Genomic DNA, 565,134 nt, shown 5'->3' on the forward strand with positions numbered 1-565,134 from the left:
TGCCTGGCTTCTGTTGTTCAGCGTATTTATGAGATTCATACTATTGCATGTCGTTATAGTTTGTTCATTCTCATTGGGGTGTTGTATTTCATTGTATGAACAGATTAAAACATTTGTTTATTGTACTGTTGATGGACATTTGTGCTATTTATAATTTTGGGCTGTTATGAATAGTGTTGCTACAAACGCTTGGGTGAATATTTGCATACGTGTCTGCTGGTTATGTGTCCGGGAGTGGAATTGCTAGTCACAGGTTAGGTGTACGTTCAACCTTAGCAAATGCTGCCACACAGTCTTCCAAAGTTGTCGAACTAATTTATATCCTCTATTGGCAACAAGTTCCGGGGGCTCCACATCCTCCCAAACACTTAATATTGTCTGCCTTTCGTATTTTATCCATTCTGGTGGGTGTATAGTGGTATCACATTATGGTTTCAATTTTCATTTCCCTGATGTATAGAGTAGCTGAGCAATTTGACATTTTTTTATATGTTTATTGGTCATTTGGATATCTGCTTTGATGTAGGACCTGTTCATGTCTTTTGCCTGTTTTGCTATTGGGTTATCTTTGTTATTGATTTGTAGAAGTTCTTTATATATTCAGGATATGAGTTCTTTGTCAGATATTTATATCACAGACATCTTCTCCCTCTCTGTGGACTTGTCTTTTTTTCCCCCTTAACGGTCTCTTTTGAGGATCTCAGACTCGCTCTCGAGGCTGAACTAGTATGAACTCTAATTGAGAGACTATGGTTCAGGCAAGTCAGCTGATGACCAAGATTAAGGTATGCTGTGTGGCCTTGGGAATCACTAGATCTCTCCAAATACTCCTGGGCCTCAGCTTCCTCAGCTGTAAGTGAGATTCACTTTGATCATCCCTTCGGCTCTTCGGTTCTGAGATCTCATTCTTCTGTGGCCTGAGGATGATGACCTGAGATGGGGATATTCCATCAAGTGACGAGCAGGGGTGGGCGGGAGGATTAACATGACAAGAGGGAAGAGTGAATTAAGAGGGCCGGCTTTGGGGTGAGACAGACCTGAGTCACCTTGAGCAAACCACTTGGCCTCTCTGAGCTTGTTTCCTGGGAAGGGTCACAAGGCTTCTCTCTTAGATTAAAGTTCATTCAACTCATTCACAAATATTTATTGTGCACCTACTACGTCAGGCACTGTCACTGTGATCATGGTCTAGGACCCATGGCCTAAGAAGATACTTAACAAATAATAACTGCTGTTTCTTTAGTAGTAGTATTACTATTTTGTAGCATAAGATAGTAAGTGAATCCATTTAGGAGTATTTGGAAGAAAATGTTTTTAGAATGAGGGTATCCTAGACTAATTATTTCCAAAGTAGGTGTATTACTTTGCTGAGGCTGCTGCAACAGATACCACAGACTGTGTGGCTTAAACAACAGAAATTTATTTTCTCACAGTTCTGGAGTCTAGAAGTTGAAGATCAAGGTATTTCCAGGATTGGTTTTCTCTGGAGGCCTTGCTCCTTGGCCTGTTGATGGCTATCTTATCTCTATGTCTTCACTTGATTTCTCTGTGCCTTTCTGTGTCCCATTCCCTTCTTATAAGGACATCAGTCGTATTGGATTAGGTCCACCCTAAGGACCTCACTTTAACCTACTTACCTATTTTAAGACCCTAAATAGGTCTCTAAATACACCTATTTCCAAATATAGAAGGTCACATTCGAAGCACTAGGGGTTAGGGCTTCAACATATGAATCTGGGGAGAGACACGATTCAGCCCATAACAGTAGGATATACTAAGAAAACATTAGAACTTCTTTTTATATTTATTTTTCAAAAAGATAAAACTTAAACTTTATTAATATTAAATAAATGGATTCGTAGTTTAACATATCACAGTTGAAATAAACATACTTTTGGGATACCCGCTCAAAAATTATTCATGCTAGATGGGCACGATTACAGAAGTTTGGAGACCACCGACCTAAGGCCTCAGGCTACAGTGGACAGCAGGGGAGAGCTGGCAAAGATAGAATGTACCTGGGTGTTGAAACTGAATGGGTAGAAATAGATCACATCTGAAACTGAAGTGAGGTGACACAGGGCTGGCCTGGGGATTAGACCAGAGTAGCAGTGCAAGGGGAGAGTGGTCAGGTTGATGAACGGGCAGGAGTCAGGCAAAGAGAGCGTGAACATGATATCAATAAATCACCAAGGGAAGCCTTCAGAATGCTGTGTGTGGCAGCTTGTAGCATTCTTCTCCCATAAGCGTGCCTGCCCTATAAACCCAGGTCAGCCGAGAGACACGCTCTGGACGGCGAAGTGTGCGCATTTATGAGCAGCACCTTCCAGCCAGCACTGGGGCCACCGTCCCCTCCCGCTTCCCTCTCCCTCACTGACTGTGGAGTCAGCCTGGTCCCGCCGATGCGTGGAGAACACGCCGGGCAGAACCACAGCAGACCCCTGATGGCCATGTAGCGTGAGCGACAAATCCGCATTTGTTGTTGTCAACCACCAAGAGTCTAGGGTCATTTGTTTCTTCAGCTAACCTAGCCTATGCTGACTGATGTAGTGTGTGTGTTTTTTTCATATACACAGAACTGATAAACTAGTTAATAACTACCACAGCATGAAATGATTGGTCAGAAGAAATGCCCGCTGGTGGCCCTGCTATGCCCCGAATTATCCTTTAGTTGTTGGATCTTGGGATGAGGTCCCAGGGAAGGGGCAGGGGTGGGCAGGATTGGAAGGAAGAGAGAGCCAAGGGGTTCAGAGCAACGGCCATTTCCAGTTGGTACAGAGGTATTTCAGTCCCACTGTGCCCGTGCTTCCCAGCGGACAGCGGACCTAAATATAGGCGTTTCTTAGCCAATCTCGTTAGCATGTAACTTCTCAGCACAGGATTCTCACTTTAGATCTGTGTCAGCCACAAGTTTATTTTCTTCTCCATTACAACGTTACATTTCTCACACTTGAGTGTTCTGCAATTGCCATCATCATCATCAGCACCTTCCTCCTCCTCCTCCTCATTAGTGACTTAGCATGACTCCACGGTACATCTCAGTAACACACTCCTAAGCACAGGGAAAGGAAGGAAAACTCGAGCATCCCCAGGATTGGATTTGGATGGCAAACGGCTGCAGAGCATAGACAGCACTGGGAGACCCAACTGTGGCTGTGGATATTATTTGTTGAGGTGACAGGGCTATGATTATTTGGCCCACACTTGCTAAATAAGGCATTGACAACAACAATGCTTATTTCTAAAGAGTGTATTTAAGAGACTCGACTCGAAGCAAGAAAGCACACAACATCTGCCAACTTATGGCTAAGCCCCAAATTGAAAAGCAAATCCAAGATCCACTCCACTGACTCGCTGCACAGAAACCTAAACGTTATTCTAAAATACGGCTAAATACAGGAGATTCATGAGCAGCTCTGAGTCAGTGTGTTTATACTGCAGGACTTCTAATGGACATTCATTCTTGGCAGAGTCGGGGTGCTGGAATGGCAGCTAGTCAACTGCCAAATGCCATAGTGATTTTAAATTCTTTAGCCCTGCAGAGAGTACAACAACTGGGCAGAATACAACCCCTGCACTGCATTTTTCCAAGCACTACAACATCACTGAGCCTAGAGAATTCAAATCCTCCCATTGACAGAAATAAGTTTTTCAAGTTTTTCCATCAAGGCCGTGTCCTAGTCAACTCTGGAGCTTCCACTCCAGCTCAGAGGCTGCAGCAAAGTGAGTGCTCACTGTCATGTGTGTTGAATAAGTGAACACATAATTCTGAAGATAAACAGACCAACTTATCCATTTCTGGGGCAGACTCAATATAACTATGGCATGTATTATGATCATTTAATGAATGTTCTTTGATAGTTAAAATTGGAGAGGGGTACCCAATGCAGATAAGCTAAAGTCATGTAAAATTTTTTAAAATTCACATTTACATGTTTTCTGTTGATTTATGCACATGCTGGTGATTTTCAGTCACAGTATAACTTAAGATCTAAGCATTACTAATGCACTATCCCAGCAGCCATTCAGGACACTCATTTGAATTAGGAAATTCTTAAAAGGCTATGGAACAATTTAGAAAAGATGTCCCAAACCTCACTCAGAATTGTTGCCTCTTGCTTTGCACATAATTCTAACACACGTAGCTAGTGGGCCTCCGGGGCCACCGCAGGAGAGCGGAAGAAAATTAGAAGAGGGTGAAAAGGCCCCTGATTGGCTCAGGAGTGTGGTGCTGCTGAGGGCCTGGAACTGGGGCCCAGTGATGGAGAAGGACACCTGATAAGGGATCTTGGGATCTTAGGTGAAGCTGGGAATGTGAGGAAGACAAAACAAAGAAATGCCAGACTTAGAATCCCATGTAGACTGAGGCTTCAGGCTGAAACACTGGAACAGGTGAGTCGAAGCCAGATAACAGGAAGGGAACAAAACTCAAAGCGTAGAGTTCAGAATCTGAGAATCAGAAAGCAGGTGTGAGAGGGCAGCCGGTTCCCACCCAGCAGGTCCCCTTGCTCAAGCCAGGTGTCCAGGGCAGGGCAGCCTTGTGTCTTTCACCCTCTTCCTCTCCCCCTTTCCCAGGAGGCAGGCGATTGCCTCTTCCTCCACTCCCAGTTCTCTTCAACTGGGTATGAGGCAGAACTAATGTGTAGGGAAATCATTCATTCAATAAATTTTAATTGCGCACCTACCATGTGCCAGGTACAATGGAAGGGGCCGGGGACACATTAGTGAATAAAACGGATTCTGCCAGCATGGAACTCAGATTCTATAGCACAGAAACAAGGGTTGCAGATGAACTGAATGTGGTCTCTGCAGCTTAATTCTACCAAGTCTCAGGGTCCTGTGGTCAGCCCTTCCTGGGAGGATGGGAAGTGGGTTTTAGCTACTGGTCTCTGGAGAGGTAAGAAGTGACAGATTGACTTTGAGGGTGTGGTAAAAACAACAGAAAAAGTAGCCCCCAAAGTCAAAGGTTTTAGCCTCAGATCACATGCAAGCAAGCAGGTACATATACCCCAGCCCTTCTTGGAGAGCGCTATACCAGTGCCCAGCGCCATTACTAATTTTTATAAAGACCCTTGTAGACAAGTTAAGTGTATGTCTAGGTCATTCTGCTTAAGGCAGCCAGGAAGTGTGCAGCATTTTACAATGTTTCCCACCCCCCAATTTTTTTTTTTTTAATGGTGACTGTAGGAAAAAAAAAAATCTCATTTATATGGAAAACTTACCTCCCCAAAGGAAGGTTTCGTTCACAGCTGAAGTTTCCTAACCCTGGATCCTTAAGGGGACTGCAAACAATATCTCAGACAGCCCATCACGTTCAGAAATCACTTTACAGTTTGTTACCAGGTGTCCAAACTCGCTTGAACGTTCAAATTAACCCACACAGTACGAACCGGAGGGAGGGGCCAGGACGACTCTTCCCCTCCCGGACTGGCTTTGTCCATTTGTTTTGTTTTCATTGCTGAGGTGTAGGGAGCTGCCGGGATTCCCTGGCGGATTCCCGCGGAAACCGTCGGCCCCGGGAGGACGGGAGAAGGAGCTAACGCCGAGCGGCCGCCGGGCTGGTCGGAGCGGCACGGACAACTGGGTCAGGGAGGGAGTGGGCGGGGCCCTAGAGGAGGGCGGGCCCAGGCGCGAGGGCTGGGCCTGAGTGCGCCTGCGCAGTGCGCTCTACTCAGGGAGGCGGAGGCGAGGCGCCGAAGGAAAGATGGAAGACTACCAGGCTACCGAGGAGGTAACCGCTGGGTCGGCGACGGGACGGGTGGAGGCCGGGAGTTCCGGGTGCGGGTGGGCGGCGGCAGCCAGGGCCTTGTGCGGGCACCCGGGCCGCGTCTAGACGTGGGCAGCGGCCGTCCCCGGCGCAGGCTGTTGGCACCGGCGCCCTGCCGAGCGCTTCGCGGTGACCCGCCGCCGGGCCGGCTCAGGGCGTCGTCGCCCTGCCCGGGGCGGGGCTCGTGGGGCGGGGCGGGGCGTGGAGGGGGCTCCGCAGCCCCGGGACGCCTTCCGCCGGCGGCGCCCCCGGGAGCCTACCCGCCGCGCCGCTCGCCTCCCCGGCGCCCCCGGCCCGCCGCGCCCCCACCCCGAGAGAGCGCCGCCACTCGCTGCGTTTATTCCGTGATGCAGACCCCGCCCGCGGGTGGGGAAGACTGAAGGCCGCCGCTTGTGTGTCGCTGATGCACGCAAGACTCCAGAGTGACCCGCACGTACAGTCACATCTCTCAAGTCCCTTCAGTCAAGGATTGGATCCTCTGGCTGTGGGCAAAAAGCAGACGTGCCCAATAGGAGAACCTGCCTTTGTCTCCGTTTCCGCACCTGTTCTTCGGTGCTGCGCGCAACGCCCACCGAGGCCACCGTCACTCCCATTTCATTTGAGTTTGAGACGACAGTAAGCTAGCTCCTATTTGTGGTGGGAGAAGAGTCATCTCTTACTGCCCCAACGAAGAAGCAGGGTAGCACATACAATTATTTACCAAGCAGAAGACATGCACTGTAATGACGTGTGCCGTTTCATGGCTCTCCTTCAAGCTTACGAGCATTCAGGGAATATAGCTGATGGATGCGCCTCTTATAGGGTAGCTGCCCCTTTTTCTTCTCGCTAAATAATTCTTGTTGAAATACAAATAAATGGAGTCCTATTTATTTTGCAGCCTGTCAAAAATAACAGGTTATTTTACCATTTTTGAAATTTAGTCTAAGCAGGAATGTTTTGAGGGAAATACATATATACATAAGGCTTAAGGACTGATCTTCAGAGTTTCAGTTTTTATCTAATTTCCAAACTAGCACAAACTGTCTATGGTCGTGTCATCATCAGTGTCTGAATGCTGGCAGCAATCAAGTGAATAATTAGAAGTCATAGTTGAGGAGCAGGGAGCCAAGGAAAAACTTTTCCCTGTAAACTGTGCACTAATATAATATTGGAAAATGGCTTGTATTATAGGAATATTGAGTAACTTTTAAGAAAGGAAATGGCAATATAGAGGAAGTCCTTAATACTGGCATTTTAATACTCTGCACTCTAATTCTGGCTCTCACCAATGAGGCGGCTAAGTGACTTCATTATTTCAGATCTCAACTGCATATCCGAGAAATGAAAGGGCTCAACAGAGTTGATCTGTGTTTTACACAAGATAAAGCCCTGGGAGGCTGAGACCATGACTCTCTTCTTTCTAGCAGGCCTGCTTTGGGCGTTTACTAATCCACGCCACTCCTCCTAACAGCCTCTGCATATCCCCTAACTTCATGTAGATACCTGGATCTTTGTATTAATAACTCTACTCTCCGTTCATTGTTCATCTTTCCTGTAGAAACTGAAACTGCCCAGTGGATTCTGTACAACTGCTGTACTTTCCACTAAAAGTCCATTGAAATGCCCCTCACCCTTTTTCATATTTTAACCGCATGGAAAGTTATACAGGGACCTTCCTGTATGGTTTAGGATCACTGAAGTCTCTTGGAAGGATCCTTTAAACTTCGAGAAATAATTTAATCTAGGATACTGCAGATGTTCATTAACTTGGTGAGTTGGCTTTGTCTGCCAGTTTGACTTCTGAGTAGAGCAGGTGGGCTTCAGGCAGTCAGCTCTTGAGTCCTGGGAAGAAAGGGGCATTGCTAGCACTGGGCCACAGTGGTCAGCAGCCCCGCAGGGAGGAAAACGCCCTGCCAGACTCTCTGCCTTTATTCCACCGGGATGCACGTGGACTGAGGGCCTGGGGCTGCCCTCTGGAAAGCATCTGCAAGGCTCAGGAAATAAGGTTCCCAGGATTCAGAGGGAACCTTGTACCCGTTCAGATGTACCACACGTAAAAAGAAAGAAAAAAGAAAACCATTTATATAAACTCCTGGCACTGGATTCCCGCTGACAGCCCACCTCCCAGCTCACCTCGACACACTGGCGGGGAATGGCCGTGCCAGCCGCTGGCTGTACAGTCCTGAAGTAGGACAGCACTGAGAAAGAAAACAGTAAAATCATGGTAAATCTGACCACAAATAGTGGTTAAAAACAAACCGCCAAAACCAAGACGTCTTAAGTTGCAAGCCTCCTAACAAGTTTACATGAGGGAAAGACTCAGTTAATTTATATAAAAGTCAAGTAATTCATTAAACTCCTATAGTAATGATCCTAGCGGCCAGCTGAAATGGATGGAGAGATTGAATTCTAGTTTAAGGTGAAGTCAGTCTTTTGGGTCATGGCATGATTAAAACAAAAACAAACCAAAAAAACCTTTAAATTGTGTACCTGTGTCCTAAGTCTCCTGACTGCCTCTCATTAGCTCTGGGATCCTCAGGGAGTTCCGTAATGTGAAATGAACAGCCCTCAGTGAAATGAACAGCCTGGTTAGATTATTTCTAAGGTCTTCATTTCTAAATCATGTTCATTACCTAAATTTGCATTAATCAGTGCAGTGGAAAAGGATCTTTTAAATCAATCAAACTTAACTAATTGTCTTCCTTACAGACTGCTTTTGTTGTTGATGAAGTGAGCAACATTGTAAAAGAGGTAAGAGGAGAAATGCTCCCTTCTTCAGTGTTTGATTAATGGCTTGTATGAGTGAAAATAATGTTTTAAATACTGTCTTGGAATTGTTTCAACTGAGCCTGTGTGTTTTGGCATTTCAAATAAGTTTTTACTTCAATGAATTATCTAGATAAGAATTACTCCCATATTATGTTAATTATATATTTTAAATGAGACAGAACATTTTATATACTAGCATTATTATTGAATGTTACTAAGGCTTGATTCTATAACCTTTTAGCATCAAAGACTCATGGTAATAATCACACTGGAAAATGTAAACGTGCATTCCCTGTGTGGTAACTGCCACCGTATGTGGTGCTTTGAGGGATTAACCCACCTAGTGAGTTCAGAGCTGGAATCTGAGAAAATGGGAGTGTTAACTCAGTGAAAAGAGGGGGACAAATATTCCAGGCAGTGGACAAGTGCAAAGGCTCTGTGGTAAGGAGTGTGCGTGGTATGTTTGAGGGATTGGAGGGAGGTGGGTGTGGCTGGATTAGTGCTGAGCAGGGGGGCAGCCTGGGGCAGGAAGGAGGCCAGAAACGTTTTCCTAGTCAGTTTCCCTCCCTGGGTACACTGAGCACAAAATGAAGCCAGTGGCTAAAAGACGGTTATTAGATGATCTAAGTTTACCAATACCATTTGAGGTTATATATGTGATTTGGAATTTACTCCAATGCAAATTATTATTAGTGCAAGTTATTGACTAATGCCAGAGTGATAAAGAACCACAACCTATTTTCGTGAACATCATCAGAAAGCAAAATGATTTTGTTCTGCCGTATGTATTATTCCACATCAGGCATGATTTTCTGCTTGCTTTCAGGATGTATAACAGTTTGCTTGTCATTGTTTTTCTTTTTTTTAAATTTACTTATTTTTTAAAGTTTTTTGTTTGGCTGCGTTGGGTCTTCATTGCTACGCGCGGGCTTTCTCTAGTTGCGGTGAGCAGGGGCTACTCTTCGTTGGGGTGCGCGGGCTTCTCATCGCGGTGGCTTCTCTTTGTTGCGGAGCACGGGCTCTAGACACACGGACTTCAGTAGTTGTGGCACGCGGGTTCAGTAGACGCACAGACTTCAGTAGTTGTGGCTCGTGGGCTCTAGAGCGCAGGCTCAGTAGTTGTGGTGCACGGGGTTAGTCGCTCCACGGCGTGTGGGATCTTCCCAGACTGGGGCTCGAACCCGCGTCCCCTGCATTGGCAGGCGGATTCTTAACCACTGTGCCACCAGGGAAGCCCTTGTCGTTTTTCAAAATACAGTGTTTCTTAGGAACATGGTAGGGAGCAGGAAGATGGGTGAATTTCACTAGAACTCTGAGAAATGGAGTTGGCTTGTCATGAAGCCTCCTTGGGCCTCGCTTGTTTTCTTCACTGTCTTTGACTTGGTTCCCAGGCAGCAAGTACCATTGCAAGTAGACCTTCCCAGTCTCGTGGAAGCATAAAGTTACAGTGTGGTGTTACTTTCACATGGGCCTCTACAGCTTTTTTTTGCCTCTAGGCAATAGGTTAATTCTGTACTCGAGCTATTTTAAGCATTGGGTGGTAGTAAATTTGGATGGGTCCAAAATTAGCGGAGGGTTTTCCTCCCTCCCTCAGAAAAACAGTGAATTCCGAAGCACGTGTGGAGAGGCTTGCCAGAGTGAGAGGTTTGGCTTGAGTGCACCCCCTACTTCTTTGAGGACGCCCAGAGCTATTAATACCCTGGTCCCAGGTTCAGCTCTGGGCTGGGGAGGGAGCAGGACACGGCCGAGGGTGCGGAAGAGCTGTGACAGTTTGTGAGGGGAGCCGGCCGCTCATACGGCGTGACTGTAGGTAGCTTCTGTTCCTCAAAACCAAGGTCTCTGGGCTAGGCCCCCGGCAGTAGACCCCAGTCTGTCACCATTGTATACAACTCAGGGACTTTTTCTCTCCACGTCTGAGGACAGAACTTAGGCCTCACTGAATGTTATTATTTTAGGTCATAAGTGTCATAAAAACTCAGTTTTCTGGTTTCCAGCACAAGTTAGAAAAGGAGAAGAAAAGAAAGCTGCTTAGAAGCAGGCACACAGGCACCAGCATAAAAGGCCCAGAAAACCATAAAATGGGGCTATCCTCATTACCAGCTGGACCAAGAGTTGGGGCCAGGGACCGCGTGTATTCCTGAATACCCTCTGAAGCACACAGGGTGAACCCACCCAGAATAGAGCACAGAAAAGGAGACAAGGAATTTCATAATAAAGAAAAAATTCATCACAAACTAAGTTTTGGAATAGATAGAGGAGTTCTTTAGTTTTCTGAAAAATGTACTTCTGTGGTAACATATTCCCAGAAGATGCTGGGTAAAGGAAGTATTTGTAAATATCAATACATGATTATTTGGATAGGTTTGTACATTGTCAGTTGTACAACCGACAAAAGATTCCTCTATCTCTAGTGTACTTTTAAGAAAGAAATAGGCAAAGGAAGATATTTTCTAGCCTCAGTAGGAAGAAAATGCATTGCTTATCTCCAGACAGTAATCACAACAGCAAACATTAAATTCAGTCAAAATGTTTAAAAAACTTGACAGATCAGATGCTAATTACTTTTTTTTTTATTTGGCTGCACTGGGTCTTAGTTCCAGCATGCAGGATCTTCGTTGTGGCATGCGGACTCTTTACTTGGCGGCATGCGGGATCTAGTTCCCCGAGCAGGGATCGAACCCGGGCCCCCTGTGTTGGGAACGCGGAGTGTTAGCCACTGGACCACCAGGGAAGTCCCATATAATTACATATTTTAAAAAATGAATATAAAGCATTCAAATGAAATATAACACGGTTAGAACAAAAGGTACATTTGCAAAGGAGTCCTCGTGGTTACAAATAAGCTTATTTACACTTTATGCAAATTGTATTTCAGCAGTTCTTAGGGTGCGGTACTAACTGTGCTAACCTCAGGAGTGGCTGGAAGGTGTTTGGTGTGTTCTGCTAACAGTGACCAGCGTGCTCTGTCTTCCAGGCCATAGAAAGTGCCATCGGTGGCAACGCCTATCAGCACAGCAAAGTGAATCAGTGGACCACAAACGTAGTGGAGCAGACCTTAAGCCAACTCACCAAGCTGGGGAAACCATTTAAATACATTGGTAATGAATTTTTGCCTCTTGTTTGTATTGGTGGTGGTTCTTTAAATACTGATCAGAGGCGAGTCTGTCAGGAGAGCAGCGTGGCCTCAGCTCAGAGGAGGTTCCTGGTAGGACCAGGTCACTCGGCTTGTGCACGTTACCGCCCACCTGGCCTGTGGGGCTGCGGGAACGCAGGGATGTACCAGCATTTCAGATCTGATGCTCTTAGAACAAGCCTGTGGTGATCTATTGATGTCCTAGGACCAGGCACTCTACCCCTAGAATTGTTATCATGAACATCAGCCACGTGATCTACATATACATGCTGAAAGTGGACAGAAAGGAATTTGTGTTGCCAAGTATATTTCTCTAATAAGAGTCTGTTTTTATCGAAGTGACCTGTGTAATCATGCAGAAGAACGGAGCGGGATTGCACACGGCAAGTTCCTGCTTCTGGGACAGCTCTACTGATGGTACGGTTTTCATTCCTTTCATGAAGGCTTGTCACGGGCACTTCCCTGAAGGCTCTGTGGTGCCTGGACCCTGCTGAGATCTAGATAATTCAAAGCGTTGTTTTATGAAATATGTGCTTGGATGTTTCCTGTCTTTGAATGCATGTTTATTAGAGTCACCTTTTAAAACACTTTATAGAAAAGAGACTGGCCAACCTTCTTTTTTGGCCACCAAGAGTTAAGTACATGATCGTGAGAACTCGGAAGACCCCCGTTCTTCCCGGTTTTCTGCCCTAACCCGCCTCCTTCCTCCCGCAGGGAGCTGCACTGTGCGATGGGAGAACAAGACCATGTACTGCATTGTCAGCGCCTTCGGACTGTCCATTTGACCGCCTTGTCCAGCCTGTGATCTTTCTCCTTTTGTCCCAACATTTCTCTTCCATCTTCTAACCACCAGCCATCTACTCAGTGATCACCTGTCTCACGCTCTTTAAGTGTGTTTTTGTGGCGCTCTCAAAATGTAGAGAAAAAAACCAAATAACCACACTGTTCTGTGACCTGCACACCCTAAGTCAGAGGAATCATCACCGAAGGTAGTCAGGAGCCTGTCCTGCCACTTGTCTTAACTTTGAATGTTTCTTTTCAAAGGTGCTAAAAGCCGAAATCTGCTAGTGTGAAACTTTCTCTACTCTCTGAAATGATTCAAATACACTAATTTTCCATACTTTGTACTTTTGTTAGAATAATAAATTATTCCAATTTAAAGTGTGTGTTTTCTTCATAGTCTAAATAGTATCACAAATGAATTCTCCATATTTAGTTAGTGGCTTTAGAATCTATAAAACTGTAAAAAAACAGAAGTTGCAGTTCAGCTTTGGTCCTCTCCAGTACAGCGATTTGCTGATTCACCCGTGGGACCAAGATCTTGACTGCTTTGCTGTGTTCTGGTTGGAATTCTACCCTTGGGCATCACATCCTTCCCTCCAGGTCTTCTCTTCTGGAGCTTAAGGGGTGGCAAGTGGGCAAGCTGGTCTTTTCTGATAGCTGGAGAGCTCTGACTCACACTGTCGGCCCAAATCTGCAACACTACAGCTTCTACTGTGTTCTCTTATTTTTCAGTAGCAATCACAACAGAAATGTTTTAGTACCTTACGGCTTACACAATGGTTTCACAATTATTCATTTTGTGTCCACAACAGTTAGACCATTATTTATGAATCAGAAAAGGTGTCTGGAGGTTTTCTGACTGATTTAAAGTCATATCCAAGTAAGTGGGGAGGTGGTCCCCAAACCCAGTGAACCTCACCTTCAGGGCTCGTGCCTGGGCCACGTTAACATGGCAATAAAGACAGACACACCTCCGCGTCCACCTGCTGAGATGAAAAAACCCTGCTCTTGTCCCTAAAGCACCAATGCCTGAATGATCAAGTTAACTCCACATGCAAAGAGCAAACAAATCAATGTACATAAATAAGGATCAAATATTAAAAATTTATTAACATCTACCAGAAAGGTAGTCTCTTAGTAAAAGGTGAAAGATTTATACGACCTGAAGAGAAACCAGAGTATAGAAAGGTAGTCTCTTAAGCCATTCCCAAAGTGTAAATTTGCCATAAATAAACATTTATTCACTTTGATTGACTACAATGATCATTCTGTGATCAAGTACTACTGTGCTCACTGACACAGTTCCAAGGTCTAATACATAGCTTTATCTTTCCTTTTGAGCTTAAGGTTTAGAGTTGTTTTATTTTACAAATATTTATAGTCTCTTTGTAAAAAGGCAGTTTTCAGTAGCAGAAAATCCTGTGTTTCATAGTCTGGTATTATAGTTCCCAGTATACCTAAAACATGTCAAATTAAGATAAACAGGGTAACAAGATGTCACAGACTAAAGCAACTTCCCTTTGGCCTGCAGAAAAGATTTGTACCTTTGTTTTTCAAAAGTCTAACCTCTAAGGCAACTGGTTTTTAAAACCCTCAAAATACATAAATGTACTTAAGTGTTCTAAGTCTAGTCTTCACTAGATGTCCCTTTTAATTACCCCTTCTATGAGCCTCTGTGTTTTTCCCTGTGAAAAGGATTCCAGGAAATAAGTTACTGACCACATTATAATCCACTGAACGTAACTGTACCTTCAGTAAATAGCTCATGGAATTCTTGAGGCTGGTGATGTCTGTCTTGTAACCTGACCATTTAATGGGTTGGGTTTACATAATGTATCTAAACTTTTATTGCAATCTGTAATTATGTACAGGAACAATCTTACAAACCTTGAATATATTTTATATATCCTCTTCTTTAGCCTTTCAAATGGGGCTTAAGAGAGAGAAAACTGCATCACTGCACTGCTTTAATGATTTAATAATAAATCAAGCAGACCTTTATCCACATGGATAATGAAGCTCTCCCTAGGGAAACTCTGAAATGCCTACAGTCATCTTCCAGGTTCCCCTAGACTGGACCAGTATAAAAAATTATCCCAAAGATGATGTTATTCAAGCTGTTACCATGGAAGAACTAAAGTCAGCCCTTTATAATTTAAGTTTGCAAAACTTTGATACCCTCCAAGACCAAAAAATAATCATAGTCATTTTCTTGCTACTGTCTAAAGTTTCTGGCAGACTTTAGTGTTTTAACCTAATACCTTTGGCACATATAATACACGCTAAATGCTATACATTTTAAGCAAATTTTTACATGTAAGATGTAACATGTTGACATATACTAGAGAAGAGAAACTGAAAATGCATGACTTAATAAAGAACCATTTCCCACTTAAGTACTTTCTTTTGTAACTTTTCCTCGTTTCCAACTTAGTTACAAAAAGTAAATAAATGCTCCTATATTTTTCATTTCACTGATTTGATGCCAATAAGAATCAAAGGATGAAGATATCAGTCATCAGTTAACAACTACACTATAGGATGAGGATAAGTTTTAAAATGTACCTAATGTGTACAGCTAAATGCTTCAAATACTTTACATTTACTGATAAATAACAGCATTCCAAATTATGGACAATTATTTTATAATGATTAAAACTTGTAAACTATATCATACTAGGATACATTAATCAGCACAAGTAAGTTTTCATCAATTTACATAAAATTAGTCTTAATAGAAGTTGTAAAATTTGGTAACAGAAAATTTCTTCAATACCTCTGAATACACAGAATCAAAAAAAGTAATCACGTCATTGCAGCAAATGTAAAAATCATGTAAACTTGAATTACCCTTGCAATAATACAACTGTTTTAATTCAGACTTTCTTATTTACAAGGTTTTAAAAACAAATATAAATGGAATCCATATTAAAGGTGCATTATCATTAAAGTTTAAATTAAAAAGAAAGATATGAAGTCATAATGAATAGTCTCTCATGAACCTCTCTAAGGTCCCAGCACTACCTAAAGTGGAATGTAACTTTTAGCTCTGAATGGTAATTGGAGAGGTAATGTATACATGAAAAAAGTGCAGGGGCTGTTTGCAGAGCAGAACAATCACATCCCATACCTCTGCGTCTGCCGAGATGGCATCAATCAGGATGTCTGCAATGATCACAGGTAAACCATTCAAGCAAGAGATTAGTATGCATGCCAAATGAAAAGCAAAGGCGATATCTCTACCTCCTATAATTAGCCTTTGACAAAAAGGAACTGGAAATCTCCAGGGCCTTCTACGATGCCACAGATTCAGCAGCTCCAGACGGCTCTTACACAGAGCAATTTATCTGTTTACCTGACGACCATGTGAGACACACAGGGCCGGAATGATTCCCACCAAGTTACCTTCTCCCCAAAGATGTTCCTCCATAAGCCATCTAAAATGTTTTACCTTCTTTCATCTAGTTTCCAAATGTGAAGCTGAAGAACTTTTTGGCAATAACGAATCTGTAGTAGTATACCAATCACTTGTTTAACTTTTATTAAAAAAACAAAACAAATAGAGCTCTACAAGGTGTCATCTTTAACAGAGTTGCAGAAACTCCTGCTTACTGGAATTGTAATGGATACCCTCCTCCCCATGAATATGAATGATGTCTCTATGCACAGGGACATCATTCATATTCATGATGTAACGCTCACACGCATTACTCACGTGTGCACACAGGCCCTTAGAAAACTCTGGCAACGAGACCCTTCCCATGGGAGCTGACAACCTGTCAGTCATCTTACCCTTTCCTTACGAGCCTTATCAAACGCTCCTCAGAACTCCAAGACACCAGCTCTGCTTTGGTGGCAGTGAAGGGCTAGAACCTGCCCACCCGCCTCCCTTTCCCTAAAGAGCCATTACGTACGTGCACATTTCACACAGCAACCGACACAAGTTACCCGTCACCTGAGAGGCGTGATCACCCAGAGCACAGGCCACTCAATGGGGAAGGACTGCCCTCGTGGGGAAGCCACAGAAACAGGCTTCCCTTGGAGTTTAAAGGGTCAAAAATTGGTACCACGGGGCAGGGAAGAAAGGGAGGGAGCAGAGGACCACCACCATGCTGTGGGCCTTATTCACAAGGGCTTTCCAGGAACTTGAAATTAGTAAATTGCTTTTTTAAGTACATAATTCTCTCTACTAAAAACAGCAGTAATTTCTTTCTCACCACTGAAAACAGCTATCTCTCATATGAAATCTTTGAAAAATGATTTGGCTGTTTAAACTTTTCGTCAGTGCTTCTCTTCCCAAATAAATGCAGTCAGTCTAACAGTAAATTTGGCCCATTGTTTAAATTTGTCCTCAATTTTGGTTTTCCTTTCAAAAATATGTAAACAAATAAGGATCAGGAAATCTCTGCTTGTAAGAGAGGACTGCGTTCAGGCAGGTACAGGGCAGGCCAGGAAGCAGGCACGGGGGGGCTCAGTCACTCTCAGACCCCTCCTTGTACTGGGCCCGGATGGCCTGGCCATTCTGCAGGGGCATCTCTTCATAGTCACTCCTGTTACAAAAGAGACCTCTGATACCATTTGGCTTTTGACAGCACTGGATTTATTCTCCTCTTCACACTGACCCGCCGTCCTAACAAGAGCCCATTTCCTAGCCTCGCTCTCTCCACTTCTGTCACCAATTGATTCCTCCCACTCCTCCCGCCCCACCCATCACCAGGGTGTCTGTTCTTCCAGAAAGAACTGCTCTTCCTGTGGTCACCACTCACTCAGGTGTCCAACAGGAAGGGACACTACCCACCTAAGCCTGAGTAACATGACAACAGAAAACCAGGGGATCGCATGACTCTCCCAGGTGAAAGAAACGGGACGATACCTTTGAAATCGTCTGAGAATGATCACCAGCCTCTCCAGTAAACATGCAAAAGCAGGCCGAGCGCTGGCCCCGGGCAGCCTTCGGCGGAGGTGGGGACTTACCCATATATCACGTCGTCGTCCGAGTCGTTGAGCATGGAGAAGGCGGGATTGTCCTTCAGCTGGGACTCTGAAAACCAACAAGCATTTTAACGTCACCAGCCCAGAGAGGCAGGATGCTGTTCTAGAAGAAGGGTGGGAGTCAGAAAGAGCTGGATTCCAATCCCCGCTTCCCCGTTTACCGCCTGCGTGAGCCAGACAGGTGGACAGGTCATTCTGTCCCCGGGGGGCGCCGCGGGAAGACTGAGCGGGAGCCTGGGGGGAAGCGCCGCCCGGAGCAGCCGGCGGGCGGGCTCCCCGCAGCCCAGGGTCCCGCAGGTCCTCACTGGGAGCAGGGCCGGGAGACCTGGTCTGCCAGCCGCGCCCGCCGCGCCCCGGGCCTGAGCAAGGCTGCTGGTCCACAGCCCGTCACCCGTCACCTCTGCCCAGACCCTCTGTGCACATGCTGAGAGCCCCCTCCACGGACAGCCAGGTGGCCCTGCCGGGCCACACGCCGCCCCGGCTCCAGGGAGTTCTCACCCTTCTCACCCCGGGGCAAGAGGGCTGTTTTGGTTTGGTTCTTTTGGGAGGTGGGGCGGGGTGTACGTCTGGCTTTCTTTTGATGGTCACGGCACTCATTTCCAACAGACTTTATTTCGCGGGGCTGACGGACACACTCGTGTCAGGACCCCCGGACACACTCCGTCCGTGCATCTTGGGCTGTAAGGACACGGCACCCGCGGGGCTCCACGTGCGGCTCAGGGCTCGCTAGCTAAGCGGGAGGCGGGGAGGCGGGGCCGGAGCTGCTGCCCAAGCTCCCTGGTCAGCGACCTTGGCCGGTGGCTTACCGTACAGGGCGTTCTTGGAGGGCGAATACACAAAGGCCAAAGTGTAGAGGTAAAAGTTCAACAAGCCGTAGAAAGATAAGAATTCAGCTGGTGACACTGGTCAAGGGAAACAGCAGAGCTGGGACACCGTCTATTTGGACACGTCAGCCGGCCCCTCCCCCAACCGTCAGGGACTGCTAAGTAGCAGCCGGGACCCCGGGGGCCACACCCAGACATCAGGGCACCACAGGGCAGGCCCACGGCCGGAGGTTACAATGACTTTCCAGGGGCACCTGAAAACCACACGTGAGCCGCGCCCTCTCCTATCTATGGAAGCCTCTGGAGGTGGCAGGACCTGATGAGAGCAAGTCACACGCAAAGGGCAGGAAGGCCACATAAATACGGGTGAGTCAAGAATAAAAGGAAGAACTGGAAACAGACTCTCAAACTAGTCCTTCTTAATCTTTTCTGGATTACATACCCCTTTGAGAATCTGATAAAAGCTTTGTGTAAAATTCAGTCACAAAAATGTGAAAACTCATGCGTCGATTCTAAGGATGTAAGTAAGAGAAGAGGCCCCACGGAAAGAACCCAAGACGTGAGGGATGAACCCCAAGGTTTCCCCTGATGGACGCCATCACTGAAAGCGGGAGTGGGAAGCACACACTTGACCCGATTATGCATCCAGAAGAGGAGCTTACTGCCAAGGCAACGGGGCCTCAGGGAATCGAAGGAGGTCCCGCTGTTCACAAGCCCTCCCCAGAGACACAGGTGTCAACTGCAGCTGGGCACATCTGGGAGTTGGTAAGGGATGCCATCTGGGGAGAGAGGACCCTCGAATCAGGCCTCGGCCTCTCCCCAGTGCCCTGCAGGGAGAGGTGGGCAGCCCTGGCCGGACCCGAGGCTCGGATGGTGAGTGGACCTGTTCCAGGCCCTGCCCCACAGAGAGGAGAGTGGGGCGTGCAGGACAGGGGCAGGCGCTGGGGCCCCTGGGCCTCTCATTCACACGGACAGGGGTGAGGCCCCCAGGGCATGCCTCTTCCTGACTTTCACAGGCCTGCAACGCTACCCACTCCACCGGGGTGTGTGCCTGACACCTGACGTCTTTCCACGAAAGGATATAATTCTGGTAGTGAGTTGACAGTTCAGCTACAAAATTGTCTTGTAATACTTGTGCTCCGAACCTTAAATAAAGGATGACGATGCTGAAAAAGAAGGGGGGTGGACGATACATAAAAACACACCAAGAGACAGCACTAGCTGCACATAACTTGCTACATTCACTGGCTAGTCATGATTTCATCTGCATGGAGACTCATACACGCGCACACAGCCCCTCCACTGGGCTCCTGGTCTCAGATCCAGGGACAAGGTCAGCCGATGCCGACGCAGACCTTGTTACAGCCTCGAACCCAGGTCCCCGGGCACGTGCTCCTCCTCTTCTCTTACTCAGTCTGTGCCTTTTGGACCATCTCCTCCAACAGACCCGGGGGACAGTCGGCCTCTCCTTGTCCTCCTCCCCCGCTGGGCAGTGGTTCACATACCTGTCTGACACCTGCCCACCAGCGCACGTGCCGACAGAGGGTTCTGGTACTGGGGAGCCCACTTCCCCTCCCTGGGGTCCAATCTCCACTCCAGCCAGACAGACTGTTTAATAAAATGTGAACCAGGTCCCTTCACCTCCTGGCTTAAAACCTTGCGAAGGGTTCCCACCACTGAGAACAGAACCCAGACTCCTCACCATGGCCTGTGGGGCGCCCTGACCTCCCGGCGGCCACCCTCCCTCACGCCCTCACGCCCTGCGACGCCGCTGTCCCTGAGCCCAGGCTTCAGGCCCCAGGCGCCCTGCTCGGAGAGGCATCGCCCACGAGCCCCATTAAAGCAGCCACGCCCTCCTGCCATCGCCCATCCCTCTGCTTTCATTACGGCGTTTAGGCTACTTTTTAATTTTTTATCACTGCCCTCCTCCCCTGGACTACAAACGCCGTGACAGCGAGGAACCCGTCTGCCCAGTTACCAGTGGGGGCACTTCCTGGGTACCTGCTGCACGAATGAATCCCCTCGAAACTCGGACGAAGAAAGATCACAAGAGCATAACAACTTCTAGACAGACGTACAGAGGTCACTACAAGGAGACAGTAGCTCCCAGCCCGTGGACTGGGGCAGCCTGAGGGCGAGGCTGTGTGAGGGGGTGGGAGGGGTGTTTATGTGTAAAGGAGGTGAGGGTGTGCATGTGAGGCTGTACCAAGGGCTGAAGAGAGACTGAGTAACAACCCATGAACCTCTGTTTTCAGGTGAATTTAGATGCTGAATAAAACCAAGCTCATTTTGAAGACCAGGCCAAGTTCACATGCTTTGGTGAGGGATGCACACAGCTCCTGCAGGGGCGGGTGAAGGAACCCAGATGCCTCCGAGATCCCGCATCCAACAAGGCTGGGACCCCAGCGCAGGGGTGGAAAGCCAGCCACTCGGAGCCCGGCATGGCTCCCACCAGGGAAAGGGCTGACAGCCGCTTATTTGCCATCCAAACAACTGAGAAAGAAATGCAGATAACTAGATGTCGTTCCCCTTCGGGATTTTGATTTTAGGAGAAAGCGACAAACCAAAAACAAGCAAGCAATTATCCGGAATTCATTCAAAGACCCGGCTTTCTGCGCTCCCTCAGGCCGGCCCACGGACCCGGGAGAGTCCTCGGCACCTGCTCTGCTGCGTGGCATCTCCTGCCCGCTTCCCTCGGGCAGCAGCGTGTGTGCTTCAATGATGCCCGCTTACCGTCCTGTCCTTGGGGCAGCAAAAGGAGCCCAGGTGCCAAGCACGTCACCCAGGATCCTAACTCTCCGACTTGTCTCTGCTGCGTCTGCTGCCTTACAGGGCACATGTCAGAGCAAGGGGGGAACTTGAGCAGCGCTGGGCCGCGGGCCTTCGCCAAGCTCTCCTCTCCCCTGGGCGCGAACAACAGACATGCTCCCTCAGCCACCACACGCTCAGGGCCCTGCCGGGGGAGGAGGCCTCAGACCAGTGGATACAGCTGGCTAGAAGCCCCCTAAAATTAACCCCATAGAACGGGAGAAAAGATATTCAGGACAGTAAAATAAAAACTCACATTTTGCTTCTTTTAAGAAATAAAGTCTTCTTACCTAATGATAAGCACTACAAAAGTCAATGCTGTCAAAAATTTCAACCTGAGATCTGAAAAAGAAGTAAATACTCCCATTAAATCACCAAATTGGAATTAAATTCCACTAATCCCAGAGATCTTTAAAGACAAAAATAAAGCCAAACCTTCTGAACAAAACCCTTCTTCCCTCTGGACTTTCATCCTGTTAGTACCTGAAGCCCAGGAGAAATGCTGTCTCACCTCCCCCGAGGCCAGGAGGGTCTCCAGCGAGGCCGTGGCCACTATTATTTGCTTGTGACAGATTGGGGGAAAGGATCCTATGACATCAGGTGACTTGTCCCGATTCAAGGACGAGGAAAACCACCCCTGCCGCTTTGTAAGGTGCGATTCCAGAAGGATCCAGGCAGCTCCAACAGCCACACTGGCACCTGGGGCCCCAGCTGGCTTCCACCCCACAGGCCTCCCTCCAGCGTTGGCCCGAAGCACTGTCCAAATGGCCCAGAGTCACCCCTGCAGCCCTGGGCTCCCTGGGGCTGAAGGCGCTGCTCCAGCCCCTGGGTCTGCCCTCCGGGTCAGGCCATCGTCCCCCCCAGCCCGTGCCCACGTGGGCAGCCCTGCACCAGGGGGGTCTGAGACCAGCGCTTACCTACATAAGGCATGTGCCGCAGCTCGGAGCAGGCCCGCACGATCAGGAACAAAAGGTATAAGATGTACATGGCGGCCACCACCATGAAGAAAACCTTCATTCCCTGGAGCGAAACCAGACGGGCACTTGAATCACAACAGGGTCTCAGTGTTGCTTCTCCCTCCGACGACGTAAGCAGGAAAGCCAGAGCTTTCTAAGAGGGACCCGGAGCCCTGAAGGTCACAGCCTGGAGCAGCACGAGAACACGCTCCGGCCGCTCTGACTCTCCTCATCCCGGATCAACCCCTCTGCGAGCACAGGCGGCCAGCTCACCCCAGGAGGACAGCCCGGCCCCTGCTCATCAGACGAGCGAACGCCCCCATGACACACGGAAAGCTCCGAGCACGGGGCCTGGAACGTAGGAGGTGCTCAATAAACGGCAGTGGCGCCTACTTGTCTCTCCCCGGGGTGAGGGCCTGGCTCCCCGCCCGGCTTAGGAAGACAGCGCTGTGTGTCCCAGAAAGCATCCAGGCCTGGAGCTCAGTTTTCTGGACCTTGGTTTTCTTTTCTGTGAAATGAGGGGCTGAACTAGATCACCTAGAAGACGGTGGGTCTAAACCACACATGAACTTTCTATGGACCTTCCCAAATAACCAGTTGGCAAGCTTGTATCAACAGCACAATTTAAGTTACAAAATTCAGCGACTTTTTAAGACAGCAGTTAAAAAAAATTCCTCTGGCTTCATTAACGATCCTTACCTGAAAATTTCCTGTGTCAACTCGATACTGGTACATTGGATCATGTAATTCATTAATTCTAGAAATACGATGTTATAAAAAAAAACATAGATTAATAACTAGTTTACTTTTTATTTTATACTTTCTCTCACTTGGCTTTTTTTTTTTTTTAAGATTTATTGATGGATTGATTGATTGATTGCTATGTTGGGTCTTCGTTTCTGTGCTAGGGCTTTCTGTAGTTGTGGCAAGTGGGGGCCACTCTTCATCACGGTGCGCGGGCCTCTCACTATTGTGGCCTCTCTTGTTGCGGAGCACAGGCTCCAGACGCGCAGGCTCAGTAGTTGTGGCTCACGGGCCTAGTTGCTCCGCGGCATGTGGGATCTTCCCAGACCAGGGCGCGAACCCGTGTCCCCTGCATTGGCAGGCAGATTCTCAACCACTGCGCCACCAGGGAAGCCCCCTCTCACTTGGCTTTTTAAAAAACTTACTAACATAAACTACTTGCTGACCAACAGTAAGAGATTTTTAAAAAGTAGTCCTCAATTTATGAGAAATCCCAAATTACCTACTGAAATGCGCACACACTACTAACGTACTGTCCACAGCCATCAGTATGGTGAAGTACAGTGTTCATCGTCACGAAAATCCCTATACTAGCTCTCTTTCCATTTTAAGAGCTGTTTTCCAGGCACCTTTTCAACGGCATACATGGGCACCAGGAAATAGATGAGCACACAGAGAAAGCAATAAAAGTAAATATAAACTTCTATGAAGCGCATTTCGAAATGACACTGGGCTGAGACGACAGGAGGGTGGGAAGAGGGAAGCGGAGACGCGACCTGAGTCCTATCATTACTGTGCCAGGTGCCAACATCACACCCCTGAGATGGGACTAGTTTCTGCAGAGAATCCTACTTGGGTGAATCAGGTTGTCACCACGTTAGGCTTCTGCAGTGGCGCCATTTGACAGACGGACAAAAATGCTAAAGATCAACCCTGGGAGCGGGTATAAGGACGGGGCGGTTTAACGACACAAGCCAAAGGAGAGACGTAAAACATCTGGGGACAGTGGCGAACCAGGAGCCGACCTGAGCGTCATTCCTACAAATGGAGTCTCTGCCTCTCGGAAGGAGAAATCTGAAAAGATGTGGTCTCCTTTGTTTTCCACCTTAGACTAGAAGAGTCGTGTACACCTCTACATGCCATTCAAGCAGAAATGAACCCTCAGTTTAAGTCACACTACCAAGTCGTGAAACACTGGGTGACGGACTCCCTTCTGGATGAGTTCACAAAACACAGTCGACTTTGGGTCTGTCCACCTTGTTAAATGCTTTCCAAGGCTGAAGTTTCACACATAATAAAATTACTCACGTCTGCCATATTCCGAGGGTAACACAGGCCAACCACAATAGTCCAACAATGAAGAATTTAGGCAAATAGAAAGTCAAGCACTTCCTTTCTCCCTTAAAAAAAAAAAAAGAAATAGAGAAGTTAGTAATTCTAGCAAACTATTACCCCCTCACAGACCACAACGGATCATAGATACTCCAATCATTTCCACACAGCACACACTCTCCTGTTGACTATGAGGCTGAAGATAGGTTCCCAAGGGCGAGTTCACCCTAAGGATTATCACCAGAGTCTGGCACAGAAGGACTGAGTCCCCCACTCCCTCCGGAAGTGCTGACGGCTCACCTGCACCCGGATCCCGTGGTACACGCACAGCCAGAAGAGCAGCAGGGCACACAGGAACACAGACTGGAAGAGGTCGTCCAGCATCCCCGGGAACCAGCTGTTCACCAGGAAGGAGAGGGGGAAGAACGGGTCTGGAAGGCAAAAGGCAGACAGGCCTGGGGAAGGCAGACTTGCCAGCACCCGGCAGGGCACCCCATCCCCGTGTGAGGGCAGAACTCATGATCGCTTTCCCCCCGGCCAGAGCCACGGGGAAGGTAGTGAACTAAAGGCTGTCTTGTTTTTCAAAAATCCGAAAAGCCAATGAACAGATTGCTCCAGGAATGAGTACCGAGTGCCGTCTGCCCCTGCCAGCCGCTCCTCCCCGTGGCCTGGGAGTCCCAGCGCCGCAGCTCTGGAAGCAGATGCTTTCTGGAGCAGGGCACGAGGAGCAGACAGCGCTGCTGCCACCCTCAGCCAAGTCCCAAGACGGTGTCTGCGGCCCTTCCGGGTTTTAACCTCCAGGCAGCGGGAAAGCTGCAGGCGCCCGCCGCGTCCTGGAGCAATGTCCCTCGGGCTGCACGGGGCACTACCACCTGTTCCTTCAGGGGCCCCCAGGCCACCTCCAGGATGCCTTCCAGCTTTCAACGTTAAAGGGGAAAGCGCCAAAGTAAACATGGCACCTACCGTTGTAAAGCAGCAGCAGAGGCAGGAGAACGGACATCCACTTCTGCTCGATGCCCCAGTCTCGCATGGAAAACTTCCGGAGGGAGTGAGCAAACAGGCACTGCGAACCAGACCAGGCCCCCAGTCACCATCTCTGCCCACCCCGCCGAGCATCACCTTACGTCTGTCTTCCTGAATCACAGGTCTCAGTGCCAGCCAAGACCTGCTGAGCCAACCCCTTGCTGAACCGACCCTGAGACCATCAGTGACAACTGGGAGAAGACAGTGAATGGCTGCAAAGGAGCCTTGATAAGACGGTCACGGCTCTTCTCACAGGGGCAGGAGGTGACGAGGAATACAATGGCCGTAACCCCCCTGGCCCCCCAGCCTCCTCCTGGGCAGGCTGTTTCTACCAGGCCGGCTCCCACTGAGCCGCAGGGAAGGACCTCCCCGGGCACAGGCCACATGCTCCCAGAGGTGCGACTTTCACAGATGACACCAGCTTCTAGGGAGGCACCAGGGCTCCCAGAGGAAAAGCCGAGGAATGAGGCTTATATATAACCACGGTCAGACGATGTGCTTCTTTTCAAACACCTCCCTGAAGGGGCAGTGGCCCATGGGAGAGGTTTCTTTAAACTCTAAAACATCATACAATTTGTGATTTTTACGCCTGGAGTTGTTTTGTTTTTTGTTTTTTCTGCAGTCTAACGTAAGTCAATAATTTCCTAAGCAATTTGGACTTCCTGGGCTGATGGACCATTTCCCCCAGTCTATCTGTCAGAATCAGGCCCATTTCTCTTGTTTGAGAACGTGGGGCCCTGGGTACCAGCTCTCTGGGCCCCAGAGTACGGAGGCAGAATCCCAGGCAACAGAAATCCTTCAAGGAACAGCAAGGATTTCTGACCAAATATAAACAGCAGTTTTCCGCTTTCCTTTAGTGAGTTCACCAGGGGAGGCCCTGGCCATCCCAGCTCTCAGGGTACTCTGTGGCTGTGTCCTGCCTTCCAGCCACACCCAGATCACCACCGTCTGGCACTTTGCTCACATGTCCCCTGTGAGCCTGTGTCCTTCTGTACACAGTTAGTCTGCGAAGCCACAAGTTCCTTGGGTGGCAAGTGGAGCGGCCAGCACTGCTAAGAGCGGACGTCCTAAACGTCACACCTTCTGCACAGGGCAGGCAGCTGACAGGGGCAGGACACCACCCTTCAGGCACACTTCCTTTTCCTCCAGTTTATAACTTCCCACCTGCACTGGCTGGGCCTCTGTGGGGACTGCCTGTACCCTGTGGGTTATCACCCCCCAAAGACACGGTGCACCAGTGGACAGAGACCTCGGATCCCAAATGAGCCGAGAGCCTGCACGTCCAAAGCCCCTCATCTGCAGTCTCCTGAAAAAGCCCGAAGACCGAAAGGTCTGGTCCACTTTTCCAAATGTAAAAACCCAAGAACGTGCTGTACCTGCACTCAGAGAAGGTCACTCAAACGAGGCAGAATCCCTTCCACGCAGGTTAGGTGGCACTTCTCACTGCACCGATGAGCATTCACTTACGAGTCAGTGACCTGTAATTACTGTGACACTACGCAGCGCTTACTTACTAAACATACCACAGCATTCCTGCAGCACGGCACCCAGCAGAAATACAGAATACTAGTACCATCAGGTCGGCCCACTGGATGGAGTGCCTCAGAGTTCAGGTAAATCTCCCGCACTCTAACAACCATAATTTATGAACTAACTTTGCCCTTGTTTGGATTCTGACATAATCTGTTAGGTGAATGGTACTTACAGTGACAACGAAGGTAAGCACCACAAAGACGAATCGGAACCAAATTTCCAAGTGGGAAAATGCAGGGTCGTAAGTCTTCCACTAAAATGGAAAGCAGGAAAACAACTTGAAAAAAAATTCATCTAAAAGGAAGTACACCACATTATTTATTTATTTTTTTATATGGTGTGCCCATACAATGGACTATTTTTTTTTTAATGTCTTCTATTTATTTATTTTTGGCTGTGCTGGGTCTTCACTGCTGCACGAGGGCTTTCTCTAGTTGTGGCGAGCGGGGGCTACTCTTTGTTGCGGAGCACGGGCTCTAGGTGCGTGGGCTTCTGTAGTTGTGGCGCATGGGCTTAGTTGTTCCGTGGCATGTGGGATCTTCCTGGACCAGGGCTCGAACCCGTGTCCCCTGCACTGGCAGGCGGACTCTCAACCACTGCGCCACCAGGGAAGTCCCCACCACATTATTAATAATAGTTATGTCTAAATGTGAGACTACGGGTAGTTTAAAATGCTCTCTTACACTTTCTTACATGTTCTAAAACTTTAACACTTAGTACATTTTATTTTTATATTAAAGAACACACACCTTGTACCAAGAGTTGAAAATAGCTTTAAATGGTGGCATACTAATGATGAATCTGGCAGATAAATTATTCTATAATAATAGCAATAGCATTTGGCTTTTAAATCTCATATCAAAGATCAACGCTGTCAATCTCTTTATTAGAAAAAGCCATGCTTTCCATTAAAAGACACAGATTTTTAAACGATGCAAAAATGTAAGTATGATGTTCTAAAAAAGACTGAGTGAAACTTATAGATATGAATCTGAGACAAAAAAAAATACTGTGGAATGATGGTTGTCAGTTCTCGTGCTGAGTAGTCTCACTCATATCAAGTGCACGGCTAACAGAGACAGGATGAGGCCCCACGTGCTGACAGCAGGTGGAAGGCAGCCCTTCCCACCTCGGTTACCAGCCAGATTCATCACCAGAGCCCAGGACACGGCGCTGCACTGGGCTAGGGAGCCCCACCATTTTAATGCACTGAATTAAAATCATCTGAGCAATTTCAAAATTGTAACAGATAGAGCAACAGATAGAGTTAAAGACACCAGATTCACCTTACTTGCCTCAAACATTAAATGTATACACACACACACACACACACACACACACAAAGACACTGGACACGAGGCAATGAAGGGCCATAATCTCTAGCTGATGGGGGACAGGTGCACCCCCTGGTCACCCCAAGCCCTGGGGGAACCCGAGCAGAGCCCAGTGGTCTCTGAGTCGCAAACACACCGCTGTGAGTGTAGGGACACAGCTCACCGGCTGTGACTCACAGGACGGAGTACTAACAGAGGTACAGAGCAAGCTCCAGCCACCTGCCTAAGGTCGCCCTCCCCACGTCTTCACCTGAATCCTGATCCGCGCATGAGAGTGAGTAAACCACCCGAGGCCAGGGGAAAATTCCTGAAAGGATCACTGGCACTCACAGAAGGCCAGTAACAGTAAGAAAAATGCACTGTCAGAGGGATATTGTAGAGAGTACTCCAAGCACTCTTACCTCAGTGGTGGGGAAAAATTAGCCTTAGACTCAATGCTGCTTTGGTCCCACCTAGCAAAGTTTAAAATCAAGGCCTGAAAAGCACACACTGTTTCCAAGGAACGTTACCACATCCTAGAACAGAGCTCAAGGATATTTATCAGAACACAAAACTCTAGCAATCAATAACGTCTGACACTGAATCAAAAATACCAGACGTGTAAAAAAAGCAAGAAAATATGAAACATGATGAGAAAAAACTAATCAATCAAAACTGACCCAGAAATCGCAGACAACAGAATTAGTAGATAAGGACGTGAAGAAGCTAGAGGAGAGTTTGCACACGTGGAGCAGAGACCTGGAGGGTGGTCAGCAGCAGATTAGACGTCACAGAGGGCACAGACGTGAAGACGGCAAAAGAATCCACGTAAAATGCGACAGAGAGAAAAGACGTCACAGAGGGCACAGACGTGAAGACGGCAAAAGAATCCACGTAAAATGCGACAGAGGGAAAAACGAACAGAGCGTCAGTAAGCTGTGAGACAACTTCAGGTGGCCTAGTAGATGTATACTTGGAGTCCTCAAATTTCTATTGGTGGGAAGAAGGCAGGAGGATAGAAAAAATATTTGTAGAAATATTGGCCAAATTTTTCCCAAATTTGTTGAAAATTATAAACTCACAAATCCAAGAAGCTCAATATACCCTAAGTACAAGAAATACGATGAAAAGTATACCAAGGAACACCATAATCAAACTGCTTAAATAAGTAAAAGAGAAAAATCCTAAAAAGTGGTGGGAGGGGGCTGGAGGGGCGGAGAACTGTTACAGGGGACAAAGACAGGATGATAGATTTCTTGTCAAAAAGGGCAAACCAGAAGACCAATATTTTCAAAGTACTGTAAATCAAAACCACAATGCAATACCACTACATACCTATTAGAACGGCCAAAACTAAGTAGACTGCCCTACCGAGTGCTGACGAGATGAGGATGTGAAGCAACTGGGACCCTCACACACCGCTGATGGGAATGTGAGACAATACAGCCACTCTGAACCCAGTCTGTCAACGTCCCAAACAGTTAACCAGACCCCTGACACATGACTCAGCACCCCATTCCTAGGTATTTACCCAAGGGAAGTGAAAGCACATGTCCATAGAAAGGTTTGTACACAGAAGTTCACAGCAGTTTTATTTATAACAGCCCCAAACTGGAAACAATCCAAATATCCATGGGCAGGTGAGTGGATAAACTAACTGTGCTATATCCACACAGGGGGCGTCACGCGGCAACACAAAGGAATGAACTACTGATACATCCAACATCATTAATCAGTCTCAAAGTAATTATACTGAGTGCAAGAACCCAAACATACTGTATGATTCCATTTACATAAAATTCTAAAACATACAAATGAATTTGTAATGCAAGCAGAACTATTAACAATTGATGTGAATGGGAAAGTGGAAATCATAGTAATTAAGATCATATGAATTGTGAAGTCAGAGATTCGTATTTACTTAATCTCATTAAACCTCAGATTTCTCCTCCATAAAAAAGCTACTTTGAAGAATTATCATAACAATCATAACATTTAAATAAGAGGATGCATATAAAAAGTTTAGTGCAGTGCCTGGCAAAGAGCAAATATTCAGTAAATAATAGCTGCTATCATAAATCCAAAACACTACAGCTATTATTATTGCTATACTGTTTACATTTTACAACAGTATCATTTACAAAACGATCACAGTCGTGATTATGAGCAAATGATGGGGGGAGTGTTGATGTGAACATAATATTCAAAAACAAACAAGTATAATACATATCTTAGTTACAGATTTTAAGGCATGATCAAGAAGAGAAAAAAGAAGTGTTACCATCAAGAAAAGACTCACAAAATACGTTTAAAGTAACAGTGAAGAAAGTACGTATTTCTTTTACCCTCAAGGGACTGCAACTCTTTTTATTTTTTATTTTATTTATTTATATATATATTTTTACTGTAACTCTTAAGAAAAAGAAAATAACCATGGACTCCCCAGAAGGAGGGGGGTTCAGCCTTAGGGTTCTGTCAGAGGAGCACAAAATAATCAACTCGCACTCTTCAAAAATTAGCACTAGAAAACAATGCTTTACTCAATACATAAATACCTAAACCTAAAATATGCATTTTATAGGGTTGGCCAAAGAGTTCGTTCGGGTTTTTCCGTAACATCCTACGGAAAAACCCGAACGAACTCTTTGGCTAACCCAATAGTTCTAAAATGTGAGTTCATAGGGGAAAGGAGGAGAAAGATGAGGAGTTAGGGTGAAGAAGAAAGACAACGTTAAACCCCGGCTTCCCCGACTGGATCCTGGGCTGGAATCTGCCGCACGGTGGGTGCTCAATACCTTGCGATGGTGGGGCCAGTCTTACTTGCTCCTGGGGCCCTTCCCCAGCCCTTCCTGTTGTAGGGAAACCACTGCCACCCAGGAGCTCCCTCCAGGAGGCCGCCCTTGTCAGCAGCTGCCGAGCAGAAGCACCTCTGTGTCCCGCCGAGGCCAGAGCGGCCTCACAGCTCCACCTGGCGTTCACTGGTGCCAAGGGTTTGAAAAGTCTTCCTTTTCCCTAGAGTGAGCCCGAGAAGGCGTGAAGCTCAGAGGACAGGGCCCCAGCCCCTCCGCTACAGACAGCATAGACAGCAGCCCTCCAGTAGCCGCGGGCCCAGTGCTGCTGGGGCCAGGAGGGCAACGGTCCACAGGGATCTTGTCAAGCAGTGGTCAGTGCCTGCGCCCTAACAGGAAAGCGGTCACTGAATGGACCCAAGTCTATGGGTTTAAATATAAGTCTTTTAGTCAATATATTATGCATTTCCGTTGCACCAATTTACACTTTCACTAGCAGGGTATGAGAGCTCTGGCAGCTCCACATCCTTGCCAACTTTGACTTTTTTTTGCCTTTTTCGTTTTAGCCATTCTGGTGGGTGTGTAATAACATCACTAAGATACTCTAAAGATGTATTGTATTCATTATACTTCGTTTGCTTCCAAAAAGGAATGAAGGTAGTTTATAATAAAAATCCAGACTAGACAGAAACCATTTTAAAGGATTTTTCAAAGGTAAAACAGTAAAGAAAGAGGGTAATTATACCAGCAACCCATGCCAGGATGTTAGTAATTACTACAACTCAGCATAAAACATCTTTCGGAGATTTGTAGCAGCTAATACCAAAAGAGAAATGTGAGGAGCTATACAGCTTTCATTCTCTAATAAAAGGAGTTAAAACAAATGGTCAAAGGAATTCTGTTTGAAAGTTTAGATGAGAGCTCACAGCATAATGGATATTGCCTTCAACAGCAATTTTATAAAACATATAGAAACACTTTGCATAAGATTCTCTAATTTCTTAATGCATCTCTAGACAAGCTGTAGGCATAATGTGAACTTGTGACTCTCTCAGGTAGCTCTGAACTTCTCGGAGTGAACGGCTGGACTGTATCTTAGACTTCCTCTTTCAAATACCAGTTGCTTTTTTTAAAAACAAATAATTTTCCCTCCTGATGATAAATATAATTAATAAAAGCTCATTATTAAAAATAGAGGGGAAAAAAAGAAAATAAACATTAACCCCACCACCCAGAGATGGTCTTCAGTTTTCTAAAATACAAAATTTTAATTAACACTTTTAATTCATGTACTTTTCTTTTTTAAAAAAAAATCAGTATGTGGTTTGTGCTATCTATCCTACTTTGTGACCAGTTTATTATTTTAACAGGTACAGAAGAACTAATTTATTTATTTAACCAGAACATTCCTGCTGAAATACAGATTTCTCCCAACTTCCTGCTATGAGGAACATGATTGAACATAAATCTTTGTGGACATTTTTAATTATTTCTTTAGAATAAACTCTTAGAAGTAGAACTACTAGGTCTAAAAGAACATACACATATAGGCTTTGATACATTGCCAAACTGGCCACCAAAGTTCAACCAATTTACACCCCATTAACCTGTATGAGAACTTGTGTCCTTACATTTCACCAACGCTAGATGTGATTTTTCTTGTTGGTGTTTTGACTATTTGCCAGTTTGATAGGCTTTAAAAAAAAGACATTCCTTCTTGTATTCTCTAATGTTTTGGTTTGCATTTCAAAGGTTTGTCGGCCATCTGAATTTCTTATTTGGTGAAGCGCTACGCTGTTATTCTTCAATTACAAACCTAACTGTTGCCAGACCCTCTGCTGTTACTGGGAATACAGAAATGTACCAAAAATGGAGAAAAATCTTAGGTGACATCCCTCACAAACCCCGAGGGTCCTACGTCTCAGTTTTCTGGATGCCGAGGAGAGCTATCAAAACAAAGTTCTGGCTGTTGGCATCATTCAAGGAGAGCTGCTCTGACGGCAACTTCCTTATTGAGCCCTAAGATGAGATCACATGGCCTGCCTTCGACCAGCAAGGGCGAATGACATGAACCAGGTTTATCTGAAACACGTATCAAATTATTTAGGAATAAGTTTAAGAGGAAATGTAAATAGATACAAAAGCTGGAAGGAGAGAACCACAATCAAAAACAAACAAAACAGTGGCCCAAGCCCACATAATAGGGCCGGGGTGAGGTAAACCCTGTGGGGAAAACTGCTGCGCACTTTGATAAAGGGCTTGTAGGGGATGACGTCCCTATAAAGACAGCAGAAAGGAGCGATCCCTCGCTGGGAAAACATGGCGCTCTTTTCTTTCCGCATTCTCCAATCAGAAGGATGCGAAACAGCAAAGTCTAAAGCACAGATGTTATCACAAGGTGAGTCCAGAGAGTGCCTGAGCTCACGGCATCTGTCTGAGGCCCCACCTGGGTGCAACCTCTGCATCGTGAACCTGAGGACACAGGCAGAATGCTAATCAGATCTTCTCAAGACAGAGTTTGAGGAAGTCATTCGCACAGCAAGGAACAGAATCCAGATTCAAACTCAAAGATCGCGAGAGACTGGGGAGGAAGCTGAAAGCACTGAGAAGAAATCCAGGAGCAGAGTGTGGCGTCTGAGTAGCGTCTGCACTGTGAGAAACCCACCACAGGAGCCCGGGATGAACGAGACTAGGCTGAACAGCAGAATAAGCCCGCGGGCTCCGACAGGTGATGCAGCTTCTAGAGGAGCTGGCACCTGGGGGGGCCACCTGCTCCCTCCCAAGGGGGGCACCCCTCTCGGCCAGGCTGACTCGGGGCCATGGGGAGGAAACCTGGAGTCTGAGGGGTCCAGAAGTCACACCCCCGGGGCTTCGTGAAGGAAAGGAAAAACCTCAGAGACAGCCTTCTTCAAACACCTGCGCAGCGATCAGGCAGATGAAGAATAAACAAACTCGCTTTGGGTAGTCTAGAGACAGGACATGAAGAAAAGTAGCGAGACCGTAACAACGGCTACCATTTGTCAAGCTCACAACAAGCAGGCGGTGGGCATGACCCCAAGCCCAGCCGACCTCCAGAGGCCTCCCGGGAAACAGAGGGAATCGCAGAGGTGGGAGGGCCCGAAGGGTGCAGGAGGGCTCCCACACACCACAACCTCTCGGCAAAGGGGACCCCTTTGTCCAAATAAAAACCTGTGTATAAATGTTCATAGCAGCGCTATTCACAATAGCCAAGAAATGGAAACAACCCAAAAGCCCATCCACCGATGAATGGATACACAAGAGGTAGCACACACGTACAATGAAATATTATTTGGCAAAAGAGGAATGAAGTGCTGTTACCAGAAGAGCACAGATGAACTTTGAAAACACTGTTTAGTGAAAGAAGTCATTCACAAAAGAGCACAAAGTATATGATTCCATTCATATGAAATGTCCACTACAAGCAAATCCATACAGAGAGAAAGCAGATTAGTGATTGCCAGGGGCTGGGGGAGGGAGAAATGAGAAGCAACTACTAATAGACTTCTTTTATGGCCTGTGAATTACATCTCAAAAGAGCGTAATTTAAAAAAGGAACCCCCTGGCACCTTCCTTCAATAGTCACAGCTGTATGAGGTAGCTATTTTATGATAAGGAAACAAAGGCACAACACTGTCAAACTGTAAATGGTGGTGCTGGGACCTGAACCCAGCTCTTCTGGCTGATCTAACACCCGTGTCCCTAGTCACCCTGATGATTATTCTGACTCCCAACAAGCAGCAGGAACAAGGAGGCTGATTTCAGCCGGACATGAGACAGGAATGTCTAACCATCAGAGCTGCATGATTCGGGGCAGACAGGCACGTGAGAGCAGGGACCCTTCACCAAGAGGTCTGGCAGGGTCTGAAGACCACTCACAGGTCTGGAGAAGGGGGTCCTGCCTTCCTTGGAGGGTACACCTGGCAACTTCTCCATTACCTCCCAACTGGAAGGCTACTCTCTCTCCTAAATTTTAGAACACCATGGTTTTCCAATTCCATGTTGTTTCTTTAAGCAATTGTGGTCCCGTGTATGTAAGAAACTGGTTTTTCTACAGTTTTTAGAACTGTACATGTCTTCCCCTGTCCAAAATAACATGATTTCGATGCTGTGATTTATTTCAGTCATTCCACAAAGAATGGAAGCTAAACAAATGAGCCACGGAAACGCTGTGGTCAGCTGGTATACTTACGGTGAAGTTCATTTCCTTGATGCGTTCCTTCAGGTGTTTGAATCCCACAGTCACTGTATATTGAGTGTAGTTCAAGTAGCTGAGGTGAGCCACAATAATTTCTGCACATTTCTGCAAATGCACAAGGAAGATCTGTGTCTTTAAAGCAAGCAAGACTCACTCTTGAACCAACTGACCCGCAAAGTAACACATTCCAACAACAGATGATCCAAGAGATCATCTCCAGGGAACTTGCCAGAAGCTCAGAAAAATTCAGATGCCAGCCAAAACCAGTTCTTAGAAAGAAAGAACCAAACGGATATATTTAGAAACAAATAATACATGGTTTACAATCATTAGAACCTTTCTACTTCATACAATTCAAAATAATATGTCACCTAGAGAACAGACTTGTGGTTGCCAAGGGGGAGGGGAAATGGGGGAGGGATGGATTGGGATTAGCGGATGCAAACTATTACATATAGAATGGATAACCAACAAGGTCTTCCTGTATAGCACAGGGAACTATATTCAATATCCTGTGACAAACCATACTGGAAACGAATATAAAAAAGAATGAATATATGTATAACTGAATCACTTTGCTGTACAGCAGAAATTAACACGATATTGTAAATCAACTATATTTCAATAAAATAAATTTTAAAACTAATAATATGTCACCTGCATAAAAAAGTAAGTTAAGGCGACACAAACCTGACGCTTCCACAAATACACTAGTGCAGGAGGCACGTCAGCTAAGACACAACAGATCAGACCCCTCAGCCTAACTTCCCTCCTCGGCCCACTTCTGCAACTGCTGTAATGATGCACAGAGTGGATTATGTATTTTTTTCCCTCCACTAGCCTGTCGTTCCCACGCAGAGTCCCCTGCGATCTCTTGAAGCGCGTGGTGTGTGTGCCCACTGGCCGGCTGAGCCCCTTGCTTTCGTCCCTTCAGAATTAAGAATCGGGTCTGCTCAGGTCTCCTCTATTTCAGAGCGGTGAGGGGAAGGAAACCCACCCTCCAGGTGCGAATTTAGGTGTGGACTCAGTGGCCGGGCCAGCTTGCCCCTCGGGCCCCGACAGAAGGCCTCTCCCTGTGCCACGAGGAATCTGGCCACGGCCCAGAACAAGCAGGCCGTCCTGTGGCACCTGCTGGAGTCTGGGGTCTGAACTGGGCAGTCACCCTGCCGTTGAGCAAAGGCTTTCCAAGCCAGGACTGCCCGAGGTCGGGTAGGAAAACAGACCTGAGCGTCACGTAAGAAGGCTTAAGAAGATAGGAAGGCAGTGGGCGGGGAGAGGGAGCTGATGCAAGGGGCGGGGAAGAAGGCAGAGGAGAGGCAAGAGCACGGCGCGGGGGACTGGTGGGCCTCCTGGCCCAGTCTGCGCGGGACGGAGAAGTCACTGCTGGTGCAGTGGTCCCTTCAGACCGCACACCTGTCGTCCCCCCTGTCTATTCAGGACGATGGGGGTGCCTGGACCCTCACGCCGGCGCGAGCAGCGCGAACTCTCACCTTCCTAACCCACCTCCGTCCTCACCACTCGCCGCCAACCCCAGGGGAGGCGTGACCCCCCCCCCCCCCCCCCGCTTTACAGACGAGGAAAATACAGTTTAGAAACTGGCACAGCCCCGCGCACACGGGCGATGAACGGAGGACGCGGGAGAGTCGGGGCACTTCTGCTGCTTCCCCGGGCTCCGCTGCCCAGGTCCACCCAACGAGCCAGGGCAGAGCCGTGGCGCAGGGCGCAAGCAGACGCTGCCGCGACTGTGCTGGGCGGGGCGCACCGTCAGCTCAGCCTTCCTGCAGCCCAGGCCCCTCGGGCGACGGTTCGGACCCATCTCAGGATCTCCTAGCAGACGTCGACACAGAGGGGCCAGAGCCAGCGGCCAGCCTCTGAACGGGAAGCCTCCCGCTCTGAATTCTTTCTTGCCAGGAAAAACTGTCCAGTATCTGTTACTAACCAGGCGCTGTGCGCGGGTGTTAAGGGCACAGGCTTCGGAATAAAAAAGCCTGGGCGGAGGGGGCCTGGTCCCGTCCCTCACGATCTGTGTCATCTTGGGCAAGTGCTTTGACCTCTCTAAGCCTCAGTATCTTCGTCTATGAAATGGGGCTCTAACAACGGTTCCTGCTCGTGGGCCTGCTCTGGGGACGGAATGAGACCGTGTATGGACAGTACCCGCCACGAGGCCACTTCCTAATCCTATAACCAAACGCAATCCCTTTGGATGCTCCCACGCATGCTGTCCCACGACCCGTTAGGTCCCAGCGGGGCCTCCTTGCTACAGCAGGATCTGGTTCCAACTCTTGGGGTTCTGACAGAATACGGCATCAACAAAACCTAGAGTGAGGGCTCCTTTCCCACTGTGGACCATCGGTCTCCTAGCCCAGAGCCACACGCTGCACCCTGGAGTAGACGCTCAAAAGAGGAGGCCACTCTTCCCAAGAGGCCTGGGTCCCAGCGTCCCGAATGGATCAGGGAGTTCATCCCATAGCTGGAAATAAACCAAGGCCCCAGCAATCAAGAAAGACCACAGGACAGTGGCAGGCCGCCCTCCTGTGAGACAGGCAGCCAGTCAAGTCATCTGTGGATGCACCAGGCAGGGGGCTACGCTGGCAGTAAACACAGGCACCAGGGTGTGTGTATGTGTACACTGTGTGCATGTGTGTGTGTACGCGTATAAGAATTTACAAGGTATCAGTGTATACAGTCAGATGGGTTTTCCATGCCGTCATTGGTATGACTCAGTTTTTTTACCTAAGAGAGCAGCTCCGTAAGAGCGCAGCAAGATGACTCACCACGGACCAGTCAAATGCACTCACCCCTGCACACGTGAGGGTCCTCGTCCGATTGTGAACTTTATTATGAACGAACATGGTGGTCCCGTCCTGACCTACACCATCGACCTTAACAGTCATGGTGAAGTTTGTCTGAATAGCTGTTTCTACAAAAGAAAGAAATCCAGTGTTAAGAGACCACGAGAGGCCGTCACACCTGCAGAAGTGCCTGCCTGGCTGCGCGTCGGCCCGGGAAGGTTCTGGGACGCACCAGCCTCCCCATTATCTGCCAAGCTCACACCTGCCAGCCAAGTCCAGCCCTTCTGTGAACTTGTTTCTCACCCACCCCCAAGTTTCATTTCACAAAAGGGCAAATATTTCATGGCTAATAAAGCTTTATTTTTTAATTTCCCATATAAATTTTAATTTAACTGCATACCAAAATAAAAACAGGTTTCTTATTTTTTCTGATTATATAATTCATTATTTTTCTGATTATATGCTCATTGTTTAAATATATCAAAGACCAAAAATATAAAGATGGTATTAAACACGTATAATGCCACAACCAGAGAAACTATAATTTCATGTTTGTGTCCATCCTTCCAGACTGTTTTCTAGACACACAAATATATAGTGATATCAAATTTATTTATGCTTTTTAAAATGTTATAAAAAGAGGTTAATTTTTTTGTAATATGCCTTTTTTTCACTTAATTTACTGCAGTCATTGGGTTATCTTTTCAAATTCTTTCAACCAAAGTGCTTCCTCTAAATCACAGTACATAGAAAACGATGTGGAGCATCTTCTCGGTCCTCAGGGAGGGTGCTTGACCGGGTCGCCCTAGGTGGACAGAGCGAGGCCGTTATAAACTGTGAGTGCTTTGGGCAGGCGTTCTCAGCCTCGGCACCATGGCTGTTTTGAGGTCAGATAATTCTCTCCTGTGAGGAACTCGTCCTGTCACTGTAGCATGTTTACCAGCATCCGTGGCCTCCACCCACTGGATACTGATAGCACTCCCTGTTCCCCAGCTGTGACAGCCATGTCACAAGGTCTCCAGACACTGCCAAGTGTCCCTGCGGGACAGAACCATTGCCTTAGGACACCAGGACTTAATTCTCTCCCAGAAGCACCCTGGAAAAGGCTGCAGCCGCAGTACCGACACCGTGCAGCCACGGGGCTAGGCTTCACCGCTATCCCGAAGGATGACCGGTATCCCGAAGGGTGACCGCTATCCCGAAGGATGACCAGTATCCCTGAGGGCCGACGGGTACTCCCCAAGCGCTGCAACATAACTTTCCCTGGAGGACATTTAAGGGGCTCCCAACTTGCTGGTATTAAAAAGAATAATCACCACCTTATAATCCATCTTTGAGCGCTTGCTGAAAGATTTTAAAGCTCTTTAAACCTTTCAAATATGGTGCTCTGTACAAAAAAAAAGTCATTCTAAAATGTCAGGCGTCATACCTTTTGAATGATCCAACTCGACAACACATGTCAGCCATAGTTGCTGATTATATGTAGACAGCGGGTTTGAAAGTATTTGAACTGGCTTTAGCTGAGGCAAAAAGAAAAAGAAGTTAAAAAATCCATGTGATCTCTTCAGTTGCGCCTACCCAACGTCTCGCCTTAACATACAAAATCTACATTTACAAAAAAGGTTGGAGTGTTAGCTCTGAAACAGAAACATGTAGTTTTCCTTTAGTCAATATAAGTAAAATTCTGCCTTTCAAAAAAATAAAGGACTAACTTTCTGCTGCAATTCACTTGTCTCTCATGAAAACTTCTAAAGCAGGCAGTCTCCACGACCTATAGCCTTGGGACAATATACCTACTTAAATACCAAGAAAAGGCCATCTTGGAGAAAAAAATTAAAGTGCATAAGATGATACATATAATAAGATAATAAAGGACACCAACAAATATTTTTATATTCACAAGAATCATTTTCTTTTTAGTACCAATATGCCAGACATGTCACTGACATCTGTCATTTTCAGCTTTAACAGCCCTAGAGAGAGAAATTAGAGGGGACCACATTGCCAGTGGCGTTTCTGCAGTGTCTGCTGAAAAACACAATACTGGTGTCTAACAGCAAGGGACACAGAAGGAGTTGCCTGAGGAGCCTGATCCTAGCTCCAAAGACAACCATTATTTGAACGTAAATGGGTAGTTTTTGTGTTTTAATGCTTCTGTTAGACCTCAGGGAAACTCCCTGTGCCCAGAGACTTGCCCCAAAGCCACCAAGACAATGAAACCAACTGGAGGATGATCTATATAGCCTTTCAGAAGTGAGGACCATCTTTTGGAAGCGAGTCAGTTCCAGGGGACGGCTGCTATTTTCAGTGTCAAAAAAGGACTTACATCCTGAGACGGAAATTTTAAAAGACCAAACTATGGTCAGGAAACCCTATGGCAGCACCTCTTCAAATAGATCCTCAATCTGAGAGTTAAGGAAAATAAAGAAATGCCAAAAAAAAAAAGTGATGATAGGTCAAACAAGGGCCCAAAAGGTAAGTTTTCGGACATTTTTCTCCTTTTGCTTTTTTGAGAATTGGAGGTGGAAACCTAGCAGGGAGCTGGGAGAACGAAGACGGGGGTGGGGTGGTGGTGGGGTATTGGGGTCAAATAATCAGATTTAAGCCACACATCTTACAAGGCAGTGAGAATGTGGGACGACTGCCTTCAGTTTATAGATGAAGATACTTCGATATCAGAAAAAGAAAAGGCTTAGTTGTTTGGGCTCTCACAAAAGTTAGCATTTATTAAAGAAAACCAAAATTTTCCAAGTGGAAGGACCTCTGTTTTTCTCTAAAGATAGTGAAGAATCAAGGCACATTTTATTTTTAAAAAAGAAAAGAAACAGGATTTTTCATTTAAGAGTTCAAGCAAGAAATACCAAACAATCATTAGAAAAAAAATGTTACTGTTAGAAACCTGACATAAAGACCACTTCTTAACTTAGGCAAATATAATAAAAAAGAGTCAGAAACCTAAGTGAGCATCATTAGAATTTATAATCTAATAAGTCTTGCACACGGGAGGAATCAGGAGGAGTTAAGCAGCCTTTGGAAATGAATTGCTGCTCCCTAAGAGGTAACATCACCATCCTTTCTCAGCACTCAGGTAACTATTACAGCAGAAAAGGTAATTTTAGCAAACGAGGACCCAGAGGCCAGCAGCTGACCGTAGAGTGAGAAATGTGTGTTGCCCGCGAAGCAAGCTGCCGGGCAAGAGGGGTGGGTTTGACCTTAATGACACTTTAAGCAGGACCATTTCTTAGTGACCCTTAGACCCAGTCTTACCTCTTTGCTATTATTTAGTGAAAAATTAGCTGCAGAAGTCTGGATCACTTTGGGTCCTAAAGTGTAACAGAGAAAGAAAAAAGCAGGTTATAACTATATTGATAATTAATGTTGATTTTTTTCAAATGCCAAGAAAGACTCATATATTATACAGAGGTAGTCTTTTTCCTGGTCTATCTTTGAAGGTTTTATATATATATATACACACACACATATATATACACGCACATACATAAACACACACACATATACGTGTAAAACATACAAACATAGGAACACAGGCACACAGTACCCACTCTGCTGCACGTGCTGACCGCCCAACGCAGGTGAACACAATATGACCCCATGCAATGCACACGATGTCCATGCGGCTCTGTGTGTGCAGACCCCCTCCCTTGCTCTCTGGGAAGGCTCTCTCTGGAGGGCGTGGATCCAAGAAAGCATTAACGACACAGACACTATCTATATATTTTGTATAAAGATTTCTGCTAAAAAAACTAAGACACATTTATCCATTCATCCAATTAATCCAATCTTCCAAATTATTAAGTTGAGGATATTAAAAAGAAAAGTATATATACTAACAATATACTCAAGGCTTTTCCCAAAATAACATAAACAAGCTTCATAGAATCTTACACTGTAATATTTCGGAGCTTTGGCCTTAAAAGAAGTAGTCAAAGGAAACACTGTGAACCTGCTTTCATTTACAACCGGGCTTGTTCTGAAGCAAACCCTCGCAGCTTGTGACGCCAGTGTTCCGGCTGCTTCCGAGGCCACGCCCAGCCTGTTGCCAACCACCCTCCACTTGGAGGAGGAGATACCTGAGTACAAACCTCAACCAGTGCAGAAGCATGTCTCTGGGGCACATTCTTGCAGGCTGAGCAGAGATGTCTCCGCGTAGGAAGGAGGCGTGCACCCACAGAGAGGCTTATTTCTCTTTTTTTTAAAAAAATTAATTTATTTATTTATTTATTTATTTTTGGCTGCATTGGGTCTTCGTTGCTGCGCGTGGGCTTTCCCTAGTTTCGGCAAGAGGGAGCTACTCCTTGCTGCGGTGCACGGGCTTCTCATTGCGGTGGCTTCTCTTGCTGTGGAGCACGGGCTCTAGGCGCGCGGGCTTCAGTAGTTGTGGCACGCAGGCTCAGTAGTTGTGGTTCGTGGGCTCTAGAGCGCAGGCTCAGTAGTTGCAGCTCACGGGCTTAGTTGCTCTGCGGCATGTGGGAACTTCCCGGACCAGGGCTCGAACCCATGTCCCCTGCATTGGCAGGTGGATTCTTAACCACTGCGCCACCAGGGAAGTCCCAGAAAGGCTTATTTCCAACAGATTCACAATTGGAGTGCACTCCTGTCCCAGGAAGTAAGGCAGCCTGGCTTCTCAGGAAGAACTGAGAACTGGGAGTCAGGAAAGTCTAGACTCGAGTCTCAGCTAACAGGCTTTCTGGACCTCATTTCCTCATCTGCAAAACGAGGTGACTGACCCAGTGGTCCCTCGGGCACTCTGAACTCTGAAATCCTAATAACCTTACTACAGAAAGTTAACTAGGAGCAGAGGACTTGTGTGTCTAATCGACTGGGCCACACGGTGCCCAGATAACTGGCTAAACATTACTCTGGGTGCGTCTGTGAGGGTGTTTCTGGATGAGAGTACCTCTTGAATCAGTAGACTAAGTAAAGCAGACTGCCCTCCCAATGTGGGTGGGCCTCACCCAAATCACTGAAGGCTTGAACAGAGCAAAAGGCTGAGTAAGAGAGAATTTGCTCTCTTCCTCGGGGCTCTCTGTCTTCAAGCTGGTACATGAGTCTTCACCTGTCTTCAGATGCAGGAACACTTACACCATCGGCTTTCCTGGGTCTCCAGCTTGCCAACTGCAAACCGTGCAGCTTCTCGGCCTCCATAATCATGTGAGACACTTCCTTATAATAAAATCTCTCTCTCTCAACCACCCCCCCCACCCCATCTCTCTCTCTGTATCTCCTATCTGTTCAGTTTCTCTGGAGAACCCAGACTAACACAGATTTTGGTACCAAGAGTGGTCCTAGAGGAACAGCATGTTAAGGGTGAGTATTCTATCCTGGTTCTGGGGTTTCTGGAATTGGTTCTCTAACCTGATTAAAGATGCTAATGACTGTATGTTCAGTAGTAAGGAGAGCACTGAGAGCTCATGAACATATGCAAAATATTTCCATTAGACACTCCTAATCAACCATCTACTATGAGAAGCAAGGAGGTAAGTGACTTCGTTTACGATACTTTAGAACATTCTTGGAAAACTAACAAACGTAATGAGGCTCGCTGGTTGCTCCTAACGTCACTGGACAAAGTGGTGAAAGAAAAGGATGAGCTCAGGGATTTGAATTCCCAGCTCAAGTGCCACACCCGCGATCTGAAAGCTTCTATGTGTGCCCTGAAGGAGAACCTTATTTCCTACGGCCACAGTGCTGAGACTGCTGAAAATCAAACCGGAATCTCATCCAGCAACTGGCTGAATTACACCACTGAACTCCCAGCCTCGCAGGGTGTCTCGATGCTAAAGCGACTGCATTGACTGGGTGAGAACGGGATCCTGTTCCGGGGACGTGCAGGAAGATCCTGATGAAGCTGGGGACATGGAGCTGCTCAATTCTCATGAGTCCTTTCCCAGTGGAAGTTCTCCCCATTCCCGGTGGAAGTGGCCTTCCCACCTCCTCCTGTGGGATTAGCCCTGCATCGCCTAAGGAATCAGTCATGGCCTCCACTGAGGCAGCTGCCGGGCAGGATAATGCTGGTCCTCCTCAGGACGCACCCCCCACCCCTCTTCACCTCTAGACCTATAACTAGACTCACATCCCAGCAGGCCCAGAGGTGAGGCACGTGACCCATGACGACATGTGCTACACTCCAGAAGAACTACTTGAGTTTTCTGATTTATACAGACAGAAGCCCAGGGAACACGTATGGGATAATGGTGGAAGGAACATAAAGTTGTCTCAGGCCAAACTTAACGGATGTGGGCTCACTAAAAAGAGATTCTGCACTGAAAGTTGTAGCTCAGGTAGTCGGAAAGGATTGGGTCTGATTGGGTGGTTGATTGAGTGGTTGATTGGGTGGTTGGCTAAAACGTGGACCAAAAGGTGGTTCCCAGCGAGTGAATTAGAAACGCTGCACCTGCCCAGGTTTAATGCAGAGGAGGGGAATCAGAGGCTTAGGGAGCTGGATTGCTAGGGTGGCTCTGTCATTTAAGACCTACTGGGAGATTCCAGAAGACATACCTTTCACCACTACTGTGAGAAATAAATTTGTGAGGGGAGACCTGAGCATCCTTAAAGAGCTCTATGACTGCCCTTCTCTGCAGGCCAGGCCTTACCATGGGAACTGCAGTCCCTGAGTTGGGAAAACAACATGCAGTAGGAATAACTGGATCCCAGCAGTGGCGGGGCCGTGTAAGATGAGGTGGGTGAGCTCACATAATGGACAGCAGAGGCACAGCAGCAGTCAGAATAGCCCAATTCCTGCTGACCTACGGCGTTAGCTAACTGATCATGGTGTTCCTAGAAGTGAAAGGCATAGGAAGCCTACCAAATCATTACTTGATCTGCATAAGCAGGAAAGTTCTAGGTCAAGTGAACAACAGCTTAACCTGTATCATAAAAACAGAGAATGACAACTCATCAGTAGTTTCCAGATTTGAGCCAGTTTACAGACCCAAAGGTCCTTGAACAAAGGGAAGGTTGGGTCCCCTTAAGAAAGCACCCCAGTACACTGCTGAGCATTTATACTGTTAATCATTCGCCCAAAGAAACCTATAGCCTTTTACCAGGACAAATGCATCAAGGGAAAAAAATCAGATGTTTTCAGAACTACTGGACACTGGCTCTGAGCTGACACTAATTTCAGGAGATCCGAAACGTCACTGGGCTCCACGGGAGGAGGGACCTATGGGGCCCAGGTGATCAGTGGGGTCTACTGGAGGAGGGGCCTATGGGGCCCAGGTGATCAGCGGGGTTCTAGCTCAGGTATGTGTCACAATGGGCGCAGTGGGTCCCCAAACCCATCCTATGGTTAATTCCCCAGTTCCAGAATGCATAATTTGAATCGAAATACTCAGCAGCTGTCAGACCGCCAGATTGGTTCCCTGACTTGTGGAGTGAGGGCTATTATGGTGGAAAAAGCACTAGAACTGCCTCTACCTATGAAAATACTAAACCAAAACAATATCGCATTCCTGGAGGGATTGCAGACGTTAGTGCTACCATCAAGGGCTTGAAAGATGCCCACCACATCCCCATTCAACTCACCTATTTGGCCTGTGCAAAAGCTTAAGCAGGTGGTGATTCCAATTGAGGTTGCTATACCAGATGGGGTTCCACTGCTTGAGCAAATCCACACATCCTCTGGTGCCTGAGATGCAGCTACTGGTCAGGCAAACGCCCCTCTCTCCATCCCTGACAGTAAGGTCCACCAGAAGCAGTTTGCTTCCCACTGGCAAGGACAGCACTACACCTTCGCTGCCCTACCTCAAGCTTTATCAACTCTCCAGCCCCATGTCACGATTTAGCTCACAGAGATCTCGATCATCTTTCCCTTCCACACGCCATCACACTGGCCCATTACATTGATGAGATCATGCTGACTGGACCTACTGAGCAAAAAGTAGCAGCTACTCTGCACTTACTGGTAAAACATTTGGCGTCAGAGGGTGGGAAATAAATCCAATTAAGATTCATGTGCCTTCTTCCTCAGTGAAATTGCTAGGGGTCCAGTGGTGAGAGCCATGTCGAGAGATCCCTTCTGAGGTGAGAGATAAGTTGCTGTATCTGGTCCCTCCTACAACCAAAACGGAGATACAATGCCTAGTGGGCCCCTTTTGGATTTCGGAGGCGACGTGCTCCTAATCTGGGTGTGGCACTCTGGCCTATCCACCTAGTGACCCGAAAAGCTGCCGGGTTGGAGTGGGCCTAGAACAAGAGGAGGCTCCTCACGGGTCAGGCCCCCACGGGAGCCGGTCTCCACTCGGGTCACGTGATCCGGCAGATCCAGCGGTGCCTGAAGCACCAACGGCACACAGGGATGCTGTCTGGAGCCTCTGGTGGATGAACCTCAGTGCACGCCCGTCGGGTTCCGGAGCAAAGCCCTGCCATCCTCCACAGACAACCACTCTCCTTTTGAGAAGCAGCTCTCGGCCCGAAACAGACTGAATGCTTAACCACGAACCAACAAGTCACCATGTGACCTGAGCTGCCCATCAGGACCTGGGTGTTACCTGATCCATCAGCTGTAAGGCCGGGCGTGCACAGCAGCGCTCCACCATCGAGTGGAAGTGGTACATACGTGATCCGCCCGAGCAGGCCCTTGGAAGGCTCAAGTCACACGAGCAAGTGGCCCCAATGCCGCGGCCCCCAATCCCGCGACACTGCCTCCTCCTCCCAGCCCGCACCTATGGCCTCACGGGGAGCTCCCCGCGATGAGCGGCCGGGGAAGAGAAGACGGGGCCCGGGTTTGGCCCGATGTGCGGACGCCGCCCCCCAGTGGACAGCTGCAGACCCACAGCCCCTCCCTGGACACTCCTGAAGGACAAGGTGACGGAAATCCCCGCAGTGGGCAGAACCTGAAGCTCTGCACCTGGCTGTTCAGGTTGCTTGGAGGGAGAAATGGCCTGATGTGCAACTGTTTACCAGTTCTTGGGCTGTGGCCACTGGCTTGCTGGATGGTCAGATACTCAGAAGGAACGTGATTGGAAAACTGGTGACAAAGAAATCTGGGGAAGAGGTATGTGGCTCGACCTCTATGAATGGGCAAAAAAGATGAAGATGTTTGTATCCCACGTGAATGCCCGCCAAAGGGTGACCTCAGCAAAGGGTGACCTCGCCAAAGGGTGACCTCGCCAAGGGGTGACCTCAGCAGAAGAGGACCTTAGTCATCACGTGGAGAGAATGATCCACTCTGTGGATCGGTATCCACCCCGTCATCACCCAATGGGCTCGTGAACAAAGGGGCCACGGCGGCAGGGATGGAGGTGACACGTGGGCTGGGCAACGTGGACGTCACTCACCAAGGCTGACCTGGCTACGGCCACCGCTGAGGGCCCAACCTGCCAGCAGCAGAGATCAGCACTGAGCCCGACATCACACCCCTCCCCGCGGCCATCAGCCAGCGACCTGGCGGCAGGTTGATCACACTGGACCACTTCCATCGTGGAAGGGGCACTGTCCTGTCCTGACTGCAACAGACACTCTGGGTATGGATTTGGTGTCCAATTACATGGAGCCAATTCTCCCACAGCCGGTATAGGAATCAAGGGGTGGAAATGGACATGGCACTACCATTACCCAGGCGACCCACTAGCAAAATTTTTGCTTGCTGTTCCCACAGCCTGATGCTCTAGAGGTCTTAGTTCCATAGGGAGAAATGCTTTGACCAGGAGACACTGAACTGGAATTAATGCTGCCACCCGTCTACGGTGGGCTCCTCATGCCTCGGAATTGACAGGCAAAGCAGGGAGTTCCTGCATGGGCCGGGGTGACTGACCCTGACCACCAAGGGGGAAGTGCACCCCTACTCCACACTGGAGGCAGGGAGGAGTACATCTAAGGAGATCGCTTAGGGCATCTCTCAGTATTACCAGGCCCTGGGATTAAGGTCAATGGAGAACTACAACAACTCAATTCAGGCAGGAATACTAATGGCCCAGACTCTTCAGGAGTGAAGGTTTGGGTCATCCCACCAGGTAAAGAACCACGACCAACTGAGGTGCTTGCTGAAGGCAAATGAAATGTGGAACAGATCATGGAATAAGGTAGTTATAAATAGCAGCTATGACCACCTGACTAGTTACAGACACAAGGACTTTTTAACTGTCATGAATATTTCCTCCTTACTTTGTCATGAGTATGTCTGCGTGCATAAATACATATACTAAGCAAATACCTTTTTTTCTTCCCTCTCTTATTCCCTTATCAAGTAACAGAAGCTGTATTATTGCCTTTATATCACAGTATTTAAGTTACAGGATACGAAGAAGAGTAAACATCACTCAAGGACCCCACCTGCTCTCCTGCGGAAGGGGTAGTGAGTTTTGGGTTATATGCAGGGTAGTTGTTATCATGTCAGAAGGAACAATGACCTTGTTATTGTCTTTATTTGGAGATCAGGTATGGTTTAAGGAGACGTGCATGGATGCCAAGTTGACAGGGGGTGGACTTGTGAGGTTTATGCGCCATGGTGTGCCCAGATATCTGGTTGAACATTATTCTAATTGTGCACTGAGGGTTTCTGGATGAGATGAACATTTGAATGGGTAGCTGAGGAAAGCGGGCTTCCCTCCCCAGTGTGGGTAGGCCTCAGTCAATTCACTGAAGGCCTGAATACAGCAAAAAGGCTGAGTGAGCGAGGACGAATTTGCTCTCCTTCCCTGACTGTCTTCAAGCTGGGACATCAGTCTTCTCCTGCATTTGGATGGACTTGGGCTCAGACTGGAACTTACACCACTGGCAATCCTGAGTCTCCAGCTTGCTGAATGCAGATCTGGGGACTTCTCAGCGTCCATAATCACGTGAGCCAATTCCTTACAATAAAACTATGTACCTGAATCTATATAAACAGATCTGGTTCTGTTCCATATATACATATTGGTCTGTTTCTCTGGAGAACCTGCTAACGCTAGTACTCTACAGAAGGAAATGGATATGGGAATCCTGACATGGTCTTTTTCATCTCAGCCTTGGTGCAACACTTTTCATTTCTGCAAGAGTGGAGAAGGTTTCATATAATCATGGATGTTGGTGCTTAAGGAAACAAGAGTGGGCTGAAGTGCTGTGAGACTGGAGACCCAGGAGAATACTAATGCCTCCTCTACCAATCTTAAAGGACAGTTGTGAAAATCAAGTAAGATAACCGAGGTGTCTCGTGCTGCGACTCATGTAATTGGGATTCCTTGGTGAATTCACGGGGAGAAAAAGAAGAGGCTGGACACAACTGCTGTGGTCACCATCCTCATCTTCATCAGCAGGAGGCAAATGGCACCTAAATAACCACCCTCTCCCCCAGCTTCCTCAGCCCATTCACTACCTAAGCTTCAGTTCAGGTCAAGAAACCAGCCTTTTGAGGCACAACTGCCTCTGGGACAGGTTAAGCCCAACTGTCATTCACACTTTAATGTTAAGTGCTGTAGTTAAATAAACTACCCTCACTGGAAAAGGTATTTAGGAGGGCAGGAGGAACAGCCTAAGCAGGCTCCTGATCTCCTACCCCTGGACTGAAGAGACCTGGGTTTCTGGAAACCTGACTTTGGTTCTCCGTTTCCCATCTGTGTGAAAGGGGGCTGGACTGGATGATTTCAGAGGCATTTTCGAAGCTCAGATGGTGATGGGTGGCTCTTCCCCTCAAACAGCACCTGCAGGCTCCCTCCTGCTCCGGGCGTCGCCACAGCGGCCATCCGCGCCCGTGCTCACCGCTATCTCACCCCCTTCCCAGAATCTGCTGCACTGGAACCATTTATACGGCCCGGCTCCCCAATCAGCCAGCACGTTCTGGATTCCCCAGCACCCAGGCAGGTCCTGGAACACAACTCTTTCAACACAGGGTACATGGTCAAGGCCGCCTGGCGCTGCCAAGCTGGGTGTAGGCCCTGGCTGCTGTGCAGGGCAGGACCAGGGTCAACCCTCCGTGTGCCACCCTCCATGATGGGGCCGTTAGGGGGTGAGAGCAAGTGGGTACAGCTGGGCCAGGCTGAATGGCACTGCACCAAGGTAACCATAAATGATAAGATGGTCAAAAACTGTTCCTCACCTCAGGGAACAGTCCCAAAGTCATTCTATGAAGACACCACCACCGTGATACCAAAACCGGACAAAGACACCACCAAAAAAGAAAATTACAGGCCAATATCTTTGATGAATATAGATGCAAAAATTCTCAACAAAATATTAGCAAACCAAATCCAGCAACATATAAAAAAGATCATACACCATGACCAAGTGAGATTCATCCCAGGGTAACAAGGATGGTTCAACATACACAAATCAATCAATGTGATACTCCACATCAACAAAAGACAAAAACCACATGATCATCTCAACAGATGCAGAAAAAGCATTTGATAAAATTCAACATCGATTCATGATAAAAACTCTTACCAAAGTGGGTAAAGAGGGAACCTATCTCAACATAATAAAAGCTATTTATGACAAACCCACAGCCAACACAATACTCAACAGTGAAAAGCTGAAAGCCTTCCCGCTAAAATCTGGAGCAAGACAAGGATGCCCACTCTCACCACCTCTATTCAACAGAGTACTGGAAGTCCTAGCCACAGCAACTGGACAAGAAAAAGAAATAAAGCGCATCCAAATTGGAAGGGAAGAGGTAAAACTGTCATTATATGCAGATGACATAATGCTATTTATAGAAAACCCCAAAGATTCCACGCAAAAACTATTAGAACTGATAAACGAATTCAGCAAGGTAGCAGGATACAAGATTAACATACAGAAATTGGTTGCATTTATTTACACTAACAATAAAATATCAGAAAGGGAAAGTAAAAAAACAATCCCTTTTAAAATCACATCAAAAAAATAAAATACAGGACTTCCCTGGTGGTGCAGCGGTTAACAATCCGCCTGCCAATGCAGGGGACACAGGTTCGATCCCTGCTCCAGGAAGATCCCACATGCCACGGAGCAACTAAGCCCATGCACCACAACTACAGAGCCTGCACTCTAGAGCCCTCAAGCCACAACTACTGAGCCCGCGTGCCACAACTACTGAAGTCCGCATGCCTAGAGCCCGTGCTCTGCAACAAGAGAAGCCACCCCCATGAGAAGCCCGCACACCACAACGAAGAGTAGCCCCCGCTCGCCACAACTAGAGAGAGCCCATGCACAGCAACGAAGACCCAATGCAGCCAAAAATAAAATAAAAATCAATCAATTAATTAATTAATTTAAAAAAATACTCAGGAATAAACCTGACCAAGGAGGTAAAAGACTTGTACCCTGAGAGCTATAAACACTGATAAAGGCAACTGAAGATGATTTAAAGAAATGGAAAAATATCCCATGTTCTTGGATTAGGAGAATTAATATTGTTAACATGGCCATACTACTCAAAGCAATCTACTGATTTAATGCTATCCCTATCAAATTACCCATAACATTTTTCACAGAACTAGGACAAATAATCCTAAAATTTATATGGAACCATAAAAGACCCAGAATTGCCAAAGCAATCCTGAGAAAAAAGAAGAAAGCTGGTGGCATAACCCTCCTAGACTTCAGACAATACTATAAAGCTACAGTAATCAAAATAGCATGGTATTGGCACAAAAACAGACATATGGATCAATGGGACAGACTAAAGAGCCCCAAAATAAACCCATACACCTATGGTCAATTGATCTTTGACAAGGGAGGCAGGTACATACAATGGAGAAAAGACAGCCTATTCAGCAAGCGGTGCTGGGAAAGTTGGACAGCTGCATGTAAATCAATAAAGTTAGAACACACCCTCAAACCATACACAAAAATAAACTCAAAATGCCTTAAAGACTTAAATATAAGACATGATACCATAAAACTCCTAGAAGAGAATATAGGCAAAACATTCTCTGACATAAATTGTAGCAATGTTTTCTTAGGTCAGTCTTCCAAGGCAATAGAAATAAAATCAAAAATAAACAAATGGGACCTAATTAAATTTATAAGCTTTTGCACAGCAAAGGAAACCATAAACAAGATGAAAAGACAACCTATGAACTAGGAGAAAATATTTGCAAATGATGTGACTGACAAGGTCTTAATTTCCAAAATATACAAACAGTTCATACAACTCAATAACAACAACAAAAAAAGCCCAATCAATAAATGGGCACAAGACTTAAATAGACATTTCTCCAAAGAAGACATACAGATGGCCAATAGGCACATGAAAAGATGCTCAACATTGCTAATTATTAGAGAAATGAACATCAAAACTACAATGATGTACCACTTCATACCAGTCAGAATGGCCATCATTTAAAAAATCTACAAATAACAAATGCTGGAGAGGGTGTGGAGAAAAGGGAACCTACACTGTTGGTGGGAATGTAAATTGGTGCAGCCACTATGGAGAACAGTACGGAGGTTTCTCAAAAACTAAAAACAGAGTTGTCCTATGATCCAGCAATCCCACTCCTATGCTTATATCCGGACAAAACTATAATTCAAAAAGATATATGCACCCCTATGTTCATAGCAGCACTATTTACAATAGCCAGGACCTGGAAACAACCTAAATGTCCAATGATAGATGAATGGATAAAGAAGATGTGGAACATACATACAATGGAATACTACTCAGCCACAAAAAAGAATGAAATAATGCCATTTGCAGCTACATGGATGGACCTAGAGATTATCATACTAAATGAAGTCAGAAAGAGAGAGACAACGACCATATGCTATCACTTATATGTGGAATCTAACATATAACACAAATGAACTTAACTTACAAAACAGAAAGAGTCACAGACATAGAGAACAGACTTGTGGTTGCCAAGGTGGAGAGCAGGTGTGAGAGGGTTGGATTGGGAGTTTGGGATTAGCAGATGCAAACTATTACATATAAAATGGATAAACAACAAAGTCCTACTGTACAGCACAGGGAACTATATTCAATATCCTGTAATAAACCATAATGAAGAAGACTATGAAAAAGAATATATATGTATAACTGAATCACTTTGATGTACAGCGGAAACTAACACAACATTGTAAACCAACTACATTTCAATTAAAATAACAAACGGAAAACTGCTCACCTCTGATCCCGACGAAGACGGTCAGGCCGAAACAGACGAAGAAGACGACGAACACGAGGACGAAGTGACGCTTGGAGAGCGTGTACAGCCTCATGGGCGCCAGCCTGCAGGGAGAAGCCGGGGTGAGGGGCGGCAGGGCGAGGGCCTCCCCCACCTGCGAGCCCTCGCCTCAGAGGAGGACCTATTCTCAAACCAGGTGACTCGGCTGACAAAAGCACCTAAATAACCTCAGTGACCACTGCTGGGGTGGGGGCCACTCCGGTATGTTCTGGGCCTGGCACTCCACGGGGAGAGCCCTGCCACCCCGTGACGCAGGGGGCCAGGCAAATCCCACCCTCGTGGCAGGAGAAGGCACTACAAAGCCCACTCGGGGCACGTTCGCCAGGCCACAGAGCGGGGCTGAACCCCTCCTCACCCCCATTTTCAGCAGCTAGAGCAGAGTCCAGGCGCAGGGAGGGCCCTAGCTCCTCACACGCAGATGCCACAGTCAAGCCCGGACTGGGGGTTCCAGGTGCCCCGGAATCGTGTGTCCTAGCCGATCTTCCCGCCAGCCCCCAGCTTTGTGTTTCCTGCCCAGGGCTCCTCACAACCTAAGACCCCTCGCTGGCCTCACCCGTCGTGGTGAAGCTCAGCCTGGCCTTCACCTGGGGTCTGCTTTTGATGCAACTCCGCAAGCTGCCGCGGTTTTCTGCGAGTGACACCGATAGGAAAGCGATTCAGAGGGTCCGTCCTAACACCCTAGCATCAGCTCCCTCCTATTTATCCCCACTTCATTCTTCGGTCAGAAAAAAATGGTGGTGGGGTAGGTCTCACCTCTCTTTTAGAACTCCCTACACCAGGAGCCGGGAAACAAAAGGGAAGTCTGTGAAAGACAGACATAAACGCTGGAGAGCGGCAGGTCCTCAACGCTGCCCCCAAAGGCAGCCCCAGACAGGCTGGAACGCAGGCACAGGCCCAGCTCCGATTCCCCCGAGACCAAGGGGAGGCCGGCCCCCCACCCTGTAGCCCACCGAGGAGACCCAGAACCCCGAGAGATGAGAGCCAGGGGGGTTTCTGTCTTGCTTTGCTCCTGACGTCCTCTTCTGTGCCCAGCACTTCCTGGTCTGGGGAGCTGAGCGGGCAGGAGGCATTTCTCGTGCCTGCCTCTCGGGAAGGTGACAACAGCCCCCCACCGGGAGGGGGAGAATCGGGCTCTGAACCGGAAAGGGAGGGAAGGCCGTTTGCTCTTGCGGTATCAAGTTCACGGCCGTGTGCACATGCACACCCTCTCCCTTACACAGCCAAGGCAGCCCTTCCTGAGCTGGAAACCAGCTGGGCGGCATCTCAGGGCAAAGGTGGCCCAGAGTCTCTCTGACGTGGCTTTGCTGACACTGAGTCAGCGCTCTCCTGCCAGGCCTGGGTGAGTGAACTTTCAGATCGGCACCCCCGTGCTTCACTGGGTGACGGGACCAGCGAAGAAATAAAGCAACCAGTGTCTTTCCCTCTGGGACTCAGGTCTGAAGGCTGGACCACCAATGACCCCGCTGTGCGTGGGGAGCGAGAGCTCGTGAATTAAGTGGCCTGATCCCAACTCAGATTTTGGACCCTGAAGATCCTAAGAGGCCCGAAGCCTTACACTATTAGAGCCAGAAATCACGTCAGGGAGGAAGTCCGGCTCCTTGGATTTGCACACAGGGAGCCCGAGGTCTGGAGACGGCAGGACTCTTGCCCTAGATGCCACAGCTCTGCCCTCGGCGGTCCCGGCGCTGCCGGAAGGAGGCTCTGGGAAGCAGGACGGAAGCGAGCGGACCCCCCACCCCCACCCCAGGAGGGCCTCTGTGGAAGCCGGGTGGAGTGCAGGGCTGGCACGAGGAAGGGCTCCTGTGTCGCTTCCCTGTCCCCTCCTCCCCCTCCCACGAGAGGCCTCAGCACACCCTGCGGAGGGAAGACTTCCTCGTAGCTGTGCATCTCCAAGTGAGGCAACAGCGCATGAAGCTAAACGGACGAGATGCCGGGGACGTGCAAACACGGTCAGGTGTGGACGGCACTGCCCCGATGTCGACCTGAGCGCCGACAAACCTGCCACGGGTTCTGCACACCGACACGAGGGAAGCCCCGTGAAGGGTGTGCAGAAACACTCGGTACTGTCTTTGCCACTCTTCTGTAAATCGACAGTTGTTTTAAAAAATTACACAAAGTCATTCATGGCCCCCCCACCCCTGGGCTGCTCCCGGGGTGACCCTGGGGTTCTGAGGGGCACCAAGGGCTCCCCAGCAGAGGTGAAAGCACAGAACAGAGGGCTTGGAATCAGAGGAAAACAGAATAAGAAAAGTTATGTCTAAAAATTGATTTTTAAAACATTATCAACAAAACGCATTATCAATGATTTACTATAAAAGCACAGCTACTCAGCAGGTGAGAAGGAACGCTGAAGAAAGAGGTTTCAGGAAGACGACAGCACAAGATCAAACGCCTGCGGCACACAAACCACCCAGGGTATTTCTCCAATTTTCTCCTCGGTAACTCAATAAAGATCTGTCGTTTCCCCTTCCTTAAAACTTCCACTTCAATCCAATTTATGAGATCCGTTCCTGCTTCGGTAATCAAGCCTCACCCAACTGGACAAAAAAAGACACGGAGGCGGCAAAACAAGCCCCCGCGTGAGCAGATGTCACCGCACAACCAGCCCCGCTGACCAGGGCTCGCTGGGGACATGGTGGGCCACGGGCCTCCTTTCCTCTGTCCCCGTCTCCCGCGCGGCAGGACACCTCCTCAGGCAGCCTCACGCCGGGGGCACGCTGCTGCCCCGGTGTCCCGGGCCGGGGGCCAGTGCCCAGACTGCAGGATCCAGCTGGCGACGCCGCCCTCTCCACCGGCCTGCTCACGACGCATCACCGAGAGCTCTGAAGCGGTTCGCCGAGAACCCAGAGACGCCCGGCACCTCGGCCACTGCACCTGATTCCCGACAAATCACAGGCGCACACGGCTGACCACAGTCACAAAACTCCCGGGCGCCGCCGGGACGGCTGGAGAAGCCGAGGCGGCGAGGAGTCACGGAGACCAGCCCGGCCACCCCCGCGGGCTTCGCCCGGCGTCTCACACTCGCCGCCTCCCGGCTTCCTGCCCCGACGCGGCACCCAGCGGCTCCTCTGCCTGCGGCCCATCCCACCTCCCTGCTGAACAGTCCAGCCAACCTACAGCAGCCCACAGCCAGGCGTGTCCCCGTGAGCAGACAGCCCTCACGCCCTGTGATCGGGCCACCAGCGGGAGGAACGCCTCTGCTCAGAGGCCAGACTGCGATGCAGAAAACGGACGCGGCCGACCACCCAGGGGGCTCCGAGCCACCCTCATCTCCTCCTCTACAGTCGTCCATCCCCTTCTGGGAACTCTCCAGCCCAGAGTCAGGACCCCACACTGCAGACCCTCCAACACCCGTGGATCTCCTGCTTCCTCGTTGACGGTCCTTCCGCCTCCAGGACCATTCCCAGCGTCCTGCCTGCCCCGACCCCACTCAAAACTCGTGGCTCCCAGGACACTTTCCCTTAGGAGTCCTACATCCCGTCACGGTCAATAGGTTTAAGACTGAACCCATTAAAAAACAAAATAACATAAACGAAAAACCTGCTTCCACTGCCCATTTCCGGCCTCTCCCCTTCCTCCATCCCCACATCCGGAAACCCTGGAGTCACCTCCGACGTCCGTCTCTCATTCATCCCACACGGCCAGCCTGGAAGAGGTGACGCCTCTCTACTCTCCACCCCCAGCACACCAGTCCAGCAGTCCAGGCCCTCATCACCTCCCACTCAGCCCCTGCAGCAGCCTTCCACGTGTGCCTTCCTGTGTGGGTATTACGGCACTGTTAACGTGCTACCCCGACACAGTGAGCAACTCGACTGAGTTTAAATGCCTTCCTATGGCCTTCGAGGCCCCCAAATCCGCCCCTAAATTCCCACCGTCCTGCATGTACCCTGCGAGAATCACTACCTCCTGAGTCACCGCAGCTGCCTTCTCAGGTAGGGACTGCTAACAGCCCCATCTCACAGATGAGAAAGCTCAGGCTTAGCAAGGTAGGTGACCTGCCCTAGATCTCAAAGCAGAGGCTGCATTCAAACACAAGCGTCAGACTCCAGGGCTTAGGGCTTAAATTCTATAAAGCTTCCCACCGTGGTCAAGCCTGAGTCCAGACTAGCCCATTCAGGTACTGCTCTCCTGATCTGAAATGCTCTCTCTTCTCCCTACCAAACTACCCAAATCAGACCCAGCATTCATGGCTCACCTGTGTGTCCCACCTTCTCCATGAAGCTTTCCCTCGCTTCTCCACCTCTCATGGCTGCCCAGGCCTTTAAACCACTACAACATGTGTGGTCTGCACTACATAGCTGAGCGCTTGAAAATAAAGCATCTATCTACCCACATGGACACCAGACAGACACGTGGTGCGCATTCAGAAAACATCTATTCCACTCAACTTTTACTAGTTTTCTCCGAAGTGTTCATGTAGTTCCCTCAAATTGGTGGTGAGCTGCTAGGGAACGGGGAAAGGGCTCCCCATCTCCCCATGCAACCTGGCCAGGTCAAGCACAGCTGCCGACGCAATCTTCCACCTAGATAACCACGGCAGGAAGACTTCCTACAAAACCCTGCCAGCTCATGATCAGTGTCTCTCTTTTTCTTCTCTTGATGGGTCCCATACATCAGTCTTCCTCTCCAGGTCCATGGGTCTTTCCACACTCAGGCATCTAAAACACACACGCGAAAATTCTGGTCTCTTTGGAGCCCCCATGCCCTTGGAAGACCCTTCAAATGCAATGGAGCAGACTGTCGCCTGGGCACCAGCTTGTACTCTTTAGGTTCCTTCTAAATTAATCTCAGTTTTCACGGGTAATTTACAATATCACAGACACATTTCCTAGAGAAACTAAAAACACTTTTCTTGGAAAGCCAACGCCCAAAATTGCAGCTTTAATCCAAATCACTGTAAGCCCTGCCTTCCCCCCCATGATGCATATTCATAACCACTTCCAAGAGACCGCTTCCAAGGAAGGTGAATCTTTGGAGCCATCCATTCCCATGAGAGAATGGCTGGAAAACTATTCTGTAGGGCTCTCCGCAGGCGAGCGCCATCTTCACCTTACTGGGGCTCCTTGGCATGATGCTGCTCTAGGCCTCTCTTCTCTACTCTCACTCCCCAGGTGATCTCATCCTGTTTCAGGCTTCAGAGACAATGCACATGCGAGCAATTCCACATTCGTATCTCAGCCCAGCTGGACTCTGGACTTACATGAAAAGCCTACTTGACATCTCCACTTGGATATCTGGTAGGCATCTCAAGTGTGACGCATCAAAAACCAGACCCCTGACCTCCCACTGAGGTCACACCCTTGGTCAGACGGCCCTTCCTTCACCGGCCAGCGGGAAAGCCCGTGTCCCCATTAGGGCCATCGAGCACTCCCGACAGGCCGCAGCCAACACTCCTTTTCTCACTAAGCACTTCTCCCTCCCACGCAGGTCTCATAGGAGTTAATAAAGCAGCACTAGAAAGAAACTGTAGGGGAGGCAAGCACTTGATGAGCCTCTTTATGGGCCTGGAGCAGAATGAACATGAAATGGACAGAACTCGGGTGAGCAGAGAAGGCGAGAAAACGCCTCGAGGTGCGTCTCTAAGCGATGCGGAGAGCAGGATGGGAGGAAACCGGCACCACAACCTCTGCCTTTGACGGAGCCCCAGGGACGACCAGCATGCAGCCGGGCAGGAGAAGACAGCACCAGGGGCTGCAGGGGTCTCAGAATCACGTTGTGTGTGTGTGTGTTTTTTTTTTTTTGAAAACCAAAGCAAGCACTGACAGATATTCAATCTGAAGACTTCTTTCCCAGAAAAATGCCATCATGGATCTTGTCCAATTTTGAAGCATCTTTATGACACCACAGAATTACATATTTTGTCTCAGCTCATCAAGTCACGGTACAGCAGGCAGGTAAGACTGAAACAGTTTCGGGATTACAAATTTTGCTGTTTGCTCACCTCATACCCAGATTTCCCACTTTAGAATTAAAAAATTAGAGTCTGGGCAGTGGAAAGGGATTTTTGATCTCTCAGTCTGTTCTCAAGTTTTAGTTAGGATTTTATTTTTCTCACAATCTGTATAAAAATCATTTGTCTCCCGGGGCCCAGAGCACTGGCCTGGTGCCCGTCAGGCTGGGTTCAAATCCTGGCTCCCCCACTTCCCTGGGCAACCAGGTAACTTCTCAGGATGTCAGCATCCTCGTCTGCAAACCAGAGACAGGCAGAATGACACCCACAGGACCAGTGGGAGCACAGATGAAAAATGAAACACTTAGAACAGTGTAGTAAGCACAGAGGAAGAACTCAATCGTGTCAGTTATTAATAGTAATGGTTGTGATTTTCCCCTGTCCCCTTTTTTTTTTTAATCTCAGTTTTCATCCAACCGATATCCCTGATGATCCACTGTGTAAAATGTCCCCTCCTCTGGTTCAGAACCCAACCAGCTGCAGGAAAGGGCAGGAAGGGTCAGTGTTCCCTATGCACCTACTTGGTACCCAGCCAGGTGCTTCCCTGTGAGGCAGGTATCATCAGCCCATTTTATATATGGGAAAATAGAGGCTGGGGAAAGTATACACCCGCTTAGGTCCCGGTCAGCAGGAGACAGAGGTGGGATTTGAAACCACAAGGTCAGGGGTGGAAAGGAGGCCCACCACTCTCTCACTCTTTGGCCCCTTCACCAAACTTTCCTTTTTAAATAACCCACCATTTAATGGGGTTTGAGAGGGAGAAACTCTGAGAAGACGGACAGAATAGAAATTCTGAAATTTCAATCAACCCACTTGAATATATCACAGAAAAATCATCTTTAGTTATTCAAAAAAGCCATTACACAAACATTCAAGGCCCAACGACCTCAAAAAGTATTTTAATGAACGATGTTCTAAGCCCCTCAAGGAACCACGAATTCATGTGTATCCTTGCCAGGCCGCAAGCCCAGTGACTCACAGCCAGGAGCGCGCTGGTCAGGTCATCGAATACCCTTCCCATGGCAAACAGAACAAAGAAGCCGGCCACATGCTGGGCAGCACGGCCCGGTGGTTAAGAACTCGGGCTCTGGAGGCCGACCGCCTGGGCTGGAAGGCCCCTGCACCACTGACCAGCAGGGTGACCTGGGGGGAACAACGTCACCTCCCGGGGCCTCTGGTTCCTGAACTGTAAAGTTCAGGGAACTGAGAGGCCCCACCGCCGAGGGCTGCTGTGACGGTGAAGCGGGTTTATGACACAGGAGCCTTGCTAACACTCAGTCAGGGCCAGCTGTTACTGAGGCAGGGGAGTATATCGACCTCAAGACTGTGGGCCCTGCAGCCCACTCCGGGCTTCCATCTTCTGTGACTTACTAGCCATGACCTGGAGAAACGCACTTGACTTCTCTGCACCTCCGTTTTCTCATCTGGAACACTGGGATAAGAGAAACTTCTTCAGGGGAAGGGTGGTTATGAGGCTTACGTGAAATGACGTACATGAAGAGCCGCCGCAGTACCTGGTACACAGTAAACGCTACGTCATCTTTCATTAGCTTTAGAGATCCTTCCGGCTCAGAAGAAAAATTATCCTAAGGGACGCAATCCTAAACAACTCTACGGCTGCAGGACCAGGATTCTGACCCAGGTCTGCTGTCTCCTCAAGCACCGGGACACTCAGGAGGCCTGGGCCACCGCAATCACAGCAGGACTCCACCGTGCTCATTTGCGCCACCCCTTCGCTGCTGCAGAAAAGAAGTCTAAACAACACATTTCTGCACTTAAATGCACCCAGGATGAAGGAGACATGTAAAACACACTCTTTAAAAACTGGCTGTAAATACCAATCAAGACACACACAAGAGGCAACCTGACTGAAGTTTGCAGAGAAATGTTAGTTGAGAGCAAAGAAACAAATGAACCTGAGAAATCTCGGCCAAGCAGGGCCCACGCAGGAACAGCTCAAACAGGTGTTCTGTTAGTCACATTTAGCAACTGATTGAGACACGCCCTACCCCATCCTCCCCCCCCCCTTGAACTCTCAGCGTCTCTTGCTTCCCTGGCATTATCAGAAAAGGAATGGAGTTTGCAGGAAACTTAAGCATAAAGTTTTTAGAACTGGGAACTCTTTTTTTCTGACTGGTTTTGGTGGCAATCTCTCCTGCTCTCTTGAAAAGAACAGGCTGGGCTGCACCTGAACAGGGAGGTCAGTGCAACGGACCTGCGTGAATCCCCCAGCCCCTAAGCACGCTCCTGCAGGCCACTCTGTTCTCTTCCAATCTCCCCCAGCCCGTTCTTTCTCCTGGCTTCTCTTCCCGCTTCTGTCACTTCTCACCTTTGTCGCCACGGGACTCCGTGTCACATCTGCCAACAAGAGCACTTTGACCCTACCAGGCACTGAAGTCCCGTACACGCTTCAGATTTTCAGGCTTTTTTTTGTTTGTTTTGGTAGGATGTTTATTGGCTGCCAAGGACTTTTTGTGATTTGCAGGTCCATGCTGTTCTGAGCGCTGGACGACGGTCGCTGGCTGACCTCCAGATAAGCACAGCCCTGGCCCCTTGCTCAACAGGAGAGCATGTGCATGGCCTACCCTCCGCGGGGGGAGCAACTCGAAGCCTCCACTCAAGTCCTTCATTCAAACTGTGGTTTTATAGCTCCTCCGTTAGTTACTGGCTCAGCCTGGTCTACTGTCAAGTAACAGAGCACAGGACTCCCGCAGGAGACACGGACTGCCGTCAGCTACCACCCACACGGCTTCAAACTCTCTGCCTCTCCACGTCCTGGGGAGATCACGCCACCACACGCCACCCCGGCTGCCCTGCAGTGCGGGCCCAAGGAGACTCGGAATGCGAGGACCTCCTAAACATGCTACGTGTCACTCCGCCACAAGGTCACAATTCCACGCAGCATTCCCAGCGGTGCTATTCACATATACCACAAATGAACGGCGCCGCCGGAGCTGGACAGAGGCAGTACTGCTAGTCTATCTCTGTCTAGGGTTTAATTAAAAGAAAGACCTCTGTAACACCCATCTGGGACTGACATTTTGTGCAAGTCAGCTTTCCTATGTTGTGTTAAAGTGATCAAGTCCGAAACTTCTACAGAAGCAGGAGGAAAAACCTTTCCTTCCACCACACGTGTCTGCATTCAGGCAACACGCCCAGATCTTGCGTCTCTATGTCCACAGTCAGAGAAATCAGCAGGGGTCCACTGCAAACCTCTAAAACCTCAAGTGCACAGAGAAACTCACACAGTCCCGTCTTAAGGCCGCCTTCAGTTGTGGGAACCTGCCCGCCAAACCTCTGGTCACAGACACTGCTACCCGCTGCAGAGACTCCCGGCAACCCTTCTCACCACCTTTTGCAACTCAAGTGCTAAACTTCTTTTTAATTCTCTCTCCTCCTTTTCCGGATGTCCCCTGAGGGGCAGCCAGGTGACTCTGTTGCATCAAAAGCAAGCTTTAGGGATGGCGTCCATGGGGCCCTGGACGGGTTTTTCCTCATTAAAACCCCTGAACTTCACAGAAATAATAGGGCTGAAGTCAGCATATTGTAAAACTCATAAACCTCGGTATCCCGGAGATCTAAAGAGGCTGCAGCAGGCTCCCAACGTGGCAAAATCATCGAAAAGCCAACGGAGAGCGCCTCTCTACCTGGCGCTGGGCTCCATCACGAAAAGCAGTAGGGCGCCCAGGGCGCTTTGCATAAGAGGTGGCGAACAGGGCCACTGCCCGGGGCAGGGTGTCACCACCTTTCCAGCGGGGAGGCCGGGCGGGGGCTCCGGGAGGGACAAGCCACTCCTCAGCCATCTCCTTGGAGCTGCCCTGGGGAAGGACGGGGGTCACCCGGTTCTCCGGGAACGAGCAGGGCCAGTGCTGGCCTCGCAGGGCCTTCCTGAGATGCGCTCGGGCCAAGGCCCGCCCTGGATCCCTGACCCCGTCTCCGCTGTTAACTCTGGCCGGGCCGGCAGGCCCGTGGAGGGGCCCCTGAGCCGAGTCACCCCCACGAAGCCCCGGCTGCGCCCCGAGCTCCACGCGGGCGGGGGGGCCCCGCGGCAGGGCTCCCGGGAGCGGGACGCGGGAGCCCCAAGTCCGGGCCCGGGCCCCCCGGGGGACCCCCGCCCCGCACCCCGCTACGCGCCGCCCGGGCCTGCACTCACGGTTCCATCGCGGGGCCCCGGCCCTCTGCGCCGGGCGGGCTCGGGGCACAGCAGCCGCGGCAGCCGGAGCCGGAGCCGGAGCGACGGCGGGCCGGGAGCAGCCGGCTCCCCGCAACTCGTCAGAGCCCGACGCTCGGCCGCGGTCACGTGCGCGGAAGCGGCTCGCGCGGCGGGGGGAGGGGCCGGGGGAGGGGGCGCCGGCCGGGCTGGCGGGGCTTCGAGGCCGCGGGCAGGGACCCAGCGGCGCGGCCGCCTCCCCTGCGCCCCGGGAGCCCCGAGGCCGCCCTGGGACGGGGGTGGGGGTCAGACTAGGGTTCACAAGAGAATGAATGAAGGACCTCTCACTCCTTGTCCCTAGCCGAGGGGACAGCACGTTAATTCAATCACCCTCCTGCATCAGGGCATGAGAAAGGCCGTGGGAGTCCACGAATGCCCTGCCGTTGTCTGAAAGACCCCTTGGTGTCTGCATTTTTCTGGGGGAAGGATCTATAAGTTTTCATATTCCCAAAGAGGTTTGTGACCCCAAAGATGTTAAAAGCCAGGGCAAACCTCTGACACCCCCAAGTGATGACGAGAGGAGAGCCTTCCCAGCTCTTTCCGGTAGCTTCTCCCACAAACCTTTTCTGAATTACAGCTACCATAGCATGCAGATTTTCCGTCCGCTGTGCAAGCGCTGTCCCTCAGGAAGGATGTGGGGTGGAGGCAGGGCAAAGCAACAGCCAGAATCCTAGGAATGACAAAAGACTATTTCTCGAGTTTTTTTCACACACTCTGGAGTGGGGAGGAGAGGGTGCTTCCTGACAAGACCAGGGAACACAAACGCCAGTAGCTCTGCGGACAGGGGGCAGCAGTGTCTAAAGGGGCAGCTGCCACTCAGCGCTTTGAGAGCGCCTGACTTCAAATATGACTTCTCGTGTGATATCCTTCCGATTCTAAAATGTTCGAAACTAATTCAAAAAAGATTTTAAACTCTGAGGGTGAAAACAAACACGTTTGCTGGCGGCATTTGCCCAGAGGCAGCCGGTTTTTACCACCCAACTGAAGCAGGATTATCTGATATAGAAATGCCTGCTCTGAGGACTGTGCCAGCCACCTCGCCTCCCGGAGACATCCCCGCAGATCCCTTGCTGTTTTCCTATGACTCCAGGTTTTAAAAGAGGTGACATCTTTGAGGCCCAAACTGCCTCCTGGTAACTTCTCCAGGAAGTTGGTCCTCCCTTGAGCTGCAGCCCAGCATCACTTCAATCACTCTTATCCTCACTTATTTGTTCTTCCAACATTAATTGAGCTCTCAGTGTGGGCTGGGCACGCCTCTCAGCTCTAGAAACACAAGGTGAATACATGGGCAAGTCCCTGTCCTCCTGGGACTAACCTTCTAGTGGAGGACACAGCCAGCAAACGAAGAATAACCAAATAATTCCACAGTCATCACTGCGATGGGAAAGGAAACGGATGGGTGCTGTGAGGTGTCTGTGACCGAGGGAGGGGACCCATGTATTCTGGGGCTCGGAGGAAGCTGGTCTGATCACCAGCCATCCCTCACAGGACACTCCTCCACGTCCACCTCCAGGTTCCCCTCCTCTGAGCGTGCTGCTGTTTGGCAAGCTCCCTCACTAAGCTCAGAAGGGAACATGTATCAGGTGAGGTCTGTATCAGCCTGAGAGTGAGTTCGTCCTTTGGCAGCTTCAACCCATTGGGCCCATTATTCCATTTTCAGGTCGTCCCCTCAGCTGTCCACTCAGGTTCATGCTCTCCAGTAAGGATAACAGGCAATTGCTGAGCACCTGCAAAGCCTAAGGCCAGAGCCAGTGAATCCTCTTAACAACTTGATGAGTTATCAGTGGTCATTGTCCTCATTTAGAGCTAGGAAACTGAGGCCTAAAGACGTTACCTGATTCTCTCAGGAACTACTGATAAGAACCCAGCATGACCTGACCCCAATGTGGGACCTCCAATGTTGGTGTATCATGCACTGATGAATGTGAGAGGGATACAGTAACCAGCTGAGGTCGGATGCAAATGGGCCGCCAGCTGTAGTCTCTCTAACCACAGAGATACTCAGATGCTAATAGACCACCATCTGTAGTCTCTAACCACAGAGACACTCAGCCCACATTTATCAACTTTGTTCTTGTTTTAAAACCTTCTAAAATCCAGTTATACTATGTCCACAGTATTCCCCAGTAATTTCATTTAATTAGGAAATTTGACCCATGGGTAAATGAGGATATATGTATTTGAAACCCTGCCTTGCTTCAAAAAGGATCAAGATGTTAGAAATAAGATTGGCCTGACACCACTTATTCTTAGAAAAACGCTGCTCATATCTAATGTTCACTTCATTTTCTAAGGGCCAACAAACCATCCTTTTAAATAATTGCCTTCTAGAACAGGACCAAAGTCAAGCCCACCAGTCTGCAGCTTGCTGACTCCCACTCACAGCTGTTTTTCAGAGTTGACCGCAACAACTCAAGAGGCCCATCTGCAAATGCTGTGATACCCTAGGAAATCAGCTGTCTGTTCCAAGAGACGTGAACTCACTTCCCTCTTCAGCAACTGACATTCATCTAGCATTTTGCAGATACACTCTCGTGATTTCCTTGCCTATCTTATTAATAATAATCAGTAATGGCTAACACTGAGGACTCATGCTCCAGCTGAGCACTGAGTTAAGAAACAGAAACAACTTATTCCAGTTCCCCCAGCCTACTGTCTTACCTGGGGCTGCCACAACAAAATGCAGAGCGAGAGGCTTATGCAATAGAAGTCCACTTCCTCACAGTTCTAGAGGCTAAAAGTCCAAGATGCAGGTTCTGGCCAATTTAGTTTCTGGTGAGGGCTCTCTTCCTGGCTTGCAGACAGCCACCCTCCTGCTGTGTCCTCACCTGGCCTTGCCCTGGTGTGTGCTGGAGGGAAGAGAAAGAGCACGAGCTCTCTCCTGTCTCTTCTCACAAGGACATAACCCTGTCAGATCAGGGCCCACACTTACGATCTCACTGAACCGTAATTACTTCCTTGCTCCTAATACAGCCACGCTGGGGGTTACAACTTCAACATATGAACTTTGAGGGGATACAAACATTTGTTCCATAACCCTCCTAAGTGGAAGATTTCTTGAAAAGAAAAACTGACGTACATAGTACAGTGAATATGGAAGAATTCAGTGTCAACAACTCTAATTGCCTACTCTTTCTTCCAAGGCAGGAAAACCTCAGTCTTGACTTTCCCTTAAGCATGATGACAGTTGATGACGGTTCATGTTAGCAACATCGTTTGGCCTGTGGTTTTGACAGCTCCTGGACCGTCATGTGCTGCTGACTCATCTTCCCTGCAATAAGCAGAGGTACTTCCATGAGCGGCTCAGTTCTCTCCCCATGCTGCCTTCCCAGGACTGCCCCACCCCCATCATTTGAAGGAGGGCTCACGCCTTCCCAGCCCACTTGTTGCATCACACATGGGAACTTACTTCTCATTGTCTTATCTGCTCCTAAGAACTGATCATTAGAAGCAAGGGTCCACAGCAATCCCACCACTGGGCATATACCCAGAGAAAACCATAATTCAAAAAGACACATGCACCCCAATGTTCATTGCAGCACTATTTACAATAGCCAGGTCATGGAAGCAACCTAAATGCCCATCGTCAGACAAATGGATAAAGAAGATGTGGTACATATATACAATGGAATATTACTCAGCCATAAAAAGGAATGAAACTGGGTCATTTGTAGAGCCGTGGATGAATCTAGAGACTGTCATTCAGAGTGAAGTAAGTCAGAAAGAGAAAAACAAATATTGTATATTAACACATATATGTGGAACCTAGAAAAATGGTACAGATGAACCGGTCTGCAGGGCAGAAATTGAGACACAGATGTGGAGAACAAACGTATGGACACCAAGGGGGGAAAGCAGCAGGGCTGTGGGGGGGGTGGTGGTGGGATGAATTGGGAGATTGGGATTGACATATATACACTAATATGTATAAAATGGATAACTAATGAGAACCTGCTGTATAAAAAAATAAATAAAATAAAATTCAAAAAAAAATAAATAAATGGCAAAAAAGAAAAAAAGAAGCAAGGGTCTAACTCTTATTGGTTCAAATGCTTTCTCTTGCTTATCAAGTTCAGTAACACCAGGAGCACAGAAGTTCTGCCCAGCACTTATTGAGAATATAAGGCTGCTGCTTTTGCTTTCTTATCATTGTACTTGTTCCCATTATTTATTGTTGCATGACAAACTGCCCTGACATGTAGTAACTGTTGTAGTTATCTATTGCCACACAACAAATTACCCCAGGACTTTGTGGCTTGAAACAGCACTTATTATCTCTCAGTTTCTGGGGGTCGGGAATCTGGGTGCAGCTTAACTGGGTCCGTCGGCTCAGGCTCACTCACAGGCTGCAGTCAAGGTGTCAGCCAGGGCTGAAGTTTCCTCAAGGCTCAAGTGGGGAAGGATCTGCCTCCAGGCTCACATTATGGTTGTTGGCAGCATCTGGAGGTCACACGCAGTTCCTTGCCACGTGAGGCAGCGTACAACACGGTAGCTTTGCTTCCTCTGAGTGAGCATGTGAGAAGAACCAGAGAGAGTGAGAGCTCAACGGAAGTCAGTCCTTTGTCACCTAATCTCCCAAGCAAGATCCCCTCACTTTTGCTCTATCCTTTCCTTTGAAAGCAGATCACAGGTCCGCCCCACACTCAAGGGGTGGGGATCATGCAAGGGTGTGAATACCAGGACGTGGGGGTCAGTGGGAGCCATTGTAGACGGCTTGAAACAGCAGCTGATTATCTCTCATGGTCTGTGTGTTGACTGAGCTCAGCTGGGCAGTTCTTGCTGGGGGTCTCTCTCGAGAATGCAGTCAGATGACATCTGGGGCTGCAGTCACGTGAAGGCTCAACTGTGTGGGACATCCAGAATGGCGTCTCCACTCTGGTGGAGGCATGTCTGGTGCTTGAGCTGGGATGGCTGGAAAGCTGGGGGCTGGCCAGGCAGTCTTCCCTCCACGTGGCTTCTCCACATGGCTAGTTTGGGCTTCCTCACAGTTTCAGGGAAGTGGGACTTCACACACGGTAGCTGGTTTCTCCTGGGACAGATGCTCTAAGACACCTAAGCAGAAGCTGCAGGGCTGCAATGATCTACCCTCAGGTGTCATTCAGCATCTCTACCACCACATTCTATTGGTTAAAAGGGAGCCAGAGCCAGCCCAGATCCAAGAGCAAAGGACAACAAAAGAGCATGAATCCTGGGAGGAGGGGCTCTTTGGGGTACCGTCTTTGGAGACTCGCTACCATAGTCCTGAAGTCCACAAACGAACATGTTTGCTTCATCTCTTTTCTTCATCTCCAAAGGTAAGATAACTATGCACAGAACTTTTGGAGTCACTTTTAAGTTTCCTACTGTGCTAAAGAGTTTACATTTATATTATCTCATTCTATCCTCTAAGCAACCATTAAAACAAACACGCTCGGGACTTCCCTGGTGGCGCAGCGGTTAGGAATCCGCCTGCCAGTGCAGGGGACGCAGGTTCGAGCCCTGGTCCAGGAGGATCCCACGTGCCGCGGAGCAACTAAGCCCGTGCGCCACAGCTACTGAGCCTACGTGCCACAACTACTGAAGCCCGCGCACCTGGAGCTCGTGCTCCACAACAAGAGAAGCCACCGCAATGAGAGGCCCGTGCACTGCGGTGAGGAGTAGCCCTCGCTCGCTGCAACCAGAGAAAGCAACGAAGACCCAACGCAGCCAAAAATAATAAATAAACTAAATAGATTTCAAAAAAAACAAACACGCTCTTTTGCCTCGGTACCTGTTGGTACGTGCAATAATGAAGACTAGTGAGTCTGCTGGTGCCCAGCCCTGCTGTCTCACACACAGCTCAGCACAACCCTTACTCAGGGCCCCCAGGTGCTCCTATTCACCAGGAATTAGTGTCCGTATACCACACCCTTCTCTGCCTTTGGTAGTTTGAGAGTTTCAAGTATCAGTCCCAATTTGTTAAACTGAAACATGTCTTTTATTCTCGACCTCTGAGCAGTGCCATCCCACCACCATCTCCTGTGACTTCACTCTGCTGACCTTTATTCGTCCTCAGCTTTCCAGGGCCTGGCACCCAGCCTGGTACAGAAAGAAAACCGACACATGTACTGAACAAATGACCCCACTGGATTTGTTATATGACTGGTAATATACCAGTGTGTTTTCTAATAGTTTAAGAGAATGGGGTACACCTTCCCATGGAAGGAGAGGAAAGGGGGTTACAGGGCAGTGAATGTATCCCTTGGAGGCGGGATGTCTTCCAGCTTGAACAAATTGCTGGTCCTGGTTTTCCTGAGACTTTCCCGGGTTTAGTACTGAAAGTCACCTGTCTGGGGACCCCTGAGTCCCAGGCAACCCAGGACAGTTGGTCACCCTACTTCTGGCCCGTATTTTTTTTCTGAATGACTGGGCAATTGTCTTAAGGTTTAAAGAATGTCTTAGCTTGGATCCCTCAAAAACAGACCCTGAGGCCAAAGTTTCCATGTTAACTTTATGGGGAGCAGGTTCAATCTCTGGGAAACAAGGAGGGGAGAGAATGAAGGGCAGCAGGGACACGGGAGGGTAAATTCAAGGAAGCACAAGCTGCCCGCAGCTTCCCAACCAACACAGCTGGTTGCTCGGTCTTCCAGGATAGCTCGAGAGGGACAGACAGACACTACCAGGGTAGCTCTAGAAAGGCAGACAGAAACTACCATGTCGGGAAGGAATCTGTTGGCTCTGTCCTGCCATCTGCCTCCCACGGGTCAGAGTCTGACCTACACGCCCGGGTTATGTTCTGGGCCCCCGCAAGTGGCCACCGGGGAGCCAGGGCCTGTGGGCACCCGTCCAGTCAGTGTGGGATGAACCAGCCTCCCTGCCAGTCAGCTCCCAGGGCTGCTTAGTCTGTGGGGCGCAGGAGGCAAGGGCTGGGAACCACGTGAACGTTCACAGGATGGCTCAGGTGAGGAAGCAAGGCACGGGGCCGCAGTGGGGGTGGGATGGGTGGATACTGGGCAGGGCCCGGCAGATCTGGGGACCTGTCAACGGGATCCAGTACGAAGAGGTGGCGAAGGCTGAAGTCGTTGTTGCAGATATTGGGGAAATGAGCAGCCTGGGAAAACCTAGCAGGTTTGGGGGGCTTTGTTGAGGCCCCAGCTAAGGCCCACGACCTCATTTTTTTTTTTTTTTTTTGGCCACTCCAAGATGCATGCGGAATCTTAGTTCCCCGACCAGGGATTGAACCCGTGCCCCCTGCAGTGGAAGCGTGGAGCCTTAACCACTGGACCGCCAGGGCAGTCCCCCGTGATCTCATGTTAACGGTGACTTCCCTTAATGCCTGCCCGGTAGCGGTTTCCTCCTGCAACTGAGCGATGTAAGCACAGAGAAGAGATTTTGGTATTGATCAAAGGCTGGCGGCTCCCAGGCAGCTGAGACAAAAGGACAGAGAAGCAAAGTAGTTTAGGACAATGGGCCTCAAAATTTGCTGAAGTCAAAATCACTTGGAGGAGCTTTAAAAAGTCCTAGTGTTGGGGCTTCCCTGGTGGTGCAGTGGTTGAGAATCCACCTGCCAATGCAGGGGACACAGGTTCAATCCCTGGTCCAGGCAGATCCCACATGCCGCTGGAGCAACTAAGCCCGTGCGCCACAACTACTGAGCCCGCACGCCTAAAGCCCGTGCACTGCAGCAAGAGAAGCCACCACAATGAGAAGCCCGTGTGCAGCAACGAAGACCCAACACAGCCAAAAATAAATAAATAAATATATTAAAAAAAAAAAAAAGTCCTAGTGCCCAGGCATCAGTCATTTTTAAGGCTCTCTAAAGGATTCCAATGTACAGCAAATTTGATAACCAGGGGTTTGGGGCATTGGGAAGAGAGATTAAAAAGATGGATCTATGCTGAATCAGTTTCAACTCCTTCTTGAGGTCCAGTTGCATTTTTGCTCTTTGGTTTTGTAAATTATCTCTGTATCTTTGTAATAAATTCCTTCCTTTTGGCTGAAATTAATACTTGTAACCAATAATATTAAACGCTACAGTACCATATCTCTATAAAGTGACAATTAATGCCTCTCAGTGTCCCTGACATTGCTCTCAACAAGGAGAACTGCAGCCAAGTTACCATTCTTATTTCAGCAAGGAATGGCATTTGAGTTTGCATGTCGCCCTGCACAAGCTGAAGATGGCCCACTCTTGGGAGAATGCCCGGTCTGGAGCTCCTGGATCATTCACCACTGGGCAATAGGCATGCTTGTTCTTTCCAAATTGACTTTTAAGTAATCTTTGTTGGCCTGAATCTGAAATTGGGGGCTCTCTTCACTCAAGAACATGGGGTTACACCTCAGAAACACTGCCGTCATCATGCTGGATAGATCAACCAGTGGAGACTAATCATCTTCACGGAGAAACATAATCCCATTTTCAGGTCCTCAGGGACCTGATGGTTAGATTTCAACATGACTTTGTTAGCTGCACTGCCCCACAAACAAATACAGCTACTGGGCGCTCTGCCAGCCACGTGGGTGAATTAAGAAGAACTGAAAGTGCACAGCGGTCCAGGGTTACAGCAACATTGTTTCCAGGTTTGCTTTGGTCCCATCATTCCCTAGGAGACAGAGCCGGCGGGCAATGCTCCACCCGCCCACGTTCCCCCCATCCTGTGTGCAGCACACTTGGGGGGCCTGGCTCACCCCAGAGAGTCAGGCTTCCAGCAGGGAACCACCCACCACCCAAGCCATGTCCTACACACCAAACCAAGCTGCTCAAATAAGGGCCACGATTGCAACGTAGGGTAAAGGCTGAGTGAGCAGTCCCAGGCACACGTGGGGACATCCAGATGCAGGTCGGGGGTCACTGGGCTGCAGAAATCCTCTGCGTTGCCTTTGAATATACAGAACAAGGGGATTTATCCTGACTTCCTAGGTGTGGCCTAAGCCACACAGCTCAAGTCGAGGGAGAGGGATGCGGCAGGAACGCTGGTATGGAAAAGTCCAAGTGGGCGTGGCAGTGCCCTGCAGTCCCGCCTGGGCAACCCCAAGCCTAAAGCAGTGGCTTCCGAAAATCCCGCCTCCTGGTGCGTTTCCCTTAAGAGACGCACCAGAGAGAAGAGCATCCTCAGGTGGAAGGCAGACCATTCACACATTTCTTTCATTGCTGTTTAGATTCCATTTAGTTATTTTTTCTTAAGTTATGGGAGCAGGTAAGGTATTAACAAGAGATTTCATTTCAGGATAGGGAAGGAAGTGCTACAAAATAGTTGCTATTAAAGAAAGGGCCTTAAGCGTTTTTGCCTTGTGGGGATTCTCCCTTGAGAACCACGGCCCAAAGGCCACGGGGCTGTCTTTATTGAATGCAGAGTGGGGACAGGACTAGGGAAAGAGAATGAGCGCGCTGGAAGAAGGAGGGAGAAGCATTCCAGAGTGGAGAGGCGCACGCGTGTGTGTGCCCCAGTCACCTCTGCTGCTGACCCCGGCCGTGACACCCCAGCTCACGCACACGTGACTCCCAGTGGACAGCGCACCTACAGAGCCTGGGGCCCTGCCTTCTCTGGCTCTACCTGGAGTCTCTCCTGGCAGACTGGTCACTTGCAGGCCGTCTCTCACTTCTAGGGCGACGAGCTGGCTCGATTTTCCTGGGACTGAGGGGTTTCCCAGGACACTGGACTTTCAGTGCTAAAGCCAGGACAGTTTGGTCTCCCTACCTCTAGCCCAACAGCTCCTGGGCTGGCTGGGTTCCTCCCATACTAGAGGCCTGGGCCAGAGCTGTGTCCTCTGCCCACATCCCACACCCTCCTCTGCCCCAGCGCACACATGTACACACACCACACACACACACACACACACACACACACACCTTTCCCAACCTGAACCTGATAAACCTCAGGCAGTTCAGGTGACACAGAGAAGACTGTAGACACCTCTGCTGGGGAGACTGTCACTGGGCCACCCCCTTCAGACCCACAGCTGTCTTGGTTTTAGAGCTGGGAGGAATCTGAGATGATTCCACAAGATGCACAGACCTGATTCCAAGATGGCAGCAATGGATCCAAGTCAGGATTCAGTCCTCCTGACTGTTGTTCATCAAACATTCCGCTGCTAGTTTAGAAAGTATTTGCAGAGAGGAACCTAAATCCACAGCCCTCTGTCAATCGTGCCCCTCACAAAAGTCTCAGAAGTCCTAACCCCCAGTGCCTGTGAAGGTGGCCTTTTCTGGAAATAGGGTCTTTGCAGATGATCAAGTTAAGATGAGGTCAGAGTGGGCCCTGGTCCAACATGGCTGGTGTCCTTATAATGAAGGGAAATTTGGATGCGAGACAGACATGCATAGAAGGAAGACGATGTGAAGACAGACAGCCATCTATGAGCCAAGGGACATGCGGGGCCACCAGAATCTAGGAGAAAGGCCTGGAGCAGGTCCTCCCTCACAGCCCTCAGAAGAAACAAACTTGCCGGCATCTTGATATCAGAATTCTGGCCTCCAGAACTGTGAGACCATAAATGTCTGTTGTTTAAGCCCCCCAGTTTGTGGTATTTTGTCACGGTGGCCCTGGAAACTAATCCAGAGCCCCAGCTTTCGTATTTCAGGGACAAGGCATGCTTCACGCTTTGGATGTCCTGCCCCAGCTTGGAGGCCTGTTCTCATCTGGCAAATGATGCTCTTTCTGCTGTAAGAGCTGAGTCATCACTGCAGCCGAAGAAAGACTGGGGCCCCAGAGAATAGCTGGGGTGCTTACACCTGCTCTGCTCCCCAGGAAATGAATATCTTTCTCTTTTCTTCTTGGTTCAGAGCAAGTGTAGCATTAAAGAAAAAAAGAACAAAACAGCTCTGTTGCGTGGGCCGTAGCTCAGCTCACATTAAGGTACACATAAAAATAATGAAGCTGGGGTGAACCACCAGGAAGAGCTCTGATAAGCATACAGCACCTCCGTTGTTGAATTCCAGGTGCAGTACAAATACAAGCAGCCAGTTCAAGGCATTCTGGACTTGCCTTAAGCACAGAGTTGTGCCACCTGGACACACCAAGTGATGAATGAACAAAGCACCATGAAATGGGACTGGTGGGTATTGTGGGTCCAAGGAGGCTACCACTCCCCTCGGGAGTGTGCTTCAAGCCTGGGCCTAATTATACCTTCATCGTGCCTCAGTGATGGGGACTCAGTAGACAGATGTCCAGCAGAGAAGTGGCAGCTGGAAAGTGAGAAGTAAGGGACACAGTGCACACACAGCACAGGGAAAAGGCTGCACGCCAGCCAGCAAGCGGCCCCTCTCTCAGGCCTCCTGGGGTGTACTCAAAGCACCTGATGGGAACCTGTACTCTGTAGAAAGGAATCATTTTTCCAGTGTTAAAGAAAAGGGTGCTTAGCCCTGCAGCTAAGAAGGTACCCTTATGAGTTTGGAAAGCCATAGCCAAGGTGCAGAGCCTAAGGGTGAGGGACAAAATGGCACTGATATGACAGTGGGAGACGTCGCCCAGGGCTGGCTAGGGAGAGATGGGTTGGTGCAGCTGTGTCGGGATCCCCTCGCTGGGACACAGCCCCAGGGCCTTCGTGCATCAGGTGTCAGCCAGGATCCTGGTGACGCTTAAAAGCAGAGCATCAGTGCAGTGTTTACCAGACGAACTGCCCGACCCAGCTCTTAGTTTTAATGTTTTAATTGGCATTTCCCTGTTTCCAGAGTTGGAGCATTTCTTCATATGCCTTTTGGGTTTCCTACTCCGTACACTCTCTGTTCTGATGTTTTGCCCATTTTTGGATATTTTGCCATGTCGTGGTGGTGGTGGTGTAGGATTTCTTCATATATTCTAAATAAGAGTTCCAGGGACTTCCCTGGTGGTCAGTGGTTAAGACTCCATGCTCCTAATGCAGGGGGCCCGGGTTCAATCCCTGGTCAGGGAACTAGATCCCTCATGCCACAACTAAGAGCCCACATGCCGCAACTAAAAGAGCCCGCGTGCTGCAACTAAAGATCCCGCACGCCGCAACTAGAGATCCCACATGCCACAACTAAGACCTGGCGCAGCCAAATAAATAAATAAAGAATTTTATAAATAACTAACAAACTAAATAAATAGTGGCTCCGTATAAAGAATAGATCTTGAGAAAGAGAAATTAAAAGAACAATCCCATTTATTATTGCATCAGAAAGAATAAAATACCTAGGGATAAACCGTTCTAAGAAGGCAAAAGACCTGTACTCTGAAAACTATAAGACACTGATGAAAGAAATCGAAGATGACACAAACAGATGGAAAGATATACCATGCTCTTGGATTGGAAGAATCAATATTGTCAAAATGACTAAATTACCCAAGGCAATCTACAGATTCAGTGCAACCCCTATCAAATTACCAGTGGCATTTTTCACAGAACTAGAACAAAAAATCTTAAAATTTGCATGGAGACACAAAAGACCCCGAATAGCCAAAGCGATCTTGAGAAAGAAAAACGGAGCTGGAGGAATCAGGCTCCTTGACTGCATTGACTAAATATTTTCTAATGTAGTTTAATAATTTTCCACTATATTTTTTTAGTTAATTTCCTATGTTATATTGAGTGGTTGCTCTAGGGCAACCAATGCCCAGCAGGTTCTTCTCAGTTTTACTGGGAGCTCACATGGGACTCTTCAGTTAATAATTTCTACTTTTAAAAAGTAGGGCAAAGGGCTTCCCTGGTGGCACAGTGGTTGAGAATCCGCCTGCTAATGCAGGGGACACGGGTTCGAGCCTGGGTCTGGGAAGATCCCACATGCCGCGGATCAACTAAGCCCGTGAGCCACAACTACTGAGCCTGCGCGTCTGGAGCCTGTGCTCCGCAACAAGAGAGGCCGTGATGGTGAGAGGCCTGCGCACCGCCATGAAGAGTGGCCCCCACTTGCCGCAACTAGAGAAAGCCCTCACACAGAAACGAAGACCCAACACAGGCAAAAATAAATAAATAAATAAATTTGATAAAATAGGGAGTGATTTAAAAAAAAAAAACTAGGGCAAAGTATGGCTGCTTGTAATTAGTGGAACCTCTTCTGTTTGCTCATTCATGTTTTTCATGCAGCAGTTATCAGTTGAGCACCTATTATGAGATGGACTTTGTATCAGGTGCTCATAACATAGAGATGGGTAAGATGTGGTCCTGCCTTCATGGCGTTTGCAAGGCCCTGGGAGAGGTAGATGATGAGAGGTGATCCCAATATGGTGGGTATAAGCTGTTACAGAATGCTGGAAGAGTATAAGAAGCGGGAACTGCCCAGACTGGACCGGGCAATGGGGTAGGGAGAGACCAGGGCCACAATGAAAGGAGGTGCAGGTTGTCTACTGCTCAAAGACACCAGCCAAGGGGCCAGGTGAAACCCAGCTTATACAACCAAGATGGACTTGAGACCGTGTCAGCCTGTGATTGTCCCTGAGTTTGGCCTTAAGGGATAAGTAGAAGTGACCCAACCATAGGAGAAGGGCAGAGTGAGAAGAAAGAACTAAGGTAGAACACAAGCCTCCCAATTTAAATGGGAGGGATTTGGAAAGCCTGTGATTCAGTACCATCAGACATCGGGGCATCTGTTAAAATGCAGATTCCTAGGACACATATTTTTACTGACTAATTCAGAATCCCTGGGGGGTAGGACCTAGGAATCCTCATTTATTAAACAAGTTCCATGGTAGCTCTTATACACATTAAAGTTTGAGAGCCCCTGACCCAACCCAACACCTTAGAATTCAGCTTCATGCTGCCTTTGCTGTTATACTGACCCTGGGTTGCCCTAATAAAACTCCTCATACATTTTTTTTTCAGACCAAGTTCTCAAAATGGGGCTTCTACCTTATTCCTTTTTCTTTCCCACCTTTGGATCCAGCTCTAATAACTGGAATTTTGTTTTATTCTCTTTGCTTGAGACCCTGACTTGGAAACCTTCTAGTAGCCCCAGGCCTTTGTAAATGGAGGTAGAAATGTCAAAAGCTTTGCAACTCAAAATGTGGTCCACAGACAGGCAGCATTGGCATCACCTGAGAGCTTGCTGGAAATGCAGAATCTCAGCCCAGAGCCTGAATCAGAATCTGCACTGAACAAGGCCCCTGGGTATGTCCTAGTTGGAAGAATGAAAGAAGATAATACAGCTTTGTTCATGTCAGCCCTCTCTTCTATGAAGACTGGAGTCCTTTCTTTGAGACTCAGCCCAGGAGGGTGAGAACCATCAGGGACGCAGGCCTCCTGCCTTTCCTGCTGCCAGACACACCATGGGGCCTCCAAACTCAACCTTTTCCTGGTCGTCAGCCTGTGGTCTCTCCCATGCTCCACAGAAGCTGCCCTCTGACCACTGGATTGGACTTTCTATCAGCACCCAGCAGTTCTAATTCCACACCCCAGTCCCCCCAACTCCCCCAGCATACCCAAGCTGACCACAACTGAATGTTCCATCCTAAGAATCAGTGCTCTGTTGGGGGCTGTATAGATCTTTTTTTCTGAGTAATTTGAAATCTGAAATCGTCTCCCGCAGTGGTTAGAGACAAGGACTGTGAGGACATACAGACTTGAGTTTGAATTCTGGACATAAAAAGTAACCTTGGACAAGTTACTTGGTCTTCTAGACCTAACGGGGTTGTTGGGAAAATTATATAAGATGATACATATAACCTCTTAGCCCAGGGCATGACACATAGTGAGTCTACAATAGCAGGGTAGCAATTTTAATATCTGACAATATATAGTTCAAGGGACAAAGAAGGACATTGTAGACTAGCAAAAGGGACAACAGGGCAAGAAGAGATGTCCATTATAAACATATACGTACCCAACAATACAGCCTCAAAATATATCATCCTCTGGTTGTGGGATTAGAGGAATAGCTAATGAGATGATGACAGACTCAAGATTAGAAATAATGTCCAAAGGCTGAAGGCGGGAAAAAACGGTGAATGCAGTCTTGGGCCATGTGAATAGAAACACCATGTCTGGATCAAGGGAGGTGCGATACTCCTATTTCTGTGCAGGGCAGACCATCACTCAGAGGGATTGGTTCTGGATGCCATGCATTAAGTGGGGCTGTGACAAAACAGGATATTACTTCCCCCTCCCAGTCCACAATCCCTTTCTTACGGTAACATCATCTCCTTTTTAAAATATTTATTTATTTATTTATTTATTTATTTTTGGCTGCACTGGGTCTTCGTTGCTGCATGCGGGCTTTCTCTAGCTGTGGCGAATGGGGGCTACTCTTCGTTGCGGCATGCGGGCTTCTCATTGCGGTGGCTTCTCTTGTTGCGGAGCACGGGCTCTAGGCACACAAGCTTCAGTAGTTGTGGCACGCAGGCTCAGTAGTTGTGGCACACGGGTTTAGTTGCTCCGCGGCATGTGGGATCTTCCCGGACCAGGGCTCAAACACGTGTCCCCTGCATTGGCAGGCGGATTCTTAACCACTGCACCACCAGGGAAGTCCCGTTTAGTGCTGTTAATCATAGTGCCATGGCCTTGGGGGAAAGTAGGGTCCATTCTGAGCTCAAACAGTAAACAGAGACTCTGCCTAAGAAGCTTTGAGGGGCTTCCCTGGTGGCGCAGTGATTGAGAATCTGCCTGCCAATGCAGGGGACACGTGTTCAAGCCCTGGTCTGGGAAGATCCCACATGCCACGGAGCAACTAAGCCCGTGCACCACGACTACTGAGCCTGCGCTCTAGAGCCTGTGAGCCACAACAAGAGAAGCCACCGCAATGAGAAGCCCGCATGCCGCAACGAAGAGTAGCCCCCGCTCGCCGCAGCTAGAGAAAAGCCCGTGGGCAGCAATGAAGACCCAACACAGCCAAAAATAAATAAATAAAATAAATAAATTTATAAAAAATAAAATTAAAAAAAAAAGAAGCTTTGAGACTGTGTAGAGGACAAGGTGCAAGAGGCGAACATGAGAGAAGGGCATCTCTGGAGCTCCTGGAGGGACAAAGAGCTCTAAAAGACAGTCCCAGCTCCAGGGAGCAAATCCTTCAGGATCACACAGTGAGGGCCTGAAAGGGGCCACTGGATTTGATGCTTCGAGGTCACCAGGGACCTGGGCAAGAGCAGCACCAGGACGGGTGTGGCGCGTTCCAGGGTTTCCAGGCAGATCCAGGAAGAGACAGGACCACAAGGTGGCAGTGGTGCACAACAAGCTCTGTCCGGTGACACGTGGACAGGGTGAACGCAGGGCGGTCCCTCTCAGCAGGAGGACCCTCCTCGCCCAGACAGCAGTCAGGGCCACTACTCAGGGGAGGAGCGGGCAGGGAACTCCCGGAGGAGAGGGGGATCAGAGAGGGGGCTTGTGTGCCCGGGTGGTGTCGCTCAGGAGCAGGGTGGGGAGACGGGGTCAGACGGCTCCCAAGGGGAACCATGATTCAGGGTCTTTTTATAGCCAGAGGGTTTGTCATATCAATGGCTATATCGATGGCTAGCAGATGTTGGGTGCAGTTTCACAGGTGTGCAAAGCAGGGACTCTGAATGGCTAAAAGTATGCTTCTTTGGGCTATATTTAAAGTAATTGTGAGAATTTGAGTTGGGTGCCAGTGGGAGGGAGTTAGGCATCTTCTATGAAATAAGTGAAAAAACAAACAACATGGGAGCCAACGTGCTGGGACCATCTTTAACCCATTTATAGAAAAACATGGTGGGTGGGGGCAGAAGCCAGACCAACATATGTTGGAGAAGAAGACATGGTTGCTTCCAAAGGAGGCTGGGCTGAGGGAAGTCTGTTTGTTTAAGCAGATGGGAAGGAGTCAGAGTGGAGGGGAAGGCAGACCTGAGCACGATGGGGGATAACGGACGGAGGAAGATCCTAGAGCAGGGAGAGGAGAGCCTGGGGAAGAGCGGGAGTCGTGGGGATGGAGTGCTGCTCAGGGGGTTGCATGGAGACATGCGGGGGGTGCCCGGGGGTAGCTGACCTGCCCTGGCATCCACCGCTGGCTCCTCACACATGTGTTTGCTCAGCTCTGTGGCCCGTGGCCCACCTGGGGCCTGCATCTTGTCCCAGAGAGAAAACAACAGTGCCAGCCTCCGCCACTGAGCCAGATTTGTACCCAATTCTAAGTTCTCAAGCATGTAAGCTTAATGAAATGATTTTTCTATCTTTGAAATGATGGAGACAGAGAAGGTGTTGTTGTTGTGTTTTTTTTTGCCAAAGCACTGTGTTGCTTGTGGGATCTTAGTTCCCCAACCAGGGACTGAACCCATGCCCTTGGCAATGAAAGCACGAAGTCTTAACCACTGGACCGCTGGGGAATTCCCCAGAGAAGCTGGTTCTAATAACACAGTCTCATCAGGGACACTTATTATTTCCTCCCATCAAAAAAGAAACAAAAGACAGAGAGAGACATCAATGCTCAATAGTCAGAGTTGCTCCAGGAAGTTGAAAACAAGGAGAAAGTCAGCCCTCTGAAACATTAACATTCACGTCAGTACCAATGGGACAGGGTAGAGACACGCAAGTTTGCCTTAAATAGAAAAACAATGGCTCTCAGACCTTTAAACCTGACTGCAATCTGCCCAGATGTATTAATTCAACAAGGAAGGTTGGTCAGCCTAGGAGCGTGGTAAAGGGAGAATCAGCCGAGGTAATGGTTGACAGCGGCCACTGAGTTTGTGTAGGGGAGAGAGAGCCTTGACTAACAACTCCCAATACTCCTGTCCAATGGCAAGTCCATGCCATTGAGGAGATGGGTACACCAGGCTCTCTCAGCCTGATGCTCGTAAACCTTCCCCTCATGCACATGGGTTCTCCATCCCAGCTGAGAATCAGCCCAGGCCAATTAAGTCAGAATCCTTGATGGTGGGGTCTGGGCCTCTGTATCTTTAAAAGCTCCCCCAGATGATTCTGATGTGCGGCCAGCATTGAGAAGCCCTGATCTGACTAGCTCCCCTGGCTCTGACTCCAAGCCCACCACTGCCTGTGTTCTCATGGGTCTGCATCGGCCAGTTAAACTGGCATTCTGATTCTGCACATTAATCCAGAGCTTGGTTAATGTGAAGGCTTCACTGAAAGCTGGTTTTCTCTCAATGTGCTGGCGAAATTAAGCCAGCAGGACTGAGGGTCAGCCCCAGAGCCCTGATGAATCCACCGACATGATGAAATGTTGCTTCCAGAAGCCTCGTGGGTGAGGACACCCTGGGGTATCACCTCACTGGCCAAGAAAACTCAAGTCCAACTTGCTCGCTCCTATATTTTACACAGATAAAGTAATAACCCAAGAAACAAAGGATGGATCCTCAAAATGGCCAAACACAAATCCTCTGAGAGCTGAGCTCTAAAGGATCACATCTATTATCCTTCATGTTGCTTTAGCCCTTTATCCTTTATGCCATGGACATAGTTGATTGCCTACCCGGCATCCATTGCCCACATCTTCTTCCGAACAGAACCCCAGTTTGGTCTGGCTATTTACCCCTCCTCCCTTGAAGACGTATGCCTTAGGCGAGCTGGCTCCCACTCAGTTCCTGGGGCACTGTGATTTGCTTAAGTCTAATGCTGTCCCCTTTGCCAGCTTGTGTTCAAGAAAGGACAAGTGGCCCGATCTAGTCAATGAGACACAGGAGCTGGTGTCGTTTAAAGCTTTCTAATGAAGCATAACACACACACAGCAAAGTACACATGTCATGTGTACAGGCTGATAACTGTTCACAGACTGAGAATCCCTGTGTAACCACCACCAGAAAACCCTCTTCTGCCCCCGTCCAGTCACTGCCCCCTCAAGGATAACCACTATCCTGATTCCCAACAGTGTAGAGTCGTTTTACCCGTTTCATACTTCTTTATATAAATGGAATCAAACAGTGTGTATTCTTTGTTTCTGGCCTCTTTTGCTTGCATTAGGTGTGTGTGAGATTCACTCTTGTGTGTAGTTGTTAGTTGTTTACTTTTATTGTTGTATCCTACTCCATTATGGAACAAGCCAAATTTATCCATTCTACTGTTGATGAGTATTTGGCTGCTTTCCAGTTCAGGAGTATTACAAATTGCACTGCTATGAACATTTTAGTGCATGTCCGTTGACAGACATGTGTATGCATGTCTGTAGGGTACATATCTAAGAGGAGTTGCTGGGCCAAAAGATATGTGTATGCTCAATGTTAGTAGATACTGCAAACTATTTTCCACAGTGGTTGTACTAATTTACCCCCCGTCTGCAGTGCGGGAAAGTTCCATGTCCTTGTTAGCACATGTCTGTCTTCATTGGTACCATTTGGTGGGGATATAGAAGAGATTCTACGAGTTTTGCTGTGGGCTTCAAGTTGATCCTCCTCTTTTAGAGAGCTGTAGAAAGCCAGCCAGTTCTCCCCATGAATATGAACGAGAAGCAATAGCCCAAAGGATTACTAGGGGCCAAGTACAGCCAATTGCTACCAAGTAAAAAAAGAAAGGACTTGGTGACATCATTAAGCTGCTGGATCAACAGCTCAATCTTTTTCCTTATTGTTTAGGCCGGTTGCTTTGGTTTTTCCATTATCTGTATTGGAAAGCATCTTTAGTGTTACCTTCAAAAAGCACTTGAGCCTCACAACATCCTTGCTTCATTTTTCTGATGAACCAATCCTCAGTGAAAGTCAATAGTGTTGGGATTTCAGATGCCCAGCTTCCTGTTTTATCACCCACACCGTGCATTGCCCCCTTTCCTAGCAGGCAGGACAACTGTCATCTCCCATTTTGTGAAGATGACTGTGAGTCCTTTGATGACAGGGCTGCCGTTTTTCAGTGATACCAAGTTATGTAGCTAAGATGCAGATAGACAGACCACCTAACGGAGGGGCCAACCATCTTTTGAAAACAGAGCACTAGCAGCTGTCTTCTTTCTATGCCCTGTTATGAGGAAACTGTCAGCTACACGAAGTGAATCCCTGGTCTTCCAGGGAAAAACGGACGGGTGACTTTTAGTCTTAAATCACTAATGAGGAAATGAAGATGGTGAGAAGAGCAGGAGAAAAAATTATAGTAGCAAGTTCATCTTCCAGCTAGACAGACGCAGGAGCTGTAACTCTCAGCTTCCCAACTTAGAAACCCAAGCGTATTTCACCTAGGTCTGTAAAGGTACAATCCACTGATAATAAAAATTCAATGGAGCAGTGGAAGATAGTTCAGTGACCTGAAACATCTCCTCACTATAAAACAGTCTTTGTGATTCAGCGTAACCGCTCTGCCGACCGACACACAAGATTGTAAAGCACTCTGCAGTTAACTTATTCTCAGGCCAGGGGGAGGGGGCAGAAATCATCGCTGTCCCCTTCCATCCAGAGTGAATTCATGGTCTTTAAGATCCAACTCAACGAATGAAGTTGCTCCTGGAGCAAAGATTCAAATGCTTGAGTAGGACGGGCAACCAAACTGCTCGTGTCACTTCCCCACTTAAACCCTCTGATGGCTTCACTTTGGAATTCTAATGAAACCCATATTCCTTAGTCTTCAAGGCGCTATGTGACTTGGCCCTGCCTCTCTCTGACCATTGTGCTCCAAACATGCTGGTCTTCTGCCTGTTCCTTGAACATACCATGTTATTATGGCCTCTAGGGGCTTTGCACTTCCTCTTCCTCTTCTGGAACTTTCCTGCCCAGATCATTGTCTAGTGGGCAACTCATTCTTCCCCTCTCAAATATGACCTTCTCAAAAGGCCTTCCTTGACCACCTTCTCTGAAGTAGCACCCCATCACTCTATCATGTCACCTGGTTTATTATCTTGCTAGCACTCATTGCAGTATGTACTCGCTTGTTAATTACCTATAAGCCCCATGACATCAGGGACCCGTACTGTCAGGTCTCCTAGGGGGCTGAATTAGATAGATTGTGAGGCTCATCTAAAAGCTACTCCATATGATCTTGAGATTACATGTTTTAAAATGGGCTTTCCCACTCAGTAATTTTATGACAAATATATTGGTCAGCAATACATTGCTGATTAGCCCCTGGGAAGCCATTAGGCTTTTGAAAAAAATCTGATGATAAGTGTGATACGTGTTCTTCTGAGTACATACACACATAGGACTTTTAGTCCAGGGTGGATTGTACAAAAATGACTGCTACCACTTCAAAGATAGCTGTGCAATACACCTGCCATCCTTAAGCACGGGGTGAGTGAATCGTCACTAGAACCCTCACCTTAAACACACCTTCTGGTTCAAGCTTCCCATTTTACTGATGAGGAAGCTTGAAGTGCAGAGTTAGCAATTAAGTTTCTCAGGGTCACAGAGCTAGTTAGTAACAAAGTCAATCTAGGCTCCAGTCTCCCGACTCCTGCAGGGTCCTTTCATCACACCGCAACACAGCAGGTAAGTCCAGCCACTGGCAATGGACACACTTTCCCATCAGAACAGCAAAGCGCAGGGGGGAAGCTGCGGGTGCCCTGCTCGCAGGCAAGGGACTGCAGGTCCTCGCAGCTCTCCCTCTGGCTGCAGGAGAGGGAGACAGAGAGGAACGAAGACAAGCCCAAACCAACAGCTGCTTGGGGTGCTGACACACGGCTTCCGCCAGCATCTTCACCTTGGTGCCGCTCAGCCCTGAGGCCAGCTGCCCCCAGTCCTCAGCACCAGCCCAGCCTCACAGATCTCCACCGAAGCCCAGGGTCCTGAGTACCTCAGGGGAGAGGCCAAGGCCCTCGCTGCCCACACTCGAGGGCGAGTGGTGTCTCCCCAAACCAGGTCTCAGCAAGGCCTGAGCGAAGAGCGGCGCGGTAGGCATGGGGGGTGAGGGTGGAGGGGATGACAGGAAGGGAAGGGAGAGAGGGAGGAGCAAAGCAGGGACTGAAGCCCCGCGGGTCCCTGTCTCAGGATTTGAGAACCTCGGCTCAGCTTTCCAGGGAATGGAAAACAGCTCTTCGCCTCGGCTCCCCGGGTCTGTCCTTGACCCCCCGGCGTGCGAGCCAGAGCGCAGCAGCCAAGCCCCGCCGGCCTGCCGCCCCCTCCGCGCCCCTCCCCGGGGCTCGGCGCCCTCCCGGAGGAGAGGGCGGCCGAGGGCAGGACCCCGCCCAGCCCGGGAGCGCAGGCCAGGCCGGGAGCGCAGGCCGGGAGCGCAGGCCGGGAGCGCAGGCCGGGAGCGCAGGCCGGGCCCGGGCGAGCGCGGCGTGGGCGGGGCTGCTTTCCAAAGCCGGGCTCTGCCGCCCCCCGCCCCGCAGTCCGGCCCGCCCCTACCTGTAGTAGCGGTCATCTCTGAAAGGTGTGAGGTCCTCCTTCAGCTCCCGGTACGCCTCCTGGAGCCGCTTGCACAGGTGCTTGAGCTCGCTGCAGAGCGGGGGCTCGAAGGCAGGGTACTCGGCGTCCATGCCCGCGCCGCGCCCGCCGGAGCCGGACGCCGCCGTCCTCGCGAGCCCCGGCGTCCCCTCCTCCCGCCGCTCCGCCCTTTGTATCGCTTCCTTCGCCCCCTCTCTCCTCCCAGCTGCGGGGATCGGGGCCGCCGGCGGGGCGGGACCGAGGGGGAGGTGGGAGGGGGCGCGGAGGAAGGGGGCGCCCGGCGCGCTCAGGGCGCCAGCGCTACGACGCTGGGAGGCGGCCCCAGGGAGGGTGGGGATGGAGGTCCCCGCCCCGCCGAGGGGGGCCTGAGGAGGGGAGGGCGCCGCGCCCATCAGCCGCCGCCCAGCGAGGGGGGAGAAGGAGAGGGCGGGCTGGGGGTGGCGGAGCCCAGCACAAGGTCGTCTGCAGCCCAGGACAAAAATGCAAAGGGCCGCCCTTGCTACTGCTCCTGTTGGGAAAGGGAAGAAACCGGACAGGGGAACAGAAAGGAACATGGGGCTTGGGGACGGACCGAGAGCCCTTTCTCGCTGGGAAGGTCAAAGGCTGGCGCGGGGTCTCGCGTTCAGCACCACGGACAGCTCCCGGAATGCTTTTCCTTCTTCCTGGGTTCCCCTTGACCTGATGCAAAAACATTTTAAACGAAACCCATTATGGTTATGTCTTAATGAGTATCTTTTAATGATAAAGGAATGTGTCCAAATGAGATGCCTTTTCCCATACGTTCTATAGCCACCAAAAATAAAAAATAAAGTCTGGGCAAAGGAGTTTCATCCTCTACAAAGCTCAACACTAGTGTGTCAAGTGAAACTCACAAATCAACACGTCTTCCATGAGACTACTTACCCAAAGATGGTGTCATCTCCTCTTGTGAATTTCCCCAATAACAGGTGGAGAAACGGTTGTTCCAGATGATGTCAGTGTGCTTCCACATGAATTCAGGACAGGTTTCCATGTGAGGTTGGTTGTGTGCGCAGTAGAGGAGCCTTTACAAATATACGTTTCAGGGGTCCAACTTACCCTATTGAATCTAAATTATAGAATATGGTTCCCAGGAATCTGTATTTTTCAAAGCTCCTCAGGTGAGTCTAATGATCACTCATGTTTAGATAGTCTCAGAATTCCTGTATTTCCTGCTACTTTTACCTATGTTCTAATTTCACCCACTCTTCCTTGCTCTTTGTTTTTATCATCATATTTTATTTCCTCCCTCCCCTTGCATTTTGGAACAACTTTTTTGTCGGCTGGCCAAGCTGTCCACTCAGGTCTTGCAAATATTCCCGTAACTTCTGATCATCCTGCACTGTGCACAGTTAGGTTTTAGTCCTAATTCAATAATGTGAGCATCGTATTTAACCATCTCAGGAGGACAAAGAATGGAGCTAAGACGAGATCTTTCAGGAAACACACATGCAGATTTGTTTTCTGTAATGTGGTAGAGATTATGAGACCAGCATATGCCATATTTCAATTATTTTATGACTGGCTACAGAGAGCTTATCACTAGGGGAAATATTAACTAACCTCAGAGATACCCCAGAGCACTTAAAAATTCTCCAGGAATCCTCCTCTAGCTTCTCCAGCCTAAGCTTCCCCCACCTCCGCCCCAACTTTGAACTACTGTAGCCCCTAGAGGACAATGCAAGTCTTCTGGCTCTAGCACCGTGGGGTACTCATCTACCTCGTTACTTCTTTTACCACAAAGAGCTGGAAATGCTAGATAAAATAGCACACATACGCCGGTGTGTATACATATGTAACAACTGCGTAAATGTTACACACACTTGAGCCAGGTAGTATACTGTAATTACTTTTCCTCTTCTGTACATTTCCTCTAGAATTAATAATTATATTTTACTGCTTAGTTTTCTATGTACTGATTTTTATTTCAACCTCAGGTCCCCCACCAATTGTCTAATTAATTCCCCTCAAGCTATTCAGGCACAAGATGCATTCTATCAGTTTCATCTTTGCGAAATCTCATCTTGGCCTTCTGACCAGCTGTGAACTGGTTGTCCTATGCCTGGTGCATAGCTGTCATCTAAGCCATCTCTTTACCATCAACCTGGGAATTCTCTCCCCTCTGTTCTTTGGATCCAATGTCTCTCTCTTTATTGGAGAAACATATCTTCTAGAAGACATCTGAGAAAGGAGCCATGGAATGCAATTTTTTGAGGTCTTAAATGTAGAAAAATGTCATTCGTTTACCCTTACACTTTCTTGATAGTGTAGCTAGGGACAGAACTCTAGGTTGGAAATAATTTTCCCTCTAAATTTTGAAGGCATTTCTCCATTGTCTCTCAGATTCCAATGTTTCTACTGAGAAGTCTGAAGCCATGAGAAATCCTGATCCTTTTTATATAATTTTTTTTCTCTCTGAAAGCATATAGAAGCTTCATTTTGTCCATAGTATGTTGACATTTCAAGATTATGTGGGGCTGTTCTTATCCATTGGACTGGACTTTTAGAGCAATTTTTTCCGCTAGCAATCCAAGTACTTCAGTTTGGGGAAATTTTCTTGATTGTTTCCTTGATAATGTTCTTCCCTCTGTTTTATTTATTCTTTCTTTCTGAACTCCCATTAGTTGGAAGTGGTCATGCCGAACTGTTCCTCTAATTTCTTTACCAGTTTTCATTTCTTTTTCTATTTATTCTCCTTTTATTCAACATTGTATTCCAATCTTTCTGTTAAGATTTTTGTTTCTACCAATATTATGATTCTTTTAATTTCTAAGAGCTTTGATTAGTTCATTGAATATTACTTCTTAAAGAACATCCTATTCTTGTTTCACAGATGTAATGTTTTCCCTCCCTCCTCTACTCTCCTCCCTCCTCCTCCTCCCCCTTCTTCTTCTTTCTTCTCCTTCTCCTCCTTATCTTTCTCTCTCTCTCCCTCATTCTCTCTCAATATTAATGATAGTTTAAAAATATGTCCTTCCCCTTTTATAATCCACTTTCTCCAAGTTGCTCTTTACTCCTTGGTTGTGTCTCTATCTTTTATATTAGAAGTTTTCTTCAGATGTCCAGTGATTTGGTTTAAGGCTCCCATTTAAGAGTGGAACACTAACATGTTTGGAAGCTGTGTGTGTGTATTTATGGAGGGAGGGGGCTTTGCTGTACATAATATGGCTGAGCTATTTCCTTGACGAACTCCTGATGTCAATATGGTTAGGTCTTTCCTCTGAGATTGGAATCCGAAGGGCACCCTTTTGTACTGTGACTGCACAACTTCTCCCACCAAGGAACAGAATCCATTTCCTCTCACCTTGAATCTGGGCTGGTTCTGTAATTTGCTTGGACAAGTAAAATGAGTTGGGAGTTACACTGAATGTCTTCTGGCTGTAGGCTCAAGAAGTGTTGTACCTTCTGTTTTCAGCCTCTTGAAAGCCAGCCTGTGTACGCCAGTCTGAGCTTTCCTGCTGGAGAGAACCTGTGGAGAGAGACCTAGAAGATGTGAACTACAGAGAGAAGACCTGAGATGCTCCTGCTAACAGCCAGCACCGGCTGCCAGACGTGTGAGCAAGGCCGTCTTGAACGTTCCAGCCCCAGCCCAGCTCGCAACTCAAGGCAGCCACGTGAGTAACACCAATGCTCAACATATGGAGAAGAAATGCCCACCTAAGCCCAGAGAGAATCATGACAAAATCATGATATGTTGATGTTTTGAGATAGTTCATTTTGCCACAACAGAAAACTAACACAATCAATCCCGTCTTGTAGAGAAGGATTCTTTCATTTCTTACTGGAAGGTGAAGGTCTGGGTGCCAGTATTCTGGGAGCAGAATGGAGGAGGAAGGATGGGAAGGGTCCTTATGCATTTAATGTTCATATTTACTTCATCCCCCTTGTTTTGGCAATCAATTGCTGTGCTGCAAAATTAGTGGCTTAAAATAACAGTCATATATTTATTCACAATATTGCAATTTGAGCAAAGCTTAGCAAAGACAGTTTGTGCTTGTTCCATATGACATCAGCCAGGATGGCTCCTCCAGCTGGAGGATCCAGTTCCATGATGGCTCACTCACATGGCTGGCCATCTGATGCTGGGAGCTCAGCTGAGCTGCTGGCAAAGGGCCTGACTCTCTTCCATGTAGGCCTCTCCATGAAGCTGCTTGGGCTTCCTCACAGTATGGCAGTAGGTTCTCAGAAGGAGATAGTGTAGGCAGACAGGCCTTCTTAATGCCAGTGCTTGTAAGTCCCAGGACAGCACTTTCTCTGTATCCTACAGGTTGAAGCAGTAGAGACCCAGCCCAGATTAATGGAATTAACAGGACTCAACCTCTTGATGGGAGCTGCTTCATGCCCATATAGGGAGAAGGGGAACTGATTGGGGCTATCTTTGAAGGTTAGCTTCTATACCCCTGTTTTCAGCACAGTTTCCCTGCCTGTGATTTTGCCCAGTATGTCCCAGTCCAGATACCCTCAATTTCATAGTCTCTAGGGAATCAACCTCTAGTTTCCCACCAATGTCGGGGAATGGAAGTTGCCTACTGGCACAGAGTGGAGATAGATTTGGGAATTTAACTGCTCATCAGACGTTCAATCTATCTTCCTGTTGTATTTTTTTTAATTGAGGCATAACATACATAACATTATGCAATTTTAAGTGTATACATTATCCAACTTTTACATATATATTCATCCATGTAACCACTACGAACATGAAGATACAGGACATTTCCAACCCTCCAGAAGGCTCTGTCTTGTCTTTTCCCTGCCACTTCTTCTTCCAGTGGTAACCACTATTCTGGCTTCTATCATTATAAATATATTTTGCCTATTTTTGAATATTATATAGAATCATACAGTATGCATTCTTCTGCTTGACTTTTGTTAGCTGAATATTATGTTGTATTTTTAAATGTTGTTTCATGCAGTGTTTTGTGGTTTTTGTTTCTTTGTTTTTGCTATATAGCATGCCAGTGTATAGATATAGCATAATTTACCCGTTTTTGGTTATTCTGATTATGAACTTTCTTGTACACTTTTTGGGAGGGGCGTAAGCACTCATTTTACTTGGGTTTATACCTAGTGAAATCACTGGGTTATAGATTACACATATATTTGGCTTTAGTAGATATGGTCAAACTGTTTTCCAAAGTGACTGTGACATTTTACATTCCCACCAACAAGGTGCAGGAGTTCCAGTTGCACCACGTCCTTACTACTCTCGATTTCATCGAGATTTTTACTTGTAGCTATTCTAGTGGTCTGTAGTGATCCATCATGATTTTTGCCCCATCTTCACTCTCACTTTTTTTTTTTTTGGCTGCGTTGGGTCTTCGTTGCTGCACGCGGGCTTTCTCTAGTTGCTGCGAGAGGGGGCTACTCTTCGTTGCGGTGCTTGGGCTTCTCATTGCGGTGGCTTCTCTTGTTGCGGAGCACGGGCTCTAGGTGCGCAGGCTCAGCAGTTGTGGCTCACGGGCTCTAGAGCGCAGGCTCAGTAGTTGTGGCGCAAGGGCTTAGTTGCTCCGTGGCATGTGGGATCTTCCTGGACCAGGGATCGAACCCATGTCCCCTGCATTGGCAGGCGGATTCTTAACCACTGTGCCACCAGGGAAGCCCCTTCACTCTCACTTCTAAAGAAGGTGATTCTGCTGCTGGTTCCCAAAATGCTTGAGGAATCTACGGTGCAGATTGTGTAGTTTTCTGGCTTTCCTCATTGCAGGCTAAGGATATAAGGCTTTCCATATCTGCTCATTTGCTTTATGATTTGCAAAATTTTGTTGTTATTATCTTCTCCCCCATTCTTCCTGTCCTTGAGGGTGTATTAATTTTTTTTAAAATCCCTTTACTGTTGTTTTAGTGGAGTTTCAGGGGTTTTGTGAGGTTTTAGCAAAAGTAATGTATGTTCAGTCCTCCACCTTCATGTTTTGGACCACGTCTTATTAACGATATTATGCTGGTGCTCAGCTCAGATAGGTACTTAATACGTGTTTGTTGAATGCCCTCAAATTATCCCTTCTACACTTTCACTTGTTAAAAGGACCATTATCTTATTGTGATGCTCTTATGCAACTGCAAGAAAGCAAGAATGTTCATTCAATGGCGGCTAAGAGCACAGGTTCTAATCAGAAAGATGAGTGACTCTACCACTTTTTTAGCAATGTGAGTTTGGGCTGAATACTTAATATTTCTAAGTTTTGGTCCCTTTCATGTGTACAAAAAGGATGATAATGCAGGCTGCCTCATGAGTTTGTGGGAAAGATTATGTAGAGCACTTAATACACGCCTGGTCCACAGTAAATTCTCATTAATGGGTTAACTCCCCTGGAGCATTTACATATTTCCTCCCCTCAAGAGTACTGATATCCATTCTTTCTCATTATAGAAACTTATATAACACACAGAAGCTTAGCTAAGAAAATGAAAATCATCCATATATTCACCACTGACAATCACTGTAAACATTTTAAAATACTTCTCTTACAATACATGTAATACATTAAATTACTGCCCAAGTCCCTTTAGTGATTGCCCCAATGTTCAATTTTTTTTTTTTTGGCCAAGCCATGCGGCTTGCGGGATCTTGGTTCCCGGACCTGGGCCTTCGGTGAAAGCACAGAGTCCTTACCACTGGACCACCAGGGAACTCCCCCAATGTTCAATTATTATTATTATTATTATTTTTAAACTTTTTTGGGGTTTGTTTATTTATTTATTTATTTATGGCTGTGTTGGGTCTTCGTTTCTGTGCGAGGGCTTTCTCTAGTTGCGGCAAGTGGGGGCCACTCTTCATCGCAGTGCGCAGGCCTCTCACTGTCGTGGCCTCTCTTGTTGTGGAGCACAGGCTCCAGATGCACAGGCTCAGTAAATTGTGGCTCACGGGCCTAGTTGCTCCGCGGCATGTGGGATCTTCCCAGACCAGGGCTCGAACCCGTGTCCCCTGCATTGGTAGGCAGATTTTCAACCACTGCGCCACCAGGGAAGGCCCCCAATGTTCAATTTTTAAAGATCAAGATGTTAATGACATTTTGAAAAGATTTGAAGCCAGCAACTTTTTATACCTTTTCTAAGTGAAATACATTGTTCATTTACACAAAATTTGACTGAATATACAGTTTGTAAATCTGTTTTTGATGCCTCTTTAAAAGGTGTTGGTAGCAAAAGAGGAGAAATACCCCTTAAAGTTAATCCTTTACAGCCCTGTCTTTTGAAATATGAAATCATGAGACCTCAGAGTGAACTGCATTTTATACAGGGTTCCTTATGGTTACTGGCTTGTTTATTTGTGGATTAGATTTTAAAGGGCATTGTTTCTTCTGAGAACATAAAGAGACTCTGCAAAGAATCATCAAATCAAAACTACTCTTCAGATCATTTTCATCCTCTGAGTGAAATACAATAGGAGAGCCATAAGAAAATCTAACTGGAAGATGCGGTGCGGAGGACTATAAATATGGCCAGTATAATTTATTATTGCTCAATCACAAACAGCAACACACAATTCTTTCTCTGCTCCTCAAAGAAACCACACAGTAAGTTTCTTGTTTTTCTGGCTCTTAGTTGAGATATTCCCTGGATACACTGTTAATGGTAGTTTTTGTTTTTTTTAAATTATTTATTTTTGGCTGCGTTGGGTCTTCGTTGCTGCGCGTGGGCTTTCTCTAGTTGCGGCAAGCGGGGGCTACTTTTTGTTGCGGTGCATGGGCTTCTCATTGCGGTGCCTTCTCTTGTTGCGGAGCACGGGCTCTAGGCGCGCGGGCTCAGTAGTTGTGGCACGCGGGCTCTAGAGTGCAGGCTCAGTAGTTGTGGTGCACGGGCCTAGTTGCTCCGCGGCATGTGGGATCTTCCTGGACCAGGGCTCAAACCCATGTCCCCTGCATTGGCAGGCGGATTCTTAACCACTGTGCCACCAGGGAAGCCCCAATGGTAGTTTTATTACCAACAACTATCATAACAGACCCATTTCATATTGTGTGCTAGACACTGTGATAAGCACGTGATGGCACTGTCTCACTCAGTTATCTCAACAGTTTTATGAGGTGGTGCATTAGGTTCTCCAAAGAAATAGAAACAACAGGAACCAACAGAATATATGTATTTATTATGAGGAATTGGCTCATGTGATTACGGAGGCTGAGAACTCCCACGATTGCCTTCTGCAAGCTGGAGACCTGGGAAAGCTGCTGGTGTAATTCCAGTCCAAGTCCAAAGGCCTAAGAACCAGGAAAGCCTATGGTGTAAGTCCCAGTCTGAGGACCACAGAAGATGAGAGGTCCCAGCTCAAACAGTGAGGCAGATAAAAAGTGGGTCAATTCCTTCTTCCTCTGACTTTTGTCCTATTCAGGCCCTCAGTGGGTTGGATGATACCCACCCACGTTGGGAAGGGGGCAATTTACTTTACTGAGTCCACCAATTCAAGGGCTAATCTCATCCAGAAACATTCCCATAGACACACTCAGAAATAATGTTTGATCTGGGCACCCGATGGCCAGTTGACTTGACACATAAAATTAACCGTCATAGGTGGCTACTATTATTATTGACATTTTGAAGTAACCGAAGCTTAGAGGGATTGAGTATCTGCTTATAATTCCACAGCAAGTAACAGGAGCTGTATTTGATCCCAGATGTGTCTGAGTGCAGAGATTTCACTTTTACTCAATACGTGGTACAGCCTCTACTGAGGCACCCCACTGAAGACCAGTTGTATCTGGAGAATGAGCTACTGCGACTCCATTAAGAAACAGCTCTGTTTCCCTGATTTCATATAGCATCATCACACAACCCACTGAAGATATACCCTATATTTAAGGACAAGTGAGGCTAAAATGTTTAGAGTCCTGTTACAGTTGTGATAGTAATAATCATGCATACATATTCCTCTGCCAATCTCATGCCAGTGCCTCCCACTGACCAAACAAACCTGATAGGAAGCCCGGGATCAAGGTTGCTGAGTGATGCAGTCCATCGGTGTCAGTCTCCTAGGACTCAGAACTAGACAGAGAAAGCACAGGATCTGGGGAGGAGAGCAAAGAGAGAGTCACCAGCACACACTGCTCATAGACTTTTCCTCTGAGGTCAGTGAATGCTTGATGGTAGAGAGTAAATATGACTTATAAGAATAAAATCCAGCCCCAGGACTAGCTTTGGCTCAGAGGGAAGGTCGGTAGCTGAGGCAGGACAGCACTGAGAGGTCACAGGGACAGCTATTGTTCCATTTCTTGAATGTTTTTGGTTTTTATGTTAATTAAAATCTGTTCTTCTCTTTGTATTTTCTTTTTTTAAAATTTGTTATTTTTCCAATGTCTGAAGATGTATATTTTGCTAATATTCAGTTTTTGTTCTTATGTAAAAATAAGCATTTAAGGCTACAAATGTAACTCCAAGTACCGTTTTCATGGCATTTCATTTTGATTCATTATCATACAGTTCTTCTCTAGTCTCTGGATTACTTAGAATGCATTTCAAAATTTCAAATATCTGGACAATTTTGTCTCTTTATATTGATTTATACTTTAAGTGCATTGTGTTCCAGAAACATAGTCTATATGGTACTGATTCTTTGAATTTTGTTGATACTTGCTTCATGGTCTCCTATGTGATCAATTTTTACAAATGTTCCACTTTTGTTTCAAAAGATTTTGTATGCTCTAGTTGTTGGGTGCCAAGTTTTACTTATGTCCATGAGCTTAGGCTTTTGAGTGTTAGATCCATCTACAATGAAAAGAACTATGTTGTAAGCTCCCACCACAATGGTGGATTTGTCAATGAATCCCTGTAGTTCCATCAATTTTTGCTTTATATATTTTTTGAGGCTATTTAAAAACCTTCATTATGGAAATCTTCACACATACTCAAAAAGAGTCTAGTTTAATGAATTCCCTTACTCACTCCCCATCCACGTATCCATCATCTCTCGCCCAGCCTGAGTTACCAGTGCCATTCTTGTTTCATCTGATCTCCCTACCATTTTTGCTGTTGGGATATATTAAAGCAAATCCCTAATACGTTTTTACTTCAGTATTTTTCTCTCATAAGGACTTACAACATATAAACAAAGTGTGTTGCACCTACAAGGAAAGAATTGCTTGACCTTAGTGAGCTGAACCTCCATGGTTTTCAGGTTTTCGTTTGGGAAGCTGATCCCTTCTCTAGTTCAGTCTTTCCTGGTAAACAGAGTCAAGGTGAGGGAGCTGCAGTGATGTCCTGTATTCAGTGGGTGCTTGTGGCAAGTACTTACCCACTGAGACCTTTAGGAATGGTCTTGGGAAGTCTGGCTTGCTCAACAGCTAGCAATCCTCAAGGGTAACATACTTTGGAAAGGCCCCAAAGTCTTGATATTATCCTTGTCCTTTTCCTGTCATGCTGAGCACTTGGTAGAGGCTAAGCAGGGCTCTTGGCAGTTTTGGGAAACGGGATTATTAGGGTGAAATAGCTGACTCTTTCAAATGCCACCTTTAGGCAAATCAGGCTTGCAGCCAAACTTTTCAATTTACACTGGAATTTTGCTGGATGAGAATTTTGCTTATGATGAGTGGTCTCACAGATGGGTCTCAGATTAAGTCCTGTTTATTATAGAGATTTTATGTATACTGAACACCCACCCTGTTCCAGGTACTTTACAAGGCACTGGGCACTCTCATGGGGCCCACAGTGTAGACAGGACATGAACTGTTATATATTCATCCTAACCCATGTGTGAGTACAATGGGACATGGGCTCTGAAGGAACTTAACAAAATACTTGATCTAGAATGGGGCAAGGGAAGGCTTCACTGCAAACATGGTCTTGAAAGAGCTCTGAAGGGTGAGCTGAGTTAAACGTGAAGCTGGGCGGATAAGGGAAGGTGTGGCAGGCAGTGAGATGAGCTTGGGCAAGGGCCAGCGTGGTGAGAAGCGTGCGGAGAGGCACTGGGTTCTGGAACACAGAGCAGGGGGGGTGAGTGTTGAGAGCTGAGGCTGGAAGAGTAGTCAGAAGCAGGTAAGGGGTTTGGTTTTCATCCTAATGATAAGGATGGTGACCCAGCGTTCTGAGCACTTCACGTTGCTATCTCATTTAATCCTCAAAACTACCCTATCCAGTGGGCACTGTAGTATCCTCTTTCTGCAGGCGGGGAAACAGATCCAGAGCTGCTGTGTAATCTTGCCTTAAGTTACCCAGCTAGTGGGCAACACACCCAAGCAGGCTGGATCTAGAGGTGACGCCTCTCACCACCACGCCTGACCACTGTTAGGGGATCTTAAGCTGAGAAATGATGTAACAACACGGACTTAAAAAAAAAAAATCACCCTGGTTACTGAGTTGAGAGTGGTCCAGGGGAAGAAGAAGCCAGAAGACCATTTAGAAGGCTCCAGAAGTCTAGGTGGAAGGTCACGAGGGCTTCCACAGGGTCGAGGCTGCAGAGGTGGAGTAGTGGGAGGGCTCCAGAGCCCTGGGAGGAGAGGTGGATGGGACCTGGCGGAGTATCATCGTGGGAGGAGGAGGAGAGGAGCGCACCAGGCTGGCTGCACAGCTGGCAGCCCTTCTACTGGGTTCCAGAACACTAAGGCCTTGAGCGGACAGGATGAGCTGAGCTGGGAGAGGAGGGATTCAGCAGAGTCTCGCTGGGACCATACACGCTGTGAGGCAGGGCTGGGCTTATTTTATTCACCTTGGGATTTCCTGTCTCAACAGGAATCATGGTGACTGGCATGTAGTAGGCACTTCATTAATATTTGCTGAATTAATGGAAGAATAAAAAAAATCTATGTCTTGAACCCACCAGCTGAATAACTTCTGGTGAAGCACTTAGCCTCCTTAGATCCAACAACCCCTACATTGCCATGCGATCTGAGGCCGGGCTTGCTCTGTACTCTGAAAAACAACGCACACAAGTGACACGCTGGAGTCGGCTCGTACTGGCTCATGATGGTTCTATTTTCAGGAATCTTGAGACCTTATTGTTAAACCCAGTCACTTATTAAAAATTAAGTTGCTACTTACCGCGCATTTCTTTCTAACTCCACATTCGATGACACGTTGGTTGCTTGAAATTGGCTCTGGTGGGAATATTTACACCATGAAAATCAGCAAAAAGCCATAAATCAGGAATTAACTTGGTTTTGCTTATTGCTTCAAGTGTAAGCTCTAGACTTAAGAAACTCATAAAGACAATGTTGATAATGCAGTTTAACTTGAAAAATGTATCATGTCAGTAGCCATTACACTGTGAGTAGCACCAAAAAATTGAGGAAATTTTCTTCCAGTATTCAGAAATTATGATCTGATTTATCACAGAAATTGCTCACATCATTAATGTCCCGGTAAAGTTCTGGCGATGCACTGAACACACATCTTTGTTGTTTCACATTTGTCTTGCTCATAAATGTAAGTGAAGGTGTCAACCAACATTCATGTCAGAACTACACTCGTTTGTCAGCTGTAATCATAGGTTGGCTATGGATACAAGTGTTTGGCAAAAATCAACAGAAGCATTCCATGAGACCCAAATGGCTATACGGAATTATAATACAGCATTGTACATTTTATTATTTGTAATTGTGTGCTATGCATTCTTTATATCATGGCAATTTATAATGCTTATGTAGGTATATTTATGCATTCAGGATTTTGTGTCTGAGTTGTGTCTGTTGTGTTAAACATTTGCCAGCAGGTCACTGCACTCAACCCTGAGCTGAAAGTACTCTTCTCTGAGAGAGGGTATCTGGAAGGAAACAAGGCCCAAGCACCAGAGGACCTGCAGGGGCAGAGGGGGAGATAACCGTGTTTGTCCAGCAGCAGGACACGGGCAGGCTGGATGATTTAAAAAGGAGTATGGAAAAGTCGGAGTTCTGATAAAGCTGTCACTGACAGTTTATACGTACCACCCCTTCTACTGAGACACTTGCCGGGATGGTGAGTCAATCAGTAGTGAAATTCTCCATGAATTTCTGAGAACACGTAATATTGACGCGCTGCTGAGCTCTCTCGAAGTTGCTATGCCTCCCCCTCTCCACCCGCCACCCCCGTGGGATTCAGAATCCATTTTCCTCCCCAGGGTGGTATTACTATTTAGAGGTGGGAGGATTCTTAGTCAAACATTTCAGAATTAGGTGACCTGGTAATGAGCAGCGCAGCCCTGCTTCGGGAGAGCACGGTCCCCCTGAACTGATCTCTGTCAGTGAAGAGAATCACTGCCCCAACTCTGCCGCAGAAAACACGAAGCTTTCAAGAACTCACCGTGAGCACCACAGGGACTGTTTTTGTGTTCCTTGGGGGCGAATCAAGCCAATAAAATAAAAATGAGGTTTGTGATAAAATGTGACTGTAACTAGGTTATGATCTGCAGAGTATCTCCTAATTATCTTTCTCACATAGCTTCCAGTGGCTCCTAAGACGTTTATCCCCTTATGATTATTTCCGAATGTGCCTATAGTCAGCATGCCATTTCCATGCTTGCATGATCAAATTAGAAACTGCACAAGATGCATCTTGCGTGTTTTCTGGACAGCATTTCTTACGTATTTAAAAATATAATTGTGCAATTGTAAGGTATTTTTATTAATGTCAGTTAGTTTACTGTTCATTGGGGGTAGGTTGATTTCATTCTTATGATAAAATTCAGGAAAATTGGAAATTTGCTTTCTTAAACTGAGAGACTGAATAGACAAATCAACAGTGGCCAGACCATATACAAACACTCTGACCTGCCTGCAACCTGCAGTAACCACCCCAGAAGCCTGTCTGCCCGAAGTCAGACTTACGGGAAGTCACACTGCCCTCTCCAGCAACAATCCCGGAAGCCCAACCATAACCCCTGTGACAACTGGCCCCAAACAGTCAGAACTTGGCTAATAACTGACAGTTCCCCTAATTTTTGTCCCTGCTTCTAATTTAGGACCACCCAGAGAAAGCCAGTACGCACCCCTAACCAATCACGGATCCCAGGCTTCTAGTCAACCGCCTCCAGCTTCCCCGCCGCCTCCAGCAGGACACACTTGAAGCTGTCCCTTTCTTCACTAAGAAGCTTTCCCACTCCTCTGCCTGCCTTTGCGTCCCCGCCAGTCTCCGCGATGGAGGCCGGCTCCCTCGCTCCAGCAAGCTCTGAATAAGTAGGCTTTGCTTGTCACCATTTGGTCGGTCTTTACTTCCACAGAAGTAAGACAACAAGGAACTTCCAGATCATCTTGAGGCAACCCTGACTCCTGGGCTGTCTCCCTGAAATCAAGGGGCACAATTCAGTATCTCTCTAGTGGCCCTTTCGGGGCCCTCAGCACCAGGCCTCCCCTAGGGAGGTCCTCACCAGGGGCTTGGGACCCTCCCAGGAACACACAGTGAGGCCCAGACCCCCTCCCACTTAGGCCATCCCCAGGTGGCCACCAGTTGTCCCCCTCCCATTTAGGCAGGGCCCAGGTGGATGCCAGCCTTCAGGGGCCCCTAGGGGACATGATTTGCTCTGACTTTCAGATCGGATGAATATTCTCAGCCCTTGGCTTGTTTTTGGCAATTGAAATGACAAGAAGTCTTTTTGCAAGAGTTTAGAAGAGACGTTTACTTTTGTAAATCACCTACCCAGCCAGCTGAAGTTCTATTTATGACCGCATTTCTGGATATGAACTCCCAACCCCTGGAGAGCACAGACCTTAGGGTGTAATGTACTGGCTTCAACCCAGATGAATGCTCGGTTGACCCTAAGTGGTTCTCTTCTCCAAAGTGAGTGAAAGATGATGTCTAGGGCCCCCAGTGAAACTGCAGAACAGAAATCTGGAAATACCAATTAGGAACAGAAGATGAGGTAGGTCAGAATGAGTCTGACGTCCTCAATCTCAGTTACCTTAGGAAAGACTGTATTAGTCTGAGTTAGAACTGCAAACTCAACAAGCTAAATATTTACATCTTGGTGGGCTGTAATGGGCAAGAGCTCATTTCTGTTTCCAACAGCTCTGCTTTGTTAAGTACCCTGTAGAAACAAAACAACATTCTAAACCTGTGCAGCTCAGCAAACACACTTCACACTTGAACAAGGGTCTCTTGCCTACTTGAGCAGAAGCAAAGTAGATCTTTTATTCTAGCAGAAGAGGAAGAAAAGAAACCTGCCTTAAGTTTTCAGTAAAATTCACAAAAGCACAGAATTCTGAACTCGGGAAGAATTTGGAGAGCATCCAGTCCAATTTCCCTAATCCTATCTATTCCTTGGGCCATTGGTCCTACAAGACGCTCCCTTAAAATAGGATTCTGAGGGCAAAAAAGTTTGGTGTTTCCTCCTCTTGGTGGCCCACCACGCACAATACATTAGCATACTGATGTTTCTAGAAAATCCTACAGAAAAGGAACGTGTTTTCCTTTCATCAGTGTGCACAATTACTGGGGAAGTATGGTCCACACCTGGGGAATACTGACTTAGTCCCGTCTCCTCATCTATTAGTTAGGTTACGCAATTTTGGTGACAGATCCAGGATAAGCTCCTTCATCTCCCAGCTTGCTCCTCATCCTACACCACGCTGCCTCTCCACGAGGCCCGGGACAGTGACACACCCAACCAGGTATTCTCACTGATCTAGAACCCGTTCACAGTTAATATAGTCTTGTCACTACTCATTGAAAGAGTGCTGTGACCCAGCCTTTACCAAGGACTTTCCATTCAAGTCTGGTCTCAATTATAACTCTGCCATCCAAGGGTGCACATAGGCATTTGTTAAGGACATGAATACTTTATAAGTTGTAAATGAAATCTGAACTGTTTCCAAGAAAAATGCCTGGGTTTTAATGCTGGAATCCTGCTGATTTGCCCCATCCCTTACCTGTAACCTTGGAGCTCCAAAGATGCACAGCGTGGAGCCTCTCCCAGTGGAGCCAGCCAGGCACCAGGTCTGGGCAGGGCCGAAGCGTTTAGGAGCCCAGGCCCCTGGGAGAGCACTTCACTGCTTCTGTGACAAGAGGGAACAAAGCCTGGAACACTTCATAGCACAAAGCAGCCTAAAGGAGACCTCTGTGCAGGAAGGTTTGGGTCAGGCCCCTGCCTCTTCTACCTCATGCAGCTCTTTGTCTGGCCCACGTGAGAGGTTTGAAGATCAACTCTTTTCTCCCCTTCGGAGGGTGGCTGGTGTGGAAAATTCTGGGCGTACTGTCCTTTCGGGTTCTTCCCTTTGGGCAGCGTCCCTTTCTCCCACCCCCAGGCAGGTCTTTCTGCTAGCAGCTCAGGCTCTCTGATGAAAAGCCAGCTGTCCTGCAGAGTGGCTTCTCTCTGAATTTTAACTCACTGAGTTTCTTGTCGCTTCTGAGACGTCCTGGTCAGGGGTCTGGACAAGGTGAACCTGGCTCTTTGGAGCATCACATCCCTCTTGGGAAGCTGACCATCAAGGAGAAAGTAAGTGAAGGGCAAGTGTTGAGGACAGCTCTCAGCCTCGCCCTGGGCTCTGGGTCTGGGCACCACTTCCCGGGGGAGGGCGGCTTTCCACTCGCGGGGGCTTGGAGCGGGGGAGGTGTCAGTGCTGTGGTTCTCTGTCATTTACGAAGCTTCACAGGAGCCCTTTTCAAAGAGGAGCGGTGATTTGGCTGCTCTGAGATTTGCTCCTGGCTTTCTCTCAACACTGCCTGGCTTGGAGCAAAGTCACTTAGGAATTTCTACCTGATTTCCCCATCTCTAAACTGGGACCAAACCCTCCCACAAAGGGCTTGTGAAGAGGGATTTATGATGCCACAAGGGCATACTTCCCCACTGTGGTTTGCAAAACTTGCTGTTTTTATGGGGTTGCATTGTTGGTGTCATTTTTTTTCATTGTTATTAATTAATTAATTTATTTATTTATTTGGCTGTGTTGGGTCTTCGTTTCTGTGCGAGGGCTTCCTCTAGTTGCGGCAAGCGGGGGCCACTCTTCATCGTGGTGCACGGGCCTCTCACTATCGTGGGCTCTCTTGTTGCGGAGCACAGGCTCCAGACGCGCAGGCTCAGTATTTGTGGCTCACGGGCCTAGTTGCTCCGCGGCATGTGGGATTCTCCCAGACCAGGGCTCGAACCCGTGTCCCCTGCATTAGCAGGCAGATTCTCAACCACTGCACCACCAGGGAAGCCCTGTTGGTGTCATTTTTACCTTTGCTTTGGTTTTGGATACTAATATACAGCCAGACAGCCTTGTGTTGTACCAGTTAGACAGAAGACCTTTAGCTACTTAAAGTTAGCTGAGTCTCTATAGTGTACTGAAGATAAAAGAAGAGTACCAGGCTCCAAATAAAAGTCTCTTGGCACAGATGCACTTGTATCTGGCTAGTTTTAAAAAATTATTATGCTTTCAAATACAGGTTTACCAGTTCTTCTTTCCACACAGGTCACATTTTTCAAGCACGAACTTGAGAGACCAACATCATGAAAACACAGCATTAAGAGACAGGCTGGCGTGCCCCGTGCTGCAATCCCCTGGAGGGCAGGTCGCTGCAGGGACCCCATCAGAAGGAGGAGTGTCACCGTCACTGCTTCTAGCCGCTGGCGGGCAGAATCCACCCAGTGAGTTACACGCCAGGAACCGAGCAGGTCTGGGGAATGTGACGTTCTCAAGAGGTGGGTGTGATCTAGTCTCAGGGCTTCCTGGGGACACTGGCGGAGAAACCTGGCTGATCCCCTCAAAGTCTGTCGCACTCACTCTCTCAGCCTCCCAGGAGTTCAGCACCTGCCAGGAGGTATGGGTGTTGGAAAAGAGGATGCTTATGAACTCATCCCATGGGAGGGGAGCCCTGAAACAAGGGTGAGACCCACTGGGGTGGAGCTCGTGGGAACAGAAGGAAACAGAAGGGCTAGCGGAAAGGAGGTCAACTCCACGTGGCTAAGTTGGGGCAGAAATCCTGAGGGTTCAGTAAATCCAACGTTCTGCAGTTTTTAGAGCAACTAGCCTCCCCCACTGGCTTGGGATCCGCGTCAACAAAAGAACCCTTTGGCGTTGACGGGACCTTCTCCCACACTGCTGGACACCAAGCCTCGGCTGGGGCTGGTTATTCTAACGCAATGAGTGGAGACAATCTCTTTCTGTCAGAGAAATGTTTTCTCTTATGATTTAAAACAAAGGAGTCAAGCTTCAGTACTGGCAAGAAACCATAATCCTGGGACTTAAGAGCCTCCTGTAGTGAGTGCAGGCTCTTGAGGAACGTGTGACCGGGACTCACAGGACCCCGTGGGGCTCCAGCACAGAGAGAAATGAGTCACTCGAGGACAATCCCACTCCTTACAGCGGGAATCCATCACACGTTTGTGTCTCAAGCACTGTGGTGTCTGGGTCACTCACCTTACCAGGAGAGAAAGAAAAAGTAACACTGGTAAAGCCCAGGTTTCCATGATACCAGACGTGAAAAGAATGGGATTCAAGGATGCCAGGATTTCTCCTCTTGCAACAGGGACTGCACCACTACTGGGTCGATGCAACACTGTGACAGGCAGTTCATGGCGGGCCCTCAAGATGACACCTAGGGAGGGAGGCAGGCAACACCGAATTAATCCACGTGAAAAGAGAAACCACAAGACTGTCTGAACAAGCTGGAGGCCCAACTAAAAAAACACGCAGCGACCCCTGGTTCCCCGCACACACAACGGGGAATGGTGTCAGGACTGGCCACTTCTTCCTACTTTGAAGAAGAGTGGAAGAGAACTCATGAGGTTCTCTCTGCACCCTGACGGCTGAAGATGGGGTAAATGACTAAGGTAACCGGCTTGACTAAGAGAAGGCAACTTGATCAGTAGTTTGAGATACTGCTATGCGGCCAGCCTTTAATATCCAAGCTCCCCCCATTTTTTTGGTGGGGCGGGGGCAGAGAAGGGAAGGAGCACACGCAGTGAAAATGCTGCATAATCATGGGACTTAGAAAGTGCCTGGAACAGAGCAAGAGCTAAATAGCACATGGGCTACCGGAACTTCGGATTAATCAACCAAAGGCACAGATATTTCACATAGCAAAGACAAAAATGGTATGCAAATCGTGTGCACGCTGTCCTGAAGGTGACTGAGGTTTAAGAAATTCCTCAGGCTTACTTGTCCTTAAGATAAACTCAATTAAGTTTTCTGCTATAGTTTTATAATTTCCCACAGAGCTTTTACTTTGCCTCAACAGCAAGGTTTCAAGGAACAAGGCTTGAAACTGCACTGAAAGCTCCCATCCCTGTGCAAGGGAAGCTTCCAGAGAGTGGCTTTAAGGTCACCTACAGCACAGAGAACGCACTCCCTATAGAGGGAAGCGATGTGGAAAGCAGGAAACTAAGAAAAGGGAAGGCAGAAGGGATGAGGTATAACTATTTTCACACCTGACTCAGTTTCCTGCCGGGGTCCTGCTTCTGTGCTGGTGTACCTGTTATCATCTGAAGCTATCGTTCTAACAGGAACTTCAAGCAGATTTAAGAAATGAGCCCATTCTTCACGTGGATGGTTTCACCTTCTTTAGTGGATTGAGCAACTCTTTCTAAGATACGCAAAGAAACAAATCCACACAGACCTGCTCCTTTGGGATGCCTGGGTGAGTTAACTGTTCTACCTTCTGACAACTCAGGAACGAGCTGTCGACAGGGTGAGCTCACCTGCTGATGGGCGAGGGTGGCCCACCTACATTGCCTCTTTTCAAGGGAGATGACTAAGTGTAAGTGGCTCAGAGCTCATTACAGGCAAATCATTACGAAACACCAGAGTGAGAATCTGGGAATAAACTAGGCCTATTCATTAATGTGACCTAGAAATCTTCAATTCTATTTCAGGATCATTTTTTTGTCTATGGAATCCAGGAATCATTTCAACCTCTCAATGCTTCAATTTTCTTCTGAAAGGAAAGGAAGGCAAAAGGTAACCATTTTATAGTGGAGTTTGGAGATTTACCTGTGCATTCTTGAAAAACTGCAATGCAGTCTCCACGAGGCAGTCATTTCTCTTCTACAATGAGTTTTGGGGACCAGGGTGTGAGAGCTAAATTGATTCCCTCTTCTCTTAACACTACCAGGAAAAGAATACTGAACATCAGAATAAAAATAGAATGCATTCTTTTCAAAATAAGTCTGTAGAAGGAAAGGGATTTGCCAAGTTTTCTTACTTAAAAAATAAATCACTTCTGGAGACACCAACTCACACTGAACGGCCCCAAAGCTGACTTTGGGTCTGGGCTGGTGGAGAAGGTAACCCCACTCCTATACATGGTCCTTAGCATCAACCAACACAGCCTGGCTGTTAGGGTCTTGGTCCCTTGATTTTGGGGGGAGGGGAGGAGGGGGCTTGTTCCTGATCAGGTTTCCTTGCTACCTGATTTAAGTGATGAAGATACAAGGAATATTAACTTGAAGTTCACAGACTTCCACAATAAAACGAGATATATTTTGATTCTCATACAAAATTCGGGTTAGCTTCGTATGGTTATTACTATTTAAAGCACAGATTTATAGTTCTATGATTATATTAAAACTTAATTAATGATTAGAATTTGTTAGAGATGACAGTAGTTTTTGGTTCTCTTTCTCCCAAAGCCTGAGTGACTACATGTCTATTTTTTATCTCTGAAAAAAACAAGTGGGTGGTTCTGTAAATGCACATGGGAACTACGGTGTTTACAGATAAGCCTCCTATGACCCCCAGTCCCTGCCTCCCTCCCACGGTCAGAGGGAATTCTAGGGCGGAGCAAGGAGGGGCACTAAGACTCATTAGTAACAACAACAATTAACAGTTATATTAGCACTTGTAGTGGAATTGCTCAAAACCTGGTTTTATTAAGTTTGCTACAAATTAAAAAAGGTGTTGATGTATATAGCACCTCAGATCTTGTAGGTGCTATGACAGAAGCACCGTGAATCGGATCCTTTTTTTGGATGGATCATGAACATTTACGTAATCCGAATACACCGAATGATATGGACCAAAGTTCAATGTTTCTACCATGACAGTGTTCGCTGCAGCACTATTTACAATAGCCAGGACATGGAAGCAACCTAAATGTCCATCGCCAGACGAATGGATAAAGAAGATGCGGTACACACAGGGAGATCAGCTAGCTGGGTGCTTTGTGACCACCTAGAGGGGTGGGATAGGGAGGGAGGGAGGGAGGGAGGGAGGGAGGGAGATGCAAGAGGCAGGGAACAAAAAAAGAAAGAAAAAAAGATGTGGTACATATATATAATGGAATATCGTTCAGCCATAAAAAGGAACAAAATTGGGTCATTTGGAGAGACGTGGCTGGACCTAGAGACTGTCATACAGAGTGAAGTAAGTCAGAAAGAGAAAAACAAATACCGTATATTAACGCATATATGTGGAATCTAAAAAAATGGTATAGATGATCTTAGCAGAAATAGAGACACAGATGGGTCCTCTTTGAAAAAGCAAGGAAAAATAAAACAAAAACAAACACAAACTCAAACCAACTCACCAGGAAAACAGCACAACCTCTGACCTCTCAGCAAGAGCAATGATGATAAAGATCTCAGGTGTCAAAGCAACCCCTGGCAGTAAACCAGGGATCGGAGAAGCAGCTAGAGGGTGGGTCATGCCAATGGAGAGCGGTGATTTCTTCTCAAAGGACTCAAGACTGCATCTGAATTCTGCACACAAGTAACTGATTTTTTTTTTGATCTGTAAAATTTTATTAAGCAATAGCTGACAATTCTTACAACTTCAAATCATAAGGAAAAAATAAGGAGATTAATCCGTCTCAGTAATAAAGACAGAAAATACTTTGGACAAACCACGCCATTCTGAATGCAAACCATTAATGCCTTCTAGAATACCTCCTGCACAATCTAATACACAACATACATAAGAAGAGAGGAAATAAGGGTGAGCTCATTAGAATGCAAATCAGAAATCTCAACAGATCTTGCTTGGAAAGTAAAACAAAGCAGGATGCTGAGTTAAAAAACAAACAAAACAACGTGAGAGGGATCAGGCACACACGGCAGCGCGCCCCTCCCAAGGCGGGGACAAGAACATGCTGGTGGTCTGGTTTGGTCTGGGACCTGTGCACCTGCATCGCACACTTACAGTTGGGGGGGGGGGGAAAGAAAGGAAAAAGAAAATTCCAGTAGTAATAAACTCAGAAATTATATCCAAATTTACAGTACCAAAATAATGCATTTATAAACAAATGCAAAAACAATACCCCTTTGGTAAATAATACAGTGCCTTTTTCAGTCAAACGCATAACCCATGCTTTTCTACAACACGAAAAAAATTTTATCTACAATAAACAACGAGATCTTAGAACCCTCCCCCTCCCCTTTAAAAGAACATATAAACAGAAAATAGAGGTACAAGTAAAGTTACAAGAAAATTGCACAAAGCCAAAGAAATGAAAACCACAACCCTTCAGAGCTCCATCAGCCAGAGACAAGGAAATACACAAAAGGTGAAGAGTTTTGAGTTGTGTGCTGTGACAAAATTCCAGGAACTCAAACAACATTTGGACACATTTTGTTTCAGCTAACTTTGCTCACAACCACTGACTTGGCCAAACGATAGATGGCCCACATGGGGACACAACGGGTTCCTTCTCGAAAAAACCTTCTGAACACAAAGCTCGTGCAACACTGCACAGCACACTCAAGAACTCAAGCCGCCTAGGCATATACTCCTTTGTTCTTTTTTCAACTCACTCTTCAGGGCAAAGTGGTGACTTACTTTAGGGCTGTTCTCTGGGGTGTCCACCGAGCAGGGCACACTCATGGGGAGGCTTCTCTGTCTTACCTGGAATCGGTGCTTTTGTATAATTTTACAAGAACAAACATGATTCCAAATGCATTCGTTTCTAGAAGTGAACCTTCCAAAGATATTATTTTAAATGCCACTGGTTTACATTCAGTAGGTAGCTCATTAATACAGGAAAAAAAATTTTTTTTCTCTACAAAGGGCAATGTTTTGAAACCTTCCTTCCAAGTCTGTAAAATGGAATTGATGAAACTGTTACATTTCGGGCCCTCAAGCCATTCGAGCTGGTCGACAGGAGTTTAGAAAATTGTCCAGGCCGTCCTTTCTTTTACAGACAGACAAATGGAGGCCCACGGTCACCCTCCAGCTTTGTGGCAGAGCCGGCTTGATCCCGGGGTCTCCAGACTTTCGTCTATGATTACACGTCTTCGCGTGCCCTCGTGGGGCACTCGATGAGGAAGCAACAGCCGTGGATGAAAACACCGCAAACCCTCTGACCTATCCCGCCACGAGAGCTCTGACATTTTCCTGCTTTCTTGGTACCGGTTTTTCTTAGGATATGCATACATTCAATGGGTATGCTATACTCAAAGCTGTGCCTTTGGTTGGATGAGGTAAAACCAAATTTAAAACTGGTTCTCATGTTTGTTAACATACCGCTCCCCTCAAAAAGGCGTGGATTCTGTATGTGGTTGGCTATTTACTGGGCTAATGTTTTTAGAGATTCACTGAGGTATCTTAATATTCATGAGTTGCTATTAACGAACACTAAATATGTAGAATTCTGTTGCTTAAAGTACTGACTTTGGTAGCATTTAATAAATTGAGACTGACCGAATGGAAGCAATTTTTAAAGTAAGTGAAAACGTCACCATTAAGTGAAACGCCACGCGTCGCCACGGCTGCAGACGCCTGTCTGTCTGACTGCACTGGAGACTCTGTCTTCCTTCAGGCCGGGCCGCAGAGCTGAGCGACCGCCGCTCATCCAGAGGCGGATCTGAGACGGAGGCCTTTGTCCCCAGCTGGGGAAAAGGTCCTTTGGGGAGTGAGCTAAGAATTTAGTAAGTTTAGTTAATTATTTGTGACACATACTCACTTTCTCTTCACACACGAATCTGTAGTCTTCATTCCAAGGATTTCCCTCTGTATTTTGCTCTTATTAAGAAAAGTTCTAAAATGTGGTCTTTACATCTCAAAAACCAGTCAGAACTTGAAGAACTGAAACTTACTACAATTCCTTTTTTGTGCTGCTCTCATTCTCTTAAATCTCATTTCATTTCACCTTTTATTTTCATTAAAAATAAAGTTTTCAACAGAAGGGGAAATAATATTTTAGGATACGTTATCTCAAAGAAATCTTCTCCTTTTATATAACTGATACCACAAAATGAAAAAAAAAGAATTGCTTTTAAAGGATTAATAGCAATTTTTCCCAATTAGAAAAAGTTACAAATTGTCCAGTAAAAAAAACCTTCTATCACGTCCTTTTTATTTCTTGCAGCAAAATATACTGCCACCAAATAAGTCGTTACAAACATACTATTTTTCTAAATAAATAATAAAGTGGGCATAACTCACCAGAACATAGTAACAAAATAATTCCTACGAACACTATGAAAGCAAGATAAATAATTAACTTTTGGACAATAAAACAGGGGAACTGCATTTAAATTATTTAGAAATAGGCTATAACCATTATTGCACAGCTGATAATAAGCATTGAAACATCATGTTAAGCTACAGAAACTCATATAAAAGAATTATATAATTCTGAATACATTGCTAAATTTTTTCTGGAAAAATTTACCCACCAAAGAATCCGGTTCAATATTTTAAAATATAAAATGGGAAGCTCTGGTATTAGCTGGGAGATGTCCTTCACCATATTTGAAACCTCACCTGTGTTTCTTCTGGGTCTGAAGAAACTGGTAAGTGATGCCATCTTGCATTGGGCCTGTTTCTTTTCTAATTTTTAAACTAAAACAGAAGATTAAAAACAATTTTTTTTTTTTTTTTTTTGGAAAATACGTTTCTGCAGTATCTTCCACCTGTTTGTTTTCAAACAAAATCCAAATTTAGGACTCTAAACTGGTAGACAGTTCTTGTGTTCCTGCCCTAAACAACATCACAGATATCAGTAACTGAAAACTATGAACTGGGTCTTGTTATCAGGGCTGAATATTGCCCCCCGAGGAGGGGGAGGTGGGAAAAGATAATCTCTGGATTTGTTGTTGTTGTTGTTGTTGAAATTAACAAAGAACAGTCAACCAACTACATTAAGTACTGTAACTTTAACCACGTTCTCCCAGTGGTTTATCTCCTCAGTAAACAGTCTGTACAGTTAATAAACTTTTTTTTTTTTTCTAGAAAAGCTTGTGGGGCTCTTGTCAAAAGAGTTGATTATAACTCTTATCTTTTCATACCCTGGCAAATGCCTAACATTTCTTTTGCTACATTTCTAATCTGTTGGAAAACATCTCTAGCCAACTGAATTTTAATACACCCCAAAAGAGAAAAGGAGTGCTTTCAAATCAGTGTTGTCAGCATTTTTAGAAAGAGCAAGTATAGAACAGTGCTACCTAATGGGGAAGACACCATCTCTGGCACGGTTCCCAGGTTCAACGAGAGGGGAGAGGGAGTGAAGCCCACTTCTCAGCAGCAGGTCTCTAACGAGCCACCATCGCAGCCCAGAAAATTGCTGCCTCACACCACACTACTCGGGGATCTTTCTCCCGAAGTCAATCAGACTGAATAATCACTGAACCAACGGAATTCTGACATGTTAGGAAACTAGTGGAGGCTTCAGTGTAAACCCCCCCTGAAGAGGAGCGTGGCCCTTGTACTGCTTCAAGTCACACGAAGTGAGCCACCCGCGTGAACACCTGCAGGAGATCCTTCCTCGCCCGTCATCCTTTCCCTACGAGCTCATGAGCAAACCGTATTTATACCTGGTAATAGCACCCCCGTAAAAAGCCTACTTTTATTAGTCAAACACAGTGCATTTGCCAAAATACCCCTCATTAATCAAGTCACCTCTGGGGGAATAACATAATATGTGTGAATTAAATGTTATCCCCCCCTAAGAGAACCTGCACCTTCAGGATTTTTTGGTTGTGTTTTTCTTAAAAAGTTTTTTATATTTACATTAGTAGTGATGTTGAAGGAATAATAAAAGCTAGATGTTGTGGAGAATGAAAACAGTGCACACTCCTAGTCTAGAAGAACAGCAGGCGAGAAGGCAGTCTAACCTTCCCTCTGAAGGGCCCCTTGTCCCGTCGCCGACATAAGCAAACCCAGTAGGACATTCCCACAACGAACACGCCTCCTAAACACCACCAGGTAGGTGCCTTGCACCCTTTGCTTGCAAACACTGCTCTCCTGTATTTTACTTTTGTTTAAAAAAATAAGAGAAGAAAAAAAGACAATAAAGGATAATAAAAACCCAAACAAACAACAACGAAAGGTCAGTGCCCTCCCCTGGGCCTGACAGACGTTTCCAGTTTTGCCCTTGTCTTCTGGTCCCCCGGGCACCAGGCCGTGCAGGCTCCTCCAGCGTCTGCGATCAGACCGCTTTCTCCTCCCCACACCAGTCTCTTCATTTGAGGCGCTGGGTCACGTTGGCCAGGGCGACTGCAAAGGCCTGCACAGCGGAGAAGGGGTACTGGAAGTCCAGGATGTATGCGTTGCCGTCAATCCTTCCAAACTGCATCACCTGGGGTGAGGGTGGGGCGGTGAAGCAAAGACGTTAAAGGAAAACCTCCTTGCGGCTCCTGATAGAAGCAGACAGCGCGGCCTGTGAGAGATTTCTGCCAACAAAAGCGGCTCTGAAAAGCTTCTCAATCTAACTATGAGTTTGTCAGAAATAAACAGATGGAGGAACATGTTAAATCGTGCAGTGGGGAGGCCACAAGCAAAATTCAGAGCGTGGAAAGCTCCTCGGGTCAAAGGAAGTGGTTTCTCCACCAAGGGAACAGAAAGGAGAAAGAAAAAGTAGAGAAAAAAATCTGCAGGCTAAAAGAGGCTTAAGAGAACCATCACCTGTGATTTGTCAGATGTCACACTGCTCACAGAGGGACCAAGCAGAGCACACGTGGTCCCCCTTGCACTCCACCTCCTGCACCTGCTTTCCTGTCACCCCAGTGCTTACTGTGACCACACTGTATCATGTTATTATATGATGTTACACATATTTAATTGTTTATGGTCTTTCTTCCATTTTTGTAAACTCCATGAGGACAGAGATCTTCCTCTGTTTTCCTCAGTGCTCTACATTTCAGCACTCAGAATTGGGGTTCCCAAACTCTCTGTAAAGGGCTGATGATAAACATTTTAGACTTTGTAGGTCACACAGACTTTGCCACAGCTAGTGAACCTCTGTTGCAGGGCAAAAGCAGCAGACAGTACTGAAATAATGGGCGAGGCTGTGTTCCAATAAAACTTTATTTATAAAACGAGGCTGCAGGCTGGATGGGCCTGTAGGCCATAATTTCCCAACTCCTAGCCAAGAGGATTGCCAGGCATGTAGCAGGTGCTCAATAATCATTTCTTGAGCGAATTAATGACGATGAGATTTAAATATGAGCAGTGAAGGGAATTCCGGGATGGTGGAGAAGGGTAGTCCCAGAACGACAGCTATGCAGTGGGACCACAGCAACAATTCCAGGTTGGAGCAGGAAGAACTGACAAACTACACAAAGTGCTCAAGTGCACCAAGAGGAGATGTATGCTCTGCCAGAGAACTGGGGAAGGACTTAATAACAGAAACACAGAAAAACAAGCAAATGAAAACTGGGTAATTATTACGTCTAGGGTAAAAAGCCTACACGATAAAAAAGGAACTGTAATTAAACCATAATACACGGCTCAGAAATGAACCATATTCAGTGGCAAAACAAGGGGACCAATGACTACTGATTTGCCTGCGAAAAGGGGAAAGGGAAAGTTCACATGTTGGGGGGCGCTGGGGTGAAGAAAATGAACCCTCACGGTGCTCAGGAAGAAGTCAGTACATGATGCCCCAAACTGAAAAATCAAGAGATAGAAGTAGGAATGTGTTCTTCACAAGTACGGTGGCAAACACCAGAAGAAGCACACAGAGTTGGAAGAGCTGGCCTCTGGAGAGCAAGTGTGGGCAGTGGACAGGTGCCTGCTATTTTCCTCATGGGTCTCACAGAACCATCTGACTTCAAAAAATCAGGACATGTGTTACTTTGGGGAGAAATAAAGAAAAGATAGCAACAGGCACACTGAAAATTACAAGCCCGACGGGCCCCAGCTAAGAGTCATCAGCCGTTTCCCACATTTCCCATCTGGCCTTCTGAAAAATGCTCCCAAAGGCCAAAGTTCAGAGACCTGGCAGGACCAGAAAGTGGCATTCTGGCCACACCCCAGCACATGGCTTCTTACCTGCCGCCCCTCCAGCTCTATCTGGAAGTTCTTTGCCGACTCCTGGGTCACCCGCCCCCCGAAGTCCAGCTGGTACACCTGGGTGGCCTCGTTCCAGAGAGGCTGCTTGTTGGCCATGACGTACACGAAGCCCTGGCTGCCCAGACGCCCGTCCTCTTTCTCGCTGGCTTTCCTGCACTTGAACTCCTCCAGCTCGCTGGCCGCCCTCAGGCTCCTCTTGCTCTTCCAGCTCTTCTTGCTGCCCTGGCTCTGGTTCATCAGCTCGTCCCCGCTGATGAACAGCTCCGGCTCGCTCTCTGAACTGTCCTGAAACTCATTTGTCTTATTCAACTTCTTCGACTTCAGCTGGTCTTTCTGACTCTTCACTTTCTTCTTCTCTCTCCCCAGACGGGGGCTGGAGATCAGGGAATTAAAATCACTCAAAGTCCGAGCCTCCTTCTTCACTTTGCCCTCAGTGATGGCCTGAACATTCCCCTCCTCGGCCCGGCTGTCCAGCCGCTTCCGGTTCTTCTTTCCGAACTTCTCCGTCCGCTGGGGGACTGGGCTCTCCGTCAGGGAGAGCACTTCCTGGAAGTTGTCTGCGGTCTCTACCATCACCTCTGTACCCAGGTGGCTTTGGAGGTCCGTGGGCGGCGGGGACACGAGGGGCTTCTCCACCACCAAGTGCGCCTTGGGGGGCAGAGCGCCCTGGGGGTTCTGCACGGGCGGGCACGCGCTGTAGGAATTCCAGGGGTGCAAGGCGATGGGTGGCAGCTGTAAACTCGAGCAGGCGCTGCTTCCCGGATACATGGGAGGCAGGGTGCAGTAGGAGAGGCCGGGCGGGTAGGCCGTTTGGAGAACCACCGCGGACTCCTGTTGTGCAAACTGTGCTGGGGCCAGAGCGTCTTTCGGGGAGCAGGGAGCCTGCACCCCCGCCAAAGGGGAGGTGTTATAGCCTCCCGGATAGGGCACTCCCATGCCATAGCCTGTCTGGAAAGTGGCAGTAGGGCTGGCGGGAGGCTTGGGGGAGACGAAGGGCACTCGGGACACATCCAGGTGCTGGCTCTGACCTACCATCAGAGGGGGGAGCTTCAGAGGGTTGGGCACCGCGGTCTGCGCTGTCCTTTCCTGAGGAACCCAAACATCCTCCCCCAGCACGGGCTCCCACTGGTAGGGGGGCGGCCGCTTCACGGCCACTGCGGTTTCGCTCAGCGGGGGGTGCCGCAGCGGCTTCTCGGCCTGACAGTGCTGGGCCAGCGCCTCGTCCTCGGTGAAGGCCGAGTTGACGTAGTCGGCGCGCTCGCGGGCGCCGTCGCCCGCGCTCAGGAGGCTGTAGGACGACTGGGAGGTCAGCGGGGAGGTGCTGGCCGCGTGCGCCAGGCCGGCGCCCGGCTGCGCCCCCGCGCCCGGCTCCGGCCTCCCCACCGCGCCCGCGCCGCTGCACTGGCTGCAGGTGTACAGGGCGGGCGGGGGACGCGCCGGGAACTGCGCCGCGCCCTTGGGCCTGGGCGGGTGCGGCGGCGGCCGTGGGGGCTCGGCCAGCTGCGCCGCCTTGAGCGCCGCCTCGCGGTTGTTCCTGCGCAGCGTGGCGTGGATGAGACCGCCGTCGGGTCTCTGCCCCGCGCCGCGGCCGGGGCCGGGAGGGCCCAGCGGGCCGGCGAGGTCGGGGTAGGGGGGCGGGTCCCCCGGGGGGATGGAGTAGCGCGGGACCGTCAGGCGGTTCAGGGTGGCGCTGGTGCAGGGCTGCGGGACCTTCTTCTCGGTGGCGGTGAGCCTCAGCGTGGCCGAGCTGCCCGGGCCCGGGAGCGCGTAGGTGTTCTGGGAGCAGAGCATGCGCGTCCGGGGCCGGCACACCTCCTCCACGTTGCCGCTGCTGTCGAAGGTGGTGATCCTCTCGTAGCCCAGGGGCGGCTGGTAGTGCGCCGCCGTGGGGTAGGGCGAGAAGTCGCCCTTCTTCAGGCACGTGTCCAGCGGGGGCAGCGGGGGCGGCGGCGGGGGCGGCGGCGCCGCGGTGGTGGGGGCCGCGGGGATGGTTCCCGGGTAGGGGGGTGGGGGGTTCATCTTGGCCACCTGGACCTCCTGGGGGGCGCTGAACACCACCCCGTCCCCCTCGGTGGCCAACTGTGGCACCGGCCGCAGGGCCTTGGCTGGCTTCTGCAGGTGCTCGTGGTCTCGGTCCCCGTGGTCCAGCACGGACAGCTGGATGGCCCCCTGTGCTGGCGGCGGCAGGGACAGCTGAGGGGGGTTGGGGATGATGCGGCTCATCTCCACGCCCCCGAAGATCACCTGCCCAGGGCTGGAGTAGCGGCTGGCCACGGGGTACTGGGCGGCGCTGTCGCTTGCGTGCTCGGCTGCGCCCACGGCTGTGGTCTGATTGGTCAGGACGTCCAGCTGCACATTCTGGTTGGCCAGCAGGGACTGCACCAGGCCGATGCTCTGCGTGGGGGACATCGCTTGAGCCGAGCTGTGGATGGGGGCGATGGGGATGTTCACTGTGCAAGGTGGGTTGTTCTCGGGCACACCAGATGCTCCTGTCACTGAAAGGAAATTAGAAAGATGAACTGCTTACAAAGAAAACACTGCCATGAAACTGGGTCAGAATAAGCAACACATCTCGACTCATCCAGTCCTTCTGCATACAGAATGCAGTCGCTACAGAGGAAGGTGTGTTTGCTTAGGGAAAGCTGGACAGTTCACACAAGTTACACAACACTTCCTTAAGTGATTCTAGAAGGACACACAGGCAATCCCGATGGGTTCTTCAGGGCAGCCTGCAGTCGTCCGTAAGCTAAGGGCACTGCCAGAGCTTTTCAGTAAATACCTCTGAACCTTCTGAAGTTGGTACCATGTACCTGAATGGCACCATGGCAAACGATTAAGTGTTTAAAAGATGCTTTTAACTTGTGATATTCATAAAATGGCCCTCTCTCTTGCGCAAGAAGAGGGCCCTGGTACAGTATGAAACTCCACTGAGGACTCAGTGCCTAGGCTTCTTTTGAGTGGATTCATCCAGGGTTACGGACTGGTTAGTGTAGGAAGTGTCATGCAGCAGGTGTGTGTCTGAGATCTGTACAGCAATTAAGTTTCTGTAAATAGAACCATGTGAAATGCAGTAGAGAAACCAATGAAAAGACTCCTCTAGCAAATCTGCATATGAGGGGAAGGGTCATTTCCTAATTTAGCTGCTTTTTAGCATTTCAAATGGTATATAAGGTGAGCCCCATTGAACAAACCCTGTAAATATATCCTATTTGTACACAGTGGAGATTTAATAAAGCGTGCACTTGAGCGAGGATCTGCAGACCATGTGCACGTGCTCAGAGCCACTGTCTGAACTGCCCTGTGTCAAGTGCTCACCGAGCACGGCAAGCTGGCTCATGTGGGCCTCTAAGTGCTGTGTGGCAACCAGTATCCGAGCAGGAAATAGAATTTAACAGGCTAATTGCAGAGGCTGGCTGACCTTTCACCAGAACTTCAGAATGAAACCAGCTGGTTCATGAAAAGCTAAGCCCGCCCTCAGTGCCTGTAACAGACTCTCCCCTTCCCGGGGGTCCTCTCGTGAGAGGTAACTATCTCCTGGCTGCACGCATCTGGGCCCTGTCCCAAGCTTTCTACTATTCCTGTTCAGCTTCCTCTTCCAGATGTTCTCTCCTCAGTACGGAATACTGACGGCAGGTGTCTTCCCCGCTGAACGAGACGAGAGTCTCTGTCGCGTCACGAAGCACTGAGTTTAAGCTCTGAGACCAAACGTTCCCTCCTCCACAGGGAACCACAGACGATTACAACAACAGCTGAGCATTAGAGAGAGCTCTACCAGTCACATTCTGGGGAAACTGAGGGCGATAAGGAGAAAGTGTAAAAGATACTCCCAGATCCAAGGCTGTGAACTAGCAGGGCACAGGCTACACGCTCAAGGGCGTGCAGCCTCACCAAACCGCAGGCTAACACGGGTGCCAGACCTCGCCCATCCGGACTGCGTGAGTCCAGAACATCTGCTCCACCCGTCAGGAGAGGTAAACCGTCAGAGAACCACAGGCGGCTACTGTCAGAAAGCACAGTCATTTTACAGGTAAAAACCTGCGCTGAGAGAAGGCAGACGACTCCCTCATGTTCAGAGCCTGAGTTGGGATCAGTGTCCAGCCCGTCCCGTGGCGAGACTAGAGCCCCTCTCTTTGAGAATGACCAGGTACAGGAGAAGTCAGTGGCCCACGCAGGGTTCCTCTGGCTCAGAAACCAGAGACTTTTAGAACCTTGCCTGGTTGTAAGTAGAGGAATCTCCGTGTTTATAAAATTATTGCAGGTGGACTTTTTTTGAGAAGAGTCACAGACAATAATTGGGAGACTAATTAGAATTCATTCTAATCTGTTAATCAAAACAGGACCCCCTGACTAGAAAGCACTTAAATTAACCTAAGATGCTATAGATATTTCAAAATCTGTAAACTGGGATTTTAAAACCTTGTACCAGATTTTACTTTTAACTCACACCAGGCTTCTATTCTATGCATGGAGACCTGCACTGCACTTGAGAGAGAGATGTTGAAATGCACAGGTTTTCTGCCCGGGAGACGGGGCAGGTTTGAGAAACCGGGCTTCATGGGCATAGGGCCATCTGCGTGATGTCATTCTCGAAGCAGGGACTGAGAGGACGAGGGCTGGCCTAGGGTCCGTGAGACAGGGTTTCGGTTCTGATTTCTGAGTCCTGATGGGTCCCGTTAACTTCTCTTTATCCAGGCACGTGACTAGGAGGATTACCGTGAGGGTAGAACGAGGGGGTAGAAGTGCTCACAGCCACCTCAATCGTCCTTGCTCTGGTAGCTCTCCTCCTCCCCAAACCAGTGACAGTATGTGACCTTTCTGCCGTGACACCTCACATGCCTTCCAACCTTGCTGAGGCGGCAGGCGCAGCCTGACGTGCTGTAATCCTCAACTACCACCACTCTGTCCCCCAACACGACCCACTGAGAGAGGGTGTGGGCTCGTGACAAACAGCTGACATGCGTGAACACACCTGGTAAATCATCTTCATCTTCACTGAAAACATTTGGGTTGAAGACAGGTAAATTAACAAAGTCCATGGAAATCTTCCGAACCTCCGGGAGATAGATGGTCATCTGCCGCGGCTGGAGATGCAGGAGGCTGGTTTTATAGATTACTGGTGGGGAGGAGGAGGAGGAAAGCACGGTCAACACAGAGACACGGCAGAGGACAGCCAGGGTGGCAGCAGAGTCCCTCACGGGAAGAGAAATGGAGCTGCGGTGTCCCTGCCCTCAGAAGACAGATCTGTGCGGGCGGGCTGAGAGCCTGAGGGCAGCTCTGCACCTCCCCCTGGCGCTCGACCCGCCACCCCAGACACAGTGCAGATTCAGTGACAACAAATTCTCGGTCTAGCCCGGCCACTCTGCCAGTAGTTTGTCTACAGAACCACACATTTCAAATGTTAAAAACTTACACTCTTTTTTGGAATGAACTGGGTATGATAAATATATTTTTTAAAAATCTCATTTGCAATCAGAAGGATAATTTAGTGAAAATAGTTGTGATAGCCAGAGTGCCGAGCTCAGGGGAATCTCGGGCAATCAAGGAGCTGTTTGAAAGCAACTATGACAGAAGGGGTGACGTGACTCAGGTAGGAATAAAATGCTGCTTTTATTCAGGACTGAATTCTTATCTTACTGACTTTCTATTTCAATTTCATGATCAGGATAGACACTTACGGGGAACTGCCACATGCTTTCTTTAAATACTAAGGTTTACTTTGATTAATGGGGACATTTAAGAGAAGGCCTAGATTGCAACTAAAATATTTAGAGACAAAATAAGCTGAAAAAAATAATGAATCTGAATTTAAGTTTCACGGTAGATTAGAATCAGGATGAAATGCCCCGTCAACTTTCTGTTTACACTCTTTCCTGTGACATATGTAGAGTTTCTTTAATTATTACTATTTTAAGTTTTGTGTTAAGATAAGCCAAGCCCTATCTCCACAGCTGTCACCTCCAACAGCCTGGTAGCTGACTGGCCAGCAGCCCCAGGGCGCAGCAGACTTTCTTTGTTGAAGCACCTTTGTAAGGTGGGTGCTTGGACTGGCGTGGGCTAAGATGATTTTTCCAACCCAGCAGTCCTTACAGGTCTTTTTCATCTCCCTTGCCCACAGAAGAGAATATGAATTTCAGCTTAAAAACTCTGGATGGCCATATAGCTTAAGAATTAATGCATTAAAGTGCTATTCTTTGTCATTCAGATTGACAACGAGAAATAAAATTAAAAATCTCAGGAGGGATTAAGAAATAACATCAGTTGCCTCCAGAGGGGGGGAGAAAAAAACTAGGTGGCTGGGGGTGAGGACGAGACAGCTTAACTGTATACTCCTTTAAATCTTTTGAATTTATTCCATATTTTTAAAATTAAGAAATGTAAAAAATTAAAAATAGAAAATTTCACAGGCCAGATCATTCTAATAGAAAGAAACAAATTATTATCCAATTACCCAATATAAAGTAACCAACAGCACTCACTTTTTTTTCTTTTAATAACCACAGGCCAGGCCATACAGACTTCTTGCTTTCCATCCACACGGGTAAGCTTACCAGAGTATTTAATAGGGTGCCCATATGTAATATACCTTCTAAAATCCAAGAGTTAATTTCTTCTCTCTAGTAGAATCAAATGGAAAATTCTCTTCGCTTGCCGTATGGTACCAGCTAAAACCCTCTTTTTAAAAAGGTCAGTGACTAGGACGGTGATTTCACCGCAGTCATACAGAAGGCTTTGCTCTCGGGCACTCAGATTCCTCAGACTGCAGCAGGACGGGCCTCAAAGGCACTTACGGGCCCTCCCATCTTAAGGTCTCGTTGACCCACTCGTGGATCTACTCAACGTCCAAGAGATAAGGGCAGACAGAATGAAAAGATCCAGTAAGTAAATTCTCACTTGCATTCCTTTTTTCAATGTTTATAGTCAGCAGATGGCTAAGTTCTCAGCTTACTGACATGGGGATGGTCACAACCCTCACACAGTGGTATTAGAACCCCTGTGTACACCAGCAGCGCACTGCTGAATTACTGAAGAACAGGCTTTTGTGGTCTTCAGAGGGTGTCCAGGTTGTGGAAAATACCCTAAGAGATTTCTTTGCTTTATGTACAGGGATAGTCTACTCTTTTTTTCTAAGTCAGTTTTATATTTAGCTTTATTCCTCCTCTTCTTTAAGCTGAATAACTTCAAAATGAAAAATCCACCTGCAGCGCTACTTAATAAGCCTCTGAAGATACATACACAGCAACATGACTTTTAACGTCTGCTTTGCAAGAATTATTTATTTTAAAGGATCTGTGTTTGAGACAGCTCTAATAGGCAGATTCAGAATTAAAAAATAAATAAATAAACAAAACATTTTTAGTAGGTTACACAGAGCACATTCAAGATGGGGCCACCAGCCATAGGCTGGCCAAGGCGGCCTTCTGGAGAGGTGTGTGCATGTCAAATCATCAGGCCACCCCACAAGGTGGCTGTGCCATCAGGAGGAAGCCACCTGGAAAAGGACCTTCTGTCATTTCCCTCCCTCACTGTCCCAGAGTACAAGTGACACGTTAGTGCTACTCACTCAAGTCGGGTACCGAGGAGGACGCACACTCTGGGTTCTCGCCCAGCTCTGTCCTCCATTGGTTCCATCTTCCCTGATGTCTCAAGCTTCCAACAGATAGGATATTTATCTGGTACTTAGAAATGAAATCTATAAAGATTTACCACTAAGAACTGTACTAACAGTCAGCCAACGTGTTCTAATAGCCTCCGATGCTCTCTTCTCGACTTTCTTCACAAGTTTCTTTTGCCTCAAGAACCTAAAGACACTGGTACCAAAATCTGCCCACGGTAAAAGGCCAGAAATCAAAATAACCAGAAACCTATCAGAGCTTTTGGTTATTTCTGTCATTTTTATCAGTCAGGACTTATAGAAAAAAATGAAAGCACCACTGGCAAAAAAAACCAATTAGAGCAATAATTCTAATTTTTACAAAATCATGGTGGCTAACTTGGAGGTTAAACTTTGGAGGTAAAGTACATGCTAATCTTTTGGTGTCGTAAGAGCTCGTGTTTCACTTCAGGCCACTGGAGGTCGAAGTTGATTTCTCAGCCTGAGTTCCCAGTGGGATGCATGCAGGGCTTACCTGCACCGAGGTTGGTTGGCAGGAAAGCGGCCAAGCCCACAATCTTAAATTTGGTTCCCCAGATATTAGACGTGACCTGAGCAAGATAGTTGTGCTGTGGGGGGAAAAAAAGAAGAAAAATCACCATCTCTTTCCATATTTTCTATCAATCACTTAAGAAGTAAGAATGCTAACACTTTTTGCTTAAAAAGTCGCTGGTGGGCACTGACAGAAATATTCATCCTCTATATCATTCCACCGTTTTCAATACCAGACGCCGACTACAGCATGCCAGGCCCTGTTTTTAAGTGGTGGCTCACGGGCTGTGATTCTCGGGTCTGGGAGTGAGGGGCGGATGGTGTCCCAGCGTGCCTGTGTGTGGGTAGGTTAGAAAGGTCACAGAAGTGACGTGGGCACATTTTTCTTCACCTCTCCTTTCGCCCCGGTCATTGATCTATTACACAAGGTACCAAGCTCTGACTCCATTCTTAGCCTTGATATTTCTCCCGGAAATATCAGTTGCATTGATACCAGTATGTCCTGAGACCACCCAATTATGTTTTTTCATTCAATTAAATTTCAAAAAACTTAAAAAGTTATCACTGTGCCCAAACCACACATATGTGTAGGGTGTGTGTGTGTGCATGTGCAAGGGCAATAATAAAGACGAATAAAATCTAGCTCCTCAAGAAAAGGGAACCCTCCAACACTGTTGGTAGAAATGCAAACTGGTGCAGCCACTGTGTGAAACAGTATGGAGGTTTCTCAAAAAACTAAAAATAGAACTACCATATGATTCAGCAATTCCACTTCTGGGTATTGTTCTGAAAATGAAACTCCCAAAACACTAATTTGAAAAGATATGTGCACCCCAAAGTTCACAGCAGTATTATTTAAAATAATCAAGACGTGGAAGCAACCTAATTACCCATCAAGAGATGAATGGATAAAGAAGCTGTGGTATACACACACACACACTGGAATATGACTCAGCCATAACACAGAATGAAATCTTGCCATTTGTAACAACATGGATAGACCTAGAGGGTATATGCTAAGTGAAATAAGGCAGACAGAGAAAGGCAAATACTGTATGATTTCACTTATATGTGGACTGTAAAAAACAAACCAAATGAACAAATACAACAAAACAGAAACAGACTCATGGAGAACAAACAGATGGTTGCCGGAGGGGAGGGTGGGGGGATGAGTGAAACAGGTGAGGGACATTAAGAGCTACAATTCCAGTTACAAAATAAATAAATCACAGGGATGAAATGTACAGCATGGAGACTACAGTCAATAATATTGTAATACCTTTGTATGGTGACAGACAGTAACTAGATTTATCATAGTGACCATTTTGAAATGTATAAAAGTATCAAATCACTACATTGTACACCTGGAACTAACATAGTGTTGTAGGTCAATTACACTTAAACCTCCCCCCGCCCATACACACATACACACACGCACTCGAGAGAGCTCATAACCTAATGGAGGAGATCAGGCTTGTAATTATTTGCAGACAGAGTCACTGAGCAATGTTATAAGGGAGCTATAAACCACATGCTTTGGGGTTACAGTGGCTGAGTCAGGGAAGGAAGGCTTCGGCATGGAGGCGAACTTATATCTGTAAGCGTGAAGGCAGAAACAAGGGGGAGGAGACGAGAGGATGGGCCCGTTGACCCGGAGACGGAGAGACGCAGGCAGAACAAAGGCACAAAGGTGGGAAGAGGCCAGTCAACAATGAGGCTGCGGCCCCGGGGTGAGGGGGACCAGGAGGGAGACAGGCAGGCCAGACTGAGGGGCCGCAGCCGGGGCTGGGCTCCTGCAGACACTGGGAGTCACTGAGGGGTCAGGAGCAGTTTGAGGGAGCAGAGGTGGACATGAGGATATGTCTCAAGCAGAGCTGCCTGGGAGAAGGTTCTCGTGGCAGCAGCAGGGATGCCTGAGGTGGGAGGGAGGTCCAGCGGGACGAAGAGGTGGCAGGGGCACCGAGGGGGGCAACCAGGGCTCTTCTCCAGGGCGCCCGGGTCGGGCACTGCCGTCCCAGGCACGGAGATGGTCCCAAGGGCTCAGCTGCTGTCATGCACACACGAGGAGGGGTGTGTGGCGGGGCTCAAGACACTACCTGAGTGATGTCTTCAAAGGGAAACTCCCTCCGCGTCAGGCTGGGTGAGCCGATGGACGGCTTGCGCATGGGCAGGCGAGGAGACCGGGATATCTCCTGAGCAGCACGCGACAGCTTGGGGGACTTGCGAGCCTCAATGTTGATCCTGCGGAGACGAGGCCATGGGTCAGGCACCCACCGGCGCTCCCGGACCCTCCTCACTTTCTAGCAGCCCCCCGTGGTGTCACTGTCTCAGAGGCTGGGCCCTTAATTTAATCAAGACCCTCCCACCTGCTTTTGCCTTATGAACATGAGGAAAGAAGGACAGAATCATATATCAAATAGCATATATTTAAAGTATACTGCGATTAGATGAAGCGATTCACTTGTAAGGAACCCCTGAGAATTAACTTTTACTTCCTGTTGATGAAGAGTACGTTTAGAAACGCCTTCTGCCGGGGTTTACAAAATTAGTCCTGGGGAAAACGGTGGGTGGGAAGGGTTATTTCTCACCTTAAGACCACCATGATTTCACAGTTCCTAATACATAATGTTTGGAATTCAACAGACTTATCTAGCATTTCACCACCTGCAATATTTAAATTAGATCCGTAGACCTAAAGTTTTTCTTCAGTTCCTATGCTTATGACATGGGGAACATAAGTGTTTAATGCCAATCTACCCCGAAGAGAGCATTATAAAAATGAACATGGTAAGGTTAATGGCGTTCTATGAAGGAAAACCATTAAGCCGCACATATACTGCTTGAGAGCTTGGTAAGATATCTGGGGCCGAGGGGGACAGAGCTGGTTACATCTCTGTGCGAGGACAACCAGCCTGGCTGCTTTGTGTAGGGGATTCAACGCTGGGAAAGACGGAAGGAAGGAGGACCAGCTCTGGAGACTGCCACACCCAGGAACTTCAAATGGACATTTACACGTGAAGGATTTGACTACTTATGTGTTAAATGGCCTCTCTGCTTAAGTAATGGGAAAAGCGGAAAACACTGCAGAAGTGTAGGTAAGTTCATAATCTAATTTGCAAATTAACAAGCTTAGAATAAAGATGAAAAAAGAAATCAATCAGGTTGCTAGAGCAAATGGATATCTACCTGGGAAAAAAACCAAACATTTATCCCTAACTCATATATACATAAAAATTAATCTGTGGTATAAAATTAATCTGAGAGCTAAATGTGAAAGCTAAAACTTTACAAAGCATCCAGAAGAGAACAGAAAAATGTCTTCATGACCTTAGGGTAGACAAAGATTTCCTAAACAGGACAAAAAAAAGCACTAATCATAAAAGAAGATATTCAGATATTAGATTATATGATAATCCATATATCTGCCAAAGGACTCATAGTTAGAAAACACAAAAGAAGATACCCAAATGGCCAACAAACATATGAAAACTTGCTTAGCATCATTAATCACTGGAGATAACTAGGATTAAACTATTGGGTTGGCCAAAAAGTTTGTTCGGGTTTCCCATAAGATCATATGGAAAAACCCAAACTAATTTTTTGGCCAACCCAATACACCCAAATACCACTTCCCACCCACCAGAATGCATACAATTTTTTAAGTGACCTTCAACTGCAGGTAAGAATGGAAGCAGTGAGAACTCTCACACCCTGCTGGTGGGAATTTAAAATGGTACAGGCACCTAGGAATACTGTTTGGCAGTTTCCCATAAAGTTAAACATATGTCTACCTCATGGCCCTGCAACGCCCCTCCTAAGTGTATACCTGGGGTAAACAAGTGCATACGTCCCCAGAAAGTCTTGTATAAGAACGTCTACAGTGGTTTTTATTCATAATAGCTCCAAACTGGAAACTACCAAATATCTATCAATTGGTAAATGGAATAAATACATTATAATATATTTGTAACAAGGGAATTTCATAGAGCAAAAAAGAGAAACTGTTGATATATGCAATGACATGCATGAATCAAAATCATTATGTTGAGCAAAAAAGCCAAAAAAAAAAAAAAAAGGGCATGTATTGTTTGATGCCATCTACATGAAGTTCAAGAACAAGCAAAACCAACCTAGGGCAACAGAAGTCAGAACGGTGATTGCCCTAGGGAGAGGTATCGAACAGGAAGGGCCCAGGGAACTTTCCAGGGTGACGGAAATCTCACCTTCAACTGGGTGGTGAATACACTGGTTTATCAACTACACCGTGCTTATGTGTTTAAGATCGGGCGGGACTCTGTATGTGAATTACACCTTGGTTTTGCACAGCATCACAGAGGGATCTTAGTGAAGATCTGGTCCACTCTTTAACTTCCATAGATAAGGAAAGTGGTGTCCAGGTCAGGGAGCCAGGATGGGGCACGTGGGGTTTCTTATCTACAACACCGTAGGCCCTTCCACCTCCTCTCAGCTTTCTGCCACTCCTTAGGGCAAACTTCAGGATCTAATTTTTTTTTAGTTCACTATTTTTTCCCTATTACAGAATTATAGGCATGTAATTTTGCATTTTCTTTAACACATTACATACACTGTAAAAACATTTTTCTTACTTTTCTCAAACTGGAAGGTAAAACAAGGTCCCTGGCTATGGCCACCCCATGCCACCCACCATCAGTGCTAACCACCCCTGGAAGTTCTGCGGGTTTAGCAGACTTCCTACTGGATGTCTTTTTCTATCCCAAAGGCAAGGATGAAGGAAGCTGTGATTACTGCGGGCAGATCTTCCAGGCGAAAGGCGCCGCCGCCCTCTGGCTGTGCTCTTCAGCTGCTGGTTTCAGTGGGATTCTGCTGCAGACACAACAGACACCTTCGGAGACACAAAAGAGGGAGCGCACCCCTAAAGACCGAAATTACCTTGGGAGTTTCGGTGACTTGCTAGCTCGGGAGATTTTGGGGGACTTCTTGGCAGCCCAGTCATCACTCAGTTCAATGTCACTGGAGTCTGAGCAGTTGCAGCTGTCAATCATCGTGGAAATCAAGCTGTTTCCATAGACTTCATCTGGTGAGACACCAACCAGCAAACTTAGGGGAGTGATGTCAATTAGACCCTAACAATGGTCATTACTAGAAACCAGAGGACAGACTGACTCTAACAGGCCATCAGTTTAAGTCTAGAGGTTGAAACAGAAAGGAGCAGGACATTGTTTTCCATCTACCTTTTTATGCTCTTACATTTCCTAAGCAAAAGTAGGCACCTACTTCTACTGCTATCAAAATGGGCATGAATTTTAATGCCTCTGGAATGTACAGAACAGTCTGGCCCTGTTTACTGTGCGGAAGGCTGGAGCCCAAACGGCTGTGCTGTTGTGCCTCATGACACACCAGGCATCCATCTGGGGCCAGACAGGCTTGCGGTGGCCCCGGAACCCAGGCCAAGCAAGGGGCTTGCTGACTCAGTGACTCCCCCTGAGGGCCTGCTGCTGACCTGGGACCTGGGAAGACCCCTGTTGGTTCCAGGCCTGCTCTGGACTAAGACCCATGTCAGGTCTGTTTCAAGGACTCCCAGAAGTTTACGTCTGGATGCCAGGTGGTCTTGGAAGTGCCACAAGGGTGCCGGTGGGCCTTGGCTCTTCCACCTGCCGGAGCTGCTGGCTTGCTTCGAGCAATGGCTGGAAGGAGACCCACGTGATAGAACATTCGGCGGTAGCTGTGGGCTCCGCTGAGGTGCCTGTATGGGGGCCAGTTGGCCATCAGGCAGAAGATGATGTGCACAGAGCAGGCTGTCACCAAACCGCAGAGTAGATCAAGTTCATGTCTAACATCCTCCCCAAATCCCTTCTTTGCTGCCTTCCTCACCCCCTCACACCCCTCACCCCCCAAAACCCAGCTCTGCCCTCACTGGAAGTACCCCGTTCTTCAGAATCACTTTGCTGACAAAGCCTCATCCCTCCAGGCTCCAAGAGCCTTGCCAGGTAATAGAAAAAGGCACGTGAACTGATTGACAGAACGTGAGAGAGCAGATCGTTCAGAAGGGCTGTTTATACTGGAAAGCATGAGTCTGTTAATGCAAGCGCGGCGCTAAGTTTCTGAGCGTGTGGAGGTGACACCTGTGGACAGGGGCCTCTCTGGGGCCACAGGAGGCAAAGCAGGACAACTCGGCAGGGAGGCTGCCGACGCCCAGCCCGCCACTACCGCACCCCCTTAAACTGCGGCCTGAATCAGGCGGCACAGCTCCGGCACCCCGCAAGCCCGAGTGCTGTGCATCTGAGTTCCACCACGCCCCGAGCAGTGCTTTCTATTACTTCATTTATAATTAATCACAAATTATCCCTGGATCAAAGGAAGCTTGGCCATGATTCAAACAGGCATGTGAGCTCACAGAACGCTTTCGCGTGTTCACGAGCGCAGAGCCAGTCCACAGACCTGAGGAAGTTCAGTAACACAACGCAACACTGACCTACACTTGTTAACCACTGCTATATACCATACCGTTTGCTCGTTTCCTTCACTGAAGTCTTAGTCTGTTTGGGCTACTGTAACAAAATACCACATGCCGCGTGCCTTATAAACAACAGAAATTACTGTCTTGCAGTCTTAGAGGCTGGAAGTCCAAGGTCAGGGTGCCAACACGGCCGGGTTCTGGTCATGCCCTCTTCGGGACTGCAGACTGCTGACCTCTCACCGTGTCCTCACGTGGCGGAAGGGGCCAGGGATCCTCCTGCAGGCTCTTTCATAAGGCACTAATCTCATGATTATAAAGGCTCTGCCCTCATGACCTAATCACCTCCCAAAGGCTCCATCTCCTAATACCATCTCACTGGGCGTCAGAATTTCAACACCTGAATCCTTTTTTGGGATGGGGGCACAAACATTCGTAACTACTTTATTAGCTGTCTCCCTAGTGTGTAATTTCGCCATAAAAAATAATGAAAAATGAAAGGGGAACATTAGAAAGGACATAATAAACATGAGAAGTGAGTAACAAAATTATAAAGACTTTATTGTGAAATACAAAATATGTGAATGCATTTAAGATGTGTATTGATTTATGGCAATACTGTGCAAATAACTGATTTTATTTTGTGGGTTGTACCTAAGCACTTGTCTTCCAAGTCTTTTGTTCATACGTTATTTTTTTTGCTTGTTTATTTGTCTCCTCACTTGACACTGCACTTTTTTTTTCTTGCCAAATTTCTTCCTTCATTAACAGAGATACGTTGGGACTTCCCTGGCAGTCCAGTGGTTAAGAATCCGCCCTTCCACTGCAGGGGGCACAGGTTCGATCCTTGGTAGGGGAACTAAGATCCCACATGCTGCACGGTGCGGCCAAAAAAAAAAAAAAAAAAGAGATACGGGTTTCCAAATACTAGGCTGCATTTTTGTGGCTGAGCTTCGTGTTGCGCTGGGAAAGCCCCTACACTGTTGTTCGTGTGCTTGGCATACGGCCCCACGTCTGCTGATAGATGTTTCAAAGTTCTACGAGAAACATGGGTTCAGCCCTGCACCTTTGAGGCCCTCGGCTTCCTTCTCCTCCAACGCAGTGTGTTTCAAAATAAGAAACCAACTCTCGGGGCAAATCATCGTCATCTGTCAGCCCAATAAAGCCATCAGTAACGTCGCTAACTGGGAGAAATGCTAGTGCATTTCAACCAGCCGAAACCAAACTGTCAAACCAAAGTGTCAATCAGTTATTTTATTTTTCACAGCAAAGGTGTCTATGGCAAGAGGCTTGTGGCAAAAATACCGGACATGGGCTTAAACAACAGAAATATATTTTCTCAGTTTGGGAGGCTGGAAGTCCAAGATCAAGGTGCCAGCACGGTCAGGTTCTGGTGAGAGCTCTCTTCCTTTCTTGCCGATGGTCCCCTCTGCACTGTGTCCTCACTAGGCCTTTCCGCAGTGCGCGCATGTGGGGAGAGAGAGAGAGAGATCTCTCTTCTTTCCCTTCGTCTTACAAGGCCACCAGTCCTACTGGATCAGCACCCCACGCTTACAACAGCCTCGTTCAACCTTAACCACCCCTAAGAGCCCGAACTCCAAACAAAGCCCACAGCATCCCACCCCTGCTGCCCCGCTCAAATTCATGGCAAGCTCCCTTGCAAAATACACTCATCCCATCCCAACAGCCCCCAAGGTCTTATGACCTCATACCAGCATCAACACTCTCATCTAAAGCCCAAGGTCTCATGTAAATATCATCTAAATCAGATGTGGGTGACACTCAGGTACAATTCACACTGAGGCAAAATTCCTTTCCGGCTGTGAACCAGTGAAAGCAGACAAATTATGTGCATCCAAAATACAGTTGTGGGACAGGCACAGGAGAGGGATTCCTATTCCAAAAGGGAGGAGAGAAAGGAAAGGAAGAAAGGGTGATGGGTCCTAAGCAAGTCCAAAACCTAGTAAGGGGAATTCCATTAGATCTTAAGGCTCAAGGATAATCCCCTTTGGTTCAATACTGTGTCACCTCCGTGGTATGCTGGGCTGGGGTTCAAGGCTCTGGGCTGAGGCCGTCTTGCCTGTTGAAACCGAGGCAGTGGCCCTGCTGACCTCTGAATCGCCGCTGGGGTCATTTTCCCTCTTGAAGAACAGAGTACGTTCCTACAAACAGCTCTCTCATCCCATCCTGGCAAATCCAAGATGTCCAACAGCCTGCCTTCATCTCATCCTGTGTGGAAAGGCTGAGAATTTTCCAAATCTTCAAGTTCTGGTTCCTCTGTACTTAACAATTCCTTCTTCAATTTGTCCTACCCTTTCTCGTTTTACTCTAAGCAGTCCAGATGAACCAAGCCACTCCTTCCAAACCACTTAGAAATCTCCTGGGGTAAATATCCAGTTTCACTGGCTTGCAAATTTTCTCCTCCACAAAACACCAGAACACACTTCAGCCACGTTCCCTGCTGCTTCATAACAAGGGTCACTTTCCTCCAGTTTCCAATAGCATGCTCCACACTCTGCCCGAGACCTCACCAGAAATTGCCCTCACTTCCACATTTCCAAGGTGCCCTCGGAACTCCTCCAGCCTCTACCCAGGAACCAGCACCAAAGCTGCTTCCACATCTTCGGGTATCTGTTCCAGCAGCACCCCACTTCTCAGTACTACAGTCTGTATTAGTCAGGGTTCTCCACACACACACACAGGAAGAGGGAGCGAGAGGAGGGGAATTGGCTTGTGTGGTAATGTTGGCTGAGAAGTCCCAAGGTCAGGGGGCCAGCACGGCCGTGTCCTTGGCTTGCAGACCCACACCTTCTCACTATGTGCTCCCATGGCCTCTCCTTGGTGTGTGCACATGCCGGGGGGTGGGGGGGAGAGCGCGCGCGCGCGCGCGCGCGCGCAAGAGAGAGAGAGAGAGCGAGCGAGCGAGAGGAAGGGAGGGAGGGAGGGAGGGAGAGAGAGCTCTCCCTCCTCGTTTTCTTAGAAAGCTATCAATCCTATCGGATTAGGAGCCCACCATTATGACAGTGTTAATTACCTCCTAAAAGCCCTGTCTCCAACATACAGTAACACTGGGTTAGGGCTTGAACATGTGAATTTGGGGGGCACACAATTCAGTCCATCGCAAGCTCTAAGGATTCCTTTTGAGAACCGGTGGATTTTTGCTAAAAAAATTATTGGGATTCATGTTATCTATTGTAAGAACATACAGTGGTAATTTTGAGGAACACATCTGTTAAGTTGCTTGGAGAACATCTACAACAGTGGATCACATACTTTAGAACATAACAATCACCTGCACACCCATTAATTTGCAGATTTCTAGGCTTCCCTCCAGACCCGCTGAGTTAATCTAAGGGGCAAGCCCAGGAATCTCTATTTAAGTAAGTATTCCAGGTGACTTACAGGGAGGCGGCCCATGGACCACATGTGAGAAACAATGATGTGGAGGTTTGAAAGAGTTAATCCGCTTCTCACGATGAGAAATTCCTGGCTTCTCCTTGTCAGGGAGCTTTTCCTTCTCTGCACCCGTTCACATTCACCATTCAGCTGGCAATTAGTCATATTCTGCCTGTGACACATCTTCTATTTTTGTCTCAAGGTATTTAAATCTTGACTTTTTAAATGAACTTTTCGAGTGTTGTCCTGCTGTCCAAAAGGGATTATAAACTCCTTGAAAGCAGAGACACCCTGGCGTTGCTTCACAGCTGCAGGAGATTCAAGGACCGTGTACAACGTAGGCACCAAACACACCTTATTGAATCACTTTGCTTTACAACTTTTAACTTCTTTTAACTACAAAAATAAAACATCTCCTTCCCCCCAGTACTGTCAGTGACAGAGCCAGTACGGTGTGGTCCGAGCTGATCAATGTGAGCTTCAAGGAGAAGCAGGCGCTGGGACGGCTGGGCCGGGCTCCGAGCAAGCACGGTCTTGGAGGCTGCGGACCCAGGGCCCAAGGCAGACCCACCCTCCCCCCACCCCCCGGCTTCTGTCCTGTTCTTCAGCAGGGAATTCATGCACCGGGGGACAGAAGCAAGCTCTTCACCCAAGTTCCCCTCAAGATGTCACCTGAGCACAGGCTCTATGAAGTCACGTGCCCGGGAGGAACCTGGGAGGCAAGAGCGCCCGTGAGAAGCCAGGACGCGTGTGTCGCTCAGCCCTTCTTCACACGTCCCCTCGTCGGCCACGCTCATCGTCAACAGCTCTCTTCTTTCCCGTCCCCTGAAACGCATTTTCCTTCCAAGTTAACGTCCACTGCTCGCCCGTTTTTCTCACTTTGCCCTCCTGCCTCCACCTGCCTCCGCACCAGCCTCCACTCCTTCTACTTGCTCTCCCTGCTCCTGAAGACAAAAATCTTACTAAGGTAAGTACAGCTGTACTGCTTTCAATTTTATACAGTAACATTGGTAGCAGAATGTTGCCACAGATGCTGAGTGAATAAAGAAAAGCAGACAGAGGTGGATTGACTACATAAAACACTAGAGGGGCAAGGAGGCTGAGAAAGCCCACTGCACTGTGACACTAGGATGACTCTGGTCGTCCCACGACCTGTGGCTTTGGGGACATAATGAGGGGCAGAGCCCAGTCTAATGGGCGGGAGCGTGAGTGGGAGACGGGAAGTGGAGAGAATAAAGATGAACTAATGGAAATAAACCCAATTCAGCTTGTGTCGTTTCAAGGTCAGGTGCGTGCCAGTCCCTGGGGGTACCACGATGACTCAGTTCCCTCCCCGCAGGCCCCCGGGATTCGGGGGCCAGACGGAGCCCTGGCATGACAACCACCACGGGCCCTGAGGGACACGGCGACGGGCAAGACTCCAGAGGGAGGCGGCAGCACCTTCGGGCCGGCAGGTCCTGCTGACGGGGACACGCAGGCCATGCCAGTCACCAGGTGGGGGGTCCCCGGGCTAGCACACACGGTACCAACAAAAAGAACACGGTTCCTTCCCTCGAGGCTCCCAGAGAGAAGTACGCAGAGCAGCTGGACACACCACCGAGTCATGAAGACCAGTCTAGGAGGGTTTCTGGAAGGCAGGGGTGGTTCATCACGCCAAAACCTCTATGGGTGAGCAAGCAATTTTCCTTGGCAGTCGGCTAAAAAGCAGTTAACGGTGGATTAGAGAGGAGCAGAAGCAAGGTGCTAGTGGGAGGTGGGGAGCAGGCTGGAGGTCTGAAAACTTCAGTTCTATCGTTCCCTCTGGGGGGCGGAGACAGCACCTCACTACTACCTTCCAACGGCCCCACAGCACACGAAGGTCCTCAGTGAACCTGATAAGTAACCGACAGAGGAAGCCGCCATTCCCAGAAGGCCCGTGCCAGCTTCCCCCGACTGGAGCTCGCGCTGCCCCTACAGCCCCGGCCACACGGAAGCCGTACAAAACGCTGTTAAAAACCCATCAGAAAGGACATTAAGAGAGCCATTAACTTTAACGGGATTTTGGAAATGGAGCAGCTTCAGGGATGCTCCTCGCCCGCCAAGACAGGCTCACATTTCATCCACAGGCTACCCCCCCACCCCACCCCGCACAGCTCGCCAGGAAGGCTATTCCACAGCCACGCCCGACAGGGCTTCAGTGCCTCCGGGGTAGGGGGCCCCACCTGATCTGCCATCTGTCCGCGGGTCCATGATGACAAACTCGGGCCGCAACTTGCTGATGCGCCGCCCCTTGAGGATGGGCACGAGCCCGCCCAGGTGCTCCAGGTAGAGCGTGTAGCAGGGGCCGCCCACCTCGGGGTCGTCCTCTGTGCGCTTCATGGTGCAGTGCAGACGCTCGCTGCCGGTCGACGGGTAGCTGACGAAGTCTCGCATGTTGCTGGGGTCTGGAATTGGGGGCTGGAGGCAGTACACAGAAGGAAGAGAGTGTGGGCACCACTGATACTCTGCACTGGCTGCAGCTCAGGGAGGGTTAACTACGTGCCGTGAAACAGGGACTCGCAGCGCTGGGTGTGTGTCAGAGTGCCAGCGGTTAGGACTCGGCGCTTTCACTGCTGGGGCCCGGGTTCAATCCCTGGTCAGGGAACTGCGATCCCACAAGCCGCATGGTATGACCGGAAAAAAAAAAAAAAAAGCATCTCCTGGGGGCTTTTAAAAAATACCTAAGCCAGGATCCCACCTCAGACAATGAAACTGGAATCTCCAGGGGATAAGCCTGGGCATGTGCATTTTCTAAAAACTCCCCAGGTGATTTCAATGTGCAGCCAGGGTTGAGAATCACTATTGCAAAACCAAGATTGTAAACCAACTTGAAAAAAAAAAATCATAACAGGTTCTAAAACTCTGTTTTACAAAAAAAGTAACCAACAAGCCAATCTGATACTTAGAAGCAAAGACAGAAAACAAAAAAAGAGAATACAGAAAAGAACCTAAGGTGCAGAGGGCCAGAGGCTAAGGGGGAAACCCACCCTTGAACAGCAACTGGCAGCTATGTTCCACATACCCCCACTGCGAACAGACTAGTTTCCGGGTTACAACCCGTATGAAGGACAGCTGACAGTGAGTGCTGGCAGGGGTCAGCTTCCTCAGCACAGTGGTGAGGAAAGCAGGCCCTAGGACTGAACTGGGCTCAATCCCGACCATTCTCGTAACTATTGATGGAGCGAGGTACCTGGCTTCTAGGAACACGTTTCCCGCTTTCTCACGTGGGAATAATGGCAACTTCTGCCCGCAAGTCAGGACGGAACGGCCGGACTGACCGTCGGGAGGCCATAGCAGTCAGGCTCGGAATACTGCCTTTACCACAAGAAAGCTCACATCCATCACACAAGGCGAGTCCCCCAGGGACACTAACGCTAGGGACAGACAGCACACGGGGAGGACCACGGCAGAACTCTGGGGCGCCGCACGGCTTCTGTGGTCCTGCTCTGGGCCTCTGGCCCGTCTCCCTGACTCTGCCCTCCTCCCGGCGGTCCTTCCGGGGCAGGCAGGCAGCCAGCAGGGTGAGGAAGGAGGAGGGGGAAGGCTTTACCTTGATGGTGGGGATGAAGGCAGTGGAGAGGTAGGAGCAAAGGCGGGGGGGCAGGGTCAGCTTGCTGACGTCCTTGTCCTCTCTCAGGGCGCTGGCAACGGCCTGCTGGCACAGCAGCTGCAGGCTGGACACCCGGTGCTCCACACGTACCACGTACAGGGCCGGTCCTGACGCCATCAGCAGCCGAGAGTCCCGGTGTCCCCAGCAGATGGAGATGATGGGGCGCTGCAGGGAGGGGAAGGGAGACTACGTGTAACCTTTTGCTCTTGTGAAAAGCAAAGAAAGATCACGCTCTCTGTGTCAAGCAAAATAAAATGATCTAACAGATTTTTAGAAGGTTGGTTTTAAAAAGCACAATCGAGGATATTAAATCCTACATTATAAAAAGTCGGTATTTTCAGGCTTCCCTGGTGGCACAGTGGTTACAAATCCACCTGCCAATGCAGGGCACATGGCTTCGAGCCCTGATCCGGGAAGATCCCACATGCCGTGGACCAACTAAGCCGGTGTGCCACAACTACTGAGCCTGCGCTCTAGAGCCCACACCACAACTACTGAAGCCCGCGCGCCTAGAGCCCCGTGCTCTGCAACAAGAGAAGCCACCGCAATGAGAAGCCCACGCACCGCAACGAAGAGCAGCCCCCGCTCGCCGCAACTAGAGAAAGCCTGCGCGCAGCAACGAAGATCCAACGCAGCCAAAAATAAAATTAATTAACAAAAAAAAAAAGTCAGTATTTTCATTGAAAAGTAGTTTGATCCCCAGGCCAGAGTGCAAAGCACCGTAATAGTGTTACCAAATTCCTTTACATGTATTATCTCATTTAATTTGGTGACATAAAACCTAACTTAGCTCCATATAATGATATCTCTGCCAGGAGATGCAATCAGCCTGGGGTACAGTAACCCGTATTCCTTACTGAGGCTCTGGCTACCTGGATCCTCAAGTAACAGGGGTAGTTTCCCAAGGCTTGGAGAGGTAGGGAGGAGGTAGACCAGATGGCCCTTCCCTTTTGTCCCGATATGGAACATCTCAGAGTCAGATCAACAACACTGGATTTGAGTCACAAGCTCACGACCCAGGAAATAATATAAGTCTCGTACTTTCTCATGAGTAAAAAGGGGGCTGTGAGGATTAAAGGAGATGAAAGATATCAGAGTGCTTCTGGGACTCATCACAGGTGATAACCCACAGATATTCAATCACTGTTATTCTCAGCCATACTTGAGCCGATGGGGCAGGAAAGGGGAGAGAGAGGAACGCAGTTCCTGTGGCAGCTGCTCTAGGGGTTTGTGGCCATTATTTACTTTGAAGAGGCAGGCTGGAATCCAAGTATGCAAGTTAGAAACTGGCTGCACTGGAAAAAGAAAATCCAAAGCTCAGGGGTGCCATCTAGGAAAGATCAGCCAAGGAAGAAAGAAAGACGTGGAGGGTTGTGATGGAGAAGCAGCGAGAGAATGTGTTCATTCTGATCCAGACAGATGGAATTCCAATTTAATGAAGTCTTGAGGGGTTTCAAAGATCAGAAGTGGGGATACCAGATCTTTTATACAAAACAGGAAGAGAACTTTCACAACACTTTAGTGACAAGCATCAAGATAAAAGAAACACATGAAGACACTTGCTTAAAATAGCCTCCAGGGTCAGCTAATTCTGGCTTCGAATTCAAAACAAAAATGCAAGGCTGAAGATAACTCATCTTTCATTTCCATCATGGCGAGGCTAGGCAGCCGATGGGTAGGACCACAGCCGCAGTCCCCTGGAGGAGGCTCATAGGGCCTGGAGCTCAGTCTGGTGGCTTCAGAGTACTTCCAAGAAGGGCCTCCTTATAAAAGGACCCCTCACAGAGGGTAGACCCCCCCAGAGGAAACTGTTAGGTTAGAGCAAGACGTAATCACTGCCGAAGACACGGCAGACGACACATAAAAAATATACGAAAAGAGTTTCTTCGGTATGACCAACCCCCATAAGTGCAGTTTAGGACAAAGCTCTATTAGTAGCATAATCATGCTTGATCTTAAAGCTGTAAACCACCCTGCCAACCCCCAAGTCTCCGAAGATAATATTTGCAACCCACAGCTCAAATAATGAAGAACCATTTCCAATTAGCACAATCTGACTTGGTTGGAACTGGTTGCAAAAATACCAGAGACCTCTTTCTTCCAATTTTCCATGAGTTTTGAATCCATCTACCTGATGTCCCAGTGGTCACAATGCAAGAACACATATATTCATCCTCTCTTCCCCTCCCTCCTCCTGGTTTGCTTTTCATAGTAATTACCTCTGTGTTACAGCTGATTACATGTTTTGGGAGGGTCTTCTATAAGATTATCATTATGATAAGTACGTTATCTCATAGCTTTGTAAAAAGGAATTTAAACCACTTTATAGACTTTCAAGTCTATAAACTGATAAAAATCCTATCTGTTATAATTACAGGTATAATCACTACCCATCTTAACAAAAATTAACAATCAGGTCTTAAAAGCTTACTACATTCCAGTAGCACATTAAGGTATCTTAATAAGCACCCATGTGATCTCATTTAATCCTCTCAACTCTGCCACACAGGCATCATTATTCCCAGTTGACATATGTGGAAACTGAGACTAAGAGAGCTACGTAACTCACAGCTGATCAACAGGAGAGCACGTTCTCACCCATCCCCCACCCCGCTGCCTATGCTCGTCTTACTACAACGCGCTGCCTCTCTGTCAATCACAAATACAGTCATGAACCCAAATTCTCCCCACAGTTCTCCCCTTAATCCGCCTGGTCAAGGCTATTTTACTCAGAAACAGACGCAACAACGGATGTGTAGAAAAGGCAAACAGACAAGAGGAGAAACGAGCTGCATAAACCGCAAGTGGGCGATGACCGGAATAACTCATTATGGCAGAAAAGAGCCCCCAGGTCACGTGGGCCCGCGCTCGGAGGGAACCCAGCCACGCAGGGCTGCCGGGAGAGCGTGAAGCAGCAGGAGGTGGAGGAGGGGCTGTGCCCTCCACACCCGGCGTTGCGAAATGAGGGAAACTGAGAATTCTCAGCAAGGAGGAGTGAAAGGACTGAAAACTAGAACCGGGAAAAAAGACCTGGAATTATCTGGCCTGGAGGAGTGATGCCTGCAGGGTCTCAAAGGACCTGTTATCTGCAGCAAGGTGACCAGGAAACCCCCTTTTCTAAGAGCAGGACAAGACCACGACCACTAGGAATTTATAGTACAGCATTCACTTACTTGCCCAAGTCAGTGATGATTTATTTATTTCAGCAAAGGGGGAAAGCACACTCATTTAATTTATTTTTACAGCATATGCCCCATGTAAGATACTAAAGTAGCAAAATAAATACTGGTGCCTTTGCCATAATAAATCTTAAAGCTGTATTAGAAAAGTAAGGAAAAATTGACACCTAGTGAAAGCTGATACTCTTGTCTGAAGATTTTGAGGCATCACTGACATGGGGAAATTGACTGTCATAGTTACCATTGGGTCTGAGGCCAGTAAGTAGGGCCATGACCTCTCAGGATCCCTGTAAGTCCTGTGAGCCCATAGGAAGTCCTACTACCTGGGATCCAATGCACAGCATGGTGATTACAGTTAACAATACTGTACAAATACTTAGAAGTTACTAAGAGAGAAGATCTTATATGTTCTCACCACAGAAGAGAGATGGTAATTATGTGACATGAGGGAGCTGAGAGCTAACCTCACGGCAGTAATCATATACGTATGGCAAATCCAGACGTTGCAGACCTCAAACTTACAAAGTGTCCATACCAAATATATCTTAATAAATAAATAAATAAGAAAATTAACACACACAACAAAACCCTTTTATACCTTGTTTACACTTTTATAGTTTTTTACATGTCATCTTACTTTTTACAAGTCCCATTTCCTGCTGGTGCTCATCTTCCTGTGCTGTTTACTGGCGCTCCAGCCTGCAAAGCCCTCAGTACAAGCGTGCTGTTTTCTCAGAAAGGACAGGAATCAAGGCGGTGGTAAACGCATGTGCCCGCAGACACAGGGTTGGGGCGTCCTGATTCAGCGGCCCCGGCCCCTGGGACCCGCCGCTGCAGGTAGAACAGGAATCCCCTGCTCACTGCCCCCGGCAGAGCGTGTCCAAGCGCATCTTCCCCAGGCACGTCCCACCCACCAGGATTAGCTGCAGCGGAAGAGAACCGTGTCCAACATTCTCTTCCAGCGAACCTGGGAACACACAAGGGTGCACACAGACGCGACTCCCGCAGATGAATGTTTTTGTTTCTGAACAGCTGCCGTCTGCTAGGGAGAAACTCAGCTGTAAATGTGTGGACTTCATTGCTTTCTCAAATTGCACAAAATGACTATTTTTAGAACCGATGGCTAGAACTTAATTTGTGTAGGTATTTGGCACGTAAATCTAAGGCAAAAGGGCAAGACAACGAGCTGCATTTCGGGGAGCATCTGTGTGGCGGGAACCTGGCGCTTTGGTGAGTCTGCTGGCCCGATGCCAGGTGTCCCTGGGCCGGAGAGGTACGAGAGGAGCGGCCAATGGACAGTCAGGCTGTCCCTCTCTCTGTGTCAGACGCCGGCTACTTAACGAGGAAAGCGGGTTAGTCTGCTCACCCTACTTCCGCTGCCGCAGCATCATGGAAGGTCAACGGCCTGGTTCAGCCCCTTACGGCACCGAAGAGACGCTAAATGCCTCCCGACCTCATCTCCTGCTGCTACACGATCCAGGCCATGCATGCGTCCAGTCCTGTACTCGCCTCCTGAGCTGTCAATCGGTCAGTCAGTAAACCCCTGTCAAATGTGTGTAGTGGGCCAGACACATGCTGGGTGTTTGGGGACTGACGCGGAATAAAAGAAACTCCCTGCCTTCACGGAGCTGATGCTCTGAGGAGGGAGGGGAGAGAGAGAAGTGCCTCAGGCTCTGTGACAGGGACCGACTACCTGACGGTGTCAGCTAGTGAAAAATGCTACGAGGTAACAACAGTAGGATAAGGGGCTAGAGGAGTCCTCTAAAAACTTAAAAGGGAATAAAAAGCAGGGTGTCCTTTCCACGTTAAAGATAAGCTATTCAAGCAGGATTAGAGTCAAGAGACAACAAAAGGGTCCAACCAGCTACACTGGCCCAAGAGAGAGAAAAAGAGGCCATCCAGGTACGCAGCTGCTGGCTGATGGAGCCCCGGGATGAGGAGTCAGACCCCGGGAATGTCAGAGGGGTCTCCTGTCTCCCAATCGCTTTCCCTCCTTGCTGAGCTCCCCTAGGAAGAAGGTGGGGATCTCTGTCTTAGAGGAAATGCACTTCAAATGTTTCACAGCCCCTGGTAGAAGGGGGTGTTTAATGTTTGTACAGGCGAGTACACAGGAGGAAAGCCTTCCAGAAGAGTTCACTTTTAAATAGACCAAGGTGGTGACTGTTCACCGTAAAACTGTGTTGGCTGGAGCCATGGACAATTTTGAATATTAAGTTGTGATGATCTGGCCACCAACTAAGCTGCAGTAATAAAAGCTAGCTCAGGATTCAGTCGCCCAAATCTCTGTTTTGAAAGAACATGCCGTTCTTGTATTTAATAAGCAGACAGCCCAGAAGGGACTTTCTCAGCTACTTACAGCAAACAATGGGAAAAGCACACCTGTGGCAGCTTTGAGAGAACAGGTACAATTAATTCTCAACAAAAAAAAGGCAAATATAGTTTTGCTAAAGAATTCTCCTTCAAGAGCACGGAAGTCTATGACCGTAAATGCGCTCTCTCACTTGATTTTTCGGTTCCCACACCTACCATCTTCCTCTTTTAATTTTCTACCCAGATATCTTACATCAACACCTGAACCTTACAGAATATAAGGCAACTCCACCAACTTGCCTTTAATGCAAAAAAAATTCATAAAGCTAAAACACACACACAAACCAACCAACCCACCCAAAAAACCCAACCATCCAACCAAATAAAAAACACACAGACCTGAATTACTGAAGCCTGTGAACTTCAGTCAGTGGTGCTAATCCTCAAAATCTGTGGTCAGAGGATCAGATATGCAATTACATGTAGGTGGTTACAGATAGCACCTAGTGTGATCGACTCTAGACTTTTAAATTACGACAGGAAAGAAAAGAAAATAAATGACAGTGTATTTCCTTCTAGGAGCTTCAGCCACAGGCATTGCTGTTACGAGTAACTCAGGAGAATCAGTTTTAAAGTGAGGCTGCCGCAAGTTTGTGCTGGGCAACGGCTTTGTACGCAATAACCTACAATCTCATTAACTTGGAAATACATTATCCAATCTAAACTGCATTTAGTTCTTTTTATAAACAGCCCAATAAATTGCCTAACTTCCTTCCTGCTATAAAAACGTTCCTGCCTTTGGACAACTTGAATAGCATAGTACAGACATGTGATTCTAGAATCATTACAGACAACAGTTAAGTTGGTGCTACATATAATCAGTATTGTAATTGGTTTTTAATAGCATCATTATTTAACTTTATATTATTGAGGCGATTTTTCCAATGGCTGAAACAGACCCTCAAATGAAAAAAGAGTCAACAATTTATTAAAATGCTGAGACACTGTGTGAATATCTTTCTCCAAAGGAAGGTGAGCCAAGCCCCTCTCTTATCCCTGAGCCTCAAATGGTTTAAATTCAGGACCTATGTTAATTTCATGGGATAGTTGATGAGAACTTTTGCAATGGTTAAGGCCGTGGAGCTTCTACTACATTCTAAGCACAGTGAAGATCAGAAAAATGAACAAATCGTGGTCTTTGACTTTAAGAAAATAAGGCAAGTAAATACCTGCCAGAGGTATTAAGCAATGCACTGGCAGTAGGGTAACAATTACTGTGTAAACAAGGTAATCTCCCCTTCAATCCCAAATCCATAAGGACTCCAATATCTACGTTTATTTTGCCACACACCTTGGCCTCATGCTAACGGCCTCAACTCTGCTCCACTTTAGCTCTTCCTGGGTTCGCCTCATCACCTAGAACTACTTCACTTCTAAAATAGGAATCTGAATTTCCTATCCAAGCGCAGCTTCCCATCCTGTGTTTATCACTTCTTCCTGAACATGCCTTATTATGACTTTATATTACTTGCCAGTCTCAGGTCATAGAGCAGATGCTACCCACCAAGGTTCCCTGGCTGCCCATTTCTCTACCATCCTTCGCAGATCCCTGAATTCCTTCCAGTTTTGGTCTCTCTGCTACATGAATCTCTCCCATTCCTAAGTTCAGGCAGCCTGTACCACTTCTGCCTCTCAGCGTTGCAGAGGCGGCCTGGGCAACGTTGACTCTCGCTTTAAAACCACGCTGTCCTGCTCTGGCCGGGGCTTGATTTCAGCTTGTTACCTTGAAGGGCTCCTGCATCACGTTCTACACACTAGCACTCAGAGCTTTGGGCTCAGGGCCAGCTGAGTAGGAGCCCCTCAAAATATGTTTGCTGGATGCTTGAACAAACGAACAAACAAATACGCTTATCTGCCCACAGAAGATATTACACTGTCAAAAGATACATTTAAATCCTATAACAACTCAACAACAAAAAAAAAACTAGCAATCCAATTAGGAAATGGGCAAGGGTCTTGAATTGACATTTTTCCAAGGAAGATATACAAATGGCCAACAAGTACAGGAAAAGATGCTCAACAGAACTAATCTTCAGGGATATGCAAATCAATGCCACAATGAGATAACACCTCATGCCCATCTGGATGACTATCATCAAAAAACCAGAAAATAACAAGTGCTGGCGAGGATGTGGAGAAGCTGGAATCTCCGTGCACTGCTGGGGCGAACGTAAGATGGTGCAGCCACCAGGAAACAGCATGGCAGCTCTTCAAAAAGTCAGACACAGAAGTACCATATAACCTAGCAATTCGACTTCTGGGCATTTATCCAAAAGAACTGAAAGCAGCAACTCAAAGAGGTATTTGTATATCCCTGTTCGCAGCAGCATTATTCATAACAGCCAAAAGCTGGAAGGAAACCAAACATCCATTGATGGATGAATGGATAAACAAGATGTAGTGTACACATACAATGGCATATTATTCAGCCTTAAAAAGGAATGAAATTCTGACACAGGCTACAATGTGGATGAACCTCGAGGACATTATGCTAAGTGAAGTAAGCCAGACACAAAAAGACAAACACTGTACGGGTCCACTTATATGAGGTACGTAGAACAGTCACATTCACGGAAACAAGAAGGTAGAGATAGTTTCGGTTTTGCAAGATGAAAAAATTCTGGAGATTGTTTACAAAATAATGTAATACACTTAAAAATGGTTAAGACAGTAAATTTTATGTTATGTGTATTTTACTACAATTAAAAAAAGATACATTTAAATAATTAATGCCTGCACCTAATTACAAATTTCCCCAAATCTGGTATACCTGTCTCTCTGATGAGCTGGGTAAGGTTAGGACATAAGTCCCTAGTTTATTATCACCCCCATCAACCGTCAACTCACTCTCAGACTACACTCCACTATACTCCACTGTAGTGGAATTCTGCCTCCACTATAATTGATCCAGACCAGAAATGAGGCGGTCTAAAGATTTCTGGGAAATAAAAACAAATAGAAAGGGGCCCACATGTGCACACTTTCTTAAACATCTTTAAGCTTTTTTACTTACTGTTTAACAATAATTTAGTTTAACTGTAAAAGTACATTACTGGCATAACAAACAAAATCAGAGAAAATAAATGTAAATTCAGCATTTACTTCTCTGCAAGTTTCTGATTTTTACTTCAGAATGATGATAAACACCAGCTCACTCTGCTTACTCACTGTGTACTCATTTGGGAATGGAAATGGGTGTATTTTGGTTAAAAGGCAAAAACTTCTTTTTCCCTTACTTCTTCTGGTTTATACCCCATAATTTAATTTAGATCAACAAAAGATTAAAATCTGTCAAAGATAATTACAATGAGTAGAACCAGCTCACGAGCATTTAATGGAGGTTGGGTGCAAACTAACACATCAGACACACATCCTTACTTGCACAAGCGTGTCCAGTGTAAAGATGTGCTCCCCACGAACATTGTAGAACTTGACCATAGCACTCTTCAGAAGAGGGCCATTGGGAAGGTCACCAAGCTGGGTCGGGCGTTCCATACCAGCGACTGCCAGGAGGTCTCCCTGTGTGCACCACTGGACCACCACCTCTGAAATCAGAAAGAGGAAAACGGTCAGCATGAGGGTGGGACCCTTGCTTTCCTGCAAAGATGCACTGGCTTGGTGAGAGTCTGAATTCATGACTGAATTATTTTTCCTTGAAAGATAACAGAGTGTGCACCCCAAAATATGCCACATTGGCATGAGAATTATGTAGAGCTGAAGGCAATGGAGAAGAAGCAGATAGAAGAAAAGCTCTCTCCCTTCCCCCTACTTGCCTAAAAGGAGGACATAAATCTGTGAAGGTGTCTACCCATCCCCCACCAGGAAGGACAGAAATGAACCACTGGTGACAACTCTAAACCATTATCAACACCAGGGGAATCTGCATAACAAACTTTACTAACTGGCCCTTATCTTCCGTTAGCTCCCCCATATATTTACCTTCCCACAATTTGCTGTCCTAGAAACTTCAAGTCTTCTCCTTGTCTTGTCACTTCTCCAAAAAATGTATTGTTCTTTTGTTAACATGCTATCTAAACCCTTTGAGCTACTCATCTCTGCGCTTCCACAGTGAATGTGTTGTTAAACTTCTGTGTGTTTTTCTCTGGTCAATCAGTTTTTTGTCAGTCTAACTTACAGGGCCTGGTCTGAGAGCCTAAGATGGGTAGAGGGGAAATAGACTTTTTCCCCCCTCCCCACTACATCCTCAAGAAAGAGGAAAGTCACAATAAAGGGTAAAAACCCCAAATGAGGTGAACGAATTTACAGTTCATTCTGTGATAAACAGAATTCCCCGAAGTTGGGATACTCAGCATATTTTTCTTCAAGGCAGAACTTCCTCAGCAAACATCAGCAAGGCAAAATCCCCCCAACCCCACGAATCTGCAATGAAAATGGAGTTGACAGGGGTGGGAAAGAGGGCTGGCCGTGGAGACCACGAGGGGTTCAGCACTATAAGTTCTTGTGCACATGACACAGATAACAGTGTTGGTGACAAGCTGGGGAATACCAGGAGTCACCTTTCTTCACTGGAAAAGTTCTCTGATGATGTTTCTTTGAGACAGTAAAAAAGAAATACTAGACCCTTTTGGTCTACAGATCTTCCTTGGCTTACAACAGGGTTATGTCTGGATAAACCCACTGTAAGTTGAAAATGCATTTAATACACCTAACCTTCCGAACATCATAGCTTAGCCTCACCCACCTTAAACATGCCCAGAACACCTACATTAGCCTACAATTGGGCAAAATCATCTAACACAAAGTCTATTTTATAATAAAGTGTTGAATATCTCACGTAATTAACTGAACACTGTACCGAAAGTGAAAAACAAAGTGTCCAGGTACAGAGTGGTTGTAAGTGTATCGGTTTTTGACCCTCGGGATCGCGGGGCTGCCTGGGAGCTGCGCTCGCTGCCGTTGCCCAGCATCACGAGAGAGGAGGGGACTGCATATCACTAGCCTGGGAAAAGATCCAAATTCAAAATTCAAAATACGGTTTCTACCAAACGCATATCGCTTTTGCACCGTCATAAAGTTGAAAAACTCCAGGTTAACCACAGTAAGTCAGGGACCGTCTGCACCCTGCGAGTCAAACGACCGACCTGTCCGTGATGGGACAGGTTACTGTAGACGGAAGAAGCTGCAGCGAGCCATCTTTGACAGCACCTGGCGACCTCTTCCCAGTATTTACTAACAGATCCCATAAAGTGGTGGACAAAAATAAATAAATTTTCAAAAAACGATTGCTGTCCATACCACACGTAAGACTGAAATATTCTGAAACCAAGACAGAAGAGAGAAACTGCCTACATGCAGTACCTACTGGATGACACCAATTTACTGAAACGTCACCTAACTTTCTGAAATTGGGAAGACAGTGCAAAAGCATTTCGTGTCATGAGGGCATAAATGATTGAAAACATTTTGAGATTAGACTGAGATTTCTAGTTAGGTCATCACAAGAATGCTAAATTTGCCTGTATTTTTAGGATAAAACTCAAGTCAAGAACTTTCACATTTGGGAGGGGTACTTTGGGTCGCCTCCCCAAGTCACCTCACCTTCATGTTCCCAATCCTCTCATGCCCATTGTGGGAATGTGTTAAAAGGGTTGCTCCATGTAATTTAGTTTGATAGAGAACAAAAGAATACATCCAAGGAATAAAAAATAAAGTTTCCATAGGTAGTTTCCAAGATGGTGAAAAATTTGAAAAACTCACCCTACAAAGAATACAAAGGAACTGAGTGGTAACTATGGTATTTTCAGTCCCGATCAGACACTCGGTAGAGAACGAAGTTCAGGACGGCAGAACTAGAGGCAGGTACTGATGAAATTAATAAACTTGGTTAAAAGGTTTAAAAACAGAATTTTAGAGGAACAAAAGTAGAGCTTGGATCACTAAATATATGAGAGACTTTATGATGACTATCTTTTTGTTTTAGCTCCATGAAAGACAGAAAATTCAGAAAAGAATTTACAGAAAAGTCCAAGGAATTTAAGTTCGTCATCATAGTAAAAAAAAACTTACTCAGCTCCTAACAGGTCCATTTGTGATAATAAAGAAGGACTTCTACATGTCCCTCAGGAATTTATAGATTAAATAATTCCTTACAATTATAGTTTTGAAACAGCAAATGGGACACTTAAAAGAGGGAGTTTAACTTGTTTCCAAGAATATCCAATAGTTCTGAAACAGAATTAAGTGCCTGTGGGGTGTGCAGGCAGGTATGATGCATTCCCGCCAATCAACAGTTAAGTATGTGGACTTGACGCTCCATATCCCTGGCATTCCTGAACAATTCAGACAAGAAGCAACATGGCCAGGACTCTCTGGTCTGACGGCCAGTTTCGAAGGACAGCAGCAAGCTGAACTGAAGGTTCCGGTTTGCCTCCCCACTGCCGGGCCCCGCCACGGCTCCCATTCAGATTACAGAAGCTCCCTTAACCTCGAGAACCAGAAGCAGCCCTGGAATTCCTACACTGCACCATTCAACCCTGAAGAGACAGAACTGTTTTTCCAAAGAACTCATCAGAGGCACGACCTCGACGGTATTCCTGAATTGCAAAATTCAGAACACTGCGAATGCTTACGGACGCCTAGCTTCCCTTGAGACAGCGTTTCATTAATGTCCCTCAGGAAAGCATCAGCCCCTGACTGCTGACCTTCACACAGAGGCCTCGGCTGTCTTGTGTGTCACCTGCTGCTGCAGGCACGGCAGGTGCTGCCGCCCAACACCCGCAGCACTGGCTGGAGGCAAGCGGCCCACAACCGAGAGGATCACTCCTGCCGTGGGGGAAGAAGGGCAGGTGAAGACGAAGGGGACCGACAGGAATCCCTCCTCAAGGTGAGACTAGATAAGAGTCGACTTGTCAGCTAAGCAGAGGGGCGAACACACTCCATTAAGCCCGGAAGAGGCCACTGCAGAGGCCGGGGATCAACAGGCCTGGCTGTGACGCCCAGCTCGGAAGGCTGGCCACTCGGGCTGATCCGTACCTTTCAGCCCCGACTGGATGACAGTAGGAGACAAGTCGTCATAGTTGTTCATCAAGCTGATGTCTCCTGAGGTGAAGCTGACGGTGAGCAGCGGCTTGATGTTCTGCACTGGGATGGGATACGCCGCTGGACCATCTGCGGGGACAGAAGTGCCGAGTGAAAACGAGGCAACAAGCTCGTGACCGGAATCCAGGCCCGCGTGCTGCAATCCTGCGGAGGGCCTCGAAACTGCCCGACAGTGCAGATCAGACTCTGGGCTGGGATCTTACCAAGTGAGAAAACGCTGCACAGCACTCAGGAACCACACGAAGCACCGGGGGCCGCTTCCCGGAGCCCCTGGAATGAGAGGCGCTGGGGACCGCAGCCCCGAGGCACCAAGCAGGGCTCCCTGGGCTCTGTATGCCGTGCTGAGAGAATGTGTGCAGAGTTTATTAACCTCTGTGGTCACGGGTTTACATGTTTCTGACGACGTGCAAACGTAAATTATTTTAATGTCACGTAACGTATAAGGATGGTGGGAAGAGGGACGAAAACGTTTTCTTAATCCTGGTCCAATGTACAGAGAAAAGCTGCCTTCCAACACTGAACACACTTTCACTGAACATTATAGGAAGTGAGCAGTCACCATGAGTTCTCTGCTTTTACCAGAAGAGACCTCACGTCTGGAGAGAAGGCCAAGGTCGGATGCGGCTCACACCCAGCGCACAGCCAGCAGAAAGGAACCCTGCTTTGTGCGTGCAAGGAGACTGTGCGTTAAGGAAGGAGCCGGGAGGGACAATGCTCTGTCCCCTCCCACCCGGGCGGGCCAGCCTGACATCTGCTCGCTCACCACGCTCAGCCCCGCCTGTGCAGGATCCCCAGTTATGACTCTCCTTTGCTTCACTTTTAAGATGCTGCAGGTACCTACCTCTGTGCTCAAATTCCCGAGGCCACCAAGAAACACCCTGCCCTATCTGAAAGGCAAATCCCAGTCTTCCTCCAAACCAGCCCTCTGCTTCTGAAGAGGGTGACAGGTTAGAGCAGTAGCCAGGAACTGCGTTCTGCTCTTATACTTGCTCTGGACTTGCTTTATCAACTTGGTCTCTGGATCTTGTTTCTTCCTCTAATAAATGTGGATAAGCAAATATGCATTCAATCCAGCAAAGTTCTGTTTTAAAAGGACGCTGAGTCCAATGCTGAAAGACACTGGCTTCATCACCACGAGGCGGAAGAAGGACCAGCACTTCGCTCAAGGCTGGGGCCCCACCAGGTGATGGATTCCCAGGAGCGAAGAACGCCCTCCCTCCCGAGACCCACCAATCCTGAAACGCTACTGCCAATCTACATTTTTTTCACAGGGTCTGAAACAATCTTTCATTACTGGTCTGAACACTGCCTTCTCCCTAACTGAATGAATGACTATGTATATGTGTACGTCTCTGGGAAGCATGACACTTTATCACGTCTGGGACAAGAGGGAGAAGACTCCAAGTATCAGTGAGGGCAGATGCTGATGGGGGAGAAAGTTAAAAATCCTCTCCCTGGACCAGTCCTTCACAGGCTGAACATGCCCACAGTCACAGTGAAGGGTAGAAATTGTCCAGCGTGTGCCTTTAGCCCATTAAGGGCACTCAGCCAGCCGTGTGAGCACAGCTGCCCGCAAGTCCCGCAGCAGGTGACCACGGGGAGTCTTTTCCTTCCACTATTCGCAACATATTCTCCTTTTAAAAAAAGAGGTTGGAGCAGGGGATGGGACACTGGGGAAGAGCCAGAGCCCTGAGTGGGCCAGTGCTGAGGGCTGACATTGGGGATGGCCAGCGTCGACACTAAACGCTTCTGCTTTGGGGGCTAAGACACACTGCAAGGGGTGAAGGAAGCTGGAACCTGAAATTATCCCCACCAAGGGTCTGAAACAATCTTTCATTACTGGTCCAAATGTTAAAAAACTCCGACGTCATCTACTCTAATCTAACATCACTGTGAGGCTTGGGGCCGGGGGTGAGGGCGGCAGGTTCACCTGAACTGAGAAAGGGCAGACCTTCTGCCTGAAATAAAAAAGACAGGGGCGGGGCTTCCCTGGTGGCGCAGTGGTTGAGAGTCTGCCTGCTAATGCAGGGGACACGGGTTCGTGCCCTGGTCTGGGAGGATCCCGCATGCCGCGGAGCAACTGGGCCCGTGAGCCACAATTACTGAGCCTGCGCGTCTGGAGCCTGTGCTCCGCAACAAGAGAGGCCGCGATAGTGAGAGGCCTGCGCACCGCGATGAGGAGTGGCCCCCGCTTGCCACAACTAGAGAGAAAGCCCTCGTACAGAAACGAAGACCCAACACAGCCAAAAATAAGTAAATAAAAATAAATTACAAAAAAAAAAAAAAAAAAAAAGTTAGTTAAAAAAAAAAAAAAAAAAAAAAAGACAGGGGCATGGATACCAGCCCAGTGCACTGGCCTTCACTACAGGCAGAGCTAATCCTTTCCCCACACAACTAAAGCTACGGGCTTTAATAACGTTAGGGATTTGAAACACCACAGATTAGGGTATAGGAATAGCACAGGATTTTTCATCATCTGCTCTCTCTACTCTCACTAAGCAGCTAAGTCCCATGACACCCCAGGGACATGGAAACGGCCATAAGTCTTGTTTTATATCTCGGAAAACCTAAGCCAATGGAGCTTCATCAACCTGACCGGTGATTCTGCAGAAAGGGATGGCAGAGAGAAGACGGTCCAACCAAGAACAGAGATTAGGCCAGTTCTGCCTTGCACTTCCGTTGAGAGCCCTGCCCAGTAGGTGAGGGAGCCGTGCGCACGGCGGGCCTGTCCCTTCCCCTGCGGACGGGTTCATTCTCCTTCCACACTCTCGTCCCCACGGAGCCCGCGAGCTACCTTGGGGCGGGGAGTAGTCATCGGAGTCGGTGTCACTCTCGCTGCTGTCCTCCACCAGGAAGGCGGGGTAGTTCCAAGACATGCTGAGGATGCCGTCTGACTCGTGCAGGAGGACGTGGGCCAGCATCCTGCCGTGGCAGTCCATGACGATCACCTGCCCGTCAGCCGTGCCAAACAGCACCTGCAACCAAGGACCAGGACTCGTGATGGACGGGGAGAAAGGTCTGTGGTTTCTGGCAAACCTCACCACCTTGACTTGTCCACCAGGACTAAAGAAAGAGACCAGGTAAGCAACTGAGGAAATACACAAAGCAGGAAGTGGCGGAAACTTAGCTGGCTATTACTGGAAGAATTTTAGTCCTCTATTAGTGAAATATGACTAATGCTATAATAAATATATTCATTATGTTATGTGGACGTTTTCAAACACCGGCAAAATCACTGTTTCACCTTTTGTGGGTTGTTTTTCTTTGTTTTGTTTTTTTCGGTTGAAGGAGGAGGGCTAAGAAGAGGATAATATTCTCTTATTTTTTTTTTTTTAAAAAAGCAGCAGCAGCAGAGGTTCATTGTTAAACATCTCTTAAAGAAAAACTTTAAGTGTACGTAAGCATGTTTGTCTCATGTTCTATTTCACTGAGACAAATAATGGTGTTGATGTATTTAAGTAATAATGTTATAATGAATTAATGGTATTAATACATTCATTAAGTGCTTACTTTGGGCTAAGCACTATTCTAACCAGTTTACCTCATTAACTGTCAAAACAATCCAGGGAGCTAAGTGCCAGCACTGCTGGCATGGAGCTGAGACAGGCCTGACGCCTTGTGTGCTGAGGGCCGCTCCTAGGGGCCCCCCAGTCACCCGGCCCGCAGGCAGACACACGGCCAGGGCTAAAGCACAAGCAGGCAGAGGGAGACTGGACGGCGGTGGATGCCCTCCATCAGAGCGGCAGAGGGGCTGCTCATGGCTGCTCAAAGCCCCCCCGACGAGTGTCATCCCACTAGACGACCCCGAGGGGACCCTTGGGGCCTGGGAAGCAGGACCTCCCTGAGGAGTACACCGTGTTATCTCCTGCTTTGTGTGCTAGGCTCTGCAGTTTCTGCATCTGCCGGCATTGAAATCTTTGTATCTTTTGTGTCTAATGACATCTGTCTATCCACCAACAACTCATTGTGAGAACCATACCAGGATCTACACAAAGGGAAAGTTATTTAAGACTTTTAGGTCCATACTTCTTTTTGCTTTTTAGATTTTGACACTGAGCTCCTTGAGGGCCAAGACCACCCACAGCTGTACCCCTGGCACCTAACAGAGCTTTGGGTACAGTGGGCACTCAATAAGTATTCACTGTTACATGAGTGAATTAAAGTCAGTGACAGTCAAAAGGCAATTATCCTGATGATTATGAGAGATTAATTACAAGGGAAGATATATTTCATTTAAGCAGTAATACGCTCACAGAATTTACAGAGCTGTTTTAGATAAACCAATTGTTCATCAAATATTCCTTTAAACATGATCTACATTTTTAATGACTGGAAACTTAAGAAAAAAAGAAGCTAAAACAGTTTTCCCCCAGGGCCAGTGATGAATCATCATCAAATGCTGCTTAAAGGAAAAACAGATAAGACGTAATAGGAACACAGTAAAAATCATTTTAGAAAAAGTTGAATTCTTGGCTGCCAACAGAGAAAATAAACAGTATCCACCAGCATGTCCACAAAGACCTCATGCGACACGGGCAGAGAGAGGCAGACACTGGAGCGGTGGGTCAGAGCCACTGAAGCCCTGGCAGAGGCAGACACTGAATATGCTTCCTGAGCAGTTTGCAGTGAAGATAAATATGGAACGTGACCTCCTGTAACTTCAACTGAAATGTACAATTTACATATTTCAGAAGAAAAAGACGTGTGGGAACCCCACTGTAAGGCAACACCCCAGGAAGCAGGCTTTTCATCTCCCCTTTGCACATCCTCACCCATTTGTTCAAGCATGTCTGAAGGGCAGCCCTGTACCATGGTGTACGTGAAGGGGTTATTTCATCACCTGTGACTTTGTTTCTCCTAAACGTAGCTCATTAGCAGGCAAGAGCAAACAATTATTCTTCTCAAGTACCCAGGACTAAAAGGTACCAACCCCAAACAAGTTCCCGACCCCTCCTGTTAGGGCTCCCACAGTCTCCACTGGCACCATCACCACTATTCTCATACCTTACCGTGTGATTATTTGATTTGTCTGACTCCCGTGCTAGACTGTAAGCTTCTGAGGACATGGACTACGTCTGCTCTGATGGCTGCAATCTCCCCAGGGCCTGTCCTAGCAGATGACACATGGCAGGGTTTGTGAAGGGAAGGAGGAAATGAAGCATCTTTTGAGTAACACTCACAGTTTTCCATTTTGGAGAAGAACAGACCCCATCTAATTCCTGAATAAAGGCCTGGTGGCTTAATGAGTTTTCAGTGTTCAACATCACACTAAAGCAAAAGAGGACAAAAAAAACCAGCCTCCAAATCCCCCATCGTGAATCGACTCCGACTACATCTCTCTTGAGAGATAATGCACTATTAAGATCAGAGAGAAGGAAAAAGGCAACCCTAACAGTCAGGTTGTCAAGCAGTGACGGAGGAAGTTACTCTGTTTTGGAACAAGTGTGTCAGATAACTGAAGAACACTGATATGACATAAAATCAGATTTTCAAAAATCTCCTCTATTACAAGTTCTTTTCATGCCTGATCACTTCCAATGAGCTAAAGCTTCTATGAGCCAAGGACTTCAAGAGAACAAGACAGAAAAGCCTAACAACAATAAATACACACACTGGCAAATGCATCCGTCTCTGCGGCTTCCACTCCCTAATTCTGGGGCTCTGGACAGAATGGTGCTGGCTCCTCTTTCCCAGGCTCGGTCTCCTCTTTTAGGCTTGGCCCCAGACCTCCTTCCCTTTCTAGGAGGTCAGAGTCACATCCACAGCCTCAAGGACCCCATTCAGGGCTGGCTTCCTGCCCAGGCCATTCCCCTAAGCTCCAGACTCACAGGTCCAACTGCCTGCCAGCCGCCTACCCCTGGATGTGTCGAAGGCCAGGCCCTTCAGAATCAGCATGTCCCAGATGAGATTCATAACCTCACCCACCCCCTGACCCACACACACAGCAGGTCATCTGCCAGCAAAGACTGCGGCTTTATCTCCAGTGTCCAGTACGGTGTCTGATATGTTACAGGTGCTCAGACGAGGCTTTTGGGACCCCCTACACAGAATTAACCTCACTCTAACCATGGCTCCCACAACACTCTGTTTTTGAATGTCTGCCTTTCCCATGAAGCCACGAGCTTGTTGAGGGCAGGTCTGCACCCGCAGCTTCTCCCACGCTGCCTGTCATGAGCGGATGCTCAGTGATTTCCCATTGAACCACAAGCTTGTTGAGGGCAGGTCTGCACCTGCAGCTTCTCCCACGCTGCCTGTCGTGAGTGGACGCTCAGTGATTTCCCATTGAACCACGAGCTTGTTGAGGGCAGGTCTGCACCCGCAGCTTCTCCCACGCTGCCTGTCGTGAGTGGACGCTCAGTGACTATTGGCAAGCAAATTTCTGCCCGAAGCTGTGGCCTTTGCCCAAACTTTCCTACAAATGAAGCAACAACTTCTTTCCTTTCTTCTTTAAACTAAACCAGTGCCCAAATCCTCCCATAAAATTGGCCTCCAAAACACTTTCAGTTATGGATGATATGAATTTCTGTCTCATATTTTTCCTGCTGTTTTCTCTACTGAACTGCAGGCTTCACAGAGGGGCAGGGACAATGCTCCCTCTGTAACGGGTACACTAAGGACCAAAGAAGGTGGTAGAAACCCGCTAGTCCTCAGGCCACACCAGTTCAATGGCGGTCCCTCAGGGACAGGGGACACTATTGCAGGGCAGTGTTTAGTATCAATGCAATGTTTAAAAAATTGTGGTATCCACATATAATCTCTCCATTTAAATGTACTCCATTCTAAACTATTTTTAGATGTAATTATTTTAAAATGTAACACAATTATCACCAGCAATTAAAAACAAACCAAGCCACAGACCAAAGGGGATAGGAAGAAGACAGCAAATCATTCAAAAGATTTACATTTTGGAACCAGTGATGACATATATCACCAGTAATTTTACCCTTTGGAGACTGGTATGCATCTAAATTCTCAAATAAAGACCATATTAGGAAATTTCAACTATAAAAATATGTGCTTCTATAACTGTTCACCTTTTTTGTAGTAGAATTTAACCAGTAGCATTGGAACTAGCTACAAAAGGAACTGACTTTGCCCCATTTATTTGCTTTTGTGATTAAAAGCTGGGGGGAGAGGATAACAAAGTGATTACAAATTCCTACTACAGGTAGGCCTTATTTTATTATACTTTGCAGATGCTGTGTTTTTTACAAATTAAAGGTCTGTGGCCACCCTGTGCCAAGCAAGTGCCAGTTTCCCAACAGGATTTGCTCACTTTGTGTATCTGTGTCATATTTTAGTAATTCTCACAATATTTCAAACTTTTTCATTATTATATTTTTTAGAGTGATCTGTGATCAGTGACCTTTGAGGTTACTATTGTAATTATTTTGGGGCATCACAAGCCATGTCCATATAAGATGGCGAACTTGACTGATTATTTAAATGCAACAAAGGATCTAGAATATGACATAAACTTAGTTGATAAAGCAGGGTTTGAGAGAACTGACTCTGATTTTGAAAGAAGTTCTACTGTGCGTAGAATGCTATCAAACAGCACTGCATGCTACAGAGACATGGTCCATGAAAGGAAGAGTCAACTGATGGGGCAGACGGCACTGCTGTCTCACTTTTAAGAACTACCACAGGCACCCCAGCCTGATCAGCCAGCAGCCACCAACACGGAGACAAGGCCCTCCACCAGCCAAAAGGTTATGACTCACTCAGATGATGGTTAGCATTTTTTAGCAATAAAGTCTTTTTTAATTAGGGTATGTACATTGTTCTTTTAGACATAATGCTATTGCACACTTAACAGACCACGGTATAGTGTAAACATAACTTTTATATGCACTGGGAAACCTAAAAATTTGTGTGACTCACTTTATTGCAGTGGTCTGGAACCAAGCCCACAACATCCCTGAGCTACGCCTACAGTAACTTCAGCTCCGTTGGTGGCAAACGTCTAAATGCACTACTGTGGAAGGAGGAGTGAAGGGACAGGCAGTGATGTCCCTTTGCTCTTTAGAAGGAACCTTCTGTTCTGAGATGCCACCAAAGTAAAACTTTTGTTTTGAAAAGACCTCCCTGTTGGGTTTCAGAACACTAGCTTGTAAATGTGCTTCAAGGCTTTTGCAATTAAGGAAATAGTCATTGAAATCAGACAGTTGTAAAGGACAGAAATGCTCAGTTGATTAACAGAGTATTTCCTGGTTCAAAAAAAAAAGATAAAATATAATTTCACAATTGACTATAACACGCATTTCTAAAACGGACATTTTAAGACTTATTCTGATAAATATGGGAAAGAAATCTCACCCAAAATATCCATAATAAAAATTTGTATCTTTGGTCTAAACATGTAATTTTGAAGTCATTTCATCTCCTCACTGCAGAATAACTGCTTATAAACTAACCCATAAAGATGAGAGACTACGCTAAGTTCAAAGATTTTCAGAGAAGGAGATATTCTATCTGCCTCAGGTACTGAATTTAATGTTAGATAATTCCCGTTGCTAGAACATTCTTCCCCAAATCTTTCCGGCTCCATTTTAAAGTTTATTCGCCCTTTTAAGACACCTACGCATGATTTCTGGGGGTGGGTGGGGGGGAACAGAATGACTAGAGGACTAATTTAAAAACAGGATACCTCCAGAAGGATACACAGGTAACTGGAAACACCAATTACCTCTGGGGAACAGAAGTGCGTGGCTTGAGGATAGTGGGGAAAATGGAACTTTTCGTCATATATCCTTTTGAACATTTAGAATTATATACCATGTGAATATACTATTAAAATATATTTACTACATACACAGGGAATGAGGTAGAGAGAAAAGTTTCAGGAACATAGCTCCATATCAGATCTCTGGAGTGGGGTGAAAACACCCAGGCCACTTACCATGTGGTCCCTGGATTGGGAAGGAAGTGCTAGGTGACGCTGAAGTCTGCTTAACCTGTTTGGTGAACACAGTCTTAAATCTTCTGGGGAAACATCCTTTCCTTTGCAAAGAACTAGAACTGGGAGTTGGCTGGCTAGGGGTCTGGTTCTACTTTGACTCTTAAATATTATGTAACTTCGAATTGATCATTTACCTTCCTGAGTATTTGTTCTCTTCTGTCATCTAAAAAAGGTATATTAGATGAGCTCTCAAATCCTTTCCTGTTTCAAAATGCTCTAAATCTTTGAAACATATCTAAATATATTTCTCATTATATGGAAATAGTAATTTCCTCCTGTGGCTACTAATAAACTTCTTCAACGAAAGGGTTCAGAGGAAACGATTTCCTGGTCTGAGGAGAGTGAGAGTCTTCTGACTCAACGGTAGCTGTCAGGGTACACGGTGATGAGGGCAGACCCAACAGCACCTGTGACTGGTGTCAAAGATCAGTGAAGCCGGACACTAGTCAAGGAGGTAAGGACAGATTTTTACGCAGTAATCACTACTGCAGTAAGAAGGAGCTGAACTCAACTTCCACTAGTGCCGACATGACTGGCATTTGAAAGGGAGAATGAGAGAGTAGCGAGGAGGGAGGCGGGGGCTAAAGCAGAGCCAGGGAAGTGGAAATTTTACCAAAAGTGGGAGGTGGGGACTATCAATGTCATTACGCCATCTGGGTTTTGCTAACTGGTGCTTAAGCAAGTTAAGGTCCAGAGACTGGGAGACAGGGGCCCTACTTTCAGGTGCTGTAATTCTTTTGGCAGCCTCGAGCTTTCCCAGGCAAGAACGTCGGGAGGCTGGAGTTGTCATCTTTAGCTACCCAGCCTTGCGTGGACAGAAACTATGCTAGTGTTTGTTCAAGACAGAGAGAGAGAGAGAATGAAACATTCGTGATGCGAATCTAGTTTGACAGGCCAAGGTTGAGGCCCAGTCAAGAAGAGGGTTCAGTGGGGCCTGCCTAGAATTTAGTCAGGAGAGTGTCTGTCCCTCTTAGTGACACACATCACCTCCCTCTAAAATGACACCAGGATGTATTCAATGCCAAGGGTAGGGCTGTCAGAGCAGCAAGGCATTCGAGGTTTAGGAATGCCAAAGGGAACCCTGGGAAGCTCAATCCTGTAGCGCAGCCATCCGGACAAAGACCGCCGTTCTTGCAAGGGCTCTGCGTCAGAACCAAGGCCCCTGCCATGCTGCGGTATTAATATAAGCATATGAAGAAAATATAACACTAAGCTGACAAGAAATTGACTTTAAAATAATTTAGACTACCAATTTTAAAAAATACATATCTTTTTAAAAGAATTGTGGTAAGAATACTTAATACTAGATCTACACTCATAAATTTTCAAGTGTACGATAGTTTTAAGTGTACAATATCGTTCACTATAGGCAAAACGCTGTGCAAAAGATCTCTAGAACTTGTTAATCTCGCATAACTGAAACTTTATAGCAACTGAACTGTAATTCCCTGTTCTCCCCTCCCTCGAGCCCTGGGCAACCACAATTTCACTCTCTGCTTCTATGTGTTTGATTATTTCAGATACCTCATATACGTGAGATCATGAAGTATTTGGACTTTAGTGACTGGATCATTTCACTTCGCAAAATGTCCTCAAGGTTTTTTCATATATTATTTAGCCTTCCTTTTTAAGACAGTATTTCACTGTATGTGTATATTTCATTATAAGAATATATGACATTTTCTTTATCTTTTCATTCACTGATGGACATTTAGGTTGTTTCCACATCTTGGCTATGGTGAATAATGCTGCAATGAACATGGCTGTGCAAATACCTCCTTCAGACCCTGTTTTCAATTCTTTTGACTAAATAGCCACAAGCAGGATTGCTGGGTCATATGGTAGTTCTATTTTTAATTTTTTGAGGAACTTCCATATCTGCAACATTTTACATTCTCACTACAGTGTGCAAGGGTTCCAGTTCCTCCAAATCCTTGCCAACACTTTTTTTTCTTTTTTTAAATAATAGCCATCCTAACAGGTATAAGGTGATATCGGACAGTGGTTTTGATTTGTATTTCCTGATGATTAGTCATGTTGAGCATCTTTCATATACTTGCTGGTCAATGTAAGTATTCTTTGGAGAGATGTCTATTCAAGTCCTCTGCCCATTTTTTATTCTGGCTTTTCTCTTTGTTTTTTTATATTTTATTAATTTTTCATTATTTTTTATTTTTTTTTGCTATTGAGTTGAAGGAGTTCTTTATATATTTTGGATACTAACTACTTATCACATATATGGTTTGCAAATATTTTCTCCCATTCCACAGGTTGCCTTTTCACTCTGTTAATTGTTTTCTATGCTGTGCAGAAACTTCTTAGTTTGATATAGCCCTACTTGGCTAATTTTGCTTTTGCGGCCTACGCTTTTGGGGTCATATCCAAGAAATCATTGCCAAGACCAATGTCATGAAGTGTCCCTTATGTTTTCTTCTCAGAGTTTTACAGTGTCAGATCCTGTGTTTAAATCTTTAATCCATTTTTGAGTTGATTTTTGTATATGGTATAAGGGTCCAATTTTATCCTTTTGCATGTGGATATCCAGTTTCCTAGAACCATTTATTGAAGAGACTACCCTTTCTTCATTGTATATTCTTGGCACCCTTGTTGAAGATCAGTTGACTACATAGGGGTTATATTTCTGTTCCACTGGTCTCTATGCCATTGGTGTTTATGCCAGTACCATAGTGTTTTATTTGGTATAGCATTGTAATGTATTTTGAAATCAGGAAGTGTGATTCCTTCAGCTTTGTTCTTTTTCACAACATTGTTTTGGTTAGTCTAGGACCTTTGTGGCTTCATCTGAATTTTAGAATTTTCTCCCTATCTCTGTATAAAATGCCATTGGGATTTTGATAAGGATTGCACTGAATCTGTAAATTGATTTGAGCAGTATGGACACTTTAACCATAATAAGTCTTCCCGTCCATGAACACAGGATATCTTTCCATTTATTGGTGTCTTCTTTAATTTCTTTCCTCAATGTTTGATAGTTTTCAGTGTACAAGTCTTTCACCTCCTTGATCTAGTTTATTCCTAAGTATTTTATTCCTTTGGATGCAATTGTAAATGGGATTGTTTTCTTCATTTCCTTTTCAGATAGTTCATTGTTAGTATATAAAAATGCAACTGATTTCTGTACACTGATTTTTGGATCCTGCAATTTTACTGAATTCATTTATTCTAACAGTTTTTCTGTGTATGTGTAGTCTTTAGGGTTTTCTACAGATAAGATTATGTCATGACTTCTATTTGAATGCCTTTTCTTTCTTTTTCTTGCCTAAGTGCCCTAAGACTTCTAGTATTTTGTCAAATAAAAGTAAAGAGAGCAGGTATCATCTTGTTCCTGATCGCAGAGCAAAACCTTTCAGTTTTTCACCACTGAGTATGATATTAGCTGTGGAATTTTCATATATGGTCTTCATTGTGTGGAATTAATTTCCTTCTATTCCTTGTGTACAGTTTTCTTATCATGAAAGGGTGCTGGATTTTGTCAAATGCTTTTTTTCTCCATCTATTGAGAACACGGTGCTTACCCTATATTCTGTTAATGTGGTGTATCACATTAATTGACTTATATGTTGAACATCCTTGCATCCCAGGGATAAATCCCACTTGATTGTTGTGTAAGATCCTTTTAATGTGCTGTTTAATTCAGTTTGCTAGTATTTTGTGGAGGATTTTTGCATCTATGTTCATCAGGGATATTGGTCTGTAATTTTCTTTTCTTATAGTGTCTTTGTCCGGCTTTGGTACCAGGGTGATGGTGGCCAGATACTATAAAACTCTTAGAGGAACACATAGGCAGAACCCTCCTTGACATAAGGAGAATAATCATAGAAATATCTTTTTCGATTCATCTCCCAGAGTAATGGAATAAAAACAAAAATAAACAAAATAAAAAATAAACTCAAAAGCTTTCGCGCAGCAAAGGAAACCACAAACAAGACAAAAAGACAACCCACAGAATGGGAGAAAATATTCGCAAATGATGCTACCAACAAGGGATTAGTCTCCAAAATTTACAAACAGCGCGTGCAGCTCAATATCCAAAAAACAAACAACCCAGTCAAAAAATGGGCAGAAGACCTAAATAGACATTTCTTCAAAGAAGACATACAGATGGCCAAGAAGCACATGAAAAGATGCTCAGCATCGCTAATTATTAGAGAAATGCAAATCAGAACTACAATGAGGTATCACCTCACACCAGTCAGAATGGGCATCATCAAAAAAACTACAAACAATAAATGCTGGAGAGGGTGTGGAAAAAAGGGAACCCTCCTACACTGTTGGTGGGAATGTAAATTGGTACAGCCCCTATGGAGAACAGTATGGAGGTTCCTTAAAAAACTAAAAATAGAGCTACCATATGATCCAGCAATCCCACTCCTGGGCATATTATCTGGAGAAAAACATGGTTTGAAAGGATACATGCACCTCAAAGTTCACTGCAGCACCGTTTACAATAGCCAAGACTGAAAAAGAAAAAAACAAAAAAAGATACAAATGAACTTATTTACAAAATAGAAACAGACTCACAGACTTAGATAATGAACTTATGGTTACCAGCACCGAAGGGTGGCGGGTGGGAGGGAGATTGGGAGTTTGGGATTGACATGTAGACAGTGCTATGTTAAAAAAAAAAATTAAGTTTACTAAAAAAAAAAAAAAAAAAAAAAATTCTTTTTACCCATTTTTGTTTCTTTCCTCACATAAAAATAGCAAACAGTATGCGACACACTATACTATGTATACAATTATTATTAAAATAAACCTGATATGGTATTTAAAATTAAAAATATAAACACGTCTGTTAGGTCCACTTGGTGTACAGTGTTGTTAAAGTTCACTGTTTCTCTATGGATTTTCTGTCTGGTTGTTCTATCCAGTATTGAGAGTGGAGTAGGCAAGTCTCCTACCATTACTGTATTGCTGTCTATTTCTCCTTTCAGTTCTGTCAATGTTTGCTTTACATAATAATTTAGTGTTTTATATATTTAGGTGCTCTAATGTTGTATGCATATGTATTTATAATTGTTATTTCTCACTGGTTAATTGACCCTTTTGCCTTTATGTTTTTCCTTATCTCTTGTGACAGATCTTGACTTAACATCTATTCTGTCTGATATAATTATAGTCACCCTTGTTCTCTTTTGGTTATCGTTTGCATGGAATATCTTTTTCCATCCCTCCACTTTCACCCTATATATGATCTTAAATCTAAAGTGAGCCTCCTATAGGCAGCATATAGTTGTATCTTGTTTTTTTTCATCCATTCAACTACTTTGTGTCTTTTTATTAGGGAGCTTAATCTATTTATATTTAGAGTAATTATTGATAGGGAAGGACTTATTACTGCCATTTTGTTAACTGTTTTCTGTCAGTCTTTTAGTTCCTCTGCCCCTCTTTTCCTCTCTTGCCGTCTTCCTTTGTGTTTCATTGATTTTTTTGTATTCATATGCTTTGATTCCTTTCTCTTTTTCTTTTGCGTATCTTCTATAGGTATTTTCTTTGGTTACTATGGGGCTTACATAAAAGAAATTATAGTTACTCTACTTTTAATTCTCCCCTCCCACTGCATTTTAAGTTACTGATGTCACAATTTATATATTTTTATATTATGCATCCACTGACATAGTTTTATAATTATAGTTATTTTTAATAGTTGTCTTTTAACTTTTATTATAATTAAAAGTGATATATCCATCACCATTATAGTAACAAAATAGTCTGTATTTTTCTATACCTTTATTAGCAAGTTTTGTACTTTCATATTCTTGTTTATCATCCTTTCATTTCAACTTAAAGAACTCCCTTTAGCATTTCTTTTTTTTTTTTTAAACTCAGTTGCTTGCTTTTCTTTTTTTAAAGCATTATTCATTTTAATTAATTAATTTATTTATTTATTTTTGGCTGTGTTGGGTCTTCATTTCTGTGCGAGGGCTTTCTCTAGTTGTGGCAAGTGGGGGCCACTCCTCATCACGGTGCGCGGGCCTCTCACTATCGCGGTCTCTCTTGTTGCAGAGCACAGGCTCCAGATGCGCAGGCTCAGTAGTTGTGGCTCACAGGCCTAGTTGCTCCGCGGCATGTGGGATCTTCCCAGACCAGGGCTCGAACCCGTGTCCCCTGCATTAGCAGGCAGATTCTCAACCACTGCGCCACCAGGGAAGCCCTCTCCATCACTCTTTAAGTACAGTTTTGCAAGGTATAGCATTCTTAATTGGCAGGTTTTTTTTTCATTCAGCACTTTGAATATATAGTCACACCCCCTTCTGGACTGAAAGTGGTATGGCAGTTTCCTTACATGAGACAAGTTGCTTTTCTCTTGCTGATTTCAAAATTCTCTTTGCCTTTGGACTTTTGACAATTAGATTATAATGTACCTCAGGGTGGATTTCTGAGTTCATCTTATTGGGGATCCATGAGGAGCCCTGAATCTGGATGTCCATTTCATTCCCCAGATTTGGGAAGTTTTCAGCCACTATTTCTTTGAATAAGCAGTCTGCCCCTTTCTCTTTCTTTTCTTCTGAGACTGCCATAATACATATATTGGTCCATGCGATGGTATCCCACAAGTCCCTCAAGCTTTCTTCATGCTCTCACTCTTTTTTCCTCCTCTGACTAGATAATTTCCAATGACCCATCTTCAAGTTTCCTGATTCTTTCCACTGCTTCATCTAATCTGCTGCTGAAACCCTCCAGTGTATTCTTCATTTCAGTTGTTGTACACCTCAGCTACTTAATTTCTAATTTTTAAAAAACATCTGAAAGCCTCGCTTGGTTCATGCTTTGTTCTCTTGAACTCACTGAGCATCTTTATGACTGCTGTTTAGAATTCTGTCAGGTAAATTATATATCTCCATTTCATTGGGGTCAGTTTCTGGAGATTTATCTTGCTAGTCCAAACCACTCTCTTTGTTCTTAGTGGCCCCAAGGTGCATAGAGTATGCTGGGTCCTGTCAGTGCTCTAATTCAGAAGCCAGTCCCTTGGGCAGCCCTCAGGAAATCTGAACATTGGATACATGGTCCAACTCTCCCTGCCGCCCAACCCCCCCACCCAAAGTAGAAGCTGGAATCTGGGGTTTTTTTCACCAGCTCACTCTGTGTTGGGCCAGGAGGAGGGGCTGTGTTGAGTGATAGTTCAAACTGCCACCTCTGTTCTCAGTGGCCCCAGTGTTCAATCAGCCCTTTGAGACAGGTGAGACAGAAGCCAGTGACTTAGGCTACACCCAGGAAAAAAATCAGAATATTGGATGTATGATCCAGTTCTTTCCTTCTCTTCCCAGGGAGAAGCTGGAAGTTTTCTCCCAATCATATGGCACTTTGCCAGGGGTAGTGATTATGGCAAGAGGGTATCTCAAATTTTCCTATCAATTCTGATGTGGCTGGTTTCACACACACTTGGGGTGCAGAAGCCTCTCAACTGGTTTCTAGATTTCTCACAAAGGGAACTGGTCTGTGTATTGCTGATTTGGTGTGCCTGTTGAAGAAAGGAGGGTCCAGAGCTTGCTATTCTGCCATTCTGCTAACATCACTCCTACACAACATATTCTTTAGAGGGTGTATTTAATAACAGCCATGGTACACAAATAACTGCCTCCCATCTTTCATTCTTAACCTAAATTGCCAAATGTAAATTTCAAGAAAGATTTTCTATTTAGCATATTTTATAATTTATCTATACTGAGTGTTCTATATAGTGATCCAACAATGATCTGAGTCTGGAGATAACAAAGGGCAATTTCATTTTTAAATGACTTAATTGCCAATGTCACTCAACCAAAATAGCACAAAATAGTACAGACACAGTAGTTTCACCTGTTTTCGCTAAAGAAATCTATTTTCTCCTATCAAGAGCTCAACAGAATATCCAGAACACACACGTACAAACAAAATCCAAAAAAATTTAAACAGTATTCATAGTAGTATAAAGATAGCCATAATGGGTGGGAGGCCATCTCCTGATTTCCTTTCCTATGTTTCCATTATTTTCCTTAATTGTTACTCACATCCTCCTTGCCTATTTTGGCAAAAAGCATTCCTATATATGTTCAGTTCAAGGCTTTAAATAAAGATGAGCTTCCCCTGTACAGTACTTTTTTAGTACATGCACCACTAAAAAGTCATGGGAAAATCTAATGGGAAGAGAGGGAAGAGAATCACTTTTTCCACTGGTTTAGATTAAATCTGATTTCAAAGCTATGTTTCCACAAGCCACTAGGCAGGAGCTCTACTCCACAGGTCCTTTAACCTACTTACAGTTCACTCGCGACTGAGGGTCTTCAGGATAAGAATGGTTCACTGAGTTGTTACTCTAGTGAGTTTGTGGACTAAAAATAATAATAGTAATAAATAATTTGAGAACAAGAGCTTGTGTGAGAGATTTCCATGTTCTTCTCTCACGGTGTTAGCACAGTGGCTTTCAAGTCTTTGCAGGGAAGCTAAGACCTATACAGTTCCTGTAATTACTACCTAAAAGGACGAGATGCAGGCTCACTGGAGGAGGCGGGAGCAGCGCTGTGGGGGGCAGTCGGCTGAGTCACTCCAAAGCCAGCACTTACACAGCCAGCAGAGCAGAATATTTTCTTATGGGGAAGAAGAAACTCCTTGCAAATAACAAACTGTGACTCTTTTTATTTTGGTTTTGTTAAGTCTGACTTTTTTTCTATCAACGATCAGGCCTCATCTATGAGACAGTCATTTCCTGTATGTCAAATATCAGTAAATTACTTTTCATTTATAAAACTATGGTGGCAACATCACATTTTTAGCTGAGAAAGTAAAGATTTACATTGCTTTTTAAAGTTTCCTTTATAAACCATTTCCTATCTTACAGTGCAAGACAAAGAAAAACTTCAGAATGAACACGCATCTTCTTGATGTAACAGATGTCCTCCTTTAAAGCCATGGTTAATCCAAGCCCCAGACAAATCATTTACTTTAATCTGACAAGACCTTCTTCAAAGTAAAGATAAGAGGTGGTATGACAGATAACAGCACTGTGGTTATGGAAGGAAATCCCACATTTTGAAAAGATTTATATTGAAATAAGTATGGGTGAAAGGACATGCTATTTGGGATTTGCCTTAAATACAGCACAGAAAAAAAAAGAATAAAGGGATAAAATAGCAAATGTGGTAAAATGTCTGGGTTCTTTATTTATTTCTGACGTGTTACTGAATTTTTTAAAATCAAAGTTTTAAAATTTATAAAATTAAAAAACCCTACAGGGTCTTCCCTGGTGGCGCAGTGGTTTAGAGTCTGCCTGCCAATGCAGGGGACACGGGTTCGATCCCTGGTCTGGGAAGATCCCACATGCTGCGGAGCAACAGGACGCGTGAGCCACAACTACTGAGCCTGCGTGTCTGGAGCCTGTGCTCCGCAACAAGAGAGGCCGCGACAGTGAGAGGCCCGCGCACCGTGATGAAGAGTGGCCCCCGCTTGCCGCAATTAGAGAAAGCCCTTGCACAGAAACGAAGACCCAACACAGCCAAAATTAAATAAATAAATAAATAAATTTCTTAAAAAAAAAAAAAAACCCTACAGAATCATTTATTATTTAAAATACTTCGAGGGAGTCAGCAAATCTACTTGAGTTCTATGTTGGTACTTCATAACCTTATATTTCAAAATTAAATGAATAATTACTCTTTTCAACCGACTAATGTGTTAAAGCTTTAAGCGTATATTAGTACCATAATAGCTCCTTTTTCACCAATTCATATCTCTGGAAAGATGCTGTATAGTAATGATTTAAATTTTTTTATTTTTAAAATTATTTGAACTAGATGAATTAATCCTGCACTGAAATATCCCCTTTAACGATCCTGCTACACCACTCAAGTCCTGACTCCAGTCTACTCCAAATGAGAAATAAAGGTCATGTTTCTCACGAAGCGTGTACATAACAATAGCTTTCATTTCGTAGATGTCACGGAGGCACAAAGGGTACTTTTAGTGATTTTTCTTGTTGTTGTCGTCCACATCACGGCACCGACTGCATTTAAAATTGTTGTAAAAACGCTGGTGGATCACTGATCACATCAGCAGACACCAGACACTGGATCAGGAGGGACCACATTGTGTGAAAAACTTACTTTCAGCCGATGAGAGGAGGCTTGGGATCTACCATTTGTATCCAAAAGCAAAAAGAATAAACCTCTCTTCCTAGGTTAAAAACAACAAAAACAACAAAACAACACACAAGGATGGAGGCCAGAGGAGAAGATTTCACCCCACTCACATTTGCGTGTGCTAAGACTTGAAAATTGGAAAGTCTTCTCTTGGGGCTGTTTAAGACGTACCAACCCCAGACCCCTTCTAGTTTATTTGAAATCATAGCTTAAAGTGCCTAAGAAAATATTAGGTCTATTTAAGTATTTAAGACTTCCTTTAAAAAAGGTTTTAGTATTTAGTACCAGGTTTTAAGTTTTAGTATATAAACAAACATTACCTCTACTCGTGGAAAACTGAAGTCTGGACATCTAGCAAAAAGATGTATTAGGTGAAGAATTCTCATTTCACACCAAACTGCCTTCTAAACGAGAGCAATTTCTACAGAATATTCTTTTAAATAGGAAAGATTTCCTTACATGGATACTTAAAGTATAATTATGATTACAAAAACTCAGTTCACCTACATTTTAAAATCTAGTACATAAAGTGAAGAATACCTGTATTTCTTTAGGACTATTAACATCAGTAGCAAACACTTAAATATTCCAGCTATGTGACAAATGTTTGTTTCCTAACAGAACATTCCAAAGGAGAGACCATTGGTTATTCATTATAATTGAAGGTCAAGCATAATATGTGTCTACTGATATAATAGGTTTCACTTGTAAGACTGTGTCTATAAATCCTTTGGAGCAGAAAATTTGTTTTCATAGTCTATTTCTCTCTCTTCTATTGTATAGGATCGTTCTCCTGTTTTTGAAGTTCATCATCATCACACAATAACCTCTGCTGTATAATTTAATCATAGTTTGTATCTGTCATCATCTGGATGAACTCTACAAAGTAATTATCAGTACTTCCAAATTTTATGAAGAACAAGTATTTGCCTTTAAGATTTTTAAAAATATTGACCTGTGTCCTCATTAAAGGAAAAGAGCCTTAAAGTGTTCCTCCTATGGCTATAGACTTCCTGAATGGAATTCCAGGATGTTCATCATGAATTTTTATTGGGAATGATGTCACCAAGCTGGTGAAATCGTCGTTCCTGACTTTGCTCCCCTGCACAAGAAGAATAACTAATAACTATTCACCATACCACTGAGAGAATCCTAGTGAGGCTAAGTACCCCCCTGCACCATGGAGACCAAGGTCTGCAATATGGTAACAGTGGTGCACAATTCACTTACAACTAAAGTTAAAAAAATGAATGTATGTCATAGGCACACTGGGGAAAGAGGAGAATTTCAGAATATTGACACTGAAAAGTCTGTTGGCTCAGGATAAAAAAATTCTCATTACTGTAAAGAAGAGATGGAAGAGGGGGAAAAAGAGGGGCCAGATATGACATAGGAAGAAAAAAGGAAAACAATCTTAGGACAGGGTAGTCTGTGAAGATGCCATCAATCCTAACCCGCCGTCCCCAGGCAGCACTGCAGGGACACCATGCCAGGAAATGGAAACATGGAATCTTGCAAAGGCCTTCATCCAAGGAAACCACGCGGATTTTCTTGGTACTATATCCTAATAGCTAATAATTGTCACTGAGTTGAATTTTCTATACCGTGGATCAAGAGGAAGCTGACAATTCATATTCAGAAACTGTTTTTGGATTTGAGTAGGAAGAAGAATTCAGTTATTAGGATCCTCCCTCAAACTGCTTTCTAAAGGAGGGATAACCACACAGCCTAAAAAATTAAGAAAAAAAACAACCTCGCCCCACCCCAACCCCAAATCCAACCAGCCTTAACTAATGAAAGATTCCACACAAGTATCAGGAGATGTGAAAAACCAAAAAATTAGACTTTTCTGTATGAAACAGTTATGAATGAAAAACTAATGCTGGGTCCTCCCAGGACAGCCTATGTGGGGTAAACCAAGAATTCCTCTCATGACTGTGTGGTACCTGAGGATGGGAGGAAATATGGCAATTCCTTAGGCGAGGCCAAGGACTTAATCATCACCAGGCGAAGAGGAGGGGGAGGCCGGCGCTTCCAGAGAAAGCATTCTTCCCGCACTCACTGCATGACTGCACTACTGCAGCACAGGGAACAATGAGGCGTGGCCCCTGCCCTCACATCTGGTAAGAAAGAAAATATGCAGCCAACAGTTACAACACAATGTGGAAAACGTTACAAAATGTGCTCTTGGTACACAGGAGGTGCTCCTGGAACACTCCAGAGAGAGTCTAATTAGCTCTGCCTGGGCTGGAGTGGAGGAAGGTGGCAGGCAGCAGACCGTACAGAGGAGGTGATGTTTGAGTTGACCCTTCAAGGATGACCGGAAATTGGGCAGACAAGGGGCAAGGGCAGAAGGAACAGCATGCTCGAAAGTAGGAAAGCAATGTGAAGGTAGGAAATCAAACTAGTCCACTAGGGAGAGTGTGAAGGTGTGAAGGGGAGAGTGGGGGCAGAGAGAAGCCTAGAAAGGTATGAGGGGTTGCGTGATGGACTGAACACCTTCCCGAACCCCACTCAATTGAGGGTAATGAGCGTGAAACTCTACAGAGAACTGGAGAGAAGAGGTCAGCGGAGAGAAGAGGTCAGCAGACAGAGAAGTCAACACTTAGAAACTGACAGCACATGGGCACGTGGTAAGTGAGAGAGCAGACCAGAGCTAGCTGAAGCCCAAAGCTACATCAGGGAACACAAGAGTAAGCTGATTAGGGTCACCTTGCCAGAGTGGACTGGTTGGAAGTCTTGAAAAGGAATGGTTAGCCCTCCGCATCTCCTCTCCTACCCAGGCAGGCGGGTATGCGTCTTACTCTCTGTGAAGGGGCTGAACAGAAGGCCAGACACAGCTCAGGGGCCTAGGGTGAAAAACCCAGCAACTAAATGCTAAAAGCGGGCCCACTTCAGCCACCAGGTAAGGCCCACAGGCAGCCAGCCTCCAACCCTGCCACGGCCAGGAAGAAGACGGCTCAAAGACAGACTCTGATGTCCACATGGGTCTTCCAAGCAGAAGGACAGGTCCACTCATTACCCCATTCCACAGGCTTCCAGGTACTTTTTAGTATCCACCTCTTAAATATGAGCAGACAACCAAGGATCACCAGACATTTGAGAAAAGCATCTAATATGAAAAAGAGAAGCCAAAACAAAACCAGAAAGAACCTGGAGGAGAAAGACAACGAAGGATACAAAAGAATACTTCAAAACTTCTAATCAATATCCTCACGTTGTTTTGTTCTCCATGAGATAAGAATAAAATGATTTTTTTAAAAAAAAGAACAATCAGAAAACAAAACAAAACAAAAAGAGCTCCTAATAATTAAAAATGTGATAGCATTAATTTTTTAAAAGTCAAAGAAAACTTGGAGGATATAGCTCAGGACATCACCCAGAAAACAAGATTAGGCAAAGAAAAGAAACGGAGAGAAAACATATTAAAATCAAATCATCAACCTAAAAGAACGTCATCTGAATAATAAGATTTCCAGAAAGAGAAAAGAAAATATCACAGAACTAAGACAAGTCCTTGGAGGTGAAAGACAAGTTGGAAAATGACCACCATGTCCCAGCCACACAGGTGAGAGAGACAAAGCACAGCATCTTGAAACATACAACACCCTGAAGACACGTTCCACCAAAATGAGGGGACAAACCACGCAAATAAAGGTGCTCGTCCTAGAAACAGGGGGAGATGAGGGAACGGGTGCTCAGGATGCCAGGTGTGCTGCAGGCCAAGAGCAACCAGTTCAGGCCGGAGCAGGCGGCTGAGGGCCCAGGGAGGGACAGCGCCAGGAGACAAGTGAGTCAGATGTACCACTTGGGGCGGTGGAACATTTCAGAGGAGACTTTCCATTTTTTGGAAAGCAGAGGGATTAATTTGTGATTGGTACACAGAAAACTAAGGAAATAAATAAGGCAACCTTACTAATTCTGGAAAAAGCAAATGACTGCATGAGGAAGGCAATGCTATCCTGGTTCTTCTGTGTGCGAGTCGTGCCTTCAGCGAGAAGACAGAGCACACTGGGAGGATGGGAGGTGGGGGGCGGGCAGCCGTGGAAGGGGGCCTTCTGAGAGAGCCAAGTCCTCATCACCCACGTGCAAAGTCAGCAGAGAATACCTGAGTCCAAAGAAAGATCGAGATCTGGCACATAAGCCCGTAACTCAGAAATGCGGAGGGAACACAAGCAAAAGTGCAGACCCCAGGGAGCAGGAATCTGGGGGCGGGCGGGACGGCACAGGGGACTGAACGGTGCTTGTGCTTTGTGTTTTTTAAAAAATATTCATTATAAACCCAGTAGTACTATTTGACTTTTAAAAACGACAGCTCTCTAATAAAAATTAGTAAAAATAAATAGGAAAGGAAGTTAGAGAGGAAGCAGACTGTGCAGAGAGGGAGCAGATTCACGTCCCAACATCACATCTAAAACTAACGGAAGTGGAGCTGCCCCGGGCTCTGCTGGGTGCTCTCCGCCCCCCGCTCCCCAGGCCATAGGCCACCCCCAGCCCCAGGAAGGCAGAGGCACACAACTCAGTGAGGAACACACACCGTGTGCAAGCCACTGCGGTAGCCAAGGGGAACCTTCGAGTAACTTCAAAGAGCTGAAGAGCCACTCACTCCCTCACTGGACATGAGCCAAGAAAAAGGCAGCCCAGTTGGCAGAAGCAGCCACCGGACACGACAGAAGGAACCAGCCAAGGGATGCAGCTGCAGAAGAGGAGCGGTGGGAAGAACCTGGGCGCGCCCAAATCAACCAGCCCTACTCCAGCATTCTAGGCACGTGGAGCCCACCTACCCTCATTGACGTTAGTCTGAGCACAGCCACCTGCCACTTTTAAACACAAATAAATCAATTCCTGGCCCTGAAGTATTTAGGAAGTGGACTCAATGGGGTTTAGCAACTACGCAGAGGGTGCAGATAAGGAAGAGGGAAAGTCAAGCACGGTCCCCAGTCGGGGGTGTAAGTGGTCGGCAATTAGAGGAGCAGGGCAGGGATGAGGACGGACCAGAGAGTGTGGACCACATGGGATTCCAGCGGGCTCTGCGGGCAGCCGGGGCTCAGTGTGAAGGACGAGAGGGAGACGTGAGCATAGCACAGAGCTGGGAGCCTGAGATGCACACGTGGCAGTGGAAGAAATCGCCCCGAGGACAGGAAAAAAGGGGGAAGGGCAAGGTTGGAAGCCCAGAAAGAGTGGAAGGAGCATGGGAGTCTGAGGCGGCAGCGCCAGCACAGGGCAGCTGGGGAAGGCTTCCGGGAGCAGGCGAAGGGCAGCACTGGGAAGGGGAAGACGAGGCTGGAACAGGGGCTGGATCTGGCCAGCAGCGACCAGAGAGCACGAAGCCTGGACGTGTGGCCTGGGATCGAAGGGGCTGAGCAGTGGGGCAGCAGCCAAGGGAAGCCGCGGGCTGCTTGGAGGACAGCCTTCACCTGAGGCAGGAGCCCAGAGAGAAGATGCTCCAAGACTCCGGGGGCCCAGGGGGCAGGTAACCTGAGTAGAAAGTGTGGGGAAGTGGCAAGAAAGGCCAGCAGGCCAGGACTGGGTTTAGTGGGAAGGACCACTGGCTCGGGGAGGGAGGCTGCAAACGCCGGGACTGAATGAGTCCTGTTTGATCAGGGGCTGCACTGACTGTGTGCAAACAGGAGTCGCTAATGTGCCTCATGTGCACATGGCTTTGACGCCCGAGATCCCTTAAAACGAATCCAAACACGGCTGGTGCACCCAGACCATGCACGTGCCTCTCGTGGGAGCTGTGACAGAGAAGCGGCAACTGGGACAAGAATGGGACAAGGCCAGCGGCCTGAGAAGTCCTCTGCAGAACCCCTGGTCCCCACCGCAGAGGGCTGTTTCTGGGAGCTGCCTTCTTGGAGTTCTCCCAGGGAGGGCGGAAAGGCAAGGAGGGAGGGTTTTCTTCTTGTGCTCAGCACTTTAACCACAAAATCCTTCTTCACCAACCCAAATGCATCAGATGTAAGTCTGAGGCTTTTTCCTCTGTCCTGCTCTTGCGGACACGGACCCACCAGCTGCTCTCTCCTCCTGCGACAGCAGCGCGAACTCCCAGACACACGCTGGATCACGTGCCAGCATCTCCACCTTTCTTAACGGAAACAGGTCTCACGTTCTCCACAGCCAGCTGGAAGGCTCTGACAGGGAACTGATACTCAGCTAAGACTCAAAGCGAGCTGCATGCATATTTGTAAATGTTCACGTCTGAAGAGGCACAGTGTTCACCCAGACCCCCCAGAAAAAAAGAGGAAAATATATGACAAACAGGAAAATGGCTAGATTTCAAACTCACTGCTTGTAAAACTGTACTGCTTACATTTTGAAGAGTTAACAGGAAGCAGCCTAAAATCCGGTTACGATCAGAACTGTCACAAGATGTGAGGAGGCGTCCTGGAGGCTGTTTTACTCTACATCAAGGGCAGAAGCTTCTCCAGGAGAAGAGAAGAGATGTAGCCGGATTCTTGCAGCCCACACCTGAGACTGTCCCAATGTCAGAGCTCAGGGCATTAATTACATTACAAACATTATACTGTCTTCACACTCTTTTCTCATCAATAATTTTCAAACTAAGCAAAAGATATGAAAGAATGACAGAGACGGAGGGAGGAATGTCTCAGTTCAAACACGACCCATAGAGCGTCCCACACACCTCCTCCCTGTGTTAAATTCCTCCAAGGTCTGCGATCTTTTTTTTAAAGGCAATGGAGCACTTTCCTCAAATGAAATCCCACCTGCTGGCCCTCAATACAGAACCATAAAAACAGCCATCCAGACAGAGGTGTGGGCCAGGAGCCCAACCATCTGCAAAGCTGCTTTGGGGTCCTGCCGACAGGCCTAAGGAACCCAGTCGAAGCTGCAGCCCACCTCGCTCCCGTCCCCCGCTCAACACCATGCTGTCTGCCACCTGGGCAACCATGTTGGACGCAGCACAAGGCGCTTGTGGGCCTGCCTCCTCCAGTGGCCCAAGGCCCTCAAAGGCAGGTGCGGCATCTCACACACTGTGTCCCCAGCCTCTCTGGGTCCCATGCCCGTCACACTCCAGGTATGCAGTCTGCTGAGGACACTGGCCAGCACAGCTCAGGGGGGACCGTGACATGAGCCTCACGGATCCATCACTCCAGGTGAGGAAGAATGGGAAGCCGAGACTCCCTCTGACATATTCTTAACTGCTTTTGCATCTGTTCCCTCATCCGAACATCACAAAAGCCCTGGGAATTAGGCAGGAAATAATTCACACCCCTTGTCACAGAGGAGGAAACTGGAGCAGGGAGAGGTTAAGTGTGTGTGCAGGGTCACTCACTGGGCCACGGCACGCATCTCTGAGCAGACTGCAGGGGCAGTAAAATCCTACAAAAATAAAATGCTGTAATAAATAAATCCAAGTGCTTCACACAGAAACACACATATGCTATTGGATACTAAGATGCCTTTGGGGGATGGGGAGGGAAGAAACTCAGAGTTGAGACTAGTACCTCTTTGTAATTCTCATAATACTAATTTTGAGAAGAGAAAAAAATATGGAGCATTTTTACTTGAAAAAAAAATGGAAACATGAAATATATAGTGACAAGAAGTAAGCAATTCATTAAAAAAAAGAAAAATAAAAAAGGTTCCCAAAAAAGTTATGGTTTCATATTATACTGTTCGATTTTACCAAAATTAAACTGAAATCTCGAGTATAAAATGTTCTGGCATTTTATGGATTCTCCTGTACTTGGAAAACACAAGTTTTACATTTACAAAGGTTTTAACTAGTCAACCCTTATATTAAAAAATGAATTATCAATATATAATTTTATTAGGTTATTATACATCATTTTATCATGAACGTAAAATAGGCGCCTTAAAGAAAAACTTGAAATTAGGTTTTAAAAATGACCCAGAGGCTCACCATAAAATAACCACCTACATGCGGCATTTTGATTAATTTCCTTCCAGTTCTTTTGACAATGTGGGTAGTTTCCTTCGGTTGTTTTATGATGTGGTAATCACACCACATACACCATTTCGTATCCTGGTTTTTCTCCTTAACATTGTATCACAAGAGCTCTTTCAGATTATTACATCATCTTTATAACCACGATCTCTAATTTATTGAACTACTATATGATCCTTTAAGTGGTTATACCACAGTTTACATAACCAGTCTTCTATTTTCGTACCAGTAGGCTGTTGCCAAATTTTTACTATCATAAATAATGCTTTAACGACGACAACTTTTATTTTCTTCCCATTTTGTCTCTTTTAGATAAATTCCTAAAGCATATTACCAGGTCAAAGCAGATGATAATTTTTAAGACTTGCTTAAAAATTGTATCAAATCTTTGCCACCCCAAAGATCGAATGCATATTATTGCCAGCAATGAATGAAAATACTTATTTGATTAAACCGTTACGAATGATCAATAAAACCATCGATATCATTTTCTTTGTTAATAAGTGAAAATATACCCTCTCACTATGCTATTTCGCATTTTTTCCCTGAGAATACATACTTTCCCACCATGATTACTGACTAGTTGAACTTCTTTTGTGAACGATTTATGTCCATTATCCATTTATCAATTGGCTATTTATGTAGATTTTAAAGTAAATTTGTATGAGTATTTTGTATAATTAAATTGTTAACTCAGCATTTACAGTATTGGTGGGGAATGTTATTTCCCCAATCTATTAACACATGAAATTTTGGTGTTAATTTTTACCTGGACAAGCTCAGTGTTCTTTCCCTTTGTCATTCTTTACCAGCCTTTGAGCCAGCTCTCCCTCCCCCACCCCCCGCCACCCCACCGCATTAGTACTTAACGCTTCCCCCCCCCCCCCCCCCCGCTCAGCTCAAGTAGTTTTAGCAAGACACATCACGTTCAATAGGCGTTACCTGTTGGTCATCGGGCGTCCATATGCCACATGTGATTTGACTTTCCAAATTGATCTCAGATGACCAGTGTCTTTGTCCACTGACAGAACCAACCAGGACAAACCCATCTCGATACGAAATAAGTGCTTGAGTCCCATCGTGGCTCCACGTGAAATCACTCACCTTTGGGACACACAGATAAAAGGAGTCAATTTGTAATCTGAAAGGGAAAGCACTTTTATCAAAGACGAGACGTAGTCATTACCTTAGCCTTTGGCTAAGATCGAGGTGGCCTTAAAGAGACAATACAATATGTTGTTGCATGCATTTTAACAATAACACATAAAACACATCATTTGAAAAGCATATGCCAGCGTGGAGGTGCTAAGTGCTTCACACATGGTAATTCATTAAGCCCATGGTAATACCTCCCACAGCGGAGAGAAGTAACTTCTCCTCGGTCTCACAGAGCTGGCGAGGGGCAGAGCCAAAAATGATCAAGGGTTGTGCGGCCCCAGCGTCCTTGCTTTTAGACACTGTTCTACGGCCTGCCCCTTACAGTAACAGGTTCTCCATCAGTGTCTCGTGGTCACTTATCAAGATAGTAAAGCTCTCAGTTCCTGATTATATACGTTTCTCAGTCTTGCTAACAACATTCCCGCAATGAAAATGAGAAATAATCTCTAACTGGAACACATTACTTACACTTGGGTGTTGAGTTCTATCAAATGCATTTATTGCATTTATTCAAAGGACCACATGTTTTTCTTCTTTTAATCTATTACTGCAGCAAATTAGTTCCATGGATTTCCCAGTTTTATGCCATCCTTACGTACCTAGAAGAAGCCCAACTTCGAGGTAAAGTATTGTCCTTTACACATACAGTTGAAGTTGATTATGTGTTTGGGATTTCCACATCTGTATTCACGAGTGAGGCAAACTTGTGATTTCATTTTTTATAACGTCTTTGTTTGAATTTATCAGGGTTAATGCTGACCTCTCAGAATGAGTTAGAGGGTAGTCCCTTTTCTTCCATGGCCAGGAAGAATTTGTATAAACTGGGCCGACCTGTTGCTTCAAAGTTTGGTGGAACATGCCTGTAAAACCATCTGGCTTTGCACTTTTTTGTCGGATGATTTTTAATCATTGCTTCAATTTATTTAATAGTGTTAGCAGCAGTCAAGCTTCTCTTTTTATTTCTTCTTGAGTCAGTTCTGTTAAAATATTTTTTTAGGAATTTGTCCAGTTCATGTAAGTTTTCAAAACTGTTGGCAAGTAGTTGTTAATAGTACTTACTATCCTTTTAAATATCACCTTTAGTGAGCTATAATTTACGTGCAATAAATAAAGTTCCCCTTGGCAGTCAATTCCCTGCCCTCACCCTTGGTCTGAGGCAACCAGTGACCTAACTTCTGTTAACTAGCTGCTTATTCTAGGAATTTTGCATGAATAGAACCACACAGTATGTTCACTTCTGTTTATGACTGCTTCTACTCAGTATAATAATTTTGAGAGTATTCTGATTTCTTGTATGCATCAGTTCATTCCTTTTTATAGATGAGTAATATTCCATGGCATAAATATACCACTATTTATTCATCTCCCCAAAGGGCTGGGCATTTGGGTTGTTTCCAGTATTTGCTTATTACAAAATTGCTATGAGTATTCACGTGCAAGACTTTTTGTAGGCACATGGTTTCATTTTTCTTGAGTAAATACCTAGGAATGGAATTAACTGCTGGGTCATATGGTAAATGTATGTTTAAATGCATAAGAAATTACCAAGCTTTTCCAAAGTGGCTAAACCATTTCACATTCCCATCAGCAATATATGTGAGTAGGTCCACACCTCACCAGCACTCGGTGTTGCCAGTCTTTTTTATTTTAGCTATTCTAGTAGGTGTGTAGTGGTAGGACACTGTGCTTTTAATTTGCATTTCCCCAATGACTAATATGCTGAGCATCATTTCATGTGCTTACTGATCATATGCACATCATCTTTTGGAACCTTTCTATTCACATCCCTTGCCATATATATCTATTTGTATATCCGTTCACGTTCACCTATTCATTATATACGTAAATACACACACACATACATATATGTATACAGATATATAGAAGTTTTCAACCTTCTTATTGTGTTGGAAAAATTCTAGATACTATCCTTTATCAGAATATGTGCTGCAAATAATTTCTCCCATTCTGTAACTTGCCTTTTCATTTTCTTACGGATATCTTTCAAAAAGTAAGTTTTAAATTTTGATGAAGTCCAACATCAAGTTCTTTCTCTTACGTTTCATGCTTTTTGTATCCAATCCAAGAAATCTTTACCTAACCCAAGGTGGCAAACCCAAACTTTCCAGAAGAAGTGTACAGCTTTTACATTTATGTCTATGATTCATTTAATTTTTGCACAGGGTGTATGGTAAGAATCAAGGTTCTACTTTTTAAATTTTAAATGCAGATATTCAGTTGCTTCTGCACCATTTGTCAAAAAGACTATTCCTTGGATGTCAAATAGACTTATCGTGGTGATCATTTCCCAGTAGATACAAATTTTGTTGTACACCTGAAACCAGTATATGTCAATTATACCTCAATTAAAAAAGATGATTCTTCCCCCACTGAATTACCTAGGCATCATTTACCTTTGACTACCTTGTAATCTCTACCTTATCTACAGTTATGCTCAACTTTTCATTCATAAAATTATTTTAGGTTTTATCTTTCTTCTCTTACTCAAGGCTTGCCAGCAGTTTGTCTACTTCATTAATTTTTTTCCAAAGAACAAATTTTTGAATTTGTTGATCTCCTCTATTGTATCATTTTTTCGCTATTGCATTAATTTCTACTTTTATTTAAATTATATTTTCTTTCTCCTTTTACTGGATTTACTCTGTTGTTCATTTGATCAGAGTTTTATTCCTTTCTAATATACATAAATTAAGGATATATATTCTCTTTTTAAAAAAAATTAACTAGTTTATTTATTTATTTATCTATCTTCGGCCGCGTGGGGTCTTCGTTGCTGCGCGCGGGCTTTCTCTAGTTGCGGCGAGCGGGGGCTACTCTTCGTTGCGGTGCACGGGCTTCTCACTGAGGTGGCTTCTCTTATTGCGGAGCATGGGCTCTAGGCACGTGGGCTTCAGTAGTTGTGGCGTGTGGACTCAGTAGTTGTGGCTCCCGGGCTCTAGAGCTCAGGCTCAGCAGTTGTGGTGCACGGGCTTAGTTGCTCTGCGGCATGTGGGATCTTCCCACAGCAGGGCTCGACCCCGTGTCCCCTGCACTGGCAGGTGGATTCTTAACCACTGCGCCACCAGGGTAGACCCTAGGATATATATTTTCTTATATCACCACTTTAATCCTATCTCACAAGTTTTGATATGTAGAGATTCCGTTATCATTCAGATCTAAGATTTTATAAATGTCCATTAAATTTGTTCTTTAACCCATGAACTATTTAACAGTGCATTTAAAAATGACCAAATATCCAAATATGCAGCAATTTCTTTTCTTTTCTTTTTTTTCTGGCCATGCTGCATGGCTTGTGGGATCTTAGTACTCTGACCAGGGACTGAACCTGGGCCCTGGCAGTGAAAGGGCCGAGTCCTAACCACTGGACCGCCAGGGAATTCCCACCAATTTCTTAAATTTATGTTTTTGTTATTAACTTCTAACCCATTCAGAAATCATGGTCCATAATCATGAGAGCTACCAATGGAAATTTGTTTAGGTTTTATGAATGCCCTAAAACACAGGCAGGCAAACTATGGCCAGTGGGCCAAATTTATTTGCCACCTATTTTTGTACAGTTCACAAACTATGGTTTTAAATGATTAGGAAAAAATTTCGAGAAGAATGCTACTTTGTTGTATGTGAAATTATATAAAATTCAAATTTTAGCATCCATAAATAAACTTTTTAACTTTATCAACAAGAAGTGTTCTGGTTTTCTTTTCTTCCTTGTTCGTACTTAACGTAATATCCTCAATTGTGACTCCTAGTCCACAAAGCCTGAAATGTGTACCATCTTGCCCCTTCACAGAAAAGGTCTGCGAAACCTCAGAACATGATCAACTTTTGTGAACATTCTGTGTGTGTCTGAGAAAAATGTATGTTCTCTACTTGATGGATTCAGTAACTACCAGTGTCCATTAGGTCAAGCTTGTTAACTGTGTTGCTCACATCTTCTATATCTTTGCTGATTTTTTTTGTTGTTGAAACTTCTCGGTTATCAATGAATTTATCAGTTTTTACTTTCAGTTCTGTCGATTTCCTTCATATATTTTGATGCTATTATTAATAAGGGCATACATATTTAAAATATCATCTTGGTAAACTACAGCTTTTATCATTATGTGGTAGCACTCTATAAACGAAACATCACTTTCTATCTTTAAGTCTATTTTATCCGAAAGTAACAGTTGCTACTCCAGCTTTCTTTTTTCCTGGATATTTGCTCAATACATCTTTTTCACCTTTTTACTTTAAACTTGTATATGTTTTTAAGTTTTAGGTGTGGCTCCTAATAGCATATAGCTATGTTTTTAAAAATGTAATCTGTCAAGCATCATCTTGATCGGTGAAGTCAGTCCATTTACATTTATTCTAATTATTGTTATATTTGGTCCTGTTTCTATCGCCTTAATTTACTTTTTCAGTTTGTACTACCTTTTAAATCTTTTCTAACTTAAAAAAATTGATTATCTATCATCTTCACTGTTGCTTATACTTGGAAATGTTCACCTTCATTGAAATTTGTATCGTTACTGGACTTTTCACACTTCAGGTAGTAATAAAACAAATGAACAAACACCAAAAGGACATGAACTTCTTGCTGTTTTCCCAGCAGGGGTTATAGGTCATCAGTGGTCAGCACGTCCCCCTCATGATAACGGCATGGGTGTGTGAGACAGCTCCGCGACAGTTGGTCTGAAGGTACTGGAAAAAGCTGTTTGTTTCTCAACTCGGAATCTTGTTTTCTCTGACCTTATGTTTCAACGTTATCTAGCTTTTCTTAAGAACTTAAAAGATTTTTTTTTTTTACAGACAACACATTAATTCTGCAGTGAAGTGTAAAAGTCCTTTCATTTTGCAAAGATAATGCTACTTATTTACATGGGTTTTAACTCATTTATCTTTGTGCTAAAGGAAAAACATCTTACTAGAGCGCGAAAACGTATAGCCAGTGACAAGACGCTTCTCCAAGGCACCACCCATCTTACAGTCACAAAAAAAGATAACAGAGAATGTTTACATGATCTAATTGCATTTACTAAATTAGGTTAGCATAGAGCGATAAGACTATACCAAAATTGGAAAAACGAAACCAGGGGAACTGAGTCCCTAGTGCTGTTAAGGAAATACGCAGAAAGCCCTCTGCTGTGGTCTGTCCGATGCGGGGGGCCGTGGCACTCCTGCCCCACATTCAGGGCTCTCTCGACATGACTGACCAAAGCTGAGGAGCAGCCTGGACGGCCCGCCGCCCAAGACAGCCTTTCCTCAGACGCTCCAAGGCCTGTGCCTGGCACAGCTGGCCTGTGACCAATGCTATGAAATAATGCAGGCACTGTTCCAGACTCATTTTTGAAATAAAGGACTCATAATCATTTCCTGAAAGAAAGAGGGTTAAAGTTTCACTTGGCTTCTGCCAAATGTTTGATTACTTCATGACAATGAAAGGCATGCTATATAACAAAGATCACCTGTCACCTCTTCTAAAGAGTGTCACTTCAAGGATGTTCCTCCTCCAGGCACAGAACTGTCCCTCCTGCCCCCAGACGCCGCTCCCGGTGCATGGACCCTCCGCTCCCTCCACCAGTGAGTCATCCTCACCGGCGCCGGACGCTTCTCATACAAGACGCGACTCCAACACAACTAAAAGCAGCCAAATCTCCCCCAAATGCAAGTGCTTAACGATAACAATTGCTCAATGGATTCTGAGGTCTGTAGAATCAGAGTGGCAAACAGCAAAGCTGTATGACGATCTGGATCAGATCACAAGATACAGTGATTACTCTGGTCGAACCTGAAAGGAACAGGCTTTTGGGAGATTCTAGGTGCTTCCAGATGGTCTATGGTCCATGTAAGCTCATTCACCTCCAGGTCTGAGTTCATCTGTTCTTGTTTCTAACTCACTTTTTTTCTGTGCCAAACTCTCAATGAAAAGAAAGGCTGAGGGTATATGGCGGTGGCGGAGGCCACACGGCTCTGATGTGGAGGTGACAGATGCCTCCCTCCTCAGAGAAGCTGCCGTCAGCAGGAGACAGTGTGGCAGCACCACCAGGCTGGGGGGGCCAGACTCGCCAATGGCAGTGAAGCCTGAGGTCTCTGGATGTGCTATGAGTATATGCATTTCTGATAAAGAGAAAACAGTTTATTGTCTGGGAACAAGACAGAGTTTCGGACTCAAACCTGGGTTCAAATTCTGGCTTTACAAACCATGAACTAACTTCCCTGGGTGAGTTACTCAACCTCCCCTGACCTGGGTTTTTTCTTCCATTAACTGAGAGTAACAACATCTTCCCAACAGGGTTCCTGTGGCGGTGAGGGATGACACCTGGGAAAGGCCAGCACTGAGTGCCATTCCGAGGTCCTCCTCACTGTCCTTCTCCGAGTAACGCTCTGTAAGACCTCGTGCCGGCCAAGGTCTGAAGACACGTCTCACGTGATCACTGGGCCTTTCTAGGGAAAGGCTTCACACTCTGGTGGATGGGAGAACAACGGCACTTTCAAGACCCTCAAGGGCAAGTTCAGAAGAGTCTCCACTTCACGGGAAGCTGTGAAGAGTCGCTGCCTCAAGGCCTGAAGCTGGTCTTTGGTGATGACATCATGGCGACGACTTACGGGCAGGTACGCCCTGTGGTCGGCGGCTACGGGTGCTGGCACCTCATAAGCGCTTCGGGCACCATCACAACTTATGGGGACAACCATCACGTGCAGACAGTGTCACAGCATTTTCCACATTTAATCTTTTTTTTTTTGGGGCCGTGCCACGCAGCTTGCAGGATCTCAGTTCCCTGACCAGGGACTGAACCCGAGCCACGGTAGCGGAAGCCTGGAATGCTAACCACTGGGCTACCAGGGAACTCCCTTCCACATGTAATCTTCTGTAATCCTCCCAGTGATCCGTGGAGGCAGCTACCATTAAACTCCCTGTGTACAGATGAGGAAACTGAGGCACAGAAGTAAAGTATCTCCTCCTGAAGCGCCACGGACTGAGACGCTGACTCCAGAGCTCACGCTCTTGACCACAGCGGCCACCTTCTAGGTGGCGTGACCTTCTTACGGGCATGGAGGTTTCCACATCTGTGGCTCAATTTCAAAGTTAGTTAGTAGTCACAGGGTAGGCGTCACCTCTTCCCTTTTCCACTCACGGCGGAATATAGGAAACCGGTAAGGCCTTACCAGAGTCAGTCAAAATTATTACACTGACCCTACCAAATAAATAAACTCACACAAAAAAGTAGGTTCTGTTTGCACCCAGAGGTAGGTTTGCCTTCTGTGATGACATCTTACAAAGTTCCTCAGCCTAACAGTAACTGCTAGTAAGAGCTTCATTCCCTGCAATTTTATGTCACCTCACCGGTCTGCATCTTTCGGAGAGCTCGCAGCTTATTTAAGCAACAGATGGGAGGAGAGAGGGTGAGAATTCATTTCCTTAGAAATGTATAGAAAGGCAGTCACAGGGGAACCACCCCGGAGAGTCAGACTAAGAAACCCCTTGTCAATAAAGGTTCCCGCAGCACTCGGGCCTGTCAAATCCTTGGCATGGGACCCGTGTCCTTAAACACACGAGACAGGAGCTCCACGCAGCCGTCCTCCTGGGGAGGGAGAGCCAGGGCCATACCATCAGCCACTAGAACCCACGAAGTGGTTTTTAAAATAGCACAGCTCGGCAGGGTGTCCCTGGAGCAACTGTTTTCCTCAGAGCAGCGACAAATTGGTACCAGAAAGGGACAGCTGAGCGATGACAACAGGTGGCCCCGCTAATTGAAAGCTGACCGAAGAGAGTGTTAAAAACTCAGCTTGGGGAGGAGGCTGTGAGAACGGTCGTGTGGAGCTCCCCGTGAGGGAACTAGGAAGACGACAACATGGGAAAATACCTCTACAGGGCAGCAAAGAGGCGCTACGCCAGGAGCGCTTCGTCAAATCCGAATTTAACAGGTAATCACAACACTGAGTGGTGAGAAACGACTGCACAGGTTTAATTAAAGCTTAAGACCTGAAGTGTTCTCACAACAGCCACAGAGCGGAAGGGAAGGGAGGACGATCCTTCTCCCGCTCTAGTGATGTACTCAGCGGGAAGCACAAGAAGCAGGATCCTGCTTTCATTCATCTGCCCTCCGCCCTTCCCTGGAGGAGCCTCCTGCCCGCTCACCTGGGCCCCGCGGTCGTTGACCAGCTCCACAGACCACCGCCCTTCGTACTGGATCCACACGAATATCCCGCCGTCCGCGTCGCACGTGGCCAGCTTCTGGTACGGCTCGTTCCACCTCACCAACACGACCTAGGAAACGACCAAGAAGACACTTACTGCAGGGAAGGAGCCCGTGGGCCGGGATCACGTCTACGAAGTTATCAGACCCAGAACTAACTAGAACGCACGGACAAAGGAAAGGACTCGGGAAGGATGGGGGGTGGGGAGTCCAGCAGAGAGGACACATGGCAGCGCCTCAGGGGACCAGGCCCACGTGACGTGGCCTCCTGACAAACGGCAGGCACCTGAGCAAACCACAAACCACAGCGCCACAGCGCCTGTCGCCGTGACCACAGAGGGGGCCCAGAGCCCACCGTACCCGGCCCTGCCTCCACAGTGCCAGGCTCGCTCGCCTGAGGGCCCTGGGCAGCGGGGAAACGATTTCCTCGAAACCTACTGTGTACCTGAGTCAGGGCACTATTTGCTTGGTACAGATGGAAGAAAGGGTGGGGCATATTTAATCTCATTTTCTCCCAAAGTGAAATTTTCTGAACCTTTGCCAGGCTATATTATTTCCAAGTAGTTCAGCATCTAAGCATGCCAATTTGGAAAAAATACACAGTTGAAATATCTAAGCTGTTCAGGATTTATCACAGAGGAAATAGGAAGAAATTATAAGCTTCAAAACGGATGAGTATGAGAACTTAATTTTTAAATCTGAAAAATCCTGAACGTGGACATTTTCATCTTTCTCAACTACCACTCGTTCACATAAAAGGTGGCTGCTGGTAGGTGGTCTGTGGGATCAGCCCTCACAGAGCCCAGTAAAACCTGTAAGCGCACAGGGCTATGAAGTGGTCCCAGGTGGCACAAAACCAGCGCCGGGCTCCCCACGGGGAATGCTTCCGGAGGCCACCTGGCCCACCCGCGCTGGTGACCGTGATCGTTTCCTTCATCCAGCTCGTACGCATCAGATCCATGCTGCGCGCTGCCGCGTGACCAACACGGAGGTGGAGAAGATGGGGTCTGCCCTCGGCAAGCGCAAAGTCCAGCTGGGAGGCAGACAGCCATGGATATGTGGACACATACTGATGTATGTCAGTCAAATGAGGACTGTTACTAACCAGCAAGAGCACACCTGCTACTCGTAAGATGCGAATCCCGTCTCCTCCCAGGACCTCGTGCCTAATAAGCTAACAACCCTCGTGAATACGTGGCACCGGTGCATATGGTCTCCAAGTTCCACTTATATTCTGAAATACTGACTGCGAGCAGCTGAGGCCAAGGACTGATGGTCACGGACCTCCAAAAAGCACAGATCCCTCCTCACGTCCATCTGCGTCCAAACCACAGACCAACACAGAAGCCCTGTCCCTTCTCAAAGTTGTACCATGGGCACCAGAGAGCTAGGAGAGGCCCCCCAGCCTTGGTCCACCACACTTGGTGGTATCAGCATTTGTTGCAAGATGCATACTAAAATCCTCAAATTGTCCAAGAGGAAATTACTACCCACTTAAAATGTAAGGATACTGCAGCTCTTTTTTAAAACTGTGCATCAAGAGCTGAAAGGCTGCAATCTTTTGAGACCTGGTAGTTGTCGGCCAAATCTAAGCTAGTCAATGGCCCGCCTGCAAAACGGATGCAAGTTCCATGGATGTGGACACTGCCAGCTGCCGGCAGCCCCATCCAGCTTTTGTCCCTCCACTGGGACTGCCTGTCCCGCTCTGGTCACTGCTCTGCAGGTGCCGCGCTCACACCACCTGCTATAACCACAGGTTTACGTGCACCCTCCTCCCGCTGAGCTGGGCCACCAGAGGAAAAGGGCAGAGGCATGCTCACCTCCGAACACCGACACACAGGAATGCTGAGCATATCATGCCAAACAGCCACACATAAGTTACGATTCTCATTCAGTTATGCTTTGAAAACTACTTCAAGGAGGTTACTTTCGACTCCCAAAGGCATTTTAACAAGAGCCAATACTGACAGACCGCCTATTACAAACTGTTAGGTTGTGAGGATAGAAAGTTAGGAAATCTTTGTCCCTGCGGAGTTCAGTTCACTAAATAGACATAATATCCTGCTCTACATGCAAGTACAGAGTTGTGAACATACACAGGAGGGGGCCTCAAAACAGGCGGATGGGTGGGCAACAAATCCAGATTCATTTTTTTTAAGTCTAGCTTTAAAAATTCTGTATTTAAATTACTGATCTAATTTTAAAAAATAGTAAAACCAACACAATAAAAGTCTTTAAACGCACTGCACTGAATGTGTCATAAAATTTAGAATTTCCAAGTAGCCAATAAAAGCCAACTTCATAAACTTCTTTCAGACCCAACAACAATTGGCCTGAGCAGTGCCGCCCACAATGTGCTGCAATTTGGTCCCTAAAGACACCCTGCATCGCCTAAGCCCACAATCACTAATGCACTTCAGGATGGCTACAAGAGGGCGGAATATGACAAATAAGAACATTTATTTCCTAAGTTAAATACAGTGAACATTCATCTACTATGACCTTCCTTATAAAATAACATTTGATGACAAGGCGTCACATTTCAGAGAACAGAGGTTAGTCACATTTTCTATACTTTTGCCTTTTTCCTTTAACAACCATCACCACACATGATTGCATATTTAGTTATTATCAGTAACAAAACCTCTCTTCTTCATGAAGACAGGCTGCAAGTCGCAGCATGACACAAACACAAAAGAGCAGAGGCAAAAAAATATTTTAAAGTTACTTCTAATGTTAAAAATTTCTTGGTCTTATGACAACACAGTAGTAGTTGTTGGAGAAACAAAGAGTTCACAGACTCAATGTCATCTTTTTGTAATTCTTGATCAGTTGAGATGCAGCAGTAAACAGAAATGCAGTCCCCATACACACACTTCTTTGCTGTGAGTATAACCGGTATAACTGAATATAGGTGGGTTGCTCCCCTAAATTAGAGACAGAAATCTTTCCAGTGATCCTTGGTTTAAAAATAAAGTTAAACTGCGATGTTGTTTCCCTGGATTAGTTTTCTCATTTCCGCTCTTGTCTGCGATTTGGAGCTGCCTGTCTTATCTCCCGGCAGCTCATTTCCTGTTCTACGAATCCCTCCAGTCTGCTTGGCAATGTCAGGACATACCAGAGTGTTGAGGAATTACCAAGCAGGGGCCAGCTGGGTTCTCAGTTGCCCAGATGACGTGGCAGGGTGCTAAGCAGCTGCCCAGGCATTGTAAGGCAGATCTTTCCTTCCCTTTTAAAGGAAAACGGGGCTCCTGTTTGCTTTGGGCACAAAAGAATTTCAGCATTTAACATGTTAGCTGAAGTATGTGTTCCTCTACAGACAGAGGCTAAGCCAAGTTTTGACCTAGGTCTTTGATTATTCCCCCAAAATGCCAGCCTGTCACCCTCTCTAATGTAAGATTTCTATCATTTTATAGCTATTCTTATCAATAAATACTTATTGAGTACAATTAACAGTAGAGAAATCCTCACTAAAAATACAGTGCAGGTCTGCTGAAGGCCTATTTGGGCTGTACTCTAATGCCCTCAATAAGTCACTTCACCTCCTACTTCTAGAACTATTTTTAGGCAGAACAAAACTCTAGTGCCAGTTAATCCAAGGCACCAGTTCATCCAAGAATGTTCATCGTTTGAGGCAGGAACGCTTCAAATGGTGTTGGTAGATATAATTTCTATTTTATAGATATATACAGGAAACCACCTCAGTGAACAACCAGTATCACCAATGTTCAGAAATATTTCCCTCAACCCTAAAAGAATGTAATTTGGATATATGCTAAATACAAAGAGCTCAAGTTATAAATCCCTGTAAGTGATTATTACCACTCAGTTCTTCTTATTCTGTAATTTATTAAGTGAAACAGCACTAACTTCACTTGTACAAGAAAAACAAAATGAGTGCCAACTGAATTTTAGATACATTTAGTTGTTTTTTAACAAAGAACCAAAAGCACCCTGAAACAGAGGCTGGAAGAAATTCAATGTGAACAACGGCTTCATGCCCACCAGCATGACGGTCCCGTGAGGTCCAGAGCTCAGCCCCGGCCGCACCGCTCACCAGCTGCATGGCCTCAGGCACCCTGTTGACCCGCTTGGGTCCCTTTTCCTCATCTGCAACGGGGGTAACAGCAGCAATCCTTCTAGAGCTATTGTGAAAACTATGATGAGAAAGGACCCTAGAGCAGCACCAGGCACACAGCAATGTCCCCCTACCCAATTCTGGTGCACGCATTCATGCCCTGCACCCCATCTCTGGTTCTCACCAGCCTGACGATTTCTTTGCATCTGTATTCCTGAAGCCTGGTACGACGCCAGGCACACAGTAGCACTCCACAAATCTTTCTAAATTAAAATATTCCTGAAGGACGATTAACCATATTTCTTTAGAATTTTATACTGTTCTCTTTCAACACTAAGATGTTAAAACTAGTCCAAGTGAGATTTGGGGCGGGGCGGGGGGCCGTCAACAGTTGTACTGAGACAAAACTGACATGCCATACAACCCATTTAAAAAGTAAAACTCAATGGTTTTTATATCATTTATAGAGCTGTGCAATCATCACAGTAAATTTTAGAACATCTTCATCAGCCTCCAATACTCCCTTTAGCCCTAGACAATCACTGATCTTCTGTCTGTTCATATTTGCCTATTCTGTACATTGCATATAAATGCAATCATACAATATGTGGCCTTTTGTGCCTGGCTTCTTTCACTCAGCATAATGTTTTCAAGGTTTATCCATGTTGGAGCATGTGTCAGTACTTACTTCCTTTATATGGTCAAATAATATTCCACTGTATGGATATACCACATTTTGTTTATCCATTCAGTTGATAAATATCTGGGTTGTTTCCATCTTTTGGCTACTATGAATAATACTGCTTTGAACATTTGTGTATCAGTTTTTATTTTCTTTGGTATATGCCCAGGAGTGGAGTTGCTGAGTCAAATGATAATTCTACGTTTAACTTTTTGAGGAACTGCCAGATTGTCTTCCAAAGTGGCTGCTCCAATTTACATTCCCAGCAACGATGTATGAGGTTCCAGTTTCTTCACATTCTCTCCAACACTTGCTATTATGTCTTTTTGATTATAGCCATCCTAGTGGGTGTGAAGTGGTTTTGATTTGCATTTCCCTGATGGCTAATGGTTTTGAGCATCTTTGCAAGTGCTTACTGGGCATTTGGTTTCCTTTTTTGAAGAAATGTCTATTCAGATCCTGTGCCCCTTTTTAATTGGGTTATTTGTCTTTTTTATTAGTGAGTTGCAAGAGTTTCTCTTCCTAAGCCTTTTGAAACACTCTGAGGGAAACTTTAGCTTTTATTTCCACATAATCTATTTCTCTCATTTACATGTTCACAGATCCAGTCTTCATTCATTCAATTCAATTTGCTGATAAGAACTCCATGAAGGAAATGGTTCAGGGACAATAAAGGAATTCAGAAAACATGGGTCTATGGTTTTCTAAGCCCTAGGCCAGGGACCAAGGTGCCGCTACGTGGTTCTAAACCGGAATCTGAATTTGTCTGGGAGTCACTTTCGCAGTCCTGGCTCCCCAAGACGTTTCTCAGGAAACTCACAGCTACACATTCCTTCCTGATGTTTTCCAAACCTTCTTGTTGGAAAATAATACATTTTCTTTTTGGGGAGAGTTTATATTATCAGGCAGGACTGAGTTAGGGACAAAAGAACTCTATCAAGTCTCCTGATACAAATGCAAAATTACCGTCCCTAGCCTTCTCATCTACTAGGTGGCAGCGAGAGTCTTCCACTAAAGCAATATATAAAATGCTTTGAATGGCTTCATCCAAAAGTACAGTCTGTAGGAAACCCAACTGTCAGTACCTTCATCTCCTGGCCATTTTCTGATTTGTGCATATCTCAAAACCTGTGCAGTTAATACTCCCTGTGACTCCCACTTCCATCCTTCTCAGTTGCCATCTCCCAAGCAGCATTTTACTGGAAAGTATGTTCAGTCACAAACACTGTTCCCCGAGGTTACAGAGCACCGTACCAGGGCAAAGCATGTGTTCTCCATCGTCACCTCCCACTTATTCTCACACAAATACTCTTGGCATAGACAACGGTTACTGGCTTTAGCCAACTGAGAGCTGAGACGACCACGCAGTCTCACAGATGAGGATGGGGGCAGCCAGCACGAGCTCACGCAGAACGCTCGAGGTAGGTCAGGCTCCAGGCCAGAGCCTCAGTCTCCTCACTCCGGTCCAGGGCACTTGTCCCCGCAACCAAACTGGCCCGCGGCCATCAATCCCTCCGCACCACCGAGGTGCTGCTCACGGGATGCACACAGATGGAGCAGACGCCCTGCCCTCAAGGAGCGCCTGGGGGAGCTCGGAGAGGCCGCCTCACGCCTTCCTTCTTACTCCTGCTGTCAGACTTCTGCGATGCAGAAATATTCTGAAAAACAGCTGTACCAACAAGCTCTAATTCTGACAGAAGAAAACAAAAATCATATACTAAGGAGAAATAAACTAAAACATTAGTGGTGGTGAAGTAAAGGGATTTTCATCAGAATTTTTCTACGTTTTCTGATTTTCCCACAATGAACGTATTTCCAGCTTCACCTATTTCTTTAGCAAGGAACTAGAACACTTTCTTTTCACAATAATAATAATAATCAAGAGTCTGAAAGTCATTTTCACATACATTAGCTTATTTTATCTTTACAGATCTCTTAGGAGGAGGTCTTACCATTATTCTAACCTCCCATTTCACAGATTTAAAAAGTGGAGCTGAGAGAAGGTACAAATATTTCCATAGCCTTTTTTTTTTAAACTTAAAAAAGAGTTTTCACAATATTTATGATAGACAAAACAGTTTAAAGAAAACTTCACCTGAAGCATTGTGCTCATTCAGCTTAGGAAAATATCACCAGGACGATCGGAAGCCCCCGTGTGCTCCTCCCACACCTCAGCCCTCCCTCCTCTGAGGAAAAAAACACGTCCTGGGCATTTCATGTTTTTAATTCACATGCATTTTTATACCCACGTATGCATCCTCACTTCAGTATTTCGTGTTTCTTTAAAATAAATATTACAGAAAAAACTAAACAGACACCCAAGAAGAGCAACCAGGATAATAACCTTCCATGCACCTGCCATCCAGCTTCAACGTGACCAGCCTTCCTGCACGTTGTCAAGCTCTGAAACCTCTGTGTATTCTTCAGCTCAGCATCAGGCTGTGAAATCCATCCTCGCTGACAAGCGTGGCTCCAAGTCGCCCATGCTCACCGCTTCATCGCGGTCACCGCGACGACACCACGGTTTGTTAGCTCATCCCCTCGCCGACAGACGCTCAGGCCGCCTTCCCTCTCTGTCCCGCTTTCGTTACGCTAGCGCGGCTGCTCGTGACCACGCTGCCACGGGCCCCGTGAACCGGAGCGGGGCTCCCGGGTCCGCGCTGGGAACAGCCGGACCGGAGGCAGGCGCAGCTCCGCCTTCACCAGGCGGTGCCAGGTCCCCTTCCAGAGCGAGCCGACAGCACACGCCCCGGCAGCAGCCCAACTGTGCCTTCGACGCTATAGCACTCCCCGCCAGACTGCAAAACGTTTTCCAACCTGACACGTGTACGATTATCTCAGATTTTGCTTCTGAATGCTTCCTTACCTCCACAGACTTTCACATTCTATTCTATTCGAGATGTCCCAGTTCCACGCTCTGAGGAGACAGACCAAGGCTCTTCCTTCCCTCTCCCCGCCGGCCCTCCACTGTGCTTCAGGACGACGGTTTCTCAGCTCCCGGCTGTGCGTCCACCAGCTGGGCCTCCCTTCATGGCTTCCTCCAGCAAGAAATCAGAGTCGTCTTACGAACCCGACAGGTGTCTCTAGGCACCTGCCACACAGCCGCCGCCAGGCCCGCCAAGGGTGAGCGGCGCAGGAGCTACCGCCGTGCCCCTGAGGAGCCGGGCTGCGGGCGGAGGAAGGGGCCAGGCTGGGAAGGCGGTGGCCTCTGGCGGCCGAAAGACCCGACCAGCTCGGCACACGTCACAGCGTTCCGGAGGTCCTCCCCTCCATTCCTCCGGGCCCACGTGCTGTGGCTCGAAAGTGAGTATCCCGCAGCGCCGGCGAGCCTGGTGCGCTCCCCAATGGGAGGCCGAAGCCGACAGAGCCGAAAAGGGGGCCCAGGGCCACTCCACGTGGATCTCGAATTAAGCCTTGAAGCTGGGGCAGGATTTCCTTCAACGCGCACTTCAAACGTCACTTCCTCTGTGGCAATGTCGCCACCTCTCGTGGGCAGAACTGCGTCCTCTGTGTCCCCAGCCCCCGGCCCGGCCTGCCGCTCCCGCCTCCCAGCTTCCCCCAGCTCTGCCCGCGGCCTCCCCGTCCCGCGGAGGACAGGCTCCAGGCTCCAGGCTCCAGGCTCCAGGAGGGAGGTCTGTGCCCGGAAGAGGAAGAATGGCAGCTGACACTCACTAAGGCACTTGCCTCACCACTCGCTAAGTCTTCTCTACCAGCGTCTTCGGTGATGGTCCCTGAAAGCAGAGCCTGGGATGGGGACCCGCGCACTGAAGCCTTTCCCTGTGGTTCCTCCCAGGACAAAGGCAGAGAGCGAGGCAGGACAGGTCTGGGGTGTAAGGGAGGGACATGTGTCGCTGGAGACCGGCTTCCTCAGCCTGACCCACAGGGAGCCCTGGCGTGTGGCTCGGGCACAGCTGGCCCCGCTCTGAGGCAGGGGTGGCCTCCAGTGCCACCCCGGGCATTGGTCATGGGCTGCTGGCCGCTTGGCGGGAACGGGGACGGGGGAGTGGGGCAGGGGACCAGCTGGCAGCTGGAAGCCTCAGGGGCCAACACGCACCGCGGTCGGGGGACGGTGCACACACAGCGGCCTCCAGTACTCCTCAGCCTCCCCTTTGCCAGCTCTTCCGCTTCCATCCTCCGAGAGGCGCAGAGCTCCAGGCTCAGTCCTGACCCTGCCCTCTTCAGTCTACTCCGACTGCCGAGTCATCTGATCTAGTCTCAGCTTTAAATCCATGGTTTAACCATCTAAGCACGATGACTTCCAAGTTCTTGCCTTCAATCCCTTACTCTATATCCTGTCCGACATCTCTACTTGGATGCCAGACAGGCCTGGCAAACTCGGCACATCCCTAACAGGTCTCTTCCCCCCGTGCTCTTGACCCACGTGAATGACACCATCTGTCAACAGCAGGAACACGGACAGCAAAGCAGACTTCCCTCCCTGCCTCTCAGGCCCATCAGCTGGGTGGGGGGCCCGTCTGGGCAGAGACACGGTGCTGCCCCCCTGGCAAGGGCAAGGCTTCCTGCAGTGTGGGTGGTGTCCCCTCTGTGGCTGTTAAGTAACAAAGGATGAAAACCTTGGCCAGTGCAGAAGAGATTACTCTCTGCTTGATCTTCACCACCCAGTTCTATGTTTTAACTGTGGTGCTAGCTCCAACATGTTTCTTCAGATATGACCTTAATGCTCATAAAAAACAATCCCCTGGGGGCTTCCCTGGTGGCGCAGTGGTTGAGAATCTGCCTGCCAATGCAAGGGACACGGGTTTGAGCCCTGATCTGGGAAGATCCCACATGCCGCGGAATAGCTGGGCCCGTGAGCCACAATTACTGAGCCTGCGCGTCTGGAGCCTGTGCTCCGCAACAAGAGAGGCTGCGATAGTGAGAGGTCCGCGCACCGCGATGAAGAGTGGCCCCTGCTTGCCACAACTAGAGAAAGCCCTTGCACAGAAACGAAGACCCAACACAGCCATAAATTAATTAATAAAAAAAAAAACAATCCCCTGCCTAACTAGAAACTAGAAGAGAAACTCAAAGAAAGGAACTGAGAATGTGTTTAAAGACAATGTTGCACTATACAAATATCAGCTCCTGGGGTTATTGCCACGGGGTAAACAACTCTTTAAATTTCTACGAGACTTTAAATTTTAGAATAGTCTTAGATTTACAGAAAAATTGCACAGATAGTACAGAGGTCCCATATATGTCCCATACCTAGTTTCCCGTATTATTAAGATCTTACATCTGTATGGTATATTGTCACAATTAATAAATCAATATGGATATATTATTATTGACCAAAGCCCATGCTTTATTCAAATTTCCTTAATTTTAATGTAGTGTCCTTTGTCTGTTCCAGGACCCCATTTCGAGTACCACATTTAGTCATCACGTTTCCTTAGGCTCCTCTTGACTACAACTCAAGAAAGTCTCTCAAACGTTCCTTGTTTTCGGTGACTTTGACAACTTTGAGGAGAACTCGTAGGTGTCCTCCAATTAGGATGTGTGTGATGTCTTCCTCATGATAGGCTGGAGTTATGAGTCTGGGGGGACGACCACAGAGGTGAAATGCCATCAGTGGTACACACTCTCAACATGACCTATCGCTGTTGAAGTTAAGTCGGTCACCTGGTTAAGTAGTCTCCGTTCAGTTTCTCACTGTGAACTGACTCTGCCTTCCCCCTTTCCTCACCTGGACTCTTGGGAAGGAAGCGACCGTGGGCAGAGCCCACACTTCAGGACCGGTGACCTATGCTCCACCTCCTTGAGGGAGGAGTATCTACATAAATTATTTACAACCCTTCTGCTCAGGAGATTTGCCTTTTCTCCATTAATTTTACCGGTATGGACACTAATAAAATTAACGGATGTCTACTCTGCATTCCGGGTTATAATCCACTACCACTTCGTGTATTTTGCTGCTCAGGTTGTTCCTGCTTCGGCCACTGGGGGCAGTTTCAGTTGGTCCCTCCGTCCCTCTGACACACCCCCGACACTGTACGTGTTTAGTTTTGTTTTCTGAGTGCCACCTTTTTTTCTGACACCACGAGATGCTCCAGACTCATGTGTATTTCCTGCTCCAGTCCTTGAATGAGACATTTCTCCACGGAACCCTGGTTCCTTTTATTGGAAGATGGTACTAGAAACTAAGGTCTGAGTCTAGATCCAAGAAACCAAGATCTAGGTGTGCTCATTGCTACTTGGGTAGGTAAACGGCTTTTGACATTAAAAAAATCAACAAATTACAAGATGAGCCTGGGACATCTTAGTATCCCACAAGGCAAAACAGATATCAAAAGACCTCTAGACCCAACTGGAAAGGGCTCCCAGTCACCAAGGACGGAACAATTTGAGCATCAAAAAGTGCAAGGCGCTGAGACAAGTACCTTAAAATCCATGTATGCTAAAATCCATGAGTTCACGACAATCCTAAAAAAATAAAATCCTCACCAGTAACTTTTAGAGAATGGTATAGAACTTTCTGCTCTGAAAACAGGCACACAAAGGGAAAAAAAACAAAACCCACATTTATCCTGCCATTATTTACAAACACTACCCCATAACAAACAAACAGTTGATGAGGCAAAGTTTTTCTTGGTGTAAGTATTCCAGTTAATAAATAAAGAAGGAATGACAAAATTAGGATATCATTTTGCAACTACTAATGGAACAATGGCTGTAGGTGAAAGGCTGATGGGACTGCAGTATGAATGGATCAAACTGACAATCCCTAACTAACTCACCAATGTAAACATCACAAAAAGGCAGACAATCATGTATTACATACCTCCTGATGGAAGTGCATGATGCCATCCGTGAAGCAATTCCAAACAATACCCACCCCACCCCACCCCCTCAAAAAAAATCAAACTTGAAGTCTCTAGACCTTAACAACTAGTTTACAAGAAATACAGAAGACAGAAAAACAGACTAAAGAACATCCTGGGGATGTAATTAGGAAAATCCACTTTTCCTACAGAATTTCTCATGTTCTGGGTTTTCCTAAAGCAAGGAAAATAATAAAGAGATGAGGAACCTATAGATTAAAAGATTTAAAGGGCATATCAACCTAATGCGATTCCTGTAACGGACCTTGTTTGGACCTGACTCTTAGAACTCAAAAAAAAAACTCCATTTTGTCTAAAAGGTAAAAGATTTCATAGACCTTTCACCAAAGAAGATATATAGATGACAAATAAGCATATGAAAAGATGCTCAACATCATTTGCCATTAATAAGTGCTAACTAGGAGCACAGTGAGGCAACCCTACTGCTGAGGCGTTAGAATGACTCAAATTAACTTCTGAGGATACTTATTAGCACTGTGTTCAAGTCCCAGCTTTTTAAAACTGATCCTTGTACTCCTCCGAAAGAAACAAAGGAAATATATTACCTGTTCCCCTGCTGTAAATTTCAATAAGTGTTAAGTCAGGTCCAACAGTGTCTTTCAATAGAAAGGCTAAAGGGACTTGGGCTTTATCCTGTTGGTAATGAAAAGCCATTTAAGGCTGTTGTTCTTTCTAACATAGGTTTACTTTACACAGGTAGCAGATCACTGTGATACACATTATGCACAGAGTATTAAGAGCATTCTTTTTCAAGCTTAAAGTTATATTTTAGTTAGAACCCATTAAATCATAAGATAATGTGCCAGGCAGTGTATACCAAAGAAGGACATGAAAACATATCAGATTTGGGGGCATGGTTTGTGGGGCTGGAATATGTGGAATTTGAAAAAGCATATTAAGCATAATTAAAGCATACTAAGTGTAAGTGCTTTGATTTACTTTTTAAAAACTTGTTATTAAAGTATACTACACACGCTTTAATTGATTTTCAGTCATTTCTTTTGAAATTTCAAACAACATTAAAGGAGGATGTAAGATTTTATCACTGGCTATCATATAGAACTAAACATTTCTTGTAAAACATGATTCACACACATACACAAAAGCTCAAAACCGGTGTCACATGCACCAAATTCAATTGAAACACTGTATTACTATTTCCTTTTACACATTTTTATCTCTTCCCCCCAAAACCGTGACTGTGAAACAACCCCACTGTATGGCTATTAATTCCCCTACTTTGGAATTAATTTCTCAATAAGTAATATGTTTCTGGTTGGCAAGGGAGAAGAAGAGTGTGTGAAAAAATGGACTCAGTGCTTGATTTAAAAAAGGAAAGGGAAAGGAAAAGAAAGAAAAAGGCCGCACGTCCACTATTTTCACAGTGGGAAGAGCACATCTTTGTGTTGTTCAGCCTTCCAGTCTGGTGCGCCTGACTGGAAGCAAACAAAGAGAACTCAGGTGCCAACAGCTGTAAATAAAGCAGATTACCTGAAGTACCAAAAGAGTAGAATCAGGCAGCAACAAATTAGAAAATAAAATATTCTGAATAAAAAGCATTAATCGGCAAAGGTCATTAATTTCTTAAAGTCATTATTGTCTATTAGCAAATGATACTTTTTCCCCTTGGATTTAGATCTGATTCTAATGTGGAGGTGGCAGGGATCCCAGCTAAAACCAAGATCTTCACATGGACCACACTAGAGGTATGCAGTGTTAATTTAAGCCAACAAATATATTAGCTTCCACAATATAACTCATACATTTTATTTATTCTTGAATTTCTTAAAATCTCTTCCCAGTCTCTAAAATAAAAACAGAAAAGGATAAACTGAATTGTCAACCCGCCACATTCATGGGGTTTAGACTTCCGAAAAAGCATCATCTATCCTTTTTTAATCGTCATAACTTGTTATCTAAGCCCCTGCTAAATCAAATTTATAATTCAAAATGTTCCATTCTAAAACAAGGGAGTTAACCTCCTGTATCTGTAAGGAAATGGACAGACTACAAAAACATCTGATTCTCAAAAGGGCCTGGTACCTGGAGCAGGCATTATCATCTTCACTTTATAGAAAAGGAAACTGAGGTTCAGGGAGGTTCACTTGCCCAAAGTACCCAACTGGCAAGAGGCAGAGCAGGGGCCGGGAACCAGGTACTTCCATTCCTAGTCCAGTGTGTTTTCCTACTTATCAATACAAAGTGAAGTAAGGCAGAATCATTTCATGATCCTATTTGGGGAGGCGGGGAGGAAAACACCTATTCACCCTGGGAAAACTACTGTATCTGTGAAGGATGCTCAATTTGTTTTTTAATTAGAAAGCTGAAATCTCTAGTCTGGAATTTTTGACTATCCAAAATGAGCTATGAAAAATATTGAGAAAACTAGAAAAAAATCTTGGGGCAGAGCCAGGAGACAAGCGCAAATTATAAGCCCAATGTTTACTGTGAAAGAGAACTTTCTAACAAGGAGCACGGCCAATCAATGGAAGGGGCTGTCTTCAAAAGGCACCTGGAACACTGGAAAGGGTTTAAAAAAGAGGCCGGACAGCCAACTGCCAAGGGTACCTGGAAGCAACTCATCTAACCGCTTGTGTGTGTCGGGGGGTGCTTCTGGATTAGAACTAGAGGACCTCCATATCACCATCCATCCAACTCCAAGATGACAAATCAAAATTAAACGCGGCCTTAGTATCAGTGATGCTATGGCCTCAAAAAAAAAAAAAAAAAAAGGCTGATCTTTAAGCACCTACCTAGTGATAAACTGCCACTAAATTTGCTACAGGGAAATTCAATGATTAAAGTAGTTAACTTGGCTATTTGAATTAAAAATTTATATGTTAAATATTATAGTAATCTTGTCAACCAGGTGTGTACTACAGTCGTTTACACTGAATCTAGTAGGTTAACTTTCCAGAGGCTCCTCTTCAATTCCCAGAGCAGTTAAGACAGCAGGATTCCCAACATCCTGTTCTTTAAAATCGCTACCTCTCAGCCCAGCACATGGAGCATTTGGTCAGGAAATGGCATCGCTCCAAACACACAGTCGCCACCTTTGATCGGTAGCCAGGTTTGCCAGGCTACCAACTGAAGACAGAACCTCAGCTCAACTCCCAACAAGCTGACTCTCAGCCCAGCCTAAAGCACGCCTCTCAGATCCAAGGGGGCAGGGCAGAGTGAGAACTGAGAAGCCCTTCTCACTGACAACAGAACACCCAAGTTCCACTCTGGTCTCTAACACCCTGTATCTTCATTTTGTGTGGAAAAGTAAATTGGCCTAGACCATCTCTAAAGATCCTTCCAGCTCTAATATTTTGACACATTGGATTCTATTTGGTCAAATACTAAGCAAATACAGCCTAGTCACTCCTAAGTGCAATATCCTGCAAAACTTAAATACATTTACCACCCAAGAAAAAAAATCTAGCACATGGATCATGACATAACACCTGGTAGGAGGGTGGGTAGCTGATGGGAATTGAGTGAATATGTTATAATAATTCAACTCAGAGTTAGGAGCTAAATAAAAGTCTCCTCCTAAGCACTCATAATTTTAAAACCATGAGAGATGGTACTTTTTAGGTAATTAGTTCAAGAGTTACATACAGATTGAGTTTCTATATATAGTGATAGTTAATTTTATGTGTCAAATTGATTGGGCCCCTTTTGGATTTCAGAGGCAACGTGCTCCTAATCTGGGTGTGGCACTCTGGCCTATCCACCTAGTGACCCGAAAAGCTGCCGGGTTGGAGTCGGCCCAGAACAAGAGGAGGCTCCTCACGGGTCAGGCCACCATGGGAGCTGGTCTCCGCTCGGGTCACGTGATCCGGCGGATCCAGCGGTGCCTGAAGCACCAACGGCACACAGGGATGCTGTCTGGAGCCTCTGGTGGATGAACCTCAGTGCACGGCCGTCGGGTTCTGGAGCAAAGCCCTGCCATCCTCCACAGACAACCACTCTCCTTTTGAGAAGCAGCTCTGGGCCCGAAACAGACTGAATGCTTAACCACGGACCAGCAAGTCACCACGTGACCTGAGCTGCCCATGAGGACCTGGGTGTTACCTGATCCATCAGCCGTAACGCCGGGCGTGCACAGCAGCACTCCACCATCGAGTGGAAGCGGTACATACGTGATCCGCCCGAGCAGGCCCTTGGAAGGCTCAAGTCACACGAGCAAGTGGCCCCAATGCCGCGGCCCCCAATCCCGCAACACTGCCTCCTCCTCCCAGCCCGCACCCATGGCCTCATGGGGAGCTCCCCGCCATGAGCGGCTGGGGAAGAGAAGACGGGGCCTGGGTTCGGCCCGATGTGCGGACGCCGCCCCCCAGTGGACAGCTGCAGAGCCACAGCCCCTCCCTGGACACCCCTGAAGGACAAGGTGACTGAAATCCCCGCAGTGGGCAGAACCTGAAGCACTGCACCTGGCTGTTCAGGTTGCTTGGAGGGAGAAATGGCCTGATGTGCAACTGTTTACCAGTTCTTGGGCTGTGGCCACTGGCTTGCTGGATGGTCAGATACTCAGAAGGAACGTGACTGGAAAACTGGTGACAAAGAAATCTGGGGAAGAGGTATGTGGCTCGACCTCTATGAATGGGCAAAAAAGGTAAAGATGTTTGTGTCCCATGTGAATGCTCGCCAAAGGGTGACCTCAGCAAAGGGTGACCTCAGCAGAAGAGGACCTGAGTCATCATGTGGAGAGAATGAACCACTCTGTGGATCGGTATCCACTCCGTCATTGCCCAATGGGCTCGTGAACAAAGGGGCCACGGCGGCAGGGATGGAGGAGACACGTGGGCTGGGCAACGTGGATGTCACTCATCAAGGTCGACTGGCTACGGCCACCGCTGAGGGCCCAACCTGCCAGCAGCAGAGATCAGCACTGAGCCCGACATCACATCCTTCTCCGCGGCCATCAGCCAGCGACCTGGCGGCAGGTTGATCTCACTGGACCACTTTCATCGTGGAAGGGGCACTGTCCTGTCCTGACTGCAACAGACACTCTGGGTATGGATTTGGTGTCCAATTACATGGAGCCAATTCTCCCATAGCCAGTATACACAGGTCCAGGAATCAAGGGGTGGAAATGGGCATGGCACTACCATTACCCAGGCGACCCACTAGCAATGTTTTTGCTTGCTGCTCCCACAGCCCGATGCTCTGCCAGCCTAGAGGTCTTAGTTCCACAGGGAGGAATGCTTCCACCTGGAGACACTGAACTGGAATTAACGCTGCCACCCGGCTACCATGGGCTCCTCATGCCTCGGAATCGACAGGCAAAGCAGGGAGTTCCTGTGCAGGTCGGGGTGCCTAGCCCTGACCCCTACTCCACACTGGAGGCAGGGAGGGGCATGCCCCACTGTCTCCGTTTCTCAGGAGAACCCCAATCAACACATACCTGACGTTAGAATTACAAAGATTTTTTGTTTCAAATTTCTGATTGCTCCGCATGTGGTGCAACATTAAAGCATTAAGTTAAAATATCTTACAAGTTTTTTCAAATATTCATATACGATTTTCCCTGTTAATCTTCCTTCTAGTTGTGTAAATATACGCTAAGTAAAATTCAGACAGTACAGAAGTATGTAAGTAGAAAAGGAACATTCCTTGAGATGCTGTACTTCTGAAACAATTATCTTAACTACTTGGTGCACATTCCTTCAGATTCATATTTTCCCTTCACTGGTGAACAGACCTGCACGACTCCTTAATCCAAGTAACTGTGTATTCGTCCTCCTCTTTCTAACAGCTAAGTTCCTCACATCGCCTCACAACAATTCCATTTCCTGTCATCATCTCTGCACACACTAGTATCTTGTTTTCGAGCAGTTTCTCACTTCTGAATTCTGTATTTAAACTGAACCACAAACTCATGGGCAGAGGGAACACCCCGCGTCTCCCTCTTGTTTCCACATCACAAGACCCTGGTGCCCGGGAAGAGCAGCTCGTGTTAACCAGCCAGGACTTCCTTCAGGAAAGCAAGGAGCCCTCCCTCGATGATGCCACTGACCGATCTTCACCAGAGTCCTTGGATGGTCCCCCTAAAGGACTGTCCCACCAGAGAGCTCCTCGGGCCTCCTGGAACTGACACAGTTTTCAGTTAGATGAGAGACGGCCACAGGGAAGAGCTTCCCAACGTTCTCAACTGGCAGCAGCATGAGGGCACGAGGCAGCCCTGCTGACGGCTCAGCCTGGGGGCACAGAGGAACCAGAGCGCACGCGAGGACTGGCTTCTCGACGTGCGAGCCACAGCTGAGCTGACCTCCCGTGGGGAGCTCTTCCTGCCCAATACCGGGCGCCCCTGCTTCGCCCCCCGCCCCCGTTCTCAGTTACCCCACACGTTGCCGAATCCCCAGTGCAGCGTGTACCACACTGTGCGTAACCCTCGGTATCTCAGTGCCAGGCACAGTCCCAACCCCGAGGGTAGTGCCTGATTGTTGTTTGGACTGAACTGAAGTGGAAAAGTAGAGAGCTCACAGATGGAATCACAGATTGGTGTTTTGTTTTGTTTTTTTATAGAAATACAGTTGATTCACAATGTTGTGTTAGTTTCAGGTATACAGCAAAGTGATTCAGTTATATTATTCTCCCTTATAGGTTATTACAAAATACTGAGTATAGTTCCCTGTGCTATAGTGTAGGTCCTTGTTGGTTATCCATTTTATATATAGGAGTGTGTATACGTTAATCCCAAATTCCTAATTTATCCCTCCCCCCCATTTTTTCCTTTTAATCAGTTGGCAGATAGCATTGACCATGGTTATTCTTTCAAAATTATAATATTTGTATCACAAAAATTGAGTAAAGAATGGATGTCTGTGAGAAAACAGAAACGAAGATGGTGCAGTGCTGTACAGAAAACCATAGTCATATTAAAATTAGCTGAACTTTCTCTTACTTCTCAGTTAAAGGGAGGGAGACCAGTACTTTAAAAATTATTGTTGGAGAAACCTTGGTTGCATTGCACTGTACATTTGGTTGCATTTCAATTTTTTTAAAGCATGGTTATTAGGAAGACAATACCATATGGAAGGTATGAATCATCTATGGGAGGTCAACTCAGAACTAGGTTTTAGGCAATGTTTGTGCTTTTGAAGCTCAAAGCAGCACCGAAGAATTCTATTTAACTTGTCCTCATAACATCCCTGGGAAACTTCACAACTTTCTCAGAAGTCGGGGAGCATTTTCAAATAAGACAACATACATCAGAGTTTTATCTAAGACCTTTCCATGACTTATCTATAAGCCAGCACGAAGATTCAGGCTCCTAAAAATCAGTCCAGAATACCACACTGCTTTTGAGTGATTAATTTCAACCACATTGAGGTACAGATTGAACCACTTTTACAAAAACCAGATGGTCACTGAGAATTACGAAGAAGTCATATCCACCTAAAAAAGAAAAAAGAAACAAACAAAAGAACAGAGAAAGGAGCTGTAGTCTCCACCTACTAGGGTGATTCCAGAGAACAGTAAAAGTAAGAAGACAGCACTCTAAGCGAGACTAGTGAGAAGGTCAGGCTCAGGTAAGCTACAGACCGGGTGATGAGTCTCTAAGTCATGGAGAGCTGACTATCTGCTGACTGCTTGGAAGGCCCCGCCCACACCCTCTGACCAAGGCTCCACCCGACATGGGTCCTTTCAGCGCCTCCAAATGAAAGGGCCCAGAACAGCTCCATCTCTGGCACTCGCCACTGACATATTCTGTTTACTTCTTTTTTTTAAAGTATTTTTAAATTAATTAATTAATTAATTGGCTGCATTGGGTCTGTTGCTGTGCGCGGGCTTTCTCTAGTTGCAGTGAGTGGGGGCTACTCTTCATTGCGGTGCGCGGGCTTCTCACTGCGGTGGCTTCTCTTGTTGCAGAGCACGGGCTCTAGGCACGCAGGCTTCAGTAGTTTTAGCACGCGGGCTCAGTAGTTGTGGCTTGCGGGCTCTAGAGCACAGGATCAGTAGTTGTGGCTCACGGGCTTAGCTGCTCCGCGGCATGTAGGATCTTCCCGGACCAGGGTTCGAACCCGTGTCCCCTGCATTGGCAGGCGGATTCTTAACCACTGCGCCACCAGGGAAGTCCCTCTTCTGTTTACTTATTGGGTTGTGGGACACTTTACACTTACAACCCAGAACATGTGCAACAGATGAAAGTAAGCAGAATAGGCAAACATTCACTGTGTTTTATGTGAACAACTGGTCAACCTGAACTACATCTACCTGCCGGTTTTCTCTTCTCAATTGAGAGGCCTTACTGAGACCTTATTTTCTGCTTACTTATTTCAATACACAGCCGAGAACACCACGTTGTCCCATCAATGAGTCCATGTTAAGAAATGAAACGTCATTATTCTTTTAAGTTATAGGATACACAGAAATACACAAAATAAATACAACTTATAGGAGGGAAAAACCCAGCTAAGTCTCTTATCCAATTGATTTATGACTCTTTCACACTTTGAAAGGCTAGAAATGAAATTCTGCATTACCAAAACTATTACCAGGATGACTTACGTCATTTCCAACAATGCAATTATTAACAAAAAGTACTGGGGTGGCTAGACTATAGAATTAATAGCCAAATGACACTGGGCTTACACCCCAATTAAAATGTACAAGACATAGTAGAGGACCCTGAGGCACTTCTTACACTTAGCGAGCATTTGCCCTGCGCCAGACACCATGCTGGAGCCTGAGAGACAGCTGAGGCCGGCACTTGGCTCACACGCGCGAGAGGCTCTCGGGACAGGGAGACAGGCAGGCAAGTAACTGTACAACCATGGGCTCATCGAGGTGCCAGAAACACTCTATGTAGAGAGAACGTGTGGGGAGGCTTCCTTAGCCACAGACCCCTGCAGGAAAGACATTTTCAGGTGTCTCCAAACCCCCAGGGCCAGGGGAGGTTAGCATTCCCTGCTAAAACACTAATTGTCTAGAATTCCTTCAACAAGCAAGAGACTTCCCTTCTGCCCAGTACTCCCTTTCAGAATGAAAACTGGGGTGGGCTTTTTGACAGCTACAAACAAAAAATTATAATTATATATTCCCTAATATATTTAGCATTTAAGATTTCCCCTTCAAAATATTTCTCAGTGTTTAGTTTTCTGCTCATATGTGCTTCTGCAGTATAACTTACCATTCACTGGATCTCAGTCAATAGCCTGAAATACCTGAAATGTACTTTCAATCCTTTTTAAACCTAAATTCCACTTTAGCAACTCGGTATTTGCATTTAGCTCTATGTTCCTATTTATTAAAGCTCAACTTTTTTCCCTCTTGCTGAAGGATCCATTGCTCTACACATTTCTGGAGCAAACGTTCTTTGTGAAGGGAATCATCAAAGGCAACGGTGGCCAAAGAATTCAGCCACTATTTTACTAACCTGTAAAAACAAGAGTCAATTCTACTCCATCGTGAGTACTGTTAACCAAAAATGGGACACACGCCTGCCAGCCTCTGGGTGAGTCACACAATCTCCCCGAGGCCTCAGTTTGCTCATCTGTAAACAGAGGCATCAGCACCTAACTGACAGGACTGCTGCAAGAGTCAGCTGGAGAGAAGAATAACTACCACTCATTCTGGACTCACCATCTGCTTGCTTCTTCACACACAGCACCTCCTTTAATCCTCATGCAAACGCCCTATTGGGTATGGAGGACCATCCCCACTGCAAAGATGAGGGAACTGCGGTTTAGACGTGCTCAGCAGTTTGTCCCAAATCTCTCAGCAACTGGGGACAGAGCCAGGGATGACCCTGGTCAGTCAGACCCCAAAGCCTGTCTTAATCTCTACACTGCCCTCCTTCCTGTTAGAGACGATGCAAGTACAACCCTGGGGCCAGCGCCCGGACAGAACAAGCCCCATCAACAGCATCCACATCAGTGGCTGCTATTAGGTGGCACATTGTTTTTCAACGTTGGTGAGAAACCCTCAGCCAGGAGAGCGGCCTGGGCATCATATCCCACCCTGTGTGCTCGTGATCAGACAAAACCCAAGTCGTTCCCTTCCTTTCAAGCCCCCAAGTCCACGTGTGCCCCAGCTTGAATCACGTCATCTGCACTCTCTCGTTCCCTCCCATCTGCTCCGCTAGGCAGTCTCCGAAATCCCACCCAACATTCCTCAGGGAGAAAACACGCAGCCCCGGGAGGTGATCTGCGCCCTCTGCCCCACTTCTCTGCTGCTGCGGGGGTGAAGCTGGACCCCGTGCTGAGTCCGGCCCAGCTTGCCCCACGCCGCCTACTCCCTCTCTCCTGAGAGCCTCTTCAGTAAACTGTTCAAACAAGAATCCCCATCTCAGGCTCTGCTTCGAGGGCACCCAGCTCACCAAAGACGCTCTGTTAAGTTTGGAAAAACGAGACTGATGAGAAACTTGGTGTTACCACAGCCAGTGGTTCTCAAAGTCTAGTCCCAGGCTCACCAACACAGAATCACCTGGGAACTTGTGAGAAATGCAAATTCTTAGGCTGCCACAGACCAAGTGAATCAGAAATTCTGGGGTGGGGCCCACCATCTGTGTTTCGGCAAGCCCTCCAGGAGATTCTGATGAAACCAGTTTGGGAGCTTGTGTGCGCCGTGAAGGCAGGGCAGCAGCTGTACCCGTTTAGTGGAAGATGCTTCAGCTCCAGGTGCTGAAAAAGCAAACCCAGCTCCTACCAGATGCCCCAGGGAGGGCGCTTCCGAGAGGCCTGAGCAGCAGGAAGGCACACACGCGGGAGGAAGGCAACAGGGAGAGAGGTCCTTCGTACATATTCGGTGCATAATTATTTCTTCAGCAGAAGCCAGAAAGGCAAGATTCACTTTGTAAAATTTTTGGTAAGAGCAAGGGATTGACTTGGACAAGGGAGGCCATTTGTACAGTTACACTTTATATAAAGTCAAGAGAAATCTGAGGGCTTCCCTGGTGGCGCAGTGGTTGAGAATCTGCCTGCTAATGCAGGGGACACGGGTTCGAGCCCTGGTCTGGGAAGATCCCACATGCCGCGGAGCAGCTGGGCCCGTGAGCCACAATTGCTGAGCCTGCGCGTCTGGAGCCTGTGCCCCGCGACGGGAGGGGCCGCCATAGAGAAAGGCCCGCGCACCGCGATGAAGAGCGGTCCCCGCACCGCGATGAAGAGTGGCCCCCGCTTGCCGCAACTGGAGAAAGCCCTCGCACGAACTGAAGACCCAACACAGCCAAAAATAAATAAATAAATAAATAAATAAATAAATAAGAAAATCCTAAAAAAAAAAAAAAAAAAAAAAAGAGAAATCTGAGTCTTTACATTTATGAGGCTGAAACTTACTGTTGTCCTGTGGAACCCTGACCAGTGGTCCTGGGGAGACTGCAGAGTCACATCATGGACACCTGACCATTTTGAACGTGAGGTCATTTTTCCAGAGGACAGAAACCATCACCGACCAAAGGCTGCAGTGAAGAACAGTGCACTGCCGTTACAAGGCAAAGAGAGCTGCAGTCTGGACTGCAGTGAAGAACAGTGCACTGCCGTTACAAGGCAAAGAGAGCTGCGGTCTGGACTGCAGTGAAGAACAGTGCACTGCCGTTACAAGGCAAAGAGAGCTGCGGTCTGGACTGCAGTGAAGTACAGTGCACTGCCGTTACAAGGTAAAGAGAGCTGCGGTCTGGACTGCAGTGAAGAACAGTGCACTGCCGTTACAAGGTAAAGAGAGCTGCGGTCTGGACTGCAGTGAAGTACAGTGCACTGCCGTTACAAGGTAAAGAGCGCTGCGGTCTGGACTGCAGTGAAGAACAGTGCACTGCCGTAACAAGGTAAAGAGCGCTGCGGTCTGGACTGCAGTGAAGAACAGTGCACTGCCGTTACAAGGCAAAGAGCGCTGCGGTCTGGACTGCAGTGAAGAACAGTGCACTGCCGTTACACGGTAAAGAGCGCTGTGGTCTTGACTAGGACACGGCCATCGCTGAGTGCCACTGCCCCCCGAGGAAGCCACCACGTCTGAGGACCGGATCAGAGCTCCAACAGGCAGACCCCGTAACCTCCTCCAACTGACCTGGCAGCTTAGCACAGGTGCCCCAAGGTGTACACAAGGCAACCCACTGGGATGTGGGGAGAAAATACTTTTCCTTGTAACTATTTGAAGTTAAAGTAAACAAAAATGTTATCAATATTTAACATATGAACTATAGCGGGGCCCTCTGGTCCCAAACTCGGAAAGGTTACCCAGGTCAGGTACGACAGGCCAGGCCCCAGAGGAGGAGGGGAAGCTGTGCAGCGCTGCTGCCGTCCTCGGCACGTGCACGGACGCACACGCAGGGCTGCGTTTCTGAGTGTGCACCCAGCTTACCTAAGCCAACCTCACAAAGAGGACGACCAGTTTTAAAAAGACACTGCCAAGAAAACGAAGGTGAAGATAAAACTAATTATGCAAGCACAAGGGAAAACAAGAAAGTGGTAGGACTAACATTTTTCTTACTGTCAGAATGGGTTCTTCACCAGTGACAAAAGTACAAGGCTGATCTAGACAGATCCGACAAGACATGGCCTGCATGTGTGTATTAAACCTATATAAATAATAAATATGTATATATGTATAAACATACATATATTTCAAATTATCAAGAAAGAAATTACCGAGATGACCATTGTAGATATTGATTTACATGGACAACTGTGAATCAACAGAGGGCATTCTAAGCACTATACCTTCAGACATTAATGACGGAATGAATCCATCAGATTGGCAAGACATTTAAAATGACTACTTATTTCACTGACATCGCATGCATTCACAATTTCTCTTTTTTTTTTTTTTTTTTAAAGTTTTACTTGATTATTTATTTATTTATTTATTTATTTTTGGCTGTGTTGGGTCTTCAGTTCGTGCGAGGGCTTTCTCCAGTTGCGGCAAGCGGGGGCCACTCTTCATCGCGGTGCGGGGACCGCTCTTCATCGCGGTGCGCGGGCCTTTTCTCTATGGCGGCCCCTCCCGTCGCGGGGCACAGGCTCCAGACGCGCAGGCTCAGCAATTGTGGCTCACGGGCCCAGCTGCTCCGTGGCATGTGGGATCTTCCCAGACCAGGGCTCGAACCCGTGTCCCCTGCATTAGCAGGCAGATTCTCAACCACTGCGCCACCTGGGAAGCCCACAATTTCTCTTTTGTGTTGATAAGGTACACACTTTTTACTGGTATAGTAGCATATAATACGTAAATAAATATGCCATCTACTGGAGTATGTGCTTTTTTTTTTTTTTAAACTGATGGGGATTGGAGGTGCTTCTTCAAGGAAGAAACTCATGCTAAGGTATAAAAAACACCTTTACATTATTTCACTTTATTTCACTTCAGTAAATTTTAAAAAGGTTTATAGATAAAATTCTTTAATTTGATAAACTTTATCGAAATGGTAACTGTAAAATGATAACATAGTTAAATTTCATGTTTATCAGTAAACATTTTATCTTGTTAAATGTGATTTGTAGCATACAGTTCTGAGGCTAACAGACTGTTAAGCAATGGCTATAAAATGCTAGCACCTTCTGTTCTGAGTACTGGAATCTGAAAGCCCGGTCAGAATTACCCCAAGTGTCAGAACCTCAGTGACCCCAGGCCCAGGGAATTAGCATCTGCATGTCAACAGGCATCTCGTATGCGTGCTTAAGTCTTCGAGGCAGCGCCCTACAGGACTCAAGGTCCACATCGCCAGCTGTGAGGTCACATAAAATGCTGGGACACCCACTCAGCATCCGGAAAAACCACCCAGGTGAAAGCTGCTAATAAGGGAGCACGTTTAAGCCCACAAGGTCATTCCTTGCCAAGCATCAACCCTGTCTTTTCTCCTTTCTCCCGTTACTTCAGCAGTCCTAGGACAAACTGCCAGCCTTTCAGATTCCCAGCAAACTAAGGATTACTCTGAACGGCTCCCAAACTGAGGCAGAAGAGGACATCTTTTTCAAAAGTGAACACTGCTGCCCGCGAGAGGAAGGTGCCAGCAAAGGCTCACACCCACACCTGCGCACACCTACACACACACCTGCACACGCACAGCGAGGGCGTTCTCTCCTTAGACACCCCCCGACCGACAGGCGGACGGCAGAAACCGCGTGACTCGGAGGCGCACACGGCCGCCGCTCAGCTGCAGTCACAGCAACGACTTGCGCTACCGAAACAGGACGTACCGGTCACTGAGAGGCCACGATGGCTTTGTAACTTTGTTAAGGCGTTCAAAAGTAAGAAAACTCATAATGGAAAAGAACGTGAAAAAATAGAGCGCTGAATCACTTCGCTGCATACCTGAAACTAACAACACTGTAAATCAACTATACTCCAACTAAAAAAGACTCAACATCAGCTGTATACTGATGGAGAATGGTTTTGCAGAGTCTACACAGGTGGTTTCACGAGTGAAAAGTGTTTTGCTCGGGGTGAGGGCAGCATATGAAGCTGTGGATACAGCTGCCCCTCAGCGAAAGGCACTCTTCCCACGCAGGACGGGTGCAGCGTCGTTTGCAGCAATGTGGGCCAGTGTTGCACGGAAGCACCGTCTGGCCTCGTGGTGAAGAGGCCGCCCTCAAAACCCTCGGGGGCCAGGCACTGGCCTGGGGCCGACGACCACTGGGAGCTGGGGAGGCCGGCGCCGGGCCCCAGCGGTCACACTGGGTCGTGAGCTGCCACCCAGGAGAGGACCTGCCTGCCGTGAGCCTGGTTGGGAGAAGCGGTGAAACCTTTCCCATGTGTGGTATTTACCAGGGGTACCTGGTTGACTTCCCAGATCAGATGGACTAAGGACGTCAGGCTCCACAGGGCCAGCCCTAGGACCTGGTGAGGAAGGTGGGAAGCCTTTGCTCTGTGTCCGGGCACCAGCTACCTGTTAGGTCATCACCCTGATGGGGTTCAGGACACACTTCCCCAACATATGCACACGCTGGCACGCTGGATATTTTACACTGAAGGAATCTGAGAAAGGGCAGGAGCGGGAAGGGCTCGGACCTTGCCCTCATCCTTCTCCCCTGAAGCAGGTCATTAGACCCTCCTGTGAGAGGTGGCCTCCCTGTACCCCGAAGGAAGGAGCACCGTCATCTCCGAAGATGGAGGGACGTGAGAGGACGGAACGGACAGGCCTTGCTAAGCTCCCCCAGTTCCCTGCACTCAGCCACAGCCCTTCTGTCCTATCCTGTCCCCACCACTTCCCAGTCTGCATCAAACCCAGCACAAAACACTCAGGCTTAACCATGCCTTCACGGCTCATTTCCTCGTGAAGGCTCTCGTGTCATGTAACACTTATATTAAATAAATGCGTATGCTTTGCTCTTGCTCATCTGTCTTTTAGTTAAGAGGCCCAGCAGAGAATGTCAGACAGGTAGAGAAGAGAGATTTTTACTCCCCTTTGACCCACTAGACTGCTGGAGCCCAAGGCAGGAAGGCCCAGCGCGAACCTAACACTGGGTAGTTTTCTGGGACTGGATCTGCCCTCACCACCTGCAGAACATCTATTATCTATCTTTCTAACTCTATTTTGACTTTCAAAGTTTCATGACATATGAAAAAATAGGAGGTCATCAGTATATTTCATACACCAAAATGAACCTATTCTCAATAAGCTAGGAGGACAGGATTGCCAACCTAACCGAAGCAGTATTACAGTTCCACCTGGGCCCAGGAACAGGTGACCTCGTTCTCCCAGGTTCTCCCAGGACCACGTCCTGAACTTCCCTCCAGCTGCTCTCCACGTGGTTGTCAGATAACACCTAAAGTTCATCTTACTGTTGAAAATCCCTCTTGCAGAGCGAACACATTCTCACTTCTCATAATTACATCAGCTAATCCCATCATGGTCCATTTTTCTCAATCCCTGGTTACTGTCCTGTGAAGATAACGAAGCTGAAGCCTTACCACACCTCCAGCTGCCCTCCCACAGATTAGACAGAAAGCAGGCTCGGCCAGTGTCTCCAGGGTTCTGGTCGCCTGGGCTTAAGAAAAAGTCTTGCAGGGAAGTTAAAACAAGTTAAGTTAAAAAAAAAAAAAAACCTCTCCCACTTACGACTACTTAAGTGAAACATCTTAAGTTATATCACAACGTATGTGTATGTGTACAAAAAAAGCAGTCTGCAAGGAGATACCCCAAGGCATCTCTAGGAGATGGGATTATAAAAGATTTTTATATGCTTCCTGCTGTATATTTTTTACAAAATAAATATATTATTTATATAAATTTATATATAAAAGATTACATAAAAATTAGAAAAGCTGTATTAAATTTGGTCCCTTTAGTATATTTTCAAAGGATCTATTTCATAACAATGAATTCTTTTTGTATACATTACCCCTCTGACTCTGCCTTTTTCAAGTATCGCACCTGATGTAAAGAAAGCAAAGTTGACTATCACAGTACTTACTTGACTTGTAAAACTGGACCTCTGTCTCAAAGAAGGCATGCAGAGTTAAGCTTTCTGTAAACGTTTCTTCATAGTCTGACCGAATTGCCTAAAATTAAGGATGATTTTTGCCAAGAACATGCATGTGATGAAGTCAGCATGAGGGCAAGACAAAAGGGAGGAAAGAAGCAGAGCTCTGCTCGACACGACAGCTGTGACAGGACGGGCTGGAGGGAGAGGCAACACCACGAACAGCAGTAACAACAGCAGCTACGTTCACCAGGGCCAATGCTCTGCCCGGCTCTCTGCTACCAGCATCACGCGCATTTTCTCACTGAACTCCGAGCATTACTTCACTAGTGAGAACTACTTTTATCCAGACTTTCTGTGATGAGAAAACGGAGGCACAGGAAGACTTCCTACTTTGCTCATGGTCTCAGCTGCTGCAGGCCGGGCCATGCTGTGACGTCGGGGATCTGAGTCAAGAGCCAGCTCTGTATACCTCGCCTGCATCACACTTCAGATCCACTCCAGGAGGACTGAGCGGAGAACAGAAGTATCAAACCACAGCACATCCAGCGTAAAACAGAATTGTACAGGTGTAACATCTTTGAAAACTGACAATTTTCTAAGCTTTGAAGCAACAGGAGAAAATCAAAGAAAAACAGGAGACTCAACTATAGAAACACCCACATGCTCCTGTCAGGTCTGAGTGGACACCCCATTTCTCTGTGTCCAGCAAATCCTCAACCACCCCGTGTGCTTGTGCCAGGACTGCCCATCACTGTGCCTCCCTGCCAGTTGGCCGGGATGACCATGACTCAGGCCGCCAACCAGGCGTTCCAGGTGGCTGCTGACGTCACAGCTGCAGGGGTAGAGGGTCTACTTTTCACCTGGCGCTATGAGCCACTGAGGTCATGGAAGCTGGGGGCTATCAGAAACCACCTCCTGTGGAAGAAGCTGATGAGTGAATACAATCAACACATGGAGAAAGCAGAGCTGAAGACACCACCTGATGTGTGGACCGAAATACATCCAAGCCAGACCAACCCAGGGCATTTCAGTCATAAGAGGCAATCAATTCTGTGTTTGGGGCTAAGTTAAAGTCAGATTTACGCAACTGGCAACCAAAAAAGATATAACTAATGCTAACTGAAATTGCTAAATTAGTAAATTTAAAAGGTTAAATAAAACAAAGTAGGAAAAATGTGTCTATCAAATACAATAAAGGATTAAGAACAGAAAATGCTAAATAAATAAATAACAGGAAATGCTCAGTTTCCCTAGTGAGCAAAGAAATGCAAATGTAAACAGATAGATACAGTGGCAGTGTAGGACGGTGGTTGACTTACCCATTATCATCCAGTCCCGACACACCCCCTTCCTCATCTGCCTCTGCTGATTTCCAAGGCTCCCCCCCACCTCCCTTGTAGTCAGGACTGGTCATATATCATAGTTCTGGCCAATGAGATGTGAGCGGAAAGCAGCTGAAGCCACCCTACCCTGCTTTCTCTTGCCATATACTCTAATACAGTGGAGCGAACTGCAGCAGTCATCTTATGGCCATGAGGAAAAGGCCAAGAGAATGGCAGAGATGCTGCTTCAGGCTTTTAAAAAAAACTGGCAACAGCCACTTGCCTCTGGGCTTTCTATTAGGTGATTCAAAATCCTATTTCTATAAGCTACAGTAGGCATATGTTGTTACTTCATTCAACATATTACTGAGTGCCCACCATATTCCAGGCACTATCCTAGGCTCTAGGAATACAGAGTGAGCAAAGCGGAAAGGGCCTGATCTTGTGGAGCTTCCTTACAGCACAGAGGAAAGCACATCTAAGTACTACAGATAGCATTAAGCATCTATTCATAAGCAAAACTAACAACAGCAACAACAAAAGGTCACTGTGAAATACAACATCCAATGCTGGCAAAGTCACAATAAAACTACAATCGGACTCCAAGACAGCCTGGTTCACACTGGAAAGCAAGCAGACCACATGTAGCAAAGTAGCCCATTCCCACTCCTAACTTGTTCTCCTTAATCCAAGAATTCCATGTTTTTTACACCAGGTATGGAAATACATTTGGAAGCCCCTGCCATTCAGTAGTTCTGGTCTATTTTAAATTTTATCTTAGGGGAAACGTGTAGTTGCTAAAAGAATATTTTTTTAAATACTCACCAAATTTGCTTCTTTATGTTTAAATTTCCTGAGCAAACCCTCATAAAGTATAGCTGATTCTAAACTATTGCTAATGATTATTTGGCTTACATCACAGCTCCCTGTGATCCTCTCCTGTGGGCATGATGCACTTTAAAAATGCAATTATTATAAGGAAACAGAAAATAAAAGCTAAAGACCTTGCTGTATACAAGGGCTGTACTTGTTATTCAGTTTTCCAAGATATATCCATATTATTCCATTTCATAATAAAATACTTCCTTATGGTTTTTATTTTAAATTTTACAAAAGGAAATAAATACCAACTCTCATCCCCTACCTGCCCCCCAGACATAAATACATACACAAACACTATACTATCTAAAGAAAGAAATCCTTACAATACTAAAGTTGTCTCCACGCTGCTATTTATTATTTCAAGTATTTCCATTTTATTCCTATTTTTAAAAAAACATAGTACCCATACATAATAAAATAAATGTGCTAGTTGATGGGAATTCTTCACTCGAGTTTTTAATTTCCACAAAACCATTCCATAAACGGTGTGCTTTTCTCTATCATCTGACTTTTCAATTACTTGGTACACAGGCTGCGATCTTCTTAGATCTTCTGTTTGCTCCCTTTCCTGCTGTGATTTGATTTTCCCATCTGTTGGGCATAGTAACAACTTCTCCATATGTAGGAAACTGTCACATAAACACCCTATAGATGTTCTCTAAAGACACTTCCAGTTTCAAAATGTATTTGATGAAATGAAGTATAAAGATTGATAGGCCAAACAGAAGGGGTCAACCTTCTATTCAAATGAGGTTGAACATTTTGCGGGATAAAGTTAACGGTAGGAAGAAGTCAACAGTACAATAATGTTTGTAGATAGCTGCAGCTAGGAGTCCTTACTGCAGTAACTGACAAATTGGAATCAGATTGTTATTTTTTTTAAGTTGAAGATGCTAACAAATCAATAAGGAGAAAACAACTTAAACATCCACCAATACCTGGCTGAATAATTAAATAAGTAATGGTCCATCCATTCATTTGAATAACAATCTTTTTCTCTTTTTTTTTTCCTTTCTTTTTTTAAAAAAAGTGTACTGATAAGAAAAGAAGTTCACATATAGTTACACAGAGAAAAAAGCAAGTTGCTGATCAGGTGTACCGTGATTCAACTCTGTTTTACAAAAAGCTATGGACATTTATGTACGTGTTACGTGTCTTTCTGCCTATTCTTGAATGCACAAAAAAATTCATGAAGAATACCAAACTGCTATCAATAGCTGCTTCCCCAGATACTGGAGAGGGTATTTCACTTCACGTATTTCTTTATTTCTCACTATGCAAATGAATGACTTATGTTTTAAACATGTTTTAACAGTATTCAAACCAAATAAAACTACCTAGCCTGGTTGCTTATTCACGTGCACATCAATTTTTGTTCAACAACCAGAACTGGGCTATACTCTCCAACAGATACCCTCACCTTAAGCCAAAAGCTCTTCCCATGCTTGAGGCGTGAGGGGTACCACTGGGCTCTGGCCATCTTCTGGCCAAATCCATACTTATTAATAATAGAAATTTCATCAAAAGCATTGTTTGCCAACTCCAAGGAAAGAGGCACACCACACGATTTATATGCCCCTTTATGGGATTTTGCGATTAATTATATTAATTAAAACCTAAGAAATAATTTGTAAAATAAAATCCCCAAATCCACCTCTACTGATCTCCATTCAAAACATGTATTTTTATGTATATGATAAGAAGTACAAGGGAAAAAAATGCTGTCTCACTTTTACCTCAGGGAAAAGTTGCCTTTTACTGATTTCAGTTGTAGGTTTTAGTGAGAAAATTAAATCCTTTGCCTATTAAGATACTTTCAGCAAAACCTACCATAGCTGGCAAAACTATGACACTGTTTACTGTGGTCTCATGTATCTCTTTGAAACACGAATCAGCAAACATACATCATCCTGAGTTGGGACATTCCTCCTCAAACCTCAGATAAGGGTCAGAGATCCTGAACGCTGCACAGAGCGACAACAGACCTGTGCTCTTCTCGGTAAAATACTGGCAGCCACCATGGAAACTGCCCCGAGGTGGGACGTGTCACCTTTGCTATCCCCACAGAACTCAGAACAACTGTGATCCAGTCTAGTCTAGTCTGTGCTTTAGAGTTCTTTGTAAGATTTCAGTTGTGACACTAACTGACCATAACTTACAGAGTTAATTTACTTTTGACCATAATTTACAGAGTTTACTTTGATTACTTCAGGAAGATATTTTTTAATTTAAACTAAAAAAAATTTTTTTAGGTGACTCTTTTTTAAAATAATAACATAATTATACCTGTGCAGAAAAACTGTACCTTTGATGAGGGCTTTCTTTGATTCATTAGAAAAGGAGTATATTATTTTTCTCTAAGAATCTTACATGATAGATGAGACCAAATTTTATTACCAGTCTTCTATATAAACAAAATTTCAAGGCTAATTATTTGCTAGTTAAGCAGAGAAATTACTAAGTCCTATGCCATATGAATTGGATGGAATTTGGCAATCTGCTAGAATAGACAGAAAACAGAAAAGATGTGATTATTTATATTTACTCTGGCTAAACCATTTGAGATACCTGAATCTCTTAAAGCAGCAATTTTCTCTAAGCAACTATGTTATATGCACTAAAATAAGACAGCAGAACTGATTATAGAATTCAGTTTTGGGGGCTTGCCTGGCGGCACAGTGGTTAAGAATCCGCCTGCCAATGCAGGGGACACGGAGTCAAGCCCTGGTCCAGGAAGATCCCACATGCCGCGGAGCAACTAAGCCCGTGCGCCACAACTACTGAGCCTGCACTCTAGAGCCCGCGAGCCACAACTACTGAAGGCCGTGCGCCTAGAGCCCATGCGCTGCAACGAGACGCCACCACAGTGAGAAGCCCACGCACCGCAACGAAGAGTAGTCCCCGCTCGCCACAACTAGAGAAAGCCCGTGCACAGCAACGAAGACCCAATGCAGCCATAAATAAATAAATAAATAAATAAATTTTTTAAAATTCACTTTTGGGAGGAATGAGTTTGAGTTGTTCGCATGCACATTCATGAATATGATTTAACTGTGAAAACTAAGTTGAATTTGCAAAGATTCAATGAAGGCAGGTCACTTAGAAAGATTTCAGTTGAATTGAGGGTGATCTGACTCTCAAAAATCAGAGACAATAATCTAGAGAGAGCGCCCACTTGTGAGCCTTCCCTTCCAAGTGGCTTTCGTTCTGCTCACAATAAACGGCTGTAACCATTACACTGAACATTCAAACTTTAAGCAGGTGAATTGTATGGTATGTGAATTAAAAAGAAAGAAGCCTGTGTGTGTGTATGTGTGCGTGTGTGTGCGTGTCTGTCTGTCTCAGGGTAAATGGGGTGGGGGATAAGAAAGATAACCTGAAATCCCATCAGTATCTTTCTTGAGTAAAACACTGGCAGTGTGGTATTTCATGGCAAGTAGCACATGCCTTGGACAATGGAAAAAACATCATGGTATCCATGTAGCGAACACATGGAAAAACTATTTACTGGTTAATTTGCTGCTCCGAAATTATGCTTTAAGTTAAAGTAAAACGTTTAAAGTAAAATGCATCATTTTTTAATCAACTCCTTATCTTATCCAACTTTTCTCTTTTTTCTCTTTTGGATTAACCAACCACCTGCCAGTCTCAATCCCTTCAAATAAGGACATCTACCAAGGCATGCTACGCTGGAGAACATCTTGAAGCTTTAAGATACACATGTAACTGGCGGGTGCTCATTTAATATATAAGGCATATAGCAATTTTGATGTTCTACACGAGAAGTGATCTTCAAATTTCAATTTGCACTTTGGTATAATACAATGAACTTGCATTAAAAGCTTTAATTGACAACTATACAAACAGCTCCACATTTATTATGCGGCAGCGTGATTCCCTCTCTGCTTTAGCCCCTACCTGCTCTCCCAACTGTACTGTACAGTTTCTTCCTGATTTTATCCTCTGCTTTTACAACATTTTCCTATTTTGACTACCTTCTCCAAATTTTCCCTAACCTGTTTATTTCTGTAATTGCTTTGAGATGAGAGAAATAAACAGAAAATAAACTAATTCTTCCTCAATTTTCAAAGTTTTAAAAAACAGCTAACACTGTGTGCTAGATACAATTCTAAGTACTTTCCAAGCTTTAACTCATTTAGTCCCCTTGACAACCCTATGAGACAGGAATGATAACTGTCCCCATTTTGCAAATAAAGATATAGAAAACAGAGAGGTTTAGGAATTTGCCCAAGGTCATTCAGCTAATAAATGGTTAAGTCAGATTTCTACTCCAGGCAGTCTGGCTTATGTCTGTGTGCTTAGATACTGCCTTTCTGAATAGGGACTGTCCTATCTGAACTTTGTAGCTATATTAAACTACAGTCAAGGAATTAAGGGCTCCTTCTTATGCATGAAATAAGTTACATCTGTAATATGTTATTTTGTTTTAAAAAAGAAATTTATATACATTAAATTAGTAAAAAGATGGGTTTACTCCACTGTGTCTCTTAGCACCTATAAACACCTTATGCAGGTGTTATTCTCTTGAAAGAGGGCTAGAGTACAAATCTCTTAGTAAATTTCACTGCATCTCCAAGAAAGATTGGATGTTCTCCAAATTATATCTAATTAATAATGTTTTACTTTGTTAAATTTTGAAAATTCACTGTTTTATTAAGGTCTGAGCACTGAAATTCCAAATTTATTATTCTAATCCAGAAATAAAACTTGCAATTAATAGGGGCGGTGATCTGACAATTGTGGCTAAGATTAAATAAAATAATGTCTGGGGTGAATATTTCAGCTGGCCAACTGCAATCTTCATCATCAAGATATTATACAGTGCAATCTTCATCATCAAGATACTATACAGTGCAATCTTCATCATCAAGATACTATACAGTGTAATCCTCATCATCAAGATACTATACAGTGTAATCCTCATCATCAAGATACTATACAGTGTAATCCTCATCATCAAGATACTATACAGTGTAATCCTCATCATCAAGATACTATACAGTGTAATCCTCATCATCAAGATACTATACAGTGTAATCCTCATCATCAAGATACTATACAGTGTAATCCTCATCATCAAGATACTATACAGTGTTTCATTATACCTATGTCTAAAACTCTCATTCATCTGGGCACTGAGTACTTGTTGGAATCCATAAAAAAGTATAACACCTGCAAAAAAAAAAAACAAAACAAAAAAAAAAAAAAAAAAAAAAAAAAAAGATACTATACAGTGTAATCCTCACCATCAAGATACTATACAGTGTAATCCTCATCATCAAGATACTATACAGTGTAATCCTCATCATCAAGATACTATACAGTGTATCTGGGAGCTTTTCCTTCATCGGCGTAAACTGAGCTATATGGCACCGTGTTTGTTGGCAAGACTACCCTGGGGAAGAAGGGAGAATCAAAATTAACACTGAATAAGGAACTTTATGTACCAAGCACTATAGTAAATGATACATACAATGCATAAATTATAATGCATATTTACATAGTGTATCTATAATTATATGGGTGTATATATGTAGATACAATATATGTATATATGATATATGTGCATATTAGCTTAATCCTCACAACTTCTTGAGGTGGAGGTATCACCATTTCACAGAACAATCTGAGGTTAAAAGCTTGCTCAGGTGACACATTTACTAAACTGAAAGGCAGGATTTGAAGCCAGAGTCTGCTGACCCCAGAACCCATGCTCTTTCTGCCACGTGGCATTGCTTGTTTTGATGGCATTGCTTGTTTTGACCAAAACCATCCCTTGTGGGCTATCACGTATAGTACAACCTAATTAAAGGTGAGCTGGAAGCCCTGACCGCACAGGTGAGAAATAATAGCAGCCAGAGGCAACAGAAAGTCAGCAAGAACGGCCTTGGAATGTTTGCCTATAATGAACTGTCATCATAAAATCATAAGCCCCTGATAATTTTACCAAGATGACCATTTTAGTGGGCGATGGAGGTGGAAGGCCAGTAGATGATCATGCACCTTTTCTAATTTTCTTGGTGATTACTGAGTGACCTACTGAAATAGAGCCTACATTCACAACAGCACCTCCTGAGGCAGGTGAGGGCATCTGCTTTCCAGATGAAAGCATCCATTTGTTTATTGTAGTCAACGGGCTCTTAACCCAATTAAAAGCCTAACTTTGGGGCTGGGTACTGGGAGATATAATCTGGAATTAATTTCAGAATTTCTAAAGCTACTGCTGGGAAGTTTTCCAAGCAGATCGCTTGATATTGTAGTCTCTTCATGTTAAACACTCTCCAAACATTTATAAGGTGAGCCCTTGACTACGTTCCAAAGCAATAAGGCCCGGGACGTCTTGCTCCTAGAGTCCTTCAGTGACAACCAACAAGGGCACATTCAGGTCCGATGCCAGATGGCTACGGAGTCAACCGCTCATCCTAGTTGGGGTGACAATGTCACTTCACCTCATCTTAGACAGCCAGCTAATGGCCTGTCAAACAATTAAAATGCTTGGCCTGAAGAAAGGATCAACCACTGACAACTAAGAAGAAGATAGAAAGGTAAGAGCTAAACAAGCATATAGTTCTTATACTAAAAGTCACATTTTCAAAATTAAATTACTTCATCATAATGTCTACTACATTCAGGGAATGAAAGAATTGGCTTTATATGCTAGGAAAAAAATTGTGTTCAGAATATTTGAGGTGATTTATTTTAAAGAAAGAATACTACAGTCATACAGAAGGTTAGGAAAGAGCTCACGAACTTCACCAAAGTCTCCCCACCAATCCTACCAACCAGACTCAGCCGTCACTGCTAGACCCACCTCCTCTATCCACAAGTCTTGTGATAGATAACGTTTGGTTCCCCAGTATGAATCCTCATCCATTTACTCCCTGCCAAATCCAGATATTTCTTTGCTCTCATTTTCTTCCAAAGCCTTATCCAAGCCACATCCAACTCCTACGAGACAGTCACCCCCTTTGCAACTCTTTAGAAGGGGGTTCACCGAGTGCGCTCATCTAGTCAGCCCTGCAGATCAGAACAAAGCCCCTTTGATGGGCCGCAGTTCCCACCCTGACCCCACCCTCACCCCCCCACAGTACATCCATGGGCCACGTTCCCAGGTTCTCACTCAGGCTCCACCTGTGCACTCCGAATGGCCAGGCTGTGCTCTCCTGGGTCCCTCGGGCCTTCCAAGTCCAGCTCAGAGCACAATCCCGGTCGCTGCGGGCTTGCCTGTCATCCCCATGCTGGTGTGGGTTAGCCAGTTATCTGTCCATCCTATAATGCTAATGGTCCATTTCTTTTCACCTTTATAAGGTTCATCTCCAGACTAGTTGTCCACAGCCTTGAAAACAGGCACTACCCCAACCCAAACGATGTAAATCCACACCTTGGTAATAATAGCTGAAATATGTATAAAATTGCTGTGTGTGCCACTTTTACTTGAATCGTCCCATTACAATACTCACAAGAGTACGTAGAAGGAAATATAATCATTCCCGTGTTACAGGCAGGGAACGGGATACAAGATTTCACAGAATTCACAAAGTCGCGTTCTCATCATCACTGGTACCTACTGAACGTACCCCGGGAGGTGGTGTTACTCTGAGCAGGAGTAAGGCCGGGGGGCGGGTGGGGGAGGCGCCCGGGTCTGAAGTCACAGGACTGGGTCTGAATCTAGCTTCTACACCGTAAAGGCCACAGGACTTTGAGGCAGGTGCTGAGCAGAATGGTCCAGGGCAAGATGGGTTCAATTTAGTCCCAGATTCAACAAACTGTGCCAAACTGCTCCAGCAAATACTTCTCATGACACACTGGGGGCTCAATCAGCCGTGTGACCTTGATTCTTCTCATTTCACTTTCAGCGCCGCCCCTCTGCCTCTGAGGATCTCCTTTTTGATTTCCCAAGATTAATGGTATTTATTATGGTATTTGACGCACTTACGTGAAAAGGACATTGCTCTAATTAATATGTCAACCTTTGCTGTAATGACACCTCAACTTCTCACACAAATGCCGGAGTCCCTCTCCAAAGTCTCACGGCATACACAGGGGCGGTCAGTGATGGAACTTCCATTCATCCAGGCTTCCCTGGTGGCGTGTCCTGCACCACATTACAGAAATAGCTCATTTCCTCCTGACTGCGGGCCTGTGAGGTAGAGCTTATCTGTTAATCAACATTTCAGAGGTAAGAACCTAGCTCAGAGATTCATGGTAATTCTACCAAAAAGAAACTAGTAAGGAACGGCAGACCAAGGATTCAACTCCCAGTCTGCTGGGCTCCAAAGCTCTTTCTCACCCATTCTACTACCTGAGGAATATGGCAAATGGAGAGGGGAAAAAAGAGGGATCCTGTCATCCTCGTGCAGGGAGAGGTCTACCGTGCTGAAGGGACAGGGGAAGGCCCCGAAACTTCACAGGGCACTGAAACCTCCACTTCTCAAGGTTTAGCGGGCACAAGAGGCCATGGACAGAGTCCCAGACTAAATAGATAGAGACAGAGATAAAACGCCCAAACCCCAGAGCAGTCAGCCAGTCAGACGAACCCTCAGGAATCTGTTTCTTAAAGTTTTGTTCCTGACAGTCAGTTCAGTACCAAAGAGCGCAATGACACCTCTGGAGGCTTCTGAAGAACACGGGAGACAACATCCAAGTGTCAGGCCAGAGCAACGCACCTGCCGCCACCTCCTTCTCCTCCTCCTCCTGCGGCTCTTCCAACTGGCACGTGGAGCCCTAAGTGCCCACTATGCCGGATACCAGAGATAAAAAAGACAACGCCTACCTGAAAAGGGTTTACTGTCTAGTGAGGAAGACGAATAATCGCGTTTCACGTAACAAAATGCCAAATTCAAGTAAACACAGATTATTGATTTTAAGAGAGAATTCATTCTACTTGGAGTTTCATGAAGAAAAGTTAAATATTCATAATTTGAGCTTTTAGAAAGATAAACGAAACTCTACTATTGTCATTATTAAAGAGTAAGTACGCCTGAATTGGTCTTCTTGGTAGCAGTTTACATCTTCAGCTCAGAATGTAGGGTTCGTCCCACACAGCAAGTCACAATTTCAGTCACATTACCCCCGCATTGTAAAATATGCCCCACGGCTCTAATGAACATCGAGTCCGTAACAGAAGAAGAAAGTAGGAAGCAGCGCCCTACATTTGGAATACGGGTCAACAATCAATTATCCACAATTCTGAGCTCTAGAAATCTCTGAAAATCTGATGTTTTTCACTAACTCATTTGATGATAAAACCTACGCTGACTTATTACTTGGTCACAAATCATGTTCTGAACTGGCATGTGGCTCAGTTAGGCCTTTATTCATCCATTTAGGGAGCTTTGCTGAAATACTACGTTTGGTTACAGTGTTACCCAGCCCTGCGAGGAATCTTTCACACTCTATGGTATGTGCGCCCGATAGCTTCTAAAATTCAAAATACTCAGAATTCAAGAACAGAGTCTCAGAGAAAATTATGGTGCTGTATTTGCTTTCGGAAGCATAGAGGAAGTAAGAAATCAAAGCAACACTACTTTTCACCGTCAGGTAAAAAGTACCTATCTTCCTGCCTGCAGACATTCCCCCAAATCACCAAGAATCAGAGCAAAACGTACAAACGAGTCACAGTGCGCCACTCCCTGGTCAGGAAACCCTCTCCTGCTCCGACCCGCCCCCGCCCCCCCCGCCCCGGCGTTACAGGGCTCTGACCGGCCCTCCACCTGGCACGCCCAGCGGGCTGCTGCTTGGGCCGCATCCATCTTCCTCACCAGACAAGAGCACGGCTGTCGTCGTCGTCTTTCTGTCTGGGGCCTAGCAGAGTGCCTGGGCTCCCACCCAACAGAGATTCATTTGTGTAGCCCCCGAGTCACCCCAACTCTAGACACAAACCACCCTTACCGAACTGCCCTGCCCTCAGCAATGCTGAGCAACACCTGGGCCGCCGTGTTCCTCCTGGAGCTCTGCTTTGCTTGAAAGTTGTGAGATAGAACCAAAACTGAGCTATTCAAGGCCTGGCTGCTGAACACAGAAAGGCCATTTGAGGGCTGAGAAACATCTGTTCAGCACAACTGTTTCCTAACTCTACGTTATTGCCAAAGCAAGGGGATGTGTGGTTCGGAAGGTGGTGAGGGGCTGTGCAGAGCCTGCACCCTCTGTGGAGGGTCTCGTAAGTGTGCTCCACTCTCACCAGATCACAGTTTTCATATACAAGATAAGAGTAAAATTAAAAACTGTCGGCTGGGACTTCCCTGGCGGTCCAGTGGTTAAGACTGCGAACTCCCAATGCAAGGGGTGCAGGTTCGATCCCTGGTCAGGAAACTAAGATAGTGCATGCCACAGGGCATGGCCAAAAATAAAAACAATTAAAAAATAATAATAAAAATCTGTCTGCTGACAAGACCTTAAGTTAACAAAACCAGGAAGCTTGTCCTTTTTTATCCTCAAACTCCTCTTAAGATCAAGGAGGTATTTGTAAATCCTCCCTATCTTTAAGGTTTTAAATCGTAACTATCACCAAGTCCTGTTCACTTTTCTTTTAAATAACTCTTGAATTTCCTGCTCTCTACTCCTACTGCCACCACCCTAACCCAGTCCCTAATCATCTACTACAGCACCCCTAGGTGATCTCATCCAACCTAGTGGGTTTTTTTTTTAAAGTGGCTTTAAATACCAGTTATACAGAGCTAACCCCCAATTTTTATCTGCAGCCTGAATCTCCTCCCTGAATTCCAGATTCCTTTATGAACCTGCCCACTTGACATCACTGTTTGGATTGATAACCAAGGCATCTCCAGCTGAAGCTCAAAGCATAAGTCCTGAATTCTTGCCCCAAATATGGTACTCAATCTGTACTACCCCAGTAAATGGCAACTCTATCCTTCCAACTGATCAGGCCAGAAAGCTTTGAGTCCTCCCTTTATCTCACGCCTCAAATGTGATTCGTTGGCAAATCCTGTCACCTCTACCAGAATCCACTCTCACCATCATCACATGTGCCACCAGCCTGTCTCTCTCCTAGGAAACTCCTGCAGCCCTCACTGTCTCCCTGTTCCACTCCGGTCCTCCTACAGCCTCTAGACAGCACTCAGATTTCTGCCCTCCTCCCTTTTAGGGCAAAATCGTTCTCATGGCTCCTCCTGTCACCCTGGGAAGATGATTCCAAAAAGCTCTCTCTTGCCCCCTGACTTTTCCAGGTCCAAATTTCCAGTTAAATACAAGTTCTCTTGCCCTTGGATAAGCCACTGTCACCTCTAACTCAACATTTCCAAACTGAACTTATCTTCCCCCTGAGAACTGTCTCCCCCATCCTAATCACTCAATTTTTATACATGATATCACCATACTCCTAAGATAGAAACCCTAAAGTTACTCAGGTCTCAATGCACTGGAACGTATTTCTATCATAACACTTGGGGCAGACTATAAAAATGGCCACAACTCATCCTCTTCCCCTTCACAATGTGACTCTGCAGCTACTCCATCCATCAGGAGTCAGAGCCTAGTCTCCATCCCTTGAACCGGGCTTGCTCTGTGACTGTGGCCAACAGAAGGCCGCAGAAGAGAGCATGTGCCAGTCCCAGGTCTAGGCCTCGGAAGACCCTGCACACTTCTGCTTCCTCTCTCTTGGAATCCTGCCCAGTGGCCATGAAAGAAAGCCCAGGCCAACCTGGATGCCTGCTGGATGAAGAAGGACGTGTGGCTGGTTGTCCCTGTCATTCCAAAGGACAGCCTACCCACCCTCAGAGCAGAGCAAGCTGGCTGACCGGCGGCTGGCCGCGGACGCATGACTAGTGTGACCAGTCTGGTCGAGCACAGAAGAGCCGCCTTGCTCAGCCCGGCCAACCGCTGACGCACAGAAGCTTGTTCTAAGTAAACAGCTGTTGTTTTCAATACTTCGTTTTGAAACGGCTTGTTATGCTACAATAAATAACCATTACAGAACTTAATCTGATGCATTAAAAGGGAACATATTGGGCTTCCCTGGTGGCGCAGTGGTTGAGAATCCGCCTGCCAATGCAGGGGAACACGTGTTTGAGCCCTGGTCCGGGAAGATCCCACATGCCGCAAAGCAACTAAGCCCGTGCACCACAACTACTGAGCCTGCACTCTAGAGCCCGCGAGCCAGAACTACTGAGCCACAACTACTGAAGCCCGCGTGCCTAGGGCCCATGCCCCACAACAAAGAGAAGCCACCGCAATGAGAAGCCTGCGCACCGCGACGAAGAATAGCCCCTGCTCGCTGCAACTAGAGAAAGCCCATGTGCAGCAACGAAGACCCAATGCAGCCATACAAAAAAATAAAATTAAAAAAAAAAAAAAAAAAGAACTTCACCCACTTTCCGCCAAGTGAGGTTACAAGAAGTTGGTAGTCTACAACTTGGAAGAGGAGGGTGACCAGAACCCAACCATGCTGACACACAGATCTCATACCTCCAGCCTTCATAACTGTGACAAATAAACTTCTGTTGTTTATAAGCCACCCAGTCTATGATACTTTGTTACAGCACCCGAAACGACAGACAGTGCCAGAGCCAACCACTCTGATTCCCTTGGCCCTTCCCTCATGGTCACAATATGGCTGCCACAGCTCCTGGCATAACAATCACATCCGGCAGGGTAAACACGAGGCAGTGACAGTCATGTCTGCTCCCGTTACGTGGAAAACAAAGGTCTTCCCAGGGCTGCCAGCCAACTCCTCATGTCTCACTGACATCCCACAAGAGAGGCCGAGAAAGTGAACAGGCTCTGTGGTTGTGACAGGTTGTATTTCCCAAAGATGGCCACACTAATATGCCCCATTCCACATGCTCTCCTTAAACAGACACTGAAACTCCCCCTTTGAGACACAGGATCCAAGTTCCTTCCTCTTGGATCCGGGTGGGGTTGTGTGACAGCGCAGGTGATGCCGGGTGACTGTCAAGGCTAAGTCAGAGGCGGTGATACAGCCTCCATCTAGACTTCCCTTTTTCCCGGACGTATGTCTCTGGGGCCCTGAGGCTCTGTGTGAAGAGTCGGGCTGAAGAGACCATGCAGACAGACCACCCCCCCCAAGGTAGGGGGCTGAGGAGGGCTTTCCAGATGACCACAGCCCAAGCCCCTCACCACTGGACTGAGGCCTCCCATCAGACCCTGATTCAGAACTGCCTGACGGGGCTGCTCCTGAGTATTGGATTCACAGAAACCGTGAGAGATTATACACGATTACTACTGTTTTAAGCCCCTGAGTTTTGGGATGATTTGTTATGCATCAGTGCAGACAACTAAAATAGTGGGGGGGCAGGCAAAAGAGAAGGGGCTTAGGAAAGGGAGCTGTCCTGCCAGCTGCGGTCCTCACTCCCCCAGATCCCGCAGCGATTTCTGGCCTCCGTGCCTTTGTTCCTGCCTCACCTGGAGCTGCAGCCCCAGCCAGCACAAGCAGACAAGGCCTCACATCCTCAGGACAGGGTCCCGCCTCACACTTCCACAGCGACCTCTCTGTCCATAACTGACATTTTAGAAATTTAACTACATTCAGTCACATTCTTTTTCCCCATTATACTGGCTTCTTAGATCTAGCATGAGTTCTTGTTCATGGAGATCCCAACATATAACTGCACTATATACATTAGTTTACTCCTTACCAGGTAAGGAGGAGAAGTTTAATAAGTTCTTGCTGAATGAAATTGAGCATCCTGTGTTTCATGCTATGCTCAGTGTCTCTCCACCGCTTAGTGATGGGCTGCGTGTCCTTTTCTTCTCCCACCCTCCCTTCTCCACACTCCTCAACTCCTTTCAGTTGTCCCATTATCTTGGAATTGTGGGCCTGTCTCCTCACCAAACCACTTCGTTACTAAGGGAATGACCATACTGTATTCCGCTTTTTATTCCCAGCACCAAATGCTGACATACGGCAGGTATTCAACAAACATTTGATGAGTGGAGGAAAAAGGAACACATACTGAATTGCTAACAACTAACAAAAAAGAAGAGCTTAAATTAAAAAAAAAAAAAACCCTCCCATTTAATTGCTTAAATTATGACTGAGAACCTGACTTTTTTTAACACTTAGTTTAGGTAAGCATAGCAAGGCTACTACTTTAAGGACAGAAACAAAACCCTGATAACTCTATAAACACACCAAGAAGCATCCTTAATAAGCTACTTTGGGAAAATGTTACATTTCAGACCTATTTTAAAACAAAAATATAATGAGTCCTAGGAGGTAACACTCATGAATAAATTCACTACTTTAGAGCTGAAACCTGGAACTCGTAATGACGGCTGGGACACTATGATGTTTCCTACGTTCGTATTAGTATTGTTGGAATGGGCAATGCGCGCCCTATAAACACCTTTAACCACTTCTAAGAAATTGAGTGAAACCGTAAATATTTGGAGTTATATGGAGAACTTAAGGGATAAACCCTGTCACCTAAGGCAGCAGCAGGCTGAAAGCCAGACTCCTGACCTCCTCCTTGGTCCGTGTGACAGTTCCCACGATAGAATCCAAAATTGGAGAGCAGATTCTAAAAGACTACCAAGGTAGTATCTTCTCTGAATTTTGTAATTCTTCTCCCATTTCTTTCCATTTTTGGAAAATCAATGTAAACCACAAAATACCATTCATATTTGCAATACATCCACACTACCAATTCACTCCTGGAAAATGTCTACTCTTTACTTCTAATCAGTATTTGCATCTAAGCAGGCCTCTGCATTGTTATGTTATTAATAGTATCCTAATGGCACTATTAAAACAAGTCCAGAAACAGTCTGTGCAATCAAGATTCCCAAACAGCAGGATGTGTCAACCCAGAGATTCACAGTTTCCAGGTTTGAAGTATCTTACAAAATAAAGGAAAATAAGCCTTTCTCACGGTCCTCTCTGAACAACTGCACAGGCTGTTCTCCTCCAGTTAAGATCGCTTGGTCTCTCCACCCACATGGAACCTACCTAGTCTTTGAGGGCCAGTTTGGTCCTCAATCCCTCTCTCCAGGGACTGGAACACAGTAGGGGCTCAATAAACATCTGATGAATGCATCAACATGAAAAATAACTTTAAAAAACATGCCACAGTACTTGGCAGTTGGTAAATAAGTATTATGAATAAATCCTAAAGAAAAATCCGTGTGGCCTGAGGAAGTTAAAGGCAGTTTCTTGGAGGAATTAACCATTCAGGAACCTGGGGATGCCATAACCTGTTTATTCCAAATGTCCTTTCCTTGAAAAGCATGAATTTCATTAAGACAGTATTATCAAGAGGAGATGAACTCCATAACTGTAAGTGGAACCAAACAAATTGTTTTTCAAGAAGTACCCATACTGTCCAGCCGGGCGCGGCGTTTAAGTCTGGCTCAAGGGCAAAGCCTTCAGGACGAAGGATGGCTTCTTCAGAGCTCCCCCTAGCTTTCTCAACGTGTCGCTCATCAAAGGGACCGTCCACTTGGGAGGCGAAACAGGAGGTGGTGAACAGCGTCAGTGCCCACACCTGCCAACTGGGTGCCTGGAGCAGGTCACCTCACCACCCCACGCCCTGGCTCCCCCTGCACCTGCCTCGGAGGCTGCTAAGAGGACTCAGTAGGTTCGTATATGCAGAGCATTTAGCACAGTGCCTGGGACACAGTGAGAGCTGTGTATGTATAAACCATTACTGCTGTTGTAATTCCTCTTACCACTGTGGACAGACTCTACACTTGCTTCAAAGAACTCCGTCTTTTAAGAACCTGACTTACCATTTAGTTGCGGTCAAGCTCCCACCCTACTCTACTCACTACCTATTTTAATCTTCAGGTTCTTTCTCTCTGAGCAGTGGCAAGCTGACCAGACCTTGCTCACTATTAGTGGTGCCTGCTGACGGAGTGCTAGCAACAGTTTCCATTATTACTGCGTGAAAATAATCTAAATATCAGCTTGATTTCCTGGTTCCTTATATTTATGCCTAATGTTTTCTGACTGATTTGCTATATGGTATGTGCTACTTTTTCAGAATGTGAAAGCAATGAAGCAGCAAAAACAAAACCATATACTGTGTATGTTATATTTGCTGGTAACAAAAAAGATGACACTTCAGAAATATGGTGTCAGGGATGAGATAATCACATAAAAGCCCTAAGTGGAAAAAAGGTCAAGATTATTGCAGATAGGGGCCATGAGCTCCCTGTGCATTAGAAACATTTTTATTTTAAAAATCAGGTTAGCTGGAGGGTATAAAATGCTTGTCATTTCAGGGTTCATTTCTATCATTAAGAACAATGATCAATCATTACTGAAGCACTCCAGGGCCTTTGCAATGATCTCACTCTATTCAAATTCTCAAAATAGAAACTGATTTTTAATTCAATTTAATCTTTTAAAAATATGCCACATTGCACTTTTAGGAGAGTATTGAGATGTCAGAAAACCAACAATGATATTTCTGCTATTATGTAATCCAATGGGTTCTGTGGTTCAATGCTAACAACCTAAAACAACACATTTCCATCCCTATAGTTGCTTGTTCTGATTTTTCTGCCTTGGAGGACCTGGTAGTCAAAATCATCATGCCGTCGTGAGGTGTTGTCTTCCGGAGACCTGATCAGTCTTTGACATTCATTATTGTTGAGTTCCTGTTTTTTATTTTTTTTTAAGTCACCCAACATAGCTTTCTTTTTTTTTAAAGAGTAGCAGATAGAATGGAATTGTATTTTTTTTAATTCAAAAACAATAGGGAATTCAAATCAACTCTGAAACCTGAGCAGAGCTAGTGTTTCCCGGCTGCGATACACCAAACAGACTTGTGTTTTATCTTAACACAGTATCTGGCCTTGAGCAGAAGTAGAGTGTACCTGTGCCAGGCCTGGGAGCTAAATACCGGTTAGAGTCTCTCTTGCAGCCTCTACTGCACCTCAGAGCAAGTTAGTAGTAAAATGTGACTAAATATTCCAAAATGACCAACGTGCCAGGCACCACACTTCGTATTTATAGATACGTGTCATTTAACCAACCAGTGATCCTAAAATTCAAATGCTATCCCCCTGTACCAGCTGGGATTTTGTTTTCTCACATACGTGACAAGAAACTAACTAACGCCAGAAAGTGGATTTATCGGCCTGAGTACGTGAAGAGCCTAGGCATCAGCTGGGGCAGAACGAGCTGCCGGGGTCGCCGGATCCCACCTGTGGCTCCAGGCTCCATGCTTTCCTCCTTGTTGGCTTTTTCTCTGCTTCTTACGGTTAGACTGTAGATGACTGCTATTCCAAACCTCACACCTCTTTTTCAGTCAAGTCCAGTGGGAAAGAACAAGAATTTCACCCTTGGATGTGCTAACAAAAGTCTCTCTACCTCTCACTGACTATGTCAAGGTCGTGACCCTATTCCTGAGCCCATCGCTGTAGATCGGGGAACTGTAAAGCCTAGCTCCAGGTCATGGGACCACCCGCAGCTGCACTGGGAACCCGAGCAAGAACCCCAGTAGGGCTGCCATAAAGGGTGGATGGATACTAGACGTCAAAAACAACAGATGTCTACCGTATTCTCCTGTCCCCTCTTCTGAGAAAACTGAGCCTTGAAGATAAATTAATTCCCTAAGATAAGAGCTATTATCTGACTCCACCAAGTCTTGTTACCAAGCACAATTTACCACAACCAGAGGCAACCACGGTTACCATTTTCTTGCGTAATATCTTCTGAAGATAGTCTACGTGTATAGAAGTATATACATGTATGACTTTCCAAAACCAAATTACAGCAACATCTGCTCTGTACTTTGCTTTAAAAAACATACTCAGCTCCCACCTTTGCAAGTCTCAAGTGAAGCTGTCCCAATGCAAGATGCAAGAGAGTTATCCACCCAGGTGGTCTCACTCCACTCCTGCCCTGGCCTCCTGTGGCAGAGGCTAACTCGGAGCCTCTTAATATTGTCTCCTCCCTTGTAAAATGACATTCATCACAAGCCATTATAACAAAATAAAAGCTGCACAAAATAAGAGTTACCTTGAGGATAAAATCATGGCCTTTCAATGAAACTCTATGTGTATTCTTAAAATTGATTCTAATAAGATATAAAGGGAGACATTTCTTGCAATCTGGCACCATATTTCCTATAGTGGCTCTTTGGCACTATAAAATTCTAGAAAGTCCCTTCAAAACAGATAAAACTACATCATAGCACAGTTTTCTTCAAGATTATGGTTACACAGAGGCCAAGAAGCACATGATAAGGATTCTTTATACCACACTGAGTGAATAAATAATCTGCTAAATACTGTACAAATACTGCAAAGATAAAAATGTATTTAAAATTTAACTATTTGCTTGTCCCACAAGAGGCAACTATATAATTTTTATATACTTAAAAAAAGAGATTGTGTGTATATACATTTTAATGAAAATGGTACTGACATACACACTATGCCCTAGTCGTGCACCCTGAAGTTGTTTTTATAATGGTGATGTGAGGATCTATTCCTCTTTGGGGACCAAGGCTCAGTACTCAGAAAACTGAAAGAAATTAACTGGCCAACCCAGGTGCTGAAGCAATACTCTGCTCTCTCCAACAGAGTGTTTTAACCAAATGGGCTAATTATTAGCCCAATTCACAAATGCCATCAAAGACTATTAGGGATGGGTTTCTGATATGCTTTCAACATAAGACAAAAGGCATATAGGATACTGTTCAAAAGGGCTAAGAACATTACACTGAATCCAACAGTTAAACTAAAGAGTACAACTCAATTCTGTGATAAATCATTTTAGCATTAATGATCATAACTTCTCATGCAAAAAATTCTAATCATTTCATATAGATAGGTTTTTACTTTACAGACAAACTAACCAAGAGGCAATAGAATTTCCAACAAAGGAAATTCATGGATAGCTCAAAGTTCCACTTGAGATCTGATAGGTCACTTCTGACTCTAGTTTTGAGGTCCCGATGTTCAGGTAGCACCTGTGTGTGTCAAAGAGGTGGGGGCCACGTGAGAAGTCAGCCTGGGCATCAGGTCACAGCAGCACCACCCTCTCCTCCTGGGCTCCACTGAGGAGCCCATTTCTCCCCTCTGTTTTAACTACTTCCTTGCCTTCCTGCCTAATTAATGGCAGGCCCTCACCCCATTCTTCTCCTAGCACCTGGTTCCCTAAAAACTGCAGTCATCTGCAATTCTTTCTTCTACTTAGAAGGTTAGCAATAGGAGAATCACTGAGAACCACTGGGCTGGGATCAAATTTACATTTCCTCAGAACGTCTGCTTGCCAAATTTAATGTGCTATTTGTAAAAGTTTAAAACTCTTAGGTCTAATTTTTAAATGTAACTATAAATGGTTAAAGACTATTTTTATTAAAGTGGAGGGGGGTTTTGGTTTGTGTTTGGCCTCTTTGTAGGTCTATTTTTTAAAATAGATTCTACACCTCCAGTTTTAAACAGATACCATATGGTTGCTTCCTTGCTAAGTTATTTATTTTTCGAAAAATGTTAACTGCAATTTTGGCAGTTCTTCATTAAACATTATTCTTAAAACATAAACAAACAGCTCTACCAATCCTCCATCAAGAGACAGACTTCAGAAGCTTGTACAAAAGTAAATTCCGCCTCCTTCTGACTGACAATGACCCCTCTCCGTCCCTTCCCAAGTCCCCTTTGGGAATTGCTGAAATAGTCAGTTTGCTAAACAACCTATCATTACTTCCTAACAGAAAATAAAAACGAGTCCTCAGTTCTTATGAAGCTGTTTCTGGAAGCATCCAGGTCTCTGAAGTCATGCCAGAGGAAAGGAGATGTATGTGGGGTGAGAGACAAGGAGACAGCGGCCAGCTCCATTTCCAGAGCTGTGTGGTCCTTAGATCAAGAAGAATCAATGCATTACTCCTATAGTTTAGAAAGGTTTTGTTTTTGCTTTTCCTATAAAAGCAAACTCCAGCATGAAAAATAATGACTGGAAAAGCTTCTGCAGAGGCCACAATATTTTTGTCGTCTTCTGAGATCAATAATTCATGAGCTTCTTTGGCCCAGATCCATAAGGACAGGAAAGTGACTGCGTTGACGGTAATGTGCCAAACACCTGATTCCACAGATAACGTCTCTTACTGCCTGGTTTGTACGGGGAAGTTAGAATTTTTGCAGCTCAAAGGGACCTTCAGGATTACTTAGTAAAAATGAAGACACTAAGACACAATTTCTGGGCAGGATACCTTGTGAGTTCAGGTTTTAAATACCACCCACTACCCCAAAAGATAGCAATGATAAATAATTATTTTTAGGGAGGAAGAGAGAGAAGAAGGGAGGGAGGATTGAGAGAGGAAGTAAGTCGATCATGTTTACAAACAAGAGACATAAGATACATGGAACAAAAACAGGCTGGCAATAGGGGCTGAAGCCACGGGTCTATTGTTCAGAAACAGGGAGAAGCCTGGCGTGGAACCAGCAGTCAAAGGCACACGCTGGTGGCAACTAGGGTGCAGGTGTACCCAAGTGGTTCAGGATAAGACTCACGGCACTGAACCACAATAGCTGGACGAAGCCTACTTTGCCTGCGGAAAGAAACTGAAAAGGCTTCTGTGACCATTGCTGGCTAAAGCCAGACACCTGGAGCAGCAGGAGAAAGCACAGAGAGCAGCCCAGCCACAGGAACAGATCTGCCTTATCCTCGATATCAACAAGCACAGGAGGCTGAACCTCCAATTAAGATCTGGCTCTAAGCAAGGGGCCTGGGGTGGGGCTGAGACAACAGCAAAACCACTACACAGGGAGGTGGGGGGCAGAGAGAGGGGCACAGAGCACCACTTAGACAGGTTTCTAAACTAAAAGCCCAACACACAAATGGGAGACTAACTTCAAGAAAGACTGACACCTTCCGGTTGTTGATTCATCTATATTTTTATTTTTACATTATTTCTAACATATCTGTTACTTTCCTAGTCTAATCTTATTTTTTTACTTTGTTATTGTCCTCTCTCTCTCTCTTTTTTTTTTTGCCACCCCACATGGTTTGCAGGATCTTGGTTCAGGAGACGGGGGGTCAGGCCAAAGCTCCGCTGGTGGGAGCTCCGTGTCAGAACCACAGGACTAACAGAGGACCTCAGACCCCAGGGAATATTCATCGGAGTGAGGTCTCACAGAGGTCCTCATATCAGCACCAAGACCCAACTCTACCCAACAGCCTACAAACTCCAGTGTTGGAAGCCTCAGTCCAAACAGCCAGTAAGACAGGAACACAGTCCCACTCAAAAAAAAAAAAAGACAGCAAGAAAATATGGCACAGATGAAGAAGCAAGGTAAAAACCTACACGACTGAATAAATGAAGAGGAAATAGGCAATCTTCCTGAAAAAGAATTCAGAGTAATGATAGTAAAGATGATCCAGAATCTTGGAAACAGAATGGAGGCACAGATTGAGAAGATACAAGAAATGTTTAACAAAGATCTAGAGAACTAAAGAACAAACAAACAGAGATGAACAACACAATAAATGAAATGAAAAATACACTAGAAGGAATCAGTAACAGAATAACGGAGGCAAAAGAACGAATAAGTGAGCTGGAAGACAAAATGGTGGAAATAACTGCCAAGGAGCAGAATAAAGAAAAAAGGATGAAAAGAATTGAAGACAAACACAGAGACCTCTGGGACAACACTAAATGCACCAACATTCACATTACAGGGGTCCCAGAGAAGAAGAGAAAAGAAAGGGTCTGAGAAAATATTTGAAGAGATTATAGTCGAAAACTTCCCTAACATGGGAGAGGAAATAGTCACCCAAGTACAGGAAGCACAGAGAGTCCCATACAGGATAAACACTAGGAAAAACAGACCAAGACACATATTAATCAAACTAACAGAAGAAAAAATATTAAAAGCAGCAAGGGAAAAACAAAAAATAACACAGAAAGGGATCCCCATAAGGTTATCAGCTGATTTTTCAGCACAAACTCTGCAGGCCAAAGGGAGTGGCAGGATATACTTAAAGTGATGAAAAAGAAAAACCTACAACCAAGATTACTCTACCCCGCAAGGATCTCATTCAGATTCGATGGAGAAATCAAAAGCTTTTCAGACAAGCAAAAGCTAAGAGAATTCAGCACCACAAAACCAGCTTTACAACAAATGCTAAAGGAACTTATCTAGGCGGGAAACACAAGAGAAGAAAAAGACCCACAAAAACATACCGAAAACACTTAAGAAAATGGTAATAGGAACATATATATCGATAATTACCTTAAATGTAAATGGATTAAATGCCCCAAACAAAAGACACAGACTGGCTGGATGGATACAAAAACAAGACCCATATATATGCTGTCTACAAGAGACCCACTTCAGACCTAGGGACACATACAGACTGACAGTGAAGGGATGGAAAAAGATATTCCATGCAAATGGAAATCGAAAGAAAGCTGGAGTAGCAATACTCGTATCAGATAAAATAGACTTTAAAATAAAGACTATTACAAGAGACAAAGAAGGACACTACATAATGATCAAAGGACCAATCCAAGAAGAAGGTATAACAATTATAAATGTTTATGCACCCAACAGAGGAGCACCTCAATACACAAGGCAAATGCTAACAACCATGAAAGGAGAAATCGACAGTAACATAATAATAGTAGGGGACATTAACACCCCACTTACACCAATGGACAGATTATCCAAACAGAAAATAAATAAGGAAACACAAGCTTTAAATGACACAATAGATCAGATCGATCTAATGGATATTTTTAGAACATTCCACCCAAAACTGCCAGAATACACTTTCTTCTCAAGCGCACATGGAACATTCTCCAGGACAGATCACATCTTGGGTCACAAATCAAGCCTCGGAAAATTTAAGAAAATGGGAACCGTATCAAGTATCTTTTCTGACTACAATGCTATGAGACTGGAAATCAGTTACAGGAAAAAAAAAAACCTGTAAAAAAACACAAATAAACAGAGGCTAAACAGTGCACTACTAAATAACCAAGAGATCACTGAAGAAATCAAAGAAGAAATAAAAAAATACATAGAAACAAATGACAACGAAAACACAACGACCCAAAACCTATGGGATGCAGCAAAAGCAGTTCTAAGAGGGAAGTTTACAGCAATTCAATCTCACCTTAAGAAACAAGAAAAAAATCTCAAATAAACAATCTAACCCTACACTTAAAACAACTAGACAAGGAAGAACAAAGAAAACCCAAAGTCAGTAGAAGGAAAGAAATCATAAAGATCAGAGCAGAAATAAAAGAAATAGAAACGAAGAAAACAATAGCAAAGATCAATAAAACTAAAAGCTGGTTCCTTGAGAAGATAAACAAAATTGATAAACCCTTAGCCAGACGCATCAAGAAAAAAAGGGAGAGGATGCAAATAAAATTAGAAATGAAAAAGGAGAAATCGCAACTGACACCGCAGAAATACAAAGGATTATAAGAGACTACTACGAACAACTATATGCCAATAAACTGGACACCCACGAAGAAATGGACAAATTCTTGGAAAGGTACAATTTTCCAAGAATGAACCAGGAAGAATTAGAAACTATAAACAGACCGATCACAAGTAATGGAATTGAAACCGTAATTAAAAATCTTCCAACAAACAAAAGTCCAGGACCAGATGGCTTCACAGCCGAATTCTATCAAACATTTAGAGAAGAGCTAACACCGATCCTTCTCAAACTCTTCCAAAAAATTGCAGAGGGAGAAAAACTCCCAAATTTGTTGTACGAAGCCACCATCATCCTGACACCAAAACCAGAACAAGATAGCACACAAAAAAAGAAAATCATAGACCAATATCACCGATGAACATAGATGCAAAAATCCTGAACAAAATACTAGCAAACAGAATCCAACAACACATTAAAAGGATCATACACCATGATCAAGTGGGATTTATCCCACAGATGCAAGGATTCTTCAATACATGCAAATCAATCAACATGATACACCACATTAACAAATTAAGGAATAAAAACAATATGATCATAGAATTACCGTATGACCCAGCAATCCCACTACTGGGCATATACCCAGACAAAACCATAATTCAAAAAGACACATGCACCCCAATGTTCACTGCAGCACTATTTACAATAGCCAGGTCACAGAAGCAACCTAAATGCCCATCCACAGACAAATGGATAAAGAAGACATGGTACACATATACAGTGGAATATTACTCAGCCATAAAAAGGAACGAAATTGGGGCATTTGTAGAGACGTGGATGGATCTAGAGACTGTCATACAGAGTGAAGTAAGTCAGAAAGAGAAAAACAAATATTGTATATTAACGCATATATGTGGAACTTAGAAAAATGGTACAGAAGAACCGGTTTGCAGGGCAGAAATAGAGACACAGATGTAGAGAACAAATGTATGGACACCAAGGGCGGAAAGTGGCAGAGGGTGGTGGTGGTGGTGGTGTTGGGATGCATTGGGAGATTGGGATTGACATATATATATGCTAATATGTATAAAATAGATAACTAATAAGAACCTGCAGTATAAATAAATAAATAAAGATAAAATTTTAAAAAAAACCCCATATGATCACCTCGATAAATGCAGAAAAAGCTTTTGACAAAATTCAACACCCATTTCTCATAAAAACTCTCCAGAAAATGGGCACAGAGGGAAAGTACCTCAACATAATAAAGGCCATATATGACAAACCCACAGCCAACATCATTCTCAATGGTGAAAAACTGAAACCACTTCCTCTAAGATCAGGAACAAGACAAGGTTGCCCACTCATACTGCTATTATTCAACATAGTTTTGGAAGTTTTAGCCACAGCAATCAGAGAAGAAAAAGAAATAAAAGGAATCCAAATCGGAAAAGAAGAAGTAAAACTGTCACTGTTTGCAGATGACATACTATACATAGAGAATCCTAAAGATGCTACCAGAAAACTACTAGAGCTAATCAATGAATGTGGTAAAGTAGCAGGATACAAAATTAATGCACAGAAATCTTTTGCATTCCTATACACTAATGATGAAAAATCTGAAAGAGAAATTAAGGAAACACTCCTATTTACCACTGCAACAAAAAGAATAAAATACCTAGGAACAAACCTGCCTAAGGAGGCAAAGACTTGTACTCAGAAAACTATAAAACACTGATGAAAGAAATCAAAGGTGACATAAACAGATGGAGAAATATATCATATTCTTGGATTGGAAGAATCAATATTGTGAAAATGACTATACTACCCAAAGCAACCTTCAGATTCAGTGCAACCCCTATCAAACTACCAATGGCATTCTTCACAGAATTAGAACAAAAAACTTTACAATTCGTATGGAAACACAAAAGACCCTGAATAGCCAAAGCACTCTTGAGAAAGGAAAACGGAGTTGGAGGAATCAGCCTCCCCGACTTCAAACTATACCACAAAGCTACAGTAATCAAGACAGTATGGTACTGGCACAAAAACAGAAATATAGATCAACGGTACAAGACAGAATGGCCAGAGATAAACCCACACACATATGGGCACCTAGTTTATGACAAGGGAGGCAAGAACATACAATGCAGAAAGGACAGCCTCTTCAGTAAGTGGTGTGGGAAAACTGGACAGCTACATGTAAAAGAATGAAATTAGAACACTACCTAACACCATACACAAAAATAAACTCCAAATGGATTAAAGACCTAAATGGACACTATAAAACTCTTAGAGGAAAACACAGGAAAAACACTCTTTGACATAAACCACAGCAAGATCTTTTTTGACCCATCTCCTACAGTAATGGAAATAAAAACAAAAATAAACAAATGGGACTTAATTAAACTTAAAAGCTTTTGCAAAGCAAAGGAAACCATAAACAAGACAAAAAGACAACCCTCAGAATAGGAGAAAAGATTTGCAAAATGCAACAACAGACAAAGGATTAATCTCCAAAATATACAAATGGCTCATGCAGCTCAATATCAAAAAAACAAACAATCCAGTTAAAAAATGGGCAGAAGACCTAAACAGGCATTTCACCAAGGAAGACATACCGATGGCCAAGAGGCACATGAAAAGATGCTCAACATCACTAATTATTAGAGAAATGCAAATCAAAACTACAATGAGGTATCACCTCACGCCGGTCAGAATGGCCATTATCAAAAAAGCTAGAAACAATAAATGCTGGAGAGGGTGTGGTGAAAAGGGAACCCTCCTGCACTGTTGGTGGGAATGTAAATTGATACAACCACTATGTTAAACAGTATGGAGGTTCCTTAAAAAACTAAACAGAACTAGCATATGACCCAGCAATCCCACTACTGGGCATATACCCCGAGAAAACCATAATTCAAAAAGAGATATGTACCACAATGTTCACTGCAGCACTATTTCCAATAGCCGGGACACAGAAGCAACCTAAATGCCCATCGACAGATGAATAGATAAAGAAGATGTGGCACATATATACAATGGAATATTACTCAGCCATAAAAAGGAATGAAGTTGAGTTCTTTGTAGTGAGGTGGATGGACCTAGAGTCTGTCATACAGAGTGAATTCAGTCAGGAAGAGAAAAACAAATACCGTATGCTAACGCAGATATATGGAATCTAAAAAAACCCCCCAAAAAATGGTACTGATGAACCAAGCTGCAGGGCAGGAATAAAGAGGGAGACATAGAGAATGGACTTGAGGACGTGGGGTGGGAGGGGGAACCTGGGGCGAAACGAGAGTGGCATGGACTTATACACACTACCGAATGTAAAATAGTTAGCTAGTGGGAAGCAGCAACATAGCACAGGGAGATCAGCTCGGTGCTTTGTCATGACCTAGAGGGGTGGCATAGGGAGGGTGGGAGGGAGGCTCAAGAGGGAGGGGATATGGGGACATGTGTATGCATATGCCTGATTCACTTTGTTGTACAGCAGAAACGAATACAGTATTGTGAAGCAATTATACTCCAATAAAGATCTAGTTAAAAAAAAAAAAAAGACTGACAAATACTCAATCATCAGAAAAAGATACTCCTGACAAAATGAAAACATGGCAAACTGAAAAGGACTGTAATATAAATGTGTTAAAAACCTTCAAAGAGATACAAAAGAAAAATAACCACCCCCAAATTTTTGGAACCAGAATCAGTCAGATAATGGATCAAGAGGTAGATTTGAAAACAAAAGTCTATTGGAAATCCTGGAAATGAAAAAAAAAAAAAAGGTCTTGATTAAAAACTCAGTAGATGGGTGAAACTCAACACCAGGCACAAAGAGAAAACTAGTAAACTGAAGTTTGCTCAGAGTGGAGAAAAAGAGATAAAGTACATACAGAGAAGTTAAGTAACACAACAGGGAGACAGAGAAACACATCTAACAGTATTTCCAGAAATGAAGCTGGAAGGAATGGTGGGAAGCAGTGTTAGAAATAATGCCAAAAATTTTCCAGAACTGAAGACATGAATCTTGATACTGAAAGCCCACAGTGAGTGCCAAGCAGACTGGATAAAAATAAATCTCCTCCTAGATGAATTGTAGTGAGGCTGAAAAACATCAAGGAAAAAAAGGAATCTTGAAAAACAGATTGAAAAACAGTGGGGGAAAAAAAAAGAGTTAAAAGAGTGATAATTACACTGGCAGCAGACTTCTCAATAACAACAATAAATTCTATGTAGAAAGCAATAAATTCATATTTTCAGTTTTGAGGGAAAACCATTGTTAACCTAGAATCTGTAAGGAGGAAGAGTAAGAATGAAATAAAGACTTTTCTTCCTGAAACATAAAGACTCAGTTTACCTTCCATAGAGTTACTGCAGAAACTAATAAAGAATATACATTCAACAAAAATAATTTTAAAAACAGAAAGGTAATACAAGAAGCTAAGAGAGAAAATAAAAGACTTATTTTAAGTTTCATAACTAATTAATGGCTGAGACAAATAAGAACCCTGGTATGTTGACTGCCAGTTTAGTATTCTTTCCTCTCAACTAACTCTCTGCCTCTTAATTTTTCAGTTCTAAAAACCCCAAGTTGACAGCTCCTACATATGAGCAAAGTACTTTTCACAACGTTCAGATTTTTATTTCTCCTTTCTAAATTTAAAAACTTCCCTGGAGTATAATTATAAGGAGGAGGAATTCCAAAAGAAGTTATTTACTAGTCATTTAACTTACGCTGCATTTCCTTGGTCAAATTACCTGGCCCTTAACAATTCATTCCATTTCCTCTGTATTTAACACAAAATCATGATTTTTTTCACCTAATTTTAAAACGTGAGGTTTTGATAAGTAGTTCATAATTGTCTTTGATTTGAATGCAAATGAAGAGAAATTCTATGTCGCATGTTCCTTTTAATATGACCCTAATTATTTTGCTATTTTAATATGCATTTATTAAAGTGGGTTTTGCAGATACCAACTGTGTACTGACTTAATGAAAACAAAACACATGTGACTATCATATCCTTAATTCAAAGGGCAATAGGAGTTGAAATAACAATAGATAAAAATCTAGCTGGCACTCTAAGTGAATAAAAAAATAGATGCCCTCAAAGACGTAACAGCACTTCACATATAAACATCGGTTCCTGTGCGCAATCCTTGGTACATTCACACACTCCCTAATAAAGTCATCCCACAATCTCCACATCTGGATCCCAGAGCAATTGTCTGCCTATTTTAGGCTCTGTAAATCATTCGTAACCTTGTACAGACAGCCAGCAAGAGGAGGGTCAATAGTTTTTCATGTGATAAAACAGGCAATAAAGGGAGTATTAATTTCTAGCTGGAAAACACACCCTGACCCTAATACAGAGACTGTGACTTTGAATCTGACTTGAAGGTTCACTTCAAGACACTTTCTGTGTACCGGCTCAGCGCAGATATAGACAATCTTCAACCCCAGGCAATGAGACCTCAGAGAAGTATAAAAACAATTATGAAAATCCCTCAATGTTGGCAAGTCAGGCCTGGGCAGACACCAAGTGCTGTCCGTCTGCCGTGCTGTTAGTGACTACAACAGCCTCAGACCGCACGGGAACAAGCTTGGTGTTTCCTATAAAGGATCACTTGGCAGGACACACTGGAAGCCAGTCTGTGGTCAGAGTCAGTACAAATAACCAAAAGAGTGTGTGTTCTTATCCCTGGGCAAGAGCTGATGCTACTCGACCGTTATTTTTAGACACAGGACAGTTATGCAACAGCACTATTTCAATGATGCTATGGGACCTTCTCTGTGGAATCCAATAAAACTAATCTCAAACCAATCTTTCAACTACCAGAGAAGTTTTCAAAGCTGCAGAGCTTGAATATTCTCGAGGCAGAACCAATAAGCCACCTAAAACTTTTATGTTGATGACTGGGAAATGTTCTAAGCTATAAGGAGAAGTAGATGGAACAGACAGACTCTTCTATAAGTTAACCTCTAAAATCAGGAGGAAGTTGGTATTATTTGGAGGAGTACACACTCTTTGTTAGAAAGAAGAGATGCAATGAACATGGAAGTGGTGAGAGACAGCAGCTCTCCATGTGCCACGAGACTTCCCTTCAGGGAGAAAAACTCACATTTTACCCCATACATTTATACAGCATCCAGGTTTTTACAGTGAGAATGTACACGTATTAATTTCAAAAAGAAAATAAGCCACTTGCACCTCTAAAAGTCAAAAACACTTAAAAAGCTAACTGATTTGACGAACAAGCTATAAGATAGGGATTCACTTCTAATTAAATGAAATATAACACTAATCCACCATTTCAGGAAAAACTAAGGAAAAGCCAAACAGTCTGGCACATTGATCAAATAGGCTTTTAAGGTTCTCTTTCAGGGACACATCTCTCTCAATGCTAAGGGACAACACGTGCTATTTCTAAACAGTGAAAAACACTCTACTCATAGGTTTTTAAAAGAAAAAAACGTCATGAAACAAACTACAATGAAACACCGCTCTGTTCAAGTCATCAGTGGGTGTGGACGCACCCCTGGCAGCAACAGCCCCTCCTGACACTTCTCTGCTCCCAACTCCAACAGCCCCAACTCACTGAGAGGGAAAGGCAAGACCCCACGGCGACAGCACCAAGGACGAGGAGAGGGAAAATGGAACGGCACTGCTGCAGGGCGCCTGGATCCGCCAGAAGTGACTGCATATTAACTTTAAGTATACTGTGACAAATCCAAAAATGAACGTTACAATCCTTAGAGCAACCACTTAAAAAAACCCCAAATACACAGCAAAGAAACAACTGAAAACCACAAGTTAAAAGAACATAGGAAAAAATTTTGGTTAACACAAAAGGCGACAGGAAAGGAGGATCAGAAGAATCGAAAAAGGAAAAAAGGAGGTAAGACAAATAGAAAAAAAGCAAAATAGCAGCCCTAAGTCCGACTGTACCAATAATCACATTAAATGTAATTCTGCAACATAAATGCAGTCACAGGCTAATTTCTGATGGGAAAATGACAACATGGGCTGCATCTTTTGCTAGACTTCTTTATCGGGGAGGGAGTCACTTGCTCAGAGCCTATTTGACCTGCTAAGAGCCTGTGAGAGAGTATTCTTATAATCTTCCATCTTCCAGTATTCAGCAAATGTATGAGCAGCAAATATCTGTACAATAAATATCACTGGATTTCTTTCTTCCCCTTCCACCTAATGTTCTGGTTATTGCTACTCACTCATTTTGTAATAGGACCCAATTCTTCATAAATGTCACATCTTTGTTGCTGCCACTGCAGGCCAACCATATTTTTAAATCAATCTTCTACATCACTTAGAAAAATAGCATCAACTTGGAAGAATGATTCTTAAGGCACATGCTATATAATAAGAATCCTCTTGGGCAGACACTAATAATCCCATCAGAGGCTGCAAACCCAGAAGAAGGTGAATTGAGGGTCTGTCAGCTCTTGCAGGTTTCTGTTTCCCTTGGACCCTGCCAAGCACTCCAAGATGGACAAATGGACACCAAGAATGACAAGGGTGCACAGGAGCAAAACGCAGAGCTGCTCCCCAACCGGCATGAAGACTGTAATTCCTGTTATGTATGATTACCCTAACCTCACACTTTCTGAGGAAAAGGGGGCAGGGCACACAAAAGCTTCAATTGCTTTAGTTTACCAAAATCACAACGGTAACTTTAACCCTTAGTCCAGTGGAGCCAAATAATCAGCGAGTCCCCAGGGCCAGATGAAATGAAGCAAAGCACAAGAACTGAATAGAAACCAAAAGGTAATTTGTCGGGGCCAGGCCCACAGAGAAGCTCATCACATAATAAGCAAAAGTATAAACCTTCTGTGCCAAGGTCTATTTAACTAAGAAGAGAGGACAAATTCTGGGCATTTAAAGCTTTTTAACTTACCAGTTAAAGATTGTATTATCTGCCTTTGATATACCTAGCAAGGAACAGAGCAATAATTACCAAAGAAAGATGTTTTTTCTTTTAAAAGAAGAGGAAGTATCTCCCCCAGTTCCATGGGCACGCACCTCCTCTGTAAACAGTGAGACGCCCATTTTCTCTCAGTTTAGTTCTAGGTAAATGAGGGAGGGGGGCGGATGGCACAAACCTACACAAATAAAAACAATAAACTGGGCAGAGTCTTCCTATGAAAAGCTATGTTGTAACACAAGCACACCACATCTTACTCCTAATTTAACATCAAAGCAGCTGAACTGAAGAGAAACGTGCACGTATGAACCCAGCTCCGACAGCTTAGACCAGCACCCGCTTCCAGCCCGGCCAGAACCCCCAGGCCCCAGCCAACACCAGCTGCCTGTCTCCTCACATCCCTTGCAAGGGCCGTGGGCTGGCATCACTTGTTTTCCATTCTTCGATTAGGGAACCCCCTCATTGCCTATCAAGACCCAGCTCGAATGTCCTGCTTTTGAAAGTGTTCTCTGACGTCATCAGAGATGATGCCTCAGTTATCACAGTGCTTTAGTCCTTCACTTACTCTAGAATTTTTCACGGTTTGTATATTACTAGCCTACAAGCATGTCTCCTGCTGTCAAGTAAGAGCCCTGTGAGTACAGAACCATTTCTCACACAGGCCTTTTTTTTTTTTTAACATCTTTATTGGAGTATAATTGCTTTACAATGGTGTGTTAGTTTCTGCTTTATAACAAAGTGAATCAGTTATACATATACATATGTTCCCACATCTCCCCCCTCTTGCATCTCCCTCCCACCCTCCCCATCCCACCCCTCTTGGTGGTCACAAAGCACCGAGCTGATCTCCCTGTGCTATGTGGCTGCTTCCCACTAGCTATCTATTTTACATTTGGTAGTGTATATATATCCATGCCACTCTCTCACTTTGTCACAGCTTACCCTTCCCCCTCCCCATATCCTCAAGTCCATTCTCTAGTATGTCTGTGACATAAATCACAGCAAGATCCTTTCTGACCCACCTCCTAGAGAAATGGAAAGAAAAACAAAAATAAACAAATGGGACCTAATGAAACTTAAAAGCTTTTGCACAGCAAAGGAAACCATAAACAAGACCAAAAGACAACCCTCAGAATGGGAGAAAATATTTGCAAATGAAGCAACTGACAAAGGATTAATTTCTAAAATTTACAAGCAGCTCATGCAGCTCAATAACAAAAAAACAAACCACCCAATCCAAAAATGGGCAGAAGACCTAAATAGACATTTCTCCAAAGAAGATATACAGATTGCCAACAAACACATGAAAGAATGTTCAACATCATTAATCATTAGAGAAACACAGGCCTTTTTATACCCTTTGCTAAGGACGTGTTGACTAGCCTTACAGAGGACACTTGTTTTACTGCAAGAACCAGTAAGTTCATTTGTTATTCCTTGTTAGAATGACACTGAGAAAGGCTTCACCCTCAAGTTCTCTTTGTAAAACAGGTGCTAACTGCCTAATAAGTAAGGCGTAAGCCCATGTGAGTCAGCAAGTTTTTCCCAAATGGACCAACTCAATTAAATAAAGCGACATCATCACGAGGATTGACGGATTCGGATTTTTTAAATTAATAAAATACCTTCATAGGGCAAGGGTAGAGCATTCTGAGCACAATTCTGACACAGTGACGACAAAGCACACTTAAAATTTACACAAAGAATCACTTTTGCCTCGAAGAAGAGTTCATACAGCTCTATCATTATCTTATTTAAACAGAGTCTTTAGTTTAAAAAATCGTCAGTTTCTCAGACACAATCGCTCTCTGCTCCCCCAACTGCACCTGCGCCCCCCCCTCCCCATGCTGTTCTGAGGAGGAGACTCTGAGAAACAGGTCTTTGGGTGGCATAGGAAAGGCTGAAAGGCTGAAAGTCAAGGTCTTCTCTGGACTTACAACAACATTAAAAACTAACATTTGTGTGGTGCTTTAAATTTTTCAAAGCATTTTGCTTTAACCCTCTTATTTAATGCCCAGGGCATTCCAACATGGTGGGCGGGACAGACATAATCACGATCCAGCTCCCAGAGGTGAACACCAGGTGCAGAAGGTGAAGTGATACGCCCAACCTCACCTCCTTACTTACACTGGATCTTCAGAAACCCATGCTTTCTGAATTTAGCACATAACTGAGGTCCTAAGTTTTACAAAGAAATCAAGAGGTCAGAGTCCAGTAAGCAGCAAAGGTGGACGCGAAAGCTCTCCGCCTTGCTTCACCCAACGAACTCGGCAACTGGAAAAGGCCAGGCACGTGGGAGTCCCTGGTAAAACTGGGCCATGCAGTGCTCACAGCAGGGCAGGGCCAGGCCTCGAACCAGAGAAACATTTCTGGTTCCAGAAAACATCTCCTTTTCTGGGCACAGGATCACAGAGGAAGGTGGAGCTCTCCTGCCAGTGACAACAACAGCAGAGACCACAGCACTTTCTCCACTGAGCTGATGGAATTGCTGGCATCTGGGGTCCTGTGAGCTTGTTGTGGTCATTGCTACATAGGATCTCAGAGGCGCTTTAGACACCAACATGGGTCCTGGGAAAGAGAATGTTCTCAGGGTGGTCCTCCAACCGGAAGCTAAGGTTTACGTTTCAAATGCCTGTTAGAAGACAGCACAAGTGACTCTGGCCTGATGGCTCAGGTTTAAGCCTGACATAAGCCCTCTGCCGACTCTGCCAGGGAACACCAACTGCTACTCCTTTAGCCTAGTTTCATTAAAGAAAGCGTACTCTTGGGGCATGAGGGGCAGTGTTGAAGGTGGTCAAAGTGAACGTAAGTTCTGGGAGATCTGATGCACAGCATGGCAACTATAGTTAAAAGCAGCATAGCACAGGGAGATCAGCTCAGTGCTTTGCGATGACCTAGAGGGGTGGGATAGGGAGGGGGGGAGGGAGACGCAAGAGGGAGGGGATATGGGGACATGTGTATGCATATGGCTGATTCACTTTGTTGTACAACAGAAACTAACACAGCATTGTGAAGCAATTATACTCCCATAAAGATGTATTAAAAAACAAAAACTGTGTTGTATATTTGAAAGTTGTTAAGTGAGCAGATCTTAAAAGTTCTCACCACCAAAAAGAAAAAACCTGTAACTATGTGAGGTGAAGGACGTGTTCGCTAATCTTATTGTCGTAATCATTTCACAATATATACATGAAACCAGTACATTATATACCTTAAACTCAATATAGATGTCAATTATATCTCAATAAAGCTGGGGGTCGGGGGAGAGCATATTCTCCTCAGGCAAAAGCCTCTCATTTCTAGTCAAACAAAAGCTTTATTCGGAGAGGCACAAAGTCAGTTAGAAACACGACCCCTACCAGTCTCACGTCCAGTGCGTGGTGCTCACAGGTGGGGAGGGGGCAAAGGGCCCAGGACACGCCCTCCTGGACGGCGCCGGGGGCTGCAGACAGAGACTACCTTCTGCAGCACGTAAGGCAATGCCCCTTAGGAACCAGATTACAGGGAATGTTAATCTGGCTACCTAGTCGTCTTGTGTCTCAGTGAGAGAAAGCTGTGTTTCTGAAGGGCTGGGCACGGCTGGAGAAACGAGAGCCGTCCAGTCCGAAGCCCGGCAGCTTCTGATCTGCAGGCTTAACTCCCCTCAGCAGCCCTGTGCTCCTCCGGGGCCACGTCCCGCTCCCACTTCCTAGGCAGCTATTCCAAAGCTGCTCCACGCCCCTTCAGCCGGCTGCTCCACCCTGCTCCCCAAGAGGAAACGGGTCCATCTGCATCCAACCTCCGCTCTCCTAATGGACCCCACCCATTCACTCAGCCCCCAGACAACCACTGACCTGCTTTCTGACACTACAGATTGGATCTGTCTCTGCTACACTTTCACATAAATGGAATCACGCACTATGCATGCAGTTATCTGTGTCCGGCTTCTTTCACTCAGTATAATGTTCCTGAGATTCATCCATGTTGTTGTGTGTATAAATTTGAACCTGAATTTTCAATACATATCCTACCTGATCCGCAAATGCAACATGTCCCAAGATGAAGTCTACATTGTTTATCTCGGTCAATCACATCCATTTATAAATTTGGGAGTCATCCTGGCTTCCACCCTACTTGCCATCCACATCAAACCTGTCAGCAACCCCATAATTTGATCTCCTCCATTCTTTCAAATTTGCCCTCTTCATTCCCACTGCCATGGCCTAAGCACACCCTCTGTGCCTAGATTCCTGCAGAAGCCCAAAGTCCCAGCTCCCAGCCCCTCTTCTCCTGCAATTCAGAACCTACACTGCACAAACAGAGCTTGCGTAAATGCACATGCTTTCACTCCTTCAGCTGCATCCCACCGCCAACGGGACATGATCCCTCACTCGGTTCGCAAGGTCCCACCTTGTCCGCTTCCTCTCCTACTACGCTGACTCTTGGGCAATTGAGTCTCCTCACAAACCTCTGTTCACCCTTCGAAACTGCTTATAGCTCATCTGGTCTGAACCGTCCCCTGAAGAATTCCCTCACATTCTCCTCACAGCTTCCAACACCTTGTACACACCTCTACCCAACTACTTCACTGTATGGAAATTTTTACTTATACTTGACAATGAGCATCTTGAGGATAAATATTTTATCCTTTATTCACACTTGTCGACAAGTGGCCTCAACAACTATTTTGGGTTTTTTTAAAATAAGCCGTGAAACAAGAAAAAACTGACACTCTACTAAGCCTGCCTGTTAGCCACACTCCTGATCTGTCAAGGACAGAGTTTTGTACCTGTTCACGGTGATACCAGCCAGCAAACACGGTGACAGAAAACGCTGGCACCAGAGCGCGCACCCACGGCCGAGCTCGCTCAGCGATGCTGTCATGCAGTTGGACGTTCTCCAGATGCCTTAGAGATGAACTAAAACACGTTAGAACACATAAAAGTTACTCACACTTCAGCTTCCAGCCTCACTAGTTCACTCGTTCTTTCTGCCAACTAACAATTATTAAATACCTTTTTCCGAGAAGAAGTGCAAATACCGGGGGAAATGAAGACATAACAATCGTCTAATAAAATCCCTAATATACAGTGGTTGTATAATTACCCCCCAAATTCCAGAGGTGCTCCTTAGCAAAGAGTGGTGGTGGAGAACGCTGATGGGCCTTCAGGGTAAGGACGCAGCATCTTCTGGGTCAACGGAAATGCTCCCTGAAGATTCCGGAGCCTAATCCCACAGCAACCACTGCAGTTACTTCAGAGAGGAGGTTGTTCTCTGACATCCTTAACAAGTGCCCACATTAACAAACACACAAAAAACCAAACAAAAAACACTTGAGAGAATCTCAAAGTCAAAGGCTTTACTTGGGAGATTTTTATTGTTAGAGAATTCATAGTATTTCAACCTCCAGGAAAAAAAGAAATGTTAGGGACTTTAAGAATGATCTAGGGACTTCCCTGGTGGTCCAGTGGTTGGGAGTCGGCCTTCCAATGCAGGGGACACGGGTTCGATCCCTGGTCAGGGAACTAAGATCCCACGGGCTGCAGGGCAACTTGAGCCCACGCGCTCTGGAGCCTGAGCGCCACAACTAGAGAGAAGCCTGCACACAGCAACAAAAAAAAAAGATTCTGCATGCCACAACGAAGATCCCGTGTGCCGCAACTAAGACCTGACACAGCCAAATAAATACCAAAAAAAAAAAAAAAGAATGATCTATTCTCAGAGATCTAAAATTTAAAGACAGAAGATACAAGTAGTACTGTATTTGAAGATATCAACTAACAAACAATCCAGCAATTTAACACAAACAGCCCTCAATAAAGAGATGTTTGAACTAATTAAAGAAGATGTAAACTTATAGCTGGAAGTTGGAAAGGCATTTTCAGGTAGAGTAAAAAAAAGAACACATTGAGAATTTTACTACGCAGACTGCTTTCAATTTACGAAGAGCATGTACTAAAACATATATACATACTGAATATGTTTATTGTTCTATGGCTCCAAATTTTTGAGAAATTATACATAGCTATAGGACCGAGATGAAATTGTAAAGCAATTATAATTTGCAGTAAGAGCAATTTGGGGGAATTACCTTAAAGTAGGACATAAGCAATCTATTTAAAGAAAATTATAAAACTCTAATGGGAGATAAAGACAAATGGAGAGATACTGGAGGATTCTAACTGGAATTCTAAAGACAGCAATGCAGACATGTCCCCAGTTAACACACAGGTTTAAAACATTATCAAACGCGATGAAAACTACTGGCAGAGCCACAGGAGGTGGGAATGAAAGAAGCAGACGCATTACTGGAGCCAAGCCGTCTGGGAGGCAGACAGACCACACACCACAGATCAACATCAATCCCATGTAAAAATTTCTGGCTGGCTCATCCTTACTTGGGTTTGGGGCCCAATTTTTTTTCATAACTAGAACCTGCTCTCTGCAGCCCTGACGATCATGAATTTTTAAAAAATGACAGTAAAATTTGTCAGAAAAATTAAGTTGGCACAAATACAAAAGAACATTTTGAAAGGAAAAGTATCTTATTTGCCTTTCCTTTGTTATTTAAATCATGATTTTAACTGTAAAACAAAGTTAAATGTGATTGTTAGAGATATGAAGGGTGTGATTAAAGATAAAATCGTTTTTTTAATTTAAATAATATTTTAGGGACCTCCCTGGTGGCGCAGCGGTTAAGAATCCTCCGGACAATGCAGGGAACACAGGTTCGAGCCCTGGTCCAGGAAGATCCCACATGCCATGGAGCAGCTGGGCCCTTGTGCCACAACTACTGAGCCTGCACTTTAGAGCCTGCAAGCCACAACTACTGAAGCCCGTGTGTCACAACTACTGAGCCCACATGCCACAACTACTAAAGCCCGCGCGCCTAGAGCCCATGCTCCACAAAACAAGAGAAGCCACTGCAATAAGAAGCCCGCGCACTGCAACAAAGAGTAGCCCCTGCTCAACGCAATTAGAGAAACCCATGTGCAGCAGCGAAGACCCAATGCAGCCATAAATAAATAAATAAATTTTTAAATAAAAAAAAATAAATTAAATTAAAATTAAAATATTTTAATGGGTGGAGAAAAGTAATAAAATACAACATACAAAAATTCACTATATCTGAAAAGTTAAAGAATCAATATTAGTCCATATAGATGGCAAGTTGATATTTTTAAATTTCAACCTAATTAATAAATGAAAATATAAAACCAAAAACCATAATATACTACTTTACCCCTTAGTTATCCAGAAAAAAAAAAAATTATGACTCCATATGATCTAGAACTTCTAGACTCCAGAAGTCTTAAAAAAAATCTGGTGTTCATCATTTTGCCAATCCTTCTGGAAAAAAATCTTGGAATATACAACATAAATTTTAAATTACTCAAGTCATTAATCTTACTAATCTCACTTTTGAAACTATATCTCCAGAAACTAATCCCAAAGGAATTTCTACAAAGAGTGTGTTAACACTATTTACTCTAAGGAAAACTTGAAAATATTTTTTAAATGCACCCAATGAGGAAATGATTAAACAAATCACAGTACAGCCGTATGAAAAGATGTTACTTAATTATCACAAATGACCAAATTCAGCTGGGCCAACGCAAACAACCCCTGAATTACACAGGGTAGCTAAGTCTGGGGGACCATAAATACCACACTAGGTCACAATTATAAAAGAGAGCACATCTACCAAGAGTTCTTCCTAGGAAACGCCACCAGCACTTCCTCATCTCCTAAGAACACGACACGTGTGACCATAAGTTGTAAACAACACAGTTTTCAGCAGCCTTACTGTGACAGCTGTAACAGCAGCCTTACTCTCACTGCTACTGGTTCCCCCAAGCAGGTTGCTCAGCCTTCTCCACGCAGGAGCTGAAACTCACTAAGTCGTGCTCAGCCTGGGCCTCAAGAACAGACCTGACAGGGCGCTGAAGAAGTAGGTGCAAATGCCAGCGTGAGCACATCTGGGTCCATGGGGCTGAGCAGCAGGCCAAGACAGTGACAGAACCGGCCTAAGCAAGCATCCGTTCTTCACCTCACTCTCAGGAGCCTACGTAAGTGCAAGCACGTGTGGCTCGGTACCAGAGAATGAGTTCATACCCCCCCAAGTTCTGTGACAGCCCCCAGACATGGTGAAAGACCACAACATAAAGTCATGCATATAGCCAGCCTTCCCAAATGACACTTGCAACATTTATATTCAGGGCTATGCTGTTTAAATGACCAACTGTTAGAAACAGCATCTCAGCAAGGAAAGGGGTCCTAAGTTTACTGTGTAAAACATAAACGTTCGAATGAGAGAGCAAATCAAGAACACCCAAGTAGGAGAGTTTGCATTTGATGAGATAAACAATTTAAAGAACACTTCTAGATTCTTAATCAGGGAGGTAATATAATACAAATGTTCTGTCAGAAAAATCTAATCATAATAGGCAAGAAAGCTAGAGAAGGGATAACTCATGACTCAGTGGTCAGGACAGGCCTCTCTGAGGAAGCAACCTTAAACAAGGTGGAACCTAAGTGCAAGACAGCACCAAGCGGGCAGGCGGCGGGCGTGGCTCAGCTCGGCCCCAGCGCTGTAGAGGGAGGTCAGCGGCAGGACTGCACCTCAGGGAGGCAGGAGGAAGCAGGGGCTAAACAGGCAGACGGGTGACGGGATCACCTAATGCTCGGAAATGTGATTCTGGCCGCGTGTGGACTAAAGGGACGTCCGGAGGAGAAGCAGGTGAGCAGCTAGGTCAGCACAGTACCGGAAGGGTTAGCAGCAGAATGGGAAGAAGTGACTGGATTAGGAATGTATGCACATTTCATATTTCTATATTTATAGCTATGTATATGTTAATGGATCATGCATTACTTTTTAAATGAGAAAGTTCCCATATATATGAAATATGCAGATCTCTATTTTTCAATTATAATGCAATAAAATGCAATGAACTAAAAAACTATGTTTAAGATAATATTGCTTTAATGATTCAGAAGACACTTTGGAATACTGTAATGCCTTAGGATCATATGATCAATATCAACTACCCCTTGCAGTGCAGGAGAATAGGATTTCCAATTCGTTAAAAGCTATATAAACTATATTTTATTGTAATGACTTATTTCAGAAAAAAGTAAAACAAAAAATTATTTGCCAGAAGGAAAAACAAAAACAAAAAAACCACTTGACATTTTTACATTCTAGAATTTCATAATGAACTTTATCTTGCACGTTTGCTACAGTCATGGTCATATTTTACATCCAAATTTTGATATGCACACATTAAGGTTAAAGTTCAATGTCAAGTTAGCACATAGCAAAGATCAGAGAATTATGAATCATAATTATTCCAGTCATGAGGAAAGAGCAGAAATGTAGGCCCAACTTCTATTTTAGGAAAGAAGGGGCTGAAGGGGGTTTGCTTTAGCAAAAGCTGAAACTCTAGACCAATCTTAAATCATTAAATACTCTGCCTAGGACTTCCCTGGTGGCACAGTGGTTAAGAATCTGTCTGCCAATGAAGGCGACACGGGTTCGAGCCCTGCTCCAGGAAGATCCCACATGCCGTGGAGCAACTAAGCCCATGCGCCACAACTACTGAGCCTGCGCTCTAGAGCCCACGAGCCACAACTACTGAAGCCTGGGTGCCTAGAGCCCGTGCTCTGCAACAAGAGAAGCCACCACAATGAGAAGCCCACGCGCTGCAACGAAGAGTAGCCCCCGCTCGTCGCAACTAGAGAAAGCCCGTGTGCAGCAATGAAGACCCAAAGCACCCAAATAAATAAATAAATAAAATAAAATAAAAATACTCTGCCTAAATGAACCTTTAGAACCCAAAATATTTGACCTTTTAGTACTAAAAGAAGCCCAGGTATGAAATTACACATCCTTTTTATATTTGAAAAGCGAAACAAAAGTGATAGGAATGATTCACATACTTAATTTTATTATGATTTTCTCTATGCACTTCATTTTATTACTATTTTCATTTTAAGTCAAACTATTTGTCCTGACAGATTAAAAAAAGAAAGAAAAAGAAAAAAGGAAGCCAGTGAAGAGCCTTTAGTCTTTCCTTCATCATGCTCCCCCTCCCAGCATTAACTTGACTTGTGTTTTGTTTGGTTAGAAACACAACAAAAAGAAAAAGCATACATACAATTTAACCAGGTACAGTTTGGAGAAGCTAGGTCACTACATCATTTTGGACCCAGTTTCAATCAGAATCTGACTTCTATTCTAGCTCAGCCCTTTGACAGGAACCAGAGCAAACCTCACCTTTGGAGTCAGAGCTCCTCCCCTTCACAGACAAAGCATAAAGCTCAAACTCCCTCACAAGCGGCTCCAAGGTAAGCACAGCTATATGAGCACAACCTATGCACTCCTGCTGGGTCAGCTGTGTGTGAGCCTCAGGCCGTCACAGAGAAACTCCCAGTCCCGCTGCTTCCCCTGCTGCCATGGGTCCATCTTCCCCCATCACCTGGGGCTGGTCTGGAGGAAGCAGTCTTAGAGGAAGCGGGCCTGGCAGCAGACACATGGTTTTATGTGTTTGCACAGCAAGCCACTAAATTGATGATTTTATCAGAAGTATCCCCAAATTTAAGTTTTGGCCCCAAAACATACTGTTTATTTTTCATCCCACTGTTCACTACAGGAAGCCTAGCGGTTACCATTCATTGAGCATCTTCTCAGGGTCAAACACTATACCAGATACTTTATATATGAGATAAATACACACAGTACTATTTAATCCTCACAACAGCCCAATATGCTTTTAAAATCCCTGCTTCATAGCTAAGGAATCATGGTGAGACTACACAGCTAGTACAGGACAGAACCAAGAGTTGCCGCAAGGTCCATCTGACTCCAGATCCTAAGTTCTTTATACCACAGTGTCATTCATCCAACCCTTCAAAAGGTCAGCATTATGGGCAACTGGGCACAGGGACTTGCACTTTCACTGAGAAGTATCAAATACAAAATCTAAAACACGTATTATATAATTAGTTGTTTCATTATTCTAGAAACCCTACATGCTTAAGATACCAAGCTGGCTATGCAGTTACTTCCCTGAATGAATTAGCCGTACAGAGCTACTTTCCTCCACTGACAACCCAGGCTATATAAACAAAACACTAGTTTTTCAGGATTCAGATCTAACGTGTACAAACGAACCACAAAGGTAAGATGTGACTCATGGTGATAAATAGTACAGGCTTATGTAAATTAATGTTTTCAAAGCGCAGCAGTCTCTATACATGTTTTCAAAACAGAGGCGGCCTTAAAATTCCTTAACTCTCCCGGCTGACTGTGTGCCGTCTCCAGCAGCTCAGCCGCCCCTCAAAGGCTCTAACCCAGACAGTACAAACCAGAGGAGCCCGACGCGCACACACCCCTGGACACGACAGAAGACGAGGAGTCCTACGCCTAGCGAGTGGCACGATTAGCGATGGGTGACCACAGAGTCACCAAGCGCTAAACTGGAAGGCCCTCAGGGACCGTCGGTCCAAATGGTCTGGCGCTTCAGGGAAAAGCAGGATGAACGGGAGTCCTGAGAACTGACACCATGTATCCTGGTGATGAAAGAAAGAAGGCAGGTCCTGAGGAGGAACTCCCAAGGAAAGGTCGGAGGCGGGAGCAGGACAGCACATCCACAGGAAGCGCAGGCCCAGTGCTGTTGCGGTGGATGGTTTGGGGAATGAGTCCAGGCTACCTCGTTCCTCTAAGCGACAGTACCAGCAAAGCCCTTCCCACCTGAGGCTGTGTGCGTGCCTGCCCCTGCCCCCACACGCACACACACAGGAGCGGAGAAGGACACTCAGAAACTCAAGGACAAACTTAAGAAAATACAACTAAATTAATGTGGCCTTAATTCAGTAAACATGATTTGTACTCACTAGTTATAAGTAGCCCTATAGTTGAATGTCTACACTACTATTTGAGGTTTGTTGAATATAACGGCTAAATAAATACAAAACAATTCTGATAAACGCCCTTCCCGGAAAAATAACATTTTCACTAGTCACCAAATTACCAAAGTTACCGTACATACCACCAAATGAAATTACACACCTCTGAGCATGCCTGCTAGTGGCCACTGAAGCGGCGTCTTGGGGGGGACACCGCCAGAGAACAAGCAGCTGCCCCCAGGCACCAGGTGAGACCACACTCCTGCGTCTGTCCTCACGGTGAGCCCCAGTCAGTGCCCAGGAGCAGATGGACCTCAGATGCCCTCAACTGGCCACTGGACTGACGTTCCCGGAACTCTGCAGTCCTCTCAGGAAGCCCTCCAGGTGAGCATGGGGAACGCGCGCCCACCCAGGAATGCTTCCACCTGCATGACAAGAGCAATCCCCAGGGACCCCAAAGAGGGAAGACAGCAGATGAAGTGAGGCAGGGCTCCCACAGTCAGGAGGAACCTTGGTCATAGTCAAGGCCTATCTCAAAGCCATGCTGTCCATGAAATGTTCTGTGATCACCCCTCCACCCCCAAAGTCCCCTCTTCCATCACAGGGGCAGTGATTCAGGCCCCTGTGCAGACCTCACGCTGCAGCCCACTTGCCTCAGGTGCAACACAGGTGGCTGACCCACTATCACAATACTGAACCAGCCCTTATTAAATGGAAACGTAGGACGTTCACCGTTGCAGGGAACGTGGGATGAGAGGTCACTGCCCCGGCGGCCTGGGAGCAGTTCACGGTTCAGCAGAGACCTGGTCGAAGACAAAGAGTCGACAGGCACTGACTCAACCGGTGTGCTGCCCGAGAATGTCCAAAATAAGGTTAACTGCCATGTTCCTTCACCATATTATGTGTCCTTAAAGCATGTAATTTTAAGGGTGCGTTTTTGATTGTTGTTATTTGTTACACTTTAAAGTAAGATTTGTACTGACGTGTTCTTGCCGGGTGCACCCACGGCAGCCTGTGTTTCCTCTCTCAGAGCGCCACCACCCTTTACAGTCATTGCTGTTGAAACGCTGTCTTCCTCCACTAGGCTGTAAGGTAGACAATGGTTACTGCTGACTCCATTCACTCCCTGCTTCTAGGGCAGAGCCTGGATTTCCCCCTGGGACCACTATTCCCTACTCTCAGCCGTCGTGCTAGAAAAGGGACAACCCTCTCCACCTGGCTCAGGCCTGGCCAATCGGAGCATTGCCTCACTTTGGCCACAGCGACTGGTTCAGGTTTGGGCACATGACTAAGTCCACATTAATAAGAGTCAAACCCAACGTTTCATTGGGGAAGAGCGGTCTCTCTTTTTCATCAGAGTGAGAACTAGGAGATTATTAGCTTAGGTTGCCAAGGGCAACCATGTCGAATGAGCCTGCCTGCGAAGCCCACATAGACACAAGCAGAGAGATGGAGAGTCACCAGGTCACAATGGCTCAAGCCACTACTCACACCTGATATCTCTTGGATGTTCTTAGTTCCATGAGCCAGCACATTCCTTTCACTAATTGCTTAAGCCAATACGAGTAGGTTTTCTGTGCTTGCAACCAAACATATCATAATTAATAAAACCTATGTTCATCCTGTTCACCCCTATCACCGTAGCAGTTAGTATGGCAGCTAGCACACAGAAGATGCTTAATATTTTTTCAAATGAGCTGAATAAAAACTTAGGGTCAAAATATTTTACATGGGTATGTTTTATATATATAATTTATTATTTTTTTCTTTCCTCTCTCTCTTTTTTCTTTTTAGCCACTCGGCACAGCTTACGGAATCTCAGTTCCCCAACCAGGGATTGATCCCGGGTCACAGCAGTGAAAGCCCGGAATCCTAACCACTAGGCCACCAGGGAACTCCCTACATGGGTATTTTTATCTTTTAAAATTTCAACAGTAAAACAATCACCACAGTTTACTTTCACTAGGAAAAAAAAAAAAAGTTGACTTTACGGGCATAATCCACACTGGAAAAGAAGCCTTCCATTTACAGTAATTATTATAAATCCATGGAACTTAAAAGAATTTTTTATTACACAAAACTCTTGGCATTTCCTTCCTGATTAAGCTAACTCTATAATAACCACTGACTGTTATATGGCAACATGAATTGTTTTGTACCTTTTATCATTACAAAAGGGACATGGGCTACCTCAAGAGAACATCTGGCTCTGGGTCACAACTTTGAAAATTTAATTGGCTTTTTTTTCCACATAAGAGAAATAAGATAGCTGCTCAACAATAGGGCCAAATGTTCTTAATAAATGTCATTTCAACTGGGAATGGATTTTCTTTTTAATAATTAAATTCTCCATTCTTCAGACACGAAGGAAATCCCATTTTACAAGTGAAACAGCAGAACATAAGCTGGGGGGCAGGGGGAACTAATACTGAATGTGGTTTCAGTATAAATTCATTACCGTATTTTGCATTGTTTTTCAAGGCACTGGGATGGATCTGCAAGGATCAAGCAACACTTTCACCCAACCTTTCTGCACCCAACAATGAATTTTCATGATCGCCGGCCATAATTATGAAAGGGTACAACGTAGGACCATGAAACAAAGACAGCTTACTGGTCTATATGGTAATAAACCTGAAACATTAAGGCCTACCTCAATGTTACTAAGCCCCTAGAATTGATTGCCTTTCTAAAACTAAGCCACACCAAGAAGAAATACACTATTTACCTTTTAGTTTAAGGTGCTAACGCCAAGTCCCCATTCCCATGGAGCTTACACTCAAACAGAAATGACAAAATGTCAAGTACCAATCTACTTATCTGACCAATACTCTTAAGACCAGGAATGTTCAAAAAGAAAATTTTAGAAAGAAGTGAATGGTTAAAAAAAAAAAAGACGAAGATTCAAAAGTGCTTAGCAGTTTGGGGACTATATTACAAGCAGGAAATAAAAGACACCAGAAGAATTTAGAACCCTGGAGCTGGGAAGGTTCTTGGAGACCACCTGATTTTAAGATAAAGAAAATTAAAGGTCAGAAAGAGCTGGCCGACAGTCATACATCAGCGACTGTCAGCGGAGCAGAACCCAGGACTCCCTCCCACTGGTTCCGTCCATCATGGAGCACACGGGCAGTTTCAGACACCAGGGCTCAGCATCTACGCATTGCAGCTCCCTGGCCCCCGTTTTCATACTTCACTGTAAGAAAACGAATCACTACAACATTACTTTCACTTATTCAGTAACAGAGGGAACCTGCCCTCTCCCAGCCTCTGGACTGCTGGGAGCTCATTTGCTGAGGGGGCCTTTCACACAAATCTCTCCAGAGAAAGGGATGTGAGGACTGATTTCTGCACCCGCCCACACAGAGGTAATCACCATCCTAGGCCTCTGCTCAGTGGGGGGTCACGAAGGATGGCTAAGAAATGTCATGGCCTGTAACTGCTCTCCAGATAACCTCGGCCCTACGTTAAGACAAACACCGCTCTAAGACGTCGATAAGACTTGGCAAGATGCTCTATGAAATCAGGAAATAACCTTAAACGAAAGGACCCAGTTAACAAACAAGAATCTCAGAAAAGAGTGGATTGGTCTTAGGGACTAACTCAAAATAGATGAAGAATACAAAGAGTTTTTAAAAATGAGTTATACTCTCAATCCTGTCACTGACTGAAATTCTAACTTAACCTGAATGGTTCTCTCTGTACTTTAGTTTATCTGTTTGCAGAAGCAGTTCAAAACCCAACTGCCTGGCAGGTCCGAGAGTTCATAATTACCATTTGTCCTGCTGTAAGGAGGCCATGGATGACAGATTCCACAGCAAGAACAAAGTATGTGTTGATTTCTTCTAGCAGTACTCTGTTACAAGTTTTCTCCTGAACCTATAGAAAATACAGGTGAATTTCTCTATAACTGAGGTATATAAAAAGGCTTTCTAACTATGACTCAAAATCCAGATGCAATAAAAGACTGATAAATTTGACAAGACAAATTTTTTAAAACTTTTGTATGGCAAAAAATATAATAAGAAAAGTTAAAAGATCAATAACAAACTGGGAGAAAACATCTGCAGTATATATTACAAATAAAAAACTAATATCCCCAATACACCAAGAACTTTTAAAATGTAAAGATGGCAAAGTAATGAAAAATCCTATGGAAAAATGGACAATGTGACTAGACAACCCATAAGACATAAAAATGGCCCTTAAATATTTAAAAAGATGTTTGGTTTCACTCATAATAAAGGATATCCAAATCAAAACTACACTGAGTTACCATTTCTCATCTAGAAGATTGGGAAAATTTTTAAAGTTTGAAAATACTTTTTCTGGTGGAAATGCAAAGTGGGTCAATCATCATGGAAAGGAGTCTGGCAATATCCAACAAAACTACTTATGTTTTCACACTTGAACACAGCAATCCCACTTCTAAGAACTTATCCTGAAGATACACCTCCAACAATACAAAAATACAGGACTTTCCTGGTGGTCCAGCGGGTAAGACTCGGTGCTCCCAATGAGGGGGCCCAGGTTTGATCCCTGGTCAGGGAACTAGATCCCCCATGCATGCCGCAACTAAGAGTCTGCAGGCCACAACTAAGAAGTCTGCATGCCGCAACTAAGGCCCGGCGCAGCCTAAATAAATAAATAAATATTTTTTTAAAAACCAATATGAAAATACATATGTACAAGTTATTCACTGCAGCATTAGTTATAATTACAAACTACAGAAAACTCTCTAAATATTCAAACTTGGACACTGTCTGAATAAACTCTGGTACCGTCACACAACGGAGCACCGTGGGCTATAAAAAAAAATGAGGACACTCTGTATGAGCTGACATAGAGCCACTTCCAGATGCTAAGTAGAAAAGCAAAAGTACAAAAAAGCATATATATACACCTAACATTAATACAATGTTGCCAATTATATCTCAATAAAGCAGGAGAAAAAACAAATATATAATATGCTCTCTTCTGTTGTGTCAGAAAGTAGAGGCACCCCCAATGACTTAAGTGCATCAAAAGGAGACACCAGCTTGAAGGGGCTTCCACTGGCCAAACATGGAACAATTTGAGCAAAACTGGGTCTCAGCAATTAAGTACAATGAGCACTGAAGAAAAAAATTGAAATCCATAAGTTCATACTGGTAATATGTAAATGAATGAATGAATGGGGAGAATGGGGAGCTCTTGCTTACATAGAATGTCCACTGGGAACATTCTGTGGAGGGAGTACTGCAGCTGAAAATCAGCAGTTTGCAACCATCATAATAAAAACTGGCTCAAGCAAGAATCATTAATGGATGACAAACCTATGGAGAACATCCTGATAAGGAACAGGCTATCTGCGTGGTTTTAAAGTGTCCTCCCATAAAATGCCTGTCAAATGCAAGGGGAAAACATGGTAACTACACGGCAGGGAAACTGGACAACACTTTGGCCAGGTGATCAAAATTAACATCAGCAATGAGGGGCCAATAGATACCATGAGCCTCCACATAGCATCTGAGAAGGCAACATCCAGTATCACTTACAGGGTGTTCAGCTGGGGACAATTAACCTGAATTAAACCCCAAATGCAGAAACATTCTATTAGAGATGGGGAAGGGTATTCTTCTAAAATGCCAATGACATGGGAAAAAAAAAAAGACTGAAGAACTGTTCCTGATTAAAAGGGTCTAAACATACATAATAACTAAATGCAATCTGTGAGCCTAAATTAGATTCTGTACTGGAGAAAAAATTTTGACAAAAAACGGAATATACTGCAGAGCAACTAAGCCTGTGTGCCACAACTACTGAGCCCGTGCGCCACAACTACTGAAGCCCACACACCTAGAGCCTGTGCTCCGCAACAAGAGAAGCCACTGCAATGAGAAGCCCGCGGACCACAAGGAAGAGTAGCCCCCACTCGCCGCAACTAGAGAAAGTTGCACGCAGCAACGAAGACCCAATGCAGCCAAAAAATAAATAAATAAATATAGAAAAAAAAAGAACAATTATATACTCAGAATTTTAACCCAGCTCTGCAAACTACCTGTCTGGGAGACCAAGCATCGGTCTGATATGACTTTTGGATGTATCACGATACAGGAGGCACACTGTAATAAATGACTCAAACGCTCTCCTACAGAACTGGTGACATTTCAAGATTCCTCACAGAAACTGAAAACAGAGATAGATAATCACAAACTATTTTATTCACACAATTGTTTTTATTATAATTAAATCGGTTGTAAAATCAGAGGAAGGAAATTCCTTATTTAGTGTAGAAAGAACCAAGGTCATCTGAGGTGATGCATTTTTACAGACAGTCGGGAAGCAAGTCTGTTGTATCCCTCCTCTCACACACATGGTGCTTTGGCTGTGTGATAATTCATGAAAGGAGAAAACAAGTACAGAATTTTAAAGTCAAATAAGATTTTCTCTTTGACTTGTGAATTATAATTGGCCAATCTCTAGCAGCTGCCTCTTAGAAACCGTATTTTCTAAATGTTAATAGGCCCCAAGTTAGCAATAAATATGAACATATAGTGGAAAAAAAAAAAGGAATATAGACAGTACATTAAAGCATCAAATCAATGTTATCAATAAATCTTCTGAAGGTGATAACTGTACTATTGTGGTTATATGAGAGAATGTCCTTATTCTTAGTATTTATACACTGAAGTATATATATCAGGGTAAAAAAATCAAGAAATATATTCTCAAATGGTTTGGGAGGGGAAATACACACACACACACACACACACAAGCAAGCACAAGTTAACAACAGGTCAATCTGTGGAAAGACTGAGTGTTTAACTTTCTTGCAACTTTTATGTATGTTTGAAATTATTTCCAAATAAAAAGGTTTTAGGACCTTGGACAAAAGGCCTTTTAAGTCATACATTAATAAGCTCTCTGGGGTAAGCATGCAGCTCTGCCATAATCCTCAAAAAAGAAGCAGAATTGTCCAAAACGACACAGTTCAATATGGTAGTCATGAGCCACATGTGGCAATTGAGCACTTGAGATGTGGCTAATTCAAATTGAGACATGCCAACTTTCAAGGACTTAATATGAAAAAGAATATAAATTATCCCATTAAGAGTTTTTATACTGATTACATATTGAAATGATATTTCAGACATATTGGGTTACATAAAATATATTATTAAAATAAATTTCACCTTTTTACTTTATAAGGTAGCTACTAGAAAAATTTAAATTACACATGTAGCTCATATTGTATTTCTCTTACAATGCTGATCTAAAATATAATAATACCTTTTTTTGAAAAGAGGTGTTTGTTGATCTCTTAAACAAGTATTTCATTACTAGAGAAAAATGTCAAAGAACATTACAGATTCTGACTCCCCTAAGGTGATTTCAATCTTGGAAATAAAGTAGATAATTAGGCTTTTTTAAGGCATAATTAAGGGAAAAGAAAAATTTAAGGCCTAGGAGACAAGAAAGAGCTCTCTGGTCATGTTGTTTAAGTAATTGCCTGATTAGCCACAAATCCCATCTGTAGCAAATTTCCTGAAGAGGGGAAAAAATAAAATCTAAACTCATGAAAATACCAAGCGAATGGGAAGACAATAGATCGTTTTCACACTTCTGTTTTCAAACTCTGTATGAATAAACATCAACTTCCCAAATCCTAAACATTAACTTATAGTATCTTATAAACAAAGCCTTTAAACAGTTACTTCTGCTACCAAGGAGTTTATGAAATAAACTTGACTGACAACAATGTTATTTCCAACCGTTACTTATTTTTCCATTTTAAGGTTCTGACTGACAAACTCTTCCTTAACTCTAAAGGTTTAAGAAGGACATAAAGAGGAGAACTGAGCGAAGACAGACAAAACTGGTTTTTGTTTGAAACACTATTTTAGGGATTATACACAGGGAGGAGAAAGGAAGGTTGGGCACGAGCTTAAACAGGATTATTTCAGGATAACGAAAGGTCCCCGGGACAGAGACAATTTCCTCTGTATTTTAGTTATCCAAATCTAACTAGGCCAAGTGGAGAAAACAACAAAAATATCAGTAAGAATTCTATACAACAGCAACAATGAGGGAGAGAAACCAAACGTAGGTTGCCAGAAGGTACGATAAGAGCACCCAGCAGTATAGTCTTGGGCAACGTGCATAGGTGTGTTTGTTTTGGAAGTTCGGAGTCAAGCATGTGGACGGAACCAATTAGAATCACCAAACTGTCTCACAGCACAGGATCCCGGGCTCTCTCTCCTGACCCACACTCTCCGCACCCACCCCAGACCATATCCCAGAGAGCTGACTTCGATCAACTCTAGACAAAAATCTCCTACTAGAATACAACGCCCGCTGCCAGCGCACATGGGTCCATTTCTGCGTTGTGTCTAACAGCCTCCCTGCTGAAGGACCAACAGATGCACCCTGCACCCCCGAGGCCCCGAGTCAGGCCCCGTGGACTCAGACAGAAGCTGACAGCATGAATGAGCTCTGCTTAAGACGCAGTCAAGAGTGCCGTGCAGATAAGGAACCAACACAGATGAGGCGCCCATAGTCCCAGAATCCCAAACCTATAATAAAACTACCGGCACGAGCCCAGCCTCCCTCCCGGCTGGGACACCTCCCATCCTGCTCCTAACCCCTCACTTGCTTCCCACCTCACATTCCATCCCCGTATTTTGCCATCATGAGGCCAACTCATGCAGTCTCAGCAAAGAGGCCATGGCTCCACTGATCTAGCTTCAGAGGGAAATGCAGATGGGTAAAACACCCGAGGATGACAGTGAGTCTAACGAGAATTAAACAAGAACTAAGACTTAATGAGCTCTTCTACGTGCACTGTCTGCGGGTCACATCTCTCAGTCACCACGACCACTTCAGGTGGCAGGTGTTACGTACCCTTAGAGATAACGCAACCACAGCACGCAGACGGCCAGTACTTGTCCCAAATCACCCAGAAAGGGGGTCAACGCAAACCCAAGCACTCTGGCTCAAGAATCCATAGGTTCAGCTATTAATAAATCATGAACACAGATTCCACAGTTCAGGAAATATTTCTTTGCCCAGGACTCAGTAACAATCTCATTCTCATTTGCTCTCATTTTGACATCATGAAGCTTGAAGCTGCTTCCCTAGGAGGCTACTACCAAAAAAATTATTGTCCTGTACCCACATCCCTCTCTCACTCTCTCTAGCAAAAATACACCCAAAAGATAGCTTGCCATGAGTCTAAAGTACTTTCAGATATGATCATGTATTTTTATTAAGAGAAAAAAAATTAGGCAAACCAAATTGCTAAAGGAAAAAAATGAACAATGCCATTATTTTGACAAATTCTATTTTCTTAATAAAATATAATTCTATTATATTCTGGGTTTTGTTTAGGGAAAATAAATCTGCATTTAATGCCTTTAAGAATCTTCAAAAAATATCTTAACAGGAGATTTCAGATTTAAGATGTCAAAATAAAGATGATCCTAATCCATCTCTTAGAAATCACCTCAAAACAAGGAGCATGAAAACACACACAAAAGCCATCTTCGAGGTGCCCTGACCGCAGCATATGAAGACAGAAAATGGATAAGGAATGTGGCAACTGGCTTCACAAAACAGAGGAAGGCCAAACAGCGTCCCTGCAGAGAGGTGCCTGGGAGAAGGAAGCCCGGAAAGGCTCAGGAATGAGGCTCAGGGACTGAGAGAGGTGCAGGCGGGGCTGAGGCCAGAGGGCCGGGGTGAGCACGTTAGCCCAGGCACCCACACAGCCAGATGACGCTCCCGTCCCCGGAGCCGTCAGAGACGTCGCCAGGCAATTCTCACCACAGCGTCAGAGCCGGAAGGCCTAATCCCCTGGCAGAGTGAGCCACAGAAAGCGGTCTCGGGGACACAGGGCACAGAGAAGACAATAACGAGGCCTGAAAACCAGGGCATTTTCCGAGAGGTTCAGTGTGTGGAACCTATCTTCCCCTACCCCTAGTAGCTTCTATTCTAGATTCTGTCTCTATGAATTTGGCCATTGGAGGTAACTCCAATAAATGGAATCATATAAAAAAAAAAAAAAAAGTGTGTGGAATCTGAGGGGCTCCAGGCTCAGTCTCAGCTCCATCAATTAGCAAAGGTGCAAGCTGCTCAACATCTCGGCACCTCAGTTTCCTCATCTATAAGATGATGATAATAAATAGGTTCAAAGTCCTAGAGCTGATGCCAGGATTAAACGAGGTAAAGCTCTTACAATGGGGCCAGTACACAGCAAGCACTCAATAAATATTAGCTCCTCCTCCTGCCCCTTCTACTTCTACTATCACTACCTCTCCCCCAGCACACACACACACGCACACACACGCACCCCCCTCCTCAGGCTCTCAGGATGCTGACAGCAGGAGTAAATTCACAGGCATGCAACCGGAAGGGCCTTATGTAGAGAAACTGAACAACCCCAGTGAATATGCTTGGCTGCTGACATTTAGCAGTCAGCAACAAAACAGTTGATTCTCCCCCAGATTATTCCACAATAAAGCCCATCAGCTGAAATACCCGCCCCCCCCCCGCCGCCCATACACACATACACACAGAGGTGACAAAAAGCTTTCTAATACATTACTTTTAAACAACATCATGAAATTTCAGAATATCTGGGATAATGAGCAGATGTCAGTTTTTTTTAAAGGCCACATAACTGACTTAGAATAATAATATAATAATAGCCAATTTTACCAAGTCCTCATGATGTACTAGGCACTGTTGTAAATGCTTTACATACAGTAACTCATTTAATCCTTACAACAAACACATTTCACAAATGAGAAGATTATGGTACAAAGAAATTAAACAACACCCTTAAAGTCACAACACTACTGAGTGATAAAGCTGGGACTCAAACTGAGTCCAGCTTCAGGGCCTGAACTCTTAACTATTATGCTTCTCAGTAATAACTCTGCAAGTTTGAAGACTATGGAAAAATGCCTTCAAAATTCTGAAGGAACCAACCTAGAAATATATACCTAGCCAAACTATGAATCAAGAGTAAAGGCAAAATTGAGGTATTTTCAGACATAACAAGTCTTAAAATTTATGATTTACGAATTCTGTCTTAGGAAATTCTGACCTAAAGATCCAGAAACATGCCTATTTCTGCCTCTTTGCTAGAACAGTTCTCTGTTCAAAATAAGAATTCATAAGACACATTTAAAAGAGCTGCTTCTCAAATACCCTCAGTTTTTAAGTGGCTACACTCCCGTCTCACTCATAACTCTGTTTCTCTGCTCATTATGGTTCACCTTCTCTTGAAGCAGTGTCTTACAGAAGGAAAAACACACACGCATGAATTCAAATCCCAGATCTGTCATTGCCATCATCTAGCTCTATACTTCGGACAACTTCCATAACATCTCTGATCCTCAGGTTCTTCAACTGTATACCAGGGATAATAAAACAAAGCTGTAGAGAGTTGTTCTGAGGGTTAAACAAAACAGTGGACATAAAGCACATAAAAAATTGTGGCCATATAATATGTGGCAACCGTCATCAGCAGTAGCAACATTATTTCCTTGCAAACCATATCCATTCTCTGACACGCAGGTCATCCGGGCAGGAATGGCTCTTCTTTCATCACTGTGGAGCCAAAGTCCAGCAGTCTCCAGCCTAGCGTGGCCCCTCAAGTATTTATAGAACCCAAAATGAGTAAGTAAATAGAGTATGAAATACTTTAACAACACCATTTATATACACGGCGTTCACTATTTTCAGAGTCCTTTCAAAGGCAGGGAGGAAAGACAACAGACTTGACACAGATATTAGCAGTACTCTGTGGAAATTTACTTTCCTATATCTGAATGTTCAACTTCTTAACTGCTAAGAATACAGTTGGCTTCACACGGTTCTACTGTTCGGTGTGCTGCAATAGCTTACAGTATGATTGCAGATCAGGAGAACTATATAAAATCATGAGTTTAATTATGGAAATGAAAATTAATAGAAACTTATGTGATTAGGCTAGTAAAATGTTCTTCAAAAAAAAAACAAAAGTCCTTTCAAAAATATACTCTCATAGATTCTCACGACAACTCTGAAAGAAAGAAATTACTATTTCAACTTAACCATGAGTAAACTAAGGACATGAACAGCTTGGACACACCAGCTAGTTAAGTGGTAGAGCTAGAGCTTCTTGGAATAGAGATACAGAAAAACAGGAACAGAGCGGGGAACGGACAGGCCATCACCACAGGAAGTAAATCACCGTCCTCCCTTCCATCTTTCACTGTGATACCATAGTGAGTGACCACAAATCTACCAAAAGTCACTTTTTATGAAGAATTTAGAAGGAAGATAAAAGATTCCCTGTGTCTTCTCACTGGCTTTAATCCAAAATTTGTCAAATTTTCTCTCTGGAATTAGTGTATGACCCTTAAATATGTTGAATCCTGTACAAATGTTTATAAATCAAAAGCAGTTTTCAAATCTCTTTTAAGTTTAAGAAAGCTGACCATCACCATGCACAGTGATGCAAAAACAAGCCCGGGCTTGGCAATCCACCCAGAGCCCTGGGGATTCTAGAAAGGAGGGTGAACCAGACACACCACGGAGCATAACAGAAACTGAGATTCAACTACAAGGGGAGATCATTCTTATAATCCATAAATTATCATTCTTTTCAGAATTGCGACCTATTTCCTACAGTATTTTTAGGAAAGAGAGAAGAAACCTAAAGTACATCAGATATAAATCAGAATACTTTAACAATACTTGAGAAACTAAATATACCCTGGTAAGCAGAGCCCTCCACAATGGGTTAACAACAGAGTTTAAGTCAAAAGATCTGTGAGTAGGGTTGTACAGCAGGGTGTGAAGGAGAGAGGAAGGCATGTTTCAGACATCACTTGGAAGTCGAATACAGTGGGAGGCCTTGCTGATAACTGGATCTGGGAAAAAGGAAAGGGCAGGGAGGTTGTTGCACTGTATGTGTGACTCACTGGCCAGCCCTGGGGCCATCTCCTGAGACGGAGAAGACAGATGGAGGCTAAAGGGGCAGTGGGAAAAGGAGTTCTCTCTTAGAGGACCTACAGTTTGAGAAGCGTAGTGAGTGACTGATGTCCAATTCTGTATCTCATATAACAAACCGAAGAACAGAATCTGGAACTAGAAGGTGATGGCAGGTGGAAGATATAAATTCGGAAATCATCAGCATATAGGTAGATTTAGCACCAACTTGGAGAAATTATCTAGAAACAGATGCATGCCTGGGGCCCTCCAACATTTATTAACAATGAGGTGAAAATAGGCAGAGCCAGCAAAAAGGGTGGAAAGTAGAGGCCAGATAGGTAAGAGGAAAATCAGGAGAGCCTGGTGTCCCGGAAAGCAAGAGAAAATAACATTTCAACTCCACTGAATGCTTCCAAGACAGCAAGTGCAATAAAGTGGCCTACGGGTTTAGCAACGTGGGGTCATTGGGAATGTGACCATCTCAGTGGAGTGGTGGGAAAAGAAGCCCCACTGAAGTGGGCTAACAAGTTAAAGAAAATCAAAATAAACGAATGACATTTTAAATAGTAGGAGGTGAGGCAGTTAAGACACGAGAACAGACAATCTTCACAAAGTTTACCAATCTACACAAGCAGGTAACTGTAACAAGGCATCACCAGGGCAAGCACAGAAGTCTGTTCGGTGTACAGTGTACAGCCTGGGGTGGGGAGTGGGCGGGGGCAGAGGGTCAGAAAAAGCTTCTCAGAGAAGAAGTAACCAGATCCAAGAATCCAGGAGACACCATTCCTACAGTGGATGTGTCCCTGTAATGAAACAAATTCCACCAAACACGCATGAATGCCTGTCCGCACTTAAGGGAAGAAAATCTCATTAAATGAAGAATCAGTGACTAACCTGTATGTCATCAATAATAACCATAATAAATTGTTTTCTAGAAGAAAAACATTCCCAAGTTTTTCAGCTGTGAAACAGCAGATCACGAGATCTGACGTGCGCAGTTTGGTCATCCCATGGCCAGAAGACAGTAAAATCCTGCGACAGTTCTTGACTAGAGTTTTTAGGGTATGTCAGGGTGGGGGCAGGGGAACTTGGCTCCTCGAGTGGAAGGGCAGTGAAGATAAGGTAACTAAGCAATGGACAGAGATGACTTAAACGTCAGCCCTCCCGAAAATGAAAAAACATAAAACGCTTCAGAGGTTGCTTTTCACGATTCCCTTAAAGGAAGATACAGGCTCATAATCATGTACTCAAAATCCTTGCAGCTAGGTAAGTTCTGAAATTCAGAGTTTTTGAAATTTTAGGTCTGAAAACAGGAGACACCATCAATATATAACACCCCCAGCAGGGTCTGGGCAGCACCCATAATAAAACATAAATATTTCTGCAGCTGACATGATAGAATGACAACAAAAAATAGCCTCACATCAGTTCATGTCTTGCCATTAAATGAGTCATGCAAAAACTTTCCATTTTCAGAGCGCTTAGATTTCACAACTGTGGATAAGGGACCGAGAACTTACACCTAACACAAGCTTTAAGAAAATAAAGGCACGCTGAAGGAGAATGGCAGAGCTCTGGGATCCCATTCCAGCTCTCCTCCATACGAGCTGTATGAACCTAGGCAAACCAGTTAGCATCCATAAACCTTAGCTTTCTGACCTGTAAAATGGGAATAATGATATCTATCCCTGAGTCTACTGTGAAAACCTGGTACTACGTCTGGCCCTTAGCAGTAGGATGACTAAACATCCCCGTTTGCCTGTGACTTTTCCAGTTTTAGCACTGACAATCACACATGCTGGGAAACCAGGATGGCTGGTCACCCTACTTGGCAGGCACTCAATAAATAGGAACTATTCTAATATTAAGAATAGAAATTAGCACAGGGAACGATTACAATAACGTGTAATAAACCATAATGGAAAAAAATATGAAAAAGTATGTATGCATATATAACTGCATCACTTTGCTGTACATCAGGAACTAACACAACATTGTAAATCAACTATACTTCAATTAAAAAAAAAGAACAGAAATTAAAAGTAAAAATACAAAATGGAAAAATCTCATGAAATAGTTTCAGTAGTGAAATATCCATGTCACCAGGAATTATAATCACCTCTTCTGTGGTAGGCACAGTTCTAAGACAGCAGTCCCTGGTGTGCACACCCTGTACGATTCCCTCACCTGGAGTGTGGGCAGGTCTGACCTAATCAGATGTGCCCTTTTTCAGAGACGGGAAGTCAGACTCAAAGCTACAGCAGATGCTCTCCTGCCGGCCTTTAAGATGTAAACGGCCATGTTGTGGAGAGGGCCATGTGGCAGGAGTGGTGGGCGGCCTCCAGGAGCTGAGGGCCTCAGTCCTACAACCGCAAGGAACTGATTTCTGCCAACAACCTGAACGCGTCTGAGGGGTACCCCAGCTTCAGAGGAGCTCACAGTCCCTGATGCCACCATGAGACCCCATGCAGAGGACCCAGCCCGGACTTCAGACCTACAGAACTGTGAGATAAGAAGTGGGTGTTGTGAGCCACCAAGTCCATGGTGATTTGTTACACAGCATTAGAAAAATATCTCTTATCCCAGGGATGCAAGGATTCTTCAGTATTCGCAAATCAATCAATGTGATACACCACACTAACAAATCAAGGAATAAAAACTATATGATCATCTCAATAGATGCAGAAAAAGCTTCTGACAAAATTCAACACCCATTTATGGTAAAAACTCTCCAGAAAATGGGCATAGAGGGAACCTACCTCAACATAATAAAGGCCATATACGACAAACCCACAACAAGCATCATACTCAACGGTGAAAAACAAAAAGCATTTCCACTAAGATCAGGAACAAGACAAGGATGTCCACTCTAACTACTATTATTCAACATAGTTTTGGAAGTCCTAGCCACGGCAATCAGAAAAGAAAAAGAAATAAAAGGAATACGAACTGGAAAGGAAGAAGTAAAACTGTCACTATTTGCTGATGACATGATACTATACATAGAAAATCCTAAAGATGCCACCAGAAAACTACTAGAATTATTAATCAGTGAATTTGGTAAGGTTGCAGGATACAAAATTAATTCACAGAAATCTCTGGCATTCCTATACACCAACAACAAAAAATCAGAAAGAGAAATTAAGGAAACACTCCCATTTACCATCACAACAAAAAGAATAAAATACCTAGGAACAAACCTGCCTAAGGGGGTGAAAGACTTGTACTCAGAAAACTATAAAACACTGATGAAAGAAATCAAAGGTGACACAAACAGATGGAGAAATATACCATGTTCTTGGATTGGAAGAATCAATACTGTGAAAATGACTATCCTACCCAAAGCAATCTACAGATTGAATGCAATCCCTATTAAACTACCAACAGCATTCTTCACAGAATTAGAACAAAACATTTTACAATGCGGATGGAAACACAAAAGACCCCGAACAGCCAAAGCAATCTTGACAAAGAAAAACGGAGTTAGAGGAATCAGCCTCCCCAACTTCAAACTGTACCACAAAGCTACAGTAATCAAGACAGTATGGTACTGGCACAAAAACAGAACTATAAATCAATGGTACAGGATAGAAAGCCCAGAGATAAACCCATGCACATATGGGCACCTAATTTACAACATGGGACAATGCAGAAAGGACAGCCTCTTCAATAAGTGGTGCTGGGAAAACTGGACAGTTACATGTAAAAGAATGAAATTAGAACACTCCCTAACACCATACACAAAAATAAACTCAAAATGGATTAAAGGTTTAAATGTAAGACCAGACACTATAAAACTCTTAGAGGAAAACATAGGAAAAACACTCTTTGACATAAACCACAGCAAGATCTTTTTTGACCCATCTCCTACAGTAATGGAAATAAAAACAAAAATAAACAAATGGGACTTAATTAAACTTAAAAGCTTTTGCACAGCAAAGGAAACCATAAACAAGACAAAAAGACAACCCTCAGAATGGGAGAAAAGATTTGCAAATGAAACAACGGACTAAAGATTAATCTACAAAATATACAAACGGCTCATGCAGCTCAGTATCAAAAAAACAAACAATCCAGTTAAAAAATGGGCAGAAGACCTAAACAGACATTTCACCAAGGAAGACATACCGATGGCCAAGAGGCACATGAAAAGATGCTCAACATCACTAATTATTAGAGAAATGCAAATCAAAACTACAATGAGGTATCACCTCACGCCAGTCAGAATGGCCATTATCAAAAAAGCTAGAAACAATAAATGCTAGAGAAGGTGTGGAGAAAAGGGAACCCTCTTGCACTGTTGGTGGGAATGTAATGTAAATTGATACAGCCCCTATGGAGAACAGTATGGAGGTTCCTTAAAAAACTAAAAATAGAACTAGCATATGACCCAGCAATCCCACTACTGGGCATATACCCTGAGAAAACCATAATTCAAAAACAGTGATGTATCACAATGTTCACTGCAGCACTATTTCCAATAGCCAGGACATGGAAGCAACCCAAGTGTCCATAGACAGATGAATGGATAAAGAAGATGTGGCACATATATACAATGGAATATTACTCAGCCATAAAAAGAAACGAAATAGAGTTATTTGTAGTGAGGTGGATGGACCTAGAGTCTGTCATACAGAGTGAAGTAAGTCAGAAAGAGAAAAACAAATATCGTATGCTAACGCAGATATATGGAATCTAAAAAAAAAAAAAATGGTACTGATGAACCTAGTTGCAGGGCAGGAATAAAGAGGCAGACAGAGAAAATGGACTTGAGGACATGGGGTCGGGGGTGGGGGGAAGCTGGGGTGAAACGAGAGTGGCATGGACATATACACACTACCGAATGTAAAATAGTTGGCTGGTGGGAAGCAGCAGCATAGCACAGGGAGATCAGCTCGGTGCTCTGCAATGACCTATAGGGGTGGGATAGGGAGGATGAGAGGGAAGCTCAAGAGGGAGGGGATATGGGGACATATGTATGCATATGGCTGATTCGCTTGAAACTAACACGGTATCGTGAAGCAATTATACTCCAACAAAGATCTATTAAAAAAAAAAAGAAAAAGAAAAATATGTCTTTTAAGAGAGCATCCAGTTCAAAATTACAGGGGTGTGTGTGTGTGTGTGTGTGTGTGTGTGTGTGTAGTAAGGACAGAACAATCTGTAAACCGAAATTCCTTGCATAAAACTACCTTTTTTAATATGAAAAGTTCAAATCCAAAAGAAGTTTCTTACACAACTGAAACTTTTCATACATTGATGGTAGGGGTATCAAACGGCACAATCACTTTGGAAAACTGTTCCTGGCAATTCCTATTAAACCTAAATGCATGCCTACTCTGCAACCTGGAAACCTGTCATGAGTGCACAGATCCACAAGAAGGCACGCATACGAATGTTCAGAGCAGGTTTCACCAAAACAGCGAGAAACTGGAAGCATTGCAAATGCCCACCATTTGAAGAATGGAGGAATGGAAAAACTGTGGTGTCCTCCTTCAGTGGAAAACTAGCATCAGTTAAAAAGAACAAACTAACAGCACACACGACAGGGATGAATCTCACAGACACAATGTTGAGTGAAAGAAGCCAGACACAAAGAGAATAAAATGAATGATTCCACTCACATGAAGTTCAAGCACAGGCGCAACTGATCTGTGATGACAGAGCCAGAGTCTGGGTCACCTCTCAGTAGGGTGTAGGGCCTGGGAAGGGGCAGCAGGTACCTGTGAGAGGTCCTGGAAATGTTCTACACCCTGATCTGGGGGAAGGTTACATGGGTGACTGCGTATGTAAATAATCTCTGAGACGTATGTATGTGTAAGGTTAATGCACTTTACTATATGCTACCCTTCAAAAATATTCTTCCCCTTTACAACGACTAACCAAAAACCATCTAGTGACAATTTAAGGTGGATTCCTCATAAGAAACTAGTGAACAGTGAAGCACAAATATGGTTAACACGCTACGCAAGTACACCTCTTCTTGTAAACCCACGGCTCACTAAATGCTGGTTGAAGGCATTTCAAAGATAATGACCATGGTTATGTTTCAGAAGCCCAGAGGAATCTATACGCATGTATACCTAGCATAATGTCCTCAACAGAATATACCCCATAGATGTGAAAAACCATGACTCTTGTCCAATTACTCCTTTCACCTCTGTCCAATTAATTCCTTTGTTTACCTCCCAGTACAAGAATACAAGCTAGGTGTTACACCATCACAAAGCATGCAGATGTGAACTGCACGGCCAAGACAGCACCACTTCCATGGCCTGCACTGCCCGTCTGACACTGGGGCAGTGACTCTTTGCCATGGATACAGGCGACCATAAAGGCTCAGAGCGTGACCAGCAGGTTAGGATCGTCTCATCCAACCTCACACCTGGTCAGAAAGCCGCCCTGGTGTCCCTGCCAGGGGCAGCCCACCCACTGCAGGGAAAGGAGGACGAGGGACGCTGGAGAGGTGACACAGCCCGCCGGGAACTGTGTCTCCCACTGGGACACACACACAAGACAGGGTTCACGTTTGAAAAGTCTCCCTCGGCAGCAAGTCTGAGAAACTGGAATCCATGCGGGACGGGCTCAAATCCACTGCTAGTGACCAGACCAAAAGTGAAGCAGAAGCCCGCTCACCTCGCTATTGTGGCCCCGAAGGTTGAAGTTGATTCTCTGCGGAGTGTTCCTGTCCCGGCGGCAGTGGCTGGAGGTGAAGGTCACGCCAACAACGCCGCGCCCGTTGCCCGTGGCCAGCCAGCCCTCCTCGTAGTAGCGCCTCCTGCACACGGGCTTCTCCTTCTCACTCTTGGGGACGCGGCCCTTCCAGGACAGGCAGAGGATGTTGGAGTCGCTGCACAGGACAGGCCCGTGCTCCACCGCTGCATACATACTTTTTTCTGAAGAACCGTTTTACTTAAAAAGTAATGCTGAATGCTGAAAAATTGCTTTCACTGACAGATCGATGTTATTTTTGTGGTTGGCTTGCGCTGTTTTCCCTGACCCCCTTTTAAGACTGACCCGGTTCTAATTAGAAGGTCAGTATTTTATAAAGATCCACCAAATGCATAGTGAAAAAATTCCTCTATAAAAGATGACGGCAGTCTGCTAAGAAAAGGTAATGCTTAAAAACAACGTGGGGTCCATTTTTATTTTCAAGTCCTCAGAGGAAGAGGGGGCTGACCCTTTGGAGAAAGAGCATCGTTAACAAGTGGTGATAAAGAAACTGAGTGTTCTTCTTTTCACTCAACTTGGTTCTTCTTATTCAGCCTGAGATTCCAGTTTAGTGTAATGCGATTCCAGAGACAAAGGGCTGCAAATACATAGATTTCAAGTAACTTAAGGCTTTAAGAATCCCTCGAGCTGGAATCTTCTCTTCAAAAGCTCAGATGCAGAGACAGAACACATGGGGATCATCTCCCTTCTGAAGCCACCCTCTGGCTTGTTTTCTCAACTAGACAAATCTCTGCTGCTAAAGCTGAAAAAGATTGCATAAAGGGAAAAAAAGGCACACAAACCGTGCAAAACAGACCAGAGTTTGTGCAGACAGCAGTCCAAATTTTAGAAGAAAAAAGGACTCTTTCCCCACTGTTCAGAACCAGAAACCTCCAACTTCAGAGCCCGGCCCGGCTTCCCAGCGGGTGGCTGCGTCCCCGGGGAGGGCCCCTCTGCAGGCTGACGCACCCCTCGGTGCCATAGAGCCGGGCGAGAAAGCCCCTCCCCTCAGCAGAGCCAGAAGGCTCTAAAGCTCTCGCGGGAGGGAGTCCAAGTGTGGGCCCCCAGCGAATCCTAAATACTCCTGCTGGCCAACGGGAGCCAAGCTGGGCTGCAGGCTGCGTCTCCTCCCTTCCCACCCTAGTCACTTCTTCCCTTTCCGCTCGTAAAGATTACATACTTTTCCATCTTGAAGGAAAAAAACTAATCTCAGAATTAAGTCCATCAAGTAGCCTTCCTCTTATATACAAAGATTCCTGGACTCAACACAGAAGAGAATCCCTTAAAACGGAAACACAGGTGAGAGTCAGCTTCTTCCCCACTGTCTCCCTACGGAGTGACCACGTTCGGCTGATGGGCACTTTCCTGATCACCTCCAGAGACCGTCTCCAAACGCCACGTGTACAGTCCAAGGAAAGAAGCTTTACTCTGATGCTCCTTGATAATTATTTTGTAATTATCAGTTTCAACTGCTACCTTAAGGTATTATCCTATAGGTATAGGAAAGGAAAAGGGAAGTAATAAATTAAAATTTCTGGAATACAGTTAACTGAAAAAAGGCAAAGGAATCAGTTCACTGTTCAAACTTGTCCCATCATACCCTAACTGGCTTTCCTCCAGTCATAACCACACAGTAGGAGCCACTCTTCAGTCCAGAATTTTCACCTCTGTCCAAATCACCAGACCCACTGAAAAATAAAGTGCAAAAAGCACTGCATGCTCCCATCTGCAATGCTTGAAATCACACTTCTCCCTCAGTCACCTTCTCACTTAGTTCCTTCTTTAAACTGGAGAGGTATTTTTGAGGCTTGATCTGTGCAAGTTTTTTTTTCTTCTTTTTGCAAACCTTCTTTACCCGTGAAGACCATATGGAAAACTGGCCATTAGTGATGTATTTTTCTCCCCGGGCTCCCAAGCCCAGTGGTGTCAAGTTGCTCCATCTGATTCTTAAATTAATTTTCATCAGTTGTAAAACTCTTCAAGTGCACACAAGAATGAGCCTGCCTTCTCGTGTAAATGTGTATGTACAGAAAGAAGGTTTTAAATATACATAGACATACACTCTTCAACTGGCACACAAAACGTCTGTTTTCCCAGTCGTTTCAGGAACCATGGGATTAATCACAGCTTGAAGGCCCTGGAGTCTTACAAATCTGTAAAACAAAATAGGACATAAAAAAAAGAACTTTAAAATATTGAAGAATAAAGATTCTAATACATCTTTTTGCATGAACATATGAACATCATATAATAACATAATAATCACTGTAACTGAAATCAGAGACCCATCTGGACACCTACATATATCAAATGGAGCAACTGATCGGTAAAATTTGAATAGTAAAAGGGTGCTCCTCGCCAACTTACAGACAACATGCAACATGAGGAGTCTGAGTGCCAGGTACCATTTACTAAATTTGCCAGCAGCTGTGCATAGTGAATGAAATAATACCTAAAACTGTCCTTCCTAGGACTGTGAGCCCTGAAAGGTGCACCTTTACCATCCAGAGGTCATCACCCTGAGTTAAGCAGGCATCTTCAAAAAGGAGACAGAAGAGACTCAGGCAAGTTATCTGAATTGATGTTTTCACTTTCAGTAAGAAATAATCCCTGAAGACACAAGGCAGCAAAGGCCTTTAACTGCCGGCAGGTCACAGAGCAAGGCACAGCTGTCTTCTCGGCTTTTACGTCGTCTACTAGCAATACAGTCCTAGAGAATCTACCTCCAGCAAACCTACCCCCTCTTCCTTCCTGCTGTCTTCAGTCCAGGCCCGCATCACACCCGCAAAGACACTGGACAACTTGAGCCCTAACTCCCCCGCACCACCCCACCTTCCAAAGGACCCTCAGAGCGATCTTTCTAAAATTCAAGGCTGCCCCAAGAGCCTGGACTGTTCTCGCCCCACCCAGGCAGTGCCCCCGAGAGCTAGCTGAAACGGACAGCCCAGCCCCACCCCCAAATACCTGACACTGAAGGTCAAGGGCTGGGCCTTGGTATCTGCATTTCTAACCAGTGCTGGTCTGGGACCAGCTTTGAGAACCACTGGCCTATGAGATCAAGTCCCAGCAAGACCCCTTAGGATGTGATTTCCACCCGTCCTCTTCTGCCACAGCCTCCACGTCCAGCCTGCACTGCAGCCGTCGCCTCCCTGAACCACGTCCCCAGGTACCGAGTCCCCCGTCTCCTTCACGTCTCCACGCCTGCTGCTCCTCTGCCCAGCCAGCCCACACCCCCCTGTAACCCCCGCCGAACACCCCCTCTCCCGTGAAGCTTCCCAGAGACTCCGTACTAACCCATGCAACAGTCTTCCTCTCGCTGCGTCCAGAGGCTGGGGGCCTACCCTCCTCGTCCCTGGCAAGGAGCTTAGCACAAACAAGTTACTCAGTAAAAGTCTGTAAGAGGATGCAGGCGGAGGCAAGGCAGCAGCTACAGATAATTTCCTGGAGATACCCTAATTCAGATGAGTCACAGGACATATACTTCCTATGTGTCTAAAATCAAAACAAATTCTCCCAGGAAGCACTTGTACCCGAGGGGAAAAAGTGAAAACAAATGCTATACAATTCAAATTATGCATGTTCTTCCTCCTGAAATTCTAATGCCACTGTATAATACTCCCTTAGTCCCTACCTGGGCCTGGGGACGGCACCACAGAGGGGAAAAGCAAAAGCAACTTCTCAAGACCCAGCCATATATACACAGGGTTTAAACTATTTAAGAGCATAATCCACGATTACTAAAGCACCCACATTAAACACGAGAGTGTAAACCATCAGTTCCCTCACACCGTCCTGGACAGAGAGGGGTCTATAATGTCAAAATTATTCTCAAAATAAAACTAAGACATTATTTGTCTTCTTCACCGCGTTGACAATTTCTATCAACGGTGCGAAAGCAACAGTGGGTCACACTGCCAGCTCTGTGGCACAGATCAAGGCCCAGCACCAGCCAGCACCAGTGCTCATCAGATTTTTTAAAATGCCAGCTTCATTTAAGAATGTTCTTGGGACTTCGCTGGTGGTCCAGCAGTTAAGACTCTGCGCTCCCAATGCAGGGGGCCCAGGTTCGATCCCTGGTCAGGGAACTAGATTCTACATGCCGCAACTAAAGATCCCGCACGCCGCAACGAAGACCCGGCACAGCCAAATAAATAAATAAATATTAAAAACAAAAAAAAGCTCTTAATGCAGCACTAAAAATTATTAATTTATTAAATCTCACTCCTTGAGGACATGGTTGTTTAATATTCTGTGTTTCAAACAGTAAATACACACACAGCACTTCTGCTGACTATGGCACTACAGCGGTAATCCTGAGAAAAAGCACTTGTGCTGTAGTTTAAGTTATGGGCTGAGCAAACTGCTTTTTCATGAAATGTCATGTTTACTGGAAAGAATTAATGACAAATTATGGTCATTTAGGCTTGGGTCTTTGGCAGACATTTTTCTCTAATGTGAACAAAGTGAGCTGTCACTTTAAAGAAAACAACTGATGGTATTTGTTGCTGATAATAAAAGTAGAGCTTTCAAGTTAAAATTAGAATTGTGGGAAAACCAGCATCTATCACTAGGAGCTTGATAGCTCCCCAAGATTTAAAGACACTCTGCAAGCAAGAGAAGGTGATATTAATAAATGTGAATTTTTGACAGTATATTTCATAGTGTGTCAATATTTGGAAGATTCGCATAATTTGCTGAAGTAATATTCTTCAAATGACCAGTGAATGATGATACCAATTATGCTTGACAGAGCCATTCAAGGTGCAAGAAAGACAAATGGATTTTAATATAACCAAGTACAAAAAAGTCACTGATATATTTAAAATTCCACATTGCTACTAACCTTTAAGAAACTACCATTTGTTGAGTTTTAGTACAGTATCAAAGAAAAATATTCATGATTAGCTGAAAAGACTATTAAAATACTCTTCCCTTTTCCAGCTACATATCTGTGTGAGGTCAGATTTTCTTCAGACATTTCAACAAAAACAGCATATTGTAACACTGAATGCAGAAGCATATACGGGAATTCAACTATCTTTTCAATAAGTCAGGCATTAAAGATATTTTACCAAAATGTAAAATAATGCTACTCTTTTCAGTAAATTTTTTAGTCAGAAAATAGTCATTTTTCATAAAAAATATATTATTTATAACATTTATAGGTTTATTGTTTTTAAATGAATTAGTAATTTTTTTTAATTTCTCTGTTTTAATTTCTAATATGGTAAATATCAAGAGCTAACACCCACATAATCAAAAGCTCTTTTCGGACTTCAATAATTGTTGAGAATACAAAGGGGCCCTAAAACCAGAAAGGTTAAAAATCACTGACATATGCTAACTCTCCAGAATATAAGCCTTAAATAACTATTGAAATAAAGTACGTAGGATAAATTTCCATAGTAAAAGCACAGACAAAAGTGTTTCATTTTATATATGCTGCTAATGGTTTTTAATCAAACTTTTAAAACTACAGAGTGCCATATATGCGAGACGAAATAAGGCAGATCATTTAAGGAAAAATGACATGCTCCTTTATTATTTCTCAAATGGATAATGGATACAAAAATCTAACAACAAAAAAACCACTATCATAGTCTCCTAATTACTGAAAGGCTGGTGCCTATCTTAGTGCTACCATTAATAGAAATAGGTGATGTTGGATACTTCCCTTCTGTCTTACTTTTTCATGAGGATGAGAAAATAAGGCTAACTGATTAACTAGTTTCTGAGGGAAGCTGACTGTCAAATCAACACTAGTAAAGGGGTTTGGTATAAAAAGATTAAAAAGCAACTATTCAACTGAAAGCAGGGACTCAGAACAGATATTTGCACATCCATGTTCAAAGCAGCACTATTCACAATAGCCAAAAGGTGGAAGGAACCCAAGTGTCCTCAGACAGATGAATGAGTAAACAAAATGTGGAAAAACATACAGTACTATTCAGCCTTAAAAAAAACTGAAATTCTGTCTGACACATGCTGCAACATGGATGAACCTTGAAGACATTATGCTGAGTGGAATAAGCCAGACACAGAAGGACGAACACATATAAGTATGATTCCACTTATATGAAGCATCTAGAGTAGCCAACTTCATAGAGACAGAGGAAATGGTGGCTGTGGGGCTGGGGGCGGGGAGATGGGGGAGTCATTACTGAATGGGTACAGAGTTGCAGTTTGGGATGATGGAAAACTTTTGGAGATGGACAGTGGTGACGGCTGCATAATAACGTGAATGTACTTCTATTAAGGCCGTTGAATTGTACACTTAAAAATGATTAAAATGGTAAATTTTGTTACATATATCTCACCTCAATTTTTAAAATCAGGTGAGAAAAGCAACTATTCATACAAAGTTTTTGATAACAGACTGAAAGTAAATACTCAGTTTGGCATTATGATGTTTTTTACCCTAAAACTGTAATACAGGCCCATGAGCCATCCTTGGAGGCTTTCATCAGGAATAAACAATGCTAACCTCTGAATTCTGGCCCAAACCTGCTTCTGTTTATTGCAGCTTATTTTCAGACTATTCCTATAGTAAATCACTGAAAAATCTATTCTATTCTATCAATTCTACTGTAATCTGCTTTTAGGAGATTACAATCTTAAAGCAAATAATCCATGTGCCTGATTGAACTAATAACCTGACAGCAATCTAGGAGACAGTAAACGTGTAAGATGCCTCACACTCTTACTTTCCATACTATCCAGTTCTAATGGCAAATTAGGAGCCCGAGAATTTGGGAAAGTACAATTTAGGGACAGAATTGTACATCATCAAGAAAATTCTGTACTAATTACAGGCACTCCTGGATTAATTGACCAACAAATGTTAACTGAACATCTATTATGCAGGAGGCCCCTGTGCTGCACTTGCTGCCCCTCTCGCCCCCAGTTAGATATTCTGTTTTCTAACTAAAGTTATTTCACTACAGGTTATTCTGTTTTATCTGATTCCTACTTTCCACCAACATAGATAAAATTTACTATTGGGGGGAATAAAAATGCATTTGTCACTTGTTTTAGTAGTTACCTGAAAGGGGAGAGAGGGTTAGAAACTGTGCCTGGGGAGGGCGCACACAGTGGTACTGCTGGGACGCTAGCAATATTCCATATATTCCATGCCTTGATCTGGGTGGTAGTTACGGGGTGTTCACTCCATAATTATTCTTTACTACACCTCTATGTCTGACATATTCTTCTACATGGATGGTACATCTCACAATAAGCAGGTTTAACGCACTGTGAACTATATTAGGCATCAGTTCTCTGGGGTTTTTAGATAATTTAAATCAATTATTAAGAGTTTTTATAGTTATTATATCCAACCTTAATGAGTACTCTCTCAATCTAGAAAATCCCAATAAAGTATCGAAAATGCTATTTTAGTTCTCAAGCTAAGAAAGTATCCACAAAGAAAAAACATATTAACAGTAACAAATGGATATAAGAAAATTTCAAAATTAAGCTCTATTTCTTTCTAAAGGATAAAAATTTATACAGTAGTTAGGCAGAAGACTGAGATGAGAAGCGGAAAGTAGATTTTAGGAAAAAATACATAGATGTTGTTAGATGAATGCAAAACAGGAAAAAAAAAACAAAACAAAGTAGAAACTTTTGAATAAAATATTCCCAACACTCCAAGCTTTTGACTACAGAGTTGTTAGCCGGTTTGAGAAGAAGAAAAGGAAATAGACATGAGTTTTGCTGATTGGCGATGTAAATGAAGCACACCCCAGGGTCTGCTCCCACACGGCTGCCTGCTGTCCTGGGCTCAGCTCCACCGCGGGGTGGAGGGAGGGTAGCTGCCACCGCTCGGGGGCTCCCCTGATGCCTCCTTTCCACAGACAGCAACAGGTCCTGAGCTCCACACTTCTTTTTGACGAAAGTAACTACACTGACCTGCCTCTAATTACAGTCACTCCTTTCCCTGGGGAATTTTGCACAACCCACAAACATCAAGGGAGTTCTAACTGGTTCCTAATTAGTTTCAAGAGCTGCCTGGAGGTTACTTCAAATCTGCCTTCCAAGACTGCCTTTACAGGTAGGGATACTCTCAGATGGACCTAGAGAGTATTATGCTTAGTGAAATAAGTCAGACAGAGAAACACAAATATGGTGTATGTTATCACTTATATGCAGAATCTAAAAAATAAAACAACTGAATGTGTATAACAAAACAGAAATAGACTCACAGATATAGAAAACAAACTATTTACCAGTGGGGAGAGGTAAGGGGGAGGGGCAAAAGAAGGGTAGGGGACTATGAGATACAAACTACTATGTATAAAATAGATAAGCAATAAGGATATATTGTACAGCTCAGGGAAATACAGCCATTAATTTATAATAACTTTATATGGAATATAATATATAAAAATACTGAATCACTATGCTGTACACCTGAAACTAATATAATATTATAAAATAACCATACTTATTTTGTTTTAAAAATCAATGTCAAACACCTAGGGGGCAGGAAGAGAGGGCGAGAAGGTCGGGACACTCCCAGCAATCAACTGTCACTTGGCTACTACCTAACTATGCAGGGAAACAACTACACACATGAAACATCTACAACACCACTGCAAAGATAATGGAGTTTAATAATGACTTAATATATTTTATCGTGTTATTCTCCAGTTCTTAATTCTCAAAACATGCTAGTAAGATAATAACTAAAGACACGTATGCATGGTTATACACAGGCTTATTCAAAAGATGCAATCTTGAACAGTCAGCTCTACCCACCTCCAGAGCCTCCCATCAAGCCTCTTAGATAGCCTCAACCACCAGAGCGCAGACAGAAGAAGCAAGAAAAACTACAGTCCTGCAGCCTTTGGAATAGAAACCACATTTACAGAAAGACAGACAAGATGAAAAGGCAGAGGGCTATATACCAGATGAAGGAACAAGAAAAAACCCCAGAAAAACAACTAAATGAAGTGGAGATAGGCAACCTTCCAGAAAAAGAATTCAGAATAATGAGAGTGAAGATGATCCAGGACCTCGGAATAAGAATGGAGGCAAAGATTGAGAAGATGCAAGAAATGATTAACAAAGACCTAGAAGAATTAAAGAACAAACAAACAGAGATGACCAATACAATAACTGAAATGAAAACTACACTAGAAGGAATCAATAGTAGAAAAACTGAGGCAGAAGATCGGATAAGTGACCTGGAAGACAGAATGGTGGAATTCACTGCTGCGGAACAGACTAAAGAAAAAAGAATGAAAAGAAATGAAGACAGCCTAAGAGACCTCTGGGACAACATTAAACGCAACAACATTCGCATTATAGGGGTCCCAGAAGGAGAAGAGAGAGAGAAAGGACCAGACAAAATATGTGAAGAGATTATAGTCGAAAACTTCCCTAACATGGGAAAGGAAATAGCCACCCAAGTCCAGGAAGCACAGAGTCCCATACAGGATAAACCCAAGGAGAAGCACGCCGAGACACATAGTAATCAAATTGGCAAAAATTAAAGACAAAGAAAAATTATTGAAAGCACCAAGGGAAAAACGACAAATAACATACAAGGGAACTCCCGTAAGGTTAACAGCTGATTTCTCAGCAGAAACTCTACAAGCCAGAAGGGAGTGGCATGATATACTTAAAGTGATGAAAGGGAAGAACCTACAACCAAGATTACTCTACCCGGCAAGAATCTCATTTAGATTTGATGGAGAAATCCAAAGCTTTACAGACAAGCAAAAGCTAAGAGAATTCAGCACCACCAAACCAGCTCTACAACAAATGTTAAAGGAACTTCTCTAAGTGGGAAACACAAGAGAAGAAAAGGACCTACAAAAAGAAACCCAAAACAATTAAGAAAATGGTCATAGGAACATACATATCAATAATTACCTTAAACGTGAATGGATTAAATGCTCCAGCTAAAAGACACAGGCTTGCTGAATGGATACAAAAACAAGACCCATATATATGCTGTCCACAAGAGACCCACTTTAGACCTAGGGACACATACAGAATGAAAGTGAGGGGATGGAAAAAGATATTCCATGCAAATGGAAATCAAAAGAAAGCTGGAGTAGCTATACTCATATCAGATAAAATAGACTTTAAAATAAAGAATGTTACAAGAGACAAGGAAGGACACTACATAATGATCAAGGGATCAATCCAAGAAGAAGATATAACAATTATAAATATATATGCACCCAACATAGGAGCACCTCAATACATAAGGCAACTACTAACAGCTATAAAAGAGGAAATTGACAGTAACACAATAATAGTGGGGGACTTCAACACCTCACTTACACCAATGGACAGATCATCCAAAATGAAAATAAATAAGGAAACAGAAGCTTTAAATGACACAATAGACCAGATAGATTTAATTGATATTTATAGGACATTCCATCCAAAAACAGCAGATTACACTTTCTTCTCAAATGCCCAAGGAACATTCTCCAGGATAGATCACATCTTGGGTCACAAATCAAGCCTCAGTAAATTTAAGAAAATTGAAATCATATCAAGCATCTTTTCTGACCACAACGCTATGAGATTAGAAATGAATTACAGGGAAAAAAACGTAAAAAAAAACACAAACACATGGAGGCTAAACAATACGTTACTAAATAACCAAGAGATCACTGAAGAAATCAAAGAGGAAATCAAAAAATACCTACAGACAAATGACAATGAAAACACGACGACCCAAAACCTATGTGATGCAGCAAAAGCAGTTCTAAGAGGGAAGTTTATAGCTATACAAGCCTACCTAAAGAAATAAGAAAAATCTCAAGTAAACAATCTAACCTTACACCTAAAGAAACTAGAGAAAGAAGAACAAACAAAACCCAAAGTTAGCAGAAGGAAAGAAATCATAAAGATCAGAGCAGAAATAAATGAAATAGAAACAAAGAAAACAATAGCAAAGATCAATAAAACTAAAAGCTGGTTCTCTGAGAAGATAAACAAAATTGATAAGCCATTAGCCAGACTCATCAAGAAAAAGAGGGAGAGGACTCAAATCAATAAAATCAGAAATGAAACAGGAGAAGTTACAACAGAAACCGCAGAAATACAATGCATCCTAAGAGACGACAACAAGCAACTCTATGCCAATAAAATGGACAACCTGGGAGAAATGGACAAATTCTTAGAAAGGTATAACCTTCCAAGACTGAACCAGGAAGAAGCAGAAAATATGAACAGACCAATCACAAGTAATGAAATTGAAACTGTGATTAAAAATCTTCCAATAAACAAAAGTCCAGGACCAGATGGCTTCACAGGTGAATTCTATCAAACATTTAGAGAAGAGCTAACACCTATCCTTCTCAAACTCTTCCAAAAAATTGCAGAGGAAGGAACACTCCCAAACTCATTCTATGAGGCCACCATCACCCTGATTCCAAAACCAGACAAAGATAGTACAAAAACAGAAAATTACAGACCAATATCACTGATGAATATGGATGCAAAAATCCTCAACAAAATACTAGCAAACAGAATCCAACAACACATTAAAAGGATCATACACCATGGTCAAGTGGGATTTATCCCAGGGATGCAAGGATTCTTCAATATACGCAAATCAATCAATGTGATACACCATATTAACAAATTGAAGAATAAAAACCATATGATCATCTCAATAGATGCAGAAAAAGCTTTTGACAAAATTCAACACCCAGTTATGATAAAAACTCTCCAGAAAGTGGGCATAGAGGGAACCTACCTCAACATAATAAAGGCCATATATGACAAACCCACAGCAAACATCATTCTCAATGGTGAAAAACTGAAAGCATTTCCTCTAAGATCAGGAACGAGACAAGGATGTCCACTCTCACCACTATTATTCAACATAGTTCTGGAAGTCCTAGCCACGGCAATCAGAGAAGAAAAAGAAATAAAAGGAATACAAATTGGAAAAGAAGAAGTAAAACTGTCACTGTTTGCAGATGACATGATACTATACATAGAGAGTCCTAAAACTGCCACCAGAAAACTGCTAGAGCTAATTAATGAATATGGTAAAGTTGCGGGATACAAAATTAATGCACAGAAATCTCTTGCATTCCTATACACTAATGATGAAAAATCTGAAAGAGAAATTATGGAAACACTCCCATTTACCATTGCAACAAAAAGAATAAAATACCTAGGAATAAACCTACCTAGGGAGACAAAAGACTTGTATGCAGAAAACTATAAGACACTGATGAAAGAAATTAAAGAAGATACCAACAGATGGAGAGATATACCATGTTCTTGGACTGGAAGAATCAACATTGTGAAAATGATTGTACTACCCAAAGCAATCTACAGATTCAATGCAATCCCTATCAAATTACCAATGGCATTTTTTACGGAGCTAGAACAAATCATCTTAAAATTTGTATGGAGACACAAAAGACCCCGAATAGCCAAAGCAGTCTTGAGGCAAAAAAACGGAGCTGGAGGAATCAGACTCCCTGACTTCAGACTATACTACAAAGCTACAGTAATCAAGACAATATGGTACTGTCACAAAAACAGAAACATAGATCAATGGAACAAGATAGAAAGCCCAGAGATAAACCCACACACCTATGGTCAACTAATCTATGACAAAGGAGGCAAAGACATACAATGGAGAAAAGACAGTCTCTTCAATAAGTGGTGCTGGGAAAACTGGACAGCTACATGTAAAAGAATGAAATTAGAATACTCCCTAACACCATACACAAAAATAAACTCAAAATGGATTAGAGACCTAAATGTAAGACCAGACACTATAAAACTCTTAGAGGAAAACATAGGAAGAACACTCTTTGACATAAATCACAGCAAGATCTTTTTTGATCCACCTCCTAGAGTAATGGAAATAAAAACAAAAATAAACAAATGGGACCTAATGAAACTTCAAAGCTTTTGCACAGCAAAGGAAACCATAAACAAGACAAAAAGACAACCCTCAGAATGGGAGAAAATATTTGCAAACGAATCAACGGACAAAGGATTAATCTCCAAAATATATAAACAGCTCATTCAGCTCAATATTAAAGAAACAAACACCCCAATCCAAAAATGGGCAGAAGACCTAAATAGACATTTCCCCAAAGAAGACATACAGACGGCCACAAAGCACATGAAAAGATGCTCAACATCATTAATTATTAGAGAAATGCAAATCAAAACTACAATGAGGTATCACCTTACACCAGTTAGAATGGGCATCATCAGAAAATCTACAAACAACAAATGCTGGAGAGGGTGTGGAGAAAAGGGAAACCTCTTGCACTGTTGGTGGGAATGTAAATTGATACAGCCACTATGGAGAACAATATGGAGGTGCCTTAAAAAACTAAAAATAGAATTACTATATGACCCAGCAATCCCACTACTGGGCATTTACCCAGAGAAAACAGTAATTCAAAAAGACACATGCACCCGAATGTTCATTGCAGCACTATTTACAATAGCCAGGTCATGGAAGCAACCTAAATGCCCATCAACAGACGAATGGATAAAGAAGTTGTGGTACATATATACAATGGAATATTACTCAGCCATAAAAAGGAATGAAATTGAGTCATTTGCTGAGACGTGGATGGATCTAGAGACTGTCATACAGAGTGAAGTAAGTCAGAAAGAGAAAAATATCGTATATTAATGCATGTATGTGGAACCTAGAAAAATGGTACAGATGAGCTGGTTTGCAGGGCAGAAGCTGAGACACAGATGTAGAGAACAGACATATGGACACCAAAGGGGGAAAACTGCGGTGGGGTGGGGATGGTGGTGTGCTGAATTGGGCGATTGGGATTGACATGTATACACTGATGTGTATAAAATTGATGACTAATAAGAACCTGCAGTATAAACAAACAAACAAACAAAACAACTAATACTAAACTTTCATTGGGTTATTTGTATGGAAATATGTTAATATAAATGTTTCAGACATTACATGAAATTTCTAAAAATCTTATATGTTCTGGTATAATGTTATAAGTCATAATCCTAGTTATTACTTTAAAATGTATATCTCAGAAATAACTAATTTTCTTGTCAACTGCATTATTATGAAGTTTCATCAAATCTTTAACCGTGGTTATTTTTAAGTCTTTTGTCATTTACAGACAGTTCTGGGTGTACTCTGATGCTTTTGTAAATATGTTCCTATAAAAGGGTTTCATCTTCATGAAATTCATGGAAAAGACTCTGACAAGTACAGGTTTGTGGTAACTGACTGTACTGCTGAACTGAATGAATAAGCATTTTCAGAACTCTAATGAAAAACTGATGAACTCATAAAAGTGCTAACAAAAGATCAAGATAAAAAAAAATTAATTACATGGGACTGAGTGAACTGATGAGGATGAGTATAATTTTTGTGACTTTCTGTTTGAATTTAAAAAAAGAAAAAATCCCACAAGGACTCAGAGGCAAAGAATATACAAATCAATTTTCACTGCAAAGTAAAAGAGCTGTTACAGTGGAGGATTACTGGACTGAATGTCAATATTATGACATAGTATGAGTGTGTTTCATGTTTGGTAATTGCATTCATTGTTGCTTTTGTTGTGGTCATCCATGTACAATGCTTGGTGTCAGTCTATTTATCTCTTGTAAAAATAAAATACAGTGTGTGTGTGGAAAAAAAAAGAATAAAACAGTATAAGAAAAAAAAAAAGATGCAATCTTACTACAATTGTGTGAGTGTCACATCACTTTCCTGTTGACTGTAAATCTTAGAGACGCTTCCCACAGAAAGTTGTCTTATTCCAAACAGCACTAGCGCCTTTAGATGCTCGCAGTATACAGAAGCATGGCCCAGACTCACATGGCAAGGGTCTTCTCTGCTCATAGTACAGCTATTTTTCAGTGTAATCCACCATACCAACTAAACCACAAATGCCCGAACTCCAATTTTTATCTCACCTGCACTACCCACCAGTAGTGCATTTAATGAAGTGTTCAACACTGCATTAAGTATGGTTCAGAGTCCCAAACAGTCATCTAAGAAAATGGGAAACTAGATGCTGACTGAATGAGGTTCTCTTCATAAACCGCTAGGTGGTCACCAACACCAACCATTCAGATCCAGGCCTTCTGAAAGCCTGAGGCTCCCAGGCACTGCAGCCCATGCGAGTGAAAGAATTCAGGGAGAGGGCTGTGGTCCACTGCTGTGTTCAGAGAACAGCAAAGAGACACATTCTCAGGGAAGGTTACTCCTATTTACTTTCTGTGCCTGATTTCTACAGCCAGTTCTAAGAACATGAACATCTAATTATTCGTACAGAGACAGGAGGGCATGGAGGCTGCAAGACAAACAGACTGATTACAAGTCTGAAAGAGTGGGAGCTAGATACTTCTGAGAATGAATCCACACCAGAAACTTAGACGTTCAAATACTGTGGTGAGCTTCCAGGTGTCCGCTCCTCTGGTGAGACGGGGCCGGGAGACGCTCTCCTAAGCTCCTTGCCTGGGTGGGCAAGTCAGCCTCTAGGGCCGGCAGAAATCCTCGTTTGAGGGTCCCACCGAGTTCCCCGGTCAGAGCGCTGCACCTGAGCGGAGCGGCTGCTTGGGACTACTGCTCGGGCGTTGCAGAAAGCCTTCTTGGAATCTGACATGTTATCACTTCGGGACCGTTGGCCAGCTGCTCCTGACTAGGCCACATGAAGGCTCAGACTGTCCCAGCCTCTGAACTGAAGAGAACCAACACAATTAGCATACCTCTCACCACCATGAATGCAACATATTCCAATGAAGAGTATCAGGAGGACACCTACAGATCCCAGACTGGCATGTGCACGTTCTGAGGAATGGTGGAATACCCAACGTATCTGTGTGACCTTTGGAGACAGCTGAGACGGAGCTACAACAGGGCAGTGGCTGACACCCAACTCATAACCCATCTTCTCCAGCCATGTGGTTGACAGGGTCTTGGTGCTCCGGCCGGCTGTCAGGCCTGAGTCTGAGGTGGGAGAGCCGAATTTAGGACGTTGGTCCACCAGAGACCTCCCAGCCCCACGTAATATCAATCGGTGAGAGCTCTCCCAGAGATCTCCGTCTCAACGCTAACACCCAGCTCCACTCAACGACCAGAAAGCTCCAGTGCAGGACACCCCATGCCAAAAAACTAGCAAGACAGGAACACAACCCCACCCATTAGCAGAGAGGCTGCCTAAAATCATAAGTTCACAGACACCCCAAAACACACCACGAGACACGGTCCTGCCAGGAAGCCTACACAACCCACTGAACCAACCTTATCCACTGGGGGCAGACACCAAAAACAACGGGAACTATGAACCTGCAGCCTGCGAAAAGGAGACCCCAAACACAGTAAGTTAAGCAAAATGAGAAGACAGACAAATACACAGCAGATGAAGGAGCAAGGTAAAAACCCAGGAGACCAAACAAATGAAGAGGAAATAGGCAGTCTACCTGAAAAAGAATTCAAAGTAATGATAGTAAAGATGATCCAAAATCTTGGAAACAGAATGGAGAAAATACAAGAAACGTTTAACAAGGACCCAGAAGAACTAAAGAGCAAACAAACAATGATGAACAACACAATAAATGGAATTAAAAATTCTCTAGAAGGAATCAATAGCAGAATAACTGAGGCAGAAGAACGGATAAGTGACCTGGAAGATAAAATAGTGGAAATGACTAATGCAGAGCAGAATAAAGAAAAAAGAATGAAAAGAATTGAGGACAGTCTCAGAGACCTCTGAGACAATATTAAATGCACCAACATTCGAATTATAGGGGTCCCAGAAGAAGAAGAGGAAAAGAAAGGCACTGAGAAAATATTTGAAGAGATTATAGTTGAAAACTTCCCTAATATGGAAAAGGAAATAGTCAATCAAGTCCAGCAAGCACAGAGAGTCCCAAGCAGGATAAATCCAAGGAGAAACACGCCAAGACACATATTAATCAAACTATCAAAAATTAAATACAAAAAAAATATTAAAAGCAGCAAGGGAAAAGCAACAAATAACATACAAGGGAATCCCCACAAGGTTAACAGCTGATCTTTCAGCAGAAACTCTGCAAGCCAGAAGAGAGTGGCAGGACATATTTAAAGTGATGAAAGGGGAAAACCTACAACCAAGATTACTCTACCCAGCAAGGATCTCATTCAGATTCGACAGAGAAATTAAAACCTTTACAGACAAGCAAAAGCTAAGAGAATTCAGCACCACCAAACCAGCTTTACAACAAATGCTAAAGGAACTTCTCTAGGCAGGAAACACAAGAGAAGGAAAAGACCTACAATAACAAACCCAAAACAATTAAGAAAATGGTAATAGGAACATACATATCAATAATTACACCTTAAATGTAAATGGATTAAATGCTCCAACCAAAAGACATAGACTGGCTGAATGGATACAAAACCAAGACCCATATATATGCTGTCTACAAGAGACCCACTTCAGACCTAAGGACACATACAGACTGAAAGTGAGGGGATGGAAAAAGATATTCCATGCAAATGGAAATCAAAAGAAAGCTGGAGTAGCAATTCTCATATCAGACAAAATAGACTTTAAAATAAAGACTATTACAAGAGACAAAGAAGGACACTACATAAAGATCAAGGGATCAATCCAAGAAGAAGATATTATAATTGTAAATATTTATGCACCCAATGTAGGAGCACCTCAATACATAAGGCAAATGTTAACAGACATAAAAGGGGAAATTGACAGTAACACAATCATAGTAGGGGACTTTAATACCCCACTTTCACCAATGGACAGAATATACAAAATGAAAATAAATAAGGAAACACAAGCTTTAAATGACACATTAAACAAGATGGACTTAATTGATATTTATAGGACACTCCATCCAAAAACAACAGAATACACTTTCTTCTCAAGTGCTCATGGAACATTCTCCAAGATAGATCATATCTTGGGTCACAAATCAAGCCTTGGTAAATTGAAGAAAATTGAAATCGTATCAAGTATCTTTTCTGACCACAACGCTGTAAGACTAGATATCAATTACAGGAAAAAAAACTGTAAAAAATACAAACATATGGAGGCTAAACAATACACTACTAAATAACCAAGAGATCACTGAAGAAATCAAAGAGGAAATCAAAAAATACCTACAGACAAATGACAATGAAAACACGATGACCAAAAACCTATGGGATGCAGCAAAAGCAGTTCTAAGAGGGAAGTTTATAGCAATACAATCCTACCTCAAGAAACAAGAAAAATCTCAAATAAACAACCTAACCTTACACCTAAAGCAATTAGAGAGAGAAGAACAAAAAAACCCCCAAGTCAGCAGAAGGAAAGAAATCATAAAGATCAGAACAGAAATAAATGAAAAAGAAATGAAGGAAACGACAGCAAAGATCAATAAAACTAAAAGCTGGTTCTCTGAGAAGATAAACAAAATTGATAAACTATTAGCCAGACTCATCAAGAGGGAGAAGACTCAAATCAACAGAATTAGAAATGAAAAAGGAGAAGTAGCAACTGACACTGCAGACATACAAAGGATCATGAGAGATTACTACAAGCAACTATATGCCAATAAAATGGACAACCTGGAAGAAATGGACACATTCTTTGAAAAGCACAACCTTCCGAGACTGAACCAGGAAGAAATAGAAAATACAAACAGACCAATCACAAGCACTGAAATTGAAACTGTGATTAAAAATCTTCCAACAAACAAAAGCCCAGGACCAGGTGGCTTCACAGGCAAATTCTATCAAACATTTAGAGAAGAGCTAACACCTATCCTTCTCAAACTCTTCCAAAATATAGCTGAGGGAGGAACAATCTCAAGCTCATTCTACGAGACCACCATCACCCTCATACCAAAACCAAAGATGTCACAAAAAAAGAAAACTACAAGCCAATATCACTGATGAACTTAGATGCAAAAATCCTCAACAAATACTAGTAAACAGAATCCAACAGCACATTAAAAGGATCATACACCTTGACCAAGTGGGGTTTATCCCAGGAATGCAAGGATTCTTCAATATATGCAAATTGATCAATGTGATAAACCATATTCACAAACTGAAGAAGAAAAACCATATGATCATCTCAATAAATGCAGAAAAAGCTTTCGACAAAATTCAACGCCCATTTATGATAAAAACCCTCCAGAAAGCAGGCATAGAGGGAACATACCTCAACATAATAAAGGCCATATATGACAAACCCACAGCCAACATCGTTCTCAATGGTGAAAAACTGAAACCATTTCCACTGAGATCAGGAACAAGACAAGGTTGCCCACTCTCACCACTATTATTCAACATAGTTTTGAAAGTTTTAGCCACAGCAATCAGAGAAGAAAAAGAAATCAAAGGAATCCAAATCAGAAAAGAAGAAGTAAAACTGTCACTGTTTGCAGATGACATGACACTATCCATAGAGAATCCTACTAGAGCTAATCAATGAATTTGGTAAAGTAGCAGGATACAAAATTAGTGCACAGAAATCTCTTGCATTCTTATACACTAATGATGAAAAATCTGAAAGAGAAATTTAGGAAACACTCCCATTTACCATTGCAACAAAAAAAATAAAATACCTAGGAATAAACCTACCTAAGGAGACAAAAGACCTGTATGCAGAAAACTATAAGACACTGATGAAAGAAATTAAAGATGATACAAACAGATCGAAAGATATACCATGTTCTTGGATTGGAAGAATCAACATTGTGAAAATGACTATACTACCCAAAGCAATCTACAGATTCAGTGCAATCCCTATCAAACTACCAACTGCATTTCTCACAGAACTAGAACAGAAAATTTCACAATTTGTATGGAAACACAAAAGATCCCGAATAGCCAAAGCAATCTTGAGAAAGAAAAACGGAGCTGGAGGAATCAGGCTCCCAGACTTCAGACTATACTACAAAGCTACAGTAATCACAAAGACAGTCTGGTACTGGCACAAAAACAGAAATATAGATCAATGGAACAGGATAGAAAGCCCAGATAAACCCCCACACATATGGTCACCCTATCCTTGATAAAGGAGGCAAGAATACACAATGGAGAAAAGACAGTCTGTTCAATAAGTGGTGCTGGGAAAACTGGACAGCTACAAGTAAAAGAATGAAATTAGAACACTTCCTAACACCATACACAAAAATAAACTCAAAATGGATTAAAGACCTAAATATAAGGCCAGACACTATAAAACTCTTAGAGGAAAACATAGGCAGAACACTCTATGACATAAATCACAGCAAGATCCTTTTTGACCCACCTCCTAGAGAAAGGGAAATAAAAACAAAAATAAACAAATAGGACCTAATAAAACTTAAAACCTTTTGCACAGCAAAGGAAACCATAAACAAGACAAAAATACAACCCTCAGAATGGGAGAAAATATTTGCAAACGAAGCAACTGACAAAGGATTAATCTCCAAAATAAAGAAGCAGCTCATGCAGCTCAATATCAAAAAAACAAACAACCCAATCCAAAAATGGGCAGAAGACCTAAATAGACATTTCTCCAAAGAAGATATACAGACTGCCAGCCAACAAACACATGAAAGAATGCTCAACATCAGTAATCATTAGAGAAATGCAAATCAAAACTACAGTGAGGTACCACCTCACACCAGTCAAAATGGCCATCATCAAAAAGTCTGCAAATAATAAATGCTGGAGACAGTGTGGAGAAAAGGGAACCCTCTTGCACTGTTGGTGGGAATGTAAATGGATACAGCCACTATGGAGAAGAGTACGGAGGTTCCTTAAAAACACTAAAAACAGAACTACCATACGACCCAGCAATCCCACTACTGGGCATATACCCTGAGAAAACCATAATTCAAAAAGAGTCATGTACCACAATGTTCAGTGCAGCACTACTTACAATAGCCAGGACATGGAAGCAACCTAAGTGCCCATTGACAGATGAATGGATAAAGAAGATGTGGCACATATATACAATGGAATATTACTCAGCCATAAAAAGAAACGAAATAGAGTTATTTGTAGTGAGGTGGATGGACCTAGAGTCTGTCATACAGAGTGAAGTAAGTCAGAAAGAGAAAAACAAATACCATATGCTAACACATATATATGGACTCTAAAAGAAAGAAAAAATGGTTGTGAAGAACCTAGGGGCAGGACAGGAATAAAGACGCAGATGTGGAGAGTGGACTTGAGGACACAGGGAGCGGGAGGGGTGGGCTGGGACAAGGTGAGAGAGTGGCATGGACATATATACACTACCAAATGTAGAATGGATGGCTGGTGGGAAGAAACCGCATAGCACAGGGAGATCAGCTCGGGGCTTTGTGTCCACCTAGAGGGGTGGGATGGGGAGGGTGGGAGGCAGACACAAGAGGGAGGGGAGGATATGGGGATATGTGTATACGTATGGCTGATTCACTTTGTTATACAGCAGAAGCTAACTCAGCATTGTAGAGCAATTATACGCCAATAAAGATATTGAAAAAAATCAAAAATCAAAACAAAACAAAAAATACTGTGGTGCTATATACGGGACTCACTGGTTTCAAAAGTCATGTGCCTTAACTAGAAAAGGAGAGCATCTCATTTATCAAAGTGACAAGGACTGAAAGAAATGATCATTCCTAGTGTCATGTAGTGTGTAGAGAAATGAGAGACCAATGTGGTGATATAATTCAAAAGACTTATAATGTTACAAACCGTTTGATTCAGCAATTCTACTTCTGGAAATTTATCATAAGGAAATAATCTTGGAATGTGCAAAGATTTAGCTATAAGGGTTTTCACCACAGCATTTTTATAAAGGAAAAATCTGAAATAACCTTTATGTTCAAACGGGATACAGGTTCAGTAAATGTTGGTACACACATAAAGCAGAAAAAATATGCAACCACCAGCAATTATATTGTAGGCTACTAGGGAGTGACATGGTAACATGTTCTCAATAGCATAAGGAAAAAGTGAAATTACAGGTTAAGCTCCCAGGATGCTCTGAAGGGCCTGCCCACTACTATATAACTAGATCTTGAGTAAATTACAACAAACATAGTTTGTGCTGGAGTTGCAGGAGAGTATGAGAAATCTCCTGAGGAAGGCACACACACACACACAAACACAAAAAACAAAGGAGAAAGCCAGAGTTATCCAGCAAATGCAGACATAAGATACATATTTATCCAGAATTGCTGGACAAATGCTGATATAAGCAGTGGAATCAGAATTGGGTGCCGAACTGTCCCAGTTTCCTCAGAACTGTGTTAGTTTTAGCACTGAAGGTCCCACATCCCAGGAAACTCCTCAGTCCTGGGCAAACCAGACAGCGGGTCACGCTATCAGGTATCCAAACTCTGGTCCAACCTCAAAGTGGAGAGACTGAACCTGAATGACACATTCAGCAGGGCCCACAGAGGAAACTAAAGTTGCCCCAAACTCCCAGCATAATGGTGCTGGGGTGGAGTAAATGCACACCTTGTCTTCAGGAAAACAATCCCAACTGGGACCCAGGGAAACCTGAACTGTAAATGATGAACTGTCGGAGGCTCAGAGTGAGCAAGTCTGAAAGATAAAAGCCTCAGGGGGGACCCACTTTGGTGAGTTTTACCTCCAGGAGCTCAGCAGGTCCTCACAGTAAATATCGGAGAAAACCCCCCTCACTTCTGGCAGGGGAAAAGGAATCATTTCGAAATACAGGAGAACATTCCACTCTTCTTAACAGGGTCTGCCCTCAAGAAAAACAATTTAACCAGGGCCTAACCAATCAGGATTTCATAAGAGCAGAAGTGACCTGGGAGCAGAGACACACCCAACTCCAGCCCACTCTGGCCAACCTGCCCCAACTAAGAGGGGGCGGGGAAACTGAGAAAAATACAGGAGGACGGCCCAGAGGCAAAGGCCCACCACAAGACTGAGACCCAGAGTTCTGGGGATGTCACGGACAGCATGGGGATTATGGTTAACGACACTCTATTATATATCTGACATTTGCTAAAAGGGTAAATCTTAAATGTCACCACAAAAAAAGAAATGCTAATTATGAGAGATGATGGAGGTGTTAAGTAACCCTACTACGGTAATCATTTTGCAATATGTAAATGTATCAAGTCATTGCTGTACACCTTAAACTTACACAATGTTATATGTCAATTATGGTTCAATAATGTTGGAAGAAAAAATAAAGCAACTGAGGGAAAAAAGGGTGAGAAGGGGCACAGGGAACCTTCTGGAAGTGATGGAACTGCTCCATATGTTGATATGGTAGTGGTTACACAACTGTTAACACTTCTCAAAATGCACAGAACTGTACACTACAAGGGGTGAATTTACTGTATGCAAATTACATATTAATTTTGAAAAAGGGTGGCTGGCACAGAATAAATGCTACACAGTGTTAGTGATTATTATTAATGTTGCTATTGTTATGTACCAGGCTCTAAGTTGGGTGCTAAAAAGACAACAGTGAGCAAATAGAGATGTGGTCCTACCTTCAAGGAGCCTACAGTTCAGTGATGAAGATCAGATAGTAATCAAATGATTATGGCTATGACAAAAGCTACAAAGGACAGGTGCATGGTGTTCTGAAAGCTGCAACCTGAAGGAAGAGTAGATGTGAAATCCACGATGTCAGGGATAGTGGAGGCAAGGGGAGGATTCCAAGCAAATGGGAGAGCACGTGCTCAGACCATGGCTAAGACCAAGAGAATACAGTGCTCTGGAGAAACTCAAAAGAGTGCTAGTATGAGAACTCTTCACACACAAAACCACAGTGAGGTATCATCTCACACTCATTAGGATGGTTAGTATAAAAAAAAACATTGACAAGGATGTGGAGAAATTGGAACCCTTATGTACGGCTGACAGGACTGCAAAATGGTATAGCTGCTATGGAATATGGAGTCTCCTCAAAAAAAAAAAAAAAAAAAAAAAACCATATGATCTAGCAATTCCACTTCTGGATATACACCCAAAAGAACTGAAAGCAGGATCTTGAAGAGATGTTTGCACACCAATGTTCACAGCAACATTATTTACAACTGCCAAAAGGTGGAAGCAAAGCAAGTGCCCATCATCAGATGAATAAATAAACAAAATGTGGTACATACATACAAAAGCACATTATTTGGCCCTAAAAAGGAAAGAAATTCTGACACACACTACAACGTGGATGAACACTGAGAACATTACACTAAGTGAAATAAGCCAGTCACAAAAAGACAAACATTGTGTACTCCATTTATCTGACGTATCTAGAAGTAGTCAAATCCATAGAAACAGAGAACAGTCATTGCCAGGAGTTATGGGGTGGGAGGAATGGGGAGTCATTGTTTAACAGGTACAGAGTTTTGGTCTTACAAGATGAAGTTCTGGAGATTGGTCGTAAAACAGTGTGAATATATTTAACATTATGGAATTGTACACTTAGAAATGGTTAAGATGGTACGTTTCATGTTATACATTTTTCACAATAAAAAAAAAACCTATGTTCACACACACACACACACAGCTGAGACGTAATCACAGGACTATAGAACGCTTCCCCCAACCCCACACCTTACCACCACATTACTAAAGGCGCACTTACAGCAGTTCCTTTTAACCAGTACATCATGTCCAGCTATAAAGAAAGACTTACAAGACATACTAAAAAGGCAGAAAACACAGTTTAAACAGACAGAGCAAGCATCATATCAAGACTGAGAAATGGCAGAGATGTTGGAATTATCAGACCAGGAATTTGAAAGGGCTATGATGAATATGCTAAGGGCTCTAATGGATAAAGCAGACAGAGTGAAAGAACATACAGCAACGGAAGCAGAGAGATGGAAGTTCTAAGAAAGAACCAAAAAGAAATACTAGAGATCAAAAACACTAACAAAAATGAAGAATGCCTTTGACGGACTTCTTAGTAGACTGGACATGGCTGAAGTAAGAATCTCCGGCCTTGAGGATACCTCAGCAGAAACCTCCAAAACTGAAAAGCAAACAGAAAAAAACAAAATATCCAAGAACTAAGGGACAACTACCAAACCGTAACATACATGTAATAGGAATAGTAGAAAGAGAAGAAAGACAGAAAGGAACAGAAGAAATGTTTGAAACATTAATGACTGATTTTCCCCCAAATTACTGTCAGACAATAAAACACACATGCAGGAAGCTCAGAGAACACCAAGCAGGATAAATTCCAAAAAAAAAACATACACAGGCATCATTTTCAAACTACAGACTATCAAATATAAAGAAAAAAAAAAAAGTCCTGAAAGAAGCCAGACGGAAAAAACACCTTAAATATAGAGGAGGAAAGAAAAAAATTACATCTAACTTCTCATCAGAAACCACGCAAACAAGAAGAGAATGGAATGAAATGTTTAAAGTGTTGAGGAAAAAGCCACCAACCTAGAATTCTATACCCTGTATAATTACCCCTCAAAAATGAAAGACAAATAAAGACTTTCTCAAACAAAAACTGAGGACATTTGCCAACAGTAAACATACCTTAAAAGTAATGTTAAAAAAAAGTTCCTTAGAGAGAAGGAAAATGATACAGGTCAGAAACCCAGATTTACAAAAGGAAGAGCATCAAAGAAGGAATAGTGAAAGTAAAATAAAAACTTATTTTTCTTATTCTTGATCTAACAGAAACAGTTTATTCAAATATTATAATAATACCAATGATGTATTCAATTATATATGTGTGTGCTACCTGTATGCTTATGTATGCTTATTTATAAGTGAAAAGAATGACAGCAATGATATAAGGGATAGGAGGGAAGAATTAGCATTATTTTATTATTATAAGGTACTTACACTATCTGCGAAGCAGTATGTTACTTTAAAGCGGACTTGAATTAGTTGTAAATGTACATGGCAAACTCTAGGGCAACCACTGAAAATAATGAGAAAAGAAGTATGCTAAGAGGGGACAGAAAATGGAATCACATAAAATGCATGATTAAAACCACAGAAAGGGGCTTCCCTGGTGGCGCGGTGGTTAAGAATCTGCCTGCCAACGCAAGGGACAAGGGTTCGACCCCTGGCCCAGGAAGATCCCACATGCCACAGAGCAACTAAGCCCATGCGCCACCAACTACTGAGCCTGAGCTCTAGAGCCCACAAGCCACAACTACTGAGCCCACGTGCCACAACTACTGAAGCCCATGCGCCTAGATCCTGTGCTCCGCAACAAGAGAAGCCACGACAATGAGAAGCCCGTGCACCGCAACGAAGAGTAGCCCCCGCTCGCCACAACTAGAGAAAGCCCGCGCACAGCAACAAGGACCCAACACAGCCAAAAATAAATAAATAAATAAATAAAACCACAGAAAGCAGAAAAGGAGTGAAAGACCAAAAAAAAAAAAAAAAAAAAAACAAAACCAGGATCAAAGAACAAGAGCAACAAATAGAAAACAGTAATAAACATGGTGAATATTAACCCAACTATACCAATAATCAGGGTGACTATCAGTGGTCTAAAAGCACCAAATAAAAGACAGGGATTGTCAGAGTGGATCACACAAGACCCAACTATATGCTGTCTACAAGAAACCAACTTTAAATATAAAGACACATATAGATTAAAAGCTACATCTACTGAGAAAGATATACCAAGCTAACACAAATACAAAAGAAAGTAGGAGAACCTATATTAATTTCAGACACAGCAGACTTCAGAATAAGGAACACTATCAGGGATAATGGCATTACATAATGATAAAGGAGTCAATTCCCCAAGAAGACATAATACTCCTTAATGCATATGTACCTAACAAGAGAGCATCAAATTACGTGAGGCAAAAAGTGACGGCACTGAAAGGAAAAAGAGATGAGTCCACTATCATAGTTGGAGTCTTCAACACCCCTCTATCAGAAATGGACAGATCCAACAGGCAGAAAATCCGTAACGATACAGTTAAACTCACCAGATTAGGAAGGAAGAAATAAAATAATTAGTTAAATGTTTAAAGGAATAAAAAAGCAAGCAATAAGACACTATCTAAATTGACCAGAGAGAGCCAAAAGGAAAGCCTAATCACTAAAACAGAATGCAATATATGAGACATCAGCCAAAAAAGCAATTAATGAACTGGATCTAACAGCTCAAGAAATCTCCCATGAAAGCTTCTGTAGTACAGAGGAACAAGGAGATATAAATATAAAGGAAAGATTAAGAGAAAAGGAGGACAGATTTAAGTGGAATTCCAAAAGGATAGTACAAAGAAAATGGAAAATATCTGAAGACATAATGACAGAATTTGCCAGAACTGATGAAAGATTCACAGATACAAGAAGCACTACACACACACACACACAAACACACACACACACACACACACACACACACACACACACACACATATATATACACACACACACACACCAAGGCAGATAAATAAAAAAGAAATCCACACCTGAGTACATTTTAGCAAAACACAAAGCCAAATAGACAGGGACTTACAGAGCAATGACAGACTGAGAGCAGACATCTCAACAGCAACAATGGCAGAGATCAATGAACTAAGATCTTCAAAGCACTGACAGAAAATACAGAATTCTATTCTGGATATGTAACAGAATTATATACCCAGAAAAACTGTCTTTCAAGAATTAAGAGTTAAATAACAAAGATAATTAAAAAGGGCAAAAGCTAAATTTTAAAACCAGCTGAACTCACAAAAGAACTTCTAAAGAATATTCTTCAGGTAGGAGAATGACTCAGAAGGAAAGTCTAAGATAGAAGAAGAAACTATGAAAAAAAGAAATTGTTAAACACATAGGTAAAATTAAACACTGTCTTTTCAAAAAAGAACAATAATAGCAGACACTCACACAGCACCTGCTAACCACCAGATACAGTTCTAAATGCTCCACAGGTACTGCATTTCTCCTTCAAAACCCCTGGCCTCAGGAGAAAAGTCCTTTTACTGTCCATACTTTACAGATGAGGAAACTGAGGCACAGGGAAGTTAAGCACTTTGCCCAACTTTACTCATCTGGTAGGTGGCAGAGCTGGGGTTTAAATAGGCTGTAGGTTTCTAGCCCCTGTGATTAACCACTGACCTGTGTCTATTTGAAGGGGGAAATAGAAAACTAAAAAAAGAAAAAAAAAGACAATTTGGTGAAAAGAAGAATGATCAGAGCTATACCCTAAGGCCCTTATAATGTTCAGAAAGTTAAAACACTAGTTAACTTTACACTTGATTAGCTTAGGTAAGCATGGTGAATTGTAAAGGGCAATCTCTGAAAGACCAGAAATAAAGTATACAACATCCCAGTCACAAGACAGAAAAAATGGAGGAGGTGGGAGTGCATTCAAATCAGTCCTGGGAAAAGAGGAAAAAGAAACAAAAGGCAGAATAACTGAAAACAAGAGATAGAAGTTACATGCAAATATATTAGTCATCACAACACATCAATGATTAAAAGACCTAGTCTTGCCAGTTCAAAGAGTATCAGATTACACCAAAGGGGAAAAAACCCAGAAAAACAGTTAAATGCTTTCACAAGAGACATACCCAAAACCTAAGATCAAGTTAAGAATGAAAATAAAAGAATTTTAAAGTGAGAGAGTGGGATGGACATATATACACTACCAAACGTAAAATAGATAGCTAGTGGGAAGCAGCCGCAGAGCACAGGGAGATCAGCTCGGTGCTTTGTGACCACCAAGAGGGGTGGGATAGGGAGGGTGGGAGGGAGGGAGATGCAAGTGGGAAGAGATATGGGGACATATGTATATGTATAACTGATTCACTTTGTTATAAAGCAGAAACTAACACACCATTGTAAAGCAATTATACTCCAATAAAGATGTTAAAAAATAATAATAATAATTTTAAAAAAAGAAAATAAAAGGATTTTAAAAAGAAGATATGCTATGTATACAGAAATGAAAAGAAAGCTAGGGTTACTCTATTAATATCAAACAAAATACATTTTAAGGCAAAAGTAGTTAACATGGAGCAAAGAGAGCTAGCCACAGAGTGATCAACAGTTCTATTCACCGGGTGCACATCACAACTCTCACCTGATAAAACTCAGTATGAAATAACCTTGAAATACACAAAGCAAAAAGTGATGGGGAGAAATCAGTTATCCACCATCAAAATACAAGAGTTCAATCAGCTCCCTCAATTACTTATAAATCAAGCTGGGGAAAAAAAAAGTAAACATTTAGAAGATGTTAACGTCACAATTAACAAACTTGGTATTAATGAACGAATACAGAATCTTGTATCCTATTCAGAGAATGCATATTCTTCTCAAGCACAAAAGAACATTAAAAAAAATTACCGTGTAAAGTTGAGTCTCAACATATTTTAAAGAATAAGTGTCTGGGCTTCCCTGGTGGCGCAGTTGTTGAGAATCTGCCTGCCAATGCAGGGGACACGGGTTCGAGCCCTGGTCTGGGAAGATCCCACATGCCGCAGAGCGGCTGGGCCCGTGAGCCATGATTACTGAGCCTGCGCGTCTGGAGCCTGTGCTCCGCAACAAGAGAGGCCGCGACTGTGAGAGGCCCGCGCACCGCGATGAAGAGTGGTCCCCACTTGCCACAACTAGAGAAAGCCCTCGCACAGAAACGAAGACCCAACACAGCCAAAAATAAATAAATTAATTTAAAAAAACAAAACAAAAAAAACCCCCTCTACTTGTAAACTGCCTTCACTGATTAAGTCCCCTTTAGAAAAAAAAAAAAAAAAGAATAAGTGTCAAAGAAATATGACTACAAAGCTAATAAGTTAAAAGCAATTACACAGGGCTTCCCTGGTGGCACAGTGGTTAAAAATCCACCTGCCAATGCAGGGGACACAGGTTCAAGCCCTGGTCTGGGAAGATCCCACATGCCACGGAGCAACTAAGCCCGTGTGCTACAACTACTGAGCCCACAGGCCACACCTACTGAAGCCCACGCACCTAGGGCCCATGCTCCGCAACAAGAGAGGCCACCGCAATGAGAAGCCTGCGCACCGCAACTAAGAGTAACCCCCACTCGCCACAACTAAGACCCAACTAAGAGAGAGCCCGCACGCAGCAACAAAGACCCAATGCAGCCAAAAAAAAAAAAAAAAAACCCTAAAAGTAATTACACAAATATGATCATAAAACTATATATTGGAAAATTTTAAACAAACACATTTCTAAATAACTTATAAAACAAAGAAGAAATTATAATGGAAAATGTAAAATACTCAATGTGAATTAAAATACTACATACCAAAACTTGTCATCTACAGAAAAAGCAGTGTTTTGTGGGAAATTTATTTCCTTAAATGCTTATAATAGAAAAGAAAAAATGTTACAAATTAAGGAAATAAATGTTCATTTTAAAAGTACAGCATAAACCAAAGGACAGTGAAGGAGATAATAAAGATAAGAAGAGAAATTCATAAAAGAGAAAAAATAACATTAGAGAGGCTAAGCAAAATCAAATGGTTGACCCTTCAAAAAAAGTAATGAGAGACACAAACCTCTGGCTAGACAGATGAAGAAAAAGGAAGCACAAATAAACAACACTGGGAATGAGAAGGGGGGTAAAACTATAGATACAGTGAAGATTAAAAAGATAAAAGAATACCATCAACAACTGAACGCTTAAATATTCGATAACATATGAAATGAACAAATCCCTAGGACACATAATTTAATTAAAGTAGTTCAAGAAGAAAGATCGAAGTCTAAGCTGTGCCATAAACATTAAAGAAAATGACTCAGTACTTTAAAATCATCCCACAAAGAAAACATCAAGTCCAGATATTTTCCCGATAAGTTCCACCAACATTCAAGGAAGAGACCGCTGCAGTATTACACAAACTCATCCAGAGAAGAGAAAAAGTGGTAACACCCACAACTAATTCTATGAGGCTATTATACTTTGATACCAAAACCAGATATGGAGAGTACAGGAAAAAAAATTAAAAGGCAACCTGGTGGCGCAGTGGTTAACAATCCACCTGCCAATGCAGGGGACACGGGTTCGAGCCCTGGTCTGGGAAGAACCCACATGCCGCGGAACAACTAAGCCCGTGTGCCACAACTACTGAGCCTGCGCCCTAGAGCCCGTGCGCCACAACTACTGAGCCCACGTGCCACAACTACTGAAGCCCGTGTGCCTAGAGCCCGTGCTCCGCAACAAGAGAAGCCACCGCAATGAGAAGCCCGCGCACTGCAACAAAGCGTAGCCCCCGCTCACCACAACTAGAGGAAGCCCGTGTGCAGCAATGAAGACCCAACGCAGCCAATAAATAAATAAATAAATGAATTAAAAAAAAAAAAGTGGGGGGGGGGCAGCGCTCAAATGGATCGCTGAAATGCAGCCAGCAGCTGAAAGAGAACAGAGTCCTGGCTATTGCCCAGCCTCAGTCGGGTTCTATGGGAGGGATAACTTCCAAGTGATCCCTTCTTGGTTCCAACGGTGAGCAGGAATGCCTGACCCGCAGCCAACAGATGGACAGGGCAGACACAGAGAGCACGCCCGACTGTCCATCAAGGCTGTGTCCTGGGGCAGAGGGCAGGGCAGGAAGGCAGGGGACCAGAGCTGACTGATGGCCCAGTGCCCATACAAGTGGACACATTTCCAATCTTAAACATGTGCTTAGGACTACACAGAAATGGCTGTGGGGTACTCAATAATTTCCAATACACAGAGAGTCCGAGATTGGTGAGCAGGACTTACACACGTGCCTGGCCCTGAATGAATGAGTAGTCTTGGACTCAAAAGGACACTGCAGCAGGAAGGCAGGTGGGAATCATCTTATCCGTCAGGGATAGAGAGCAAAATACAGATGTCTACATCATAAACAGCCAGCGAAAGTATTTTCTTACTTTGCCAAAACTCTCACATTATGACCGTAATAACTTCTTTGGACAGAAATATTTTCATTTCCTCATAACAATGGCATTACATGCTTAATCAAGCAACAATAAACAAATATTATAAAACCTCTACCAAGTAACCAGCCCGAGACTAGATAATACAAAATTAATATAAAAATACAAGATCTGGTCCCTGACCTTAAACAGTTCACAGTCTAACTAATGGAAGCAAACTCACAAACATGAAATAATCAGAGAACAATTAAGGGTGAAAGTGTGGGACTCTGTATGGGCTTCAACAGTCTAAGATCTCATGGAGTCGAACCAGTAGTAAAAAAGCATTTAGCCTGAAAGTCAGGAGAACTGAGTCCATACCATCTGTGACTATCAGTGGCACAGAAAAGGAAGAATAGGCGTATTTGTGGCAGGTGACGTGTAGGTTAACCTTTCATCATGATAGCACCCAAGAGGTAGGTATTATCCCCATTCTACAGACAAGGAAACTGAGGTTCATATCTTGGGCAGGTTACTTAACCACAGTGGTCTCAGTTTTTTCACTTGTAAAATAAAGGTCTTCAAACTGGGGACGAAAAAGCACCAGTTTCCTGGAAGTGACTCAGAAACCTGAAGTGGGCAGGACTCTGGGGCAAACGTACCAAAGCCTCGGGTCAACAGCAATACCCACTTCCCCACAGAATATTTTGCTGTTATAACCTCAGCACTGAGAAGCGCACCTAGTATACAATGACCGATAGATAAAATGTGAGGAATGGATGGATGAACAAACGGCACATCGCAATGGGCTCCAAGGTGACTTCCCTTATGGTGGCTCATTTCCTTATACATCTAGTTTTTGTTGTTTGTCCGTATTTCAGAGCTCTTAATCAGTGGGTTGAGGGTGGCATTCTTCCAGAGGGGATTTGTGTTTACTTCTGCCAAGCCCTTGGGCACTTCCAACCCAGATGCACTGAGATGAGCTTCCCATCTTGGGGTTTTCCAGACCATGCAGGTGGCATAAATTCAAATCCCAAATCCAACAAGATTCAAAAGAGACTACTTTTTTAAAGCTAAGAAGACACCTCCTCCCTTCGCTAATGGATGTTCCCACCCCACGCATACTCCCAGCCTAGCCCTTCCAAGAGGTTCAGATGAAACCGTCTCCCTGAAATCTAGGTCCCCAGAATCAGCAGAAGTCCCCTCACTGTCATGTCCCACTCTGGTTTTAGACACTCTCTCTTAGAAACGTTCACTCCTCTTTATCTTTTTCCCCACCTGTGGGTTTCTCACTTTCTTATAATAAAGATAATAAAAGGGTGTTTGTTTTATTTTCTCCAGTATTTCTAGTGGAAGTGTTTCTAGCAGGAAGGTTTCCATAACATCTGGTCAGCTTCCATTTCCAGGAGGGGTTCACACACTACCACCTACCACCTTCCAACGTGGGTTTAGAAATCATCCCTAAGGTGAGCAAGAGCTGAAACCAGGTGAGCAGTCAAAGCAGGATATGTCCAGAGCAGGCAAAGGAAACGCGCGCAAGCCCCCGTGAGAGGTAGCTAGGGCTGGCTGGGGAAGAGCAGGACCCAGGGTGTGGCGCAGAGACCTGGAGGGCAGAAGACAAAACGCAGGCGTTTACTTCATAATGATAAGGAGACCACTGTGAACTTCAGAAATTAGTTCTGAAGGATGACTGGAAGAAAAAGAAAACAATGTTTATCTTTACCGGTACTTCCACCAGTTGAAAAGGACAATCTAGGAACATAACTCTATGGTGTGTATATATAACTTATCAAAAAAATTCAAGACAAGCACACAGATCCAAAGTTAAATCAATTCAAGTAGGAGATATGGCATAGGAAACCTCATGTACAGGAAATGCAATAAATGAAGTGGATGTTCCATTATTGGAAACAAATTATCAGTCGTGTTATGCTACTGTGAAATCATAAGATTCACGGCACAAGCCAAACCTTGCCACGTTCCATATTAAGGTGCTGTTTTACACAGGAATTTGGTTATAAAGATTGGGGAATAAGTGGGCCATCACCAAGGGCTTGGAAATGCTTATTATTTTAATTTAATTATTACTGAATGTACTCAAGCATAATGCTTCAAGATTTTTTTATTATTTCTTTTTTTGTAATAACCATACATGGGAGATAGTCATAATTAGCAAAAGGAAGCTCAAAGAAGCTGGATAAAGATCCAGTGTCACACCACTACATCTTAGCACTTACAGGCACACAACTCTGTAGCTTTTCACATAATATAATGTTCTGTATATGAAATAGCTGAAAGAATTCAAAACTGAGAAAAAGTTGATATGAAATGGGGTTCATCAAGGAAAGCATCTGTGTCCCTATAGGATCCAGATACCTGCTTCCCACAGGCGTTGTTACAGTAACACTAACAAGAATGAAAAGTGTCAGGGAAAATTCAGTTAATTCATAGGTTGAGTAAGTGTGCAAATAAAACATGAGAAAATGAAGTGCAGAATTTAAATCTCCACTACGATGCTCTCTAATCAACTGTAGTAACCCTTCTTCCCAGAAAACAGCATCACTTCAAACAAAAGAGAAGACACTCGGGAGCAGGAAACAGGATAATGATCCAAATCTTCCCTTAAACCGCATTTCAATTAAGGGCAATAATCACAGCTGGAGATAATGAACATAAGTCTTGGGTTCAGGCAATGATTTATATCACCCAGGTTCTCAGAAGGGATTCAGAGTCATTTATCAAAAGCTTAAGCTTTCAGAAGAAACAGATCAGTTCTTTTTCCTTCAAGTTCTTATACCACAACCTTAAGATCTTAAATAAAATAGTACTAGTATACCTAAATATGGAGATACTAAGCCTGGCCCAGGACTAAACAAGAAAGAAAAGTCGACTGGAGTTAGCAGGAAAAGAAGGCTGTAGCACAACAAGCGTAAACTCAAAGCAAGTGCTTAATGAATAATAAACATGCACCGTTATTTTAATGAGTCTATTAAAAGCACAAATCTCTCCAGAAAGAATTTAAAGCACCTGATAAAAAGTGCATACAAAATAAAATAAGATTATTTATCACCTTAAAACAGTTTTAAAAGAAAAAAGTTAAGATAAAGGAGACAGAAAAAATGTCAACACTGAGCACAAAAATCTTGGCCTTAAGTATGCCTGCAACCAGGGCAGAAGGAGACTCAGGATGGCTTACGTAAATCTTATCAGAAATGAGGAAACTATTACCCAGGAAAGAAACATTTTCCCTATTACTGTATTCTGAAAAAATTTCAATATCAAAGCACTACAGAATGGCCATCAGATGATGGAAAAGATAATGTCTGTAACAATCTCACACAAATGTAGAAGAGGATTTACAATTATTTCCTATAGTGAAACATGAATAAAAACTTAACGTTAATAGGTAAAGGCAGTTTTTTGAGGGCTAGGGTACTGTGGTCTGAAATGTGCTATGAGGTGAACACAGAACGCGCCCGTCCCAGTCTTCCTAAAAAGCATGACTTTTTTTTTTTAAAACATCTTTATTGGAGTATAACTGCTTTACAATGGTGTGTTAGTTTCTGTTGTATAACAAAGTGAATCAGCTATATGTATACACCTATCCCCACATCTCCCCCCTCTTGCATCTCCCTCCCACCCTCCCTATCCCACCCCTCTAGGTGGTCACAAAGCACCGAGCTGATCTCCCTGTGCTATGTGGCTGCTTCCCACTAGCTATCTATTTTACATTTGGTAGTGTATATATGTCCATGCCACTCTCTCACTTCGTCCCAGCTTACCCTTCCCGCTCCCCGTGTCCTCAAGTCCATTCTCTACGTCTGCGCCTTTATTCCTGTCCTGCCCCTAGGTTCATCAGAACCCTTTTTTTTTAGATTCCATATATATGTGTTAGCATACGGTATTTGTTTTTCTCTTTCTGACTTACTTCACTCTGTATGACAGATTCTAGGTCCATCCACCTCACTACAAGTAACTCTATTTCGTTTCTTTTTATGGCTGAGTAATATTCCATTGTATATATGTGCCACATCTTCTTTATCCATTCATCTGTTGGTGGACACTTAGTGCTTCCATGTCCTGGCTATTGTAAACAGAGCTGCAATGAACATTATGGTACATGACTCTTTTTGAATTATGGTTTTCTCAGGGTATATGCCCAGTAGTGGGATTGCTGGGTCATATGGTAGTTCTGTTTTTAGTTTTTTAAGGAACCTCCATACTGTTCTCCATAGTGGCTGTATCAATTTACATTCCCACCAACAGTGCAGGAGGGTTCCCTTTTCTCCACACCCTCTCCAGCATTTATTGTTTGTAGACTTTTTGATATGGCCATCCTGACTGGTGTAAAGTGATATACCTCACTGTAGTTTTGATTTGCATTTCTCTAATGATTAGTGATGTTGAGCATCCTTTCATGTGTTTGTTGGCAATCTGTGTATCTTCTTTGGAGAAATGTCTCTTTAGGTCTTCTGCCTATTTTTGGATTGGGTTTTTTTTTTTTGATATTGAGCTGCGTGAGCTCCTTGTAAATTTTGGAGATTAATCCTTTGTCCTTTGCTTCATTTGCAAATATTTTCTCCCATTCTGAGGGTACCACGCACATATGGTCACCTTATTTTTGATAAAGGAGGCAAGAATATACAATGGAGAAAAGACAGCCTCTTCAATAAGTGGTGCTGGGAAAACAGGACAGCTACATGTAATTAGAACACTCCCTAACACCGTACACAAAAATAAACTCAAAATGGATTAAAGACCTCAATGTAAGGCCAGACACTATAAAACTCTTAGAGGAAAACATAGGCAGAACACTCTATGACATAAACCACAGCAAGATCCTTTTTGTACCACCTCCTAGAGAAAGGGAAATAAAAACAAAAATAAACAAATGGGACCTAATGAAACTTAAAAGCTTTTGCACAGCAAAGGAAACCGTAAACAAAAGCATGACTCTTAATCAGACTAGTTGCAAATTAAGATAAGGGCCCTAAGGCTCACACTCCATCTCCCCCCTTCCCTCTGTCACCTGTGAAGTGCTGCCACTTCAGTGCCTCATCCCTTTGCGCTGATGGAAGGATTAAACGCCAGGATGGGAAAAAAAAGACCCCATTATTTAGGTTGGTTCTGTAAATAAGGATATTAAAGCAAGGACTTCAGCCCAGGGAGCCCAAAGTCTGAATTAACTCTCTCAGATACCAGTAAAATGCATGGAAACTAATGAGGAGATTCCGTTTCTTTCTCCTGCCTTTTTGAATATCCTTCCCAGAACATTCCCAAGCGGAGGCAGCTAGCTCTACCAGGCCCTATGAGATGTTCATATCCCTCCCAGCCACTCACCCAAAAACTTGGGAGCACGAAGGATTCAAAGTGGCTCTTTTTTCTCAGATGTAACATAAGATATCTGCTACTTCTTCCTAAATAAAATATTTTAAGAATATAACAACTAAATTTATTTATCCATACATCTATCCCTCTATTAGTTCACTGAACAAACACCTGCGGACTAAGAATGCCGCATGTCATATCAGCAAACAAAGGATGTTGCAGCCATCAAGCCATCGGCCACTACAGGCTCCCCCTTTTCCCCCACTTCCCACAGTGAGTCCTGAGGGAACTCAGGATGGATACTGGCCCCAGATAGCTAAGGTGCATATCAAAGGAATGATTTCAATGAGCCCAGACTCTTGTACTTTCCCATACATAGAAAAGTGCTAAATTCATTAATTTGAGATGTCTGGTTTTCTTTAAATAACACTAGTATTTTGATGTTCCCACTACTTGGTTTTTGTTGCACAAACCCCTATATATTCCGGCTCCTCCCATACCCTTGGGAGCAGCTCCTCAGAGCAATCTGAGAGGCTGTCTTCTGGCTTAAGCCCTCAGAAAATCAGCCGAATAATACATAATTCTCAACTTCTTCTAGGCTGTGCATTTCTTTTCAGTCGACAACTTGAGCACCTTACACCCCAGCCTCTGTGCTAAGCAGTGAAGAAACTATGAATAAAACACATCCCTGACTTTCTAATTTAGATGACAAATGACAGTGTTTCCCTCTCCCAATTTAAATGGTTAAAATGTGTACTGCACGGTAAGAATGCACCTTTCAAATAGCATTAGAATGTAAGACTGTCTCCTGCAAACCCGATAATGGCTCGGGAACTCAAATACAGAATCACCCGACTAGGGCCACTGGGCAGCTGGGCTCTCAGCTCTGTGCCCGCAGCCAGCAGGCACTGTGCCAAGAGCTTTCCTAGCTACAGAGGCACTGAGGCAGCCATTTAAGGGGGAAATCAAATCGTGCAGGGACTCTTCCTGACCATGGTTTTCTCCTTTGGTGTGAAGCAGTTTTCCCAGCTACAGAGACACTGAGGCAGCCATTTGAAGGGGAGATCAAATAGTGCAGGGACTCTTCCTGACCATGGTTTTCTCCTTTGGTGTGAAGCAGTTTTTAATCTCACTGAAGAATTTCTGTAAGAAACTAATCTTCACTGTAAAAATAAAATCCACGTTCAGGCAGCCACTTACTCCAAGAAGCTAAGAAAATGGGTTCCTGGTGAAGGAAAATGAACAAATGTTAAATAACCAGGGAGGATAAGGTACTAAATGACCAGTGGAAAGTATTAAAAATAAAAAAGCAATACCAAAAAAAAAAAAAGATACAATGGCATAAAAGCATAGTACCATGCACTTGGCATGGCTTCAATTATTCATTTTATAATGTATAACCGTTCCTTTTTTTAAATGTATTCAAAACACATTGGGCTTGCTACCACAAGATTAATGTTGTACCACAGTTCTAATTAAAATTCACACCAAGGCATACCTCTCAACAACAAACATTGAAGATGATCTATAAAAGGAAATGAAGAGAGAATATATTTTTTAAATATGCCATTTTCTCACTTACTGAATTATCCATTTTGACTCCCCAGTTACTGAGCAAGCCAAACCCTTACATCTACCGTGATGCATCTCCTGTCTACCCACACGGTTAATGCCTCAATATTCAGCGTGCTCATAAAGAGGTATCTCCTAATTTCAAACACCGTTTTGAAGCAACAGCCCTATGTTCTAGAGAATGACTTTCTAGGTAGAGAGGTTCACATGCTAATTCCAAGCCAAGCAAGTATCCAGTGTTCACAGTTGTCTGCTGCATCTGAGAACTTTTTGGAAGAGAACGAAGAGGTCTACTTGCTGTACGTCTCAGCAGGAACACAGGGCAGCCCATACCACTGCAGGGGCAGGGGGAGGAACAGGCCAGGGACACTGTCCCAGTTACGCTAGTGTCAAATGACTGGGCTGGGAGAGGGAGAGTCTTTGTTTCTTCCCTTTTTTAACATAATTATCTGAAGTTAAATACTGATGAAGTCATTTGAAACTTATTTTTCCATAGTTTGAGCCATATATTAAATAAAGACTTTCCTCACTGATGCATACAGAATATCATATACTTAGGCTAGGAAGCATTTTCTAAACGTATTAGTACCAAACTCTGTATTATTATCTTCCCACGACATTAAGATTAGATTATAACAGGGACTTCCCTGGTGGTCCAATGGTAAAGAACCTGCCTTCCAATGCAGGGGACACAGGTTCGATCCCTGGTTGGGGAACTAAGATCCCACGTGCCACGGGGCAACTACGCCCGCGTGCCACAACTACAGAGCCCACGTGCTCTGGAGCCCGCGTGCCACAACTAGAGAGAGAAAACCTGCACGCCACAACTAGAGAGAAGCTCACGCGCTGCAACGAAGAGCTCACAAGCCACAACGAAAGATCCTGCATGCCGCAACAAAGATCCTGTGTGCCGCAGCTAAGACCTGACGCAGCCAAAAATAAAATAAATTAATTAATTAAATAAATAAATATTTTTAAGAAGAAAATAGAAAAATAAACTTAAAAAAAGATTAGGGCTTCCCTGGTGGCACAGTGGTTAGGAATCCGCCTGCCAATGCAGGGGACACAGGTTCGTGTCCTGGTCCGGGAAGATCCCACATGCCGCGAAGCGGCTAGGCCCGTGAGCCACAACTACTGAGCCTGCGCGTCTGGAGCCCGTGCTCCGCAACGGGAGAGGCCGCGACAGAGAGAAGCCTGCGCACCGCGATGAAGAGTGGCCCCCGCTCGCCGCAACTGGAGAAAGCCCTTGCACAGAAACGAAGACCCAACACAGCCAAAAATTAATTAATTAATTAATTAATTTAAAAAAAATTAGATTATAACAGAGAAAGGAAAAGAACATCTTCTTTCATACCTGAGCTAAAGCATGGATATATACTAAAGCAGTTTATGTGTAAATTTAACAGTATCTTATTAAAGTTTCAACTAGATGGTAGAAAACAAACACAAGACTTAAACTCTGAACAATTATTAATTGTTCTACATTATTAAAAACTATGCCCAGTCTTCTGGACCACACCCCCTCCCAGGGTCTGTGTAAAGGAAGGCTAAACCTCACCTACACGACTCCCTAATACAGAGACTGTGACTTGGGTCTGTATCACCTAACACAGTGTCCTGTAGAGTGTAGACCCTCCAGAAGTATTTGTTCAATTAGATGTTTAAAGGGGGGAAAAAAATCAGGATAAAATAAACACTTACTGGCATCTATTAAAAAATAAAATAAAATAGGTAAAATGATCAAAAGAAATTTTCACTCCTATCAGAGCAACTGTTCTTCTAAACCCATGATGTAAAAATTTTCTCAGCCAAAAAGTATTATCAAAGTAACATCCTAGCAAAGAGTTAAGCATATGTCCATAAAATTAAGCATTTCAATCAATTCAATCAACATAAGCATAAACACTATCTTTTGGTTCTAATAATAAAAACATATTTTGGAAATGCTGAATCATTTTACATTCAAAACAAGAGGCCAAAAAAAACCCCAATACTTTACTCTACATTGCCCCCTCCAAACACTCCAAAATGTACTATATCAAAACAACTGAAGGGAGAGATCAGGGGCTGGACCTGGCTCTTTCTTTATGAAGCTGTATTGTCAATAAAATTCACTATACCATCCACCAAGACTCGACACCTTGAAGAGTCTGAAAGGAGCTGTGAAAACAGACTCTACCCTTCCCCCAGAACTTCATCTAAAGCAAATACAGTGCAGTCCACTTGATTGACAATCCGCAGATTTAAGATCCCCTGAAGTTGTCACTCCACAACTGTGATGATGAATTTAGCAGGAGAGGGAGGGAGCCCACAGCTGCCTCTGCCTCTTGCTGAGAAGGCCCCAGTATAAAGGAAGTGGAGGGACTTACAGGAATTAGGAGACGGGCTGAAAGGATGATGTCTGAGTGAAGAAAGCAGAGCTGCCTCAAGCCAAGCTTGAGATGCCCCACAGAGCCCACAAAGATTACTGCTGTCAGAAAAAGAAAATGAGGGATGTTTCTGGTGCCCACACACCGGGCACTTCTGTCGGAAGGAGGGAGCGGTTTCAGAATGTGCGCGTCACTGCCGCGAACGCGCCACAGCCGAGACGCATCCCGAGGTGTCCCGTGTGAGACCTAATGCTCAACGTGCACAGCAACAGCTTCCACACAGAAGCCAGAAGTTACCCTCCAGGCCACCAAGAGGTCAGAGCCACCGAGCCTAGCGTGACAGGAGAAACAAGATCCTACGCAGCCCGCCCTGAGCTCCCCCAGGCCAGGACGGCGGCAGCAGAGGACCAGGAGGAGGACTGCTCCTGCCTGGGTGGCCCAGGCCAGTCCCCTCTTCTGGTGGCCCTGCTGCAAACTTCCCCGTTAGTCCACACTCTAGGCGGTTACAGTCTTTGTGAGTGGATTGTTCAGAACTCTGAATAAATGATCCTGACGAAGTGAAGTCAAGCATTATCACTGCTACGCAGGCAAGTCCGTAAGTCACGCCACCCCACAATGGACTTGGGCTAACACACCAGTACCTGCCCCCGCACGCTTTAACGTCCACGAAGCCGTCTCCTTTCCCTGACCCTCCCAGGCTGAGGGGCTGTTAAAGGTGACATTCGGGACCAGGAGGAGCCAGGCAAAAGAACATTTGCAGATTCTAACAGCTTAGGCCCTATTTGCACAAGAGAAACACCTTGGGACGTGTGCAGAGAAAGTGCTGCTTTACACCCATCACTTCCCAGTTATTCCAAATTAAAAACAAAAGAGTGCTGTGGGAAGGGGACCCGAAGGCTGCTACCTCTGTAAATTGTGAGCACAGGACCAGAGAACAGCTGAAGCAGTCATTAATCAGGGTCGTGTTTACTCTTCCACTGTCAACTAAGAACACGTTTTTGTTGCTTCAGAGGAAGGGTCTCCCCAGGTCATTACAGCCACTACTGCTGCTCAGGAAGATGTGAGTGCCCCGGTCTGGGAGTCCGTATGCCGGCACACTCGTACACCTCCTGCCGGGGCCCACCGCATCCCGTACTCTCACAGGATGTCAGTTCTTAGGAAGTTACAGGGTTTTCGACAAGCTGATCGTTTACTGTCCTCCACAACAGAACTACAAGCAAGACTGTAATTAATTTGCTAACAGTTACTGCCTGTTTACTAATATTAGCCCAAATTCCATCTTTTTGCTTAACTACAGGAATTCTCAAAAGGCACATTTCCTTGGACCCCATCCTGGGAGAATGAGTTACTAAAGAAAGTCAAAGAACTTGCCGCTAAAGTGACATGCACATTTAAGGTCGCTCTAGAAGAATCCCCAGGGACAGTGACCTGGAGCTGCCGAGGGACAGAGCGGGCACCCAGACAGAGCGAGGAGAGGTCATGGCTGTGGGAGAACCCGAGCTGCAGCGGGGGGACGGGGGTCTGTCGCAGGCAGGCCCAGCTCACCTGGTGACAGCCCCCGCCTCGCTCCCTTCCCCCGGCCACAAAGTGCCCGAGGCTTTGGCAGCAGTGGTGCCACAAGGTTCAGACCCTGGGGTGCGTGAGGAAGCTGGTGGGACGTCGGGACCCTGGCGCCTGCGCCCCCCGAGACAGAAGCACACGAGCAGCTGCAGAGAGAGGTGGGCTGTGCCCCGGGCTCCGGGAGAGGCAGCTCTGCTGGGCTCAGGACACACTTGCACCCGGAAAAAGCCAGCTTTCTAAGGCAGCCAAAGTTCAATCTGCGTTTCTTTCTTTCAACAAACACTTGTTGCACTCTAGGCCCTTAGGGAGCTTACATCCTTATGGGGAAACAGCAGCAAAAGGGCAGAGATAAGGAAGTCAGGGCCACGGGTGATACGTGCCTGCCGAGCCGACGAGAACTCTGGAGCGGCGGGGAGGACAGGCCTGGGGAGAGACTGCAGCGAGGCCGGACAAGGCCGGCGGCCGGTGGGAGATTCCCAGCCAAGGGGAGGCCGTGCCAGGGCCCAGAGGCAGCAAGGACTCTGACAGACAGGAGGACACGAAAAAGACTGGGGCGGGGGCGGGGGGAGTGGAGACCAGGGGCATAAACCAGGTCTAGGGGGCCCTGAGGGCCCCAGAAAGGAGCGCACGTCTACTTCTGAGCACAGCGGGAGCCCCTGCAGAGCTTTCCGCGGCGGGCGGAAGCGTCCTGGCTTTCAGGCTCAGGCCAGCGCGGCTGCTGTGTGGAGGAGCCCTGCAGGGGAGAAAGCACAGGCAGGGGCTGTGGCCGCCGTCCAGGGCGAGCCCACAGCGGCTGAACTGCAACACTCACCAGGCAGAGGAAGGGGAGCACAGCTGGAGACAGGAGTGGGGGACGGGATCAACAGAAATTCCGACGCACCGCATGTGGGAGAGGGAACGGAGGAACTGCCTCCCGTCTGTGAAATGGGGGCAATCACAGTGAGAAACAGCACCAGCGCGGTGCGCGTGCTCTGTCTCTGCCGGACTGTATTTCCAGCTCCACACGTACTAGCTGGGGGCCCTGGAGTGTGGTAGGAAGAACGGAATCTCTCTGTGTTTCAGTTTCCGACATTATCTGTCAACAAAGGATAGTAAGAGTATCGACCTCAGTGATTTGAGAATTCCATGAGTCAGTATTTACAACACGCTTACAACAGTGCCTGGTATACGCTAGGAGCTAAATCATCTATTCTCATTACGACTACTACTACCGTCACCTACCTTGTGGTACTGCTGTTAGAACAAAATAGATTGAGTTAATTCATGCAATGCCTGTAAGGAAGTACCTGGCACATAATAAATTCTCAATAAATGTCAGCTCTTACTATTATCATCATGTATGATTCCCAGTTGGTGGTGGTAATAACTGAAGAGCAGGATGGGGGAGCAGGGTGCTATGAACAGGTCCAGAGGGCCTACGGAAGAGGTTCCATTTGGCATGTTAAGTTTGCAGTGTCTGTGAAACATCCAAATGTCAAGGTCAAGTAAGTAGCCGGACACGTGAATCTGAACCTCAGAGGAGAAGTCTGGACTAGAAGTATTAATTTAAGAATCATCCACATCAAGATGAGTTAACTACAAAAAATGGTGAGCCAGTGAGGGAGAGAATGAAGATGAAGGAGAAAAGAGGGTCTAGTGGTAAACCCTGTGGAACCCCAACACTCCAGGTCAGACCAAGGTGGAGAAGCCAGCAGGCGAGACTGAGAAAGAAGAGTCAAGAGGAGGAGGAAAGCCAACAAAGAGTGGAGTCTTAACAACATAGCAAGAAGGTCAGCTGGGACGTCAGGGTGGATGAAGACACTGGATGTGGCCCTGTGGAGGTTACACCAGTGATTCTGACGATGGCATTTTTAGCATCTTATGTGTTCACTTCAACTCTACCTAACTTCCATTTACAACACTATCTATAAAAGAAAATGCGTTCCAAACGCCATGTACAGTGAAAAAAACTTGACCCTGGAGTCAAAAGACTGAAGTCCACTCCAGTGAGGTCTTGGGTAAGTCCCTAAACAATAAGGGTGTCCTTTCTCTCCTTAGGTAAAATGGCAAGGTTGGACCAGATTCCCAAACACAGATCATGAGTACCCTAAGCATCTAAAACCCACTAATCAAAGTCCATTAGCTATTTTTCAATATTTAAAACATGTACTGATCACTTCCCAGCCTTTTGGCTAAGATAAAGTGTGTGGACGAAAAACACCGCCTGCCGTATCAGTAAACAAAGGATGTTGCCGGCATCAAGCCAGCGGCCACTGCAGCCACTGCAGCCACCCTCAAATGGAAAAAAGCAGGGGATTCCAGATGGAGAAAAGCAGGATATTGGCCGTAGATGGTTAAGGTGCATACCAAAGGAATGATGTCAATGAGCCCAGACTCTTGCATCCTCCCATACAAAGTGCTAAATTCATTAACTCGAGGTGTCTGGTTTTCTTTAATCAACAGTAATCCTTTGATGTTCGAACTACCTGGTTTTTGTTGCAAAAACCCCTATATACCCTGATTCCTCTCTTACCCTTTGGAGCAGTCCCTCAAAGCTATTTGAGAGGCTGTCTTCCGGGCTTAAATCCTCAGTTTTGTCTGCCAAATAAATCAAAATTCTCAACTTTTAGGTTGTGCATTTTTTTTCAGTCCACAAATGTAAAACATGTACTGAGAGCTAGGCATCTACCTAAGATAAAGTTATACAAACTAAACTGTCACATTTCTTTGTTTTTGGGTGAAATTTATAACTGGGTATGGAAACACCTGTAAACCTGGGAAGCAGCAGTGTTTAAGAAGGGGGACTCCATCACTTACTCCTCAGGGCGTAACTGCAGACAGCTGTGTCATTTAACCACTCAAAGTCTCAGCCTCCCCATCCGTAAGATCTTGGCAGGAACTCCCTGTTGGCTTTCCTCTTCCCTCCTGACTGTTCTTTCTCTGTCTCCATTGCTGCTTCCTCCACCTTGGCCTGACCTGGAATGTTTGGGTTCCACAGGACTCATTGTTAAGTACCTAATGAGTAAGAACTATTAATACCATTATCTTAGACTGAGCAAAAGTTCTTAGCTATTAATCAGAGTAGTCATTTCTGGGGACAAAGAGGGAAAATAATGAAAAGAAGAATATAATGGTGAAAACGATGGTGACCACTGGTGACTCCCAACTCAAACATTCTTATTCTGGGTGCCTGAAATACATCTGCCATCCTATCACATGAAACTCAGCATCTTACTGTAATTAAAATCTAGTAGGGAAGGACTCCCCTGGTGGTGCAGTGGTTAAGAATCCGCCTGCCAACGCAGGGGACACAGGTTTGAGCCCTGCTCCGGGAAGATCCCACATGCCGTGGAGCAACTAAGCCCGTGCGCCACAACTACTGAGCCTGCCCTCTAGAGCCCGCGAGCCACAACTACTGAGCCTGCGTGCCACACCTACTGAAGCCCATGCGCCTAGAGCCCATGCTCCGCAACAAGAGAAGCCACCGCAATGAGAAGCCCGTGCACCACAATGAAGAGTAGCCCCTGCTTGCCGCAGCTAGAGAAAGCCTGCGTGCAGCAACGAAGACCCAACACAGCCAAAAATAAATAAATGAATAAATAAATCTATTTTTTAAAAAAATCTAGTGGGGAAAGCTTTGCTCCCCCCTGACTGTAACCTCCCCAAGGGCAGCATCCACATCTGACTCAGAGATAGCAATTATTGAGCTAATCTCTTGGTATTCAACCCCTTTAACTCCTAAATTCCACTCCTAAATTTCTAATTTAAAAATTAAAGATTCTAACATCATTTCTGCAAATACTTTTTTTTTTTAAATATTTTGTCACTAGAAGAATGATAGCAATTCTGTATTTTTTTTTTGAAAGACATACGCATAATTTCTCAGATTTTCATGCACTTTTTTTTTTTTAATTTTATTTATTTATCGCTGTGTTGGGTCTTCGTTTCTGTGTGAGGGCTTTCTCTAGTTGCGGCAAGTGGCGGCCACTCTTCATCGCGGTGCGCGGGCCTTCTCATTATCGGGGCCTCTCGTTGCGGAGCACAGGCTCCAGACGCGCAGGCTCAGTAGTTGTGGCTCACGGGCCTAGTTGTTCCGTGGCATGTGGGATCTTCCCAGACCAGGGCTCGAACCCGTGTCCCCTGCATTGGCAGGCAAATTCTCAACCACTGCGCCACCAGGGAAGCCCTGCAAATACTTTTAAGGTCTCCACTGCTCAGGTGCCCTAATAAATCCTTTCAAGGAGCTCCGCCCCCGACCAACCCTTTACACACGCCCTTTACCTCGCCTTAAACGCAATCCTACAGATTCCCAAATGTAGCCTTCCAATAAGCTCTCCCTGGCACAGATTCATTCTCAGTGCTTTCTAACTTTAAACTTCAACTTTTCAGTACTTTTTGTTTTACTTCGGGAGGATAGTTATACCTGAATCAAAGCTCCCTTTCAAAATTTCTAAAGGGCAATACAATTAAAAAAAAAATCTCTCTCAGCTAAGAGACATGAGGGTTAGATATTTCTCTGCCCGTCCTCCTCATCAATGCCTCATGACACAACCCTGAGGAAGCTGGACCGAAATAACTACTCACCTGAGAAGGATTCAAATGCTTTCGTGATTACCACATGATAAGCAACAACTGAAAACAAAATAAAATAGGACAGAGCAGAGACTACTACAAAACTGCTTACATTAAATAAACCTATTACAGCCTATGTTTACAATAGGCTGGCATAGAAACTGAGACAAAAGTGAAGGCAGCCTCGAAAGATGCCACATTTAGGCACAAGGGAGGCTGGGGTAAAAATTACGTCTAATTCAGGAGACATTTCATCAGTGAAGGATCCAGAATTTCAGGAAGAAATTTTGAAAGCTTAGGAAGGCTTTAAAAAGGTCAAGCATCAAATCAATAGCTGATGTGTGTTAATTTTAGCTGCAAGAGTCCAAAGTGAGATATGAAATGAGGAAAGCAGCCGAGAACACCCAAACAAGAAAGAAGAAACGAGGTGGTGGTCACTGGGTACCCACCACCCAGGCCCAGACACTCAGGGGGCGCTAGCACTGTGAAGTTTAGTGAAATCCAGTCCCTGCCCTGAGGAGCTCCCCGCATGGTCGGAGAAGATGGGCAAAACACGTAAACTTCAACATTACAAGATATAAGCTATAACCAAGGGCCAGCAAGTGCACTGGGGCAGAGCTGAGAGCATCGTGACTGAATGACGGATCCTGGAAACACAAAGCCAGTGTAGGATCTTAAGAAGATGGTGCAATAGCAAAGCAAAAAAAAAAAAAAAGAGCTTAACCATGGGCCAAAGCAAGGAGAATATACTGACAAGAACTATACTGACAAGACTGTCCAGATAATGACATGGAAGCAAACCAAGTGTCCATCAATAGATAAATGGATAAGCAAAATGTGGTATATACATATGATGAGATGTTAGTCTTAAAAAAAGGAAGGAAATTCTGACACATGCTATAACTTGGATGAGCCTTGAGGACACTGTGCTAAGTGACATTAGCCAGTCCCAAAAAGACAAGTACTGTCTGATTCCTTATATGAACTATTTAGGTTAGTCAAAGAGAGAGAAGGTGGAATGGTGGCTGACAGGGGCTTGGGGGAGGATGCTGTTTTAATGGGTACAGAGTTTCAGTTTCACAAAATGAAAAGAGTTATAAAGACGGATAGTGGTGACAGTTGCACAACATTATAAATGTATTTAATACCAGTGAACTGTAACTTAAAAATGATTAAGATGGTAAATTCTATGTTATATATATTTTATAATAAAAAATATTAAGAATATCCCAATAACGAGGACTTTATGATCATCTAGGACAAAACGAAACCAGGGTTCTAGAGACATAGTAGAGGGATTCAAATCTGAGTGGTAATTTCAAGGGGGGATAAATCAAATTATACTGCCTAGGTAAGGAAAAAGCCTTAATGCTACAGATTGAAATTAACATACTCAATAGATATGAATGCTCTATATTTGACACTTGCTATCTAACTTCATAATAACTAGCCTTTTCAAAAACTAAGTTTTTTTCCTACATACATATGTATACACACTCACACTAGAATGGGCTTCAGGAATACAGAATAAAGGGAACAAACCCTTCAATACCACGACGGCAGTCCGGAGGCAGCAGAAGTACAACTCTGGAGTCAGACTGCCAGGACGTGCAGCCTGGGTCACACTCCCATCCTCGGTGACCTGTCTGAGCCTCAGTTTCCTATGAAGAAGGATTGCTGGGAAGATTAAATAAATATATACAAAGTACTTTAATTACCTGCCTGTCACATAGTTATAGTTGTTCAAAAAAATGCTAGACATTGTTGTTGTAGTGTTATTTATATTATACCCACTAAGCAATTAAAAAACTGGAATAAAGTAAATTATTAAAAAGATATGTAAAAACAACCATCATTCACCCTTATTTCAATTGGAAAATTAGGGACAAAGAATCGGAGTGGCGGGGGAGTAAAACTTATCTCTGATTAAAAGTAAAGTCTACCAAAATCGTGGCCAATTCTTGCTGAATGGCCTTAGTGTGTTAATAACCCACTGGGGAGAGAAGAGGCAAGGAGCAAGAATGATTTCTGCGTTACTAAGAGCCCTCTTTGCATCTTCCTCTACATTCAAAGCCACTCTGTAAGACAGTAAAATCCCTACTTCACAAATGATTAAACCAAGACTCAAAGAGTTTAAGTTAAGCTTATCAAAAATCATCGGGCTATTAGTCACAGAGCTATGATTTGATATCTGACTCCAAGGCCCATACTTTCTTCACCAAACTGTGTTGCCAGTAATTTCCACTCCACACCCAAGCTGCTTTGGAATAGGGAGGGAAAGCTGTGTATAAGTATTTGATGAGAACAAAATGATGTATGAATAAAGGCCAACTCTGACTGTTCTCATGGACTCCAGAATGTCTAGAGGAAATAACCAATGACCAAACTCAAATTTAATGTTAAAATGACAGAACTACAGATTAGGAAGAGCTTTGGGAATATTCTGGGCACTCAACACTGGTGAGGCTGTAGGTGACATGTACACTCCAATACTAGTCCCCGTTTCCAGAAAGTGACTGGGCAATACGCAGACAGTGATTAAAACCAACAGTGCTCAAGTTTGGCTAACGTGAGGATTAAGCCAAAGATGTTCACCAACGGTGTTGTTCAACATCACTCTAAAAATTCCAAGAAGTGTATTATGACAGGGGAAAAAAGTCATATAAAAATGGAAAGAGCAAAAAATCCTTACTTATAAATTATAATTTTCCATCTGCAAAACACACAGAATTGAATGAAATTAGTACTATTAAGAGAGTTCAGTAAAATGGGAAAACAAAACACACAAGAATAAATTCAAAGTGATGAATGAGCCTATGTGTTTATCTAGTCCCTCTCAAATTCCCTTAAAATGATCAAACAAATATAAAAGTACCACAAGAATTTTTTGCAGAAAACAGACAGGCACCACTGACAGGCCCTTGAGGAATTTCTAACAGACATGGAGCAGATAGGTTTAGACTGATAGAAAAGTAACAAAGAGCCTTAATTCAGCCAGGCAAAGGCAAGCACACCACTGAAGGGCTTTAGGCAACGTCTGGCCAAAGAATGGCCGTCTACACTGGGTCGGTGAGACCGCACAGGCTTCTTATTGCATCCATGGGCAGGGGAATGACACTCCAGGTCATGGTGGATGCCACAGCAATGAGCTGCCCGGGAAAGGGTGAAGATCAGCCTTGTGAAGAAGTGAAGCTCCCCAGTGACGGGAGGACTTACTGTTAGACGGCCGCAAACTGTACGCAGAGGCCTAATGCAGCAGCAGCTGACGCAGGAGGGAGGGCAGGACATCAAACTGAAGACCCTCTTCCGGAACCCTATTAGGGCCTACCCTCCTCTCAGTCTAACAACTATCTAAAAAGCAAGGGAAGCCTGCTTTTGCTTCCTCTGTAGGAACCCAATGCCGGCTTCTCTTACCACTTAGCCGCTTTGGTTTTCTAACTGTTTGACACGGTGGTATGACAACCTGGGTTTAAGATCTCAGAGGTCAAGAATCACATCTTTCACTCCAGCTCTGTATTCACAGACATGCCAAAGATTGATAACAATAAAAACAGGAACAAAGATACCAATTCTTCCCCAATATGACCACTCGGTCTTATAAAAATTATAGTTTCACCACTGGACTAATTCTCAAAGATTTGATAATCTTTTCATCAGCCCATAGACTCTTCTTGAATATTGTCCTGAAATCAGTTCTTCAACTACTGAAACATCAATCATCTCTGACATCTGTAAACCACTGCATCATGCTCTCTCACTGAGGAGGCATTCTACTGATTGATGTAATAAGAATTCTTTAGATGGCCCTTCCTCATTAAAACTAAGGCATATTCAATAAAATGCAGAGTAATGCTTTTTATTTTTAGCATACACCTAAATTATTTTCATCCAAAAGTTTAGCCTAAATTCTAACCCAGTAAATGACAAACAAAGCAGAACATAAGTATTTGTATAATCATTGCAAAGAAACAATCCAGAAGGATTAGAAAAAGAACTTTGATATTTACTACATCTTTACTTTAAAATAGCCCCCAAATGGAAACAACCCAAATAACAAACACTGAAGAATATTATTATATGATTTATCTACTTGGTGGGATATTATACAGTCCTCAAAAATTACAAATTACACTTACCCATGTGTCCATCAACAGATGAATAGATAAAGAAAATGTGGCATATACATACAATGGGATATTGTTCAGTCTTAAAAAGGAAGGAAATTTCTGACACATGCTACGACATGGATGAAACTTGAAGACATCATGCTAAATGAAATAAGCCAGTCACAAAAGGGCAAATACTATGTGATTTCACTGTAAGTGAATATAATGAGGTAACTAGAGTAGTCAAACTCATACAGACAGAAAGAAAAAGGGTGGCTGCCACGAGCGGGGAATGGGGAATTATTGTTTAACGGGTACGGAGTTTGGGTCTGGGAAGACAAAAAGTTCTAGAGGTGGATGGTGGTGATGGCTGCACAATAAGGTGAATGTCCTTCACACCAATGAACTGTACACTTTAAAAATGGTTAAAAGAGTAAATTGTATGTTATATATTTTGTCGCAATAAAAAGGTATAGTTATGAAGACTATATAGAAACATGAAAAATGCTTGTGCTATGTTCAATTTTCAAAAGCATACAAAGGTGTTTGCAGGAGAATTCAAAATAATGCTATGCTTAAGAGTTATAATAATGGTGGAGACCACAGGTGATTTTCCACCGTTTTATAAATGTACTGTAATATACTGCTGCTTTTTATGCTTACACTTATAAAGACACTGAGTATAACACCAAAAGAGCGAAGCTCAGGTGTCTGTAACCACAAAGCTTCCTCATGTGCTACTCCTTTCTCCATTCATACAATCCTAAACTTGGGGCACGAAAAAGGTTTATATATGCTTAATATCTGGGGGCTGTGCAATGACCTAACAACTGCTGGGGAGCTCTCGGCACACAGAGAGGATTTAATTTTAATCAAACAGTCTTCCTCTTATCCTCATTTTCAAAGCTTAAGAAGAAAACTGGCCTTACTTGAGCCAAAATTTTCTACCAACATAATTTCCTTCTTAGTCATTACTTTTAAGCCACCTTAACTCTTTTGTGGGAGAAGGCTGGGCTCTAAATAAGTAAGTAAATAAAGTTATCATCAAATAAAATTTCTTTTAAAAAGGAGGGTCAGGAGAAGTGAAATGGGAAAAGAATCTGAGCAGGAATTGGAGGAGGAGCTCAGGTCAGCTGTGCCAGTGGGTGGCGGGGACACACCAGGGGGGCACAGCTGCTCCCAGACTGCTTCCCGTCAGTAACTGGAGAGTCGATTCGCTGCACTCTTTACCACCTTTACTGACAACACTATAAAGATCAAAGGTGACAACGTTTATAAAAATGCTCTGAGGAATATAACATGCTTTATAAACTAAAAGGTGGTGCCTTGTCAAATTTACAATACTGATTTGATTTTTTCTGGGTTGTCATAAGGCACCACATGAAATCGGCCCCCTCATATATGCTTTTCTGTTTTTCCATTATTACTTCCAACTTCTGTCGTTCTGAGAGCACCGAGTCTCCCAAACCTCAGAGCTCCCCAGCTCTGCATTTTTGAGAGAGAAGGACGGTTCAAGGCATTCTATTTAAGACAAGACATGTCAGAGGCATCCCCCATGGTATGCAGAAAGAGGCCTGCACAAGGAGAGAAAGGTCATGTGGAATAAAGGGTTTCTCATAACCCACATGCAGTACTCCCAGGTTTCATCCAACAGCAGGGCTCTTTCAGCACTATTTTAGAATACCAGTGGCTTCTAAATCCTTTAAAACAGTAATAAATGTTTCCTGTCCTTCTGAGGGTAGGGAATCGAGTACAGTGAGGGGCATGTCAGATAGAGCAGCCTTCCAGAGGGTGTCATCTTCCACTACGTCAATATTTACTCAGGTGTCCATCATGCCCTTCCCCTCAAGGCCAGTGATACTCATACTTCCACACAACCCACAGCTTCTGAGGAGGGAAACTGTTTGAGTTTTTAATTTTAAATACACTAATAAGTCAAATAGGTAATAAACCACCTTTACGACTGATGTGCAAATACAATAGATCCTGCACATTTGACAACATGACCAATTCCCAAATTCTCAAATGGCACTAATTCCCAGAATTGTCAGACTGCTCTTTTTCTTGCAATCACTAAGTGATACTTTCAAACCTGCTTGGATTATTGCATACAGCTTCACAATTCAGACAGAGTGTTCAATCCCAATCTAATTCCAACTCACAGAGGAATTCTCAAATTCATACAGGGGATCTATGGGTGTAACCAAACAACTAAAAGAGGAACTGCTATTGTTCATAACCTCAGAAGTCGGTGGAGTGTTCAACCTGCCAGTGAGCCAGTGACCCCGACAAGGTAACGACGGCAAGGAAGGACAATCCACTGGTATACTTAGATCTAGGTAAATGTGATATAGGAAGATTCAAATTCATAAGGTTAAAACTACTGCATTTTAGAAAAAGATTTACAAAAGGATTCCTTCTGATAGCAAGCAGTCAGGGCCTTAACCACTGGCTCCCCTTGTGTATTTAAAATATAGTTTAATTAAAAATATTTTATTTAAACTCAGGTTTTCAGGAATCTATCTCCCACATCAAGCTACCCTGCTGAATTAAATTTTGGCCATAATTTCTCTGAGTTCAAACAATGCTGACATAAAAATAGGCTATAATTTATTTCACTAAAAAAGAAATTTAATTTTAAAAAAGGTAATTCCAGAATTTGTTTGGCAGGTTCATCTCCTCAATTTACTGGATTTTTTGTTGGCAGTGGAGATGGCAGCACTTTGTTTTGATTTCACTTGGGGTCTCATCGTTCCGTTTAATTTCTAATGCAAAACTTATTAGGTGCTTTCACAGCCTGGTTCCATCTTCTATGACCGCTCATCAGTTCTTCCCAGGAAATTCTGGAACAGAGAAAACAGTCTCTAGACACCTGGATCCTAACAATGAAGAACATGGGTGTCGGCAGCCACGTTGTGCCACACGGACCAGGGAGTGGAGGATGCTGGTCTGGAACAAAGAACTCAAAGCACTGAAGGAAGCTAAGAGATGGGGACAGGCAGAAGGAAAGAGCTTCCCAGGCCCATCCAGTGTTCCAGTCTCTGGCTCCTGGCCTGAAGCCCAGCTGTATCCCTGCAGAGATTTTAGGACACAGCCCAGAATCCTTCCAATACATTGCCTTTAGTGTATGAACGAGTTCAGTTAGGTCTCTCTAACTTATAACCAGGAGTTCCCTAACTAACAGAGGGCTCTGTGGTCCTTTCTGTTGATCGTTTTGAAGGAGGCAAGACAGAAACCTGCAGGTGGTAGATGGAACCCAGCAGGGTCTGCAAGTCAGAAAGGCAGGCAGCACTTCAGAACCTGATGCAGTGGCAGGGGTTTAACAGGGTGACTCCAACCTCACACATCCTCAGCAGGCCACCCGAGGGCAACTCCTCTAGTTAACCTTCCAAGTAATGCTAGGTTAAAAGGGAAGTGAGCTATTCTCTATTCCACACCCTTGCTTTAAAGTAGAATACAGGAGAGGCAGAGCAGCTTTCAGGGTACCGTCAAAAAGCATTGTGCCTGGAGGGCAGAGCTTCCCAGGTTCAAGAACAGCAAACCAAACCCAGAGCAATGGGGGCACGGCACCTCTATCCCACCAAGTCAACTTCCATGTGGAAAGGAAGCAAATCCCAGCTTAAAAACCAAAGGGACATCAAACAGAGCATGCTGATGATTTTTTTATACATATATTTGGTAAACAGAGAAGAAGCATCCACTATTTTTACTTGGTTAAAACATGACCCATCACGATAGTCACACAACAGCATAAATGTACTTAATGCCACCGAACTGTACACGTTATAAATAGCTACAATGGTAAATTCTGTTATGTATATTTTACCACAATTTAAAACAACAAAAAACATGATACATCAAGAGTCACAGAGACAGACTGAGCCCCCCACCCTGCGACAAACACCACGCACGGTGTTACCTGAGACAGTCATGCAAATGTGTCCCCTTGCCATGGGCAACTCAGTACAGAACCGGGGTGACGTGAGTGGCCGTTAGGGTGGGTACAAGAGAGCTGCGGTTTGGGGGAGGTGCGAGCGGGGGCTGCTGAGCCCAGGCAGCCGCCTCCTAAAATCAGGAGTGATGAAAAGGCACTCCACAGTCTATCTCCCCTACCTCCTAATACCTGATCAGCACAGTCTTACCATTACTAATTCCTAAGTATTTCAACATAAACTCCTCAGAAGTCACTGCTGGTTTCCTATCCGCCACAAACAGATGGCAGCCCAGAAGAGTCCTGTTCCCATTATGCCGACTTGGCGGGAGGCTCACCTGCCGCCACCTGAAACACCGATCCCTCCCACCTGCACACAGAAGGCTCCCAAACACAACTCAAATCCCGCCCAGATGCCCACTGATCAGCCTCCTTAAAAGCATGGGGGGGAGTCTCATTACAACTCCACTAATTAATAACCATAGGGAGGGACCACATCGCATCCTAGTATGATTACAGGAGACTGCAGCTTTCGTTGCAGTTCCACTCTGCAGTTCAGGCTGGTTCCCGGCCTGATTACACTGGGATGGAATCCAGTTTTCTAATATATCCATATGTATGAGAATCAGAGCAGATCTTATTACATCAAACCTGGAGGAAAACCTCTGGAGATGCTAAAAGTTCAATTTCAGCCACATTAATACATCCTTAAAATTTTATTTACAATGAAACCATCTATCCTGTTTTTATAACTCCAACACAGATTTCTTAGCTGCAACTTTTTAACTTAAATAATCAAACACTAAGCGAACGACAGACTGTTCACAAATTACGCCTAAATTAGAAAATATGAAAGCTGCCTCTGTGCATGTATATGTACATATGTGTACACACACACACACTGGCAAGGAGGAAGAAAAGGAAAAGTAGATTGTTTACTTCATCAGATTCCAAGCAGAGATGTTCTTTCATGTTTTGTGGACGTACCTGACAATCACCAGGGCCTTAACCACTGACTGGTCCTTGCCTGCTCAGCAAATCAAATGGGACTCTTTGGAATGTTAAGCCAAGGTTTTCTTTAGCAGAGGCAGCTTAAATTAACTATAGCTCAATGTTCTCCTGCCACTCTCCAGTAATGAAACCCTTCAGTGGCTCTGCTCTTGCAATAAAGACCAAAATCCTTAAACACGGGATACAAGGCCCAGCACGAAAAGGCATCTCTTTCACCAAGGCCTCTGCATTTCCTCAGGGAAACCATCTCTGACCTTCTGACCAGATCAAATCCCACCTTTATACCCTGTATTTCTCCTTTGTGGTATGAATGAATGAATGAGTTAGCATGTCTTTCAGTGCAAGTAACAGATAATCTCAACTCAGGTTGCCTTAAACAACAGGGAAATTTATTTCACATAATAAGTCCAAAGGCAGGTGCATGGTAGGCTCCGAGGAGTTCTCTCTGCTCTTTTCTCGCTCTGTCCTCTCCCCTGCACCAGCTTCACGTTCAGATTGTAGCAATGCGGCTGTAACAACTCCAGGCACCACATCCAGACAGGATTGTACTCAGAGGAAAAGGACTATCTTTCCTAGTGTTGTCATTTTAAGATTGAGAAGTTTTCCAGAACCTCTGGCAGACCAGAACTAGGTCTCTTGCTTATCCCTACAGCAGTCACCAACGGTGAGTGGGACCTGCATGACTGGCTGAAACAGATCAGGACTTACCCCTGTGCTGGGGATGGATCGCCTTCCCCACAGCACATGCAGACGGGGAGGGTATCTAAACAAAACCCCAATTCCATGACGAAGGGAAGAAAGGATGTTAGAAATGCACTCAACAGGGTCGGCTAGTTATCAGTCTGGGATACGTGCTGGTTGTTGCCAAGAGAAAACCCCACTAGCTTCACCCACATGCACCTATAAAACCAGCAGCAGCAGCTTGGACGGGAGGCCACAGGGGGTAAGAGAAGAGATACGGGACTTTCGATCAGCAGGTGCAGACTCAAGTCCCAAGACGTCTGCTTAACAGTTACGTGACCATGGGCAAACCCCCGACCTCAGCTTTCTCATAAAATAAAAAAATACATGCTTGACATAATGTGCAAGGTTACTGTGAAGACCAGATAAAACGGCAGATGTGGAAAAAGGCTTTGTAAAAACAATGATTATAACTAAAACTTGTAAAAAGTCACAAGCCACCGAGAAAAACTCCTCAAAGAAAACAGAAAAAAGCTGTCTCTGTCTGGCCAAACTGAAGCAGGTATAATCTACTAATGGATCTCTGCTTTAAAAATTGTATTTCTATTGATTTACTTGTGACTTGGTTGGAGGCTTTCCAGTATGATCTACCGATTCTCTCTGAGTTGAGGTGGAACAGAACAACTCTATAGAAACTGTCTTCAGGGTCTGTAGAAAGCCAACCCAGGGTCCTCTTCGCTTTTTCATTGATCCCTCCTCCTCAGGCATGCACAGCAATCATATTCTCACTGCCTTCTAAATCGAAAGGCAGGGTGGTGGTGTTTTACAGGTCAGAAAAGGCTAAGAAAACATAAGTGTTTTCAGTTAGGAGAGGGGAGACTGATTTGAATGCACAAGTAGAAGCCAGTGGTTACCCACGAGACAGCTCGGCCCAGCTCACGTGAACATGTGTGAGTCGCGATGCCTGTAGACAACAAGTGCAGTGGTATCTAAGGCCTCCCTGCTAATGCTATTTCTATCAGGCAGTGTGGGCATGGAGTCACCCAACAGGGCTTGCATTCTACCTAATTTCCCACCTGCCCGCCCCACCTCTTACTTCATTCATCTGTCTCCACTTACCGTGGGGTAGAGATGGGCAAGCGAGCCACACAGAGTCTCAAACCCATCTAAAGAGTAAGATATGCGTTCATCTACGCCAACCACATTTTTTCTCATTAGATACATCACCCTTCATTTGGTCAATAAAGTTAGAAGACTGGCCGTGCCTAGTACCGTGATTCTAGAGGGTGAAAGCAGTGATATTCTGGGCTTACTTTGATGTCTAGGAACTTAAAACGCTTCCTCACAATGAGGGTGCCTTTCTCTCCGAGACTTAAAAATCAACAACATATGATTTTCCACTCCGGTCCAGGCAGAAGAACCAGGCAACAGTGTGAGAGCAAAGACATCTTAGGGAATTACAATGCAGGGGAAACGGAGGCAGCAACTGGCAGTCTGGACAGTTTGAGAGGTATTTCTCTGCCCAAGTTCCCTGTGGTAGCACACACGCAGAACAGTGCCACTCCCAAGACACATGCTTCCTAGGGGCAGGTGTGTCTAATAAGACCAATGATCAAGAATATTTTCCATCTAAATCACGTGTATGTGTGAAAGAATTCTGTAAACCATAAAGCTGCCATGTCCCAACACCAGTGCAGTGTCTCGAGCTCAGCTTCTCCACAGAGCACATTGCCATGTGTGGTCCTGCCTCTTCAAAACCCACCCCACTTTATGTAACGTTGTGCCCTGGGGAAGGACGTCAGTGAAACTGGTGCAATCAGAAGGAAGTCTAGAGTTTAGTTAATGACAACGTATCAATGTTAATTTCTTGGTCTTGACAAATGTTCTATAGTTTTGTAGGATAACATTAGAGGAAGCTGGGTGAAGGTTCGGAGGAACTCTCTGTACCGAGTATCTTTGTACCTTTTCTGTAAATCCAAAATTATTCTAAGATACGAAGCTTATTTTAAAAAGTTTAAAACACCTGTCTGCTTAAAAAAGGAAAAAAAAAAAAAAGAAGGGGAAAAAAACACACTCCATGGGAAAAGACTTTCTAAGCAAACCATCAGAGTAGAAACTATGGAAAAAAAATTGAAAGACTTGACTACATAGAAAATTTAAACTTTTATACATAAAATATGCCATGAACAGAGTTGGAGTTGAAAGGCAACCAAGAAACTGGGAAAATATTTATAATATGCACGCAAGAAAAGGAGTTGATATATATAACACAGCAAACTTCATATATTTTTTAATTTTTAAAAAAAGGCCACATGCCTAGGTACTCCATCTGCTACAACTGCGTTCACACATTTCAAATCTGTACGTCCAAACTCGAATTCAGTCCCCTTAAACCACGCTTCTTCCCATTCCACCCACTGCCTCTGACAGCCCCCCACACCTGGGGGCTCTGCTAGAGAAAGCAGAGCTTCAGTGCAGCCTTCCCCACAGCGGCTAACTCTGTTCAATTTGTTGGACCACTCCTAACCAAAGTCTCCTTCTAGAATCCAGGACTCTTTTCTTCTTTATGAGTGCAATATGTCAAGCTTACCTACTTGGTGCCCACAATAGTGAAAACAGGTCAAACCACAACCAGAAGTGGGAATCCTGAGAAAAGACCTCGCAGGTCAAAACCAGATTCAAATTTCAGCACCAGCCAATCAGAAAAAAAGGAATCAGAAACGCACTCACCACAGGTGGGCAGTCTCCTCCCACCTGGAGCCCCATTTACCTGGATTTCTAGAGAGATGCACCTATTCAAAGAAAAAGCACCTTCTTAAAATAAAATAGTTACAACTAACTCAGCAGTTTATATTAGAACCAACCTATCTTAGTAATTTTTTGGTTGTTGTTATTTCTGTGCTTTTAAATTTAGAAGGGGACCAGAGAATCTGAAGAAAGAATATACTTCTTTCAAGGTATCCCCATATATGTAGTTTAAATTATGTCAGAGTTAGAATCATACTAAGAATTAATATTAGTCATATTATCATATTAAAATTAAGAAGCAAAAAGAACATTGAAGTTCCATACATAAAACAATATAGAGGTCAAGATATAAAATATTTTTCACACAGAATAGTGTGACCATGATTAAAACCACTAGATAAAAATTCAGGAGCTAAAAGTTTGCATCCCAGTTGATTACATTCTTCCATTAACCTTAGGCAGACTTTCTGTTGCCCTACTTACCTGGAGTTTCCTATGCTACAAGATAGTAGTTCATGTCTTAAAATAACTCTAAGTACTTAAGACAGTACTAAAGGCCAAGTAGATACAAAACGAAGAGTAGAATTAAAGCCAATCTTAACTTCTTGAAGCTCATTCATGATCTAATTTGTGAATAACTCCAGACTCCCCAGCACGCTTCCTTCCTCAGACATCTCACCTTGGGTCCACCTTACTGCTCATTAGCACCAAAGGAGGTTTAACTCAAACCAATTGTGCTCGTCATTAACCATCTAGTAAAAGGTTTGAAGTAACTGGCTTAAATTGACCTCCGGTGATTACTGGTAGAGTTCACGTGACAGTGCTTACCCCTCTCCCACAAGTTTCAGCTGTCTTACATACAGAGAGAAATAGCTCAATTCCCCAAAGCCAAGTACATGCACATCCTTCTATGTCACATGAAAGAGAAAAACTTCACCATCTGAACACGGGTGAAGGACGGCCAAGGAGATTCCATTTCTATGACCATTAATCAGCAGAGATCACCATTGTTTGCAAATCACAGACAGCAAAGAAAGGGAAGACAATGGGATATCCCAAGGCTCTCAGAATTAAAAACGATACACCATTTCTGAACCATGGGTTAATCCTGAGACTTCTCTACTTATTTACAATAAACTTATTACATTAAATTCATAGGAGGCTGATGTCAAAGCACCTCATAAACATTATTGCTTCTATGAATACCTCTGTGAAGAAAAGCATTTTTAGCCTAGGAGGGACCTACAACGGTACTTAATGTTTCTCTATCCCATTTCTTGCACATAAATACACATAAGGTACAAATCCTATTCACTGTACTGTATCACGAAATTTTTCAAAACAATGTTAATTAGTTGATCAAAAACTTAAATAAATCTATTCCATACGGCAATGTAATCGTGCAGCTTGTTAACGGTCCAGAAAAGATTTGGCGCTGATTAGTTAAAATTAAAGGTTGACATAATTAGATAAAACTGAATTATGGTGATAACTTGTGGACTTCATATATTAGCACTTTGCTCTCCACTGATAACAGAGACCTGGCTGTCGTAGCTGTAAGAATGGTGAGGAGGAAGGAGATGCAAAATCAAACACAAACAGGACGCCATCAATTCAAAAAGGCTGGGAAGTGATGCTCCAGTTAGCTGTGACGGATGGGTTGTGGGCGGGACCCCGATCCCACGCTACTTAATTTATCCCCAAGTCCCTCAGAATCAAAGCTGGGTGAGGAGACAGAACAATGTGTGTGCCACTTTCATTCTCACTCCGTCACAGTATTAAAAATTACTACTATTGGAATAAGATAAGCAAACTGTGAGCTTTCTTTTACTAAGAGTCGCTGTGTTTTCTTCCAAGCATTTCAAATATTACAGAATTTATTTCATCATTCAGATATCAGAAAATTCTGAAAAGTTAACTTCCTACACAGGAAACACAAACTGGGTTTCTCATTTCCTGGGAAAAGATGGCAAGCACAAAAACAAAAAGGGTTCCAACTATTTGTAGGCACTGGAAAATGTGACCTGGGTTTAGCCACATTCATCCACCTCGCTGTCCCCATGATCCAACCTCCTTAAACTTCTTTCTTTCAGGTAAGTTAAATCCAGGAATGACTTTTTGAAGGCATTCTTGTGTAACATGACAGATGTTAATACATAAACTTCCTGATGATTTAACACAGTAACTATGGCCACCTGAAATGTCAGCTCTGGTGTCCAGGGTTTTCATCCACAGCATCAGGCTAACTTCTTATCATGCATGTTTTGATATTCTAACCACTGGAGCTGAATTTGTCCATCTGGTTTGTGGCTAAGAGGACTGTCTGAAGCTTAGGAAACTGATTTACGTGTGAAGATAATCCTGCATGTTCTCAGCACATGGTAACGTCACTACTGATCAGCTTTTCTGGAATATTAAAACTGTCCCAGTACTAACCAGCCTGTCGTCATGGAGGACCTCTGGCACTCTGACACAATGCCATGTGTTTCCCCAGGACGGTATCATATACTCTTAAAAGCCAAAGATGAAGGAAAGGTTCATAGGGGGTTAACAACATGGTACTCAAAGTATGTTCTACACAAGACTTCATTTCTCTTGCCAGAGACTGAAAATTACACACACACACACACACACACACACACACACACACACACACACACACCAGGTGTAACTGCCTCCGAAATTTAAACTAATCTTCCCTTGCTGATTGCAAGAAACGGGTCAAAGAAACATTCAGTTAGGATGAAAAAATTCTGAACGCAGTGATATTTGTCTCTATCAAAGGAGAATTTGAAAACACTGAGCAACAGTTTTAGAAAGTAGATACCAAAGAGCCTGTAGAACCAAGTGTCCCAAACAGTAACTAGCTTGGGATCAACAGGTGAGACTTAAGAGGAAAGGTTGAGACTGTCATAAAAATTATTCATGAAAAAGGCCAACTTCTTAGCCTTAACCAGACACGAACAGATCTGATACAAGAAAAACTTTAACCCAGCGGCTCTACTATGCCCATTCCAAACTGGGAGAAAATGTCCAAGTATTAAGACTACCGAAAAAAGAAATAGCAGAAATAATTGTAACAACATAATAACTTATATTATGCATTTCCAAATCCTTTCACATCCATTAAGGTCTAAATTAAGTCTTTAATTTTTAAAAAGTGAGAAACTGTAAATCTTAAGTTGCAGTGTGTATTATCTTTCTCAAAGCTCTTTCACATCCATTTTGACTCTAACTGTGCTTTTGATTAGAAATAATACCAGTGAGAAAGATGTTCAAGTGAGTCTGTATTATCTGCACAGCACCTCTGCACACCTACAGAATAATTTTCTACACTCTACAGCCTACTACGCCATTACTAGGAGGCTTTCCATAAACACTACTTTTCCATTCTATTCTTAAAATACTCTTTCTCTCAAAAGTGGTTATCCTTGTCACCACACAAGCGCAAAGACTTCTATTTCTACTTACTGACATCAGAGAAATATATTTGATTCTGAATTAACCACATTTAAAGGGAAAATAGCATAATTTTTAAAATCCGAGAATCCAAAATTTTAATTTTGACCCATTTTCTATGAAAGCCAGAAATCAAATAGAGTTGACCCACTGGTATAGGTCCTAACATGCCAAAAACAGAAGTTAAAAGGAAAAGAAAGCCCAAGTTTATCAGAGTCTGTAGTAATTTATGGAGATGCAGTAATTAATTCAATGTTTATGAGCAAAGAATGTATTTAATTTTAACTGAATGTGTAGCGGGCATCTATCGCCTTGTCTTCCTGGAATGTCTTCCCTTTCTTTAGTTAAAAGCACCCCAACTCACCTTGTGATTCCTCCATTCTATATCTTTGTGGGACTGTCAACTGAGAGCAATCCTATACACACACACACACACACACACAGCCAAAGGGCAAATTACCTAACAAGGCCAATCATAGTCTCTCCCCAGGAAAACTAAATCTTCCGACACAACAATGAAATCAGTGGGTGCTGTCTTCAAGACCACGGCACCTGAAACAGACTGCCCATTAGGTGGCTCCTGAAGCCTAGCTCCTCGAAGGTCTGATTCTTGGCCTCCAAAGCCTAGTCGTTCAGCATTTTCTATGCCTATATTGTATGTAATTGCTATGCCTACAGTTCTGTAATCTCTCTTTTTCACTCAATAATATATAATGGGCATCTTTCCAGATTGGTTAATATAGATTTATATCATTATTTTCAATGGCTGTATGCAAAGAAGGTACCCTAATCTATTTAATCAACTCCTTACTTAAGGTTATTTACTAAATAACTGTATAGAGTAAATAGTTCTTTACTGTATACATATATCTTTGCTAACTTTTCCTACTATTTTTTAGGATAAGTTCCTAAATGTGGGCTTGCTGGGTTAAAGGCTATGCAAATTTTACGTTTTGACACATAATAGTAGCTATTTAGAATAAGTGCAATGGACTTCCCCGGTGGCGTAGTGGTTAGGAATCTGCCTGCCAATGCAGGGGACACGGGTTCTATCCCTGCTCTGGGAAGATCCCACATGCCGCGGAGCAACTAAGCCCGTGAGCCACAACTACTAAGCCTGTGCTCTAGAGCCCGCGAGCCACAACTACTGAAGCCCGCACACTCTAGGGCCCGCGTGCCGCAACTACTGAGACCCGTGCACCTGGAGCCCGTGCTCCACAGCAAGAGGGGCCACCATAATGAGAGTCCCGCATGGCTCAACGAAGAGTGGTCCCTGCTCACCGCAACTAGAGAGAGAGCCCACATGCAGCAACAAAGACCCAACATAGACAAAAAAAGATTAGAATAAGTGCATCAATTTACACCTCTACTGAGACCAAGAGTATACATGTCCCTTCATCTTCACCAGCACTGGGAGTTACTATCATCCTTATTCCCACTCCAAATTGGGAAATGCCCAAATATTAAGACTACCAAGAGAAGGGATACCCGAAGTAATCATAATAACATAATACTTTATATCAAGCTTTACCAAATTGTTTCACATCTAGTAAGGTCTAAATTGAGTTTAAATTACATTGCCAATATAATCATTGAAAAATGGTGTCTTAGTTGGCTCAGGCTGCCATTAAAAAATACCACAGTCTGGGGTGGCTTAAACAACAGAAATTTATTTCTCACCATTCTGGAGGCTGAAAACTCCAAGATTAAGATGCCAACAAGGCAGATTTCTTTTGTGACCTCTCATCTTGGCTTGTAAGTGGTTGCCATCTAGCTATGTGCTCACATGACCCCTTCTTTGTGCATGGTGAGGGGCAGGGAGGGAAGTGTTTTGGAAGGGGTCGGTGAGCTCACTGGTGTCTGTCTCTTCTGATGAGGGTACTAATCCCATCATGAAGGCTCCACCCTAACCCTAATTACCTCCCTAAGGCCCCATCTCCAAATACCATCACATTGGGGGATAGGGCTTCAACATAAGAATTTGGGGGAGAGACATTCGGTTCATAACAAATGGTATCTTATTTTTGCTTTTAATTTCATTTCTTCAATTACTAGTAAAATTGAATATTTTAACATATTTATTGGTCATTTACTTTCCCTTTTATTTTTCTTTTAAAAATGGTCTGTTCTGATTCCAAACCTGGAACAGGAAGGGTATAGGATGAGCCTGGAACATCTTGTCACACCAGAAAGCAAGGAAGCTACTATAGGCTACTAGAGCTGTGTGATAAGGACTCAAAGCCAAACTGAATGAGTCTATCTGCCCAAAGATATGGCAATTTGAGCATCAAAAGGACAATAATTGAAATGGACTGAAACACATCATATATGCTAAAACAGAGGAGTTCATAAAGATCCTCAAAAAGAAAAAAAAAAAAAAGGAAAGAAAAGACCCTAGCTCCATTACCATTGGAAGATGGTAGGGAACCAACTCATGATTTTGGAAAGTGGCAAATAAAGGGAAATAATCAAACATTCCTATACAATGTATACCTCAGGGTGAGTCCTTCATGCTCTTCCATACAGCAAAATATACCACCATTATAACATTAGCTGAGAAAAAAAAAACATCGTCTGCATCAGCTGCAAATTTCAGAAAGATGTACCATATTTCACTATCCACGTGGAAGGGAAATTAAAGGACCCAGAGAGGATATAACATACATATTAGTTTCATCCCCCATGGTTCCCATATTTTTTAAAGGTACTGTGCATTCTGTTGGTGGGAATGTAAATTGATACAGCCACTATGGAGAACAGGACGGAGGTTCCTTAAAAAACTAAAAATAGAATTACCATATGACCCAGCAATCCCACTACTGGGCATATACGCAGAGAAAACCTTAATTCAAAAAGACACATGCACCTCAATATTCATTGCAGCACTATTTACAATAGCCAGGTCATGGAAGCAACCTAAATGCCCATCAACAGACGAATGGATAAAGAAGATGTGGTACATATATACAATGGAATATTACTCAGCCAAAAAAAGGAACGAAATTGGGTCATTTGTAGAGACGTGGATGGACCTAGAGGCTGTCATACAGAGTGAAGTAAGTCAGAAGAGAAAAACAAATATCGTATATTAAGACATACATGGGAACCTAGAAAAATGGTACAGATGAACCAGTTTGCAAGGCAGAAATAGAGACAGAGATGTAGAGAACAAACATATGGACACCAAGGGGGGAAAGTTGGGGTGGGCGGGATGAATTGGGAGACTGGGGTTGACATATATACACTGATATGTATAAAACAGATAACTAATAAGAACCTGCTGTATAAAAAATAAATAAATAAAAATTTTAAAAAGGTACTGTGCATTAAAAAATAAAATTAAATAAAATTTTAAAATAACTAATTTGATTTTCTGTTTTAATTAAACAAATCATAATTAAATAATTTCCAGTGAGAGCTCTTGATCATCATGAGATTACCTCAGTTGCTAACACTTAGTATGTTAAAATTTAGAACCTTTATTAACAAAATGTAATATATACATACAATGGAATATTATTCAGCCTTAAAAAGGAAGCAAATTCTGAAACATGCTACAACATGGATGAACCTTGAAAACATGCAAAGTGAAATAAGCCAGTCACAAAAGGACAAATACTGTATGATCCCACTTATATGAGGGACCTAAAGTAGTCAAATTCACAGAGATAGAAAGTAGAAAGGTGGTGGTCAGGAGTGGCGGGGGTGGGGAGGAGAACAGAATGGGAATTTATTGTTTAATGAATACAAAGTTTCAGTTCAGGAACATGAAAAGGTTCTGGAGATGGATGGTGGTGACCACTGCATAACAATGTGAATGTACTTAATGTCACTGAACTGTACACTTAAAAATGGTTAACATGGTAAATTTTACGTTATGTATATTTTATCACAAAAAACTTAGTATTTTTAATATGTTAAAATTTAGTTGACTAAATTAACATTATCCCAACCAAATTAAAAGAAATTCGACATTTCAATTACATATTCCCTGCAGTCTCACTAAGGACAAATGTACAATTTCGGAAAAGCTTTTGGTAATACTGAAAACACTTCACAGGGTAGGAACCAATAGAAACCAATTCAATAACTGAATCAAGACATTTCATAACAGAAGTTTTACTCAATTTTTTAATGCATTTGATGAATCACATGCATAGCTGGGTCACTCAATCTATCTTCAATCTTTCTCCATCCACAGAAGAGAACAGGAAAGAGATAATTGATACTGTAAATGCAGTGAAACAGATGAAGAACAATGTCCTAGCTTAGCCCTGCCCATGGAAAGCACTCAACAAACATTCCCGAAATTCAGATACTCAGTGAACCTGCAATAAAACCAAAAGATAACTTGGGCTTTGCATTCTGTCCTCCACACTACCCAGTGAGAGGGCTGACATGCAGCCTGAAGGAAGGCTGCTGTCTCTTTATTGTTCTTTCATCACTGGGGATCTCAGCATCAATGTCGGATGGTTCAATATAAAACAGGTTTCATGAACTACTTATCCTTTTATGGCTTAAAAAAGTTTTTTTCCATTCAGAGTTTTGGTGGGGAAAATGTAAATAATCAAACTACCACTCGTATAGCTCCATATGAAAACTAGAAAGTTCAATATGATACACACATCTTTTCTAAATGAAAAGCTGGTTTTAAAATAAACAGTAGTAAATACATTACTATTTCTCGGGCACAGGAAGTTAACTCGGGCTTTCTATTCTTCTCCCATGTCATAAAGCTTCACTGTGTTAAAAAAATTTTCCCTATATGATCCCTCTAACTCAGTACTACATACTTCCAACTCTAGAGGTCAACAACACCTCCCCCCATCGCAGGAAAACACTGCTACTTTCACAGCTCTTACTAAAATAGAGCACTTAAAATTCTCCAAAGAATTTCACATCCTCTAGCAACTCTCTCACACAAATTAAGTACTATGCTTAAACACTAGATTTAGCTATTCACAATTTATTCATATACTTATTTCCACAACAGTAAACTATCAAGAAATAGAAAGGGACGGCTGAGTTCCTCCCAATCTGAGCGTGGTACAATGTTGAGATCAGCTTCCCAACTGCCCCACCAGATCACCAGGAGTCCAGGCAGTTGCCTCTGGTTTGCAGCGTGGCTGTGTGCAAGGAGCCCTGTCGCTCTCCATCCATCACAACCCCAAATCCCAGCAATCGGTGCTGCAGGGCCTGGGGATGAGTGTCCTCCAGGACCACAGCACCATTCCCAGTGGCCTTGCCTGCAAGAACTAAACTCCAAGAAATGCAAACGTGAGACACAGACAGAGAGGCACAAAGAAAGTGACTCCCAAATGATTTTTTACATTCTTCAAAACCTTAGAAATAAATTATTTTCCCTGTGCTTTTTTAAGAACCTGCCTACTGGGTATCCTTAAGGTGCTGCTAAACTACTGCAAAATACAAAGAGGAGGACAATCCCCAAGTAGAGAAATCCAGGGCAGAGCTCCCTGTAAGGGGAGCTGACTGTCCACCAGGGGAGAAGTGTTAGAAGACTTTCTGATCACCATGGCAATTTAGCAGATAAGTCACATCCATCCCCGACAGAACTGTGTCACCCTTATTTCCTTCCACAAAGCTAGATGAACCTCACCTTTCCAACCTTAAAGTGGTGTGACAAGAAAAAGTAGACACCTCTCCCTACTAATTGCCCGAGCCGGTCAAACTTCAGACGCAGCATCATGCACTTTGTTTTTAAGCAGAGAGAAAAGAGGAAGGGTTGGCATTCTGAGCGGAATCCCCGTGATTTGCCAGAGGAAACAGCACAGACCAAACAGCAGAAGCGCCAGCATTTCCATGCAGCTGCCACGACAGGTGACCGGGCCGCTTTGCAGACACCCCGCTCGCTCGGGGGTCTCAGGGAGGTGGGGGGGCAAGAAGGCCAGGCGGGAGGGGGACAGCCCGGAGGACGAGAAGGTGGGCAGAGGCCGGGAGGGAAATCCACTCCATCCAGACGCAGGGGAGGAAGAGGAGGAGCACAGTTTCCCCCGGGAAACCGTTTTAAGGGGTTTTCTGTCTCCACAATTAAGAAAAAAAAATGGCTCCAAGCCAAACGCCTCCTGATTTACACACAGACACACATACACTCACGCGCGCGCGCGCACACCAAGCTCCTCTATCGCCCCATTTTCTTAGACACTGAAACAAAAGACTAAAACCGCTAAACGGCAGCAAGCGCCGCCCGGAGCCGGGTGTCGGCCACCGTCTCCCCACCGCGCCCTCGGGAAAGCCCACTCGAGGGGGCCCGCCCGCCGCCCCCCGCCCGAGCCCCGGCCGGGGGCCGCCCGACGCACCCCCGCCCGCGCCCGGCAGAGGGGCCTGGCCGGGGCTGGGGGCCCGAGCGCCCGCCCCGAGGGGACAGGCGCCCGGCCCGGCTCCGGAGGGCGCTCCGGCCGGCGCTCGGGCCCGCCACCTCCTCCACGGGAGGGCGGCAGCGCCCGGGCCGGGACGGCGGTGACAAGAGCCCAGCTCCCGCCTCACCTCCGGGCGCCGGTGGCGGCGGCCCCGCGCTCCTCCGCGCCTCCCTGCCTCCGCCTCCAGCAGCCCCGCGCCGCCGCCGCCGCCGCCGCCTCCCCCAGTGTCTCCGCGGAGTCTCCGCCTCCCTCAGCCGCCGCCGCCGCCGCCGCCGCTGGGCCCGGCTGTGCGCCACGTGACCGCGCCACGTGACCCGGCGCGGCTGGCAGGCACCTCCCCGGCCGCCCTCGCGCCCTCGCGCCCTCGCTCACCCGGGGACCCGCGCCCCGGCCGTTGACGACCTCTGGCTCTGGACTGGGGTCGCGGCCCCCGCCACCCTCCCCTCGCGGCCCGAGCTGCTGCCGGGCTCGTCACCTGCTTGCTGCCACGCGCGAAACCCCCAGCTCAACAGACCCTCCAGCCACTGCACACTCGCGAGCACTCCCTCAACGCGCACACACAACCGCCGAACACCCACTCGCGCGCCCACCCGTTCTCACGCACGTGTCACACACGCGCACCCCGCAGTCTTCGTCCCTCGGGGCAACTACACAGCCTGGACTACAGTGAAAACAGTAACTAGTCCAGTCCGAACCCCGCTCCCTTGAGGAATCCTTCCTACCCGGTAATGTAATGATTTGTGTGCGGTCCGAACTTAATTTGAGCCGGAAGTGGATATCACACTCTCTTTGAAGTTTAAAGTCTCTAGAAAGCGCACGTTGCTTGTAGTGTGAACCACCGTATGTCTCCGTGAAGACAGTCACTGAGGTGTCTTTGATGGTGATGGTCTGATCTCAGATATATCGTATCTTTTTCAGTTGGTCTTATGGGGAAAGGACTGGATGGCGTCATTTTAACTCACACAGAGGAACGAGCATTCACAGCCTTTTTCCCCCCATTAAATTGATGTCCTGCTAAGAACGGAAACTTTATGTATCCGTCCTTCATTTTCCATCACGTCCACAGAAATGACACTGCTGATTGTGTGACTGTTCACGTATGTGTATTTTTTAAAAAATAGACAAGAGCAGCATCCTTTCTTTCTTGATATGAGGCTTAACATGCCCTATATATTTAAGTGTAGCAGCTAATCTTTGCAAGTGTTCCGCACTTTTTTCTATTTTGCCTATTTGCCAAAATTTTCACATCAGCTTCGGCTTCAGAGTTAAGAATTCTGGCTTCCGTGAATCTCTGGTTGTCAGAAAGAAAATAAAAGAGTTGGACTAGAGTCTTTAAATCCTGAAATCACATGCCTACAATTTCACAAATGTTGGCAAGTGCTGCCTAGATTGTTTTAATTTTTAAAAAGTTTTTAAACGATAATATTTGCCTCTAACATATGCATATAAGTATAATGTGTTCAAGAGAAGTATTAATATGAGCGTTATTTAATCGCATTTTATAACATCTCTAAAATTAATTTTGACACCTTTCAGAAGTAAAACTACACTTAATTCTTAGGGTACCTTAAACATAAAAGATAATCCTCACTCATGTCAATGTAATGAGTATCTTGCTTCAACTAAGGGCTTAATATTATGCTAAAGACGGTGGGGGAACCAAAGGAAGTATACAGTATGGCCCTTACCCTCAAAATGTGCAACCTCTAACCAGAATTATTTTAAAATATATGCATAACGTGTTTTTTAAAAGTCTGTCTCTCTCTCTCTCTCTCTCACACACACACACATTAACTGGGGTCAGCAATCAGGACCTGGAGCAAATTTTGAAAAATCTGACCCTGACTGTTAGACCTTAAAGAGTTAGTAAAATGATGAAAGATGAAAATATGCAGTTGAAGAACTTTTCTTGACCTAACAAATGCAATGGTTATAACAGCCTAAAAATGATTTAACAAATACCATTAAGACTGAACAACGTGGGTGTTCTTTCTTCTGCAAAATGAAAAAATATTAACCTTGAAACCACTCTTCTCCTAATACCATAGTTTTCCTTATGGCTCACATGTGCAAACTCTTTTTTATTCAAGCACTGTTTGGCACAAATACAGCCAACTCTCAGCAAAACTGCAAAGGCTCTCAGGTCTGCCTTCCATCTCTGCAGTCTCCCACAGCATGAGCAGTGGTGTGAATGGTCTCCGAAGCAAGTATCTTCATTGAAGTCCTGCTTCTACCACTTAGGAACAAGTGATAACAAGAACAACATGCCTAATACCATTTCTTTAACAGTACATTCAAATAACAATATCTACCTCACAGGGCTGCTGAAGGAATTAAATGAAATAATTTATGTAAAGCACTGAGTATAGTGCCTGATACGTAATAGGTACTCAACCAAAAGTAAGAGCTCAGGTGTATTAAATGCTTGCCACAAGCCAAAGGCTGTGCCTTGCTGGTTCTTATTTTTACTATTCCCTGTTACTCAGGGTGGGTGCCCTTCATCCCCCACCATACCTCCACCAACCCCTTCCCTATTCCCTCTCTCTGCCTTTTCAGGATGAAAATGGTTTCCTTAAGACATTTTAACTTGAAGGCTCATTTACAGAAGTCTATTGAATCAGTTGTGAATCAGCATTTTAAGCTTAAAAAAAAACCTTTCAAATTATGAAATAAAAATTGACTATAATTTAGAAATCTGAGGCAACCGGGGGCCATTAAGAAGGAGATTCGGCAATTGCGGACCCTACCACTGGCCTTTGAAACCCCACTGGTCCAACAATTCTAATTTTGTTGTGTTTAAAATACATCATTGTCTTGGGCAAACTTTTTTTTTTTCTGGCGAGGTCCTAAAACTGCCTCACTCTTGAAGGAGGAGGAGTGACTGGAGAGCGGTGGCCCCCCCCCCCCCACAGCTTCTTCCAGGCTCAGTGTCAGGGCCACGACAGGCCAGCCACGGCCGGGAGGCCTCGGAGGTGAAGGCGCCAAGAGCGCAGAGAAGATGGAATCGTGGCCTCACCTGGGGCTGGCCAGCTGCGCGCACAGCCGGGGCGGGGCTGAAACCAGCTCGGCCTCCAACCTCACAAGGTTGGCTGCCCTCCGGGAAGCTGCTGGGGACGAGAGTCGTGGAGCTGAGAGCCAGGGCTGTCGTGTTGGGACTGAAGATGATCAGGGTGTAAGGCTGCTAGCCAGAACATAACACAGCAGAAACGACTTTACTCCAATATCAAACGCCCTAAACACTGGCGGCTCAGCTGTTACTCTGTCGTATATAACCTGTTTGTTATATCTGCTTTTTGTCTTTGCTTTAGCCACCACGTGGAAGAACTCGTTGGAACTTGGGAAGAACAGGCGTCGTCACCAGGCCCAGGGTTATCGTCGGTACCATCACCGGGTGACTGGGTGAGCCTGGACACATACTCCACCTCTGCGATCGTCACTGCTCAGCCTGTAAGAGGGGGAGGGGCTGTTGGTCCCTGATCCTTCCCCACTCAAACTCGATGACTCTTTCAATGAGATTTGTTAATAGAGAGAAATACGTAGGACCCTTTCCTAACCTGTGGCTTCTCTATAGTTTGGAATATTCATAACAACCCACTGTCAGGAATATTTCGTTTAACTTGTTCGTGCTAAGGTGAAGGACAAGATGAACTGCCAGGGGGTGGGGGCTTGGCTGCACGCAGTTGTAGACCTCAGTGGACTTGTTAAAGTATAAAGTGCCAAAATGAGTTTGCAAAGCATAGACCTCCCCCGTAACATTTAGTTTCTCCATGTCAAATTCACCCAATTTACATTTCTTAAGCTAGGAAGGCTGTAGAAGAAGAAAGAAAGAGCATTTTAAAATCAAATTTCTGTCTGTACCCCATCCTTTCCTTTTCTGTCCCTCCTCCCTCACTCACCCTTTTCTTCCCTTGACCATGAATCCAAAATATACTTGGTCACCAGTATGAAGTCACTAACAGGACCAGTGTTCAAGTATTTCTCCATTTTGCAGGCGTCTACCATAAATTTTCTGAGGCTATAATTACAGCAAACACGGTTGGACCAACCACCGCTCTCCCCTCTTGCTTGCTAACAAACCCCAGTGTGTTAAGCTGTGCATGTCCTCCACTGACCGGTGCTCCCGGAAGCCTGGCCACTGCCCACCCCCATCCGGGTCTCAGCCACCGGTTCTCACAGTGGATCCCAGGCCAGCCACAGCAGCACCTGGGAATTGTTAGAAACACACATTCTTAGCCTTCACCTCACACTTCCTGATGGAAACCCTCATGCTGGGGGCTGAGCATCCTGTGTTTTAACACACTCCACAGGTGATTCTGACCCACACGGAAGAATCACTGGTATAAACCAATCTTGACAATTCTATTCTCTTTTCGTAGAAATAGGCAAGTGATCCTGTTCTGGTCAATTAAACCTGAGTGATAGTCTGCAAGGGAAGACTTTTGAAAACAGCTTTTTAGCTCCTAAAAAAAATATGAGGACATTTTCCCGGGAAAGTTGTGGGTCTGATTTCTTAATACTAAGATGTCATTTGTATTTTCACTCGCATTCTCTCATGAATGTACATTGGTCTTATCCAGAGGTGACATGCTGTGCAATACCACAACAGATTGGGTGCAGAAGTAGATATGAGAACCCACTTGTTCTCTATTAAGAAAGACATTACAGGACTTCCCTGGTGGCGCAGAGGTTAAGAATCCACCTGCCAATGCAGGTGACACAGGTTTGAGCCCTGGTCCGGGAAGATCTCACATGCCATGGAACAACTAAGCCCGTGCGCCACAACTACTGAGCCTGTGCTCCAGAGCCCGTGAGCCACAACTACTGAGCCCGAGTGCCACAACTACTGAAGCACACGCCCTGGAGCCCGTGCTCCGCAACAAGAGAAGCCACCACAATGAGAAGCCCACGCACCACAATGAAGAGAGTAGCCGCCCACTCACCACAACTAGAGAAAGCCTGCACGCAGCAACGAAGACCCAATGCAGCCAAAAATAAATAAATAAAACTAAAAAAAAAAAAGACATTACAGAGATTTGTAAAAAAAGTAAAACAATGCCACTCTTCCCACTAGATTTTTTTGTTTTGGAAAACATAGTTGTTTTTTCATTAAAAAATGTGTGATTTATATTAACATATAAAGATGTACTATTGTTATAAACTAATAAATATTTTTTAAAGTTTCTCAGTTTTAATTTATAAAATGGTAAACATCGATAGATATAACCCATATTATTATATTTTAAAAGCTCTTTGGGGCCGTTAATTCTTAAGAGTGTAAAGGATGAAGGCCTGAGAAAGTCCGAAGGCTGCTCCTTTGGGAGAGGATGCAGTGTCTGGGGCTGCTGCTGCCATCTTGTGACCACCTGAGGCGTCAGCTCACACAGCCAGGACGGCAGGGTAGAGAGAACTGGTCTGTGAGGCCACTTTGACCCTCTGAAGACCCAAGCCTGGTATGTATTCTACAAACTTTCACTATCTTGAACTTCCTATTCTCTGAGATGATAAATCCCCCTCTTGCTTAAGCAGTTTTAGGTTGGGTTTCCTCTTACTAGCTGAAAAATCTTCCCAACCATTGTAATTCACATTTAGCTCTGAGGACCTCAATGACGTTTACAATCCCATTTTGCTTAGGTTTCCGTAAACAAGATCAGTGACATTATTTACAAAATGAAGACAGTGAAGCCCCGAGACAAAAATTGAATAGAGAATAAAATGTGATAAAGTTGTCATTCATGAAAGTTAACAGAAATTATCAGCACTCTAAATAGCCAAATCAGTGAAAATATACTAGAACCCACACACATTTAGGAAAATAAATCTCTGATTAAGACCATATACTTAAACCATTACAGTCTCTGTTTTGTAAAATCAATAACTTCTATGTAAATGCTAGCCATTTTCAGTTTAGCTCAGTAAAAAGCTTAGATTTTGTAACTGATAATTCTGAGAATCAGAGACTCTGATGAAAGTGATGTTTACCAATAAGACCAATGAATACAAATATGAAGTCATACCTATATAATTAAGCATTGCTCCAAAGAGAATCACTTATTAGATACTCAATAACTTTTGTTATATAAAAAAATTAGATAGAAGGAGAGAAGCTTTGAAAGATTTAAGTATCTAAGTACTGTTTAAAGTACCAGGCTACAAAAGAGATGCATCCCAGCAACATTACATTGAAATAGGCAAGTTATCCCCATTGCTTACATTGAAGTAACCTTACTCACACCTGCAAAATAATGCAAGAGTTTGGGATACTGTCGCAGAGGTGGCTAGTTGTCCACCCTAAGATAAGGCTGTAACTAGGAAGTCTCTGCCTGGCCAGGGACAACATTTCCCTGCACCCCTCTCTACCTAATTGGGGCCATATGACTGCTGCTTGCCAATGGAATGTGAGAAGAAGTAACGTGTCACTTCTGGCCATAGCAGTTAAGAAATGGGTGTGCTTCTCCACCCTGACTCTTCCCCTGGCTGCCAGCTCAACACAAAGAACTTGAGGCCCCAGGGACCAAAGCCATCAGATGGAAAGGGCCTGGATTTCTCAATCAATCACTCATGATGGAGAGCTGACTGCCAACAAGAAATACCTACGTGAGACTGCTAAAGGAGTACAAAATAAATTTCATTTTGTTAAGCTTCTGAAAACTGCAGCTAATGTTAACATAGATGCTCGGCTATCTTGAACTGTTGAAGCTCTAAGTAGACATCAGAAAAGTTTTTTACTTTAGGAGGAAAAAGAGCAAGTCTCATGGTTTACTATTGTATCCCCATCTCCAGTGCCTAGAACGGTAGCAGGTAGTGATTAAATATGTGATGACTAAATGAATGAATGAATGAACAAATTGATGGGTGGATGGATGGATGATGCATGAATAAATTGTGTTCATGTGGAAACTGTAATAGTTTGGAAAAAAATAACACTTAAGTATTTGTGGGAAATGTTCACATGTTAACTAGTATTTATTTCTGGATATTTTGAGTAAAGGAATAACTGGAGGTATTAAAGAATAAATAGACTGGGCAACCACTTGGCAGGGGTGTGAGATGTGATAGAGAAGTATATATATATACTGTTTGTAATCCTCAAATGTGGATGTTTATTAAAATAGGAAATTATGCTTTTTGGCAAAACAAGATAATTGCATTATTTCTCCGGTAGAAATTAAATCTGAAATCCAAATCGAGTTCATTTATTCCAATGTACTGCTTCTAAGGAGAAAAAAATATAGTTTGTAGCAGTATTTTATTTCACTGACGTGACACAGGGAGCAAGGAAGGACAAATTCTAGGGCATGGAAGGTCTGTATCCTCAAAGCAGAGATAATACGTGTCTGTGCTTTTAAAACTCTTGGTCAGGGCTCCTCCTACTGGAATAACTTATTCAGTACCATGATATCAGACTCCTGGTCAAGATTCAAATTTTTGTTTATTTATTTATTTATTATTTATTTTTGGCTGCAGTGGGTCTTCGTTGCTGCGTGCGGGCTTTCTCTAGTTGCGTCAAGCAGGAGCTACTCTTCGTTGCAGTGCACGGGCTTCTCATTGCAGTGGCTTCCCTTGTTGCAGAGCACGGGCTCTAGGCGCACGGGCTTCAGTAGTTGTGGCACGTGGGCTCAGTAGTTGTGGCACACGGGTTTAGTTGCTCCACAGCGTGTGGTATCTTCCTGGACCAGGGCTCGAACCCATGACCACTGCATTGGCAGGCGGATTCTTAACTACTGTGCCACCAGGGAAGTCCTAAGATTCAAATTTTTAACAAACCTAACACAGTGTTGCATATTCAATAAGTCACAAATTCTTTTTTTTGTGGCAGGGAGAAAGATTTCACATTAAGTGCTGATTTAAAAGGTCCATATCACATCTTCCATTTACCCCATAGTTGATGTTTACATTGAGACTTTGGTTAACATTTACAAGGACTTATGACCTGTCTGGCAGTATTCTAAGTACTTAAATATAGCTATTCATTTAATTCTCACAACTATATGAGGGAGGACTGCTATCATCTTCATTTCATGTGTGAGGAAACTGAGATACATGGATGGCTCTATTTCCTAGGTAACTGATATTTTTCATGCTATTGGAAATGGCATTTCTAAAATTTCATTTTTCAATTTTTCATTGCTAGTACGTAGAAAAACTTTTCTGTTTATTGATCTAGCATCCTATGACTTTGCTAAATTAAATTGTCTTTTTTTAAGATTTCATAAGGTTTTCAACATACATAATCATGTTGTCAGTTAATACAACAGTTTTACTTATTCCTTTACAACCTGCATGCCTTTTATTTCTTTTTCTTACTATTTGCACCAGCTAGGATTTCCAGTGTAATGTTGAGTAGGAATGGTAAAGTGGATATTCTTGCTTGTTCCCAATTTTAGAATGGAAGCATTCAGTCTTTGTTATTATATGTCAATTGTTATTTCAATAGATGCATTTATCAGATTGAGGACATTCCCATATTTTCCTGGTTTGTAGAGAGTTTTTATCATGAATGAGTGTTAAATTTTATCAAACACTTTTTGACATATATTTGATGATCACATGGTTTTTCTTCTGCATTCTGCTAATGTAGTGAGTTATGAATTACACTGATTGATTTTCTTTATTCTTAGTTCCCCGACCAGGGATCAAACCTGGGCCCCAGCAGTGAAAGCACCGAGTCCTAGCTACTGGACCACCAGAGAATTTCCAACACTGATAGATTTTCAAATGTTGTTCAGTTGGTCAGGATGTATTATTCTCGTTATATATTACTGGTTATATATATATTTATTTATTTTATACATATATGTAGAAATATGCTTGTTATATATTGCTAGATTCCACTGGGTAATATTTTTAAAGGATTTTTGTGTCTATTCTCATGAAAGATTTTAATTGATCATTTTTCTTGTAATATTTGTCCTGGCTTGGTGTCAGGGTTATGTTAGCCTCATAAAATGAGATGGGAAGTGTTCTCTACTATTTTCTCAAAGAGTGTGTGTAAGAAGGGTGTTATTTCTTCCTTAAATGTTTAATAGAACTTCAACTGGGCCTAGAGTTTTATCTGTGGAATGATTTTGATTAAACATTCAATGTTTTCAATAGTATTGGGCTGTTTAGCTTTCATATTTTATCTGGTGTTGGTTTTGATACATAACATTTTTTCAAGAAATTTGTATATTTCACCTACATTTTCAAATTGATTGGCATAATGTTCTTTGTAATTTTCTTTATTAAGCTTTCAATGTCTGTAGGATCTGTAATGATATTCCCTCTTTCACTCCTGATATTTCTAATTTGTTTTCTCTCTTTTTTATCCTTTGAAGTTTATTAAAACTTGTTTTATGAGCCAGCATATGCTCTATCTTGGTGAATGTTGTGTACATACTTAAAAAGAATGTGTATTCTGCCTTTGTTGGGTGAAGTGTTCTGTAAATATCAAACAGATTGAGAGTGTTATTCAAATCTTCTGTATCCTTTCTTTTTTTTTTAAAATTTATTTAATTTATTTATTTTTGGCCGCATTGGGTCTTCGTTGCTGCGTGCAGGCTTTCTCTAGTTGCAGTGAGTGGGAGCTACTCTTCATTGCAGTGTGCGGGCTTCTCGTGGTGGCTTCTCTTGTTGCAGAGCACAGGCTCTAGGCATGCAGCCTTCAGTAGTTGTGGTGCGTGGGCTCAGTAGTTGTGGCTTGTGGGCTTAGTTGCTCTGCAGCATGTGGGATCTTTCTGGACCAGGGCTCAAACCCATGTCCCCTGCATTAGCATGTGGATTCTTAACCACTGTGCCACCAGGGAAGCCCCCTTACTCATCTTATACTTTCTTTACTTCAACTCTAGAATCAGCCATTTCTCCAAGGAACTTTTTAGTATAGGATAGCATTTAGAAACCAAGATCTGGTGCTTTTGCTATGAGGATGTCATTGCTTCTAGGCTGTTTCTGGAGACAGATAGGAAGTTTTCTACATACATCTGTAACTATTTCTAGAACTATGTGGATATATATAATATATACATATCATGAGTTTATATCCTATTTCCAATTCCAATCCAACATTCCTGTGCTCTGGTTTCCATTGTTTCTGATGATGTATGTAATAAATATTTTTTTCACCTCTGGCTACTTAAATTATTTTCCTTTATCTTTGGTTTCAGCATTTTGACTATATTGTGCATACGTATGACTTTTCTTTGCACCTATCCTGCTTGGAGTTCCTTGAAACTCTTAGATCTGTGAGTTTATGTCCTTCATCAATTTTTGAAAATTCTCAGCCCTTCTGTGCTTGAATATTTCTTCTGCACAATTTTCCCCTTCCTCTCCTTCTCATTCTCCTTTACACATCTGTTAAAATATTAGATATTGTTTTGCAGATCTTACGGGCTCTGTTCCTTTTTTCTTTAATTCTTTTTCTCTTAGTATCTCAGCCTAGAAACGTCCTAGTAACCTGTATTCATGTTAATGGATCCTTTCCTCTGTTGTATCCAGTTTTCTGTTAACCCATTGAATTTTAGTTTCTGATATTAAAAAAAATATTTTTAGCATTTCCAATTTTGTAGTTACCATCTCTTTGCTGAATATCCCCATTTGTCCATGCATGTTGTCCATTTTTTTACTTGATCTTTTAACATATTTATGAAAATATATTTAAGTTCTCTATCTGATAATTCTAACATTCAGGCATTTCTATGTCTATTTCTATTAATCATTTCTTCTCTTGACTATGAGCCACATGTCCTTGCTTCTTTACATGTGTTGTAACATCTGTCACATTTTCATTTACATGTGTCATATTGTATGATTGATAGTATGAGCAAAAGAACAACACAGACTGAAATAAAAAATATTCAGTCCCAGAAAGGGGTATGCCCTTCTCCTGTCATGCCACTAATGAGGGAGGAGACTGAGTGAAAATAATCTGTAGCTGAGCTAGGTCTGGGCTTTGTTGCAGCTTTGGTTAGATTTTCCATTATCTTCAATGTTTTGAGATCAGAATTAGGACTTTCCTTTTGATAGGGTTTGTAATCCGAGCACCAGTGAGACTCCAGGGATCTCTTTATGCTTTGCAACTCAGCCAGTGGCTCCCTGAACTGCAGATCTGTGTGCTTTACAGTTAAATAATAGCCTGGCTGCTAGCTTTGCGGCTGCTAGAGGGTCCTCTTTTTTCTCAAGTCCTGTTCCTGGCTCTCTGTGTTTGGGAGGTCTCTTTTCATCCTGCTGCCCTAAGCCCAATTTTTCACAAGGCCACTATACTGTACCTGGTGAAGGCCAGAGAGGGATTGCTTTCTGCTCTCCTGCTTGCCCCCAGACTTTGGAGGATCACAGGAGTTCACTAGGCACAGGCCCAGATGCTTCAGTAGGATCTTCCTCAGGTCCCCTGCCCTGCCCCCAGCCTCCAACATACTACCCTTGTGCACTTTGGTGAAGGCCTGTGGAAGACAGTTGGTGAATGGGTGCAGACTTGCTGGATGACTGGAGCTCAATCCATCATGCCAGCCCTCACATGGCCATTAAGTTTATTAAAAGTTAGGCTGATTTCTCCATACCTCCATCCATAGCAGGTTCCTCCTACTCATGTCACTACACAGAGAGTGAAAGTGGTTGTAGATCTCTTCTGTCCTAGGAAGGGCTCATCACTTTCCGGAATTTAGTTCATTTAGGTTTCTTTGTTACCTCAGCTGCCTGACGAGTTTATGAAACAAATGATTTTTTTTTACCTTAGCTAGCTTCTCCTCATTGTTAGAGTGAGAGTGATGTTGTCTTACAACTTTTACTAAGTGGAACTAGAAGTTAAAATATGTTTTTAATCTTGAAGTTTTGTTTGATCTGAAAAGTTTATGATACAAATTTTTATTTTGAATTAATATATATGTGTATATATAATCTATAATATTCAGATTAAAACTTTGCCCATAAAAGAATCTTTTGTAAAAATACAAGAAGTCCTTGTTCCTACCTCCTTATTGTCCAAACCTTTCACATCATTAGAGAAGCAAAGGGATGCACCCACTGGAGCAGGGGAATAAAAATGAGGCAAAGGTCCAAAGCTCCCGGCTGTGTGGAGCCAGTGATACCATAAGAGAAGGAGTGGGGTCAGGGGAGCAAGTTGTGGGCTGTTGTGTTATTGTGTAGGACTTTGCTCCATAAACCCCTGTCTTCACATGCTACCCCTTGATTAAGAACACAGGATCCAACTTGCCGACAGACGACACCTGTGGCTCTGTGTCCTGTACTGGTATCATTCCACGTTGCTTTTTTCTCTTTTGTGGCTGAATGTAAGACGTGTACTATAAATCTTCATCTCTCATGTTTTTGGCTACAATATTTTCATAGCTATTTCCTATCTCTGTATTTGCAGCTCACACTACTTACTGTCCCCACAGACAACATTAATTTATCATATCTTTATTTTCGCTCAACATGAAAGGATTAAAATAGAAACGAAAGGTTTAAAGGGACATCTAGTTTTGGGCCAGTACGAGAGACAATATTATAAAATAAGTTCACCCAAATTTATAAGAAAAATATCAAGACCCCCCCAAAAGATAAATAGGCAAAGAACATGCCAATTAATTCATAAGAGGGAGTAGTCAAAGCTATAGCTACGTCCCATACAAATGTCCAAATTTCTATTGCCACCCCATTTTTTTCCTCCTGAATAGTAAACCATGTAAGCTAGCGCCCTTGGATCTCTCCACCTGCATGGACTCAACTTCTACATTCCAGAGTCAAACACACCTTCCTCCCTAACCCTCTTCTCTTGCTTGTCTTGGTGAATGGGTTAACAAATCCTCTCTCTCTCCTCCCAACCACAACCACTTACTAGCTCCTGTCAACTCAACCTGCTAGATGCCTTTGTTTTTCTCTTTTCCATCTCCATTGCAACCTCAATAGTTGAGATCCCCTCATTTTTCACTTGGTATGTTGAGACAACTTCTTACCCAGATCTTCTGCCTTTCGTCCACTCCTGCTCCAGTTCACACTCCTGCCAACTGTTCCTTTGAGCCTTCTAAACAGATACCAGATATTCATTTATCAAAATAAATGAAGACAAATCATGAAATTATTTTGCTTAAAACTTTTCTGGGGCTTCCCATTGCCTCCAGGATGAAATGCAGATACTCCGTCAGAAAACTACAAAGTTCTATGGGATCTGCTCTCCTGCCATTCTCCCAAACACACCCTGTCTGTCCTCTAGCCTTATTAAATAGCTTGTAGCTCTTCGAATGTGGCACACTGTTGCACACCTCCATTGCTTTCCCCATGTTGTTGTTTCTGCCTGAAATCCCTCTCCTGTCCTGTTTCCTGATGAACTACTCATCCTTAAGTTCAGTATGAATGTCACCTCCTCTGTGAAGTTTCAGGCAGAATTAGACATTCCCACCTCTTTCACATGGCATGCTATAATTACTTACATTTTCTGTATTTATCACATTGACATCTCTTTCCTGCACTGGAATCTGAGCTCTGTGGCAGCAAGGATATTGTGTCTATCATCTCCCCACACCCTAACCAGCACCTAATGCAGCACTTGGTTGAATAATGAAATGAAGACATTCTGGTTAGGGTACTGTGGAACTGGTACACTTAGACACTGCTGATGGCACTTTCAGTTGGTACCATCATTTTAGAAAGCAATTTTAGAAACATATATGAAAGACCATAAAAATATTGATATTCTTTAACCCAGTGAATCTACATCTAGGAATCTTTCTTAAGGAAATAATCCAAAACTTTTTGTACAAGTTATTCATCACTGTATTACTTAGATACTCAAAATACTGGAAACCACCTAAATTCCAGCAATAGGAAGATGGCTAAGTAAATTATGACGTATTAAGATAAAGTGCAGTCATTAAAATTTGTGATTTTTAGGGAAATACTGGGCAACATAGAAAACTGCTTATATTACAACACCACTGGACACTACAATTACAGTTGCCCCAGGACCTAGCTAAGACTTAGGTCTGCTTCCAGGATTGTCTGCAACAGGCAGAACTAACTAATCAACTTGAGTAACTTGAGTCCAAACCGAAATCCTTCAAAGGGAGCTGAAAGTCAGAAGCCAGAGAAACTAGGCACAACTGCTAAGTTCAAAAAGAACAATGCAATCTTTTTTCTTTTTTTTAAAAGGCATTTTAAAAAATTAATTAATTAATTTATATTTTATTTTTGGCTGCGTTGGGCCTTCATTGATGCGCGCAGGCTTTCTCTAGTTGCGGTGAACAGGGGCTACTCTTCATTGTGGTGCGCGGGCTTCTCATTGTGGTGGCTTCTTTTGTTGCGGAGCATGGGCTCTAGGCTTCAGTAATTGTGGCACGTGGGCTCTAGAGTGCAGGCTCAGTAGTTGTGGCTCACAGGCTCCAGAGTGCAGGCTCAGTAGTTGTGGTGCACGGGCTTAGTTGCTCCACGGCATGTGGGATCTTCCTGGACCAGGACTCGAACCTGTGACCCCTGCATGGCAGGCGGATTCTTAACCACTGTGCCACCAGGGAAGTCCCAGAACAAAGCAATCTTGAAAAAGAGAATCAGTGGTTGCAATGAAGGCAGAGTGGGTAAAAACAGGAGAGTTTGGGTACTTGCTGTGAAACTGTTGGTCTTCTGAGGCCCTGAAGTTGAAATGAGTTAAAGCACAGGGTCAAGGCAAACAGCAATTAAGTAAGATAATATATGCATAAGGGGAAAAGGACCCAAATTCCACCCTCTGGGTTCAAGGCACAGAGGGAATGGTTCTGGATTATACCATTTAAAGAAAGTAGAGTTCATTGTGAGCTGGGCTCTGGATTGAACCAAATGGTAATTCTCTCCAGGTCTCCAGGTCTGAAGAGGCACTGGGCTATGGGGGAGAAAGCAAGTTGGCAACCAGGAGGTGGAGGGTGTGTGTGTCACAAGCTGGCATGGGAGCCTAAGTTGTTGACTGCCTGGGCTGTTTCACTGGGCCAGGGGACGTCCACAGAGCTGTAGAGCACACCTGAGATTTGCCCGAGATAAACCAAAAGGCTAATTTTTGGGGTGAGGATGGTGAGGTGTTGGCTAATATTTTAAAAAATTTTCTGTAATATGATGTACAGCTTTTAAAAGGACAAAATGAACATTTAAAAATAAGAAGTGGACATCTAATGATTCTAGATGCAGTAACAGGCTAAATCCTGTCCCAGTGTGGTGTAAGATCAGCAAATGAAGCAGTTTACTTGACCGGCATAGCCTGCGGGAACTCGAGTGATCTGGTAGGCAGGAGTCAGCTGCCCTGTCACCCTGTCACAGCATCAGTTCTTTTCTGTGCTGTGGGTTTCCAGGTCACTGCTTACTGTGACATCCTGCTGACAGGGTAAGCGAGGGCTGAAGTCCTGTGGAAGGAGAGGTGTCTTTTTCTTCACCCAAAGGCCCTGACCAGTAGCAAAGCCAGTACCTGCCACCTTTTTCTGAGTTGCACAAAGGCACTGGACAGGGCAGCTCTGTGCTTCCCATCTGCAAAGTGGGGCATCTCAGAATCCGTATTTCTTTTACTAATAGAAATTTGACCCTATTTCTTGTGAAGTAATGAGGCTGATTTTATTTTGGTGAAGGTGTCTTTGCCCCTGTCTGGACTGGGTGATATTATGAAGCTTCTTCACAGAACACCATAGCCGTATCACCGTCATTAATCCCCAGGTTTCTCCGCAGAATTGGGGTGGGAGCAGAAGGGAGAGTGTCGGGCCACAGCTTGTATCATACTAAGATGATTGACAGCCACATAATGCGTGCTGGGAAGACCCTCATCTGATCCCTCATCTGCTACCCCTCTGGCTGCCCAAGTGGGTGTTCGAATCCTCTCTCCCTGGCCCCAGGGTGGCTCCTTCAGGGCAGTTCTTCCCCACCTTCAATGTGTGTAAGAATCACCTGGGAAACTCATTAGAGTGTGATTCTGATTCAGCAAGTTTGGAGTGCGTTCCCAGGTGTGGCCGATGCTGCTCGTCTGTGCACCACCGTGGTTTATCGGGGCTCCAGGGCCTTCCAGATGTCTGGGGCAGAGGCTGGAAAGGAACTGGGGGCTCCCCTAAGTCTGGCTGCTGGAGGAAGAGGGTACTTCCCCCGTGGGGGCCTCTGCTTCTCAGAGCGGACTATGGACTCGTGTTTGGGGCATCACAGAACACTAGCGTAGCAGCCACCCAAACTTGGCTTTCCAGGGAGGAAGAGGCCCCTGCGGTGGTGAATCTGAGGCTCCTGGCTTTACAAGGAGGGAGGAAGGTGCACGGGGGGAGGGGGAGAGAAAGCGTTCTGCTCATCAGGTTAAGGCTGCGAGTCTGGGGGCTTTGGAAGTGCTGAGCATTCCTAAGAAGGGGTGCTTGCCTGGAGACGACAAGAGAGAAAAAGGCCAGACACTTCCTGTCCCTGAGGAATAATTATTGAAAAATAACCCCACTGCCTAACTTCTTGTGCATTTGGAAGCCCTTCTACAGGGCTTTCCAACCTGGCAATGTGTGGATCTCAAGATCAGCTGTTAGAGCTAATATTAAGCTTGTTGTAAGAGCTAATGTGCTAAGCTGCTTTCATTCTTCCCAAATAGAAGTGTCATGTGAAGAAATAACACACTATATTTTGGGGGATGGCAGAATAATCACCAAACAGAATAAACTTCTATTTTTCTTACAAACTTTATTAAGTACCTAATTGGACCTAATCTGGGTTTTAAGGAAAAAAACATTAAGATCTACAAAGGAGTTATATTTTCCCACATTATGCCTTCATTATATTATTCCCTCTGCATTAATCCTTCCTAAGGATACTATTTAGAAAATGTGACCTGTTCACTTCATCAGAATTAGAATCCTAAGCCTGTGTTAATATTTTTGGCTGGACCTGCTTCATTATTGAATACTCTTCCTTTCCGGCTTCTGCTAGCCTTCTATTTTCGTTTTAGAATTTCCAATACTGATATATAAACCAAAATATCAATTTTAACAGAGGAAGAGTGAGTACCCCTCATTTTTTTAAATTGAATACTTCTTTAAATTCTATAGTGCTTTACAATTTTCAAAAGTTTCACACACATGATTTCATATAATCCCATAACCTTCCCCCCCATGTTGTCCCTCCCCACTTTCCTCTCCCCACGGATAACCACTCATTTGTTCTCTATATCTGTGAGTCTGCATCTTTTTTGTTTTATTCACTGTTTGTTGTATTTTTTAGATTCTGCATCTAAGTGATATGATAGTTATTTGTCTTTCTCTGACTTACTTCACTTAACATAATGCCCTCCAAGTCCATGCTGCTGCAAATGGCAAAATTTCCTTCTTTTTTATGGCTGAGTAGTATTCCATCCACATCTTCTTTATCCATTCATCTGTTGTTGGACACTTAGGTTGCTTCCATATCTTGGCAATTGTAAATAATGCTATTAACATTGGGGTGAATGTATCTTTTCAAATTAGTGTTTTTTTTGGGTTTTATTCCCAGATATATACCCAGGAGTGGAATTGCTGGGTCATATGGTAGTTCTCTGAGGAACCTCCATACTGTCTTCCACAGTGGCTGCAACAATTTATATTCCCACCAACAGCATACAAGAGTTCCCTTTTCTCCACATCCTTGCCAACATTTGTTATTTGTGTTATTTTTGAGGTCATTCTGACAGGTGTGAGGTGATATCTCATTGTGGTTTTGATTTGCATTTCCCTGATGATTGATGATGTTGAGCATCTTTTCATGTGCCTGTTGGCCATCTGCATTTCCTCTTTGGAAAAATGTCTATTCAGTTCTTCTGCCCATTTTTAAATCGGGTTGGTTGTTTCTTTGATGTTGAGTTATATGAGCTGTATATATAGGTTGGGTATTAACCCCTTATTGGTCATATCATTTGCAAATATCTCCTCTCATTCAGTAGGTTGATTTTTGTTAATGGTTTCCTTTGCTGTGCAAAAGATTTTATGTTTAATTAGGTCCCATTTGTTTGTTTTTTCTTTTATTTCCATTACTCTAGGAGATGGATCCAAAAAAAATATTGCTACAATTTCTGGCAGCATGTTCTGCCTATGTTTTCCTCTAGGAGTTTCACAGTATCCAGTCTTACATCCTCATAAAATTTTACTGCTTGTAAAATGTTAGAACATTATTATACATATTTTAAATTAATTAATTAATTATATTTTGGACTGCATTGGGTCTTCGTTGCTCTGCACAGGCTTTCTCTAGTTGTGGCGAGCAGGGGCTACTCTTCATTGCGGTGTGCGGGCTTCCCATTGTGGTGGCTTCCCTGTTGCGGAGCGTGGGCTCTAGGCGCGTGGGCTTCAGTAGTTGTGGCTCACGGGATCTAGAGCGCAGGCTCAGTAGTTGTGGTGCATGGGCTTAGCTGCTCCGCGGCATGTGGTATCTTCCTGGACCAGGACTCAAACCTGTGACCCCTGCATTGGGAGGTGGATTCTTAACCACTGCGTGACCAGAGAAGTCCTAGAACATTATTATATTAAATACAAAGTTCTAAAATATGCTGTGTGAATATGTGTTCATTATTAAAGACAGTTAATTTTGCCATATCAATCTACCAGGCATCTTGAATGGACAGATAGGAACCTTACAGCTATGGGACACAACATTCCCTCTTGAAGTCAAGAGTAAGAAGCAGAGAAAGCTGGTCCTCGGCTAGAAGGAAGATGTGCTTGGAGAGGGGCTGGAAGGTCTCTGATTTTAGCTTATTTGTGAAGCTCAGCTGCATCCCTGTCCTTGGGTTTTGTGAGAGTCACTTTGATAATAAATTCCGCTTTTTTTGCTTAATCTAACTGAATTGTATTTCTGTTAATTAGAACTAAAAGAGACTAAATTTATATGCTGGTGAGGAAACTTTCAAGTTGTTCAGTGCTTATTATGTGTCATGCACTGTAGCAATGCATGCTTTATCTTATTTAATCTTTAAAAATAACCCCATGAGGGAGGTATTATGATTATTATTATTACCTGCATTTTATGGATAAAACCACCAAGATTTAGAAATATTTAGTAATTTGTCCCAAATCACCATCTATTAAATGGCAAAACTGAGATTCAAACACAGAATTTTTGATACAAAAACCTATGCTATTAACCATTATGCTATACTTTGTAGTTTATTGAAACAAATATAGGCATATTATGTACTAGAACAAAATATTCGCATTGTAAAACTTCAAGGATGGAAATCTTCAAGGATATACAAAAGCAGACAAAACAGTGCAAGTCCCACTGATCCATGGCCCAGCTTCAACATTTACCAACATTTTGCCAATCTTGGCTCATCTACCCCTCCCCACCCCCACCTTCTAACTATGGTTAATGTCTTACAATCTTACAGTAACAGGGTACACTTGTCACAACTGAAAAAATCAAGATTGGTATATTTTATTAACTAAACTGCAGGCTTTACATAGATTTTCTTAGGTTTTACCTAATGTCCCTTTCCTGTTTCCCGATCCCATCAGGGATACTGCTTCACATTTAGTCATGGTGTCTCCTTAGTCTCTCCTGGTCTGTAAGTTTCTCAGCCTTGCCTCGTTTTTCTTGGCCTTGATAGTTTTGAAGAGTGCTGATCAGGTATTTTGTAGCATTTCCTTAAATTTGTGTTTGTCTGATGCTCTTCTCATGGTAAGCCGGGGTTATAGTTTTTAAGGAAGAAAACCACAGAGGTGATGTGCCCGTCTCATCACATATAGGGGTACATGGTGTCAACGTGACTTTATTTCTGATGTTAATCCTGACCACTTGGCTAAGGCAATATTTTCCAGGTTTCTCCACTGTACAGCTACTTTTTCACCCTGTCCAAATCTATTCTTTGGAATCAAGTCACTAAGTACAACCCACACTCATGATAGGGAATCACCTCCACCTCGACTGGACAGTACCTACATAAATTTTGATTTCTTCTGTAAGAAAGACCACAAGTGATTTTAAAAGTTGAGAATCACCGATCTAAGCCAGTTATGATTATTCCATTCTCCTTTGCCAGTAAGTGGTCTAGGGATGGACATGTGTGACAATTCTAGGAAAGATTTTTCTCCATGATCAAAAGAAACAATTATACCAGAAGGAAGCTCTTGCTTGTTTCTGCAGGCAGGTGGAGCCTTCCTTTCCTTGTGTGGGTTGCTGCTGTGAGCATGCAATCCTTGGAGTGGCAGCCACCATCTTGTGGCCATGAGGCGATAAGCCAGGGACGGAAAGCCAAAGTTATTGGGATGGCAGAGTTAGAAGAGGGCTGAAACCCTTGAAACTACCTCCAGCCTTCTTGTTATATGGACGATTAAACTTCTTTACTGTTTATGCCACTTAGTTGCTGTTCTGTTACTTGAAGTCAAATGCATTTCCAATTGATGCAGGTGCCTCATCTTTTTTTTACAACTGTAGCTATCCTCCACATCTAGGACTTGTATCCTCCACATCTTACTCATTTTAAATGAGTCAGTGAAGGACTAAATGAAGAAGCTATTATAATAACCATAAAATATCAATGTCTTTAATGCCCATACACTTGGCAATTAGATTCTATACTTGCATTTCTTCTCTCAAACAAATACAATAGAGTTGTATGCATTCTGCCACTGGGGGAAAAATTTATTAGTATGACTAGTTGACAGCGGTAAAAATATTTGACGTTTATCAAGTTCAAATTGAAGTTTAATGCACATATATTTATTAATTTTTAGGATTTATTAACCAAAATATTGCTAGTATGATTGAGGCAAATAATGGAATGCCTACCATATAGCGAAGAGAATGAAAAAACTATTGTATTATGCAATAGCATGGACGAATCTCACAAGTATAATGTTGAGTAATAGATGCCAGACACACACATACATGTTGCATGATTATATTGATATAAAATTTAAAAATAAGCAAAACTAATCACTGTTCAAAGTCAGGACAGTGTTTACCCTTGAGTGGGTAGTGACAGAAAGGCATTTCTATGAAAGGGCTTCTGGGATGGTGATAATTTCCTTCTTCTTGATCATGGTGCTGGTTATAGAGGTATATTCAATTTGTGGCAATTCAAAGATTTGTACACTTATGACATGCACTTTTCTGTATGTATGTTATACTTCAATAAAGTTTGCTTTAAAAATTCACCCTGAAAATGTCTATCTCTAGCATCTTATTGATCAACTTTGGGAGCAGATAAACCTCTTAAGCAATGCTTATTTACAAACAGCACAAAATGGTTCACTATTTGTAGTAAAATTTAGACTGGGGTGGAAGGGACTAGCTTATTGCGGGAAGTCCCCAATTTATGAATGTCTTTGTATATGTAATAGCTCACTTGTAATTCAGTTGTTACAAACAATATTTTCCCACAGGTTCAGTGTCAGAATAATGGTTAGGGTAAATGCCAACTGGTAAGAATAATGATGTGGAAATGCTATATATGTTTCCCATTAAATACAGGCATATAATTAGCCCTGTTACACATACACAAGACTGAAACAACTTTCAAAAATAACTATAAAATGATAAAAACATAATTGTGATTAAATTCCATTTTAAATCTATCAAATTAGTAAAAGTAAAGTGTTAGCAAGGATGTAGAGAAATAGGAATTTTCACATATTGTTGGTCAGTGCTAACTGATTCAACTACTTTGGAGAATAATCTGGCAAGATTTCTTGAAGTTGAAAATGTGCCTAACCTCTGACTGGATAACTCCACTTCTGGGAAATAACATAAAAGAACACTTGTATAGGTGCAGGAGGACAGATATATTATATATGTGTGTGTATGCATATATAAACAAAGATGTTTACTGCAGCATTATTCCTCACATTTGGAAACACCTAAATGTCCATCAAAAAAGGAACAGACATGTAAATTGTATGTATTCATAACTGAACAGTAAATAATAGCTATAATGAATGAACTGAAACCACATGTATAATGTGGATCTCAAAATTAGTGTGAAAAGAATTACAGAATGATGGTTTTCATCGTGATACCATTTATGTATCATGTATGTATAAAAACGATAGTAGATATCTTTTATGGATACTAAGTAATATAAATTAAAGAAATGTAAATGATGATACATCAGCTTCCTGTTGTACTTGTATTGGGAGAGTAAAAAGAGGATTGTGATTGAGGAAGAGCACACATGGGAATTCAATTCTGTACTGTTTTATTTCTTAAAAAAATCAGAATCAAATATGAATGTTAACATTGACTAGTACATATACTGTTATATGATTCAATATATTTATGTGTGTTTGGATGCTTTCATACAAAGAATAAAAGAAATGAGGAATTTGGAATGAAGGAAAAGTCAGGATATGAAATGAAAAGCCTCAGCTAAATTAACACACTGAGATGCATATTATAAGACCTATATAGTTTATAGGGACAGTTAGCTAATTCTTTAGCGGTATCTCCAAGATTAAAAAACAAAATAAAGCAATAAAATAGTTTAGGAGGAATGCACCTTTGCTCTTGCAAAGTATTGAGAGGTTTCTCCTCTTCTGGGTCTTCAGTTATTGTGGGATAGAGCTTTGGCACTCAAAAGTGCAATCTGCCAAAGAGTAGCATTGATGCCACCTGGGAGCTTGTTAGAAACGCAGAATGTCAGGCCCCAGCCCAGACCTGCTCAATGAGAATTTGCATTTTAACAAGACTGCCAGATGGCACACTGAGGTCATACAGAAGCAGCAGCCCTCAATAGCATATCTGTCTAGATCATGACCAAAATAATTTTATTCTGGAAAATTTTCAGAGTAGCTTTTGAACCAATCACCTAGTACAGCCATAGTTAAAGCTTTAAACACTCAAAGAACATTTACTATTAGACAAAGGTAGCTTCTACTAAAATTTCCAAGATGTATTAATTGCAAATTGTAGCTGTAAATACCATATGATGTAATGGTTCTATAAGACTGAAACATCTCCTATGGGAAGTTCATCAAGATTTCTGTGATTTCTTCATGTCACTAAATCAATTTTGTCTACGCATCTTTCATAGTCCTGCCTCTGCTCTCCCTGCTTTTCTGAATGAGAAACTCAACTTCTCTTCTTAATTTAACAAAATATATATTATATACATCCAGAGACCTTGTGGTAAGTGCAGATGTTATTGAGGGTTTTGGGGAGACAGAGGAGTGACTATTGTAATTACATAAACAGGTTAAAGTTGAATATTGGAGTCCCCCCTCAGCAAGACGCTTCCTGAGAACTGATATACTGACATAGCTTAATAATTTGTTTCACTAAAAAAAATTCTGCCACATGTAAATGTAAATAATGACTAAAATATCTTGCAGTGAATTTATATTTAACCAATTAAGAATGCTGCCTTTACTTTCCTCAATCCAACCAAAGGATCTAAACCAGAGGAACTACCATCAATAAGTAAGATTCTGCAACTACTTTGGGAATCTAATTAGTGGATTTTAACAAAAGATGGTTCCTTGTTGGATAGGCCCAGCCATTTCCTTGGCAGTAAAAGGAAACAGCTGTGCTGGGTGATTAGCCTACTGAAAACCAAATAAGACACAAAAACAAAACCTCCTACCCAAAGTCTCTTTCATACACACTGGCCAGGGGCTCTCAGCTCTGACTGCATTAGAAACACCACGGAAGGGAGCCTTTAAAAAATGCTGACACTTGGGTCCCATGCCAGAACAATTACATCTGAATAAGGGAAGAGGGGGGCACTAAGGACAGGTATCAGTATTCTTTGAAAGCTCCCCATGTAATTCTAATGTGCTCAAGAAAGCAGAAGAAAAACCTTCCTCTGAAATAGAAGTTCTGCTTCAAGTTTTTAACAAACAAAAGGTCGTGAAAGATTAAGTGAAAAAGCCATACAGACTGAAAGTGAGGGGATGGAAAAAGATATTCCATGCAAATGGAAATCAAAAGAAAGCTGGAGTAGCAATTCTCAAATCAGACAAAATAGACTTTAAAATAAAGACTATTACAAGAGACAAAGAAGGACATTACATAATGATCAAGGAATCAATCCAAGAAGAAGATATAACAATTGTAAATATTTACTCACCCAACACAGGAGCACCTCAATACATAAGGCAAATGCTAACAGCCATAAAACGGGAAATCAACAGTAACACAACCACAGTAGGGGACTTTTAACACCCCACTTTCACCAATGGACAGGTCATCCAAAATGAAAATAAATAAGGAAACACAAGCTTTAAATGATACATTACACAAGATGGACTTAATTGATATTTATAGGACATTCCATCCAAAAACAACAAAATACACTCTCTTCTCAAGCGCTCATAGAATATTCTCCAGGATAGAGCATATCCTAGGTCACAAATCAAGCCTTGGTAAATTTAAGAAAACTGAAATCGTATCAAGTATCATTTCTGACCACAACCCTATGAGACTAGATATCAATTACAGGAAAAAAAAAAACTGTAAAAAATACAAACATATGGAGGCTAAACAATACACTACTAAATAACCAAGAGATCACTGAAGAAAACAAAGAGGAAATCAAAAAATACCTAGAAACAAATGACAATGAAAACACAATGACCCGAAACCTACGGGATTCAGCAAAAGCAGTTCTAAGAGGGAAGTTTATAGCAATACAATCCTACCTCAAGAAACAAGAAACATCTCAAATAAACAACCTAACCTTATACCTAAAGCAATTAGAGAAAGAAGAACAAAAAGCCCCCAAAGTCAGCAGAAGGAAAGAAATCATAAAGAGCAGATCAGAAATAAATGGGGCTTCCCTGGTGGCGCAGTGGTTGAGAATCTGCCTGCTAATGCAGGGGACATGGGTTTGAGCCCTGGTCTGGGAAGATCCCACATGCCGCGGAGCAACTAGGCCCGTGAGCCACAACTACTGAGCCTGCGTGTCTGGAGCCTGTGCTCCGCAACAAGAGAGGCCGCGATAGTAAGAGGCCCGCGCACCGTGATGAAGAGTGGCCCCCACTTGCCACAACTAGAGAAAGCCCTCGCACAGAAACGAAGACCCAACACAGCCAAAAATAAATAAATAAATAAACAAAATAAATTTAAAAATTAAAAAAAAGAAATAAATGAAAAAGAAAAGAAGGAAACAATAGCAAAGATCAATAAAACTAAAAGCTGGTTCTTTGAGAAGATAAACAAAATTGATAAACCATTAGCCAGACAAATCAAGAAAAAAAGGAAGCAGACTCAAATCAACAGAATTAGAAATGAAAAAAGAGAAGTAACAACTGACACTGCAGAAATACAAAGGATCATGAGAGATTACTACAAGCAACTATATGCCAATAAAATGGACAACCTGGAAGAAACGGACAAATTCTTAGAAAAGCACAACCTTCTGAGACTGAACCAGGAAGAAACAGAAAATATAAACAGACGAATCACAAGCACTGAAATTGAGACTGTGATTAAAAATCTTCCAGCAAACAAAAGCCCAGAACCAGATGGCTTCACAGGCAAATTCTACCCAACATTTAGAGAAGAGCTAACACCTCTCCTTCTCAAACTCTTCCAAAATATAGCAGAGGGAGGAACACTAGCAAACTCATTCTACAAGGCCACCATCACCCTGATACCAAAACCAGACAAAGATGTCACAAAGAAAGAAAACTACAGGCCAATATCACTGATGAACATAGATGCAAAAATCCTCAACAAAATACTAGCAAACAGAATCCAACAACACATTAAAAGGATCATACACCATGATCAAGTGGGGTTTATCCCAGGAATGCAAGGATTCTTCAATATATGCAAATCAATCAATATGATAAACCATATTAACAAACTGAAGGAGAAAAACCATATGATCATCTCAATAGATGCAGAAAAAGCTTTTGACAAAATTCAACACCCATTTATGATAAACACTCTCCAGAAAGCAGGCACAGAGGGAACTTACCTCAACATAATAAAGGCCATATATGACAAACGCACAGCCAACATCTTTCGCAAAGGTGAAAAACTGAAAGCATTTCCTCTAAGATCAGGAACAAGACAAGGATGTCCACTCTCACCACTATTATTCAACATAGTTTTGAAAGTTTTAGCCACAGCAATCAGAGAAGAAAAAGAAATAAAAGGAATCCAAATCGGAAAAGAAGAAGTAAAGCTGTCACTGTTTGCAGATGACATGATACTATACATAGAGAATCCTAAAGATGTTACCAGAAAACTACTAGAGCTAATCAATGAATTTGGTAAAGCAGCAGGATACAAAATTAATGCACAGAAATCTCTTGCATTCCTGTACACTAATGATGAAAAATCTGAAAGAGAAATTAAGGAAACACTCCCATTTACCACTGCAACAAAAAAAATAAAATACTTAGGAATAAACCTACCTAAGGAGACAAAAGACCTGTATGCAGAAAACTATAAGACACTGATGAAAGAAATTAAAGATGATACAAACAGATCGAAAGATATACGTTCTTGGATTGGAAGAATCAACATTGTGAAAATGACCATACTACCCAAAGCAATCTACAGAATCAGTGCAATCCCTATCAAACTACCAATGGCATTTTTCACAGAACTAGAACAAACAATTTCACAATTTGTATGGAAACATAAAAGACCCCGAATAGCGAAAGCATTCTTGAGAAAGAAAAACGGAGCTGGAGGAATCAGGCTCCCAGACTTCAGACTATACTACAAAGCTACAGTAATCAAGACAGTATCGTATTGGCACAAAAACAGAAATATAGATCAATGGAACAGGATAGAAAGCCCAGAGATAAACCTATGCACATATGGTCACCTTATTTTTGATAAAGGAGATAAGAATATACAATGGAGAAAAGACAGTCTGTTCAATAAGTGGTACTGGGAAAACTGGACAGCTACATGTAAAAGAATGAAATTAGAACACTCCCTAACACCATACACAAAAATAAACTCAAAATGGATTAAAGACCTAAATGTAAGGCCAGACACTATAAAACTTAGATGAAAACATAGGCAGAACACTCTATGACATAAATCACAGCAAGATCCTTTTTGACCCACCTCCTAGAAAAATGGAAATAAAAACAAAAATAAACAAATGGGACCTAATGAAACTTAAAAGCTTTTGCATAGCAAAGGAAACCATGAACAAGACGAAAAGACAACCCTCAGAATGGGAGAAAATATTTGCAAACGAAGCAACTGACAAAGGATTAATCTCCAAAATTTACAAGCAGCTCATGCAGCTCAATATCAAAAAAACAAACAACCCAATCCAAAAATGGGCAGAAGATCTAAATAGACATTTCTCCCAAGAAGATGTACAGATTGCCGACAAACACATGAAAGAATGCTCAACATCACTGATCATTAGAGAAATGCAAATCAAAACTACAATGAGATATCATCTCACACCAGTCAGAATGGCCATCATCAAAATATCTACAAACAATAAATGCTGGAGAGGGTGTGGAGAAAAGGGAACCCTCTAGCACTGTTGGTGGGAATGTAAATTGATACAGCCACTATGGAGAATAGTATGGAGGTTCCTTAAAAAACTAAAAAATAGAACTAACATAGACCCAGCAATCCCACTACTGGGCATATACCCTGAGAAAACCATAATTCACAAAGAGTCATGTACCACAATGTTCACTGCAGCTATTCACAATAGCCAGGACACGGAAACAACCTAAGTGTCCATCGACAGATGAATGGATAAAGAAGATGTGGCACATATATACAATGGAATATTACTCAGCCATAAAAAGAAATGAAATTGAGTTATTTGTAGTGAGGCGGATGGACCTAGAGTCTGTCATACAGAGTGAAGTAAGTCAGAAAGAGAAAAACAAATACCGTATGCTAACACATATATATGTAATCTGAAAAAAAAAAAAAAGGTTCTGAAGAACCTAGGGGCAGGACAGGAATAAAGATGCAGACATGGAGAATAGACTTGAGGACATGGGGAGGGGGAAGGGTAAGCTGGGACGAAGTGAGAGAGTGGTATGGACATATACACACTACCAACTGTAAAATAGCTAGTGGGAAGCAGCCGCATAGCACAGGGAGATCAGCTCGGTGCTCTGTGACCACCTGGAGGGGTGGGATAGGGAGGGTGGGAGGGAGACGCAAGAGGGAGGAGATATGGGGATATATGTATATGTATAGCTGATTCACTTTATTATAAAGCAGAAACTAACACACCATTGTCAAGCAATTATACTCCAGTAAAGATGTTAAGAAAAAAAGATTAAGTGAAAAAGCAAGTGTAAAAGCAGTGCGATCTCACTAGGATGGGAGAGTGGAGACCATTTTTTATACTCTCAGAAAAAGGTTTGAAGATTGCCATTAAAATTTTAATTGTGGTTATTCGTGAATGGTGGGATTGTGGACGAGTTATATTTTTCTTCTTTTGCTTCCCTTTTCCAGTCTACCTGCAATGAATGTGTATTGCTCATAAAAAAGGTAACTTAAATTAAAAATAAAGATACCAGTGGACCTTATCTTCATTAAACAGGCTATGACAGGGAATAGTTTAAAAAGTATAATGTAACTAAAAATGCAGCAGCCAAGATAAAGTCTAAGTTGGAAGCAGTAGGAAATAGGTTTTCCATAAAGTAAAATCGAGTTTAGGTTTTCATTAAAGTAAAATCAAGTTTAGTGACAAATTTGAAAAGCATTCCTAGAACAGAGACTAAAAGCAATGAAAATGATGAGAAAACAACATAAAAAGTATTAATCATGGAGAATCAATTAATGAATAGGTGTTTCTAAAGAAAACAAACAGAATAGAGGTATGAAAGTTGTAACAGAAAATCTGTTCATTTAAAAAGTTAAACAGAATCCTCCACAAAGTAAATAAACAAACCACCTGAATTTTGAGAGCTCAGGGAGACACACATATTCCAGGCAAAATTAACATGGGATATACACCTTGGTTAACTTTTAAAATTTCAAAGAAATAATAAACACTATAGAGGAACAAAACAAAAACAAACAAACAAACAACCAGGATGGAGGGAGGGATTGGTTAAGAATGAAACCCAGCTAGAAAAAGAACATTGGGTACAAAAGAGATGAGTTCAAAGAAACTCCTGCAAACCAAGTGGAAAAAGTTATTCAAAAGAATAAAATCCAAACTGGACTCAGTAAATGCCTGAGGATGATGAGAAAAATGGCTCAGTTTTAAGAGAAATGGATTGTGACCCAGGAATTCTATCTAAGACTAATCATCATTTAAGGATGGAGAGAGGAATGGTCTCAGAAAAGCTAAGTGTTCAGGTATTTCCTGGCAATGTTGCTCAGGGACAGTTCTGAGATCAGTGCAGGTAGGGGGTCCCTGTTAAACTATCTACCTAATGTTTTTTCACAAGGAATTCCCCTCCTCCCCCAGCTGCCTGTTCTCGCGGGACTGTGATCATGCAAAACAAACCAAATGTGTGTGTGTGTATGTGTGTGTGTGCATATGTGTGTGTGTATGTGTGTGTGTGCATATGTGTGTGTGTGCATGTGTGTGCGTGTGTGTGTGTGTGTGTCCTGAAAGGTCTTTCTTCCCCCTTTTTCATTGTGCTCGTCTAGATTCAAGGTAACTAAATTGCAGAACCATCTGCTTTACATATTTTAACTTACAATCATCCACACACTGTTTGAGGATAACTATTCCTGTTTTCACAGATGAAGGCTCAGAGGCACAGAACAACTAAATGACGTGTACAAGATCCCAGAGCTAGCAAGCAGGGAGCTGACATTTGGACCCAGGCAGTCTGGACTCAGTCAGGCTCTTAATCACTTTTCTGTAGTGAGAACAGTGTTTTTCAAAAGCTTATCAATAATCTTACCAAAAGATCTTTCAGTGTGATCTCTGCTACAAATGAAGCAGAGCTATGCACACTTGAGAATATTTATTGACTGTATTTGCAAGCTGCACCATTTCTTCATGTTTAAAACATACCCTTTTCCTATCTGTTAAGATGGTTAAGAGATCGAATGATTCCAGTATACTAGTTAAATCAGAAGGCATTATATCAAAGGTTTTATTTAGTTTCTTTAGAGCTAAGTGAGGTTTAATGTGTAACTACAAAATAGAGTAAGTACATTATTTACCATATTTCCAGAAAAGAAGTACAATTATGTCAAATCACCTCTATTATACATAATGTTAAAAGCAATATAATCATTAATAATTTTGACTACCGGGCTTCCCTGGTGGCGCAGTGGTTGGGGGTCTGCCTGCTAATGCAGGGGACACGGGTTCGAGCCCTGGTCTGGGAAGATCCCACATGCCGCGGAGCGGCTGGGCCCGTGAGCCACAGTTGCTGAGCCTGCGCGTCTGGAGCCTGTGCCCCGCGACGGGAGGGGCCGCGATGGAGAAAGGCCCGCGCACCGCGATGAAGAGCGGTCCCCGCACCGCGATGAGGAGTGGCCCCCGCTTGCCGCAACTGGAGAAAGCCCTCGCACGAACCGAAGACCCAACACAGCCAAAAATAAATAAATAAATAAATAAATAAGAAAATCCTTTAAAAAAAAAAAATAATAATAATTTTGACTACCACCTATAGTGTTTATCAGAAATAAAAGAGAGTAGCCTTTGTTGCTTATTAACAATAATGTTTAGTTAGTGTTCATCAAAACTGATGTCTCAATAAACATTTTTACATTAACTCTTATGCATACTTAGGATGCCTGGAATTTTAAAATAATCACACTAAATTTCACAAGGAAATTGGGGTTCAAAGAATACAGAAGTTTTGACCTTATACGGTATTAAAAAAAAAAACCTTTCTCAAGAAGTTAGTATAATTCTAAATATCACAATTTTAGTACATGGATATTTGTGACTGGTCATCTCTCATAAATTAAAATGACTCTTTTATGCAGTTAGGAAAATTTAAGTTAATACTACCTTTTCACAGTATTAAGGACTTTGTTAAAAATAAAAAGACAGTAGTAAATTTCTCCAGTACCCAGCAGCCAACATATCTTGTTCTAGACATCTAAAGTGTGCTAAATCGAATAATGTCAACCAGATTCCAAGCAGCAGAGCCTGGAGAAAATGTCACTTGGCTATTTCCTGTTCTCTCCTAGCTTCTCTCATAGTTGGACGAGCTAACTCAGTGGCTCCAAGTGCGGCTCCCAGCACCACACTGTCCCATCTTTCTAATGTACTTCCAGAGAAAGATACCGAACATTTGCCCTAACTCAACTTTTAAACAATAAGGGCCAATGAAATAAAGATTTTCCTTCACTTAACACTCTTTGTACTCACTGTCCAATAGTCTTTCCAGTACCTTTTAAACTCTGAGATTGTAAGAAAAATTTTCTCTAAGTTTCATGTTAAAATGTATTAGGTGACAAACGCCTAAGGCATGTTAGAAATTGATTTAGACATGCCTGAAATACAAGAGTCAGTAACATTTCAGTACAGCTGGAAATCCTAAAGAAATGTACTGTATTCAGCAAGTTTTAGTACCAGATGTACCAATAACTCATCAAAATTGTTTGCATTGTTATGTGAAAATCAAAATTGGGTAGTTTGAGTTACATGGGTGGAAACCATGACAAATATACCTATGGAAATTTCCAGCTTTAGGGAACGCATGTGTAAGTAAGTGACTATGGTACACAGATGCTCTGAATAAACACACCATAACGAGGCAGGTAAAGTGGGTTGGATACGACTCCACCTAACATCATGAAAGTTATCTTTTCTCTTGGAAAATTCCCACCATAAGAACCCATCCTAGTACCACTATCTTCAGGAAGGGAAGCAAAGCCCCCATCAGTGTTATTGTTTCTGCCTCGATCAACCATAGAACTAGACTCCCCCAAGATTGACTTTGCTTCTATCTGTTCCTACCTTTCTTTTTTAGACAAATTTACACAGGGATTCTCATAGGGAATAAGGTCCAAGGAAAACTGACTTCTTAATAAAAGGGCACTTGCCTTGATGGGAAAATGTGACCAACAAAGTCTGAACAAGGAAAGAGGAAAGCTGCAAAGCAGCACATACCTTTCCCATTTGGTTGTTTCTAACCCTCTGTGCTTTTAAAAAACTGTATTTTTAGGGAAATGTAAACTGCAGTTTACATTAATGTTACAGGGTTCTCTCCCACATCTTCTTTACCAACAGAGCTGGCTGGCATGCAGATACTATTTGTAAGGTATAAATATTACTAAAGTTCCCACCTTGGCATATTTATCTAAACAGTCTGTCTGTGAAGTTTCTAGTGGAAACAAAACAAACCATACCTACACTACCAAACCCCCAATTACTAATACGAATAAGCAAAGATAAATATCTAGGTGGTATTTAGGTTAGACTGATGATTTAAAAGCATATTCCATTATATTCTTAATGTATTAAATTGGCATTAAGAGGTAGGAAAACCAATTACATTTATATTTTAATAAAGGTTAATAAAAGCCAAATTACAGCCAACTGTTAAAGCTTTTTTTTTTTTTTAAATTCTAGGGTACACATAATGAAAAAAACAGAACAAGAAAGTCAGTTCAGGGGCTTTCTTATGAACAAATGATTTCACAGTCTTCCCTGTCGCATGCTTCCGAGCAATTCTGTAAATCTATTCGGTCACACAAGACATCGAATGGTGAGTCTCTCACATTTGTTACTTTTAATTCCTAAGTGATCATTATCTAATATTTTCACTTCTGGGTAAGAGAAAAGGCATTTTGGTCCATTAATTCACCTACTCGCTCCTGGAGGACATTAACCAACTCTGCTATTACGAAGATGTGAGTGTCATCAATGTCTTGAATGATGAACTTCTTCCCTAGGGCATTTGACTCATCCAAGTACAGCAGAAATTGCTTCATGGCAGGGTCACTGTTGAGATAAACACATGATGATGAGACACCTTACTGTCAAGTTACCAGAGACCTGAACAATTAGAATTGAGCATGGAGAGTTTTAGGATAAGTTTAAAAGTTCTAAACTGTTAACCAATTCCTCACTCCTTCTCTGCCTCAAGTGTTGACGATTAACAGACACAGCTTCATTTTAGAACTGTTAGTGCAAGTTTAGAAGAAAGAGGCCAGTGATGAGATTTTAAAAGAATAATTTGTCACCGACAAGTGAAAAAGTAAAGCAATGTTCACAGCTTTGTAATTAATAGGGACTCGAAGCACAGCCCTGTTAACTGATTTAAAAAATGCCAACGATAGTGTTTGGCTTGCAGTAAATATTCAACTTTTTTCCCCTTCCTTAAAATTCTGAACCTCTTAAGTCTGAACTATCATTCAGAATCTTTAAAGGAAATTCTAACCAAATCTCTTTGAGAACAGTGAGTTCAAAAAGAGATCTAAATTCAATTCTATTTATTTGTGGTTTTTAGTTTGGAATGAATAGGACAGCCATAAGGGAAAGAGATAAAATTTCCTAGATTTATAGAAATGAGTCTTTTTTTATAAAAACCTGAATTACAACAAAGGCACACTTTAGATCTAATATAATATACAATACTGTGTTCAGCAAAAGATGAATATAAAAATGTCAAGTTGCATACAGATATTTTTAATTCTTAGAGAAAACATAATCTTACACAATCTTTTGGTTTCTTGAGGGATGTCAACATCAATTACAAAGATAACATTTTAATTCAAAAGAGGTCAGTGTAATTTACTGAAAACCATATACATTTTACTTCTTTCAAGTACAAACATAGGTACAAGTGAAGCTAACAAAGTATTTAATTCAATAGCTAAATGAGTATGGTTCATGGTATATATTAACTATGAATAAAGTCAAGCCTTCCTGAAAAAATGATTGTCTTAATTACTTTCAACAGCTTACCTTTAAAATAATTTTATTAACAATTTACTATGCTGTAAAATAATGTGAATAAATAAGTAGGTCTGCCCATGTCAGAAATGACACATTTTAAATTTAGTTTCTAGTATGTTTGTTATCTTAGGTTCAGAAAAGTTAGGTTCTATTGATCCACTTAAGTTTGGCAAAATTCAGTTAAATTCTATAGTTGCAGTATTAGAATGACCATACTAATGTGGGAAATTGATTTGTTCAGAAGTGGTAAACTTGCTCTTCTAAGTTTTATTCACTCATTCAATAAATTGAGTACCCATCATGTGCCTGGTGCTATTCTGGTCTGGGGGATTCAGCAGTGAAGAAAACTTACATTCTAGTGGTAACACTATGACAAACACACACAAAAACAAAGGAAGTGAATGAGAAATGGCAGTGACGACAGTGATATGATCTTGCAAGTTTAAGCAGGGGACTCAGGGGAGGCCTTACTGAGCAGGTGATGTCTGAATACACATCAGAAGGAGGTAGTAAGCAAACCATGAAGTGACGTGGGGTAGACCATCCTACGCAGAGTGAACGGCAAGGTCACAGAGCTGGAGAGGGGAAAGTGGAGGGGAGAGCAGTGGGATATGGGTTAGAACTCCATCTTGATTTAACTTACAAAATGACTTTAATTTTAAACGTAAGGATCATACTGGCTGCTGGGTTGAGAAGAGGCTGGTGGGTGGTGGAGGCAACAGTGGAAACAGGGAGACCAATTAGAAGGTGACTGCAGTAATCTTGACAAGACATAATGATTTGGACCTAGGTGGTAACAGGGAAGTTGAGCAGTGGCTGAACTCTAGATATACACCAAATGTAAAGCCCACATAACTTGCTGAGACTGGACTTGAGCTTTGAGAGGAATTAAGGAGATGCCAAGATTTCTGGTCTGAGCAAATGAAGGGATGGAGTTGTCTTTCACTGAGATGAGGAGGAACACAGAAGAACAGGTGTGTAGTTAAGGTCGAGAGTCTGGTTTTAGGCAAGTTACATCTGAGATGCCACCCAGGTGAAGAAGTTGAGCAGGAAGCTGGATATACAATTCTGGACTTCAGCAGTGAAGTCCAGAATGAGGAGTAAGTCAGTCATCAATGTATAGATGGCATTTAAAGCCATGACAAAGGAGTGAGCAGAGCTACAGAGGAGAGTCCAAGCACCAAGCCCTGGATACCCCAACATCAAAAGGTTAGGAAGAAAAGGATGAACCAGCAAAGCAGACTATAAAATGACCACTGAGGTCGGAAGAAAACTTGAAGAGTACTGGAAGCTAAGTAAATGAAGGATCTCCAGGAAGAGGAAGAGATCAGCTGGGCCAAATGTTGTTAAGAGGAATAGCAAGAGAAGGACTGAGAGCTGACTACTGGGTTCAGAAAGTTACTGGACCTTCCCAAGAGCAGCTTCAGGACCATGACTACAGAGGACAGGGCCTGACTGGAGTGGTTTTCAGACTGAGAGGAGTGAAATTGGAGAAAGTGAATACATACACACCTTCTGGGAAATCCTGCTACAAAGAGCAGGAAAATCAAGTGGGAGCTGGAGAGGGATGTGGAAGCAAGAGTTCCTGCCCCACACGGCCGCCCACCTGGGGAGGGGCAGTGTTACAGCATGTTTGTAGTTCTGCTGGGAATGATCTAGTACAGAAAGAAAAGTGGATAAAGTGGGAGAAAAAGAGGAAAACTGCTGAAAAGGTATCTTTAAATAGGCCAGGGAGGCTGGGATCCGGTTCCCAAGGAGGGAGGCTGGCTTGAGACAAGAGAATAGACAAGTCACCCACAGTAAGTGTGAGGGAGGGAAGAGTATATGGGCCCAGGTCCATGTGATAAAGACTTGAGGACGTTCTCTTCTGGTTGCTTCCGTTTTCTCAGTGAAACGAGGAACAAAGAAATCAGCTGAAGTGAGGACAGGGACGTTTTCTGAGCTAAGAGAAGATGAAGGTGTGGAATACCATATTCCACCCATTCTAAGAAGCACATTCCCCCCACATCTTAACATCTCCAAAATTGGGATGGGTCTTACATTTAATGGCATGTTACAGTACAACCGGCAGTGATTTTTCTTATAGGTACATAAAATATTGCTAAGTTTTAAAACTGATGAAATCTTAACTTGATGAAATCTAACAGCTTTATTAGGAAAGTGGGACAATAAATGGACTAGGAAATTCAGCTGGTTTGCAGGCTAGCATTAAGGCTCACATGAATTTAATAGTCATGAATTTAAAGTGAGACCAATCAGTATGTTTGTATGTTTTTCTCCAGCCATTAGAGTTGTGGAGGTAAAGGTTCAGAATAGGTAGAGAGGTGGATTGAACCCGACCTGGCTGGTGTGACTGAGAGGGGCAAGGAAGTTGAGTGTCTTTAAGAGAACGAGTACACTGACAGACTGGGTACGGAGGAAAGTGAGGATGCTGGGATGAGTCAGGATGGAAACGCTGGGAGAATCAACAGACTGCAGGTCTGGGAGAATCGAAGGAATTATAGAGCTAGGGTATTAGAGGGAGTGAACTAGAGAGAGGAGGTGGTGGTCAGTTAGATGCCTAAAACGGATATTTTGAAGAGATGGCAGTATTGGTAGGGACGCGGGTAGGTGTGACAATGTGAATGAATGACTATGACAGGACAGAGAAAAGCTCATTGGAAGAAGAGGTCGGGGAACTGAGAGGTCAGGGTACTGAAAGGACTATACATACGAAATTGTTAAGAATTTGTGGAGAACTCTTAAAGAGTGACAAGTAGCCTTCAAAGAATAACTTTCAAGGAAAGACTTGGGTGTTTGTAGATGGTTACAAAGAGGAGGATTAGTGGGTGGTCTTGTCAGATTCAGAACTGGGGGGTTTCTGTGGAAGAGGGAGGGAGGATTTCTGGAAGTGGCAATGAGGAACAAGGTAGATACCCATCCCATTTCTTGGCCCAATGGTACAAGAGGTATTAGAGAGAAGTCAACACAGCAGGCTCAGGGGAAAGCTAGGTTTTTATTATAACAACAACAAAAAAGGGGTATTGAGGGAAGATAGAGGGAAAGTTCTGAGAAGAGGCTGAGGATATAGGGGATTCTGCTGCTATCTTACTAGGTTCTAAGGGCAAAGCGGGACATGATGGGGTAGGGGTGAATTTAAAAGTCGATGGAGGGACTGCCCTGGTGGTCCAGTGGTTAAGAATCCACCTTCCAAAGCAGGGAACAGGGGTTCAATCCCTGGTCGGGGAACTAAGATCCCACATGCCACAGGGCAACTAAGCCCAGGTGCTGCAACTAGAGAGCCCATGAACTGTGGAGCCCGTGTGCCACAACTAAGACTCGACGCAGCCAAAAATAAATAAATAAATAAATACTTAAAAAAAAAAAAGAATCCACCTGCCAATACAGGCGACATGGGTTCAAGCCCTGGTCTGGGAGGATCCCACATGCCATGGAGCAAGTAAGCCTGTGTGCCACAACTACTGAGCCTGCACTCTAGAGCCCGCGATCCACAACTACTGAGCCCGTGTGCTGCAACTACTGAAGCCCACATGCCTAGAGCCTGGGTTCCACAACAAGAGAAGCCACTGCAAGGAGAAGCCCGTACACTGCAACGAAGAGTAGCCCCCACTCACAGCAACTAGAGAAAGTCCACGTGCAGTAACGAAGACCCAATGCAGCCAAGAATAAATAAAAATTAAAAAAAAAAATTTAAAGTTGATGGATAGAGCCATAAGGTAATGAGTGTCAAAGGAATGAGGGATGACCTGGAAGTCTGTAACTTTTTGGGTGACTGAAAACAAGAAAAGTAGGAATACAGGGCCTGGGAATGAGAGTCTAAAGGCTGATAATGACATGAAAGGCAACAACTGCCAGTGAAGGATGGGAGAGACAATAGGGGTCTTTTACAAAGCAAGATAATATGGGACTTCCCTGGTGGTCCAGTGGGTAAGACTCTGTGCTCCCCATGCAGGGGGCCCGGGTTCGATCCCTGGTCAGGGAACTAGATCCCGCATGCATACCGCAACTAAGACCCGGTGCAGCCAAAATTAAAAAACAAACAAGACCAAACAAAAATACAACCAAGAAAGATAATGTAATGGTCACAGATTTAAGCAGATACTGCGGATGTTAAAATTTACATTTGCAGTAACTCCCTAATTTTGGCAATTACACAGAATAAAAATTTAAGTAAGAAATTTTTGTAAAGCAACAACACCCTGTACATTGAGAAATTTCACGGAGGTAAACAGTTTTATCAGTCATTAATAGGCAGGCTGTGAAACATAAAAAGAGTTTAAAGAGCAATTGTAGAAAGAATCTGGGGGTAATGAAGCAGGCTGAACGGGGTTCTTTCAGATATTACAGAACTGAAAACGGGGAGGCCCATAGGACAGGGAAACAAAGATTCAGCTTCTTTAAAACTATCGTTTTCCTGCTCAAACAGGTTCTTTTGAACAGGTTCTTGCTCTCAAAGGTTTCTTTTTGAAACCTCAGTTGTTTCCCTATATTGCTCCGTGTCTATACAAATAAAATGGGGGTGGGTGGGACAGGGGTGGAGAATTAAAGTAGAGCAATTTAAGAGTAGACAGGTGTGGCGGACAGAAAAAAACCCTCTGATTTAGTGCTCTACAACCGGGCTGCTTCCTCCCTTCCCTGCAAGGAGGAACTTGCCTTTGTCTCTCATGTGGTGCCCACTTTACCCTCACAACCTTTACTGTGCTGAACTGTCTTAGACCCCACAAGAATTTCAATACTTTCTACAAAAATCACACACTCAGAGAGGCTGCTTAGAAAGATATACTTTAGGTGACAGGACAAATGAGTTTTTTTGTTAACCTTTAATATAAATTTTGGGTTTAAATGGAACAATAATGACAAAAAACAAGGACATTATAAAATCTGCTGTCCAAATGTGATACATTATCTTGTTACCGTTTGAGCGCAGTGTGTTCAGAGATGACATCAATTTACTCTAGTAATTGGCTGCTACTAGGAGGTATTAGAGATAGCAAGGGTTAAGTGGTTATGAAGACTTTTATCTCCAGAAAGTCTCTAAATAAAATAAATTTACATACTTTCAATTAAGTAAAAGCTGAACAACTGAAACCAAGAAGTGCCAAGGGACTCACATCTGTGCTTTTAACCAACAGGTCAGTGTATTCAAAATTTTTGCCATTTGCATACTACCCTTGCCATTTTAGCCATCTCTTGTAACATCTGCACTACATATTACTCAATTTTTTTCTTTAAATTGCCTTTAAATCAACGAACTTTTCACCTTAACTTCATCTGGTACAAAATCACCAGTCATCTTGATGTTAGTTTTATTTTTTTCTCAGATAAATTAAGATGGTCATAGAAAAAGTATTTGTGTTCTATCCCTGCAAAATTTGTGCTACTCCAAATCACCTTGTACACCAACTGTACTCCCTATACCTGAGGAAACACTGCTAACAGAAATGAGATGAGAACTTAGAAAATGATCAGTGACACACTGAAATAACTGCTTCTAATATCAATTGCTTCAATTAAACTTTTTGAAAGGAGATGGAAAGCAGTCAATTTGAGAATGAATTCTCAAGCATGTATTTGAAATGTAATCTGTAATGATTCAAAAAGACACTCAAAGTTTAAGGGACACTTTGCTAGTATATGTTGAGGGCCTGGACTATCTTGCCTGAATATAGGACTATTCTACATGGGACTGCCTCTGGGAGAACCTGCTGGCAGGAAAAAACCCAAAACCAAGTGCCCATATACATACTTGGTTAAAGTCCTGGGATCAGGGCTAGTGAGCAGGAAAAAATGTCTTTGCCCTGGAAATGTAAAGGGCAGGCATTATCAACCCCCTCCTAAAGAACCTTAGTATAGAACTAGGGCAACTGCCAGCCGCTGGTGGGGGACTCTGACCCCCAAGGAGACAGGAGGAACCCCACAGTGAACCGGTAGAACGTAGGGGGACCGAGGCGGGGAGGAGAAGTGGAGGCCAGACAAGATCGGGGCCCCTGAGGCCGGGGAGATCAGGAGAGGCAGGCGGGAGGGACTCTCCGGGAAAAGCAGGAGAGGAGCGGAGGGCGATCGCCTGGCCCACTCAGGCCGGGGAGCCGGCTGAGCTCCCAAGCCATTTACCCACCCCCAACCCCGACCAAAGCCCCACCCAGGCCACATGGGTCTGGGGGCACAGGAGGGAGGCCTGGGAGATCAGGAGTGGCAGGCAGAAGGGGCCATCCAGGAGGAGTGAGAGAGGAACAGTGGGCGACTGCCCTGCCCACGGGGGCCAGGGAGCCTGCTGAGCTCCCAGGCTGGTCCCCTGCGATCCAAAGCCCCCTCCAGGCTTCGTGGGTGCTTGGGGGCACAGGAGGGAGGCCGGGGAGATCAGGAGAGGCAGGCGGGAGGGGCCCTGCAGGAGGAGTGCAAGAGGAGCGGAGGGCATTTGCCCCGCCCACTCAGGCCCGGGGAGCCTGCTGAGCTCCCAGGTGAGGTCCCCTGCCCTCTGAGACCAGGGGTGGGGGGCATGCCTGGGGCCCTTCTGTTCCTTGAGCCTAAGCCCCACTCCCCACAGCCCCCAGAGCCTTTTCCAGCCCTGTGGGTCCTGAGCATTTGCCCCGCTCACCACCCAAACCTCGCCCTTGCTTAGGCCCCGCTCTCCACATCCAAGGCCTTCCCCCTGCTCCCTTTTTTTTTCTTTTCCCTCCTCCTCTTTTTTACTATTGTGGTACTGATGTACCTTCCGGTTGTTGATTCTCTATGTTTTTATTTTTACCTCCTTTCTAACATATCTGTTAGTTTCCTAGTCTAATTTTATTTTTTACTTTGTTATTGTTCTCAATCTTTTTTTTTTTGGCCACCCACGTGGTTTGCGGGATCTTGATTTGTGAGCCTAGGGTCAGGCGGAAGCTCCTGCGGTGGGAGCGCCGAGTCCGAACCACTGGACTAACAGAGAAACTCAGACCCCAGGGAATATTCATCGGAGTGAGGTCTCATGAATATTCATCAGATGAAGTCCTCATCTCAGCACCAAGACCCAGCTCTACACAACAGCCTACAAACTCCATTGTTGGACGCCTCAGGCCAAACGACCAGTGAAACAGGAAAACAATCCCACTCATTAAAAAAAAAAAAAAATGAGACAGCAAAAAAATATGTCACAGATGAAGAAACAAGGTAAAAACCTACAGGACAAAATAAATGAAGAGGAAGTAGGCAATCTACCTGAAAAAGAATTCAGAGAAATGACAGTACAGATGATCCAGAATCTTGGAAATAGAATGGAGGCACAGATTGAGAAAATACAAGAAATGTTTAACAAAAATCTAGAAGAACTAAAGAACAAACAAACAGAGATGAACAACACAAAAACTGAAATGAAAAATACACTAGAAGGAACCAATAACAGAATAACGGAGGCAAAAGAACGAACAAGTGAGCTGAAAGACAAAGTGGTAGAAATAACTGCCCAGGAGCAGAATAAAGAAAAAAGAATGAAAAGAATTAAAGACAACCTCAGAGACCTCTGGGACAACACTAAACTCAACAACATTCGAATTATAGGGGTCCCAGAGAATAAGAGAAAAAGAAAGGGTCTGAGAAAATATTTGAAGAGATTATAGTGGAAAACTTCCCTAACATGGGAAAGGAAATAATCACCCAAGTCCAGGAGGCACAGAGAGTCCCATACAGTATAAACCCTAGGAAAAACACACCAAGACACATACTAATCAAACTAACAAAAATTACATTCAAAGAAAAAATATTAAAAGCAGCAAGGGAAAAACAAAAAATTACATACAAAGGAATCCTTATAAGGTTATCAGCTGATTTTTCAGTGGAAATTCTGCAGGCCAGAAGGGAGTGGCAGGATATACTTAAAGTGATGAAAGAGAAAAACCTACAACCAAGATTACTCTACCCAGCAATGATCTCATTCAGATTCAACATAGAAATGAAAAGCTCTTCAGACAAACCAAACCTAAGAGAATTCAGCACCACCAAACCAGCTTTACAATAAATGCTAAAGAAACTTCTCTAAGTGGGAAACACAAGAGAAGAAAAAGACCCACAAAAACAAACAAAACAATTAAAAAATGGTAATAGAAACATATATATCGATAATAACCTTGAATGTAAACAGATTAAATGCCCCAACCAAAAGACACAGACTGGCTGAATGGATACAGAAACAAGACTCATACATATGCTGTCTACAAGAGACCCACTTCAGACCTAGGGACATATACAGACTGAAAGTGAAGGATGGAAAAAGATATTCCATGAAAACGGAAATCAAAAGAAAGCTGGAGTAGCAATACTCATATCAGATAAAATAGACTTTAAAATAAAGACTGTTACAAGAGATAAGGAGAGAAGACTACATAATGATCAAAGGATCAATCCAAGAAGAAGATATAACAATTATAAATGTTTATGCACCCAACATAGGAGCACCTCAATACATAAGGCCATGAACGGAGAAATCGACAGTAACACAATAATAGTAGGGGACTTCAACACCTCACTTACACCAATGGACAGATCATCCAAACAGAAAATAAAAAAGGAAACACAAGCTTTAAATGACACAATAGACCAGATAGATCTAACTGATATTTAAAGAACATTCCACCCAAAAGCACCAGAATACACTTTCTTCTCAAGTGCACACGGAACATTCTCCAGGATAGATCACATCTTGGGTCACAAATCAAGCCTCGGAAAATTTAAGAAAATTGAAATCGCATCAAGCATCTTTTCTGACCACAACGCCATGAGATTGGAAATCAGTTACACGAAAAAAAAAAAAGTAAAAAACACAAATACATGGAGGCTAAACACTACTAAACAACTAAGAGATCATTGAAGAAATCAAAGAAGAAATAAAAAATACATAGAAACAAATGACAACGAAAACACGATGACCCAAAACCTATGGGACGCAGCAAAAGCAGTTCTAAGAGGGAAGTTTACAGCAATTCAATCTCACCTTAAGAAACAAGAAAAAATCTCAAATAAACAATCTAACCTTACACCTAAAGGAACTAGAGAAAGAAGAACAAACAAAACCCAGAGTTAGCAGAAGGAAAGAAATCATAAAGATCAGAGCAGAAATAAATGAAAGAGAAACGAAGAAAACAATAGCAAAGACCAAAAAAACTAAAAGTTGGTTCTTTGAGAAGATAAACAAAATTGATAAACCCTTAGCCAGACTCATCAAGAAAAAAAGGGAGAGGACGCAAATCAATAAAATTAGAAATGAAAAAGGAGAAATCACAACTGACACTGCAGAAATACAAAGGATTATAAGAGGCTACTACAAACAACTATATGCCAATAAAATGGACAACCACAAAGAAATGGACAAATTCTTGGAAAGGTACAATTTTCCAAGACTGAACCAGGAAGAATTAGAAAGTATAAACAGACCTATCACAAGTAATGAAATTGAAACCGTAATTAAAAATCTTCCAACAAACAGAAGTCCAGGACCAGATGTCTTCACAGGCGAATTCTACCAAACATTTAGAGAACTGCTAACATCGATCCTTCTCAAACTCTTCCAAAAAATTGCAGAGAGAGAAACACTCCCAAATTCATTCTACGAAGCCAACGTCACCCTGATACCAAATTAGACACAAATCAATCAATTTGATGCACCACATTAACAAATTAAGGAATAAAAACTATATGATCATCTCAGTAGATGCAGGAAAAGCTTCTGACAAAATTCAACACCCATTTATGATAAAAACTCCAGAAAATGGGCATAGAGGAAACCTACCTCAACATAATAAAGGCCATATATGACAAACCCACAGCAAGCATCATACTCAATGGTGAAAAACTGAGAGCATTTCCACTAGGATCAGGAACAAGAGAAGGATGTCCACTCTCGCCACTCTTATTCAACACAGTTTTGGAAGTCCTAGCCACAGCAATCAGAGAAGAAAAAGAAATGAAAGGAATACAAATTGGAAAAGAAGAAGTAAAACTGTCACTATTTGCCAATGACATGATACTATACATAGAAAATCCTAAAGATGCCACCAGAAAACTACTAGAACTAATCAATGAATTTGGTAAGGTTGCAGGATACAAAATCAATGCACAGAAATCTCTGTCATTCCTATACACCAACAACGAAAAATCATTAAGAGAAATTAAGGAAACACTCCCATTAACCACTGCAACAAAAAGAATAAAATACCTAGGAATAAACCTGCCTAAGGAGGTGAAAGACTTGTACTCAGGAAACTATAAAACACTGATGAAAGAAATCAAAGATGACATAAACAGATGGAGAAATATACCATGTTCTTGGATTGGAAGAATCAATATTGTGAAAATGACTATCCTACCCAAAGCAATCTTCAGATTCAATGCAATCCCTATCAAACTATCAATGGCATTCTTCACAGAATTAGAACAAAAAATCTTACAATTTGTATGGAAACACAAATGACCCCAAATAGCCAAAGCACTCTTGAGAAAGAAAAACGGAGTTGGAGGAATCAGTCTCCCTGACTTCAAACTGTACCACAAAGCTACAGTAATCAAGACAGTATGGTACTGGCACAAAAACAGAAATATAGATCAATGGTACAGGAAAGAATGCCCAGAGATATAAACCCACGCACATATGGGCACCTAATTTACGACAAAGGAGGCAGGAACATACAATGGAGAAAAGACAGCCTCTTCAATAAGTGGTGCTGGGAAAACTGGACAGCTACATGTAAAAGAATGAAACCAGAACACTCCCTAACACCATACACAAAAATAAACTCTAAATGGATTAAAGACTTAAACATAAGACCAGACACCATAAAACTTTTAGAGGAAAACAGGAGAAACACTCTTTGACATAAACCACAGCAAGATCTTTTTTGACCCATCTCCTAGAGTAACAGAATAAAAACAAAAATAAACAAATGGGACTTAATTAAACTTAAAAGCTTTTGCACAGCAAAGGAAACCATAAACAAGACAAAAAGACAACCCTCAGAACAGGAGAAAATACTTGTAAAGGAAACAACAGACAAAGGATTAATCTCCAAAATATACAAACAGCTCATGGAGCTCAATTAAAAAAAAAAAAATCCAGTTAAAAAATGGGCAGAAGACCTAAATAGACATTTCACCAAGGAAGACATGCAGATGGCCAAGAGGCACATGAAAAGATGCTCAGTGTCACTAATTATTAGAGAAATGCAAATCAAAACTACAATGAGGTATCACCTCATGCTGGTCAGATTGGCCATTATCAAAAAATCTAGAAACAATAAGTGCTGGAAAGGGTGTGGTGAAAAGGGAACCCTCCTGCGCTGTTGGTAAAAAACTAAAAATAGAACTACCATATGACCCAGCAATCCCACTACTGGGCATATACCCTGAGAAAACTATAATTCAAAAAGAGACATGTACCACAATGTTCACTGCAGCACTATTTACAATAGCCAGGACATGGAACCAACCTAAATGTCCACTGACAGATGAATGGATAAAGATGTGGCACATATATACAATGGAATATTACTCAGCCATAAAAAGAAAAGAAACTGAGTTATTTGTAGTGAGGTGGATGGACCTGGAATCTGTCATACAGAGTGAAATAAGTCAGAAAGAGAAAAACAAATACCATATGCTAACGCATATATATGGGATCTAAAAAAAAAAAAAAAAAGGTACTGATCAACCTAGTTGCAGGGCAGGAATAAAGAGGTAGATATAGAGAATGGACTTGATGACATGGGGTGGGAGGGTGAAGCTGGGGCGAAGTGAGAGTAGCATCAACATATGTACACTACCGAATGTAAAATAGTTGGCTGTTGGGAAGCAGCATCATAGCACAGGAAGATCAGCTCGGTGCTTTGCGATGACCTAGAGGGGTGGGATAGGGAGGGTGGGAGGGAGGCTCAAGAGGCAGGGGATATGGGGACATGTGTATGCATATGGCTGATTCGCTTTGTTGTGCAACAGAAACTAACATGGTATTGTGAAGCAATTATACTCCAATAAAGATCTATTAAAAAAAAAAAAAGAACCTTAGTATAGCTCCTATAAAATGTGACTGTTAAAAAAAGTATTACACCATGAGAGGCCTACTAGAATGATGCAGTTAGCTAGAAAAGAGACCATAAAATTAATCGGTCAGTTGGATAAAGTTGTCAGTACTGTCTATCCAATCAGAATGATAATCTTGGCTTAGTCAACAGTAAGCTATCCTTCCTGATAGTAATTAGTTAACAGATACAATTACTTAAAAAATTTAACAAATATTTCTCCATAAATACTGTTATGTCCTGAGAGTGGAATGTTTTAGAAAATTGTTACTGAATGTGAAAATGCCTTTGTTCATATCACGTAAAATATTTTCAAATATTTTAATAGCTATATTGTTTGATTATAAAAATGTCATAACACTTTGTTTAATTAGAATAATCAACTACCTACAATTTTATCTGCAGCTCGGATCACTTCCTTAAGATAAATATCTAGAAATGGAATTATTGTGTTAAAGCATATAAAAGCTCAAAAGACCTACCACAAATTACTTTCTAGATCAGTTGCTTCTTAAGACTGCACTTCCATCATCCATGTCAGCAGCTTGGTGAGAGCCTGCTTTTTAAAAGCTACAGACTGGGGCTTCCCTGGTGGCGCAGTGGTTGAGAGTCTGCCTGCCCATGCAGGGGACACGGGTTCGAGCCCCTGTCCGGGAAGATCCCACATGCCGCAGAGCAACTAAGCCCGTGCGCCACAACTACTGAGCCTGTGCGTCTGGAGCCGTACTCCGCAACGAGAGGCCGCAACAGTGAGAGGCCCGCGCACCGCGATGAATAGTGGCCCCCGCTCGCCGCAACTGGAGAAAGCCCTCACACAGAAACGAAGACCCAACACAGCCAAAAATAATTAATTAATTAATTAAGAAAAAAAAAAGCTACGGACTGGAAGATAACAGTCACCTCATTTAAAAGTTACTCTGGTGGTGGTGGGGGGGAGGATAAATTAGAAGGCTGGGATTAACATATACACACTACTATATACAAAATACTGAATAGATAATCAACAAGGACCTACTGTATAGCACAGGGAACTCTACTCAGTATTCTGTAATAACCTATATGGGAAAAGAATCTGAAAAAGAATAGATACATGTATAACTAAATCACTTTCCTGTACCCCTGAAACTAATACAACATTGTAAATCAACTATGTTATATACAATAAGAATTTAAAAAGTAAAAACTAAAAGCTACTCTGATGTAACTTGCCAAAAAGGAGGCCTAGTGTATGAACCTTTTCTGTACTGAAACTTGAATTCAATTTATCAAGAACCTATTCTTATCCACTCTGATTCTCACTGTGGTAGTAGAGCTCTAAAGGAACACTAATAACCTGGAATTTAGGGTGAGATTACACTCCTTGGTTCAATTTTATTAACAAAATTCTTTCAGTAAACAAATATTTACTAAGCACCTCTATATGTATCTCAGGCACTGTTCTGGGTGCCCAAGAAACATTCTGCATTCAGTGAATGCAGCCCTGCAAAGAATAAGAAGCAAAGGCTCACAAAAGATATACAAATGCTGTGAAAGAACAGGACAGCAGTTAGACTGGTTTTGCCTTAGTTCTTATTTGCTTTTCATATACAATAGAGGTTTGGAAGCAAAACCCATAAGGGCAAGACTGGTCTAATAATACCTATTTCTCCAGGTTCTTTTCTGTTGTGCTGTAAACTGGCTGGAATTTGCAGCTGTACAATAAATCTTCCTTGCTGAAGCACTTGCCAAACCAACTGTGATAAATATCACACCACAGGTCTGCTCTAGCACCTGGAATTGGACACAGACATTTGTTGAGCATATGCTGCTTGCTTCGGTAACTGCTATGGTTGGCTAGATTCGGGAAAACTCTTGGTGTGAGGCTGGCAGTCGATAGTGGTGGATCCCAACAAAGAGGAAGTTTTCACCAATCTCATTTTGACATAAAAATACAAAAAACTTTAGACTGTGGTATTTGATAAGCCTTGGGAGGAGAGAACCTTATTATATCCAAGTACTTTGATTTTTCAATTCACTGACAGTTGGGCCTAAATGGCCAACATTATACTCTGGTTTATTTGCTTTTTTAACATAGATCTGTATTCCAATACACCTAAATGCTTCATATAATCTATGGATGTTATGAGATAAGAAACTGACTTATACTGATACTGTATTATTAACAATCTTCTCTTTGGAATCAAATATAGACATGAGGGAAACTGAAGGACTTTAGTTACCATCATCCCAACATGTGCACCTACACATGAAGGAGGACCCACAGGCCCTGGCCATGCCCTTTATGAATCCATTATTGCTTAGGCCTGGAGTCTTCTTGGAAGATCTGTATCTTTGGGAAGACAGTTACCCTTTAGAAAAATTGTGCAGGCTACACTTTAGACTTCACTTTGAAGGGAAAAATTAGTTTTGCAAGGATACTATCCATCTGCAAAATAAAATTAAAGTACACTGTAGTCTTGCTGCAAAACCATTCTCCATAGGGGAACTGATTATCAAACTTAAGCTGATTAAGTGCTTCTCAAACTTAAAATGCACTGTGTCAAGATCCTTTTTTATGCACAATTCTGTATGCACAATTTATGCACAATTTAGTAGATATGGGGTGAGGTCTGAAAATTTTCATTTCTAACAAGCTCCAGATGATGCTATTGCCGCTAGTCTGGAGAATACATGGAAAAGCAAGGTGATTAGCACCCAGGCAGAATTCAGAGGCTGGTAACAAGCTAACTAGCAGAGAGCTTGCCGGATCAGGAAAGAAAACTAAACCTCAGTTCCTCTTACAAATCTGTACTCTTTGTTCTTATGGCTAAACTGACAGTCTACCACTGAAATTCTGAGTTTCCCAAAGTTCTGCTCTTTAAAATGCAGCCTAGCATTATTAAAAAGAAATAAAATATAGGTGTAATACAATCCCAACCATCATTCCAAAAGGATTATTTTGGGACTAGACTAAATTATTCCAAGGATATTCTCGAAGGTAACAATGACAAAGAAGAAAATGGATGTGGGATGGGATTAGGAAGAGTAGCAAGGGGAGTGAAACTCTGTGATAAAGGAGTCATCACACATCATTAGGGAAGGAAATAAATGGTGTTGGACAATTATTCAGCTATTTGATCAAAAAAAAAAAGGCAGCTAATTTAGATCTTCACCTCATAATATGCCCCTCCTCTCAATAAATTCTAGATGAATGAAACTCAAAATATCAATGAAAATAAAAATATGAAAACCCTAGGACAGAGGTGAATATTGATCAAATCCAGAATGAAGATTAACTTTAGAAAAATCAGAAGAAACAAAAGGGAAAAAACTGAGAGCCGACACTGTGTGTGTGTGTATCCTCTGTGTTAAAAATAACGTTAAAAGACCAACCGGGGGCTTCCCTGGTGGGGCAATGGTTAAGAATCCGCCTGCCAATGCAGGGGACACGGGTTTGAGCCCTGGTCCGGGAAGATCCCACATGCCGCAGAGCAGCTAAGCCTGTGCGCCACAACTACTGAGCCTGTGCTCTAGAGCCTGCAAGCCACAACTACTGAAGCACGCGCACCTAGAGCCTGTGCTCCACAACGAGAAGCCACCGCAATGAGAAGCCCGCGCACCGCAACGAAGACCCAACTCGGCCAAAAATAAATAAATAAATAAATAAAACTAAAAAAAAAAAGACCAACCAGGAAAATGTTTCTATTAATTATGACAAAGTAATAAGAAAAATAAAATACAAATATTAGCTTAGAAGTGTTTTCCAAAAGACAACGGCACAGCATGCTTAGAACTTCTGGGATCTCAATCCGTCTCTTGGCTTTCCCAAGTGAACACCTCTCTCCTCTCCAGCGGTTTATTTTTATCAACATACCTTCTAGTCTCTCACTTTAAAACAATGAAAATAACAAGAACCAGAGTCCCTTAACATCCTTCTTCAGCTACCGACCCATTTCTTTATTCCATTGCTCATTATCACAACAAAACTCCTCCACATGGTCTCTACTTCCTTGCTCCCCTTTCCCTTTCCAAAGTACTCCAATCTGGCGTCTATCCCACCTCTCCATTAAAAAGCTCTCATAAAAAACCGATGACCTCCAGTGTGCCTTCATCTTACCCCACCTCTCATCAGCACTTGACACAGCCCACTCGCTTTCATCAACCATTCCCTTAGTTTCCCTCCTACTTCACTGGCTTCACTGACAATACAATTTATTGTACTGTCTTTTTTCATACTAGAGCTTCAAATTCCAATGTGTATTTTAGTACCTGGCGAAATACTTTGGGTATAGAGTTAAGAAATTAATTTCACCTGTTTCATTTTACTTTTTAGTGTGGCTACTAGAAAATTTAAGACTACATATGTGGCTCACATTATATTTCTACTGGACAGTGCCGCTCTAAATGCCAGAGATTCCTAGGGTTTGGTCTTGCTCCTCCCCCAGCCTTGCCATCACAGAAACAGTATGGTCATCCACATAATGGCTCACATTAGAGGCAGAGAAATGTAGACAGCAGTAATTTCAGACAATGGGAGTGTCCACTGGGCAGGATTCCCAAATGAGACAGAATTGTTTGGTGGGGCAAACAAACAAGTGGAGACTGAGCAAGACTGGTCCAACAGTTCAGGTTTTCAGACTAGGCATAATTAAGCCCTACATTAGCTTTGAGGAGCTCAACTCTGCCCATAGTTTCTAGTTTCTCCTTTGGAATGTGTGCCTAGCTTAAGAAACCTTCAACTCGCTCTCTTGTTTTCTTCTCTTTTTTACAGACCAAAGTTTGTGTGACTTAGGCAGACCCTAAAATTCTAGTCAATCCCTGACGATTTGAGAATACAAACACTGTTCCCCTAAAGAGGGTTAATGTAACAAACATGCTGCCGCTGACCAAAACTTGTTGGAAATAATGCCAGTTACATCAATTCAGCAGAAACACTGAAATCTGGCACCAGGAAGAAACTTAGCAACAAAACCTGTCCCACTTGATGAACTGGGAAACTGGGAGATTGGGATTGACATATATACACTATTATGTATAAAATGGATAACTAATAAGAACCTGCTGTATAAAAAAATAAAATTCTAAAAATCAAAAAAAAAACCCCATCTGTCCCACTTGTTATTAAGTAAGAAAAATGCAGTTGAGAAAGCTGAAAGACTTGAATCATTCAAATCTTAAGAACAAAAGAAAAAAATGGACTTTGGAAGGGATTCACATACAAATCAAGATTCAATGTGCAGATTTAAAATTTGTTAAGTATCAAAACTACTAACCATTCTATAAGCACTCCTTTCAAGACGTTGACCATCTTTTCCCAGTCAGAAGGTGCAGATGACCTTAAAAATGCTAATAAAAGGATAAGGTGACAAAATACAAAAGCATCAACTTCAATATCCTTTGGTGGTTTACTTCTGAAAAGAGGCAAAAAATTAAATGGCAAGACTAAACATATAAGTCTATGAAAGACATAAAGCTAACATTAGGAAAACATACAGATATTCTGATCTTTTAGCAAAATTAAACTGAGTCTATTGGAATATTAACAATGCATAAATCTTACTTGCAAACAAATTCTGCCTGCTGTCAATCCTAATGAAAGCATGGACCCTAACTCCACAGCAGTGTCCCCAATCCAGGTTTAAAACATGTCCACTAATCAAAAGATTTCTTTTCCTAATCAGGAGTATGATAAAAGGTAATATCCTTGGAGACAGGAATCACAGGATGGTAGCTCTGAAAGGGGACTTAAAAATTACATGGTGAGTCCGACCACCTAGTTTTACATATGAAATGGAGCGAAGAAATTAAGCCGCAGCTCCCGGCAAAAAAAAAAAAAAAAAAAAAAAAGTACAATCCATGCCTCCAGATCTTGTGTTCCTCTGCCAAATAAAATATGTTCCCCAATGATGTGCGCTTGAAGGAAAAGAACCCACTCAGCGCACGCCAAGTTAACCCTTCTTAAACTTCTACACTTGGGTACCGGGCAATGCCTCCTCGAAGGAAATCCACCGTTCAATTCCCGCGGGGCAGCCGCCCGGCCTCGTCAGAAAGGGCCCAGAAAGGGGGCGGAACACCGCCCTATACCCCCGCACCTGAAAGACAGGCTTCTGGGACTTTCCCCCTCCTCCTCTTTTTCTTCGAGACCCCTCGACCTTACAGGTACCCCACTCTCCCCTCTTGCGCCAAGAGCCGACGCCACGAACCTCCACCCACAGATCCAGCAGCGTTTCAGCGTCGCCGACAGACTGCACTTGCGCCGGTTACGTCATCGCGACAGCGACGGTCTCGTGGGTGGAGCGCGCCGGCGGGAGGCGGGGCGCAGCCTGGGCTGAGGGGGCGGGGCGGCGTGCAGTGAGGGCGGGGTCACGTGCACCCAGCCGCTGGTCGGGGGCGCGCGCGGGCTGGGAGAGGCAGAGAGTGGTGGTCTCCCTGCCGACCTGGGGGCTGGCTGAGTCCGCGTGCCGGCAGGTAGGAAGGGAAGGCTGGGCTCGTGGGGGCGGGCGGGGGCCCTGGCGAAGCCCGGCACGGCGGGGAGTGGGGAGGGCTGCGACGGGGTGCGGCCCCTGACTGACCCGCTGACCCGCCGCTGGGCGTGAGGTGAGGGCCTCTCTCGCAGCCTCGGCAGCCCGACTCTTCTTTCCCGGCTGCCACCCTTCTCTAGTTACAATCCAAGGCCCAAAGAGCACCTGCCGGTACCTTTAGCCCGGGCGCGGTGGTCACGGCAAGACGATGAAAATGAGGAGGAAACAGTCTCCTCGTTTAAATCCGAGCCTTTCAGACGGTAGCGTCTAGCTGTGACCCGAGAGGTTGAATAGATTGAATGCTGATAGGTCCTCCAAGACCGGTAATTGTCATATTAAAGTGAAAGACCCAGAGTAAAATAAAATTACTCTCTTCCCCAAATTCGGATCTGTGGTCTAATAGAGCTGTCTCTTTCTCCAATTGGTTTTACCAGTGGAGAAATGAGGTTCTTGCTTTCTGTTCCTTACATGAAATTGTACTTCTCTAATTGTGTGTTCATGTGATTTACGAACCTAGCTCTTCGATTTATTTCCCTCTTTCTGTGTTTCAAATCTTTCCCGTCCGGTTGGTTTCCATATTGTTGTGCATGCTCGCTCCCTCTCTCTTTAATCTGACCCAGGTGTAGTTCTTCCCAAGTATATTTTCTTTTTTTTCCTTCTTGAATGCATTCTCCTCCTTGACGGTCTCATCACTTCCATCACGTCAAACCTCCATTCTTGTGCTCCAGGTGCTGGCTTGATGCCTGCACATTAATGACCTGTGAGAACTCTAAACTTCGCCTCTCAAACTGAACTAGTTCTCACTCCACCCTCACTTCAAAATCTGCTTTTCTTCTTGTATTTTTCCAAATCATCCAGGTTTAAGACCTCATTTATTTATTCAGCAGACATTTTGCACAATTACGTGTTACACAGACCCTATTCTAGACACTGGGGATACAATCGTGAACAAGCAACTAATTATAGTGGGGGAGAGGGACACTAAAAATCAGTGAACAAGAAGGTTAACTGATGTGAAGTTATAAAGAATGACTGGGAGGGGAGGGCTTCTTTGGTTAGGAGGTCATCAGAAATGGCCTTCAGTTCAAGCAGATTTCTGAGTAAAACAGTAACTTCTACACACCAGCAAAAACTAACTAGGAATTTTAATAATAAAAAAGATACTATTCATAACTATATTAAAAACTGAAGGTATCTGGAAATAGATCAGACTAAAGCTTCATAGTCCTTTAAGGAGAAAATTATAATGCTCTACTGAAACACATAAAAGAAGACCCAGGTAAATGGAGAGATATACCATATTGGTGGATAGGAAGACTCAGTATCATAAAGATGTCAGTTTTCTCCAATTCTACAGATTCATTGCTATTCCAATTAAAATTGCTGTATGGTTTTTCATGGAAATTGACATGCTGAACCTAACATGTATATGAAAAGACAAAGCACCCAGAATTGCTAACTCAATTTTGAAGAAAAATAAAGTCTCTTCCTCCCAGATATCAAAACAATGTAAAGCCATGATAATTGAGACTACTGTCTTAATTACTGGTATTGGTTTAGGGACAGGAAAGTAGACTCATGGAACAGAATAGAGAGCTTAGAAACACGTCCGCATACATATGGAAGCTGAGTATAAGGTTAGCTTTGGTAAGCTTTGGTATTACAAAAGCACAGAGTATTCAATAAATGATGCTGAGATATGTGATATCCATGTAGATTGAAGACAAAATTAGATTCCTACTTCACACCATTCACAATAGTAATTTCCAAATGGATTGAAGACCTAAGTGTGAAAGACACACATGAAAAATATTTAGAAAAAAATATAGGAAATATAGGAGGCTATCTTGTCTCAAGGAAAGATTTCTTTTTTGTTTGTTTTATTTGGGTTAAATACATGTAACATAAAATTTACCAACTTAACCACTTTTAGGTGTACAGTTCAGTGATATTCATGTTATCATGCAACCATTACTACTACCTATCTCCAGGACTTTTTCATCTCTCTGGGAAGGATTTTTTAAGCTACAAAAGCACCACTGAGGATGCTATTGCAAATGAGAGATGATGGTGACTTGCACTAGAGTAATAACAGTGAGGATGGAAAAAAATGACTGGATTTGGGATATATTTTGATGGCAGAGAACAAGAATTGTGCATGGTTTGGATACGAGGTGAGGCGAAAGCAAAGAATCAAGGACAACATATGTGTTTTTTGCTTGAGCTCTGAGGTAGATCATTCACCATTTATAAAAAACCATTTACTATTTGTTTGGTGCTGATGAGGAGAATGAGAGGAGGAAGAGTTCGGGGAGAAAAAATAAAGAATTCTGTTTTGGACAGTTAAGTTTGAAAGGCCTGTTTTACATCCAAGTGGAAATGTTCCAGTAGCTGTTGGATAGATGAGTCTGGAAAGATTGTGGCTGGAGGTACAACTTTGGGATCACTAGCATACAGATATTTAAAACCGTGATGTGTTAGAATTGGATTTGGCTGCATTACATAGAAAATATAATAATGGCTTAAATATGCATATGATTCTATAGGTAGGCAGGCCACAGATGGTATGGCAGCAGCTCTGTGATCATCAGGGATTCAGACTCCTCTGTCTTGCTGTTCTGCCATCCTTAGCATGCTACCTCATGATTGAGATGACTGCTTTAATTCCAAATGCCACCTGCTCATAGCAAGGGGGAAGCTTGATGAAAGGCACATACTTTTCTCTTTAAGGACGCTTCTCAGGTGTTGCTTATGACACGTCCACTTAAAACCCATTAACCAGTTCTTAGTGACACACTAACAAGAAGGAAAGATAGGTGATGTAGTCTTTATTCAGCTGTGTGCCCAGTGTTTTATAGAGTTAAACATATATCTGCACTATGACCCAGCAATTCCACTCCTAGATATTTACCCAAGAGAAATGAAAATATATGTCTACAAAATGACTTGTATCAGACTGCTTGTGGTAGGCAGAATACTGGCACCCCAAAGATGTCCATGCCCAAATCCCTGGAACCTGTGAATATGTTACATTACAAGGAAAAGGGGACTTTGCAGATGGAATTAAGGTTACAGATTTTAGGGTAGGGAGATTATTTTAGATGTTCTGGGAGAGCCTAATGTAATCACACAGACCCTTAAAAGTGGAAGAGGAAAACAGAAGAGTCAGAGATGTGGCAATGTGAGAAGGATAAGCTGTTGTTGGTTCTCAGATGTAAGGGACTACCTGCAAAGACTAGAGGGAGGGCTCTGAGAGTGAAGGGTGGCACTCAGACAACAACTAGCAAGGAAACAAGGACCTCAGTCCTGCAGCTGCATAGAACTGAATTCTGCCAGCAGCCTGAATGAGCCTGGAAGTGCAGTCTCCCTCAGAGCTTTCAATAAGTGATACAGCTCAGCTAACACCTTGGTTTCAGCCTATGAGACTTAGATAAATTTAATCTAAAATGGTGTCTAGGAATCTGCATTTTAACAATCTGCAGATAATTTTAGGGTGACATTTAGAGAAACACTGGTTTATATGCTGACCTTCAATAACTTCATCCAAAACTATGGTTTCAATTAATAATATGTGCTGATGACATAAATCTATATCTATAGTGTAGACCTCTCTGCCGAGCCCACATAGCTTAATGGACATCTTTCATGAATATTTTACAAGAACTTTCATCTCAGCATGTTAAAATTGGGAATTCATCCTTTCCCTCAAATCCATTTCTCTTCTTGTATTTTTCTATTCTGGTAAATGTTATCCCTTATATACTCAGTAATCCAAACCAGAAACTGAGAATCATAATTGCCTCTTCCCTTTTACCCATTCCTCTCCATCTCTCACCCAGTTGTTTATCAGATTCTTTTCTCTTATTATCTCCTTAAGTCTGTTTTTTCTTGATTATTCTCAGAGCTACTGCCTTAATTCAAGTACATGTTTCTCCTTGATTATTGTTAAAAGCCTCCCTATTGGTTCTCCGCATCTCTACTTTAGCTCTTCTCCAACCTATTTTCAATCTTGTCAAGTTTTCTAAAGAAAATTTTTTTTTCCCTGCAGTTGCATTTATTTATTTATTTTATTTATTTATTTTTTTTATTTTTGGCTGTGTTGGGGCTTCGTTTCTGTGTGAGGGCTTTCTCCAGTTGTGGCAAGCGGGGGCCACTCTTCATCGCGATGCGCAGGCCTCTCACTATCGCGGCCTCTCTTGTTGCGGAGCACAGGCTCCAGACGTGCAGGCTCAGTAGTTGTGGCTCACGGGCCTAGTTGCTCCGCGGCATGTGGGATCTTCCCAGACCAGGGCTCGAACCCGCGTCCCCTGCATTGGCAGGCAGACTCTCAACCACTGCGCCACCAGGGAAGCCCTAAAGAAAATTTTTTAATCTTACTGTTCTATTTCTTAAAGTTAATCTCCTGTCAGCTTCCATAACTCAGGGTAAGCTTCATACTCCTTAATTTAGCTAAAAAGGACTTTCGTGATTGACTGGCCCCTGCCTTCAACACTCCTCTGTTAGTAATCAACAAAATGACTTGACATAAAATCAGTAAGGAAGAAAACACCTGAAAAGCACCATCAACTAGCTTGAGCTAATAGTCATTTGTAGGTCCCTCTACCCAGCAACAACAGAATATACATTCTTTTCAAGTGAGTATGGAATATTCATCAAGAGAGACCATATTCTGTGTCATAAAGCAAGCCACGATTTAAAAGAATTGAAAATATACAAAGCCTGTTCTCCAACCACAATGGAATTTAACTAAAAATCAATAATAAAGATACCTGGAAATTCCCAAATATTTGGACATTAAATAAGATACTTCTAAAAATATCCCATGGGTCAAAGAGGAAGTCACAGTGCAATTAGAAAATATTTTTAGTTGAATGAAAGAAAAAAAACAGCATATCAAAATGTGAAGGATGCAGTCAAATCAATGCTTAGAGGGAAATTTTTAGCATTAAATATTTACATTAGCAAAGAGGAGATTTTAGATTAGTGATCTAAGCTTCAATTTTAAGAAGCTTGAGAAGAAAGAGCTATTTCAAATCAAAATAAGCACAAGGCAGAGACTATTAAGAGCACAAAGCAATGAAATTGATAATGGAAAAACAGGAGAGTAACTCAATGAAACTAAAACCTGTGTCTTTGAAAATATCAATGAAATTGAGAAAACTCTAGCTAGACTGGCTGAAAAAAAAAGAGAGAAAAGACACGGATGTAGAGAACAAATGTATGGACACCAAGGGGGTGAAAGCAGAGGGGTGGGGGAGGTGGTGGGATGAATTGGGAGATACTGGGATTGATATATATACACTAATATGTATAAAATAGATGACTAATAAGAACCTGCTGTATAGCACAGGGAACTCCACTTCAGTGTACAGTAGAAACTAACACAGCATTGTAAAACAACTATACCCCAATAAAAAAAAAAAGAAAATGGTGAGAAAAAAAAAAAGACACAAATCCTCATAACTCAGGAATGAAAGAGAGCATGTCACTTTAGACCCTAAGACCTTAAAAAGATAATGTGGGAATCCTACTTAAAACTTTTTAAGGAAGAAAGAATACAGTTCTACATAAACTCTTCCAGAACATAAAAGAAGATGGAACACTTGCCTACTTATTTTTTTTTTTTTTTTTGGGTAGGAGTTAGAGTTTTATTATCAGTCTAGGCAAGACCAATTGCCTACTTATTTTATGAGACCAGGAATACCTTGATGTGAAAACCAAAGACATCACAAGAAAACTAGAGATTAGTATCTCTTGTGAACATAGACACAAAAAATATTAACAGAATACTAGCAGGGGCTTCCCTCGTGGCTCAGTGGTTAAGAATCTGCCTGCCAATGCAGGGGACATGGGTTTGAGCCCTGGTCCGGGAAGATCCCACATGCCATGGAGCAACTAAGCCTGTGCGCCCCAACTACTGAGCCTGTGCTCTGGAGCCCGCGAGCCACAACTAATGAAGCCTGCATGCCTAGAGCCCATGCTCCACAGCAAGAGAAGCCACTGCAATGAGAAGACAGCGTACCACATGAAGAGTAGCCCCTGCTCACTGCAACTAGAGGAAGTCCGCGCACAGCAACGAAGACCCAATGTAGCCAAAAATTTAAAAAAAAAATAGCAAATCCAAAACAATATTTAAAAAGGATATTGTATCGTGACTTAGTGAGATTTATTCTGGGAATATTAATCGAGGAAATGTATTACATTAACAGACTACAGAAACATCATATGTTCACCTTAATTAATGCACAAAATGCTTCTGACAAAATTCAGAATAGAAGGGAATAGAAGGGAATGTCCTCAAAGAGAAAAAGGACAGCTACAAAGAATCTACAGCTAACATCATCCTTAATGGTGAAAGACTGAATACTTTTCTCCTAAGATCAGGAACAATACAAGGATATTTGCTCTCACTACTTTTACTCAGCATTGTACTGTAGGTCCTAGCCTGTGAAGTAAAGCAAGGTAAAGAAATAGAAGGCATATTGATTGGAAAGAAAGAAATTGAACTGTCTCTATTCACAGGCAACATAACTGTCTATGTAGAAAAATCCAAAACAATCTACAAATAAAGGTCCCAAAATTAATAAGTGAGCTTAGCAAGGTCACAGGATACAAGGAAATACACAAAACTCAGTGGTTTTTATATACTAGTAGTGAAAAACTGGAAATTGAAATTTAAAAAAACCAAATATTTATAATTTTACTAAAAATCATAAAATACTTTGGTATAACTCTTTAAAAGTATATGCAATATTTGTATGCTGGAAATTACCAAACATGTGAAAAACATAATAGATGACTGAACAAATAGATAATCCATATTAATGGATTGGAAGACTCAATCGAAATTTCAGAAGAATTTTTTTGTAGAAATAGACAAGCTGATTCTTAAATTTATATGGAAGGGCAAACTGGAATAGCAAAAACAATTTTGAAAAAAAACAAAGTTCAAAGATACACACTACCTGATTTCAAGTCTACTGTAAATATACAGTAATCAGGATGAATGTGGCATTGGAAAAAAGGTTGAGTCAACGTATAGATCAGTGAAACAGTGCGGAAATAGACATGTATACACATGGTCAGTCAATTGATTTTTGGCAAAGATGCAAATGCAATTAAATGGGGAAACAGCAGTCCTTTCAACAAATGATTCTAGAACAATTGCATATGCATATGCAAAAAAAAAGAACCCTAATCTATAACTTTCACTCTATACAAAAATCCACTCAGAATGGATCATAAACCTAAATGTAAAACCTAAAACTGTTAATTTCCTAGAGAAAAGTATGGGAGAATAACTTGGTGACCTTGGATTAAGGAAAGATTTCTTTTATGACACACCAAAATCATGATCCATAAAGTTAAAAGTTGATTAATTTGACTTCATCAAAATTGAGAACTTTTGCTCTTTGCAAACACATTTAAGAGAATGAAAAGACAAGCTGTAGGCTGGAAGAACATATTTACAAATCATATGTCTAACAAAGACCTTTTATCCAGAATATATATAAAGTACTCCCAAAACTCAGTGATAAGGAAACAAACAACCTTATTAAAAATGGGCAGGGGGCTTCCCTGGTGGCGCAGTGGTTGGGAGTCTGCCTGCCGGTGCGGGGGACACGGGTTCGAGCCCTGGTCTGGGAGGATCCCACATGCCGCGGAGCGGCTGGGCCCGTGAGCCACAATTGCTGAGCCTGCGCGTCTGGAGCCTGTGCTCCACAACAAGAGAGACCGCGACGGTGAGGGGCCCGCGCACCGCGATGAGGAGTGGCCCCCGCTTGCCGCAACTGGAGGGGGCCCTCGCGCAGAGGCGAAGACCCAACACAGCCATAAATAAAATAAATAAATAAATAAATAAAATTAAAAAAAAAAAAATGGGCAGGGACTTCCCTGGCAGTCCAGTGGTTAAGACTCTGCACTCCCACTGCAGAGGGCATGGATTCGATCCCTGGTCGGGGAACTAAGATCCCGCGTTCCACACGGTGCAGCCAAAAAAAAAGGGCAAACATTTTTTTACAGACTCTTCACCAAAGAATAAATAGAGATGGCAGATAAACCCATGAAAAGATGCTCAACATCACTGGTCATTAAAAAAATGAAAGTGGGACGTCCCTGGCAGTCCAGTGGTTAGGACTTTGCCTTCTGATGCAAGAGGTACAAGTTCAGTCCCTGGTTGGGGAGCTAAGATCCCACATGCCTTGTGGCCAAAAAACCAAAAACATAAAATAACAGTATTGTAACAAATTCAGTAAAGACTTTAAAAATGGTCCACATCAAAAAAATAAAAAAAAAGAAATGCAAGTTAAAACCGTAATGAGATATTACTACACACCTATTAGAATGCATAAAATTAAAGTGACTGACCCTGTCAAGTGTGAATGAAAATGCAGTACAACTGGATCTCTAATAATTTACTGGTGGTAATACAAAATGGTATATCCATTTTGGAAAAGTTTGGCAGTTTCTTATAAAGTTAAAATACATTTACCTTATGAGTCACATCTAGGTTTTTACCCAAGTGAAGTGAAAACTTATGTTAACACAAAAAAATCTGTATGCAAGTGTTTATAGCTACTTTGTTCATAATCAGCAGAAACTGAAAACAAGCCAAATATCCTTCAGCTGGGGAATGTATAAACAAACTAGTATATCCATACAATGGAATGGTACTAAGCAATAAAAAAAATGAATTACTAATACAACAACACAGATGATTCTCAGTTGCCTTTTGCTAAGTGAAGGAAACCAGACTCATAGGCTACATACTGTGTGATTTCGTTTATATGACATCCTTGCAAAGGCAAAACTATAGTGACAGAAAACAGATCAGTGGTTTTCAGAACTAGGTGTGGAAGAGATTTGACTACAAAAGGGGACAGAATTTTTTGGGTTGATAAGACTGTTTTAAATTTTGATTTGATGGCATTTATCAAAACCTTAGAGCTGTACATTTAAAGGGTTAATATTACTATGTCTAAAACACCTTAAAAATAGAAAAAAAAAGTATATGAACAAAATTTTTTTATCAGGGACTTCCCTGGTGGCACAGTGGTTGAGAATCTGCCTGCCAGTGCAGGGGACATGGGTTCAATCCCTGGTCCGGCAAGATCCCACATGCCACGGAGCAACTAGGCCCAGGTGCCACAACTACTGAGCCTGCGCTCTAGAGCCTGCGAGCCACAACTACTGAGCCTGTGTGCCACAACTACTAAAGCCCACGTGCTCTAGGGCCTGCGTGCCGCAACTGCTGAGCCCATGTGCTGCAACTACTGACGCCCGTGTGCCTAGAGCCCGTGCTCCACAACAAGAGAAGCCACCACAATAAGAAACCTGCACACTGCAACAAAGAGTAACCCCCGCTCACCGCAACTAGAGAAAGCCCATGCACAGCAGCGAAGACCCAATGCAGCCATAAAAAAAAATTTATCACTTTTTCCTCTGAAACTGAGAGGCAAACCTGTAGCACTCTTGATAGACAACTTAGGGCCACTGATTTTCTAGAGGTCAGTATATTAAGAAACACTGATGTGGGCAATGGGGAATTATTGAAAGATTTGAAGCAGGGGAATAATGTGCTCAGATTTAAGAAGTTACTTTTACTTCCAGGCAGCATCCTCTGCTCCTTCCATACACATGAAACTTTTAGTTAGGATGCAGTGAAAGAACTTGGAATTGTGAGAAGGAAGAGAAGAGGAAACTCAGGAAAAGTTGTAGCACTGAGGGAATGCTTGAAGCAAGTTATAGGATTATCAGAAACTGATACGAGACCTTAATTACTTGGACCTTATGTGCAACAGAGTTAAAGTCAGCCTAGCTTAAAGGTGATTGTCTTGAAGGTGTACACTTTCAAGGAAATAGGGACTAGCAAATTTTTTCCATTAGACTATAGAAACAGAATGAAAACTTTCTTTTACCAAGAGCATTAAACAGTGGAAATTGGAACTCTGATTAAAACCACTTATGGTTGTGGGGTTTGAATTCATACTGTCCTCATAGTGCTGGGAACCCAGGTTGAGAAATCCAGAAATTTGTAATACCTGTCATACTTTGACCAAGAAAGTTTAAAACTGCTGTGTGCACAGTTGGCCCAGAGCACATAGGACTCCCACAGAAAATATACCCACTGAAGATGAGCTTTCAATCAAAGATTACAAAGCATATAGACAAACCACCGTGAAGGATAGCCAGCCCTAATTATTAGAAATAGTGGTTCCAACAGAGAAACTTTAAAATAAGTATGTTTAAAGTGTAAAGGAAGGTTTAGAAACCACATGTATCAGTTAGCTTTTTGCTGCACTGTAAACTATTCCAAAGCTCAGTTACTAAAACAACCATTTTATTATTGCTTATAAGTCTAAGGGTTGAATATGGGTTTTGTAGGGTCAGCTAGGGGCTGGTTAGCTAGAGATTACCTCATATGCCTGTCAGTTGGTGCTGGCTGTCAGTTTGTACTGGTGTTTGGGCAAATGGGGATATTCAGCAGCATTTCTCTTTTCATTCAGCAGAGTAAGCTGGGCATCTTTTCATGGTGTGGTCACACAGTTCCCAAGAGCAGCAAAGACAGAAGCCTCAGTGTGCAAGTGCTTCTCAAGTCTCTGCCTGCATCACGTTTCTGTTGTCTTATGGCCAAAGTCAGTTGTAAGACTAGTCCATAGTATGGGAAGGCACTAGCAAGGAACATTCACATAGGAAAAGGAATAACTTGTGGCCATTTTTACAATCTGTCATAATTTAGGACAGAAACAGAATAGGGTGTAAAAAGAGCAGGCAAGTGTGAAAGTATGCCAAATAGAAGTTTTAGAAGTAAAAGAAAGTTATTGAAATAGTAGATAGATTGAATGGCAAGCTAAATACAGCTAAATAAAGGATGAATTGGAAGATAGATTTGAGGAAACAATCCATAATGCATGTCAGGGACAGAAAAAGGTAGAAAATATGGAAGAAGCTGATATTTGGGTTATAGAGTAAGAAAGTCTAACATACATCTAATAGGAGTAGCAGAAGGAAAAAATAGAATGGAGCACACCAAATCCTGAGCAGTATGTATAAAAACAATCCCATACACAGACATAAAATAGGGACATTTAAGAACATCAGAAACAAAAGATCTTAAAACTGGCGGATGAAATAAAATAATCATGATAATGATAAGTAATATTTATTGAGCACTTAACTTGGAATACACACTATTCTGTGTGCTTTACATGTATCAACTCATATAATATTTATAGTAACCCTTTAAAGTAGTCCTATTACTACTGCCATTTTGTAGATGAGGAAAGTGAGGCACAGAGAGGTTAGCCCATAATCATATGTCTAGTTGTGTTTTAAAGCGTACTCAGGGTTTCTTTTTAATCATGGATGGTAAGGTGACAGACACAAAGACAGCTGCCTTGACAGAAGAGTTGAGTGGTGTTTCCAAGAAGAGGGGACGTGCCATGCCGTGCACAGCCTCATGGGGGAACATTAGGGCTCCTCGGTGTGGAAGGAGTGAGAGGAAACCATGGGCCAGAGCCTTTGTCGTGGTTTTCATGGGAAGCAATGGATAAGACACGATAGGCAAGCTGAACAAGTTTAGGGTTGGATAGATTGAATAATTTTGGCAGCCTCTGGCCTGTAGGGGAGGTCCCTAGTTGTTTGATACCTGGCCCTGGGTTGATTCAGGGTGAGGGGAATATTGGCATGCTGTATGATAAATAAAGGAGGCGTTGCAGAGCAGAGACTAAGGATTGGTTGGTTTGCATGTGAGAGGTGTGCTCAGAAGGAAAATTCTTTGCGGTTTCGAAGACTTGGCTAACCCTGGAAGGGGCAGTCACCTCCTGGGTCCTCAAGGCCCCGAGATGTCAGAGCATCATAAAAGACACAACTAATATAGGTTGTTGGTGGAACTGGACTTGAAACTAGGCAGTGTGGTTCTACAGAGAATATTATAAACCTCTTTATACTTTGCCTGCAAAGAAACAAAAAGTAGACTTACAACAGATTTCTTATGAGCATCAATAAGTATCAGATGAAATGTCACTAGAAGTAGCATGAACATGCTTAAGGAAACCTACTGTTAATTTAGAATTCTAAACCCAGCTAACTATATTTTAGGACAGAGTGAAATGTAAAACATTTAATTAATTTATTTTTTTTGAGGTACAGTTGATTTAGAATATTATATTTGTTTTAGGTGTAAAACATGATTCAAAAAATTTTTTGAATTTTATTTTATTTATTTTTCTATACAGCAGGTTCTTATTAGTTATCCATTTTATACATATTAGTTTATATATGTCAATCCCCATCTCCCATTTCATCACACCACCACCATAACCCCACCACTTTCCCCCCTTGGTGTCCATATGTTTGTTCTCTACATCTGTGTCTCTGTTTCTGCCCTGCAAACCAGTTCATCTGTACCATTTTTCTAGGTTCCACATATATGCGTTAAAATACGGTATTTGTTTTTCTCTTTCTGACTTACTTCACTCTGTATGACAGTCTCTAGATTCATCCATGTCTCTACAAATGACCCAATTTCGTTCCTTTTTATGGCTGAGTACTATTCTATTGTATATATGTACCACATCTTCTTTACCCATTCGTCTGTCGATGGGCATTTAGGTTGCTTCCATGACCTGGCTATTGTAAATAGTGCTGCAGTGAACATTAGGGTGCATGTGTCATTTTGAACTATGCTTTTCTCTGGGTACATGCCCAGTAGTGGGATTGCTGGGTCATATGGTAATTCTGTTTTTAGTTTTTTAAGGAATGTCCATACTGTTCTCCATAGTGGCTGTATCCATTTACAGTCCCACCAACAGTGCAAGAGGGTTCCCTTTTCTCCACACCCTCTCCAGCATTTATTGTGTGTGGATTTTCTGATGATGGCCATTCTAACTGGTGTGAGGTGATACCTCATTGTAGTTTTGATTTGCATTTCTCTAATAGTTACTGATGTTGAGCAGCTTTTCATGTGCTTCTTGGCCATCTGTATGTCTTCTTTGGACAAGTGTCTATTTAGGTTTTCTGTCCATTTTTTGATTGGGTTCTTTGTTTTTCTAATATTGAGCGGCATGAACTGTTTACATATTTTGGAGATTAATCCTTTGTCTGTTGATTCATTTGCAAATATTTTCTCCCATTCTGAGGGATGTCTTTTCGTTCTGTTTGTAGTTTCCTTTGCTTTGCAAAGCTTTTAAGTTTCATTAGGTCCCATTTGTTTATTTTTGTTTTTATTTCCATTACTCTAGGAGGTGCATCAAGAAAGATCTTGCTGTGATTTATGTCAAAGAGTGTTCTTCCTGTGTTTTCCTCTTAAGAGTTTTATAGTCTCCGGTGTTACATTTAGGTCTCTAATCCATTTTGAATGTATTTTTGTGTATGGTGTTAGGGAGTGTTCTAATTTCATTCTTCTACATGTAGCTGTCCAATTTTCCCAGCACCACTTATTGAAGAGACTGTCTTTTCTCCATTGTATATCCTTGCCTCCTTTGTCATAGATTACTTTACCATAAGTGCGTGGGTTTATCTCTGGGCTTTCTATCCTGTTCCACTGACCTATATTTCTGTTTTTGTGCCAGTACCATATTGTCTCGATTACTGTAGCTTTGTAGTATAGTATGAAGTCAGGGAGTCTAATTCCTCCAGCTCTGTTTTTTTTCCCTCAAGACTGCTTTGGCTATTTGGGGTCTTTTGTGTCTCCATACAAATTTTAAGATTTTTTTGTTCTAGTTCTGTAAAAAATGCCATTGGTAATTTGATAGGGATTGCATTGAATCTGTAGATTGCTTTGAGTAGGATAGTCATTTTCACAGTATTGATTCTTCCAATCCAAGAACATGGAATATTTCTCCATCTGTTTGTATCCTCTTTAATTTCTTTCATCAGTGTCTTATAGTTCTCTGCATACAAGTCTTTTTTCTCCCTAGGCAGGTTTATTCCTAGGTATTTTATTCTTTTTGTTGCACTGGTAAATGGGAGTGTTTCCTTAATTTCTCAGATTTTTCATCATTAGTGTATAGGAATGCAGGAGATTTCTGTGCATTAATTTTGTATCCTGCTGCTTTACCAAATTCATTGATAAGCTCTAGTAGATTTCTGGTGGCATCTTTAGGATTCTCTATGTGTAGTATCATGTCATCTACAAACAGTGACAGTTTTACTTCTTCTTTTCCAATTTGTATTCCTTTTATTTCTTTTCCTTCTTTGATTGCCGTGGCTAGGACTGCCAAAACTATGTTGAATAACAGTGGTGAGAGTGGACATCCTTGTCTTCTTCCTGACCTTAGAGGAAATGGTTGGTTTTTCACCACTGAGAATGATGTTTGCTGTGGGTTTGTTGTAGATGGCCTTTATTATGTTGAGGTAGGTTCCCTCTGTGCCCACTTTCTGGAGAGTTTTTGTGATTAATGGATGTTGAATTTTGTCAAAAGCTTTTTCTGCATCTATTGAGGTGATCATATGGTTTTTATTCTTCAATTTGTTAATATGGTGTATCACATTGATTGATTTGCGTATATTGAAGAATCCTTGCATCCCTGGGATAAATCCCACTTGATCATGGTGTCTGATCCTTTTAATGTGTTGTTGGGTTCTGTTTGCTAGTATTTTGTTGAGCATTTTTTGCGTCCATATTCATCAGTGATATTGGTCTGTAATTTTCTGTTTTTGTAGTATCTTTGTCTGGTTTTGGTATCAGGGTGATGGTGGCCTCAAAGAATGAGTTTGGGAGTATTCCTTCCTCTGCAATTTTTTGGAAGAGTTTGAGAAGGATGGGTGTTAACTCTTCTCTAAATGTTTGACAGAATTCACCTGTGAAGCCATCAGGTCCTGGACTTTTGTTTGTTGGAAGATTTTTAATCACAGTTTCAATTTCATTACTTGTGTTTGGTCTGTTCATATTTTCTGTTTCTTCCTGCTTCAGTCTTGGAAGGTTATAGCTTTCTAAGAATTTGTCCATTTCTTCCAGTTTGTCCATTTTATTGGCATAGAGTTGCTTGTTGTCATCTCTTAGGATGCTTTGTATTTCTGTGGTGTCTGTTATAACTTCTTCTTTTTCACTTCTAATTTTATTGATTTGAGTCCTCTCCCTCTTTTTCTTGATGAGTCTGGGTAATGGTTTGTCAATTTTGTTTATCTCCTCAAAGAACCAGCTTTTAGTTTTATTGATCTTTGCAATTCTTTTCTTTGTTTCTATTTCATTTATTTCTGCTCTGATCTTTATGATTTCTTTCCTTCTGCTAACTTTGGGTTTTGTTTGTTCTTCTTTCTCTAGTTCCTTTAGGTGTAAGGCTAGATTGTTTATTTGAGATTTTACTTGTTTCTTGAGGTAGGCTTGTATTGCTATAAACTTCCCTCTTAGAACTGCTTTTGCTGCATCCCATAGGTTTTGGATTGTCGTGTTTTCATTGTAATTTGTCTGTAGGTATTTTTTGATTTCCTCTTTGATTTCTTCAGTGATCTCTTGGTTATTTAGTAACGTATTGTTTAGCCTCCATGTGTTTGTGTTTTTTACGTTTTTTCCCATGAAATTGATTTCTAATCTCATAGCGCTGTGGTCAGAAAAGATGCTTGATATGATTTCAGTTTTCTTAAATTTACTGAGGCTTGATTCGTGACCCAAGATGTGATCTATCCTGGAGAATGTTCCTTGGGCATTTGAGAAGAAAGTGTAATCTGCTGTTTTTGGATGGAATGTCCTATAAATATCAATTAAATCTATCTCGTCTATTGTGTCATTTAAAGCTTGTGTTTGGATGGTCTGTGCATTGGTGTAAGTGAGGTGTTAAAGTCCCCCACTGTTATTGGGTTACTGTCAATTTCCTCTTTCATAGGTGTTAGCAGTTGCCTTATGTATTGAGGTGCTCCTATGTTGGGTGCATAAATATTTATAATTTTTATATCTTCTTCTTGGATTGATCCCTTGATCATTTTGTAGTGTCCTTTCTTGTCTCTTGTAACATTCTTTATTTTAAGGTTTATTTTATCTGATATGCTACTCCAGCTTTCTTTTGGTTTCCATTTGCGTGGAATATCTTTTTCCATCCCCTCACTTTTAGTCTGTATGTGTCCCTGGGTCTGAAGTGGATCTCTTGTAGACCGCATATATATGGGTCTTGTTTTTGTATCCATTCAGTGAGACTGTGTCTTTTGGTTGGAGCATTTAATCCATTCACGTTTAAGGTAGTTATCGATACGTATATTTCTATTACCATTTTCTTAATTGTTATGGATTTGTTTTTGTAGGTCGTTTTCTTCTCTTGTGCTTCCCACTTAGAGAAGTTACTTTAGCATTTGTTGTAGAGCTGGTTTGGTGGTGCTAAATTCTCTTAGCTTTTGCTTGTCTGTAAAGCTTTTGATTTCTCCATTGAATCTGAATGAGTTCCTTGCTGGGTAGAGTAATCTTGGTTGTAGGTTCTTCCCTTTCATCACTGTAAATATATCATGCCACTCCCTTCTGGCTTGTAGAGTTTCTGCTGAGAAATCAGCTGTTAACCTTATGGGAGTTCCTTTGTATGTTATTTGTCGTTTTTTGCTTGTTGCTTTCAATAATTTTGCTTTGTTTTTAATTTTTGCCAATTTGATTACTATGTGTCTTGGCGTGTTTCTCCTTGGGTTTATCCTGCCTGGGACTCTCTGCGCTTCCTGGACTTGGGTGGCTATTTCCTTTCCCATGTTAGGGAAGTTTTCAACTATAATCTCTTCAAATATTTTCTTGGGTCCTTTTTCTCTCTCTCCTCCTTCTGGGACCCCTGTAATGCAAATTTTGTTGCGTTTAATGTTGTCCCAGAGGTCTCTTAGGCTGTCTTCATTTGTTTTCATTCTTTTTTCTTTATTCTTTTCCATGGCAGTGAATTCCACCATTCTGTCTTCCCAGTCACTTATCCGTTCTTTTGCCTCAGTTATTCTGCTATTGATTTCTTCTAGTGTATTTTTCATTTCAATTACTGTATTATTCATCTCTGTTCTTAAATTCTTCTAGGTGTTTTTTCTTTAATTCTTCTAGGTCTTTGTTAAACATTTTTTGCATCTTCTTGATCTTTGCCTCCATTCTTTTTCTGAGGTCCTGGATCATCTACAGTATCATTATTCTGAATTCTTTTTCTGGAAGGTTGCTTATCTCTACTTCATCTAGTTGTTTTTCTGGGGTTTTATCTTGTTCCTTCATTTGGTACAAAGTCCTTTGCCTTTTCATTTTGTCTATCTTTCTGTCAATGTGGTTTTCCTTCCAGAGGCTGCAGAATTATAGTTCTTCCTGCTTCTGCTGTTTGCCATCTGTTGGATGAGGCTATCTAAGAGGCTTGTGCCAGTTTCCTGATGGGAGCGACTGGTGGTGGTTAGAGCTGGTTGTTGCTCTGGTGGGCAGAGCTCAGTAAAACTTTAATCTGCTTGTCGGCTGATGGGTGGGGCTGGGTTCCCTCCCTGTTTGTTGTTTGGCCTGAGGCGACCCAGCACTGGAGCCTACCAGGCTCTTTGATGTGGCTAATGGCAGACTTTGGGAGGGCTCATGCCAAGGACAACTTCCCAGAACTTCTGCTGCTAGTTTCCTTGTCCCCACAGTGAGCCACAGCCACCCCCTGCCTCTGCAGGAGACCCTTCAGCACTAGCAGGTAGGTCTGGTTCAGTCTCTTATGGGGTCACTGCTCCTTCCCCCTGGGTCCCAATGTGCGCACTACTTTGTGTGTGCCCTCCAAGAGTGGAGTCTGTTTCCCCAGTCCTGTCGAAGTCCTGCAGTCAGATCCCGCTAGCCTTCAAAGTCTAATTCTCTAGGAATTCCTCCTCCTGTTGCCAGGCCCCCAGGTTGGGAAGCCTGACATGGGGCTCAGAACCTTCACTTCAGTGGGTGGACTTCTGTGGTATAAGTGTTCTCCAGTTTTTGAGTCACCCACCCAGCAGTTTTGGGATTTGATTTTATTGTGGTCGCACCCCTCCTACCATCTCATTGTGGCTTCTCCTTTGTCTGTGGATGTGTGGTATCTTTTTTGTTGCGTTCCAGTGTCTTCCTTTCGGTGATTGTTCAGCGGTTAGTTGTGATTCGGTGCTCTCACAAGAGTGAGTGGGCACACGTCCTTCTACTCTGCCAACTTGTACCAGTCTCAATGATTCAAAATTTTATAGAGGATACTGCACTTATAGTTATAAAATATTGGCTATAATCCCTGTGCTGCACTGTATATACTTGTAGCTTATTTATTTTATATGTGGTAGTTTGTACCTCTTAATCCCCTACCCCTATCTTGCCTCTCCATATTCCCTCTACCCACTGGTAACCACTGGTTTATTCTCTATATCTGTATGTCTCTTTTTTGTTATATTCACTAGTTTTTTTTTATTTTTTAGATTCTACATACAAGTGATAACATGCAGTATTTGTCTTTCTGTGTCTGATTTATTTCACTAAGCATAATACCCTCCAGGTCCATCCATGTTGTTGCAAATGGCAAAATTTCATTCTTTCTTAAGGCTGAATATTATTCCATTGTATATATATACCACATCTTCTTTATCCATTCATCTGTTGATGGACACTTAGGTTGCTTCCATATCTTGGCTATTGTAAACAATGCTGCTGTGAACATTGGGGTGCATGTATCTTTTTGAATTAGCATTTTAGTTTTATTTGGATATATACCCAGGAGTGTAATTGATGGATTGTATGATAGTTCTGTTTTTAGGTTTTTAAAAAAATATTTATTTATTTGATTGCACCAGGTCTTAGTTGCAGCAGGCAGGCTCCTTAGTTGCTGCTTACCGGCTCCTTAGGTACGGCCTGTTTGCTCCTTAGTTGCGGCAGGTGGGCTTCTTAGTTGTGGCATGCATGTGGGATCTAGTTCCCTGACCAGGGATTGAACCTGGCCCCTCTGTATTGGGAGCACAGAGTCTTAACCACTGCACCACCAGGGAAACCCCTATTTTAGTTTTTGAGCAACCTCCTGACTGTTTCAACAGTAGCTGCACCAATCTACATTCTCATCAACAGTGTATGAGGGTTCCCTTTTCTCCACTTCCTTGCCAGCACTTATTGTTTGTGTTTTTTTTTGATGATAGCCATTCTGACAGGTGTGAGGTGCCAGCTCATTGTGGTTTTTATTTACATTTGTCTCCTAATTAGCGATGTTGAGAATTTTTTTACATGCCTGTTGGCCATCTGTGTATCTCCTATGGAAGAAACGTCTATTCATGTCTTCTGCATTCTTTAATTGGGTGTTTTAAAATGTTGAGCTGTATGAGCTGTGTATATATTTTGGATATTAACCCCTTATAGGTCATATTATTTGCAAATATCTTCTTCCATTCGGTAGGTTGTCTTTTCATTTTGTTGATGTTTTCCTTTGCTGTGCAAAAGCTTTTATATTTAATCAGGTCCCAATTGTTTGTTTTTGCTTTTGTTTCCTTTGCCTTAGGGGACAGATTAAAAAAAAATATTGCTACAATTTATGTCAGAAAGTATTCCATCAGTGTTTTCTTCTACGGGTTTTATGGTTTCAAGTCTTCCATTTAGGTCTTTAATCCATTTTGGGTTTATTTTGTATATGATGTTAGAAAATGTTCTAATTTCATTCTTTTACATGTAGTTGTGCAGTTTTCCCAACGCCAATTATTGAAGAGACTGTCTTTTCCCCATTGTCTATTCTTGCCTCTTTTGCCATAGGTTAATTGACCATAAGTGTGTGGGTTTATTTCTGGGCTCTCTATTCTGTTCCGTTGATCTATATGTCTCTTTTGTGCCAGTACCATACTGCTTTGATTACTGTAGCTTTGTAGTATAGTCTGAAGTCAGGGATGTGATTCCTCCATCTCTGTTTTTCTTTCTCAAGATTGTTTTGGCTATTTGGGGTCTTTTGTTTCCGTACAATTTTTAAATTATTTGATCTAGTTCTGTGAAAAATGCCATTGGGATTTTGATAGGGATTTGATTGAATTTGTAGATTGCCTTGGGCGGTATGGTCATTTTAACAATATTAATTTTTCCAATGCATGAATATGGTATATCTTTCCATCTGTTTGTGTCATCTTATGTTTCTTTCATTAGTGTCTTGTAGTTTTCTGAGTACAGGTCTTTTACCTCCTAGGTTTATTCCTAGGTTTTAAATTCTTTTTGATGCTATTGTGAATGGGATTGTTTCCTTAATATCTCTTTCTGACAGTTCATTGTTAGTGGATAGAAATGCAACAGATTTCTGTATATTAGGTTTGTATCCTGCAGCTTTATTGAATTCATTAATGAGCTCTAGTAGGCATCTTAGGAATTTCTGTGTCTGAAGTGTCATGTTATCTGTAAACAGTGACAGTTTTACTTCTTCCCTTTAGTTTCAGTTCCCTTTATTTATTTTTCTTATCTGTTTTCTGTGGCTAGGACTTCCAAAACTATGTTGAATAAAAGTGGAGAGAGCAGGCATCCTTGTCTTGTTCCTGGTCTTAGAGGAAATGCTTTCAGCTTTTCACCATTGGTGTGATGTTAGATATGGACTTGTCATATATGGCCTTTATTATGTTGAGGTATGTTCCCTCTATACCCACTTTCTGGAGAGTTTTTTTTTTTAATCATAAATAGATGTTGAATTTTGTCAGAAGCTTTTTCTGCATCTATTGAGATGATCGTATCGTTTTTATTTTTCAGTTTGTTAATGTGATGTATCACATTGATTGATTTGTGGGTATTGAAAAATCCTTGCCTCCCTGGGATAAATGCCACTTGATCATGGTGTATGATCCTTTTAATGTACTGTTGGATTCGGTTTCCTAATATTTTGTTGAGAATTTTTGCATCTATGTTCATCGGTGATATTGGTCTGTAACATTATTGTTTTGTGATATCTTTATTTGGTTTTGGTATCAGGGTGATGCTGGCCTTGTAGCATGAGTTGGGAAACATTCCTTCCTCTGCAGTTTTTTGCAGTAGTTTGAAAGAGTAGGTGTTAACTCTTCTCTAAATGTTTGGTAGAATTCACCTGTGAAGCTATCTGGTTCTGGACTTTAGTTCATTAAGAGTTTTCTTTTTTCTTTTTTTTTTTTTAAATTACTGATTCAGTTTCATTACTGATAATTGGTCTGTCCATATTTTCTATTTCTTCCTGGTTCAATCTTGGGAGATTGTACATTACTAGGAATTTGTCTGTTTCTTCTAGGTTGTCCACTTTATTGACATATAGTTGTTCATAGTAGTCTCTTATGATCCTTTGTATTTCTGCAGTGTCAGTTGTAGCATCTGACTTCTGTTTTTATTGAGTTGGACCCTCTTTTTTTCTTGATGAGTCTAGCTAAAGGTTTACTGATTTTGTTTAGCTTTTCTAAGAACCAGCTCTTAGTTTCATTGACTTTTTCTATTGTTTTCTTAGTCTGTATTTCATTTAAATCTGCTGTGATCTTTATGATTTCTTTCCTTCTACTAATTTTGGGTTTTGTTTGTTCTTCTTTTTCTAGTTCCTTTAAGTGTAGGGTTAGGTTGTTTATTTGATTTCTTTCTTGTTTCCTGTGGTAATCTTTTATTGCTATAAACTTCCCTTTTAGAATTGCTTTTTCTGCATCTCATGGATTTTGGATCATTGGGTTTTTGTTTTCATTAGTCTCCACGTATTTTTCTGGTTTCCTCTTTGATTCCTTCAGTGATCCATTGGTTGTTTAGTAGCATATTGTTTAGCCTCCACACATTTGTGGAGGTTTTATGCAGTTTTTTTTCTTGTAGTTGATTGTTTTTTCTTTTAATAAATTTATTTAGTTATTTATTTTTGGCTGTGTTGGGTCTTTGTTGCTGCATACGGGATTTTTCTAGTTGTGGCGAGCGGGGGCTACTTTTCATTGAGGTGCGTGGGCTTTTTCTAATTGTGGCGAGCAGGGGCTGCTCTTCGTTGAGGTGAACGGGCTTCTGATTCCAGTGGCTTCTGTTGTTGTGGAGCATGGGCTCTAGGCACACGGGCTTCAGTAGTTGTAGCTTGTGTGGACTCTAGAGCGCAGGCTCGGTAGTTGTGGCGCACGGGCTTAGTTACTCTGTGGCATGTGGGATCTTCCCGGACCAGGGCTTAAACCCGTGTTCTCTGCATTGGCAGGCATATTCTTTTTTTTTTTTTTAAACATCTTTATTGAAGTATAATTGCCTTACAATGGCACACAGCATCAGCATTCATGATGTAAGAAAAGTTTTGCAGTGTATCGTGGTCTGATGATCATTCAGTTATTAAATTGTAAATAATTCTTGGGATGGGTTCTTGACTTTAAGTCCACTGAATAAAAGCTATAACATTAAAAAAAAAAAGAATGTGTTAGCTTCTGCTTTATAACAAAGTGAATCAGTTATACACATACAATATGTTCCCATATCTCTTCCCTCTTGCATCTCCCTCCCTCCCACCTTCCCCATCCCACCCCTCTAGGTGGTCACAAAGCACCGAGCTGATCTCCCTGTGCTATGTGGCTGCTTCCCACTAGCTATCTATTTTACATTTGGTAGTGTATATATGTCCATGACACTCTCTTACCCTGTCACATCTCACCCCACCCCCTCCCCATATCAAGTCCATTCTCTAGTAGGTCTGTGTCTTTATTCCTGTCTTGCCACTAGGTTCTTCATGGCCTTTTTTTTTTTTTTCCCTTAGATTCCGTATATATGTGTTAGCATACTGTATTTGTTTTTCTCTTTCTGACTTACTTCACTCTGTATGACAGACTCTAACTCCATCCACCTCATTACAAATACCTCCATTTCATTTCTTTTTATGGCTGAGTAATATTCCATTGTATATATGTGCCACATCTTCTTTATCCATTCATCTGTCAATGTACATTTAGGTTGCTTCCATGTCCTGGCTATTGTAAATAGAGCTGGCAGGCATATTCTTAACCACTGCACCACCAGGGAAGTCCCTTGTAGTTGATTTCTAGTCTCATAGAGTTGTGGTCAGAAAAGATGCTTGATCTTTTTAAAAATTCACTGAAGCTTGTTTTCTGGCCTGGCATGTGATCTATCCTGGTGAATGTTCCATGTATACTTGAAAAGAATGTACATTCTTCTGCTTTTGGATGGAATGTTTTATATATGTATATATAGTCCATCTGGTGTAATGTGTCATTTAAGGCCAGTATTTCCTTATTGATTTTCTGTCTGGATGATCTCTTTATTGATGGAAGTGGGATGTTGAAGTCCCCTACTATTATTGTGTTACTGTTGATTTCTCCCTTTATGTCTGTTAATATTTTCTTTATGTATGTAAGTGCTCCTATGTTGGGTGCATATATATTTATAATTGTTAAATGTTCTTGGATTGATTCCCTTATTCATTATGTAATGTCCTTCTTTGTCTCCTGTAACAGTCTTTGTTTTAAAGTCTATTTTGTTTCATATAAATATTGTTACCCTGGCTTTCTTTTCTTTCCATTTGCATGGAATACCTTTTTCTATCCCCTCACTTTCAGTCTTTGCATGTCTTTAGATATGCCATGTGTCTCCTGTAGGCAACATATATACAGGTCTTGTTTTTGAATCCACTCATCTACTCTGTCTTTTGATTGGACCACTTAGTTCATTTACATTTCAAGTAATTATTGATATGTATGTCTCTATTGCCGTTTTGGTAATTGTTTTTAGCTTGTTTTTTGTAGTTGTTTTTTGTTCCTTTCTTATTCTCTTCTTGTTATTTGATGACTGTCTTTAGTGTTTTGCTTGGATTCTTTTCTCTTTTTTTGTGTGTGTATCATAGATTTTTGGTTTGTTGTTATCATGTGGTTTATGTATAACAATCTATATATAATGTGTGATTGTTTCAAGTTGCTGATCTCTTCATTTCAAGAGATGTGCCTATGATTAAGCGCAGGGCTCGAACCCGTGTCCCCTGCATTGGCAGGCAGATTCTTAACCACTGCGCCACCAGGGAAGTTCAGGGAAGGGGTTTTAAAGGCAAGGTGAGGGAGGGGGCCCTGGGGAATGTGATCAGCTTGTGCACAATTTTCTGTTTGGTAGGTGGTGAGGTGACCAGGTGAGGCCCCAGGGCTTAATCATAGGCCCCTGTGCCTATGATTACTGTTTTTGACATCATATTTTACATCCAATTGTTTTGTGTATCCCTTAACTGCTTATTGTGGATCTAGATGATTTTACTACTTTTGTTTTTTAACCTTCCTATAGCTTTGTGTGTGGATGATCTGCTACCTTTACTGTATATTTGTCTGTACCAATGAGCTTTTTCCTTTTGTAATTTTAATGTTTCTAGTTGTGGCGTTTTCTTTTTCGCTTAGAGAAGTCACTTTAACATTTTTTGTAAAGCTGGTTTCTATTTTCTGGGTATTATATTATATTATATTTCTCCTGCCTCTGTGGGAGATTCTCCAAGATCAGCAGGTAGGTCTTACCCAGGCTCCCTTCAAATTACTGCTTCTGCCCTGGGTACCAGAGGGTGTGAGACTTTGTATGTGCTGTTTAAGTGTGTGTTACTGAACCAAACTTGGGTCCACTTGCCTCACATACAGCAAACCTAGTCTGCTGACCCAGGTTGTGCTGAAGGAAAGTACAGCATTTATTGCAAGGTACCAAGAAAGTAGTACAGGCGGCTAATGGTCAGAAGACCCTAACTCTGTGCTGGCTTTCAGGGAAGGTTTTTTGGGTTGTTGTTTTTTTTTTTTTAATTAATTAATTAATTAATTAATTAATTAATTTTTGGCTGTGTTGGGTCTTTGTTGCTGTGCACAGGCTTTCTCTAGTTGCGGCGAGCGGGGGCTACTCTTCATTGTAATATGTGGACTTCTCATTTCAGTGGCTTCTCTTATTGTGGAGTGCAGGTTCTAGGCATGTGGGCTTCAGTAGTTGTGGCACGTGGGCTCAGTAGTTGTGGTGCACAGGCTTAGTTGCTCCATGGCATGTGGGATCTTCCTGCACCAGGGCTCGAACCCGTGTCCCCTGCATTGGCAGGCAGATTCTTAACCACTGCGCTATGAGGGAAGTCCAGGGAAGGGGTTTTAAAGGCAAGGTGAGGGAGGTGGCCCTGGGGAATGTGATCAGCTTGTGCACAATTTTCTGTTTGGTAGGTGGTGAGGTGACCAGGTGATGCCCCAGGGCTTAACATTAAAATTTCTTTTTCTTAGCTTGCTATATCCTTCTCTTACAATAACACTTCTGTAAGAAAAATGAGAGAATGACTGTCAGAAAGAGAGCAGCCTTCTCTTTAATAAAAATTTCCCATGGACTGGAAAAGAAGAAAACCAACTGATGATTCCTGAACAGTGTTTGCATAGTCTCTTGTTAGTTGCACTATTCCCTTTCCTCCCTTGTCTACCATTATCTGTACTCAGTGGAATTCTTTAGCACTCTCTTGCAAGACCTGCTGGACTAGTTCAGATTTTTCCTCCAATCTGTCCTCAGGCCAGCTGTCCTCAACTTACACAGTAGAGTGGGGGGTTGGGGGGTTAGTTCCAGTTCCAATACATATAGTCATCTACATCAGTGTTATCATACATTTATTTTTTTACATTACAGTTTCCTGACTGTGCCATAATTGCACCAAATTCCTGTGTCATTCATACTGAAGGCGTTATCGTTACAATACCCATCAGATATAACGACTGTCTCATTACTGACTCTTTCTCAGCAGAACTTTCCTTTTCCCATATACCATATGTTATCTTGTATGGGGGTCTTTCTTGTAGGCCAAGTCAGAGTGGTCTCTGAGTCCCACTGGGTTTGAGGGCAGAACCAAATGTTGCTTTTCAAAGTGCAGCTCAACATGGAGACTGGCGTCCAAATGTGGGGCACAGCTTCTTTATTCACCAGGGCCCAGTGGCTTCCCATAGGCAGTATGTGCTGTCTCTGGAAAATGTTCCTGCCCCCTTTGCCTACCAGTTGTACTATATGATATAGCCCCTTTTTATCAATCCAGGGAGCTGAGGCCGTCAAGGTGCAGTGGTGTAACTTACAGTTACTGCTCAAAATATCCCATAGCCCAGGGTGGGGCCATAGGTTTCCCAAAGCTTGGCTTTCTGGCTTTCTGCACCCCAGTATAGTGGACCATTGCTTACATGCCACTTTGGCTTCCAGTTGGATCAGCATGCTCAAAAAGCTTTGCTGGGTGTTTACATAGGCCTGTTCCCAGAGGTGGTACTTGGCATTTTTGCCATTATTTTCTAGGTCTAAATGAGAGTGTGAAAGAAATGGGTACTTCAGTTCCAGAGTAGTGTAATTATAGTGAAAGAGTAAAGTAACTTTATCTTGAGAAGGAGTCACAACTAGACTCCAGAATCAAACAAAGGCAGGGTTTTGGTACACAGATAACATGACTTTCCTCCAGCAACAGAAAAATTACAGTCCTTACCTTAATGTAAGGAGCCATCCCCTTTGTTTCTTACTGTTTCTTCTAAAGAGGACTTTAAGATCTGTTAATGGCTTTCAGCAGCAGTTTTCTCCTTTATTGTGGTGATGGGCAAGAGGGATCACCCCTTCACTTGGGAATGGATCCAAAGCTTAACATCTTCAAGTTTAACAGAAGAGTTAGTTACTAGCAAAACCTGATAAGGCCCTACCCACTGGGGTTGTGGTTGGTTTTCTGGGAGTACTTCTTTCCAGGTTTTTCAAAGCTCCCTGTTCCCCAGGTTTTATCTGATGGTGGGGGAAATCTGTAGGGTACTTAATCCTGTGTTATTGGCAAATCTATGAATAGCATTCAAAACTAATTCCAGTGTTTGTACATAACTTCATAGTATCTAATTCTTTTACTTCTGATCAGAAATTTGGGGCTTCCCTGGTGGTGCAGTGGTTGAGAATCTGCCTGCCAATGCAGGGGACACGGGTTCGAGCCCTGGTCTGGGAAGATCCCACATGCCGCACAGCAACTAGGCCTGGGAGCCACAACTACTGAGCCTGCGCATCTGGAGCCTGTGCTCCGCAACAAGAGAGGCCGCAATAGTGAGAGGCCTGCGCACCGCGATGAAGACTGGCCCCTGCTTGCCGCAACTAGAGAAAGCCCTCGCACAGAAACGAAGACCCAACACAGCCAAAGATAAATAAATAATTAAAAAATAAATTTAAAACTATTAAAAAAAAAAAAGACTCACCATTTAAAAAAAAAAGAAATTTGTATGCCTAGCAACTCAGAATAGAGGAATGGTCTCTCGTACAGTATCTCATAAGGACTCAATTGGAGTTTGCTTCTAGGGGCCACCCTGATTCTAAACAGTGCAAATGACTATTTTGTCCCATGTTAAATCAGTTTTTTGACAGATTTTGTCTATAGTCCTTTCAAAGTATAATTCCTCTTCTCCATTTTCCCAGTTGACTGGGATCTCCAGGATGCATGTAAATTCCATTTTATTCCAGGTTGCTCTGAAACCCCTTGTGTACTACTGGCAACAAAAGCTCATCTGTTGTCACTCTGAATTGAGCTGGGGAGTCCAATCCTGGGAATTATTTCTTTAAGTAAGGACTTCACTCCCCCAGAAGCCCTTTCTGTCTGACACAGGAGTGCTTTCACTCAGCCTGTAAAAGTGTCTACCATTACCAGTAGATAACGAAAGTTTCCTTTAGTCTTGGGCAGAACCATGAAATCTACCTGCCAGTCTTTCCCTGGGCTGCCCCCCTCACCACCCCCTCCTCCTGAATTCCATATGAGGGGGAGGAGGCCTATTTCTGGTGTTATTTTTAACACAAGTCGAGTACTTCTGTATAACCCTTTGAACAGTCCTGGACATAATAGGTCCTTGAATAAAATCTTGTATCCATTATAGGGTGGCATCCCTCCCATAGTGGTTGTTCTGATGGAAAGAGCTAAGCACTTCTTCCATTAAGCTTTCAGGAATCAAAACCTTTACTTGGTTATTAACCAGCCGCATTCCAAGTTCCAAATGGGTAGGGTTGAATCCCTTTTTAACAACACAGTTAACAAGCTTCATATAATGGATATACTAAATTTTGCCCATAACAAAGAGTAAGTTTATGTGATACGTTTATAAATATTGATTGCAACTAGGTAACAAAGCAAGTCTCCATAATTCCCAAGAATCTATGTCATATAGCACAATAAAAAGAGAATCTTTAGAAATTTTGTATGTTTAGAGACTAAAAACAAACTAATCCATGGATTAGAGAAAATCACAGTGGAAATATCAGGACTTGTGAAATTGAAGTAAAGCAAAACTTAGAGTGGAATTTATGCTCTTAAATGCATTTATGAAACAGCAGGAAATGCTCATAATATGTTAAGTATTACTGAAGAAGTTGCAAAAAGGACAGAGTGAATCCAAAGAAAGAAAGAAGAAAATAGTGAAGAGCAGAAATAGAAAACAAAACAAAATAAAATAGAGATGCTCAGCAAAAGCAGTAGATGATAAAAATTAATAAATGATTTTTTTTTCTATTAATAAGCTTTTAGAAGACTGCTCAAAAGTAAAAAAGAAGAGGCACAAATAATGCTAGGAACAAAAAAGATAGGCAATTTTGGGATAGAAAGATCATAGGAATATCATGAACAGCTTTATGCTAATGATTTTGAAAACTTAAATGCCCATTTTCTTGAAAAATAGATATTATCAAGACTAATTCAAGAAAAAAGAAAATCTAAACTAGTAATTTTAAAAATAAGTGACTCTGGGACTTCCCTGGTAGCACAGTGGTTAAGAATCTGCCTGCTAATGCAGGGGACACGGGTTCGAACCCTGGTCCGGCAAGATCCCGCATGCTGCAGAGCAACTATACCCGTGCACCACAGCTACTCAGCCTGCGTTCTGGAGCCACGAGCCACAACTACTGAGCCCACGCACCTAGAGTCCATACTCCGCAACAAGAGAAGCCACCACAATGGGAAGCCCACGCACCACAAGGGAGAGTAGCACCCACTCGCCGCAACTAGACAAAGCCCGCGCACAGCAACGAAGACCCAATGCAGCCATAAACAAAGAAACAAATAAATAAATAAAATAAAAATAAAAGTAAAAATAAGTGACTCTAAAAAAGAGGCACATTAGCAACCAAATGCAATATGTGGACCTTGTTTAGATCCTAATTCTAACAGACCAATAGTGCAAAACAAAAGTTTATGAAATAATTGAAACATTCGTTGGATATTTGATGATACTAAGGAATTTTTTTCAAGGGGGACATAATGATGGTTAATTTTTTTTTAGCTATCAGTAACATTCTACAGTATTTACAGGTTATATATTACGTGACATTATGGATTTACTTCAAAATAATTGAGCGTTATGGTGGTGGGAAGTGCATGTGGGTTACAGTATAGATTTCACTGTTCAGTACCATAGCCACTAGCCATGTGAGTATTTAAATTAAAATTAATTAAAATTTAAAAGACTGTAATTTCAATTCCTCAGTCACGTTAGCATATTTTCACACTAGTGGTGCAGATATAGGAAATGTCTATCATGCAGAAGTTCTATTGGATAGAGCAGGTATAGATGAAACAAGATTGACCATGTGTTGATAATTTTTGAAGCTGAGTGATGGGATTGAGTTTATTATTCTGTCTCTATTTGTATACATTTGAAATTTTCCGTGAAAGGAAGAAACAAAGACAAACCATGCATGACCTTTGTGGAGAAAATTACAAAAGATCTAAGAGAAGAATTGAAGATACACTTTTCATGAATGGAGGCACTCCACATGATACCAGTTCTCCCCAAATAAATCTGTAAATTCAATTCAGTTCCAATAAAAAACCCAGTAGCAAGGGCAAACAGCAGAAGCAAGAAGAACTACAATCCTGCAGCCTGTGGAACAAAAAACACATTCACAGAAAGATAGACAAGATGAAAAGGCAGAGGGCTATGTAGCAGATGAAGGAACAAGATGAAACCCCAGAAGAACAACTAAATGAAGTGGAGATAGGCAACCTTCCAGAAAAAGAATTCAGAAGAAGATGATCCAGGACCTCGGAAAAAGAATGAAGGCAAATATCGAGAAGATGCAAGAAATGTTTAACAGAGACCTAGAAGAATTAAAAAACAAACAAACAGAGATGAACAATACAATAACTGAAATGAAAACTACATTAGATGGAATCAATAGCAGAATAACTGAGGCAGAAGAATGGATAAGTGACCTGGAAGACAGAATGGTGGAATTCACTGCCGTGGAACAGAATACAGAAAAAACAATGAAAAGAAATGAAGACAGCCTAAGAGACCTCTGGGACAACATTAAATGCAACAACATTCGCATTATAGGGGTTGCAGAAGGAGAAGAGAGAAAGGACCTGAGAAAATAATTGAAGAGATTATAGTTGAAAAATTCCCTAACATGGGAAAGGAAATAGCCACCCAAGTCCAGGAAGCACGGAGAGTCCCATACAGGATAAACCCAAAGAGAAACACGCCGAGACACATAGTAATCAAATTGGCAAAAATTAAAGACAAAGAAAAATTATTGAAAGCAGCAAGGGAAAACCAACAAATAACATACAAGGGAACTCCCATAAGGTTAACAGCTGATTTCTCAGCAGAAACTCTACAAACCAGAAGGGAGTGGCATGACATATTTAAAGTGATGAAAGTGAAGAACCTACAACCAAGATTACTCTACCCAGCAAGGATATCATTCAGATTTGATGGAGAAATCAAAAGCTTTACAGACAAGCAAAAGCTAATAGAATTCAGCACCACCAAACCAGCTCTACAACAAATACTAAAGGAACTTCTCTAGGCAGGAAACACAAGAGAAGAAAAAGACCTACAAAAACAAACCCATAACAATTAAGAAAATGGTAATAGGAACATACATATCAATAATTACCTTAAACGTGAGTGGATTAAATGCTCCAACCAAAAGACACAGGCTCGCTGAATGGATACACAAACAAGACCCTATATATGCTGTCTACAAGAGACCCACTTAAGACCTAGGAACACATACAGACTGAAAGTGAGGAGATGGAAAAAGATATTCCACGCAAATGGAGATCAAAAGAAAGCTGGAGTAGCAATACACATATCAGATAAAATAGACTTTAAAGTAAAGAATGTTACAAGAGGCAAGGAAGAACACTACATAATGATCAAGGGATCAATCCATGAAGAAGATATAACAATTATAAATACATATGCACCCAATAGGAGCACCTCAATACATAAGGCAACTGCTAAGAGCTATAAAAGAGGAAATGGACAGTAACACAATAATAGTGGGGGACTTTAACACCTCACTTACACCAATGGACAGATCATCCAAACAGAAAATTAATAGGGAAACACAAGCTTTATATAACATAATAGACGAGATAGATTTAGTTGATATTCATAGGGCATTCCATCCCAAAACAGCAGATTACACTTTCTTCTCAAGTGCACATGGAACATTCTCCAGGATAGATCACATCTTGGGTCACAAATCAAGTCTCATTGAATTTAAGAAAATTGAAATCATATCAAGCATCTTTTCTGACCACAGTGCTATGAGATTAGAAATCAATTACAGGGAAAAAAATGTAAAAAACACAGACACATGGAGGCTAAACAATACGTTACTAAATAACCAAGAGATCACTGAAGAAATCAAAGAGGAAATCAAAAAATACCTAGAGACAAATGACAGTGAAAACACGATGATCCAAAACCTATGGGATGCAGCAAAAGCACTTCTAAGAGGGAAGTTTATAGCAATACAAGCCTACCTCAAGAAACAAGTAAAATCTCAAATAAACAATCTAATCTTTCACCTAAAGGAACTAGAGGAAAAAGAACAATCAAAACCCAAAGTTAGCAGAAAGAAAGAAATCATAAAGATCAGAGCAGAAATAAATGGAATAGAAGCAAAGAAAACAATACCAAAAATCAATAAAACTAAAGGCTTGTTCTTTGAGAAGATAAGCAAAGTTGATAAACCATTACCCAGACTCATCAAGAAAAATAGGGAGAGGACTCAAATCAATAAAATTAGAAATGAAAAAGGAGAAGTTACAACAGACACCACAGAAATACAAAGTATCCTAAGAGACGACGACAAGCAACTCTATGCCAATAAAATGGACAAACTGGAAGAAATGGACAAATTCTTAGAAAGGTATAACCTTCCAAGACTGAAGCAGGAAGAAATAGAAAATATGAACAGACCAATCACAAGTAATGAAATTGAAACTGTGATTAAAAATCTTCCAACAAACAAAAGTCCAGGACCTGATGGCTTCACAGGTGAATTCTGTCAAACATTTAGAGAAGAGTTAACACCCATCCTTCTCAAACTCTTCCAAAAAATTGCAGAGGAAGGAACACTTCAAAACTCATTCTATGAGGCCACCATCACCCTGATACCAAAACCAGACAAAGATAGTACAAAAACAGAAAATTACAGACCAATATCACTGATGAATATGGATGCAAAAATCCTCAACAAAATACCAGCAAACAGAATCCAACAACACATTAAAAGGATCAGACACCATGATCAAGTGGGATTTATCCCAGGGATGCAAGGATTCTTCAATATATGCAAATCAATCAATGTGATACACCATATTAACAAATTGAAGAATAAAAACCATATGATCATCTCAATAGATGCAGAAAAAGCTTTTGACAAAATTCAACACCCATTTATGATAAAAACTCTCCAGAAAGTGGGCATAGAGAGAACCTACCTCAACATAATAAAGGCCATCTATGACAAACCCACAGCAAACATCATTCTCAATGGTGAAAAACTGAAAGCATTTCCTCTCAGATCAGGAACAAGACAAGGATGTCCACTCTCACCACTATTATTCAACGTAGTTTTGGAAGTCCTAGCCACAGCAATCAGAGAAGAAAAAGGAATAAAAGGAATACAAATTGGAAAAGAAGAAGTAAAACTGTCACTCTTTGCAGATGACATGATACTACACATAGAGAATCCTAAAGATGCCACCAGAAAACTACTAGAGCTAATCAGTGAATTTGGTAAAGTAGCAGGGTACAAAACTAATGCACAGAAATCTCTTGCATTCCTATACACTAATGATGGAAAATCTGAAAGAGAAATTAAGGAAACACTTCTATTTACCATTGCAACAAAAAGAATAAAATACCTAGGAATAAACCTACCTAGAGAGACAAAAGACTTGTATGCAGAGACCTATAAGACACTGATGAAAGAAATTAAAGATGATACAAACAGATGGAGCGGTATTCCATGTTCTTGGATTGGAAGAATCAATACTGTGAAAATGACTATACTACCCACAGCAATCTATAGATTCAATGCAATCCCTATCAAATTACCAATGGCATTTTTTCCAGAACTAGAACAAAAAATCTTAAAATTTGTATGGAGACACAAAAGATCCCGAATAGCCAAAGCAGTCTTGAGAGAAAAAAACGGAGCTGGAGGAATCAGACTCCCTGACTTCAGACTATACTACAAAGCTACAGTAATCGAGACAATATGGTACTGGCACAAAAACAGAAATATAGATCAATGGAACAGGATAGAAAGCCCAGAAGTGAACCCACACACCTATGGTCAACTAATCTATGACAAAGGAGGCAAGGATATACAATGGAGAAAAGACAGTCTTTTCAATAAGTGGTGCTGGGAAAACTGGACAGCTACATGTAAAAGATTGAAATTAGAACTCTCCCTAACACCATACACCAAAATACACTCAAAATGGATTAGAGACCTGAATGTAAGACCAGACACTATAAAATTCTTAGCGGAAAACATAGGAAGAACACTCTTTGACATAAATCACAGCAAGATCTTTTTTGATCCACCTCCTAGAGTAATGGAAATAAAAACAAAAATAAACAAATGGGACCTAATGAAACTTAAAAGCTTTTGCAAAGCAAAGGAAACTACAAACAAGACAAAAAGAGAACCCTCAGAATGGGAGAAAATATTTGCAAATGAATCAATGGACAAAGGATTAATCTCCAAAATATATAAACAACTCATGCAGCTCAATATTAAAAAAAGCAAACAACCCAATCAAAAAATGGGCAGAAGACGTAAATAGACTTTTCTCCAAAGAAGACATACAGATGGCCACGAAGCACATGAAAAGCTGCTCAACATCAGTAATTATTAGAGAAATGCAAATCAAAACTTCAATGAGGTATCACCTCACACCAGTTAGAATGGCCATCATCAGAAAATCTACACACAATAAATGCTGGAGAGGGTATGGAGAAAAGGGAACCCTCTTGCACTGTTGGTGGGAATGTAAATTGATACAGCCACTATGGAGAACAGCATGGAGGTTCCTTAAAAAGCTAAAAATAGAATTACCATATGACCCAGCAATCCCACTACTGGGCATATACCCTGAGAAAACCATAATTCAAAAAGACACATGTACCTCGATGTTCATTGCAGCACTATTTACAACAACCAGGTCACGGAAGCAACCTAAATGCCCATCGACAGACGAATGGGTAAAGAAGATGTGGTACATATATACAATGGAATAGTACTCAACCATAAAAAGGAACGAAATTGGGTCATTTGTAGAGTCGTGGATGAATCTAGAGACTGTCATACAGAGTGAAGTAAGTCAGAAAGAGAAAAACAACTATCGTACATTAATGCATATATGTAGAACCTAGAAAAATGGTACAGATGAACCGGTTTGCAGGGCAGGAATTGAGGCACAGATGCAGAGAACAAACGTATGGACACCAAGGGGCAAAGTGGCGGGGGTGGTGGTGGTGGGGTGGTGGTGGTGGTGTGATGAATTGGGAGATTGGGATTGACATATATACACTAATATGTATAAAATGGATAACTAATGAGAACCTGCTGTATAAAAAAATAAGTAAAATAAAATTTAAAAATTTAAAAAAGTAAAAAATGTAAAAGATTGCCAAAAAAAAAAAAAATCCCCAATAGCCAAGATAATCCTAAAAGGAATGGGGGCAGGGGTACTCACTCTAGAACCTATCAAGGCTTATTTTAAGGGTATAAGAATTAAGAAAGGCATTATATTATTGATGCAGGGTTAGACAAATGTGTTAGCGGAACAAAATTCTCCAGAAATGGACCCTAGGTAGATTAGACCTTGGTGTAGGGAAAAGTCATTTCTGATCAATGGGGAAACTGGTTTAGTAATAAATGGTCTTGGGATATTTGATTTCTAGAGTATGATGATTTGACTTTAGACATCCTGGGTTTTAGGTGTTTGTGGTGCTTCCAGGTGCAAATGTGCATTAGGCAGTTGAATATATGTGCTTAGCAGAGAGACTTGAATTAGTTATAGAGACTTGGGAATCAAAAGCTTACAGGTAAAGCTTTGTGATGAAAACACTGAAATTACTTAGCACGAGAATATAACATGAGGAAAAAAGAAGAGCACAGGTGGAACCCACTGAAACACTAATACTTAAGGGCTGGGTGGAGGCAGCAGAGACAACTGTAAACTCAGTAAGAGCAGGGAGTTGTATTGCTTTATTCACATCTCAGGTTTCCATCCCTGACAGGTGGTAGGTGCTCAATAACTGAATAACTGTTGAATGAGTAATGGGATGGAGCAGCCAGTAATAGGGGAATCAAACTAGAAAACCAGGTGTCATAGTAGCTAGAGGAGACAAGGAGGGAGTAGTCAAATGCTTTAGACAAAGACAGTAAGATGGTGACTGAAAAGTGGATTTAGCAGCAAAGATGTCACTGGTGACCTTGGGGAGGGCTGTTTCAGGGCTGGAGGAAGACACACTGGGGAAAGAATCTTAGGAAAGGGAGGTGAGAGAAGTGGCAGTAGCTGGAGGGCACTTGGGTAGACCGAGTGTTTACTTTTTTTTTTCCAATTGTTTGTTTTTGTGTTTTGATGGGAGAAATTGGACATCCAGTATTTAGTGGGGAGGAGTAGAAAGAGCTGATAGAGAGGAGGGAGTGTGTGAAGATTAAGAAGAGAAAGATAGATAATGAGTCAAGGTCCACATGGAAGGGAAAAAAATGATATCTAGAACATAGATGGTACATTTCCCTTCGAGAAAGGGATGAGACCTTTTCCTCAGAAATAGGAAAGAACAGTGCAGATAAAAATCCATTTGGAATCTGGAAAAGGCGATGCAGATAAAGATACGAAAGTTGGCCAGGGTAGATTTCCTGTGATATTAGAAAGCTTAGGCTTGAGGGTGCCTTACTTGCATGGGCCCCTGTGAGTGCTAGGAGTTACTAGGAGTTGTAATGTCTTAGGGAGGGAGGAACACCAGAGTGTAATCCTGAAGTATTTCTATGTAAGCATTTCTGACAAATTAGCTAATGAAATCCCAGAAGAAAGATATCAAAATTTCTAAGACTCCAGTAATTTATTGTGATATCTTTTCTCATTCTAAATCACTTTCATTTTAGTACCTAATTTGATATTTGTGGTTTTGTGGGTTTTTTTTTAAAGGAACCTCCCCTTCCCCCACTGTTTGAATAAATGTTGATTCCTTCAATACCTGGATCAGTCCCTGCTTGTAGGTATGGGGGCAGAAGTTGAGGGAGTTCAGAGTCATAATTTTCTGAGTGAAATAAGAGACAAGATCATTTGAAAAGGATGCAGGTAGGGTAGGACGCTTGGCAGAGTATGTGAATGTTTAGAGCAGTCATCATGGGGATGAGAAGAGAACTGATTAGGGACAGCAAATGTCATTCTGAGAGCATGCTCGCAGTTTGCCTTTTGTCCCCCTGCCCCCAATTTTGGCTGTCCAAGTGTAAGGACAGAGAAAACACATGTTTCAGGTTGGGGCTGCAGGATAGTAGAAGGAGGAGGGCTCTGGTATGTTGAGGAAGCAGGTAGAGAGAGAGGTTGAAGTGATGCACCCCAGAGTCGAGGCTGGGTGGGGAAGGAAGTACAACCATGGGACGGATGCTCACCCCCAGAAAGCAAGGATGGATGGTTTGTTGAGGCTGGAGAGCAGTGAACTGGAGATAGTCAAGACGCTGAGAGAGTTGAAAGAGAGTTAGAGTTAGTTTATTCTGGAAAAAGCTGAAAGAGCCAGTGATGTCATTTGAGGAAATCTAGAGGGAAATAAGATGAGGAAGTGTATTTCCACTATACTCATTCATATCCAGGACTTGGTGGGAGGGGAACCTGCTGGCGGGTGGTTTGTTTAAGTTAATACCGTGAAGGTTTTTAGGCCAGATAAGTAATAGTAAACAATATTCGTATAATGTTTTATAGTTGACCACTTTCATAGTAGGTGTCGGGATTGAAGGAAGCAGTAGATTTTTGCTCTGCATTTTTGTTTTAGTCAAAAGTTTTCATGTAGTAAGTAAAATGAAAATCTATACATAAACTCTTAGTTTACATTGCATTCTGCCTTGGTTTTATAAGCATCTACTTCGTTGCTGTCTTTGTATTATTTTTACCATTATCCTGTGTCTCATAGAGAAGTAGCAGCAACCCTTTAAACAGTGAGAAAATAAGATACAATGACCTTTAAAACAGTGACCTTTACAAGTTTATCTGTTGCCTAAACTAGTTTGCTTAGTCATCAATTGAGGTACTAGAATTACAAGAAAAAATGTTTAAGCTTTTTATTTTGTGTTATTGCTAACAGATTTTCTTACACATGTACACCAAGCAGTTTCCCCCTTAATCCCTGTAAAGCTGCCAGAAGTTTTTAATGTATTAAACCAAAGACCATTTCTCACATGAGTTCCTCAAGGCATCTTCTTTCTTTTCTCTTATTGCAAAAGAAAAAAGAAGAAAGAAACGTCTCATCCAAAGACAATCTACGATTCTAGAATACTGAGTTGTTCTAGAAACCATCGCATCATATTTAGATCATCTTTACTCAGTTGATGAAATAGTCGAGCAAAAGGATAGTGATTAAATAGTTGGGCAACATCTCCTTCTTTGACAGGATGCCAACAAGTAACGATTAAATTTCAAAGATTTTAAACAATGTTGGGTACCATCTTGAAGGCGTTGGAGAAAAGCTAAACACTTCTATGGGTCCTAAGTATATCTTCCATTCAGAGCTGCTTTTCATTTCTGTAGGGACTTCAGTCACTAAAGATAAATATATCTATATATATGCATATATATATTTTTAGAAGGCATTAAAATTTTTTTGATTCCTATGTTGATATTCTGATTAATAATCTCTTTTCGTTTTTCCTACTAATCATTGTTCACAGTTGGACACAGTTTGATGAATAATCATCGAGGTACTAGCAAAATACTATTCTAATAAGTCTGCTTTAAATTTTTAAGGGAGAAATTTTTTTCTTTAATTGAAAACTTTTTTTCCAGGTCGTGAAAAATCTAACTCTGTGGGCAGTCTACTGTGATTATGACATGTTCTTATAGTTAAGAGAAATGTTTTTAATTACATGCTAAATTAAATGTGTTATAATTGTTCTAAGCACACAGAATGTCCCTGGCTGCTTATTGCATCATCTGTTGCAGAAGAATGGGAACCTCAACTCCTCCGCCAAAAAGCACCACACACTGGAGAGATGTCAGTGAGTATACTTTAAACAACAATATCTTCTTGTAGAAACAGTGATAGAATTGTGGTTAAGTTTCCAGGGTTGTCCACAAAAACTTATTTAATCCATGATCAATCTCAAAGTTGTTTGTCTTTTCTGTACTAAAGGTTCACCCCAAATTTGTACGCTCAGAGCCATGCATACTCCTTTTTCTTGGGAATCTTTTCCCTGCCCTATGTTTCCGGTCAGATTCATACTCATTCTTTTAAACTCAAGTGTCACTGCATTCTTATTCAGCAGCCATTTATTAAGCTTCTGTAAAACATGGTGCCAGGCACATGTATTAGGTTCTGGGAATTCAGTGGTGAACCAGGAAGATGTTTTGCTTGCCCTACAGGAACTTAGGATCTAGCACTAATCTACTGTCTTTATTTGTAAATCTTTATTTACATTACTTATTATTAATCTTTATTTGTAAAATGAGAATATTGGCCTAGGCCATCTTTCATTCATTCTCCTATGTGTCAGGTACTATTACTAGGCCCTGAGGATACAATATTGAATAAGATGAAGTCTCTGTCCTCATGGAGCTTCCTTTTGATCGTTAAGAAAGATCAGTTTTTAGGATAGACCCTTTTCATCTAGAAAATTCTGTGATTTTGTATTTTAAAAATGAGGAGTGGGACAGAGAAGGGAGCTTTTCTTCTCTCATCATTTCTAGCAAAACACACTCAAGAGTAGTAAATACACTTTGGGGTAGGAGAAAAGGCTGTGAGTCTGTATTCTGTTTCCAGGGCTTAGTGAAAAAGAAACATCCTAGTAAGAAGAAACAGATGGCAGCAGTATAAGAGGAAATAAACTGGCTGCTCCCGGGGAAGTCCAGGAAGCCATCTTGGAATGAAAAAGGTCCCAGAGGGGTTGCACAGTCAAGAAGCTCTGTGTGTCACAGCTTTCCATCTAATCCCTGCAGATTTTCTGGAACTGTCCTCTTTCCTGTTCTGGAACCACTGGGTCCTAGAGTTTGGGAGGAATTTCCATCTCCCTTGGCTGATGCATAGGGAAGTTGATGGAGGGAAGTTCCTTATCCCTCAGTAGGGAGGAGAAATGTGTTCTTGGCAGCATAAGTTGAAGGTCTGAACAAAGGGCTACCTACCTCTATACATCCAACAAATTATAGGTTACATAGATATTCATGGGCTGCCTGCAGTCCCTCACCATCATGGGTAGTATATTAGTTAACATTGTGTTCAGTACATATAACAGAAACTAGACTATAATGGCTTAAGTTAGTAAGGTTTTCATTCTTCTTACATAACAGGAAGTCAGGATGGAGACAGTTTAGGGCAGGGACCACAGTTTAGCAGTTCTCTCGTCTTCCTGCTCTGTTATCTTATTGTCCTCATGGTCACAAGGTGTTGCTGAATCCCAGGACATCAAGAAGGCAGAAAGACCAAAAGCCATGTTATGAGGCTTTGTCTTTGTATTTGGGGAGGGATCTCTCCCTATAGACTTCCATCTATATCTATACGTTTATATAGATGTATCACATCTATATATATATGTGTATATATATATATTGGCTACGGCTGTGTTGCACAGCCAGCCCTAGCTGCAGAGGAGTCTTTAGGTAGTAATCAGGTATCTTTGAATATCTTTAGGTAGTAAAGAAATTTGAATATCTTTAGGTAGTAATCAGGTTGTGTTAGTAAGAATTAAGGGGCTTATGTGTATTGAATAGGCAGCTAGCTGTGTCTGGCACTAGGACATTTTTTTTTTAATATTAAAAAAATGTTTTCCAAGTTCCAAACAAAAAATTTATAAATAAACTTGTAGGATGTAACCTATATCTTTTTTAAAGATTTTTTTGAAGTGGACCATTTTTAAAGTCTTTATTGAATTTGTTACAGTATTGCTTCTGTTTTATGTTTTGGTTTTTTGGCTGCGAGGCATGTGGGATCTTAGCTCCCCGAACAGGGATCAAACCCACACCCCCTGCATTGGAAGGAGAAGTCTTAACCACTGGACCACCAGGGAAGTCCCTAACCTATGTTTTAAATGGGACTACCTATATATGGCACTTAACCACCAATTATAACATAATTTCTTTGGGAAGAATCATTTTGTGTCCCACTTCACAAACATAATCCCTTAATATAGTCTTAGGTAGTGATATGGAGAATTCTTCCCATTCCTTTATTTAACTGGTTGTGAACTAAAAAAAATCAGGACAGTTAGCTCCCTGGACATTGCATTCAGTGAAAGCACTTTAGGCCTGGCAGTATCAGTAGTGCAGCAAAACGAGGGTTTCTTACTGATTTAGTGTGGAGGATGGCAGAGTAAGAAGAGGTGGAGGAAGGGGAGAATTAGTATGAAATATAGATTATATTTTTGACTCAGTGCTTATTGGTTCATTTTTTGTATCTGGGAATAGGAAGCCATGTGTTGATAGTAAATGATTATATTAATGGAAAAATATCAATTTTTCCAATTGATACTCATCACATTAACTTTTTTTTCCCCTTTCTTTTTGAAGGAAATATAATAAAGTTTACTGGATCACTTATTTTAGGGTAAGTGTCAACTGTGAAATATTAACTGGCTTTATGATACTACTGTTTGAAATCTCAGTGGAAGTGATTTACAGGTAGCATGGGGCAGTGAAAGGGTATAGATTTTGGAATCTGTAAACATGTGGATTCATCACTGGTTAATCACTGGTTCTACCACTTCAGTGTTGTCTTGACCCAGTTACTCTAACTCCTGAGGAGTGTTTTCTCTTGGATCGAGGTGTACGGTGGGGATTCTACCCACCTGGCACTGTTTCTCTGAGGGAAGCACTTGGCATATACAGAGCAGGCACTCACTAATTAGCTTTCACACACCTAAAATCACATCTTGTGTTAGGTTATAAACAGGGTGAAGAAGGTAAAAATCAACTATAGTCAGAATTACTTTTGAACACCCTTTAGGTCACCATAAAGCTCTTATGAAAGGAAGTTGAGGTTGACTGAGAAAACCAATAGATTGACACTCTCGTCTCAGGCTGTTTCAGAGGCACCTGCTTAATGAATGGAGTGACTATCTTCCCCAAAATCGTTATTTTTCATTCTCTTTTCTTTCCTTTTTTTTGGGGGGGGGAGCGGGGGATATATATGTAAAGTTTATGTCTAATACTGTTCTAGTGTTTTTGTTAATAATATTCTTTTTCATTAGTATAAATATAAAATCAACTCTTAGATGCTAAAATGATAAAGGAGATATATTTGGCATTTTACCCGAATACGTACATTTCTCCATGACATTGTAAGACAAAACATATTTAGATGATTTTTTCCTTTGACTCATTCCAGGCAAAAGATAAATGTATATTCTTTTCTATAATGCAATTTCTTTGTTTATATCACAGTTATATTCAGGAATATAGTGAAAATCACAATCTCTGGTAAAGAATTTTGTCTTTCATGGAAAGCATGATAAAAATACTGCATAGATTTGTTCTTTTTGGCTGCTCAGATAGATTCCCCAGGAGAGGTGATGATTCTTGAGAGCTTTCTCTCTATTCTTCTGGTACTGGCCAGTGTCTGGCCTTTCTGTCTTACTTGCTTTTGCTTTAGGGTGGGAAGCTCAGAAAAAGACTTCATAAAACTGTTGTTTCTAAGTTGTGAATCCAGACAGAGTGCAGCCTTTGTGTCTGGATTTAGTGTAGGTCAATCTGATAGGGGAAAAATCCTTCATTTTAGGATACACAACATTGTATTTCACTTTTTTTTTTCTTTCCAGTTTTCTTTTTTTTTTTTTTTTTTTGGCTGCATCGTGCAGCTAACAGGATTTTAATTCCCCAAACAGGGTTGAACCCGGGCCCTCGGCAGTGAAAGTGCGGAGTCCTAACCACTGCACGGAATTACACTGCAGTAATACAGGAATTCCCTGTATTTCACTTTTCTTAAAAAATAAATTTACATATTTGTTTTTGGCTGCATTGGGTCTTCTTTGCTGCACGCGGGCTTTCTCTAGTTGCGGTGAGCGGGGGCTACTCTTCCTTGCCGTGCGTGGGGCTTCTTATTGAGGTGACTTCTCCTGTTGTGGAGCACGGGCTCTAGGCACACGGCCTTCGGTAGCTGTGGCTCGCGGGCTCTAGAGCACAGGCTCAGTAGTTGTGGTGCACGGGCTTACTTGCCCTGCGGTATGTGGGATCTTCCCAGACCAGGGTTCGAACCCGTGTCCCCTGCATTGGCAGACAGATTCTTAACCACTGCGACACCACTGCATCCCCTGTATTTCACTTTTAATATTTGATTTTAGGTATAACTCTTAGGAGAGGAGAAATTTTCATGTGCTGGTGATAAGGAGTACAAATTGGCTAATCTTTAACAAAAAACAGTTTGGCATTATCTAGTAAAGTTGAACAATATATATACTTTCAGAAAGTCTGTAATTTTACTTCTAGATATGTATCCTAGAGGAACATATACACATGCATACAGTGTAGATGTATACAATGTGTAACAGTATTATTTGTAATAGACTCAGACTATCGATAGAAATTCCCTAAATTGCCCGTCTGTGGTAGAACGGATAAATAAGTTGTAGTATAGCTATACAATGGATGAATCACATACCGTGTGAAAATATAAATGCATGAACTCCAGATACATGTAATAACATGGATGCATCTCACAAACAGAAGGTGAACTAAAGAATACATACAGTGTGATTCCATTCCTGTGAAGTTCACAGACAGACAAAACTAAGCCCCGTTGTTTAAAGGTTCATGTTTAGGTGGTGAACTATAAAGAATAGCAAGGATATTACTATAATAAGACCCAGAATAATAGTTAGCTATAGAGATGAGAGAGTGGGTCAGAATCAGAGAGGGATGCACTGTGGGCTTCTGGGTACTGTTAATATTTTGTTTTTTTTGCCTGGGTACGGTATTGCAGCTATATATTATTATTTGTAAGCTGAAATGTGTGTATACATTTATACGTATATATGTATAATGTATGTTATATGCACATTACTGTATATACGTTATATTTCCCAATAAAAAAGAAAGAAAAAGTTCTACAAAAAGCTTAATAAAAAAGAGTGGCTCCTGTGTTATATTTAGATCATATATTTATGATGAATTTTTTGTTTCTTTTTAAGAGGTTCTTTATTTATTACATATGAAGTTCTGGCCTTGAAGAAGTCTTTGACATTAGATACTCAAGTGGTAGAAAGAGAAAAAATGAAGTCATATATATATGTGCACACAGTTTCTTTAGATAAAAGAGAAAATCACGGTAAGTTTATGGTAAAGTAATCCCATTTTCGTGAAAAATGGAAGCTACTTATTGAATTTAAAAATGAGTAGGAATGTAAATTGGTACAAACACTATGGAAAACAGTATTGAGATTCCTTAAAAAATTAAAAATAGAACTACAGTAGAACCAGCAATGCCACTCCTGGGTATTTATCCAAAGAAAATTCTAAAAGATTATACACCCCTCTATTCACTGCAGCATTATTTACAATAGTCAAAATATGAAAGCAACCTAAGTGCCCATCAGTAGATGAATGGATAAAGAGGATGTGGTACATATATACAATGGAATATTACTCAGCCATAAAAAGGAATGAAACCTTGCCATTTGCAGCAACATGGATAAACCCGGAGGATATTATGCTAAGTGAAATAAGTCAGAGAAAGACAAATGCTGTATTATTTCACTTATATGTGGAATCTAAAAATAAAACATGAATAAACATGAATAAACAAAACAGAAACAGAATCGTTTCTACAGAGAACAAACAGGTGGTTGCCAGAGGGGTGGGGGTGAGGGGAGGAGAGAAATAGGTGAGGGCGATTAAGAGGTACAGACTTCTGTTTACAAAATAAATGAGTTATGGGTATGAAGTGTGGGGAATGTGGTTCATAATTATGCAATACCTTTGTGTGGTAACATGATAACTGGACTGAGCGTGGTGATCGTTTTGAAATGTATAGAAATATGGAATCACTGTGTTGTATACCAGGAGCTAACACAGTGTTGTAGGTCATTATACTTCAAAAACAAACAAACTCATAGAAACAGAGATTGGGTTTGTGGTTACCAGAGGTGGGGCATGTGGGGGAAGGGGAATTGGATGAAGGTGGTCAAAATGTACAAACTTGCAGTTATAAGGTAAATAAGTACCAGGGATGTCATGTATAACATTAATAAATGTAAATGTAAATGTAATTAACACTGCTGTATGTTATATATGAAAGTTGTTAAGTGAGTGAATCCTAAGAAGTTCTCATTACAAGGAAAACATTTTTTTTCTTTTTCTTTGATTTTGTATCCATATGAGATGATAGATGTTCACTAAACTTGTTGTGGTAATCATTTCATGATGTTTGTAAGTCAAATCATTATGCTGTTTACCTTAAAGTTATACAGAGCTGTATGTCAGTTGTGTTTCAGGAAAACTGGAAGAAAAAAACTATAAAAAATAAAAAATGAGTATTTAAAGCACAATATTAATAAAATAGGTTCAGCTAACTCTACGAATCACCAAACCCTATGAGAACCAAGTTCCTAAAGAATTAATTGAAGATCAAATTTTGGACTTTCATATTTAACCCAAATTTGCAGCTCTCCTATAACTAAGTCAGATGAAGACTAGCCAGCTTTTTTAGTCTAAACTTGGAGTTCCTCACCTTCATGAGGACTGTCAGTTCAGAGGCTGGTCCTCAGTTTAGCAAGCATAAAAACATGATTTTGTCACTGAGCTCAGAGGTATTTTTGCTCTAAGGCATTTATTCATGCACACTAAACTCATGAGATGGATTCAGAAGTATGAACACCAACTTATCTACAGAGGGAAAAAATCTGTCGTTAAGGCTGGAAAACCTGTCTTTACTAGTCAGAACACTCCCCTTCTCCATATTTTGGTCACATGGAAACCCAATTAGTAGTCAGACGATTGCTTGGTGAACATGAAATTTTAGGGCAGAGGAGTATCTTTTCATCAGGATATGGGTAGCTTGGTGAGTCATCACACTAGATTTACAGCTGCCCGTTCTACGGTGTCAGCCAGAATGACCATGCCTGTGAGCACTTCACATTCCCTGAGTGGGCAGGCCCTGCTGCTCCCCTGTCTACAGCTGTGTGTCTCACCACTCTCTCCTGTTTGTGTTTATTGTTCTTTCACCTTCCTTAGTTCAGCGTGCTTTTATGGTGTGTTACAATTTCAATTACACAGATAATTTTCATAGCATATAATTTGCCTATATAGTAGAGCTTAATCTCATTAGTAAGGTATCTCTGAATTTCACTTTGAGAGTGGTCTTTTTAAGTGACATTTTCCTGAATGTAGTTAATCCTATGTTGTATATGAGGATTTTTGTAAGTTTTAGTTAGTGTTTTTGTTTTTGTTTTGTTTTTACTTTTTCCCTGACTAGGAAAGCAGTGGTTTTTTTGGGATCTAGAGTTCTGTGTTCCCATAATGGTTTTAGTTGCTTTTAAATAGTGACAGTAAAAAGAGAAAGATGCTGTTTTATATTTTCTTTTTGAAGAAATTGGGGTTTAGTTTATACATTTTTTTCTTTGAAGTATTGGAGCATAGCATTAAGAGTACCTACTTGGTTTTATTTAAATTTGTAATCATTTTAGGAATCACCTACCAGGCAAGAAAAGAGCTTCACAAAGCAGTAAGAAAAGTATTGGCAACATCAGCCAGGATATTACAGGGTCCATTTGCTGGTAAGTGTCACGTATTTAACTGAGACTCCTTATCAGTAATCTGAAAGTCATTCGATGATCAACCTGAGATTTTTTTCCCATTTCTTATGCTAACATTTATTATAGCTATGGAAAATTGAGGAACATTATTCTCTTGGGCTATATTTAAGGGCTTGATGCCTTGGACTGTTTTCTTCCTTCTATCTTTATGGATACATTGTTGTTAGATAGTTGTAAATAAATATTGAGACTCTCTTGATGAATATTTCAAAATTTAAAATTTGTTAGAAAATCACTCCCATGCTTTCTCATAATGAGAATATTGCATCAAAAATGTAGATTTCACAATCAGGCAAATCTGCATTGTGAAGCTGGCTATAAAAGAGCTGACCTGATCTCTTTAAAAAGTTGGCATCATGAAAAAAAAAAGGTGGGAAAACTTTCTAGAATTAAGATACTAAAGAGACTTAATCAGATCCTGTTTTTTAAAAAACCAGCTCTAAAGATATTTTGAGGACAATTGGAAAAATTTGAATATGGAGTTGGACTGAATTTTAGATGATTTGGAAGATTTTTGTTAGTATTCTTGGGTGTTAAAATGGCGTTGGGATTATATAGGAGAATGCAGGCTTATTCTTAGGAGATGCATGTTGAACTGTGAAAGGGTGGAATGTCATTATTTCTGCACCTTTCTTTCACATAGTTCAGAAAAAAATACACACACATCCTGGGGAATTCCCTGGCAGTCCAGTGGTTAGGACTTCATGCTTTCACTGCTGAGGGCCCGGGTTCGATCTCTGGTTGGGGAACTAAGATCCCACAAGCCGTGCAGTGTGGCAAAAAAAAAAAAAAATACACACACATCCATATAGATTAAGCAAATATGGCAAAATAATAACATTTATTAAATCTAGTTGTGGTAAGCATGTGGATGTCAATGTATTATTCTTTTAATCTATCCCATATGCTTGATATTTCTCATAATACAAAGTTTTTTACGGAAAAGGAGCCAAAAAAAAAAATCTCATAGTGAAAGCAACATAATATTATAAAACAAAAGCACATACATAATATACGTAACAAATAAAACAAAATAATATGACGGAACTGAGAACAAACCTATCAGTCATTATCAACACCTGGAGATGGATATAACTTTCCTATTGTAGATTTCAAATATTTATAAATTACTGTCTTAAATGTGAGGATGAAAATGTTGTTTTAACTGTTCACATTGTCTTTTTTTTTTTTTTTCTTTTTTTTTTTTTTTTAACAAAGACACCTTTAGTACAATTGACATAGAAGATCACGAATGTGCTGTGTGGCTGCTCCTGAGAAAGAGCAAGTCCGATGACAGAGCAGCACGACTGCAGGCTGTGCAGGAAATGTCAGAGGCCCGTCACTGGCATGGTAATGAGACCCTCTGAGCACCTGGCACACCGTCAGCCAGCTCTTGGTTTCTGATGTAAAGGAGAAGGGAAGGAGATATTAAGGAAGGAAAATAATGCAGGAAATATTAGTATATGTAAAAAATATTTTCAAAAAAACTTAAAAGAAACTCCAGTGATAGAGAAAGTGTAAAACCTGCTGGCCTGGTAGTCACATTGTGTTTGGTAAGAACAGCCTCAAAACTGAGGTAGATATATTTGTATAACTTTCTACCAGAATGAACTTTTACTTGATTGGAGAAACTCTTGATTCTGATAGTTACGGCCTAATGTGTCTGTGTTTTTTTTTGGTTCCTATTTAATAAAATATATTTTAATTGCTGGCTGCATCAAAGTTATATTTGCATTCACTTCGACAGTCTATTTGGCTTTAATACTAATACTTGGTCAAATGTGCCTAATTTGCATGTGTATATTTGTTTTTTAAGGAAGATTTTAAATATTTAGTTGTATTTAAAATCACAAGTTCTTCAGTAAAAGTACATGAGCAAGAGATCAGATCTGCTCTGAGTACAGGGACTAAAGTATACTTTGTTAGTAGAGTCATCTTGTAAAAATGGGTAAACAAAAAAGAATAATGTTTTCAAAGAAAAATTTAGTCTCAGAATAAGGTCTCTGTCTTCATACAAGTTAATTAGTTTGATTGAGTGGTGGCTATAATAATTTATAATAATTTGTAATGTAAAAGTAAGCTTATTTAAGCGAGTGGAGACTTAGAATAAAAATCTGTTTCAAAATCTGCCTTCCAGGACTCCATTTCAGACTTCTACTGTATCAGAAAAATCAAAGTTGGAGCCCTGGCATGTACATTTTTTAAAAGTTCCCCACTTGATTCTGAAGAACTCACCCAAGTTATATAGTGCTATTATTAAAAAATGTCTCCTTCAGTGGCTGCAGTTTTTTTTGATACATGTCCTTAGTCCATTTGGGATGCTATAACAAAATACCTTAGACCGGGTAGCTGATAAACAACAGAAATTTATTTCTCATGGTTTTCTGGAAGCTGGGAAATATAAGATCAGGGTGCTGGCAGATTCTGTGTCTGGTGAGGATTGAGGGAGCTCTCTGGGGTCTCTTCTATAAGAGCACTAATCCCAGTCATGAGGGCTTCACCATCTTGACCTAATCACCTCACGAAGGTGCTACCTCCAAATACCGTGACATTGGGGATTAGGTTTCAACACATGAATTTGGGAGGGACACAAACATGCAGTCTATAGCAATACACAAAGAATAGAATGGTGAAATCATGAAGGCTAAAACAAAGTACTACTGTCTGGAACCTCAGATTATTCGTGGGCTTCATGGAATGCCAAAGCACCATATAGGTACCAGGGGACGACAGATTTAAACGGAACTCACCTTTTTTGAGTAGTGATCAAAATAGCTTTTGGATGATGGAATTTTTTTTTTTTAAGGACAAGTTAAATTGGTTCTGACCTATCAGTTTTCACGTTTGAGGTTTATTTTTTTTCAAAAAGGTTGGTTTGATTGTGATATATCTAGATATATGTTGAGAATTATGAGATCAGTCATGGAAATGTTGGATATTTAGCTTACTGGTATTGTAAATGCAGTTGCAGTTAAAAAAAACTTGGGAAATTTTGAATTACAAACTTGTAGTTTAAAAGTTAAGTTGGTCATTTAACCTTTGAAACAACCATAAGCTAATTTGGGTGCTCGCAATATACTTTTACAATAGATTACCAGTATAGGATAATTGCTCAAGCCTGTGATCTGAGAACTCTTATTGGTCTGGCACGAAGCAAAGATAGTGATCTTCGCTTCTTTCTCCGCCCACCTCCTTTACCATCTTTAAAAGAAGTAAGTAAATAAAATAATCCAGTGAGTAAAAAATGTTTAATATATCATCTTCACTTTGGGTGCAAAATAACCATTCAAAAAGAAGTTTGTTGGCTACTTGTCACAAGCAGGTAAACTAGGGTGTAAACCTGCAATTGTAGTTTCCATTCCAAGATTTCTTGATTCCACAGGAGGTGCTGTTTCTCCTAAATTATTTTCCCCTATGTGGAGTTGGGAGTCTCTATACACCAGAGGGTGGCTTCTTAGCATATCAGCATCCATAAATTGGTCCTTTGTTCTAAGGTTGCTATAGAACAGTTTTTCTCGACCTCAACACTACTGACATTTTGGGCCAAATAATTCTTTGTTGTTGGAAGCTGTTCTGTACACTGTAGCAGCATCCCTGGCATCTACTCATTGGATGACAGTAGCACCCCCGTGTTGTAACAACCAAAAATGTCTCAGATATTGCTGAATATTTCCTGGGGTGCAAAACAGTCTCTGGAGAACTACTACATATAGATATTAATGTACTAATATACATGGATATTAACTGTTAACTACTAATATAGATATTAGAGCATGTTCCTTGAGCACTTTTCTCAGACTTTTCTAGAAAATGAAAATCTGAAAACTTGCAATCCGTCTTTGAAAAATAGAAAAACAAATTATTCTAGATATTAGTTATTAGAAAAAAATCAGATAGGAACAAGTTCTGCATATTAAAAAGCCAGCTTTAGTTAGAAAGAATGTAATAATTCATTTTGAGTCAAGATGTGAAGTAGCCTATGAGGCGAACATCTTGAGCTATGCTTTGCAATAGGTCTTTCAGATTGAGTTAGCAGACATTAAAGTATAGAATTCAAAATTAAATGATTCTCTACTTACCAGGGTGGTGACTGTTTTCAAGACTAAAAGCACTGATTTACCTCTCCTGTTTTGTTTTGGCTTTGATTCTTTGGGTACTTTTTGTTATACTCAATTGTTGAGTTTAATTATGAAGAATTTCTTTTCCTTTATTTCAGGATTCTTCCATTGAAGAAGAGCTCAGACAGTTGCTGGCTTCTTTACCTCAAACAGACCTAGATGAGTGTATCCAGTATTTTACATCTTTGGCTCTGAGTGAAAGCAGTCAAAGTCTAGCTGCTCAGAAGGTTAGCTAATTTATTCATTCAGTAAGTATTTTTGAGTGCCCACTTTTCCAAGATATTGTGCCAGGGGCTCGCACTTAGAACTTCAGAATAGGCATTCATCCATGAACTGAATAAACATACTGATTCCTGGTTGTGTGTCACACAATGGGCTAGGTGTTTAGGATAATGGGGAGACAGGTAAATAAACAAAGTCACAGAGTGTGTAAGAGAGATACAGGTTACTCCAAGAGCCCATCACTCTGTTTAAAAGACCATTTTAAAAAGGCTTCATAGGAAGTACTCTGAAGTCGCATCTTGAAGAATGAATAGTAACTGGCAAGGCTTTAAAATATTACCTCTATGTTGGTGATGCCTAAATTCAATATCTCTAGCCCTGTGTTCTCATCTGAGCTCTAGATTTGAATATTCAACCTCCTTCTTGACGTCTCTACTTGGATGTGTAATAGGCATCCCAACTTTACATGCCAAACTCACCCACCCTCTGCAAAGCTCTTCCTCCTCTAGTCTTTTTCATTTCGGTAGAGGGCAGAGCACCCACCTAGTTGCTTAAGCTAAAGCCTAGGAATTCTTGATTCCTTTCTTCCAGGTTCACCTAATCAGCAGTTACTGTGAGCTGTTCCTTCAAGTACACCTTGAATCCCTTTGTCTCAGCACCTTCACTGTAGCCACTTACTCCTGGCCACCATCATCTCTTCTTCGTAGTGTCCTGTTCTTTCATCTTGCTTTCTCTTCTTCCTTTCACTTAAAAATAATTTTAGAGTCTCTTTCACAGTCTTTTATTATTTAAGTTTATTGGGGGTTAATTCCTGTTTGTGGTGGCACAGACTCCCCCTTAGGTTATATTGCAGATTAACATGTGTTAATCGTTTTTACTGTGAGCTTATCTTTAGCCAGATTGATTGTTTTCTATGGGAGTCCCAAGCACCTCAGATTCTAAATTTATCTCTACAGCGCAGTTTTTGTGTTTGCTTCTTTTGGATACCCTAGGAGTTCACTGTTAGGAACTAGTTTTTTATGTTGATTCCTTAGTTTGGAATTTCTGTAGCACATAGGTAGTATAAATTCAGATATATCTATGGATGGCAGAGTCCTAGAATTGTGATTTCTCACTCAAAGCCCCAAGCAGAAACAGGCTTCTTGTTGCTTTCATGGGCTGCTGGGCAGAGTTTTTCTAGACTCTCTTATAGACAAGGAGGCAATCTTTCCAAGGTTCTGCCTTTATATAGGGATCTCAAATCTAGCTCCCATAGAATGTGAGACTCAAAACCACATCTTCTGCACTGAACAAGTGTTAAAAGCCCATCCTGAGGTGCCTGCAGGAATTTTACATCATCAGCTATGTGTTTATCGCTTCTGCTGAATGTTCTGTTTTCAATTCTAGCACCCAAGGGTTTCCCTTTATTTATTTTTATTTTCTTTAGAGCTTGACTTTGTTTTATTTTATTTTATTTTTTTAAAGATTTATTTATTGTTTTTTTATTTTTGGCTGCATCGGGTCTTAGTTGCGGCACGCGGGATCTTCGTTGAGGCATGCAGGATCTCTCATTGAGGTGCGTGGGCTTCTTCTCTAGTCGTGGCGTGCGGGTTTTCTCTTCTCTGGTTGTGGCATGTAGGCTCCAGGGCGCATGGGCTCTGTAGTTTATGGCATGTAGGCTCTAGTTGAGGCACATGAGCTCAGTAGTTGTGGCACGTGGGCTTAGTTGCACCGCAGCATGTGGGATCTTAGTTCCTTGACCAGGGATCGAACCCGTGTTCCCTGCATTGTAAGGCGGATTCTTTACCACTGGATCACCAGGGAAGTCCCTGAGCTTGACTTTGTTTTAAAATAGCTTTTGTTATATTTTATTAAACATGTTTATCATGGGAGGTGTTCACCATGTCAACTAAAGAAAAACACACAACCTAAAGTTGTGAGTTAAGTTTTATTCGGGGCACCTTACTTAGGACTGTAGCCCAGGAAACAGCGTCTCGTATAACTCTGAGGAACTGCTCCAGAGAGGTAAGGGAGGAGCCAGAAATACTGAGTTTTTGTTGGAAAAAAAAGCCACGTAGTTGAACATCATAGATGACTGCTAATCACAAAGAACACACATCTCAAGTTAATGATTTTATGTAGGGGAAGATGCAAGAATCTGGGCTCTCTGAAATTATTCCTTAGGTATGTACCTTAACTATCTAGGGCCAGTATCGAGCACAGAATGTTTCACGTTTCCCTCCTCCTGAATTCCCCTCAGGCACACAGCGGGTGGGGGTGCTGCCGTGGCTGAAGGCTTGATGGTGGGCGCCATTGTTTGTTTTCTGTAATGGCAGGCTACGTTCTTTGTCCACAACTGGAAGCCAAGTTCACCATCTTGCTGGATCCAGAAAGCTTCCTTATCGTGTCTCCATCACCTCTGTGAGCTACAGACACCACATCAACCTCTAGCCTCCAATTTACCTCTCCAGTTCTGTGTCCTCACAGCAGCCAGAGGGATGTTTTTAAAAACACAAGTTAGATCCAGTCATACTCCTGCTTGAAGCCCTCCAAATGGCTTCCCATTACATGTTAAATCTGAGCCCTTTACTTTTTGTGATCCAGGCATGGACTGGCCCTTGTTTACTGGTGTGCCTGCCCCTGGGGGTGGTGAGAAGATTGAGAGGAAGGTGCCACTAGGCACAGTTACAGAGTGTAAACTTTGTTTGGTGGCAAGGAGTCTGAAAACTGAAGGAAACCATGCATTAGATGAGGAGGGCACAGTGTCTGCGGTGTCCTCAGAGCTCAGAGTGCTTCACGGGGAAGCGCCACTCCTTTGGAATAAGGCTGCCTTCAGACGGGAAAAGGCGCCCCTTCTGATGGAGGTGTTGGTGTTCTCTCCCCACCTCTTACTCCCATTGACTAGATGTGAATACCCGGCAGACAACTACCCGCACGTGGCAGAGGGCTGCTGAGTGAGTCAGAGCAGCGTCCTAGGCGTAGCATCCTAAGCAGACTCCCACCCCGGCCCGCCCGACGGCGATTACTGAATGCCATTATTCTTGTGGTATCATTTCAGCAAGACTTTTGTCTTCGTAAAATATCTCTTACATCTCTAAGAGAAATCAAAACAAATTATAATCACTATTACTATAATAACTAATCAACTCATTGAGGAGAAAGTATTTTATCAGTAAAACAAATCATAGTATTTTATATTCTTTTACCAAGTGAATTGCCAACTAAAAATTGGCACTCGCCATCTGCCTCTACAAGAATTAAGTCACTGGCCACTGCAGCCACTGACCATCAACGCACCCTGAAAGGAGTTCAGGGCGGAGATCGGGAATGAGGTGCTCAGTGCTCTGGGAAAAACTGGCAGGACAGGCCTTCAGAGAGTTAGACATTTTCAGGAGAAGATTTTATGAGCCCAAGTTCTTGCATCTCCTCATATCTAGAGAAGCACTGAAATCGTTAGTGGTGACAACTGCTCCTCGTGACGAGCAGCAAGCCTCGGCCAAAACGTGTGCTTGACAGCACATCCCCCCTTCTCTAAAATCGTACATAATACTGACCTTTCCCCTGACCTCTTCGGGGCAGTTCCTCCGAGCTGTCTGAGACGCTGTCTCCCTGGGCTGTAGTCCTCATTTTGCCCCAAATAAAACTTAGCTCACAACTCTCACGTTGTTCATTTTTTTCAGTCAACAGAATGATTTGTCTTTTCCTCACCTCTGTTTTTATGAGAAATTAGGGACATATCAGTAGATATGACTTCTCTAGTGTACTTTTTATAATTCCTCCTTTCGACCACGTCTTGGAGTCGCTCCAGTGAAGCGTAGTCATTGCTTTCCTCTTGACACTCAGAGCGCCACTGCCTGGCCACCAGAACCTGTTCCTTAGGCTGACCTCATTATCCTTTTAAGTTCCACCCCCAAGGTGGCTGTGAGAGCACCTTTGTCTTCTGAGAGTACGATGTCCCCGGCTCTTCGTGATGCTCCTGCCCTACAACGAGCGCCAGCTGCTCCTGCAAGGCGTCTCCCACTGCCGTCACTCACTTCTCTCCTCGCTCCCGTGCCAGAGCTCCTGGAACCTGGCCTGATGTTCCTCATTTTCAGCACAGAAGATGTTCTGCTCATTACTATTCAGTTACCATCCCTCTGCCTTTTATAGTGTTCTGTCACCTTCTACAGTGTTTCCTTACCTTTTGCTAAGTGAAGAGGAGAGTGGTTGAATACACTATGCCACTTCTTTTCTGCCCAGAAGTCATGGCCTCAGCCTGCAGTTTAAAGAAGGAGCATATCTGTAGTTAGTTTAATATTGAAATAAATATTTAATTTCAGTTCTGAGGTCCCATCTCATCAGATCAGTAAGCAACTCCATCGTAGTTCCTCTTATTTCCCCACCCCCTCCCCAGTTTAGTCAGGCTCTGGATTTTTTTATATGTCAGTAAGTTGGGGATGAAGGAGTGGGAGGAGCATGCATCTGGTTTTTAGTGATCTGATCAGTTTATGACAGACCTGTCCCGTGATGATCCCCAGGCTCCCTTCAGGCGGGGTGCGCTGCTTCTGTACAAAACTGCTCACGTGCAGAGCCTCCTCTGGGCTTCAGCAGATAGCCTACAGTTATGATCGGGTTTAGAGCAGGGCTTCTTAACCTCTGTACGCCCAAAGGTGCATCCCTTCGGTGATTTGGTAAAGTCTACGAACTCATTTCTAGATGCATAAAATACAGTTCATAGCATTACATGGGAAACCAATTATATTGAAATACTGTTATCAAAATAAAAAATTTGTAACATAATATACGTACTTCAATTTCAAACTTAAAGAATTGCAACAACAATACATTTCACTAGATTTGCCAGTGATTCATATTTTATCCCACTTGTTTTATCATTCCGCATTTACTCTCCCTCTTTCTATAGATATATTTTTATATGTCTATTTACACACATTTGCTGTTTCCACCCTGAACCTTTTGAGAGTTAGACGCAGTGTCGATTTTAGGTCACCAGTGTGAGAACGTGCAATTGGCGTGCAAAGGAACGATGAGCATAACGTTCTTTTCAGGTAGCTGCAGCAAGTGATACGTGGTGGGGAAATAGCTGCGCTTTCTGTTGTTGAGAGTCACACAGACTGCTGCTGTTGCTGTGGTTTATTGTCTATGTTTATAATTGAATACAATGAAAAATTTTAGTTAAGTGTTAGGAAAATAAAGATGTAATTTTTTCCCAGCCAAGCTTACATCCTCTCTCCCCTGAATTCTATCTACCCAGACCCTTAAGGATGACCTGGGTTACAAACTCATGCTTTAGAATGAACGTCATTTATGCCCAGTTAGTTTGCACAAGTTGCAGAGCTCTAAGGTTTTAACTTTTTATGAAGAAACACAGAGATTAGCTCTCACACATATTAAAACAAAGGGACCCACAACCACAACTAGAAGCAGTATCAGAATTCCCCGTCCTCCCTGCTCCCCACCCACCCTGGCAATGATTTGCTTTCCCTCCTTTTATTCTTTCTGTTCATTGGGAGAACTGTGTCAGTGAGAGTGAAAGCACTTCTCCCACATCTGTCACCTACTCCCACATCTAAAGCCTTGGTAGCTCTCCAAGATCTGCCTGGGTATTTGTTGACTGCAGTTCTGGTGGGAGGCCAGGGGACAGGCTGGGGTGGTCCTTGGTCTTCTACTATCCCAGATATTACTATCAAGATCGCTCCTTCTTTGATGTCAGGATCCGGGTTTCAGTCTTGTTTTGGTTTTTGTTACCATCTGGACACTCCCCATCGGTCAGCTTGTCTCCAGTTTCAACATCTGTTAGAGGACCTCAGGTGAATGTGACCTAGAGCCTAAGGATGCAACCAGGGATGCAGAAGTTTAGACATTTTAGATTGTGATTTCTTTTTGATCTAATGTGGCAAACTGCCTGGAGTCAAGAGAACAGTGGGTATGGTGCATTGAAATGATTTCCCATCATAAAGCTTTTGTGGTCTTGGCTAAGGACAATCCAGCTAAAAGCTTGCATTTCTAGTATTACATCTTCCCTTGTAATTTCCCAAAGTCTCTCTGAAATCAGCTAAGCCATTAAGGTCTGAAGTCCTTGCATCAAGACACTTCTAACATCCATCTGCATAAGTATAGCAATGGGTTGTGATTGAGAGGAAGATGCCAGTAGATGGGGTTTAAGGATGGGAGATTTCTTTAATGCCAGAGGATTTGGAAACCTACAGAGATGCTTACACAAAACAGGAGACTATGCAGCTTGCTTTCAGAGGGAAGGACAGGCTTCCAAGGTCCTGCAAGTTCCTCATGATGTACAGCTGCGCAGATCAAGGATTCCTTCTGTTGGGATGAACCCATCATTGTCATCTGCGAACTCCCTGTACCTTCCCTCCTTCCGACTTTGGTTATGGGTAAATCTGCTCATCAAGTGTAAGTAACAGAGACAAAGCAAACCCAGCTCATTTCTAAGTGTTTGTAGGAGAATAGATAATTATTTTCAGACGTTGCATCTCTTAGCAGGCCTCAGCGTCAGCTTGCCTGACTGTTTCTTTACCACCTTTCTGACCCTCCCCTCCCCTCCCCTCCCTCCCTCATGCACACTGTGCTCCAGCCACACTGGCCCTTTCTTTCCATTCCTTAAACTTGCTCATTGTGTATCTACTTGTGTTGCCTCTGCCTGGACTGCTTTGCCACCAGCTTGTCACATGGCTGCCTCCTTCTTGTCCTTCAGATCTCTGCTTGTTAGCTCCTTCCTCTTTATCTCAAATGTTTATTGCATTTATTGCCCTTCATAACACTTTTCCCATTCTGTAATTATTTTATATATTTATTTGCTTGCTTATTTCTGTTTTTCTCTTCTGTTTTTCTCTTTCTTCTTCTGATTTCTCTTATAATCTCCCCAGTACCAAGTACAGTACCTCAGACACAACATGCTCTCAATAAATATTTATTGAATAATGAATGGATGAATCATGACATTGCTAAAAGAGCCAGCTGTACACAAACTTATATATACTTAAGTAACAACTGGCATATTTCTGTTGTGAATCAGAGCATTTTTGTATCACAAAGAAAAAATAGAGATAGCTCTAAGGGTTATGTTTAATTGGAAGGTAGATTATATGGTAAGAAAATACCTATTATGTATTAAATTATTTGGCTGGTATAGACCTGTTGAAATGCATTTGAAAAATACCACGTTAACTCATAGTAATGTTGTGTCTCTGAGTATCATAATAAGAAAATGATACGTAAAAAGCTTTGTTATACACTTATAATTAATATATAATATGGATATAAGTTCTTTTACTAACTTGATTAGTTGACATTTCCTTTTATGCTTTTATTATTATTGTCTCCTTTTAATTTTTATGCCTTACCCATTATTATTATTTTTAACATTGTCACTCTCTCCACCTCTTCCTATGGATTTCTTGGATCCTTAAGAAATTGTTTTTCAGTATATCTTAATCCAGTGATAAAGAAGCAGTACCCATGTATATTTACTTTTGTGTTAAGAGTTAGAAAATACTTTGTATGACCACACTATGAATTTATACATTTTATTTATTCCTTTTTGCTTATGCTTCTTACTGCCACACAATTTGCCAGTTCATAAATAACTTAAAGCTTTGCCAACAAGGATAAAATTGGAACTGCACTCTTATATCCCACTTTAAAAATGATCAATAAAAATGAAAATCCTGGATCGTTTTTCTCTTCCTTGGAACATTTAGGTTGGAAAGAGGTCAGATGAGTTGAAGGTGTGATGTGAGGAGAGGGGTTTGGGGGGGGCAGGTTGTGGTGGTTGGTTTTTAAGAAACATTCCCACCCCCCGCAGCCCACCAGTGCACCCTCTACCCTCGTCTCTGCTGCAGGAGGCAACGACTGTCAATGAGTTACTCCTTCCCAAGCCTCCATTTATTTTATTTGTTTATTTTTAAATTTTATTTATTTATTTTTGCTGCGTTGGGTCTTTGTTGCTGCACGCGGGCTTTCTCTAGTTGCGGCGAGCAGGGGCTACTCTTCGTGGCGGTGCGGTGGCTTCTTTTATTGAGGAGCACAGGATCTAGGCGCGCAGGTTTCAGTAGTTGTGGCTTGTGGGCTCTAGAGCGCAGGCTCAGTACTTGTGGCCCACGGGCTTAGTTGCTCCGCGGCATGTGGGATCTTCCTGGACCAGGGCTCGAGCCCATGTCCCCTGCATTGGCAGACGGATTCTTAACCGCTGCGCCACCAGGGAAGCCCCCAATCCTCCATTTAAATAGCATGAATCTTTGAGATCCAAGCATGTTTAAACTCAGAAAAAAAGAAGATTATTACATCAGAGAAGACAGCATGAATAAGAATTATAGAGTGGCCAAACATTTTGAACATTTACTAGGTTTACTGAACCATGAACCTATAAATTAACTCAGAATGCAGAAACTTATGGACTGTATTTCCTACAGGAAACACGGGGCTTTATTTATACATTTTTGAAAGACACTACCTTGTAGTTGTCCTCTTTTGCCAGCAGGTGGTCTGTGTGCACACGATTAAGACCCCTAGTTCAAATACAAAGCGCTTCAAAAGAAGATACAGTAATAAATCTTCCTTGTATCTCCCCACCCCAATATACACATGTAGTTAACACACTTTTTTACACAAATGGTAGCATATGGTACACATTCTTCTGCTCCTTTTTCTCACCTAAGGGTTTATCTTAGAGACTGATGTATATCAATATATGAAGAGACTCACATAGCATTCCATTGTATAATTGTACCATCCTTTATTTAACCAACCCCCTATTGAAGGACATTAGGGAGCTTCAATCTTTTGTTCTTACAAACAAAGCTGCAATGAACAAACTTGTACCTGTATCACTTTGCCAGTGTGTGAGTGTCCTGTAGGATAAATTGTTGAAGGGCATGGGCACTTGTAATTTTGACAGCTGTCGCTAAATTGTCCTCCATAGAAGTAGCCCGTTTCATATTACCAGCAGCAGCGTAATGAGAATGTCTATTTCCCCACCTGTCTGATAGATGTAAAATATCCTTTCTTATCTATTTTAGAGGCATTATATTTCTTTTCCTAAGAACTGTTTATGACTGTTGCTCATTTTTCCATAGCCTTGTTGGTATTTTCTCACTGATTTGTAGGAGATTATTGCATGTTACTGATCTGTGGTAACAGTTGAAATTTTCTTTTCCCCATTTATTCTTATAATATATTTTAATAGCTATTAAGACTAGTCCCCACTACTCTTCTGTTTCATAATTTTCCTAACTCTTCTGTTTATTCTTCCATGTGAACTTGAATTTCAATTTAAGAAGAATTAAAAGCTCTCTCTCTTGTTTTTCTGGCCGCGCCGCGTGGCCAGGGACTGAACCCGACCAGGGACTGAACCCAAGCCGTGGCAGCAAAAGCACCGAGTCCTAACCACTGGACCGCCAGGGAATTCCCCCCCCTTTTTTTTTTTTAATTAAAAGCTCTCTGATCATTGTTATCATTGTCTTTATTCTAAATTTTTCCAGTAATGCCTTTTCTCTTATTTTGATTGATAGATTTTTAAGTAGACTCAACTGGCATAATCTGACACTAGAACATTATTTGTTCAGCTCTGGGCTTTTCTTACTGGGTAAAGATTTATGTGTTAGTCTCTGTACTTTCAGATAAGAGGACACAGAGGAAAGAATTGAGAAAATCTCAAAGATTGCTCTCTTCTAAGAATAATTCCATATGTTTTCTAGTCTAGCAACAGTTTGCATAATGAAAGTTCCCTGTAAGTTTCCAGAATATTTTGAGTCTTACATATTAGTTCTTTCTAATACTGTATATAGTACAGAGATTTTTTTTTTGTCAAACAGAAAATATTAGACACTTTTTTCACTAAGAATTTTAATTATCTCACTTTCAGGGTGGTTTATGGTGTTTTGGAGGAAATGGACTTCCTTATGCTGAAAGTTTTGGAGAAGTTCCTTCTGCTACAGTGGAAATGTTCTGTTTGGAAGCTTTAGTAAAACATTCTGAGGTAATTTACATTTTCAAAATATGGTTTACTTTTTATGATCACATTGAAAAAATTATACATGTTGGTTCATTCAAGGGAAGTAATTCTCATTTTTTATAAAAGAAAAAAAAGTTTTTCGCTTGTTTTTAAAGTTCTGCTTTTTTCTCAATTGTCAGAATTGATAATCATGATTTAGCACCAATACATGAATTTCACTTTTGCTAAGTGTTTCTAAAAATGGATTTAATCTTGATTGCACATAAAGCAACCTGTTGTCTAAATATGGCATTTACCTTTGTGTTATGCTGTCTTGCATTACCTTTCTCAGGTAATTTTTACAAATAATATTACCGGGGAGTTAATTTCCAGTAAAATATCGGTGAAAGATGTGTTAAGATAGAAAAAAAGTAAATACTTGGAAAAAGTATTTACTTGACCGTAGTCTTGATTTTTAACCATAGCATACATATGTCAATGATTTAAAAAATTTTTTGGCATTATGACAACTTTTCTAACATGATCATAGTTTGATTTTAAAAAGAAAAAAGCAACAAACTTTGTGGTGCTCAAACATTAGTGCATAAAAATCATCCAGGAAGCATGTTAAAAATGCACATTCCTGCTCACCTCTAGCAATTTTAATTTAGTAGATGTGAGGTGGAGTCCAGGAGTTTGCATTTGTAACAGGCATCCCTGGTGAGGCCGATGTAGTTGGTTGATCCCACATCATGAGAAACACCATCCTAGAGGTTCTAAACGCTCCAGTTTAATTGGGAACCATTAGACATGGCACAAAAACATGGTGCTTTCTGGTCATCTCAGTTCCCACGGGTGGAATTAGGAATCGAGCACAAAGCAGAGTCATTAGTGTGGTAACACACTAAAAAGGGAATGTGGGAAAGTAAGCTTGATTTTTTGTGACTTATGACTGACTTCTGAAACAATAGGTGCATCTGCAGTAGAATGTCCAGTGCATGGAATGTAATAGTTACCTTTCCAGAAACTTCTCAACATATTACATATCTCACTTGATATATGTCTAAAAGGCATACTTTTAAAATGCATATAAAATGTGGTAAAATTTAATAAAAATTTAGAGAGTGAAAATCATTGCATATACATGACATGATATCACATAAGTGATAAAACTAAGTGCTGGGGAGAGGCAAGCCTGTGCCGGTGACCTTGGCAGACTGTAATGGCTTGTTGGTCAGTTATGTCACCTTACCTTAATGTATATATTTCCTTTGGCTTTCTTTTATCTTTTCTCCATTAAAAATTCACATCCCTCTTTCTTTCTTTTTAATTTTTACTTGATCTTCCTCATTAAAAAAAAATTCCAACTCTTGAATTTTAGGAGAGCCCCATAGCTGTGGGCTTGTGTGGGGTAGTGTGTAGGGCCACAGATGTTGTTTATCTCTATCTGGGAGTTCTTGTAGGCAGAAGCAAAATCTGCCACTTACACAGGGGGATTATTTACTGTTATCAGGTGGCACATTTCTCAAGGGTAGAGAACCTTTTAAGGTAGTTTCAAGCCAATCAAAGTATCAGTATAAATTGAACCAATTCTGTAATAACAACATTGTGGTTACATCCAAGCAAGAACTAAGCAGAATAACTTTAAGAATAAAAATGTCACAAGTCCTAGTGGCCTTAATTTTTCAGTGATTTTAAAGCACTTCCCACACAGATGGGGGTTTGCTTATTTATTTGAGCTGAGCTGAGAGTTTTGGGGCATCTCTCTGGGTCTCTTCCTTGAGCAGGAGCCACCTGGCTGCCCACCAGCATGCTGTGTCACCTGGTTAGTGAATTTGTGCAACATAAAGTGAGCTTTCATTAATTTATTGTGCTAGATTCCCACACATTGTGATAAAATTGAAGCAAATGGAGGCTTACAACTACTGCAGAAGCTGTACCAACTTCACAAGGACTGTCCTAACGTACAGAGAAATATAATGCGTATCCTTGGAAATATGGCTTTGAATGAACATCTTCATTCTACTATAGTTCGCTCAGGTAACAACTTTACATACTGAGTATTTTGGATCCAGTCCTTTGTTCTTCTCCCACCTCCACCCCTCATTCATGCTACGCTAATTTTTCAATAGGCTTAAGACTTTGCTTAGGGTTAGTTTTGGGTCCTTAGAGCATGTCATTTTAGAAGGGCAAGGAATTGCTTGAGACATGGATAGTCCACACCTAAGATAATCAGTGTGTGGACAGTCACAGGAGAGCAGTTTTTGCCATGATGACCATCTAATTGTTTATATTATCTTTTATATGATCTGGTTAACCAAGAGGCATAGTAAGACTAAAAAGAAGTCCACTGTATAATTGATTTTCCCCCTTGCAACTAATAAACCACCTGTGGGGAGTACTTTGGATGAAAATTCCTGCCTGATCCAGCCTTTATCATGATGGTTGCACAGTGATGATTTTCCAGCTGCAGCATCCCTTCCTCGTTTACTTTTCAGCGTTTGGCATTCTACTGTAAGCAAGAGCTCTTCCCTCTCACTCCTTCCTTCTCTCTTTCCTTCCTTTTTTCCCTCTCCTCCCTCCTTTCCTTCTCTCTCCCTCCCTCCCTATCAGTATGGGCACATGGTTTCCTGTTTTTTAATAGTTTACAACTTATTACTGTACTTAATAATTTGATGCCAGATTGTCTCAGCTTTGGTTAGTAGGAGCCCGGCAAACTGGTTCCTGTGTCCTTTGATATGCCCACATCATTTTGGGAGGCATTCCTTACTTTCCAGTTTAACAAGATGTTCTAGGCTCATTTCTTCAAAGAATCCTGTTTCCTTTTAGTAGAGAATGATTTTTAGAGACCAAGATCTGGGTACTGTCTAGATGTGCTTATTGCTCCTGGGGTGTCTTTGCTTCTGGGCTCAGTAGAAAAAGCAGGGTGATATATACAAATATATGTACACATATACACAAATAAATATACATACCTATGTGCACATATACATGTATATGTTCAACAATATTTATTAGAAACGATGAATTTACATTTTTTTCTTGTATCGCTCTCTGTTTTTTGGTTTTTTTTTTAAATTTACATTTAAGAGTGTCTTGATCAGCAGAAGTTTTTAACTGCTGAAATCTGATTCTTTATAGAAAAGCAGACTTTTCTATAAAGGACCACTTACTGTATTGGTTTAATGTTCCTCTTTTTTTATAGATTATTAAGGTAGAAACTTCGATCACTTGATTTTAACCTTTTTTCTTGTTTCAGTTAATCTATTGCTGTGTAACAGACCACCCTAAAACTCACTGGTTAAAACAGTAGTCATGTATTTTGTTCATGAATCTGAAAGTGGGGCAAGATTCAGTAGGGAGGGCCTTTATGTGCTATATGCAGCATCAGCTGGGCAGCTCAGCTGTGTGATGGAGGATACATTTTGAAGATTGCTTGCGCACATGGCTTGCAAATTGGTACTGGTTCTCAGCTGGGAGCTCAGCCGGGGCTGGGGGCATTGGCTTCTTTCAACACTTGCCTTGGGCTTCCTTAAAGCCTGATGGCTGGGTTCCAAGGGCAGATGTTCCAAGAGAGAGACAGGTATAAGCTCTTTTGCCTTTTATGATCAAGCACTGGAAGTAGGTTTTGCCATAATTTATTGATTAAAATTTAGTCACTAAGGCTAGCTCATATTTGAGAAGGGATTTAGAAGGGGTTTAGACCCATCACCTCTTTAAAGATTTTTTTTTTTGTTGATGTGGACCATTTTTAAATTTATTTATTTATTTATTTATGGCTGTGTTGGGTCTTTGTTTCTGTGTGAGGGCTTTCTCTAGTTGTGGCAAGTGGGGGCCACTCTTCATCGCGGTGCGTGGGCCTCTCACTATCGCGGCCTCTCTTGTTGTGGAGCACAGGCTCCAGATGCGCAGGCTCAGTAGTTGTGGCTCACGGGCCCAGTTGCTCCGCGGCATGTGGGATCTTCCCAGACCAGGGCTCGAACCCGTGTCCCCTGCACTGGCAGGCAGACTCTCAACCACTGCGCCACCAGGGAAGCCCTACAGTTATTTTCTAATATAGGTATTTAGAGCTGTAAATTTCCTCTAACCTGCTTTAGATGCATCCCTCAAATTTTGGATGTATTGTATTTTCATCATTATTCAGTTTGAAATATCTTCTAATTTCTCTTATGATTTCTTCTTTGTCTCATGGGTTACTTAAAAGTGTGCTGCGTAACTTACAACTATTAATGGCTTTCTAGATATCGTATGTCTTTGATTTCTAGTTTAATATTCCATGCATTCAAAGAACACACCCTGTAAGATTTTAGTTTTTGGAAATTTGACACTTATTTGATGGCCCATTTTATGGTCTATCTTGGTGGATGTTCTGTGTGCACTTGAAACGAAGGAATATTCTGTAGTTGTTGGATGAAGTGTTTTATACATAACAGTTAAACCAAGTTGGTTGATCGTATTATTCAAATCTTCTCCAGATCTTTACCGAGTTTTGTCTAGTTTTATGAATTACTGAGACGTGTTAAATTCTTCAACTGTGATTGTGAATTTGTTTCTCCCTTTAGTTCTATCAGATTTTTCTTCCTGGTGAATTGTTCTTTTTGTATTATTAAGTATTGTCTCTATCACTGGTAATACTCCTTTTCTTCAAGTCTACTTTGTCAGGTATTAAAATAGCCACACTGGCTTTTTTTTTATGCTTGCTGTTTGCATTGCATATCTTTTGTCTTTTTCCCTTCTTTTGCTTTCATTTTTCTGTGACTAAAAATAAGTACATCTCTAAGACAGCACATACTTGCATCTTTTTTAAAAAGTTCAGCTTGATAATCCCTTTTAATTGAAGTGTTTTGTCTCTTTACCTCTAATGTAATTATTGATATTGTTTGGTTGTATCTGTTGTCTTGCTCTTGCAATTTGTCCCCTCTCTGGTTTTTGTTTCTTTTTTTCTCCTTTACATGTAGTCTATCTTAAATTCATATTATACCATTTTGTATATAACGTGAGAGTCTCACAACAGTATAATTCAGTTTATACCCTCTGCCATCCTTTGTGGTATTGTCATAATTATAGACCATAATATGTTATAGACCACACATGTTATAGACCTCACAATATATTGTTGTTATTTTTGTTTTAACAGTCAAGTGATATTTAAAGAATATAAGAAAACTTTTAATTTACATGTTTATAATATACAGCGCTCTTCCTTCATTTCTATCTAAATTTGCATCTGATATCATTTCACTTCAACCTAAAGACGTGGATCTGCTGGCAACAAATTCTGTCACCTTTCATTTTCTGAAAATGTCTTGACTTTGCCTTTATTTTATTATCCAGGGAAAGGTTATTTTCCATGGATAAAGAGTACTTTGTTAACAGTGTGTTATTTTTTTCTGTCAGAACTTAAAAAATATCATTCCATTCTCTCTCTCTCTCTTCTTTTTCTTTGACCCAAGCCGAACATCAACCTTTTATTGATAACAAAGCAGCAATTTGGGGGCATGTTTCCAAGACACCAAGAGCAGGTTTCTGTCCCCATGCTCTGTGTGTGTGTGTGTGTGTGTGTGTGTGTGTGTGTGTGTGTGTGTTGTCTGATGAGAAGTCTCTTCTTATGCCCACTTTTCTTCTCTTATATGAAATGTATCTTTTTTCCTGTCTTCTTTTTAGATTGTCAGCAGTTTGACTATGAAGTGCCTAGTCTATTTTTATATTTATCTTGCTTGGGGTCTACTGAGCTGACTGAATCTGTGAGTTGATGTTTTTGATCAAATTTGGAAACTTTCCAGCTTGTCTATCTTTAGATATTCTTTTTTTATCCCTTTTTCTCTCTTCTTTCCTCTTGGGACTTCAATTATGTATATTAAATCTCTTGATTCTGTTCCACAGGTCATTGAGACTCTGTCCATGTCTTTCCAAAAATTTTCTTTGTGCTTTACCTTTCTTTTTTTTAATGTATTTTTTAATTGAGGTGTAGCTGATGTACAATGTTATATAAGTTTCAGATATACAACATATTAATTCACAATTTTTAAAGATAATACTTCTTTTATAGTTATTGTAAAATATCAGCTCTATTCCCTGTGCTGTACAATATATCCTTGTAGCTTATTTATTTTGTACATAGTAATTTGTACCTCTTAATTCCTTACCCCTATCTTGCCCCTCCCCCCTTCCCTCTCTCCACTGGTAACTGCTAGTTTGTTCTCTGTATCCGTAAGTCTCTTTCTTTTTTGTTACATTTGCTAGTTTATTTTTTAGATGCCACATATAAGTGATATCATACAGTGTTTGTCTTTCTGTTGTCTGACTAATTTCACTAAGCATAATACCCTCCAAGTCCATCCATGTTGTTGCAAATGGCAAAATTTCGTTCTTTTTATGGCTGAGTAGTACTCCATTGTGTGTGTGTGTGTGTGTGTGTGTGTGTGTGTGTGTGTATGTATGTATATATATATACACACTATATCTTCTTTACCCAGTCATCTACTGATGGACACTTAGGTTGCTTCCATATCTTGGCTATTGTAAACAGTGCTTCTATGAACATTGGGGTGCATGTATCTTTTCAAATTAGTATTTTAGTTTTATTTGGATATATACCCAGGAATGGAATTGTGGGGTCATATGGTAATTCTGTTTGTAGTTTCTGAGGAACCTCCATACTGTTTTTCACAGTGGCTGCACCAATTTACGTTCCCACCAACAATTTAGAAGCGTTCCCTTTTCTCCACATCCCTGCCAGTATTTGTTAGCTGTGTTCTTTTTGATGGTAGCCATTCTGACAGGTGTGGAGTGATAATCTCATTGTGGTTTTGATTTGCATGTCCCAATGTTGAGCATTGCTTCATGTACCTGTTGGCTATCTGTATGTCTTCTGCCCATTTTTTAATCAGGTTGTTTTGTTTTTTTTGATGTTGAGTTGTATGAGCTGTTTATATATTTTGGATATTAACCCCTTATGGGTCATATCATTTGCAAATACTTTCTCCCATTCAGTAGGTTGTCTTTTCGTTTTGCTGATGGTTTCCTTTGCTGTGCAAAAGCTTTTAAGTTTAATTAGGTCCTGTTTGTTTATTTTTGCTTTTGTTTCCTTTGCCTTAGGGGACAGGTCCAAAAAAAATATTGCTATTATTTATGTCAAAGAGTATTCCACCTATGTTTTCTTCTAGAGGTTTTATGGTTTCAAGTCTTACATTTAGGTCTTTAATCCATTTTGAGTTTATTTTTGTATATGGTGTAAGAAAATGTTCTAATTTCATCCTTTTACATGTAGCTGTCCAGTTTCCCCGCACCACTTATTGAAGAGACTGTCTTTTCTCCATTGAATATTCTTGCCTCCTTTGTCATAGATTAATTGACCATAATTGTGTGGGTTTATTTCTGGGCTCTCTATTCTGTTCCATTGATCTGTATGTCTCTTTTTGTGCCAGTACCATACTGTTTTGATTAATGTAGCTTTGTAGTAGAGTCTGAAATCAGGGAGCATGGCTTCTCCAGCTCTGTTTATGTTTCTCAAGATTGTTTTGGCTATTCAGCGTCTTTTGTGTTTCAATACAAATTTTTAAATTATTTGATCTAGTTCTGTGAAAAATGCCATTGGTATTTTGATAGGGATTGGATTGAATGTGTAGATTGCCTTGGGTAGTACGGTCATTTAAACAATATGAATTCTTCCAGTCCCTGAACACGGTATATCTTTCCATCTGTGTGTGTCATCTTCAGTTTCTTTCATCAGTGTCTTACATATAGTTTTCCAAGTACAGGTATTTTACCTCCTTAGGTAGGTTTATTTCTAGGTATTTTATACTTTTTGATGCAGTGGTAAATGGTAAGTGGTAAGTGGTAAATCCTTAATTTCTCTGACAGTTCATTGTTAGTGTATAGAATGCAACAGATTTTTGTATATTAATTTCATATCCTGCAGCTTTATTGAATTCATTGTTGAACTCTTGTAGTTTTTTTGGTGGCACCTTAGGATTTTTTTATGTATAAAGTATCAAGTCATCTGCAAACAGTGACAGTTTTACTTCTTCCTTTCCAATATGAATTCCTTTTATTTCTTTTTCTTATCTGATTGGTGTGACGGACTTCCAAAACTATGTTGAATAAAAGTGGAGAGAGTAGGAATCCTTGTCTTGTTCCTAATCTTAGAGGAAATGCTTTCAGCTTTTCACCATTGAGTATGTTAGATGTGGACTTGTCATATATGGCCTTTATTATGTTGAGGTATGTTCCCTCTATACCCATTTTTTGGAGTTTTTATCATAAATGGATGTTGAATTATTTTTATTTTTATTATTTTATTTTTTTAAATAATTTATTTATTTTTGGCTGCGTTGGGTCTTGTTGCACATGGGCTTCTCATTGTGGTGCTTCTCTTGTTGCGGAGCACAGGCTCTAGGCATGTGGGCTTCTGTAGTTGTGGCTTGTGGGCTCTAGAGCACAGGCTCCATAGTTGTGGCACATGGGCTTAGTTGCTCTGCAGCATGTGGGATCTTCCTGGACCAGGGATCGAACCCATGTCCCCTGCACTGGCAGGTGGATCCTTAACCACTGCACCACCAGGGAAGTCCCCTGGATGTTGATTCTGTCAAAAGCTTTTTCTCCATCTTTTGGGATGATCATATTGTTTTTATTCTTCAGCTTGTTAATGTGGTGTATCACACTGATAGATTTGAAGATACTGAACCATCTTTGCATCTCTGGGATAAATCACACTTGATACATGGTGTATGATCCTTTTAATGTATCATCAAATTCAGCTTACTAATATTTTGTTGAGAATTTTTGCTTCTGTGTTCATCAGTGATATTGGTCTGTAATTTTATTTTTTTGTGATATCTTTGTCTGGTTTTGGTATCAGGGTGATGCTGGCCTTTTTGCGTGAGTTCAGAAGCGTTCCTTCCTCTGCAATTTTTTGGAACAGATTGAGCAGGATAGGTGTTAATGCTTCTCTGAATGTTTGGTAGAATTCACTTGTGAAGCCATCTGGTCCTGGACTTTTGTTTGTTGGGAGTTTTTTTTTTATTACTGATTCAATTTCATTATTGGTAACTGGTCTGTGTACATGGCTGAAGTATAAAATCAAGTCACAGGCCAGTAGGAATAATATAATTCCATTTAGGCAAAAAAAAACAAAAAAAAAGCATATGGAGCTATAGTGTATATGTATAAATTATAGGTATGTAACTGAATTTTTAAAAAGGTTTGGAAGGGTGTCCACCAGACTTTTAACTTTGATTACTTCTGAGGATATAAGTGGGAATTGGGAAATGATGGGAGTGCTAAAGTGGGATGTTCATTATTAAATGCTATTTTTGTTTGTTTATTTTTACAATTAAAATGTATTCAGAAGTTATGTAATTAAAAAACAGTAAATATTTAAGAAAGACACAAGTTTTCCAAGGAACATTAGGTGAAGCATCTCAGGCATTGTAAAAATACTTTGCCAACTAAAAAATACTGTAGAAATGGCTTGTGCCATGCTTTCTCTTCTGTTTCCTTTCTTGTGACTCCATTAAAAATAAAGCCATATTTTTGTACATACCAATAACATACTTGTATATCTCTATAGGTAGAATTTTAAAACATTAATTATTATAAAGCATTCTATAACAGATTTTTAAGAGGGATTTTCTAATATTACAAATTAGAATATTGTTAAAGAATTATTGGGTCTGAAATTTCTTTTGGATTATTAAATAATGGCCTCCTATCATCACAGTGATTCTCAACACTTTTGCCACAGAAAGTGGGAGGATGACACGAGAACAAGCTGCTCTCTATTGAGCACCTGCTGCGCTTGGAAATGGCAGTTCTTATGTAGATTAACTTATTAGAGCCTTCCTTCAGGTCAAATGAGCCACGTAGCTTGACTGAGTTTCCATAGCAAGTAAGCAAGGGACAGAAATTTGAGCCCAAGTCTCTCTGACCTCAAAGCCCATATTTTGTTTTATTTTAAATTAAATAATACATGAATAGACTCTCATTGTAAATACTTTGGAGAACACAGATACAGCAAAAAATCAAACCCACCTTTATACAGAGCCCTCCCCAACCCCAGCTCCCTCCTAAGAGGCAGTGACTATTTAATAGTTTGGTGCCTCTTTGTAGATCTTTGTGGGTTTGTGTGTGTGTGTGCACGCACGCGCATGCATAAACTTTGCCTACATATTTATGTTCATAAAGCAATACATTGTTTTAAACAACAAAAATGTAAAAAATAAATGAAATTATACTGCACAAAGTATTTCTTTGTCCCCCTTTAAGAAATAGTTTTTCCAAACTGTTACATATAGAATGGATAAACAACAAGGTCCTACTGTATAGCACAGGGAATTATACCCAATATCCTGAGATAAACCATAATGGAAAAGAATATTAAAAAGAATGTATATGTAGGTATAACTGAGTCACTTTGCTGTACCGCAGAAATTAACACAACATTGTAAATCAACTATACTTCAATTTAAAAAAATGTTTTTCCTTCCTGAACCTCAGGTTTTATAAGATTTTTGTCTGTCAAACAAGTTCATGATTAAGAAACAACTTACTCATGTGTATTAAGGGCTGCTAATATGACTGCCAATCAGAATGAAGTAACTAGTGTTAACTCACTGAGTTTAATAATTTTTGCTAAAGCAAAATATGACATTTTCTTACCATTTGTGGCCTCATCTCTAGTAATTACAACTTTTGTTAGATTTTCTAAATAAAGAAAATGGCTCTTAACCTTCGTTGAGATCCCTAAGGAGTACCTGGCTGGGGACATCATGGCATTGTGTTGTGGGACCCAGAGGGCCTTAGGGAAGAATGTAATTGTGGTGGTCGGGCTTTTTCTCGTAGACAGATGCTGAGGTTTGCCTTCCTCCCATCATTTTCAGCCTGAAACCTCTCAACAGTCTGAGACGGATTAGTGCTGGTGTTTAGGGAATATGTTCTTTTCTCCAGGCTGGGTTTCCATACTGGTAGAAGCAATAAAGTCCCACGACATTATGGAGGCCTCACATGCCGCCAGAACCCTGGCTAATCTAGACCGAGAGACTGTGCAAGATAAGTACCAGGACGGCGTGTATGTGCTGCACCCCCAGTACCGCACAAGGTAAGAAGGCAGGGTAGAGCCGCTTTGTCCCTGTGGGGACGTAATGCTTCGAGGGCTTAATATTCTAACTTCTTTCTGCATAATTTAGATAAGTTAAATACCTTACAAATAAGTCAAATACCTAATTTACTGAAACAGTTTGCCCCTAGTAACCTCAGAAGAATTGCAAGCTGTCATGAAAGTATGGAACTAGCTAAATTACCAGGGTTATTTTATACCAGCGGCTTACCTTCAGGAAGGCTGCATTCACCTTTTATAACGTGTCTCACATAAACTCTGTAATGCATATTTCTTCTTTGTTTCATTACATTTTTCATATAAATCTAAGTTATTAACTGATTAGGGTTGTAGAGGTTGATCTAGATGAGAAGGAGCTAGGACATTATTATATTCAGGCAACCAAATCAGCCTGGGCCTAGAACTCAAGGGACTAGAGAAAGGTTAGGCGAGGTTATAAAAGCATGTATTGGAAGGAATAAGTTGTAATAAATTTGACTCATACTCCTTCTTAAGGTTATTTCTTTTTTTGTTTGTTTGTTTGTTTTCTTAAGGTTATTTCTGGTCACTATTTCCAGTTGTATCATTGCTAAGACAATAAACATAGAAAGGACCACAATGAAAAAATTACACATTTCTTAGATTTTTGTCAGGCACTTTAATACCTCAGAAAATAGCAAGAACTTTTTTTTAACTTGAAAAATAGATTTCCTGGTTAATTCTAATTTGTAAATAAAATAATATGGTAATGTATTTTATATGTGTTACATAATTGGCTGTGTATTATAAATAGCTTACAAATAATATACTATTGCAAATTTTTTAAACGTCATATACAAAGAAAGAATATGTTACTTTAAAATCTCATTTGCTCTGTTTCTGATAAACATCATTTTCCCTGATAAAAACAATCTTTTTCATACATACTGAGTTCGAAACTACACTAGCATATGATTTAATTTCTTAAATACTTTTATTGATTTGTGTAATATTCTCATGGAACTCTTTGGAGGATAATCTATGACATCTGTCACTTCATTGATCATTAAGCGCATTACAGTTGATTCTGGTTGGTCTGCCTGCCTAGCTGTGTTTCCATCCTTACAGAGACAGCAGTGAGCACACTGCATATATGTCTTGGCCAGAACTCCTTTAGGGCTCCTCAGCAAACTTGTGCTTATAAAGCTTGCCTTAATTAAGTTTATTTTATGTCATATAAACCTGCTAAAATAAGCACCATCCAAAGAGAGTGCTGTGTAGATTCTTATCAAAGTAATAATGCATTTTTCCTGCTTCTTTTAAAAACCCTCTCCCCTGTTAGTCAGCCCATTAAAGCAGATGTCCTGTTTATTCACGGCCTTATGGGAGCAGCGTTCAAAACGTGGCGGCAGCAGGACAGTGATGAGAATTTAACCGAAAAGGTTTCGGAGGATGAAAGCAAGTATACAACATGTTGGCCCAAGGTAAGGAGGCAGCCACCGCTGGTAGGCCACCCCTGTCCCGACACACTGCTGGGTCCCTGGCCTTTAGAGTCCTCATGGTGACATGCTTACTTTTCTCTTTTTACCGGGATTTTTTTTCCATGCAGTTTTTCTTTTCCTTAGGGACACTTATAATATGTGACATGAACAACTGGGCTTATCACTCTGTGTTGTATAATATAGGGTACATCCTGTGACTCTAAAAGAGTATTCTGTTAAGTAAAAAACGGGCAAAGGGCAAGGGCCAGTAATAGTTCACTTCCATGAAAAATATAATTCAAAAACTATATATATATAATTCAATAAATAATATATTAATAACATTTGGCTAGTTCTGTGATTTTGATAATTATAGAAAGACTTTGAAGAAGTAATTCTGCTTTGGATGTCTTTGACATTATTTCTTCTAAAGAGCCTAAACTTTGGCATTAATTTATTGAATGAAATCTATCTGAAGCTCAGTGAACACTGACGCTGTGAATATGTATCAGTAGCTCCTGGGGCTTTGCCCCACCGCTGCTTGTCCGCCTGCACAAGGGCTGGTCAGCAGAGAGTGGCTGGCGCTCTTTCTCTGGTGACACTGAAATACGGAGACGACGATAAACCTCGGGTCCACAGAGACAGAACTGTGACTGTAATTAGCACCTGAGTCCTCAGGTCACATCTCCAGCCTCCGCCACACTCTTCTGTCTCTCCTGAGGTCACGGCTTCCTGTTAAACGCTTTCAAAAAGCCAGTTTGATCTAGACTCCAAAAACAGGCCTTGCTTTTGGCTATGGCAGATTAAAATTGAGAATATTCTCTTGAAACCTGCCTAGACCTTATGCAATATCACCTTATGAGCAGAGATATAAAAAGATAAAATGCTGGAGTTATTTTTCTAGTCACCTTTACACTTTACTCCAATGCGGTCTTTTACTAGTTGTCAGTATTACAAGAGTCCTTTAGTTACGAATTTCAATTGCTAGGAAATAAGTGGAACAGTGGAAATTCATATCTTCCCTTTTGTACCTTTTATTTTACGTAGTCGTGGTTAGCAAGAGACTGTCCCGCTCTCCGAATTATATCTGTGGAGTATGACACCAGCCTTAGCGACTGGAGAGCAAGGTGCCCTGTGGAAAGGTAACAGAGGGGGAAGGTCCAGGCCACACATGGGCCTCTGTGTTGGAGGGGGGTTTTATCTTTGAGGCCACAGACAGGATTTTCTTATGGAAAACTAACCTAACCTTTTTTCTCTTCCTTCTAGAGGAAGTTAGCTATAAATAATGAAACTGTATAAGGCTTAGATATAGTGTCAATGTTGGGCTCCTAACATGGTTCACTTAAAACTATTCTCATAGTAAGGACCATGGATTCGAGAGCAAAGTTTCCTTAATTCCTGGAAGTAAACATGAGGCTTTTGGCTTTTGTGTTCACAAGCATACCACCTAAAGGAAGCCAAGAGAGACGCTGAGCAATGTAGCCTCCTTATGTCACTTGTACATCGTATGTGCCAATTGTATATACAGGAGAGAGCGCTCGATTTCTGGGCTTCAGGACCTAGACTGTAGCCAGTTCTGCCTTTGACTCACTAGCCATCTTAGGTCATTAAACTGGTCTGGGAAGTCTGGTCTACAAATGGAGGGAGTTGGTCTGATCTGTGTTATCAAACTGAGTGTTATATATGAATGACCCCACCTAGGTGCCAGAGGAATGGTGCTGAGGGTCAGCGGGCAAGACCCCAGGGCTCCTTCCCCAGTTCACCCAGAGGAGCTCTCATAAACCTTTATTTCAAAGAAAGGATTCTCCAGATACACAGTTTAAAACTACCAGACCAGACAGCTTTAAAGTTCCCTTTTAGTTTGAAAATTACTTATTTGAAGTCTGATTCTAATAGCTTTGTGCTGTTTCTAAGTAACAAACCAAAATGATGAAAGCTTAGTGTTTGTAACATAAATACAAGTAGAACTAAACAGCAATGACAGCTGACTCCACAGGTGAACTCGCCAAGGACAGCATGGTCTCTGCTGATCCTTGTCTTGTCAGGCCACCTAATGAGGAGGGACGCACACCCTAAGTGGTGGGGGCAATGGGATAAGACCCAAGTTTGACCCGTGAAAATTGCCCGATACGTATTAGATGCCTAAACAATGCTTGTTTCGTAAATATTCCCACCTATGCCAGTGTGACTAAGTTAGAAATGGGGAATGAGCAATTGCAGGAATCAACCGGAGAGAATAGAGGTATTCCTGACTCCAGAATGTAGCATGTAGAATTGGTCCAGTAAACAAAAGATCTTGCCTTAAAAAGTGGATAGCAAAATTGGGGCAGGGGGAATCAATAGCCTTCTGTCATACCCGCTGTTTTCATTTTGTTCAGAAAGTCCATTGCATTCAGGAGCAACGAACTTCTGAGGAAGCTCAGAGCTGCTGGTGTTGGGGATAGGCCAGTGATTTGGGTATCACACAGCATGGGAGGTAAGTATGTTTCATTGTTGCCAAGCCAGCATTGTGAGGTTGTCAGCCATGCGAGCTCTCTGTTTTATTTAATGGTAGCCCTTTTCCCCCCTAAGTTAATGTTTTTGGCTATGGCTCCTTCCATGCTATTTGTTTTTCTAGGAGGGGACAACTAGTAAAAAACCATATAAAAAGAAAATGAGTTTGACAACTTAATGCTTTCATTAAGCACTAAGCATGATAACGAGTAAATATCAGAAGCTGTCCATGGCGTATGTAAGCCCAACTTATAAATATCTCTCAGCATTCCTGGCTGGTCCCAGGGCCCCCCATTTCTTCCTGTTTCTCCATCCACCGCAGAGTCCGTCACTGCTCCTGTGCCCACAGCCCCAGCTCCCTGCATGCCTGCTTACCCCTCGCCCAAGCCTGCAGAAGTGGCGGTGTGATCATATGTGTCCCCTCTTTGGTCCCAGGGCTTGCTTGCTAAGCCACAACCCGTGCTTCTTCCAACCCACTCCCAGTCCAGTGCTAAATGTTCACCATCCACCTTGTAGGGGGCCTTTCAGCAGCCCTTGGCCTAGTTTATCTGATAAAATGCTCAGGACTGCTGACTCTTGAGTCTGGGCTTTTTGCTGAGAGAAAGGTGGAGGTAGCCCTTTGTATCCTCAGAGACCAACTGTTACCATCCATGTTACCTTTGTGTTTCCCTATCAGCTCCAAGCCCAGGTTGGGGGACAGAAAAGAAGGTGCCTTCCTAGGTGCATTTTCCCACAGCAGCTTTGTTTTCTCCCCATTGGATATGTGAGACTATGTGTTTTTTAAATACTAGTACCGTCCTAATGGAGTGGTCGTTAGTGGGCTGCTGTGTACGCACTTCATTGATGGACACCCAACCTGCAGTGCCTCTCTTCTCTGGGAGAGTGCATCCTGTGATGTAACATCTGCTTTACAAATGAGTTTCTAGAATCTTACCTGTTCGTAGTCTTGTGCTATATATTTTAGAGGATTGGGAGCATTACTAAGTGTTAATATTTTAAGGCCCTGTTTGTTGGACTACAGAGAATTATTGTTTAAACTTTTTTAAAGAAAGCATCTCTTTTTCTGTATTTCTTGTTTGCCTTTTTTTTTTTTTTTTAATAAGGGAAGGAAAATAGCTTATGCATTGTTTTTCTTCTCTATGGCTAGGTCTTCTTGTCAAAAAGATGCTGTTGGAAGCCTCTAAGAAGCCAGAAATGAGTACTATTATAAACAATACCAGAGGAATAATTTTTTATAGCGTCCCTCATCATGGATCCCACCTGGCTGAATACTCTGTTAATATTCGCTATCTTCTCTTTCCCTCTTTGGAAGTCAAAGAACTCAGCAAGGGTAATACTTTTTTTCAAAAGGGGATTGGCATTGTATTAACACCAGTTATACAGGAGAAGGAGGAAAACAGTCTTGACTAACAGTTTTAACTTGACTGTATTACCTCATTTTACTATTTGTACATCAATTGTGTTTAGACTATCATGGAAACTTTTTAGTTTGGGGTTAATTTTTCTTTGATACGTTCCCTTTTTGTTCTTAAGCCATTATCTGCTTAAGAAATATAATAATTTTAACACTATCTTAAATAGTTAAAATTTTAAAAGTTACATAATGTTTTGCATTGTGTTATTCCAAATTACCAAAGAACTGCTCTTCTCCACAAGTTTGGAAAATCATCAACTGTTAAAATATACACGAGCTTTAAAGATATTCATATTAATTATAAGGCACTATATTTGTTTGGGGTTAATAAGCATCTTCTTTCTCTGGAACACCTGTTAATCAGAATTTTGGTACCTCTGGCTTGAGCTTTAGCATACCATTGTCTTTTTGCTCATATGTTCTTTGTTCTGCTTTATGGAGAGTAATTGGACTTTATCTTCAAACCTTTTGTTGAATTTGATTTTGTTGCAGTCACATTTTATCTTCCACAAGCTCTTTCTTGTTCTGTGATCCATTTTCTTTTGAAATCATTCTAAAGATACTAATTAGAGGGTTTTTTTTAAAAAAGTGTCTTCTGTGCCCAGGTTTTCTGTTTGCTCACCTGGTCTGTCTCTCTTAGGTGGTAGGCTTTCCTCTAAGACCCGGTGCTTCTTGGTCACCCTTTGATACTTGAGGATGGGGGACAGGAAGGGGACGGGTGCTCTGTGATTATAGACAGGCTCTGTTGATGGGAGGCTGTGCTTCAGAGTGGATGTGGAAGTGCCAGCCGGCACACCAGGGGACCCCTCAGTCCCACACGCCAAACTGCCCTGGGTACTGCTTCTGGTGAGCCAGCAATGTGAGAAAACTCTCCCGCTGACACTGGCCTCTAAGTTCTAGATTGGTTTCAGCCCTTTTCTCTCATCTTAATGGCTTCTTAGGAAGAAGAGAAAATAAACAAGCCACCGTCTTGAATCAGAACCCTGATTTCCTCTCTAAATTTGGAAGGTTGATGCATTTTATTATGAACTAGATAAACAGAACTTGTTACAATCTCGCTCTCTATAATTTTACAGATTCTCCTGCACTTAAAACGCTACAGGATGACTTTCTGGAGTTTGCAAAAGATAAAAACTTCCAGGTGCTGAGTTTTGTAGAAACACTACCAACCTACATTGGTAGCATGATTAAACTCCACGTGGTGCCCCTGGAATCAGCAGGTATTCACTCTTTTGAAACTTGTTTGTCCTTAGTTTTCTGGTTGGTGGTAATCATAAACGTCAACTTTTATATCCAGTTTCTCAGCTTTAGGAGATAGTTCTATGAAGATTTAGATTCTGTTATCCTTTTAAGCCATAGATTAAAACTTCTCTGCAAATGTTTAACCTTGGCATTCCCCTTCCCTCCTCTTATTTAACTGATTAGACAGCAAAGGTTAATTGGCTAATTCTGCGTTAGCTCTCAACAGTGAAATCTGCTGCATTAAGGTAAGAATACAGAGCTTTTCTATCAGCTAGATTAAAAGGAGCATTTCATTTAACAGATTGGTAGCTGCCTGCAGGAACCTTAAAGAAATCAGCTACAGGTGTGGAAGCTTAGTAAATAACTGGAAGATACATGGGGGATATTCAAGCAACAAAGATTCTGAAGGAAAAAACTAGTGTTCAAGTTCAGTCTCTTCCTAATCCTGGGACTGAGGGACATGACCAATACCTGCTACTGTAGAGCACTGTAGTCTACTGTAGGCTCTTTGAGGGCAGGGCCCAAATCTCAGTTCTCCTTATAGCCTCCTGTGTTACTCTGAGCACAGTAAATAGCCCATACATTTCACTCCCTGAAATGCTTTCCCCTCACCTGGCTAACTAACTAACTCTTTAGTTTGCTTGTCAGACCCTTTTCTGATCACTTCGGGGGCTGGGTCAGGTGCTGTCCTGGTAGCACTCTGCCATTACTGAGAGCTCCTGGCAGCCAGGCATGGTGCGTATCTGGAGCGCCTGCCAGATGGTTCTTCTGTCTGCATAACAAAAGTTTTGTCCTACTTCATTATTTATTATCTATATAAAATGAAAAAGGCTTGATATCCTATAGTGGAACGTGAAGAGACTTTACCTTAAAGCAATATGCCATAGGGTGAGGAATTGCTGTTTGGTAGTTGAAGAACCTGAAGAGTTCAAAGAACAGTGGCCAGTTTTCTTTTTTTAAAGATGACTTTGGGAGCTTAAAGCAAAATTAATATTGTGGACCAGCTGCTGATAGTGACATAGCCTTGTCATAATTCCGTCCACCCCTTCTTCTGTGTCACCAGGTGGCCTGTCTTCCTTCATAACCACCAGGTGCACTTCCTCACCTGGCTGGCCTCACTAGTACCTCCTGTCACTTCCATCTAGGTGGACTTAGGCTGAAAGATCAAAAACTCAACCAGATCTCTCAAGCACCACATCATCTCCTTCCCTGGTAGAGTGAGCATGGAGGGTTGGGTATAGAAGGGATTCCATGTGAGACGTTCCCATTTGTTTCATCAGGGCATGGGAGCTCATTATCAAGTTTCTAATATTAGCTCTAGAAAGAGAAGTGTGGAATAACTTAGTAATAACCTGCAGTCTGTAAACGTTTTGAAGGTGACAGCGCTCAGGCTCTGTTCACTATTGAATTAGGAAGTAGGCAGCACACACACACACTTTATGAGAAAAGCATAAAATTATAATTACACCTACTGAGACTCCATTCTCACGTGATTAGTCAAATGCAGTTTAGTTACAGTCAAACTTTAAGTTCCTTTACCTCTTAAAAGAGGTTCTCTATCATAACCAAATCAACATTTACAGCTACCCATTTGGCCTCTTTCACTGTTGACAGGGGGCAACTTATATTTTACCTAAATTTTATTGACATTTTTGTTTTCTTCAGATCTAGGCATTGGAGATCTAATTCCTGTGGACGTTAACCATTTGAACATTTGTAAGCCAAAGAAAAAGGATGCTTTTTTGTACCAACGTACCTTACAATTCATCTGTGACACTTTAGCCAAAGACCTGGAAAATTGACAATTGTCTTCTTCTGTTTTCACACATGAATACAGTGCAAGAAACGTGGTGTTCTCTCTTTTTAAGCTCTACGCAATCATGCAAATGTAGTCATTATGGCATTAATGTGGCCTGCAGTATGTTGCAGGCAACAGAATATTGTTCTGTAAAACACAAACCCATTAGTGGCAATCAAAGAAAGAAGGGCTAGACTGGATTCTTCTGATTTAAAAAACTTCCATATGTGCCAGTTTATGTTTTGCAGTGTTGCCCCTGGTGATTGATTGATAGGGAGCAAGCTGCTGTGGCTAAAGGATGGGATCTGTGACTTTTGTCATCTGTGACTGTCCCTGGCTCATGCTGGGAGCAGCACTGATGGCTTCTGCAGGGAGAGCCATCACCAGTTTACCACAGAAATGCCTGTTGGAGGGTACCTAAAATGGAGAGAGAATGAACTGGAACATAAAGACTCTGTTTTGGGTCAGGGTTTCCATGTGCTGTAAGTTTTTAAAACTTGTCAGTGTAAACCTTTGTGTAACATGTTAGCTTTGTTACACGCCTTGTCATCCATGGGTCATTTCCTTGTAAGTTTTTATTTTCATGTTGCTGAGAACAAATATTTCTCTTTTTAAAAAATTTCTAGCCTATAATAATTCTTTCCAGACTGTAGCTACCTAAACTTTTAATTTTTCCCAGATAAGAATAATAAATCCATTATTGATCGGAGTGTGAAATAAAACTATTCTAAGCCATTATATATATATTAGCAATACTTAATATCAAGATTCTCAGATTCTTTATAGCTAAATAAAGTATACCATTATTTCTTGCTCATTAGGAAATGGTATTAATTGGTCTCCAGTATGTGAGAAATAGGAAATCATACTGATGACTTTTTTTTTAAATAACAGCATTATTGAGATATAATTCACATACCACAAAATTCACCCTTTTAAATGCACAGCTCATTGATTTTCAGTGTGTTTACAGAGTTGTGCAACCATCACCACTATCTAATGTCAGAACATTTCATCATCCCTCCAGATAACCCCACACCCATTAGCAATCACTCCTCTCCTCTCCCCCAGCCCCTGGTAAACACTAACCTTCTTTCTGTCTCTATGGATTTGCCTATTATGGACATTTCATATAAATGACAAGTTTTTTAAAAATTACAATACGTGGCCTTCTGTGTCTGTCTGGCTTCTTTCTCTTAGCATAATGTTTTGAAGGTTCATCCATGGTGTAGCATGTGTACATGTAGTAGGACTTCGTTCCTTTTTATGGCCAAATAATATTCCATTGTATGGATGTACCACATTTGTTTATCCATTCATCAGTTGAGGGACATTTAGGTTCTTTCAATGTTGGGGCTGTTATGAATAATGCTGCTGTTAACATTCATGTACAAGTTTTTGTGTGGACATGTTTTCCATTCTCTTGGGTATATACTAGGAGTGGAATTGCTGGGTCATGTTAAGCTTAATGTCTACCATTTTGAAAATGATGGACATTTGTAGAATGGGATAGTCAAAGCTAAAACGAGTACAGCATCTGAAGGTAAACTGGGGGCATCAGTGAACCTTAACAACATCTAGTTGTTTAATTATGCAAAAACCTAACAAGTGACTTAACTACCTGTTTTGTTACGTAGCCATAGAGTATGCTAGTTAGCTATCAACAATAAACTCTAGCTTAATGGGATCACGTGTGGGGGGCGGGTAGATAGGTTTGGTTCGTTTTCTTTTCCTGTTTTCCATGAACCATGGCTGGAACATCTGTTCATTAACTTAGAGTAATGAAATGAAACCCCACTTCGTAAAATCTCAATATAGCCATTATAGCTGTGCTTTAAAAATAAGGTCTGGGAGAGAGATCCAGTGTACTTCTGAATGACTATAGCTTTTCAGGCAAGTCACTTACCATTTCTGTTCATTCTGTTTATGAAATGGATATGATGTATACAGATTCACTTCATCAGTCCTGTAAGATTTAAGTCAATAATGTTTTAAAAATAATCATCACCTGAAAAACTCTAAGAACACAAAGTATGAAAACATATACATTTGAAATAGTTTTAAACTTAGACCATCAATAAAATGGTTCTCCTAGTTCAATCAGCCTTGTTTAAATATCCTTTCTGGAAAAAATTTCAAATGAAGCTTCCTATTACCTTTCCCCTCATGGGAAAAGTCTCTTTAAATGATCTATCCAGGAAGGAAATAAACAGAATACAGGTGTTAGCAGACTACTGAGAGCAAGCTGTAAATAAAATTCAGATGAAAAATTAATTATCCTTATCTGTAAGCCCTTCACTTCTTTCTGATTACGTTGTCAATCCTAAAAGTTGAGGGCACTGAGTCCCCCCTTTACTCCAGTGTTTAAATGTCACCACAGAGAGAGTCAGACTACAAACGGAGGATCACGATGCCCTTCTTGACTCCATCTCAACCATTCACCCAAGGTCACAGCAACAGGCATAATATGGTGGAGGACGCGGCCCTCTGCTCAGGTCGGGACGCCCAGGGTAGTGGATGCCAGCACTGGTTTCCTGTTGTTGAGAAAGACAGCACAGTCACAGAGTGACGTGCATTATCTCTTTTGAGCTTGGCTCATAATTTACAGTGCCCCTCAAATTATTTCTAATTCCTAAAATTTGACTTTTAGGCATACCCTCCTGAATTTTCATCTCTTTGTAATATTAAATATGTTAATGTATGGTTTGGCTTTTATTGACATTTGGTATAAAAATTATGTCCATGAAAAGAATTTAAACATGTTCAATAAATGCATTTTAATGTACTCAGTACAACTAATTCTGCCCTTATATTAGATGTTGAACACTCCCCAAAGCTAATCACTTAAAATCTATTAGAAATTTATTGTATAATTATAAATTGCCTTAATAAAGCAGAAGATATAAAAAGGCAGCTTAATATCCAAGAAGTTTCCAAATTTAGAAAAAGCCATTCTTGTAAAAATTCCAGTTCTTAATCCGCTTTTAGCTTGGCCTTGGAGTTTAGAAACAGTGTCATGGAATTCAACACCTAGTTCCAAAGTTTGGAAACACTAAGCTTACTAGAAGCTTTGATTTTTAATTTAGTCCAAACTATTTCAGGATTGTTAAAGCTAATTTATAATGAAAGCTAGATACGCACTGATTCCTAGGATCATTAGAGAGTGCTGGATATGAATGTAATCTCTGAGCATAAAAAGCTTTGGGTATGTATATACATCTAGATAGATAGGTTTTAGACTATTTTGACATCTGGGATTACCAGATGAAAACATTTTTGCGAGTTCTGGACCAGGATGGTGACACAGGAGGCTCCTGAACTCGCCTGCTCCACAGACACCAAATCTGCAGCTACACACGGAACAGTTCCCTCAGAGAGAAGTTCAGAAACTAGCTGAGCAACTCTTACACATTGCGTGAACGAGAAAATGCCCATGTTGAAATGGATAAGAAAGACTGAGACAATACTGTCACCATAAATCTCACCCTTGGCACAGTGAGATACAATCAGAAGGGAACACACAACTCCCAGCTTCTGCCTGAGGAGTGAAGGGTTTGGGCCCAACATCCAGTGCCCCAACTTTCAAGTCTTCCACCTGAAGGATGGACCCCCCAAAACACCTAGCTTTGAAAGCCAACAGGGCTTGCATCCACAAGACCCACAAGACCATAGCAAAGAAAGAAACAGTTCTAAATGGGCTTGCAAGGACTCACAGTGGCTCTCCCGCCAGGGCTCAGCACAAGGGCAGCAGACAGAAATGCCCATCACCCAGCCTTTTCCTGAAAGATGCCCATTTGCTTATCTTAAAAGCTGCAGCCTGAGGGTCAGGCTTCTAATTTAGCACACATCTAGAGGATGACTGTGATCTTCCCTGGAGACCAGGGAAGCTGGTGGTTCTGTCTCTGCGTTCTCCCTCTTGCCCACTCGAGGTTGCTGGTGTCTTCCTGGAAGGAGCTTCGACACATCTCTGGTGCCCTGGCTTTTGTGGCTGTTACCCAGGGAGTGCACCTCTTGATTACTTGCCTCTGATGGCCAGCAAGCCTTGTGTTTGTGGATCCCACAGGACTGTACAAAGAAACAGTTCCATCCCCCTATTGCTCAGCACAGAGGGAGCAGACAGAAACACCCATCTTCCAGTCTTTCCCGGGAAAGGGTCTATTTGTATACTTGAAAAGCTGCTGCCTGAGGGTTCAGTTTCCAATCAGCCTGCATCTAGGTACTGACTGAGAATGTTCCCTTTGGAACACTGAGAGGTCTTAGCAGAACCTCAACTCCCGGGAGCCACTAAAAACAAAGAAGGCGGTTCAGACAGTCACAGGGTTTGAGAGATAACCAAGAGCTTGATGGGCTGAATCCTAGGTTCATCTCCTACACGAGACCACTCTGTCAAGACTGGGGACTTCCCAGGTGGCACAGTGGTTAAGAATCCGCCTGCCAGTGCAGGGGACACGGGTTCAATCCCTGGTCTGGGAAGATCCCACATGCTGCAGAGCAACTAAGCCCGTGTGCCACAATTACTGAGCCTGCGCTCTAGAGCCTGCAAGCCAAAACTACTGAGCCCATGTGCCACAACTACTGAGCCCACGCACTCTAGAGCCTGCGTGCTCTAGGGCCCACGTGCCACAACTACTGGGCATGTGTGCCGCAACTACTGAGCCCGCGCCCTAGAGCCCGCGTGCCACAACTACTGAAGCCCACGTGCTCTAGGGCCTGTGTGCCACAACTACTGAAGCCCATGCGCCCTAGAGCCCACATGCCGCAACTACTGAAGCCCATATGCTGCAACTACTGAAGCCTGCGCGCCTAGAGCCCGTGCTCCACAACAAGAGAAGCCAGTGCAATGAGAAGCCCGTGCACTGCAACGAGGAGTAGCCCCCGCTCACCACAACTAGAGAAAGCCTGCATGTAATGAAGACCCCCCCCAAAACAAAAAGACTGGGAGAGGTGGCTATTTTATCTAATGCACAGAAGACAACACAGAGAGTCAAGGAAAATGAAGAAACAGAGGAATATGTTGCAAACAATAAGAATAAGATGAAACTCCAAAAACAGACCTTAATGAAATGGAGATAAATAAGTTCCAAATAATGGTCATAAAGATGCTCACCATGGTCAGGAGAGTAATGCATGAATAATGTGAGAATTTCAGCCAAAACATAGAAAATATAAGAAAGAATCAATCAGAAATCACAGAGCTGAAGAATACTGAACTAAAAAATGTAATAGAGGGGTTCAATGGCAGACCAGATCATGGGGAAGAAAGGATCAGCAAACACAAAAAAAGGGCAGTGGAATGCATCCAGAGGACAAAAAAAAAAAGAATGAAAAAGAGTGAAGACAGCTTAAGGGACCTATGGGATACCATCAAGCAGACTTGATACTTGCATTATAGAAGAAGAGATACTTGCATTCCAGAAGGAGAAGAGAGAAAAAAGGGTCAGAAAGCTTATTCAAAGAAATAAAGGGTAAAATCTTTCCTTAGCAGGAATCCCAAAGGGTTCCAAATAAGATGAATTCAAAGAGCCCCACAAACTTTGCTGTACACTGGAAGCTAACACAACATTGTAAATCAACTATACTCCAATAAAAATTTTTAGAAAAACAAAAAAACAAAGCCCCAGGGACTTCCCTGGCAGTCTAGTGGTTAAGACTCCGTGCTGCCACTGCATGGGGCACAGGTTCGATCCCTGGTCAGGGAACTAAGATCCCACAAGCCGCACGGCAGGGCCAAAAAAAAAAAGAGCCCCACACTGAGACACATTATAATTAAGCGGTCAAAACAAGGAGAGAATCTTAAAAGCGGCAAGAGAAAAACAACTTGTTACGTACAAGAGGACCCCATAAGACTACCAGCAGATATTTTGCAGAACTTTTGCAGGCCAGAGAGGAGTGACACAATATATTACAAGTGCTGAAAGAAACCAAGAATACTCTACCTGGCAAAACTGTTCTTCAGAGCGGAAGAAGGGATGGAGTTTTTCAGACAAGCAAAAGCTGAAGGAGTTCATCACTACCAGACCAGACTTACAAGGAATGTTAAAGGGACTTCTTCATGCTGAAATGAAAGGACACTATTTAGTAACAGGAAAACATATGAAAGCATAAATCTCACTAGTAAATGTAAATATAGATGGTCCCCAACTTACAATGGTTCAACTTAATGATTTTTTGATTTTATGATGGTGCAAAAGTGGTGTGCATTCAGTAGAAACCATACTTCAAATTTTGATCTTTCCCTGGGCTACCAATATATGGTACCATACTCTCTTATCAGCCACATGATCACTAGGGTAAACAACTGATACACTTAAAACCGTTCTGTACCCATACAATCATTCTGTTTTTCACTTCCAGTATTCCATAAATTACATGAGATATTCAACACTTTATTATAACATAGGCTTTGTGTTAGATGATTTTGCCCAACTGTAGGCTATTGTAGGTGTTGTGAGCACATATAAGGTAGGCTAGGCTAAGCTATGATTTTCAGCAGGTTACATGTTTTAAATGCATTTTCAAATTACAATATTTTAAATTCACGATGGATTTATCAGGATGTAACCCCATCATACATTGACCCATGGCCATGTCTGCCTGCTACTAAGTAAGAGGCATTCCTATTACAGATCAAGGAGGACTGGAGAAAGAAAGCACAGATCTGTACAGGGTTGCACTGCAGTTGTCAATCTGAGTGTTCTCAATTTGGTCATCATAAACAAATGGGGAGAAGGATATTCCTGGACTCATTAATACTACTGTGCCTTGTCACCTGGGGCCCAAAAGAGTTGGTGGAATCCAGAAACTTTTCAGTCTCTCTAAAGACGATAGCGTTTGCCCATATGTTGAGAGAAAGCCCTTAAACAAAGAAGGTGAGAAACCTGGGACCAAAGCACCCAAGATTCAGTGTCTTGTTACTCCACATGTTGTGCAACACACACATTGGTGTATTGCTCTGAGGAAACAGTGTACTAAGGAAAATAAGGAAGAGGCTGCAGAATATGCTATGCCTTTGGCCAAGAGAATGAAGGAAGCCAAAGCAAAACGCCAGGAACAGATTACCAAGAGATGGAGGCTGATGTCTCTGAGAGTTTTGACCTGTAAGTCTTGAGTCCAGTCAAAAATGCAATGTTCTAAGAGTAACGAATAAATAAGATCAGACATCAGAAAAAAATTGTACAGAACCACAAAAGACCCTGAATAGCCATAGCAATTTTGAAAAAGAAAAAGCTGGAGGCATCACTCTTCCTGATTTCAAACTACATTTCAAAGCTATAGGAATCAAAACACGGTGGTCTGGCATAAAAACAGACAATAGATCAATGGAACAGAATATAGAGCACAGAAACAAACTCATGCACATATGGTCAATTAATTTATGACAAAGGAGCCAAGAATACACAGTGGGAAAAGGATGGTTGGGAAAACTGGACAGCCACATGCAAAAGAATAAAACTGGACCACTATCTTACACCATACATAAAAATCAACTAAAAATGGATTAAAGACTTGAACTTAAGACCTGAAACCATAAAACTCCTAGAAGGGAACAAAGGTAAGCCCCTTGACACCAGTCTTGGCAATGATTTTTTAGATTTGACCATAAAAACAAAGGCAACAAAAACAAAAATAAGCAAGTAGGACTACATCAAACTAAAAAGCTTCTGCACAGCAAAAGGAACCATCAACAAAATGAAAAGGCAACCTACAGAATGGGAGAAAATAATTGCAAATCTTATATTTGATAAGGGGTTAATATTTTAAAAATATAAAGAACTCATTCAACTCAATAGCAAAAATCAAACAATATGATTTAAAAATGGGCAGAGGAACTGAATATTTTTCCAAACAAGATATACAGTGGCCAAGAGGTACATGAAAAAGTGCTTAACATCACTAATCATCAAGCAAATGCAAATCAAAACCACAATGAGATACCCCAATACATCTGTTAGAATGGTAATCATCAAAAAGACAAAGGATATCAAGTGTTGGTAAGGATGTAGAGAAAAGGGAACCCTGCACACTGTTGGTGGGAATGTAAATTGTTGCAGCCACTATGGAAAACAGTATGGAGGTTCCTCAAAAAATTAAAAAAGAACTACCATACGATTCAGCAATTCCACTTCTGGGCATATATCCAAAGGAAATGCAAACAGGATATTGAACAGATATCTGCACTCGCATGTTCATTGCTACATTATTCACAATAGCCAAGGTATGGAACCTAAGTGTCCATCAATGGATGAAGGGATAAAGAAGGTGTAGTATATACATACAGTGGAATATTATTCAGCCATGAGAAAGAAGGAAACCCTGCCATTTGCAACATGGTTGGACCTTGAGAGCATTGTGCTAAGTGAAATAAGCCAGACAGAGAAAGGCAAATACTGCATATTATCACTTATATGTGGAATCTGGAAAAAAAAAAAAAAAGTCAAACACATAGAAACAGAAAGAGTGGTTGCCAGGGCCTGGGTGAGGGGCGGGATGGGAAATGGGGAGAGGTTCATAAAAGGGTACAAAACTTTAAAGTTGAATAAGGTCTGAGGATCTAATGTAAAACATGGTGAAATGGTGGCTATTGTTGATAACACTATATTCTATTGTATAATTGAAATTAGTGGAGTATAAAACTTAAATGTTCTTATCAAAAAAGTTAAAGAAAAAATGTGTGGTGTGATTGATGTGTTAGTTAACTAGTGGGAAGTATTCTTCCACAATATATACGTATATCAAATCATCACAATGTACACTTTAAATGTCTTAGTTTTATATACCTCAATGAAGCTAAATTTTTAAAATTTTAATTAAAAAAATTTAGCACAGTGAAAGCTTCTAAGAATTTTATTCTGTTTATTCTCCCTCAAGTCCATTTCTCCTGTTTCTATTTCAGGTAATTCATTACATTTCATTCAAGTAGGACCTTTTTCAGTAGTTTTGACTTCTCCCCACATATGATTAATTACCAAATGCTGTCCACTCTACTCCAAAGGTCCCAGAATCCTTTTCCATTTCTACTGCCCAGACTCCAGTTCAGATTTTCACATTTGGCCTGGACTGTAATACCCTCCTAATTGGTTCCTCATCCTAGTGATAAAATAGAACTGTAATTCAGTGAACACATTTTGAGTACTTATGCACCAAGTGTTGCTTTATATAAGAATACAAGGTAGATTTATTAGCCGTATTTTAGAGATAGGAAAACCAAGCATTAAAAAAAAATTCATAAAACTGGCCCAAAGTCTCAAAGCTAGTGAGAGTTTAGGTTAAACCCATGTTTTATTTTAAAATCTATGCATGTGCATTGTAATATAGTCACAGAAAGTTACAAACATTAACTTTAAAAACTGACAAAAAGGGACTTCCCTGGTGGCACAGTGGTTAAGAATCCGCCTGCCAATGCAGGGGATACGGGTTCCAGCCCTGGTCTGGGAAGATCCCACAGGCCGCAGAGCAACTAAGCCCGTGCGCCTAGAGCCTGTGCTCCGCAACAAGAGAAGCCACCGCAATGAGAAGCCCGCGCACCACAACGAAGAACAGCCCCCGCTCGCTGCAACTAGAGAAAGCCCGCGCGCAGCAACAAAGACCCAACACAGCCAAAAATAAATAAATAAATAAATATAGAAATAAAAAAACAAAAAAAAAATACAAGGTTGAAATATCTTCAGAAATAAGAAAATATTCAGTGACTTAGATTTTAGAAAGTGCCAAAAATAGCTCCTCAAAAGAAGGCTGAAATTAGATTAGCTACATCCAAAGATAATTAGTGAACTGGAAGAGAGGTCAGAAAAATTTATCCAGAACGCAGCACACAGACAAAAAAGATGGAAAATACAGAAGACTAAGGATATTGGCAAGTAAGACGATAACAAATTCTATGTTTCATTTGAGTACCAAAAGGAGAAGAGAAAAAGCATGTCCCAGAGGCAATATTTGAAGAGATAATGGTTGAAAAGTTTCCAGAACTGATGAAAGGCACCAATCCACATATTCAAAAAGTTCAACTAATTCAAAGCAGAGCAAATAAAAATAAATTCACATCTATACACAGCATAGTGAAACTGCAGAAAAGCCAACACGAGGAAAACCTTAAAAGTAGAGTAAAAAAAGTGTAAAGGAATAACAGTTAAGATTGCTACTGTTGAGAAGTCATCAGTCAATGGAAGCTAGAAGACACCTGCAATATTGCCAAAAACCACTCCCACCCTAGAATAATACATTCAGTAAAAATAGTAAGTCATTTAAAATATTAAGATAAAATAGATATTTTATATAAATTAAAACTGTACCACCAGCAGACCTTCATTAATGGAAATGTTAAGGGATGTACTTCAGGTAGAAGGTAAATGAATGATCTAGCCAGAGGTGCTGAGATTCAAGAAATGTAGAGTGAAAAAAGAGGCAACTATTTGGATAAAATAAATGAACACTGATTGTATAAAACAATAATAATGTCTTGAGTAGGTGTTAAAATATGTAAAATTAAAGTACACAGTAACGACAGTAGGGATGGTATAAATGGAGTTAAAGTTTTCCAAAGTCATCACATTATCCAGGAGGAAGGTAAAAATAATGATTAAATTCTGAAAGTATAATGTTAATAATACATGTTGTAATTTCTAAAATAACCAATAAAAATGTAACCAACAAAAATAGGGTATAATGACTTCCAAATTAGGAGAGGACAAAAAGAGGAATGATAAAAATTCAAATGAAGGCATGAAAAGACAGGAAAAGAAACAAGAAACAGATAGTAAGAAGAGAAAGCGTAAGATTGGATGTTAAATTTAAGCCCAAATATAGCAATTATTACATTAAATGTAATGGACTAAATACCCTAGTTAGAAGATAAATATGCCAGGCTAGATAAGAAAACAACACTCAATTATATGCTGTTTATAAGAGACCATCTGAAGCATGAGGGCACCAAGAGGTTCAAAATAAAAACTACAGACACAGTTTACTTTCCTGGTGAACACTACCAAAAATTTAAGGAGGAAATAATTTCAATGTTATCATATTCTTTCAGTTAATAGAAAAGAGTGTACTGCCCAACTCTTGAGGTTAGTGTAACTGTGATACCTAAACCATACAAAGTCAGCACAAAAAAGAGAAAGTTACAGGCCAATCTCACTTAATAACATAGTTGCAAAAATCCTAAACAAAAATATTGACAAATTAAGTGCAGCAATATTTTAAAAGATAATCTTTCCAAGTTGGATTTATACCAAGAATGCAAGGTTGTTTAGCACTGGAGAACTGATCAGTGTAATTCGCCATATTAACAAACAAAAGGAGAAAAAAAATCATTTCAGTACACGTAGAAAATGTCTGATAAAATTTAACCGCCATTCATGAAAAAGATAAATTTAGTAATCCAGAAAGAGAACTTCCTTAATATAATAAAGGGTGTCTAAAGAACAAAAAACAATAAACATCATACTTACTGGCAAAAATATTAACATTTTCCCTTAGAGAAGAAGAGTAACACAAGAACGCCTATTACCAATGTTTTTATTTAATGTTGTACTAAATGTCCTAGCCAGCTCTGTAAGGCGAGAAAAAGACATAAAAGTTACAAGGATGGGAAAGGAAGAAACAAAACTCATTATATGCAGGTAACTGTCTACAAAGAAAATCCAAAGAATCCACATACCCCATATTTTATCAATTTAAAGACACATTAAATACATTTAACATCTCTGTGGGTGGGCTACATCTCACAATAGATGAGTCATAATTAAGTTGGAAGCCTTCTGGCTTAGTCTGTTCAGGCTGCTATAACAAAACACCACAGACTGGGTGGCTTATAAACAATAAACATTTATTTCTCACAGTTCTGGAGGCTGGAGGTCCAACAACAAGACAGCAGCATTGTCACGTTCTGGTGAGGGCCCTCTTCCTGTTTCACAGCTGGGACCTTCTCACTGTGTGCTCACATGGTGAAAGGGGTGAGGGATCTCATGGGGTCTCTTTTATAAGAACACTAATCCTACTCGTTAGGGCTCTATCCTCATGACTTAGAATGTCCCAAAGGCTCCACCTCCTAATACTATCATCTTTAGGGGTTAAGTTTTCAGCATATGAGTTTTGGGAGGAAACAAACATTCAGACCATAGCACTTTCTTAAGACCTATGTGGGAAAAGAATCCAAAAAAAGAGTGGATATATGTATATGTATAACTCATTCACTTTGCTATGCAGCAGAAACTAACACAACATTGTAAAAAAAACTATACTCCAATAAAAATTAATTTAAAAAAAGAATAGCATGTAAATGTGTATCTCATAATTGATGGTATATTGAAATACAGTAAATTGTTAGATTTTTATGACAGTTTATATAAAAGCAAGTTGTTTGATGCAGTCAATACACAAAAAGCTTTTATATTTAAGTATACTAGCAAAAAATAGCAAATGAATTTTAAAGTAAGAATTATTGTTAACTGTTAGATAAAACCATGGTATTATGGTTATAAAAGAAAATGTTATTTAGAGATAAAGTATTTAGGAATCAAATATCATGATAGCAGAATTTTAAAAAATATTTCAGCAAAGGAAAAAAATAAACCAAATATAGCAAAATGTTAAATTACTATTAAATCCGGGTGATGGATATATGAGAGTTCAAACTATTCATTCTGATTTCACGTATGTTTGAAAAATTTTATAAGTTAAAAACTTTGAGAAACATTAATGAAATACTTAAGTGGAGAAATAAACCATGTTCTTAGATTGAAGGGTCAATACTGTAAAGATGTCCATTCTATTTCATGAAGTCCCAGTAAAAAATTCCAATAGGTTTTAGTTTTTAAATAGGAATTGATGAATTGATTCCAAAATTTTTATATGAAAATGCTAAGGATCAAGAATAGAAGGGCTTGTTTTACCAGATATCAGAGAAATAATACAACATGATATTGACACAGAGATTGACAGGTAGACCAGTGGCACAAGAACAGAGAACCCAGGAAGCAGAGACTCTGTAATGGCAGTGTGAGCAGCTAAGGAAACCTCTCCCCCAGAGAAAGAGATCTATTAAACTAGTCAAAGGTAGCAAAGGCAATCATTCAAATGTCTAGAGATCGATCAAAAGACTTACAACAAACTGAGAAGCCTTTTATTCAACAAAATCTAAGGATTCTCAGTAAGAACAATGGGAGGCCACTGTATTAGAGTTAGAACTAGAGCCTGCACCCATCCCCTGACAGAAGTGCCTTCCAGAAAGACCTGTTCCATGGGGGGACAGTGGAATGAACACATTGTATGTCACACACCACACACTTTTTTACCCTACAACTAAAAAACATTTTTATTTTGTATTGATGAAATCACTAGAAAACTCAATCCTGCACTTGACCATGGAGCAAACCTCAATAAATTTTAAGAAGTAGATGTTTATCTAGGCCATATTCTCAGGTCATAATCCAATAAAATTAGGAGGAAACAATTTTAAAATGCCAAACTCTTAACTATTGGAAAATTGCACAGTCTCCCTTGAATCAAAGAGAAACTAAAAGCAAATTACAGTCTAGAGATTAATGGAAATGAGACTATTTCATGCTAATATGTGTAGGGTGCAGTTAAAGTTACAATCAGGGGAAAATATATAACTTTAAATGTCTTTATTGTTAAGCAAGACTAAAAATAATGAAACCCAGTGCTAGCTTTAACTAAGAAATTAGGAAACTAACAAAACTAAACAAAAAGTAGAAAAGGATGCAAATTAAAGATAAGTTGAAGTTAATGAAAAATGTTTTAAAAACCGACATAAAATAAAAATAAACAATTGAAAGGATATACAAATACCAATGTTGTTATTTGAAAATGTCAAAAAAAACCTGGGTAACACCTTGAGAAACCCAATTAAGAAAGAGAGAGCAATGGTTTGTTATTTAATAAATGGTATAGTATAACTATCACTGAGGAGGATGTTGGACCCCCTACCTCACACCATTTATAAATGATGTTCCAGGTGCTCTGAAATACTGCTGTTAGCCCAGGCAAAGCCTGTAATCTTAAGCACACTAACACTCAGCTTTATTTAGGTATTTTTGCCACCTACTACTTCTATTGTCTACATAAACAGATAAAAATCCTAAAAATAAAATCCTAAACTGTCATTTAAGGTGCTCTGAAATTCTTTCCCATCGGCTCATTCTTTCCATGTACATAAATCCACTTTGCTACATGTCATACCCATATTCTTAATCCTCTTCTCTCAAATCTCCCCTGGCCCTCTGTTCACAATTAATCACTCTCTCATATGTACTCTCCTACCTCATGGAGATAGAGCTGATTATATAACTGCAAACAGTTTGCCTTGTATGAGAATGAGTTTCAATCCATGACCTTGGGAAAGGAAGGTACTGTAACCAGCCGTTTCCTTCTTCCCCATCCAAGTCCCAGGCACTCAGATTAAATGAATTCAATACAGTCCTTACTGGTCAGGAAGGACTCGGCATCCTTACGATGTGGAGATTGTCAGTATATTCTTACTCCTGAAAGGCATCAGAGAACATTCATGACCTAAATTTTGTCTATCAGTTAGCTAAGAACAAACCTAGACAGAACTGGAAGATTGTTTACTCCTTTCTCCAGTCTTCTATGAAGTAATGTACTCAAGCCACCCCAGCAGTCTAAGTTTGCTATAAGATCCTATAGAAAATGAATCCCAGAATCTCTCAACATTATAGCATACAGTTATTATATATGTTATGGCTGTGGTCCCTGCTAGCAGCCTTCAACTCATAAATTCTGAACCAAATTATTACTTTTATGTTGCTTCAACTTAATTTGAAGGTTGAAAAAGAAACAAAACCAAAAACTCAGAGGAATAACTAGTAATCACACTTCATCCAGAATAAAAAGCTAGTCAAGGAAGATATCCCAAGGTTCTCTTCATATCTGAAAAGAAATAAGCCACATTAAAAAAAAAAAGATAAAACATTTAATAAGTTTTTTTTTTTTTTTTTACAATTTCAGTACAAATTATCACTTCAAATAAACATTAGGGTTTTTATTCATTGCTAGTCATCCAGTAAGATCCAATAAGTAATTTCTGCAGTCCTTTCTAATAGAATTACTTCATTATAAAGCAAATGTTTTAATACATTACCTTGCTTATACACAGGTCAGGAGAATTTTAAGTGTCGTGAACTTCAACAACTTTAAACTTTTACAGGACTTTCTTGGGCAGATGTCCTTGTTTCAATAATTTACTAGAACAAATTTTTTTAAATTGGCAAGAAGTCCGGGAAGATTATACTGTAAAAAGAGAATCTAATTGGGGTCAGGGAGAAAATGTTGAATTGTAAAGTCTGTGCCTAAAATACTGTGATGAACTGTAACACCTTACAGAACAGTAATGAAATAAACTGCAAGGTCACAGTAAAAAGGCTGGTGTGGGAACATCAAAGAAAGATTAAAAATAAAAACCACGGAATAAAATCCCCAGGATGGCAGCTGCTCATTGTCGAGATTATTCAACCAACTCTACTGCTAACCTAGGAAAGATACCCACTGTTAAGCACTGATTTAAAAAATAAGGCAATTCCAATTGTCCTTTTTTTTTTAAAAAAAGTGAACGCTAGTACAAGAACCTTACATATTATCAACTCAAAATCCAGTCTGTTATTCATTAAATCTGAACAGCCTTGAGCAAATAATATTCATTTCTTAATGTTAAACTACTTGTAATTTTTCCTGTGACCTGCCTCAATACAGTTCTGTGTGTTAATACTTACTGTCAGATTCTTAAGAACTATTTGTGTGATGAACACCTATCTTAAATGAAATTCTGTTCTCTGTACCATTTATTGGCTATTTGCTATCTAGAACAAAGAAGAAACCTGAAAATTAAGCACTGGAAGCAACTTTTGTGGTGCTTACTTTCCCCCTGCTTTTCGGACTCACTGTTACATAGATATGCCTTCAAATTCACCTCCTTTTTAGAAGGAAAAGAGGTTATGGAGAAAAGAGTGTTTAAGAAATCTTCGATTCCATTCCCAACCATGCCCTTTAGAAGTGACGCGAATCCTGGTAAATGATTTACCTTTCCAGAGTCTCTTACCCATCTTGCTTCCTTTCTCCTCCTAACGCTTTCAAGGATCACGTTGTTTACTTCTTGCATTTCTCAGAGAGGTAAAAATGATATAAAGCATGTAAGTGCTAGAGAAGGTGTCCTAATCAGCTAAGGCTAAAAACACCATCTTTTACTACTGGTTAACTACTTGTATTATCTATTTCTCTCTATGGGTCACTAATATCTTTTTCTTTTATTAGTTTTCAGATGAAATGAGATACAGTTTTGTTTTTGTATAATCTGTAGTGTATCTTGATAGTGGCAATGAGAGTTAATTCTGAAATCCCAGAGGTCTGATCAGTAAAAGGAGCCTGCCATGCTAACCATTAGCTTTGAGTGCAGGAATTCCCTGGTCACATTAGGGATAACACAGAACCGTTGCTGTATGATTCTATGACATGAAAGACTCCTAAACATGGTATGTGGCACACTGAGATTTTGCCAGTAAATTTCTTATCGGCAAAATTATGAAATCTGCGCCAAATGAGTTCTAGGCCTTATAACATTCTTTTAGAAATGTAAAGCAGTATGGTGATGTCTTTTTTAAAGACTGACTAGGTAAGAAGTGGTGTTGGAAATGTACAGGGAAAAAAAAAACCTAATAAAAATGTAGATAAGCTAACTCAGAATATCCTGAGGTTTCTTATATGTGGGGACATGTGGTACTCTCCTTCCTGAAGCCACAGCTAGGTAGACCATACTAAAAGAAATATTCTTCAAATTATAATAATGAAAATCAGTACTTGTACGTACCAGTATGAGTTTTCACATTTTGTGCTTTTTCTGAATATGGAATATAAGGAGAAAAAGAAAGCCATGAGGTTTTATTTAATAGGGAATAGAGAGTGTGTAAAAACTGGTAGCACACCAGAGCTCAGGACTGTAGCAATTTACGGGACATGCAAAGTCCAAGACATGGTACAGGAGACTTAGGCAGTTGGAGCTCAGGTGAAGCTAATGGTATATGCTCCGGAACCAAAGCAGGGAATGACACCATCTCCCCCAGGACGCACACATAATCACGGCTAATATACATGTACATAAATAAACACAAGGGCTCCCAGGAATGTACAGTCTAATCTTTTGGTTGACCTATTTGCTGCTTCCTACTCTGATATCTTTTTAACCTGGTGTCAGAGGCCAGGTACAGCTCTTAATGGTCCCAACCACCTTTTAGTGGAATCCTTACATTATGCATCAACCTTCAGGTGGGTCACCAAAAAGTTATTCCAAATCTGTAAAATACAAACAATATTAAAAAAAACTCATCACATACACACATAACTTGAACAACTGTTTAAAATTCAATGGGAGGGAACTTCTTGGGCATTATCGGCTAGATTCTCTTTCCTAAAATCCGTATACTGAATCTACCCGGAGGTTTCTCACACCCTGAGAGGAAACTTAACATGCACAAGTCTGGAATAAAACATATTTTGGTGGCTGAATAATAATCTTACTGAATAAGAGACACAATTTTTGTAAACTACACAAGAGTATCAATGTTTTTTCAGTGTGCCTTTAACTAGATGTCTCCTTCAACTGGGGAGTTGAGACCAATGGGCTTTCCCGTTAAGGTGAGGCCGGGGGAGAAGGCACACATCCTGTGGGAGAGCTGCTGTCGGAGTTTCCCAGTCATGTTTTCGCCAGTGGGTCAAACACCTGCAGCACCGTCCTCTTGTCCTTGTCACTGGTTGTCACCCAGGGACCGAAGTCGTTTTGTCTGTCCTCCAGTGGCAGCTCCTGGGCAGGTGAGGCACTGACTTGCTGGGGGGCTGCGTGTGCTCTTCCGGGGTTCCTGTTCCCCGAGTCCAGGGGGTCAGGGCTCTTGGGAAGCCAGGAGGTATTCAACAGGTTATGGTGGTGGAGAAGGCTCCAGAAGGGATCCTGATAATCCTGATAATGGCCGAGGAGGGGGGCGGCCTCTGACTTCGTGTCCTTGGTAACATCGGCCTCAGGGCTGGCAGGTGATGAAGGGCCAAGGAAAGCCGGCTGGGGGAAGAGCGCGCCCCCAGCAGGCAGGGGTGCGGGGGGACAGTCGCTGCTGGGGCTGCTGCAGGGGGCCCCCTGGAGAAGCTGGCAGTTGCTCTGCAGCCCCTGCAGGTGCAAGGCCGCCGGCGCCGACTTCTTCCTCCGCGGGGGCACCTGGGGCACGAGGGGCGGGGCCTCCGGAGGGGGCGGGGCGGCCGCGGTCGGGGCCTCGTCCGGCGCTGGCTTCCCGGCGGCGGCGGCGGCACCTTTCCCGGGCTGAAGTGTTCTCGGTTTGGGAACGGGAGGGACTGTCGCTAGAGGAGGGGTGTCAAGGCTCGTCTCCGGGGGCCCGATTGTAAAATGGACGGCCTGATGCCCAAACTGTTCTTCCGGTGACGCGGGCTAAGAAAAGGCACGACAGAGAGCGTCAATAAGCAGCCTGCCCCGGGGAGCTGGGAATCAGAGCACACAGACGCTGTCCACAGGCGAACAGAGGAGGGGACAAGCGGACATTCTAGCAAATTCAGGATTTGAGAATGTCTGGGATGCGGGAGTGTGACCAGGCAGGAAAGAGCATGGGAGAAACACACGTATCGAGGAGGACCAGCAGGTCCGATGAAATATGAGTGGGAGCTTTCAAACCAGGGCCCCCGTGAATAACCTGAAACAAGTTTCTGTTACCTAGGAAACGGGGTGATGCTCTTCCTTTATTAACAGCGAACCTCCCTGAAAACTTTTCTTCGAGGCCGCAGCTTTGATAATTCAGTCTGTACCACACTAAGGTGAAGTAGCTTATGTCACGGCATTAAGCTAATAGAAGGACTAATGGGTATACTTGCTCCTTGAATCTTTGATATTTAAATATAGAAGAATGGAAAATTTCATACAGGAACTTCACTTCCTTGGTTCTGATTCAAAAGGATCACAAAGAAAACAACTGCATGAGGCCAGAGGAAGCTTTTGTACACACACGGCTTACGGTAGCTTAAGCGTCCGCATTTCAGTATTTCCACTGGTTCTTTAGAAAACTAGCTGCAAAAACAACCCTTTCTCCGACAGCCTTTTACTGCAGCTCCTGTGCAGTGGGTGGGGAAACTGAATCCATTTCTGCCCCTGGCTTTGAAGACAAAGCGAGAATAGAGAAGAGGAGGAAAGAGGTCTGTTGTGTAAGGAGGCATGGAAAATAGGCAGATGAATGTGCAGACGTGGGGCAGCGAGCAACCCAGAAAACACAAAGCAGGCTCTGTAAGAACCACGCGCCCAAACCACGCTCATGCTTTCTACAGGTGGAAAAGCAGCCATTCTGTAATGACCAGCCAAGGGATTACCAGGTGTCCGTGACTAGCACACTGAGCTCAAACGGAAGATCCAGATGTCTCTAGAGGTGCCAGTCTTTGGGCTGCTACTGTCCTGACAAACTCATGTCTTTGAAGCAGCAAGCAAGGCTGAGAAGCTTGAGAGCGAGAGCAAAAAACAATCTGCAAGAAAAGTGGCAAGAAAAGCTGTCGAGCCTCCAGGGTCCGGGGCCGCACAAGCGCTTGTCAACATGGCCAATCCAGGAACCGGTGATTGTTTTTCTAATGCAAATAAAAATCTGTACAAGTCAAACCGTGGGCATAGGACACAGACCACACACAAATGGGAATCATTGGGACACTTGGAATAAAGCACCCCACGGTGGTTCAGTTTGGGAACTGAAATGGAACATTTGGGCAGCGTGATACCGCCAAGCTGTTCCTGTCTTGGTGAGAAATTCCCAATGTTTCTGCTCAGCTTGAGCCAAGAAGCAGCAGGGATGCGAAGAAGAAAGCGATTGCTGGGCATTTTCCTCAAGGATGGGGCTGTGTCTGGGATTCGTGAACATGTATAAAGAGACCAGACCCATCGGAGACGTAATTCTTATCCAACAAGACACTTGAGCAACCCAGGAGCAAGAGGCTTGTGCAACCAGCTTCTTACCTTTCCTGTCCTCCTCAAGGCTGGCTTCTTGATGGCAGGAACTCTGGGTGCGGGCCGACGGGGCAGGAGTGGGGCCACCCCCGCTGTGGGCTCTGGTTTGGAAGGTCCCTGGTCCCTCAAGGCTGTGGCATTTAGGGCTTCTCCTGGGGCGCCTGAAACATACAAGTGCACAGCTAAAGTGTAAAGGACAAGGCATCGAATTATCCTTATTCTAAGGATAATTTACTAATGCAATGTATTTCTTTGCTATCTAAAAATCCATCTTTGAAGGTTGTCAGGACCCACCAGCTAGGTTTGGCCCCCAGCTTCTCATTCTCACCTTCTCAACAGGGATGGTGATCTAGGGTCTCTGGAGGGGAGGATCAGTGAGGCCCTGACATCACGTGCAAAGTTTAACGTGTCCCTATGTTTCTCAGGGTAGGTGATGCAAAACTCAAAATCTCAGCAGGGCCCATGACCAAGAAAATGTTAAGTTGGGACCCTGGGTAGATTTCAAACCTCAAACTTCTGCATCTATAGACTTAAAAAAAAAAAAAAAAAAGCTTTACTGCAATGTAATTCACATACCGTAAAATCTACGCTTTGTAAGGACATAATTTGGTGGTTATTAGTGTAGTCACAAAGTTGTACAACTATCACCACTATCTAATCACCGGAATATCTTCCATCACCCCCAAAAGAAACCCCACACATTCCCATGCTACTGTGGGTAGCAATCACTCCCCACACCCTCCTCTCTCCAGCCCCTGGAAACCACTATAACTTTCTCTCTGTATAGATTTGACTATTCTGGACACTGCACATAAATGGAATCACACAATACATGGCCTTTTGTGTTTGGTTTCTTTCACTTAGCACACTATTTTCATGATTCACCATGATATAGCATGTGTTAGTACTTCATTCTTTTTATGGCTGAATAATATTCCATGGTATGGATATACCCCATTTTATCCATTCATCAGTTGATGGACACTTGGGTTGTTACATCCATACAACTTGAGTTATTTTTTTTAATAAAAAAGAAACCATGGTGTGATCCTACAACAGTGTTTCTCAGCCTCTTAATCCATGCCCTCCTTAAATGTTGTCTGGGAATTCCAAATAAATTAAATACCTGGACTAAAAGCAAATCAGGCAACTGTAACTGCATCTGGCTTTTCAGAGGGCATAATTTCCCCTCTTCAAAAGAGATTCTAGTATAAAATCGCAACAAAAAACCAAAAAATGTTAGTAACCAGTGATTTTGAATGCACAGAGGAGATTCCAAGTTAAAACATGGTTAACCCGAGCTAGGTGAAGTAACAGCAACAAAAAATTAACAGGCAGTATGGCAGAGAAGAGGCCCCTGCCTGACGGTAAAGATTCTACAATTGCTGGCGATTTAAAAAAATAGATGTTTTGCCTGAAAGAGGACGCCTACCTACCTATCTCTTTTTACAGAGCCAGCAGAATGAGTTAGTGCCTCTTCTAAAACTCGTGTTTGTTTATTTCAGTCTCTCCCTTAAGCGCTGCTTAATAATCTTGGGATTATTTTTACATACTTACTGAATTTTAAATATACAGTTTTAAATGGACAATAAGTCTTAGTAGCTGAATTTTATAAAATGTTGCTAAAGGGGACTTTCACTGAATACTGCTTCCAGAAAAAAGAGTGTTTTCCTCTTCTAGGCCCCGGATGAAAAGAAAAGCAGAATGGCAGGAGAGCCCCAGGGGAACACCCACCTCCTCTGGCTTCCAGGAGACATCGGATCGCTGCTTCCGCCTCCTGAGCGTTGGTAGTTTTGATCTGCTTGACGTTATAAGGCTTACTTATCCCAGTCCTAGCTTTGGGCTTGAGGACAAAATCAGGAAAAAAAAAAGCATATTAGCGCAGGTAGGAAACAGCCTCACCTGGTGAGTTCTCTGCCTACCAATCTGTACAGGAGCGTGAAGTTGACAGAGCTCCTTCAGACGGTGATCAAAACATAACTCCAACCCAAACCGCATCCCTCAAGCCTCTTCCCCCCGCCCAGCACTCACATATCAAGCGTGGGGGAACACAATGGGGGGAACACAATAATGTTTAGATGACCCTCGTCTCCTAAACTGGACGATTCCAGGATTTTGCCATGTGAACAAACCATCCTCTATCTTTATTTCAATAACCAGGTAAAAGCCAGAAAGCTTAGTCAGAAGCCACTCCTTCCACGGTCCAGCGGAGTCATTAAAACACTTTTCCAGATGTTTTCTCAAAAGTGCTCTTTCTACCTCTTTGCTTTTCTGCCTCTTAACGGAGACCTCTGGGTCGCCTTTGAGAACCTGCTTTCATTACTACAAACCACTGAGGGCGAGTCAACCGCCTACCCCCGCTGTGACCGTGACCACCGGCTGGCCCAGCTCTCCACACTCTCCTGGGACACGTTAGCTTCCACCCAGCCCCCCTCCCTCACCTCTAGTCCATTGACCTTCACCTACCGTCTTCTTTAGATCTCACAGCCATCCTCCAGAACTCCCCGCCTCTAAAACCCTACACGACTGTTATGATTACTAATGTCCCTACTGCATTATTTAGGCCCCATTAGATCTCTTTTTAGCCTCTTCTCTCAAGACAACTGATCTGAACTTCTCTTATTTCCCCTTCTATCAGCCCCTGCTCTATACACCAAGGTCAAAGGCAAGCATCGGAAGGGAGAGAAGCAGGTGGGTCTGGAAACCAACAGTCCCTCCCTGAAGGGGCACTTGGGAGTTTTCATCAAACGTGATTTTCTCTTTCATGCTCTGTACGACCATTTAAAATCCCTATAAAGGGCCTGGTACTAAGTTACGGGGTTTGGGGATGAATGGTGGACAGGCAGAGGGTTAAAGAGACAGACATGTATATATTCACTGAAAAGAGGTGACCCTGCATGATGTTAGGGGCTGAGGATGAACCGCGGGGCAAATCTCTTGGGTTTGAAATGCTGACCCATTTCGCTATGATCTGAATACAGAGAACTCACTGCTTGCTGAGGTGCTCCTGGCAGAAGTTTTGCTGTCTGCAAAATCGAATACTGCCCGTGGGTGCCAGAGGAGATGGACACATCCGAGGCTGACTTTTTCACCATTAAACCAGCTGTAAAGACCAAGGAGGGCAGAGTCTCAATCTCAGTGAAGTCGCAGCTGCTTCGATGCAAATTCCCAGCCAGCTGAGAGCAAGGTCACAGTTAGGGTCTGAGTACATCCATGGCCTTTGGGGATTCAGAGGCGCTACTGAGTTTCTCTTGTGATTCTCTAATAACTTGGGCTTATTAATGTAGATTCTCTGGAGAAGCACTGTTTGAATGAAAATTTTAATCTAACATCCTGGGGGAGTTAAATCTGATATAAACTCTGATCAATCATTTTTAAGGGGTTTAAAATACACTACTGTTATTAGGACCAAATTTTTAAAATACTTTGTGGGCAAAATCTAACAAAAAAAATCCCAAGGCAGGGGAATAAGTTAGATGAAATAATACCTGCAGCCATTAACAAATCATGTTTTAGAACAACAATTAATACAGAGACATTAGATGAAACACAAATGACCAAACAAAATGGACACTAATTTTGTAAAAAAAAAAAAAAAAAAACGGAAAATTGTGTATAGAGGACTTCCCTGGTGGTGCAGTGGTTGAGAGTCTGCCTGCCAATGCAGGGGACATGGGCTCGAGCCCTGCTCCGGAAGATTCCACATGCCACAGAGCAACGAAGCCTGTGCGCCACAACTACTGAGCCTGCGCTCTAGAGCCCGCGAGCCACAACTACTGAAGCCTGCACGCCTAGAGCCCATGCTCCGCCACAAAGAGAAGCCACCGCAATGAGAAGCCCACGCACCGCAACGAAGAATAGCCCCTGCTTGCCACAACTAGAGAAAGCCTGTGCGCAGCAACGAAGACCCAACACAGCCAGAAATAAATAAATAAATAAATTTAGTTTTAAAAATTGTGTGTAGATATAGATATATCTAATTGGAAAAAGGATGGAAATCTTTTGGTTAACAACTATTATCTCTAGGTAGGTGAAATTTAAAACTTTTATTGTTTATATTTATCTCTTTGTAAATCTCTACAATAATATAGGACATAAATTTGTTTTTTATTTATTTAATATTTTCTTTTCTGAGTATCAACTCAGAAAAGTAAAAAAATACGCTTAACAAGTCATGTGTTTCTGGCTTGCCATTGATTATTATTGTGATGTAAGCCAAGATGAACCCAATTCTGAAAGTATAGTCTTAGAAAAATGTTTACCGTCACATTGCGGGGGGCCGAGGGAGGGGGAGAAGTGAACAGTGGAGGTAAATAGAAACTGATCAAAAGCATGGCATGACTTTATTTCAGATTGCTAAGGAATGTCTCACGGACAAAGCACTGCTTTTTCTGAGGAGCCAGGAAGAAAAGTGCTATCCTGAGACCCGGGCTAGGAAGTGCTGTTCTCAGCAGGCTCGGGCTGACAGACGGCAAGGCTCCTGGTTAGAGGTGGGCGTGTGGTCACCTATGGGTCAGAGCACCTGGGCTTACTCGAGTCCTCATATGCAGAGAGAGGGTGGGCAGCAGTCCAGGAGAGAAGACGTGGAAAGAAGCCATGGGGGGTGGGGGAGGAAGGAGCTCAAAATGTCCCTAGCTTGTCTGTGGCCCCAATTTTCCATCCCATAACGTTTCAAACTGAAAGCAGCTTAAAGCAAAAGCACAGCTACGGGAGGACGAAGAACAGCTTTATAAAGGACTCATGGGATTTGCCATGAGAAACACAGCTGATATCAAACTTTTGTCCTTTAAGACAAAAAGGAGCCCGAGGAGGGGAAAAAAGCACTGTGGAAACTCAAAGGCTAGATTTAGAGCCGCTTGTGCAGTAGCAGGAAGTACGCAATTATTCCCAGCAGGCATCGTGGTGAGCGGAAAGCAAGCGAAGTCTTACTTGGAGGGGGGGGTCTCTGCGGTGGGTGAGGTGGCCGAGGCCTGTTGGGAACCGACAGAGACCGGCTTGGAGAGCGGTGGCGGAAGTCCCCAACTGCTTCGAGCTCCTGCTTTAAGTCGAGCAGGTCAGCATCATCTGGAGGACATGGCGGGGCGGGAGTCAGATGAGTCAGACTCAGGTCTGCAGGGACCCAGCAGTGGCGGGAACTCCTCCCACAGGACAGCTTCAGGGTCCCTCTCTGCTTGGCCTGGGGGACGGGGGGAGGGTACCCAATGCCTGCTTGGAACATTCAGTGAACCGTGGGCAAGGTGTGCTGTCCAGACACGAGAGACACTGAAATATTTTAAAGTGTAGGCATGCTTCCTTCTGAAATAATCCACAAGACTTCCACACAGAGTAGACAGTTGAAAACCAGAGCCCCTCATTCTTAATACCTCATTCTGAAACAGGACAAGAGTTTTGGACTTGAGAATATTTTCACTTCTCTGCCAGCCGGGCAGCCTGCCAAACCCTTGCCAAGGTCCAGCAATGGGGCGTCCCTGCTCATTCAAGCCCCAGCTCCTACAGCCCATGCCAGCTACTGCCCAAGCATTCGCCATCCTGACTCACCCTGCAAAATCCTTCTAAGGCTAAGAGGGGTGTGGGGAGGTGACGGCTTCGGTTTTATTACATGTACATTTATTACATTTAAATTCAGGACGATTGTAGGTCTTCTCTCCCACACTACAACACACTCTGATTCATTTTATTTTGGCTCATACACCCCGTCCCTCAAATCCAATAACTCAGCCTCGTGTGTCTCTGGCGTTCTGTTGGGGGCAGGCAGGATTTCTCCTTCTGAAGGGAGTGCCTGAACGCCCTATAGCACTGAGGAGATGTTCCCTTGACGTCCACCAGGGGGCAGGGCTGCTCACATGTGAGAGCCCCATGCTGCTCTATTAATTCTTCATTCCAAGGGCCACATCTGCCCAGCCCTTGAGAGGATGCCTGAATGATGGCCACCCTGGAGACCAGGACTGCTTCTCGTCTCAAGAGCACATCCCTCCAGCCACTTTCACTCCAGGGCAGGAGCCCTCTGGACGTGCAATGTGCAGAACCCCCTGGATTCCCTGATGAATCCAGTCCCTAAACCTGGATACGCGTTCCCAGACACCTGCGGAGCTTCATGAGTCGCCAGATTTCCAGGGTCCCAGCCCACACCTGCCAAACCCACATCTCTATGACGGGGCTCAGCAACCTGTAAGTTTAAAAGCCCCCTCTGGTTCAACGCAGCCAGGCTACTGACCGGGTTTGGGACCAAACACAGTCAAAAAGGCTTGGGGGTTCTTTGTACCCGTCCCAGCAAAGTACCTTTTCTGGGAAGCATCTTATTGTCAACTCTGTTCTCTGTTCTCAGCCGCAGCTCAAACGGTCCTGACACGTGGCTAAGCCCCTGCACCTGCTCTCCTCCAAGGGGGGAGACACAATGTCCAGCAGCTGGAAGGCACTCGTGGCTATGGCTGAAACTGAGCTGAAGAGTCTGATGTGTAATATGAACTACGCTGCGCTAATAATCTAGGGACCTGGAGTTCAACCCCAATGACTTTCAGCCCCTCTTAAGTCTAAAATGACATAATGATGCTAAGGTGTAATATTACTGTATAATAATATAATGGTATATGAATGTAACCAGACACCAGCAACTCAGGACATAGATATTGAATATGTCTCTTATGGGACTGAATCAGAAAAGTTTTGGAGAGGGAAAAAGAATCACAAATGTAAAGCCAGTTCAGAGCTATGACAATTTAAATTGCACAGAGGAAACTAATGATCATGAATCCGGTATGTTATAGGGGTACCAGTTGTTGGAAAAAAATAAAATCACTAGAGGAAATCAGTGTGGCGGCAGCTGGATTCCTTCTCAGAGCCCAATTTTCACCACTTGCTGCGACCTCTTTTACCCCTTTGTTCATGGGCCATGCATACTTGATGGCGGCATTATGTGACTCCCGGCTGCTGAGAGAGTGATCGCTATACCAGAGGCGATTTAGAAAAGGAAGGTCCAAGCTACCTCTGTAGGTTGGATGCTGCTTCTTTTTGGTGAGTGCCGGTGACCGGCTGGGAGGCGCCACTGCCATGGAGCTGGGGGCATCGGCGAGCTCGTCTCCCCCCGCTTCACTATCTGAGAACACAGGCTGACTCAGCTCATCCACCAAATAGTCTTCGTCGTCTTCGAGAATATCCCCTTGGAGAAGGAAATGTCACAGCAAACAATTAGGGGGAAAGGGCCTAGTCTTTTATCTGTGGGTCTGTTTCAACGTCGAGGCCTGTGGCTTGTGTCAGGACACACCTGAGGCACAGCCACCAGCAGCCCGGGGCACCCACGTGGCAGCAGCGCTGGGACCCCAATTCCATGGGTGCCTGAGACACAGGACAAGCCCACAGCCCTGACATCCTCCAAACTGTCTTCAGTGTAATTTTAGACACCTCCCGTCTTGCTTGTCACTGCGTGCATCACTCCTACCTGTGAATACCACCCAACTCTGGCATGGAGAGCAAGCCGGAACTTAAGCATCCTCCCTGACCTTCCCGAGGGCGGGTCTCAGAACGGATCCTGAGGCTCTGTGTCGGTTGCTGGGAGAACGTCTGGCCTGCCCGCCTCACCCTACGCACCGGGAAGTCCTCACTCGCAGGACGACTCACCTTCTGACTCATAATCCAGACTCGTGAAGTCGAAGTTTTCCTCCAGCAGACAGGAGTTGGCGGTGGGGGACACGGAGGCCACGCTGTCCCGCTTTCCAATGATCTCCTCTTGCAAACCTTTCAGCCAGTCCTTGGTCTTCGGTCTAATCTTCACGGCTCTGCCTTTCACCTGTGAGGACAGAGAGGCCACCTGTGCATGAGCGCAGACGTCAGACCCTCTGACCCCAAAGCGCTTCTCGCTCAAATGCATGCATCGGGAGCCTGGCCCACCTTCACTTTGGCCAAGAAAAGCCGAGGGTCTAGACCTCAGGCAGGCCCAGCACAGCTCACATTTGGCCTAAAGAAAAGTTGAACTGTCACTTTTCATTCCATGTGAACTTAAAACCAGGATATTATCAAAACGGAAACTACCTATGAGCTGCATGTCCCAAACCACACGCTCTGAAGAGAAGGATCACAACAGTCCCATGGGAGGGTGTGAGCGCAGACAGACCCAGTAACACAGGCGGAGCTGTGCTCCAGAACTTGCTTTCTCCCCAGTTCTGCAAGAGTAGACACCTCGACGAAGCTACCAGAATCAGATGCCGGAATGAAAAGGCCCAGCTCCCGCCCTCCTGTGGCATCTACACCCGCAGACCCGGCCACGTGAAAGCACAAGACGCCCACGGCGACAGGCAGCCCCGTTCCCTCGGTGACCAAGCACAACTCACCTTCATTCCGTCCACATCCAGGACGCTGAGCGCCGAGTGACTGTCTGCAAAAGTCACCAGCATCTGCCCTTGGTTGATCCTGGGAGAAATGAGATTTGCCAGGTCAGCCCCGGGAGCGCGCCCTCCAGCGAGGCGCGCACCAGCCCCGCCACGCGCGCACCAGCCCCGCCACGCGCGCACCAGCCCCGCCACGCGCGCACCAGCCCCGCCATGTGCGCACCAGCCCTGCGAGGCGCGCGTCCCTACCTGACGAGCAGGATCGTCCCGTAACTGCCCAAGGTCTGCATGAGCTCCGTGCGCACGTCCTCGGGAAACTCGTTTTTCTCTTCGGAGGTTGGCGACTGAAGGTTGACGACGACGGTGGCGTCCCGGGGGCCCTGGAAAGAGGACACTTCCTGGAACACCCTGTCCCGAGCACCCACATCGACTTCTTGCACTTCCACCTCCACGATGGCCAGCACGGGTCTGCGTCAGACACGGAGGGAAGACGGGTACTGTTAACTCGGGACAAGACAGCCCCCAGCCCCGGCTCCGTCCCGACTCCACTGTCAACAGTAAACCTCCACGACACAGCCTGTGTGTGTGGCCCCCTGCCCCCCGCCACGGGCCCCGGAACTAAGCTCTCCGGTCCTGGGGTTTCAGTCTGTCTTTCCCCAACCTTGGTATTCTCTTGGCATTTCTATCTAAGGATGATGTGAGAGAAAACCACACCAGCCATGAGCAAAGCTTCTTTACGTGCAACCCCAGGACTGCCGAGGATGCAGAGAAGAGGGGATTCTCCCTGGGCTAGGGGTTCAAGCTTTTTGGGGGGCTGTTTGGCAACTTGTGTTAGGAAACTCAAAAATGTTCATCTTTTGACCAACGAGTCTCAATTCTAGAACTTTGTTCTAAGGAAATGACCAGATGGTCAGACAAAGATTTATACACGAGGTTGATCATTACAGCACTGCTGATGGAAGGGACAAAGGGGAAACAATCTAACTGTCCCAGGACAGGGAAAGCGTTAGGTTACGATGCAGCCGCACGACCATACGCCGTGCACTCATTAAGAAGAATGTTGTAGAAATCTATCTGACAGACACAGAAAAACAGATCAGCAGGAAGTAATGCAATTACCTTGTAATTTTTATACGGGGATGGGTTTACTCTACAAAAAATTTAGAAAATCCTTTCTTATGAAGATTACATAATCTTACTGAAGACATTTACAATATTAAGTGGAAACAAAGCATAATACAAAATAGCATATAATACGGTGGCAACCTTTAAAACCAGGGAACACTGAAAAAATTAAGAGATATGGGTGGTAAATCAGTAGTATCCCCCCAAGTTCATATTACTATTATTAGATTTTTTTGCCTCTAGAAGCAAGAAAAAAGAAGACGGAGAAAAATCTGACACAGCAATATGCGCTGAGGGTTTTTTAAAACTTTTTGTGGGAGAAAAACTTTCCCGAGGAGCCTCATGTGTTAGAAGCGGAGAATCTCTGATGAAAGTGGGTGCGGACACGGGAAGGCAGCCTCACTCACTCGGCAATGAAAAGGGACCAATTACTGACACACCAGCAACTGGAAGAAGCTCCAGAGAATCATGCCAAGTGAAAAAAGCCAGTCCCCCAATTCTGTTCCATTTTATAACATTCTTGAAATGACAAAATGCTGGAAAAGGAGAAAAGAGGAGTGGTTGACAGGGGTTAGGGAGGAGTGGGAGCGAGGGAAACGAGGGTCCCCGTGGTGACAGACGTTCTGTCCCGACCATATCGAAGTCAATATCTGGGTGTGACACTGCGTTGTAGATTACAGGGTCTTACCGCTGTGGGGAGCTGGGTGAAGGGTGCACAGGATTCCTACGTTATTCCCTATAACTGCATGCGAATCTGTAACTACCTCATAGTAAAAAGCTTAATTAAAAAAATTAACGTAGCAAGTAAGAAAGCAAACGATAACAGTTCACATAACATAATCCTAATTTTCTTATCCACATTTAAACATCTATAAGCTTGTGAGCTTATAGCATGAGCACACACTACACACAGGTTAATATTTTGGTGCAAAATGTACGTGGAAGATGCAGTGGAAAGACACATAACGAACTGTCACCAGACATGGTCTCAGAGTGTGGGACTACGGATGATTTGTCTGTGTATATTTCCCCTAATTGTCAAGAACCAAGATGTTCTGGTTTTGTAATTAGAAAAATCGATAAATGTCTAAGATGCGTCTCAAACCAGGATGCTCAGATCCGCACTTCCCAGTCTTGCCAGCTAAGTAAATGCTACCTCATCCTTGTAGCTGCTCAGGCCAAAAACTCTGGAGTCATCCTCACCTCGTCTCTCTCACACCCCACATCCACTCCATCAGCCAGTTCTGCTGGCTCCACTTTCAAAACCTATCCAGAACCCACCACTGCTCACCATGGCAACCCACGACCACCCTGGTCCAAAGCCACCCCGTCCCTCAGTTCCTCCCTGCCTCCCTCCTTCCATGCTGGCCCCGCTGGAGTTTCTTCGGGTGACTCTGTTCTAACCTGGCCACACAATGCCACTGCGCTCAGAGTGAAACCCAATGTCCTTTTTATGGCCCACAGGGTTCCACGCAGGCTGATTCTTGCTCATCTCACCTCCTTTTCTAAGACTCTTCCCCTCACTCTTCTCTCTCCAGCCTCTCTATTCTCCGAACTCCTAGATGTTCACTCCACACTCCCACTCTGGAATGCTCTCTCCCTGATACACACATGGCTCACACTCTCATTTCCTTCAGGCCTCGGCTCCAAGGTCACCAGAGGCACCTTCCCTGAACACTGGGTATGTAATAGCACCAACCCCTTGACTGAACCCGGCCACTACTATTTTTTTCATTCATGGCAGTTCTGTTTCTTGTCTGTCTGTCCTCACTAGAAGATTCCTTGAGAGCATGGTATCATCTGTTTTGTTCACTGCTTATCCTCAGTGCCAGGAACAGGGCCTATATATCAATATAAGACCCCCCAGTAAATACTGGTTAAATGAATGCTTCTAAATATACTCACTGAACTAGGAAACCTGAAAGTCATACATCTGTAGATTTCCCCACGCTCATTTCTAGGTATGTATTTGCAACAGCAGCTTTCTCAAGAAATCAGAAGCATCTAAAGATTTCAACCTAGTGACTGACCAATTGCTCACCACCAACTCTCTTTCTTAATTTCTTTTCTTGTAAAAGTTGAAACTGACATGATAGTTTTGGTAGCAGCCGTGGGAAGGTCAAATGCCAACTTCTGTCTTTAAAGATGTTCTACAAGAATAACCTCCCTCTGTGGCCAGTCCCAGTGCATGCCAAGCTGACAGACCTCTGCTGCTGTGTTCCATCCTTAAGCCACAACGCACTAGGCCAAAGCAACAGCTCAGAGTATCAAAAACCCTGAATGCAACACTGTAAAAACCCTATGGTGTTTGTAACAATAAAACATTGGAAAAAATATTCATCGCTAGATGAATGGGTAAATCGCGTGGATATATTTAGCGGAATACTGGATAGAGGTTACAAATGGAAGAGTCAGATCTCTAAAAATGACGTGACTGTATCTCAAAAATGGTAACAAAAAAAGCAAGTTGCACAATGACATAATTTATCAGAATTTAAAAGACATAAAATACCACAGGTTGTGTCTTTGCAATTTTCATAAAAGATGTTACCTATGACATGGAGCAATGACAAAATGCTAACAGTGATTAATTCTTAGTGGCAAGTACACAGCTACTTGTCCTACTGTTCTTTGCTCTTTACTGTGTGTCACACACGCACACACATGCATTCGGATGGGGAAGACAGGTCCGTTCTCTGCGGGGAGCAGCCGACCCTGCCTTCCTCAGCAGAGGATGTGCCCACGGCAGCCAGGACCATACCTGTGGTCAGACGCTTGCAGCTCTGCTCGGCCGTAATACTTGAGGGCACCAGGAGACCAGGCGTGTCTGACTTTGGTGTCAGCGTCCAGATCGTTGTCTAGAAGGTTGAGCTCTCCAGCTACTCAGGGGGATTCCAATCAAGAGACACACATACAACACAAAATTGTATCAACATACATGAATGCCGATTACAGACATGTGCACCAGGAAGCCGCGTCACGGACCACCTCCTGTCTCAGACTCAGTCGTTCTAACCCCTTGGGCTTGAAACCCTGTCAAAGTGGCCTTGGGGCCTGGGGTGAAAACTCCTCCCTAGCGGGCAAACTGGGTGAGAACACAGAAATCGCTGCTGCGGGGATTTTGCCTCAGGCCCATGGGAAACAGGAGATCTGCAGCTCTTTGTACAGCAGGAGATGCAGAGACAAAGAACCTGAAGGCATCCAGCCTCTTGCATAGATGTCCACAAAAGTGATCTGAACAAAAATGCATCTTCTCAATCTGCAGGTGAGATTTCTGGGCTTTGAAATCTCAGCATCCGTCTCACCAGAAAAGCTTAGTTGTTTATGTATTAGTTTATAGGCATTCGAATTTTTTTTTTTTTTAATATTTTATTTATTTATTTATTTATGGCTGTGTTGGGTCTTCGTTTCTGTGTGAGGGCTTTCTCCAGTTGCGGCAAGTGGGGGCCATTCTTCATCGCGGCGCGCAGGCCTCTCACTATCGCGGCCTCTCTTGTTGCGGAGCACAGGCTCCAGACGCGCAGGCTCAGTAGTTGTGGCTCACGGGCCTAGCTGCTCCGCGGCATGTGGGATCTTCCCAGACCAGGGCTCGAACCCGTGTCCCCTGCATTGGCAGGCAGATTCTCAACCACTGCGCCACCAGGGAAGCCCGGCATTCGAATTTTAAACAAACTGCACTTCCTAGCTGGGTATCAATAATTGTTCAAAACATGATAGACCACTAATTGATTAAAAAAAAACCAACTCTCATCTTTCCTGTGTCTTGCTAATATTTGATTTGGAATTGGGGCTTTAAGCAGATAAGAGTTCAGCTGAACAAAATGGGCTGGAAAAAAGGCATGAGTGTGAGAGGCAAAAGCGCCAGAGAGGAAGAGCCGTAGCCTCTCTCCTCATCCCCTCCGGGAACAAAAGGTGGCAGGGTGGTGTAGGGGGACAGCCATGAGGCAGGGATTGCGGGAGCCAGGAGCAGAGTCTCTAGAAAGAAGCCATAGGGGAGCTCCCCCAAAATACAACTCCCGAAGCTTAGGGCTAACATCTGGGATGACTTTTGTGTAGTTCTGGGTTATCAAGAGAATTGTTATTTGTAACAAAGAGCGCTGGACTAAAGGAAAGTGATCTTCCTTCTGTGGCACTGATCACTTGCCCCCTTCCAGCTCTGAAAGCGCACACATTTCAGGCACCTGTTCTGTCAAAAGGACGCCTCTTCCTCCACCACAGGACCCTGTCCGTCCAGGCCGGGGTGCGGCATTTGTCACTGGTGTCGTAGGCAGCAGAGCCAACGTCATACTTGTAGGTGGGTCCAAAGTCAATGGTGCCTTCGTGAAAGTCTTTAAAAATCTGTTGGGAGAAGAAGTCACAGGACCATCTTAGTTCTCCTAGATCACGTACATTACATGCCAATAGAAGGCACGTTCCAGAGTGGTTTTTATTCCTAAAGTAACAGAAGCTATATCATATTTGCAAATATGTCAACAACTGGACATATGTGTGCCTTTTAAATGGCCAAAAAAATGATGATTATCACTTTGTTCTGCTGACTTACACACCATGGGGTCTCCAACCAACCTCAGCACCCGATCTGTCACACGCCTGCTTGTCAGCGCCCAGGTGACACTGACAGGCACAGGCCGAGGGGAACGCCTGGCCCAGCCCCGGCAAGGCCTTGATCCATATTTGTTAACAAAACCAATTGGGTAAAAAGCAGCCCAGAGCTGAAGTCCGGCTCTCCTCCGTCTTCACTTAGCCCTGGTCCAGCCCTGATGCTGCGGGGAGACCCGGGAGCAGACATTCACTCAGCGCCCGAGGGGAAGGGTGTGGAGAATATTGGCAGGAGGAAGGAAGACCGACCCTTTGCAGGAAGGAGTGGTGCGGCTACTCTGCCCTCTGGCCACCCCCAGCGACCCATGTCACTGAGGGGGGACGACAGAAGACCTCGAGGAGCATCCAGATCTCGCTGCAGGAGGAGCCTTAACCTCCCTGCCTGCACCATCTAACCCGCTGCATTTTCACCAGGTAAATGGAATTTGGCTGCGCCTCCCTCCCCTCAGCCTGTCCTGCGAGGAAGCAAACAGGCACCAAAAGAACAAACAGTTTCACGTGGAAGAGAAGATAAGTTTTGAGTCATGTGGAGGCCAGCCAGTGTGACCCTGAACAACTGAGGACAGATTCTATAGTTGAATCTTCCCTATTACATCATGGCCTAAGGAGGCACTAAAAGACCACACCAGGTCAGGGAGGGGAAGTCTCATCAGAAGCGTGTCAGTCTTGGGCTCTGTCATGCCTCTGTTTACTGACTGTGTGACCTTGGACACGTTGTTTGACCTTGGCCTCAGTCTTCTTATCTATAAAATGGGTGTGATACCTAATCTGTAGGATGGTCTTGAGGATTATGTGTACAAATTGGCATGTAAAATGTATTAGATCTTGTTAGTGTATTAAATTAATTTATTTGTTAGTATGTTCACTAACAAGAAACAGAGATACCACCAAAATAAAATGTTCTGAGCAGAATCTAGCGTGTCACTTGCTGGTTTAGCGTACCTGACACACAGCCGTCCCTACGAGCGTCACCCTGAGTACAGGGCACGTGGACTGCGTACATCACACCCACCAGCCTCACCGGCCACGTGCTCAGATGCTGACATGCAGCTGTCTGAAGCAGCTTGGACTCAAACTGAGCGCAGCTGGACCAGGGCTCAGCTTGTGCGAAGCAGGAAGGGACAGCTGACCCCCCTCCAACCACAGAGCGTGGGCAGAGAGGCTCCTGTTGCCCTGAGCTCCTGCGGTGGCTTACGTGTGTCCACAGTCCTTTCATAGAGCAATGGCCCCTCTGGCCATGAGAAGACACAGACCCTGACCGTGGCCACCGAAAGGAGGAACAGGACGTTGAGTGTGGATGAACGCTCACGTTTCTCTAACTTCTTACGCCAGACGCCTTTTTTTTACCATTATCAGAATCAGTTAAATTCACACATGAAGCTTAATTCGCGAACACTAGTGTGTACATTTAGCAGAAGCTATTCCATGTTGGAGCAGGTGTTAAAAACTATTTTAAAAGCACAACTTACTTTTCCACTTGATTTCTGTAGCTGTAGCTGATCAAATTCCAGGAGTTTCTTCCAGTCTTGGCGTTTCACAAAATAGAAGACTTCTTCGTAAGTGAGATCAATGCGGTAGTTGAAATCGCCGCACCAAAACACATAATCGTGAGAAAAAATGTTTCTTCCCTAAGTCATAAAAAAAAAAAAAAAATGATGATTCGGCCCACTGCAAGGAAGGTGGGAGAAGGGAGAAAAATAAACTCACTGTACAGATGATAAGCAGATGTGTTTTTCTTAAAATGTTACTTAAGAAGAAAAGTCTGCTAGAGCATCTCATTTTTCACTAATCCCATAAACTTATTGAGGGACTTTCACATGGCTTAATTTTTAAATTATAAATAGTGTTTTCGAGTGGTTTGGAGAAAGCTCCAACTCTAACAGAGAGAGCATGACTACCGATATTGGTATTTACTCTGCCGAGCGGATCTCCACCATCAGGATGTACCCCTGCTTTGTTACGTCTGTATCCTAAGAAGAATTGCCCAAACATTCAGTGTTACGAGAATGAGGTTTAAGAAAATAAGTATAAATGCTCAGGACACGCAACTTTGTAAAACCTGGTGGATTTCATACACTTTCATCCTGTGATCCTCCAGCTCTCTCTCTCCCTCTCCCCCATCTTGCCCCGGGCAGCCCTGGAGAGCTGTGGCGTCTTCCTCTCCCTTCCCCAGGAATCACAACAACAATAGCAGCACGGTATCAGCTGTCTACAATGCTGGGCTCTGTTCTGGGGCACACTGTCCTCCCAGCAGCCCTGTGAAGCACACACTAATGGCTCTCTTATAGATTAAAAAAAAAAAGTTCAGAAACTTTGCTGAAGGTTACACCGCTAGTACGTGATAAAGACAAGACACGAACTCAGATCTGCCAAGCTCCAAAATCTGTTTCTGTTATACAAAAGACTGAAATTATCACAGCCAAATAAAATAAATGTGCAGAGCTGCACTGCCTAATAGAACACTCCGTAGCGATGGAAATGTTCTCTACCCGTGCGGTCCAAAACAGAGGAGCCACCAGCCACGTGTAGCCATCGAACACTTGAAATGTGGCCAGTGTGACCGAGGGATTTTTAGTTTTATTTAATGTTATTTATTTTACATTTAAATAGCTACTTGTGGCTAGTGGCTACTCTACTGAACAGGTACAGAGTATTAACTTACAGGTACCATCAATATTTCTGTTGAAAAAAGCTATAGTATAAACCCTTTAATTATTTTAAATGTGTCCCATGTTTGCTGCTTTGAAATAGCACTTTTTAAGTGAGAAGGGTTGGACTTCTCTTTTTTTTTTTTTAATTTTACTTATTTATTTATTTATTTATTTTTGGCTGTGTTGGGTCTTTGTTTCTGTGCGAGGGCTTTCTTTAGTTGTGGCGAACGGGGGCCACTCTTCATCGCGGTGCGCGGGCCTCTCATTATCGCGGCCTCTCTTGTTGCGGAGCACAGGCTCCAGACGCGCAGGCTCAGTAGTTGTGGCTCACGGGCCCAGTTGCTGTGCGGCATGTGGGATCTTCCCAGACCAGGGCTCGAACCCGTGTCCCCTGCATTGGCAGGCAGATTCTCAACCACTGCGCCACCAGGGAAGCCCTGGACTTTTCTTTTTTAACTACATAGACACACAAAGAAAATATTAGCCCTACATAATCTGGAAAACTACAATTGCAAATTTCCCAACTCATTTATTTTTTAATCCAAGAAATAAAAACTCCAACAAGGATTACAGCACTTCTTAATGAAAACTAAGGAATTTTTGCCTTGAGGGCAGCCCAGTGAACAGGATGTCAGTTTTAAGGGATCTGGCCTCACATGGAAGAGCTCCGCCGTGACCCAGCCCAACCTTGTCTCAGGCATGGGCAGAATGTGTGGCAGGAACGGCTAAAGTCTACCCTCACTGCTGGGAAATAGGTGTCTGCACCAGGCTGAAGGTGTGCGGGACCATCATCTTTGCACAGAAACGAAAACATCCAAATATGAATTTGAAAAGATCCCCCGGCTTCAGAATGAAAACCTCCGGACTACCACTAGAGGGCGGCATGACGCATGGTACTGGCAACCGCGAGACCATCCCAGGATCCAGAGCTCCTGAGCCAAGAATTCACTGGTTTCAAAAACGTGTATTGTCTTCTGAGCCACGACAGAATGTATGTGTGAGTCTCAAGAAAACCAAGTCTTACACGGGTTGGATTCAAATGTTCTTCACCAACTTGGACAAGGCATGGACGCACTGGTTTTCTTTCCCCATCCCATACAGTTGAATTAGAATAAGAAAACGCGGGGCACGTCAGGACATTCAGGAAACGCACAGAGATACAGGAGGCAGAACACTCCCGGGCCGGACTCCCTGCTCACCGCTACTGCAGCACCCCTGGTCATTTCCCCGCCGCCACTGCTGAGCCCCCAGGGGCAGGGACCCTCCTACGGTCGTATCGCCACCGCCTGCCCGTATCAGCAGCTCAGAAAACCGTGTGTGGCGCTGACCCGAGCAGGGGGGCCTCACACGCCTCTGCCACGCTGCTCACCGTCGGGAAGCTCAGCCTCTGGGTGATCTCCTTGTAGTCCTCGTTCCTCTCCTTCACCTGGGACTGCCCGGCCGTCAGGTGGCTGCACACGAAGCAGAAGCTGCTGCTGTGGAACCGGAAGCGGATGGCCACGGCGCCCTTGTTCCCCGCCTTTCCCCCCATGCCCGTCTTCACCGTGTCGATCGCCACGTCCCTGGAACAGAGAATGCACACGCGGGGGGGCCTCTCAGGGGCTCCGAAGGAAAAGCATGAGCAGCTTTGCTACAGAGAAGATCCGGGCGGCGGCGCGAGGCTTGTGGATCTGAGAACCTCAGAAGCCTCGGCTCAGAGGCTGGTCCACCCCATCTTCAGCGGCCACAGGGACAGCGGGACTGCCATCAGCTCCGCATCACTCCTGACCCTCCTCTCATCGTGGGCAGCTGCCCCGTGGGAGGGCTGGAGCATCCTCTCCACGGCCCCAGCTCCGAGGTGCTCACGTAAGCACCCCACAAAGCACCGTGGAGCTGAATCACCTCCACCCCGGCCCTCCGCGTCCGGTCTCGCTGCTGCGGCAGAAGCAGCATGGAGTTCCCCGCCCCCCACCCCATCCCACACGGCTCTTCTGCAAAGTACAGGGCGTGCCATCAGGTAATCAACACATTTTAAAAAACAGGAACCATCCAGTTATCTATGCTGGGCTGGGCGGGTGGTTTCCAAGCAGACGCCTGGCATTAAAATGCCAACTTATAATGCACACAGGTGAGTGCGTAGGTCCACAGGACCAGGGGCCGAAGCCTCCGCCTGCTCCCTGGGACTGTCACCCAACAGACAAGGTACGGGGATAACCTGCCAACAGTGTGCGAGCTTGAGGCTAAAGGGACACAGGTGTTGGGACCTTAGTTGGCACCTGGGAAATCCGGAGCCCCTCGGCATCACTCCCTTCCTCACGTTCTATCTCTGACCTCTACCCTAACCTCACCTGTACTCTGACCGTAACTGACTTTTACCCACTCACTGTGGACACTGCCAGACTGTCACAGCAAACAACTGGGGGACACAGACTTTAACATTTCCCAAAGGTCATAGAAGACGATTATGAGCACAGAGCACAGTCTTGTTCTCCAAGTATCTCTTTGTCTGGTATCGGCAAAGAGAAAGACCAGAGGATGTTCCAACAACATGAATGAGACCAGGGAGTAATGTGAGGCTATGAGACAGTTGAGGGGAAAGGGGTGCTCCTCCCAAACCTTAAAACCCCCACGCACGCACACATGCACACACACACACACACAGACACGCACGGGCTTTCCTAAAAGACACGCTTTTCCTAAGCTTTTTCCCTTTCTGACATTCACAAAGCTGTCACTTTGGAGACCCAATAACGGGGTGACAGTGGTAGAGGCTTTCTGCCGACGCATCTTATTTAGAATTCTTTTAAAAAGAGACAAAAGAATTGGCATTTCCTGATGAGTTACCCGGCTCTTGGTCAGAGGTTTCCTGTCTAACATTTCAGCAAGGAATCCCTTTCCTTGTGCAAAACTGAGCCCGGGTGACAGGATCATGAAATACTCTTTCTAAAAAGGGTCCAGCTTCCTGAGCTAGAAGGTTCCCACTGTGGCTTTTTAAATGCTAGACAATATTCTATTCAGCTTGGTTTTTCCTTGGGGGTTTTGTTACATTTATCGAAAATAATGGCAGGTCCTGATTCCTGTTGCAGGAAGGGGGTGGGGGGAAGGAAGTCAGAATCAAACAATCCCGTGTTCCCCCAGATGTTCGTAAGCGAAATGTTCTTACCTGATGAAGGGGACGTGGTACGGACGTACAAAGATATAAAGACAGACGCCCACCAGCTGTGCCGAAGTCAAGAGAATATACCTATGAGAGCGTGAGATGGCTTTCTGAAGCTGCTCACCCCACATCTTCCTGTTGGTGGTACTGGAGAAAAGAATGATGTTGTTTAGCGTGAGCTGGAAGCAGGCTCTCCCACCTGTAAACTCCTCTAGCCCTTAGTGGGTTCTTTATTGACGTCATGCTGCCTGTGCACTCCTGCATTAGTGCCATGTGAGCCTTAATCCCTGCAATGGGCTATCCGCATATTTCTGGTTGTGTTGTACACATCAAACATGTGCCCCACCCAACCCCTGCCACCTGAACCCCAGCACAGGACCTTGCTCATAAGACCTCCATAGAACCAGGTTTTATTATTTGTTCAGAAAGTGCCTTGAAATGGACTAGGAAAGAAAGAGTCCAGCTGACCTCACACCAAGTGTTAATCCAGTGGTTTTCTTTCCTTTGTACTGGTTTCTTTCTTACACTCGCACACAGGAAACGTGAGTCAGCCCCCGCCCAGCCCGGCCCATGCCCTCGGGGCTCACACATGCCAGCTCGCAGCGTGAATCACTGGACACGTGGCCGAGGCAGCCACGTGTTAGTACAGAGCCTAACCCCCCTCTTCCTTCTATTTCCTTAATCAGCAAAGAGAGAGGAAGGGAGAGGCGTATGTCTGTGAGGACGAGGCGAGGGCAGTCAGAAGTGCAGAGGCTCCCGGCTCAGGATCCCACCCCAGCACACCTGGCCGCCTACCTGGCGTTGACGATATTCCCTGCGCTCAGTTCCACCATCTCTTCAAACCCCACGGCAAATATGTCAGCTGGGCTGCTGTCATCTGCAGAACAAGCAGGAGACAAAGGATGTCAGACCCACGGAGGCCTTTGCTGGCCGACTCGTGGGCCGGCCGTCCCACGGCCTGGGTGACGCCTCCAGACCACGTGGTGAGCTCCACGGTTCTTCCCTGGCTACACCCTGGGCGCGTCACTAACCTCTCCAAACTCTGCTGCTTGCTCTGCAAGAGGGACGGTAGCGGCCACCTCGCAGGGTGGTCGGAAAGCATAAATCGGAGAACACATGTAGAGTGCCTGGACCGATAACTTCCACGCACAGCAGACCCGCCCCCGCAACCAGACCCTAAGTTGCCAGGGGGCAGCACTGGCTCATACTTGTTTGTGTCCCTCAGTACTTTTCACAGCGCTGGGCCAGCCTTGCCGGGATCATGTCTGACTGTGGTCCTGTCCCAGGGCACTGTTGTCCTGGTGGTCAGAGAAGGGGACATCCAGCCCTGCTTGGGACCCGCTCTGATGAACTCTGCCCCAGAAATGCCTGGTCTACAGGAAGCACGGCGAGCAGAAGTGCTGCTCTTCGGTTCTCTCTTTGTCCCCTTTAACAGGGAATCGTAGGTTAACAGAGCCCTGCAGCCACCTGCTGCCTGCCTTCAGATGTGTCCCGACACTCAGCTGCCTGAGGCATCCCAGCGACTCCGAACAAGGTACTTGAGCTACCCTGCCCCCAACCCCCTGCCACATGCAGACAGCGCACGGAGAGCGGGGACGGGGCTCTGGGCACCGTCCGGACAGCTGTCGATCAAGGTACGTAAGCAGAGCTGACCCCGCCCTCCACCGCACATCAACAGGCAGGGAACCGGACCACGAGTCTTTCCAGAATCCAAGTGAGCGGGAAAAAGCAAAACCCCTACCTAAGCGCTGACTGGAGAAAAAGTACGTGTTCGAATCCTGAGTTCTGAGGCCATTAAATATTACCTTGCACGATATAAGACAAAAGGTGAGGTGTCAACCTTGGAATTGTTTTATTCTTAAAAGGTACACAGGGAATTAATTCCCTGGCAGTCCAGTGGTTAGGACTCCACACTTTCGCTGCCGAGGGCCTGGGTTCGATCCCTGGTCGGGAAACTAAGATTCTGCAAGCCGCGGCCAAAAAAAAAAAAAAGTGTCTGTGGTCTAACTTTCCACAGAGTTTTCTAAACATTCCAAGGAGCGAGAAGGCCAAATACCCAACTTCCCAAGTCCACCTGCGGACGAGGTGAGACGGCGGCCGGGGCCAGGGGTCTGCACCTGTCACCCTGTCCCGGCCACGCTCACCCTGGGATCCAGAGACTCCGGAAAACATGGGTGCATCCAGCAGCCAGCCAGCCAGCTCGGCAGTGCCCAGCAGGTTGCTCCTGAACTGCTTCCCGCCATTCACATTCCAGGTGCCCACGGCGACGCGCACTGGCTTGAAATTCGTGAACTCCGCCTGGCGCTCCGACATGGCTCGCAGAATCCTGGGAGTCACTGTTGGGGGCACAGAAAGGGCATGTTTGCACCCCAATCCCCACGCACACCCCCAGAAACATGGCCAGGCTCTCTGTCAAAGGGGGATGCACGATCCCATCTATACAGACCAAGGGACGCTCCTTATAAAGGTGCTAAGAGGCTAAAAACCACCCACAAACACTTTCCCATGGCACTTCTGCCATATGTCCCCTCCACACCCTTCCCCCAACAGAGCCACAGAGGCTGTGACATCAGATCACAGGGACTCTCATCCTCGGCGGTCACTCCACGATCTCGTGGGAATTTAACCAAGTGGACACTGCAACTTTCCATATTAAATATATACACACGGAACTTTAAGGGTCTGACACCCACCTTTGCATTTTCCACCTTCCAATCCGCATGCCTGAAATGTTCTGTTTGTTTTACCTCAGACTTAAGCCTTTAAAAAATCATTACTCTGAGCCAAGTCCCTCCTCTAGATAGCCAAAATACAGTCCATTTTTTAAACTAGGGACTTAGCCCAAATATCTATCACATTTACTTTGCTATGAAATAAGACTCACTGTACTACTCAGAGCTTCTTTCCACATTTATTGAGCTGGCCTTGTTTCCAGGGTTGACACAAATGTCACCTTGGCTACCAGAAGCCAAATAGGAGTTCCCCCAATGATGGAAGAAGAAAAGTAGAAAAGGGGTATGAAGTCATTTTAAGCATGGGCAAACTAATTTTTCAAAAACACCAAAAATTTCTAAACCAAGAGTTATACATTTTTATAAGGAAAAATGCTGGGTCTCCCCTTCTTTTCCATGAGCCCTATAATGTTTACAGGCTCTACGGGATGAGATGCCACTAAAATTTTCCCAAACAAACCTCTAGCTCACTTATATGTGGAATCTTACACACACACACACACACACACACACACACACACACACACACACACAATGAACTCACAGATACAGAGAACAGTTGTCAGAGGTTGGGGTGCGGGTGTGGCGAGATGGGTGAAGGTGGTCAAAAGGCAGAAACTTCCTGTTAAATAAGTCCTGGGAATATAATGTACAGCGTGGTGACTACAGTTAACAATACTGTGTTGTATATTTGAAAGGTGCTAAGAGAGTACTTCTTAAAAGTTCTCATCACAAGAGAAAAAATTGTAACTATGTGTGGTGATGATATTAACTAGAGTTACTGTGGTAATGATTTTGAAACATATACAAATATCGAATCATTATGTTGTATACCTGAAACTAATGTAATGCTATGTATCAAATATATCTCAACTCTAGAAAAAAGAAAAAAAGAAACCTCTAGCTATTGAGGGAACCATGACAGTCTTGCCCCTGAGGAGTAGAAGGTGTCCTCATCCCTGGGAGATTTCTACAGGGTCCTGGGGCCAGAACAGAAACAGGAGGCCACCCTCATGGAAGACTCCCCCACAAATGATACCTGGCAATGGGAACAAGAACCCTTTCAAGCTGAGAAAGATTCCTGGATGAGTTAACACTCAAAGACATTAACTCTGACCCCTGTGAACCCCTCTCCACTTCTCCCTGCCTCTCGGTTTGGAAATGGTGCAAATTAAGAAAGTAGAAGAGTGAGCTCTCACGTGAGTCCAGAAAGCACCGGGAACCACAGTGACAGCTGGTATTGTGGACACACTGTTATCTTCTGTATATTGTGGTATCTGACCTTCTGGCCGGGGAGAGAGTGCCCCTCCCGGGGCTAAGCCAACTCTCAGACTCAGCCAGAGCCTGTTACACGCACACAAGCCACCCAGAGCCGTACCTCCTCCTTCTGGCCGGCACACCCCGGAGGTGATGTTCCTCTGCCTTAATCATCCTAGGACCAGGTCCCATCCAACTAGAGCCCATCCCTAGCCCAAAGCCCCCACGGTTACTCAAACTAGCCAGTCCTACACCTTGCCCAGCCTTCGTTATGGAAACCGCAATAAAGGCTGTGGCCTAAGTGCCTTTCTGCCTCCTGACCACCCTGGCGTTTTCCATGTGGTCCCGAGTGGCATTTCTAGGACCTGTGAGTGCATTAACTTTGTTTTTTCCTGAGCCTCTCCTCTGCCTCCTCGTGCGGCTGCACCCGGCTGAGCATCTCCTAAAATACAAAACACAGCGGCAAGCTGCTTAGATCAGCTGGTCAGACCATGCGACTGATCACGCTGGGGCCGTAATAGAAACAGGAGGCCACCCTCATGGAAGACTCCCCACAAATGAGAGTTGGCAATGGGACCAAGAACGCTTTCAAGCTGAGAAAGATTCCTGGAGGGGTTAACATTCAAAGACATGGACACTGTGAGAACAGTCAAGGATCAGATCTGAGCACAGACGCTCCCTCCCGCTGCCCCGCAGCTCAGGGGGGCGCCTGCCACCCACCATCTGGGATGACGTGAGGGGTGGGGAGGCCGGCACCCCCCAACCACCGCCCTCTGGATGGCAGGGCAGCCGGACGCCTCCCCAGGCGGAGCGGGAGCCCCTCACCCAGCAGGGCCTGGTTGTCCAGCAGCATCCTTCCTTTGTCCGCAGACTCTTCAGTGTAGACGTCCCCGACCAGCAGCAGCTTGATGGCCTCCTGCTTCACCCCGTCGAAGAAGTTGGACTGGATTGTGCGAGACACAGACCGGGCCCCGTCCTTCAGCTTCCCCACCTGCCACAGGCCGGACGACAGGCCGTGAGAGGGGCCTGTACAGGCACCACCCGCCCCCCGCCCCCCGTGGCCTGCCCCTACCTTGGCCTTCCCTTCCAGGGCCCGGCTGCCCGTGAACATCTTGCTCAGGCTGTGCCCGTTCAGAGACCACATGGCTTTGAAGGACTCCACGAATCGGTCGGCAATGGGCTTTGAATTCAGCCCTAGGCTCTGAAGCTGCAGGTGGAGGACCTGGGAGAGGAGGGGACAGCGGTCACCAACTTCTCACCCGGAAGCTGCCCCCCAGACGCCCAGGGGACACCACCAGGCGTCATCCTCGTGAGTTCCTCCTCAGAGGATCGCTGTGGGTGACTCTGTGCCCCCCCAGAGGACAAGGCACCCTCGCAGCAGAGAACGGGGCTTCTACAATTCACCCGACTTTATCTACACTTCACCCAGCCCTGCTCTGACCCCCTCCCCCCCCAATACTACCCGCAAACAGGACAGCAAGGGATGGGCGGCAGGCAGCGCGGACCCCACTCCTCCTCCAAGCGGTGAGCCAGGAGAGGTCACCCAGGCAGCAGACCACAGGCTTCAAACGCCCTCCCAGGCTTCAAACCCAGCCTCATCTCAGGCGGTCTCACCCCGCCTTCCTCTAGGGGAGCATTCACAATAATCACTACACACGGCTACCGTTTCTCCTTTGGGCCATGGTAGTAGCACCTTTGGGCCACCATGTCTGGGGTGCATTCCAAAGAGCGTGTGAAAGCGTGCCTGCGATAGGCCAAAGGCATATCACGGCATCGGCGAGCCAGCTACCCAGGGAGACCTCTCTCTAGACGCCGGACACATCTCTAGACGCCCTCCCCACAGTGGGAACGTCAGCCCAGTGAGGCCTCCCTCATCCTGCCAACAAGGGTGCTGAGCCCCGCCCGTCCCCCTGAAGGCACAGGACAGGACACAGATGGCCCGAGAGACAGACCTCGAGGGCAATGAAGCTCTGCACCGTGTTGGTTCGGTCCAGGCAGTCGAGACAGTTCATCCGCAAAGTGCCTTTCTGAAAACTTCGGGAAACAACACACACAAGTTACAAGTTCTGCTGGAAGGAGCACTGGCCGTGGCACAATGGCCCGTCTGACTGCAGGCCCCCAAGGAACCTCGTCCCGAGAAAGAACCCCCCACCTCCTCCCTGGTAGGCCGCCTGCCAACTAGAGCCCACCCGGGCAGCCCAAAGCCACCAGAGTTACTCAGCCCGGTGGATCCTAAGCTGTCTGTCTTTCCCATGGAAACCCCAGCGGGGCCTCCACAATGGTACACGGCGCGGTGGGTCCCAGCGCTGCTGGAGTGGTGGCCAAGCCCAGAGCGCCTGCACACCAGGGCCGTTATAAATACAGTCAGATCTCGTTATCACCATAGTTACGTTCTAGAAAGTTGCGTGAACTGTTGGCGAATGACCTTGTTAGCAAAGCAGCAAACGCTGAGTCATTGCTCCTGGGGGGCTATGTTCCCGTGAGCCTCCGCTCGCGTATTTCCATCCACTGATCAATATATAACCTTGTTTTATGTGTGTCTCTGTTTAAAGACACCTAATTTAATATATATTGTTGATTCATCCACAGTGAAGCCTTGGCCATCAGCGCTGTAACTCGTGCCTGAACGAAACTTCTCGAACACACGTACTCTCTCCGTGAGGTACGTCACACCCTTCTTGGGCTTAGGACCCTGCACAGCACTTAGCACCACACCTGGGGGGCATTTTAAACAGTGAAATCTCCGACAAGATGCACAAAAAAGTGAAACCGTGGCGACAAGCAGATGGCATGGGAATACCTGTTTGCAGGGTGAGTTGAAACAAGCAGGCCGAGCGGGGCCTGGCCCCACCTCAGCCGGGAACACGCACGGCAAGTTTCTCACTGCTCTGAGCAGGTCTGGTGAATGACCATGAATGCTCCAAGAGTTTGATTTGGGGGTCACAAATAAGCTTTAGCAAGTGGGCAAATCTGTAAATATGGAATCTGTGAATAATCAGCATCAACTGTACCGATCTGCGGAAACCGGGCTTCCTTCTCCTCCACTCTGAGCAGGGAATCCGCATCCCAGTTCCCTTAGGCAATTGGGTTTATGCCAGCTGCCCCCCTTCACTCTTTCTAATTTTCATCACAGTTCGGATGATAAGTTAGATGGTCACCATGGCTCCACCGTTTAACCCGGTCCCCGCCATCAGTACATTTTGCCAGAAAACCGTGATTTATCATCTGCTCACAAAATTCACAAGCATCTCCGACTGTGGGAAGGGAAAGGAGAAGGCCAGAACCCAAGGTGCCCGATATCACCGAGGCTGCGGCCCCAGAAACTGCAAGCGTAGGAGCAGCGAGGGAGGGCACGCTCCCGGGAGAGCCCCTGCCACTCGGCAGCTCACCCGGCGGGAGGACAAGACGCAGGCGAGACTCACCGTGGACTTACATTCTCGCCCCTGGCGAACACATCAAAGTCGTCCCAGTGCAGCTTCAACTGTGGCCTCAGCAGGTTCTCCAATTTCTCTAGCTTCCCGCCTTTGGCAAACTGATGGAAGTCAAAGTTGATCATAGGCGTGTCGCCGGCGTGGCAAGAAGCCCAGAGCAGCTTCTGAAAGGGGAAGGAAGGGAGAGGGTGGCAGGGCATCTGAGCGGCCAACCGCGTCACTCGACACGGTGCAGGGCTTAGCGTGAAGGCTTACGGTGGACCCGGTGGTTTACCAGCCCCGACCCGGCAAGGGCAGCACAGAACAAAGACCCTGGGGACAAAACCACAAAGAGCATCTTGCCTGCAGAAGGGCAGAAGGTCCACCTTGGACAAAAGACAGCCAGAGTGGGTGCGGCTCCCCGGGGCAGCCCAGGGCCCTGCACCGACATCACCTCCCAGAGGGCTCGCTGGAGGATGCCCACGGGGAAGGACCGCTCTGTTCTGCAGGCACCCGAGTGCCATAGGCGCACCAGGTACAGGGCAGTGCAGCAGGCTGCGGAGCTCATAATCCAGCTCCTGTTGCCCTGGTAACCAGTCCCATCCTGACAAGCCAAGACTCCGGGAGGGTGTGCTCAGAAGCGGCCAAGTCCCTCGGCAAGTCCTCCAGGCCGCCCAGTGAGGGGAGGTGCAGCCCAGTGAAACTCCAGGGTGGGGGAGACAGGGGCTCAGGGCCCACTCGGGCCCGGGTCCAGCATGTGAGCTGGACTGAAGGCGGAGCCAGACCTGAGGAAGCACGGCCGGTGGGTGCCGGGCAGGCGTGGTGCCCTGGCAGAGGTCTGCCTTCCACACAAGGAGCCTCAGCCTCTCACCAGGCAGCCCCGGGGCAAAGGATGAACCACTGCCTTCCCAGGGCACCCAGCCTCGGACCGCCAACCACACCCTCCTGTGTGGCTTCAGGTCAGACTTGTCCAGCATTTGCCCAGCCAGAGTCTAGTGACTCTGAAGGACTAGAAGGGCTTCGGGCCATCTGGTCCCGAGGACTCTGAGTGCCCGTTCCTCCTGCGCTAGAATGCAAACCAACGCGCAGCTGCCGTCATCAAGAAGGTCTTGTTGGGAAGCAGTCAGCCAAGCTGAAGCACTCACACTTGGTGGCTTCATGATCTGGAGCAAGTGCCTTGTCCCCTGTGGCCTGATAACCACGGGTCACAGGCCGGCTGCCTGTGCGTGGACCTCAGCGTGGCAGAGCTGACAGGCTGAGGGAGCTCCTTCCATGTGATACCCGAGCTGGGACCATGACCCAGGTCTCTCCAGGTAAGGTCCACCTCTTACCTCCTACCTGCCCAGGAGTCTGGTCTCCCCTGCTGGGCCAGAGGCCTGCAGTCATCTCCTGCCTTTCCTGCACAGGGGCCCACCAGCTGATGGGGGTGTGCTGAGGACACCTTCTCCCCAAAATCAAGGCATAAAGGGGAAAGATTCTCGAGGGTTTTTTTTTTCCCTTCTTCTTCCTTAAAATAAGCTGCCAACACGGCTGCCAAGATGGGTGGCAGTGGAGATACTTCTCCGAGCTTGTTGCCAATAGCAACAAACCAAACAGGAAAAGCAGGTCTGGCCAAGTGAAACTGGCCACCAGAAAGTCTCAGCTCCAAGCACATGGCTTTCCTAAACAGAGGGAAATGAGCACCCAGCTGGGTTCAGCTTCTACTGGCCAGGGGCCAGGACCACAGGGAACACTCTTCCCGAGAAGTGAGGTGTGACTTCAAACTCTCTCCATAAGGGGCTTCCTTGAGCTCTGAACAACCACAGGGGGTTTTTTTCCCATTCAGCAGGGAACATGGGCTGCTGGGAAAGGACTGTGGAGGCCCACAGCCCACAGCTCATTCTGCAGCTTGGTCTACAGTAGACCGAATACACGTGGGAGCACTGGGAATGGAGAGATGCAGGCGAGGTGGGCGGAGTCTTTTGCTCACTGCTCCCTCCCCGCCCAGGGTTTCTCCATGCATCTCCCTTGAACGTGTGCCGGAAGTCGCGGGGAGCCCACAGAAAGCTGGACACAGGAAGCAGCTTTCAGGGGCAGCCCAGACAAGGATGGATGACTTGAAGGCTCCAAGTTCACAGGAGGAAATTATCTAGGGTTGCTTGCTTTAAACCGAGCAGGGGCTCTGAAGAGCCACTTAGGCACAAGTGCCCTGCGGGTGTCTGTGTGAACGTGCCAGAAGGTGCTGGCCAGCAGCTGGGCCAGACCAACAAGGGAAGAGGGAACTCCGGCTCCCTGAGCAGGTCAGGGATGCACGGGGTGAAGCCCAAACATACGTGTGCACGTGCATGCATGTGTGCGTTCACGCATGTGTGTGTCCGTCCAAGAGAGCCAGGGAAAGGCCTGGCCATCCCGAGTGGTCGATGCCCCAGTGGGGAGCAGTGGAGGAAATGCAGCTGGAGATGGGAGATGCTTTGTTTACATTTTGAGCAAATTCTCCCAACCATTGCTTTACAGAAATTAAACTTCATTTGTCAGTAGCCCAAATCACCTAATGCTGAAGCTCTGCTGGAAAAAGTCTCCCCCAACATGCGGAAAGCAGGGCTGTTGTCCCCCAGTCCCCACGGAAGCCCGCCCTGAGCAGGGGCCCCTCGGCTCCCTCATTCCCTGCCCCCCCAGGCGGGGAAGCCAGTTACCTTGAAGGCTCTGTTGAGCACCTCCTCTCCGCCTCTGCTCCCCAGCAGGTTCACGACCACTTGCTTCCCATACTGCTCCTTGAGAAGCACCATGTGCCTGCAACAGAGCAGGGCCGCGCATGATGCCAAGTCCCCGCGACACACACTGACGGCCCCGCCCTCGAGGGGACCTGCCAGGCACTGGAGGTCCTGGCCGAGCTGTCCCGCACGAAAGGCCAAGAGTACACAGCACATCAGACTTCTACACACACGTGGCATCAGGTGGAGGATATGCTGGACTTTCTATAAAGTCCTCCATTAAATCCAGAACAGCTAATCTGGCCTTTCATTAACAGAGCCTTATAAATGTGACGTGCGTATCTCTGAAGTTAATCCACTTCACTTGGTACCTTCTCAGAACTAGAAAAACTGGTAGGAGAGGAGGCATCAACTTCAGGGCCCAATTTTTTCATCTAAGTGCTGCATTTCATGATGTTTAACCTTAACCAGAAGGTATAATGAAATTTCAGTCTTTAGGAAAATTCTTTGTATACCAGAGACTATTTTTAAATACATATATTGAAATAGCAGGGAGAGACTCTAATATTTATCTTTTACCAGCAGCTTTTGAAAAGTAACTTTATAATTTTAATACTGTAGAAATATTTAAATGTAGTTTTTAAAAAAAGGGAAAATACACAGTGCAAAGAGCAAATGTAAAATTAATTTAATACTGCAATCTTAACGTCTAAAACGAGAAAAAAAATAACACACCACAATGTTAAAAGTGGTAGAATTTTATGTGATTTTAAGTTCTTTCCTTCTTTAAACATTTTTTGTATTTTCCAAATTTCTACAATAACATGTTTCTCTCATAAATGCAATTTTTTAAACTTAGTTATCACAAAAGAACCATTTTTAGCCCAATAAGAGAAAAAGGGACTCTCTTACTAACTCGGAGGTACAGCACTGCGTAGAGGAATGTGGATTCTGAAGTGGGCAGTTTATGTCCCTCTGCAGACAGCTGAAGATGAGCCGCCCGAGGGCTCCGCCCGCATGAAGAAGAATTCTCCCAGGGCCATGCTCCTGGCAGCCCTGCCCTGTCTGCAGTCCCTCCCAGGGGGAGGATGCAGGGCTGGATCAAATCTGGGAGATCAGGGCCTCCTCACAGCCAGTAGGCTGTGCACCTGGAGCATGCTATGTGGCAGCCCCGGGGGAAGGTGCCGAAGAAACCACACGAGTGCCCTGGCCCCTCCGGGCTCTTTTGGTTCCTCCTCCCCGGAGAAGGTGCATCCTGGCCTGAGGTCTGACAGGTGCAGACAGAGCAGGCCCTGCTCAGTGGGGGAGTCTGAGCTGCTCAGCGCTGAGTGTGCCCTGTGTGTAACATGCTAATTAGGGGGGCACAGGTGGGCTGGTGTCACCAATCTTAAGGTAACTAAGAAGGCTGCAAGCAAATTTAAAGTCCAAATGAAGCTTCGGCTAGAATGACTCAAACATTTAAAAAAATTACTTTGAGGACTTCTCTGGTGGCACAGTGGTTAAGAATCCACCTGCCAATGCAGGGGACACGGGTTCGAGCCCTGGTCCGGGAAGATCCCACATGCCGCGGAGCAACTAAGCCCATGCGCCACAACGACTGAGCCTGTGCTCTAGAGCCCGCAAACCACAACTACTGAAGCCCGCGTGCCTAGAGCCCGTGCTCCGCAGCAAGAGAAGCCACCGCAACGGGAAGCCCACGCACCGCAACGAAGAGTAGCCCCCGCTCGCCTCAATAAGAGAAAGCCGCGCGCAGCAATGAAGACCCAACACAGCCAAAAGTAAATAAATAATAAATAAAGTAAATTAAAAACAAAAAATTACTTTGAGAAGTATTTTATACCCATTAAGATTATTTTAAAATTAACATTTAGAGTAAAAAAACAAATATTTTTAAAAGCTATTAACTATTTCAAGTACAAATTACCAAGAGTTCAGGTTAGCGATGGCTTTTCTTAAGCGAGTTGTAAAACAGTAAGTGTGTAATGATTCAATTTGTGTTTTAAAAAATGAACTATGGGGACTTTCCTGGTGGTGCATTGGTTAAGAATCCGCCTGCCAACGCAGGGGACACGGGTTCAAGCCCTGGTCCGGGAAGATCCCACATACCGCGGAGTGACTAAGCCCGTGTGTCACGACTACTGAGCCTGTGCTCTAGAGCCTGCGAGCCACAACTACTGAGCCCACACGCCACAACTACTGAAGTCTGTGCGCCCTGAGCCTGTGTTCCGCAACAAGAGAAGCCACCGCAATGAGAAGCCCGCGCACCGCAACGAAGAGTAGCCCCCACTCGCCGCAACTAGAGAAAGCCCGCATGCAGCAACGAAGATCCAATGAAGCAAAAAAAAAAAGAACTATGTATAAGCCAGAATTTTTTCTAGAATGATATATAGAAAACTAACTAACAGTGGGAATTGGGAGTTAGGGTACTTCTACTTCTTCCTTTATACCTTTCCACACTGTGACTTTTTAAAGCCTGGGAATATGTTACCTTAAAAACACAAACAAACCAGCTTAGAAATATCCTATAGTTTGGATGATCCCTTATTAACCAGGACAAATAGATAAAGCTTCAATGCAGAAGGAACTGATAAGATAAAATAATTGCAAAGTGTTACCTGAGCATTTACGAATGAACCTTCAGGGAAACCTGAGAGCAAGTAAAAATTCCATTTTGTAAGCTGCCTTTTTGTATAAAGAACCAAAGTAAAAGGCAGATTCAGATTCCAGATTTGGGGTCTCCCGTTTCCCATGGCACCCTGGCTCCTGTACTACTGTCTGATGGGAGGAAGGACAACAGCCTTAGGATGCGGCCGGACGACCCTACCTGTCGAAAGCAGGGGCGTTGGCTTCCAGGCCTCTGTTGAGTCTCAGATGATGGGAACCCACCTAAATCAAAGAGAAAGGACACCGGTGACTCCTCCCGCCCTGCGAACCCAGTACGCGATGGCCTTCCCACTCGCCCTCTTGCTGCCAGCCAGGCCACAAGCAGCAGCCACTCGGCCCCTCCATGGCCCGTTCACAGCTCAGGACGGCCGGGCCCTGAACGCAGGTCCTGCAGCCTGAGTCTGGCTCTGCTTCAGACCCGTCCTAACTGCAGCACGGACCACGCCGGCTGGGTTCTTCTACAAACAGAAGACAAACTTCAGGGTAAGACCATGAGGCCCGCATCAGATCCACAAACCCTTCTGTGGTGCAGAGGTGAGGCCAAGCCAACCGGGAGAAAGAAACCACTTCCAGCCTCTTCGGCAACTCCAGGGATCTTGACTGCCCCTAAAATCTGAGCTGTCATAACTACCTGCAAACGACTTTGCCTTATTGTTTAGCACTACCTATTTAACACTGGAAGCTTAAAAAACAAACTTTAAACCACATATTGTTATTGCTTGAGGGGACTCTCTCTGGACAGATCTGGGACAATTTGAACGTCGAATAATGTAAGGACATAGGGAGGGTGGGAGGGAGGGAGACGCAAGAGGGAAGAGATATGGGGACGTATGTATATGTATAACTGATTCACTTTGTTATAAAGCAGAAACTGACACACCATTGTAAAGCAATTATACTCCAATAAAGATGTTAATAAATAAATAATGTAAGGACAGCAGTGGATTATAACCTGATGAATAAAATAGGAATCCATGAATCTATACAGATGAGAGCTGGCTGGATGGGTGGATGGACAGATGGATGGGTGGGCAGGTAGGTGGCTGCCTGGGTAGATGGCTAGCCGGGGGGCGCGTGGGGGACAAGGAGAAGAGAGGGTTCTTCCTTACAGAAAATACCAACTGATAAACATGGAGGGAGTGGTGGAAAATCATCATCTTGTATCAATCATAGTAAAAAATTATTCAGCAAAAGTCATCCATTGACCATAAATCTTGGGGGAAAATTTGATGAGGAGCACGATACTTGTATGGTCTCAGTGTCTCCACAAATCACCTGTTAGTTGAAAAGTAAAACATATTAAGCATAAGTGGAGAAACTAAAGAACACCTTGCCCAAGTTATCAAAATTAACATCACTAATGAGGGGCAGAGGGCCACTGGGGGCTTCCAGATGGGAAGGACCTCTGAGAAGGACACGGTCGGCTTCCAGATGGGAAGGACCTCTGAGAAGGACACGGTCGGCTTCCAGATGGGAAGGACCTCTGAGAAGGACACGGTTGATCAGCGTTCTGGCCGGGGATCAGTACCCTGATCCTGATCATAATGAAACACCAGGAAACTCCCAAATGAGGAACATTCAATTTACAGAAAAAGAAGACCTACATTCTCCAAAAACATCAACGTCAGGAAGGACAGAAAGGCAGAGGAACTGGTCCAGATTAAAGGAGACTGGAAATGTGAGAACTAAATGCAGGATGTGATGCTGGCCTGGACCCCGGACTGAAGGGGGAAAGGAGCCACGATGGACACTAATTACTGAGAAAACTGATAAACCTGGAATATGGGCTGCAGATGTGATTAAAGTCCTGTGCCCACGTTAAATTTCCTGAATGTGTACCTACCCTATGGTGATGTAAGAGAATATATTTGCTCCTCGGGAAAACATTCTGAAACAAGTAAATAGACTAAATAGATGTATGCAACCTACTCTCAAGTGATTCAGAAATAAAGCATAGGTGTGTGTGGCAAGATGTTAACATTTAGTGAATCCGGGTAATGATGTATAAGAGTCCTTTCCACTGTTCTTACAACTTTTCTGTAGGTCTGAAATTATTTCAAGATAAAAAGTTTCTTCAAATGTACTGCTCAGTTTTGCTTGGTATTGAAGGTTGTAAAAGTGGTGTCCTTGGATTCATCCATATCATCAGATGTAGATATTACTGAACATGTGAGAAGCATTATTTTATGACCTTTAACATCGCAGATAATACATCTGTCCCTCTCCATACGTGAGGAAAGTACCCATCTAGAAAACTAGTGTCTCAGCAATAGATTTAGAAATTACTGGGATTAGGTTTGTCCATATAAATGACTCTACAAATAAAGCCTGTAGTCCCTTTTGGTCTTAAGAAACCTTTGTCATGAAGGAAATGAGCCAGTAAAATAAGGCATCGAAAAGGAGGCATCTTGCTCTTAACTGTGGGTGTTCCTAAGAAAGGCTCAACCCAAATGCCTTCATTTTGTGTGTATTCTGCCCTCCTTTCCTGATGGCCATTGACACCTGGCTGACAAAATGCCAGTCACTTAATCCTCAAAACCATCACAGCCCCTGAGTTCCCAGAAGACGGCCACGTCCTGCACCCAAGGCAAGTCAGCTCCTGTCTTTCTTCTGCACTTACAAGGACAGTGCCGTTAGAAAGCGAGTCCACGCTCCTCCAGCCACCCTCTGAGGGGTCCCTGAGCCCCGGGGGCCACTTGCTCCACATCTGCTTGTCAGTCATTGCAAGAAATCCTCCCTGGCTTCAGGGAGAAGCCACGGCTGTTTTTAGACTCACTCCCATGGGAGCAAGTAAGAGAATCAGAAAATGGTTCAGGGCTCAGAAGCTTGATCTCTGGCTCTAAACTTCCCCTGTGATAAAAGTTACCTAAGCCCCATTACGAACTGCATAACCCGTGCAGGCCTGAGTTAGTGAGCCTGACACCTTGGGTCCACATGGCACTGGGTGCTATGGAGATGGCAAAGGGACGGGAGACCCTGAATTCCCGTCCCTCGCTACCACCAACTGGGTCACTGTGCAAAGACCCCGAAACACACTTAAGTGTTTCTAACGAGTCTGCACGACAAGCGCAAATTAATTTGATGGAAACTGTGCCCCTTCAGACTGAGAACCAGCAGTGTCACAGGGTGAGGTGCAGCAGGCCCTCTACTGCATCAGCAGGACTCGGGGAAGCTGGGGGCCAGACAGGAAGCAGCAGCCCACAGCAGGAGAGGACACGGCCCAGCCCTGGGACAGGGCACGGCCCTTCTGATGCCTCTGCCCTTTCTCCCTCACCCAGACTCTCTGTGTCAACAGGGCAAGGCAGGACCCTTGTAGGCATGTTCCCATCCCCACAGCAGTTAGTCCAACGTCACCGCTGATGACTCTAAGGGCACCACCCACAGTGAATGACCAGGGCAGTAAATGGGCAGAAAGGATCCCTGACTCCAGTGGTTCTCAAAGTGTGGTCCCCGGACCGGTGGCGTCAGTGTGCCCTGAGAGCTTGTTAGAAATGCAGATTTGAGGGCCCACCTCAGACCTACTGAATGAAAGTCTCCGGGGCTAGGGCCAGGAATCTGTGTTTCAACAAGTCCCCAGGTGACTCCTGCACGAGGTGGTTCACATACGCACACACACGCCCCCCGTGCTAAAGTCTGAGAAGTGCTGGTTTCTACCTACTCCTCTTCCTCGTTCCCTTTTTGCTGGGGGTTTGAATGCCTGTGAGGGGACAAGGCATCAGGACGAGAGCAGCCCGGGGGTCTGTGTCTATACCCGCACACAGGGCGCCCTGCCCACAGCCATGTCCCCCCACCTCCTAAGTGGACGGGGCGTGGGCAGAAGGGGGGGCCTTGGACACTCTCCGGGAGGTCCTTCCTCCATCAGCTCGACAACCCGTTAGTCCAGCTGCCTGAGGCCGCACGTCCTGACACTGACCTGAATCTCTCGTCTCTGGTGTCACCTAGTCCTGAGGGCACAGTCTGTCAGAGCCTCAGGGAGCAGCTTCACGTGGGGCTGAAATGAAACCACTGCTGGCCCCGGCACACAGGAACTGACCGCGCTGCTTTTTTTAGTCTCCCTCCTCCTCCTTCACCCACTCTCCTCCCCCGGCCAGGTGGACACTCGGCCACTCACTCCTGTCTGGTCCCTAAAGTCAGAGGTTCAATCCTAAAGACTCCAGGCTGAGCCTGAGGGAGTGGCTGGAAGAATAATGCCTGGCTGAGTCCACGCAGAGCCTCCCCGAGCACCTGAGAGGGTCCCAGGGCCGCAGACGGCATCTCCCAACCTCTCCCTCCCCCTCCACGCCCTCCCCTAGTTAAAGCCGCCAGCATCTCTGATCTGGACCCATGCAACCGTCCTACCTGGTGTCCTTACCTTTCATCTTCTTCCTCCAAACTCCAAAGCTTACTTAGGCCTCATCACCCACCCCTTGAAACCCTCTAGTGCAGCATCCAGCGTGTGCAGAGCCAGCTCCTTCCAGCGCACAAGCCACGGTATGCACACCTCTTCCCAGCTCCAGGTTCAAGCTGTTGGCTTGAAATCAGCTGTGATGGGAGTATTTACACCACGGAAATGGGCAAATGCTACAAACCAAAACTTCTCCCTCCTGGCCCTAAAAAACCTGTTTTACCAGCATAACCTTGAGTGATCCCCAAGCCTTCTGCATATTGGAGTCATCTAAGGGTCTTCAAAACAGTACTCATGCCTGCTCCCACCTGCAGACGTGCTGATGTAACTGGGATGGCATGCACCCCGAGTGCCAGGGATTTTATGAGCTGCCCAGGTGATTCTAATGTGCAGCAGTTTGGGCATCACTGGGGTAAAATTCAAACTCCTTAGCGTAACATACAAAACCCATGTTCACCTGGGCCTCGCCAGCCTCTCCTTTCACCACGACCCCTGTCCCCCACGCCCGGGCTGCAGGCAGCGGAGCCAGCACAGGCCCCCAGATGTGCTCTGACGCAGCGGTTGCAACACCTGCATCTGTGGTTCCCTCTGCAGGCTGCCTTCCTGGCCTGGGTGATTCCACCCAATCCCTCCCAGGTCAGTTCAGACACCCACCCCTGCAGCCTGAGCGGACTGTCCGTTCCCAGAGCTGCCACAGGGATCTCAGCCTTCCTCTCTCCCAGCTCTATTCGTCCAACACTGTCATGTCCTGTCACCTCCACCCCGAAGTCAGGGGCGACATCTGACGTCAGGTGCCTGCATGTACCAGGTGCTTGCTGAGTGTCTGTGGGATGAATAAATGGCTTCCCCTGGGGTGTGTATGAGGGCTGGGAAGTGGAAGAGCCTAGGAGACTGGTGCTCGCGCTGCACGTGAACGCAAAAAGGTGAGGACACCGTCCCTACACCGCGTGGCGTCCTCACGGGGCCTTCACGGGAAACTCCCACTCCGCTTGCAGGACGCAAAGAGCCGTGCCTCTTCTGATGCAACCTGTGCTTTTTGTCTCTTAGATGCTATAACTTACGTTTCTAATACCATGAACAGCCACCATTTTTAGTACTTTTTAGATTCTAGATACTGTGCTAAATTCTAATACATACTATGATATTTAATCCTCTCCATAACCCTACGAGATTGGTATTGTCAACCCCATTTTACAGAAGAGTAAACTAAGGCTATTTATAATCTGCACAACCTATTAACATGATAAAGACGAACTGCTAAAGGTACATGGTTGCTGGAAATGAAGTCAGGATCCAGGAGTTTGTAATGAGGGCCCTATGCCCGTGATAACGTGCACACAAATCATCATCCCATGGTCCTCTCTGTGCACCCCCGTGCACCAACCCCGGCGGGGCTCATCCATTCCCTTGGGGTAACTGCAAAAGGGTGAAGGCGCAACACTGCAACTTAAAAAGCAAGCTATTTACCCCAAAATCTTTGCACTTTTCATCTAACCTAAGTGAAGAAGGAGGGGGAGTTTTTCAAAATAGAGAAAAACAACCAGGATTGATCATCAGGCTTGCTATTGATAGTTCGGGTAGGGTGACTGAAAGCTGCCCTCCTGTGCCCTAGGAAGATGACCTCATCTCTCTTTGATGATGGATAGTATTTAGAGGATAAACATGAGTATTAAACCCAAAGGTTAGCAAATCCTTAAGATTCATGAACGCTAAAGCCTTTTGAAACTTATTTTGAAGAAACCACGGAGGCTGTGGAAGAGCCTTAACAAGTGTTATGAGTCTGAAAGATGCTACAGCTACAGAAAAGCAAGCCACCCAAGGTCCATGGATGCTGACCCAAGTCAGACTGGGGGACAGTTGTTCCAATGCAGGGTCAGGCTGTGTCTGCAGCACCAGGGGAGTCAAGCTGGAGACCAAAATTAAAGAGGGGACTGACAAGTTTTGTTTTGTTTTTAGAAGAGGGAGACCAGAGTGTGGAGAGTCCTAGAAATAAGACAGAAATGGCCAAAAGAAGGCCCTGGAGAAGATGAAATGGAGAAAGGGGGAACTGCAAAGGTTCCTGAAGGTCTGAGAATTCAGACTTTGTGTCGCACGTCCCCTGGAACACCCTGTAGAGACAGACTGTGTGCAAAGCAAGGAGAAACTAGCTAATAATAATAATAATAATAATAATAATAATAATAGAGCCATCCCAAACTGGGTGAGAGGGTAAAACAGATGAATTTCAAAGGGTCCTTCCCAAATTCTAATACTCTATCATGACCATCTCCCAGTTTTGGGGTTTCTTACAAGTCAAAGGAAAACTCCAAATCTAAAGAAAATCAAGTTTCAAAACCCCTTTTAGAATGTCCAGAATAGGCAAATTATAGAGATAGAAAGTAGAAGAACAATTGCCCAGGCCTCGGGGAGGGCTGGGAGGGAATGGGGAGTGACCACTGATGGGTCCATGGTTTTCTTAGTGGTGATGAAAGTGTTCTAAAATTAGATTATGATGATGGTTACACAACTCTGTGAATGCATTAAAAACCATAGAATTGTACACTTTATATGGGTGAGGTTTATGTATGCAAATTATATCTCCATCGAGCTGTTTAAAAACGAAGCTCTCTTGGGATGGCCTCCAGGGGAGTCCTCCACCCATCCTCAGGAGTGCACCTCTCTGCCACCACTTAATGCCATCAGCTGCTGCCCACATCTTTCTGTTGGATGTGTTGGAAACACTGAATGTTAATAGAGCTTTTGCCCACAGAACTGAGACACTCATCCACCCGTCTCACCTAAGGGCTGACAACGTTACTTGCCACGGCTTCCAACTACACGATGACAGCATGAGGACAAAGTGCCCACGGCTGAGGCTGGGTCAAGTCAAGGGCGGGTGAGACCCAGCGCGTCAAACACTCCAAGAGCCTGGCAGGTGGCCCTGGGCCTCTTTAGCCACCGGCTGGTGACCCAGCCACTGTCACACAGAGCGCTCGGGAAGAAGAGCCAAAGCGATGCAGGCCCAGGCACAGGGGTCTCCTGAGGGCACCAGCGTCCCCTCCAGCCAGGCGGGAAGACAGGGATCGGTGTGGAGGACTCTCAGGTCCCCTCGGCCGTGACCCTCCCAGGTAGGAAAGCAGTGTGCCCCTCCACTGACGACAGACGTGCTCTTGGACCCACACCCTGAACTCGCCCCAGGAGACAGGAGGCCAAATAGCTCTGGCACCGGCCAGTGCCCTGTTGGGACGGCAAGGAGTATTTTTAGAAATCACATGAAAGCTCCGTGCAGTTCGCACGCGGCCCCACCACAAGCACCTCCAAATGCCGGACCTGCCGCACGGCCGCTGGGGCCCCCAAAACCTTTCACAGCTTTCCAGGAGAGTCGCAGCTCTCTAAAGACATCTTAGGCCACGCTCTCAACACACTGAACTTGGGTCTAAGTGAAGGTAACTGCAATCACACGATGTGGTCCACTTACTCGCAAAGACCTTCCACCTCACCAGTGTCATCAGTGAGCTCGAGATCGGAAAATCACACAACGTATATGTCTCTGTGTGCGACACCACACACACACACACACGTACACGCTCACACACACGTGCACACACACTGTGACAACTCAGCTCAATCCAACCGGGCTGGGGAAAAAGACCAGAAACTGTGCCAGGAAAGAAATATGATTAAAAGAAACAACTAAAAGAAGCCGTTTAGAAGAGAAGAGTGGGTGAACAATGACACACGTGGACAGGCTTTTTTATTACCTACCTGAAGCCCTGGCTGCTCCCAAAACAGCGGAGCGGAGCCTCTGATCTGAACAAAAGACGACACTCCGTCATCCATGTAAATCGCCTGCACCACAAGGAGACAGAAAGGGAAAGGTATTCTTCAATGAAACCGAATGTCCTGGGGCCGGGTAACCGGATCCGGCTGCCTGAGACCCGACACCAGCCAGAGCGAAGGGCGACGGCGGGCTTGAGCACCCTCTGCCCCTCTCCCAGCCTGGCCGAGCCGCTCCCCGCCCCGCAGGTGGGCCTGGCGCTCACAGGCTTGCTCCGCGGCCCCCCCCCCCAGCCTCCGAGGAGGAGGGCGCGGGTGGATGGAAATCCCACAACCTGACCGACCTCCCCGAAAAGCCCAGCAGTCCCCTCCCCACCAATTTTAGGAACAGAAGCAAATGGGCTCTGGGATTTAACTAAGACCCTCCTGGGTGCCCTCTACTGTCACCCTGTCAACTGGCGAAGTAGCAGACAGCAACTGGAAAGGGACTGGAGGAAATGAAATGAACCAGCTATTGCCCAAAGCCCTAGTTAGCTGCACTAGTCAGTCCTGCACTTGACCATGCAAGTCAAGACTGGACCTGAACTCATAGTTGGTCCTGGCCCTACACCACTGTGCTCTTAAACGTGTCAGGGAGTCCACACACACACACAGCCTCCACAAACTTCCAGGGTGACAGCACCTGCACAGACACAGACCATCCTTTACAAGTTAAAGAATGTATCTCCTCCCTACCCCACACACAGTTCTTTCAGGCTGTACCAACTCCTCATCCGTCTGCAGGCCCCTACTGACGCTCTAGTGCCAGGGAGGTCTACAAGGACAAAAAGTACAGTCCCGGGCATCACGAGGGTGAGGGCTGCGGCAGTTATCAGATGCTGCCCTTTATCTGAGTAACTCTACCCTGGCCTGGCAGGGCTGGCCCCAGGCGATGTTACTGGCCCTTTCCATTTCTTACCGGCCTGCTCCCTTACAGGGTAGCTTTCCATGCGGCTAGATCACGCTCAGATCACACATGCATTAGTAATTCTGCAGTGGAGGACCTGAACATTAGACCTGAAGGTTTCCTGAACTTCAGGAATTACATGAGCCTGGGAGTTATAATGTTGAGCTGAAACTCTATCCTTTAATCTCCAAAGGAAAAAAATGTACTGGGTGAAGAACTCATCTGTTTCCAGATATTGATCACCAGCAAATCGGTCATGCTCCATTATTCTACGGACAAAAGCAGAAGACAGTAGCAGGCTATTTAAGCTACTGCAGGGAGCGCTGGCTACAGCGAGAATAAATGTATACAGCCTCTCTGCCTGTGTCCAGATTGCTGAGAATCACCAATTCAGCCAGTATCTCTATGTAAAGACAACTCATAACAGTGCCCAGGACCTGACGGAAGCTAAGGAACGATTACCCTTCACTTGACTTAATACGTGCTAAAAGCACTACTTGCGGCATTAGACCACGCCCCTCTTGAGCTGGAACTTACACAGAACCAGCTTCAGAAAAACACCGACAAGCAGTCCCAGCACTCCGGACCCCACCCCCAGGGCAGAAAGAAAAGATGCCTCCAAATTTCTCCATTCCTCCTCCCGCATGAAAATATTCTAGTTCTGTGCCCATCCTATCATCAGGAACACCCACCTCTTTGTTCCCAAGGTGGTAGGACAACCCCGATCATCACACAGTAGTGATGGATTTACGGTGCTTTCCTTTCTGGGCGAAAGAACACAGGCTTTAAAACTAGTGGGAGCTTCAACACCTGGCCTGACCTCACAGAGGTAGTTTTAACAGAGGGCACCTGGGGGCCCTGGGGGAGGAGAGACAGGATGGAGAGTGAACGCAGGTCAGCGCGTGAGCTCTGGGACACCACCGACCCGGGTCCCACTCCCCTCTGCCCAGCGGGGTGACCCCGGCCGGCTCTGTTCCTTAACCACCTCCTGCCTCGGTTTCCCTCTCTCAACGGAGTCAGCGTCACCTGATCACAGAGGGGTGACGTGCTGCGAGGAGCAAAGGAGGGAGCGTTCCGGAGCCCAGGGCGGTCACTCCCTCCCGTTCAGGTCGGAAGCCTCCTGCCCCACAGAACACGGGAACAGGGCTCAGGCCGTGGGCAGGAGAGGGCATCTAGGAGGGGACAGACAGAGGTGGGAGGGAAACGCAGAGCAGGAGGGGCTTCAGGAACGGGGAGCCACCGCGGCGTGTGGCTCGAGGCCAGGCCTGGCCCCGCCGGCCCTGGCACCACTGGACCTGGCACCGCCGGCCCTGGCACTGGAGCGCCCCCCTTTCACAGAGCGGGGAAGCAGCAGCCCAACAACCGTAACGAGAAAGGGACGAAGCAGGAAGACTCGCCACCGGGTAGAGACTCTTTCCTCCCAAAGGCTTTTGGCTGAACTTCTGTTCCAGGATGAGGTGTCTGCAAACCAATCCCTTCCAGGTCTACATTCTCGGGAGGACACTCACGGTCATCCTAACCTCCCGGATGAATCAGTGGCCTTATCTTCAGTAGCCAAATCTTTATCTTTTGTTTTCTTTGGGTAGATGAGGGGACTTTCTGTGCCGCAGTCATGGCGGCAGAGCGAGCCCACCAGGTGGGACTCCTAGCAGAGCCGAAAAGACTCCAGACTCCGCCCAGGGAGACCAAGACGCCGTCCACACCTGCACACACATGCATCTACGCAACACAGATACGCACACAACATATATGTGTGCACACAAGCAAATACACAACACACATATGCCTGCATGCCCACACAAAACCCCCTTACCCACAAACGTACACACACACACAGCCTGCCTTGGAGGAGAAAGATTGTTCTCTTAGGGAAAAACATACAAGCAAGGCAGGACTGAATGGTTTGAAAACACCTCCCTTTTCTGGCTCCCTGAGTCTCCACATCAGGGATCCAGCCTGCTCCGTCTTGCCCCATCGCTTGTCTGAACGACAGAGGCAAGCAGCCCGTCAGCCGCCCTCGTGCATCTGCTACAGGACCTCCCCTCCCCAGTGGCTAAGGTCTCAGTCCCTAGCAGAGGACACAGGCCGGAGGTGACCTGCGGGCAACACAAGAGGGGCCAAGCTGCCCCAGCCAATGCTCCTTCCTGCCGCAGGCTCAGTACCAATGTCTTCAAGTCGCTGCCTGCACCCTCAGGTACGGACATGGGGTTTCAGATCCTGCCATTTCTCTAAATGCCAGGTCACGAAGCAGGCAACGCCTTGTGTCTTCCTCTCCCTCCGTGGTTCCCCACTTCCCAGGGTCCTCCTCCAAGACTTCCTACTTCCCAGGGTCCTCCTGCAAAACTCCCCACCTCCCAGCGTCCCCCTCCAAGACTCCCCACCTCCCAGCGTCCCCCTCCAAGACTCCCCACCTCCCAGGGTCCTCCCCCAAGACTCCCCACCTCCCAGCGTCCCCCTCCAAGACTCCCCACCTCCCAGGGTCCTCCTCCAAGACTCCCCACCTCCCAGCGTCCCCCTCCAAGACTCCCCACCTCCCAGGGTCCCCCTCCAAGACTCCCCACCTCCCAGCGTCCCCCTCCAAGACTCCCCACCTCCCAGCGTCCCCCTGCAAGACTCCCCACCTCCCAGGGTCCCCCTCCAAGACTCCCCACCTCCCAGCGTCCCCCTGCAAGACTCCCCACCTCCCAGCGTCCCCCTGCAAGACTCCCCACCTCCCAGCGTCCCCCTGCAAGACTCCCCACCTCCCAGCGTCCCCCTGCAAGACTCCCCACCTCCCAGCGTCCCCCTGCAAGACTCCCCACCTCCCAGCGTCCCCCTGCAAGACTCCCCACCTCCCAGCGTCCCCCTGCAAGACTCCCCACCTCCCAGCGTCCCCCTGCAAGACTCCCCACCTCCCAGCGTCCCCCTCCAAGACTCCCCACCTCCCAGCGTCCCCCTGCAAGACTCCCCACCTCCCAGCGTCCCCCTCCAAGACTCCCCACCTCCCAGCGTCCCCCTCCAAGACTCCCCACCTCCCAGCGTCCCCCTCCAAGACTCCCCACCTCCCAGCGTCCCCCTGCAAGACTCCCCACCTCCCAGGGTCCCCCCCCAAGACTCCCCACCTCCCAGGGTCCCCCCCCAAGACTCCCCACCTCCCAGGGTCCCCCTCCAAGACTCCCCACCTCCCAGCGTCCCCCCCCAAGACTCCCCACCTCCCAGGGTCCCCCCCCAAGACTCCCCACCTCCCAGCGTCCCCCTCCAAGACTCCCCACCTCCCAGCGTCCCCCTCCAAGACTCCCCACCTCCCAGGGTCCCCCCCCAAGACTCCCCACCTCCCAGCGTCCCCCTCCAAGACTCCCCACCTCCCAGCGTCCCCCTCCAAGACTCCCCACCTCCCAGCGTCCCCCTCCAAGACTCCCCACCTCCCAGGGTCCCCCTCCAAGACTCCCCACCTCCCAGCGTCCCCCTGCAAGACTCCCCACCTCCCAGCGTCCCCCTGCAAGACTCCCCACCTCCCAGCGTCCCCCTCCAAGACTCCCCACCTCCCAGCGTCCCCCTCCAAGACTCCCCACCTCCCAGGGTCCCCCTCCAAGACTCCCCACCTCCCAGGGTCCCCCTCCAAGACTCCCCACCTCCCAGCGTCCCCCTGCAAGACTCCCCACCTCCCAGCGTCCCCCTGCAAGACTCCCCACCTCCCAGCGTCCCCCTGCAAGACTCCCCACCTCCCAGCGTCCCCCTGCAAGACTCCCCACCTCCCAGCGTCCCCCTGCAAGACTCCCCACCTCCCAGCGTCCCCCTGCAAGACTCCCCACCTCCCAGCGTCCCCCTGCAAGACTCCCCACCTCCCAGCGTCCCCCTGCAAGACTCCCCACCTCCCAGCGTCCCCCTCCAAGACTCCCCACCTCCCAGCGTCCCCCTGCAAGACTCCCCACCTCCCAGCGTCCCCCTCCAAGACTCCCCACCTCCCAGCGTCCCCCTCCAAGACTCCCCACCTCCCAGCGTCCCCCTGCAAGACTCCCCACCTCCCAGGGTCCCCCTCCAAGACTCCCCACCTCCCAGCGTCCCCCTCCAAGACTCCCCACCTCCCAGGGTCCCCCCCCAAGACTCCCCACCTCCCAGGGTCCCCCTCCAAGACTCCCCACCTCCCAGCGTCCCCCTCCAAGACTCCCCACCTCCCAGCGTCCCCCTGCAAGACTCCCCACCTCCCAGCGTCCCCCTGCAAGACTCCCCACCTCCCAGCGTCCCCCTGCAAGACTCCCCACCTCGCAGGGTCCTCCGCTAGCACACAGGCCTCTCCCCGCCCTCACGTGCTCTGCTGTCTTTCCTTCTCTCTCCAGGTAGGGGGCTCACAGCTGAGCACCGACCACTCACCGTGGGAGGCACCCCCGAGGGCCAGCTGGTCTGTCTCCTCCCTGCTGTGACCCCACCCTGCAGGCTCCCGATCAGACTCAGCCGAGGGGCTCAGGATGTGCACCTGTGTTGCCGACGAGGACACCCCTGGGTCGGCTCTGGGAAACGACCCCTCCCCTGGGGTCACCTTCTCCTCCACACGCCAGGGCGCTCACGCTGTTTGGCGGCCCCGCTGGCGTGAATCGTCCTGCTCCTCCCTCCTGTGGTGGAGGGCACGGGGTCCGTGGGGAGCAGCCTGAAACGTACGCGACCCACGAGGAGCTGCTTTGGGTGCAAGCCCACGACCTCCTGCCCCATGTGTGTCTGTGAAAACGAGATCACCGTGGGGCTCAGTTGCAGCCTCTGGGTCCCGGCAGGACAGCAGCTGGTGATGTCTGGCTGACTGTCAGCTCATCCGCCTTTCCCGGGAGCAAGGTCAGGGCGAGGGCCTCATCCAGAGAGCAGCCCGCAGGAGGAAAGGGAGGAAAAAGACAAACCCGGAAGCCCACAAAGCTCCCAGGAGCCAAGAAACCCCTCCCCGAGTCCAAGAAGGGAGGCAGGTGCCGGCAATTTAAGTAACAGGGTGGGTTGCAGGGGCTGGGGGGCAGGGCGCTGCAGGCTCTAAGGCCTCTCGGGCCGGCCGCACGCTGCTGGAGGGGACAGGGTCCCTGCCTCCGAGCCCGAGCACGTACACTGGGCAGGCAGGAGACAAACACAAGTCACCAGGCACACTGAGACAGAACAACCAGAGCAGAGGCCCAACCCTAGTCCGTAGAAAAATGAGAAGAGCAAGGACAATAGGGAGATTGTTCATAAAGCTAAATGTGCTGCATTTAAAGCACAGTCCTAATCTGTTAACGTCAGATTATGTCCTTGTGTTGGATTGAACTGTGTCCCCCCTCAAAAAGATATGTTGAAGGCCTAACCCCCAGCACCTGCGAATGTGACCTTACTTGGAGATAAGAGCCATTGCAGATGCAATTAGTTAAGAAAGGTCAGGTCGGAGTAGGATGGGCCCTGAATCCAATATGCCTGGTGTCCTTATGTAAAGGGGAGAAACACACACACAGGGAGAAGATGCCACGTGGTGCTGGAGACAGATGGGAGTGATGCTGCCACAGCCGGGAGTCAGAAGCTGCCAGCGGGAAGGCTCCTCGCCCAGAGGCTTCAGGAGCACGGCGGTGCGCACGCCTTGATCTCGGGCTCTGGCCTCCGGGACTAGGAGACAGTTCATTTCAGTCCTTTTCAGCACTCCCCCACTCCCACCATTCGCGGTGCTCGTTACAGCAGTTCCAGGAAGCTACTACATCTTCTTACATTTTCAGTGTTAAAATGTCCTATCGTTTAGGAACAGACAGTGATAAGGAGGGCAGTTGCTTTTTCAATGACTTACTTGACAAGACACAGTAGATGGAACCCCAATTTTTAAAAAACTGGTTGAGATCCAAAAAAATCTAAGGAGCACTAAACAAGGTACTCTCTGCCCAAGGGCGGGATGGGGAACGAGGCGAAGGCTGAGCCGCAGGGGCTCGCTCCAGGGCTGCCCGCTGGAAACCTCCGAAATCCGGCTCAGTTACCAGGTGCAGGGTCTCTGGTATTTTGATTTGTCCAAAAATGCTTTGCATCTTTGACCCCCACTTCCCAGCACAGCGCTCAGCCTGTGGCAGGTGAAAAGTAATTAAGATCTGTGGAATGAATTGAATGGTGCAAAGACTAATAACACAAGGATAAAGGCCGGGATGGAACGCCGTAAGGAAGGCCCCCATTTGGGGGCCACGTTTTCTCTGTCATTTTTAACCAGGTGTTTATTTACCAGCCTCGTCTATGTCCAGGAGAGCTGCAAGTCACAGGCAAGAAATTGCCCCCGCTGCTCATCTTCAGGCTGCTGACTGACGTCCCCCTACTCAGCATCTGACCCCAAGAGGACCCTCCCCGCTCTGTGCCCTCCAAAAGCCCAGGCAGGTCCAGCTCACACACAAGAAAGTGCTCAAATCTGTGAATTAAACTGGCTAAAGTCCTGGTAGGAAACACCTGTCACAGCTGCAGCCGTAAGAGGGGATGCAAAGTCCCATCACCACTAAATAAACACAGGCTGTTTGCAGCTTGACACCCACGGCAATACTACACCTGTGCCTTTCATGGGCTTTCCTTTGATTTATTCTGTTCGTCTACACGGTGGTATTATCCTACCATGTAGGATAATATTGCATGTTAGCATGTTCGCAAAAAAATCACCTGTTAGCAAAAAAATAATAATAATAATAAATAAAGCAGTTGTAAGACAGCATCTCTGGGAATGAGAACAGAATTTAGGGGGGAAAAAAGTCAATGAGAAATTAAGCGGAAGGTTCTGTGCCACGGAGCTGAAAGCAACGGCTGCCTCACATGCAGATTTCACAGCTCCCAGCTGCTAAGACTTGCGTCCAGGAGGAAGCTTCAGTGGATCTAGAATGAAAAATAACTTCCTTCTCTCATCCTGCCATTATTCATCTACTTACTTTTGTCTTAAAAAGATTTTCAAACCCTATTGGTTCATTTGTCAGCTGCTCTCTGAATAACCGTCACCCTTCATGATATCATGGCAAAAATTCCTTCTTCTTTTTAGCTGAAAATACCCCTGGGTAAGCAACACTTTTCCAGCGTGAGAAGAGAATCAAAAAAGATACAGCACGCAGGGACTTCCCTGGTGGCACAGTGGTTAAGAATCCGCCTGCCAATGCAGGGGACACGGGTTTGAGCCCTGGTCCGGGAAGATCCCACTTGCCGTGGAGCAACTAAGCCCGCGAGCCACAAACTACTGAGCCCGTGTGCCACAACTACTGAAGCCCACGCGCCTAGAGCCCGTGCTCCGCAACAAGAAAAGCCACCGCATGAGAAGTCCGTGCACCGCAACGAAGAGTAGCCCCCGCTCGCCACAACTAGAGAAAGCCTGCGCACAGCAACGAAGACCCAAGGCAGCCATAAATAAATAAATAAATAAATAAATTTATGAAAAGAAAAGGTACAGCATGCAAACCAGAGGCCACATTTGCAGACAGAGCCCTAGTGACACATTCTGTGCTCCTGGGAGACTGAGAGAGTGAGGAGACACGTTCATGAGAAACTGCCTCCGACACCCCCGCCTCCAACGGAAACAAGTTTGCACAGGTTCCTCTGCTCTGAACCAGTGGGGGCCAAGGGCCGGCCTGGGCACTGACCTGCTCCGTCTCCACGAAGTTGGACACATGGCCGTCGTCGTTCACGCCTCGGGTGTGGAAGCGAGCGCCGGCGCGCTCGCAGCTGATGCGGGAGATGAGGCAGGCCTTGGCCTGCTTGTGAGAGGCGTACACCGTGCGGACGGCCACCACCCCGCAGATGACCTTCAGCAGCCAGTCACAGCAGCGTACCTGGTGCTGCCTCAGGGGCACGTGCAACAGCTGGTTCCTGCAAAACAGCCCCACAGCGGTTCAGGCTGCCTCACATCCTCCAGGAAACATTGCGCCCAAAGCAAGTCGGGGAGGTGCCTAGGGGCTGCTTTCCCGCACTGCACACTCCCCATGAACTCCGCACTAGGGACACACAGCCTGGGACGTTCGTGTGCTTTAGAGACACCCCAAATGGCAGGGCCACGGAGACACGTGCAGCAGGAAAGGGCTAGGAGTCCTTTCCTGAAGCTACTCCCAGGCGTCAGTATCAGTGAATGGAATCCAGGTACGGGTGTGAGTCAGTCACAGGCCTTTCAGGGACTCTCAGAGAAGCCTCTGTTTACACTGGTGGCCTCTGCAGTTTTTGATAATAAAGCCCATCAGTAAAAATTTAATCATGCTTTATGATGAAAGGATAGTGATAAATGATAAAATGACAAATCATAAAAATAATTAAATATATGCATGCTTACATGCTTACTTAAATTATATTCAGATCCCACAAGGTGAATGTAATGAGAGCATTACAAAGCAATGGATAATAAATAAACAGGATGAGATGAACATAAAACCTAATGAAAGTTCTAGTACTTCCTCCCCATACCCAGGATTGTTCTGGGTCTCCGGCATCCACGATCATAATCATGGGGATAACAGCCAACGTTTATCAAGGGCACCGAGCACCGTTCTAAGTGCTTTGGGATGGATCAACTCACTTCATCCTTGAAACAGCCCTATGTACCAGGTGTTATCATTCACCCCATTTTACAGATGAAGAAACTGAGGCACAGAAGAGAAGTACTTGCCCAAGGTCACGGCGCCAGTAAGCGGCAGCATGGAGTTGGAGCTGTGCTCTTCATCCCGAGCCTCTCCTGCTGAAGGCCCTACCTTGACAGCTGCACCTGTGCATGGCCACACCCTGCTCTCATCTCTCACTCGCTCGGCCTCCCCAGCGCCCACTGGAGCTTACCGAGCAGGTAAGTGGTTGCTCTGAGAAGTGGGGCTCAGAGGGCGTGCACGGGCCTCAGGCTGCTTCCGGGCTCCACACGGTTCACCCAGGGGACCCAAGCAGTGCCATTCTGAGGCCCCTAACATGCTCCCCAGGAGGCAGGAACTACCACAGGGTAGCAAGCTAATCTAGATCACAATGCCCTATTTGTTTAAAAAAGGCAGCACTATTCCTGCCCTAAGCAGCTCTCTCATTTCTGGAGAAGTGTGCTGTGAGCTCTGACGTCTCAGGCTCCAAGTGGAGCCTTCTTCTCCAAGTGGCAAGAAGCCTGCTCTCAGGCCAGCCTCCCCGACGTGACCACGTGGGCACTAAGGGACACCCCCCGCCCCCGGGAGCAGGGCCATGCCTGAGCTCTCACACCGGGGCGCTGGTCTGCCTAAAGAATGATGAGCATGAAGCATTACTTTACAAAAACACCTTCCTCTCTTCTGAAACCCTCTCTAAAATTCAGATGATAAACCATCTTTAGTAACCCACATATGAAATCAGCATCAAGGGAAGGCCTCCAGAATATTCCAGGGTCCTCCAGCCACACGGCTATGGCTGCCGTCAGTCACTAGGGGTCAGGAGAAGGAACCGTTTGCCAAACAGACAGCTCTAAATAATCCTGTTTGTAGTCACACTGGCCTGACCGCCTGTGGGAGGACAGCTCATATCCTTGAAGGAAGAAACCCAAACCTATAAAGGAAAACAGCCTGCGTCTCCTTCCAGGACTGGATGGTACCGGGAAGCAACGATCGGTGGGGAACAGTAACCCGCCCAGAAAAATGCCTTCACCACGTTGTACACCAGCCACGTTCAGCATTGACCCCATCTGACTCCAGATGTGGGTTCAGACCTTGAACACTGCACCCCAAATGGTGGGTTCAGGCAATCAAGCTCGTGACCACGCAAGCTGGGGCTGACTCAGCTGTGGTCAGCTCCATGGGTGCCGCCCTGAGCCCAAACACCACGCCCTGGAGTGTGGGATGGCCCAGCAGCCTAGCACCCTCCAGAGCTCAAGATAGTCTAGTGTCCACTTGGGGCCTCCCCCTTCCCAAGCCCCTCTCAGCCTTCACTCTGTGATTCTCTGCTCTGGCTTCTCTGTGGACCTCAAATCTCCGACCACAGAGCTGGTACCAGGAGGCCTGGAAAGAGCAGGTACAAAGGGCAATCCAGATTCTCCAGGCATCCAACAAATGTTACAGCCTCTGAGACCTCTAGCCTCTGCTCATCAGACAGTCCCAGCTGAAAACGGCCCCCCGGCCTAACAAAGACCCCTCATAACCCACAGCCCCGGTGTCCCTGAGCTTGGCTGCCTTCAGGGGCACATGCACCGGCAAAATGGAACTAGTGATTCACAGACACACCATCCCCTGGACCTGTTACTCAGAGTGTGGTCCTCAAACCAGCAGCGCTGGCGTCACCATTGGCTCCTTGCTAGAAATGCCGAGTCTCGGGCCCCAGCCCAGCCCTGCTCAGTCAAAATCTGCATTTTTAACAAGATCAGCAGGAGATTCACATGCTTGAAGTTTGAGCATGCTACTGCCCCCCAAACTCAACAACACCAGAGAACCTGAGAAGATCTGGGGGGGCAGGGAGTATGGGCACACATGGAAGGATAGGGTGAACCCCCTTTCTCCAAATGGAAGTCAGGAATTCACTTGTGGGAGTCCCAAGCACCAGGGTAAGTACACTTATCTGGTGATGGAAACCTACAACCTCCTCTGTTTGGGTAAGGGAGGAATGCATAAATAAAGGTCACAAAGAAGCCTCATCAGTCCTGACTCAGGGCTGGAAACTGGTGTAGCCCCAAAGGCCAACACTGGAATCTAGGAACGCCTCATTATGTGACGTGTATTGGAACAATGTCTACAGCAGGATTTTCATCACTTTTGCTTCTGACTCTCATCTCCTGGTAAATCTGAGGGGAACAGCTCCATTGCATGTGAATCACTGTACCCCCTCCACCCCCCCCACACACACACCCACCCTCCCCCACCCCCGCTCTTTCACAGGACTGGTGAGGGTCATGACCCCTGGAGCCCAGAAAGGGAGATAATTTACATATTTATAGGGCCATCCACACCTAGCTAGTCCCTGAAGGAGCGCCCAGATGACCCTAAACATACCCCAACCACTTTTGCCTGGGCTTCAGGTCTGTCTTATCACATTACTGCACACCACCTTGGCAGGATGACTCAGTTTTGCCGTTGATACAACTGGTTTGGTTTCATGATTAACAGCATGGGATCTGAAGCCAGATGCCTGGGTTCAAATTCCCTCCGTTATTCAAGCCTCAGTCTCCTTACCTGTAAAATGGGGATAACAGACCCTACCTCATTGGTTACTATGCGGATTATGTGAGTTATGACCCCCAGAGAACTTAGAACAGTGCTTTATAAATGTCGGTGGTAAATGTCTGTACGCTGGAGGATAACCAGGAGAAATGAGGGGACCAGGGACCAGGGAAGCACTGAGCACAGGCCCAGGCACTTAGGAGAAACCGGTAGATGCTGGCACGTATGCTCCTTACTTATGCAGCAGATTTTCCTTCCTAAGTCTGCATTAAACCATGTTGAACACCCTCCCTGACCCCCGGTGGGGAGTGGGGCTTGTTTTCCTCTCATTCTGCGGAGAGTGAGTGGGCACAGATCACAGCTCTCATAGGTGACCCACGTGCCCGGGGATGATGCAAAGTGGAGATCAAGGATGCAGGTGCCCATCGGAGCCCGCCCTCCACGTAAGCTGGGGGCAGGACAGCCCGGGCCCCGGGGCCTCACCAGAAGAAGGGGTTGCCCCACTCGGAGCTGTCATCGCCCTGCTTCTGTGCCCGGACAGTGAGGTCGAAGCAAGACCCATCATTGGGCCACGAGAAGTAGAAGACCCCTGAGTTGAGGCTCTTCCTCAAGGCTGTGAGGCGGTCCTCCTCCTTGGCCTCTTCCTGAAGTGGGTAAAAGTCGGTGGCGGTGATTTTGTAGATTTCGGCCTCTGGAATTCTGCCCACAGATGTGCAGCCTGTCACCAAAACCAGGAAGCTCAGGGAGGTGCCACCTGGAAGGGAGCGAGACACGGGGGCTGAGGATCACGGGCGGCAGAGCGGCTGGCAATGACGCGGGTGACGGGCAGCTGGGCTTTCAGCTGCAACCACGTAACTTCCTGTTCCCGCCTTCGCATCCCCCAGACCTCGCCTTCCTAAACTCCATGGCTCAGGGGTCCGCCCCGTCACCTGAGCCCGAAGCCTGGAGCCGTGGTTCCAGAGCCCGGCCCCTGTCCCGCAGCGGCACTGTCACCTGCAGCCTGTTAGAAATGTGAATTCTCAGCACCACCCAGGCCTCTGGGGCTGGGCCAGCAGGCTGCGCTTACCAAGCCCAGGTGGTCCGGCTGCCCTCCAGAGTCTAAGGATATGCCTGCCTGGGTCCTTCCCAGCCCCACACCTCAAGCCTCTCAAATCCACCCTCCCCACGAATCCTCAGGGCCCCAGCCGGAGTCAGTCCTCCCAGCTCCATCGCTGGAGCGGCCTCCCAAACCCGCTTGATCGCAGACCTCCCTCCTTTGCTGAAATCCTTCCAGGCTCCCACTTGCCCACAGGGCTGAAGTGGGAACATCTGGGACCTCCGAGCCATTCCTGCCCACCTCCTGCCCCTTCCCACACACAGCGCCCAGGGTCCGGCAGCTTTTACAGGCCGTCTCTGCAGCTCCTCAAATGCGCCCTTGCACCCCTGGGCCTCTGCCAGAGAGGCCTTCCTCAACTCCCTCCCGAGTCACCTTCCCACCCTCAGCCTCTAGACCAGCAAGAGCCTTCCCAACGCCTCTACCCAGCCTCCTTCCCAGGAGAACTCGTCTCCACCCTTCTGGGGTCAGGTCGGCAGCACCTCCTCCAGGAAGGCTTCCCTGCTCTCCCAAGACACTGCTAGGTGTCCCTTCTAAGGGCTAAGTGGTAGCCCTCGTCACACACAAAGCTAACAGCCTCCTTCCCTGCATGTGTCCCCCAGTAGATTGGGGGTTCCTTAGGGGCAGGGCTCTGTTTGGTTGTCATATCCCAGCATCCTGGCATTGCATACGGCAAGTGTTTGATGAACACTTCCTAAATAGGCCAATGAGAGAGCAGCTCGAGCCTCCCCTCCCCCGGTGAAAGGTTACCCCAACCAGTGCGGACCCCACTGCCAGGAGGAGGACACACTCCTCTCCGGGGACGCCACACCATCCGTGGCTGTTTTCTGTTCCACGGCAATGCTTTACTCTGGGGACAGTGGGGACACTGCCCCATAGTCCTCTTTTTCAGGAGAAGGCCCAGGAGATAACTTGGGTAACTAGCCTTTAGGGGCTGGTGTGATTCTGGTCCAGAGCACACTGCTCCCATCCTACTGAGGTTTAAAGGGCCCGATCCCACCAAGATCTAGTCCAAATGCTCAGTGGTCATTACCTGGAGTGATGGTGGTCAGCGTTCTTAGATCTCTGGACACTTTGCTGAGACCCCTAAGACTGCCAATTCCACTGGTCACCTATGCTAGACTCCTTCCTCACACTGAATGGGAAAAAGAGTCCTGCTGGGGGTCGGCTAACATCTGGTTTTTATTAAAGAGCCCTTCATTTGATAAATAGGTCACCACTCGTACCAGGCCTACCGGGGGTTGGGGGTCACATACAATAGGCAACCATACTGGCTCATATCCCACCTCTCCAGTCACATGATCAGGAAATCATTTTGAAACAACAAGAATAAGGCAGTTATGCTGTGGCAGTGACAGGTGTCAGGGGGCTGAGTTTCTTAAGTAGAACAGGCGTCGTTTCTGGAAGACAGGTGGGGTTTATGTGGGGTTGCCATCCTCAAATTTCAGCCTCACAAATACAAATACTCCCCCAGCCTGTGCTAGAACCAGTGCCCATGCATCCCATCTGCCTCTTCCGATGGGCTCAGCACGGGGTGAAGCAGAGTTCGAGAACTGTCCCCTTGCAGTGGCCAGAGGACAGCCCGGTGGTCTAGGCTGCGAGCCCAAGATTAGACTCTGGAGGGGGTGGGTTCCAGGGGAGGCATGGAAAATTCTACTTTACATCTCTCCATCCGAGTCGTGAAGTGGGTTTCTAGCACCACTTCCTCAACAGCCTCTGCGTCGGGGGACCGAGTCCCTGGCAAGAGTTCCAGGGTGCTCCGAAGACAGCACGCACTTCCTGAGCAGGGCAGTGGCCCGGGGGAGGCTTGGGGCGGGCGTGCAACCGCAGGCATGAAAAGGCTCTTGAAATATATGAGAGCAAAGGGAAGGGGCCGCCACCGCCAAGGCATCGGGCTCCCGAGTCCTGGGACGAGGGGCTCAGGAGAGGGTGAAGAATAAGAAGAGCCACCTTGGGGGAGCACGTTGGAAGCAGATGCTTTAGTGACAGTTAATCCTCAGGGCGATGCTTACCGTGCGCCAGGTGCCATTCCACAAACTTCCTCCCAGCACCCCCATTAGGGAGGTACCATCTTGAGCCCCATTCAAAGGAAGGGAGACAGAGGCACAGAGAGGGTGAGTAGCCTGCCCGAGGTGGCACAGCGGGGAGGTGGGATTCGAATCCACTTTCTGGCTATCCCACCCGGGCAAGTTACTCAAGCCAAGTCTGGTTCCAGAGCCGGTGCTCTTAACCATGTCCTTGCAGAAGTATGGCCAACCTGCCTAAGAGCGCTGCTATTTTACACAAGAGACTGTCCCCGGGGAGCTGAATCACTCGCCCAGTGCACAGCTGGTCTGTGTTGGACCAAGATGCAAACGTGGGTCTCACCTTGGCCCAGGCTCCATCTAGCCATAAGGTCCAGCGGCCTTCAACCACTTCGGCTGTTGTCTCTCTAAGGACTGTGGGTGACCAATGCACCTCTCGCTCATTTTCAAATTGACACCAGAAGTGTTCATTATTAGTTTAAATGGTTGTGAGTAATATATTTTCCAGCATGTGCTAAATATTGACATGTAAAAATAAAACTGTTGTGGGCCTCTTTACCAGCATCCAGTGGAATCTAGACGGTGATTTATACTCATCATCAGCTATTGCTTAAAGGAATCCATGAACAAGATCTTCTTTAACAGACGGGATTTTTTTCTCCCATTTCCAGTCCACTTTCCCCACAGAACTTCATCCGAATGTAACATTTTGTGCTTCACCTGATCATATTGTACAGCAATCTGATTCTGAAGCTCCAAGTCTCTAAAAAGAGTTTCTTCTGGCTTGAGTTATCACTGCAATGATTTTTAGTACACGATTGGTCAAACGATGTAAATGAAACATTTTTGTTAAATAATTGTTTAATAGAAAAAGTAAAGATTTGTTGGAAAGGCTTCTCTTAATGGGATGGATGGGACTTACAGTTCATGGATAAATATTATTTATTGATGGAATGAAACTATCAACAGATTCTATATCAATTCTAGTTCTATTTTCCATTTTTATAGCTGTAAACACTAAGAGATCTCGTTTACATTAATAAATAGGTGGGAATAGAAAGGGCTTCATTATAGAAATGTCACTCAACTCTTCAAAATCCTTCTGAGCTACATGTTAAAAAAAAAGAAATCACAATAATCTATCAACAAAATTACTGTTAGTGCTGTCAGCTGATGCCCCAATTACTTCTTCCATTTTGTGGAAAGCAAAGAGTTGACCATCATCTGGCTTGTCAACAAATTTGTTACCTAGTCATTGAGGTGACTGACTTCCTCAACTGCTGACAGTATTCTGAACTGTCCCTTTGTTTGGCATCCTAGAGGCATTTACTTCTGAAGCAGCTCACCACGGTGAGATTCCGGGCAGGGGAAAGCTAAGAGGGCAGATGGGTGGTTGTGGATGGAACAGAGAGGGTGAGGAACCAGCCCCTCATCACAGGACATTTTTAGGCAAACCGATTACTGGAAGGAGTTGAGGACTTGGAAACTGTTCTCCTCAGATCTAACCATGTCCTGCACCGTGGACAGTCTCTGTGACCCCCAGAAGAACAGCCCTAGGCCTCCGTCCCTCCAGGAGGGGGACGTGCCCGGCCTGCTCAGCCTGGCAGGGGTCACTCCAGCCCTGGCATCACCCCGTCTACCCATCTGTGTAACAGCCCCCGTGCTCTCATGCACTGCAGGAGACAGGGGTTGGGGGCGGTACCGAGGATGGTGTCGGCCTGTGATCCCACACAGAAGGCGTCTCTAGGGGTAAAAGTAAGGCCGGTGGGACACGCCCACCCCAGGCGTGTGAGAAATCCCCTCTGCCGTCACCTTGAGCACGGGATCCAAGCTGTGTTTCCAGTAACCCAGGATCAATTTTCTCACGGCCCAGAAGTAAACTGGGCCTGGGACGGGGGTGGGGATGTCTCAGAAGTCATTAGTCAAGGCTGAGTCCAGGGGCTTGAAACCAGTTAGGACCTTGTAGCAAGGCAAAGACAAAAGCCAAGCTTGCCTTGGCCTCAGAAGACGGGGCTCTGGGCTCTGCACGCCTCCAGTGGCCTCTGGGGCCTCAGACAAGTCCCAGGCCCCCTCTGGGCACCAGATGGGCTCCCGGTCCCTTCCAGCTCCAACACTCTGGTTCCAGCGCTCTGGCCCAAGCGAGACCATGCCTGGGTGAGAGGTTGCCGGCCAGAGTCAGGTGACGAGGGGGAGAGGGCAAGAAATGGGTCACAGGCCAAAAAGACACACCACAATCAGAAGAGGTCACACCCGCACGCAGAGGCCGCCTGAGTGTGCAGCGTGGAGCAACGGAATGCAATCACCTCGATGTATATGCTTGTTCATGGGGACAGGGCTTCAGTTTGGGAAGATGAAAAACGTTCTAGAGACGGATGGTGGTGATGGTTACACAACAATGTGAATGTCCTTCATGCCACGGAACTGTACACTTAAAATTGCTTAAAATGGTAAATTTTATCTTATGTATATTTTACCACAATTTTAAAAAGCCTCCAAAACCTCAATATCAATGTAGAAATCCTCTCCCTCAAAACCCAGCTCCAAGTCAGAGCTGCCCAGGAGAAACCCCGACCCCTGCAGTGGGTCCGAGTCTCATCTGTGGCCACCTGTCGTCCATCATCTGGCTGGGAAGGGCGGGCGCTGGGGTCACGATGAGTCAGGGGCAGACACGGTGGTTCATTCAGGGGCAACGCTGGGCATTTTCCGTGTTGGGTTTTCTCTGTGTTTGCTCGGCCTCGAGTTCTCTCCCTGGCCAGGTGCGTACTGATCTCAACCCTGGGTGCCTGCAAACTGTCTTACCTACTCGTCTGCTGGTAGAGGGTACTCTCAGATCCGTGAACATGGGACTTGGTGAGCCTAGGCTTCCCCAGCTGTGAAGTGATGAGCTGGGGCCAGCGGAGCCCGGAGCTCCCGCCCCTGCCCCTTACCAACGAGCTCAGAATTCTAATTACCTGTATCCACCTGCTCATCTCAAGTACCTCTTTATCCTTCTCTGCCAAGAAGATGAGCGCAGTGAAGGCAGCGGTGCACTGACAGCTTTCACCAGCTCCCGGGAGCCAGCTGAGCACATCACATCCCAATTCCACACTGGCCTGAAATCAGCCATGGTGGGTGCATTTACACCACGGAAATTGGCAAACGCGACCTGTCAGGGATTTCCCCCCAGAGAGCTGGAAGTCAAACAGTGGAGAGCACACCACTGGGTATAAGTATTAAAATAAATTATTATTATTACAACTGATGGCCATCCCCTTTCAAGACGTGCTGGAGAACACTGCCTTCCCCGAATCTCAAAGGCTCAGAGAGACTCAAAATTCCCTCTCCAGAGACGTTCCATTCTGCGGTGACTGCCCAGAGAAGTCAGCCCTCGGCTGGCCTGTGCAGACTAACCACCACCAGGAGTCACCGACCTGAAGGCACTCAGCCTGGGCCACACACCTAGTTCTCCCAGAAAGACCCACCCCCTGCAGGACAGCCTCCCCCAACACTCAGTACCCAAGTTCAGTCCATGTTCGTTCTCTCATGTAATCCCCTTCAGAACTATGTAAGATAGACTTGAGGCAGTTTTCCTGCTTTTAGAGGAAATTAGAGATTAAATTAACTCAGGTCAGTCTGTTGAGAAGCCAAAACTAGATTCGAGGAGGCTGTCTGGCGGAAGGTTTACAGGACTGGCATGTACAGTTTCACAGGCTGTGCACTGCACGACTCCAGGAGACACAATTCATTAGAGACCTCAATTTCTTCAACCCCTGAGGCTATGAAATAGGGAGGCCTTGAGAGCTTAGGTGAAAAGGGAGTTAAATCCCTATAATCATTGTGATAAATTCTTTCCATAACTATACTCTCACTTTCTATGCTTTGTACTGTGTATGTGTCAGGAAGCCCAGCTCCGGGGCTTATTGTGGGGGCTCCACCCCCTTCCTGCTGCCATTTCAGAGAGGAAGGAGGGACTTTGGCTGTCCATGAAAATCTATGAACCTGTATATGTTTCTTAATTTCTAACATAAAAGGCTATTTTCACTGAGGTAGATTGAAATTGAACAACTGCCCCAAGTTAAGAGCCTGAGGGGAAGTCTCTCTCTTTGTACAGAGGCCTTCAGCCTAAGAAAATAAAAAGGGGCGGCCGACTCCCACTCAGGCTGGTTGTCTCGGTAGCAAATGAAAATTGGAATTTCAATCTGTGCTGCTGACACCCTCCACAGGTGGGGAAAAAACCGAAACAGACCATAGTCCTGGGGTGGGGACTTGCAGTGGGAAAAGAAATTTAAGTTAAAGCCAAACACTCCTCAGTGTAACCAAAGGGAATTTGAAAAACTCGATGACAAGGCCCAATCCTTCCATCCTTCAGATACCCTGGGCACTTTCAGAAATGTGTTGAGAAAGGCCAAATAATCCTGACATCCCAAAAGTCAAACGCATTCTCACCATGCTCAGGGAGGCTTCACAGCCCACCCTGCAGGGTGACACTGGTGGGCAGGGCTGAAGGTATTCAGAGGACACCAGAAATGGGGGCTGGGGACCAGAGGTTCCGCTCACTCACCCCTCAGGGGAGGGGGCAGGTGGGTGGAGGGCTGCAGGCGGGGAGGAGGGCCTTGTCCAGGGCAGCTTTAGGAGTTGGTCACCTCTCTCCACTCCCTGCCCCGGGAAGAACCTGCTGCAGCTGGACACCCGCAGACACCCTGGCTCACTCTGACAATGTCTCTGGGCGCTGCCACCCTTCCCAGTTAGGACCAGTTCCCTGGAGCTGATCTCAAATCATAGCCCAGGAAGAAAAGCTTTGCCCTGGGATGTGGGGAAGGTATTGCTTTCCTGGCTTTGAAATCTCAGCCTTTCTGTTCCTTCCAGGACAGAACAGCCTGGTGGTTGAAGGAAGCCCCTGCAGCCAGAAAGCAAGAGTTTAAAACCCAGTCGCCACCTGAGGACTGCCCAACTTTGGGCTAGTGACATATGAGAAATGGACCATTAATTTATGTACAAGAAGAATGTTGCCAAGTATAACTAAGATGCCAACAACTGTAACGTATCTTAAATGTGCAGGTGTTGTAATATGAAAAATGTGTCACAGAACAGATGAAATACAAGTCTTCAGCTCTCCACCAGTAACAGTTCCTACCTCATAGGTTGCTGGGAGAGCTGAGTTAATAAATTAAAACACTTAAAACGGTGCTAGCACAGAGTGAGCACCATGTAAGGTTAGCTGTCGCCCTCATATCCTCATGACTGAGGAAAGGCCTCAGGAATTTTTCATAACCTCAGAAAAAAAACTGCTGCAGGGGAAAAAACCTATAGAAACCCTTGGCAGGCAGCACATCTTCATGAAAAAAGCAAGGGTCTGGAGGCAGCTAGATCCAGGTCTGAATCCTACCTAAGCCTCTTAGGCAAGTTTCTTTTACCCTCTGAGTCTGTTTCCTTTACTGAAAACAAGGATAAAGATACCGTATCACACTGACTTGTTTTTTAGGATTAAAGAATCTAATGTATACTTAGCCATTGGCACAAAATAGACATTTAATAAATGCATTTTGTCATGTGGGTACTGAATGCTTTTCCTAAACACTGTTGGGAGATGATCAATGTCACCATCATAGTTCAGAAAAAAACCATCCCACTAAAGAAAAGACCAGAAAAGTGATGGCAAACGACAGGGCTGTTCTGTCAGGTTTCAGAATCCTCAATCCAGGGAAACAGCCGCTCCGTGGATGTGGAGATGCTCGTGCTCAGCTCGGGAAGAGCCTGCGTTTGGTAAACGCACAGCCTGCTCTGCTCTTGGCCCCGTAAGTCCTGGGAGACACTCAGCTGTAAATCAGGCAGCTGCAAGGGGAGGAGGGACACGGGGGCTGCAGCCCCAGAAGTGCACCAGGGCTCCCAGGAGGTCCAGGAGCGCAGAGGTGACCCAGTGGCCCCAACACGGAGGCGGTGACACCCCACCCCAGCCTACGGCTCAGCCCCTCGAGTGTCACACTGAGCAGGATGTCCACCTGCTCCTGTAATTCTCGGCCCCTTCGAGTCACACTACGCAGCCCAGTTCTGAAGCTCCTTCCCTTGCTCTCGCTCACACCCACCCTTGGTGCCCGACGGTCAGGTGCTGGTGGCCTTTCTCTCCTTGCCAACAACGCCCCGCCCCGGCTCCTCTCCCTCAAGACACACCCAGCAAGTCCAGGGGCTCCGGGCCTCTGACCTCCACCCCATCTGGAACACAGATCTCTTGTAAACAACAAACAAGCCCCTGGGTTGACCCCTCCACCTCCAGACCAGGCTGGAAAACCTTAGATCCTGGTGGGCGCACGATGAAGGTGCACTTCCTCTGCATCCAGGGCATGGGGCAGCAATGGCAGGTGAGGACCAGGAGGTCACCTCTGCGCTCACCTGGACCTCCTCCCCGGCCCGGAGGAGCTGGCTCAGCGAAAGAAACATTTTACAAGATGGTAACAGTTAAAATAAAACGCCTAAATCCCACAGTCTTTCCACACTAACGTAAGAGAGGCTCTGCCCGGCACCAGAAATCTATCTAGCCGGGGGGTCTGACAGCTGCTGCCCCTCGGAGCGGGTACTCACCGGACTTCAACCTGAGCTCCCCCAGGCAGCCATAAGCATCAGTGAGCTTTCCATACTGGCCTTTAATGACCTCCTTTTCTTCTGGAGCTGGGGAAGAAGCACAGCACAGACCGCATCAGCCGAGCCTCCTGTTGGAGTTCTTTCACTGCAGCTTCCCATGCAGCTCCCACCCACTCGGAAAAGAACACGCAGAGACAATAGCTCGGCCCCAAGTAATATCTGTGAAGGTTTGAGGATCAGCAAATCACTGAGCTGCAGTAACTTAGACCTTCCCACCAGAAGCTCGCTCTCTGGAAGCTCCGACAGCTGCCTGCAGGCTGGAGAGGAAGAGGGGAGTCCCCGGCTGGCAGAGGTGTGAGGGTTCGAGCCAGGGGCAGGTGCTGCAGGCCGGCCCCGTCCCTCTGTGCCGCAGTCCATATGCTCAGAAACAGCAGTGAGTCATCGCTCCCTGATGGGGAGGACCTTCCTTCTTAAGTACCGTCCACTGGAGGCTGCTTCGTTCAAGTGCCCACCTGCCCCCAGGGACCAGCTAACACATGGGGGCTGAGCAGGAGGCCTGCGGCCAGTGAATCCCAAGGCAGGCTGATGAACAGAGGCCCCGGGTCTTCAGCAGTTACTGGAAACGCCCAGGGCGAGACCCAGCCTGGTGCAAAAGCGAAGGAAGAAAAACTGACAGAGAGAAAGACTGTTAGAAGCAGGGAGCCCTTGACCTTGACGATGATGCCACAGACGCCATTGGAGATGCCGTTGGCTGTTACAGGGGCCAGGCCTTTGTACCCCTTTCTCAGAAGAATGTTTCTAAATGCACAGAACAAAACATAAACATGGATGAATCCTCAAATAAGGACCTGGCAAATACCACTAGGGAGACTTACTAGGGAAACAGTTACTCAGCCTCAACTGAATTCATCTATTGAGTTGGCCAAAAAGTCCGTTCGGGTTTTTCCATAACATCTTATGGAAAAACCCGAACGGACTTTTTGGCCAATCCAATAATACAAGGGCTCTCCATCTGGGGAGATGGAGGAAGGCCTGGGCAGATACCAGAGCTTCACGGATAGCTTTTGGGGGAATCTGTATGATCTCTAGAATTGTATGCAAAAATTTTGATGTATATTTTTATGAGGCTAGGATCCATAATTTTCATTAGAATCTCCAAGGAGTTATATGGTTAAGTTATATGGTTAAGAACCAGTTTAATAAATGACATTTTCCTGCAACAGTCATGTGAATTTTTCTAATTGATTAGGTTTTTTTTTTTTTGGTGGGGGGGATCAGGGAGAAGAGTAACCTGAAGGTAACTACCATAGCCCTGCCGACTCCATCGACTTGCCTCAGAGGATGTGGGGCAGCTGGGAGGTGGTGGAATGATGTATTAGTCTCCACCGCTGCGGTAACAAACGACCGACCACATACTCAGTGGCCCAAGACAACACAAATTTGTGATCTTATAATTCTACTTGTCCAAAGTCTCTGAAATGGGTTTCACCAGGTTAAAATCAAGGTGTCAGAAGGATGGGGTTGCTTCTGGAGGCTCTAGAAAAGAAGCCATTTCCCTGCCTTTTCCAGCTTCTAGAGTCGCCTGCATTCCTTGGCTCCTGGCTGCTTCCTCACTCTCCGAAGCCAGCAATCGCATCACTCCCATCTCTGCTTCCATCTTCATACCTCATTCTCTCTCCTTCTCCTGCCTCCCTCTTCCATCTGTTAAGGACCGTTGTGAGTACACTGGGCCCCCAGATAACCCCAAACAATCTCCCATCTCAAGGCCCTTAACTTAATCACATCTGCAAAGTCCCTTCTGCCACGTGTGATAACATTCACAGGAACTGGGGATTAGGATGTGGACCTCCGAGGGGCCCCAGATGGATACAGCCCAGTTCCTGGAGCCCACGGGTCTTTAGCTCCGACACTGATGATAATGAGGATACGGCACCCTCTCCATCCCCGAGCCTGCTCTCTGCCCAGGGTGGTGACAAACCCGCCATTAAGGGACGGGCCCCTGTGCCCTGTGCCATGGAGCCCTCCTGGAAGTGGCCTGCTCCCTGCTCTAGGGCAGGTGAAGCTCTAGGACAGGTAAAGCCTGTGAAATCGCAACCCCCCAGGTGGAAGCGAACTGCCCCCTGCAGGCCCTGTTCAGGGCCACACATGGTGCCTCCCAGTCTAACCAGGGAGAGGTAAACAGGCCAGCTCCTGGTCCTCACCTCGGTGGACAAGTTGCTCAATGCAAGAGAATAATTCTGACATGAAAAAGTCATATTTTAACCCTCAGAGCTTTACAAAGCCTTTGAACAGAACCCTGAAGCCGGAGGTATCATCTGGGTCTCACTTTGCTGACCCTAAAACAAGGCGGTCTTTGTGCATTCATGCACCTCTGCAAATAGTCCCGACCGAATAAACAAAACCCTGGGAAACTGCCAGCCAAAGTAACGTGGTCAAATCTACACTTTCAGAGGTGGGAACAGGCTTCAGGAGAAGCCATGGAAACAGACCTGACCCCTTGCCCTGCTGGATCACAGAGGACAAGCCCAACATACCATGTCCCCCGCCCCCGCGCCGGGAAAATTAAACAAACACAAACAAAAAAGACTTTTCATCCTATTTTAAAAACAAACAAGCACCAACGCCACCAGGCCACTTTGTCCCATTCGAATCCTGTAAATGATTGACTCCTGAATATATAATCAACACCATTATCCCCGACGTTCACACGTGGTAACTCACGGCAAGGTCACGACCTTAGTGCACGTGACAGTTCTTGGAGAAGATGCTTTTGCTCCACCGCAAACAGACTGATGGTATACAAACCAGGTGGCCTAAAACATCGAAAACTTTCTCAGCCCTCGGTTCTGGAGCCTGGAAGTCTGGAAGCAAGGTGTCAGCGGGCCCACACTTCCTCTGAAGGCCCCGGGGAGGGTCCTCCCGCCTTGTCCTGGCTTGTGGCGGTGGCCATCAATCTTGGCCTTCCTCGGCCTGTAGCTGCGTCACTCCAGCCCCTGCCTGCATTGTCACGTGGCCGTCTTATCCCTGTGTGGCTCTGTGTTTCTCTCCTCTTGTAAGGGCACCCATCACACTGGATTTGGGGCCCCCCTCCAGGATGACCTCAATTCAACCTAACTAATTACACCTGCAATGACCCTATTTCCAAATAAGGTCACATTCCGGGGTACCGGAAGTTAGGACTTCCATGGATCCTTTTGGGGGACACGGCTGAACCCATAAGACGTGGTACCCTTTTCCTCTGGTGAGCCAGCCCTCTTAAAGCCCAGACTCCCGGCAAACCGTTTCTCCTTTTCTCCACGCCCTCCTCTCCGAGGCCCCTTCTGACCCCTGCAATGTGGAAGCAGGATGCGTCCCATCCCTGTGACGCAGGTCCCCTCGCCGCCCTCACAGCCCCACCTCCAGCACTCCCGGAGGCCTGGCCTCCCGGGCAGCCTGTTCCGAAACTGCCCAACATGCCGCCTGCCCCAAGTGACTATTTCCTCACTTAGTGTCGAAGGAAGAAGAAATCCCATTTTGCTCTTCAAAAGGGAGCTCACAAATCAAATACGTACGAGCCTCAGGCAGGTAATGAATGAATGAAGCTGCCGGAGGGGCCATGGGTGACCAGAGGACACACGCCCCTTCTGATGGGGGAACACGGTCCGTTCCCACCCTTTTACCCCAGGAGGACAGGCCAGCTCGGTGCCAGGAAGCCTCCAGTTTTTCAAGAGAAATAGGACACTTCTGATTTTTCAGTGTTGGCAACCAATCCAGATTTATTTTAAGCATCGTGTGGGCTGCACACCTCTGCAGACCGTATTTGATCTGCCCGTTGGCAACTTCTGTCCTTCCTTACTTAATGTCTCAAAAATAGACTATGCCTGTCTTCCATACTTTTTTGGCATTTCCGGTAGGTTTTTCCATGTGAGAATGTTTTCGCTTCCCCCGCCCACATCCCCTACCCTCCCCCATTGGCCATAACTTTCCAGAAAGTCCTCTCGTTTACACTCCCCCCCTCGTCCTCGTCCACCTCTTGCCCAGGGATTCAGCCGTTCATTCAGTGGGCGTGTATCTGAGAGCCAAATGCGGCCGGCACTGTCCCAGGCACAGGGACCCAGCAGGGATCCAAACAGACCCAAACCCACCTACACCGGAGTCAGCCGAGGCAGACACTGGGCAGTGGCAAAGAAGGGACACATGTCATGAACGGATGAGTGATGACACTGGAGGCCAACCCGGTGGGGCTGGGAGCCGGGAGCCGTGGCACTGACGAGGCTGCCACAAAGGTGGTAGAGCGGCAGCACCTACTCCGTGCCAGGGACCACACACGCTTCCTGCCAAGGGGGACAGGTCAGATCAGTAGCACGACGCAGACAGTGACGTGAGCTAAGGAGAAGAAGTGAGCAGGGAAGAGGGGTAGGAAGTGGGGG

General features: G+C 44.1%; 6 protein-coding genes and 1 pseudogene across 27 annotated transcripts in view; 3 read left to right on the forward strand and 4 right to left on the reverse strand.

Annotated features, from left to right (window-relative positions):
- The first annotated feature begins 5,653 nt into the window (after nt 1–5,653).
- On the forward strand, nt 5,654–12,809 carry DYNLT1 (dynein light chain Tctex-type 1). Of its 3 annotated transcripts, XM_007186110.2 has the most exons (5): nt 5,654–5,731; nt 8,456–8,497; nt 11,490–11,613; nt 11,988–12,065; nt 12,363–12,809. In XM_007186110.2, exons 1-5 carry the CDS (start codon nt 5,705–5,707, stop codon nt 12,431–12,433), a joined length of 342 nt encoding a protein of 113 aa, XP_007186172.1. In that variant the 5' UTR covers nt 5,654–5,704; the 3' UTR covers nt 12,434–12,809. The 3 variants fall into 3 exon arrangements, with proteins under 3 accessions (XP_007186172.1, XP_028023238.1, XP_057383753.1); XM_028167437.2 differs by lacking the exon at nt 12,363–12,809 and having other exon boundaries at nt 12,008–12,063; XM_057527770.1 differs by lacking the exon at nt 8,456–8,497 and having other exon boundaries at nt 5,675–5,731.
- Nucleotides 12,810–13,515: 706 nt separating this feature from the next.
- Nucleotides 13,516–85,254, reverse strand: TMEM181 (transmembrane protein 181). 4 transcript variants are annotated; one of them, XM_028167436.2, is made up of 18 exons: nt 53,614–53,931; nt 53,414–53,488; nt 52,801–52,904; nt 41,021–41,076; nt 39,183–39,273; nt 37,760–37,881; nt 34,956–35,066; nt 26,816–26,896; nt 25,051–25,150; nt 24,388–24,518; nt 24,064–24,155; nt 22,711–22,768; nt 21,973–22,075; nt 21,346–21,397; nt 19,331–19,413; nt 18,230–18,319; nt 17,406–17,472; nt 13,516–16,981 (listed from the first exon to the last, which is right to left on the reverse strand). In XM_028167436.2, exons 3-18 carry the CDS (start codon nt 52,892–52,894, stop codon nt 16,903–16,905), a joined length of 1,410 nt encoding a protein of 469 aa, XP_028023237.2. In that variant the 5' UTR covers nt 52,895–52,904; nt 53,414–53,488; nt 53,614–53,931; the 3' UTR covers nt 13,516–16,902. The 4 variants fall into 4 exon arrangements, with proteins under 4 accessions (XP_028023237.2, XP_057383751.1, XP_057383752.1 ...); XM_057527768.1 differs by lacking the exons at nt 53,414–53,488; nt 53,614–53,931 and adding an exon at nt 85,094–85,254; XM_057527769.1 differs by lacking the exons at nt 53,414–53,488; nt 53,614–53,931 and adding an exon at nt 62,964–63,100.
- A 23,973-nt stretch (nt 85,255–109,227) lies between these two features.
- Nucleotides 109,228–346,528, reverse strand: TULP4 (TUB like protein 4). 4 transcript variants are annotated; one of them, XM_057527692.1, is made up of 16 exons: nt 346,386–346,525; nt 280,092–280,160; nt 276,723–278,950; nt 183,737–183,865; nt 175,375–175,536; nt 150,199–150,379; nt 147,339–147,473; nt 143,724–143,890; nt 134,737–134,961; nt 133,370–133,604; nt 126,248–126,392; nt 123,433–123,577; nt 121,320–121,413; nt 118,163–118,306; nt 113,173–115,688; nt 109,228–111,478 (listed from the first exon to the last, which is right to left on the reverse strand). In XM_057527692.1, exons 3-16 carry the CDS (start codon nt 276,972–276,974, stop codon nt 111,362–111,364), a joined length of 4,647 nt encoding a protein of 1,548 aa, XP_057383675.1. In that variant the 5' UTR covers nt 276,975–278,950; nt 280,092–280,160; nt 346,386–346,525; the 3' UTR covers nt 109,228–111,361. The 4 variants fall into 4 exon arrangements, with proteins under 4 accessions (XP_057383675.1, XP_057383677.1, XP_057383676.1 ...); XM_057527694.1 differs by lacking the exon at nt 280,092–280,160 and adding an exon at nt 301,635–301,732 and having other exon boundaries at nt 346,386–346,517; XM_057527693.1 differs by lacking the exons at nt 280,092–280,160; nt 346,386–346,525 and adding exons at nt 301,635–301,732; nt 302,569–302,610.
- A 32,044-nt stretch (nt 346,529–378,572) lies between these two features.
- Nucleotides 378,573–398,264, reverse strand: GTF2H5 (general transcription factor IIH subunit 5). 7 transcript variants are annotated; one of them, XM_057528268.1, is made up of 4 exons: nt 398,152–398,192; nt 397,222–397,294; nt 393,609–393,739; nt 378,573–378,974 (listed from the first exon to the last, which is right to left on the reverse strand). In XM_057528268.1, exons 2-4 carry the CDS (start codon nt 397,222–397,224, stop codon nt 378,794–378,796), a joined length of 315 nt encoding a protein of 104 aa, XP_057384251.1. In that variant the 5' UTR covers nt 397,225–397,294; nt 398,152–398,192; the 3' UTR covers nt 378,573–378,793. The 7 variants fall into 7 exon arrangements, with proteins under 7 accessions (XP_057384251.1, XP_057384255.1, XP_057384254.1 ...); XM_057528272.1 differs by lacking the exon at nt 393,609–393,739 and adding an exon at nt 380,403–380,506 and having other exon boundaries at nt 398,152–398,173; XM_057528271.1 differs by lacking the exons at nt 393,609–393,739; nt 398,152–398,192 and adding exons at nt 380,403–380,506; nt 398,041–398,056.
- Nucleotides 398,265–398,303: 39 nt separating this feature from the next.
- On the forward strand, nt 398,304–484,885 carry SERAC1 (serine active site containing 1). Its single transcript, XM_057527857.1, has 17 exons — nt 398,304–398,416; nt 436,712–436,810; nt 439,311–439,347; nt 441,926–442,062; nt 444,419–444,508; nt 445,766–445,897; nt 447,638–447,759; nt 448,764–448,892; nt 458,747–458,860; nt 460,693–460,855; nt 469,763–469,913; nt 471,232–471,373; nt 472,418–472,512; nt 473,749–473,846; nt 475,011–475,193; nt 476,354–476,497; nt 478,185–484,885. Exons 2-17 carry the CDS (start codon nt 436,720–436,722, stop codon nt 478,319–478,321), a joined length of 1,965 nt encoding a protein of 654 aa, XP_057383840.1. The 5' UTR covers nt 398,304–398,416; nt 436,712–436,719; the 3' UTR covers nt 478,322–484,885.
- Nucleotides 484,885–487,541, forward strand: LOC103013664 (40S ribosomal protein S6-like; annotated as a pseudogene).
- A 5,703-nt stretch (nt 487,542–493,244) lies between these two features.
- SYNJ2 (synaptojanin 2) overlaps nt 493,245–565,134 on the reverse strand; it is a 101,105-nt gene continuing 29,215 nt past the window's right edge. Inside the window, exons 2-27 of one of the 8 annotated variants that reach the window (XM_057527785.1) lie at nt 560,726–560,812; nt 551,537–551,807; nt 547,559–547,784; nt 539,036–539,119; nt 531,068–531,129; nt 528,226–528,322; nt 525,566–525,738; nt 524,096–524,177; nt 523,216–523,365; nt 522,969–523,086; nt 520,299–520,490; nt 518,950–519,031; nt 518,161–518,301; nt 516,388–516,580; nt 513,837–513,995; nt 511,950–512,106; nt 510,530–510,647; nt 506,893–507,111; nt 506,647–506,725; nt 505,937–506,105; nt 505,305–505,478; nt 503,252–503,386; nt 501,313–501,425; nt 500,057–500,165; nt 498,332–498,483; nt 493,245–496,774 (exon numbers count right to left, since the gene is read on the reverse strand). In XM_057527785.1, the coding sequence (XP_057383768.1) occupies nt 496,037–496,774; nt 498,332–498,483; nt 500,057–500,165; nt 501,313–501,425; nt 503,252–503,386; nt 505,305–505,478; nt 505,937–506,105; nt 506,647–506,725; nt 506,893–507,111; nt 510,530–510,647; nt 511,950–512,106; nt 513,837–513,995; nt 516,388–516,580; nt 518,161–518,301; nt 518,950–519,031; nt 520,299–520,490; nt 522,969–523,086; nt 523,216–523,365; nt 524,096–524,177; nt 525,566–525,738; nt 528,226–528,322; nt 531,068–531,129; nt 539,036–539,119; nt 547,559–547,784; nt 551,537–551,807; nt 560,726–560,812 (4,280 nt within the window). In that variant the 3' untranslated portion in view covers nt 493,245–496,036. Of the gene's footprint in view, nt 496,775–497,712; nt 497,851–498,331; nt 498,484–500,056; nt 500,166–501,312; nt 501,426–503,251; nt 503,387–505,304; nt 505,479–505,936; nt 506,106–506,646; nt 506,726–506,892; nt 507,112–510,529; nt 510,648–511,949; nt 512,107–513,836; nt 513,996–516,387; nt 516,581–518,160; nt 518,302–518,949; nt 519,032–520,298; nt 520,491–522,863; nt 523,135–523,215; nt 523,366–524,095; nt 524,178–525,565; nt 525,739–528,225; nt 528,323–531,067; nt 531,130–539,035; nt 539,120–547,558; nt 547,785–551,536; nt 551,808–560,725; nt 560,813–565,134 lie in introns of those variants that run through there. The other 7 variants (XM_057527781.1, XM_057527783.1, XM_057527780.1 and 4 more) reach the window with 7 other exon arrangements.

Source organism: Balaenoptera acutorostrata, chromosome 14 (assembly GCF_949987535.1).
Source record: "Balaenoptera acutorostrata chromosome 14, mBalAcu1.1, whole genome shotgun sequence".
In the NCBI taxonomy this organism is placed as follows: domain Eukaryota; kingdom Metazoa; phylum Chordata; class Mammalia; order Artiodactyla; family Balaenopteridae; genus Balaenoptera; species Balaenoptera acutorostrata.

What these genes read in the sequence shown, in the direction of transcription:
- DYNLT1 (XM_007186110.2), top strand. Translation starts at nt 5,705, where the DNA reads ATGGAAGACTACCAGGCTACCGAGGAG. An exon ending in ACTACCAGGCTACCGAGGAG is followed by an intron (nt 5,732 to 8,455) that starts GTAACCGCTGGG and finishes TCTTCCTTACAG; the next exon opens with ACTGCTTTTGTTGTTGATGA. An exon ending in TGAGCAACATTGTAAAAGAG is followed by an intron (nt 8,498 to 11,489) that starts GTAAGAGGAGAA and finishes TCTGTCTTCCAG; the next exon opens with GCCATAGAAAGTGCCATCGG.
- TMEM181 (XM_057527768.1), bottom strand. Translation starts at nt 85,224, where the DNA reads ATGGACGCCGAGTACCCTGCCTTCGAGCCCCCGCTCTGCAGCGAGCTC. An exon ending in ACCCTCGGAATATGGCAGAC is followed by an intron (nt 22,769 to 24,063) that starts GTGAGTAATTTT and finishes TCGTATTTCTAG; the next exon opens with AATTAATGAATTACATGATC. An exon ending in TTGACACAGGAAATTTTCAG is followed by an intron (nt 22,076 to 22,710) that starts GTAAGGATCGTT and finishes GTTTCGCTCCAG; the next exon opens with GGAATGAAGGTTTTCTTCAT.
- TULP4 (XM_057527691.1), bottom strand. Translation starts at nt 276,974, where the DNA reads ATGTATGCAGCGGTGGAGCACGGGCCTGTCCTGTGCAGCGACTCCAAC. An exon ending in CCTTCATCCCCACCATCAAG is followed by an intron (nt 133,605 to 134,736) that starts GTAAAGCCTTCC and finishes TACTGCCTCCAG; the next exon opens with CCCCCAATTCCAGACCCCAG. An exon ending in GCGGACAGATGGCAGATCAG is followed by an intron (nt 126,393 to 133,369) that starts GTGGGGCCCCCT and finishes GTGTCTCACCAG; the next exon opens with ATGAAGTCTATGGAAACAGC.
- GTF2H5 (XM_057528268.1), bottom strand. An exon ending in AAAAGAACCTGGAGAAATAG is followed by an intron (nt 378,975 to 393,608) that starts GTATTATTAGAC and finishes TTATCTCAACAG; the next exon opens with TGACCCTGCCATGAAGCAAT.
- SERAC1 (XM_057527857.1), top strand. Translation starts at nt 436,720, where the DNA reads ATGTCCCTGGCTGCTTATTGCATCATCTGTTGCAGAAGAATGGGAACC. An exon ending in ATACAACATGTTGGCCCAAG is followed by an intron (nt 471,374 to 472,417) that starts GTAAGGAGGCAG and finishes TATTTTACGTAG; the next exon opens with TCGTGGTTAGCAAGAGACTG. An exon ending in GCAAGGTGCCCTGTGGAAAG is followed by an intron (nt 472,513 to 473,748) that starts GTAACAGAGGGG and finishes CATTTTGTTCAG; the next exon opens with AAAGTCCATTGCATTCAGGA.